The sequence below is a fragment of the Passer domesticus genome, chromosome 2 (assembly GCF_036417665.1).
Source record: "Passer domesticus isolate bPasDom1 chromosome 2, bPasDom1.hap1, whole genome shotgun sequence".
Lineage (NCBI taxonomy): Eukaryota > Metazoa > Chordata > Aves > Passeriformes > Passeridae > Passer > Passer domesticus.
In genome coordinates, this window is record NC_087475.1 from 60712184 (window position 1) to 61288899 (window position 576716).

A 576716-nucleotide genomic window follows, 5' to 3' on the forward strand; every position below is an offset into this window, starting at 1 on the left:
CTTCTTTTTGACTAAAAATAAATTTTACATTACCAAGCCAATGAGGCAGACTTCCCTATGTATTTTGAATAACACCATTGTTTTGAAATATATCTTGGCTCCCATGTAACAAAAGACTGATGGTGAAAAAAAAAAGGTAGTTTAAATTGGTTCTGTTTGTTGGCTGATATTCAAAATACAGTAAGACAGTTGAGCTTCTGTGCTATCCTGTGACATGCCATCATTAGCACCTCATGAAATGAGAGGAAGGGAGAATAAAATCACCCAAACATTTCTGGAAACCTTTTCTGAGCTACTTTTTTTATTCAGGAATTTTCACTTTCAGAGCACCTCTGCTGCAGACTATTTCCCCATAATGACGTGTCTAGACTTTGATGGAAAAATTTCCAGGCAGCTCCTATTTCTCTGTCCTCTTTTCTCTTTCCATCTCTTTCCAGGGGTGAGCTGTTGGTGTGGTGATGACAATGTCCAAAATGGGAAACAGACTCTGAACTGAGCCAGTTCCTCGAGGAAAGCCTTTCCTTTGGGGGTTTGATGTGCCCAGATATGCATATACAGAAAAACATGGCCTGAAGTAGGGTGGTATTGGTCCTTAAAAGATGAATTTGGTAGCAGAGGTGAAGCAGGGAAAAGGCAAGGTGGGATTTTGAGGGTGCCAGGCTGTAATGATTTGCTTTGTATCTGTATATAAAAATGCATTTGCAGTATGTGTCTGTTAAATCACTGATATAATTTCAGATGTTTCCTCTACAATTTACAGACCATTTCTTAAAGCCAGACCAGTTCTGTTGTATCTTTTGGAAGTCATAAATACCTTCAAGATAGATTAATTTTCCAGGCTTCTGTGAGAACCAAATGGCAGGATGACAGACCTGCCAGCCTTGCAAATGCAGATTTTTGTCAAGAAGGAACACTTGGAACATGGTAGTGATGTGTGGTTGCAAACTGACCATGCTAAAAGGAGAAGGCAGGAAAAGTGACTTCTCTCAGCTTTGCTGTTAGGGGCTCAGCCTCTCATTTTCCTATTCTCTGGCTCTTCTCCAATTCCTGTGTTTTTGAACTTTTATTTTCCCCCATAATCAGACTGATATCATAGGGATTTGCATGGAAACTGATGCCCTCAGCTCATCCCAGTGCCAGAATTACAACAGTCTCTTGTTCCTAATGGAAAAAAAGATGTAAGGATTCCAGACAGCCCCAGTTCATGTGGTGAGTGATCTGCTAGCCTATATGCAGAGACTAGTGTGTGCCTCCATCTAATTTCATGAAACCAGATGAGAAATACAAAAAAAGCATATGTTAATGTTGTATGTGCATGTGTAAGTGTTAACCAGGTCAGTGTTTCTTTGCTGCCCCATGAGGCCTGGCCTCTGTCACCTTGGCTGTGCGAAGAAAAGACCCCAAGATGCTGGGTTTTCCCCAAAGGGAGTAAAACCACTGCTGTTTTGGGGCTCTACAGTGACCCTCTGCTGTGTCAAGCTCCCTGCAGACACAAGCAAGTATCTGCCATGGTTTCCAAGTTCTGCTGAAGTTTGGTACAGTAACCACTCCTTTTGGGGGTTAGCTTGTTGGTTGTAAGGAAAGTTCACCCCAAATTCTACTATCTGAAGCAAACCATTCCTCCTCCATCTAGCAGCAGGTGGAGTGAGGTTCAGGAGGTGGCAGGACTGGTAGAATGAAACCCCTCTAAAAGTCTTGTGCCCTTTGGCTTGGGTACCTTCATTGGGAACCATCAAAGGAGGGCTGACAGAAATGGATCCTGAACCATTTTCAGGTATGCCAGATGGATGGATTACAGTGTTAATGTCATTCATCCAGAGGGAAGAAGCTGATGGATAGGCCAGGTGTGTCTTGGCCCTTTTAGCATGTTTACTTCCTTGCCAAAGCTTTGGGGAAAATAAACTGCTTTTAATGGAAGTTTGCCCAAGCAACACCCAAACAATGACACAAGTCTCTGCGTGGCAAGTTTGAATCTACCTGGCTTGTTGGCTCACTGCTTCAGAAACCAAGCCTGAGTGCAAGCAGTGAGCGCTGGGGTGTGACGCTCCCGCCTGATGCAATGTAGAGCGGCTGATGCAGGAATGTGCACCAGAGAGCCAGCTCAATAGAAATCAAGACCTACTTTAGCATCAAATTATGTATTCTCAGCTTTTAGAGGCTTGGCTTCAGGCCGCTTTTGCGTGTTTAGCTCACTCTGTGCTTTAACTGGAGCTGAGAAAGTTGCTGACTCTGTCCTGTGAAACCTCAGCCGCCCGGACGAGGAGCTGACCTGACTCACTGCCAGCATCATGCTCAGACCTACTGCCTGCTCTAAAGACATTGAGCTCCTGTGCCTGACCCCTTGAGAGCCTCTCCCCATCTGCAAGCCAGAATAACCAAGTCCCTACCAGTTACAGGAAAATTACATTGGCTTGAAATACTGGGCTTGACATGGGTCCTTTCCCTGGGTGCCCAGGCTTGAGTGGAAGGTTTTTCCTCCCACGAGCACACAGGTGTTCTCTCTTTGGAAAACACACTGAAACAGTAGATCCCATTTGTGGTTTTCTGTTAAGCTTCCAGCCTTGAGGGGCAGAAGTTGTTTCAATTAAAGGAAATAAAGTTTTGGGCAGGACTCCTGCCTTGTTCTTGGGGATGCTAAAGTCGCCCAATATCTGGGGAATTTTGACTGTTGGGTGTGCAGGAGCTAGGGAAGCAGCAGTGGGTGGATGTCTGCAGGTCTCTCCTTGCCTCCATCCTGACGGGAAGGGAGGCACTGAGGAGTGCATGCTCCTCTTGCAGCTGCTGAGATCCACCCCCAGATCCACCAGCATGCACGGCAAAAAAGGTCTTTTTCCACATGTGTCAAAATTAGGGACAGGAAAGTGTTTATTTATATACTATGTGTAGGTGCTTTCTGGCTTTCTTTGGAGACACCCTCTCTGCCCTCAATTCATTTTCTCCTCTCCTGCCTCCCATGCTGCCCCAGCACCCCCCTCTCCCCTCCCTGCCCCGAAGAATTCCTCCTGCTCCCAGGAGTGGGGGCTGGCAGGCTCCTCTGGGAGAGATTGGCCTTGGCAGCTGCACAGGAGCTGGGATGGGCAGCCTGGGTGCCCTCCTGGCCCCTGACTCACTGCAGGGGACAACCACATCCCTCCCGGGGAGCTGAACTGATCCCCTTTGGACTCCAGGCCTCTTTCCACCTCTTTCCCACCCACTTTTGGGTTTCAGGATTCAGAGAGGAGGAAGGGCTCTCTGAAAGGGACCAGGGCTGCAGATGGACATTGTCACTCTGCTGCATGGCATTTGACACCTGCTCTGCTTGGGAAAGGCAATGTGGATATTTCTCTCTGCCTGATCATCTGAGTGGGGTTGCTTTGGCGTGACTCAGGAGTGACTGACTTTGCCCAAAATAAAGATTCCTTGCAAGCATGCATCACTCTTCCAGAAGAGTGTGATTCACTGGAGATTTGCCTCCACCCTCTTTGGTGTAGTCCACAGCTGTGATTCACTTTGGAGCCTTTATTTTGTGTTTCTTTCAGCCCAAAACATGGGTTGACTTTGGGAAGTGGATTTGTGTATCCCGGTATTCTCCCATTCACTGTGTATGGGCCAAGCTGCTCAGATCCCTGCAGGCCACATCCAAGTTCTCCATTTCGTATTGAACTCTCATGTCAGACAGGCATTAAAAGGCATTGTCATGGGCATTTACTCTGATTTTCTGTGCTTAGCGTAAGCCTCAGGGATCTCTCCAGAGTTCTGCTCCAAGCCTTTAGTCTCTGGCTGGTCAGAGACACGGGTCTGTATCCAAGATCTGAGGTGGAGACCTGTCTCTGTGACTGAATATTGGCAGCAACTGATCATAAAGTCTTTCCAGTGCATGGAAAGGCTTCCAAGGAGACTCCAGCTGACTCCACCTGGTCATCTCCAATGCACCACATAGAAGGGATCTAAAACTGCAGCTTGTTGTGCTATCCTTGCTTCTGCATGCTTGTTTGCCTTAAAGTAATTGCATCTCATTTAATTGTGTTTTTCTGGATAGTTGATCTGATTATTAGTTTATGACATACCTTGCTGCCTTTGCTGAGCTTTTCATGCTGTGTCCCCTCATTTTTATCTTCTGATGCTCACTCTCCAAGGACCTCTGCTTCTGCCTGAATGCCATGTTAACTTTGGACACCAGATGTTTGTTCTTTTACCCCAAAGTCCCAAATCACCTCTGGTGAAAGCTGACATTGTCTTAAAACCTCTGAATCCAATATAAATGATGTTCTGGACTTGGAAACTGCAGATTTGGCTGCCTGCAGATTTGGGCCCAAGCTTCTCATCTCCCCCATTTGTGACCAGAAATGCTCTTCTCTTAGTACCTTCTCCAGCCTCCTCATCATCTGTCTCAGATTTCAATGCATCACAAAGCTCTTCAGGCTGCCCAGCTAGAAAATGTTCCAGCCAGAACCAGTTTGTACTGATTTGGCAAAGTTTTGAAAACCTTAGAAGCTGTTGGACCAAGGCTTGCCTCTCCATGGCAAGGAGACTTGTGCAACTAGGAGCCTTTGAGGACGTGCCCAGCAAAGAAGGTGCAAACACTTGATGGTGAATATTATGAAATCTGGAGAGCATTTTGAAAGGACATTTAAATATTTAACAATGACAGAGTGGCTCGAAGAATTGCCCGGGCTGTAGCTCCCAGTCCCACTGCTGAAGTGCTGTTTGTTAAGGAAGGTCAAATAGCAAAGTGCTGAGGACACACACACCGAGCCAAAAGTCGTGTTCTCTTTCAGGACGGTGTATCTGATCTGCTCAGGTCAAACAGTCACCCATGTTTTTGTCTGCCTTGCTGAGACAAGAACATTTTAGGAAGCTAAAGCTAAAGCTATGACAAGTATTCAAAACACGTCAAGGAGACTCCAAACTGTCTCAAACCTGATTTCAGGGCAGATATCAAAATTATTACAGCATTTTAATCCTTTGCTTAAGTTGTATCATATTTTTAAAACTTTTCCTGAAACCAGAAGGGCTGGAAACTTCACTTAAAAAGAAGGGGGAAATTTCACCTAATGTGATCTCAAAGCAGAACTCTGAAAAAAAAAAAAAAGAGCGCTCCAAAATAAATAAGTTTGAGCTCAGAAGTGGAAAAGGAAAAGTGTTTCTTCAGATATAACCAACTTAAGCATGGTGGCTCTGACTTTGCCAGGTGTTCTGTCTTTGTTGGTGTTCACTATCTAGACAAGCTTCTTTCTGAAATGCTGTAGGAACTTCTCAGTTTGCTCTCTTTTAGCATGACATGTAAGGAACTGGACAGTCAGTCATTCTGGACTTCAAATAAGCCTTTGATTTCACTTTAGGCTTCTCAAGCAGATGTTGTGACAGGTCCATGGTAAACAATGGCAATCATACAGATATTTCCAGCTATTTTTGTAACCCCTTTTTAGTTCTTCCATGGCATTACGACCTAATCCTCACCTTCCCCCCAAATATTCCCCAATCATGAGACACTAATTTTGGATTAATGATTTAGATCACATAACAGGAAGAAATTCTTCACTATGAGGGTGGTGAGACACTGGTACAGGTTGCCTAGAGAAGCTGTGAATGCCCCATTCCTGGCAGTGTTTAAGGCCAGGTTGGAGGGGGCTTTGAGCAACTTGGTGTAGTGGCAGGTGTCCCTGCACATGGCAGGGGGTTGGTGTCTTCTGCCCAAAATATTCTGTGGTTCTATGCTGCAAATCACATGCAGCCCCTTCTTACATTCACCACAAACACAAACCAATGCCTCCCACAAGCTTCCCAGAAGGTCAGGAGCTGCACTGTCACCTCCCAGGGGCTCCCAAATCTATTAATCTGTTAATGAGGCTCCACAGATTTTTCCAAGCTCAGAAATGTAAAATTACTTTCTGTGAGTCCTGCGCTGTGCATTCCTTTGCAGTGTTGCCATTGCCTCGATGAAGTGCTTTGCCAGAGGTGAGATACTTGTCCACCTGCAAAAGTAGAAGCTGAGAAAGCTCTTGGTGGGAAAGAGTATTGGGGAAGGGATGGAAAGAGTCTGGTGAAGGAAGACTTGGTGGCAATATTATTTTTTTTTTACATGCAGGAGCAGCTGACAAATCCATCCCGTCTGTGCTTTTTGTGCAGCATTACAAAATTAGAAAGTTGTTTTCCAATGAACATGAAACTGCTGAAGAACAGAAACTGAAGTGCTGTAAATAGTGCTGGGCTCTTTGAAGCCACAAAGAGGAGGCTGTTCTGCTGGGAGATGCCAGGCCAGGGAACACGGCTCGCCTTTGTCCCTGTGTCATTATGCGGCAGCTGGCGTGCGCTGAGCACGACTCCCAGATTTGCTTGTGCTCCTAGCTCAGGACAAAGGACAGACAGTGGCTGCCTGGGAGTGGTGGCCAAGAGAATTCTAAGTCCTTCAACCACCTGGCTCAATGGGGCAATGGTCTTCTGTGGATACATGTGGTAGGGTAAAGAACTGCTCTGCAGGCAAAATTTGCTCAGATTATCTGAGATAATTGCTTCTGTTTTGTCTTAGGAGGGATCAAGAAATCCCAGTTCTTTCTTTTAGGAGATACAGCTCAGTCTTCAATGTCCTTGTCACCAGTGCCAGTGGATTTTGCACTGGGGATGGTGGCAGCTGACATGAGCACCCCTGTGGGTTGTCCAAGACTCCTGAAAACAGCATTCCAGTGCCGTGTTTGAGCAGTTTGGCTTAAAACGCAGCTGAGGAAGCAACAGGCACTGATGGGGTTAGTCCTGAACCTGGCTGAAACTCTCCATGGATACACCCCAAGGAGGAATCACGGGGTACTTTGACTGGATGCTGTTCCCCAAAAGTGTCACCTAATAAGAGATGGTTGAACTGAGCCCAAACACACAAGACAGCTGTAGGAGCCCATTACGTTTTGTCTGGTGCAAATGCATGTCTTGGGGGAATTTAGGCCCCATCCTACACCCCTGTCTGATTTCTGGATGGATGGTGTCTCGTCTTGAAACTTGGAGCTATTTTCTTCCACCGGTTGTCCGTGGCTGGGCCTCAGCTTTGCACAGCCCCTGCTCAGCTTTCAGTGTTGAAAGCAAGGAAGGTCATTAAATCCCACTGACCTTCAAAAGAGCCCCAAATGAAACCCTAACAATGTTTTTAATAAAGGTGCTGGCTCTGAAGGGTTTTGTCTCATGTACTTCATGCCAGATAATGGCACAAGAGATGCTTGTAAATGGGAACTTTATTAAACTGCATTAAAGGAGTCACAGGAGCAAGGGCTGCACCTTTCAGCCTTTCCATGGGAGAACCACTGCATTAAAGCTTAGGTTTTAAATTAGGCTATGGAAAGCAGGTTTAATCACTCACAGTGATTTTATCACATGTGTATGCATGGAAACATTTTCTTAACTAATGAACACATGGTGAAGTGGTTAATTGATTGTAGGTGCCTGGGAGCCTCCATGCCCTGATTAATTAGCCTGCTCAGCTTTTAGTCTGTGAACGGCTGCAGGAATGAATGTCCTGTGGAGTCAAGCCTGAGGACAGACAACCACAAAACAAGAGGGTTAGGCACAGTTTCACCAAGGAACAGTAGCCAAGATCTGGAGGAAAAACCTGCCAAGATCATCAGCTGAAGTAAGTAACACAAGAAGGAGCTGGGCAAGTTTCCAGAGCTGCAGAGTATGAGGTAAAGCCATTAACAGGATTTTTGGTTTTAAGATAATGAGAGATTGGTTAGTGATTGGGATTTCCTGGACTCCTGAGGCTTAGGAAATACTAGAAACACGGATGTGGAAGGCTGGCCTTGGGGAAGTGGGCTCAGGGGCTGCCCTGTGCCAACAACCAGCCTCCCCTGGCCCTGTGCCCTGCAGAAGGAACTGCCTGGCAGGATCTGCGTCGCGTTGGTGTTCCCAAAGACAAGGGAAGGGTGAGCTGCCCCACTTGGCGTGGCACTGGACAGCCAAGGGGCAGCAGCTGGTGGTCTGCACCCAGAGGAGGATGGACTTACCTCCAAGGCAGGGGGTCTTTCAGCTATTTTTATTATGCTCCTCCTTCTTCCAGTTGTTTGGACAAAGGAGGTTGTGCTTTTCAGGGACAAAACTCACAAAACCCAGACGTGACCACAGGAGCACAATGAGGTGTCTGCTTACAAATTGAATCTCTTGGGGGTTTGATGCCAAACTCTGCCCTTGCATTTGGAGAAGCCATAGAGAATTTTTTTCATTGTAAGTGTTTCCCAACAGTGTTGTGGTAAAAAGAAGGAGTATTACATAAAAATGAATTGACCACTGTCTGTGGGTTCTAAGTCCAGGCAGAAATGGTCAGCGTGTACTGGCACCCTGCTGAACAGCCAGCAGGAGCTTGGATGATGATGGATTAGCCATTTCACTGAGCTTCTTACTTGTCTGTGCCTTTAGGCTCCTCTTGTGTATCTGCATGCTGGGGGCTGGAGCTGGCCCTCTTACATCCCACCAGAGATCTTTCATGGTGCTGCCCTTTGGAGCGTGGTGGTCCCTGAGCCTGGGAGCCAACGTTTGCCATGCCCACTAGGAGAGGGAAGAGAACACCCCAAATCCTCTGATTGCTCTGTTCTTGTTAATTTAAAAAAAATACGTGAGATACAAATAGCATAAATTAACACAGCCCATCAGCCTAAATGAAGAGAGTTACCTTCAGGTGGGCCTGCAAGATGGAGCTGGACTTTTGCTAGAGCACCTTGTTGCAATTACATTGTGTCAAACCTGGAACAAACATGTACCATTGCCTCTGGCTGGGCAAGGGTTAATGTGATTCATAGAATGTCTCATGCCTTTAAGTTTTTTCCATAAGCAAATGATCATTGCAAAACTCTTGGCATGCTTTGCAGCAATCATCAAGAGATCAAATAAATATTAATAAAATAATTAGTTTTTCAGAAAAAGAGTTAAACCAGACTACCAGCTGTGTCTTCACAAACACCACAGCATCTGAACTGCAAAAGTAATGTTCAAACCCCATCTGTAATGGAACAAGTTACTTTTATGCCTACGCATAGAATTTCTGTCTGTGACTCCCTGAGGAGTTTGCTTCATCTTGGCATTTTTCAGTGTTAACCAAGGCTCCACGACTGATGGATACTTGGGAGTTTTAGTTACTAGAAAGGGATACTCAAATACTTAAATATTTGTATGCATTAGCCCTTGTTAAATTAAAACTGTTTTAATCATGGGTTTGTTGCAAGAATCTTAATTCCTGTCATGACTTAATGTAATCCTGTACCATAATACTTTAATGCTGAGAAAGCCTCTGCCTGTTCCATTTTCCACCACCCTTTCCTGTAGGATGTGTACCTGCCTTACAGGGGCTTGGGAGCACACTGGCACATCCTCCTTGGTGTGGACAAGGCTGGCTGATTAGCACCCACATGAAAATATTAATCAATCATCAATAAGGTTAAAACCAGCAAATTCTTCCCACCTGCAGTGATCCTGCTGAAGCAGGAGACAAGAAATGGGAAGGAATGGTGTAGGATGGGAGCTGTCACCCTGAGGCAGTGAAGGAGAACATTAGTGGCCACATCATTCATTAGGGATGTGGTGGAAAGTCAGCAGCAGTGAGTATTGCAGCCTGGAGGAACTGGAGATTCAGGCCTGGAGACTGGTCCCTTATGGTTTGGGTCCAGACCCACCTGAAACTCTGGAAAAAAAAATAAAAAAATTAAGGACTGAACAAATGATGCTTACCTAGTTTTGGACAGAGTGTGAAACCAGAGCGATTCCAAGGGGGTTGGTCAGGGTTTTTTAAAGCCACAAAGTGTTGAAATCCTGTTTTGAGGAAAAATTGACTAGACTTTGACCTTCATTGCCTTGCCAGTCTGTTTCCCACATTCACACACATGCTTTTCCTAGAAGAAGTCATCCAGAGGAACAACGTGCCTTTTGTTAGGAGCAGCCAGCTCAGTTAAATAATGCTGCTTTCAGATCCCTCCACGGCACGGAAAGAGCTCAGTGCCCTTTTGGTTTGCTGCCTCCCATTACCTCGAGTTAGGCTGGGCTTTGCAGGCTGTGAGCTGACAGACAGGAGGCCCCAGGCCTTCTGAAGAGGTGTGTTTGTTTTCTGAAGCATGTACTGAGCAGGTCTCAGCTCCAAGCCCATGGAGATGCTGCCCTGCCAAGCCTGGGCCTCCAAAGGGTGCCTGGGAGGAGCTGCTGGGTGGGATGAGGAGACACCAAGTCTGGAGTCTGACACCTACTCAGAGCCGCTGTCTACAGCACTCGAGAGGAACAGAGAATAGAAAAGAGCTCTTTTTAAGGTCTCCTCTGCCTCAGTCTGTGCCTGGGCACACTTGTTCTTGGCTGTTTGCTTTTGTTTGTGTCAGCTTGGCTTTGACTTGTTTCCTGCCTCTTTCTAGCCAGCCCCTCGCATCTATTTCTGCTCTCATTTATTTTAGAAAAATAACTTCTCTCCTGGTTTCCCTCTTCATTTTTGCTGGTGGCGGTGAAAGGAAGGATCTTTTCACTTTTTCTTTTTGCAGAGACTCACTACTGCTTCCTTTTTTTAGTGTTTAGTGTTAGTGCACACTAACAAGAGCGCGCACCAGTGCTCGAGAAGTAGGAAGCGTTTCAAGCCCCCATGTGCTGGCTCTGATTTGTGTAACGGATTTTGGGGCAGGTGTGCCATGTGCAGGGTGCAAACAAGACCTCAAAAGGCTCATGTGACAGCTCTGCAAGGGTCGTGCTTAGGTGTCAGTGCAGACACCTGCTGCAGATGCTGACTGTACGTTATAGTATCTTGCTTCAGCGAACCACTCGTGCAATCTTTCAGCCAAACCATCTGGATGAGGCTGGGAAGGGAGTGCAGGGTCTGGTGGAGAGGACTTGCAGGTGCCAGTGGGCGAGATGTAACTTGTGTTAAGTGACTGTGCATCCGCCTGTCAATCCTGAGACCCCCCTTAGGAGCTGCACTAAACACAAAGGATGATTTAAAAAAGATAAAGGCTAATTGGCTGTGAGCTGCTTTTGACCAAAACACCAGGATCTTTCAGCTGCTTTGTAAATCATTCAGATACATTTATAGAAATGTTTTACTTATATTTTGTGATTCCAAGTATGGGATTAATACTAAGATGCTAATTTTAAATGATGTTTTGGCCTTTGTCACTATTTGGTTCTAACTAAATGATTTATCTGTGATATGCATGTGGATAAGATCTCACAGTTGATGAATTAAAAAGCAGAGGAGAAAGGACATGTTTTCATTGCATTATGAACTCCTTAATGTCTTCTGAGCTCTAAAACCACTTAATTAAATCTTTAATAAAACAATTCATATTTTCTGCACCCAGTGCACAAGCAGCATTAATGCTGGCCCATGTTTGGGTATGGATGCTGCAGTTCAGGGCCTGGCTCCTGAGTGTTGGGCTGTGGGGCTCCTGCTGTGTTAATCCAGATCCTGTGTATTTTAAGACCTTCTGCTTCCAACCTATCCTGCCTGCAAAAGACCAGAGCCCACAGGCTCCTTGAGCTTATAGTACTGTTTGCAGCAGACAGAGGAGTGATTTGAGGGGATGATGATATTCTTTTTCTGAGCTGGTGCTAAAGGAGAGGAGAGTTTTGAGGTCCTAAATGCATTATAACACAAGGGCAAATCTGCTGTTTAGTGGGCATGGAGACCTTCTTGAGTGCAATGGTGATTGAGGGAACTTAAAAATGTAAGAATGAGGGAGAATAAAACAACTTAGAAATTTTTTTCAGTGGCATTTTCAGTGACTGCCCCCACTTCACTGCTCCATCAGTCTGTGCCTATTCAGTGCTCGGCTACAACCTTTGCAGCACATTTTTTGAAATCACAGCAGGAGCAGAAAGCAATCTCTGTCCTCTTCAGCCAAGAAGATGACAGCAGAGGAGGTCAGTGATGACATGGGAGCAGCTGCAGTGTGGCAGATCCGTGTGTTGCAGGTCAGTGTGGCCATGGGAGAGCGCAGGCTCCATTGTTTGCTCTTCCTAACACGATTGCTGCCCTCAGATACCAAGCTGGCAGCCAGTTTAGAGCATCTCCTCACTAGGGGCTTGCTTGCCAGTCTGTGCCTGCCCTTGTCCATTGCTCAGTCCTTGTCCTGTGAAATCTGTGCTTAAACATAAATATTGTTCTCCTCCAGGGTCTTAATTGCAAATGTATTGGTGAGTGGGAGGTCCCTTTTCTTCTCGTATCTGTCTTGCTCTCTGGAACTGTGCCACCCTGAAAGTGGGCTGTGCCAGAAAACTGAGGAGTGAGGAGGATTACGGCAGCTGTATCACTACTCTGGTTTTGCTGTTTTGGTCACATCCTATGTGACCAAAACTTCTTTCTAAAGGGATGCAGTGAGGTACTCAGCCCTCAGTATATCCTCAGCAGAGGAGGACAGAGTTTCAGTGTTCCCTGTTACTCTCCTGAGGAATCCCAAGGGAGCTGGAAACAGCAGGACACCTGCAGAGCAGTTTCAGATAATTCCGATGGAAAAAAAAATATGGTCATTTTGGTGCATCAAAATTCTATCATACTTTCTGCTGGTGAATGCAACACTCAAGGGGAGCATCCTTGCTTCTAACAAATTGCATTTCTTTAAAAACCTCACACTTATTCATAATTATAAATTTGGAAACCAAAGTAGGTGACTTTGCAGATGTTGAACCAAGCTGAAATGCAGATGTTGGTGCAGATGGCACAGAGCATGATTTAGCCATGACGACAGCAAAACTATGTGGGACACCATTCCTCATATCACCCTGCAGTATAACACATTTTCCTAACCATGAATGTTATTTGTGGACTTTTTCCAGACCACAGTCTGCATATAATATTGTCATCTTACTCAGCCTGGCCAGAGAAGCTTATATAAAATATTCATTTAATGATTTCTACTGAAAAGGCTGTTGCTAAGAATGGGCTTTGTATCAAGTCTTGATATAAAAAGAACTTTTTTCCTTTCATATTTCTGAGATGTGTTTAGTTTATAGGTGCTGAGTGAATATTTCCACCCTCAGTAAGAGGTTCCAGGGACCAGTATATTTTGGCTTGTGCTAGAATGAACTTGTACATATTTAAAAGAAAGCAAGCTCCTGCAATTTGTATGCAGGGAACATAGATGTTGTATTCTAGTCCCCATGCCACTGTTCCATGAGGTTAACAAGCCTCAATTTGTTCTGAGCACATGCCTGGAAGTTTATTTGATGCCTGTTGCTGATGAGGAGCCTTAAGCACGAGAACTGAAGGCTCATGGCTCCGATGTGGTGCCGACCTTGGCAGCTGAGCTCCATCTCTGAGCCTGCCCATCCTCAGCCAGGGTGGCTTTGTGCTGCTTGGTGCCCCCAGCAGGGCTTGGCCAGGGCATGGCACACCTCACTGCTGCTCTGGGAGCCCGGTGTGCCTCCCCTGGCCTCGCGGGGGTGATTCCGCTGCTGAGGCTGTGCCTGGTGGATCTTTCTGGCTACTTCATCTGCTCTCCTCACCTCCATCCTCATCACACCTGCTTTGCTGCTCAAGTCAAGCCAGCTCAGAAAGCTGAGCAGGTTGAAGATGAGGAATTTGTCCTTTTTTCCCCTGCTTGCTCTCTCTGTGTTTCTTTTGGAAGTGAGAAAACGCTGGTGCCAGATTACACCTGGCTTGTAGGAATCCATAGCCTCAGACAACTGGAGTCAGGGTCTAGTTTCCAGCTCTACCTGGATTTGCACAGCTCAGCCTGTCCAAACAAAAACTGTATGTGATGCGTGAAAAAAACAGGGTCAACATCTGAGATTTTTTTTTTTTTTATATTTCCTAGTCTCAACGTATTTACTGCAATGAGGTTTTTCTTGACTAGGATCACACTGCAAGTGTAGTAGTAGATCTGTGTTCTGATACACAGAATTTTTCTGCATGCAGTCATGCCAGATGTTCAGCCTAAGGATGTTATGAGTAATGTAAATTATCTAGTTTTTAAAAATAGATTTTTATTTTCGTATGTTTAATTGTCCTGTCAAAAGGTGGAGAATAGATGGTCATGCAAATGAAGTTATTAAATTTTTATAATTTTGTCCTTGTCTTTGAAAAAACTCACCATCACTTTCATCCTGAAGAATTGCTGAATCTCTTCTGCAACCTTCCCACATACACTTATTTCCCAGAAAATGCAGTTGACTTTGAAACATTTTATTCAATGACAATGCTGTTCACATTGACACAGCAATCTCAAAAACAAAACCACTTCTGAATTAGGCAATTTGTTACTGTTTATTTTGGTGGTGTAAAGCCTGTCTCCTAGAAGAGGAAATCCTTCAGCTGAACAGTTTGCAAGCTGTTTTTCTGTAGGGGAATTTGTTTGCTACAAATTGTTGTAAACAATCTGACATGCCTGAGTGAGACATCACCTGCATTTGCTCTGATTGAAATCCCATCTGGCTGGACTTACTGGTTTTCTTTTTTTTTTTTTTTTCTAATTTTTGCACCAAAATTAAATAATAATCCCAAAAATGACTGTGTAGTGTAACTAGCTGGCTAGTGGGCATGAACACATTACATATAGAAACAGAAATAGACCAAAATCTGCATTACAAGAGGTAATTAAAATAACTACTGCTGATGTGACTAATGCTATTAAAGCATTAGTGATAGGTCAGGCCCTGCTCCAACTGGCAGCTCCATTCATTTGCCGAAACAGGGCCTGTCCATAAAAACTGGTGAGTGCAAAAGTGCCTTATTAAACTGTGAGAAGAGATGAAAAATCCCTTAACACACTTTCAGAGGGGATGAGTGACACAAAAAGCTGATGCCTGCACTGCAGTGAGAGCAGCCACTGGTGCTGCTGTTAGGCAGACAAAGCCACATTACTCTTAAGCATTCCACTAATTAAAAATAAATGCATATTAGGCAGCTCTGCAAATTCCAGGAACGTGAAAGAGGAGTGTTTGCTGAATTTTTGAGCAGTGAAATAACACTTCTAGTCCTGGTGAGACAGGGAAAAGCACAGTTGCTGCTTTGATTTCCCTGGGGTAGCGATGGGCATTAAAAGCAGGTGAGAGATGTACAGCCTGGGGAAAATTTTGCCCTGAATTTTTATGATTTAGAGAGACACTGTCAGGTCAAATATGCTCTGCAATGAAATGCTATTAAAGCCAAAACCCAAACTCTTTCCTTCTGAACTGAAAATATAAAAAAAGTTTCACTCATTTCTTCTCCCTTTCTCTCAAAATCTTCTGCAGTGCCTCTTCCCCTCAACTTGTGACAGAGCCCACCTGCAGTGCTGCATCCAGCTCTGGCCCCAGCACAGTAGGGACACAGACTGTGGGAGTGAGTCCAGAGGATGGACATAAAGATGGCCAGGGGGCTGGAGCACCTCTGCTATGGAGACAGCCTGAGAGAACTGGAGATGCTCAGCCTGGAAAAGAAAAGGCTCCAGGGACACCTTACAGCACCTTCCAGTACCTAAGGGGGCTCAGGAGAGCTGGAGAGAGACTTTTTACAAGGGCATGTAGCAACAGGACAAGGGGAAATGGCCTGATACTGAAAGAGGGCAGGTTTAGAACTTCCACCCACCCCCATGGCCATGCCTGGCCCTGGACATGGCTGTATCCTACGGGCCCAAGGAACAAGAGAAAACTCAACAGACATCTCCTGAAACAAAGATAAATCCAAACACTACAGAAAGGTAACTGTAATGCTGTAACTGTAATGAAAGGTAACTGTAAAGGATACCTATACATGAAGTATAATTTAGAGGTATAATCAAACACAAGATTAAAAACTGTATTTATCATAGTTTTACTTTAAATAGCACTATTTTTTTAATGAAAAAGATAACAGTATTTTACTGCATTTAAATCTGAGGTGAGAAGGTTTATCCACACAAGTAATGTAGAAAGCATCCAGTGCATCTGCTAATTAACTACAAGAAAAAGATTTTTTTTCAGGACTGCTGGATAAAGGCAAATGTGCTAAAGGAATTTCCATGCAAACACACATTTAGTAAGAGTCTTATCAACATTTCAATACTTTATTGCAGTTAGTATCTCATCATATGTTTACAGAACCAAGATATTTTTATTTTGAAGCACACTTCCCCTTAGTAGCAGCATCTGTGTATATGTGCATCCATGTGCATTTGTCCCAGCCAGGGATAACTTTTTCAACCTTCTCCTCCCAACTCCAAACAGGAACTGCATCTTCAATCTCTTTGTTTTCACATATATAGTTATCATAACAATGCCAACAAGACTTTGAAAAATGTCTTCCGTCCCCTCTTGGCATAAAGAGTTTGAAAGCTGACCAGGCTTCAAAACTCATCCTAAACAGGGGACATTTTTGATGGTCTGGTAAAGATTTTTGCTGCAGGACTGATGGACTAGAGAATGACCACCATAATCTGGATCCTTTAAAACACCGATGGTTGTATCTAATGAGACCAAATTAATTTGCCTCTTCCCTTCTAAAGATACTGCTCAAGGTGCAGCTTGATCAACTGCAGGACTAAGAGAAAAATTTAAATAATTGCAATTCCTCCTCCGGATTTTTATAAGCATTCTTCCTGAATGTTCTGTTATTCAGTTACTCTGTAATTAGTATCAGGTATGATGTGCATCCCCCACACCAGCTTCCTGAAATCATACATTCAATTCATCGAGTATTCCACTGTTCCCAAAGAACTACAAAATAGGTCTTCTTTAATACATAAAGAGGAATTATCACCTCATGGAACAAGCCAAACACCAACTGATTGAATCATAAATTAAGTCTTTACAACTAACTTGGATATTAAATACATTCTAACACAGATATCTTGCTAAAATACTTTCCCCTCTTCTTTTATAAAAAAATAATTTATTTTTTCATGCCTAAATCTCTCCTCCAGTTTAACCTTCAAATGCCCCAAGAAAAACAGACTGTGAATGTGCTCTAGCAAAACACTAGTAACCTTTTTGTCTTCTGACTGAAGAGTCACCCCCATGTGCTGAGGCCATCTCAGGGATTCTGTGTAACAGTGCAGTGGGTGCAGCATCATCAGCTGTGCAAAGGAGTCATGCAAAGTTTCCTTCTTGGAAATGCTGCCTCTTGGGTTCTTAAGAGTGTTTTGACCCCTTCCCGTTACTTTTCATAGGCAGAACTGAACCAATTTTCTTTTTTTTCTTTTACTTCTTAACAGCCACTTTCTCTAGGTCTGACAACTCGGAGCACTGTGCCTGATCAGATAATGAATGTTTACGTGTGGTGGTCAGTGTTTCCCAACTGCTCCATTGTTCCCAGCATCGGGGTGAAGCCCTGATGCCATCAAGACAAGAAAGCAACAGGAGAAGAAGGAAGGATTTCCTGCCTGGCAAGAGCAGTCCTGTTTAAATCAGAGATGGAGTTAACCACCCATTCAAACATATGCACACAAAACACTGACACAGATTTCCTGGATCTGCCTTGCACAGGATTACTAAATGCCAGTGAACTGTGTTTAATGAAACAGGGTGACATGATTCCATAGTGCTGGCAACAAGGCAGGCAGAAGAATGATCACAGACTGTCCTTTGTTTGTTTGTCCCTCTGGAAAAGCATTCATTGTGTTGCCATCCTCTGCCCTGATGTGGATGCCATCCTCTGCCCTTTGAATGTGCTGAGTCGCTTGAGAGACTCTGGGGGAAAATTTACAGCCTGGCCGTCACGTAGATTATGGTTGCTTGGCTGATTAAAGAAGGGTATGTATTTTATTAATAATTGTGTTTATCCTCAGCTTTAGGGTTTGCACCTCCAGCAGGAGTGGGTTTCCCCTTTGAGTTCACACCTGGTGACATCAGTGATGCTTAGGCACTTGACAACAGGGTAGATGTGAAGATCTGCTGCAAAATCTGAGGGATCTCTTTGGTATCCATGGCAATGAAAGACCGACCTGCTGGCAGTGTCCTCTGCAGCCTAAGAAGCAGAATGAGGGACAAAGCACAATTAACACCTCAAATTATTTTCCATACCACAAGACAGGATTCCTCACATTGCTGTCACCGTGCAATTAAAGGTTTGGGAAAGCAACAAAGGGAGAAACACTGAGAGCAGGTAGGGCACAGAGTTCCTTTCAGCAACACAAACAAGTGTCTCCAGAGATTTCTATCCACACCCTGACATGCCAGAACTCCACTTTGATCAAGGTACCAGTGATCCCATGAGGTGATAGCTGAGGACAGCTACAGATTTACACTGGAAATGAAGATTCTTATCCTAAATTGACTATCATGAACCCATGAGCTCTTTCAGTTCAACAAGTCCAGTGATTCTAACTGTGCTCTTTGTAGTTCTTCTTTGACATCGCTGCAGATTACACAGAAATGTATTCTGCCAATAGTAACCTGACATTTTTATCCACAGCTTAACCCACCCTTAAAAGTCAAACTACATGCATGTTACAAATCCCAGCTCCCTCATGTCCAGTTAGCAGGCTTGGGATTTATTTTTCTGCTTTTTACAGGAGATTTTGTTCTATACTATTCATCCAAGTGAGCAAACTGTCACTTTTAATATTAGTTTAAAAAAAAATGCAACAGAGAATTCCCTTCTCCTTCCCCCACAGCAGTTACAGGAAGGGTTTGTCTAATTCTGCACTTCCACATACATAGAAATGCATTTCAGTGACAGCACTGTATGCATTCTCCATACCCAGTGAACTAGGCCATTATAAGATCTCTTACACAGCAGGACATGGTCAAAGATTATTTATTTTATTTTTAAAATTCCTATTAAAAGTAAAGAGCCTTTCTGTAATTATAATCTTTCAGAATTGATTCTGTTTTGATGATTAACACTCTGTGATGTACAGACCTGCAGCCACATCTCATGGTGTCTGTGCAGTTGTATCTTTCAACCCTTTACTGCTTAAAATTATCTACTGAAGGCCAGCTCCCTTTCAGATTTATCTCATTCTCCTCTAGTTGAAGACTCAAACAGAAAAGACACTGTTGATATTTGTGGCTATACCAGCTTTTTGCTGTAGGTACTGGTCCTCAGTGGATGTGGAACATGAAAGAACACCAGGGACAGGATTTCTTTTTTTTTCTCCTTGTGCCCAAACATTTTAAAGTGAAATTATGTAGTAGAACTAAACCCAATCATATTGTCTCAGAAACTCCAAAGAATTTATGTCTCTAACACAAGGGGTGCATTTGAGTCAAACCTTTGGCTATTTGGAAGACAAATTAAGTCCAGCATCTTTTGTTTTAATCTCTTTTCTCAGGCCTACACATACTGGAACCATATACTGGGCAATACCAAAGGCACTATTATAATTGCATGGTGACACTACATAAGGGTATAGTGCACATCCAGCAGTAGGAGGATGGCATCAGCTGCTCCCTTTGGATGCACAGGATGCTCTGAACTTGCTGGCTACAAGGGATGTCTGCAGCATCCACAAGCCAGTCTCCACCCTGACACAATTCAGGAGCTACAGCTTCTTGCCAGTCCATTAATAATGAAAATAGTAAAAAAAGATGCATGAAAACTTGCAGCCCAGAAAGCCAGTTGTACCCTGGCTTTCTTTCATCAAAAGCAGCACAGCCAGGAAGTTGAGTGAAGTGATTCTGCCCCTCTACCCCACTCTGGTGAGACCCCACCTGGAGTGCCTTGTACAGCCCTGTGGTCATAAACACAGGAAAGACATGGACCTCTGGGAGTGGGTCCAGAGGAGGGCCACAAAAATGGTCAGCAGGATGGAGCACCTCTGCTACGAAGACAGGCTGAGAGAGTTGGGGTTGTTCATCCTGGAAAGTCCAGGGAAACCTTATTAAGGCCTTTCAATAAATAAAGGGGGCTCATAAGGACATAGTGAGAGTTTTTACTGGGGCCTGTAATGACAGGATAAGGTGTAGCAGTTTTAAACTGGAAGTGGGTAGATTTAGAGTGGAGATATGGAAGAAATGTTTACAATGAGAGTGATGACGCAGTGGCACAGGTCATCCAGAGAAGTTGTGAAAGACATCTCTGCTCATAGCTTGAGGGTTGGAATAGATGATATTTAAAGGTCCCTTCCAACCCAAATCATTCTATGATTTTATGATACCATGACCAAAACCTCGGCACAGAACAACAGCATGGGCAACTCACTGCAATAAAAGCATAGTTTAGATTTATGCTGAAGGAAAGCAAACACTACTAGGCATAAACCAAACACTTACCTATCTGCCTGGTCTCCCAAGGATCCTATAAATATGGCGAAAGCATTGACTTGAGTGTTGGTGGTCAAGACCTGTGCAAACCTCGATGGTGGAATTCCGTAACGCTCCAGATTTGCGTCGCTTAAGACGATGACAAAATACTCGTCAGCCTCCTCCTTGGCGATTTCCCGAATGGCGTGCTCTGTCCCTTCCAAGGTATGGTCTCCACTCATGCAGAACTGAGCGTGGGCATGCATGGTCTGTGTGCACAGCATAACCACGTGGAAACATGTAAGATGACTTTAGGAACAAGCATTCATTTCAGCTAGCACAGGAGGGAGTAAATATTCAGTACTGCTGCGTTAGGGGATCCATCAGAAATGCAGAGAGTGCTCCAGATAGAAAATATGCAGCTTTTTGTACATAATATGTCATATTTTAAGACAGGCAGCACTTCTTAAAAACACAGTTGGTCAAACAATCAAAACCCACACAGGGACCTAATTAGACTGGGCCTTAGGGAAGGTAAAGTACTTTGGTCAGCTGCAGTTTGAATAGATACATTCCTATGTATTTTAAGAAGAAAACAGGTTCCCAATGCTGTGAACAGCTCCTGCATGTTCATAATTTGCAATGGACTTCCAAATCCTAGTAGTGTCTTAGTTATTATCAAATATCTGATTCCTGACAGTGGCAGTCACATTTAAAAATTATAAAAGATTTTGTTTGAGCTGTTACAAAATAAATACACCATATTCATCAATGAAGCTGTTATCTATGTAGAAGGCCAGGAATTTTAGAAGTTACTAAATCAGGTTCTTCTAATCAAACGAGCTATTTTAAAAAAAGTTTTTGAAGGAAGCTCAGATACATGCTTCTAGCCTATCAAGCCAACCAGGTAAATCCTACATTTTTTCTTCATCCTACTTTAGAAAAAGTTTGGTGAATACACTCGTTTTGCCATTATGATTTAACATGTTTCCAACTTAGCACTGACACATTTTCCCAATGCTACTGTGATGCATTACTTTTTGAAAGTACCACGCTAAATCACTGACCTGGGACCCCTCTACATTTTTGAATGAGTCACTTTGAATGAGTGCACTAATAATATCACGTGATTTGGGCAGAGCTATCTATATCACCGTATAATCTTTGGAACTTCCCCTATCCTTTGACAGGAAGTCAAAATGACACATTTAGGGCGTAGAAGTCCAGAATAAGGCGTACCCAAAGTTTGGTTTCTACTATTTTGGCCCAATTTGTTTTCTGCCATGTCTCTGTAAGGTCCTGTTTAAATTTAAGGAAATACACAGATTTTTGCTTTCTTGTCTTTATTTTACTATCCTCATGTTTTGTATTCTGTGACCTGCCTACAAATTTATCTTTGCAGTCATAACACCCTTATTTACCAGCATCACTTTTACCTTAAGAATTTCTAATCTTTGCTTATTGTTCTTGGGAACTTTGTCACTCCCAACCAAGGCGATGTTGAAACCATCTCCTGAATGTCCAACAATGTCGTACTACAAGAAAGAAACATCATCAGTCACCTGTTAGTCACAAATGGCTCTTGGCTCACAATGACATAAGACAGATCAAAGGCAATTTGCAATTTTCAACAGAAGACTCCAAGTATTGTTCTCTGTTTCTGTTTATGAGCTGTTTAAGGGAACTACTTGCAATTTCTCACTGACACGAAAACATAGGAAAGAATTGCTAAATAATGAAATTAAGGAACAGTTCCTTATTTTCGTGATCTGTTTTTCACATTATCCCACCAACTGCAGAGTGGTGATGTGTAAGATCAAGACCTTGCCCTCTCACATTGTCCATGTATTTCTTTTAAAGCAGCAATTTTCACCCTCTTGAGTCTGACAAACAAGAAGCACATTGTTTGAGAGTAGCTCCTATGTTTGATGAATCTTTTTGGTGACCTCATTCTGCTCTGAAAAAAAAAAGTATTACAAATCCCCTTGAAAATCAGCACTCCTTATTTTTGTGCATAACAGATCAAAGCCATTGCTGAAAGTATGTAGAGAAGTGAATTCCAAGAGCCCCTGTATGTTTTCAAAGGGATGGTGTGCACATCGTTCTCCTGTGAGATGCTGCAAAACTGACATGTAGAACCACAATAGTTCAAATATCCTGGTGAACAAATAACGTGATATTACAAAGGCTTCTGTTTCATGTGAGAGCTTCATTGTTGTTACATGAAAACCAAGACAAGCTGAGTTATGGCAAGGTCCTGACCTGCCCTTTGTGTTATGGATGTGGCAGTCACCCCAGGGAGAATTCATGAGCAGGACAAAAACGGATTTAAGAGCTGTCTACACCAACCAAGAGAGCACAGTGTACAGAATCTGAGCCCAGAGAGACTGAGCTGGCAATTCCTCAGCATGAACATGCCTATATTTCCCCCTGCCTAGCTGGCACAGACCTGCCTTTACTTGACAGGCAGTCCTGATGCAGTATTTTACCTTTCTGTTTTCTTTTTTTCAAGTACTGTTACAGGTTCCTGCTGGGTTCACCATCCCTAATTCCCATATAATCATTTGGTGAAAGGCAGGTCTATTCCTCATAGTTTTTCTGTCTTTTCTTTCCTATTGAAAGACACTTTATTTGGTGTAAGTCAGGTCCTAGAGAGAGGAGAAATGGCAGTCTTTACAGACAAAGGTCCTCTTGTTGCCACATCACTAATTTGCTTAAAAATGTATCAAAGGGAAGCTAGAGCAGCTGGAACAACTCTTTTAAAGGTGACACCTCACTCTGTTAGAGAGCAAATATGCCACATACTCTAGATTATTTCACACAAGGTCAGACCATTTTATGACAGCCCCACGGAAACCAGACTTCCTTTCCCTAGGAAATCTTTATATAATCTAGTCCCCACACAATCCCATTTCTTTCTGCTCTGTTGGCTTTTCCCATTTTTTCTCTCCTCAGCTCTTACGTGGCTAGTATTAGCTACCAAGCCTCATGTAAAGCTTTCTGTCTGCCACATGCTTGCTCTTCAAAACCTATTTCTTATCACCAATAATGCTTCAGATTCTCTCTTGATGGATATGAAAACATGGCAAATGAAAATATGCAAATTTTGAGAATAATGCTGAGGTTACATTCAGCATACTTCCTAAATAAAACAGCAATATATCCTGTTTGATAAAATCTGAACCACACACAGGGAATATGTGTGTGAGTATTGTTTTAAAAATTAGAGACTATTCAAATCAGAGGAACTAAATAAAGCAGAGGTTTAATGGAGCAGAAAATATACAGTGCTCGTGGTTCTTATGCAATGTCAGAAATGCCCACACATCTTCAGGGCAAACTCTTAATTATGAAACCCTGCACATCCTCTGCTGAGCAGTTTTGCATTCGGTATCACTTTTAAATCAACAACCTAACTATGTAAAGCAAAATGCTGCCTTCTGTGTAAAAATTTGGCTGATCCCTTTGTAGAAGGCTCCTTCCTGGCTTCCTGGATGTCTCCCACTGGCTATCCTTGTGTCAGCTCTGCCATACTGAGTTCATGGGAATTGGACAAACTTGCTTGGGAATATCATTGTGGTTCTTGACATACGCCAGTAACAGATCAAGCTTTCATCTCAAACAGTCTGAGTTTAAACTCAGTGTGACAGTCTGTGCAAGGGGAATTGCTGGATCTCCTGATGAAACACTAGATGTTGACCCTACTGCAGGGCCCCCTCCACATTCTTGCACAAGGCGGGAACAGACAACCACGTTACAGGCAAGGCGAGGCTGAAATGATCTGAGCAAACTATGGCAGGCACGGAAAGGCATCCACCTGGGAACATCATGTCCTGTCTGCTCCCTGCTCCGAGAGCTGCTTATTATTCTTTGTGTGTGCCCATGCATGCACCCGATACGATACGTGTGCTTATCTTTAGCAGATGTTATCAGTTTGCTTGTTTCTTTGCTGACAGCTTACTATGCTATTTGCGATTTAAAAACGTTTAGTGAGGCAGCAGGGAAGAAGTGGCTATTTGATTCATCCTGACTGCTGCTTTCTGGGTCAAGTAGGGCCTCCAGAACAACAGAGTGAGATCCTGCTGTGCTGGGGAAAAGAGGAACTGTGGTCAACAGCCCTCGTGCGCTGGTCTTCATGGTTCTATGATCTCTATGGAAGCCAAGTCAAGGACAAGGAGTAGCCAAAATCTAATGACTGTGAATTTGGTTTTGGGAAGCTCAGCTCCCCAAACTGTGAGGCTGGATGAGTTCATAGCAAGGGAATGCAGCTGCACTGACTTGGATTGATTTAAATCAACATAAGATTGCAGGCTGGGAGGGACACTCTCCCTGGGTGGGGGAGGCTCACAGCAAAGTTCTAGAGGTGACAGAAGAGACATGTCTGCCCAGGAGAATGTATTGAATCTGTCACAATTTAGGAAAACAGAGTTTGGGAGAGGAGCAAAACTGGAGCAAAGAAGCTCACTCTGATATGGCAAAGAATTAAAATCCTTCCTGCAGGAAATTATTACCTCCTCCTGATCTGTGTTCTAGTAAATTAACCCTTAGTGATTTCATATTACCTTGGTGCACTCATTGTAAAGAAAAGGTAGAGACAGCTCCTCAGTCCTGGTCAACTGGGAACCCCAACACATGCAGGCACATGCAGACTTTGTCAAAACCACTTTCCTTCCTTTGCAGTAGCTAAAGACGAGCACAGAAGAAGGGCCTTTGAAAAGCAGGGATCCAATCTGATGCTTTTTCCCCATAAATTCCCTAAGGAGGATTTATGCGGATGGAGTTACAAGTGAGAGAAAAGCTGTGATACAATCTTATTTGAAACTGACTTTGGTTTTCTTTTACAAAATTGCAAGCAAAGGCTCTCAGGACAAATCCAGCAGCAAAATACATTTGCTATAGTGCAGCTTAATTGAAATAATATATTATTGTGGTACACTAGAGCTTGTTTTCCAATAGCCTCAGGTACACTGAGACAAGGACTGCTCTATTCAGGGTACACAATATGTAAACATGTATCTCAAAATATCATCATTTTGTTGTTTTTTTTTTTTTTTTTTTTTTTCCATAGGAAAAGGTTAAAACAATCTCTGTTCCACTGCCATATTTTGCACTGAATGGATGGTTCATGCTGCCTAAAATGGGTAAAATGGAAGACTTTGTCTTCTGCAGCTGCCATGCCAAAAGGTTTCATTTCTGAAGGCATTTAAAAAGCTGAAAGAAGATGTGTGCTGAATGTAAAAGGCAGTGTGAATTAGACTCTGCTGGAGGGCTAGATCTTTATAAATTCATCTCTTCTTTGGACAACACTGAACATTCTATTTTTCTGAATTTATTTTAAATCTTTTGTTTATTATTTAAAACAAACTATTCTGCCAGACATGTGGAACATTTCTTCTTTTCCTGAATTAGCAAAGCTGCCTCCACAGTAAATTTTACAAACACAGAATGCTGGAAGAGGCATATAAAATCTTCAATATCCCTTTAATGTAGCTATAAATAACAATTCAGGCTTTTCCTACCCGTTACATAATATGCTATTTATTGAGTCACAATATTTTTAAGGCTTCATAAAATTGCTGTTGGATAATTTACTGGACATGCCTCCTCAATCTGCCATTATGTGTGCAAATCACAGTAACCAGGGATGATAAAACACACAGTTTGTGACAGACATGGTACTACCTCAGATAAAAAAAGAGAACAAACTGCCCTCCTGTGCATTGTCAAACAACTGGCACCTAAAATGGGATGCTCAGAAGATGGGCCTCCTGTTTTCCCCTTGACAAGGAATGATTCACTACCTGCACTTATGGGAAATGGAAGTAGGGAGGATGTTCCACATGAGCATAAAAAGCTGAAAAATACTTGCTGTACTTGTCTGACTTTATAAATGGTAACTTCGTTACCTGCTTGGTGCAGTCACATACCCAATACTCAGCTCTTCTGCATAAGAAGGCAAGAAGAAACTATTTTCTGCCTTCACTCAGTGCTGTTAAGATCATCAGACAATCAACATCATCTCTGATACCACCAAGGAGTACCACCCATGGGGAAAGCTCAGCCAGGTAGGATAAAACAGCAAGGAAAAGCCCATCTGATTGATTCAAAACTGTATGTAGCAAAGAAATAAACCAAGCACCATCAGAAAAGTCATCCTGAGCAAAAGCCAGGAATTGCTTTGCAAAGTCTCCACTGCAGTTAGATAGCTGGAAAGAACTTTACTATGTAAATTCCCATTGCTTAACAAGCTAGATGATTCCCTTAGTTCAACACATTTTACAAGATACCCCTCAAATTTGCAGCATATGTTGTTGTGAGCTGTGCAGATGGGGCTACAACAGATAACAGCAGGCATATCTGAAGGCCAAAAAAGTCTATTTTTATAAAACCAGGGAAGAAGAGAATAAGGAAAAGGAAGAAAGAAATAAGTGATAAACTGCAGATTTTTAATTGAGCACTACAGAGTTGTTTGTTCTTTTTCTAATGGTTCCTCTCTCAGCTATGAAAAATATATGCTACTTTTGCAGACATACCAAAACTTCAGCTTTGTCCTGAGAAAAATCAGCAGCATCATGCAAAGTGTCAAGAGTTGTACAGAATGGAGTCAGTGTATTTTAAAAAAGTCACTGCCTCTCCTGGTCTCTGAAGCCTGACCCATAGATTTTAAAACCACAGAACTGAAGAGAGTTTGTAATGATCTTAGCTAATCCTCCACAGCGTGCTGGCTGCATCTCTACTTCTACATGTCATTCCTTTAGTATGCATTTGAGGGTTCTGGGTTCTCAGCTTTAGAGCTGCACTGGAAATAAGGACAAATGGTTATCTGCCATTGTGCTACATCCTTCTCCAGTGTTATCACTTTCTAAGTCATTTTCCTCAGCTGTGTGAATGTAACACAATTTATTGTTCAAATAAGAGCAGAATGAACAATTGTCCCCTGGTCACCATTTCTGTTTTAGTCAAGACTTTATCGACTTCTTGATTTTTATCTCTTCTACACTGACCAGTTTTTACTAAGTGACTTGCTTAGTTATTTAGTCATTCCTTGTACCTTGTATGGCGACACTTCCATACCTTCAGCAATCTTTGTTACCCTCTTATCTTTTTCATTTCTACAAGAACTTTTGTGAGATGGGGGAGCAAAATCGCACACATTACTCCTAATGTGAATGCACTATGGATGTTTATAGCAACATTCTCATGCATTCTCCTTTCTTCCCTCTTCTTTTGTTAATAGTTTAGAACATTCTCTTAGCTTTTTTGACAGCAGGTGGGAACAGAGTGTTCAAAGAACCACACAACATAATTACAAGACATCTTTGTTGGTACCAGTCTATAGCTGGGAGCGAGGACTAACATAAAGCTGAGACTTTCTCACTGTGTATTTAAGATCAAAATTATTTTCTTCCACCTGCAGTTCTTTACATTGAAAATCACTAAACATCACCTACCATTTTATTTCCCAGTCACCATTTATGGCTAGGTCCTTATCTAACTTCTTGTAGCTGGATTCCCCTTGTTACTTCCTCACCTAACTTCACAGAATTAGCAACTTTTGTCACCTCATCCCCTTTAACAGATCACTCACGTATAGACAAAACTACAAAACAGCATGGACTCTGGCACAGATCCCACCGCAGCTCCACCATTGACGCACTAAAAAATGACCAATTAGGCTGTTTCTTGTATTTTTAACAGTATTTTGTATATCTAAAGGAATTCTCTTATCCCCAAATGCCTCTGCCAAGGGACTTTGTCAATTGCTTTTGGCTAAGGAGACTCCACCAACCAACAAACCAACCTTGCTTGTCACACACATAGATACCTTACTTCCCTTTACAAAACCATGTTCACTACACCACAGTATATGATACTTGTCCTTGTGCCCACTACTTTTCTGTGTGGATGATCCTGTATTTGGCCATACTCATATCTGTGTTGCTCAGATATGCCTGATTTACCAAGCTACACAAATCATGCTGCATAATTGAACTGTCACTGAAAATATTTCTCCTTAACTTTTTTTATTATCAGCGAGCAGGAGATACACAGACAGCAGAACCAACAAAATCCTGATTTCTAATTACTGTTTAAATTACATTTGAGTTCCCACATGGTTTCTCTGGGCTAAGGCAGAAGTTTATGGTTACAACATTTTCCTTCAACAAGATTACACAGCATCACTCTCTACCCAGGGTATTTTCATTATGTTTTCAGGAATGTAGTGACTTTGGGATCAAAATCATAGTTTCAAATTTGGTTGAAATTCTGCAATATGCTCTGTTTAAGAAAGTTTAGGGCAAGAGAGCATTACTGCCAAATAAGATGGTAGCACATGCCTCATTTTCTTAGGAAAAAACACAATCACAATGCCTTTCTCCTTTTATAGATTTTTCTCTTGAAAAATAAAAGTGTGCATGATTGGACTTCAGAAGACATTCTAAAAGCACATGCCTGATTTTGTACATGCGATTCTATGAAAGAACAGAAACCTGTAGAATTATGTTGGAGAAACAAGGTGAAGCAGACCTGACTGAATTTATCTGGACTAAGTTTCTATTAACTTTGTTTAGGAGAATTTACATTTTGTTCAGATGTATTTTAATGCTTATGTTTAGTATGATCTTCAGTAAAATTAGTGGATATTTCTATTCTTCCATTATACACAGGATATGTCCAGAATTAACTGGAGACTGCCATTCCTATCTTCTTTTGGCTAAAGAAACATGGCCTAGACCTTGTTTAGGCTTACTGAGACAAAAAGAGCATTATATTTATTTACATTTCATCTGCAGGCTACCATTAAATAACATTTGTAGCCTAGTATGTTTCAGTACAAGAAATTATTTCTTGCTTTCAATTAACTAGAAGAGAGAAGGGACAAAGAAGTCTGCTCTCTTCCCATGACCAAGAACTGCTGCATGCGCTCTGGGCGGATGGAAGGACGTGGTATCTCTGCATGATTGTATCATCATATTTACTTGTGTTTTGTAGGCTTAAGTGTTTCTTCTCAAAGAAACAGATAAAACCAGAAAAAAAGCCCAGCAAATCTCACTAAATCAAAGTCTTAGATAGAATACTCCCCTGCTGAAATGTGTTATGTTTCTTACCCTCTCACTAGTATTATTTTTCAGGTTGCTAGAAATAGATTAATGTCTTTATTTCCTTGCGGGAATGAATAATATTCTTTGGCTAGACTGACTGCTGAAACACTTTTTCCAGTGCTGCACACAGGCTGTGCAATAACCCCAGAGCTCCCAGCCCAGCTGCAATTACCTTGAATTTGTGCTCATAATTCTCAAAAGCTTCCATGACCATGCAGACAGCCTCCATGGAGCGCTCCAGGCGCCCATCCACCCCGTTGAAGCGGTACATGCTGCCCGAAACATCCACCACCAGGCGCAGGCGCTTGGGCTTCTGCTGGGGGCTGCCGGGCTGACAGGGAAACACAACAGAACTCAACCCAATGGGAAAGCTAAACATCAGTAAAATAAAATATTCCAAAAGGAAACTTTGCAAATCAAGAAAATTTTATCCAGTAAACATTTTTTGGTTTTGCTGTTGTAGGTTTTTTTTTTCATGAACAAAAAACCCAACTACTTTTCTATTTCAAACCAGTTATTTGACAGATAACTCAGCAACCAGTTTCCTCTCACCTTCAATGACTGGAAACAAAATACCTCAAAACATTCCACGTATTCTTGTCAGGAAAAACTTTTTCTGTTTCAGTTTTGATTCTTAGAATTTTATTTCAGTAAAGAAACCCTCAAATTTGGCAGAAAGAGCTCTTTCTGCTGTTTTCTGCCATTTCGTAATGGAAATGCTTTTCCTTGGCATGCAGTACTAACAGCAACTGTATATGACTGTAAAAGCTTGTCTGCTGAGGTTAATAACATTCCAAAAATGTTTGAAATCTTGTTCTGATTAACTACTAGTTCCATCTTCATTCTAATGCTGAAACCATTGTTTTTTTTTTCTGAAAACAAATCCCATCTGTTCTAACAATTTTTGGCACAGTACATTCAAGGGAGGTGTTTTATTTAGCATGCAATGAGATGTGTCTGGATTCAAATAAGAGGCTATTAAAGATGATCTGACAAAAGAAACCCAGTCACAATATAAACAAATAGCTAAAATGTTCCTTTTACCTGTAAAGGATTTCTGTACTTTATTCTTTTAATTATTCTTTTAATAGACTGTGGCATCCCTGCTCTCCCACAAAAAAAACCAAAAAAACAGAGAAGGTTTATTAAATCCTCCATTTGTTTTGTTTTTTATGCATACACTTAAAGGTGTCCTTTTTTTTTCCTAATTGAATTATTTTTACAAAGCCTTAAAACTGATACATTGAATAAACACATTTTGAAAAAATGAGAATTGATGATTCAATCACTTTTCTCTTACTGATCTTTCACACAAGCAGTGGCAAATTCCATAAATCATTCAAAGCAACCTAAGGGCCAAATAGCATAAAAATGATATTAGGGATTTATCACATGTGGGTAGCTGACATGCAAAAAGATGCAGTACTCAGCCATTTTAAAAAATCAACTTAGTGTCTTTAAAAATTGAAACCTGTCATTAAGTGTTACTGTTAAGTATTATGGACTAGCCCCACTAGTTTTGGCCAGGTTTAGTTGGTCTGATTCAAGTGGTTTCTCTGTTGCTGACTCACATAGATCTAACTGTAAAGGCTTCTAAGGAATATCTGAATCAGGCCATAGGACAGTCAACTTTATAATATCTTAATGGCTTTTCCTCACACTTTTTTTCCTATCATAATTTTTATTTTTGTAAATCCAAGTATCTGTGGAAGTTGAAATTATGTTCATACTATGGAATAAGGAAAATAAATTGGTAAAGCACTTTTTCTTTTAAATTCAAAGGGGATCAGCATATTTGTTAACAAAAATTAAGTTAGTGAGAAAATATTTTTTTCTATAAAAGCAAACAAAATAATTTTTTTTCTGCTAATTGCCTTCTGATCATTAAAATATGAAATAAAAAACTGTTGCACTGGATCCAAACTTCGCACTGCCTGGATTGGTGTCTTCTTTCTGAGGGTGACCAACAGGAAATATTTATGCACGACTATAAGAAGAGGTACAGCAAATTTTCCATCTAGTGGTTGCCTCTGTGCCAGGGACATCCCAAGCCAGAGATATTTTTCTGAGCTTCTCATCCATATAACCTACTCAAACTCCAAAGACAGGCACTGTACAGCCACTATGAAATCAGCAAACTGGTTAAGCTCTTCTCCATCTTTCCCTGGTTCTTGTTGGATACTTACTTGTGGCTCAATTTCTCCACGTCGTTTATATATGGCTTTTTCTCCTGTCAGCCCATCAATGATTTTGGCATCATCTAACTCTCCAACAGCTTGGTGTCTCAGCCATTGTCTTTCTTTACCCTTGGCCTACAACACAAAAGATGTGATGTGTGTCAGACAATGTAAGACCTACTGCACATGACATACACATGAATTTCTTTGTAATGATGTGATAGTTTTGGCGTAAGTCACAGAAATCCAAACACATGCTCACAGCTGTCCTGGTCTTCTTCTCTGAAAGAAAAATCAACACTGACAAACAACATGTTCCCTCTGTAACTTGGTCTTTTTTCAGTAGTTTCATTTATGGGAGTATAACTGGGAACTGCAGAAATGTTAACACTTCCTCTTGCAAATATGCTGAAAATGTGCATGGCAAGCCTGTTCAGATACACATACAACTGAAGGGACACAAAAACTGACCATTTGTTAGGTGTTTTCAATCCACACAGAACAAGAAAAAGTAACTGGGTGACTTAAAAAACTAAACAGTATCCATTTAATCCACTTTAGACAACGGTAAATGGTTGCTTTTAAAACAGTATTAACAGTATAAACTAATTACACATTCAAAAAACCTACTTTTAAAATCATGGTACTCGACAGTCCAATAAGCACTTTTTTTAGTTGAAAGGACATTTGTTATCTACAGCCTGCCTTGATGAAAATACATTACAATCCATGAACTCAAACATTAATCTAACTCCTGTACACAGAGCATGCAGTTAAGATTGAAGACTCAAGTGTTATAATATCTTAGGCAACATATTTAAGCATGTTTGCAAAGGATAGCTTCATCCTATATAAGGTAAAATAGGTTCATAATACATAAGATCCCCAAAAGACAGCAAAGTCTGTATATATAGGGTTTATGGTTTATTTAATTTGTTTAAATCTTCATGTTAAAATTGCTCATCCTAGTAATAAGCCAAATAAGGAAAGACAATTTTGAATTTGTACACATATAATGCTTTTGCCCTCTCAGAAAATTTCTGGTCAGCAACTGGAGGAAAATCAAATATCCAACAGGACACAAACTGCCTTAAACACTGACTTTCAGGAATGAAAATCAATTCCTCTCTGATGAGCAGGAAGTCTTACATTACAGATCCTCAGTAAACTGCAAGCCTGGGATTTGAAATGATGGATCTTTATAGTTCTGTATAGTCAGGTAACGACTTCTTAAGGTTCAGAGAATCTTTGATTTTGCTTTGGACTAAATGTATGAGGTTTTGTTTCAGTGTAGAGAAGGAGTTCTGGACTTCAGACTACTGCCTATAATTATTCAAGATTAATGGACTACTTGCCCATGAAAATAAGTGGGCAGAAAGACTACAAATCCACAAAAAATGTTTTGATTAACAAAATCAAAAGCTTTACAGATGCTTCCTGATGGGAAAGAAAAACAATGTTTCCCAAAAAACACAGAAACCTCAGCCTTTTAGTAAATCACAGAAGGGAAAGTTGAAAAGATTTCTGAGGTTGTGAATTCAGCCAATTGTGTGCTCTGATACATTTCCATGGTGATGCAGTCAACTGAACTTTAAGCCACTTTGGCAGTGGGACATCCATGAGTTTGTACCACCAACTAGGAATTTCTACTATCATTAAATATGCCTGGGATGAAAGTTAAATCCTGTCTTCCATAGGATCATTGACCCCTTTGCTGCCTTCAGAGTTGCATAACATTCACCTGCGAATTCCCAGTGACCTCTACATGTCCCACCAAAAAAACCTTTAGTTTAAAAGCATTTACAATTTTAAGAGAAAATTATAACTAATATATATAGATACACCTTGTTTTGATAATATATGTACACACCTTTATTTCTGTAAATGTCAGAGAAAAAATTGTGTATGTGAAGCTATCACATCTAAATATGTAGCTCATAGTGGCAGAGGATGTATTAAACACTGCCAGTTGTGTCTGCATTTGTTTCTGGGAAAACATTACACAAATGTTCCCTTAGCTGCTGAAATCATGAAAACACTACTGACATGGCAGAGGGTTTTTCATATTTCCAGCTCTCCAAGCCATGCTTATTTCAGGACTGCTACTATTTCACTCTTGCTGCTATGATCAGACCATTCCCACATGGTCTAAACTAGACAGTGCCCAGCAGGCTCAGTAACTCAAGCTTGGGTTTGCCCAGTTTAAATGTAGGGGCCTAAATGATACTCAGAAGCTACAGGGACAGTTGCCCCTAGTTCTCTCTGCAATAATCAATAATGAGAGAAGTACTTTCTGGAAAGCAAGTCACCTCACATTAAATAAGGTCTTTCTGAGTGACTGACTGATCATAACCTTTTGAATTTGGAGTTCAGACAGACAAGTTCAGGGGAGAGAAGAAAGAGCCCATCAGTGACAGGATATCCTGGACTTCTGGCTTTGCTACTTCTACAGAAGATAAACAAAAACTCATTATGTTTTGATAACGTTGTTCAAAGAGCTGACAGAGATCAGCAAGTTATAAAAAGCATAATGAACAATCAAATTACATTCTCAGACTATGTTTATGTAACACTTTCAAGGATCCACCTATTCCAAAAATGTCTTTCTACTGCTACTAACTTTTGGAGAGCCACAGACAACTGGACCCAGCCTCTTGATTCTAGGAAGGTAAAATTTAATCAAATTAATTTCTTTTAAAGAAACCCACAAAAAACCCCCAAAAGAATAAAAAGGTATATACTGAAGAGAAAAATCCAGGTTAAATGAACATGGGCAACATATTTTGATTATGTGAACACAGTTTGAAATAAAGCAAACTTAAACATTTTTAAAAAGCCAAACGTGTTCTATACTGAGAAGGTAATTTGGGATTTTCACAAAGTTAAAAGACATAGACATCTGAGTTGCAAATTTTACTGCAATGAACTTTGCCATTGGTTTCTCATTTGAGATATGAGGAATGACTGACTCATAACAGAAAGAAAACTGTTCTAGTTGAGAATTCAGGGTGTACACAAGGCTATACAGAAAATAATGGGAGAGAGATGCACAGCTCTTCATGAGGGCTGGATGAATTACCATGCTGAAGAATTCAAACAACTTTTTTGCCCTCTCAAAAACATCACATGAAATGTGTTTGTACTCAGCATCCTTATTAACAAAAGGCATTTTGCAACTAATTAACTCCCATTATCATATATCTTCATTTTCCTAATTCATCTTCTAATAAAATCCTTACTGAAATCTATATAAAAATTTACAAAGTTAAAAATTTTCTTTCATTATTGCTCTTATTCTTTGCCTAGCTTTTTCAAATTCAGTAATTTGTTTTATTCATCATAATGAATAATGTGGTTAGCTGTTACAGGTTTTGACAGGAAGTTAGCAAAGTCTCATAAAATATTGCAGCTTATAAGACTTTTCCTTGATATCAAAATGACCTTTTTTAAGCAAGCAAGAGGATATGTCTCTTTATATTAAAATATGTTATGCCTCCCTATATTAAAATACGTTATTTTTTAAATTATGATTAACATGACCCCTGAATGTTAATTTCGGCTCCAAGGGACAGATAAGACAGACATAAAAAAAACTTCAAACTGAAGATTCACTTATTGATTTCATACCCAGAGTGCTCTTTCAATTTCATGTGTGCTAAAAACCCACCTAGATATAAATGTTGTACATAAAACTGAGATTTACATCCAATTTTTTTTTCAACAGAGACCTGTTTTTATAAGCCAAAAGTTTGTGTCCTGAACGGAAACACATATTAAGTGCTTGAATCACATAATTATGCCCAACTTAAATGTCCATTACAGGAGGAGTTCTCTGAGTTGGTACATTCATGATAAAACTGGCTAATGGTTCTTTGTGTATACATGTGATTATAGTAATGCTGTTGTAGCTACAAAGGTTTAAAGGTAAAAATAAGGCAAAGAAATATAACCCTTCTTACTTGCAATATGAGGGGATTGGATTTGTTTGTACAGGAGGAAGCTGTTTATCATACAGAGTGATTTCTTTCTGTATTTCAGTTTTATTGCTTAAGACACAGCACAACAACTAATAAACTAAGTTACATATACACTAGTGGTTAGTAGCCCTCAAGAGAAATATTTATAATCAATATTTATATCTTATAAGGAGTAAATCACTCTTCTTTTAATTTTCACTGAAGATTAGCAGATGCCTCTCTGAAACAATGCATTTAAAATGTATATGCATATGAACAGTAGTACTAAAAAACCCAGAACAAACACCATGCCAGTTGCCAGAAGAATGGCAAACTGGTGGTTTTAGTGAGTTTCCACTTAGGAGATTTGGGCTATACCTATTTCTATTACCAAGAGTTAAAAAAACCTTAGAAAAATCCATGTTTTCAGCTGCATATGTAGTAAAGCTCCTACCTGGAGTGGGTGCCTCTTTTAACATCTATAGCATTTGCATTTCACAGCTAAAAAATACTCTTGGACTGGAGGTAAAGACAAAGACTGGGCTCTACACACCTTCACAAATTCTTTTCGTAATGTGTAGTAGTATTTTCTGTCACAAAACTGTGTTCCTGAGTAAGTAATCTCTGTAAGGTGTGGAATGGGAATAACGCAACATGTAAAGATGAGCACTGGGATTCACATATAGGCTGCCTTTTAAAACAGTAATATGAAACTGCTATTCCTAACTGATTATAACCTGACCTTGCTTTTAGCTTTCAAAGGCATGTCTACCAGATGTTAGCAGGATAGTATTTGGGGCCTAATATAATGACCTCCCTGTGTTCCTTTATCAGAGAATCTAAGATTACCTGCAGATTGTCCAAGATGATGCGGAGCGACTGAACTTGACGTCGGACTGCTCCAGAGAACCTTTCATAAGTTGACGCATCATATTCACTCATCTGAATCTCTTTCAATCTACAGGAAAGAACAAGAAGCTAAGAACAGTTTAGGAAACATGCATATCTTCCATTTACTAACGTAAACTAAAAGTTTATTTACTTGATAACAGGGAAATTTAGACTGCAACAAGCACACAGAAGAGACGAATCAGAGAAGTGGCAGCTGCTCTTGTGAATTTTTGATAAGGCAGATGTTCACCAATGTCTACAGGGACTGTATCACATTAAAACTTATTACAGTTACTAATATATGACTCTCTCCTAATATGCTTTAAAGTTTGACAAGTAAATCATTCTGAAAAATGTGATCAAATTTGAAAGGTTTTGTTGGCTCAGGTTTTGCTATCTGTACATAAAAGGATCACGAGTTCATTACCTCACTGTGGGAGTATTTTAAACATATCCTGATTCCTGCTTCAACACAAAGGTTAAGTAAAATAGTATAAAATCTGTCCTTGAAGACGTAAAAATAGAAACTGTTTCAAATACTTATCTTTGTGTTTCATTAAATGAAGAAACCTTGAAACAAAGAAGTTTTAAATGAACATTAAGAAAAACGTGCTCCCCCCCAGAAAATGAGTCATGCACTATCCTGTCCCAAGGCCTGTAACAGAGAGCACACCTGCACCTAAAACAGATACATGCTTTCTTTATAAGCAAAGATGTGTCCATTTCAAGTTCTGTACCACCTCTTGAACAGCATAGCTCAGCACAGCAGGTGAAATTCACCATTGGAATGTAATTACAGAGGTCCAACAGTGAAGAACGAGCTAGGGGACAGGCAGGTATGCTGGGAGTGCTCACCATTCAGTATTTGCTGTGACCCAAAATCACTCAGAGAGGCAGCAGTTGTGTACCTGCCCACCCTACCCCCAGCATGTGGCTGGGTTCAGTCCTGGGCTAAAACATATTGGCCTGTCTGTGCCCATCTGTGCCCAGCCCATTTCAGACAAGCACTTCATAACAGCACAATCTCACTCACATGGTTTAAAAAATGCAGTGTTTTCCACTGAACTAAAAATGGATAGTAAAGTATATATAGACTAATTTTATTTCTAATGGCAAGTTTTTATAACACTACTACAAGTTAATTGCCTGGATCATAAAGTATACCTGAGAAGTGCTGTTTAGACCAACCCTTTAAAGATAATATTAAAATAAAACATCAAATCTTTGTTGTCTCTATCATGATGTCTTTTTCTATTTAAAGTTTTGCATACACATCATCACTATAGCCAACTCTTATTCATTAGAAGTAGGAAAAAATAACTTCAGTGCTGCACATTTAATTTAATGAATCCTGCCAACAGATTTCAGTATCTTCAGATCTGTAAAAGAAACAAAAAGAATCCCACTTGCTGTTTTACTTTGTTGCACTCTACATAAATCCAAAGTGATAGGTAGTTCAGAAAAAATATAATGAAAAATACTGCATCTATTCCAGAGTAGTTGTTAATTTCATTTTGTCAAATAGGGCAATTGAAATTTTTTACCACTAGAAATACGATCTAGCCAGAAAAGCATCAATAACTTTTTTTATGAAATTTCTCCTTTCCAGATAATCCTGTATAAACAAAGCAGTGAATCTGCAGTTTCCTTTTTCTTTTTTTTTCTGTCAGCCTGAGGACTCCAACCTTCCTATTTTTATCTGTTAGTTCCCACAACTATACAAGTGATACAGAATAATGATCCAAGTCAAATGTGGTTTCATAATAGGCTACATTTGCAGCTGGTACATGCCAGCCCATTTGGGTTTTGCAGGGCAGGAATTGTTACCTCAGGTACAGATACCCAGATTTTACAGGGCATAGCTGTACTGTTCCCACAGCATGTAGCAGTAGCCAGGAATTTCCCCTTTTCTCTATTTCAGTAAATCACCACACAGGCAGTAGAAACTCATCAAAGCATGCCAAGTGGACATATGCACAGACAGATGCACAGTATCCAAGACCATACAGATGCACAGTATCCAAGACCATACATATCCATTGTTTCTATTATGAAGCAGCTCAGAAGCAATTTTGAAGAGGTGGTATGCTTTTTTAATACAAAATACCAGAGATTGACTTGAGAGTTCAGTTGGTGGAAGAAATCTGAATCTCTGTGCACATTCTGGAAAAGAGTTGATCAGTAATCACACATTACACTCGTGCTGAGAAGACCTGCTGTTTGTGTTAATTAGCTGCTGAAGCTTAATAGTTCAAATTACAGCATCACAGAATATTCTGAGGTGGAAGCGATCCACGAGTATCATCAAGTCCAGTTCTGAAGTGAATGGCCCATACAGGGATCAAACCCACAATATTATTAGCACCATGCTCTAACCATCTGCCTACAGATCTTTCAAACAGAAGCAATTTGTTTGCACTGGTCCATTTTGGAAGACACTTATTAAGGGATTAATTCCTAGCAACATACAATCTGGATAAATCATAATTCAAAGAAATTTTCATATATTCTACTTCTTTTAAAAAAGATAAATATTTACCTCCATCTCCTTCTCCATCTAGCTATGTTTTACTTTACCAAATCACACAGTCATTTTAACATTGTGGCTTAATTCAATAAAACATTCCATACATCTTGTCCAGAACAGCTAAAAAACATGTGCTGGTAATCTCTGTTAAGTGATAATGAACAGAGTAAGGTAGCTGATAAATGCAGTTAAGAAAGAAAATTATTTTCAGCCATCCTTTTCAAATTCTTCTGAGAAATAGAAAAGCAAAGAAAGACCTTCACATTACCTCTGTTTAAAGGCCTTTTCAGCCATCTCTCGAGCAGCTCTCTTAACTTCCTCAGGAACAGCATCCTTTTCAGCCTGAGACACTTGGTAGACCCTGTGGCCAGCGTCCAGTCGATACGGCCCACCTTTGCCACCTAACCCAGCAGTGTCTCTCCCACCTAAGATGGTTGAGATAAAAAAAAATTAGGAATATACACTTGATAAAAAAATAAGAACAAATTTTCTTTAAAGCTTCCATTGTCATCTACACATGTTCCAAAAATATTGTTAACAATCCCCAGTTAAAATACTTATTTCCAAAGGTTTTCCAAACCTAACAGCTACCATGGTAAACAGTAGCTCCCATGGAATACTTGTGTTTATAGTTCTTTGAGATATGATTCATAATGGTTTCCACACTGTACAAAGGGGACCACAGAACATATAAATTTGGTACATCTCTTCAGAGCTCCTTGTCCCAGACTCTATCTTCTCCCTAGAATTTGTTGGTTTACATAGCTTCCAAATCACATTATCTTGTGACCACTATCATGACCTATTAGAATTAGGAAGTACTTTGCCTGTTCTGTGGACCTCTTGCCTACGCTATCTAAATTTTTGCAGCTACAGGGACATCTAAGAGAATGGCAAATGACTCAGCCTAGTTTCTGTGGCTGCAAGCTTCTTGTTCTCTGTACGGCCAGTAAAAGGAAACCAAAAAAAAAAATACAATTCAAGAAGAGATCTGCTACATACAGTTTAAGTTAGACATTGCAAATACTTATTTTCTCTTATTTTACTGTCAATAAAGCAACCCTGTATTGGGTAAAATAGATCTAAGCAGAGGACAGCTTTGTATAAAACCATTTTTGATTGGCACAGCATCTCCCTTAGATATCTGTCAATGATGAATTTAAAAAAACCCAGAAACAAAAACAATGAAATACCTGTTCCACCAGCCCACATATTTCCTCCAACATGTGGCATGTTATCTGGATCCACTTTTCCATGTTTGGGGGAGCTGACATCCAAACCACTTTCCCTCTCAATGGTTATCTGTAAAAAAGAGAGAGATGTAAATATCTCTGATAGTAAAGAAAACACCTTAACAACCTAATAATAACATACTAGGTGTGCTGAGCAGCTGTAGGACCAGCATTAGTTCAATAAATGCAACATTCCACCTCAGAACAGAGCAGAGTAAAACAAGGCTCCTTGAGTGCCACATTACACTCACACCTGAACTAAGGCTACTGCCAATTGGAACCCCTCTGCATTCTGTTCATATCCACAGCAGAAATTATTTCCTGATAACTGCCCAACATAACTCAAAATCCCCCTGTAGACAGAATCACCGCAGTTCAAACACTTCTCAGAGTATTGTATATCCACAGCACTGCACATCCATTCACACATTTCATGTGCACCTAATTGCAGCTCCATGTTCCCTGTTGATGGGTGGATTGATGTTCCTTTCATGAAGAGTGACTAAAGAGATGAGACTGGCCAGCAAATGGCCAGTTCAAATGACAGGCTCATGGAATTCTCAGCACTGCTGCCTGGACCACAGAAGGTCTCCCATGCTGGGATTTCCAGCCGGGTCTGCTGGCGGTGCTTTCACCGCTGACTCACGGCACAGCTGAACGCCCAACAGCTGCCAGATGGTCAGGGCTGACTCACTTTAGGCTGGGGCTGGACCTAAGTGGGTGACTGAAGGCAAAAATTCTCCTTCCCGTTATGAACTCTGAGTCATGCACTAAATCAGTGAATCATGTGTGAACTGCCCCTTACTAATCTTCTATAATTTAGTGCCACTTCATATTTTTTAATGAAACCCAGTGTCTGAGGTAGAAAATTAATGTCTCTAACCACTTAAAATTAACTTTCTTCTTATCTACCATAATACATTAAATTCTCCAATGAATTTAGATGTTCCAATAACTACAATTTATTGTCTTCTCAGAAGTTCACTGGCATTATCAGGGTTTTCACTGTAGAGCAGTGAATTCACTGTCTTTGAGAATCAACTTCATGCTGACATGAATTCCACACATGTTTTTGAACTGAAAACATGTGCTCTAACAACACTGTCCTGGCAGCTATTCAAAATATCATTTTCTTTCCCTTTACAGAATTTATATCAATTCAAAGAGGTACAATACATCCTCTGTGAACCATGTCATTAGTGTAAAATCAAGATCTAATCTGCTAAATTACATCCATTTAACATTTGTATAGGGAGAAACATGTAGCCACAACAGCATGCTACCCTTAGGGTTATATACATTTTTTGGTTTAAGAGATTTTCTCTAAAATAAACTGTTCTTTTTTTTGCATAACTGGTAGATTTAAAAACGATCAAAACCACTGGTTAACAAAAATTGCTGAATTAAGTTTAAAACAAAATTATAAACCCAAAATGATAGTTTCAGCCTCATGAAACAAAATAAAATATTATTCTATAATGAGAAACATGAAATTAGGCAAAAATTTTATATGTTCATGCTTACGTATTTTTATAGAAAAATAGTCTTTCTTCAAAAGAAAGCCCTATGAAACAAACATAACTATAACCAGTGATGCAAATGTCATATTCTATTTTTGTCAAGTTTTTCCACTGAAAAATTCCACTAATCATTTTGAAATACAAGCATTGTTTAAATCTTCAGAGAAAATGTCTGTAGACAAAAGACCTTTTGTGCTCATATGTCTTTCTCAAGTATAATTTGTTTACAAATAGTGTTTCTAGTGCACATGCACTAGACAAGTTTCTAGTATAAACTTATTTTATAATAAACTTATTTTACATTGATCTGATTAAATCTGATTAAAGCAGGTATTTGTAACTTTGAAACGGCATGTGGTTAATAGAAAATCTTCTATCTTATAATTATTTTTTTGCTTTCTCTTCTTGAAAGGACACCAAACATACAACATTTAATTTCTGCTAAAACTTTGAAAAAAATTGGTTGAGAAAGAAGAAAAGAAACAAGGGCTGCAATCTATCATAGCTTCAGAACGGGAGTTCTTTGCTATTTTTCTTTTTATTTATAGTTAATAGCTGAATTGTTAAATAATTTAAAATTCAATGATACTGGAAAGGAACACCACCAGCAGATGTGTAAATGCCATGCCAGTGAACTGCAGCAGTTTAATCTACTTTTCTCTTAAGTATCACCCATGCAGACACAAGGTAGTAGAATTTTGCTAACTCTGAATACTTTAACAACCAATTTTTTATTAGCACTGGTTTGCTGGGAAAATTATTTTTCAAATTTACGGTATAATTAGGAACTGCATTATATTAGCACACAGTAGAATCCTCTGAAGACAATCTTCTGGACATATTCCCTGGTTTTTCTTTGAGCTCTTAGATAATTCCCTTAGCGACTTGTCAGACTTTTCCCTGTCCCATTCCCATATCTATGGAAGGTAATTTTACAAGTTTCAGGGTAATTTTACAGCAAACAAATTGTCTCTACTCTGAAAGCACCTCTATAAACTAGAAGTTAGACTACCAAATACCTATATGAGAATTGAAGATATATTTTACAAATAAATAAACTGTAAATAAATGAGTCTTGACATGAAATCAGAGGGAGGAAAAAAATTCAAAAGAAAAACTTTTGGATAATGACACATTCTTCAGCATGACAAATAAAAAGAAATGGAAGAGCCATAGGTAAGTCACCCCTCTGAGGACTGGAGGAATTCTTGACATTAGAAACTATTGGAAAGGTAGATTTAAGGGGCATAATCCAAAACTGGATGGATTAGGAACCTGAGAAACTGAAGAACACTCAGCTGGAAATATCTAGTTTGTCTAGAGTGAGAAGGAAGTCAAGAAAAACAAGTACTAAAGGAAGAGAAAGGAGTCAAGCAAACCTAAAATGCACACTAGCTTTGCCAAGCTTGTCTCACTGTAAATTCTACAATGAGTTTTCTATTCCTGATATGATGGGTATTTTTCAAATATGTAAATTATTTCCTTGCTTAAAAGTTGACCTGTCCCCTCCTGAATATTTTCCATTTGAATCTAATTGCAAGACTTCTAGGAACTTTTTTCCTTTCAAAAGGTTTTGATTAATCATCCCTTCTTGAGAGAAATATGTGCTCTTCCTAGCTATACGTGTACTGAAAGGCACCATTCATTACTGCACCATTGTGCAGATTCCATACTGCCTGGTGTGCATATTATGGCTTTGTGAAACAACACACAAATTCAGCCTTGCAGCCTTGAGCTCCAGCTATGAGGCACAGGTCAGAGAAGAATAGCTGGAAAAACTGATTTTTTTCCCTCTGAAAGTTCCTTTTGATTTCCAAAAAAAATCCCACTATTTGCAAAACATTCAAGGCCCACATACTTCATTTGCAAATTATCTAAACTTGTTTATATATATTGGTGATTCACAATCAGAGTGTGAAAGCTCTTTTCCACTCCCTGTTTGGGAAGTTTTTTTTTTTAAAGTCTTCATCACACAAGTAGCACAACTACTATAATCTCCTGGAATACACAATTCTTATTTTATTCTCTGTAGAGTGCTAATTGCCAGTAATCGTCAATAATCTTAGTCTCTAGTTTCAAGTACTTTTGTGCTCTCATTTTCTTTCTATTCTCAGGCACTTATAGCAATAGGTAATGGGTATATTCATAACAACTTTGTGATGCAGGCTCTGTAGGGCTGTCAAATTCAATGAAACAAACAAAAATTTTGTGTGAGAGAAGATGAACAGTTCACGTCAGAAGGGTGCCAAAGGAATGTGCTTTTCTTAAGAGGCAATGGCATAAAAGGCTTAAGAAAAAGGGAAATTAAGAAACAACAACAAATACCATGAATTGTTAATGCTTTGACTTAATTTTCTGGTCCTGCCTCTTACACATCCATTAACTCTTGACAGTAAGGGTAGCCAGGCAGGAATAGAACTAAACACTGATTTTACTTTCAGTGAGAGATACATGGCATCTGAACAACTTGGTCTAGATCAGTTCCTTCTGAAAAATATGAAGGTATGACAAAATACTTTTACATGGCTCCACTTTTTTTCTCCCTCCCTTTTTCCTGATAACACTGGGATTCTAAGAGCAAACTGCATATGGAAAACTGATACAAACATATTCAATTTGGAAACGAAATGATCTTATCATCCTTCATGAAGAAGATAAAGAGGCTGAAAGAAGTCCATTACATGATTTACTGCACTCAACACCACAGTGAAACCAGGTGTTTCACATCTGTGCCATATTTATGCCAAACAGCCATTAAACACAGACCAATCTGTAACAGTGGCTACTGCGAAGATGAGTCAAAGGATGGTAGTTTTGTCTAGACTTCAGCTGGTCACACAAACTATGGCATATTGTACACTAAACAAATCTTGACTATTTTGGAAGTGGATCTAGAACCACATTCATGCCAGTTAAGTGAATGTGGGATTGAATTCTATTGAATTCTGATGTGAAATCATCTAATTTAATAACATTAACCCCTGGAGAATAAGGAAGCACTGGCATACTTTTGACACTTTCACAATCCCTCAGAAAGAGACAGAGGCTGTATTGAGGATCACACAGCTGACCCAGACACACAGTGCATTGCCACTACTACAAGACACTGTCACAGCTATGGGAAGAAAAGAGCTTACATGAACCCATTAGAAAATAACCCACAATAAAAGCATGGGAATTATGAATATGGACGTGGTACTGTATTGTTAAAATTATTGATGCCCCATACACACCCATATTTCATTCTAACATATGAGTTATTTTCACAATACAGTACTTCCCTTTTGATTTCAGAATTAATTTGCTTCTAATGCATTGCAAAAAAATCTCTTTGGCTCTCTGAGTAAAACTGACCAAAAGTGTTATCAAATTTCGCTTCAACTGATTTTGTGCAGGTCACCTTAATGACATTTTAGCATCCAGTAGTCTTAATTGTACATTGCAGGAAAAGTGAGAAGACAAAAAAAATCTTTAAAAAGAAGATCCACCATTGAAAGAGAGTCACAAACAGCACAACAGTGCACTTCTGTATCTTAGCAAGTACTATTCAAAGTACATCTGCATTGAATGTATATTAATAGCTCTACTATTAACATGTTTATAATAATATCCAGCGTAATGAGTAAAAGACATTTAGCAAAGTCAACTGATATGAACATATCAGAAGATCTATTATTCAGTCATTAATGTTTCAGATTAAAACAACATTCCCCCAAGTATGTTAAGTCCTACATCAGCCCCTCATTCTTCATCTGTTACAACTAACTTAAGACTAAAATTCCTCAAGTTGTATTTATTGTGGAAACAGGGAAAGAGAGGGAATTTCATCTCCTCCTGTCTTGTCCCACTTGAAATTTTCTTTATTTCTGGCAGGTTTATGTAAGAGATTGAGCCAACAGCTTTAACTGTCCAAACCTCCATTACAATTGTGTAAAAAGCTGGCTCTCTAAAACAAGGGACAGAACATGTACTCAGACTTAAATGCTGGCAGTTAGAGAACTCATGGGTACATGTTAGGAAATATCTTTTAGAATTTGTAAGCAGAAGTCAGACAAGCTTGAAAATATTTCTAGCTTTGAATAGAAAAGTAAACAACAAGTGACAGTTTCCACTAAAATGTGAAGGACTTTTTCCTTAATGCTGACTGGGGAGCAACTGGGATGCAGATAATTTTTTTTGTTGTAGATATTTCTGCCATCCTGCCCTGTAACTGACACTGCAATACTGCAAATTGGCTAGAGTGTGGATGGTCTTTTAATACAGCAGCTCACTTTTGTATCCTGACAGGGTTAACTTCATTAAAATTCCTGAAGGGCACAGGAGGTGTCAGTGCCTCCCATTCAGGACTGCTTGCCAGAAAGTTCCTTTGTGGGGCTCACAGCAACAAAAGCAAGTTTCTGCCTCAGGAATGGCAAAGAAACTCTGGTTTCTGATGGGGGTGAGCTGCCTCACGCACAGGGGAACAGACCTTTCACCTCTTAGTTTTAATTATCTCTGGCCCTGACAGGCTGAACTCATATCTAATCCCCTCACATAAAACACAATGCTTATTTTAATACTCCAGGTACAAAAAGGTGGAAAAAACAGCAAAAATTCCACTTTGATTCCAGGCTAACATCCTGCAGGTATAAAGAGATGAAATTTTTACTTTAAAAATAGTCTATATTTCCATTCTTCCAACCTCCCCAAACCAAGTATTTCTTATCCTTTTGGGAATGTTTAAGCAGAGTTGGGCATTCCTTACAGGCTTTTACATCTTCATAATAGAAATAAATGGAATTCCTCCTTGTTGCATGTAGCGACAAGGAATCAACCTCTCTACTAAGCCCTTTTAAGCATTCAGTGGATCATTCCACATAGAGAACATTTACTAAAGATGCAACCAGCATGATTTCACGTGTCACAACAGAATAAATGCATACAAATTGTACAAGCAAACAGGGACACAGCTGCAGTATTTACAGCTGATGTTTATGGAGGAAAATATTTTAAAAGAAAATTTTATGGTGCCCAAATATTGTTTTCACAAGCACTTATGCTACTATTAGTAAAATATTGCATTATTTGTTGTTTCTTACTGTTGATCAGAAGAAAATAGGAAAAAGAATGAGTGCACTGAGATTTGAGGAAGAATACAATTCATACGATTCAGGTGCTCAGTTCAATGTAAATTAAGAAAGTATGCATTAGCTTAATTTGTTGCATGATTAGACAGTCCTGGAAAGTAGGCAGATGTAAGCTGGCAAGATCCCATTCTTCATTTACTTTTTTATCATAAAGGAAAGAACTCTTCTAAGATCCAATTAGAAGATATCTGCTCTTATCATAACATATCTCAGATGCAGAAGGAAAGAGTTAATCTGATATTTTGCCTTTTCATTAACAAAAAACATTAAACAGGACAGTTTATAGTCAATGAAGAAAATGGGTTACTTTCCATGAAAGGCACTAAATTATTGCTGAAAAATATTAGTTATATTAATATAAACCCACTAGAAATACTATAAAGTATCTTAACTCGCTGTCCTCATTAGTGCTACAGACAAAGATTGAGCGTGTATCAGTAGAATATTGCAGGAAAAGAAGGGAAAAGGTTGTACATTTTTGCCTTATGGGTGATTTGGGAGATGGTAATTTCATTATCAAAATCAGTACAAAATCTGCTTTCACTCTCATACATTATTATGAAAAAAGATTGACTTTGACAAAACACAACTGTACTCCATGTGAAAAATGCATTATGTAATCCATCCCACAGTGGCACAAAGGATTAGGAAATGTATTCCATGGAATGCAGAATGTACTTCTGCAGATGTGCAAAAGACTGATGCTTCCCTGAAACAAAATAATTGTTTTTCTTTTATTTCTGAGCTTCTCCAACCTTAAACCCCCAACATTATCCTAGGCTGCATTTTACAGATCATGCCTTCCTCTAACACAATCTTTATCAGCAGCAATAATATATGCATTACATTCTCAAAGAGCAAAGAAGTTCCACATCAGGCAGATCACAGGCTAACCTGCCTGCTGCATTGTGGTTTTAACTCTACCATAAAACTAATTCTACTAAAGAGAGAAAGAAAACTTTTTATAATCTATTTACACAAACTAGTGAGAGAAAGGCATAAACAGGCAAAAACCCCTCTAATGGTTTCTACTTTACTGTATCATGTACAGCTTTTTTCTATGTACTAGAAATTAATAGCATGATTTCTGTTCACAACAGCACAAAATTGAGTCCACAAGTAATTTTTCCACAGAAAAGATAAGTCTAATCTTAGATAAGTCAATAAAAATGTGTGAAATACATCCTGAAATGAAAAAAAAAATTAACACACTGCAGTACAAAACTTTCAATATGTTTTCTATTTTTCATTTGACTTAATTTTGATTTTTTATCTTGTCTGTAAAACTTTTCAAGAGTTCAAACTGAACTAATAAAGCTTTATGCATCATCTGACTCAGGTGAATATTTAATTCTAAAAGCAGCACTTAAAATTCAGGCAGGCATTAAGCTTTTGTCTTAAATACCAGAAATGTTGAAAACATCATCAAACTTTGATGGCATTTTAGAAAATGGAAACTGGATGGGGTAGAGGTGAAGATTTGGAGTGAAACTTATAAAAAGCTGTATCTGGCTTGCAAATGAAGTTGATATACACCAACTAAAAAACCCAAACCACTGTACAAAATTCTGCTGTGGGAGCTTTTTTGAACTAAATGCTGTCACTTAAAGAACCAACTCAGAAACTCTGCACAGCAGATGCATTAGAGTATTTTGCCCACAAATATACAATATGTGGCTTAAAAGCTGGAAAACTAAATAAAGTAGTAAGATAATATAATATATGTATTTCATCTAATGGATCCTCTGTTATGTAAACACATATGTAAGGTCCATTTTCCTCTGTCATTATTTAAAATTCCCTAGTCAGTTCTATTCAACTATAAGATATGAGGTTGTAATCTTTTTAGTATTCTAATCCACTATGAAATATTATCAGAAGAGACAGATAACATCTAGCTTGGTTATTTATCATGACTACAACACACCTCCTAGACAAGCTAGAAACATGGGATAAGTGAACACATGATGTTAGTTTGGAATGGTCCAGACTGAAGACCACAGGGTAAAATGAAAATTGAAAAAAATTACATGTGGAAGGAGAAAAGCCTGATTTTCTGTATACCTAGGACCTTGTCAATGCTGTCCTTAAGAAACAGAGGCAGAAGTTATTTAATACGTACTACACTGTTTTCTTTTCTAAAGGAAAGCCTCTCATAATTGGCATTAGATTATTTAAATTTTCCCTATGTTTGCCCTTTCACTAATCAGGGAACCACTTACATAAAGGCATAGTTATTAGTATGCATTTGTCTTGCTGGGATAGCAGGATTTCACTGGTGTTAGGAGCTCCAGCCTTTTTGTTAATAATGTGCACTGCTGCAGACTTTTTGAGATCTTCAAGACAGTGTGTTGAGGTAATAATATTTTCTCCCATGAGAACTTTGGACTTCCACAGGAAGGTCAGAGAAAGAAAGGGAACTTTGTGCTGCATCAGACTGCTCAAATAGAAAGTTAAGGTTATTTCCCTCCTGGTCTGTCTGTCTGCTCCAATTAGACTGGAAGGTCTCCTTAGGAAAAAGAATGTATTTTGGACGTGTTTGCACTGTGCTTCTAACAAGGGCCTCACTCAAGCTGAGGAAATTTATATAAAAGGTATCTGACAGAGAGCCAATGATCTTTATCTGAGCTACTTTATCCCATAAATACTTTTAGAGATACGCATTTATTTAGCTCTGTGAGTCCACAGCTTTCCAGTCTCATGCTTCCCCATACCCAGATGCCTTCATTCAAGGGCCGGTACACAGCTGCTAGCCCTCAGCTGAATAAATTATATGGCTCGGGAAGAGGTCACAGAACTAAACTGTGGATTTGGGGCTCACAGATCTCAGAACTGCAAGTGCTATCAAACTATATCTTGGAAACCACCTATTGGCTAGATAACTCTGCAATCTGCAGTATTTCAAGATTTTCAGGATCCTGTGCAGGCAGAATGCCATCATATGGTTATTCCAAACTTGCAAGAACTCTCCACTGCATGTATTTCTCATAATTTATGGGGTTTGCACAGACACTATTTAAAAGTGGAGGGAAATCACTGTTATTAGCCCACTGATGCCCTCATGTGGTCAGAAAGACTGCGTGGTGCAAAGTAGAAGATAGAGAACAGGAAGGTGGTGGGGAGAAGAACCCGCCACCCTTGCTAAAGGTCATGCTTTTGTCTCGATTCAAGAACTGCAGCTTTGCCCAGTTCAGTTTTAACATCGGGAAAAGGCTGGATTTTTGTTATGTTATAAAGTACAATGTCACTTTTTATAAAGAAAGAAAACCCCAAACTGTCAGTATAGCTTAAAGTAGATTCTGAGCAGTAAACATAAGCAAATTGGAATCACTAAAACTCCTGAATTAATTATTCTTTAGATAACCATCCAACCTAAAAAATTAAATTTCATCAGGCGAACTCACATTAACCTGAATTTTAAAGTACACCTTCAGCAAATAACAAGAGAAAAAAAGGATGCATTCAATGAAATAGAAAAATATGAATTAACTTAAGGGGTGAATACTCCAAGTAGAGTTCTACATGATTAACTGCACAGAATAAAAATGGAATAAATGAGACTATTCAAGGAAGGGAATAAAACGATCATTATACAAATCGACTTTCAATGCTTGCTCATTATGAAATACAGTCCCTGTGGGACTGGCTATCTGCAAAGTTATGATGATCTCTTCAGGTAATTCTAATTCAAGAGAACCAATTTCAATTGGGGAAAAGAATGAGCACGTGTATGTGTGTGTGTGTGTGCAAATATATACATGTACGTGTGTGTGAATACATAAGATACACACGCTCAGGTACATTGGCACACCCCTCACCTAATTTAATGTGATTGGGCTTCTTTTAACTTTAACAGGAAATGTGAGATTTTTGGCATTATGAATACTTCAGAAGCGTACTCAACTTTGACTCCAGTTCAACCTTTACGTCAGGTGAAGTCACAAAAGCAAAGTGAGGAAAAAATGAGAGAAAACATTTCCAGGCTGATCCTTTTCTTTGGAAGGGCCTGGTTTCATGCTAAAGTGTCAGTGTCTCTCTTACACATTTCCTTTGGACTGACACACCTACAAAGAACTATGTAATCTTTTAAGCTGAGTGTTGCCCATCAGTCTTCAGACTAGAGAGGTGGGATGATGGAGGTGTTGTATTATTCAGGTTCTGCACAGCACATGCACTTGCTCATGGGTAAATGTTTATCTATTTTTAAACAGCTGGTGCCCACTCAATTCATACCTGCTATATCTTTGCTCTGCTCAGTCCTACACTATATGGTCTTGGCATTACATTGGTTGAACCTGAATTACAGGAGACATAGCCTGAGTCAAACATTTCAGCTTTTTAAGTTTCTGAAGAGAACCACACATTACACAGAACACTTATATTAGAGTGGGGCTCTGTCACAGGCCAGAGACACAAGTGATATCCATCCTTGAAGAAGAAGTGTACTGCAAAACAAGCAGGCTTTGACCTTTAAGATCCGGGATGTACCAGAAAATTGTGACCATGTTTTAGGACAACAGAAAATGGGAAAATGGAAAGAAGCCTCTCTCTTTTTTTTTTTTCTTGCTAACTATTCACTTAGATGTAAATACTAATTAATTTCCAATTAAGTACCTGAATGCTTACGAGGAAGGCTTCCTATACTGAAAATGAGAGAGATCAGTCCATAGGAAATCATAATAGTTAAAAACACAACTACTTAACTTATTAGGCCTTTATATACAGCCACAAACAGAGGGCACTAAAGCAATTTCAAAAACCTATCTCAATTATGTAGGATATGATACAACTACAGCAGGTTCCACAAATACATTAAACAACAGACATAAAAAAATCCCCCACTCAAATAAACCCCTAAAAAGTCTTAGTTTACAATAATTTTTTTTTAATCAATCAGATCACTTCTTTGGACAATCTTCACACTGAAATGACAGGAGACTATCCTCAGCTTCAGGATGTTGGTTTGCATGGTGATATTACCTAGATCAAGACTACATTTGGATTTTAAAAATGCTGATTTTGAGTTCAGACACACATTAGCATCAACTAGATGGCAAAGCTTTTGCAATCTTTGACTAAGAACATTTTTATGCACTCTACAGGCTTGGATATGTCCTGAGACTTCTGAAAACAATGGCATACTGAGTACATAGCATGAAACATTTTGGACAACAATGCAGGAGAACATTAAGTAGAGTGAATACAGAACTAAATGCTTTTTCTAACAGTCATAGATAAATGCCTTAACATCTAAATGATGCACCTTTCTGTTATGTAAGCATTGTACTTTTTCTAAATGACACATACCACTAAGTAATGCTTACTAAAACACAATATCTGAACTGTATCAGAATGTAATCAGTGATGTTCTATTTAATTCCCATCAATAACCCTTGGATGAAAAAAGAAACACAAGCTTATCAATGTCTGCCTATTGCAGACAAAACTTCAGGGCAAGATTTTAAAAATAAATTGTCCTTCAAATTCTCTCTGTTATTTGATAATGAAGTGACCTTTTTGTTGGAGACACCAAACAGTGAAAAATGTTTTTTTAATGGTTTTTGGAGTAGAGCTCACAGCTTTAGAAAATACACTATTTTGTTTAGATATTGTATTTTAGACACTCCAATTTAGTAATTTCAGAATACTGTAGTATTATTTTGAGTTTAAAACTTCAATAAATGACAAAAAATTCTGACCCGCCTGTATAAATGCAGGCTTCTGTAAACACACACCATATTTTGATAAACTAATTTGGTAGCCTCAAGACTTCAGCAGTTTGAACTCTGCTGAGTATGTCAACAATACAAAAAAATCTTGACTGTTATGAAGATTGCCACAAATTATATCAAGGGAGCCTAATTACTGATTACAAGTGGAACAGCTGTTTGTTTTCCTCTGTTTCATTGCTTATGTATATTCAGCCTCCTTCTCAGAGCTAACATGTCTGTGAAAGCAAAAATGCAGCCCTAGAACATAGTACCAATAGTTCCAACTGCAGCCTGGTTGAAGATTTTATTCCAATTCTTTAACACTACATTTATATTGAAAGCCCTTTAGTTCTTTTGTCTCTGAAGGGCCGGGAAGATTCAAAGAATTCGTGTTTCTGCAGATCAGTGGTTCCCAACCACACAGACAGGTCTTGGATTGGTCTAAGAACATCACCATGAAGGGATTAGCTTTGCTAAGGCTGTCGCAGTTTTGTGGGATGCAACAATGGCACTTTTAAGGGAAGGGGAGGTTGGAGGTGGGTGGGTGATATGTGGAACACTGACAATTCTCTTAAAGTGACTTTCTGCTATAGGATGATTGGGAATGATAGGTTTAGTCAAAGAACTAGAGAAACCTCATTAGACTCTAAGTTACTTAACATGAGCATGCGCATGAAACATTACACAAAAGGAGGTAATTTTCATACACCTGAATGATCAGATCAATAAATGGAAGCAAAATATGTCCAATTTTGCAAAAACAGGTATCAGGAAATACTTAGCTGCAGCATTCTTAGTAAAGTAATTGTCCCTGGATCAAGAGACATGTTCTTGCTATGCTCAATTACACAGGGAAGCTACATGAATATGTTTTTAAGGTAATAGGATACTTTCATTTCCAGAAATGAATGCCTTAATAAAGTACTGCTTTTATGTCTAGGCCTATTGAGAAATTAAGTAGGAAAGGTGAAGGCCATCATTTCCAATTAGCAAAGTATAGAGTTTACATTGCAAGTACATATTTATTATCTTATTGGAGATTACATAACATAAAAGGCCTAATTTACTTCTTATTGCTTTGCAATACCTTTGTAAACATGGCTTCTTAGGTCTCACTATATTTCTATTCAAAGCAAAGGAAAAAAGTAAAGTAGGGAAACAGAAGTTAGTGATAATCATGCGAGTCAGAAGATCACATAGGAGGCTTTGTTCCAGTCCTTTAGCACAAATCAAAAGAGTTTGAATGTGGGGGGGGGGGGGGGGGTGGGTTGGAGACAAAGAGAACCACTCACCCAATGTTCACGTGGCAACAGACAGATTAATTCTTCAGCCCTTCTTTATAATGGGCATTTCAAACACGCAGTCTGGATAGCTCATTGGTCTGATCTTTTACACCCCCCACATCCTGGACCAGTGACATGCTCGCAGCTTAGGAAGGAACATAATTGGTTGGAGTCCCTGTCAGCCAAGCCACGGGCTAGTTTATGGAGCTGGCTGGGTAGCTGAATTAATTTGCCCAGTACAAGCTAGCTTGTACTGTGCTATAATGTGGCAACAAAAGAGCATGTTATTTCAGTTCTCATAAACCACTGGCTTAACGCAGGAAAAAAGAAAGATATTCTAAGGAAGCTTTATACGGACTGTGCCTAGGAGTGAGGCAGGCTGTCAGTGGAGAGGAATTCTACATCAGTTTTTGAAAATTGCTTTGTGACTGTGGGACAACTTCTTAACCTTCTTTAAAATAGCTACTTAAGATTTCTAGTTGAATGACTTAAATTTTCTTAGGAGTACTTTCTAAGCCAGTATTGTCTAATAATTTGTTGGCTATTATTGACAATATAGTAATATTGTACAATAAAATAACAAGTTATTAAAAAGAAAAGGAAAAAGGAAAAAGTAACAATTAAAACTGGCTGGTGTAAACCGACTGTATCTGACCATAAGATGGTGCTAGTGCTACTGCACTGGCAATGAACATGGCACTGGCAAAGCCACAAGTGTGGAGCACGAAGGTGCTACTGGGTAAGTTTTCTTTTCTCATGACTTTTATGAATGGTATTTGCTGAGGTCCACTAACAAAAACACATCAGTTCTTCCCAAGTCTCTATAACCACAGAACATTTTATAGAAAGGGAGCTAAGAGTGGGAAAAGAAAGTAAAAGACATTTTGGCCTAAATATCTCATTCACAAAAAACCCCAACCAAAACCAGAGAGAGATCCAATTAAGAATAGACTCATTCTGTTTTCCATTCTAATTAAAGATGCAACTGAACAGTCCTGGATGTTCCCTCTGTGTTGCAATGGTGATCACTCATGTTAGCAAGTACATTAACACTCATATGTACATACATACATACATGCACACACACCACACATGTACATGCTATGTATTTTCAGCATCCACCTAAACATTCCATGTGAGAACACGGCTGTATGGAGATCCTTGCAACTCTGCTCAGCTGGGAAAATACCAAGATTAGCCAAAGGCTCTACTGTGAATTCAAGGCATTTTTCACCTAGGTTTCAAATTTATTTTTCAAAGTAAAACCCCAATATTTTTTTTCCAAGAATTTGAACTCTGGAAAAGTATATAATTTTCTTTAAAATAATTTCATTATTCTACAATCTGAAAGTTACAGTTAAAAATCAGTAGGAGATAAAGGATTTATTTGCATTTAATTGCACTGGAATCTGGCAAAAATACAAACAGCGTAAGACAAAGAGTCTGTCAGTAACCATAATTACAGGAGCTACACAATGTTTTCAAATTAAGCTACTGTGCCTCTTTTTTCAGGGAAGAAGTCTATTAAATTTTTCTCACAGGTGCACTTTTACTTCATAGTGTTTTTCAATACAGCTCTCCACTCCACTCCTTTCCCAGCTGAAAACTCATCCATAGCTTATTTTGTTATGTTTTCCAGTTCAGCTCTGTGAAGTCCTACCTGCACAGGACGACTATCTTCTTGGCCAATCATGTTCCTCCAGTCCTGCAGTGACTGCTGGAGGCTTTCCAGCCCAGTCTCCCAAAGCCTCACTCCTCCTCCCATGTCCACAGTAACCAAACCTACTTTGCCCAGTGGTGCCAGCAGGGCGTCAGCATCTGAGATCTTAGAGAGCCAAGATGTATATGGAGAGAGAGACTGTGACCTGAAAAACATGAATTAATGTGATTTTTTTTGAAGCTGCAATTAAAAGAGGGTGAGTGTTTCTGCAGTTAAGGGGACAATTAAATGAAATTACATCCTCATTTCATGACAGACTATGACTCAGCCCTGTGGACCCACTATTTTGTCTGAAACTTCCCACCTAGTGAAACTGAACGTAACCAAATGACACCTGACTGTATAAGAAGCAGTATAAAAGACTAGGCTGAAAGGCAACATGTTGCCAAAATCACTGCAGTAGTTTAGATACACTGCTGTATCTAATCTATGTAAAAGTAGTCCATCTTTAGAAAAAAAACTATTAAGAATATAAAAAATTTAAAAAGATGCTACTGAAAAATATGAAACTTAAATAGAAATAGAGAGAACATGATCTGAGCACTGAGGAAAATACAGTTCCATCAACTTAAAGTAACACCTTTCTCTAGTGCTTTAATAAAATATTGTTATTTAAATACTCATTTAACAATGACACAGCTTTATGTACAGATAATTGTAGCACTTTTTTGAACAGCCAGCTTGCTGGCAAAAATTTACTGCTGAAAGACAGGGCCTAATAAGTAAGGAATATGAATGAAAATTTAGACAATGCAGGGAAGAATCTATGCATTTTTCAGTAATGTTAATTACATGGCTTGGTAACCTGCACTGATGGAAAAAGTAATAATTTTCAAAAATATAAAAATGAGCTTCTACCTATGACTGAAACCACCATGTAGTAACTCAGCTGAAAGAGTTATCTCAGTATTTGACTGAGATAATTTTGGGCTAACTTTGCCAGAAGGAAGAAAAGTTGTTAGAATTTAACAGAGAACTATTCATACATATATGATGACAACTTACTTTACTCATCACTTCTTACTGGAATACATTTTTAAATCTGGACTTCTGCTCAGATCTGGCATACATAGCTTAAATCCTAATGCTAGCTTAAAGGTCCTAATGTTGAAAAATAGCTTTGTAATTTCTGTTATTTCCTATAAAATCCTAGTGAAAAATGAAGTATTTTTATGGTAATGTCTTTCATTTTTGAATGTGTAAGATGCAGGCGAATGGACCAATTATAAATGGTGAGAAGTGCAAAAACAATCATCTATTAATTAGAATTTTCCCCAGATTATTAATGAACCAGGATGAATTTAAATGAAAATAAGTACTGTCAAAATCAACATTATGTGAATAGAATTTAAAAAAAAAATTTGTCTGGGTTTCATACATGTGCTATTCAAATATGCAAAGTGGAGAGAGTGCCATTTAAAACAAAAATGCTTATTATTATTATTATTACAGTAGAAAATGAAAATTTGGGAATATATCTTTATTCAAAAACATTTGCAAACACTCTCTACAGTTATGAGAGACAGATGTTAAAACCAAAGAGAAGTCACGTCTATTTTAATGGCTATTTTAATTTCTCATACAAGATAGTTGTTTATCATGCAAGATACTTGGCAATGTACACTTTCCAAAGGCAGAGCCACAGAAAAGCTCAAGCTATTGTCAAAGTAAACTTTATATTGGACCAGAACTTGATTCCCAGTTTCCTAACATCTAGCACTGGATCATTTTGCCTGTCTTTCTCAGATCCTAAAGACAGGGAAAAAGGAAAAGAAAATAAAGACTGCAAACCATATTGAAAGAGGGTTGAGAATAAAGTGGATGGAAGAGAGGGGAGGAACAAAGGGAATGACAATCAGAAGACAAAGCCACCTTTCATATTTACTAATTAATTGCTACATTCTCATCAGCATTACCTAGTAAAAACAGATAAATTATGTTGACAAAAATATACTGCAATGTTTGCAGGATTTTACACTAGGTATGAATTAGTATTACTTTCCACATCAAAAGAAATATTTGCTTATCATAAAGTAATAATAGACACTAAATTCTCTTTACTCTTCTTCTAAGATGACAGTGCTCTAATCAATAAAATCAGTTACCTAGGAATTGCAATGTATTTGATTTTCTTTGAATTAAGATCTGTTACTTCCAAGTATCCAGCAGCTGGTGGAGGAGTGACATCTGAAAATGAACAAACATGTTATTTTTCCAGGTTCATGATTAACTGGTTATTGCATTTGCATTTAGCAGATTAACTTTAAACATTTTATTATACAGCACCTGTCAAAAAATGATAAGCTTTCATATTAAATACAGGAATATAACTTGCAAATATGGAATTGTTTTATTATTACGATGGTGAGTAATGAGACAGTCACAGTAACAAAAGAACAATTGATTTATATGGCAAATGTCAAAATTATTCACAAACATAGCTCTGCTCACAAAAGCACTATTCAAGCATTACTGCAGTCCCTACCTTGCTGCTTTGATCTGTCACTGAAGATAATGTCAGTTGTATATCTGATTTTAATAGCATATTGAGGAACATTTCAAAACACTGTGTTTATGACTTCCACTTGAAAACTTCTCAATAATACTAACCTAAACACTGTTCCCTGAAATTGAACCACTCTTTGGAGGCAGATTCTCAGTATCCAGACTATCAAGCATTAAATATTCTGTTTATGGACAGTTTAATGAACATGGCTATTATATGGTCCTTCCCTCAGAAATAAATTTGTGTTTATGTGCCTACATTGGCTTTTGCCAACTTAGGAGTACACTGTTCCTGGCCTCAGAAGTGGCTTCCAGTTAGGAGCAGATTTTCATCAGTGTGAAGTAAATTGAGGCAGTTTTCAGAAAAGAAATCACAAGACTGAATCATACTGCCCAGTATGGATACAAAATGTCATTGTCACAAGATGAAAGCAAATGTAGATTTTCCTCTGAAACAAATACCTTTCACCTCCTTAACATGAAGAAATCTGACCTTACCTGCAGAAGTGTTGATGCTTGCACAGAGCATACACAGAAAACACCAACATGATCAGCAGAGTAAGGAGATCTAATATTCAAAGGAGCACGCAGAATAACTCACAGCAGCACTTCATTCATATCCAATGTATTTGTATATCTATAGTATACATGCCTACAGTAGCACGTCTACTGACTTTACTCATCTTCATAAAAATGGGGATATCAAACACATCAGAAACAGGGGGAAAAGGTCTGGAAAAATGCAGATTTGTGGGCCAAAGACCACTTTTGGCTTCTCCTAGATTTTGTTACTGTTTTAAAATGTGCTCTCTCTCTTTTGTTAGTAATGAAGAGTAAGTTACACATTAAAAATTCTGATGAAAATCTAGAACAAGGGTAGATACTGAACTAGAAAGGATAGAACTGTGGGATAAGAATTTTAAATGAAGTTCGTACGAGAGTGACCCCTAATGACAGAGTGGCAAAGCTAACCTTTGTCCCCCGAGAAAGGAAAGAAGCCCAGAAGTTTCTCTCAACAATTAGGTGAAAAGCCACTTCATAGGACCCCAGAGGTCTCACTAAAAACTCGGGGTCATCTAATTGGATAGAAGCCAAAAAGTCCCGCCTGGCCCATCAGGTAGGAAAGGGGAGGACAAAAGAACCACGAGGCTTTTGTGAACATGTTTCTACCAGGGGCAGACCTCTGTATCTGGCTCGGATTTTCTGTTTGTTATTTTGCCTTTTATTAAACCTTTTTGTTTCTAACACTGCATCAAAAGCCATCCTGGTCATTATTTGCCTCCAAAGGTAATAGCTAAGCTATCCTTGGGTGTGTTAGGTTCCCTTTTGAAGGTTTATAACACCTGGCCCGAGAAAAAAGAACCCAGCAGAAGTTAATAAATTAGAGAAAGAACACAAATCAAACAAATTAAAGGCAATAAAAAGACAAAGGATTGCAGAGTAGGAAGCTGGCAAAAAGGCCATCAAATGTTTAAATGCTACACAAGATCTGCTGGCTAGGCCCCAGAACTGCAGTCAAGAATCTTGATGATGAAATGTGAACATCAGACATGAACAAATGCAGTTTGTTCTTCTTTTGCCAAAGCCTGACAGAGAAGAACAGCTATGCACAGCTCCAGACATCAAACTTTAAGGAAAACAGACACTATGTTCAGATCTGAGCTACTCAGTACAAGGGAGACGTGGAGCTCCTGGAGCAGGTCCACTGAGAGCTACGAAAATGATAAGGAGATTGGAGCAACTCTCTTTTGAGGAAAGGCTGAGGGACCAGGGCTTGCTCAGCCTCAAAAAAAGAAAACTGATAAGGGACTTCGTCAATGTCTGTCAGTATCTACAGGGAGGGTGTTAGAAGATGGACCAGGCTCTGCTCTGTGGTGCCAAGCAATAGGACAAGAGGCAACAGAGAGAAAATGATGCACAGAGAGATTGTAGAGTTTCCTTCCCTGAAAAGGAACTGTTTTGACCCAATCATAACATACTCTAGAGGACCCTGCTGAGCAGGGAGATTGGATCAGATGACCTCAAGTGGTCCCTTCCAACCTTACCCATTTCATCTTTCTGTGACATGAAATAGTCCTCAGAATGACAAAGTGGTCAGAACAGATGGGTTATAAGGACAAATGCAAGAATTTTTTTTCCTGTCTAAACAGAGGGTTTTTTTTAAAAAAAACACATCCAATCCTATTGAGATGTTCTTTATAAAGACAGCAATATTATCCTGAGTGAGTGAAGGTGACATGAAGTATTCAGTTTTGTTTAGAGAAAGAAAAGATGGATACCATAAAAAACTTTTCTTTTACAAGGAGAATGAAGCAATGCAATAGGCCAATTGTTTGACAAACCTCAGTTAAGAAGAGACACGTGTCATCCCGTCCCTATATAAACAGGTGGGCCAGATGATGTGCCAAAGCTATTTTGGTAACATTGTGTTATACAACATGTTCCAGTTACTGTCATACTCACAGATACACACTCAGTAATAGGGTGTTATTTTATGTTCATCTATAGAAAGTGCTGAGAATCCAAGTAAATATTTGATCTCAAGTAGTCCCTTGTCTATACAGTCTTGTTTTTAGAATAAACATTAATTCTTTGCTGGATTTTGCCACGATCTCTTGTCTGAGTTTATATTTTGTGTCCATACATCTATTTGGCAGTCTTTGGGGAAATTATTACTTGTTATAATTTCTTGTCAAAAATAACTATAATTTGGTTTACAGTTCCAATAAAACATACAGACAAATATTTCTTTGCTTATTGTTCCTGGAACAGCTTTACTAATACATATTGGAGTATGCTAGAGTTTGGCTGAGTACTTCAAATTATTAATAGAAATTGAAGGCTGTATGCCAGAACTGACCAGTTGTCCAAAAAGATGAGAAAGAAAATCTGATAGATATGGAAACAAAATAAAACACATAAAACAACTTCTCAAAGGCAACAGAAGACAATAGTGCAAGAACTTCAAGGGACGGATACATACTTGATTTCACTAGCAGGATGCCTTTGCTTCACTCTACCATCTCTCAGGGAATGATACAACTTTCATAGGTGAGTAACTACAGGTTTCCAATACAGAAAAAATGGAGCACAATTAGAAAAAAGCAGCACTGAATTTCAAGGGACCAAAACTGTTAAGCAGCAATTGGTAGCAGGTAATGTGTATTCAATCAAATACTCTTTCAATTAGTGAGACTGAGAGGCAAACTTCAAAATAAACAATTGCCCAGCAAAGAAGGTTGCAAAAACAGAATCTGAAATGGGCATCATAAGGGCTACTACCTTATTATTTCACCTTCCAAGTGAGCACAAAGACATACGCTTCTCTTTTCCTGTCTTCCCTTTTTTTCTTGGAAATATTTTTGATTTGTGCCATAACAAGTGCAATACTAGGTCCCTCTAATATAGTATCCTGTCTCCAAGATGGAGCTTGAAATGTGTAAGAACAGACAAGTACTTATGGTATTTTCCTCAAACCACCAAATAGTTCCAATCTAGGGGCTTCTTAAACTGAATGTGGTGTCTATGTTTCTATGCATTTAGTTAACTTTCCAGGAGTTTTTCCAGTTTTCTTTTGAAAAAAGAAACATTCACAACATCCCTTTGGGAAGCACTTTCCCAGGTTATTACTCTATGAAGAACTGTATCTTGTTTATTTTGATGAAGTTCTTAATAGCTTCATTAGCTGCTCCCTAACTCTGGTATTGAGTGCAAAATTGTTGTTTTTTTCCATATCTCCATGCCATACATGTTTTTGTAGAACTCTACCATATGTCCCTTTCTTGATCTTGTCTTCACATTTTGGAAGGTTGGCCAATGCAATCTTGTTCATACTTATTTTTTTCTGAACTTATCCCAGTTCAGCCTTCTCCCACCTTGAGATGGAGGACCAAAACTGAACAGTGTTAAGGACAAGTGGATTTGTTCAACAATCTCTACAACAGCACAAAGAATTTCTCTGCTTTTTTCTGTTTCTTCCCTAGTTCTCCCTAGTTTCTTCACTAAATTCTTAACATTTTATTTGCTTTTTTTCAAGTACTACTGAGTTTGAACTGCTATCTTAATGAAATCATTTATCATGGAAGCAAAATAATGCTTGTAAGATGTTCTCATCATCCCCATCTTTTTTGATGTAAAATGAGGATTTTTTCTTCCTCCACATATTCATCTATGCTGAATTTCACTTGTTATTTCTATTGCATTCAAAATTGTAGTCCTTCTTGTAATTCTCCATGGTAAAACCTTCCTATCACGAATAATAACCACTATCATCAGCACTGTTACCTCAGTGCTAATTAATTTTTCCATTTTTTTCATGACATGCTGAGTAGCACAAGTCGCCACAGGATTTCTCTCATAGCTCCTCCTCCACTATAAAATCCAGCCATTAACTGATAAATGGAAATATCTTGAAAAAGTCCTGAAAAAGGCTATGGAATTAAATACCTAGAGTCTTGTTTAGGTCCCATTTAACAGAATCAGTAAGGTTACATTAAACATGATTCAATTAAAATTAGTCTTTGTAATTAATAAATTAAAACATCATTGAGAATAGAAAAATCAATGATAACGATCTTCAAGGCATGAAATCTTTCAACTTAAATGGCCATAAAGCACTGTGTAAACCTCATACAATTTCCTATACATTTAAAGCTATCAATCCCTATTCATAAATATATTTCATCATAGCTGAGAAAAAAAATTAAACTACTTGGTCAGACAGAAGCAGACCAAGATCAGAATTCTCAGACTGATAATATGCTCAGGTTACTGGTATCCTAGATTCATGAAGAATGTCCCCTGGTTTTTAATTATAACAACCTTGCAATACAAGGTGTTATATAGCACAGCAACATAAAGGCTTTTAGACATAGTAGTCAAGATCTCAATTTAGGTATCATTTGGAAGCACTGAGGGAAGATACCTTCCTCACTCCCAAATTAGTAAACTAATTTTAACAAAAAGCTCAGAAGATTTACCTTCTAAAACAGCTACTTCCAATTTAGATTTATTTTTTTCTGTGAAAGCCTGAAAAAAGTGACCCAGTCTGACCCTTCTGCATTTTATAAAGTATGAGAAGATTACAGCCTGAAGTTGTATAATTAGTTCCAAGATTCTAACTCCAACTACTTTTATTAACTTTAATCTTTTTAAGAGGTAATCTTTCCTTCAGTTACAGAAGGAGGTAACTGAAGTTTTCTACCTTGTTGATATTCTTGACTTGGCTTCTTTAGTCAGGTAAATGTTTTATCCTCTTGGTAATAAATAAAAGGGTTTCTCTATATAGGAAAATTGATCTGTACTAAATGAGGACAGGCAGATTAAATCATTCATTCTGTTTGAGTTAATTTGGAATAAAATGTTTAGTCTGGGTCAAAGAGTTCACACAGAGACTAAATCAGGAATAGCTTCTTCTGCTGATGAAATCAAGCCATTCTACCATACACAAATATTTTGGGCCTTTTCTCTTTTGATAGTAAGCTTTGGAGATTCCTAAAGGTAATTATTGCAAAACTCACAAATGCTGTTATTAGTACTAATTGGTGGGTTTTCAGTTATTGGCTGAAGAAGCTTAAGTTATAATGATAACAGAAAGCTTGGCACGGCAGCACAAAAATGTCCAAAGATCTGTAGTCTAAACCTGCTTTATTAGTGTCAAAAGGAAGGATGGTTTTTCTGCATGTGAATGTTGTTCATGCAACATTCTCTTGGACAGGAGAAGAACTAAATAGTCTGGGTCTCTTCAGTTTGGAGAGAAGGCAGGAGTGACTGAAGTTTGCCTAGTCATGAAGGTGATGGTTAAGGTGAATGCAGAACTGTTACTCACTGAAGCCTGCAATGCTAGAATAAGAGGCACCTGATAAACCTGGTAAGAGATCAGTTGATCACAAAAAATCATGAACTTGTGAGTTTTCTGTGCAGATGCACAGCTTCAAAGAGGCACCAGATAAACTTGTGGAAAAGAGGTCCATAAAAGGAGATTTAAAGCCTGAAGCAGAGATGTCTTCTGCAATGTCCCCAGAAAAAGAAGTGCAAATGTTGAGAAAGTATAAAGAGAAAGACAAAGAAGTAGACAGGCTCACATACATTCCCAAAATAACTTCTCCTATTGTCCCTACTGGGGATAGAACTCTGAGTTAGTCATACAACAAGTCTATCGCTGCATCTCTGTGTGATGCTGAGCAGAAACTAGAAATACTGGTGAAGGCCAATTGCTGAACTGGAATGATTATCTTCTATTACTGGGTTTCTTCTGCAGACAGAGGGAAATCCCATCTACTGAGATATCCGCAGTGTAGACACCCTGTTAGCTCCTCAGAAGTATAATTCAGCATGCTAATAAGATTCAAATTAATTTTAAAACTAAGTGCAGCTACAGTCCTTCTCAAATGCTTGCTCTGTGACTATTTAAGAACATTCTGGAAAAATTAATGAGTGATAGCAGATTACAAAACAAAAAAGAAGTGTGTTGCAGCACAGGTATATGAACCTCTTACCTTTTGGGTAAATGTCTTTCAGAGGCACATCTCCAGGTGCTAAAATTCGGACTATTTGATTAGAAGCCAATAAAGTAACACAATTGGTTTGTTTTGCAGCTCCTGTTTTCCTCTGGGCTCCATAATAAAGTGGATCAGAAGGGGAAGCACGTTTGTGACTCAGAGAGGAGTTTCTTTTCCAGCTATACACTTCACTGGGAGACTGCAAAAGAGGAATTATCTACTGTAGAAAATATTCCTATTATTAAATCTAAGAACAAACACTGATAAGATACACTTCTTATTTAATTTCAAATCAAATGTAGCTATTGTGGTTACTTCTTATGCTACCACATGACAAGGAATGACCTGGATTATTTCGTCATCATAAACTCCTACAGGGGTGAAAACCAACAAATCATCTACATGAGTTTTAGGCGTCGAGATGCTCTGAAGATCTACAGTTAAATTTACTTTTTTTTTTCAAAAGAACCAGGAACACAAAGTATTGAAATAACCTGATTTGGAATAAAACTATGTAAAAAACTGTTAGGTTTCCACTAATATAGATAAATGCAAATAGACATTCCAGTAATTAATTCAAAGATAAGCAATAAGACTGAGACTTAGCTCCAGTTTCAGAGATTTAAGTGTAGGTCTCTACATGAAAGCCCGTGGCATAATCTTCCACTATGGCTGCAAGAGCCTGGCAAAAAAATCATGTCAAAGGTCTCAGTGTTCGGTCAACTGAGCACTGCTATTACAAATAAGAGCTCAGATACCTTGTTCATATGAAACACCTACACCACCAGCACTAAACACTGAATCTGAAGTTTTGCCCCATCATTCTTACATCAACCCTTAGCATTCCCTCTCTTAAATTCACAGATATCTAAAACTATGTATGAGGAACGATGGTACCTCATTCTAAATCAGGCAAAGCTAAAAATGCTTCACCACCTGCACTGGTGTGTTAGTATTGAAGTGTGCAGCTTCTTTAGTACTCCCTCCTCTAGACCACCTCCCTTTTCCAGCAATAAATTCCCATCTACTGTAAGTAATATGAAAAGCTTGAATAAACTATCTGATAATATAAAACCAAATGAAGGAGAACTCAAAAGCTAATTGCGAAGACTGTCTTACTGACAAAAACATATTTTTGAATCATTTTGGATTGCAAAGAGTTTTCTTCTGTCATTTGGTAACGTCTGTTACCAGTTACATTTTCTAATTTGCCCCAATTTATCAAATAAACATGACATACAATTATTTATTCCATAATCACTAGCCTTTTTACATACCATTAGGTGGCAAATATAAAAAAAAGTCCAAAGAATTAAACACACAGCTTGTATTTTCCCTGTGTTTGCCTTTACTCTTTGCAACAGCCCTAATCATTAGACTGCTAAGTTTCACTTTCTTTTCTGGTCCTTTTTTAACTGTGTCATGGCAGTGAGCACACTTACATGTAGTATTTACACACAGCTACATTATTCAGAAGTGGAGGGGCTTTATAGTTTTGCTATAATTTTCTGTATTGTTTTTTTCTTTTTTCTTGATCTATTCTTGCTACCTGCTGCACACTGGGCATGAAGTTCACACTGAACAGTTCAAAATTATATTGATATCTTTTTTCTCAGAGGTTATGCTTAATTAAAAAATGGCAAAAACCACGTAATTTAGAAAATATTACTCTAGCCAGCACTGTTCAGAGCTTACCGAAAATGTATTTTGTCTGTGCTAGACATTGTATTGTCCCCTTTCTTATTACCTGAAAAACCACCTACATCCCTCTAGATTAAACTACTATAACCAATGGTGTACACTACATGATTTTGTCCCTTGCTGTCATTCCCTACTTTTTCCTAATCATTTGCAAACAGGTGCTTAACAGGTTACAGAATAAATGAGACAAAATTATTTCATTGTACAATAATTCTGAGTATTTACCAAGAGGTCTGGGAAACCAATGACAACAGTAGCATAATTATGCTCATCTGAGAAGATCCTGTTGGGGGAGCTGATCTTTTGTCCCACAGCTGCACTGAGGTTTTCTGAAGATAGCTGGTCAGTTGAAACTGCATGAGGCACACACAGTTCTGACACTAAACAGGAAAAAATGTCATTAAACAAAATGAATGTCATTAAATCCAGATGTGCAATGGAAACAATATTAACTGTAAGAGTGCTGAGCACTGAACATTGGCTATTACTTTGAGCATAAAATTACTAAAAAGCAGAAGATCTGATTATACTATACTATAACACAGAGGAGAAGGAAGTAATCCTATTTTTGTAAAGTCAAGTACTTAAAAATCAGGAAATCAGTTTTATCGTTGCTTATACCATTTAATTTTGCCCTCTACTGTACAAATGAAGCAGGAAGCCCATGGAATAGAACAGAACAGCATGTGATCTCATTGAAAATTGTTATAATGTAAATGCACCAGGAGGCAAACCATAGGTTTACACAGGTAAGTGTTAATGTGACATTTCTGGGTGACTCTCTTGCTGTCTTTGTAATTTAAATAATGTTGTTTGTAATGCATCTTTGTTAAATAATAGTCTTCTTTGCTTTGTCTTTAAGCTAAGAAAAACTGAATTTTATTCTGCGTATCTGTGAGAGCCCTTAACCTTGCCTCAATTACCAACACAGTCCAACAGAACTTGCCATCTTTAGTTCTGCACTGTTTCCAATTCGATGGGCACAAGACTATCTTGTTTACACGGCAGTGGGAGAAAATCTTTCCTCCCTCAAAGGATAAATGGTCTGGGTCAACATTAAACCTACATTGGTCTACCTTTTTTAGTTCTCATGCCACAGATTCTGCCTCAAAGAACAAGAACAGGCTGAAGATGTTACAACTAGGGTTCGCTGGATGATTTGGAAAAAGGTGGACACACAATATGATAACATTTGAGATTGGAAGAGAAGAAACAAGATAACAAAGGATTAAAATAGCACAGAAAGCATGCAGCAATAAACTGCCCACAAATAGTTTGAGACTGGAAATTATAATAACATTTCTATCCATCTGAGGAATGATACTCCAGAATGGTTTCTAAATAAGGCAGTAAGAGGAAGGAAACCACTGTACTCTGATAGGTCTTGATAAGTTGGTAGAGTAAACTGTACAAGAGTTAAAAAGGATTCTGGATATTTAGGATATGGTTAGTTTTTTGAATCCACCTGGTGGCTGTTTATGTAAATGAAGCCTTTTTATTTGTCAATAAACATTTGTTTGTACCATGTTTATACTGTGTTAATCTCATTTTTCTTATTTATGCTAGTCACAAGAACAAGAACAAAACTTGTTCCTTCTTTAAGAGATATAAAGTGGTTTCTCTGTTTGTTTCCTGTCTCTCTGGTATATAACTACCAAAACCTATGAACTGTTAGGTGGGATGCATGTGTACTTGCAGTCTTATTAAACCAAGTATGCTACAGATTTTGTGCACTGTGATCAAATGTTCAGGGTTGAAAATGTTATCAGATTTGAAGATAGACAGATCTTACCAGGCAGAATTATGACCACTGCAGATTTCTGCCTTACTGTGTAACTAAGACATGCCCCAATGCCTAGCACCATCTGGGAATTTTACTGATCAAATTCCCCGTATCTTTTAACACAGGTGTGATGGCCCCAATACCCTCCTGCATACTATCAACAGAACTACAGCAACTGTGACTTCTGCCCTGTTTTAACAATAGATGGTTTGTATTTTTCTAAGGGTTGGGAAATGTTTTCTACATCATCTGAGTGTGAGCAACAGATCTGCAACAGTCTACAGCCTGGAATCATTAGTATATTTGTTCCCTTCCATTCCTGTTCTAATACCTGCCTAGTCATCTTCCTTTTCTGTTCTGTGTGCTTGTCTGTTGCTGAAAGTCCATGACTGAGGGTCTTGAATGCTTGAATGAAACAAAAATGCTTTATTCAAACCACTTGAAGTTTGAGCATGAAATGTGCCATGCCTTGAGAAAAGTTGTTATTATTTTATTATTAACCAAACATGATAAGGTGGCAAAAACAGAATAAGAGAAATGGTTACCCAGACCTTTAAAGAGTCTTGTTTGTGCAGCTGCAAACAGAAATGACAAAAAGAACAACAAAAAAAAAAGGAACTAGCCAAGCTTGCATTTAGTACCTGTTGTTAAGCCAAATCCTTTGTCAGCTGGCTCTTCACTCAATGCATGCAGCTGGCAAACTTCACTGCCTTGAGCTTCCATATGGGCATGCTTGGTTAAAAGAAATTTCCTGTAAAAGATACACATTTATAATAATTCCTGATTAAACCTGTCACTCTAAACAAGGACTTCTATCTTCTGAAACAGTGAAAACATTCTACATTTATATAAACAAGGTTATCAACACCTTTTGCTAAAACTAAATATAATTTCCCAAACATCTGTGAGATAGGAAAGAGTACGCCAGCAAATGGCAGATTTGTCTTCTGGTAACTATTTATACACTTTCATTTGCTGTGCATTTATAAAAATGAGACAGCAGAATGACATTTCTTTCATGTGACCATGAAAGTAAAGGAAGCAGGTGCTAACTCTGGACTACATGTCTGTATTTCCAGAGATAGGTCCACCAACATTCTCATTTTTAAAGATCAATGTCACCTTAGTAAAATTAATATTAAACACATATGATCAAATCTAGTTTAGACTTTCAGAGGCTGGAATAGCCTCTTCCTTTCCTACTCTAAAAGTCTACTTCCATTTTCACCACAGCAAATCTGCATCTTAAACACCCACTTTTTAAATCCAGCCAGTTTCACAAACAGAAAAAAAACAAGTTTGAGACCAGGAGTGAAACTCCTGAACACAAATGAGACACAAACAAGAAATAATGCCATTGAGAAAACTAGCCTGAACTAACTTATTTGTTTCGTTTTCCACCAAGAGCCACCGGTCTTCCGCCACCAGAAAAACAGATTTCAGACTGATTGGAAGTGAGATGGTGTGAGTTTGACCCTCCAGTACATCCAGCACAATAAGGTGGTTTCTGCAAAATTGGAAGCCAAGAAAAGAATAATCAGATAGGGATATACACAAGGAGATCTGATTTAAATCAATTTAATATAAGGGTAGAATTTACTCTTACCCTGTTTCTTTGTAGAACACCAGCCAGTTTTTGTGTGAAAACTCTCGGCACATTTTGTAGTTGCTCTGTATAAACATACATCATAGGAATATCGATGTTTGTTAGATGTGTCCCAGTGAGTTTCCCTGACTCCTCTGGAAGTGTAACAGTTTTTTTTTTTTTCCTTTATTTAGAAGAATCCACAGCTTTAATTATCTCTCAAAATGCTATCTAGCTTGCCTTGCTCCTAGTCATAAATTTCATCATAACTGCATTCATTATTTTGGACACAATTAATTGTAACAAAATGTTCCATTATTTCCAGTTTTAGCCCTAAAAAGGGATATTTTAAAGACACATATCTTCAGAAAATTTATTTCTATTCCATAACAATGCTATTTTATGTGTAAGACATTTAAACATACATAAGAGTAAACAATTAAATAAATGCTTGGGCTGTAAAACCAGGAAAAACTTAATGATACTGCTTTTCCAATACTGACATTTGCTTTCAAAAAAACTTAGTATAATAGGGGCAGGTGCTATTCCTCACCTTCTCTTCCTTGTTGCTCCACCAAGATGTCCTCTTAGGAGAGTCTTGAGCATCTGGTGAGAGCAGAAGTCGGCGAAGGGCACCATTGTTTGTATCCAGTAACAACACAACATTGCTCTGTAAATGAAAAGCAGATCCATGTACACCTCAAGCTTGTTTAAGAACTACAACAAATCTATCTGAAGCACTTTTGCAATTTGAGCCACTTATGAGATTTTGATAAGATGACTTAGATTTTGTTGCAAAACGATTTTTTGCAAGCTGGATTTTCTTGGTTCATTTCAAAGTTCATAGAGAAACTGAAGAGATTAAGTACATGCAAGAGCTGGAATGATATTACAGTTTTTCTGCAGAATTTTATCTATACATCTATCATTCATTTCTACATAACATCAAGGAACTGGATTAGTATGGCTTACATGTAGCTACAGCTACAGATGCAGATACAGATACGAGACATACCAATTAGTTCTGTCAAGTCACTAAAATACTTCATTTCAGTTTTTATATTTTCTCACAAATTTTCTGTTGTACCTATTGCTTAAGACCCATTGAAGGTGACAAACTGGTGAAAGAAGAAATGGCTTAGTACTTTCTCTCCAAGTTCATACTTCTGATACTGTGGAGCCTGTGGATATTAAATATCCCAGGGTGCGACAACCCTTTCGTGACCTGCACTCTCTGACAGCTTATAGTGTCAGAGGTAGGACAACTGTTGGAGGACAGCAGGATGACTCAAAAGGATGGAGATCAGAAGCAGATAGGATGGTGCAAATCTCCATCACATGAAAAAATGATGTGCTAAATTTTGAACTTCAGCTTTCTCATTTGTTACTTGATGCCCAGCGTCAACACATGCTATCAAATGATGGGGGCTTTTTAAACATTTCTTTTTGCAAAGTGCTATAGTTGCTCCTAACGTGATTAACTAAGAATTGAAGACAATAGTCATTCAGGGCTAACCTTAACTGCATCAAATGAAATTCAAAAGGTACAAAGGAATAAGTTAATTAAGCCTTGGGCTCAATTTTTTGTTTGCCATTCAAGGAAACATTCACTTCTGCAAGGACATTGGGTTCTGCAAGGACTTACTAAAAGTAAACTGCCTACGTACAACATGTGCAATAATGCACAATAGACGTTAAGGAAGTAAAACATAAATTCCCACGAATTCCCCTAAATAAAACAAATACGAACAATCTGAGTCACAGCAGTCTTGTTCTTTTGGGTACTCTTCATACTTTCACTAGAAATATTTGTGAGAGTTAACTTTAATAATGACAGTAATTTGAAGCTAAATATGGTAAAGTATTTAAAATATTATCATGTTATTTGGAGCATTTGGGAATTTCAGTTCAAGTTCAATATTTCTAAAAAAAGAAGCTTGCTTATGTATTACAAACTAAAATTATAGAAATGTGATTCAGGGAAAAAATAGGACATTTGCTTTGGATTTTGATTTTCTGCCATATTTTATTTATACAATTCTGAAACAGCATTAGCCTTCCACGTGAGATAAAGAACACATATGAATCAATTACATTCTTCCACTTAGTGTCAAATTTATGAGAGCAGTTGGTAGTATAAAAAGCTTCCCTACTCCACCCCTTTTGATGTTAATGGTTTCCTTCTGCGCTAAGTGACTGATGCATATTCTGTCTGTGTTTAAGAATAGATTTTTGCGTCACTTGTGAACACATCCAAGAGCAGCTCTGGCAACTCTTCAAGTGGGCTGGGAGAAGACGTTGGTGTGCAATTCCGCTCTGTTTGTTCTTGACTGGGAGAAAAGTAACCTTTGGGCGACCTCCCGACCCCAGTGTCTGGAATTCCAAACTCTGGACAGATGCAATAACCAATCTTGTGAAGTGGTGTGCCTTTATTTTTAGTTACTGCAAAGTTTCCCTTTCCTTACTGCTGTTTTTATTTTAGCCAGCATTTTCCTCTAAAAAATTCTTAACCAAACAGGACTGTGAATTCATTTTGCTGGTATGGGAAGTTATTCCTTATGGTTTTGCCGACAGAGGGGAGCTTGGGGAAGTTTCAGAGTGGGACAGTGCAAATAACTCAGTTTAACATTCTTGTTATCTTCTCCCCAAACTCACTGTCAGTTTTGATCTGTTCTGCCCTCAATGCTCATGTCCTCAGCAAGCAAGTTTGCATACATAGTCTGCTTTAGACTGAGGCTGATCCTTAGCTTGACAGGGCAATCGTATATCCTATGGCCTCCTGTCCCACCTTTCCTAATAGAGCTACTCAAGGTTCCCTTGAGTGATAGAAACATTACAACCCTGACACTGTAAATAATAGGAAAAGATACAAATATTAACACACTCTTCACAGGTTCAATTGGAGAAAGTCTGTGCAAAAATTTATGGCTTGGGGCTCAAACCATCACATCTTCAGAGTTAGGGAAATGTTTGCAAGTAGATTACTGGTGTTCTAATTAATGCAAGTGGTGTCTTGCAGATGATTTAGGAGACCGTATTCAAGATTTCAGTGAACTGAGAACAATGAGTAGTGGTATAAGCTTTCTTTGTGCTTATGGAAAATGAGCCTTCTCCCATTTTACAGAACATGCACACATTTCTATATAAGCAGACCTTTTCTATACGGTGTACTCATAGGAAAGGAAAGTCTTATATAATATATTAAAAAACCCCTAATTTTTAAAGAAAATAAGAAAATACACCCTTGTTCTGAAGACATACATCAGAATATCATAGGGACTAGAGGTCACAGAAGTTACTGTGCTACTGGTACTTTCCTATTCAGATCCTCACTTGTGCTACAGGCCAGATTACAAACTGTTAAAAGGAAGTCTTCTTTTAAAAAATGGTTGCCATCTCCTACATGCGGCAATTGAGGTGGATCTCTGTGTCAGTTTCTGTGCTGCAGACTCTCTCACTCCCTTGTTATCAGAGAGCTTTGACACAACTGTAGCAGCACGTGGGACAGGGAAAAGCATTTCCTTCCCCCCCACCCCACTTCCTGGCCAGGAAAGATAAAAGTAGAGTTAAAGGATGCCAGCAGGGACAGCAGCCTGTACAAAGCCTGTTGTGCTCCCTGAGGTAGCCTGTAGGTTACTCAGTTTGTCCAGTTGTAGCCTTTCAACACAGTAAAATGCTTGTAAAAAATCCTGGAAGTGTGCTTTTAATTTATGAGCAAATCCATTCTCCATGTGCAGTTTGCTCCTACAAGCCCATATAAAATCATGCATAAAAGTTATCAAAACTCTTTTCTGTCTGTACTTGCTCTCATTCTGAGCAGTAGATGTGAGAGATGCAGAAAGAAAAGTGCATACGGAAGGCACAAAGCTCTAGCAGGAAATAAGAGCAGGTCCTGAAGTACTTGTGGGGAGGACAGATAGCAGAGGAATTGCTACTTTGAAAAGATGAATGCAATTCCCATCTTACAAAGTTACTTGAGATTTCTGCAGAGTCCTTTCAAAGTCTATGAATTTAGTCTGAACAAAAAGATAGACTCAAAACTGCTTGCACTCACTGAGACCAATGGCCACCATGAGGAATAAAATCATCTACCCTTTCTTCCAAGCAGATGTAAATGTGGCTTAAAATCAGATAAATCCCCCACTTGTGCCATTAAGTTAAATCCCTGAGGAGTTTACTTTCAGTAAATTTTTATTTAAAAGGACAGGAAGAAATAGTGATTTTTCATTTTATTTCACTGGAGGGCTCTACTGAATCTAGATGGATGTCATCTGGGAACAAGATAAAACCCACAAGCTTATTTGAAGAGCCACAATATAATAATTTCATCTTTTCCAATAAGGTTATCATCCATTTAAAATTGTTTTTTTTAATAACTTAGTCAGAAACATTAATCTCCAAAGACCTTTATTAAAAGAAAAAAATTGAAAAAGCTGCTTTTGGTATTGTCTAATTAATGAGTGATATTGATTATTATGAAATAGCAGCTGTCAAGTGGCCACTTTATTTAATAGTTGCAAGTTATTTTTTTTTACAAATATTGTTAATACTTCTTAGTCTTTTTGCAACTAAACACAGATGAATCTCTAAAGCATCAAATATGTTATTTATATTATTTGTTTTTCTTGGTTTTTTTGATGCACCCTGGTACAACTAGCTAACTCTTGTAGCCTTGCTCAAAATGCAGATGTGCCACTAATTTACTTTTCTTAACATGTGAATGCTGCAAGTTCTGAGTGTGTGCCTGCCAGTGATCTTAGTACACCCAAATGTAGGCACCTTGACCATATGTCAAGCCTCGTTCTGTAGCCAGTGGAAAGAGAGAGAAACTTCCAGAGGGCGATTAAACATGTTTTACTTGAGCTGAGAAGAAATGGTCTTCAGGTTACCCCTGTTCTCAATATACAGCAAATACAGAAGGTACTTGGATGATTGTCTTAGGCTATTTGCTTACTGGTAACATCAATAATAATGGATTAAATTTCATACACAGAACATCCACCTTATTTCACAGGTGCACAGAGCACATGATTTTTCCATGGCTCCATGGCAGGAAGAGTTAGGAATAAAACCTAAGCTCTGTGTGGAAAAATTACACTGCTCGAGAATCCCTCTTGTGATTCAGTGGGAGCTAGAGATCCCAACACTTGAACCCCAATACATGGAAGGATAGCAGTGGCTGTGAAGACTACAATGGCAGCACTTGTCTAACCTCTGTTTTTAATGCCTCACTTAAGAACCAATCCCAAATAAATTACCAATGGATATAAGCACGCAATATACAAGAGAATAATTTTCCTTCTTTTTTTGTTTTCCAAGTTGCTTGCTTAAGTTCTCAAGAAGTCTAAAATTATTTTTGAATGGTGTCCTAGGAACAGGACTTTTTTTGCAAACAAGTTTGTAATTAAATGAAACATATTTTCACAAGCAGTGAATAAGTTCTGCCCTTAATGGTAAAAATAGGTAAAAAGTTCTAATATAATGCAAAACATTCAGAATATTTTAATTCCGTATTATTTTCCAGTGTAAAACAGGCTTGTTTACAGGCTGTTTGCCAAGTGCAAGTGCTGAAACTGGCAATATTTAAGCTTTGTTAGAGAAAAACATAGGTTATAGCATGATTGAAGTAAATTGGAAAGGGAAACTGAACTTCCACAGTCTCTCCATGTCACAAATTTTATTTCAGAGTCTGAAAAATGTATCTATCATACCATTGCTAAAAGGTATATTCCATGACGACAGCCAAAACCAGACTCTGAGATAACTACCTAAAGCTTCATGAAAGAACCTTCATTTCTGACACCAGATGTTTGGTAAAAAACAAAATGGTAGGAATTTTTCAGATTTGGAATGCAAAGAATATTGCTGGCTTTATGTTAAAAAGTGTGAGACATTCTAAACATTCTTACATACAAGACAGACTGCCATCTGTTTTAGTTTCCTGCATCAACTTCTCCAAAGGAAGCCAAGAATTATTTAGAACCAAAAAAATGTGCTATGTGCACCTCAAAATAGCCCAAATGGTATTTCTATAGCTGGTCAACAAGCAGGTAACCTCAGAATCAGATTGTTTCTAGTTTTCATTGGAAAGTATCCAATAGGCACCTGCACCTGCATAGGCAGTTCTACCAAAGGCAGAAGAATCGTGTTTCTCATAAGGCACTGAGCTTAACAGCAGCATCTGACACCACAAAGTGGCAGCAACAGTTGACAAATATTCCTGGAACAACAGCATTGCAGAAACACTAGAAATGTGTGAAAACTATTAACACCCCAACTCAACGTAGGAAAAGTTCTTCTAGGTTGAAGTCTCTCACTTACTGAAACTGTGACAGAAGAAATTCAAAGAAAGGAAAAAAAAAGCCAGCAATAATGACCGATTTAATGCCCATGTCAAACCACATTGAGTGCTAGGTAGCCTAATAAACTATTTTTAATGTTAAAAAAATGAACAGCAGCAGCAGGTATATACTGTTGCCTCTTCCCACTCCTGGGCAAAGAAATCTTGAATTGGAAATGTTACTATCAGCTCACAGATAGTGAGGGAAAGTGCAAAGTATGCAATAGTTGTCTTTACAAAAGCATTTGAGTCAAACCAACACTGAAATTGTTAGTGCTTCTCAATTTGCATTGCGTATGTCAAGGCTTACTTAATCTTCCTTCTAGTCTCAACACTTCACAGGTTAGAGGAGAAGAAATACAAGGATTCACAAAACAAATACGGAGCAAACACAAGCAACATTTTACCTGGTGACTCAGAAAATGTCTCTTTTACATACTAGTTGAAAAGTAAAAGTGGGACAAGATTGGGGCAGAACTTAAGTTCACATAAAACACTTTATGTGAACTTAAGTTCTTTGCAGACATATGCTCTTTGACTGAGACTCCTGAACTTGACCCACTCTCCCCCTTCCTCCTCTAAGCCCAGTCTCCCTCTATCTTCTCTGTTAAGAGAAAATAAGCAGATAGAACTCAGCTTCAATGGAAAAGAACATTCTCCAGCTAAAGCATGCAAGAGGAAAATCTCCATTTAAAAACTAAAGCTGAAGGCAACTCTCAAGCTACAAGTACAGTAAAAGAGAAAACATTCAGCAGGAGATAGCCTTGTCCAGTCTATAGAGGTGGAGTCCCCAGTGACATACCCTCATGGTACTACTTTGCTCATGACTAAGCATTTAGCTGAAATTTAATTTTTTTACCTCCTCTTCATGTAGAACCACTTGACCTTTAAGTGGATTTCCCAGTGGTGCTGCAGTCACAAAAGGTTGCCAGACACTTCCAACTGTTCTTGGGAAGAGGTCATAAAGATCCACAAAGTATCCAGTCTTACCAGAAATGTTCATGAAGTACAAGGAAACAGGATTGCATGTAGTAACATAGAGAACATTTTTATGTTCTTCTTCTGAAATAAGAAAACAAAATAGTGAAAAGCTACTGACATTGTGCATTTCTCTTCTGGAAATAGATACGTCATAAACTTGGCAGATGATACAGCAAAAAGTACTGAAAAATTACCACTGTTGACAAGGGAGATAAAGAGAAATGATCTCTTGATATTAACTAAATGTTAACAGGCAGAACCTTGCCATGACACTATTAACTCTAAACAAGTAGTCCAAGATACATTTGTGTAGACATGACTGCAGTGTCTGCCAGCTACTAGTATGTTCCTCTGATTTTGCTGGTTTATAATCTTGTTTCTTCTTCTTTCTCTATCTTACCCTCCCTTTAAATTCATGTATTTAATAATTAAGCATAGTACATTGTACCAACATTGTACAGAACTTTTCACATAAACCACCTTCCTGAATAATTTCAGACAACTCTTGAAACCAATAAAAGCTACCTAATTTCTGTTTTTCTTCCATGAATGTCTGCTAATGTATTTGTAAATTGGACTGCAAGTAGAAAGAGCCGCATTCCAGTATTGATCATTAAAGATGGGTATATAATACATAAAAATGTTTAGACTGATGCCTTGGAATGGCTACCTAGAACAGAGGCTAGACAGAGTTAGAGAATAAAGCAGGTATTTATTAAAGGCCTTTAACATATACACCTTGGGCAGTGCAAAAGCCTTGCAGAGGCTACACCCAAGATGGACAATGGTCACGAATTTTTCAGGCAGATATGCTTCGTCTATTTGCACATTAGAGGTTAATTGTCCAGTTACAGCTTCAGGGAATGAAGTCATATTCCCCCAGTTTGCTCCCTGCCATACACTTTTATTTATACTTTTCATGTCCTGAGGCTGTGAGGGCGGCCTTGGTTCTCAGGCCTGGAAGGATTGCTTTGTCTGACCAAAATGGAAGAGAGCTTACTAACACTCTGTATAGAGTTCACAGTTATACACTAATGCAGTACAGGATCTGAAAAACATAAAAGCTAAAAACTTAAGGCATCAAGACATGCTTAACGATGAACCCTAAAAACATTTATGAATATGCCCACTGGCACAATTCCCTCTGGGACATAAGCTGTAGAGGTAACTAAGGCAGGCTTGGTCCAGTGAGAAAGAATCAGTATGAGCACAGAGGAAAAAAACACAGCACTCTCCAAGTTAAAACATTTCTGTTAAAACTGAATTGAGAGACGAAAAGTCAAACAATTGTTTTTGTCAAGTAATGCAGTGTTGAGCACACAAATTTAACAAACTTGCAATTTTGTGGCTGTGTTCTAATTTAATTACACATCTTTCTCTTAGTTTGAGAAAGATGCATATCCTTACAATGACCACATGACTCAGTGAAATTATGCACCAATTTCAGATGATTATTTTTGTATTTCACCTACTATTTAAGAAAAAAAGTGGAAAAAGGTAAGTTATTATTCCTATAGTTCACTCCTATACTCTATATTTTTAATTCTCATATTACAATTCCTAGTATTATTCCTATATTCTACTGCAAGCATATCTAGCAATATACACTACTGAAATGCACTGGAGCTGTTACTGCACCTGAAATCCCTCATATTGCTCTTTTATATTCTGCCACTGACTATTGGCACACACTTAAGAAGTCAGCAGCCCAGTCCTTCCTCTAGGAAGGACATCTCCAGGACATCTCACCTCTTTGTAACATTGCTGATCATTACAAAGGTCAGTAGCTTTTCTTACTGTACCTTTTGTTACTGTGACGTCGCAAACTATGTTAATTTCATCTAAAGGCAGTGTCCAAAAAGCAAGTTCTTCTGTGAAACTGATGGACCTGGCTTCATGTCGTTCCAGTGGAAAGCCTTGAATATTTAAGTGCACAGGGCCCTAAAACAAATAATAATTATGGAGGCTTCCTAAAATATTCCACTCACCATTCTTTATGAAAATACAAAAGTCTTCTTAATGCTGTAATACTATTAACAATACAAAAATCCAGTAAATAATTTTGTATTTATTACTAAACAAATTAAAGGGAAAAGGAAATGCCCTTTATATAAACTCTCTGAATGTCCACACTATCATTTCCTTTATGGTATAGAAACCCCATGCCTTTCTTTAGTCTTTTTGTCGTTTGGAACCATTATCACTTAGTAGCACAAGAAGATATCATGTACCAATGAAACACAGTTTATAGAAGGAAAATACCAAAATATTTCTGTTTCAAAGAAATTATATGACAATTTCTTATTATATAAAGTTTAAATCTCACCCATACACATTAGAAGTACAGGTTTTTCCTTACTCACTGGAGTAATAATTTGTGAAGTTAAGCCAAGAATTCAGAGCTGAAAAGGACTTAGAAACTTTGGCTGCAGATCAAATTGTACCAAAGGTTCAGATTCAAACTTGCCAGTGCCAAAGACCTGTAAGACTTCAGCTGCAGGCAAAATAGAAACAAAGCAGCTTCCTTTTCACTCACTGATCTTAGCCAAAAATTGAAATCTGGGGCCTGTAACTGGCCATCCCCAAACATTCCAGACAGCTACAAAGTTTCGACAGATAAGGTATTTTCAATATCCTTATAAATACTTCTTTTCAAGAACTTCTGGCCAAACTTACTGGTTTTCAAGCACATCTTACACTGTGACATATGAAAATGGTAATTTTTCTAGTCAGTGTAAAAACTCCAAGAACAAGCGACAAAGACCACGCCTTGTACACACTCTTTTTCCTGAATAAATTAATTACATTTTAGACTTGTCACAACCCAATAAATAAAACCAGTATTATATGAATAAAAAATAATTTAGAAGACAAACCTTTACATCTATTTTTTGAGTTTCTGATGGACACAGCATTTTCTTTTGTGCATTTCCTGGCTGATCGACCTTCCAGTAGCCCATAAACTTATGATCTGGTAATGGCAGTCTGTCAAATAATGTAGGAACAAATGAATTTTTATATTTATTAATCAGTAAGTCATATGGACTAAATAATTTAGACAACTGCATTTTTCCAACAAAATATATCTGACAACTCTCCTGCAGAAAGTGTTTCCTTGCTAAAATATTTCATTCCTTTTTACATTTTAAATCACAAAAATTTTAGCCTTCTGGACTACTAATACAGACTCAATCTAAGCAGTATCATAAAAGAAGAAGCAATGTATATAATATGGCCTCAAAAGGAAAAGTTTTCCATTCTGAAATATATAAGATATATCCAAACCATCTCTTGCTTTGCTTTATCTGGATCAGGCTGTGCCAGCACCCCTTAAAGAACTCCAGTCAGTAGCTCACTCTTCTAAAAGACCAGCAGAAAAAGCACAGTAAACTCTGTGGATCATTAACCATGAAAGTTGCAAATTATTTCTGTTTATTTTACCACTGCTCAGATGAAAAAAGGCAAAGGAATACAGACATGAGACTATCCCATTGCCTTCTGGCCAGTACAATCTACAGAAAGGATAGGGACATCTTCAAAAGCCACATTTACTTGCCTTGGTCTAATTTCCTCATTTCTGTATCTTTTATCTAAGGAAGAAATATGTGGACCACAGCAAAACTCATTTATACAGGAAAAGAAAATGCTGATGCGTGACAATGTAGCATCACAGCAAAATACAGACAGTGCAATTTTTCTTTCTTTCCTATGAAGTGATTTACAGCCATTGAAAGTAGTTTGACTTCATTAATTGGCACAGATACCTTCAAGCTAATGAACTCATAGCTTTTGGCTTCTTGTTTTGGGGATCAGTCGCTCCTAAAGAGACCTCCTACCAAAACAGCATTCTGTGTTACATGCTGTTGCACATTATTGCACAGCTACAGGACTTGGCAAGAGAATAGAAGACATTCCTTCTCCCAGTTTCTATAAATATCTTCAAAGTCTATTTTAAGGAAGTTCTCTTAGACTGTTTGTTAAAAGTAACTGCTTGGTCTCTTCTGTCCTATCTGATGATGCTTATTCCTACTGTTACAATTATTTTCCCTCTCCTCACCAGTCAACCTGGCACTTTTAGATATTAGAGGATTGTTTAATTTCTTCTCTATATTAATTTAAGAATAAGAAGGGATCCCAAATAAAAAAAAATTAAAATATCACTTGGACTATATATAAAACTTAGAGAATTTTAGTTTTATTTTTCCCCTAAGAACTTCTGGAAAAAATCAGGGGATGAATACCGATATCCCTGAATTTTTGCTACTCATTCAGGAAACATGTCTTAACATTTCCTAATGATATATTGATACCAAACCTCAAGCAGCCAGAAGCCAGAAGTTGCAGGCATTCATTCAGCCTCCATCACCATTCTGTGTCTGGACCATCTGCCAAGGCAGTCAGACAGCCAAAGACACTGTTTTGCAAACAGAAAGTGGTTTGGATGCTATTGATCATTGGTGCTCACAGATAAATAAATGGCCAGCTGCCAGCAATGTGCCATTGGGGCATGTAATGAGGAAAGAGTATCTCATTAATTCACTCTCTTAATCAAAGAACCAGGAGAATTTTCATAGCCTATTTGTTGCCTCACTAAAAATATCAATAGTTATCTGCGTTTGCAGAGTGATTAATTTTGCATTTTTCCTCACTTCGTTCTGCATTTTTCCATTCTTACACCTGGATAGTATAGTCAAAATTCTCTTCTTCCCAAATGAAGAAGAAAAATTAAGCCAGATTAAAAAGAAAACAAAAGCAAAACCTCCAAGTATACGGGGTTGTGTTTTTACATAGCAAGTTACAACATTCAACACCATTAGGAAAAAACATTAATGATGCAGTATTTCAACATATACAAAATTCTTAGATACATTTATTCATGCAACCAGAAAAACAGGGAAATGGTCAAGCCACTAGACTAAATAGACAGATATCTATTTAGATATCTATGAAATAGAATTTTACTTCAGGCTTCCATTTGGGTTTCCAAATGGTTTGTTGGCAAAGCATTGTTTATGTCTTGAGCCACAAGCTGTCTTGTGTGCAAAAAAACCCTGGAGACTTCTTTTCATTCTATGACTCTGAGTAGCATAATCTTTGATATGCCTATAATCAGCAAGAGTTGTTTCCCATTAGCTCAGTGGAACACCAGCTTTCACAAGGATTTGGACTTAAGTTTTAATTCCTTACACATTACTCCCATGGACAACATCCTAGAAATCAAGAATTTACTAATGATCATGAATAGCTATTAAAATTTGAAACAAAACATATGTTAATAACCACCTCTAACCAAATATCCTGCTTTTTATAGCAACAGAATTATAGATTGCATTCCCAAATAAACATTTCCACTCTGTTTCAGCTTTCTGGAGATTTTCTTTGCTAATAGTTCCTCTCTTCCCTCAGGAAAACTGATTTCTACTTTCACCTAGATTTTTGAGGTTTTGTTCTCTTCCCTGTGTCTGAATGATTTAGTTTCTCTGAGGCAGCAGATCTAGTCCTCATAAATACCAAAGAGGAGGGAAATATAGATCTGAATTTCAGAATAATACAGAAAGCAGAGTTCAAAATACAAAGTTCTTTGTCAAGAGTAATAGGGATCTCATTTTTCCAGAGCCTGACAATTTTTTTTCTTTTCTGTCCCACTGCTGTCTTACATAAATCTGGTCTAAGAAAGACTAAGAGTATTGAAGAAGCTGGTGGCATTAAGGTCTTACAATCAGTCTGCTGAATGAGTTTCAGGAGGGAGTGAGGGTGCAGAACAACATATCCACACTAAAAAGGTGTATATATCTTATCAGCCTTCCCCTAGTGAATACATATGATACACATCGAAGTAAGGAAACTACCTTATTTTCCTAGGACTTATAATTATAATAAGCAAATTTTGAAAATAACTTGAAGTGACAGAACTAGTAAAACTTCACTGGATTCTCCTGCCACACTGCTATATTTCAAATTAATCAAACAAATAGCATTTACATAAAAGGCAGATAGAAAACAATGGAAATGTCAACACTGGTAAAAATCTGTAAGGCAAAGAGATCTGATAGATATAAAAAGTGCAGTGGCTGAGTAGGAATGGTAATAAAGCTTCACTGGTCTGTCCAAGCTGGGGTGTACAGAGCAATCCATGGCTTTTGCCTTCATCAAAATCTGGAAAGGGTTTCTAGAACAGAAATGCTACAGGCAGACTGCATTAATCTTGTAAGAAATCCAAGATTTAAGAGCAATTTCTAAGGAATTATTCCTGATCAGTTCTTTGATTATGGACGTGTCAAAGCCTGTTGCTTAAGGAAAATTCAAAATTGTTTTTCTGTTTATTCACTCTTAATTTTAGATCCTGGTTTTCGACAAGATTACTGCTGTCCATGAAATCTGTATATAGGCAGGGTTCAGAAAAGTGATTGCACAAGACCTACAGTTGATGGGGCACTTCTACAAGAAATTACTGTTTAGCCTCAATTTCTGCATGCACAACCATCAAAGGGAAATTGATCTGTCAAAACATAATTCTCTTGTGCTGCTAGAACACTTTTCAAAGTGTCATCTATAGAACACAATTTCTTTCCATTTTATATTTTTGATTAAGAAAATAAATTTATTTCATGGTATTTAAAAAATGATCAAACAACAAAAAACCTAAATCACCAAACAACCATGTTAAAAAGTCACAGAACCTGCTTTATAAAATTATTTGTTTAGCTTTCAGAGAACACACTACAAGATGGATATTAATGTTATAAAACTGCAGCTACACTGAAAGCAAATTCTTTACTGCCAGGCATCGTATTAGTACAGCTGTGGAGATGAACTATGACATACAACAAAGCTGCTTAAAATATGATCTTGTAAACCAGCTCAGTGCTGGCACAGAATGTGTTATTCAAGGCCTCCAGTAACAGCCTGTGCTCCATCTAGCTGAAAAGATTTCCATCCCACGTAACCTTTTTGGACTTAAGTAAGATACAGTTTGAAATCAAGCAAATTCCTTGCCAACCAGTTCTCCATGATTTATCCAAACATATTTTGATTTGAAGACATGCAATAGACATTCTGAAGTAGACATTCAGAACACTTGTATGTTTCCTGACAATTCCCCTTCCTCAGCTGGCCCTGCAACATGCAGGGTTAACAACAGATATGTATGATAGGAGACATATCCAATAATTAAATACAGATTACCTGGGGGGAAAAAAAGCTACATGAAAGAACAGTCTCAAGAGAAAAACAAAGCTGTTAAAATGTACATATTTACATTACATACAAAAAACCCAGTTCATATAAAACAAATATTGAATGTAGAGGAAGCACCTGGAAGTGAATAGTGACAGGAGGAAAAATATGGAATGGCAATTTCATCAGGGATAAATGTCAGAATTAGGATTAAATGCTGTTTTACCTAGAAATTGCAGATGGTCTGAACTGTGTGCTGAAATGGCAGATTAACATGAATTTAGAAAAATATAACATAACAGATGTCAATGAGAAAAACAAAATGTAATTTTACACATAAAGAAAGATAATGTGTTAGTACCCTGAATAATTAATTTTACCTATTACATCTTGGCAAACCATCATAGACAATCCATCTGCTTTACATACAATACTGATAAAAATTATAAACTAGTGGAGAGGTGGTACTAGGAGAGACAGTATTTTAACACCTGACAATACTGAACATTATTAGAATAATCATAGAATGATTATTCTACCTGGAAAAAAATGACAACTGAAGAAAGCAAAAAGACCAAGTAAAGCATTCCTTTATAGGTCTAATACATTATATTCATTTTGCTAATAAATAAATTAGCATCAAAAAATTAATTTCTCTCTTGAAAAAACAACTACTGCAAGAATCAATCTGTAAATGGTCATTACAAAGCATCTAATCTTCCCTTCCAAGACTAGGTATATTAATTCCCGAATTTAATCTGAAATTCCCATAAGGGTCAAGGCAAGCATCTGTTCAATTTTTCCTGGATTTCAGCAATTTCAGCTGGATACATACCTAAATAATTCTTCTAGTGAGACATGGTATTTTAGTGTGGTGCTTGTGTCTCATGCTTTTTTTCCCTATATTTACAGCAGTTATGTTGCAGCAGCAATTTAAATGATTCTGATTTATGCAAGTTTTCTTTTCAATTCAGTAATAGGTGACAGACTTCTCCAAAGCTTATTAAAATAAGAATTCACAAATCGTTTGATCCAAGACATGCCAGAGAGCACCTGTGTAAAGGAGTCAGCATTTCACTATAACAATTTTCCTGCTCCAGAATCTCCTGGAAATGCTTCTGTATCACAAAATTTAATTGTACAGGATTTGTATTCTTATACAACTATTTTGCTGTTGTATGACTAACATCCTCAGGAAAAACTGGTTTGCACTATTATCCCAGTTTTCATGTTACTTAATAGAATTGCTGAGCAATTTATTATGATAGCTAGAAAGTCTTAGAAGTCTACCAAAAAAAGACTGGGGCACAGAAGTCATCTGTGAGGATATGCTGTTGTTGCTGGAACAACATAGAAATCACACCTTCAGATTGCCAGCTTGTGAGAGCCTAGAAGCAGGTAGGAAAACTAGCTTAAAACAGAAAGTGATATTGACATGTCATAAAACCAATCTGAAAAAACCTAACACAGTAAGAAAAATGTAAGTGTGAAGAAAGTTGATCACATAAAGTGAAGATGGGGTATGAAGATGGGAAGTGCTACGGAGGGTTTTGCAAAAAGGATGTGGAGATTTATGTTTAGAAAACAGAGATGAGTTAAATATGGCATGAAATGCAAACATACTGGGCTTTTAAAATGTCAATACATTTCTATTCTGTATTCTCATACTACTGTACTTGGCTCCAGCAAAAATGAACTTGAGCAGTTTCACACCCAATACTTAACAATGGACACACATCAAGTGAAGAGAAGGAGTATTAAAGAAAAATAAAACCAAACAGAGGCCTTAAAAACAGGGAAGATTGAGAGGTAACTTTCCAATGCCGAGGCTATTTAGAAACAAGACTGACTTGGCTTGGGAGGTCATAGAACTTCATCTCTTAAGGTCTTCAGGCATGAATCACGAAAAAAGTGAGATAAGGTTTTAGAATAACCTGCATCTTTACTGAATGAAGTGGGTCAGACTAGATTAACACCATTATCCTATTCTCAGATTCATGGGAAACAATAGAGAGGTCAGTACACCAGTATCTTTTCTGCAGCAGTCCAGACAACATACACCCAATTACCTCAGTGTGTCTGTCCATCAAGGGAGATTGCAATATGGGCTGGAGCAGATTTGGAGAGATTATTTAGGCACAGGATCAACTGTGCCTAAACATGAAAGATGTCACTGTAATTCAAGGTGATCCACCTGTGGCTTACAAGATCCATAGGGGTGACAAGACTGTCTTAAAATGGAGGGGTAAGAACCTGAAATGCCAGCTGTAGTGGATGAGAGTGAGGGATTGAGACCAAGACAGGTAGGGTGGACAGATCATCAAAGCCAAGAGCTGAGCCCACCACAGTGAGATCTAAGAGAAAGTTGTTTTTATCAGCTGTGTGTGAACTGCTCCTGTAGTTTCTCCTCCCCTGGGCCTTCAGTGTACAAATTATGTGCTCATAGCTGCCTGTCTAGTGAAGTTTTTGATGAGAATCTTGTGAGGATCTTGTAAGCCTGTCATCCTTGGTGTAACCTGTCCTAGAAAACCTCAGTGATGAATTTAAAATTATCAGCTGATCATCTTTAATTCAATATAATTACATTTTTCTTTTATCTTCTCACTTCCAGAAGTCACTGCTCAATTTTCGAGCAGTCCCCAATTACAGCAATCTTACTGTTATGTTTCCTAAACCTCTGATTGTCTCATTACTAAAGAATGTTCTTCCACATATAATACTTCTAAAATTGATACAAAGACCAAATTTCTCAAAAACTATGACTAATTACTAATTGTAATTAGTTTAAATAGAAATCACCAAGTGATGTTCAGCAAAGAAATTACGGTAGGCGTTTCAAGTGTGTTCTGTCAATTTGACAGACTTTGTCATTGCTCAAGTACTGTTTCCCCAGGCATGTAATAGTCCTGTCATCAAAATCAAAAAGTACACCACAGGCACTACTCTGCCAATCTTTTTTGATAATTATATATAGGATATTAGACATGATAACAGTGGTGCTGTAGCAGGAGAAACCTACACATGGACACTTAACACCAGAGAATGTGTAAGGCTGGAAAGGACCACAGTGGTCATCTGCTCCAACCTCCCTACTCAAGCAGGGTCACCCAGAACATGTGGCACAGGGTTGCATCCAAAGGTTCTTGAATATCTCCAAGAAGAGACACTCTACAACCTCTCTGGGCAATTTGTTCCAGTGCTCACTCACCCACATCAGAATCACCATCATGCCATAAAAATCAGTCCCTCCTTAGCAAATATAAAGTATGTATGTCATGTGACAAACTCAATTTTCCATATATCCATAAAGCTTTCTCTGTTTAAGGGAAATATTTGTTTCTTCATAAATAAATTACATATTAGAGCTCAAGACACAGTAAATTTTCTAATTGTTTTTTAATATGATCTACTTAACCCTGTTTTCTATGAGTTTTGGAAGAATGTATTACATTTGTTTCACAGAATCATGGAATAGTTTGAGTTGTAAAGGACCTTAACGATAATCTGGTTTCAATTCCCCCTGCCATGGGAAGAGACACCTTCCACTAGACCAGGTTGTTCAAAGCCCTGCCCAACACTTGCAGTGGCCTTGAACATTTGCAGGGAGAGTGCACCCACAACTTCTCTGAGTGATCTCTTCCAGTGTCTCACCAGACTCACAGTAAAGAATTTCTTCCTAATATCTGATCTAAACATACCCTCTTTCAGTTTAAATCCATTCCCTCTTGTCCTGTCAATAAAGGCCCTTGTAAAAAGTATCTCTCCAGCTTTCTTTCTTCACAGTGTGGGGGATGCCTTGAAGGTGGGAGGGCATTACTACATAATGCAGCTGGTTTGATTCTAACCTCTGCAAAAGAAGTATATGGTGTAATATGTCAAGTAGTAATATAATTAAAGAATAACAGTGATTCACAGACACATACGAAAGTTATTCTTGGAGCTTACATACACTGCTCCATTCAGGAGAAATACTTCTGTAGAGCCTTCTGTGAGCATCAAAGACAAAACCCACCTACCACTGAAGACAACTTTTTTTTTTCTGCAGACTTAGGTGATAAGTAACAGGACAGAAGTATATTGGAATTGAATTAAAAACGCAGGAGAAGAAACAAGTATTTCCCTTTATTAAGATATACCTGTTTACCTTACAAGCTATTAATATGTACATGGACATTATAGATTAAATATTAATAATAAGCAAATAATCATGAAGTAATTTATATTGTTGTAACTTATTTGGAAGATTATAAATTGGAACCAGTGGAGGACTTCCAAGAATTTCAGGTTGTTTTAAAATCAATTAGCAGCAAGATAACACACTTATAAAGTGATCATGAGAAATAGAAATATGTCTTCTTAATATATAGCTTATGTTATTCTTACTCCTTGGCCAGCTGTACATTGGTCGGTTTTGCTCCAATAGGTATCCCATATTTGTGCAAAGTGTTGTATAAAATTTCACGCATTTCACTGTTGTAGGAGTCAAAGTCAAATACATTTCGAACAACATTTGCGAGTCCTTCAGATGGAAATTTCTGTAAAGACACAGACCGCCAAATTTCTTTTAGTGACTATCTATTAAGTTACAGAACATCATTATGTACTTCTAAAGTGAACAATTGCAACAGTAACTCTGATTGACAGATGAGTTCTGAAGTAATCTTTACTTTCATTTTCAGGACATCATTTCAAGTCAGAATGAAATTAATGACAATAAACTTGATTTAAGCAAAAAGAAGCATGTGACAATTATTTAACACTAAACACCATTAATGGTCTAAAGAATTACTTTCACTATACACACAACAAGATGGTGTAATCATTGAAGAATATAATTAATACTAGCCTGTATTCTTAAAATTTGCTTTCTGTAAACCATGAAGATCTGATAAAAAGACATACATTCATATAACTCACCCAAACAATTAATTAAAGAATTATGACTCTAAATGTTTAATACAGAGAAGCAGATAATACACTGCTTGGTTAACTAAAACTATTTTAGCTCATGATGGATTTTAGCTCATGATGGATTTTAGATTTAGACACAGAAATTCACTTAAGATTCACAAATTATTTTCTTTTCTTAGGGAAAAATACTAGTTGAAATGTGCTATGTATATTTAAAAGCCCTACATATTTATCAGACTTTCATTAGTATCTTTAGCAGAAATTAAAGTTTTGTTACTGTGCTGGATTGATTATTCTGAATGAGGAATTAAATGATTGGATGGTTGTATCTAGAGGGTAGTGGTCAATGGCTCAAGGTCCCAATGGAGATGTGTGACAAATGCCAGTGCAGACCTTGGGGGTCTGTACTGGGACTAGGACTGTTTATTATCTTCATCAATGACACACTGGGATTGAGTGCACTTTCAGAAAATTTGCAGATGATACCAAGCTGACTGATACAGCTAACATGCTTGTGGGGTGGAGTGCTGTCTGGAGGGACCTAGACAGGTGGAAAAGTGGGGCCACAGGAGTTTCATGAGGTTCAACAAGGCTGTGTGCATTGTACTGCACCTGGGTTGGGGCAACCACTTGAATCAGCATGGGCTGGAGGATGAACAGATTGAGAACAGCTCTGACAAGGATTTGGGAGTGCTGGAAGGTGAGAAATTTGACATGATGTGGCAATGTGCACTTACAGCCCAGAAAGCCAAATGTGTCCTGGGCTGCACTGAAGGCAGTGCAGGGTGAGGGAGGGGATTCTGCCCCTCAGCTCTGCTCTGGTGAGACCCCCACCTGCAGTGCTGCATCCAGCTCTGGAGTTCTCAACACAAGAAAGACATGGACCTGCTGGATTGAGTCCACAGGAGAGCCTCAAAGATGATCAGAGGGCTGGAGCACCTCTCCTGTGAAGACAGGCTGAGAGAGTTACTCAGCCTAGAGAAAACTGTAAGGAGACCTTATAACATCTTCCAGTACCTAAAAGGAGTACTAAGAGAGATGAAGAGGGACTGGAAGGGCATGTACTGATAGGATAAGGCAGAATTGCTTTAAACAGAAAAAGGGCAGATTTAGATCAAGTATTAGGAAGAAATTCATTACTATGAGGGTCATGAGTCACTGGCACAGCTGTCCAGAGAAGTTGTAGATGCCCCATTTCTGAAGTGCTCAAGGACAAGCTGGATGGGGAATTGAGCAAGCTGGTCTAGTAGAAGGTGTCCCTTCCCACAGCAGCAGGGAACTAGAATATCTTTTAGGTGCTTTCCAGCCAAAACTATTCTAGGATTCTATAAGCTAAAATAAGAGAAATGAAGAATTTTTAATTTCAGAAAACCACTCAGAGAAACTGATGTCATTGATTAAGAAAGTGGAGGTGGAGGACCCACAGCTGGAGTAGCTATATGCCAAAAGGAGGCTGTGATAAGCCCACACTGAAGCAGGCTCCTGGCAGGACTTGTGGCCCTGTGTGGAGAGGAGCCCATGTTGGAGCAGGTTTGCTGGCAGAATTTGTGACCCTGTGGAAGGGCCCCAGGCTGGAGCAGTTCCTGCAGAACTGCAGCCAGTGGGAAGGACTCACAATAGAGAAGCTCATGGAGGACTGTCTCCCATGGGAGGGTGCCCACACTGGAGCAGGGGAAGTCAGTGAGGAGCCCTTCCCCTGAGGAGAAAGTGGTGGCAGAGCCAACATGTGAAGAACCGATCACAGCTCCCTTTCCCCATCCTCTTTTGCTGCTGAAGGGGAGGAGGTAGAGAAAGACAGCAGTGAACTTGAACTTGGGAATAAGGGAGGAGTAGGGGGAAGGTGTTTTAAGATCTGTGTTTATTTCTCATCTTCCTACTCTGATTTGATTTGTTATAAATTAAACTAATTTTGTCAAGTCAAGTCTGTTTTGCCTGTGACAGTAATTGGTGAGTGATCTCTCCCCACCTTTATCTGTTCTAAAGGCATTTCATTATATATTCTCTTCCCAGCTGAGGAGGGGAGTGACAGAATAGATTTGGTGGGCACCTGGCATCCAGCCAGGGTTAGCCCACCACAGATGTAAAAGGAGCAAAACATATAAAAAGAATTTAAAAAAATAATTATCAACTTGCTCTATATCCTGGAACATTACCACCTAACTTGCCTAACTGATTTATTTTATCCTTTTTTTTTTGGCAAGAGATTGGAGTGAAAATCTGTCTATTTAAAAATGTCTCACTTTTTCTCCACAGGCCTTTCATTCAAATACTAGATTTTCAGACAAGGACCTAGACACTTCCATCTCAGTATGGCACATTTACAGTGATGAACATAAACTTGCGGAGAGATATTTTAGGAAGTTGTAGTCTTAATTGTTTTTTCCCCATTAGTGAGCTAGGCTGGTACGGAGAACTTGAAAAACAGACTTAAGTGTCAGAGAAGTTTATAAATGTATTAAAAATACAGATAGTTAAATCCTGAATAAAAATTAAAACAGAAGAAAACAGAAGAATTTCAGAAATGCTTTGACCTCTACTCTTGATCAAATATCAGCATTAGAGGTTTAGTATTTTCCTGACTTTATAAATATCTGATCTCGGTAATAAAATACCTGTGACACAAGCAATACTAAAATTAGCTAGTCACTGTGATAAGACTAGAACACCACTGCTAAATTAAGCTTGTACAAACCTTTTTTTATCTGTGGTGTACAAGGCACAGAATATTTTAATACTAGTGTTGCTATAAAAGCATATTGAACCATGTTCTGCTTTTTAAATCTGTCTATGAGGGACCTATTAGAAGTTCTGCATCATTACAGCTTAGCAAAACACAAGTTACTGTGGGACAATATAAAGTTGTTCTACAGCCTGTGCCATCCTCGTTACACCATCTAGTTCTAACAAAGTAACATGTACAATGAAACTGGTACTAAACCCATTCTCCCATCATCTATCCTAACTAAACACTAAATGTATAATTCATTAAATGTGAATTGAAAAGTTCATGACAATGTTTAGTAGTGAAAGTGCTAAATTCTACAATTTTAATTTCACCAGTAAAAAGTAGAGAATCATGTTGAAATAACATTTATATGATGAATACCGTGTTTTCTCTGTTCTTCCCAGTGAAAGCACAACCAACACACTGGCACCAAGTTATCTAATTCACTCATGAACCTCCCTGCACCAGGTACTGAAGAAACCTTGGTCAAGTTCTTCAAATAATATCCAGTTTTCCCTAGAAGTCTCCAAGTATGTCTGCAGTTTTCTGAATCACTGCATAACTTCTGTCAACAATACACTTTTCTGCAATGAATTGCCTTAACAGTTCCATGCCTCTTGTGTCAGCAGGACATCATAAAAAATTTCCTGAGGTGAAAGAGATGGCTTCTGGGAAGACAAACCACTCGTACAAAGGTCCTCAACTTCAGTAATTTTAAAAAATCACAACTATCCTGTTTCAGCAGAACAAATCCAATACCTCTTTAATAACTGCTTGGACAACTGCTTCCTGAAGAAAGGAAATGACAGTTCACTCAAAGCGAAAAGAAAGAAAAAGACAAGAAAACCCCCAAAAAACGTTGACTGTTTGGGACTTGAACTGAACGCTAAAAAAAAAAATAAAATTTTGGTTTCAATTGATTTTTAAAATGAGATTACTAGAGAAAATATTGATCTCTTATCAGTCTGTCTAGCTGTCATTCACTGACACTTACAACCAACACTTCTGTATGTACCTTAGATTATTTTCACAGCTTAGATTCTTGGCTATTCCTTAAAATACTATGTAACATAGTTTTTTTGTTTTCAACAATTGTATACTTTTATTTATATATTTTATGCTTTATTTGATAGAGAATTTGACTTAGTGAAAAAGCTGTATGTTTTTGGATCTAACATGCCATGAGGATATGTATTGCTACAGTCTGTGTAAAATCTATGAGCAAAATTGTATAATCTCCAGTAGAAATCAAGAATCTTAATTCAAATATGCTACACCCATTGAGGTCTACTGTACTTCTACCACTGCCCTGAAAAGAAAATGATAAATTATCTGGTATTCAGTCTGTAATGAGTCCAGACTTTTTGTTTAGACTTCTACCTTGTGTTCTCACTAATGCGCATTTCCCTATGTATGTCGGTGCCTCCAGATATCTGTTTGTGGCACAGATATCTGTGCTCTTGGTTTCCCCCTGCATCCACCTCTACATCCTTTTACCAAATGTTGCCAGCTTTCTCTGTGCCTCCTCAGTTGTCCTACAGTAGGTCCAGAAGCACCATGTCTGTGGCCCATCCTGAGTGACAGACATAGTAATTGATTAACAAGTACTCGGGTCTTTAGTGGGCATCATCTACTGCCAAACGAAACACTGAATTCTCCTCCTGCAATTTCAATCAGCTCCTCCCTGTCACATAGCCACTGATTTTGATTAAACCAGCAGAAACCTAATTATCTTTGAAAATTGATAACTGAGATCCATTGTGACTGGCCAAAAGGGTAAAAGGTTTCTAGGCAGCAAAGTGAGAAGGGATATAAACTGTTACTTGATAAGCCTAGCTTCCTTTTGAGATTAGGCTGAACATTAAAAAAAAGGCACTATCTTACCACAAAAGCTTATTGAATAGGCCTTAAAACCTGATGATGAGTAAACTCTGGGGCCAGAAGGTTTCTTAGGCATTTACTGCTTGAAAACTGTTGTACTAGTGCCTACTATTAGGAAGCAAGCTCAGACATGAACAAGAAAGATGACTGAGAAGAAAAAATCTCAGATTTCTGAAACTAGAGAAGAGTTAGTAAAAAAGCTATTGCCATTTTATTTAGACTAATGTGGCTTTCATGATTAACATCTACCAAGGTCTCGTGAAAAACAGCATATTAGATTGCAGAGAAGCAGTCACAGCATACCCTGGTTACAGGCACTCAACAGAGCAAGGGCAGAGCTTCTGAGCTTACCCATAAGCTACTATTAACATAAAGACTTTTGACATTTGACAGACTGAAAACTAGAGGGGAGCAAGACAAAAAGGCTGTATCCAGGTCACCTGCCAACTAGAGCTACAAGACCCAAATTCTGGATGCAGAATGTGAGGAGAAAAAGTTGCAGCAATCAAGTTAGGTACCTGCATTAGACAACTCTCTCTTGCTATGCCTGCAGTTTTGGGTTTTCAAAATAGTTTGGTGTCTCAAGCATCACCAAAAACACCTTTCCCTAAGAAAAAGTTAGTATAGAGGCAATCTAGCTCTGAACACAACGTCTAAACGACAACTAAATTACCACATGTTCCCTACTTGCATAATCTTTAGGGGAGGATAATCTTGTAACTGCACTCCCTATGTGTATGCTAAATGCTGAAGATCACAACTGGTCAGAGATTAGCCTAACAATATGCTGATACCATAGCAATCGGTATATTTTTAACTGACACTACTCCTGATGTTCAGATGTGCTCTCAGACAGTAATCAGAAGCAACTTTTTCATCCAAAACATCCAACCTTTTTTTACACAAGCAAAAAATTCCAAAATTATGTGAAAGAAATCAACACAATAGTACAAAGAGAACAGGGCTGTGGAACTGCTGTAAGGGAAATCGTTTAACAACATGACTAACTTCCCTCCTTCCTTCCTAAGCACCAGCAATTTTATTGACTCATTTCCCTCCTTCCTCCTTCTTCTCTACCTGAAGACCTAAAAGTTTCTTACTTTAGAATAACCATTATGTTTATACTCATTGTTTACATTTGGCTACTCCCAGTTTTTTATTATTCAAACTGAAAACCAAGTTACAGTAAACAAAATGTTGCATTCTTGCTATGAGACTGGGATCTTGAAAATAAATGTTACAAAACAAGTCAAAGATGCATGTTGGAGATGTATTTGGATATTTACTCTGAAAAAGGTGAAAGCTTAGCAGATGGGAAACTTCCCCACTGAACTGCACCCAATGTCCAGGTTGAAGTGACCGTACTAATCTGCTTAAGTGAAGGAGACAGAAGCAGACAGTAAGAGCCCTTAAGACAATTAGCAATGCAGCTCTTTCAATCTCCAATTAGATGCTGTTCACACTCAAATAAAACAAGAATTAAGTCTTATGTTTCTGCACCAATCACCAACAGAAATCAGTACAACTTCAGGTTACTTGGAGATAGATAATGAAGGAAAGAAGCTAGGAAGGAAGGAAGGAAGAGCAGAAAGGTACGAAGACAAAAAGGAGTTAATTTAACAAACACCTTAAAAATTAGCTTCTCAGCAGCACGGCAGATATTCCTCAAGTCTGCAATTTTTCCACTGTCATTTTGAATGTAACTGTGTGTTTAGAGATCAGCATGTACATGTTCTGTCAGGTGATAAACAAATACCTATCAGCTGGCAATGGATCCTAAGAGACTGCTTTGCTTATGTGTTTATCTGGATTCCTCAGCCTTTGGGTCTGAATCTTCCTAACCCTTAGCACAATGTTACAGAGCATTATCTTTTCTTTCTATTATTGATAACATAGTAGCATCAGTTTGTCTTGAGACCTTCTTGCACTCTAGAGACCACAGAACACAAAACTCTATCCTCCCCAGAAATGTAGATGAAGATTTTTAAAAGCAGTAATTCCACCCTGCAGGATCTGAATGCCTGTGTATATGGCTGAATGTGTGTGAATATGTACATGGCCACAAACACAAAACTATCATGCAATCCTGTTATACTATGCAGCAGAAAACACAGGAGCAGTAGGTCCAAATTTTGAGAAATTATATTCTAATTGTATTAATTACATTAATTTCCACTATTTAAAAAATATCTAGGATTCAATAATTGAAGAAATGGCCTATAAATTAACAAACTACTAATTTTAGAACTATAAACAGAACAAAATAAAAGCAATGCTATTTCAAAGAGCATTAAGACACTTCATATTTCAAATGCTTCAGGCAAAAAAAATCCTTCAATTTATTAAGTCAGAAGTCAGATTTTACTGTTATATTTGAAAACCAGATCATCATTAAATCAGAATTCAGAATTTTGCAGTTAAATGTGTGTAGGAAGTAATCATGAATCCTAAGTATTCCCTTGGTGAGTTGCTATCCATCTAGCATTTTCCTTAGAAAAAATCCACTACAGATGTATTATTGTTATGCAGCAGGAATTTGTTTTTTTCACAGGAAAGGATTAAACCCAAAAATTTTATAGCAAAATAAAATAAACAGTTGTACTATCGTAGAAGTATTGTATGTTGAATGTGGTGTTTTATATAGAGGTCCAGTATGAACATTACACACAGTATTCACACTATGAAATTTTTTCTCACACAGTAGATTTACAGTCTTTTTCTATCGATAAATAAATATGCAGAAAAAATATCTGCCCATGTACATCTGTGACCCTTACCCTCTGACTATCTGAGCATCTTTAATATTATGCTTCTTTCAAAAAGTAAAGTGATTCACAAGAATTACATAAAAATACATGAACAATAATGGCATCTTCTTTCTGAAACCTTCAGGCACTAAAAAATTAGTATTGATGAACTCAAGTTTTCAATTAAATCTGCTGTACTGTACCTGTAAATGTTTTACAATGTTCACAACTTCTCTAGTTGAATAGGGGTAGTTAATAATTCCTTGGTCAGCTAAGCTCCTGAGCTCTCCAAAAGCAGCTACCAGTTTCTGCAGAATTGCCTCTGGAACATCGGGACCATATTGTTTAAGCATTGCCAGTTCTGACTGTGGTTTGGGATTATCAACAGCATGGCAACTAAAAATGTCCCCTACAAAGAAAAAAGAAAAAGCACAAAGTTAGATAATTTATAAAGAGGTATAAATCACATCACAAGAGGTATAAATCACATCACAACAGCCCCTTTACATTTAATACTGGATCTTTAATAGAAAAGATATTACTCAAAAGAATACTGACTACCAAGTTGCTAAAACTGTGAAAAATGTGAAGTATGACCTATGAAGAACATTGAGGTTTCTGGAAACACAGAGATCTCGCCTGTCATTTAAATGAAGCTGATATCATGAGGGAGAAATCAACTTCAAGAAGAAACACAAATCAAATGAATGCAAGAAAAAATAAGAGAAAAAAGATTTTAAGAAAACATAACTGGTTGACTGGAACCAACTTTTTAACTCCTTCAAAACACCATAGAATGCAGGGAAATCTTGAAATGCAGGAAAGCCCTAATGCAAACCCAGTTAAGAGGGCTAGAGGAAATACTGAATTTATCTTATCTTTTCTCTCTGCCTGTCTTGAAGTATGGTAAGAAATTTGGCAAGACATTATTTCTATACATTAGCATTATATTGATACCAAACAATCTATGAATCGAGTTTATTCATAAAAAGTCTCTGAACAGCTATACAAAACTTTGAAGAAGCATTATCAGCTCCTGCAGAAAAAGGACGAAATAAAAGCAGAAGAGACCCTAAGTTGGAAAAATAATATCAATAAAGAACCCCAAAGACCCCAACCACACCTTTGCCATGTGGATCAAGAGCAGTAACACGGGGATGATTGGTTTTGTTTAAAGGATGCATGTAAGGAAGGAAACTAGGCTATGAAAAATAAACACAACAATAAATTCTCTTGGGGCAGCACAACTTAATGAAATTCAGAGTCAATGAGTTTCAGACAGAGAATGTCCATTCAGTGGGAACCTCACCTGAAAAACAAAGAACTACTAGGTGATATGGAATTGGGTTTGCAACTGCTTTTCTGAGTATGTTATTTCTTGCAGAATTAAGCATTATGGCCAAAATTAACAGGCAAAACCACATAAATTAAAGTTCCTGCATAGAAATGGTCAAGATAACATAGATAATACAGTCAGTGGAATCTGGAGGGTATTCAGTTCACAGCCATCATGTAGCAACAATGCCAAACCTTGCCAGAGGCCCACTTAGAATAACACTGGGCTATACAGGCCAATGAATTCTTCACCACCTGCCCCTGTGCAACTTAATTTCTTGTTTTTGCTGTAGGATGAAGCTCTAGGGAATCTTTGCTGACACACAGAATTTCTGGGACCTACCAAGAGTTTTCTAAAATAAGGCTTCTGTTGATATGAAAATCGTTGGTGTGAAATTTGGACAGCTTTACCTGATACTGAGATAAATTCAGTATCTTGTCAAACACACATATTTTACTAAGGCCATATGCATGGAGAGGCAAGTAAAGAATAAGAAGCAGGTAGCACAAGTGCTAGCAGCAAAAAATACAGTAGCCTTTACTACTGAAAGCAAAGAAAAGAACCAACCATCAAGCTACCATCTCTTGTACCAAACAGGAACAGTACCTGAGCTGTGGCTTGTTTGATATGGGAACAAAAAATAGTGAGCAGTTGAGAGAGCTGTCAGATGTCAAGTTTACAGTTAATTTATTTGCAATACTTGTATACTCTATACACTCATTAACAAAGATTTCCATAATCTTGTGTCTGCAATGTCCATCCAGATTCCATAAAACAAAATAGTTTTTACACAGATGATCATATACAGCTTTTTCATTCAGGGCAAGTTTGGGCACTTTTATTAAGATACATAAATTTACATTATAGTCTTAATATCTTATGTGAAACAAAGTATCAATATGCATTTCTCATGAAATCTAATTAATAAAGACAGATATTCTATTAGTCAAATCTATTAAAGATCACAAATTAATACGAATCACTCACCTAATGTGCCAAAAAAGTCATTACCCAAGAAAGGAAATCCAGGCCTATTTGCCAGAACTATCATTCTAAAATCAGGATGAATAACTATTACGTTTTCTCTCCCCTCTACATGAGCATGATCTGGAAAAGAAATAAAATATATTACTTGCATATCTAAGCTTTGCAATACTGCATGAATGACCATAATTAAATTAGGTGAAAAATTCTCAGAAGTAGAAGAAAAATTATTCTAATATAATTACATCCTTCTAAGAATTAGAAGAACAGTTACCAAAAAAAAGGGCTCAATAGCTTCTTACATGTCATTCAACTGAGTTTTCTAGCATTCATTTTAAAGTTTCATTTTGTTTCACAAAAATGTAACCAAAGTGTTTAACTGAAAAAACATAACAATGCATCCACTGTTCTTGGGGTGTAGACTTTATATTTATAAAGTTTCCTTTATATTTAATTTCATTAAAATGGTGAAGCCAATGGTGAATAAAATGTGATTTTATATAGGTCTGGCATTATTTGGTCTGGGAAGACAGGACTAAAATTCCTCTTGGTTACTATGAAATTTGTAGATACAGAGATACATTTTTAACATATGTGAAGACTCTGGTTCTCCAAAACTACTCAGACTGGCCCCATTCAGAATCTTGTTCCCTTTCAGCATGATTCCAGTGGCACATGGTGTTTAGAAATCTTTTAACTGCCTCTAAAAAACTACAATAATACTTAGGACTGGCTAGCAAAATATTTTAGAATAAGCCAACCTAGAGTTATAATGACAAGCAAAAGTCAAGTGGGCCATGTGGGTATTGAATGATTGCTAGACTCAAACATTAGTCCAATATTGTTAAAATAAAACTAATTATATAAAGTATTTTTTTGATATTTTTTTGAAAAATAATGAAAAATATTTATTTCCTGGAACTCAGATGAATTAAATTCCATCTAATTACACATAGCCTCATCCTGCAGGATATATTTAAATAATGAAGTAAGCATATAATCAAGCAAGCATATACAATACTTGATTAGATAAAACCCTTAGCAATCTGACCCTAGATATAGTCTTATCTTCCTTTATTCCAGACCTGATCCAATGACACCCCAACTGTCTACAGGGGTATAAGCAAGATCATAATTTTCTCAACTAGATCTTTATTTCTTATGGGGAATGAGAAGCAGAGGGGTCAAGTTACACTTTCTGGGTTTAGGGTTTTTTTTAATTCTTCAGCAAAATACACAAGAATGCTAATTTAAAAAAAAAACTTAGTGGCTATTGCCAAAGTAGTAGAGAAAATTAACGTAAATTCTTTAATTGCAAACTTTTTAGCAACAAACAATTTATTCATTTGGACTGGTCTGTGTTGCTACTGAGCAACTGAAAACCAGCAACATGTTACATTTCACTGTAAATAATGAATACTCTTTCGTTCTACTTACTGGCAACAATTCGCCTTCCATCTGACAAAACCATTTCCCCACTTTCTACTAAAGTTTTTAAGATACAGGTAACATTTGTTGGTGCTTTGTCCGCCTCATCAATTACCAAAATATGTCCAAACTTCACGGCTTTTACCTAGAAGAGAAAGGAATCATAACATCACTCCTGGCCAAAACCCTGCAAGGAGCTGCATTTCTGATTTCTCAGTGAGTAGCAGTGACACCTCAGTGGCACTGAGACAAGAAAGGGACTCAGAACAGGGATAAGCTGTGACCAAACCACAACAGAAGGAAGAGAAGGCAGGTGAGACAAGGGTGTTGGGTGTTTCCATTTTTCCTGGATAGGGATGGAAAGGGAGGGAAGTGAGAAGCTTGACTGAATGATTTGGAGCGCAGACAGAGATGTGCGAAGCCAGTTCGCATCTAGACTTTCAACATGTAGCTGAAAGAACTGAAGAATGGCTGCAACATTCAGTTTGGAGCCCAACTCAGCATGTAGGTGTGAGGTGCTACAAAGGAGAAGTAGGCAGTTAGAATGCGACAGGTTAATATTAAATTATTTTCCATACTCATTTTGTATGTGGGGACTCCCAAGATCATCATCTTATTCACATTTGGCAAAGCAAACATGACAAATGTGACCAAATAAAAATTAATAAAATGTTTGTAACTATACTCACTCACTGTGCCATGAAAAATCAAATCACCAACAGTTTAAATCAACATTAATTCAAACATTTCCAAATATAAACTCCAAAAGGTACTACTGACCAGTGGTGAATCTTCATATATAATAAGACCATCCTTTACAGAAGGTTGTAGGGTAAGGCTTTGTACAGTGGTATCCCTGAAATATGGAAAAACAGATGGTATTAATTAAAATTACACAGGAATGTTAGTTACAATAAAATGCAAAATGAAGAAATGAAAAACTGAATAGTGTCTTTCTAATAGGAAAAAAATATTTTTTAGAATACTTAAATAACTGGGAACAGTAGTGTGCCCACTTAGTGGACAAATGTGAATATCCCTGCCTCTGCCCGAACTTTCACAGTAGTTCTCTATTTCTCATAAACCCTGAAAACAAAACCCCTGAGAAAAGAATCAGTATTTTTCGTATACAGGTACATTATTGATATTACTATTTCTAGTTACGTATGCTGAACCTGTCATTTATGTGACAAACAGGAATTGTTACTGTGTGTTCTTCTCCACATATTATTATGCAAATAAACCCTACAAACAAACCCAACAACCTATCATGTGGAATCCTTAAAATAAATTATTTTTAGTTCTAATTCCTACTGGTTTGCTACATTTTATATCATTAACAGTATAAGCTCTTAGATGGTGCAGAGGCTTCAGTAGCAGTTTCTTTCTGAAATTTTATTTGTCTTTGAATTGCTCAATTACCTTTTCTTCAAATTTAAAATAGTGCTAATTCAAATCTGTAATGAGAATATTCCTTAATCTTCACTATTTAATCTATTTTAAACACCACTGAATGTACAGCTAAAAAAACCCAAAACAACAAAACAGTTGCAACTCAGAAAAGTGAAGCAACAGACAACACCACAATGGATTCACCTACATAAAATATGTCCATAACCTAGGGAAAGCCCCTCCTGATTGTATAAAATACTTGCCCAGACCTTTGTCATGATCTATATAACCCCCATTTACTTTGGTGTTCAGGTGGATCAATGAGCTGGAGAATAATCCAGACCTGGATCATGACAGAAGGTCCCCATGACTCCCACTTTCGCGGGCAACAAGAAATTCAATCTTAGGGCAAATTGGTTTTGCCATCCCTTTCTGTCTGCATTTCAAAATTTGGATTAGTCTGTGTCAAAAGAAGATGGGCTGATTACAGACAAAACCCATCAGGAAAACCTCTCTTAACACTGGTTGAGATCCACATACTGGTACACTGGTAAGGTTGGTAACCTTTGGACTGTATGTAACATTTGATACAACAAAAATCTCTTACCTTTCACAGCTGTGCTGTGTAACAAAACTGTTTGTTTAAGCCTAGCTGACTCACTCTTTCAAACATCCACTTAATTCTATCTTTAATTTTGCAACACCTTGTAAAAACCAACAATTCTGATAAGTTCCATGGGTACAGGAAATCAAACAGTACTGTTAGCAGCACACTATTAAGTGGCCAGCTTCCAAATACAGTTTTAAACTGAGAGGATAACTTGCACATTTCCTTTATTTGAAACTGCTGTCAGCAGGATTTCTGTCCCTAATCACTAATAATTTCTTGTTTAGTTTTGAGCCCACAATTCATTTATCCCACAGTTTCCATGCACAGAAATAAAGCAGAGGGCAGAAAGAGAGACATTGAATGTTTGGCTACTTGATCTGTACTTTAATCCAGAAAGGGAAAGGTTACCAAGATGGGACCACATTGAATTCAATTAACCCTGTCACAAATAGGCAACCCTACACCAAATAGTTATATTAACATTGTATTCACTTGCAACATATAATTTTTTAAATCATTAAAATAAGCAGTAGCACTAATCTATTATCTTATAAATCCTACTGTGGACACAAAAACAAAGTTTCTACTGTCATCTTGTGTGTCTAAGCAGCTTATACACTGGACAGCGAAATCAATAATAGATCCAAAAATAACAACAAACCAATGATTTTTATTTCTTGAACAGACATTATTTAGGGACTAAATTTCAGATTGTATGTATCAGCCTACCTCCACTACCAGTTAACATTTCGGGTTCAAGCCTATATAGTTGCAGTTGCAGAAGAATTTTAAAATGCATAAACCAAATGCTAGACTCACAATCACAGTTGCTAATTAGTCAGAAATAACTCAAGGAAAAATGTTCTGAGGAATTATTACAAGGTAAAAAGGGGAAGAATTTGTCAAATTTGAACTGTGATCTCTTTAAAGTAATAGAAAGATGAGAAAATGAGGGAACCCAAGGATAGCATAGATCAAGAATAATGTAAAGGAAGATGAATTACAGGATGTTTTACAGATCATAAATTTGCACTTAGGAGATAATGCATGAAAAACAATAAAGTAAACAAAACACATCAGGAAATGAAGATCTCTAGTGAGGTGTGGTGGATGGTCACAGGTGATGACACAAGAAAAGACAAAAATATCAAATGATGTTTTACTGTAACATGAAACAGTACTTTACTTTTGCTGAGCGAGTTAATCCTCTGGCTCTGCAGAGATTACTTACAACCCCCTAATACGGAATACTAAATTGTGCTTAGTATTCCGTAATAATCAGCAGCCCACACAAATCCTTAGGATGATCTCATTCTTCAGAGAAGACAGAATTGACATATTTTTGGGGAAAATAAACACTACAAGAGTTTACTATTCATTTAAGTGCTATTACGAAAGTAGGATAATCAGAAAACATACAGAAGGTATCAAACTGAAATAAAAACTGACATTCTGAATCTATCTTCTATTTTTTTTTTCTTATTTTATCTTTCTTCTGCTTTGTTGATAGTCAGCCTTAGTATTTAAGGAAATACACTGGGGGATTTGCAATGTATTAAAGAAGTTAAATGTAAGTCAAATATTAATGCAATTGGCTTGAAAATTTAAGTGTATGTGAAACTCCTGTATTTGCTTAGGCTATTACATTCAGACATGTATGAATGATTTTACAAGGGTTATGACAGATCAATATTATTTTCCTTTCAGAATCATATGCTATACACTTATATATCATTAATTTCTGTTCTTAAGAAACCTACCATGATCCAAACACAGTAAAGAATGGCTAAAAATAAACTGTCTCCTTAGGGTTTTTCATTAAATTTCCACTTTGTAATGAATTATGTAAAGGCATTGAAATATAGAAACATAAAAATACACTAAGTCTGAAATATTTTTGAACAACATAGAAAGCAGTATTTCCTAAATGCAAAATATGTCTGGCACTCAAAATTCCCACAGGAAAGGAACTAAAACCTCCAATTCACTTTCACTTAGTAATAATAGCACCTTAATAATAACAACTAACCAGCTCTAGCAAAGACATGAATACCAAAACCTCCCAATTTCATCACATTCAGCAATGAAAATAGGTCTGACACAAAGAAGCAGGACTGTAGGAATGTAGAGTGAGAAAAACTATCTGACATACTGTCATCTTACTCAACTGAACTGATTTTGGTTTCGCCTGACAATAAAAGCAAAATACGAAAAGCTCACTAATGTCTTTCCTAAGAATGTACTTTTATCAAGGAAGCCATTCTCACAAGTGCTCCATTTAAAAAGAAAAGAGAGGAAAAAAAAGAGAAGAAATATTTACTACTGAAATATATCAACTCCTCTGACAGAACCACTCAATTCATAGTAGGACTTCTGAGAATTCTTCTCATGTTTTTTATTAGCTCATATTGCTGTCTTTTATTTATTTTTTGCTACTGCTGCATTATTTACCCTAAAGGCAGCTATTTCTGAGGTCTGCAGACTGACTTGAACATACTGCTGTGACAGTTTCTGTTTCATTGACAGCCATGCCTTCCTTCTGGAGAACAACTATGAACTGTGTCAGGAGAAATTTCCATCAACCTCAGAGAGTTAGTTGTTATCCTCTAGCTTAACAAAAGGTGTTCCAACACTGTAATTTAAGATTTGAGTCCCCAGGAAGGCTTATGCCCCGAAACAGGACACGGTGTCAGGGCCCCAGCTAACATCACAAACACATTCCCTGGAGTTACTTCATCTTGACAAGTGCAGAAGAATACAGTCCTGGCTTCTGTATGTACTTACAGTGAGGCTAAAAAGGTAAGAGATTATTTGTGCAAGGCAACCTTATGTTCTAGGGGTCCCTGCTCATGGTAACAAGGTTACATAAACCAAGCTCAGGTTTGGCCTTCTTCTGATTTACTGCACAGAACTTTATGGTAGTTGAAAGGAAAAATCAGAAATGTAGAATGTATGCTCTAGAAATTATTCTTCATTTCTGTGAGGCATCTGTTATCTAAATACCTATGTACCTAGATATGTATTTATTCTCAATTACATGTCAATCAGACATGAATATACCCATCTGTTGTGACCTAATTTGAAAGAGTATTTGAAAAATAATTAGTCCAAAGGCCATTTGAAGCTGTTAATTGGTCAGTTAATCTACTAATGGATAATCCTGATGAAGAGCAGGCAATCCCAACACAAAGAATCAATCTGCACGATTTTGACATTTACAAATTAATTTCTTTAGTCAACCCATCACAGAGCCATTGCATTGCATTATCTGACTGCTATGTTTAGGTAATTCTGAAATATCTGAAAAGCTAACCAGATGTCTCATTGCTCTGTTAAAAAGGACCCTGTAAAGGCTTTTTGACTTATCTGTATGAACTGATAATTAAATCCACCTTTTTTTCCTGCTAGGCTGTTACAGCTACTCAGCAGGACATAAGTTTGTTTAAAATGCAAGAAATTATTTTCACTATAAAGGTACTCATTACTCAGTACGACTGCAGGTGGCAGAAGAAAGGTCAAAGGGAATTATGTTTAATTCATGTTATATGCTTAAATCTGTAGTTACACAATTACTTGTATGTGATCCATATGCCAAAACAAGAAGCAAAATTCACTCACCCTAATTGTAAAATCCATAAATGGGGAAACATGACACCCTGCAGCTCCCCTTATTGCTTGTAAGAATACGTTTAATTGAGTAAACAGCGAGAAACTCTTACTTCAGCTTTAGAGGAAAATGAAACAACAGGGTCTTCTAACCTGAACTATTTCTCTCTAACAGCCATGCAAGCAGCATATTAAAGCTGAATTCAATTCCTACAAAAAAGACAAATAAAGTGGCTTTCTGGAAGCAGCACCTGGAATCTGACAATAGCAGAGCTAATCAGCCAGTTTATGAAAAGCTAAGATTGGAAACAGAGACCATCAGCTGGCATGAAATCTTGTAAGCTTTGCATTGCAACTCTGTATTGGCTGAAAATGTATTTAAGAAAACAGGTAAAAAACAAGTAAAAACCATAAAGATACCCATTATATAGTCAATGCACTCAGAGCTTCACAATATAAATCTTCATGACAAAAATATGTCATCTTATTACTTATTTCCAAACATGAGCTATATAAAGAATAAAGCACACACTATAAAGTAAAATATTAAAAGAAAATAATCTAAACATTAATGACTCATGAATCATGAGGAAAAATTACCTAGACTTTTCTTTTGTGGCTGCCAACAAACAAAAACACAACACAACATCTCCCCCACCTTTGCTGTGTTCAACTGAAATAAACCAGTGCAGCCATAGAATACTTCTTTCAACAGCCCACTACAGAGATAACTTTTCTGTATTGTTCATTTTTAAAAACAGACCTGCAGAGCAGGTCAGCATTGAAGTTATTTCATGTGATCCCATATTCTTTCAAGAGATGATAATCAAATGTAACTCTGAGAACAAGTACAATATAATTCTAGTATCCACCTGTAAACCGCAAAGGAAGCTGTTTCTTCTGAAACAGCTTTTTTAATTAGAATTTTAAAAATCTGAAGTCAATAAAGCTGAAAGGGTAGTTTTAAATTATCTCAATAGGGGAAACAGATAATTAGATTTTATACTTATTACATGTGCTGAAAAAGACGGAAAGAAAATTAAGATCTAAAGATTAATGCACAGTTTGTAGTAAGTATTGCTTGTAGGGACACCATAAGCTCATTTTCCTACCTCAAACTCCCCATTAATTGGATTGTTAAAGATCACAGCAAAATTACATTTGTTTTGAAAATAATAATATATGCAAACTCAGGTAAGTTTTGGAAAAAGATCATCAGATTACTGTAATTTATTAGGGAACTAGAAAAGGCATAACACAAAATGCAGTAGATTTTTAAAATGAACTCTGTATCACCCTTTCCAATCATCAGTCACTAGAATAAATATAGTAACTCTGACAGAAAGATGTGATATTAAATCAAGGTGTTTTAAGCAAATTCTTTGTAAGGAAATGCATTGGGACACATAGAACAAGGTAGTAATGCATTGAAAGAGAATACTAAGACCATCAGATACAAAATAGAATTTCACTAGCAGTTAGTATTCCATTGACAGTGTCAAACATCACATTTACAACAACGATATATTGCTGTAGTGTATATGTAAATGCTTAGAAAAATAAGTTATCTCAGCTTGTAAGAAAAAGATTTCAAATGGAGAACTAAGACTTAACATGGCTAATTTGGGGGTAAACCTGTTTTATCAAAAGCTAAACAAGAAAACTCCCTACATTCTCTATTTCAAGAAAAGGCGTCACATCATATTTACAAGCTGTTCTAACACTTTTGCCTTCATAGAGAACAACCCTCACACACTAAAAAACATTCACTCTTTTTGTCATATGACTCTATGAAGATACATATTATCTTTTTTCACAATAAACTAATTTCCTAGAAGATTATTTTCTTGATACACAGGAGAACAATGTAATGAAACTAATCATTTCACATCTGCAGATTCACTGAGGTTTTAACAGCAGAAAATCCATTCACAGCCATCAATACATTGTTGATGTAGATTACACTGCAGTCTACACATCAAAAGCTTTATTTCTGTAAGTGATGGTGATGTTCTTATGCAGATCTATACACTGAAAACATTAGAGTTGAAGTTGATTAGCTTTACTTATTGGACTTCAGTGGCTACATCTGTACTGGTTCAGAGGAGGGATCCAGTTCTCCCACTAGCCAAGAATAACCAAGTTCCCATCAGAACAGAAAAGGATCAGTACTCTTTACTCATGATCACTTTCAATTGTATAGCGGAATGTCTGTGATAGACAGTTAGCAGAGGAGATTGTGGGCTCCAAATTTTGCATTTGCTACAGCTAATCTGTCACTGACACAGCATGAAGCTGGAAACATAACTGAGAAACTTCTGCTTAACAACCACTCATAATTTACATGTGCACCATAAGAATAAATAAATTATCTAGAAGTTACCAAATTTAATCTCATTAACACACTGTGTTCTGAAAACAATGTTGAGTCTGAAGTGGTTTCTTAATTCTCACAACTTTAACTGCTGTTCCTACTAACACATTTGAGCATCACCTAAGGACAGTGCAAATGTTTTCCTCCCATTCAACAACCACTGCTGGATTATAAAATTTAAGATTAAAAAAAAAAAAAGTTAAAATGAGTTTAAGACTACAACATTACTACAACATACCTAGAACAAGAGCTAGGGGTCATCCAGCTGCTACCTTGCAGAAATTGCTAAATCACAGAATCAGAATGGTTGAGGTTGGAAGGCACTTCTGGAGGTCATCTAGTCCAACCCTTCTGCTAAAGAGGGCCACATAGAGTCAAGGTACCCAAGACAGGGTCCAGCATCCAGATTTTGAATATCTCAAAAAATCAAGGAGCACAATGTACACAACTTTAAAGAAAATGTTTTGACATACAAAAATGAACTTCATGCCTTCCTGAACCTAACAAACACGTTTCTTAGAACACAGATGTTCTGCAATTAATTTTTTGTAAAGGCATTATCAAGACAGAGAGGTTTTTGTTTGCTATCAAAGCAGCTAAGAGCACAATTCATGATGGCAGATGGTAATTTCAGAGATTTCATGTTACCAGTAGCTCTTTTTGGCTACGTGACTTAAAGCAAATCCAACACCAGCAGAACAGCAGTGACAGCTTTCCCAGGTCTTGTTCTCCCCAATATTTTTTCCAGTTGTTTTAAGCTGCCTAAATTAGTAAATGAGAATAAACTACATTTAAATATTTATTTTATTTTTTATGCTTTTGTATTAAGCATAGCAGTGTATTTTGATGAAAGCTAAGATCAGATAACAACATATTACTCCAAAAAACTCCAGAAACTACCATAAAAATTGTATCATTAAAGTTTACATCTTCCTAGTCAAAGCCTAGGCTTTTAGGAAGCCTTCTATCAAAAGTCTTTTCACAATCCCCAAAGTCCCCACAAAACCAAAAAAAAACCAAAAACCAAACAAACAAAAAAAATTCTTCCAAAATCCCCGAACTGGAACAATAAATCAAGCTTGATTTCAATCAAGCTTGAAAACAGAAGGATAAATGCTGTAGTTCTGTACATATAGTCATCACAAAAATAGTAATTGCAAGGAGGAGAAATAATTCTAATTGAAATATAAAAACCAGCTTGAGAGTAAGTCTTAATTCCAAATAGAAGCAAACTTAAATGTTTAAATGACAGATAAAGAATGTCTTGCACCGGCAAAATCATTCTGTGTGTAAAATTAGTTTGCAATTTGATGATAAGAGAAGTAAAATTAATCTCTTTTTTCTTTGATCATATCAAAGGAGACAACAATTTAGAGTCCATGATACTTTCTTCTGACATTTTTATGTAGGAAAGCTGGGAGCTTACAGTTTTATACTTATCTATTGCTCTCATCAGTGCTAAGAACTATTTTACAGTCTTAACAGGGCATATTTTCTTCCCTGAGTCTCCTCTAAAGTTTTACTTTTTTTTTTCCTTATTTCTATGTAATCTTCTTGGTTTTAGAGATTTTGAAATTCAAAGCAAGACATCATGAGGGAATAAAAAAAGCAAGATATAATGAAACATAAATATACAATAAAGAATAATAAAGCAAGAAATCCTCGTGAGGGGAAGCAGAGGAGCATGCACTGAACTTTTCTCTGCGGTGACCAGTGACCCCAGGGAATGGCCTGAAGCTGTGTCAGGGGAGGTTTAGTTTGGAAATTAGAAAAAGGTTCTCCACCCAGAGGGTGGTTGGGCACTGGAACAGCTTCCCCATGGGAGTGGTCACAGCGTGTCTGAGTTCAAGAAGCATTTGGATGATGCTCTTGGGCACATGGTGTGACTCTTGGACCTGCATAGGGCCAGCAGCTGGACTTTGAGGATCCTAGTGATTCCCTTCCAACTCAGCACATTCCATGATTCTATGATTATCAGTTTCCATTAAAATTATTTCCCTGATTTAATAAAATACTAATTTAGTCTACCAAATTTAACTTCAGATTTTTGTGTAGAACCACTGGAAAATTCTTTCCACATCACTCACAGGGGAGACAGCAAAAGTAGTAACAGAAGGTTCATAAAATAATGAGGCTTTCCAGTGTTCATTAATTTAGAAGCAACACAAATACTTATTACATTAGCTTGAAGAACATCAAATTTTCTTACAGCCAGTTTCTTAGTTACTGTAAAATCAGTACATGTTTAATTTCTATAAGAACTCTTAAAAGTTCTTTGATATTAGACAAAATAAAGCTGTTGTTTATACTGTAAGATGTAGCCGGTGTCCCGGGTGAGCAAAATGGAGACAACCATACCAGAAGGGTAAATAAAATTGGGGATTTCTCTGCTGAAGTTTACTCTTGTAGGAAAGGAGGGACAGGGAAATCCTGGCAGATGGAAGTTCTTCCTTAACACAGGAAAGCAGCAAAATGCTTCATAAGTGCAGTCTGAGGAAGAGGCTGTGCTGAGCCTGTGCCATATTACCTCTTTTCATAACCCCACAATTAATGCAATGAGAGAGCTGGTCAACTCCTGATCAGCTAATATTACAAAGTATGCAAGAGAATGCAGTCAACTTTTTGAATAATTCATAAGCACACATTTTTCGTAATTTCTGTCATTACTAAATCTAATTGCAGCTTCCCTCCATTAAGATTTTCTGCTTTATGGTATCAAAATGATTGATAAGGCTTACAGATTTCAAGAATATAAAACTTCTCAATGAGATGCTGTAGGAAATGTTAAGAGAAAGGATTTATAGCCTACATAAGCAATCAAAACCTTTAAGTAAGGCTGACCCTTCCCATGTGAATCAGTTGCAGAGCAAGTAAATACAGATGTCCCTTTTTCTGTCTTTTATCTCCTCTCATCCTCTTGAAGTACAAGACATAAAATGTGAGATTTTAAAATGACTCCTGGTAATAGCTTATTGCCTCTAAGGTAAATACTCCCTGCTTGAATGTCATTGAACATATTTAGAGTTAGAACAGCAGAACTCCTTACACTCTTTCATCAAGACTGTAAAAAAGCCCCAAACCAACAAAAAACCCCACCCTAATGAACTTGTCAAGATCTGTAATTCAGGTATACAAGCACTGTTAAAAGCATTATATTTAGAAATACTTCCTTTAGCATGCTTAAAGGTATTTACGGTAGCTAGCTAGGAAATCTGAAGAAACACAGAGGGTTATCAAAGATGAAGTGCACATTGTAGAATATTTTCTAATAAAGTACATCTATGTCATAAGCTACTGACTGAATCTCCCCCACAAACTATGTAAAAGCTTACTAGAAACTGTTTGAGTTTTTTGTAAACTTGCTCTTACTTTGTTTTGAATCCAGAAGAGTGCACTAACAATACTCTAATCCTTGTTTAAACACCCTGTAAAGTATAACCAAAATATTATAGATTGAGTTCTTCACATAGCATTTCAAAATACTACCCAGGAAATAGAAATTTTTGATTTTGCTATATTCACAAATTATTTTCGTATAATTGCATAGGACTGCTCATCATTTTCTGCTTCATTTTCTACTTCAATGTCTCTCCAAACCCCAGTAATCATAAGCAATACCTTATAGAGACTGTAGAACACTGTATTGGCAAGACAATAAATGCACATTTTTCTTCCTAGTGATGTCTCAACTAGCATGCTGTAATTTATACATTCTACAGCTGCATGAAAACCCCAAACATGGTGCTTCTACAATGTTCTCCTGAGCTGTATGAATTCATATCAAGCACTGTTCTGCTTCATCACTGGAGAACACACAAAGGGACAGAAATAGTGCAGTACTTTGTGACATCATTGGGATTTGCAAAAATCACAGTGTATTTTATCCAGACAAAGTGGGTAGCTGTTCCAAGCAGGAAAGTTAACACAAAGCTGAAAGCAGGAGGTCACAAAATCAGTATTTCATATAGAAGTGACAGAAGTCTAGAATAAGTAGTATAAAGGAAAACAGCAGTAGAAAAGTAATGAGATGGAGCTATCCAAGTATCAGGAATACAAGTATAAGACGTTTGAAGACAAAAATCTGGGTGAGAAAATGAGAGAGAAAGTGTTACAGAGACTATGCTGCTAATGGGCAAAATACCAAAGACTGACATTTTCATTAGCACTATTTAAAAAACAGTGATTATGGAAAGAGACAGGGTGATGAAGCTAGGAAGTTGAAGACAAAGAGATAAAGATTAGGAACGAAGCTGAAATAGGATTCAGTTCAATTGAAAATGAGTCTTCTAGATATATTTATTCTTTATTTGCATTTATTAGTTTCAAGTGCATGTTATAAAAAGCAGGCAGATAATTTCCTATTATTTCAGCTTTTGAATTGTTTTCAGTTGGTTTGTTGTCTTGAAGTCTGACTTTTAGCTTCTGATGTAATTTTCTAATCCAAACTCTTATGGGTGAGAAAGAAATACATGCACTTAGCAGGAAAAAAGTCAAAAAACCTTTACTATGTAGAATGTTTCTTGTCTGATGAGTGATATATTCAAACAACTTTTCCCTCATACAATACCTCATGCTAGGGAAATCTTTCCAGAAATGACAGCAAAATAGAACTTGTTTTTTGAACAAAGTTTAGCATCAGAACACTTCTACTTCCTCATGTATCAAACAAGATGATTGCATCACATTCTTATACCTACTCCTCAACCTGTCAGCTTATTGCCTCTGCCAGACACATTCCTGTGGTCTGTGTGCTATTTAAGGGGCCTTTGTTCAAACAGTAAAAACACATTAATTTCAGAAACATGAGTTTTAATAGCACGAGAAATTTGATAAAAACAAAAAAGTATGGAAATCTAACACATTCTTACCTATGCAGCTGTAAATACTCTCTGGGTCTGTTTAAAAGGTGAAGGAATCTGTCAACCACCTTGTTTTTCCCAACTCCCTGCAGTAAACAAATATAATATTAAGACATAATACAGATGTACATATTTGAGAGTTATAAAGACAGAAAAGATAACTTGCCAAAATAGTTAAAATACTCTCCATACTCCTTCATAGGTAAATATAATTTCAATCTATTTCAGAAAATTCTGAACACAAGTTGATTACATGTATTTTATTATATATGTATATATTCACATAATACTTATCTGCCTTACTTGAAATAACTAGAAATAGGATTGTGTCCCTAGAGTTATGTCACACACGCTTACGCATCCTTTAAGTAACACAAATTTTTCCAGCCCTTTTAGTTCACAAAGGTATCACAATGTCAATGCTAGGAAGTTGTCTTGAACTTAATAGGCAAAGTTAATTCTTGGTAGTCATAGGACACATCCTGTAACTGTCACATAGAATTTGGGCACAGCCTTGATAATAGTAGCTGATCACATTCCACTGGAGTCATGAAAAGAGACCCAGATAGAATCAGAATTCAGATGGTGATCTATAACTCTATTGAAGGATGTCTGCATTAGCAAGCTGTGGAAAATGATGACAGTGAATTAGGTGCTGCCAACACCCTGGTGCACCCTATTAAAAGCGTTTTATGAACTGATATTTCAGTCCAGGTCTAACCTAGTCCCAGTGAAGGAGTTATCAAAGAACATGAATTAGGTGGGCTGCTGGGGAATACCCACTTCACTCTCATCCTAAGAGATGAGTATGTACTGAACTGCAGTAAGGAAATACCCTTCAAAAGTACATTCTAGGTCTGGTCTGGTCTGATATGCTAATGCAGATACAGACCAAGGTGACAGCTCACATACAGAAATTCTTATCCCTCCTGCAAGGAGTGGCTGCAGCAAGCTCAGCATGCCAGTGAGAGTGCTACAAGTTGCAAAGAAAAAGGAAAAAAGCCGAAGTAAAAGCTCAATCATAGACCAGCCAAAAGCTGTTTGACAAGACACTGTCCCTCTGCTGAGATTCTTCAGACTGCATGAATGTATCTAGTAGTCCACACCAGTGTAAAGAAGATAAATATAACCCAAAGAAAGATTAAAGAGATTAGATTAAACCAATTTGAGTTCCACTAATCTGCTTCACTTGGCATTGAAACAGAATAGGAGCCTTCAGAGCTGCAAGTTATGACATTTATGACTGTAAGTTCTAGCTGAGTGATGGTAACTGCCAGCTGCAGAATTGCAAACTGTTTAAGCTTCTTAAAATGGGACCACCGTCCCTCTGACTACATTTGTAAGAATGGAGAATCACACACATATGTATAATGAAATCACAGAAGGAGAGTTCTCACCATGAGAGCAGAGGAAAAAATACTGCAGAGGAAACAAAAATAGAACTACCTATATTCTACTGCAGACTTGACTCCCACACAGAAGAGCCAGCTCTGTTAGTGTTCTGCCACACGCCTCCTCACAAATCTTCTTCAGAAGAATCTACAGCTTTATAGAGGTGTAGTAAGAAGCTGCAACACACTTAACACCTTTCACAGTAGTTTCTGAAAACTGTCACCTGAAACAGCTCTCCACTGCTGTGAAAGGGGATGAAATTCTGCTCACAGGTTCTTGCACAAACTTATAGGACATACCCATTTGGGGGGAAATATTCAAGCTCAGAAATGTTATCAGTGACATTAAAAGTAATCAGAAACAGGCTAAGAATCCCCTACTGGTGCACACAGACAATTTTATTCACATATGTTTCCTGCTACTTTCAGTTAAATCATAAATGGGTGAATACACAGTAATATTTCTGATGTCAAGCACAAAACACCCATGCTGAAAGCAGCTTCCTTTCCTAAGAGAGCTAAAGATGGCTGGGCAGATGTCTGCACACAGCTTCTGCACCGATCCCAAGCAGATTGCGTATCCTGTTTCAGTGCAGAGTGGGACTCCAGCCAGCTGTGGCAAGTACAAAGATGATGAAATATATCAACATACTGAATCAATGTAAAACATACTTAATATTATACAAAGTGGTTACCGTAATTAAAAAAAAAAAGTCACCAAAGTAACCCAGTGAAGTCAATGGGAGCTGTGCCGGGACCACATCTTACCCTTTCTTCATTTTTATCTGTGGGTCTCGCCACACTCTCCGCATATTTCCTTTTATTTAAGTATACTTCAATTTCAGAACACCATACATTTTTTAAAAGGTGCATGCAATATTTAAAAGCCAAAAGGCATTCCCACCAGGTTTTAGCTATTATACACAAGTTAACATTGCCTAACTTCTAGACTGAACTCCTTCAGAGGGTACATTGTGTGCTTTCACAGAGGCTGTGGTGTACCACATAAAATCTTTGGTTGGCAACAGTAGCTGCAGCAAAATTCTCCTGAAAGCTTTTTGATTCCATCCCTCTACATTCCTACTTCATGACAAGTTACGATTCCTCTAGGTCTTAGCTACTCAATTGAGAAGTCACAGTATAACAGAATGGAAGGAAGGGACCAAAGATATTCAGAAGGCTCTAGTGCACTATTAAGAAACCCCAAAAAACAAGTTTGGATGAGTTTGTTCCTTAAGCAGCATGCATTAGTGAAAGGTCAAAAAGAGCAGGTTTTTTCCAAATTTACCTTACCTCTGTGGGATAAAGAATATGCGTAGTAGTCTTCTTCAGGTGAACAAGAAATGCGGAAAATGCTAACCTCATTTTGGAAAAATAAAAACCAAACCAACTCTAGTTACAGTAATTTCTTGTTTCTACCCAGGAAACAAGAAATTACAAAAATGGCAACAAAGTCACCCTCCTTTGCCCTCACTGCCAAAGATCAAGCCAGATCTTCTGGACACTCACACAACTAGCAGTAAACTATTTAAACAGGAATAACCTGAACTACCTTTCATATGAACATACTAAAAGACTGAGCTGAACTTGGATTGGATTCAGAACCTAATCTCATATAATTTTGCAATTATTGCAGGCTAAGGTAATGTTCAGAGGACAAGCCAGTTTGCCATTAACACTTGCTGTGTGCTATTTATATACACACTGTTGCAGTTACTGAATTTAACAGAAATATAAACATATGCTAATTAGAGAGAAAAACATCTGTGTTGATGTTTCAGCTGAACAGAATAAAAATACTTCAGAAAGCAAATATTAGACAATTTTTACCCCATCAGACATATGGGACAACTGAAATAGAAAAATGGGAAGTAAATATCTGCACTAATGAGTAACAAACAAGAAATTATGCAATTAGAAGGCAAAATAATTCCTTAGTTAAAAAGCCTTCTAACTGACACTGTAAACACTTGCTAGCAAAGATGAAATGGCTTCATTTCCTAGCAGAAGCTGCAGTTTCAAATATAAACAAGGTTGTTATAAGTCCCAGGAGACATTTTGCAATTCAGGATGCAGAACTGACAACCGAAATTTGTCCCCTGCACAGACCAAATAAAGACAATGTTATAGTCCAAAGGAACAGGACGCCAGTTTTTGAAATTAACAGTCTGCCTCTGAGCAAAAAAAAAGCCAAAACCCAAAAATCCACAACAACAAAAAACCCAAAAAAACACCTAAACCAGGCTGCCTCATTTTTATTTTATTTTAAATGATTTGCAGCTCATACTAAACCAGCTGAAGAGGTTGCCATGCTGTGCTCTTCGGTACTGCCCTTCAGCTGAAACACTGCAACCACACCTTCTCCATATCAGAGCACCTGCTTCATTACAAAATAATAAAACAAATTTTGAAACTGGTAAAAAAGCAGTTTATCACTTTTTCTCCTCAAGAAGTTTCATTTTATAATTAATTTCTAAATTGCATTATTAGAGAATGAAAGACAAATTTGAGTTAATTTTAGTACACAGAGCCCTCATGTCAGAGTTCTCAGTTTCTAATGTCACAGAAAGTGTTGCATTATCATTATCACAGAAACTTTTTGATGAACAATGAAAATAAAGAAAATAAAAACACTTTTCACAATGCTCTGTTTCTAACCCTGAGTCTGGCACCAAACACCTTTCATGGCCACAGCTTTTGTGTTTCTGTCAACAAAGACATTTGCGATGCATGTATTGCTGAGGCAATTAGGGCTGAGGATGTGATTTTTAGACCAAAGGATGTGCCTCTGGCTTACTGAAAAAATGTACTATTATCAGCAAAGCAACTCACAGTACTTATGCAGAATTATTTCACACATTCCAGGTGTTGAGAAGCCTTGCTTAGAACAAATCTGAATAAAGCATTTTAATAACTGCAGAAGGTGTGCCACCAGCAGACCGTAGACATTGCTACCAGAGGACCACTGCAACTGATCCTATAACAGCTACCTTGCTTGAATGTAAGCAACAAATTTAAATACAAAAGCAGTGGTGATTTTAACTCTTGCTCTTGTAAATTGCATCTTGTAACATGCAATTTACATATTTATCAGTTACAAAAGTAAGTGTTCTCTGGTTTAGTATCTCATTTTTTTTCATACAAGTTTATCTGGGGCACACCAAAATTATAGTGACAGCAAGAGAAGAAAATGTCACTGTAAGAATCAACTTAATTCCTTGATGGGAATCATTAATGGAATGCTTTGGATACATTTCTGACTGCAGTTCTAGACAACCTTGTAGAGTTTATGCCTTTTTCAGACTTTAAGTAGAGCCAGAGCCCTATCAGGCTAAATACAATCATTGCATTTCCAGTGTGGTCCAATGGAGAGGAGCATATGAGAAGTTTATGATGGAAAGAATCTGTGAGAAGAAATATCCAAAAGAAAAATCAGTTCATTGTTTCTTTTCTAATTCTGGTTCTTCAGTTTAATGTGTAAAGGCAGAAAGCATTACTGTAAGCAGAGACATTTAAAAAGCATGCCTATTCTCGTATGTGTACACATTGACTGTACCAAGTCAAAGAGAATATTTTCCAAGTTTTTCACAACTGTCATACCTAATTCCCTAGAAAAGAAATATAGTATTTGGCCCAATTTAGCTCATTTGGATCTCAGTTTCTTCATGCTCACAATAATAATAAAAAATTGGTTTAGGATAGTACATTCTTGACTTGTAGAGGAAACTGTCTATTTTTAAACAAGTTTAAGCAGGAAAACAAGACTTATTTCTAGAGAAGTTGAAATGCCAAGCATTTGCTATTTCAAGTTTTTTGACGACTGATATTATGACATTCTCAGATTGTACTTAATTCAATTTTACAATGAGTTAGGAATAAAAATATTATATTAGAAAGAAACATCTAATCAAGCATGTAATTTTAAAAATCTTTAAGAAAGACTCGATCATTTGTCCTACTAAATTCTTCAAGAATAAAATAAATTCCTAGTGTGAGCTCAAGAATTCACGTAAGCTGATCTCCCAGTTAAAGAAAGGCAGCAGAAAGGATGAAATTACAGTCTGTCAGGGAAATATATTAGCAAATGTACCAGAATGCCATTACATTTCTAAGTCCTTTTAATCACAGAATAGTTGGGGTTGAAAGGAACTCTGGAGATCATCTAGTCCAACTATCCTGCTAAAGCAGGTTCACCTACAGCAGGTTGCACATTCAGGAGGGTTTTGAGAATCTCCAGGGAAGGTAACTTCACGGCCTCTCTGAGCAGCATGTTTCAATGCCCTTTACTTTCACAGTAAAGAAGCTTTTCCTCATATTCAGATGGAACTTCCTGTGTTTCAGGTTGTGCCCGATGCCCTTGTACTATTGCTGAGCACCACTGGAAAAGAATTGGGCCCTGTTGTCTTGACACCCACCCTTAGAGAATTTGTATACAAGATCTCCAAGATTTGGCAAGATCCCCTTCTCCAAGGTAAACAGGCCCTGCTCCCTCAACTTCTCCATGTAAGAGAGATGCTCCAGGCCACCCACAGGTCACTCACAGCCTTCACAGGTGGACAGTGTACTCATAATTCATGTATTTCTGATAGTCTGCTTACTGTGGGTTCACATCAACACTTTTAACAAGTGTTTCCAGTGTTTCTTTCAGATTATTTACAACATTTAGCACCTTCATAGAATTCTCCATTCTATTTCTGAACAGCTCACTCAAGAACTCATGGCAACAGAGTGATGCCAAATAAAATAACCTCAATTTTGCTTAACATGCTGTTGGGTGTTTTAGAATTTCACGGCAATAAAACAATTCACAAGTGAGAGGGTTGTGAGCCTTCTCTATCCAGAAAGCCACAGATTCTATGTAACTATAAATACTATGTGTGGTATCTTTAAAGACAGATGATGGCTGCCAAGACCTCACCTACGACTAATAAAGGTGAAAGCATCCAATACATCTATGTACATAACCTCCAAATGCAACAATTTGGGAAATGTTATATTCAACATTTAAAATTGTGAGACAAAATAAAATCATTTCAGCCAATGCTATTTCCACAGGGTTTTCCACATAAACAAATTATATTTATTAACATACTTTCTCTTGCATTTGCCAAAGAGAATCCAAGGAGACAGTAAAAGATAGCAAGTAGTGGCCAATCCACAAACTGCACATTGTCCATCAGGAAAAATATCACAAAAAACACCGTCTAAAAATTTGCCTAGGTAGTAAGAATCAGTACTCCAGTCTGTCTCATGAAGTTCAAAAGCTACTGCAAGACCTGTATTTAATGAGTACATAAACAGTCATTGCAACATTTGAAATAACCGGAGGCTCTTGCTGTTCTTTGCCTGCTGGTGTGAGAGTAATACGCAGCTTCTTGCTCTCAGCCAAAGAAGAAGCTGCTTTGCACGTGCTTTGAAAAGCTGTAGATGGTCATAGATGGATTCATTCATGCTCAGAGTACAGACTCATTTAGGAAGCAATATCAGAACCCATATTTAAGGCACTGGCATGCCCTTTACTTGGAAACTACTTCATAGCTGAAAATTCACATCCATCCACTGATCTCAAAGAAACCTGTTTATTTGTATACAAAATGGAAATACATTCTAGTCAATATCCAAAGTAAATAATCAACCACGGTAAACAAATATTTATATTTTATGTAAAACATTTATGCTGTGAAATCCTGAGCCATATAAGCCTCAGGAAACAAACATGAATGAAGTGTGGTAAAGCAGTTTAGTTCAGAAGCTGAGTACTTCTAAAAATATCTGTTGGCATCTGACATTTGTCTTCAATCTCTCCTCAGTTTTATTAAGAAAGCCAGTCCCTAACATCCACCAAGATAACTTAATTATAATTTACTGATACTAATAGAGTCTGTATCTTGAAAACAGTCTTGGTAAAAGGGTTCTCATCAGTCAGCTCTTAGAGTTATAGAAGAAACCACATTTTCAGACTTTGAAAAGACAAGAGGTCTTAAGCTAACAGGAATTTTGTGTGTGTACATGTGTTGTGCAAATAGAAGAGGCAAAGGTGGAAAACCACATTTAGTCAACCAACCAAAACAAATCCAGACTCTAAAAGAAAACTACAGGTCAAGCCTTGCACATTAAATCGCAGCTCAATGGAGATACTTACACAGTCATCGTTTTGAAAGACCAAATTATGTCCTAAGGTAAATGCCAACTCAATTAAATATCTAGGAAATGACACAAGCATTCAAAGGGATATTAGTCCTATGTTTTGAAATACTCAGGTTCAGAGAATTTGGATTTTCAGTTATTACATTGAATTTCCATGATTCATTCATTCACTAATAAGACACTTAAGGGAAAGGAACTCAAAACAGTACTTTGTATCTCCTCAAAATCATTATCTGTTTTTTCCAAATGGGAAACACAGGTACACACTGATGTATATATCAAGACATCACAAAACCTCAGCTTCTTATACAGACTGAACGGATACAAGTAACTGAACAGAGAAAAAGAATGCTTTTTAAAAGTAATTTTCTTTACAAAAAATGGATGAAATCACTAATACCTTCAATGAGGTATCTACACATACTTCATGAAAGCACAATTGGTGCAATGTGGTTGCTTTTAAACTACTTGAACATGATTCATCACAAGCTGCACAAATTTACAGTAAAATATTTAGGGAATTAGCCAAGGAATTTCTAAGTGGTTAGCGATCATTCCTGAGAAATGAAGAATGATTGTTGTGGTACTGAAAAGACTGCAGAATGGCAAATACAGCACTTCAAACTTAAAAACGGTATTTTGAAAGGAAAAGGCCTGTTGGCCTTTTCTTAGTCACACATAGAAACTGTGGGAGAAATTTGTAAAGAGTAAACCTGGAAGTACTCAAAAGTATGTTAGCAATTAAAAAAAAAACAAACAAAAAACCAAAAAACAACTGTCAACTGTATTGCTGGTTTGCCAAAGAGAAAGCACAGCAAATCAACTAATTTTCCATCTTAATGGTACAGCTGAGCTGGTGTCTGGAATCAAAGCAATATGTTCCAATACTTCAATCCAGTAAAATCTTTTAATGCTGTCTTCAATTAGAGACTCAAAAGATGGAAGAAATGTGACATGCCTCAAATGATTACAGATGAGAATACAACTGCTGGAAAAATCCATTATATCCTAATAATTGTACTTGCATAGTCTTCAAAATTTTTCTGCCAAATGAGGCACGTGTCAGAGCTCTGATTTACCACTGGTATACACAAGCTCTTTTCCCACACCTAGGGTTTTTACTTGTTGGTATTGAAGGTCAGCTCTGACATGGTTTTCCTGCTTTGCCGGGGTTCCTTTTGTCCCCCATGCCTTGGGAGCTGCATTTACATTCAAGCCCTTTCCTTGGTTCCTTCCTAACCTGCACTGTGGCAATGCTGTGCTTAGCCCTGTATCTTGCTGATTCCAGCCTGGACCTGCTGACTTGACTTTTCAGTTTGGTCTCAGACTTGCTTCATTCACCATGGACCTGTCTGATAGCCACTGAGCACTTGGGTGACCATGGCTGCGGTCCCCAGATCTGCTACTCTTGCTTTGTCACTGAGGGACTGCACAAGTTATCATTAAGGACTCTGTCCCTGCCTCTATTTTCTTGTGGTTCAGCCTGGTCCTGCTATTCCTTGCCATCAGTTGCTGCAGGCAGTCTGTACTACATAACATTTTCAATACCAGCTTGGAAGCAGGCACAGACCGCACTGTTTATGAAATATAATAAATAGATCTTGTTTCATTTATGAAGTAGATCAATTTCTATTTATGAAGAGATTAAACCTTTTGGAGAAGCTGGCATTATCCATCAAAAGCCTACAGAGGTTTCAAATAAACCATCTTTTTAAATTCAAGTTGATAACAAGGATGCTAAACAGCTGAGACTATAGTTAAATATACACACATTAATAATAATTAGCATTTTATATTCATTGCCATATTGCTTAGATAGTTAGTGCTTTGTGTTAGACATGTTCTACAGACTATTGCAAAAGAAAAAGAGAAACATCTGCTAAAAAATGATTGTATCCTTGCTGAGGGACAGCTAAACTAAAGGGGGATTACTCTTTGGGGGAAAATCCAACCTCAACAATAAAAGTGCTGATCAGCAAAGATACTAGTCAAAGAACTATACAAATCTGTTACTCTTTTAGAGAAAACTAATATTTAGCTATCCATAGGATTAAGGTAATACTGAAGTGTGACACCTCTTACTGGAGCTAAGTCACTGGAGATTTTAAAGGAGTGGTTTGATACATAGTCAAGAAGGATAACCAAAGCCATTGTTTGAAGATTTTAATGTTAATGATGTTACATACAGCTATTACTATGTCAGGAGAGGTTTAGATTAGATATCAGAAATAGGTTTTTCATCCAGAGGGTGTTTGGGCACTGGAATAGGCTCCTCAGAGGACTGGTCAGGCCTCTGACAGAATTTAAGAAGCAGTCGGTTAACACTCTCAGGCACAGCATGTGATTCTTGAGGATGGTCGTTTGCAGAACCAGGAGCTGTACTTTGATAATGCTTGTGGGTCCCTTCCACCTCAGAATATTCTGTGATTAATGCCTTGACTTTTTACTCTGACAGCCATATACATTCACGGCATTTACATTTTCCACAAATGTGCGCCTATAAAACCCCTGGTCAATGTTAAATAAGGAATTGAAAAATGGGCCAAATACCTCAGTAACAGAAATTAATGCAATTACAAAGAAGCAAAACAGAGACTTAATTATATTACTGAATAACGAGTTTGTTCCATGCATTGCAAGAAACATTTAACTCACCTGGTTGCCAACTAAAAGAAGATGTTCTCCCAGCAGAAAGTCCTTGAGCATATCTTCCATTACCATCATATGCTAGAGAAAAAAACCCACAATTTTCACTTGATTTTATGCTCTCAAGTTTATGCATTCACTAATGATAGTGGTACAACAGGAACATAACTTCAAGGATTTGGGACCAAATATTTTTTAACTTTATACTTACAGCTACTTATTTCATAGCAAGAGCCTCTCAGCCAATAATAGCAGAGGCAATATATCCAGTGATTAGAACAAGGAAGCATTTACATCCTCTGCTCAAACTCATTGTGGGAGCCTGATTTCCCTAAATACTTTTAATTCTCTGTAATCGTTCTTTATATGTTTCCTTTTAGCCTAATTGAATGCTTGTCACCCAGAGTGCAAGAACTTTCTTTAGTTTGTGCCAACTTTCCAGCAATATCCTAGTAAAACATTACAGAAACCAAACAGAGGGAATCAAAGACATATGCTAATTATACACATATATATTATTGAACATTAAACACCAGGTCTAACTTAAGAACAAATATACTTTTTCTGTTCTAATCAAACTTCATTTTCAAGGAAAATTAAGATAGGAATATGCGTGTTCAAGTCTGAAAGTGTTTATATGTGTCTTACAATATGCGCCTATTATTTGTATTAATTATTAGGTCCTATGTGCCTAATTGAAGTCAAAATGCTGGAGGTATATTTTTACATATATCCAGTAGCATAACAGGTAACATACACTGTGCATCATTTAACCTCATCTCGCTTCTCACAAATGATTTGTTCAAAAGGATAGAAAGGATTTCAGGTTAATGTGGCAATGCAGACTACTTTACTTGCAATAAAGTCGTGTATATTTCTCCACTGCATCTAGTAAAAATAGGTCATCTGTAAGTAGGTCAGACAACCTACTTAGAGAAATGAATGATTGTCTTTAAATAAATAGATTATCATCTCATCTCTAGGACTTGATTAATGTAAAAATTAAAAATCAGCACCTTTCTTGTCATTTCTGAGCATAAAACCCATTCATTTCCGTGTGAAGGATATTTTAAATTTTCAAATCTCTCTAGAATACAGGCTGGGGGTGGGGAAAGAAACTCTTGTAAACACAGCTTAATACCATGAAATCCTTAGCAGGCATTTCAAAAGACTACTGAATGCTCAAAACACAATTTAAGGAGAGCACTTCAAGGCAAATTATTCTATTTTTTGGCATGTGTATACACTAGAAATTTATAACTGAGGAAAATAAATTTGACCAGATATAGCAGAAATTCTAGGAAGTCAGTTTACCACACACACTGATTACAATTTTAAATTTTATTGCTAAGGCACAAGTACATCATTTTGATGACCTTTTTTTTTTAATCCTAGATTGAACAAATACACATACATTATGGTTCGCCTACAAAGCAGCTTACCCACCAGAAATACTACGTATTGATCTTCTTTTGCTGTTTCTTTTTTTGCACGAGGTCTTAAATTAGCATTGTATTATGATGCATGCAGACATTTAATATTACCTATTTAGGCAAAGGAGTTGTAAGTAGACATATTCGTCACCTTTATCAATCTATGTTCCCCAGTGCCTTGTCTGAAAATTGCATTTGGCATATCACCTAAAAAAATTATTCCCATCCCTATGACACCTGTTGTGGACCAACAGCAATGTTTCATGGCAATATTAAATTTCACTGTAATGTGAATTGTTTCAAGACCAAACACACAAAGGCAAAAATCTATGTGTTTCATTACACTGTGCAGCACTGCAAAGGGCTGAGGACATATCTTTTCTCTGTTTTCAGTTTATTTCTGTAGCTTCAGGTAATAAAGCACTGCACTAAACTCAAATCAAATTCATTCTCCAGCAGGTTTTGTTAAATGATCATTACAGCACTTGAATCACCAAACTGCAAAGTAGCAATTCAGAAAATAAGAGTAGAATTCATTTAGACATTGGAACACCTATCCTGACTGCTATTTGGTTGCTGCTTCCTTCAGCATTTAGCAGGCACAGCTATTCAAAGACAGATACAGAGCAGGTCATTCTCTGCAGCAATTTTAACAGAGGTTTCCTGAATAAAATCTGAACACAGTTTTGTCTACAGTCTTCTGAAGCTATAAGCAAGAAGGTAGAAAGCAAAGCAGGTGTTAAGTCCCAGGAGAACTCAGGATTTCATTTCCAACAGACACAAATTATGTGCTTTATCAAAATGGCAACAGAGAACAAAATCCCACATGAAATGTTAGTAGGGAAGATGAAGAGGTCTGTCATCTGTTTCCCTTGCATGGCTTGTCATCACCATCAACAGGTGATACACATGTAGCATAGTCTTTCTGGGGCAAAATTATAAATGAGGTACAAAAAAAGACTAGGAAAAGAAAGTATGGAAACCCATACCAGGCCCCTAAAAGCGAAGTGTTTCACAAGATCATGCTATCAGTATTGCCTTTCAGTAGCAAAATATTCTAAAGGTAACCAAGAGAGTAAATCTCTTCCTAAGGATACCTTCATCTGACAGTTTTGAGGCTAGACAGTTTTATGCTAGACAGAGAAGAAAGCTGCTCTACAAAACAGGGTGCTGGAGAAACAGAAACCAAAAAGCCCACAGTCACAAAGCCCTTCCTTTTCCTTGTATTCATTAACCACTCTTTACTACTACTTTGAACTAACTGAAACTAATGTCTAATTAATAAGATAAACTATTTTAAAGAAATAATCAATAACTCTAATAACTCATTTTCTAAGTACTATTCTCCTTGCTTTTCAAACATGCAATGTTAATTCTAATGTAAATTAGTGTATTGGGTCCGGCTGAGATGGAGCTGGTTGGGCACGAAGGGTTATAGTGAATGGGGGGACATCAGTCAGTAGTGGGGTTCCACAGGGTTCCAACTTAAGCCCTGTGCTCTTCATCATCTTCATAAATGTCCTGGAAGGGATACTAAAGAATGGGAAGGGATACTAAGCAAGCTCTCAGATGATACAAAACCGAGAAGAGCTGTTGTCTCCCTTGGGGACAGGGAGGCCCTGCAGAGAGATCTTGACAAATCAGAGGGCTGGGGAATCACCACCCATATGAAGTTTAACAAAGACAAGTGCCGGATCCTGCACCTGGAATGGGGTAACCCTGGATGTACAGACTGGGGAATGAGAAGCTGGAAAGCAGTGCCATGGAAAGGGACCTGGGGATCCTGGTCTATGCCAAGCTGAACATGAGCCAGCAGTGCCCTGGCAGCCAGGAGGGCCAACCTTGTCCTGGGGGCATCAGGCACAGCACCACAGCGGGAAAGGGAGGGGATTGTCCTGCTCTGCTCTGAGCTGGGGCTGCCTCACCAGTGCTTTAGCTCCTGCTGAGCAGGGCCAGCACAGCATCAGCACTGTCTCCCCAGCATTTCCCCCCATCAGTAGTTTGGGGTAGGCAAGATCCTGGGACAGGACACCCCTAGGCCAACTGACCCAAAGTAACCACAGGTATATTCCATACCATAGGACATCAGCTCAGACACAAAAGCTAAGAAAAGGAGTGGGAGTGGGGGCATTTGTTATTTACAATGTTTGCCTTTCCAATCAACCACCACATGTGCTGAAGCCCACAACTTCCTGGAAAGTGGCTGAACATCACTTGCTGGTGGGAAGAAGAGCATTAAATTGTTGGTTTTTCTTTTTGATTGTGCACACACAAACTTTTATTTTGTCTTATCTCAGCCTATGAGGTTTTTTTCCAGCCTATTTTCTCTCCCCTCTCCAGCTGGGAAGAGGGAATGATAGTGGCTTTGTGGGCACCTGGAGTTCAGCCAAGGTCAACCCACCCCAGGGAGGTAGAACTTTATGCAACAGGCCTGTAAAACACAGTCTTAGGATGCAATCTACAATCCAGCCCGAAGGGTGGATCAGTCCAGCAGCAGTAAACATTAACAAAATGTTCAACAGAATTGTTATAATCTCTTCACACAGGGATGAAGATATGTCTAAAATGACCACCAAATGCTATGAGAAAAAATTAAGACTAAAGAAACTACTTCAGAAATATATCCTTAAAATTTAGTTAGTACATAATTTACTATACATATGAGCATACCCATCAGTACATATTTAACAAACTTTTCTAACTCAGAAGTCAGACATTTGTACTTACTTGTGCATTTTCATAAAACAAAACATCTGGCACTTTCATTTTCTCAGATGGGTCATAAATTGGCATGGAGACAGACCCTATCTTCAGAATCCCGTCGTTTATTTCACCTAGTCATTTTTCAGGAAACAAGGAAAAGTATTTCTTACAACATCTTCTAAGCATACAACGCAATCAATATCTAACATTCCTAAGTAACGATTTACAGATTTTAACAAGGCTCTGTCTTGCAGTAAATGATTTCTATCTAAAGAAAGAGAACACTTGGAAGAGTATCAATTTACAAAAGGCTGCATTATCATGAATTTGAATTATCTTTAAAACTGTAAAGAAGTGTATTACAATAAAGGATGAAAAGATGATCTTACAGGAAAAGGACCATAAGAAATACCAGAAATTGTGACCACTGCCTTGGTCTAATTTGACACTCTCATTGTTTACTGGAACACCACCAATACTTTTAGGTGATATTTCCTCAATCTACAAGGTTACACACTTCCATTCTTCTGCTGTCTTCCCCTATCCCACTGCGGAGTGAGGTGCAGAGGTGAGGTAACCAGTGGCTGTGTGGGGGCTCAGCTGAGAGGGGGAGCACACCCACCACAACAGTACAGAGCCACTGCTGATTCTCCCTTTCAGCACTGCATAATTGAAATATCCCTCAACTACAGCTCTGAGAGAAAAAATATATTAAAACTTTTTCTTAGATCAAAAGAACTATAAATTCAGTACTTAGGAAAATAAAAAATAAGTGTAATTAATAACAAATGCAATATTTTTTTTTTGCTACTAGTTTCTTAATCTGGCATTGTATAAAACTGAAAATACCCTCATTTATAGACAGATCTTTTTAGCTGTTTGCCTTTATGGCATGAAACAGAAACAGAGAAAATTCAAGGGAGGTATCCAGATTAAAAAAAAAACCAAAGTAAGCAGGTAGCATCACACAACTGGCAAGAGTTCAAATTATTTTGTATACATATTTATATATATATACATATATAAATACATATAAAATGTGAATAATAGATATAATAATACATAGATGATTGAAGATATATATGTATATACATACAGCTGCATAGATATTTGTCTATAGTTATATACACATATTATACTGCATATAATAGAAACTATATATCCATGAATATATCGCTATCTACATATGTACTGCTATATACACAGACATTAAAAAAGTAATAAAAATAGGATCCACATGAATTAAGATCAAAGATGTGTTTACCACTGCACAGATCTAACAGTAAAAATACAGAAATCTACTACATCACAAAACTGGGAACAAACGTACAGAAGAAGAGCAGAGATAACACTGGTGAGGCAGAAAGAAGGAGAAACGTAGTGAATGGAAAATGGCAAATTGCTCACAGTATGCTGCCTGACAGAGGATATGAAAAGATATACAGCTATCATGAAGGGGGTCATACAGGAATGAGAAAGCAGAAGTGAGAAAACGGCAGAAGCAGAAACATATGCACAGCCCTGAAGACAACTACAAATGATTACAAGTTGGATAAGTCAAAGAAACTAAGACCTGCTCAATAAAGGTGACATGCAACTACCACTGCAATTTAAAGAGAATAAAGAGAATAACAAAGTGTGTGCCAGAATGAAAGCAAAGGACAGCACATAACTTCTACAAGAATCTCAAAAAAAACCCCAAAAAAACCCCGTTGATTTTAACAGGGGAGAGAAAGAAGCAATGGTAAAAAACACAGAACAGAGAAATGTTAAGATCAAACTAAGGATGTAACTCCACAGAGGACTAACTATCAGTGATGAAAAATGAAAAAGCAGTACTAAAAGCCTGAGACCATGGATCTTATAGACTGTGAAACATTTAAACATGATGGAAAACAAAATTCCATGAGCAGGGAACTCAGCAGGCAACACAACATACTGAGAGCAGCAACACATTCTGATAGAACAAAGTCAGCGATACAACTGAAGCAAATTACATTTAATTTTGAGGATAACTAGTACACCTTTATACATCCAGCAATTTGAGTAACGTTCATGCAGAGCAGGAAAAAAATAGCAGAAGCTTACATGTGTAATCCTTTCCTTCTAGCTTCTCTGTGTCATCTGGACTTGTTTCAATACCAGAATCCTGCAGATTTTTGTGTAAAGCTGATCTGGCGAGGTTTGGTAAAAATCTAAAACAAGGAGAATAATAGCGAGGCTGTATTTCAAGGGTTTTTCTTCTAAAAGTTTTCAGTATTTTCTGTAATCTTAAAAATCTAAATCTAATACAATCTGTAATCTAAAATGAAGATTCACTTGCACCTCCAAACCCTGAATGTCTATTCCTTTCATAAAAAAGCCTTTCACATTTCACCCATCGCCAAGGAGAGGAATTGAACTTCTTTCAAAGGCAATGAACTACACTTGTGGTGGTGCACTCTTTAATAAAGGCTTCAGTGTTATCAAATATTGCAATAGGGCTGTAATGGAGGGTGGTTTAGAGCTGGAGGCATGTTCATTCCATTGCAAGTAAGAGCCACAACAGTAACAATTGTTTTTTAGAAATACCTTTTCTCATTACTCAATTCACTTGGATCTCAGGTTCCAGAGAGAAAAAGTAAGCTCTGAGGTGTCTAGATCTAGACCCTTTCAGTTTTCCAAACCTTTTGATAATAACAATTGGCTTTTTTTGAAAAGAGGAAATAACCCCAAAAAATCCCCAAACCACAAAAGCCCAAACAGACCAAAACCCACAAACAAAATCCCAAAGCAAACAAAACTCTCGTAACTCTTCTAGATACAGCTTTTAGAACTGAAACCAATTGTGCATGAAACCTAAGTCAAACTAGACATTAATATGGCTCTGCTTTAAATGTTTTTAGACTGCTATGCTGATAGTGGTGACCTAATTTATATAACGTAATGATGTATCTTCAAAAAGATGGGAAAAGCATACCAACTCCTCTCCACTTACCTTCCAGGTTTGAGAATACCACAGAAATATTTTTAAAGAAATTACCAACTTCAAGGATCAAGACAGCAATAGCGTTATTTACTAAAACACATTAAAAGTTATCTTGCATGTTGTCAACTGACCAAGTTGTTCTTGTAACTTCCACCAAAACTAGCAGTTCTACCTGGAAAGGCAGGCTTTATTAACAGCATCAAAAAGGCTTTCATCTGGATGTTGTGACAGTCGACGGCAAATTCGCAACAGTTGTCGAGTAGATAAAAATGAGGCCAGTGACTGTGCCTGTCAAAAAATACAGGGTAGTTTAATTATTTAATCCATGTGAGGGATTTAGAGCGATCAAGTCAGGAGAAAAACACAATCCAGAAGGAATAATTTCAACTTTTCTCCTGATTCATAGATGCTTTGTGCCTTCTACAGCAACTCATGCACTTTAATAGGCAAGCTTGTAATTCTGTATTTTTTGCGGTAAGTCACTGTCATGGAAATCATTATGTCACCAAAAGATTAGTCTTAAAATATCACTTGATAAGCAACAGGAAGAAAAATGTGCTGTGAACTGAATTTTATGTGCAATATAAACCTTAACATTCACATCAGCAATAAAAAGCAGGTTAGCTACTGTGAAAAGATCAACGTGCTAAAAAGTCATCTGCCCTTCACAAACTAAATATGAGCTCCACATGTAATGCTCTGGCAAAAAGGTCTGGCAGGATTCTTAGACATATAAACAAGACAACACTGGGCAGCATTAGGGAGATTGTATCACCTCTGCACACGCCTTCTGGGCGGGCCATTACTGGAACACTGTGTCCTTTGCTGTTGTCCACATGTTAAAACAAATGCTAAAAACTGGACATGAACCAGCAAAGATTTACAGAAATTATTCAATGCTTGGGAAAGCAGACCTCAAACAAACACAGCAAAACTAAAAAAACCAAACAAACAGAACCACAAAACAAGCATCCATGTATTTAAAGAAGGATCCAAATACTGAGAAAAAAAATCATTCTATAATTATATCTACCGGATGAAGGTATCTAATACAAATAGGTTCCTTATTTTAGCAGGAAACACACAACAATGAGTGTGATCTGATAAGTCACGCCATGTTTTGCCTGGGTCAAGTGAAATATTTTAATTAGGTAATTTCAAAATGTTTTGTTTGGGTTTACACAAGTTTATATAAAATTTCTAACTGCATTAAAATTATCTTAACATATGATGCTGGTTCAATTGGAAAAAAAATCTTGACATTCGAAATCTAAGGGAAAAAATAGAAAAAACAATACTTAATGAATTTCAGAGCATTTTTTCCTCTTTATTCATTTTTAAGCATAAGAAATGTCTTAACGCCAATTCCTTTCCCTGAAAAACAGCAATTTTGACAAAAAGGCATTTAAATTAAAAAAAAAAAAGTCAGTTCTGTGAAATCACACAAAAGTTCTCTCAAATTATGGGAAAGGAAAGAATAATACTTTTTAGCATATCTCTGAGCAGGGAACAAGAATTATTTAGACTGGGCTAATTGCAAAGATTACTACTCCTGTTCCTCCTGCTTTCACTGACAGAAGATTATGAAGCATCTTCTGAACAACCATAGTTTACAAGCAAGCATTGTGTACACTGTGATGGAAATGATGGCATTTCATGAGTTACTTCAAGACCTACTCAGCCATGCCTGAAGCAAAGGCAAGGGTAAATGTTCTATCCTTACTATCCACAGAGGATAGGACCATTGAGGAAAAATTGTATCACGTCTTCTGAGTAGTTGAAAATATCTGTCAACTGGTAGTTGAAAATACTATCAACAAAATTTCCTCCTCTATTACCTGCTTTGTTCGGGTTTTTTTTATATTGGACAACTGCAAACGTAAAATTGTGTTAGTGTCAATTTTTTAAATATATATCTATGAGACATCTAATTCAACAGGATCTTGACTGTGGCCTCCAGATTCTATTGTAAATCAAGCAAACAATTACAATGACACGGACAACGCCCTCAGAGTGAACAGTCTACAGGTATTCTATTGTTAACAAGACCTCTTTAAACAATGGTTAATATTTCAGTATAATCTCTGGCAGAGACTTATTTACTTAGACAACTCTATAAATAGCCTAATGTGCATAAGTCACATGTTTCATCTCTCTGCACAGGTGTGCTGTTCCCAACATGTCTCATGCCACCACTGATCTACAAGAATCCTCTCTCGAACCATACTGAGACTCACTTCTCATTCAGCATCACAGAATTCATTTAGATATTTCACAATTCTACAGATATCCACATATGTGGAAAAGATTTTTGTGATGCTCTATTGAGGCATGGTATGTCTCCAAGTATGTCAAAACTGATACATTTATACATCAGATGTAGGAAGCTCAACCAATGATTATAACAACTGTCCCAACAGTGTACCTAAAAGTCAATTTTTTAACTTACTTTTTTAAGCTCAAAAGAACATAACAGCCTCTCTCAGCTTCTTAAACAGTAAAACTGTAAAAACTATTATCAATGTTAAAATAGTGAAAACTAAGGACAACAAATTAAATTTGTTAGAGTACCAGTTAAGCTGGTATTGCTGGATTTCACAAAAAATGTTTTATGTTTTACTTATAATCAAAGGCATGCTGTGTTTTAGCTGCCATAGCAATAATTTCTTTTTTTTTTTCACCATGAATTAACTGTATTTTTAAATAATACTGTGGTCACTTTGTCAGGAGAACTTATTTTTCCTGACATTACTTCATTAATAGAATAGCCTATAGCAGCAATGCAGTCAGGAATTCTGGAGCATTCTATTTTCTGAATCTCTGTTGCTGCCCATTGTCATTTTATAATGACTCCATAGCTCAGATTGCCCAAAAAGCCCCAATAACTTCAGCTATCAATTTTCCAAGTACTAAAGCAAAGTAATAAAAAATACCTAAACATGTGATTATATCCATACACATTCAAAAGGCACCTCAGCATGTTTTACTGTAAGCCACATACCTAAACTCACTGTGTTGTTTTTGATTCTCTGGGATTTGTGCAGATTCCTAAAACTTATGGAGATTCCAAATACATACATCATAAATCAAAGAAGTTTATAGTATGCAGTAATTGCCAGCAATAGCCTTCTGGGGCTGATTTTCCAATCAGACAGCCTTTGAAATAACACTATAGCTTAGCATGTTTGACCTAGCCTTTGTTAAGACAGTCACAGCAGGAGATAGTAAATTCAAAGAGAAAAGAAGAAAAAGGGCTCACAGTGGCATCATTTGTCTCCCGAAGCTTGTGTGTTACTGACAACAACTTTTCCACAGCAACACTGGGTACATTTGGAATCTGGTTGAAAGAAAAACAGTATTAATCTTACTGCAAGATATCCAAGTTCCACACATGCAATAACCACAGAGTCCTCACAGTTGCTTTATGACAAAGAGTATTTTTTACTACAGCAGCATTTGATATTAAAATAAGAATTATGCCATTAAAAGATAAGCAGGTATGTTGCTTTGATAAGCTTTGAAAATTAGCTCCTTTATGCTACACTGAAACAGCAATCTAATATGTAGCACATAATCCTGTTCAGTAAGCCAGTAAGTGCCTGAAGTATTGAATGTACTTACCATTTGTTTAATGACTTCAATTTCTTCACTCTTGCTTAAAGATCGAACATTATGAAAAAGAAACAGTGTCAAAAACTCTGGACCCAGCCATTGTTGGGTACTACTTCCAATGACAGGAGGCTCTGCTAAGACCACTATTCTGAAAGAAGGATGGATAGGAAAGATAGACCTGCAAAAAAGAATTTAAAAATGCATTACCTGGCTTAAGGACAGAATATCAGATTTAATTTTTACAATAGATAAGAAGAAAATAGATTATTGTACTGAAACATATCATAGTATATCCAGATCATTTGTAATGCAACTTTATTTTTTAAAAAAAGACACAGGCTGCATAAAGTGACTTGAATTTTTTAAAATTTACACACTTTAATATGCTCAGAAGCCTACACAAGTGTCTTCATTTGCAACAGGACCTGCATGCCTCAAGATGGACAAATACCTCCAACTAAGCTACAGTCTACTGTGCTGTATGTCTGAAACAGGCACAACTCACTCATTTCATGAACTTTTACAAGTGCTTTACCTAGAACAGGGTGTCTCACAGGCAACCCAGGGACAAAAGAAGACATACCAGAGCTGCAGTAATGAGCAACTTTTACTGAATTAGACTGACAGGATGACACTGTAGAGATCTGCCTAGATACTGTGAAGAGCTGAATTTAGTAACAGTTTAGGAACATTCCCTTACAGATACTCTTTGTGGTCCTTGGATTAATATGTCTAACTTCATAACACTCCTGAAAGTTATGCTTCAAAGACTAAACCAGTCACTTCACCCCTGGCTCACTTTAGAGTCAGCATGAGGAAACAGGTCTCTCCAGTGGAAGATTAAGATTTACAAGAACTTCAGAATTGCTGTCCTGGCTCATTAAATCAACCAAGCACAAAAGTGTCGCCACAACCAGCAGTTTGCCCCTCTCATATTCTTTCAGCACCCCTCAACCATATCTTCAACGGCATCATAGGATAGAGCTTTATTTGCTTTAATTTCTCTTTGCCCAAAATATTTTTCTAATACCATTCTGAACTTCTCTTCTTCATCCTATCTGCCTCCACAGCTTCCTGTGAACAAACACGTACTGTTCCCAGCTCTAAAAGGTACTTTTATTATTATTGTTTTTTAAATCTTTATGGGACTGGCCTCCTAGCCTAAATCAGTGTTTCCCAGTTCTCACTTGAGGATTTGGTAACTTAACAGTCTTGATTCCACTGAAAATAATGGGAACTTGCAACACAAACTTAAATATACAACTTTCAGATGTGTATGTTAGGGCACTAAAAGACTGCTGCCTTGTATTTTGATATCTTTGTTGTCTTCACATTTTTTATATCGCTTATCTCTGTAATATTTTCACTTCCTCTGACTGGACAGTCATTGGTACTCATTAATTAGCACACCTGCAAGATCACAGCATCACACAGAATCACTGAATAGCCTGAGCTGAAAGCAACCCAGAAGGATCAAGTCCAGCTCGTAAATGAATTACCCATACAGAGATCAGACTTGTGACCTTGGTGTTATTAGCACCATGCTTTGACCAACGGAGATGATCTCCAGAAGCAGCAGAAACAATGCAGTAACACATCAGATACAAAAGCCAGTCAAATTTTGTGCAAGATGGGCCTGTTTTCATCAACTAATTTTACAGTACTCTTATTAAAATAGAGGATGTTAATTTGGAAAAAGCAAGTGAAATTTGATTAGGCAGTTTATATTGCTGTTACCATTTTCCATACAAATTACCGAAGAAATAAATTGACAAACCTACTGCATAGCTGGCTCATCTGTACATCACAACAATAAACCTGTGATACAACAGGACAATTACAGCAGTCTCTTGCAGCAAAGCAAACAAAGGTGGTGGTATGAGTTTTTCTCAGCTGAAAGTCATAAGCCTAGAAGCTACTCCCTGACTGATAAAAATAGAAATAGATGTACAAAAGAACCAATGGTATGCCACTGTCACTAAGCATAAAAGAAGGTCAGGGAACATTAGCCAACTTTATTATAGAAGAAAACATTTCCTAGATAAGTACATATACTTTCAGACTTGCCTTCCCTAACATTACTAAGAAAAAAAAGCAACCCTCCTCCAGACAGCCAACTAATTCTAGCCCTTCTGCAACACTGTAAGAGAACACAAGAAGGAGTCAACTTTTCAGGTGCAGGAATCATATTTCTTTTGTATCACCTCCTAGTCACTACCCTCCAAGGGCTTGGTGGGGACAGCCAGGGAGGGCACGGAAAGAAGTGTGAGGAGAGGACATGCAAAGTCAGGGCAAGCTAATTTGGTGATATCAGTTCAATTCACTGATGTACTCTCTAGACTTGGACAGTAGGTAGGTGTCCAGGCTGTAAACACAAAAAAAACTATTTGGCAATTTCAAAAGTCTATTGTTTGGAGTGATGTTTGCAATGCTGAAAATATGAGGCTAAGTGTATTATTAAACAAATACCATGAATGACTCAGTTCTGCAGTGTTCTGTAAGTTCCCATCTTCCATCAGCACAACTGAAGAGCTTCAAAGTTGTTCCATCACATTACAGATCAAGTCTCAAAAAGAACACAATATGGAGAGCTCCTACATGGAGCTGTACTTCACAGAAAAGAAATCTTTGACATGACAAGAAATCTTGTGGGTTTTACAGATGAAGACTAAGTAAGTGTATCTTGTTAAAAACTTGGCATCTTTTAAATTAATGAGCCTCAAACATGGTGGGAAGATTTGATGTTAACTGATTCATGCAAAGAGTCTTTTTCTCTACTAAACATTTACTGACAATACACGCAGCAAGGCACTCTTCTAATAAAATGAGTGTCCTTTTGACATCACTGTTTAATTCTTCAGCCAAGGATTACCACCATTGCTCTTACAAAGAAAATCACACACACATTGATCAGGGTGATTTTAGGGAAAGATTTTCTTGTTATTGACCATGGTTCTGAGCAATTGAAGCTTCTCATAAAAATAGAATAAAATAAAATGCAGAAGGCATTTCTAATGTCACTTTTTGTAAGACCAAACTATTTTTGATTATATCTTCCTGTAACTTTATTTAATAAATCTCTTTTTCTATCAAATTTTGTAAGTTGGTAATTATTCCAACCCTAGAACCAAAGTGACCTATTGTTATTTTCTTGCTGTTTCTTTTAAATTTCACAACAGTCTAACATTAACAGATGCCTTTATCTTAAAATTCACTAAACTGGAAATAAGCCAAACCCCTAACAACAAATGAAGTAAAAGCTAAAAAATGTAAGCAATTAAAATTTCTATTGCTTGTTAAATTTACTCCCTGCCACAATTACACACATTTGTCTCATCTACTGTGCATTCCCTTTCAACCTAACCACATAGAAAAGAATCTACTGTCTGCAAGGCATCAAAACCACCCATCCATTATGAGATACTTTTAGTTTTTAACTATCCTATTAGGTACCTACTCCTAGATTTTCCTATAATAAGTGCATTTCTGCTCACCACACCAAGAACTTAGCATCTGTGTGTGCTGAGGGGGTATACCCACACAAACAGGTTATATACTGCATCCTGAGACAAACAAACCTTTCACTGCTGGATTTGTAAAGGCTGTGTGCTACCTTTACAATATCTGTCTCAGTGAAGTAATGGATGATTACAGAAGAAATTGCAGAAATCTTGGATATGCACGCTACTTGGGCAAACTTACTCTCTGAGCTTGTTCAGGGAAATGAATCATGCAATCATTAAATGAGTAAGATATCAGCAGCTATAATTTCCTTTTATGTAAAATATCTTTAAGGACCATCTGTCACTTTCTCAAGGGCAGCTTTTTTTCTTCTCCTTAAACTCATGAACATGAATTCTTAGTTTTCTCAGAGGAGCGAATGAGTTCTGCAACCATTTGCTAACTTAACTTCACAGCCAAACTGGCATAATAAAGAATATATGAAAAAAGACTTTGTGCCCACCACTAGTTACTTTGCAGCTTAGAGGCTTTCAGCAGGGCAAGGAGTATCCCAAAAAGTCCCAAGGGCAATAAACTGTTTGCACTTGTCACTCCTGAAAGAGCTGTAGTACCCACCAGCCTGAAGCCCTTCTTATGCAAATTTTTCTACAGATGTAGAAATTTAATGAAATAATAGTGAACATATTACTCAAGGACAATTATCCTCATTTAAAATCAAAATATACTTTATTAGCTCTTAAAAAAGTAATAAAATTTTGAAATGTTGTCAAATATATAACTGATGAATAATAGTGCTCTAATCTGCAAAACCTGAAAACAATCAGAAAACCAAACCATACTTTCCTCTTTGTTCAGCACCTCTAATAACACCATCATGGTTTAAGCACATTCACATTCTCAGCTGTAATACTGTTTACATTTGTACACAGAGATTTCTCTAGATCACAGTGTGATCTGAAACACCATTCCTTTAGTAAAAAAACACAAGCAAACCTCTTGATCCTCTTCTTCTTTCTCTTCTACTACACATATAAGTATTTTGACTTTTGAAGCACTAAAGATTAAAGGCACTAAAACTGCAGGAACATATTAATATCCCTTACTGGAAAATTAGGTAGACAATGTGTCACTCAAACATTACAGATTCAGTCCCAACAAAACTGAGAATGATATCATGTATTCCAGAGGCCTGGCAAAAAGCAGTCACACTAAATTACTTTAGTCAAATCCAGCAAATCAGGGTAAGTAAAGCTTTTATCTTCAGAAATCCAGCTAAGGGCACTAGTCACAGTCATTGGCATGCAGCAAGAGAGATGTCTCTCATCAATATGGAGAGCATCTCCCAGGTGTGATTTGTGTAAGAATTTGCCCAACCAATCTGCTAATAAATTCATATTACAACATACTCTGTGTAGCTTCTCTAAAAACTATATATTGCAGGCAAAGGAAGGATGGTCAGCATGTTGGGATTAAAATCTGTGATTAAATCAGCTGTCAGTACCTCAGGTATGATTTGATATATTAATTCTGCTGGATTCTGCAACACTGGAAGGTACTGAAGTTTGCAGTGACTGATAACTACTACTGAAAAGGCTGAGTAGCAAAGACAAATAGTGCTGGAATGAAACATTGTATCCTGGAGTCAGTTAAAAGGAAGTGATGTTTTCAGAATATGGAAGTCACCAAAATCAGGATGAGGCCCTGGAACACCTTCATTTCCTCAAGGGCTGATGAGAACAGTACCCTCTCTATAGAGAAGTCATCCAGTGATGTCAAAGAAGCCCAAAGCCAAAACCAAAGAAGAAGATACATGTTTGCATTACTTTAATATAGCTTTTTAAAATAAAGTCATTACAGAAAACAAGGGCAGACTGAACACTTCACCTAGGAGGTGAAGATTCTTAGCAAAATAGGCTTCAGATAATTGAGGAGCAAGAATTTCCATCAGCATCCAAGATGGTGCTAAATGGTCATACTGGGCTTCCAGATATAAGAATGCCTACACAATGGGGTATTTGCTTGTTTCTAAGACCAAGTACTAATCAGAAATGCATTCTTGTACAACAGACACCCTTTGCTTATAGATTAGAGTGAAAGCTCACTGTCAGTCAAACAGGTAATTAAGAGCGTAGCAACTCAGAAACATTATATTACAAAATACTGAAGTGGTTAGATAAAAGCAATACAGTGAGATATGAAGGAAAGAGAGACAGCCTGTCAAGGAAAGCAAAAAACCCCCAACTTTTGGAGCCTGCAAAGTAGCCAAAACAATGCACAATTGCCACTGAACAGCTGAACCAAAAGGTTTATTCAATGAGGCTGAAAAGAAGGAAAGTAGATACACAGGTGACACAAAGGAGAAGGGTCTGCAGAACAATAATTTAAGAAGACAGCTTGGACAGTGCTCATGGTCTAACAGATAATGAAGATTAAACGGAGCCCCCGGCCAAAACAGTCATTGTTAGAACAAAAAAGGATGTGCAGGATCCAGATATAAATCTCTATTCTTGTGAGAGAGATTTAATCCACTAGGAGTGGCAGCTCTGAAGATGAATGTGTGATGAACCATCCAAGTTTTTGGAGTATATTGGCAATGAACTAAAGGGTACTAAGCAAAACAGCACAGCCACTACCATTCTGCCTGAAAGCATGTTGGACAAGATCATGAACACAGAGCAGAGAGGAGACTGGCACAACAGATATATTTTTTAGTAAAAAGTCTGATGCAAAGGAGGGATACCATCCCAGATGGGCCCTTGGAGATATTTTGCTGCTCTTTTCAGTCTGTGCTTAAAATCCTGATAAACAGAATACTTCCCTGATATATAGTTCTTCACACAAATTAAACAAATGCAGGAATTACCATCCAGCTAGGTGTATAGCCTCTGCAGACTGGATAGAATTTGCAACAAGTAGGCTTAGAATGAAGTTTGAGTTTTTTGTTGGTTTTGTAGGAGCAGTTCTTGCCTTATTTTTTTAAAACTCACTGTATTTTGATTGAAAAGGGAACGAGAAATATGGAAACAACTAGGAAGTAAAAGAAAAGCAGCTTTTCTAAAGGGTGGACTATGGAGGTCAAAGAAAAAAATCAGATTCAGCAAGACAACTGAGAGAAAATGTGTGGCATATCATGAATGCACCCGTGCTATAAACCCATCAGGCCTCTTTAAAGTCTGGACACACACACACCCTGCAGCACAACATTTATATCTGTGGAATGTTTCTAGCAGACAAGTGGAAGTAAAGGAACAAAAAGAATAAGCATAATGGGTCCCAACCCATCCTTAGGATTTCCTGCCCCATATTAAGTGTAAATTAAATACCAGCTTTCTAGCTCATGAGGCAAAAGAAAGTAACAAGTAGTATTTAACCTCAATTTAGCTTTATTTTCCAAGACTTTTAATTAAATGTTCCAAAATTAAGTACTATATAGCTTAATATCTATTTTTGCACCTACTTAAAATTTCTTTTCTATTTCTAACTCCTTCTCTTAAAGGTTATTGAATGTTTTTCTTTTAGTTCAAGCACTCTAAACAGGATATAATTTTGCCATACCACAAAGAGAAATAGAGCTAAGGAGGAACCTTATGTTCAAAAGATGTTTCTCTTAGCAATTAGAAGGAACCAGCTTAACAGAAAAGCATTTTGCATTTTTTTATTAGATCAAAAAGTTATAAAACAGAAAAGTTGTTTGCATTCTATAGTCATAGCTTATACTTTACCTCTCTTGTAGTTTCTCATCAGAGAGCTGCAATTCTTCTTTTAAATTTTGGTATCTATCTTCCCTTAATAATCTGGTGCCATCATAGAGAGTCAGTTCTCTGTCATGTATTAGTCTGAAAATAAAGAATAAGCTCTATCTTGACTTTGATAAATTTTTACAATACATGTAACAACTAAGGGTGTTTTTAAAAGCTATCTCAGTTAAAATACACCTCAGCAAAAAGAAAAAATTATACTCAATATGCATCCAGGCATGGAGGTAAAATACCACACATAAGTTTTAGCACATAATCAATCAACTTAGCTTAAATCCATATGGTAAGAACATGAAAAATAAAATTATCTGTCTTACCAGTGTAGTATGCATAAATGGCATGAAACTGCTTTTTTGTTATTCTTGCACCAAGAATAACAAAATTTATTTCTTGAAATGCTATTTTTCAGCTGGCTTTAATGATTAATATACATAGATACCCAGTCTTGTTTGTGATATGCAGAAGTTGATTAGCAATAATGTATGCACATGACAGAACTAAAAATGCGAAATGAACACTAAATAGATGAAAAGGCAAAAAAACAGGCAAGTATAAATCCCTTTTCTGTCCTTCTGCACATATATATATATATATAAAATAAGAGAAAGAAGAAAATGCTTTTGCTTTTAAAGCTCACTATGTCCCCTGATTTGCAAAAGGCAGTATATGATGCATGCATATGAAATGGCATAAAAATTTGACGAAACAGTATAAATAACTATTAATACAGTATTTACTATTACTGTGTTCAGCAAAGTATAATTTATTTTTTATTGAATTATGAAATGATATTTAGTAAGAGATCTTTGCAATCAATATAAAGTATGCTGTGTAAAATATGTTATAACATACTTGTTTAGAAGCAGAATGCACTCAAAATATGGCAAACATTTTCTGACATCTTGCATTTTAAAATTGTTGCACAAGTATTACTGATTTTTAGATTTCATAATTCTAGAAAAAATTCAGACTTGCACTCTATATTTACAACAGGCTGGAATTTCCTGCATTATTTTACGTTTACAAAAAATTAAATAATAGCTTCTGCTCCTAAGTAAAAAAATGAGCACTACATATTCTATGAAACTGCAATGCTCAGCTTGATCTTTACAGTATTCCTGAAATTCTAAAGCCATATTCACCAGCAGCAACTTAAGGTCTCACTATGCATGCACTCAGTACACACATCACGTGCACCCAACTTATCCAAGCTCCCATCCTGACCTTTGGAGCACAGCTAGAGTGCCAGGGTTAATTCGATGAATGCCGTCAAGAAGAACAAGCTTTCCTTCCAGAGCTGCAGTGACAAGAGGTGATGGTCTCCAAGCAGTGTCTCCATTTGGAAGAGTGTACCTTTGCTGTAGCAAATCTCTAGCTGTCATATCCTGGAAGTATCAGTGCATCAGAAGAATATAATTATGAAATATTCTTTTAATTTACAAGTACACACTTTCTCCTTTAAAAACTGCAGTCTTCAACTACTTATCCAAAGAGAATTAGCAATACACACACAAAGCTACTCAAAAAATGCTAAACAGTCTTTGGAGGTTCTAGACTTGCCAATATCACCTCTTTGAAACAAGAGTAAAAGCCTTTCTCCCCCCTGCCTCTTTAACAAAACACAAGCGTATGACAACTTGTACACAGCCCTGCACACAGAAGGGGGCAGCAATTTACACCTGGAGCAAACAAGAATAATTTCTTTCATATGGAAGCCACCTGAAGGAGCTAAGATTTTATCATTAATCTTGAACAAAAACCAGCATGACATTCCACCTCTCAGGAGGAAAATACTGCAGGAAGCATCAGAGAATAATGAATGGGGGAAGAAAGAAGCCCGTAACATAGAATTTATCAAAGTACATAACCTAGCACAAAACACTATTCAAGAAATAAAACCAAAGACAAACTCTAGCATATCCTCCAGCACACGTATTTTAGATGTTTGACTACAACAGGTAAGCATGAGAGAAATAAAGACATAACAGTAATTTTGTGACCTGGAAGACTAAATTCCTTCCCGAGGCTGTGCTGTGAACATAACCCAAAATCAGATAAAAATGTATTTTCTATTGTAATTGTAGCTTTTACATATGTCTTTTTCACAACCCTAAACCCTTTGAACTTTAAAGAATAAAAATAGAATACATTACGTCATACAGCCTGAATAATTTCCTTTTTCTACATTTCCTCAAAAGCCCTAAAATAACAGGACAAAGTCTGGTTCCTTTAGTGCTTCCACATTTATCTAATTTAAAGTTTCACATTCAAATCCACAAAATCATACCATATTTTTTATTGCTGTATTTCTATTGTTTTACTGCTGTGTTCACTCTTTTCTGTATTATTAATGAATTAGACATGAAACATTTTTATAAAAGAGAGAAAAATGTGGGCTTAGAGCTTAAGAACTGTGCATTCAGCAGCTCGTAAATGCTGTAATGAATATTTAACTAACACACGTTTGGATAGTTCACCTCTAGAGAAACGAAACAACGGACAGTAAGAATTGACTGGGAGCCTTGGTATGCTGTACAGTATGTCCATCTCTAATTCCAACAATGAGAACCATGCATTAATTCTCTGCAGATAAACTCAGAAGAGTATTATGTGTATATTTGTGAATATTTTCTGAAATATAACATGAATATAATATTGTGATTTAAATGGTTGAATGAGATTCAATTAAGGGATGATTGAAAAGGAATACCATTGCTAACACCTGCACAGTTTTTGTAAGGAACTTATTTCACAGCTAAGTACCTGCCCAGTGATTTATTGTCTTTACTTACTTACTCTAATTCAATTTTTAGTAAGTTTTATTCAAATCACTAAATATATGACATTAAAACTAATCTTATAATACTCTAATGCTAAAAAGGCCTCCCATTGGACGGGAGGTTACTGAAGTATAAGAATTAATTATTCCTCTCATTTTGGACAAAGCAATGGCAACAATATATTGCCTTGTGAAACAAAAAGCTTATTTTAATTTGTAGCAGTCATTATACCTGATGTGTTTTACATTTCATTGTTTATTTTCTAGAGCAGTTTGTATACAGGAAAAGATATGTTTAGGAGAAAAACTAAGTAGGACAATGTCTTTTGCACTCCCTCTAGCAGCTAATACAAACACAAAACTCCAATCTAGTCCTTTTTCATGGCTTGTAGTACTAATAATGTTCTTGGCAATTATGAGGTGAATAATCTATGTTTCCTGCTTTTTATGCATATTTGGATTCATCATTTGTTAGTATTTCTCAAACAAAAAACTGGAAGGATTTGGTGAAGAAAAATTATGAGGTCAGGCAAAAAAAAAAGTCCTAGAAACAAAAACATCACAGTACACAAACACTAGTGCTGTGCTTACAAAACTGTTTTTTCTAGGGAAGAAAAGGAGCAAGTTGCTGGAGAACTGTTATAGCATGACTTCAACAGTTACTTTTTTTCTCCCTCTGAAATTCTGGGGGGAGAAAATATTTTATTTGACGCATTTGGACTAAAAGTTCCTTAGTTACAGTTCACAAAGCACTAGCTGGCTATTGCTTCTTATTTGCTGTTGCTTAACTGCATTAAGAGACAACTTAAAAACAAACCTTTCCTAATCAGGATGAGTTTCCTTTCTCAGCAATGTACCTACATGGAACTACATATCATGAGAAATCCATATAATGATGTCAGATTATCACAAATGAGACAGTAACTGCTTTCTCAGACAACTGTTAGTATAAGAGATGATCTATATTCCAAAAGGTTTGCTTTAGGTAAATTTGATTCTCACTTCACAACAGAAAAACTTTTAGAGTTGTTTTTTCTGTGAAATCAATATAGAGAAATACACCTTTTCATACTATTCAGGTCCTTCAATCAACTTCAGTTGCGAGGAACAATGAAGCAAATACTAAAGATTTTATATATATATACACATATATAGACACACACACACATATATTAAAAAAAAATCCAAGAATTAATTTCTTCAGTCAGCCTGAGCAGAAACGGTGCTATTGCTTCAGACCAAAGGTAAATGTCTCTCTATTCATCTTTATGCCTGCAAAAATTATCAGAAAGTAAACAACAACTACAGAACAAAGAAAAGCCTCCTTAATTTTAGAAATGGATATTTAGGGCAGTATGATGTCTCTCTGAAAAAAAAGACAACCAAGAAGACACTTTTTTGAATGAAGGTAGAAAAATATTCTAAATTTACAGTATTATCTAACTTTCCTAGTCTTCACTGCTGAATTGGTGTATGAATTTAACATTTGTTCCATCATTAAATTATCCTATTACTTTGCTAAGCAAAGCCCCTGATAGATTATATATTTTTATATAACAAATGCATTCTGAAATTCTATTTACAGCTCAGCTACATTAATGTATTTTTATAACTGCTTTTTGTAAAAACTTTTGAGTTTATGTAACACATCGTACATTAGGAAACATTTATATGTACAGATACACATGTGAATCTTACCTAGGCTTGGCTACACAGGAATTTACAGTGAACAAGCAGCTCTCAGTCATTTATTTGCTTTATTGATACTGTTTTGATATCACCAAAAGCCTTTCTATAAAACCCCTTTGCCCTCTGAGCTTGATTAAACATTTGGTGAAACCAAAGGAAATATTCTCTTTAGTGAGAAATACCTTAAATCCTCTCCTACATTTTATTTTTATAGGAATTACAGATCCCTTTCAAAGAAAGATGTTTATTAAATAAATAGTTCCATTGTCAGCTCTGCTCATGTGACTCCAAAAAATGAAACCTTCTGCTCATATTCATTGAAGCCATACTAATTAAAGGTAGGAAGTTGAGAAACAGTGGCCATGTTTTTAAGCAAATAATTATCTAATTCTGCTGGTGAATACCAAATATTGTATAGTGTGCAACAATACAAGGGTTAGGGTGTGCTCACCCTTAAGCAGGTGTGTCAAGTTGCAGAAGTTATTTTTCTGGGATGATTTTAAACTGTGTTTACAGTGACAAGTACAGAGAGAAGTACGCAGAGTAGCTGGACACAGAGGTCAAGCTCAGAAACTATACACCTATTTCAACAGGCCACTAGACAAAAGATAGTAGGCACTGCTGGGAATCCAAGTATATTATTATTAACATGGCATAACACTGATGGGGATATGTTGCCCTGCAACCCAAATCTGCTCACACTCGGCCACATTAAAGCATAAGAAAAGGGCAGAAGTCATCCATCTGACTCCAGTTATGCAGAGAGTTTCAAAGTCTTCACCTTATCAGCTGAAGCCACACAAGGGGGAAAGGAAAAGCAGTGGGATCCTGTCTAGGGAGGTTCTCAGCAGTGCAGGAGAACTGCTTTTTTTATCATCATCATCATCATCAGTATTTCTCTTTTCTATTTTGCTCTCACTTTTCCAACCCTTCAACCTCACCACCCATCTCTGTCAGTGTTTCTCCCCACATGCCAGTACACTTTTAAATCAGATGCCACTGCTATTTCTTGCTTTGGAGGTCTCCATGCTGTCTGGGAAAAAATTAAAGCAGAAAAGGGATTGAAGAAAGAGACCAGTGCATTGCATTAAACCTGATGCTAATGTTTTTCTGCAGCATTGCCAATTATTATTTAGAACTGTATATCCTGTTCTATTTGATGTATTTGGACTTATAACGTCACAGGAGACCCTTGACTTCTTATTTTATTTAACCACTTTCATTCCTCAGGGTAGGGAGACAACCTTACACATGTGATCTCTGTGTGAAAAGTAAGCAAATTAATTGATTCTACTTTTAAATCTTGCAGTTTTTCAGCTTATGCCATAAGGTTAAGACAACCTAAGACAGACAATTCTTTCCAAACAAGTACTGAGTGACCACCGGCTAGGACATTGCTCTTAAGCTTGACAAGGCTTGGGGCTTGCAAAAACACCCAACACCTTTAGTGCTGTGAGAAAGTCTCCATTTAAGACTATATTTAAAGCATAATCATCAGCAGATAATTTCCTTACTTGGTATAGCATGATAGGTTCTATCCTGTATCCCAGTATATCAGCAAACTCCTTGGCAATAACTGTTTTGCCACAGCCCTAAAAAGTTAAAAAATATTAATTAGATTACATTCTAAAGATCATGGGGAAGAACAGAGAATAGAAATTTAAATTCTTACTTTTCCTCCAATTAAACACATATCTTTAACCATATGGGATTGCATCATTTCTGCCAACAGTTGATTATGGCTGGAAGTCCTTATGAAAGTATCTGATCGAGAATGATTTTTTAACATTCCAGTTCCAGCTGGAACCTATAAGAAAAAAAAAGTAAATCAAAATGCTAAATAAGCTATACTGTGATAACACTAAGCTTTGTGTGAACTAGGTTGTGCTTGTCCAAAACTACCGTAATATTTCGCTGATAATTGTCATTCATCTAACTTGAACTGTCGCTGTCACAAAACTAAACCCCATAATTTCTAATAGACAAACTCCTTCACCCACTTTTCATGAAAAAAATTAACAAAATGTGAATTAATATAATTACAGCATTGGGGTAAACTTCAGGCTCTTCATAAAAGAGACACATAAAAATTCACAAATATTCACTGCTCATCAGAGAAACATGGAAGAGACAGAGCAATTGTGAAAATCTGAACGAACTACTTTGACTCGAACTTTGGAGAGATTAAATTGTTCACCACGTTAAGGCTCTTGCTCTACATTTCCACTTCCTCCTCTAGTCTGATAACTGTTTCATCTGTAAACTTCTTATGCCTTCCTGTTCAGAGAGCATAAGAGAGGCCAGAAGTACTTTCAGAACCTATCACCTATATGTAAAATGAAAACAAAAATATTTGCTTCAGAAAAAAAATTAATCAAGTTCCTACAGACTCAACTCTTCCTGAAAAATTCCCATTTGTTGTTATTCCCCTCTTCATTTTGTCATGGTACAAACTCTCTTGTGCTATTCCTCACCAATGTTGTTATAATCTCTCTGACTCCCACTAATTCACCTTCTTTACAGACTCTCTAAACTCTCCAAATTCAACATTAACTTCAAATTCTCAGATCAGCATCTGTTTCCTGAGTAAGAACTTATTTCACCACCTAGCAGGTCATAAACTTCATTGGAAGAAACTCAAACTAATCATATTTGATGTGATTACTTTGTTCCATTTTCCCAACATCCTGTGTCAGAACATTACCAAGCACTCATTAGATTTTATTTGAGGTGTAAACAGACTATTGTTTCTGCAGAAAGAAAAAGGGAAAGCAGCATTAAGAGCATCGTAAGTACTCTCTGCTATTTTAATCCAATAAAACAAAAAACAAACAAACAAACAAAAAAGCCAACCCCCCCAAAAAACCAAAAAAAAAAAAAACAACAAAAAAAAAAAAAAAAAGGAAAAGAAAAAAGAAGAAGAAATTGAATGGCTTTTTCTTTCATCCAAACTGTAATGATTCACATGGAGGAAACTATGACTTTATCTAGAAATAAAATCATGTGCATACATAAACTAATATTCCAGTATCTAAATGCGTCTCCACTAAATACCATGTGTTATTCTACAAAAAAATAAAAGTTCAGCGCAAATGACTTTTACTACCAAGTGTGTCAAATTCTTGAAGAGATGAAAACAAGTTAGTGTTTTTTAAAAACATATTATAGTTTGATGAATATATAAATTCATACCTGGAATGTCACTTCTTTTTCACCAATTTGGACAGTTACATCAGCCTTAAAGGGTTTGTTTCCATGTACACTTTCTACTCTAGTAATCTTCCTGGGAGACAATTGTTGTTCTGAATCTTGAAGCTCAAAGCGCTGTAAAATTCAGGGGTGAGGAAATAAATTATTAAATACAACTTTCTGGTTTTTAGAACTGTTCCTTCTAAAATAATGCCAGAAGCATATTCATAATTAATTGCTTACAAAGTCCTAAATCCATTTACTTCAACTTTTACTGCAGATACCTGTATTCACATTCTTGATAGCCTGTATATTTTACATTTAAAACCAAAGCAGAGAGATTGCATACTTATTCAGACTGTAGTGACAGATATAAATTGAAAATGTCACATGGTAACTTTGCCAAGTCTTGGCCTGACAGTCTAAAATAAAACAACAGATGAACCATAGCCTTTAGCATGTGTAATAACAAATCACCTATCTCTGCAGGTCATTATAACCAATTGTAGATTTAAACATCTGACTACCAATAAAAACAACCAGCAAACATTGCATTTACTTAGCTTCACAGCTGCCTCATACAAGGAAAATTGAGGACAACCTGTACAAATTAAGCCTTCAGCATGTTCTGGGTATATCAAGGACAAAACAGGACGTATATTTTCTTAATCCTCTTTTGAGCATTATACTGTTTTTGCTATACATGGAAAGCATGAAAACCATTTAAAAATCTTCCGTAAGGAGAGTAATATTGGGAACTTCATGCACAAAAAAAGCTAATAGCTGGAACTGCTGAATTCATAGAGCCATTTTATTCAACAGAGTGCAAGTTGAGTAAACAAAAGAAAAAGGAGTACAACTTATTAGAATCCTTAGAAAACAGAGTTTTTTAAACAGAATTCATTAACATAAAATCACTGTTAAAAGGCATATAGTATTATTACTACTAGGATTCATAGCACTGCCTATTAAAGTTCAAAAACAAAACGGAGATAGATTTTTACAAAAGCTTTTTCTCTTCATCACTTTATAAATTCCATTCTGGAGCAAAAGCTTACAAAACCACTATGTTTAAACATGTATTTAAGATAAATGTGCTTTAGTAAAGGGCTGCACCAAATTACATTCTTATTGTAACAGTGAATCTACTTCCAATGCTATTAAATTCTTAGACAAAAAAGAGAGGACAGGAATGCCTACTGAGTATTATCTCCAAGTATGATTCTAAGAAACACTCCAACTATGATTCTGTGAAAGCAACTACCAAATGTTCTCACTCTTATCTTCATTAATAAATTGCAATATTCTTACTAATTTAATGCCATTTCGGATAGAGACAAGGGTGCTTATATACAAAATTGCCAACTGCATGTACACTAAATGCCTTACCAACAAGGGAAAATAACTGTGAGTGAGCAGGACTATCTGCACCAGCAGACACTAGATACTGGGTTACAAGGAATTAGAGACAGCAACAACAGAACTTGCACACAAAGGTCTTAGGAGTTTAAAATTTCTAAGGTGTTTTTTTGATTGGTTTGGGTTTTGGGTTTTTTTTGTTTGTTTTGGTGGGATCTTCTTTGTTGTTCTTTGGTGTTGTTGAGGGTTCTGTAGCATTTCAGACATTACGTCAGGACGGTGAAAGAGGAACGTCCATGTGCAAATTGTTATGGAATTTACGCAATCTACACAATTTACACAATTCATCTAAGTTAATTTGAATTTATCACATGTAATGACATAGATGTTGCTGAACTGAATACTCTAGTAATTAAACAACCTCACACCTCTAGTAAATACCACAGTTACACCTGAACAGGAGCAGAAAACAAATTGCCTGTGGGTTTCAGATCAAGACAGGTTTCTTTGACTCAGCTCTTCATTTTGATAGGTAGAATTATGATAGATAGAAATGGAACCAGAATGACAGAAAATGGATGTACAACACATCAAACACTTCTGCTGAGCCAGAAAGAACTTCCTCTATAATATGTTTGAGCTGATAGCTGCAAAGGAAAAAAATATTTGTGGTTTGAGAGAACAACTACCAAGCACATTCAGTATCAGAAAGTGTAAGAGATACTTGGAAAGCAGCAGGCAGCCTCACAGACTCAGAGGAAAGCAAGAAGAATAGACCAGTCACCAAAAACCAGAGAAGTGGTTTGGCAGCTCATAATCATCAGGCAGATTCTGCATGCCTAAGAACATGTGAGAAAGGGAAAAAAGGAAGTGGAATTCTGACCACTTGGAAGCATCTAACAGTCGGCAATATCTCAAAATGCAAAATGCAAAGAATACACCAGTAATCCAGCTGGTCAAAGGAACAGAAAGCTACCATGAGCCAGAGCTGCAGATGACCACTCAGCTGAACCCAGCTAGGCAGCTAGGCTATTCAAAAGAGAAATGCAAAGGCTGGAAGATTCTCTGCATGGGAAGGAAAGAGAATTTTCCAAAGAACCAGAGGACTGAACTGCTTCACAAGGAGCAAAATAGCAACTGCAAATGCAAGATGGGATGGATTGATATATGAAGTCTGACAGATTCCACTACAATGGTATGTATTGGCACTAAGAGCATCTATTAATGCAAAACCCCAAAGATTATAAAATACTTTGGAAGGAGTAAAAGAGAAACAAATCCTTCCGTAGAACAAAATTTGCAACAGAAATATCTCAGAAGAGAAAAGAATTCTGAAGAATTCTTTCTTGTCTAGACATAAAATAGAATTCCAGTCTTACAAGCGTTCCTATGTACTGTGAGGTATGGAAACAGTTTTCATTGAGGAGGTCAGGTAAGATTAAAGTGGGCATGCAAATAATACAAAAATGAGTAAAGGCAACAAAAAAACTTTTATTTGATATAAGATCAAGACAGTAAACACAGAATTAATCAAAGCATGAAAAAATGAAGCAAAACTAGGGATTTAGAGTGAAGCTAAAAAAGGATATAGGCTTAAAGTGACTTGCTCATTTATTAAGACAAATCTGTTCTGTCTGTATTTTTCTAAAATCTCATGGAAAGATTCTCCTGATTAGAAGGTAATAAAACCAAACACTGGGTGTTTCCAACACTGTAAAAAAAGGTGCACAAAAGGCATGCGAGAATTAAAAGAGTAAACCCAAAACATTCAATAAATCTCGAGTAAAATACTAAAAGCTTATGGCACAATGAAGAAATAAGTATAGAAAATGTGGAGCTTCTTATTCCCCACCATGCTTAGCCTAAATGCTTAGCCAATCAGTTTTACAAAAGCCTCTCAGTTTCATACAGAAAAGAAAACGTCAGTGCTGTGGGAAACATGCTCAAGCTTATTGTTAGACAATGTTTAACTGGAAGCTGTTTTCCTTGAAAACAGTGATCTCTCCATATCTCAGTCTTACCTAGAAAACCATAAATGCTTTTTAACTTAATTTAATTATATTTCAAATATTCATCTGTCAGTCAAAATAATCTCTCATGCCAGTATTTCATGGAAGTTCAGAATAATTTTGAAGACCAAAATTCCAACTAACTCATATTTTCCTTTAACTCAGATCTTCTGAGTTAAGGATCATCTTTAACAACAAGAATACAAATTGACACAGTTGCCAAAGTGCAGAAACTTAAAATAAGGTTAAACAAAACCACATCATTGGCAAGTTTATTTTGGTACTTTTGTCCTGACTGTTGCAAGCTAGTGAACTAATGAATGCTGCAAACTGTAGCACTTGTACAAATGCTTTTGTATGTTAAGCACCTCTAAAGATCACTGCTGATGCTGGATTAGTGCACAATCCTTAAATGCATTTTTATGCTAACAAGTTTGAAACAAGGAGTTACATTAGTATCAAATTAAAAAGTTGGTTGATACATATCCTTTTTTCTTCAACATTATTCCAGGTGGGGTCTCACCAGAGGGGAATGGAGGGGGAAAATCCCCTCTCTCAGCCTACTGGCTAAGCTGCTTTTGACGCAGCCCAGAGCACAGCTGCTTTTCTGGGCTCAAAGCTCACATTGATGGGTTATGTCAAGTTTCTCATCCACAAACACTCCCAAGAAACTACCTTCATTCCCAGGGAAGGTATAAAACAATATGTCATGTTATTTCATTACTGAGAACAAGAATTACAAGTAATGCCTAGATCTTGGTGTTTCTTCAGTAAGCAAGGTGCATAAGGTAAGGATTTCTCTTAGCTGAAGATAATATTTGGGAAGACAGTGCTTTAAGAATATGCTCTCTTCAGGAAACATGCAGAGCAGCTAACAGCTGCTAAAACTACCTGTTTGGCATAACCACAGGCTATCTCACCTATCAGCTCCAACAGCTGACTGGAAGGAAAAATATCCCGAAATTAGGATATATTATCCTAGATTACTACATCCCCATATCTGCCTCTGAGTGTGACGCTTAAACTTTATATTCCTTTATCTGAACTGTGGGGTTTTTTTCTTTAAATGTCAGCTGAGGTTAAGAAGCGATTGAATACACAAATTAATCCATCAATGCCAACACACTTCCAGTATTTTTTGGGTTTTTTTCAATTCTTGTTACCACCCAGTTAAGATTAGCATTTCCTTTTACACAGAAAGAAGTATTCAGTAGCTGTTATTACCTGGACACTCTTAGGAAACCCATAAAAAAGAGGAGTCTTGCTTCTGCTAGACTATATTCCCTTACCATTCTTACAGAATGCAAAAAATAACCTCTTATTAAAATTTATACAGCTCTGGAGCTGCTATTATTATAACGTCATTATAAACAGATGTTCCTCAATACAACCAGTTATTTTCTGTATTTCTTAAGGTTCATTGCCTAACAAGATTTGTGGTGTGTAAATAGAATAAAATTCCAAATAAGATTTTATGTATTTGTTGACATAGTAAGTTTGTGAAGGTAGTGATGAGGAAGACTTTTTTTAGAAAGAGGAAAATTGACACAGAAAAATCTATGAAAGAGGTACTTAAAAGCACATTGTTATTGAGAAATAAAATTTTATGAGCCAAATCAAAGAAGCAAAAGCATGCACAACACAAAGTTAAAGAAAAGAAATAGAAAATTAAGCCGACAGTGTAGAACACAAAGACATTCACCATCTGTAACTGAAGGAATAAACAAAATTACAAAATATTTAAAATAAAGGCATATTAAAATAGAAGTGACTGTTACTCCTCTGCTAACAGATAAAAGTCTATTTACACACAGATGATTGTTCTTATAGGCAACTTCAGCCACCCCAAACTGTGGTGGAAGGAAAGCATGACACAGAACCACTGAATGGTCAGGTTGGAAGGGACCACAGGGTCTGTCTGCTCCAACCTTCCTGCTCAAGCAGGGCCATCCCAGAGCATGTGGCACTTGATTGTATCCATATGGTTCTTGAAAATCTCCAGTGATGGAGACCCCACAACTTCTCAGGGTTCCAGTACTGGGTTACCCGCACAGTAAAGAAGTTCTTCCTCATATTCAGATGGAAGTTCTGTGCAACAGTTAAAGGCAAGTGACAAATGACTTCAGGCCATACTGGCTTATTCAGAGAATTGGTAGGTAGGACCACACAGGAGTCAGCTTTTGATGGTTCAGAAAAGCTACCAAGTCATTTAGGACAACCTTCTAATCAAATGCAAGAACTGTCCATCCCAAAACTGATGAAGACAAGTAGGAGAGCAGCCCAATTACATAGATAATACAGGACTGAACTCCAATGCAAAAAGGAGGGGGGAGAAGAGGGAAAGAACGCATCAGCGGGGATGTCAGGCAAACATTCCCCTGACACATAAGCTTGGTTTTAGGGAAACCAAATATTTGCTAGCTACAAAGTTGGTTATTTCTAAATATGAACATAGAAATAATATCAAATTTTCAGGACTGAAAGAGCTGGTTAAAATGCTTTAATGCTAATTTTCAGCAACATATGTAACTGCTACAACATATTAAAAGTTAAAGAAAGATGACACTCAGCTTAAGTTTTAAAAGATAAATAAAATAACCCATCATAATTGTAGGCTTTGTAAGCTACTATTAAACATGGACAAACTGACAAAACAGATCTGACCAACAAGAAACAACAAAAAGTAACACAGACCAAATCCAGAGACTAACGAAATCTATAATCATTCAGTAGTGAATGTACTTTGTACATATGATATTTACAGTCTTCTCATAAATGTCAAATGCCAGAGGTATTGTTTAAGCATCAGACTACCTTAACCATACAAGTAACTACTTCAAATTAATTAACCACTTATTACATAATGAGGACTTTTCAAGTCTTTAACTGCGGTCTAAATATTCCAAAGATGCTAGAGGTTTCACCTTTCACTATAATGAAACTAACTAGTTTATGAGATTTTTTAAAAATACTGTTATGAAAGTATTAAGCATCAGCAATAATGTAACCATTTAATTTACCCAATATTTCTGGTTTTATATAGAAGTAATGAAGTACCACATCCTGGAGTGACTTTATGATGCTGAATTGTATCCCCATTCATCTGTTTAGCCCAGAAATAAGTTCTACACCTTTAAAACCAGATTGGTGAGCAAAGGGAGGGAGAAGCACTGGCACAGTTTGTGTGCGCTGAAGCTTTGTTTTCACTCTGCCCCATTCCCCACTCTCTCAGTGCATGTTGTCTGCAGCACAGACAGCGGGACAGGGCTCTCCTTTGCTTTTAGTCAGTTTTTATCTAGCTGAGGCAAGAGATGTTCCCTGGACTGTGCTGGTTTTTTATATTTTCTTGGAACAGTTCAGCCCCACCCTGGACTGAAAACCCAGAAAAACACTGGGAGCTCACGCCCGTGGCCAAGCAGGGCCTGGGACACAGCATTCCCCAGTGCAGGAGGGACTGATGAGAGACTGAGCGAGCTGAGCTGCAGCCCATGACAAGGACTCTCTGAATTTGCCATCTCTTCAGAACAGCAAGAGGTTCCATTGTCTAATATTATTCACTTTTCCATGTTTGTGAGTACTTCGCTTGTTAAATAAACAGTTTTTTCTGCTTATCTCAAAGGTGGTTTACCGCCCAAACCAGTTGGGGGAGGGTCACTTGAATTTGCTTTCTAGAAAAGACCACTTCCAAAGTTTCCTCACAAACTTTGCCCTAAACCAGGACATACCATTAAACAGGAGAACTACTGCCATAATTCATCACTCCCTAGAATTATAATATAAATATATTGTTCAATACTTACTTTTAACATGTCTTTGACGGCAGTCCTGCCTTCCTTTCCAAGGAAAAGATTATAAGGGTAAAGCCGGTCAATAACATGCTGGACTGACATCATAGGAAAGGAATCCTAATTCAAATTTTAAAAAATTGAAAAAATTATTGGCTCATTCTGTCACCAGCCATTAACCCAAAATTCTGCACAGCTTGGAATTTAAAATAAGACTTTAGGGGCAATATACAAAGCACCACTACAAGCAGTATTCAACTAGATGTCGAAACAGGCACTTCTCAGGTGCAATTAATTATAATTTAAGTGTCCAAAGTAGATTAGAAGAACTATGTTCTAAAAATTATTTTCTTTCCTGTGCATAAATGGAAGCTACAGTGACTGGCTCAGATACCTAAAAACAAATATAGCAAAGAGAGACAAATCCCACCACAGGTAAAAGAGTTTCACAATACTATTAGAAAAAAACCCATATGACAAGAAATCTGTATTTCAATAATAATTTACACATTTACAGCAATTTATAGTATTTAATTTTGATTCTATTATATTGTACCAGTTCTACTTAACAAATCAGTTAATAGAAATTTCCGAACAGTTTAATTAAAACTGTGCTGTTTTGAAATGAGTAACTAAATATCCTTGCACTTCCTACAGAGAAAAAGCCCAACCTTTTTTTTTTTTTTTACTATCTCCCTGTTAGATTTAAGTACTCTTTTGTCAATTGCTGCCTGAACTAGAAATACATTTGACTATGTTGCTGTAGTAATAAAGAAAGAGAAATGCATTTATGACTACTGAAGACACCATGCGCAAAGCCTTTCCTGGTAGGAGAAAGGCATTTCAAACTCTCTCTCAACTGATTAAATATTGATCGGTTGCTTCGAAATTGACTTGCAATTATTTAAGGACTATTTGTGTGTAACACTAGTGGAAAACAGTCATTTGACTGGCACTATCTTTTTAAGCCTTCATCTAAGAAATAAAATTAACTGGTTTTCAGTTATACACTTGGATTTACATAAGCACACAACTGAAAGAAGAGTTCCTTGGAAATGAAACCAGGAGACGCATATTTTATGAAATGCGTAATTCAATTTATAAGCAGTAACACTATTTATAACGTTCCACATAAAAAAACCCCAGTAAAAATAAACCATTTATTGCACTATAGTAAATGTACAGCTTCAAGGATCAGGGAGCCCGTTATTGCATTTTAAAAGCCCTCCATCTATATATAAAGACATACCATGTAATTTTTCCACATTATCTCAAATTAGTAATAATTACAATGGAATGTATAAAATAAGCCTCTTCAGAACAAGACCCTACGAAAAAATTTCCCTTTTGTCAGGCAGGAGTTTTCAAACTAAGAAATTATGTTTTGGGACTATGTGACTCTATGACAGAAGATAAGAAAATACTCATCACAATGAATTCTCTTCACACTTTTAAACATTTAGACTAACTAAACTAGAAGCAGGGTATGGCATTGACCCAACATACAAAGGAAAAATGATGTAGCTCAAAATGACTGAGCACAGCTTAGAAATCCAAGTGATTAAAACTAATTCTAAAACAAACTGTTTCCATTTACCTAAAAAAGACACTGTCATACAATGGTAACAGTTCACATTCTCTAGTGTAAAATAAAATGCTTCCTTCACTCCATAGTTTAGATAATAGCTTAGGGCTCATTTTCTTTCTGTTACTCTGAAAGCCATCTGGCATTAATTTAAAAATAATTTTTCACTTTGCGGCTCAAAGAATAAAAAGTTGCAATTTATTTCAAAATCCAACAATATTTTTTCCCAAAGCCTTTCAAATACTACTTAATTTCACTGAACTTGAATTTTCATCACTTCTTAATATCTAATGCAGGACCCCTCATTCTGAAAATTCTGTCTGTAAGTATACAGCACAACTGAGGGGGATTGAGCACCACAGCAACACAAGTAATTGATGTGCTTTAATGTTTATATTCCAATAAAATATGTAGGAAGTGATCTGCTGCTGAGCAGCAGCATAGATAAAATGACTGCACATGAGACAACAGAGAGCTGTCTAGAAACAATTCTATAGACACCTGCACCTTGGAGAGTAGGTGTGAGAAACTCTCCTGGCATTTTACCCTCCGGGGTTGACCATACCTTCCTGAATGCAAAAGGGCACCAACCCCTCTCTCTTTATACAGATCTCACATTCCTGACTTCCTTCAGGAGGCACCTTCCATGTTGTCTTTGACTTTTTACCATGTAATTATAAAAGTCCAAGGGACAAAGGACTACCCAGGAAAGCAGAAAGACTGATACAGCTTTAGTCCTCAACTGCCTGACCTGTCACTGTGAACTCTCCACATGTACAATTCCTATTTCCCTCTGGACTTAGCCGTCAGGAAGCACTGCATCTTCGAGAGCGCACAGCCGGCATTTTCACATAATCCTCCATTTCAGTTTCTTCTACTTCCACCAGTCAGCCCAAAGACCTAATGTAGGCTTCCTCTAATACAATTTAACTGTTTCCTATACCCACATTTATTTTGAACCCTTTACAGAGAGGAATAGGTATCTTTGTAATGCAATCAATCTGATTTACATGTGTAACATTAAATACAAAGCACTTTTAGGTTGTGGTTTTTATTTCTCTCCACTTGATGCCTCAGTGCCATGAGATAAACTGTAGATACTCTGAAGTCTGGTAAGGTGATTTACCAGAGGGGGTAAAATAATAAATTAAGCACTAAAATGCATTTAATAACAACACAAATCTTACGTCATACCATATTTTGTTTTTCATTATTATGCTATGTTTGGCGAAAGTATTATCCAGAGGTATCTGACTGAGACTTTTCTCCCTCAAACTATTCTTAGTGTTTTCAGGGTTTTTTTTCAAATATTCATGTTAATCTTCTTCTAACAACATGAATAAACCAAATCTAATTCTGAGAAATTTTAAACTCATACGGTTTCACAGCACATGTATGCACATACCAAAATCTGAACTGCAGCCGATAAGCTGTCTAAAGGAAAATCTGGAAGTCCCAATGTAGAAGATTCTTGAGAGCAGAGAGTTGTAGCAAAAGACAGGAGCTGAGAAATTCTGCATATGAAAAAGTAATTACAGAGTTTTATACATGCTATATGTATTTAAAATACTAAAGCATAAAAAGTCAAATATGGCAAAAGATGCTGAAACTACTTCTAAGTGCACACAAGTAAGATGTGACCGAAGTTTTCTGAAGCACTAAGGATTCATTATATGAAGGCTGCATACAAAAAACTATGCAAGCATATGCCCACACGTATTAAAAATTTCTTCACTTCTGGTCTCCATGCAGTGATAGAGACACAAAAATAGCATGGAATTCTGAAAGGACATAGCTTCTTCATTCTTTTTTTTTTAATTATGAAAAATTACCTCTCAGTGGAAATGTTTGATCCAATTGAATATAACAGCTGAAGATGGTCCTGGAAATAGAACATAAATTCACAGAGTAAATTAATTTTGGCACCATACTGTGGGTCACAGGTCATGATATGAAGCATTCACTATCTTTCCCTCTAATTTAGACATGAGGATTCTACTCACTCCTTGACACAGAATTAATTTTATTTAAGAATAAAAGAAAGATCAAATTCTTTCTTTTAGGGCTGTGCTATGGAAGTTACTTTCTGCTGCAGCATTCCATGGCAACTCTAAGACTGCATGTCAGGAATTTATTATGCAATATGAAAATATGAAAAATGCACCTTAAGATAAATTTGTTACCCAAGAATTCTTTTCAGAGGTGAGGTAAGTAAAACATCACATCAGAATTTTATCTCTTCTCAATACAAATGATCCAGTCTTCTACTACCACACTCACCTTAAAGGGCAGATGATAAACATCTCTTGCTTGAAATCGAGAGCGGAGGGGTGGATCCAAAGGGTTACCAGAGTATTTAGGTACTGGCAGGCCCAAGGCTATCACTCGAAAATCTTCACTAACCCGAACAATCTTCCATGCATCTAACTCTGATTTTGTATGCTCCTAAATAAATTAAAACAAAGCAACAGGAAAAAAAAACAACCCACATTGCATCATTAAAAACTTATGATGACAAAGCTCCAGCTCAACTAAAAGCCCCAGTCCTTCAGCCTAAATGTGGTAATTTTTCAAATGTTCTCGTCTTTCATGCAGTGACTAGAAAGACTTGAACTGGTGAAATCTGTGGGTGATGAAAACATGTTTTTCCAAAATGAACATATAAAAATGATTAATAAGGTATAGCTTTCAGATCTGTAACATTATGACCAAAAACCCTAGAGATGATGGTGACTGTTGTGATGTTACATTACACTACATCTTGTGAAAATGTACAAATACAACACTCTTTTTACAAAGAACAGAAAATAAACTGACGACAAAATATATTTTATTCTAAAATATTACAAGTGTGTTACAATAAACAAGGCTTTTTTATTCTTTATTTCTCTCCCTCATAAGTGTAAAGGCAACTAAAATCTCCATTTTAGAAGCTCATTCATAAATTATACTTTTTTATATGAAATAATAAAGAATTAGTCTCCTTCATGAGGACACTAAATGTTGTATTATATCAAGCAAAGGATTCTTGACATTAAAAAATGCTCTCCATCCACATCACAGCTAAGTCCTCCCTTAAACTATACACAAATACATTTCCTTCAGACCTAAATGCTCAATAATTATTCATACAGGAGAAGCAAAATTGAAACTTAGTTTATATAATACAATATTCCCTAAACAACAAAACAACAATATTAGATTTAGTATTGTAGCAAGAGATTTATTTAATTCATATACTATTATCAGTGTGCCTGAGGCAGTTGTTTTGAAACATTTAATCATCAGAAAAACGTTTAAAAGGAAGAGAGATGTTTTACAACCAAACCTTAGTTTGAATTATCATTTTCATTCTTTAAATACAATTACATTTTAAAAGCTTGTTTTCGAAATATAATAATAATTATTCCAGTAATTGCATCTACTAATTAAATATTACAAAAAAAATTTATGGTACTTCAGCACAGCTGGCAACCTCATAACAATTGAGATCAGTATCTGAAGGCCTATTGCAAATTTCCTTGCTGTGCCACATGGGTTTGAATCATACACCTAAGCACAGGTGTGACACAATAGAAACATGAAGAAGCAGGTGAGGAAGCAGGTGTCAGACTGACAGGTATGTGACTGGAAACTACAGTACATGGAACTAAGATGCAAAGCACTACTGAAACTGTAAAAAAACCCCAAACCTGAAGAGTATCCATCCAAGCAGTGGGACTCAAACCCCAGAGGAATGAAAATGGTTTAAAGCAGTAATGACAGCAGGCACTGAATTCCCATTTCCTATCCAAGGAACAGCCTCTAACCATTTTCTATAGACTGCTGTTTACATATACTTTTGTAAATTAAAGGCAAAACAGCACCAATATAGTGACTGAATATAGAGATACTCATCTTGATCTCATTCTTTTGGTATCCTAATATTTTAAAAGCTTAGCAACAAGGCTACTGCCATGCTGAAGCATTATCTGGACTTCATGGCAAGAATTTCAACTTAAATATGTTTTCACAAGGACATTTTAGTTATTCTCACATTGTGGCTTTCACATTTTAGAAACATACAGGCTTCATATAAGGTTAACATGGACTACTCTTTTTCATACGTAGACAACATAGAAAAAAACCCCTGAAACCTAGGTGAAATTTCCCCCACTTGACTCCTAAGTATTCTCTCCTTCACTATAATATTCCAGCACTACCAAGAAGAGGAGGCAAAAAAAAAAAAAAAAAAGAAAATTCAAATAGCATTTCCATACCTGCAAAAGTTTGTCATAACGATCTGCAGACATGAGAAAACGGCCATCTTCAAGCTGCATTTCCCTATTCTCCAGCAAATTGTTCAACACTGGCAGGACATTCCGCTCAGCCTTCTCCAAGCCTTCCAGAACAAGGATTCTGCCTTCAGTAGCTGCACGAACTGCACACTTAAAAAAAAAAAAAAAAAAAAGTCCCCCAACATTTTAATAAACTGTGCATAATTAATTCAAACAATTCTTTTGTTGAAAAAGAACCTCCAAGTTCTTCCAAGAACTTTATCAAAACAACATTTATTTCTGTAAGAATCAATGTGATTCTTATCAGTAGTGGTCAGGAAGGGTGATATATGACCACCTTTAACACATTCATGAGCTGGAGTTTTACTGCCTAACTATTATGGGGACTGACAGAAGTTCCAGTATTTTGTACCAACAGAATAAAATATAAAAACTTATAGAATTTTAGACTAAACACAGTACATATAAATATATGTAGCATCTTTTCGTTTTGACATCACATAATGTTCTGCATTTTCAGGTAGTTTAACACCACCAAAGGATTCTGGAATAGCATTTTTAACAGAAAACATACAATCAAGGGTTTTTTACCTATTTACAATCATATTAAGACATCTAGAAAAAAGTCCAGTATTCCTTTACAATTTTCTGAATATGCATCAGCATAATTCACCCTCAGTACATCACTTAAGTTTGATCAGAATGTAAGACAGTTGAAACCAAGCATGGATGATGAAAGCAAAGGAGTGCCACAAGTAATCAGATTTTTAAATGAGTAATAAAATTAAAAGGATTAATTTAATTTAAAAATTATAATCCCTGAATGAGTACAGTCTACAAAACCAGAATAAAAATGCACCCATTAACTTGATAATCCTTTGAAAACTTCGGGTTAGAAAATGGTTTCTTTTCTACTTGATTGGTTGTTTATATATGGCTGCTTCTTAATGTGGAGACAAAATGTAAAACTAACCTCTGGTGCTGATGATTTTGTGCAACTTTGTTACAATGACATTAACTCAAGTACATTAAGTACACTTGATATCTAATGTTCATAATTATTGCCCAGAAAAAGACTCTGAAATACAATGCATTCTTGTCTTCTGATTTGCAGAAATTTAAGCTGATAAAAATGTGGCAGGTGTGGGCACAGGCAACATCTAGAGGCACCAGAGTCTTTCTTTGCATTCCTATCACATTTAAACACAATTTCAGACACAAGCACAGTTGCAAAGGGAGAACAAATGAAATCTTTTCCCAGCATGTCTCCTATAAACTCCTACAGAAGAACCTGTCATATAATGCTAGATGAAAATCGCTGATGAATACAATAGATGCCAAAAAATAGGTCAGTGAGAAAGAAGGAAGATACAAAAAAGAATAATGAAGAAGCACCAGAATACAAAAATAACCCACCAAAAAATTACATATGAAAGCAGATGTATAAAAGACAAATGCATATGGATAAAGTAGGAACAACGATGAGTTCAGCACAACAAATTAATTGCTGCATGGGTTTAAAGCACACAGCTGACTCAGACACCCATCTATGGAGATACGGAAGACCAGCCCTGGTTTTGCTTCAGAGCAACCTCTTGGAGATGGCCTGGACCAGCCATGAGGACCCTGCCCTCCCCTTCCCACCGCTCAGGATAGAGCGGCTCTGGGTGATGAAAGCAGCTGAGCCCAGTGGAGCCTGGCAAAGCAGTCTGGAAGTGCAGCTGGCACAGCACCAAACCTCAGCAGAGCCAGCGCGGCATGGTGCCAGTGCAGGCAGTGGCCGTGGGGAACAAAGCAAAAACCAGGATGAGAGGAGCTCAGCCCAAACCAAGCCCCAGAGGCAGGGACTGGTCAAAATCTGCAGTGCCACATGGAACAGGGTCCCAGAAGAAACAGGTGGCATGGCGTAATGTGACCTGGTGTTCAGGGGGTTGTCCATCACTGCTTTTCATTGTCTCAGAGCTAGGGATGGGAAGCACTGACTGTGGGAGCACCAGCCATCTTGTCTTTGTCTGGAGAAACCAGAACAAAACTAAGGTGGTGAACACCTTGTGTGTGTAAAGCACTATATTTTTTTTGGTATACCTTTGTTGCTAATATTGCTGCTTTTACTGTGCATTTCTTATTCCATTGCTGTTTGCTTTCTCAACTCACATCTTGGACTTTGTTCCTCTCTCACCAAAGGGGGAAGGGGGAAAGGCTTATTTGCAGTTTAATTTCTGTCTGGTGTTAAACCACCACAACACTAAACAGTAAGACTAATCAAGATGCTTCTGTGCAATTTAGAAGCATAACTAACAACTGGCAAATTAGACATGGAGTAAACTTTTCATATCACTATTAAGATGGAAACAATTCCTAATTATTAATGTATCTCAGGCAAACATTACTGAAAAAAAGCACTGGTAAATCCTGGTACAGACCTCCAAATCAAGTTCCCTTCTTAAAAAGACAACACTTTTATATTTAGCCTCATAATCAGTATCAGAGTAAACTAGAATAAGCCCGTTAAACAAGGACTAAACCTCAAATTACTTCTCTTCCACTGAACCATTAATTCTTAAAAAAAAGCAATGAATTTTTTTCTTCATTCAGGACATCATGCACTACCTAACAGGCAACGTAGGCAACAACTCTCACCTCATCCCACAAAATGTGTACAAAGAACAAATTTTCTACTAACATTCTTCCCTAGGAAGGTCATTGGTCATGTCAAAAATCTGCTCCAACCTGCTTGAATAGAAAACCTGAGTCTCCAGCAGACAGTCCAGTACCTGGCATGAACAAAATGCTATTTTGTCTAAATGCAGCTTGGAGACATAGCCAGAACTTGTTTTAACAAACAATTTATTTGCCAAGCTGGTTGGATTCTGCATATTATAAGTCTATGAAGACTTTATGACTGATTTTTACTAGCCAGAGGAAAATACACATTCTGTTCATATGGTTTCAAAATATTTTGAGTATCCATAGAATCTTGTTGACTCATGTTGAGACACACACACACTATGGATGTGTTGAAGTAACAGGCTTCCAGTACTAACAAAAGCCTCTCTCTTGAACTGGTATATGAAGAAAATCTGCTGTAGGGGTACACAGCAAATATAAGGAAGTGTATAGCAATCATTAATTTTGAGAAAGGGAATGCTCTCCATTAGCAATACAATCCTGAGAAGCAGCTTACTACATACACTGTATGTATGTATGTATGTATGTATGTATGTATGTATGTATGATGACTGCTGATCATCAGTTTACAGGATCAAAACTTAAAAAGTACAAAACATGGAAACTGTTCAAAATTTTTATTCAAAATTCTATTTCTTAGGAAAATAAAATTTCAAATGATCTTTGCCTACCTATATGCACCTTTTACAATCAGATTCAGGAAAGGCTGAATGCACAACCATAGTTTTTTATTTCCTAATCAAAGACACCACATAATTATGATACCACCACCAACAACCCCTGGACACTAATTTACTCTGATGTGCTTTCTTCCATCTTCAAAGCATACCTGAATACTGGAAATTGTTCTCTAGAATACAATGAAGCAAGTACACACTTCATCTACCTCTAAAGTTCTTGTGTTAAGTTGCATAAGGTCTGCTCTTAAGACTAGAAGAGCTGAAATATCTGTCTCTGATTTATACTATTTCTGCATTCTGGTTGGTAATGAGTAGTAATTTTTTCCAGTAAGCTACGCATACTACAAGGCAACCTCTGAAAACATCAGTTTTAGCTGTGTATTGATGGATTGGAATGGAAGCTACTATGCATTTAAAAATCAGAGGAAGAAAAGTAAGTTTGCAATCTGTCACTGAAAATTATTTTTAAAAATGCTTCCAAGAAACAAATCTTCATAATTCTATAATGACAACCCAGAAAGAGTTGCAATGACCCCCTCTCTCATTAGTTTTGTTCACTCTAAATGTCTAGCATAAACCACAGATTTAATGGGGGGTTTATATCATGTAACCTTGCTGCTAAATCTGAGATTAAACATATTAATTCTTGTTAAAAGGTCAAGAAGGATTTGTTAAAAATTTACTTTCAGATTTATTGTCATTGCAGCAAAGGGACTATTTTGCTCATCAGAGGACAGATGCTGCTGCCTCCCACCTGTGCTGCCAGAGCTCTGGAAGGCTGGTAACCTGGATACCTGCTCCAGGGAATACCTGCAGCTACCAGAGGCTGGGAGCAGAAACACTTCACAAAGCACTGCTCTCATTGTAGTGGCTTTATGCAACAAACACATTACACAGAATGCTTACCATGGTTTCATACTGCACCTACAAAAAAAAAATTATCTTTAAAGGCAAAAACACCTTAGGAACAAGACAATCCTAGGCAGCCTTTCATTGACATTTCTGTAGCTGGATTATGGTGAGCAGTGCAAAGTACGACAAATGCAGGAAGCTGTAAACCCCAATTTTTACATAAATCACAGCGTGTAAACATATGGATGAAGTTATATAGTGTCAGAAGAGGAAGGACAGAAAAAAGCTCACCACAATGCACACACTGAAATGCAAAAACGTCAGAGAAAGAAGACATTTTTACATCGCTTACTAAAATAGTTTGTGAAGCCACAAGAATTTTAACAGTATACTTTTCACATACCAGAACTGAAGTGGTAGTTCTTTTCTCTCAGGAAAATGCTTATTGCACACCAGAACATTCTGGTTGTCCTGAAATCCATGAGGAAGGTTCTTAGGAAACTCCAAAGGACTTTTTTCAAATCTGGGCATCATTCAGAATATGATGGACAGACTACATTTCATAACTGTTTTATAATTAAAAGGCTGGAAATTGCTCATCAGTAATCAATAACCATGTCTTTTACAGGAGCTACCTCAAGGTATATTTAAGGGGTTTTTTAGATGACTTGCCCCTGCTCTGAAAACTGGATCCCTGTAATGACATCTCAAGCACAGCAACCATAAGAACATAGAAAAACAACAGTACAAGCAACTCAGTGAACACAAGAACTAATGAGGCAAGGATTCTCTACATCTGCAGCCTACATTTCAGATGTCCCTTCCAATGGAATATCTTGTTCCCACCACCCGCACAATATCCCACACAAATTCATCCACCCAATTCCTTCCAATCATTTCTGTAGCTCATAAACATCACAACAATGTAATGTCCAGATGTCCCTTATGATGAAAAGTGATCCTGAACAACCATCTGGTAAAGACAACACAAAACTTGGGCTGGTTTGGAGATAAAAAATGGTGACAGGCTGACAAAACTTGAACCATTAAACACAAAGTACAGTCTATCTTCCATAGGTGAGAGGTTTGAGTCCCTGTAACCTACCATGCTAACAAATATTGCAAAACTCAAAGGAAATTGATATCTTCTAAGTTCATTTCCATTAGTCAAACACAATTAATCCAACCTCTAAAATTTAAATTGTAAAAACTACCCAACAAGTAAAAGATTACAGGGAAAAAATGACAGAGAAGCAGAATGGAATATTAGGAGCTTCCACTGTCTCCTACTGAGGAAACTACCTTGTTAGACTTTAAAGATATGTGTAAAAGACATGACTAATGGTATGTCTCTACCAAAGACTATATGGCAAGGTATTTGTTCAGCTTTAAGGCCTCTTAATTCCCTAGCTATTGTTTCCTCCCATGAGTTGAGCAAACTAGAAGTCTGTTGAGCCACACTAAAATAGATAACTACTTACTGGACTGAAGTAATAGAATACTACAATCACAAATTTGCTCTGACTGTTCTTACAGATAGGTGCCACATCTGCCAATTTCCAGCCACCTCGGACTTCTACAGCTGACAAGGACTTCCAGTAAATTACTGAGTACGAGAACAGTCTTTCTCCAAAGTAAAAGTATCAGCAAAAACTGCACAGTAAGATAAAGGCCTACTAAAACCACATTCAGCCACTTTAAAAGCTGAAATGTCACATTTTAAGGAAAACTAAATATTATCTTTTTCCTTAAATATTTTGAAAATCTTATGCCAGTTCTTTAAAATAAAATGTATTTAATAAAAAAAGTTATGAATGTATAATGCCATTCCAAGATGAGATGACAAACAGGGCTACTACCATCCATCAAAAAAGTGTATTCTATCTTTTGCAACAAACATTTTTCACCTTGTACATGATAAGCTACAATTTTGCATTTTTGAACTTAGGCCACAAATATACTGAGTTACTCATACACCAAATGTGACGTTCACATTTAATGAAAATCAGTGTAACAGTAACTGATACGATTACTCAAATTAAAAAGGTAACTTAAGAACCAATTCAACACCCTCTGTAATGGATCAAGGGGCTACATCATCACTATTCAGCCTACCTCCCCACTGAGTTAATCAAGTGTTTTCTGGGTAGGTTTTATTGCCATTTTCCTCCTGAGTTTAGCAAAATTACAGAGCAGATACTGTTATCCACTCCTATTTTAATTTAAATACCCAGAAAAGACAGAGAAATTGCAGTATACCGGAGTACTGTCAGCCAGGCTAGCTAGCTCCAAAGAGAGAATCCAGCAGTCTGCAGTAGTTAGTGTTTCAGTGAGGATGAATGGCCTGAACTGGTGAGCATCTATTTCATGATGCTATACCATGGCACAGAAGGAAAAGCAGCTAGAGAAATAAACTCATGAATCTATTCAAGTTTCGAATCAGAAAACTTGGCTAGAAAACTTTACCCTAGGAAGTGAATCAACATATGATGAGAGCATAAATATGTAAATGTGACAAGAACTGGAACAGTCCTTCATTTCAGTCATTGATTTTTGTTTCCCCTGTCAGTGATTTCACCTTCCTCCACACAATTTTATTTTCCATTTTTGAAGCACCACATGTCAAATGATCTGGTTTTACTTCCATTGCCCCTTACCCTAACACAACAGTCAGGTGTTTTTGCAACAGTGCCTGCAAATTGTATTTACAAGAAATTATATCCCTGCCTTGGCAGGGTCCAGCTATTTTAGCTGATTTACATCAAGGATCTTAGTATGAGAGCACAGTTACATCACGTACACAAATCATTTTGCCTTGTGGCCAGAAACCAGGCCCAGCAGAAGGCAAACTGAGGTTCTTAACAGATTTATTAGTAAAAAAAAAACCTACAAAGAAATAAACCTAGGCAAGGTTTATCTTCTGTACAGGAATAAGGGAGGAGGGCAATTTAAATTTTTCTTCCTGATGCAGCAGCAACATAAAAAGAAAATTAAATGCTTGGCAGATATCTAAAAATTATGAAATTAGTTATCACTCTTAAATCACTTTGACTCAGAGCACCATCCAGCAAGTCCATATTGCCTATGGATATTATGATCCCACATATTACAAACTATTGCTCCTTTCCACATAGTAGGAAATAACAGCTGAAAAGGAAGTGGAATACACATGTAACAGATACCAACATAAGAAAAAACAATCTCACAATTTCTGATAAGGAATTATAAATACACGATCCTAATATTCCTCACATTACATCAACGGACATTCACCTATATGCCCTGCACATCAAAACAAGATACCAGAGTCTGAGCTGCTAGCCTAAGAAATCCAGCTGAATGCTGACACTTTAAGAAGCATGAATGAAGTATTGCAAATGATTATACCAAAATCACTTCTACGAGTTAAAGGGCTACCATACAGAGCTCCTTAACACACATTTTTCTTAAGATAAAAGATATATTATGTCAACATCAACAAAGATTAATTTCATCTAAATTGATTTCTACCTAATATCTCCCTCTTTGTCTCCTCTTCTTTGTAGAAGAACTAAGAAAACAAATAGGAACACTGACACTTTTGGAGTGCATTGTTTGTCTCTTCTCTCTTCAGACTTCACTATCTTGCTTCTTGTTCTAAGTACACAGACGCTGCAGTGTTAGTCAGTCCATGAAATTATACTTTGCAAAAATGTGGCTGTGGCTAAGCTCCCAGCACACCAAAAACCCACTGCCACCTCCAAGGCAGTAAGTTAATAAACCACAAAATCACACAATTTTCACTCAGTGGTTAATTTTTGTTAAAATCTGAATCACTCTTACACATCTTTAAGAAAATACAGAAAGTTTTTTATCTGTATACACAAACATACATATGTATGTGTATACACACACACTCTCAAATATTACAGTGTCACTCTCCAATATGATTATAATTCCATTCAATTAATATCACATCTTATTTTATAATTCCCTTTCTAATCTGCTTTGATTTAAAGCAGCCAAACTCCAAATTGGGTAGTGCTACTCCAGGGATTTCATGTTATGTTCATTTTACAGACAGTACAGTTTGTCATTTCTGTCACTCTGGGTGTTTAACCGTTTACTACATTAAGTGTTTCAAGACATGTCAGAAGATTATTCTTCTGGTATCTTGACAATCAATTTTACATTTTGCCATTGTATAACTTAGGATGCTGGTGCAGTTAGGGATGTAAAAGTATTGTATTAAAATGAGTATGTTCACATAGTTCAAAGACACTGCAAAACAGAGTCTTATTTTGTACAGACAGAAATGTCAGTGAAATACCTATATATCCACTCAGTGGATGAAGCTTAATCTTCAAAAACATGACATCAAATTTTCAATTATTCAGCATATAACCATATGACATCTTTCTACTTATTCCAGCCTCAGTTAAGTTGACTGTCTTGAACAGAAAAGATGCACACTTTATTACATGGTTTGTGTTTGGGAAGCTTCCTTCATTTAATGTAAATGCTGGAAGATAAAAGGTAAACACAAATGGGCATTCTGGACAATGTGGTTTGCAACACAATCCTGGAGGAATACACCTCTCGAGCACTAACAAAGCGGATTAGTTGCTCTCCCAAATTCATCTGCTACATTAAAATAATGTAGGATTTCCTTAGATGTAATAACTATTAATGTAAGAGGTGGTAGTAATAAGAATTTAAACCAGGGATGTGACTTATGTAGCTGTACACACAAAATAAAAAGCAAAACTATATAGAAATGGGGACAAAAAAGACCAAAAAATCAAATCTAATTCCCTAATTTTTAGAAATATACTAGGCTATTAGAATCTTCTTACTGGTTCTATGAAGTTGACAGCTTAACTGTCGGATTTATAGAACCAAAAAACTACTTTGCAAGACAAGTATTCTATCAATAAAAGTAAAATCTGAAGATGCCATTTGAATACTTAGGTAATATAAAGTAATTCTAACTAATTACTTGATACACAATATAATTAACCCATACAATAAATTAGAGAATAAAACCAATATGTTACTTAATTAGCTCAGTAACAGAAATAATGACAATTTTGAGGCTTTTAACACTGAATTAACAGCTGAAAGCCAAAATTAATGGCCGAAAGTAAAGACAAGCAAACAGAATTTTCTGCTGTCAGTACATGAATTAAAACAAATAATTTGCCATTACCTCATCATAAATTCTTTACTTTACATGATTTTAATTGGCAGTGAATTTGACAGTTCAATATTTACCTTTATTTCTATGATCTTTTTCAGAGGTAAATAAGCCCCTTTTTTCAGCCTTTATCAGATATCTCTTCTAATTACCTAACTCCAACTCTCCCACTTGATTCACTCTAGTACTAAGAAATACTGATACGCAAGAATATTTGACGTACTGGCCTTTCAGTATATATTTCAATAAGGAATTTCCACAACTGCTTCCAAATGACTGCCTCTCCAATATATTTTAATTAAGTATCTGCAATCATATTCCGTAACTTCATATTAAAATATAGCAGATGTTTTGAAACCTCTGAGATAATAATTTACAGCATTTAGTCTGTCACTATTAAATGTGGAGCTATAAACTACAACATCTTAACAGTCACTCAGAGACAGCTTTGCAAACCTTTCTGTGTCTGCAAACCTGATGAGCCACTAAATTAAAGTTCTTTCTTGTCACAAGATGCCAGATTTTATTACAGTATATTATTATTCAAAGTGTAAAATAACTATACTACTATATTATGACTTGCTTACAAAAAGCCTCATCAATCTTAAACAACAGGTAAGTTTTATTGAAGCTGTAGAATTCAGATGCAGGATGTCCTGGAAACCAGACTTTCAAGCTCTGCTGTCTTCTCTTGGGTGACATGAAGGGCAAGCATGAGATTCTACAGGAAAGGAAATGGTACAAAAATCTGAAAAGCAGAGTCTACTATCTTCAGTCCCTCACATGAATTCACCTTTTCTTTGTCTCAGCTATGCCAACTGAAGCAATCCAAGCTCTTTAGGGAATATTTTGCTAGGGCTTCCTACTAATCTCCGTTAATGGTTTGTAGTTTAAAGAAGAGTAGTGTCTGGCTTCTGTAATGCTCTGAATTAGGACAGTATCTGCAAACCTCCAAATCATTAAATTAACTCATTGAAATTCAGTCACCAGTGTAATCTGTAAAACTTTATAGCTCAATAATAGAATGGCATAATTAGAGCTATGATGGTTCTAAATATAACTATATACCATGTTTCATGCAGGATGAGAAAACCTCAGTTGGAACATCACTATCTAGGAGATTTATCTTTCATATTTCCAGTATTTTAAAAAGTATTCATCTAAATACCAAGTATTTATTTTCCTAAGTTCCATTCAAAGCTTAAACACACATTGGTTATAAATATGATGAGTAAAACATGAGCTCAGGAAAGATGCAACAGATTCTGACAGATTTTTAGTACTTTGGTATCTTGCTGGGCTGGGATCTGGCAAAAACCTTTCAACTGAAAATTTCTAACTGAGGAAGGTGGTCATCTCAGACCTTGATCTTAAGAAGCAAATCTGCAGTGAGCTGACTCAAAATAGAGTGAGAAAGCCTCACTTTCTACAAATCAAAGTCTGGGATCAAAGTCTACAGACAAGTACGGAAGTAACACACCATCTCATATCTCGGTGAGCTTCTTAAAGTCCTTGACATAGTGGCTCTTACAAATGTTAGTTAATTAATACAAATGTTAGTTAATTAATGCTATTAAACCATGGGTCAATTACCTTGACTATCCTGTACCAAGTGTGAGGATAAGGCTGCCCATAACAGCAGACAGGTGTGGGGCTGATATTAGACCATGAGTTAATCCCACAACCTACACAAATGCTCTTATCCTCTGGTAAATGAGAAGCCATTTACAGCCCTAAAACACAGTACAGTGCTTCAAATTATCTCCTATTGTGCAATCCTTGCATTTCCAGATAAGTATGAAATAACGTGAAGTCCTAGAAGTAACTGAAATAAAATATATTAATTTTTAGTTCTTCTTTCTGAGGATCTTCCACTGCTCAAAGTCATTATTGTGGTTTCAAGAAAATCTACTTAAAGGTTTCTTGAAAATTTGGAAGCTGAAAAAGAGATCATTGGGAATTTAAGAACAAAAAAGAAAAATTTTTCTTTAAAAGAGAGAACAAAGCTTTCTGGTTTTCTCTCACTAAACACTTTTATGATGGTGATACCATTAACCTCTATAGCATCACCAACTGAAAACTCTTTTAGATAACTTCTTTAAGTTCATACTACATCACAGGAACTCACCCATCCTATCCTATCCTATCCTTTTCTACCAGAAACCTAACTTCTGTAAAAAATTTATGTATCTATAAAAACAGACATTTCATATGAAGTGTGTATTTTACCTGCATAATCAGAAAGGAGACATTCCACTGATAACCTATGAAGAGAAATCTTACCTAACCCAAGTCACTCTGCAACTGTGCCAAATCAGCTACTGGTCTGGGGCAATATGGATGGCAAGAGTGTTTAATTCATTCTTTTATTCCAGGTCAACAGTGAGGTTTCAAATCAAAACCCCCAATTGTCTCCCTTTACTGTGCTTGGGTTTCACAACACAGAGCAGTCATAAAACACATGAACTAGATGTTTTCACAATTAAATTAGATCAGAATATTCATTTCAGGAATACACCTAATGTGCTGCAGATGTTGAGGAAGAGACATGGCAAGGGCAGCGCTTATCTAACTTGCACAGAATGCACCTTACTCTTACCAAGAATGGACTGTCTAAATCAACCCTGTAGTACGCTTAAGAGACAGAGTAGTCTTAGATTTGGGTAAAGATAACATTTATGACAATAATGACATCATTGTGCAAGAGACTTTCTACTTGGATTAGAAAAATGTCAATCCACATACTGATTTTTCATAATATAAACCATGACTTCCCTGAAACTACTTGTGAATAATGACTAGGTGGTGTGTGATTGCAACTTGCCTGGTCAAGATAAAAAGCACTGCCATCCCGGATCTCTCGTCGCTGTTTGAGGTCAGTTTCTGTGGTGTCCCTCGACAGTGCGATATATTCAACCTCCCGCTTTGTCAGCTCCTGAGGACAACAGCCTAAAGTTATTGCAAAAATAACACTATAACCTGAGTTATAGTGTTTAAGAATACAACTAATGGTATAATTGTACAAAAAGCTCTAGGCAGCAGCACAGTGATCTGAAATAACTCTGAACAAAATCTAATATCTCTTCTTTTTAAAATGTTAACAGTGTGTTCTGCCTCAAACAAAATGGTTTGAATTTCTGCTCAATAAACTTTTATTTTCCCCAGACCTATTCTAAAAGAGCTATATACTCTTTCCATTGAACATCTGAAACATCCTGTAAGTTAATCTTCTCGTTCCAGACTCTGGAAAAACAGCCAGCATCTACAAATCACAAATAAAAATCAGAAGTTTTCTGTAAAAGACTGAGATGTTCAACTCTCACAGTTCAGCAACTCTTATAGTGTGATGCAGCTGTGATTATGACCTGCATATGCTCTACCAGTACACTGATGAACTATGTTACTCTTATCCTCTCTTCCTTGGCTGTCATGAGATGCACTCTGCACCTGTAAAACTATAGGCTATTTTAAAAGGCTAACCCTTGGGTTTTTGTTTTTTCTTATTTTGATTCAATGTGAGATATACTTAGAATTTGCTATCTTAAAGGAATAAAACCAATTCCCCATGTATTTATAACAGCTATTTGTGCTACTTCCACATCTGGGTTATCATGCATCCTGCTTAGGAAACAGATTCATAATGAAATGCTCTTAGTCCTTATTCCTCAATTAAAGATGTCGTTGATTTAACAGGTTTTTCTTGACAGCTTTCAACTACAGCTGCATGAAAAAAATAAAGCAAAGATATAAAACCCAATTAAATTTTTTTTCTTTCCACTTTTGCAGTGCCTATTGGGTTACAAAGCCACCAATTCCTTTATGTTGCAGGTAGATATAGTTGCACTTTCTTTTAATTAAAGGGGGGAAAAAGAGTGTTTTTCAACAATTAGCCCTATGAAGTAATACACAGCTTTCAGCAACAGCAATTAGAAGTTTTCCAGGCTTATATATCTACATTAAAGGCACCACAGCATGTATCAGCTCACATGGAAAGACCAGCCTTGACATAATTTTTGGCTTAGCATTGAATCAGTAAGCTGCAGCCTTTCTAATAGATCTCAAGTGCATACAGTCTGTGGCATAAATAACAAGGCACATTCTATATCCTCTGCCTGGATAGCAAGCCCTTTTTAGGTTATTCCAAACTCTTATAATTTCTTTTAAGGAATACATCAAACTGTCAAGTAGCACATCTGGTTTGCTGAATTTAAAAAAAACCTTTCCTCTCTGTGACAAAGTTGAGACTCTTGTAGCTTCCTCCTCTATGCTTTACCTCAGGGAGGTAGCCTTTGAATTAGCATCTTTTGATTTTTAAAGGAATGCCTGATCTTTATGACAACTGTTTATACACATCCATTTGTGTCCCCTCTGCTCAACCAGATTTCAGATACAGCTCACAGCAAACCTAGTCCTACCCACATCACTTGCTGGGGCAGACATCCCCCTCCTCCTGATCATTTAAAGGCACTGACTTTTTAAACATGAAATTTTGTACATGGTGCTGCCATGGTTCATGCAGATGGCTGTAGGCAAGTCCTTCCCACATTCCAAGAGAGGATCATACACGCATCTACTCTTTCTAAACACTCAGAATAACTGTTCCCAAATGTTATTCAGAACACTTCTCTCCCAAATCCTTTCCTTCATTTCTTTTTTTATGTAATGAAGCGAAAACGATTTGTTGTCTGTAGCACAAGGCAGATATCTTAATCTTCTAACATACATAATGCCGAGAACAAACTGTTTCTCCATTTGTGATAGCATATGGTAACACAGTTTTCCAACTCTTTTTTTCCCCCTGGAGTTTAAGCAGAAAAACATGTATTAAAATGTCTGCACTTTCCATTTGTCTATAACAAAAACAGAGCTTCGAAAAGCACATTTATGAAAAAACTTATTTACTTCCTATGTAGTTTGCTGTAAGATTTTCTAGGACTACCTTTTACCATTTGTCTAGTGTAAGAATGGCTGACATTAACAACCATGTCTCCAACACATTTAAACCAACACACTCACCAGGTACTGCATGGCAATAGATCGCCGGAGAGGCCCAGGAGGCCCAATAAGAAAGACATCTTGGCCAAGAAGATCTTTCTGCATTATCCATCTTAAATGGTGGACTACAGACTGGGCCAGAGACTCTGTCACTTTGAAACACAGAGATAAGAACACATTATTAAATTATGAAGTGTTAGATACCTGGCCATTCAACACTTTCTTTGAGCTTATCTCCAAAATTAAAATACACAAAGCTGTACTGCCCTGATCTGGACAGATGAAAAGCAGAAAATTCCACACAGAGTTTATATTAGACCATTTAACTTACATATAAAAGTTTATACATCTATCTTACCCATTTCTTTTTTCTCTGCAGAACTTCAGCCTTCAAAAAAACAACAACCAACATAAACCAGAAAAACAGATTGTGGATTTGTATTTCACATTAAACTGATCAACATAAAAACTGGTTTTTATTACTCAATGTTGAGTGGACTCCCCAGCATCAGCTAATATAATATAAATATGTTATGCAATACCATAACATATTTACAAAATATAATTTGTAAAATATTTATCCAGCCTATATCCCAATGCTTCTGTAAATTGTGAAGCTCAAACAAACCCCAAAAAACACTGACTGCACCACACTAAGATTAGTGTTGAGGAAGAAACTTAATTGGCTACTTGTTTAACTGCATTCTTGTTTATATTTTGACACAATAAACCACAGAATTAAATTATCAAGGAAACCCAAACTTTGTCCTATCACTACATTTATATCATACAGCTTCCAAAATAACAATTAAAAAAACCCCAACAATTCAAAGCAGATTTATTTACTTCTATTAAGAAATATCATATGCATTGATTTAAAAAGCAATACCCTGATGATAATTAAACTAAAACTTTTACCACATGCATACAAATGTTGGCAGCACTGGAAAGCATCATGCAGAAACAGCACACTGAAGGAGCCATACATCACACTCACAGCCATACATCGTCCTATCCCCAGAAAAGTCCTTCACATAGTCCCCCAGCAAAGCCTGGCTACTTCTCAGCCACGAGCAAAAGGCACTAGTGCAGGAGGAGAAGTGGAACATAAGCAAGTCAGGAGGGGGGTTTATGTATGCATGGGTGTGTATGGCTGCTTTCAGACCAGTCTGACAAGACCAGTGATGAGGTTTGAAGCTGGAGGCTCAAGAGCAGTGACTGGGATGCTGAAGTGCAGTAAGAAACAAGCAAGAGGCTATGAAATCTCCAAACTAATACTTGGTTATTCATCTTTTTTCAGTGCCATTACTGGGTACAATTAGAAGGCAACATTTACAAAAACAAGACCTGGTGTTACATCTGATACAGGGGAATCAGTATGTGCAGGGCAGAGTTAAGGACAGGAGGCAATAGTGCCATTCAGTTCTGAAGGAGTTCAGTTCACTGCTGAATCTTTGCAAACTGCAATTAAAATCCATTTTTGTAAGACCATAGAAACAGCATTAAATGACTGTGTAAGAATCAAGGAAGATTTTTTTTTTTAAGCATAAGGGAGATGAAGGAAAATTTTAACAAAAACTAACTGAAGGTTTTAGTCTTTGGTCTGGCACTCAGGGAATCCATTTGAAATCATCTACTTCCAGAGAAATTTACAATATCCTTACTACCAGTGCGAACAGAAATAGCGTACACATGCAGGTGAGCAATCTATGCATTAGGATTATCAGATTAATTGTAAACAAACCTTTCAGGTTTGCCTTATTTTCTAGTTTTGTTTTCTGAACAACTGCCATTAGTCCAGAATTAGCTTTCATATACAGTGTGGTGAGATCACATGAATGTAAAATATTTTCTTCTTCCTTGAAGAAGTACTGTATTCCAAAAGCAATGCACATTGTACCACACACAGCTGGGCAAGTGCAAATCAATTCCTCACAGGGAATAACATGTTCTCTTCTACAAGATTTTCAAGGAAATTAGGGAAGTCTCTACTAGATATATTCTTTGGGAAATAAAGGGTAATACATCACACCAGAGTAACTGCTGTGTCCAAACTTTGCTACTGGACAGGTATGGAAATTTGAAAAGCAACATACAAAGAAAATGTATTATCTTAAAGGTATTATTAATATTTTAGGACAGATCTCACATTCATTATTACTTCTACCTGGATGAAGGCAATGCGCCTCGAGTGTATTTCTACAATAACTCTTCTCAAAAGAAGAAAAATACTTTGCTTGCAGTGGAAAATAAGTTTGGAACTCTTTCATATCAAAATTTATGCATTAGAAGCACAGCAAAACCAACTTTGACACAGCCTGACTGCAAATGCCTCTGGCATAATTCTCATTAATATGTGTAGCTATCTTTTTCATTTTTAGGATGGTCTCAAGAAAAACTGTGCTCACACTTCAAAACAGTACCATAAATAGCAACAGGACTTTAGAATGATCAGCAGCATCTGCAAGAAAAACTATCATGTAAAAGAGAATACAAGTGTACAGCATTCAAAAAAATGTAAAATCCTAGAATGTGATCCCCATGAAAAACTTTAAGAAATTTAAGGGCACTTGTATTATTACCATCATGGTGCTTAAACAGTGCAAATATACTCTGTAATAGCAATAAAAAAATGCAACTTACTGCCTGAGAATATCCTGCTTTTTTTGAGAAAAGGTCACAAAAGATAATTCCTTATTGATACGCTTTGTAGAAAAAGGCTTCCTTGCTTCCCCATTCACATCATTCTCCTCACAAACACATTACAGCTAGATCAATTATACTACATGTTTTCAATCACAAAGTAGCACATTGACATCTGCAAACTCACTCAAAGAAAGCCTGTTACAAATGATGCCAACAATTCCAAGCTAGCATTCCCTACGGTGAACTGTCAAGAGAGCAGCTTCCACTTGTCAGTTCCTTCAGTTCTAACGTGTAATATCTGTACATTGTTCAGATACTAAACCTACTTCACTTTCTCAGTTGTCTTTTTAAAATTAGAAGAATGTAACATTTTCTTGTACATGCAGTCTGTGCTACAGTTTCCAAAGCACAGTTTGCTTTCCAAAAGCAATCTCAGATGCACATACACAGTATCTTGTATATAATTTACATAATTTTGGACTACTTATTCTGTGTTCTCTGCATTGCAAGGCTTTTAGGTTTTCTCTAATATGACTTGAAAAAAAATCCTCTCTATTCAAGCTGCATATCAACTTTACCACAAGTACCATATAATAAATTTCTAAGACATTTTTAGAAAACAAGGCAAATTCACTGAGGAAAGCATCAGCAAGTATATGACAACAATTTCTATTAATTACCTGATGAGTCAGATAGCATCTAATGCAAATGGGGATTGAACAATCTATTTAGTGGCACTCTACTGATTTGCAGCAGTTAAATAGTAGACCCTATATTCTTAATCTGCAGGATGGTGCACAGCAAGCCTCTGCAGTGTGTTCTCTAAGACACCATCTGGCACATGCAGGAGAGTAGCTGGTGCTACACTTTGCTATTCCTGTGTACCAAGGACAGACAGCAAAAGAAATTGCATTCTATTGATTTGTAATAAGTGATAAGCAGAACAGCACCTAGCAGAATTCACACACATTCTGTAAAGTGAGGAGCTGAAGCTGAACAGAGAAATCCCCAAAAAAAGAAAAGTAGAAAATGTTTTAGATAGATTTTGAAGCAAACGCAGCAGCTGCTCTTGTTTGATCCACAAATCAGCTTTTGATAAAGCCAAGACTGAAATGGCTATGCTAGCCTCAGAAATACTGCATTTCAGTCATACTTGAATTCTTGGCACACTCACTGAAGCGGTAAGATTCGTTGGAGATACCAGACATTATCTGCTGGCAATTCCTTGTGTCCCACCTACAGAAGAAATCCTGTAAATGAAGGACATGTAATTCTTCCCACTGTTCAGACAGTTAGGTAAATTGATTCCCAAGAACAGCTATTCCAGATGTGGTACAAAATACAGCAGAACTCCTGTCCCTGTATGATTCTGGTAGATCATATAATAACCAATGGGCACACAACAACCAGCAGAATAAAAAAGATCTCTGCATACCCTGAACTTTCACTACAAGCCATGCTCCAAGTCTGAAAATGGCTCCTTATTCAGGAGAGCTAAAAATTGATGACAGGAACAAGATGTCCCTCCCATCTGAATACCTCCCATCTGGTCCTGTAGCTGTCCATGGCTGTCTGCAGTTCATCTAACACAGGCAGCAGAAGCTGTAAAATACAGCTAAGGGAGAAGGGTCAAGGAAGGAGGTCTTGGTCTAAAAACATAAATACATTTCAAAAATGTATTTTATTTTACTTTTTAAATGAGCTCACTGAGACTTACTTCACAGCTTGTTCAGGCTGGGAGACAATGAGGAAAGAGAATGAGTTGGCTAGGACAGGGGGCAGGAGGCAGCATGGCCAAGGTGGAGAGGGAGGCACTGCTATGTGGTCTGCTTTCGGCTGCTGCCATTCAGCAAATAAAACATTGCTGCTCTTCCCATTTTATGCTGATGCACGGAACTCAAAAAGTTTTCAGTCTCATGATGTGGTTACATCACAGACAGTTTTCACTGGAATACTATTTTTCCTCATAAATTTTTCATGGGAACACTCTTCATTCCAAAAATTTTTGGTCTTGCGGTGCTAAGGAAACAAATTGCAAGTTTTTGCAGGGGCTTAGAAAGGGGGAAGTTACCTCTTGGATGAGACTGTAAACTCATTTATCAATTCCTCTGAGTTGATTACTTCACAGGAAGGTGTTAGTTCTACACAGATAAATAATATTCTCCATGTGAGTAGTAATTAAAAGATAATATAAAGGAAACATATAAAACCAAATAGCTTTCTGGAAGAAACCCTGAATAGGATTCTGAAGACTAAGTTTCTCCCTGTGACATAAACATGGAATAAGTGAAACTATTCCTAGCTGGATGTACTACTCAGAAGAATACTCAGAGCAGCTCAGACTCTAACTGGAGGGACAGAGTGCATCTGCTTCTGAGCACAACAGCTCAGGCCAGCAGCAAAAAGTATTAGAGAATCTAGGATAAAAAACAAGAAAAATTATCATAAGATATTTGAATTTAGTCTAGAAAAGAAATAACTGTTTTCCAATATGCAAGACAGAACCATTATGAAGAAGTTTCTCTTCACCAAGGCTATGCTAAATAGAATAAACCCCTGGCAACTAAAAGTGTGCCCAAAAAAATTTAAATGAAGTATTCCAACAAGCTTTTGTCACAAAAGAATCTTTACTGGAGCAAAGTGTGCACAGAAGTTCTGAAATTGACATCATTAGCACATTTTAAGAACAAGGAGGACAAACCTCTCTCAGGAGTGGTTTGGATTCAGCTGACCTTGCTTTGAAGCACAAGGAACAGTGCAGACAACTCCCTGAGCTCCATCTAGACCTTCTCTGTAGGTTTCCATGTCCCCGTGTATGCCTGTGCCTCATTCTCAGTACAGACAAAATAGGAATAATAATGTAAAATGTCCAGAGCTCTACTGACAAAAAGCCCACTATTTCAGCTTCTGGGTGGGGTGGTAACACCCAAACAGCAGAAGAGTTGGAAGCCTACATGAAACCTCAAACTGTTGAAATAATCATCATTTCTGACAGCAGACACCTTCCCTGAGGCTAGGAATGAAGAAATCTAAAGAATGAAGTGTTTGTTAGCATGAAATTACAGTCATCCTGCAATACAACCTGTCTATAGAAAGTGTTGCACTCAGATGTAAAGTTAACACAAAAAAGAACAAGCACACATTCCAGTGAAAATCTGAGCCTAATTCAAGCAAAAACTGAACATACACCAGTCCCAGCTTCAATATGTGGCACATATGATCACATGAGGACAGAGATTATTACATGCACAAACATTCTGTTTGAATTCCTCACAATAATTACTGTTTCCTATATTTCAATTAACAAAATTCAAAACTTAGTCCCTTGTATACACACATATCACTTCTGATCACACATTGGGGGGGTGCTTAGATTGAGGACATCTGACAAAAATGACACTGAAATTAATCTTCCTTAATTCAATAGTCTCTTGAATGCACTTGGACCTTCACAGAGCAGCAAAGCCCTGTTGCAGAAGAATATCCCTTTTCCTGTTCTAATGAGGATTTGCCATCACTGAACAAAATGTCCTGGAAGAGCTTTGTTGGGAATCGTTTTGTCAAGATTAATAAATAGCTAAAATGTCAAGTACATTGTCATTTTCATAACATCTCCAGAAACCATTAAGGAAAGCAGTACACTGCCATGAACCAACCCTCTAAAAAGAAGAGTGCACTCTTACAATTCAATTTTAGGTCTAAACTATCACAGAAAGTCATACAAAGTTTCTCCAAAGTATAATTAAAGAAATAATCATGCTTTCAGACATGGTAAGACTTTTAAAATGTAGGGCTTATTTTTACCAATAAAAGAACAAGAAGTGCAAAAATAAGTGCCCTCTTTCTAGAATGTGTCAGACACCGTTATGACAGAAATCCCATTAATAAAATTCCCCTGTGCATGACTCATTTTTACTTGTCACTTACAAAAAGAACTCAGATTTTATGTACCTTTAATTATCGTCTTCCAAGAAAAAGCCATTTGCCAACAACAGCAAAACAAATTAATATTTCACATTAACACACAAAATAGAGCATTTCATAGAGAACTTGCTAGGCACCTAGCAAAAAACCTGAAAAGCAAAGACACAGAAACACATAGGACGAGCAGCAGTACCAACCCTATCCATTTCTGCAAAATGTAGCAAGGTGCAATAAAGAAGCTAAAAATCAGTCTAATTTGGTGTCACAAAGGGAGAATATTTCGGTAACAATTATGTGACAAAATGAGAAACGTAAAGTTTTGTAGGTACTTAATACATTTACATTCTTTACTGCATTATGATTTCTTCAGATTTTTAAGGTTATTTTTGAGCCTAGAAAACAATGCTGAGTTTAGCATATGTTATAATATACCTAAAATTTGCTGCAAATTATAGATATGCACTTTCAACATCACCACATTTTAACAAGGCTTTTATCTGGCAGAAGAACAAAAGCAGAAACATTGTACTTCACACAAACTATAAGCTAGAAAACAATATCATATGCAAAACTAGTAAATAAACTGCAATTACTCCAATTCCTTCCTGCTAGTTCTTACTCCACTACAAACGTTACAATGGCAGAGACTGTCTCAGGGATGTTTCCCACTTAAGCAAATGATCGAATTATTCCTAGTCTTAGTTTAAAAGAAATCAGGTAAGTACATTCTTAATTTAATATTAACTATTAAAATAAATTTTCAAAATACGTGATGTTTTAGTTTATAAATTAGTATAAACATGCAATTACTTCCATTTGGTTTACACCAAAACAACTTGTATCTACAGCAGTCATTCATACAGCAAAAAGAGAAATACTCTTAAAAGAAGAAAAGAATCTGTTGAGTAATGCACAAACACTCTCTAAATATCTCACATCATCAATCAACATGAAGTCAACACAATGTACTTAACTCCACTACAAGAATATATCTTTGTTCTCCATAGTAAGATAACCAAAGAACTTAAACACTAAGGGTTAAAAAAAATCCTAAGTTTAAATATACAAAGAAACCGCACTCAACTATTTGAAATAAATTTTCTGCTATAAAATACTTTAGTATTCTATCTTACCTGATTTTAACTCATTTGATACTTAGGTTTACAAGCAAAATTTTGTACCTAAAGTAAGCCTACTTACAGTACGTTACTATTGATGAACAACAGTATCCCAAGCATGACATAGGCTCCTTTCAGCCATGATTATTAAAAAAAAATCTTCAAAAGAGAGAAACTACTAAATAATATATTTGTTCTAATAAGTGTTACTATTACTTGGTATCAGACTTATGTTAGTAACAAAAACATTATTATGTGGTATCAGATTTTAGCTAAGATCTCATTATTCTGTACAGTCTGATGCTTAATAACTTTTTCACTATCAGTTTTCAACCACTTTTTCTTATAGTCATTAAATAGAAAAACCTCTCCTTTGATTCTTCCAAATGCTTTCCAAATTCTCTTACCTTCTCAGTCCAAAGAACTGAAAGACATGCTGTTAGAGTAACTTAGAGCTAACATTTAACTTGCTGAAAAGTGCAGGTTGAACAAAATATGTAACAGTGAAAAAGCATTGTTAAATTGTTAAACGTGGTAAAACATTGTTATAATTATTGCTTTTGGTACAGCATAAAAAATAAGAAAGCAAATCAATCTACCAAAATTACAAATAAGTGAAATGGATTAACATAGACAACTGACATCTTTGATGATCAAAATGAGAGAAAAGGCATACAAAATAAACGTGAAAAGCAAAAATCTATTATTTAAGAAGTTGTAAAAGTAATAATACTGTGCAAGATTTCTCAACTGTTTGGCAGCATTCCCAGGGAACTCAGGAAGAATGGGACATGTCATTACAGTCTAAAACAGAAACCCCTTCCTCATAGGCTACCCTGTAACAAGGGCTGGCACAGGTCACTGGAAATTTTTGGTACCTTAGATCACCTGGTAGCAAAGTGACAGTGTGATGCCTACTGAGTTATGAGACTTCATCAGCCCACAGTCCAGATGTGGATCAGTGATCTAGCCCACCAGACTACTGGCAGATTTCACACCAGTTATTTAACTGGTTATTTAGTCAAAGCAAACAAAATCTTCCCCTTAATACTGCCCCCTCAACAACTTGATCTAGCTGAAGATGTCCCTGCTCTTTGCAGGGGGGGTTGGACTAAATGACCTTTAAATGTTCCCCTCCAACCAAAACTGTTTTATGTTTCTGTATTTCTGTATTTCTGCTACACCTTTCCAAGGGAAAATGTTTCAGACAAAATGTTGTGTGACAAAATAGAGGTAAGAAACAACTATCTAAACATGTCAATATTAACAGTCTATCCCAGTTACTACAAAATCAGGAATCACAGAAACACAGGGAAGTTGAGGTTGGAAGGGACCTCTTGATGTCAGCTTGTCCAACCATCCTGCTCAAGCAGGACCACCTAAACCCTGTCTGATGAACTGCAGCACTATTACCTAACAAAACAATATAAACTTTTTATATTGCCAGCTGTGCAGTGGCAAGTCTATTGTTGATATTATCAATGCAAACCTTCTGAAAAGTAAACAAAACAAAACAAACAGAAAGACCAGTGCCCCAGGATTTTTCTTGATTCAAAATGCCATGGAATGAATTTAGACACGATGCTGGAAAGCAAATTCACTTGAAGTCAGTGATTACACCCACTTCCCACCTGTAGAACAGTGCAATGACATCATTAGGAGTTCTCAGTGCTTGTCTCTGCGTAAACAGTCCTATAAGACTTGCATACCCTTTTAGAATGCCACACGTGCTTGGTTTCAGTCTGCAAATTTATCTGAGTGGAAAAATCAGTTTTTAGTGGTTGTTTCTTAACTTGCATTCTGGATATCAAGCAGCCCAAATTTGAAAGTACTGAAAAAATGGCAACTGATCATTTTGGATCTTCAGGAAATGTCTGGCCTGTGTACTGAAAAAGCCACAATGCAAACATGATTCACTTGCGATCCATGGTGCAAAAGGAAAAGCTCAAGAAACATGTATTCTCCATGAACAGTCAGGAAATAAGGATGTCTGCAAACCAGTGATGTCTGTAACAGGGTATCAAAAGACAATCAATTTTAGGTACATGTGTGCATGTTCTTAATGTGCATAGTCATCTGCGTATTTTCCATTTGACAGTATTTTTCATTACTACACAACTGACTTCTCATTGACTTGATGTATCACAAAGACCTGTATGTTTGCTGACAACCATTATGTGATAATCTGGGAATACTAAATATCACAGTAAAAAACCATCATACATCTGCAAACTGCTAGGATGTACAATCATATCGCAATTGAATGGTAATTCTAAACAGCCACAGTTTAATGACCAAACAACTTGAGATTATTTTTAGAATTAATCCCTGGATAAGAACCTTTTTGAACAAAATAATTAAACATATATAAATGATTCTCTTACTGTCCTGTTGACCAATGGGATAAGTTATATTCAAAGTTAAGATTCCTATACAACCAGCTGAACCAGAGATAAAGTAAAGACTAAGCAAAGAGAGCCTTCCCCCAAATTGCATGCTTCTTCAAAATATATTTCTTAGATCATTTCAGTAAAGTCAGGGAGGTGACTGAATGAGTAGAAATTTTTCTAATAAAGCCTTGAAACTCCTTCAAAAGGAAAGCAGATCCTTACTGTAGTTCTGTGGAACAAGTTCTGGGTTCTTCGGTGTTTTGAGTTTGAAAGACACATCTCCAATAGTGACAGTATCACCTAAAATAAAGAAAATAAGTCTTTTAGTTCTTACATACTTTGACACTTTTAAATATTTAATGCACTTAAAATTTAAATTATAAGCCTGCTGTGGTGAGGCTGACTATGTGTTCACAAAGCAGCCTCTAATGTGTTTGTGTTTACTAACTGGGCTCTGCTGCTTTTCAGTACATCAGGTACCTGGACAATCTATATTTAATTAATATTACCTTTTCCTGTTTTTATTTTATTGCTTTATTTACTTTACTGCTGGTCTTAGAACCTTAAGCTGTTGGGAGCTATGGAAATCAAGCCCAATAGAGAACACAATTCCAGCTACCATTGTTGACTTACTGAAATTAAAACTTTAGCATGTTTGCCTGTAGAGCTATCAGTGACAAACACTTGTAAGGATGATGATTTTCCCGAGTTTCCAAGCAGTCTGGAACAGTATCTGTTGGAGGTACAAAGTGACATATTCATGCCAGTGGGCCCTTCCAGTACTCCCTGACTACATGGCTGCAGAACCTGGCACCTTTCTGAAGTTTGAGTGGTCTCCAGCACTTCCTGCTCTGGGTTTCAAAAAACCTAAAGCATCTGGCCATTTTACTTAATGGTTCTTCACCAGGACCTGCCTGCCTTATCTATCTTTCTGCAGCCACAGGCTTGAATTAAATGGCAGGACATGCCCTGTGCCCTTTCTCATAGAAATCAAAAGTGAAATCTAGTTTGAAGTACAGAAATGGGCAAGCACCGACACAGCAGCAGTCACACTGAAAAACAGCACAATGCCCAAAACCCAGAAAAATGAGGTTTGGACTAGTAAGAACACCAAAGTTTATTTTCTTTCAACAGTTTGGGTCCCACAAATGAGTTCACAAGTTTTAAGACCATGAAACAGATGACTCTAGCAAAATGGCATTTTTCCCATTACTGCTGCTAAAGACAACACCACCTCCACTGCACTGTAGTGCCTGTGTGAGGATGGAGAGGATTGCTGGAGTAAGACTGCTGCACAGGGGTACAGTCTTGCCACAACACTGATTACACCTCCTTTCCATGAACTGAGGCCAAGTTCTGGAACTGTCTCATGTGTTTACACTTTTCTTAGAAGTGAGATGCAGAAAGTACAGAGCCAACAAACAAGATCAAACAGGGATCCAATCCTCTTGTAGACCTAACCCTTATCCTCTTCCATCCAAGAGGACCCAATCTAAAGTTGCCTATCTCCAGCACCATGAAAGAAGCCGGTTTGGAAGACCAGTGCTGGAACCAGAAAGAGAGATGCTGGATAAGCAGCTTGCCCAAATTAAAAGAGGCAACTAAAACTCCTCCCATACATGCAGTAGCTCTCCTTTCAGTCAGCCATGACTCTAGTTCTACACTCAAATGCAGTACCCTTCCAGCATACCCAGATGTTACTACTCATCTCACAGGACTGAGAATTCCCGGGTTCTGAAATGGCTCACACAATTAATGGAAAATGACTAGGTTTATAACAGCCAGAGTAGAATCACCTACAGTAACAAACAGGAAGCAGTGAAGAAAGGCTTATAGCTGATTTCCTGTTAAATTGAAGGGCTTGACTAGAATTCAGAGACTGGGATTCACAGCCTCACATACGTGCCTGCACATGGGTCTTTACATTGCTTCTGGAGTATAAATAGTCAGCCCTCCATTCTTCCCTAAAATATTGGCAAAGGTAGTAGGCTGGTGATTGTTCCCACATTTTATGCAATACTGTATAAATATGTATTATACAACAATATAGTTGGAGCAATACAGTGCTCCAATAGCTTGCCAGAAAGTGGCACACAGTACTGCCATATAAAAGGCAGACAAGGATTCATCCCTGGTTCTCAGGGCAAGCAACACCAAGCAGTTCCCACTCACCATGCTGGAACTAAGCACCGTTCTTTGATTGTGCAAGAGCCCAGAAGTGGAATGGTTCCAAACTGAGCTGGGCTAAGCTAACAATTAGGCAGCTGTCTAGTGCTTTAGCTCTTTTTCTGGCCCTTGCTGAATTTTTGTTTCAAATGCACCAAAGAGTACTGTGCCCTCTCCAGCCTGAAGCATTCAAATACAGTCCAAAAGAAAGTCCTGCAATAGTTTAGAGCCCCAGTCCTGACTCTGGGAACTCTTACATAAATGAAACTCACTGAACAATAGACACAAGAACTGCAGGGACTAAAATCTAGTCTTTGGTTATCCCAGTGTTTTGCCCATTTCTTTGAGTTTTAAAGTAAGAAAAACTTACTGACTAAGCATCATCTCCCTTTCCCTTTCTTCTACTGCAGTTCCAAGCTCACCATTTCTCACTGGGAACAGTTAATAGGGATGATGGTAGGACACCAACATTTTTGGCACCACACCTTTTTAATCTGGGCTACTCATGGTGTGGGATGAAGGGAAGCCATATGAAGAGTGGCTGAGGTCACATGGCTTGTTCAGCCTGGAGACTGAGAGCAGACCTCACTGCGGTTTGCAGCTTCCTCATGAGGGAAAGGACAGGGGCAAGAACTGATCTCTTCTCTCTGGTGACCAGGGAGGCATGAAGCTGTGTTGGGAGATTTAGGAAAAGACTCTTCAACTGATAGTATGATTGGGCAGTGGAACAGGCTCCCCAGAGAAGTGGTCACAACCTGACAGAACTCAGGAAGTGTCTGGATAATGCTTTCAAGCACATGGTGGGATTCTTGGGGCAAATTCCTGTGCAGGGCAAGGAGCTGATGATCATTGTGGGTTCCTTCCAGTTCAGTATATTATAATCACCTATGGTTCTATGAAAATACCTCCATGTTGATGAAAACACCCTAGAAGCCCACTGCTTCCTGCAAAAGTTGACATCTTTCTCATTAGCTCAGCCTGGAACAATAACATTCTAAAAAGAGCAGGTTGCTTTACATATCCCTAATAAATTAGTGACAGTTTATTTTCTCAGAAATCCCCAGACAACATGCAGTGAGACAAGAGTATATGATTAATTAGCTCCTAGCTAAAATCACCTCAGCTCAATAGTAAATACTATTTCATGCATACATAGTCTTCCAAAACCCCATAGGGCCAAGATGGCAAAACAACAAGATGTCAAACTTTTTCATAATCCCAAAATACATTGGGAAGATAATATCCACAGGATAGAATTTCAATTACCTAGTTTATTAGCACAGTACTGAAAAGCCTTTGTTTGTTTCCTACACTGCCTTTAAAAAAAATCAAACAACTCAAAACCAAGTTTCATCTAGGTGAAAAATGAAAAATGCATCACTTCTGGTGGTATTTATGTCAGTCCATATCAAGCTAACTCTTGATCAACACATCTAACCATGTTCAAAAATCCCACAAGTATTCCAGACACCAATAGACCCTACAAAAAATGGACCCTTTCAAGAAAAATAGACTGGGAGAGAACTTAGATCTATATGTAAGAAGTGGTTAGAGCTGAGCACACAGGGTATTCAGCTTTTAATTGTTTGTTGCTGCCTGGAGACAAATGTAGCCTCCAGCTTGCATCTGTCCAAAACCCAAAATATTAGCAGTATTTAATAGAACCTTAAGCAATAATAAACCAAGACAGAAAAGTCCATTTTCCTAGCTAAATGAGCAGAGGGAGGATTAGCCCACTAATCTTATCATGCACTTCCACCTGGGCTAAATTTTCTCATCTCAATTTGTTTCTTCTGTAGTTGTTTAAAAACTCATGTTTGGTTACTCCATTTCCACTGCATTTCCAAACCCTTTGAACAGAGATGTCATTCTGGACAGGCTCTTTCTAGCGTTTCACCAGCTGGCAAGGAACTGATAACAGCCTGCTTGGTTAAATGGTGGTGTTAAATCAGCAAAACCTGTAATTTGAACACATGTCCCCCAAATTGTTTGACTACATGGCATATTATGGAACAGCCCACATGTACTCCAACCCATTCCACAAGCTACTCCCACACTATTGTGGACAAGAGCTATACCCATAGGATTTTGTGACAGAGACTTTGTGGGCTATGTCAGGCTTGCTTGGGCAAGCAGTGAAGATGTGCTTCTGCTTTCTTGTCTCCCACAGAGAAAACAGTAACCCTAGATACCACAGTCATTGGGGAAAACAGTGAGATACAAGCAGTGCAATATATACACAAAGAACCATGGCTGCTGAAACAAAACAAGAGCCACATTGGCCAGAACCCAAAAGGTAAAGGGGACACCCCATTCATGGGGCAGACAGGATACACACATAGGAGCAACAGGGGTAAAAAACTGGCAGCACATGAAGACTGAAACCAGTAACAGGATTCTGAAGAGATTCTCTAGGAAAAAAAATATATATGAAAACAGCCCCAATACATGCAATGAGTTCTTTCTCCTGCAGCTGAAAAAGGCAGGTGTGAATTGCACCTCTGGCAATACAGAAACACATACATGGACATACAGCTACCCAGTAATTGCAGAGCACTGAATGATACACTGTCTTCTTTAGACCTACATTTTAGACAGAAGCAATATCATTGTCTGTGTCTGTTTTTTACAGTAACTGAGAAGAGCTCTTCAGACAAGCAGGCCTGTTTCTTCTACTCAGTCTGAATAGAAAGGCAGCACCAGCTCCAAGCCCCTGAGCTGCGGAGCAGGCAGCCAGAGGCTAGAAAGGCACTTTGGCAGGGCACCCCTGCATGAACACCATGTGCTTTTATTCTCCCCCAGCATCTCCTACTCACTGTTGGCCAATATGGAACAGTAGGTTTGATGGACCTTTGTTCTGACCCACTGTGGATGATGTGATGTTACAATCTCAGCAAGGAGGCTTCCTGAACATGCAGTCTCACTACGCACTTGGCAGGTTTGACTGATCTTAACAGCTAGTAAGTACCACACCAACTATTCCTCCTCACCTCTCTACCTCCCAAGAAGAGACTATCCCCTAATTCTACTATTCATTCCTCTATGCTGAAAAGAAAAAGGCACTGCTGTTTAAATTATTTACAGCAACACCGGTCAGACTGCATACCAACTACACATTAAGAACTTTGAAATAGAAAGAAGTTTTATTCTACTTGCCATTTTTTTCTGGTTAAAAAAACCATATGAAAAAAAAACCCAATAAAATTAATACATTTGAAAAGGCTATTTTAAAATAAAGAAATTAAGAAATCCTACTGTAAAAGAAAACCTGAAAAGATCTATACATGTATTTAGGTTTTTGAGTACACAACACAAACAGTTCCAATCTCATGTGCAAATTATATTTGTGTTATCTGAGTTTCTGTAAGACACTACAATGAAGCTTCAGGAACATTATGTTTTTAGGTTGCTGAATTTATTGCCTTCTGACCTCTTTAGTCCTGAAAATAGGTGAGATTAACACACTCTCCCTAGTATATTGCACATTCACTTGTACACAGACCATCCATCTGGTTTCAAGAGCCTGGAACAGCAAGAACATATTAAAACTGTGAAGGTGCTAAGCTCTGCTAATAATAATTTCTATGTGATAAACCCACACCTGTTAAAGAAAAGTCTGAAATCTATATCATATTCAAATGTATATTTCCAGGTCTTAATTTCATTCTAACGTGAAGGAGGGGAAAAAAATTATGTTTTGAACTGGTATTTATCCAGCACACTTCCACAAAGAAACAGAGAAGAGTGTCAGCTCTTACTAATCCTTGAAGAGCTGACTTATTCTGAAAAAACAGAAATTATACTTTCCAGGTTATTCTTTTTCCTTAACTTTGCCACATACACAATTCAGGGGAGGAAAAAAGGCAGCCCTGTAAGTTACTTCTTTTTTACATTTCATAGCAGCTCTTATTGGCCATCTTTATTGCTGCAAATATTACATTCATTGAGCAACACTGTCACCTACTCTGCACCTCATATCAGTATTGGAAACCTCTCAAAGACATGAATATGAGGGACAGAAACCTATTCCCTGCACTCACAAAGTTTAAGTGTGTTCTTTGACCACCAGTGCCTTCACACATAGTAGAGGTGGAGCTCAGCTCCTGTCAACAGGATGCTGCAGTCTGACAGCTGCTGCTGACTGAAATAGATGAAATGTTTACACAACAAAACCTATCTCTGAGCTAAGCAAAAAAATCCACTAAAGTTCTGGTTTTTTATGGACAAAATGAAATATTTCTCTCTAAAAAACAAAAACAACTGCTCCAAACATAAAATTTGAATATTACTCAATCTCTACTCAACATTCTTTTTAAATCTTCTATTTTTAAAATTTTCATGTTTGAAGCTAACATTAGATTTTTCAATTGTCTGTTTTGGGCTGGCTAATGAGTGTCTTTACTGGTTACACTCCAAGGTGTCATGAAACCAAAATCTTGGTATTTACTCGAGAAAGATAACATTTTTTTCATTTTTCTGCATTAGTAAAAGATCAACAATGTGAACATGGAATCTTATCTGATATTGATCTCTGCTCTCTGGTGACTAGTGATAAGACTTGGGGAAATAGCCTGAAGCTCTAGCAGGATGATTTAGGCTGGATATTAGGAAAAGGCTTTTCACCCAGAGGGTGGTTGAATCCTGGGACAGGCTTGCCAGGGAAGTGGTCATAGGAGCTTAAAAAGCATTTGGACAATCTCTCAGGCACATGGTGGGACTCTTGGGGCATCCTGCACAGGATCAGGAGTTGGACTCAATGAACCTTGAGGGTCTCTTCCAACCCAGCATGTTCTATGATTCCATGATCCAGCCATGCAGGAAATATACAATCTTTACTTAGCAAAAGCTATTTGTTTGGGCCAATACCCTGAAACTAGGGAGTCTGATATTGCTCAATTACAAAAGTCTTATGAGGTGAAAAGTCAGTTTTAAATGTTTACTACCATGATGATCTTACACAGACTTGATAAATTCCAGAATATCCCTTCTTAATACATTTACCATGTGAGACAGGTGTTAAGCTTCCCATTTCATCAAATATCAGAACACTGCAGAAATACTGGCCATCTTCAACCTCAACATCAGTCTACCTCCAAAATGAGATCTGCTGAGCCATGGCTCTGTCTGACTGAATCACAGAACTTTCAAGGATGGATGTTCCACAGCCACTCTAGCCAACCTCTTCCCCTGCTGTATTCAACCAGACATCCCAGTGCAATCCCACAGCCTCTTCACCAAAGCTGTTATTCAGCCACTCCCTTCCCAGCAACACTTTAGTCTACTAGCAGATCTTAATATTTAAACTTTTTGAGGTTTCCATTGCCCCAGTTCTCATGTTCATCAGGGTCCTTCTGGACTAAATGTTTGCATTCTGACAAGATGGTAGGGATTTTGTCCCTACATACTAAATCACACTTTTACACTCCTGCTGTCTGTCCTTACTTGCGCTTTTGTATGTTCCCCTTTTGTTTTAGGTCATTGAGAAGTTCCCTGCTTGGCCAAACAGGCCTTCTGCTACTGAATTGTTCATTCCCGAGCTGCCATTAAGCTGTCTTTAAAAATTTTCAAGCTCTCCTGTGCACCTTCCATCTTCATGGTTGTTACCCAAAGGATTCTACCTGCCGATCTCCTGAATAAGTGAAAGTTTGCAGTCCTGAAGTCCAAGATCCTAATTCTGCTGCTCATCTTCCCAGCTCTCCTCCAGATGTGCAAATCAGTCACATTCCAGTCACTGAGATCTAGGCTGTGAAACTGATCACAGCTCTTCCCTACTTGAAAGCGGCAGACAAAGTGAAGAGTTAACCCTGGCATCTGAGTTACAAATTTTTTACCAATACAGCCTAGCAAGAGTGCATGCACAACGCCAGAATGCCCTCCTAGCTCATGTCTGCATGGCTGAAATCCCCTGTGAGCATGAAAGCTCATGAGTGGGAGGTTATTGCTAGCTGTCTGTACAAAGCGATATCCACCAGCTCCTCTTAGTCACACAGTAACAGATACCCACTGCATCACCAGTGCTTTCAAATCTTCTGTAGCTGGTGCTACTTTTGTGAAAAATTAGCTCAGAGTGTTTTCAAACTGTACAAAGGTTTTTGAAGCACATTTTGCTCAGTGGAGAAAAACCAGACTATCTATTCTAAACTGAGCTTAGATAACAAGTACATCAGTATAATTTCAAAAATTAATTTCAATCAAAAAGAATCTGCAACCGAAAATCAACAGAAATGTTTTTGAAATTTCACATTTACCAAAAAGCTATCCAAAACTGACAAAACAGCTTTAAAATTAGCTATGGCATTGCCTACAACTATCCTGAGTCCCTGAGTATGCCAAGCAGCTACAACTTCAATCTTACACATTAAGCTAGGCACAACTTGTAGAACACATCAACACATATCAGACCTGTAACAGTTGTTTAACAGAAAAAATTAAATTTCAAACAACAGGCAAACATTAACACTTAGAAACTATTTATTGACGTCCAGTCGTATACCAAAAGTGAAGCCCTACAGAAGTTGGCCTGACATTTTACCCCTTTGTTCCAGCCACATCAGCATGTCTAATAAAATACACTATTTTTTTACCATGAACCTTTTCTAAATGTTAGAATAATTTGAAATAACCCAGGCATAACTCTGCAAACTTTCAGACAACTGGCTTTGAAAATTCCCATCCCCATTTGCTGCCTTCGGAGTTGTGCTGACGCAACAGCCGTACACAAGGCTCACCATAAATCAAATCCCTGGAATCATTTCAGTCACCACAATGCAGTTCCCTAAGTACATCTACGGAGGTAATGAACAATTATAGGAATGCCATGAGAAACAAGAAAGCATGAAGTCTCTCTAAAAATAGGTTTTGCCCGGTGAACAAAAATATTGTCAGAAACACACTCTCAGTTGTCAACATGTGAATCTCAACAAAGATAATGACACAGGTAAAATTGGAAAAGGCAATGTGCCAGAAAGCATTTACATCCATCATTAACCAGATATTTAGTCTTTTGATGATGACAAACCTGGAAAAGAACCACTTACAAACACACAGTCAAATTCATAGCCTTATTTCAGACTACTGATTTTTACCACAAACTTTTAGATGTTGTACACCAATGATGAACATTACAGGATTCTGAAGTGTGATGCAATTTTCACAAGTGGCTGTGTCTTACTCAGCAGATATGCTTGTATGTACTACTGAGAGCTTATCGGTTTTAAACACAAGTTTGATTAGGAATGGGAATTGACCAAAAATTTCACATAAGGAAAGTAGAGGAAGTGAACACTGGACAGGCAGTGCTGCAAAAAACAGCAAATGCAGCCAGTACATATTTTGGTCTACACCAGTGACAAAGCATAAGTTATTTTATGTACACTGAGCAGCAAAGCACATGAGAGACCTTCCTTTTGCCTGCACTAATTGGCAATGGTTTTCATTTTTCCAGCTCTTCAGTTTACATCAAATTTAGCATTTGTTCCCTGTAATCTCTTACAGCAACTCCAATATTGTGTATCCTGTCAACTTTTTTAAAACAGTAATATTACATATGGATTAAAATAATTAAGTAAATGTGAACTGAGTTGCATAGAACTCCATTTTATTTAGGTCACAGAGCATTTAAACTAATTCACCACAAGTCTACAAAAATCTACAGTCTACAAAAATTTGATACTTTTTAGTCTTTTAGAAGGTACATGAAACCCTCATTAAAAATTATTTTGACAGTCAGCCTTCTACAACACGCGCTACTATAAATTGCTTCCCTCGTTAATTACATTGTGCAACCCCAAACCTTCCCAGATATTCCCATTACCCTTCTGTCCTGCAGTCTCTTTCACTTTGAGACTTCTCTTAAGCTTTACCACTTGACAGCTTTAGTGATTCCTCCACAGCCCCCAGTGGACCAGCAAGCCACGCTCACTTTGCAAAGAGTGAGCAGAAAAGCTAAACAGGATGGCTTCTTCACATGTAGCAGCACAACACCAGGCAACAGTTCCTCCCTTACACTCAGAAGGTACCAGGACAGACTGTAAATCTTGTTTGGGATTTCAACCCTGACCTGGCAGGGATGTCACATCCAAATTACTGCGTACACAACAATTTACTGATTAGTTGACTCTTAACAGCTTCCAGCCTTTTAAGACATGTTTTGCTGATTTATTTATGCAACCTCAACACCACTTACAACAAGACCTGTAATTACAGCAGCTGCACAGAAATAGCAAAAAACACATATGCACAAAAAATTTCAGATCATCCTTTGTAACTTCAGTATCCTCAAAAAAAATACTAGGGTCTGCATGAGGACACACAAACATTTTAAAAATTCATTTTAAAAACACCCACAAAATAAACAGGAAAAAAACTAGTATTCTTAATACCAAGGTCCCAAATATGGAGAGTAAGACAGAGAGTACAATGGAACTAATAAAGGAGCCCAATATCTTGGGCATAATCAAGCAGAAACCATGGGAGAGACAGACACAGCTAACTGCTCCCTGGGGTAGAAGTGATTAAGAGACATGTTGTGAAACTTTGTAATGATTATCAGGTGACTGATGTCATGAAGAAAGTGTTACCAATGGGAAATTGTCACCAAAAATAGAATACCATATAAGTGCCATACAAGTAAACCCTACATAAATGCTTCATATTCTCAATAAAATCAGTTTCTGATCTAAATTCACAGAAAAAATGGGAAGCACTACAAATAATGAGATGTCACGGGTGACGGGAGGAAAAATAACCTATGCCCCAACACCTCAACTAAACCATGGCACCGAGTGCCATATCCAATCTTTTTTTTTAAACACATCCAGGGATGGTGACACTACCACCTCCCCAGGAAGGCCATTCCAGTACTTTACCACTCTTTCAGTGAAAAACTTCTTCCTAATACCCAGCCTGTATTTCCCTTGATGCAGCTTGAAACTGTGTCCTCCGGTTCTGTGAGTTGCTGCCTGGAGAAAGAGACCAACTACAAGAGACCTGACTACAGCCACCTTTCAGGGAGTTGTAGAGAGTGAGAAGGTCACCACTGAGTCTCCTTTTCTCCAGGCTAAACAACCCCAACTAGTCTTTTATATATAAATAACTCTTAAATATATAAATAACTCTTAAATATATAAATAACTCTACCCTTTTTAGTACTTCTCACAAAATAGATATTATCTATTAAAATTCTTGAAGGAATTTTATGGCTATCATTCCCTCAATGACTTCCTTCTTGAGTAACTTTTCAGAAACTAAACAAAGAAATTAACTGATTAACTAATAAACATATTTTAAAATATTTAAATGGAGATAAATGGGATCAAAGGAGTGTAATTAAGAGCTTGAGCAAGTACTCCCCCATCAGAATCACTTGCAGATCACTACTCATCACTCACCCTGTACTTAGGAGCTTTGTTACTTTTGGCATTCATCCTGTCAATTGCAGTGTCAATTACCACAGGCATATGTCACCCTTTCCAGACTCTGCTTCTACTCGGCATAGGCCCATCACCTGTCTCAAAGGTCACCAGAGGATATTCCAGGGCAGTTCAGGTCATCCTTCATGGCATCTGCAGGCTCAAGGTCAGCCCTCTATCTCATTACCATATGCTGCCGGCACAGTCAGACACAAACAGCGCGGCTCTGGCCGGCCGCAGGAGGAAGCCATGTGATGCAGGAGCAGAAAGCATGGCGAGATGTGACACAGCTCTGCAGAGCAGGGCGGCCGCCACAGACGCGAGCTGCAGGGCTGTCCCTTGCCTCACTGCGGCTGAAGCACCTGGACCAGGAGCTATCACGAGCGTCCCTGCAAGGCTGTGACTGAACTCTGCCCTTTCCCCTCATGCCAGGTTGGAAATGACCTCTGAGACCATCGAGTCCAACCTATGACCAAACACCACCATGCTAACCAGAGCATGGCACAGCTGTTCCTTAAACACCTCCAGGATGGTGACTCCACCACGCTCCCGGGAAGACCATTACAACACTTAATCACACCTCCTGTGAAGAAACCCTTCCCAAAGTCCAACCTAAATCACCCTCGGTGAAGCTTGAGGCTATGCCCTCTTATCCTGTCAGTTGTTACCTGGGAGAAGAGACCGACCCCCACCTGGCTACACCCTCCTTTCAGGGAGCTGTAGAGAGAGACAGGGTCCCCCAGAGCCTCCCCTTCTGCAGGCTAAACAAGCCCAGCGCCCTCGGACGCGCTCCATGGCACTGCGCTCCAGACCTTTCGCCAGCTCCCCTGCCCCTCTCCGGAGCCCCCGCACTCGCGAACGGGACTCAGGGGCGGCAGCGCCGGGGCTGTGCCCAGAACAGGGGCAGCCGGGGGAGGCGGCGGGGGCCGAGGCACCGGGGCCGGGGTGGGTTACCTGAGCTGTGCAGCGCCCTGACCTCGGAGCGGCCGTACCGCGCCGCGGCCGCGCCGCCGCCCACCACCTGCCGCAGGAGCAGGCGGACCCTGCGCGCAGCGGGACCCCCGGCCCCGCCGCCCAGGCACAGCACCCGCGACGGCATGGAGACGGCGGGGAGACGGGCACCGCCGGGGCAGAGGCACCGGCACCGCCGCGGCCCGGCCGAGCGCGGGGGAAGGGAAGCGCAGCCGCACCAAGTCCCGCCGGAAACCGGGCCCGGGCGGGCGCGGGCCGGCGCCGCCGGGTGCGGGGACCTGCCGGAGCGGGCCGCGGCCCCTCGGGAGGGTGCGGGAGCAGGATGTTTTCTTTTTACACGAGGGGCTGAACGCCGCAGCTGGGAACGTCCGAAACAGCCCCGAGAGGCAGGCGCGGGCAGCGGCGGCCGAGGCGGATTCGTGCGCCCGAGGTTTTCTGCCTCTGGTCTCTCTCGGCCCTCCGGCCCCAGAGCCGCCCCTCGCCTGCGATCTCGGGATCCAGGCATTTCGTACTTCAGGAGGAATTTGAGTTACTCCGGAGTGATGTTTGGCTTAGATGTGAGATTTTTGTGAAAGGTCACGTTGCAGAAATAGACTTCAAAATTGGCATATTCCAGCTAAAGGTAATGCTCTTGGATTTAAGTAAAAGCTCAGGAGTAAATGTTAGAATAATTTGTGGAAGCCTGAAGCTTTCACGATAACTAAGCTAATTCCAAGGAAAATCAAGCTGAGACTTGGTTCTCTGCACCAGTAGAAAGACTGTGAGGGACCTTTATGGAAGTAGAAGCCAGAGTGAAGCCACCAACTTTATCAGGTTTTGGCTGTCTCAGCCTGGAGGATTTTGCTCCCACAGACCTCCCATTTCCTGAATGTTTCCAGCACTGAATAATTATCCAAAGGGAAGCCTTTAAAGTGGGACCTAAGCATCAGTTTAAACATAGACAACCTAGACTTCTTAGCCCCCATAGGATATTATGAACTAGGAATGTTGGTCTCGTCCTAGACGTTTCTGCAGCTCAGTGTCATGTGCATTAAACACTTATGAGAGGTGAAATTTCACCTCTTCGGCATTTCCTTTTGGCTCGGGTATTGGTTAGGTATGATTTCTATTCTTAGTACCTAATATAGGTCTGTGAACCTGTTTTCTGGGTCTAAGGCAGGATAAACTAAATTGAAACATCCTTTTATGGATATTGCCCTAATTTCTTGTAAGCTGAAGATCACAAATGCTGGAGGCTAAAGATAGACTAAGTAACAAGAAAGTCTGTTGGAACAGACTAGAAGGCCAATGAGGCAAAATAACAATAGAATGGTTTATAAATATATTTTAGCAATCTGGGATATTAAATTAGAAGACTACATTTTTCCTCTTTGTCATAGCTATATCAAAAAAGAATAAACAGCAACAGATACGCAAGCGATTAAATGCATCACCTGAATGCTGCATAGGTTTATGCTATGCTGAAAATAAGGAGACATTTCAGTTTTGTAGAGGTTCAGAGTGTTTTCACAGTAATTTCACACTGTGAATGTACAAAGCCTCCTTTTACCTCTGTGTGTGTATATGTATATGCACCTGTCAAGCTAAATGCTTTAAATTTCAGCTCATTCTGAGTCATGTATCTATAAAATGTTTTGCTTTTTAAAGCATTGTCTTAAAATTCTAAATTAATCAACTTTTCCAAAACTTCAAATTCAGCCTGAAGTTCAGCATCCAACTTTCCATCTGAAAACTATACTTACTGATTTTCAAACTGTTGCTGTGAAAGATATAAAGGAAACATTGTTATCTCTGTGCATAATTATGGATATGGCAATTTTGTTGCATGTATACATGTATATACAAACACTTAGATGCACAACTTGAATGTTACACTGTTTTTAGGCTATACGCTCAGTCCTGACAGCACTCCAAATTTAATGTAATGGTGTGAATGCATAGAATCAAGCTTTTTCTTGTATACGTGTGAAATTTTTATCTGGCTGCACAATATGAAATTATTGCTTGAGTATGGCATCCGCCTCACTTGCTAATCATAACTGATGCATACAGGCTTTACATATCTGGTACTTGCTCAATCCTCTCTGTGGAAAGCGTGATTCCGTCAGTGGTTCGGTGCTGTCATGAAGTGAAGGATTTAGCAGTCTGCATCTGGTGTGTTTGTGAAGGCTTTCAGCAAGATTTACAGCACTGTTAACAAACAGCAATTTCATATTTTCGTTCCCTGACTTAACAGCACTCTTATTTGGAATGTCAAGTTTCTTAACAAAAATACTTTTCCTTTGATTAGACAGAAAAGAACTTACTCCAAAGAGTGAGAGCTCTAAAAGCATCCCTCTGAGTTGACAGTTTCCAGACTATTCTCTCTAGTAGCTGTCAAGTACTTTTCTGTGTAGCTCTAGCTGCAAGACTAAATTAGACACAGGTGCAGACTGTAAAGAACAATGCATCATCTCTGCCTAGTTGTAGTCAGTTCTCCTATACCAGAAGAGAGAAGCTTAGATGAAATCCTGGCTTCATCTGAACTTCATAGGAAATCTCCCACTGAATGCACTGAGGCTTGAATTTTACTGAAATGGTCTGGCTGGACTACAGTAATGGGAGTAAGTCAGTCTTCATTTTCTGTTAAAGCTTTGTCTAGAGGGTAGGTCTAACATTAAACTCCTTTGAAACTATGTCCAGAGAATGTGAAGAAACAAAAAAGGGAAATCTCTTAGAATTCATACAATTCCCTAGTGGTGTGGATTCCGTCTGGTGATGCTAACAGAGAAACTCAAGCCATTAGTGGATACAGGGCTTCCTTACCATTAATTTTTCTGAGATCAGGAGGATACTTATGTATAATTTCTTTTCAGTTAGGCAAAATTAGTTTCCTTGGATTAAAATTTAGAGTTGTTCTCCCAAATTAGCTGTAGCTGCCTTAAATAGTAGATGTAGAGAGAGACAGATTTGTTGTGTATAAATTTTGAATTATTTCCATGGAGCCACTCTAATTCACTATAGTGAGTCTTTGATATACCAGAAGGTGCTTCTCTTGTATAACATTGATTTGTAACAGTATAAATCAAATAGACATGGAAATGCACATCTGTTTCTTTGTTTACTTGAATCCTAAATTTGTCCCCTTGTTTAATCCAAGTTGATATAAAAAAATAAATGGATCCACCAATAATATATGAAGGTTCTAATGTAAAATGTCTTATCTCCTAGTTCTTGCTAAACTTTCATTCATTATGTCTTTCTCTGTATCCAATGGTTGTTAGAATATCCACCTCTTTCCTCTGCTCTCTTATATTATAAGCAAGAGTCAGTGCTATAATTTGTTCTACAAATGGTGTTTATGATAGATCTCCCACCCCAGAATGTATAATTACTATCTTTTGTGTTAAGAATTGAAAGACCTTTTTTGTTAAGGATTGAAAGATTTTTGCTATCTGTTTGTATGGCAACTTCCTTCAAGAAATTAAAACCCACTCTGTTAAAATCCACTCCATTAGCTTTCTTGGTATCTGTTCAGACCCCTCTGTCTCTGAGTTTTTCTGTGCTGTTTGCACTGTTACACTGAATTAAAACAGTGAGTAAGGATAAAGTCATTATTGATTTTTGTAAAAAATAATGATATTGAGGTAAGGAGGTTCTTGCCACCTGATTGCTGAGTGGAAGGTTGACCTAATAGCCTCTAGCTACTTGGAAGTACATTTCTTGAAGATCAATATTACAGAGAGAAAGTCTGGGGATTTTTTGGTTTTTGGGCTTTTTAAAAGGAACACAGAAGGTAAGAGAAGTGAGAACTCTGCTGAGTGGTAGTACACATTTGAATATGTGTTACGGTATAAATGCTTAGAGAGTATAAAGGCCATGAGTGATGGCATCTGTAATTTCTTATGCCAAACTCCATCTGTTTTCAGTAGTTTGCTACTCCACCATTCTTTAATAATTTGGGCAGAAATTTTTCATGCTGGATTTCTGCCTCAGGCAGAACACTTCTTTTGAAAACTTGAACAAAAATAGCTTAGTGACTTTTCAGAAAAGAAAAGAGAATGTTTTACTCAGGAGCAGCTATAACCTCTGCATGAGTGGGAAGGCTGCATGGCAGAGCAGCCACATCACATGAAGGAAATGCTTACTGCTTTCCCTGTTGTTACTGGAAAGTGAAGGAGAGAATAAAGATTAAAACCTTTGTCCTGCCTGATAAATCTGCAGCTGGTTTTACCCACATGAAAACAGTTCTAAAATTAGGTACTTCACTATACTTCACTTTTAGATCAAGGAGAAGAGCTCTGCTAAGAGAGTCATTCTGGTTTCAGAAAGATGCTTTTTGATGATACCTTTTCTTTTTTTTGTATGTGTGAATCATGAGTTTCTGAAAAGTGGGGAAATAAATAATAGTTTAACAGGTAGGTCAACATATTCTGTTTATAGAAAGGATAATCTACTAGAAAACTGCACTGGTTGAGCCAGATTTCCACATCATTTCTCCTTCTGTGCTTCTTCAGAGCAGGGGGACCAGGAGCCAAGCTTAAAGGGACAGTTAGAAAATTGTGAATTAAGTGCAAGGAACCCGAAGGGAAAGGAGGCAGGGGAGCATGAAACCATTACATGGATGTTGGGTGAGTGTAAAAAGTTATCTCACAATCACAAAATAAGCTAAGTTGGAAAGGACCCTCACGGATCATCAAGTCCAGCTACCTGCCCTGCACAGGACATTGCCAAGTGTCACACCGTATGCCTGAGAGGGTTGTCCAAACTCTTCTTGAACTTTGTCAAGCTGTGATCACTTCCCTGGGGAGCCTGTTCCAGTGCCCAACAACTCTCTGGCTGAATAACCTTTCTCTGATATCCAACCTAGACCTCCTCTGACACAGCTTCAGGCCATTCCCTGGGATCCTGTCACTGTCACTGTCACCACAGAGATCAGTGCCTCCCCCTCATGAGGAAGCTGTAACTGCAACAAGGGCTCCCCTCGGTCTCCTCCAGGCTGAACAGACCAAGTGACCTCAGCTGCTCCTCATACAGTTTCCCCTCAAGGCCCTTCACCATCCTTGTCACCCTCCACAGTCTCAGTTTAATGTTTTTCATATATTGTGGCACCCAAAACTGCACACAGCACTTGAGGTGAAGCCACCCCAGCTCAGAGCAGAGCGGGACAATCCCCTCCTTTCCCTGCTGGTGATGCTGTGTTCAATGCAACTCAGGACAAGGTTGGCCCTCCTGGCTGCCAGGGCACTGCTGGCTCGTGTTCAGCTTGGCATGGACCAGGATCCCCAGGTCCCTTTCCATGGCACTGCTCTCCAGCTTCTCATTCCCCAGTCTGTACATCCAGGGTTGCCCCATTCCAGGTGCAGGATGCGGCACTTGCCCTTGTTGAACTTCATATGGGTGGTGATTCCCCAGCTTTCTGATTTGTCGAGGTCTCTCTGCAGGGCCTCCCTGCCCTCAAGGGAGACAACAGCACTTCTCAGTTTTGTATCATATGACAGCTTGCTTAGTATCCCTTCCAGTCAGTCCTGTGTCCAAGTCATTTATGAAGATGTTGAAGGAGCACAGGGCCAAGGATGGAGCCCTGTGGAACCCCCCTAGTGACAGGTCACCACTCTGATGTCACCCCATTCACTACAACCCTTTGTGCCCAACCTGTGAGCTAGTTGCTCACCCATTGCATGATGTGTTTATCCAGATGTGAGCTGGACATTTTATCCAGCAGGATCCTGTGAGAGTATTAAAAGCTTTACTGAAATCCAAAAACATTACATTAGTGGGCTTCCCTTGATCAATCAGGTGTGTTACCTTGTCATAAAAGGAAATTGGCTCTGATAAATGGGGCTTTTCTCTCATGAAGCTGTGCTGGCTGTGAGCAATGGCTGCATTGTCTTTCAGGTGTTTTTCAATAGTAACAAGGGATGAGGTTAAGACAGAGGCTGAAAGGAGCATGACCATTGTTTTACATCTTCTGAGCACCACTGGAACCCACAGTACTCTTCTGCTGACAAAAATATTTTCGAAATCCACTGAAAGTATACTGAAATGGTTCACTCATGCTATTTGTCTGAGTGGTAGGGGCATCTCTGCTCTTCTGATGATGCTCTCACTTGGACTTTGAGGCAGGAGTATTGTTTTTATTTAATTCTGTAATTGGTATTTATTTTAACTCTAGAAAAACTAAAAATGCTACAGTAAAAGAACATGGCAGAATTGCATGAACTGCATGAAGTCAAATCTTCAGGAATTAAATACCAAAATGGTATTGTTACATGAAGTATGACAAAATTGTTGATATATAACAATATGTGTGTAATATAACTATATTGTTATTATTGCTATTGATACAAAATTTTCTTACAGAATTAGTGAGATGACCAGATGCTGGGGTTTCACTGGCTTCACAGATATTCATAGTTTGACAAAGCCTAGCATGCATTGACAATGCTGATGTATGAGCTAATGGATTTAAGGAACGCCTAGCATAGTATTAACACTTCAGCAAAGACAATGACCCCTTCAAGAAGAGAGAGACAGAAAATCCACACATTGAGATCCTGCTGCTGTCTCACCTCCTGAAGAAGACAGTACCTGGATACTGAAAACTACAGTCTGAGGAACACAGGGATGTGTGTTTAGAATTATAGACTAATTTAGGGTGGAAAAGATATTTGGATTGAGTCTGGTAACATAACGCTGCCAAATCCAGCATTAAACCATGCCCCTAAGCACCACACTACATGTCTTCTGAATACCTCTACCTCCCTGGACAGCTTTTTCCAATTCTCGTCAGCTCTTACTGAAAGAATTGCTTTCTAATATTCAAGCTTTACCTCCTCTGGCACAACCTGAGGCTATTTTCTCTTGTCCTATCACTGGTTACTTGGGAGAAGAGTCCAACCCCCACGTGGCTATGGCCTCCTCTCAGCCAGTTGTAGAGAGCAATAAGGTCCCTCCTGAGTTTCCTTTTCTCTGGGCTGAGTAACCCCATATTCCTCAGCTGCTCCTCATACGACATCTGCTCCAGACCCTTCACTAGCTTTGTTGCCCTTCTCTGGATGTGCTCCAGCACCTCAATGTCCTTGTAGTGAGATACCCAATCATGAACACAGAATTCGAATTGCAGCCTCACCAGTGCCAAATACAAGGGACAATCACTGCCCTGGTCCTGCCAGCCACACTATTTCTGATACACATCAATCATCAATGTAGGGTATCAGCTCACTTGTGTTTTATTTGATTTATCTGTACTTGCATCAGATGTATGTTTACTGTTGTCCTTCCTATGTCCTTCTGGCTGTCATGATCCTCTAAAACAAATCTGGTATCCTCTTCACCCACCTCAACACTGGTGTAAAATATCTGCCAAACAAACTTCACTGGTTTGTATTTAGTGTTTGACTTCATAAACGGAGTGTTATGCAACTGTACACAAAGATGGTTAGGAGAGTGGGCAGGTAGTATCTGGGTAAAATACACTAGTTCCATCCCAGTCTTATGTGCCTATATTCTAAAGCTTTTTCAGACACAGCCCACAGCTCAAAGGCAGCCACAAAATGTTAGTAGAGCTGTTAATACCTTAAGAGATAAGCAAAATCTGATCAATGATTACCTGAAATCTTTATCTCTTTTCATGTTGAAATGGTAGGTTTCCTTTTTCCTTAAGTTGTAAACAACTTGGCTTTTCCTAATGATTATGTCTCAATAGACTGCCTTTTGCTGTCTGCAGAAGATTGCATGGAATAAGCTCCAAAGTGTCACTGGTAGCATGTGCCACAGATGCAACATCATCAGTAAAATGCCAGATTTCCTGAAGGCAGGAATAATGTTGCTCCCCTATAATTCAGCATCATCCCTGTGAAGCACAAGCTAATTCCATGTATCACAAAGGTGAGGTTTCAATAAACTGTGAGGCAATCTCACAAGCTCATGTTTGCTGTTAATGAATACAACTTTGCCGTACTCTAGCTGCAGAACGTACAACATTAGTGCAGTAGAGCCTGAGGCCTTTCATGGGGTTTACGTATTCCCAAAAGGTGAAAATACTTATTGCCTCATTTCTGAACCTTTCACCTCTCTGTAGTCATTACTTTTTGTGTAAAATTGTCAACACATCTGGCTGGTCACAGGGCAGAGCTGTGAGTGGCACACAGTGAAATATTTACTTCAGAACGAAAGCTGAGGTGAGCACCCAACTGTCCCACTTAGACATTAATATCCCAAGTCCTTACTTAAGGGAGCTGCCAATTAATTCCCTGCTGGCATATGTTCTGGGTCCATCTAACAGGAGAGTTCACAGTCAGCAGCCTGATCCCTTGACCTTGTCAATGTAAATAAAATACACAAAATTGTGCCTTCTGTGCTGTCATTTGTGGGAAGAGGCATTGTGGCCTGCATGTCATGACTGCATTAGCATTACATGAACACAAATGAAAACCTTCACAGGCTATACATGTATGAAAATGCAGATTTAAAATAGCTCTAAATAACCTGGTCTGAGATTTGAAATCCCACAGAGTTTCATTAATATAATTTCTTGTGTGTAATATAAATTAGAATGAATGACACTACTTTTTTTTCTGGGAATTTTAAACTGAAAATTGATTAAATCTTTTTTTAACGAATGGCCTAAAATTTTTGAAAAAAAAAAGCCAGCTGTCATGCAATCATGATAGGATTTTCTTTCTAAAAGAAAAGACCTTGAAGATGTTTGTCATTCATCTCTTAAAGTCTACATTTGAAGTGAAGCACGATCTTTACTTGAAATCAGGGCAAGACTGTTTAACACAGGTCCTCCAGGGAAAGTCTAACTAAGAATTCTCTTAGTGTTTTTAATACAGCAGCATTGTCTTTTACACAATAGGCAAAGACAAACCTTTAACAATCTGATTGTTGTTTCAGCTCTTTGTTTTACTTTTCCATTACGTTCAGATGAAACAGTTCACACTGAAAATTAGAGACATTAACTGCATGAACCAAGGATAGATTCCAAAAGAAGATGCAGGAGATACAAAAACGTCTTTCTTTTTAGGTCAACCAGAATTTCATTGTGTGTGAGTATGAAACTTACTTTCACTTGTTCTCTTTGATGTACTGTATAATTTTATCAGACAGTCTCTCTGGGAAGATTCGATTTTATGACAAGTGAAAGAAATGTGAAAATGGTAATTATGGGGAGATTAAACTACCTCTACATTGTTAGCTCATGCATTAGGAGATGGATTTTTTTTTCTTTTTTTTTAAGTGGCTGTGTGGTAAAATAAACACTTTTAAAGTCCACAATGGAGCCTCTTAAATAAGAAAAGACCTCCAATTCCTCTGAATGTATTTTGACAATTGAAATGTGATATCTGTCTGAGTAGAACAGAGCAACCCAACCCATCTCAAATTTCACTTGCTGTCCTCAGCAATGGTCTTTTTCTGTCCTAATATCTTAAATGGATTAATGTTCTAAGAAAGCTTAAATGGGATTGTGAAGCTTTTGTTTGCACTTGGGACAATATTCTTCTTCATTGACAAATTTTCTCTCAGTGTTCATTGTTGGTTCTTTCTGAAGGTCAGTTTAAGGACATCTTAAAAGTCTTGCCTCCATTTCTACTTTTATTTCCTTGCTTCATAGCGTGCTGAAGTAGTTCAAGAGCAGCACAAAGCATGTCAGATGCAGTTTTGTCTTCAAAAGCTCAGAATTTAAGGGCTTAAGCCAGTTTGCATGCAATTAGTCAGTCATACTTTGATTTCAAAGAATGAGTACAGTTATTCAAGTGGGTAGGCGTTAGCAGAATCGGTCCAAGGAGAACAATTACACAAGTTCACAGGAGAGAGGATTTTTTTGTTAAAACTTGAGAGTGCTTTGGCTGTGTTTTCTATTGCACAAACAGTAGCTGACAATCTAATTACCACTATGTTGTGTGCTATGGAAGCAGGGAGTACAGTGGGTTAGAAGGGAAGGTACTAATGCCCTCTTATGCAATTTTTCATTCCAGATCAACGCCTGAAATCCCTTTCTACGTAAACATAAAAAGGGGAGTAGGAATAGGTATGAGCTCCTCTCTCCACTCTCTAAGCTGGTCCAAGATGAATCAGCTCACTGCCATGTGAGGGAACAGGCCCAAGTAAAAATGTGGTAGCTTAGTATCTCAATATGCAGGAAGTTGACAGTGAGATTTTTTGCTATTGTTCTTAATTATTATTCCCAGAAGTATTAGAAGGAATTTGAAGAAGGGGAGGTGGGAGTCCACTAAACAGGGAACAAATAAACCTGGGTGTAACTTCACAGGTAGTTATGAAGAGCAGCTCACACCACTTATTTAACTTCAGATTTAATTGTGCAGCTAATTGCTTAATTACATCAGAATCTGGTTTATGTCCTACTTGAACAGCAGTGTTATCTGGGTTGAGGACAAAAGGAAAGAAAATCAACAGTATAATTTGAATGTATTCACAGGAAGAAACTTCTACTCTGGAAGAGTTGTGCCCCTTCAGACATAGCAGTACCAGTGGTCATGAGATTTTCCTTCTTCAGATCTGAGTTTGTAAATCTGACACCTCTCGTTTGCCTATAAAATACAGCAGTCACAAAGATGTTTGGCAGCCTATGCTAACACTAATAATATTCAGCAATAGTTCAACTATTAGATCTTATTTTTTCTTCCCTTCCCACTTCTCTTTGCCAAGTCCACTTTTTTGGCTGCCCTTTCTTTTGCAGTGTAAGATCTTTGAGGCAGGAAATAAGCCTTTCTGCTGTAGTTTATAGATGTTAAACACAGAAGGGCTCTGGTCCACCACAAAACCACTAAGATCATGATGCAGATTATACAAATAAGCCCAAGACAGATTCTATGTTGGTTATAATTAAATAAATCTTCCCCAAATTATGTATGGATCCTTTGAAAAATAAGATCAGGCCACATTGTCTTATATTCATCAAGCAATAGAATATATCTATGTTGCTGAAAGATGATACTTGCTAGAGGCTTAGACAAGGCATTCCATATTTGTGACATGATTTAACTGTGCCTATCTTTATTTTGTTTCACCAGGTCTTAATTTAGACCACTTAAAAGGCTGCTTTACATAGGCCTCTACTTATCCAGTCCCTGAAATCATCTAGAAGACAGAAGAATGACCAAAAAGCAATACATTATAATTGTATTTTTTAAGATGAGAAGAGGATTGAGAATACTTTGCATGAATTGTAGCCCAGACAACTGATACCTGGGGCAATAGAAAGAAATACAAGTTTAAATGATGCAGTCATCAGAAATGAAATAGAGTAATTGCTGTGTATAGATTATTCAATTATTATAATAACATTATAGCCACACAACACCAGTGATGGAAAAATTAAAAATTGAAAATAAAGTATCTGCTGACACACAAAAGGGGTGATCCACTAGAGGGAGACAAACGGAAGAAACTATTGTAGTTGAAAACATCAAAGAAATTAGGTGGAACAAACAGGGAAAGTGTTTAGAGAACTACACATAGTGAATTTTTATTCTTTTTTGCATGTGTGCGTAAGTAAATCAGCATTTTTATTTCTCTTACTTCTTTGTCAGTATCACGAAATGTGTGTTTTGATGCTCCAATTTAGTTGTTCTCTTGCACTGGGTGATTGGGAATTTGCACAGAATAGTTTTATATTGCACTGTATAGCTTATGTTACATTATGTGGTTTGTTACCACATTTCCCCATCACATGGTCTTCCCCTCACCTATCCCGGTACCCCCTGGTGGTCTCTCCCCTGGGTTACCCCTCCCCTTACCACTCCTCACTGGTGTCCCATTGACTGTGGACCTCTCCCTCTGTCTCCATCCCGGGGTATAAAAGCTCCCTGCCACCAGGGAATGTCCTTTTTTCTCCCATAAGTTTGTCCACTTGATGTATGTCTTGGAATAAAGGACAAAGTTTCCCACGCGGAGGAGAGCGCTTCTCATATTTTACCTTCATCTATGAAGTATCATGTGGGCAAGGGTCTGTAGCTAGCTGGAGTGGACCCCAACAGCCCAGGAAACACAATTCTTCAAATGTGGAATTTAATTTTAATTTCTTGCCAAGTGGTAGCTCAGGCAAAAGGTTGCCAATAAAAATATGACACCTGTATTTTACCAACCCTATTACTTGGTTCTGTAAAGATTTTTCATTATTAACAAGTCTGTGGGAAAGAGCCATCATTCATATTCTTTCTGTTTCTTGATGGAAGAAATGAGTAGTGCAAAATATCTTTAATGATAGCAGTATTTCATATTGCGTTTATAGCTCCCAGGGTTTGTAAACAATTGTTTATCAATCTTGTAATTCAACAAGTTGATCAACATACAAAGTCCTCCTGAAAAGTAGGTGAAATAAAGGATTTTAGTACAAGACTGACCAACACATAAAGTTGGTCAGTCCCAATTTATGTGGTGGATTGACCTTGGCCAAGTGCCACTACCTACAGAGATGCTTGTTTATTCCCTGTTTCATGTGAGAGGGAGATAAATGAGTGGCTGTGTGGGTGTTCAGGTGTTGGCTCAGGTTCACTTACTACAGTCCTCCTGGACCCAGTACAAAAGTCTTCCTCATCTCAACAAGATATTGATGCTTTTTGTGGTGACAGTGCATATCCTGGGCTGCCTAGTGTTGCTCTAACTGGAGCAAATAGAAACGTCACCAAAGTTTGAGCAGCCAGCAGAAGGTCCACATTATACTCAGAAAAAATAGCAGACAGCCTGAAAGGACATTTCCTCTTAACCTAAGGCAGGTATGGTTCAGATGAATTTCTTTGAAACATCTGTTTCCTTCCAGTGGGAACTTTACCTCACTAGCTCAGGTCAAATGGGTTACTCTGAACACCCAAAGGCAGATGAGGCAAACCCAACTAACTACTTACATCTTTGTCTGATTTGAATTGCTCTTTTTTGTATGCATTTGAAACCTCTTCAGCTGTGACAATTGACATGCCCTGTATTATAGTTCCCCCTTATCCTAGAATTAAAGATTTTCCCCTACTTTTGCTTTTATATTCTCAGTGTTTTTTTCCTGTGTTCTGACACTATTTGGAATAATACATACCACTTTATTTGGTAGCAGTTATTACAGCTGTCTCCTGCTGTACTGGTTAAGCTGTGGGCTGAGACAGCCCAGCAAAAGAAAAAAACCTGAAAATTCATCAGTGACCTGAGCTAAATTTTCTCATGCTTCTATGCTTACTTCTCCAGTTTATAGATAATCACCATATGTAGCTCAAAGTATTTGCACTCCTCTCCCTTTATTGATGAAAAGGATATTTTTTTGTTGAGGAGCAGAAAGAAAACTTTCCTTACTTGTTTGTCAGGACAAAATACAGATACTGGGTCACTAATTATCACCAAAGGAGTATCAGGGACAGACAAAGGTGATACAGAGACTTTATCATCAGAAGGTATGAAAAGGCACTTTATTATTAGAAATTCACAGTTCTTATAGAAACAATGACTTGATTGGCTTTTAGGAATCTTCTCTCACTTACTGGTCAAGAAGGGACAACTCCTTCTTGTAAACATCTTTGACAGAGATTGCCTGTCAGGTGCAGAGATTGAGATAATAATTATTTTAATTCTTTCACTGAGCTTTCTCACAGCTTCTCAGAGTTTCCCAGGAAAATCCTGGGAGAGCTATGTCTCTCTCTATTCAAAGGATATGTGATTACCACACTGCCCCACTTTTATCCAAAGAAATCCAATAAAAATGTGTCTCATTGTTTGTAACTTTTAGAGTATTTATTTTCATTGGGGTTTTTTTGCACAACTGGAGGCCCTAAAGTTTTGAAGAAAAAGGACTTTGCTCAGGAGGAGTTCAGTGACACCACTGCATGGCTAAATATGCCCTCCTGTATTTTAAATCCATCCTTCTCTCCTTCCTTCCTTCTCTCTCTACCACTTTTCTCTTCTGTCTGATCCTCCTTCCTTTCCTTCTTTATTCCTTCTCTCTTCCCTTTGTCCTCTTACTGCTTCTCTTCCAGGCCTTTTAATCTGCTAACTGTGTTTTGTTTCCCACATAACCACACAACTTCTCAACATTCTATTTTTCTTTATACTACCTCTGTTTCTTCTGCTGGACTGCATTATCACTGCTACTCATGCATTGCACATTAGAAATCCCAAATCTTGTCAGTGAAGTTGGATTCAAAATTTTGATTGAGGGCAGGGCTCCATCTCATCTTACTGAAAACAGCAGACTTAACTCTGCCTAAGACAATCTAACCCTAACCCACATTTGAGACTCACATTAGAGCACCGCAGTAGGTTCTGCAACTTTTAACCTGAAAGGCAGGAAGTTACTGGAAAACAAGCTCCTGTTTTGCAGTCCCAGTGGATAACACCCACTTGGATGAAGTTGCCATCTGTTGTTTTCTTGGGTTATGTCAGAATATGTGAAATAATCTGGAAGAGAGAGAAGCAAAACGACAGAAAAATGCAAGATGGAAATTATGTCTGGAAAATTACTGCTGGGGCTCTACAAAACAAGACAAGGACACAAAATATTCTGGTTTAGATCTGGAAAATACCTGCTGGAGCAATAAATGTGATTGCTCCAATCATCAGACTGTGGCTGGAGTATAAATAAAGCTCCCTGGCTGCTGTAGATCCAACGTTGTTATTCTTTTTCTTTTTCATATAATTTACTAGGCATAAATGGACTGAATACTGTCAGTGGAAAATGCGACCAGAATCATCAAGAAGGACAAGTAAAGAAGCAGCTAGAGTGAACAGCGTGTGTATCTAATGATGGGAACTAGAAGTGTGACATTCCATTAGTCTCTTCCTTCCAGCAAAACTGAATTGTAATAAAGAATCCAGCCTGCACCTTATAGCCTGCCTGTAGTTACAAGGCAGGAAAAGGGGACAATTTGAGGTATAGGGTTACTATCAGAGGTTTTATCAGTTAAGTGATATCACATATATTTTCAGTTTAAATAAATTTTAATTTTAAATAAATTGGTTTAGGATTCAAAACCAAATAACATGATATCTGCTGGTGAAAATTAAATAATGCTGTTTATCCTCAGAAGCTTTGTTTGTTTTTCTCCCCCCTGCTATCAAGGAATACAGACCCATAATATACAAAGTACACACAGATATATATTATGTGCAGTATTGCACAAGACCCCAAACTGCTGTATTGTACAGAACATACATGTCCTTAAAATATTTTCAGAAATGTTTAATAGCAAATGTTTCATCAAACTGTTGTATTGTGTTGTATATGAAAAGAAAAAGACTAAAACAGAGGTAGTTAATTTGTTAGCTTCTGAATTTAACCAAACACTTAATATACCACTAATATTTATTGTTTTTATAAATGTTATGCATGTCTCTAAGTGGTATTTAAATCTGATTCTCTTAAGCTGAAACAGTTTTACTGACTCAATGATACAAGCATTTCCTGAAAAAGGAGGACATATTTCCTGTATATTGTTAATATTTGACAGCACTGATCCTAAACGAGTAGAAACATGACAGTGATTTGCAAGGCAGCCTTTAAAGTACAGTTGAAATTCTGTATTATTGTATCCCACGTAAACTCATTTACTGAGCAACAATTACGTAATAAATTACATTTAAACCCCAAAATAGACCCTGTTGTCCTTATTTCCGTGATAGAATTAAGCAGAGTTAAAAAGGAGAGACGATCCTGCAAATGAGCTCTCAGCTGACAATACTTTGTGCCCGTGCACTGAGGTTTCCTCAGTTTCAGAGCGCACAATCTGCAGAAGTCAGGTCCATGCTTTGGGTTCCTCAGATGAGGAGAGTTTTGCCCTCAGTGCTCAGTTTGAAAATAAAACCCACCAGATCCAAAGAAGACTTTTGAACTAATCTTCACAGAAGGGACAAGGTATTGTAAGCTTTTTAATGTTAATACCAGTGTTTGCAACAGCATTCTAGATTCTACAGAGAAGGCAGTGGGAAGTCTTGGATCGAAGAACTGACAATTGGTTGGTGATACTCAGCAGGGACATCTTGTCTCTGAATTTGCAGTGCATCAGGTCCAATTTGTGCAAAAACCTTCACAGGATAATCCTTAGTCTGAGGCTACCTGTCTACAATTACACACACTAAAATAATTGGATTAATGAAAGTGGAAAGAAACACATAAGCACTATTTTCAGGAACAAATAGTGTCACAGCTTTCCTCCTCACTGAAGACACAAGGAGATCCTTCTGCATTAACTGTAACCAAAATACAAATATCAGAAAAGAGCTCCTTGGCCCTTCTACCTCCCACAAGAAAAAAAAAAAGCATGTAGCAGGAGCCTATATTGGTCAAGAGAGTAAAAACCAGTTATTACTGTAAAATAATAACAACACAGTGCAATCAATCTTCTTGAAGTGTTGCCTAACAAAAAGTTTGATTATATCTTGATCACAACTTCTAATTCTCAGTACATGGAATAGTGATTTAGTTGGAGAGGAGTCTGTCTTCCTACACAGAAATATGCCAGGAATTCCAATGATCAGAAATTAAGGCTAACTTCAATGGTGGAACAAATAATTCTGATTGTTTTGTAACCTTTTGATTCTTTTTTTGCAAGTCTGGTGGACATTCAGTGTTCTGGCCAGTGTCAATGTTGGCTGCAGTGTTGCACCAATGTCAGAGATGATACAGTTTCCTATTATACAGCAAAGATTGTGTCCACCCTTACTAAGAGGATCACGCTGAGAGCATATGTTCAGTCTCTATCTTCCATGACCTCAGATGCTTTGCATATTTCTTCAAAGTATTGTTTAGCACATGACTGCCCTAAAACTTTCATAGTTAGCTTATCAAACAGCTGAGAGGGCTCACTCACCTGTATTCTGCAGTATTTGCTATTCCTGCAAAATTTATGTCATCTGGAAACAGTTATAACACAGTATGCTTACTTGCTTTCAAATTAGTGATGATAGTTGAGAATAACAGCAAATCCCTTTTAGGACCTGAAGCAACCCTTTAAAGATAAGGCACCTTTCAATCAGTGGAATTTTAAACCACTGATTATTATCTTAATTTTTTATTGTTTTAAATTCTGTTACCATGCCAAGAGGTACCAGATCAGATGCCTTATAGAATAAGCACATGTGTCCACACTTCCTCTTTGAGCTTTTAGTTTAAAGACTTCATCCCACACTATTTGCAGAATAGAGAATTTACGGAATCACTAGGTTAGGAGAGACCTTAAAGATCATCAAGTCCAACACATGCCCCAACACCTCAACTAAACCATGGCATCAAGTGCCTGATCCAGTCTTTTTTTAAACACATCCAAGAATGGTCACTCCATCACCTCCCTGGGCAGGCCATTCCAGAACTTTATCACTCTTTCAGTGAAAAACTTTTTCCTAATACCCAGCCTATATTTCCCTTGACACAGCTTGAGACTGTGTCCTCTGGTTCTGTGAGTTGCTGCCTGGAGAAAGAGACCAACTACAAGAGACCTGACTACAGCCACCTTTCAGGGAGTTGTAGAGAGTGAGAAGGTCACCCCTGATTCTCCTTTTCTCCAGGCTAAACAACCCCGGTTCCCTCAGTCGTTCCTCACAGGGCTTGTGTTCCAAGTCCCTCACCAGCCTCTTGTCCTGCATGACCCTCAAGCACAAGAACACACCTGCTCAGTTATTGTCTTGTTTCCCATTCTAGTCTCCTTAGAGTGCTGGAGAGTTGGATTCAGACTGACCTTGTTCTTCCGAGGATAAAACCTCTCAGCCCTAATTGTGAAAGGATCTCTACTGTGGAAGGTAAAAAATAGTTTCCCATGGACTTTACTGCTGTAAAAGGGTTTAAAAAAATCAATCCACACTTTGTGCCATGGAAACAAAATAGAATGTAAAACAAGAATAGAATTGTATCCCTAATCTTTGTAACTTTGACAAGATTCAAGTAAATATATTGTGTATATCCAGTGTCTTTGAATCAGAGAGTCACTATTATAAGGCTGAAACACCCTAGGTTTTACTCCAGTGCTATCCAGTAGTTTTAAAATAAATACTATGTATTTTCACAGTAGTATGCTATGCCCCAGATAACCAATCTAGACTTTTTCAGGTTAAAAGCTTCCCTACTGCCAGAAGAGGATAATGTCTGCACGTTTTGTTTTGTATAAAATATTCCCTTTATCCTCTATATAACTTGAACCTGCCATTTTCAGTAAGACTCAATAAGTAAGGGCTTTGAAACTCTCTTGGCACCTCTTTAAATGCCACTTTATACTGTCATGTTCTAAGAATCCAGTCCTTTTTCTTGTACTGACAAAAAACTAAAACTACTTGCCTGGTCATGATCCTAGGCATTATTTTTTTTCTATTCCATTTATCTCCCCGCTTCCTGTTTCCTTTTCTGAATCTCTTTCCAACATTTCATTTACAGCCAAGGTGAAGTTGTTGATCAGTTGCTTGGGTAACCAGAGCCCATATTGCTACACCAGTCATGGGAGGACAAAGTTCCATGAGAGCTTTTTGCTTACTACTTTCTGGAGTAGGTTGTAAAATAGCCAATTCTGTGAATAATCTAATTTAAACCTCCAAATTCAGTTCAGTATTACTGCATGGGTTTTCTGTAAATCCTTGTTGCAAAAATTTGCAAACTCATTCTTTAGGTTGTTTAAATAGAAACTTCTCGCTCTATCAGTGCCTATGAAATAAAAACTTGGAAATCCCATTTTATATGTATATATAAATATAAAAATTTTGTAAAGATTAGTTAGTCCTATCCTCCTGCTGCTTCTATTGTTTTGAAATCTGGATTTGTTTTGCAGGAAAGTAAAAAGTGAAATCACTTTGTGTGTGAACACCATGCCAAGGACAGGGATAGTTTTTAAAAGTGTGGTGATAGACGAGTACTGATGCAAGATAATGCCAAATTGCACCACCTACACTGTACCACTTGACACATGAAAGTTATTTTTGTAACATCCTGGTGAATAGTAGCTTGCAGTCTCTTCCCTTCTCTTCTCCCTTGAGATCCACAATTTCTTGTGGAGGATATTTCAGTTCTCACCAAAAATGCAAACAAAGAGATGAAACTTCAGTCATGCAGCACAAGTCTACCCAGACTGTCATTGTACTTCTGATGGAGAAGACCACTTTTTCTCTTAAAAATATTCTCTCCATAGACTGCTTCTATGCCAAACAACCTGATATAAAACATAAGTTAGAAATTCAGCAAGTCAAGAGGGGAGTTGTGTGGGTGTCTTAGCAATAGCATTGTTCTAAAAAAGAAATCATGCCACATCAAGTGATGAAAAGCAACCCTACTACATGTGGGAGCAATATGAAAGACTACTAATTCTGCTTAGTTTTGGTCTTTAATGAGACGGGACGCTCTTCACTGACAACTGGTTGGCTTGAATTTCTTCAAAATTGGAATGAAATTCAAGCTTCTCTGAGGAAAAAAAAGGAGAAAATATTATTTATATCAAAAGAAAAATGCAAACAAAAAATAGTTTAATATGTCAAGACTGATTCAATGGAAGAGGTTTCTTCAGAATTTTCCCAAACAATATGTCAATTAGCATCTCACAGGCATTATCTTTAAAGGGAAAATTTGGCAAGGCAAAGCAACAAAGGGTAAAAAATAGTTTATATGGAATTTGTCTTCTAGGTGAGCTGGGTGACAGCACAGTACTGTATTGCATCAAGTGTTTTATTGTGTAGCGTGAAGATGATGAGTTTTAACAAGTTAACACATTATGATGAAGTAAAGATGTTGCATTAATTTAATGGCAGGAGGTGTATGTTATTCTCCATATTTCCCTCAGTCTACAGTGGTGCTACCAAGATCTCTGAGAGAAGGTATCAAGAAAAAGAAATTAAAATAGACTGCTCTTGTTGAAATTACCTGTTGTCTTTATTTATCATTTGCCAAATATTTTAAAATCACACTTGACAACCTATAATGGCAAGGGAAGCACCTTAGGATTACTGCTGTTTGTTCTTCCCTTTCTTTCTGTACCTGGGAGAGACTGCAATATGCATACTTCAATTAAAGCCTGAAATTCAAGGATATGAATTTGTTGTGCAGGTCATTTATTTATAGCAAGCTGGCCATAACATGGCTGGAAGGGGATGAAAATGCATTCTACATGCGTGAAAGGCAGCAGATGGATTTATTGACTTCAGATGCAGTCAGAAGACACAAAGTGACATTTATTCCTTAAGAACCAGACACCGCAGAATTTATCAGTCTGTGTATCTACACTAACACAACAGATTGTGACTGAAAGGTTTAGCCTCCTTACGCACTTGTGTTTAATTTAAATCCGTTATTATTGTGTTCAATGTTTATGTTTCTATCCTGCTAATCCATTTTTTTGCATTTTTTTTTGATTACTTTGTATGAAAGAACTTGAATATGAAATCTGTTCCATATTAAAGATTAGTGACTTCCATTTGTCCTCCACCCCTTTTTTTATTCCTTCAGGAAGAAAATCTAAGAACTGAGTCCACGTAGGTGTGACGTACAGCAAAATCTAGCAGATGGATGTCAGACATAAGCTAAGAAAGAACACAAGATAGCAAATTTGGATTGCCCATTATCTACCAGAAAGTTGTCTGGCATGATGTCACTTCTGCCTTTCATGTCTTTCTGATTTTCTCCTGTCTTGAACAAATAAAAATGGGTATAATAACTTTTTTTGTTCTTCCTGTACTGCCTGGAATTGCACAATTGTACTGTGTATTTCTAAACTGTTTTTCCAGTTTTCTTCAAATGGAGGTACTTTTAAACTTTCATTTTATCACTCTGCAAATATTTTCCTTTTTTTTTTTAAATAATTCCCTCATTTGTACTAAAATTTTCAATCAAATATTTCCTTGAGTTTTCTGAATAACCATGATCTAATAGAAGTAAACAAACAAAGCACCTCACCCTTAGGACTGAGCACAAACTATTTACACTGCATTTTATGGATGCCGAGAAATCACTATGCAATACTGTAATGTATGCATGAAGAAGTAATTTCATCTTCACTGCCTTCCATGGAGCTGCAGAAATTATACATTTAGTCTGATGATCCTAAGAGTGTGAAAGAGTGTCTGTCTTATTTTCTAGTTTGTTTTGGTCTTCTTGTACTCTCTTGCTTACTTGAGGTGGAAAGGAATGGTATGGTTGAGTGAATCAGAAAGCTGTATGTGAAAAAGAAACCTATATACTCTTTTAAATTCTTTGTTGATGGGAAAGCTATGCAGAAGCACAGAGCACAACACCACAGCGCTCTCTCTGCTGGATACATACACACCTCCTCTATTCAGTCCTGTCTTCCCGTCCCTTCCCTTTAGCTAGCCTTCAGTAGATTCTCATTTGCATTTTCCCTCCTTTGAAATGTCGTGTCCTTCCTGCTGGTCAGTTCTGCCAACATACCTCTCCTCATGACTTCCACTTCCCTTCCCATGCAGATAAGTACAGCTGAATAACTGCATGCCTCGGCCACTTTTACCTTGTAGTACCAGTCCCTGTGATAACTCTCAACAGCTCAGTCATTCACTGTGCTCCGGAGAATCCAATAGCACCAGCTACATGGAACAGGAGGAAGTGTGAAAGGAGACGCCACTCTGCCTGAGTACAGAAGGGGAAGGTTGCTGAAATCTTGCCTTTTTATGGCAAACAAGGGTTGGAGTGATGGGACTGATCTTCCCATGCACCTATAGTGGGAACCAGATTTGAAAGGATGATTGAGGTCTTGCACCTCTCCCCCTTCTACACCCAGCAGGAGCGTCAATTGGAAAATAAAAAAGAAGGCTGATGCACCCTTGAGGGAAAGTTAGCTGCTAAAGTCAGTGATGAAGTACCTCTCTTTTGCTGTTTGTCCTCATTTCATTTGCTAAGTGAGAATTTTCCTGGGTCTGTGTGGTGTCTTAATTTAAAAATGTTCCCATTTTTTTGGCAGCTGCAGCTTCCTCAGCTTCAACGATTCAACGTGTAAAATTGCTATCAGCACCAGGCAGGCTCTGCATGCTTTTACCCTGTCTTTTTGGAGGGAGAATTATCAGGCGTCTTATCCCTGTAACTGCAGATTACTCAGGCTCCTGAAGAAAGTGGAGGCTACAGACTATTGCGGATAACCTTTGTAAACCGCTTCACTTCAAAGGAGTTGTAGCTAAGATAGTATGACATAAATAAGCAACATGTTTGATCTCATAGTAAACAACCAGCTTATGAAAATAGTGGTGAGGAGGGAAACCATCTTTCAGCTTCTGCTGTAAGAAGACCCATTCAATATCATTAGGTAGAAAACACAAACTCAGGGCAAATCCTGCAGCTCTCCTTCCCAACTCCAGAAAGTCTCCTCTCACTCAAAGACACAGGACTTAAAATAGGCTGGTAGGGCTCGTCTTCTTCACACTCCCACAGAAGATGTGTGAAAGGGCTGCTTCACTCCTTCAAAGGCCAAACAGAAAGATTGCAACAACCAGAGCAGAGTGTCTGAGGCTTCTTGAAGCTATGGTGCTGCTTTATTTTTTGCCATTAGCCTAGCAGGTTTGGGAGAGGGGAGAAGGGGAGGGATGTTTTGCTTATTTTAATGCTAAGAGAAGTTCTGCAAAGTTCTGCATGTCAGTGCCTTGTTTGTCCCTGAATCTGTTGTAACCCAACGCAAAAGAGGCTATTTGTGTAGCTTAGGAAGAAGTCAAATTATACAAGTTCTATTTATATGCCTAGATGAGTCTACGAAAAGGGTTAACTGTATCCCAAATAGTTGGAATCATTAATCATTGCATCGTTAATAGCAGCAGCACCGCTTTGCACCCATTTAGGCATCTGTTTTTCCATTGATTTCTCAAACAGAATGTCTTTTATGCCCTGTTCAAAGGGTTTGGGTGTTGGGATGTTTTTCTACAGCCTGGTACTGATAGTTGCTGGCTCATAGAAAAAACACAGACCTGGTATTTAGATGAAAGTCTGCTTCTCCCGGGGACCCGTGCTGTAGGATTTGGCTGTCTGAAGCCAGGAAGGATGATGGAAGGAGGGATATTCACTGAAGAGCTTTGGTGCATTGAGGAGCAGGATTTTGTGCTTCACCCAAGAAAATAACTCCACTTAGTAGTTTAAGGCATACAGCTCTAGAACAGATATTGCTGATGTAAGGATCAAGTTTTCCTTCCTATGGCAGTTGTGAAGAGTATACTATGTGAGGCAGAAAAACAGCTGGTAGCATCTGTAGCTCAGGTTGCATAGTGCTTTCCACTGTTAGGGGTATCAGGGCCTTGTTAGAAGGGAGGTGTTTAAAAACACAGCAGGAGAGTTCCTTAAAGTGTAGATGATCTGAACACAGTTTTGTCACACCAGTGAGGGAAAGTATGCAGTGAAGTTCCGAGCCTATTTTCTTTGTCAAGTGAGCCATGTTCATGCTGACTGACTTTTCTTTTTTTTTTTTTTTGGATGGCAAGTATAAGCTAATAAGCCACTAAGAAGAGTGCTGAAAATTATGAATATCAAGAAATACCAAGTGGTTTCTCATCTACTAAATATCTGGATGTACCTGTAGCTGGAATGAATCAGGAGATAAAAACATGGTGATGAGACACTGGCTCAGACTAGGCTTTTGCACAACAAGACCATATTGAGTTTGCACAGACTGCCTTAATTTTGGCATTGCCTACCTCTATGACTGCTTCATTTTGTAGCCTCAACATTCTTTTAAGGCAATTATTCCACCGTATGCAGTGCACAGCTCATACTAGGAACTTGTGCAGCTTATTTGTGGAGGCACAGTCTGTCACAGGAAATGTTGAATACCATGTGGGTTAAGGAACATTAAAGAAGAGTCGAGTCTCTTGAGGGACACATGGGTGGTATTCCCTGGAAAGCATCCCAAAGTATTTTTAGCTATGTATTTTCTCAATGTAGGATGAAAATAAGCCAAAAAAACCAGGCAAGATTTATCCTATGCACTGTATGAGTGCATGAGAGACTCTGCATTCAAAACTACAAGAGAATGGAGCTCTTTAATCTCCAAGTAAAAGAAGAAAAAGACCATTAAACTTCCTGCACACTTTTGTTAGGTGGTGCTTTTCAAGGGTCTTCAAAGATTGTCTAGTAGCACTGAATTTTGTGCTTTGAGGAGTTGGCATGCTACTGTTCAATCTACCTTGAGGTTAATGAATCTTCATAAAGACATCAATATTTGTGGATTCACATAATAAAAGATGTGTGAAATTCAGCAGATCAGAGGTGAAGCTCCCCTTTCTGAGCCATTCCATGCCCTGAAACAGGTTTTTAAAATTAATTTTCAAAATGTAGAGCAATGACATAGAACCTGATCTATCTATCTCCATCTGCCTCCATGAAGGTAAGTGGTCTCATTCCAGAATTATACCAAAAAGACTGTGCTCATTATCTGTCCAGTCTCTTTTAAGTCCTTGTTTCTCCTGTTTCCTACATTATAAATTCTGGTGTTGTAATCCCAGACTGGCCAAGGCATTCTTCCTTAAAAATCAGTACACCAAATTCCATTCCTACAGTGACCACCCTGATGTTTGTAGTGCCAGAGTGTTATGGAACACTCCCTCCCAAGCTAATTTCAAAGCAGGTCCTTGTCACCACAGCTTCTTTTGGCTTTTAATAATAGTATAATCATTGTGACCCAACATCCAAACAACTCACCTTTATGGTTTCTGAAATTTTTCAGCCAGTTGACAAAGAAGTTATTAATTCTTTTACATTATTCATTTACTAAGACTACTACCATCCTTAAATTAATTGGTGTGCCCAGCTCACACAGCACCCTCCCAAACCACAGAACTCAATGTAGGTCAAACTGGAGGGAATTCAACCTCTTCCAAGTAATGCTCTACGTCTAAAGACACACAACTTGACTTTGAAACAACAAGTTCAAAGTAAACCGTTCTTACCTCCAGCTCTTTTCCTGAAAGTGTTCCTGTTATGGCTGAAGAATTTCCTTTCCTTTTTTTCTTTTCAGAAATCACTGGCAAATTCAAAGGTATCCCACGGCTTGGCATTTGTTGATGGAGAGAAGGCACAATGAGATTGCTCTTTGGTATCTCTGTTTATACTCTCAGTCCAACTTGGCTGTCAAGCTGTGGTTTAACAACACAGTGAGTCCATTTTTTTGGGAACTTAGTGTCAAATCTCAAAGCCATTGTAATCATAAGAATGCATTATGTGGGTGCAGAGTTATTCCACTGATTTGTTAACAATAAATTGAAGAGAGAATTTTGTCCTAGCAGATTAATGTAGATTTAATGTGGAGCAAGTAATTCTCTGTCTAGGCAACTTTACCTTTATGCTGTCTTCCTGAAACCAGCATAAAATAAACATAAAATTGTAAAGTGGATGTAAACACTCTGCTGTGTGCTCTGGCTAAACCAATTGAAATGTAGTCATATGCTCTTGCCTGATTTTTATCAAATTTGTACTGCTAAATGATGTACAACTGTGTAGAGCTGGTATTTAATGATCACAGAACCACTGTCTGAGTAGTCTACCAAAAACAACAACTCTGTGGTTAGAGAACTGAAGACATTTCACCTTAACATCTGCTCTTCACTGAGAATTACAAACAACCTCATCAGTGGAAGCTGTCATGTCTAATAAAAGGACAGCTTCAATCATTGCTATCTAGGAGATCATTGGAAGAATAAGATGAAAGATGCAGAAAATGTGCATCCACTGTAGAATTCTTAGTACTCTGGTATTTATTGTGACCCATACCTCCTTTAATGATAAAATATATTGTTTTTGTGGCAGGATAAGGATACTTGTATGCCCTTATTTGCTATAATAAAATAGATTTTTTTTTCTCTAACCTAGAGAAAATATATCATATTTCTGTGATTATAAAATCAAAAAATTCCCGGCTGATTATCTGGTCAGAAAAGATTATACACCATATATGCTACAGGATATTTTACTTGCTATTGTGGGTTGACCCTGGCTGGATGGCAGACATTCATCAATGCTACTCTATCACTCTCCTCTGCAGCTTGGCAAGGGAGAGAAAATATAATGAAGCGTTCATGGTTTGATATAAGGATAGGTAGACATTGCTCACCAAGTACCATCATGGGCAAAACAGACTTGATTTGAGAATATTAATTGATTTTATTACTAGCAAAATCAGAGCAAGATAATAAGAAATAAAATAAACCTTAAGAACACCTTACCCCCACCCCTCCCTCCTTTCCAGCTCTATCTTCTCTCCCAATGGCTCAAAGAGACAGGGAGAGGGGATTAGGGTCAGTTTATCACATGTTGTTCCTGCCACTGCTCAGGGAGAGGAGTCCTTCCCCTGCTCCAGTGTTAGGTCATCCTCACTGGAGACAGTTCTCCACAGACTTCTCCAGTGTGAGTCCATCCCATGGGCAGCAGTTCTCTACAAACTGCTGAAATGTGGGTCACTCTTTCATAGATAAAGATATATATTTCCTACAAAATTTTTATTTCAGTACAAAGTTTTGCATTTTTCTGTTTAGAAATATATTTGCTTATGTTCACCTCATCAGCCAATCCAAAGAATTTGTTTTAATGATTTGTCATTTTCATGGTTTATCATCTCCTTGGTCTTCATGACATCTACAAATATTGTCACTTAAAGTCTGCCTGTCTCTAACTCTTTCTCTGCTTGTTTCCATGGGATTCAGATGCTTTTATCTTAGAAACAGTTGCCTAATAAATCTGGCTGACCAGGAGCTGCTCAGTCTCTTCTAAGTTCCTCAGATTGGCACTTTTCCATCCAAAGCACAAACATTCCCACCTGGCACAGTTTCACCCACCAGGTCGCAAACATGAAACCCCCTCTAAGCTTCACAAACCTCACACAGGAAAAAAAAGTTGCTTGTAAATTGTATCACTGTTCTGACATTGTAGTAGTACAGAAAAACATAAAGCATAAAGCATCTTCAAACTTTGTCCTTAATTTACCCTTTTGCTATTCACCTGGTCAAAACGTATATTCTAGTCCCCATTGCCTCACTCTACCACTCCTCACAAGGGAAGATTTAGCTCCTCAGGTATTCACAGCCTGGTGGATCTGTTCACAGTGACATGAGCAAACAGATCTGTCTCCCATGCTGCACAGCATCCTAGCAGGATGACAAACCTGTCTTTCCCAGCACTCCACACCCTCTGTGGTCTGGACTGGCAGAACCCACCAGCAGTCACAATTCTTCCATCCAGTGACGAGAAAGTTCCATGACTGTTGCAAAAATCTCACTAGTCTTATTTCACCACACTGTGAAGTAAGATTTTTAGGACCAACTAGGTTCTAGGGAATATGGTTGCTCCTAAAATATCAAGGAGGGGGTAGAAGTTTACATGCCCGAACATGCTTTTATCTGGCAGTAATGGAGATTGGTAAATTCTATTAATAAACTCCTTAAAGCTGCAAGTCGCTAATAGTAGCACATACTTGCTCATTACACCTCACTGTAGTACTACTAATAAAAAAAATTTAACTGTGCAAATCTTCACTAAGACAATAAAATATTTTTCTCTAAAACCAAACATTATTCACATGCAAAGTCTGTGGTAAATGACACAATGATGTCCGTGTTCAGGACCCATTAACACCAGTCCTCACCCCTGCACATTCAGCTTTTCTAATCTAAAACATACAGTAATGTCCTTTTTGCTTAGTTTTTCATTTATCTAAAATAGGTTTGGTTATATCTAACCAATGTTAATTTGGAGTTCTCCCATTCACTGTGTTTGTTTTGTGGATTAAGACTATTTCTTTAAATTAGAAATATACCTTATAAACAAGGCTAAAATAATATGAATTTATTTTCTTTTCTGGTAAGTCATGTTACACCCTCTCTTTATTAGAAAGCAAAAATAGCTATACAAACAATCCGATGGGATCCCTTGAAAGTAATATGTGGGAAGACTATTAGAGCAATGCCAGAATTTCAAATCCACATTAAGTTAATAGAACCTATGAAAAACTTTGTGGAGCGATTTGTCCCCGAGATAATTGAATTTAAATTACAGGATTTATAGTATGAATTATTTTAATCTTGTTATACTTGACTCAATTGCTAAAAGCATCCGTTTTACTTAATATTGGTCTTTGTGGAGTTACTAACATATTTTATTTGTTACTGTTAGAAAAATGTCTCATTTTAGAAAAGTAAACAGGCACATCCTTCATTCTCTACTGTTTCTCATAGTCATCTTCCTTCCTCTCATACCTTCTTTATAGAGCAGATATTTCTCCTCTGAAATCTGTCAATTTGCAAGGTTCCCCACTGAGACTGTGTTCTTTCAGCATATGCTTGAAATTAAATAAATGGGACAAACTGCATCCTTAAAAGTAAACATATACTTCACTGGCTTGGCCACAGAAATACTCTGGTTTTTAGCACTACATCCACCAACTCTTGGGGAAACAGTTTTCTAGGGTTTTTTCTTTTCTGCTAGGACAATATTTGTCTCAGTATCCCCTAGCTCATCTCCAAAGAAGACCAGGACCATGGATGTGAGTCCATTATGTTACTTATTCAGATTGGCCACATGAATGCATTCATACTCATCCACCACATTCACACATCTAGTTGCCTCTTCCTTTCATTTGTGCAAGCAACAAAACTCCTCTGGGAAAATTCTGTCTCTTTCCTCTATTAAGCAGGGCAGATTGAGAAAAAAATATTAAAAAGTTTTAATTTTTATTTGAATATGTACCTTGATACACTTAGGAAAGAAAAATTACCAAAGTAGGAACATTATGTACTGATTTGTTGTAATTGGAAAGCAATACTGTACTTATTAGAACACAATAAAATAAATGGCTCCATCTAAGTGCCAGGCTATTGGGTGAGCTAAATTCTTTCCTTTTTCCAAACAAATGATTTTGCCACCTGTTTTCTCTTTTTTCAGTGTTAGGAGCAAAGCTCTTTTCTCCCACTCTCGTTTTTCTTTAGTTTTTTAGAGATTGTTTAACTAAAACCTCTACTTTAGTTCTGAGCATTTCAGAAGTAGTATATTTATAAATTTTTCTGTGATTTTGAAGTATCACATCAGTAACCTTCATGCTTTACTAATAATTTGTTTTTCTCTTTTAGAATAAATGTTTGTCAAAATGTTGTACCTGCAAGGTCTGAATGAGTTCAAAGTAACGGATGCAAAAGTTTGTGCCAGGCATCCCAAAGTGGGCAACCACAAATGAATGCTCCATCAGAGGTGTTTGGTTCATATGAAAAAACAAGGTTAGAATACATCCTGTGTTTAATCATTTCAGGTCTTTCAATAGGAAATGAAACTTTAAAAAAGGACCAAAAGAAGGAACTTGGGAATTACTGATCCATCACATAAACTTATATTCCCCACAAAATAAAAATAAAATGTTCCTAATTACTTACAAGATTACAGGGAGGGGTGTAACTAATACAGGCTTTTCATGGACAAATAATGTCAAACAAATCAGACCTGTGGATGGGATAGACTCACTGAAGCTTTTGAAACTGATGTGATATTTTCCTAGGAAACCCTGTTTCACCTGAAATATTCCCTGGTGCTCACAGATCTAAAAAGATGCCACCAGGAGAAAGGTCTGCTTTACACACAAACAGGAAGGACGTCTGAGTACTCTTATCAATGGTCAGGATGATCAATCAAGGAGTACGTCCATCACATCTGGGCAAACCCAGGCTGATGTTATTTAAGGTGAGGCCTCAGCTGGAGCATGCAGCTCAATGGGCACTGCATTTCAAGCAAGCCACAAGCAACATCTCTGAAGTGTGAGCTGAGAGGTCTGTGATGAGAATGAAATTAGGTTGGTTGAGAGTAGAAGTGTGTGACAACAACCTCTAAACCCAACAAAGTTATTAGTGAAGACTCACGGAGTGGTTTCCACATATTTATGGGGAATGAGATAGAAATTGGGCAACAGGTTTAGGTCATTTACTAGCTACATCCTCTAGGAAGGGTCTAAAGTCCTTGTCATCAGGGGTGTAAGAGATTGGAGTGAATTGCTCTTTCCAAAGGTGTTTTTATGAAACAAAGCTATTGGTTCACCAGTATCCTTAAATAAATTAATTAGTACATGGCCACAGCCAGGAGTACTGGCAGAGGTGGTTAGTGAAGGTTAGCAGTGGTTTGAGGAAGCACCACCTACAGCCATCTGTGCTTTCATGTCATTTTCCTTCTGACTTTCAGAGTATCTGTTGACTTCAGCAGAAAGTCAGAGCAGTCAAAGAGGTGGGATGACAAAAACACCCTCCCCACCACCCCTGCCAGATGTCTCAAAATAAAGTCCACAGGGAAAATACCATTCAACAATGTTAGTCCCTGATGTTGGCACTCAGAGAGAGGTGTTGAAGTAGTTCTCCATGCCAGCAGAACAAGCAAGAGGTGCTAATAGTGGTGGGGGGTGGGGAATTTCGAAGGGGAAATAAAAATGCTGTGAGGAAAATGAAGTGGACGGTAGATTGCCCTTCCATGGCTCTGCTGCTGTTCCAGTAAAACACTTTTTCCCAAGGCTTTTTTCTCAGTGACTTCTTTCTTTCTGAAGCACTTCATTTAGAAAGTAATTCTTCCAGCTGCATAAATTATTTCCCACTTGTAAAACCCAAAAATCAAGGGAATTGTTAAAAACCATCCTGTTGCTTACAGGTAGTTAGTTATGTGCTGAAGCAGTTGTTAGACTAATGAGAAGAAAAATAATGATGAACAAGAATGCACATGTTGGAGGAAGTCCATGAAAGAAAACTGTAGGCTGAAAACATTTCTCAGGTGCCAGTGTAAGTTCCAGGAACTAGGCCATGTAAACTGGGTGAAATGCAGAATTTGTTCAATAGTTTAGATGCTCTTACAAACAGAAAGTAGTGGATTTGAAGGCAACTATCAGAATGTTACTGAAAAAATATACCTTTATTTTTTAAATGACCCAATTTTAACTTCAGTTCTATCTGAAAGATACCAGAGAGGTACGTACATTTTGCTCTGCTTTTAATATATTTTTCATTTTAATGACCCAGTGCAGGTTGTTGCTACCTGTCTGGCTGGCAGGAACTACCATGTTGATGAAATCATACCTTCAAATGTTATGCAAAATTATTTTTAAAAAAGGCCAACTGGCGTGTTTACAGTGAAGAGAATAAAGAACAACATTTCCTTGAAGAATTTACTCTAATTAGGTTTGATAACTATATGCAAAGTAAAGTTGAAAGTTTCATGTTAGCATAAATTGATGAGAATTAGTTTATATTTGCTATGTAATATATGCTGAATGCAATGCTGGTGGAAAAATACAGAAAAATATTAAAAAGCTCATTCTTTTAGTGTCATTTTACTTCAACTTAGGAAAATAATTGAAAGCTCCTTTTTCCACCCCCAGAGAAAGGAAATGCTTGAAGTGGTGGGGACCTTCTTGTGAATGTCCAACCACAGCACTGGAATCGAAGTTCATATATTTAAGTGTGTCAAATATATCCAAAATATTTTGCTTAGAAAATGCAGGCTATTTTCAATTAACTTAATGTAAAAAAAAGTCGATAATGAAACATTTGATTTGTTGTTCAAGTTTTCACTGAGTCATTGAGGGCAGGGAACAAAAGAGAGAGAGGGAAAGGAGGCAACTTTGAACACACTAGATAGAGTAGACTACTACCAAGAAATTAAACCCCTAATGTCTAGACTGAGTTGGAAAAATTGGAAAAGATTAAAAAAAACCCCAAAATAATCCAAAGAAACAACATGACTTGGAAAAAAATATAAAAAATCAGAATGAAATTAAATTGACCCCCAGGCTATGTTGGAGATGTTTTGATGCAGTTTGGTAGACCTGATAGGAGAACTACTGCTCCTGCTCCAACTGCCTCCAATGGGTTTTTCTCCCAGTCCAAGGAGAAGGAAAGCAAACAGCTGGTCACTCCTTGTTCCAGCAGGCAGCTCCTCTACCCCTCACTAACACATCTTGGGTGTTTTCTTCCCCATAAGGATTAGTTGTCACATCCTTGCCTTGGGCCTAACTTCAGTTCCCTTGGCCCTCTGTATATGCAGCAGTGTGCCCCCAAACAAAAGTACCCCAATAACCCTGTGATTCTGACATCTGTCTTTAAATTCTTTGTTGGCTTTGACAGAATTACCTTTTCCAGCAAATCCTTCGCCTGTGATTTTCAACCAGTTCAGTCAAGCAGCAGAGAGACCTTGGTCTCATCAGGAACTGTGCTCTTCGACTCAGTGAGCAGAGGGAAATCACACAGGGCAGGCCTCCCTTAGCAAAGACAGCAATCTGTCATCCTGACAGAAAGAACGGAAAAATCAGATTTGGCATGCAGGAGCCCAAAAGGGTAGGGCTGAGCTGAATTGCATTGCACAGGTTGCACTTAGACCAAGCAGGATCTGTGCAGCAACTGATGCCTGTCCGTATTCAACAAGACCTTGAAATACACCTGCAACCTAAGTAGGTTGTTATAATCTTCTGGGGCCTATACTAGCTTTCCACTTATGGAAACCAAGGTTTGAACTCCGGGGAATGAAATGAGGTGAGCACAATTGCATATCTAGTCACAGGTATAATTCAGGACAGAAGAAACAGAAAATGGGGCTGGAGGCACAGTAAGAATCTGAATTTCAGGGCAAAAGGGGATGTATAGTGTGTGAACTGAAGTAACTTTAAAACTCTTAGAGTTTTAAGAGACTCAATATTTGTGGTTCAGCAAGCAAGGGAATGTGAGAGACTATATATGACATATATTTGATGGCAGGTAACTTTCACTACAAAGCTCCAGCATGACCAAGGCTAAAGAGGCCAGATGTGGAGAGGGATAAACAATCATCATGTGAGATCCTCCAGTGCATCATGAGGAAAGGAGAGGAACTGACTAATCTTACTCTGACACTCCTTCTTAGTGTAAAGCCCTTTATAACATGACATTCCTCAGTAGCTTCTCACACTCAGGGAACAAAGGGAAGGAGGCCAGACATCCTTGGGCAACTGTTGCTCACCTTTAGCTTCAGAAAGCTTCCTTCCAAAAACCAAAATGCTTTAAGTCATCTTGTTTTCTTCCTTTTGAGGTTACACTCATACCATCAAGGCAGTTCATCAACTGACTGCTGATAAACTTATTATCAACAAAAATAGTTCCTTTTTCTGCATCTGGAAGAAGTGCACCAGTTTCGGTTCCTCAAATGAGGTGAGCTGCTGTGGCAATTCTTTGGGCCTGGCTTAGTGGCACCATCTCAACTTCATGGGAGTATTTTATAGTCATAGTTAAATGAGTAGATAAGTAGACTAGTAGATTCATCTTTTTGCACCAATAGTACTCCTACATCTTTTAAAATTGATGGATTCAGCAAAAACTAAAGCTCAGATGTCAGTGTGCCTTTTTTTGGTATGAAAAAGCTTTAAAACACAAAGAAAATTAAAATACATTTTTAAAAACCAATTACAAATACAAATTCCTTTATTTTTTCTTCTGAAATACACTTTCTTGTCCATGTTTGTGCTTACCAAGTAGATGACCTGAAGATAACTTGTTGTAATCAAACATGGTAGCTGCAAATTCAAAAGGGCAGGCTGAATGTAGAATGAAGAACACCATTATTTTGGATGGTGACTACAAATTTTTTTTTCTCTCTCCTTTTCTACTTTTTCACATATCCCGCTATTCCACAAAAACAGGGAGAAAAAAATGAGTGAAAGTGTTGAGTTCAAAGGAGATACAACATCCACTTGAAGGGTTTTGATGCTTTGGCTGATGTTCAAGAGGATGCTGGTATCTAGTAAACCGAGAAGGCTGAAGTATACACACTGTGTATTAATAAAAGGTGTAACAGAGGGCAGAGAAATCCTGCTGCTCCATCAGGTTGGCATGGTGGCCCTGGAAATTAGGACCCCACTGTGTCAGACATGGCCTACACACCTGTGCTGTCTGTTCCACAGTGGCTCTGCCGCGTCCCAGGTCCCGGGAGTTTGTCTTAGCGTGCCCGTGGGACCAGCCGGTGCCGCCGCGGGGGAACGAGGCGCTGTTTCACCCTCAATTTAACATCCAAAGGGTGTCAAAAGCCCAGTACTGAGGAGTGGGGTCAGAGGGCTGTCCCAGCACCAGGGCCTTGACCCCGGCCCCTCCTGGCTGGCTCGGGGCAGGGTGATGCGGGAGCAGCGATGCTCCCTCCGGGGCTCCCCGCAACGCCCAGCGGGGCCCGCCGGGGCCGCAGAGCCCGCGCTCCGGGCCCGCTCCGAGGCCGGCGGGGCCGGCCTGGGGCCAGGGGAGGCGGCGTGTCCCCGCGGGGCAGGAGCGGCTCCCGGCGCACCGAGGGGCTTTCTCCCCTCGCCGCGGGCGCATCCTCGCCCGCCGGCCCCGCCGCGACGCCGGCAGCAGGAGCGGCCGTAAACCGGCTTACGCAAAGGCGATTTGCCCGTGATCCGCCGGGCTGCCCGGGCGGGAGGGGGCCGGGCGTGCGGGGCGGCCGGGACAGCGCGGCGGGCGGGAGGCGGCGGTGATGTGAGCGGCGCGGCAGCTGCAGGCCGGCTCCCCCGGGAGCCGGGCTGAGCCCGGTGGCCGTGGGAGGGAAAGGAGCCGGGCGGGGAGGGAGGAGGGGGCCTGGACATAGCCGGGGGAGAAAAGGGAGGAGCGGGACCGGGGTGGGGGGAGGACGAGCGGCGCCAGGGAAGCGCTGCCAGCAGGAGCAGCGGCAGCGGCGGGAGGGAGGCGCAGCCCGGCGGACCCAGCTCCGCTGCCCGTCGGCGCTCTCCCCGCGGAGGCTGGGGACCTGCTGTGGGGTGATGGAGGAGCATGGGTACCCTTCCTATAGCGCCCGCAGCCCCGCCTGGGAGGAGCTGGTAGGTACATGCGTGCCTTGCTGTTGCACAGGCGTTTCCAACCCTTTTTCCTGCCTGTATTGTTCAGCCGGGGGGTCGGGCTATCATCCTTATCTGTGCCCTCCAGCCCCCCCTTCCCTTCTTCCGATCCCGCTCCACGCCAGAGCCCTGCCGCCGGCGCTCGTCCCCTCCCCGCGGGGAGCGGGGGGTGGGAGCCTTTCGCCCCCGCCGTGTCTGGCCATTTGCTGACGAGCTCGTCCCTCTGGGAGACGAGGAGTTCATTGCCCTTTCTGAGTTTCACTGTCCGGGTGGAAAGCCTGGGATTAGCACCGAGAGCCTTGCCTTCAACTTTGCCGAGGGGGGTGGGTTGGATGTTGACACCGTTAAACTCCTTCTCTTAGCACCGCAAAAGCAACGTGTCCAAGCAGCGTTGGGAGGCAGCTTTCAGAAAGAGACACACACTTTCCCCCCTTTCTTTTTCTGGCGCTTGGCTGGGAATTGCTCCCATCGCAGCGGCAAAGCGGCACAGGGCTGGGGATACCCCGCTGTCACCCAGCCGTGTGGGGAAAGTGCCTTTGGGCCGCTGCGAAGGGAGGGGAGTGCTCAAACTGGCCAGGATTTGGAAAGCTGAGGCGAGGTGCCTTTGCGGTTTGTTTAAGCAACTGGAAGACCCTCCTTCCAACCAAAGGAAATCATGTCACCGGCATCCTCAGCAGGCGATAAAATCAGATTTCCCTTTTCAGGGCAGTCTGGTCCCGCTCCTGGGCTTTTCTCCATTGTGCAAACACACACACACACATCAGGCAGGGAGGGCTAAAAATAGGCTTTGGGTAGCTGCTTGGGAGATTTCAGGCTATCTAAGAGGTCAAGGCTAGGCTGCCTCTGGCCCTGAACTTGGCGAGGCAACATGAAGCATGGACCTGTGCCACTGCTAAGCTCCCCTTTAGATGGCTGTACCATGTTTTGCTAACTCGTTTTGTTGATCCAGGTTTTACTTGTAAACCCAGTTTTAAAGAGCAAACGGGGGAGACCCATTCTTTGTGTGGCTTGGTGTGCTCACCCTCAGGAAAGCAGCAGCAAAGCCCTGGAGATACCCACAAGGAACTAAGCTCACTCACTTCCTTGTTAGGATTTGTAGCACTCACAAATATATTTTTACTGTCCTAATATTTGTTGTTAAGTTGAACATCCCCCTTCGCTGCCCTCTGCAGTCCTCAAGCCCCAAAACTGTTGCTGGAGATGCAGCTGTGATAGGGAAAACAGCTGTATGTGTGTTCCGGTAACATGGAGCTGACATTGAAAGGATCAGGCAAGGAAAACCCGAGATTTTTGCCTGGAGAGATGAAGACATCGTGGGAGGAAGGCAGCAAAGTCAATTCCTGCGAATGTGTTATCCTATTAAACAGTGACATTTAAATTGCTGCCGTCATCCAAAACTCAGCTGAAACTCAGAAGGCAGATGGATTGCAGCCCCTCTCCGCTTGGAAATGCAGAGTCCTGGCTGAAGCATCCAAGCCCGGTTCCTTCCGTGCACACGGCTTAGATAAACAAGGAGCATATCTTTTTTTTCCTCCCTTTCCCCCTCCCCCAGTAAGGGCCAGGATTTGGGTCATGTTTATAATTTCATTGCTGCATTTGTTAAAGAGTACATCCATGAATGCAGTTTTAAGGTTAACCACTGCACTGATTTCCTTTACAAGACTCTAATTTCAGCTGATCCACTCAATCCTTTACCTGGTAACCTGATGGTAACATACATGATCTTTGTGGCAAGAGCTACATTGTTCTTTCCATCTGCTCATAAGCAGGCTTTTTATGATAATGGAGGCAAAGGGAGATTTAGGTGAAGACCTGAATGATGAAAGGGAAAACATATTATACTCTCTCCCCTGCTCTTAAAACATGAAACAAAGGGCAGTAAGATAGGGAAAACTATTTTTTGCAGGTTTTGTATCTGTGCAAGTTAATAACCTATGTAAATTGCCAGATTATTGAGAAATGCTCTTCCTATAGCCATTCTGAGAAATAAGTTATGGACATTATATGCAGTGACAAGTCCTTTGCTCATCAGGGTTGGATTTGTCTGTGTACTGCTTCAAATTTCTATAAAGTCCTTTCCTTAACTCACACCACACTTTTTAATGGAAAAGCTCTTCCTGAATCCAGTAAGAGTTGTTCAAAACCCCATAATGGAGCTAAGTAAAAGTGACTTAAAATGTAAGGCTCACTCTGCATTCTTGCAAGGGAGGTTTGGTGGCTTTGTAGTACAAATGGGCAAAACACATGACTCACAAAGCTCTGGACACAATTTTCATATTTTATATGAGACCTGAGTCTTGGCTTTACCTTACTTTTCAAATGCATACGTAAGTCCTAACACAGTCACAAAGCATCTGTTTACTTTTATTACCTGCCCTGGTTTGGACCTTTTAACTTCGAAGCATACAACATAGTTTATTAGTTTCCTTAATATTGTAACCTACAGGTTATAGAATTCCCTTGGCTAATCCCAATCCAGACACAAGTGATGTAGTTACCATTAACAGTGGTATGGATACATGTTGTTATATTTTGGCTTCCTCTTTGCTAAGTAAGGAAGTTGAGAAAGAATAGTATCACTAATTCGATCTGCAGAGGGAGTTCAGACAGGCAGATCTGAAATAAACTTGTTCAGAGTGGGGAGTCCAGCTGAAAACCACAGCTATCACTAACCACCAAAATTAAGAAAGATTCAATAAAATCTTTTAAAGATGGTGAATAATGCATTGTTAATCTGACACACTATTGATTCAAATTCCCTCAGAAAAACTTTCTGAGGTGAAGGATAGAAAAGCATTACCCTTTAGTTTATAGATGCCAAAGTGACTTAGAAAAAAAGACGTGCAAATGTTTGTTACAAAGGGAATGAGTTTTAGGGCTGAAATCCAACAGTGCGGCAATCTGTATTATAAACTATAATCTTCAGTGCAGCTAGAGTGCATGTGTATTTAGATTTTCTTCTATATTGCATATGCGTTTTAGTGACACATGTCCTATTGGAACTCAATGTGGTTGAGTTAGAATGTTCTCACAGTGTATATATATGTATGTTAAATGTACACAATATCACAGTGTAAATATGTATGTACTGCATAAAGGGCAGTTTATCAGCTGATATTAATTGCTGTAGCACAAATGATGTCAGTAGAGCTGTTTTTTGTTGTTTGAGTGTTTTCCTTTAAATGAGTATCCTTTCTTTATGCTTTTTAGTCCCTTGCTTCAGTTAGGAAATTTAAGGTCATTACTAAGAAGTGTGAAACTGTTAAGTGAAAGACACAGCACATGCAAATACTGTATGTGTTTTTAGTGGCTGCACATAGTCCCACATTGCTCAAGAGCTCAACTTGCAGAAGTCTAGTGGTACCATTTGTGCCAGAGTATTTGTAGCTGTGGTCACTGGGCTGAAAGGTGCTATCCAATATTTCTCATATTGAGTCTGACATCGATCACCTGGGAGAAATCCAGCTGCGAGATTAAGGGATAGAAGTCAAATTGCAAGTTCTTTTTGAGGCAAACTTCATTGCCACCTTAGGCAGCTTTATCTGGGTAAAGGCTGGAACTGGACCCTTTCTATGCTAACATGAGTGAGTAACTTTTGTATTTTCAACAATGCTTAACACTTGGTTTCTCATTTTGGAGAACTCTGTACACATTAAACAACTGCAGACTTTAGAGCCCATAACGTCACATAATCCACTATGTACTTCACAGAAACCATGTTCTCATATTCTTGTTGAAGTGTTCTTGTGGGACATTTCTTATCATTTGCAGACTTAGGTTATTGCTACTAAAATCTACTAAATACTAAAATTAAGTAAACTGAGAGAACATTCCTAGTACTTTTTGGTTTTTTCATAGCACTCTGCAGTTTACCAAGACATGAGGAAAGAGACTTGCTTGGAAGTAAAAGGCTTTCTTTCCTGGCAACCACACTTTTGTGTTTGGATAGTCATGAGTGAGGAAGAGCACACTGAGGTAACCCAGGTGAAGATGCATGGTACCCTCTGCATGGTGCAGAAAGTGTGCAGCCAGTAGTGCTAATAGTTGAGCTCTAAAAATGAACAGAAGTTGCAGAATTGTATTTATTCTAACAGTAACTACTACTGTTCAGCCAGCACTATTTAATTCAGTTGAATTAAATGTAGCCAGTCTTGCTTGTGTTCCATTAGCACCAAGTGTTTCTCAAATCACAATTACTATTATGTGCAATATGCTAAGAAACTATATCTTGTTGTCCCCTTGTAATATTCAAAGACATTTACCTTCAAAAGAATTAAGGAATTACAGTGAGACATGTTCTGGCATAATGTGCTGTTCTCTAAATTCACATGGAGAAGAGGAAGAAAGGAGGGTGGAAAGACAGTGTCCATAAACATTGCTTTTACTATCTTTCTTCCTAGCTGTGCCCTAAACTTACGTACTGAGAGCAATGCATACTTGCACCTGCTCAAGTTTGATCTCATGCTTTGAAAAATGGAGAACTCTCAGGTGAAGAGTGAGATAAGACAGAATTAGTCCTTAGTTTCACAATCATTTTGAGATGAGGTATTAATGATAGGATTTAGGCCTTATTAATATTTTGATAGAGCATGTAGGTAACTTGATCAAAATGCCTTTGAAATAGAACTTAATAGATATTTTGAATTTTTAAATGTTACTTTTGATATTTTTTAAAATATAACCTCCACAACTGGTCCTATGTGGAGGTGGGTAGTAGAATTGTATTTGAAGTATCTGCTGCAGTACACAGAACTAAGCCGCAAGAACTCCAAGGCTTCATGGAAATATTGCTTTCCCCTATACTACTAGAAATAAAAACCCTAATAAAAGAAATTGGCTGGACTATACAAACTCTGGACTATTTGAAATTCAGTCTGTGGCAAGGTGTCTGCAGTGTAGAATAGGTTGTACAGTTGTTTACTTTTCCTCATTAAATGGTTTGTATTTAGGTACTGTGGCATTATATTAGCATGTTAAGAGATGTTATTTCCCTTCCTGGAAATATAAATAGAATTGTGGGAATATAGAAGCCACAAGCATTGATTGCTTTCTTATGCTTAATCCGGTCCATGCAGCTAGGATTTGTGTGTTTTATTTAGTATTGCTGTGATTTAAACACTTATTTTGAACACTGACTACATACAAGCCACAATAATTTCAAAGTCCCACAATTCAGAACATGTGGTGACATTTCAAGATTGTGTGAGCTGCCAGATCTGAGATGAAAAAGGAAAACTGACCCTTGCTTTCCCCAGAAGTAAGGGCTGCTCTTTCACAAAGACAACAATGAACAGAACAAGAAGAAAATTAAGCTATTATGAGAAAATAACTGGAAAGCAATAGATACATCATCTACTAAAACTGTCCAAGGCTTTGGCGCTGATGGATAGTTACCACGAGGGCCGGAGGAATAGCATACAGATAAGGAGCCACTCGCACCAGAAGCTGTCTATCCCAGTCCCGAAGAGACATCCTGCGCTCCCCAGGGAGAGCGGCACAGCCCTCGGCCGGGACAGGGCAAGGTGCGGCACGGCCCCCGCCCGCTTTCGCCGTCCTTGCGCTCGGAGCTCGCCATTCGCCCCCTCCGAGTGTCCCCGGGCGGCACAGCTCCGGTGCCGCGCCCCACCTCGCGGCCACGCCGGGACACTCGAGGAAGCCCTGGCAGGTGCGGGGGCGCCGGGCGCCCTCCCCGCTGCCCGGCCGGACCGGCCCCGGCGCTCACCTGAGGGGAGGGCACGCTCCTGCCGGGGGCGGCCCGGCCGGCACCGGCGCCCCCTGCAGCCGGCGGCCGCCCCGGGCCGCTGCCTGTCGGCAGGGGCGCAGGGGGCCGGGCCCGTCCGCCCGGCTCCGCCCGGCGGCGGGTGGCCGTGCCCCGGTCGCTAGGAGCGGGCGGCGCGGCCGCGGCCTCTGCCCGTGGGAGGGGGCGGCGGAAGATGGCGGCCGGGCGGGCGGCCCCGCTCCGCTGCGCTCCGCCGGAGCCCCGGCCGCCACCGCCCCCGTCCCGCCCCCCCGCGCCGCCTCTTTCCCCACCCTCCCGCGCCGCCTCCTCCTCCTCCTCCTCCCCGGGGAGGGGAGCGGCAGCGGCTGCCCTGGCTGAGCCGGGCTCGTGTGCTTTCTCTCGGTAGGAGTCCGGGAAGATGGCCGGGGCCGAGTCGGGGATGAGCGGCGCCGGGATCCCGCTGCAGCCCCAGCCCCAACCCCCGGCGGCGGCGGCGGGGCCGGCGGACGAGTCGTCGGACAGCGAAGGGGAGCACGAGGGCCCCCAGAAACTCATCCGGAAAGTGTCCACCTCGGGCCAGATCCGCAGCAAGGTAAGGGGGGCAGGAGCCGGCCAGCCCCGCCGCCTTCACGGCCGATTTCTCCATCCCCATCCCAAAGCGGGGCTAACCGGGAGCCGGGGACAGCCGCTGCATCCCGCCCGCATCCCCGGGAGCGGCGGCGGGCAGGCGGGGGGGGTTGTGAGACAACCGTGCCTCTTCCTTCCTTTCCTCTCCCCTCCTCCCCGTCCAGCTGTTGCGTCCACATCTGTCCCCGGCTGGCAGGAAGAGCCCCCCGGGGCTGCGGCGCTCCGCTTGGCCGGAGGGGAAGCTGCCTGCCCCGGCAGCCGCCCTGCCCTGCCGGGCGTCCTGGGTGTGGGGGAAGCGGCGGGCTGCCTCCCTCCCTCCCTCCTTCCCTCCGGCTCCTCTTCCTCGGCGGCGGGCACCGCTGCCGCGGGGATCCCGCCCTGCCACCCTGCGGCGCGGGTGGGCTGGCTCAGCGAGCCCTTCCATACCCGCCGCCCACCCTTCTGAGTTCCCCGGCGGTCCCGGGGAGAGCGGCAGGCACCGAGCCCGCGGTGGCACGTCGGGCTCCTCTTCGGGAGCGCCGCCAAGGAGGGAAAGGCGGCTTCCACTTTGAAAGGCACCTCGCAGAAAGAGAAGTAAACTTCTATACATCCTCGCTCGTAGCATTGGATGCGTAAAGCAGCTGTCAAAATTTTAGGTTAATGCAGGTTTTTTTGGCTGTCTCGGGCTGCCGAAGTTGTCCCAGTGGAATTAACCTTTTTCATGGATGTTGAATTTATTTCATTTCCACCCCCCCCCCCCCATAAAATCAACAGGCAGGCATTTGAACGCATAAACATAATGAAACAGACTTGCTGTGTAGATCCCATGACTTTCTACAAACCGTGGTCCACAGTCAGTGATGGGCTCTGCACAAAACCCCCTTGGAGGGAGTTTATTGATGCAATGACATGAAGATCAGGGTTTTTCTTGGAAGTGTCTGTTTTGAGGGGCAAAGTGACTACATGCAGGCCTGAACTGATCACACTTAGGGTTTGACTTCTACACAATAGGTCATGTGGTGTTGTTTCCTCTACAGAGCACCCATTAAAGTTAGTAGTTTGTGAAGTCCTCTCCGGTTGGTGCTGTTCTTCCCTTGGGCTTTTGCACCATGCACTACGTGCAAAAGGCCACCTTCAAACAGTGATTGTTAAACAGTAATGTTACTCCGTTATGTGAGGTGGAAAGCAGTTTTGTTCCTGAAACCTCCTAAACAAGATGTGTCATTTCATTTTGTTGCTAAATGTTAATTTTGCATTTACTAATGTTAGGCCTGGTTGAAAGGTTACTAGATTAAATAATATACAACTGTTTTATTGTGTTGGAAAGGTAGTTCTACACAGATTTTCAGCTTTAACACCCTTTTGTGTCTTCAGAACGTTTTAAAAGTTACAGAGCACAATGCCTTTATTAGCTGTAGTGGTATTAATGCATTTGAGTGTTTGCTCTCAAAGAGGTTGATACTTGCATAAGGAAAACATGCCTATTATGAATGTTATCGACACAGGTTGGTGAGTTTGAGATCCCAGCCAATTCTTGCCAACTGTTACAGATGGGTGGGATATTCTGTATCTGAAGGTTGTGAATGAATGCTGAGCTGGGATCCCCTGAAGATCTAAGACAGCTCTGCAAGTCTTGCTTTTGCTTATCTTAGCTTGAGTCCCAGTTCTATTTCTGTGAATCAGATATATATAGGAAAAACTGACTGCTGACATAACTGGAGTTAAAATGTTGCTTTACTGGTTGCAATTTACAATAATATGCAACTCCAAATATAAACATCTTTCTTTCAATTTAATTAAAAGTGATATATCATTGTTAAAGATGAGACCCATGTTAAATAATTCAGTAGCACTTTATTTTATAACTCACAATGCATTATTTAAAAGTAGCTATATTTAGACAGACAACTCCCATTTAGTTTAAGGGTGTTGTATGTTTGCTGTTGTAGTAGTTGGTGATCAGTGGTTACATGAAACCACTAGAGCAAGGAACATCAGGGAGCTGCTCTTTTACCCAGCCAGTCCCTTTCATTCAAATTAGATTTGTTAAGCTTCACTTACTTGGTGGATGTGTTTGTAAGCTAAGGTTTTAATTAAATGGATTGAGTTTGTTTTGCATCTAAGAATAGACTTTTGAAAGAACCCAAAGCATGTATATTACATTTATCATTGATGCTTGTGGGCCATTTAGGACTGTGCTATTTTTCTACAGAGGTTGCTTATTTACTTACTTGAAGCATTTCAGCGATGTGGTATCGATTCCTTAGCTCAGAACTGTACCCAAAAGTCTCCACTGATAATTGTTTTTGTTTTACTTAAGGAAGATGTTATTTTTAGATGTTTTGGTACAGTTGATCATTTGTGAAAGCTACCATATGGTGATACTTTGCAGACAGAATCACTCAGGAGTGGATTTTTTTAATGTGTGTATAACAAGATTTAGGAAATATACGTACAAGAACAAACCACCCCTTTTACTAGCACAAACAGAAGCCTAAAAACTTCTAACATCTGTAGTTCTCAAAGGCAGTTTTTACTCTTTGCTCTTTTCTTCCTAAATAAAACCAATTGATTACTTAGCTGAGGGCAGGGGGTGAATAAGAGAATGAGAAGATGCAAAGCAAGAGTATTGTATTGGCAGATGTAATTACACCAAAGTTTATTGCTTGTTTGTGATATGCTAATGATTGGTTCACAGTTCTGTTTAGAAGACTGTTGTCCAATTTTGCCATAGCTTACACACACTGGATAGCAACTTCCTTGGCAAGCTGTTAGCTTGATTTCAGTGGAGCTACTTTTACAGTCAGTTGCTAAGAAAAACAGGTTGGTGATATGGCTGGACATCATTGTAACTTCTGTTATGGGTGCAGTTTTAGTTTATGCATATCTATCTCTTAAATTTTTGGAATACTTTAAAGCATATCTGTGTCAAAGTGTGGCCATTGTTAATTACGCCAAAGAGAAAACTTGAAGATCAACATGTGTTTGTGTCTGCCAACTTGAGAAGGAGGGAAGAAGTAGTGGTGTAAAGGACTATTCTTTAGGACAACATGTTGCTTGTCACTAGGAACTCTTGGCTAAAGCCCCACACTTGGCTGTAGAGTGACACTGTAGCAAGTAGGTACCTTTCGGGAAATCAGGACCAAAACTGATTCAGACTTCTGTAAAATTAAAGCCAGTATCTTTAAGTGTCATCCTGGAAGGTTTTTGTATCTGTGGAGTTTGTTTGTGTTCCATGGAGGAAACACTAGTGAATAAATGGATGACAGGTATGCTGTGAAGTTTGAGCACTTTTGAGCCAAAATCCCTAATGGAAACAACTCTTCGTTTTGTAATGTCTACTCATCTTTCCCCCTCATTTTGGGATACCTAAATATTTAGCACATAAAACATGCCTGCGTAAAAAAAACCAAAAACCAAACCAAAACAAAAACCAAAATCAACAAATATTTTAAGAATATACATTTTGGATTTTTGAAAACTTTTTAAAACTGTAGTCAGACAGTTTTGAAGTAGTGTATATGATGATACTGGGTTACAAGCAGGGTTACATTGGAGATTGAAGTAATGGAAAGTTCTCCATGTGTGTGTTAAATTTGGCTTCTTCATTTTTAAAGATGCTGGTTAAGACAGGCAGAGTCAGTGCCTTCCTTAAACAGATGACTTCAGTTCTTGGGGCTACAGCCTGAAAACTGCCTGCCATCAGCTGGCTTCTAGTTGCTTTAAAGTTAATCGCTGTAGTGCAAAGCACATTCCTTAAAAAGATGGCCTTTCTTCAGTTCTTTATAGCAGAAACATGTCGACAAGGGAAAGTTCAAATTAGAGCTCACACTTTTTCTCTTTGAATTCTCCTCACCTTGAGGATCAGAAGATTAATAAATGAAACAATCCCTGGACACGTGGAGGTATAGTTGTCAGATGAGCACAGTTACAGCTCCCACTCTTGTCTTGAGTACTCTGCAAAAAACTGCGTATGAAGAGTAGCACTTTTATCACTGACCTAGCTTCCTATTTTAATGGCTCCATATCCAGTTAATGCAAACCTCTGTTGGATATGTGTTTTGCTCTCAAATCTGCATTGAGTAGCTGGCCTGTGTTTATTTTTGCATGAAGCAGACATTCTGGAGCAGAAAGTACAATTTAGGAAATGCAAGAAAATGTGGTGTATTGAGTAAGATAAATACACTTGTAAGGTATGTGGGACAAAGCTTTCTTCCTCTCCTTCACCCCCAGTGGTTTTTGTTAGTAATGAAATTGCTGTAACATGGGAGATATTCTGAAGCAAGGCTGTGTTATAATTAGTGGAGATAATATAGTGTTGCTTAGTTAAATTGCAAGAGTTGTTACTTGACTTTTCTTATCTGAGTTATTAATATTTTTTGAGGTCTTAAATCATTATGGAGTAATAAAAGTAAATTAATTAAATTCCCCAATGTGGTTTTATTTGCCTTCGCACCAGCCATTTAGGAACTGAGCCTTCAAAAAGTTTCTAACCTTTTCCATATGGTGACATTTGACAGTGCCAAGTCCCAGCAGTCACTTCCTGTTTGTTTCTGGTATACATTTCTCTCGGTTCACCATAGCTTGTTAATTCACCTAATGTAAAGTGCTGTGAGTGATAGCAGTCTTCAAATGCATGAGCATCATTCTTTGCAATGTGATCTGGTTTTCCTTGTTTTAATGGTTCCCAATTTACTCAACTAAGCAGTGGTTCATTCCTTTCTGGTTAAGGAAACGTGATTTTTTTATGCACCAGAAGTTCTCAGGAAAATACCATGGTAGCAAAGTTTACCCCACTGGAGATCCTTTATATGCATTAGGATTGTGCGACTCTGCACAGCTTCAAAATGCAGTGTAGTTTGTAATGTATTCTGCAACTGCAGTAATATGAATAGTGTCACTAGCGAGGAAGTGCACAGCAACTGTCCTCAAGTTCTTGGCACCTGCTAGTGTTCACAGAACAGACTGAAGGGTGCTATGGGATATCTGTCTTCAGTATTCGTATTTAACATTATTTTCATTCTGCAATTAAATTTGTGTACTGTATATGCATCCTTACTAAAATATCTCACCACCTTTTTTTTCCCCACAACTGTTGTAAAATCAGGCAAATTTGTTTCTCTCATCACGTCCTGGGGACTTTAACCTATTTTTAAAGTGCAATATTCATTAATGTGTATTCCTGATATATGAAACACACATATGTATGCACAGGGCAATATATTTAAGTTTTGATATGGATATATATATATATATAAAAATATATATATAAAATTCTGTTCTAGAGTATGCCTGGATAAAGCAAACCAGTTTCTAGCATTAAATGGTGTGCAGTATTTGTTGCTTCTCATAATTGCTGTGTGTCTACATAAGCTTTCAAAACAGAGTCCATTAAAGGAAAATTTCAGGCGAAGACATGATAGTTTGGGGAAGCTAAAAATGACTGAACACACTATGTAGAAGTAAGCAGGGTTAGAATGGAAAGAGTTACACTATTTAAGGCACAGTGGTCATTACCACTCCAAATTCTGACACATGTTTGTATAAAACTGAAATGAAATCTGCTAAGGCATTTTAGTGATGCATGTATTGGCAAAGCTTAAATTGCTAGCTAAGTAAAAGAAAGGAGGAGCTTGTAACATTTTACAGTAGGTATTTGCAAGCAGGTCTTCAAAGAATGTTGCTTTTGAGGTTTGAGTTTTTTGTGGTTGTGTTTTTTGGTGGGTTTTGTTTTTGTTTTTTTTTCTGGAATCTTTAAAGTATTTTATTTTGTACTGTGAGATAACAAGAATTACCCTTTTTTTCCTCCCAGCCAGCTGGGTGAGCTGTGAAGGTGGAAAAAAGATAATCACACTTTCATCTTTAATACAAGATTTTGATTATTTTATGTTTTGTTCCAAGGAGGTGGAGAATGCTTTTCTGCAAAAAAGACTGGGTGAAACACTTTATTTTATACTTTAAGGAGAGTTTCTGTTTTTTAAGAAGCAAAAAAGAGTCTTATTCAAGAATAAATGATAACTGGGAATCCCTTTCTGAGATGCCTTATCTTGTGGACTTCGTGTGAAGAGTCTTGGAGACACAGAACAGCCATGCCAGAGCTCAAGAAAGGACTATTCTATAGCTGGGTCTTTATCCATGTAAGGCTATATAGATAATTTGCAAACATTTTGAATTGTTTCCAGCAGTTACGTCAGAATGCAGGATGCAGCAGTGTTGTATGACTGCTGTATGACTACTGGATGACTAGCTGGACTAGCCAAATTAGTTTGGATATCTAAAGCAGAATACCTAGAATTACAGTGGTTTTGTATTTGAAGTAGTGATTAAAAGAGCAGTCTGTCTGGCTATCACAAAGCCTTTTTCTGGAGGGAACTGTTGAAATTCTCTTGACTAGCTGAAGACAATAAAAGGCAGCTTAGACCAGTGTTGCTCTGGAGCACTCAAAAGGCTATATATATATATATATTTCTTTTAAAACAATGTTCCTGTTATATTCTTTGAACTCTGATCAGCCATACTTCTCGTAAGGGATCTATAGGAGAACATATATAGTTTGTAGACCTCAAAATCTTAGCAAAGCAAGAAGGTAATGTGTGGATTCATTGATGCTCAGAATATGGAGTTTTGGGTATAAAAGAATGCTCTGTAGTCATGCTGTTTTGGCTGTTTTCCTCTGACAGGGATAATTAAGACATAGTTTGATGTCTTGTGAGAGCACTTCAGTAGCTTACTTGCAAAGGAACCACAAGACCAGTATTTTGTTCTGGTTGGCCATTAAATTTTTGAGATTTTTTTATTATTTGCAAAGTAGGGTGAAATGATGTCAACAACTGCTTGAAGTTGTTGACAGCATGCCTAGTTTTGTTTGGTGTTTTTTCAGTCTGATACTTTGGTATCTGAACTTTGCCTTTATTAAGAGAGAGAACCTTTCTTCGACCTTTGTATTTGCCACCTTTTTACATTGCTGTTCTATCCTTTCCCCTCTGGCCTTGAAAAAATCGGTTGCATTTTCCAAAATCTTATAAAAATGTAAACAGGGTACTAAATACGTGTAGTAACCATAACTGTATCATACTAAATTCAAGCCATGACTCTCAATTTGCTAGCAATGGCACACACACACAAAAAAAAGTCTGGCTTGGGGGCATCCATAAATTATATTCTCTATATCATACTGAAAAGAAGCCTCATTCTTTCTTAATGTAAACACTGCATTTATCACTGCAAACAAGCTTAATGCTGATCCAAAATAAATATTTCATTGATATGCTAAAAATAAGAGCACCACATTAGTTGCTATTTAAAATTAATTAAGAGATTTATTCTATTACACCATTTGTGCACATACTGAAACACTTCAGTCACCCTGTACACTTCTATGTGACTGATTACTTCTTAAAGTTAAGCTGGTGCTTAAGTGATCATCAGATGTGGGTCATAAAAATTTTGTATACAAAGTCAAATCATAGTTAACTTAAAAAAACTTTTACCATGTAGGAATTCTCATTATATATTGCACAATTAAGAACAAAGAGCAAAAATATTTTTTTAGCTAAGTTTTTTGTTTGAATAATATCCCTGTTTGGGAATATTTCACCACTTAGATACTGAAAGCACATTAACAAAACCTGATCTTGTACTCTTGGGACAGTTAGCATTATTGTAATGAATTCAGCAAGCTTTTACATTTGATGAGAATTTATTTGTTTATTAGATGGGCAGCACGAGATTTATGATGATCTGGACAATTCATTTCCTTGCTTTTAGGCACTTGGGGTTTGCAAATTGTGTGAGATTGCTCTACTTTATTGTCACTTAGCAACCTGAATAGAGTTTTGAAACTGAGTAGTAGCTTGTGGGTGGCCAGTCTCCCTCTATATTTTCCAGGTGGGAAGCAACAGGAGCCCCTCTGTGGGCAGTCCCCAGGAGGATGCGTTGCCAGGGTCTTTCTAGATGTGCTCACCGAGGAGAACCGGCTGTGCCCTCGGTGTCATTTTGCACTTCTGGCATAGTTCCATGCTGGGAAGATCTGCTGAGGTTTTTCATGCCTGCAGAGATTTAAGTGGTTCTAAGGACTGTCATGCTGCTCTGGTCAGTTATGTCCTGTTGTGTGGTTGCTTAAATTTAGTAACTGAGTTTGAATGGCTTCAGTTAGACTGCTGGTAGTCCTTACTGCTGCTGTGATCCTCTGCAGTGAGAGGAAGGTCAGTGGTGTCTCTGCTTGTAGGAAGGGTGGCTTGCTCTGGTTCAGCTGAGGATGTTGGCGAGGATCAGCATGGCTATCCAGCAGGCCCAGATGCCCATCAGGCAGAGACCTCTTTCCTCCCTGTGTATACTCTCTGTTGACTGTGAGGACGGGCACATACTTCTGTGTTTGTTTTAACGCTCCCATAGAGACATCTTGCATTGTGTTCTCTCCCTTCTTTCCTGCCTGCTGCTCTCATGGTTTCTTCAGGAATTTGAACAGAGAAGGGGTGACATCCCTTTTCCTTTTAGTCTATGCCTCTTTAAGATTTCTCCCAGTAGTTCCCATAAGGAGAGTAACTGCCAAAGACCATGAAGTTTGCTGCGTGTGGAGTCTTGGAGAAGGTGCAGGTATATGAGTTTACTTCTTTTAATAGATTCACCCTTCACTGCTTCCTCCTTCAGTGGTACTGATCAATCCTGGGAGCAGATGGTTCACTGTGGAGCTATTGACTTGAAAATTAATGCACCCTTTTTGCTGATTTTTCAGCTATTGTCATTTTTTGCCTGAGGCATCAGGGAGCTTCACATGAGTTGCTCTCTAGACAAGCATTGATTGGCCTCAGTCTCAGAGATCTATTAAAGTGAATAAAAGGGAGCACAAAGGGTAAAAGGGGGTTTGTGAGTCAAGGATCTGAAAGAATATAGTGGTGTTCATGGTGTAAACAGTATTTTTTTATTATTATTGTATATAATGATACATTTATAATGTGTGGATTCTGCCTGGGATGAATGCAGAGGGGATGCAGATCTGTAATGGGGAGCTAGTGTGATTTACTTGGGTGTGAGATGAAGAACCAATGTTTCTGATTAAATTTGAACTTTCAAGGAAGTAAAAAATATTTTCCCCATTTGCACAGCTTCTCATTACAGACAAAACCAGGAATAACTTTCAGACCCATCTATCTGATGTTAAATTTGATTTTCTTTCCCCTGAGTGAAACTTCACTCAAGCAAAATGTTCATATAACCTAGAAGTTTGCATTATGAGGGTTTTACAGGGGGAAACCAGAATTTAGGAAAACCTCTTTGTGTGGCTTAGTGGATTCTTGATTTTTTTTTTGTAGGTTTGTTTATTTTTAAAAATTTGGTTATAAATGAATGTTAGGCTAATAAACATGATTCTGTGATGCTTCTGGAAGCAAAGAAATAACTTTTACCTGTACAGAGTCCACTGGTTAGCATTTTGTAGAGAGAACATTGACTAAAATGTGCCTCAAAACTATGTGCAGGTAAGATGAAATTTATACCTGAGATGGTTTGCTGCTTAGGCTGGTGGTCTCCAATCCTCCCCGATCCACTGGCAAATAATCTGAGAAATTTAAAGGCAGGTTGCACAAGTTAGGGTCTGTGTGTGTATCCTGTCTACTAGATGACACGTTTTTCCCTTGCCCAACTTGGTAATTCTATAAAAGGCATTAAAAAAATCCTTCAGGCTTCAGTGGGTTGTCAGGTTTCTATCTGTGCTGTTCATGCTGCATTGGAAGACTCCGTTCTGCTTCTTCTTCAGCATTTCAAAGGAACTGAAGATACTAGTAAAGTACAGAACTTCTGATGAGCTCCTGTCAAAAGCAAGCTATTAAATGTGCTGGCAATGTCAAGCTGTATGTTTAAAGACCTGTCTTTAAAAATGCTTTTGTGTGTTATCTCATGTTACCTGCTGTTGCCATGTAAATGCAACTGCCGTGAATAGCTTTTTTTGTAAAAAAAAAACCCCAAAACATATTTTTTATTCTAGCTTCCTCAAGCTTTGCATTTTTCCACAGTTGTGATCATGTGTGTGTTTCAGATGATCTTACTTCTTGCATAGAGAACAATATTTAGAGCCCAGAGTTCTGTGTGTGTGTATGCATACAAACCAATTCTTTATATTTTTATATTTTTTTGCTTACATTGTTTAGGGTAAAAAAAGAGATTTTTTTTTTCCTATTTGAAATATTTGGTTGCTGTGTGCACCATTGAAGAGGAGGTAAAGAGTTAACATCATGGGTTCTACTCCTTCATCAACCAGGGATCTGCTGCCAGCAGTTTTACAAAGGGCTCATATTTCAAATTACCCTTTGAGATTTTGATAAATCTGTGTCCCTGAGAGGTTGTCAGGGTGAGGTGTTGGAAATTACAGGGAAATCTTGTATTTTTCTATTTGAGTAAAACAAAATAAAAATAAGTTATAGCCAGAGCAAGAGGCATATGAGCTTCTGCTGAATTTTCTTAAAAATGATTATACCTTTCCTGTGAAATATACCCCAAGGTTATTTGTAGCTGGTTTACAGTTTAAATTACTGTGTGTAGGTGTGAGAGGTTATAGAGAGGGACTTCTTATAGGAAAAAAAAGTTTATGAATGTTTCAGGATCATAAAGGTAATCTGGGTTGGAAGACACTTTGAGAGGTCATCTGTCCCACCCCCATGCTCAGAGCAGGGACATTTTCAAGGCAACCAACATTTGGTTGCCCAGAGCCTTTTCTCTCTGAATGTCTTACAGATAGATAGAATGTGGTTCCTGATTTATTAAAAATTAGGTATTCTCTCTTCATTTTACACAATTGATGAGGATAACCTGTGTCTGCTGAGGATGATTTGTCAGTATTTAAAGGCCTGATTAAAATACCTTCAGGAACAAAAAAAACCCCACCAAAACACAGCCCTCCCCCCAAAAAAACCCCACCACTAAAACAAATTTAAGAAAGGTCTTAAAAAAGCAAAGTGCCTTTCTTTTTCCCTCCCATGCCTCATAACATGTGGCAGCAGTGAAATGATGTAGTTGCTGTCTATTTATAGATTCAGTTATGTGCTAGTGTACACTTATTACACCTAATTAAGAGTGTGCTAAATAACTTGTTGTTTGCATTACAGATACAGCTATATGATTGCAGATCAATGGCATGGAATTATGTTATGCCTTATCAAGGTCTAAAGTCTTTCTCCTCTCTGTAAATGAAACCTCCCTGTCCTGATTGCTTTTTTTGAAAAGTCTCCCTACTGTGGCTGTGATTTATTTGCTGAGAGACTGTTTGTATGCTGATTTAGTTAATATTTGAAAGCTAGATTTTGAAGAGGGACTCAGGGCTCGGGAAAGCTGGGATGTGTTGTAAAAGGAAATTGCAATAATTTAAATAATTGCTTCCTTTTATTTTTTTATCTGTTTGTTTCTGGTGTAATTCTGTATTGCATTTGATGACCTAGGATTTGACAAAGGTGCAGTTCATCAAGATGCAGTTGAGGGTGCCTGGATAGTGCTACATCATTTTGCTCATTCTTCTAACATCACTGGGTCTGGCCATGGAGGCTGATACTCACCTCTTGGAGGTGATGACAAATGATGCAGAAGTCATGAGTATGGTACAGAAAAAGACCCACATAAATGCAGCAACAAAATGCGTGGCATTGGGACTTGATAAAATGTAGACTTCTTGACTTCTTGGTCATTCATGTTCTGGTTATACTTTTAATGCTTTCCCTCTGGTAAGTTTTTTATCACGGAAATGGTTATCAAGCTGTTCAAGCTGTGCAGTTTAATTGATAGACTATGTCTTTTGTTTGAGCCCAAGTTTCATCTTTCATGTTATTTAACCTTCTACTGCATAAACTTTGTCGGTTGTTGCTAACACCACTCATCAGTTTTACCACAGCATATGATGATGGAGAAATAGTGATTTCAGCTCTTCTCCCCAAGGAGTTAAGCAATACTAAACCTCTGATTCTTGGTGTGTGCAGAATTCTGTTATGTACAGAAAAGCACTTCTGTGTTTTTCTTTCACTGTAGAAATATGTAGTGTAATTTAAACAAAAATAAATTTATAGTAAGCTATATGACAAAAAATATGCAGTATCCACAGGAAAAACAAGGTAGCTGGTAGCACTGAATTTTGCTTGAAAAATTTGATCAATGATTAGGGCCTAAAAATGTATGCAATGTTGTATTAGAAACACATCTAAAAGAACTTTTGTTCTTTAAGTAGCACACAGTGTGTAAAATTATTGTTCATCTTGATAGTTGCAAATAAGGAAAAATGTTCTAACACCTAAGTTTTAATGGTGGCTTTTGTTTTAATTTCTAAATTGCCTTATTCTTAGGTGGAAAGGTTGACAATCGCTATCAGTATCTTACAGTAGACTTAGTTTTTCTGTTCTTTAGAAACTTCTAAATTTCATTGAATCTGCACTTAATTTTTACTCTAGGGAATGGAGTTTTCAGGGGGGATTTTCTATACATGTTATCTGAAAATTGCTTATTCTCAGTTTTAACAGACATACTATGATGTTTTTAATCAATAAAAATAAAATTCTCCTTTTATATATTGGCAATAAAATGAATTCTGAACTGAAATGAGAATGTGGTCTTGCATGTTTTATTGCTCAGAGATAATATATAGTGAAAGCTCATTTGAGAATATTCAGGAAAAAACACTGCTCATCATTGCAGTCTCTTGGCAACCTGTGCTGGGTTCATTGCATATAGGCAAGCAGCTGCCTGAGCATTGGTGGGAGGTTATCTTTGTTATTTTCACAAGTTGCATAGAGGAGAGTTTGATTTGAAATGTCAGCATCCTGGGATTTGAACAATGGGGATAGATCTGCTTAACGTTCCTAAAAGCTTCAGTGTAAAAGAGTGCAGGATGCAAAGGGCACTTTGCACATTTCATCAGTGCAGTTGAAACAGAATTTAATGTGTGGAACAGCTTTCTTTTGAAGGTAGATCAAAGCAGAGGCAGAGGATTGTTTGCAAACAAGAAAGTAATTTAAGAACACATTTTTTGGGGCAATGTCTTGGAGTCCTGCAAGTACACATCCCAATGAATACTTAACTGTCTGTCTCAGTGACCTCTAAATCTTTTGTTTGGGCCTTGACATGGGCATAATGTTGCCAATGAACAGGACTGCTCTTACAGCTTCTAAGGGTGTCTTCATGTGTCATCACAGCCAACAGAAGCTTAAGTGAAGGCTTAGTGAAAGAGAGGGTGTTTAGTACATCAGCAGGGAGGGATGTACTACTTACATCACTCGTATGTAAGCCATGCTTCAGACAGAGAACCAGACACACAGAAATAAGGAGTATCTCTGGAGTAGAAGTAAGAGTGAGAAGTGTGATTTTAGTGCTTTGTGCAGAGTTCTTAGTATGTACCTAACCTGTACTTATAGTAAACAGATCACACTGCAAAATTCTATAGCAAATGAGCAGCAGGATTGAAGTGCCTGTAGATTTTGCTGGCTGCTGCACATGTGTACCCAGAAATACCATGGGGCAGCTTGCTCAGGAAAATGACCTGTGGGAGTTCCATGTCCTGCTCCATATCAGGTATTGCCTTTTGTAATGGCTTTGTGACAGCTTTTCTCCAGGAAGAGAGGTGCTTACAGGAAGGGCTTTATTCTGTGGGTGGATCTTAAAAGGGACAATATTGCCTTGAGGGCAGTGTTTGTTCTCTGAAATTTTTCATTCCTTTTCTGCAATCTGTAGCTTCTGAGACACTCCTTGTTTGTTTTCTTTGTTTTCTTCAGGTGGATCTCTTCCATGAATTTAGTATATTTCTAATTACTACTGTTGGAGGCCAAATAGAAAAATGTGACTGCTTATCTTAAAAATCCAGCTACCCCTTTCAATCTTTCAGGAGTGAAATCATGATGTTCTAAGCTTTATATGTGTTTTGACGCTAAGAACATATTTTGATTTTAAAACATTTATTACCCTAATCATTTGCTACACAAAGAGGGAAGGTGTAGTAGTCTCGTGGGACCTGCCATGAGTGAGTTGTTTGAAGTTGTTTTCTGTTCTTGTCGCTTTTCTTTTCTGAAACAACTGGATAGCTTCAAAGGGCCTGTGTTGCAATGAACACCAGGGAAGGGTGCTGGGCCACAGTGATGATCAGATATGGCAGAACACGGATCAACAACTACTTTCTTGGCTGGGACGAATGTCATGACCTGTGGTGAAAGGAGCAGTGTAGGAATCTGTGCTAGGGCAGGATCTGTGCTCTGGCTGCTCATCAAAAGGAGATGCTCTCTTCCAACTTTGGTGAAATAACCAGCCTTTTTGAGGTGTAAGTGGATGTTCTCACCTTTCTTTTTACAGCATGTACTTCATAACTACTTTTCTAGTAAAACTGTGCCTCTACACGTGGTGGTGATGACGGTTATTTTTATTGCATCATGCTTTACCACTTCAGCTGATAATGTCAAGGAGGTGTCTCTCTGGAGGAGAGCAGTGCTGCAGTGAGGTGCCCTAGGTAGCCCTAAATAAACTGCTTGCCTTCTGGATCCAGCGCAGCCCTCTTGGGCTTTGTTCCTAACAGAGCTAATTAGTTGGGGTATTACGTCATGCTAAAGCAGTTATCTTGCTTCCAGTTCCAACGTGCTTCATTTAGCAATAGCTCACATATCTCTTCAAAATACAACATTGTATTGTTTAGGCCAGTCCCAAAATACTTAGGAGGAGAGATTTATAACAGGGTGGTCAGTTCTGCTTCCTTATTTCTTTGGACTTCGCACAGTGCTGAATTAGCTCCTCATTTTGGGGGGATTTCTTTTACACTGCTTGCAGACCTGTTTTCTACTCCTCCTCTTTTTTTGCTTGTCTTTTTTTGTGTCACAACCAAAGTCACCTTTCTGCATCCTAACCAGCCCTTGCTGTTTTGCTTCCTCACTCAAAGTAATGATTGCTGGAGGAGTACCCTGCCTTCCCTTCTCTCTGTGCTTATTTAGGAGTGTGGTAACTGAAAGATTACATGAGGAGGGAGAGGGTTTTGTGTTCTTCCACTTGACCAGGAGAGGAGAATCCAAACCTTAATGTGTTCTGTGTAGGAGCAGTATTTGCCTTTTACTGCCTGCATGGTACAATGAAGTACCACTAAGCAATGTGCAGCAACACTTGAGAAGCATCCTGGTAATCACCTTACTTCATTCAGGATCTGAGATCACTGGAAATGGAAAATGGCAGGGGGTTGGACCTAGATAGTCTTTAAGGTCCCTTCCAACCCAAGCTGCTCTAGGACTCTATGATTCAATGAAGAACTCGTATTTTCAACCTCTTCATTTTTTTTTGTAACCTGTGTCCCCAGTAGAGAGTTAGTGTAAAGCTCAAGGAGAAGTAGATTAAAAGTGTCCTAGTCCAAGTAGAAAGAAATGTTGATACTTTGAGGTGGTCTAATCAGGATCAGAACTTCCTTGGTACAGAATTTTCCAATGTGTGTTTGTTGCCTTTTTTATTTGTTTGTTTTGTTTTTAATTGTCCATTGACCTAATAAATACAGTTATTGTCGCTAACAACACTGCTATAGCACACAGTGACAAAACCCAGATAACTTGAAATTGGGCTGACACTTGATCCTTTACTCACTCTATTGTTCCATAATATTTTTTCCTCCATGACATCATGAACTATGAAAGTGCCAACATTTTTTTAAACTGCTTAGCCTTTTCTTCCTTCATGCTATAACCTTTATGATTAAAAATAAACTTTTTTTCTTATTTTATTTAATTTTTTTTTAAATTTAGTGTACATTTCAAGAGGATCCTGGTGGCCATGTGAGAGTGTTTAACATCTGTGGTGCTTTACCACCACATATTCCAAGCAGTTGTCACATACATTTATCTGCAGGGGTACAATGACATTTTTCTCAGCAGCTGTATCCATGACAACAACTGGGAAGGTCCATGCCTCCCCTTCAGTTTTGCAGAAGAAAGTGAATTCTTACCTTCCTAATGAGAGGCCCAGAAGCAAAAGCTGTGTGATTTTAATTGTGGCATATTCTCTTCAGTCATTCAGTAATGACCACTCCCAAGTGTTTTAGGATCAAGAGGTACAGAGAGAAGAACAAGTGTCTGTTTCATGACCTGCTATTACCAAGGAGGAATTGTGGAAGTATTTGAAAAATGAGGGTACTCAGGAAGTTTATTTTATTTTCAGTATGGAAGTCTGTACAAGGTGTGTAACTTAAACACTTATGATCAGAGATATGCGGGAGAATGTATCATTTTGAAAGGCATTTTTGTACCACAAAAGAACTGCTCTCCCTGTGTGCCTGACAATCAAAGTTGCTCCTGAGTAGTGCACTGTCTGTCTGTCAATGTCATCTTTAAATCTAGTGAACAGTATGTCAAGTAGTACAGAAGCAGTAGTTGGGTCAGCTCTTCAAGAACACTCAGCATCCAGCAAATCCAAAGTGACTTATTTGCATGCCTGAATGGAACTTGTTGGTGCTGAATGCTCTTGAAAATTTGAGAGTGTTTAAAGCAGTTTGGTATCATGAACAGAGCAGAAGATGGAGAATAAAACAAGTAACTTTATTTTGCCTTTAACAGAAATCTGAGTTCAAGAACAAGACTAATATTCACATGCTGCTAATATATGGGCTGCCAAAAAGCCCAAGTAATTTCTTAGGAGATGAGATTTGGATTGCTGTGAAAATGAAGGTATGAGACTTATTGCTTTGGGAGACTTAACATCCATTTTGACACCTCTTCATAGTGTCATACTTTGTAGGCTGTTCTCACAAGTAGTTTCTGGACTTCCAAGAAAAGCCAGCTTAACCAGATTTTCAGATCACTTATTGCTTTAAGAAAAAAAAGAAACACTATGACAGATGGTAGAAGTATTTAAATTGATTTATTCATAGTTACCTGTACAAATACTGTCTATTTTTTCCTCAGATGAATGAGAGTGTGGGAAACAGGAGAGGAGACAGTTTGCTTACTGTTTTCTGTGTCTTGCTTCCTGGTGAGGAGTGGGGAGGGCAAGGGGAATTGGTACCTTTAGTTTTTGTTAAATTGCAGAACAGGGAGGCCACAGAAATTATGGAAGGAGATAGAAGGGCTTCTGAAGAACGTGTCCAGTTGAGGGAAGCCCTAAGAATTGCCAAACTACAAAGAGATTTACCCTTAACTCTTTTTACGTGGTTGGGGAGAGGTTTGCATGCAAAGCTTTAAAATGCTTAGCTTGGTAGTTCTGAATTTTCACTATTTATAGGTTTATTATACATTATAAGGAAGTATTGTTTCCAGGGTTCAGAGTTGTTTTGTGCCCTTTGCTATGCTCACCCAGAGGAAAAGGAGCTAGAGGCTGGCTGGCTAATGGTTCTGTTATGCCACCAAACATCAGTTCATGACTGTTTAGGCTAAGATCAAAAGCTTTTCCATTCCCAGGCAAGAAGAAGAAGAAGAAGAAGAAGAGGCAGCTATGACAAACTTAGGAATCCCAAAGGACAACCTGGATCCTCCTCTAGAGAGAAATCATTCCCCAAAAGAGAGAACAGAATGTCTGGAAAGGCTGTTACAAAGCTATTACATGGAAAATCTGTCTGTTTACCCATCAGGGCATACACAACCCTGGCTTATCTGATGATTTGTGAGAGAAGTGGAGGCAACATAGGAGCCCTTGGGAAAGGGAGAGAGAGCCAGATTTACATGGGTTTTGGAGTGGAATAGAGAAGTCTTTTCTACCTTATTATGAAGCTTCTGAACTGTTCCATGAGAGGAAGTTGAAAAGACTTCTTGCTGGAAAGGATGTTGGGATGATGTCTGTTTTGTTTTGAGCTCCCAGACAAGCAGCAAAAGACCACTGTAGATCTGTCCCAGTGATTCAAACCCCAAACCTTTAATCTTTTCTTGTGAATTCTAGTGAATTAAGTAAATGGAAGTTCTTAATCTTGGCAAATTCATGGGTATGATAGAGAATATGACCCTCTTATCCTTGCAGGAAGTGAAGAGAGCCTTGGAAACCAATTAATTGGAAAATCAATTAAAAAGAGATCATTTCTGTTGCATGAGAATAATTACCTTTAAGAAAGCTTTGATTTTGATTTTGCAAACAAAAGTGGCAGGGTAAGAACTGGCTGCTTTTCTGAAATCTCCGTCGCTTGAGTAGTTTATTACTGTGGTAATAAAGTAGTTTATTGTGAAATGTCCTTAGTCCTGGTTTTGTGTCCACAGACAACCTTCTGTTGAAAGTGTTTAACCAGAAGAAATGTACGTTACAGTAAATGTCCATGAGTTTTCAATAAGATGACTCCAGAGAATGACCTTTGGATGCAGCACGTTGGCTGGGCATCTGCCAGGCATTTAAGGTTCCTCTCTGTTTCTCAGCTATGCGTGGCACGGTTGGAGGGGTCAGCTTCCCTTTTCTGGCGGGGGGGGAACTGATGGGCAGCACCTGTCACAGTGAGTCAGCAGGGCTGGACTGGCATTGGCTGTGGCATTCCCGCACCTGTCAGGAGCAGGTGCCAGCCAACCTTTGACAGTCAAAGGAAATAGTGATTCAAGAATAGTGGCACACTCTGCAGTCAGTGTTTTACTGCTGTACCCTGGGTTAGTGCCCTAGGAATCTCCTCCTATCCCTGTTTCTGGGAGCGCTGTGCTTGCTTCTGTTCCACAGCTTAGTTTCTTTTAGCTTCTACATTTGTTACATCATTTCATTGCAAATGATGTTTGGTTTATGCTGAATGCATACCTGATGGAACTACTCATTTGAGTTCTTGGTCTCTATGCCAATAAACAATATACCTTGGCAGCACCCAGCATTTTTTCCCAGTGAACATGTCAATGGCTTCAGGGACTGGATGGCAGCAAAAACTCATGGATGACCTTGAAATAGGTGTATTTTTAATAATCGCTCCACTTTGTTGCAGTTTTTTTTCACTTTGTAGTTTTTTGTCCAACAAATTTATCAAAGCCAGAACCATAAGTTTTCTGAGAAAAAACTGTATGGAGCCATAATTCAGCAGTTCAATGAACTTCTTGGTTTCAAACCTTAATATTACTTCAGTGAATCAATTTATCAAGAGAACAGGCTATTTCACTAGAAAGATCTGAAAGAGGGATAATTAACTCTATAGCTGGTTCTGTCTGTCTGTCTTTTGTCCAGTGGAGTCTGGAAGCAACTTAATAGAATATAAAGTATTTAAAATTTCATTATCTAAAATTGCTTTCCTTAATTCCATTCACTTTACATGTTGTAACACTGAATTAGTATATATTCTGTTCAGAGCTGCTAATGAACTACATTCTCTTTACCTGGCTATTCCTAGGCTTCTCTAATAAAGTAATGAACTAATAACCTTCAGAGCTGAGGTACAGCAGATGTATCTGGAAAGGTGTCTGGTAATAATGGTGATAATAAACAAAACAGATCATCATCTGTTTTGTTATAGATAACAAACAGTGTAACAGTGGAAAAGAGTCTAAACTATGGGGTTTTTTGGGGGGGTTTTCTTTGACACAAAGGAGTCTATTTTTTTATATATATAATTTTCCAGCTAAACCTTCTGCCACTTAGGTTCACATTGTCCACATATCATGTCCATGCAACATTTATTAAGAAGGTTTTTTAAAATAATTGCTTCATAAATTCAAATATTAATACATTTTTCATTATCTTTTATAATGCTTTGCCTTCAAGAAAATGCTTTATGATGCAAATAAATATAGATAATATCTGTCATCTGAAATGCTTTTAACCATCTGTCTGAATATAAAACCATAGTGCTTTTTGAGGTGAAAATAGATTGTCAGAAAAGCTATATGAAAAATTAATTTAAAAGCTATTTTTCTAAACCAAATTGTTTTACATAGAAGTTGTGCAATACATAGAGCTAACATAAAGTAATACAGGGAAATGCAGCTTTTGTGTTGTGAATGGGATTATCTTTTCTATAAGCAGTAGTTAAGATGGGATTCATGTCTCTTCATTTCACTGATACCAAGGTTAGTCATCTACCTTGTTACCCAACTCCCTCTATAGCTAGTGTCAAAAAAAAAAGGAACTTCTCCAAAGCAATTACTCTCATTTGCAACCCCTATATTTTGGGCATCCCTTTTATTTTTCATCACTTCCTATTATCTGGCCAAATTATACTTTTTTCAGTCAGTAATGGGACTTGCTAACATGGAGCCTGATGTATGTCAGGGGTTTCTGTAGGATATTGCTCCTTCCCTCATCCCTCTTCACAGTAATTTAGTTTGGGTGTGTAGTAGCCATTCATTCTCTTCTGCTGTAATGTACATACCTGCTCCAAGTAGTTGGAGATGATCTATTCCACTTCCAAAAGGGTGACAGGTTTGGTGCTCAGTAGGAATGGACTTACCAAGTCCTACCTAGCATTTAGGTCACCTCCTAAAATGCTGTATTAATTACCTTAGAAGAGCTGGTTAAATAAGAACCTAAACAAGGTGGTTGTGTATTTGGATAGCAAGAACAATTCAATTACAAATAACTTTCTGAATACTCACAGTCAGGTTTTCATTCCCTGTTCAAGGCAAATTTCACAGATCTAATCTTTCTCATGTCCTTTCCCACTATACAAATAATTACTTCTATTAGGGTAGTCCTACCAGTTTAAGACTGATGTGTAGAAGTACAGTGTCAAGTGTTTTGTGATTTATTTTGTTACTATCTTAATGGAAGGTATGAATCAAAATAGCAAAAGAAAGGGAATTGTGTTTCATTTTCTAGGTATATAAATGAATTCAATTAAGAGCTCAGCTGACTTCTGCAGAGGCAAGATCTGTATATCAGGCATTAAAATTGTTATTTGCAAAACAGAGAAAATATATCATGTAAGGAACACCAGAGCAATTTTACTTTCCTTATGTATAAGTAAATAGGTAGTATGTGTAGAAGATGCACTTTTAATAAGAACAAAGGTGAGTGCCATTCCTTGGTGCTGGAATATAAATAACTGTTTTTTCTTTATTAGAAGGTTGCTTTAATCAAATCCTGGTTTAGACAATAAAAGATATGATTTTTTTTTCTTAATACAGGCACTAGTTAAAGATGTTAATAGAAGCCTATAGGATGTGTAGACAAGTTAAGGTGTCGTGTCAAGTGGTTGAGGTGACCTGGGAAGGCAGAGGGCTTTTGTTCAGTAAATATTACAGTATTTTCACTACTTCATGTTGCTTCTATGCTTTTTCATACCCATCCTTTACTCCAGTGCATTTGGACGTCACTTGTGTCATTGCATCCATCCTCCTTTTTTCTTCCTTTGTGTCATTATACTTCCTTTTCTGTATTTTGGATTCACACCTGTGTCACTTGTGCTTTTCATATTTCAGTCCTTAAATTACCCATGGGATAGAGGTCATTTCAAGGAGGCTTTTGTGGGAACATGAAAGCTGCTGGGAGATGAGCAGAAATGCTTTCTTTTCTGTGTTTCATTAATTTTCTTCATAACCCCCCCATCTCTTACCTGACCCCTGGGCAGGCAGCGAGGATGAGCAGGAGTGGCTGCTCCCTCCTTCAAACTCTTGGATGGCTCCATCTCATGTTCCCCTCCAGTCTGAACCACGCCAATGCTGATTAAAAATATCTCAAATAGCTGAAAATATTTGGAGTGTAGCTTTTTATTTATTTGTAGATGGAAATTCTCTTTTCCTTCAAAATGTTGTGCTCATGGAACATCCTAAACTGGAAGCTCAAAATATTGCTTTATATAGCAGCATTTCACTCTGCAGTTTAACCAATCGGGTGAATTCTTTCTATATTAGATTATGTGGCAAGTAATAGATCTGACTGAGGGCAGTGGCATATAAAAACCTTGAGAGGCAGAATAGCCACAGTAGATACTTGAAATCCTCGATTTTGCAGATTTGTGGGAAAACTCCTGGGAAATAAGAGTTAGACTAGACTTTTGGTTTTGTCAAAGACATACTTCTAGAGAATCAGTGAAGCAGTAAGTATTGTAAGAATATTAAGCTTGTTAACTCTTAGGTGTGTATCTGTAAAAGCAGATTTCTCTATAAAGGCAAATGTGTTGTAGAATGATGGATTTTAACTGAGCTAATATGAACAGTAACATAAATTCAGTAAACTTGTGCAGTGAGCATAATTTCTTCTAAAAAAGGTGTGTTTTATAATCAGATGTGTTTTATATGTTGGAAGAAATCACACTGGTTTCAATATTTCTCAGCTTTTCTGGTCTTATGGCTATGAATGCTGTATGTTTTGTTTCATTGTAATTTTTATGGTATTTTGTACTAATCTACAGCTGTCTTTCTCTGTGTAATGCATGTAATTATCTGTACCTGATTTACCTTAGTAATATGAAGTGGATATTTTGTTATTTGTGTAGCACCTGTCTTTTTATATTTTCTTTAATTGGAGGTATATAAATGTCACTTACTTGAAACTATTTTACCCTCTTCCTCATACTGTTTTCTTCTCAAACTTTTCATACTCACCAGTAATAGAAAAGATACAGAATATTGCTGTGCAGGAATCAGACTTACATCTTTGTGTTGCTGCTGGAGGTAAAAAAATATTATCGTAGTTTTATTTCTATCCCAATTTTTATGATGATGAAAATGATTAGTGATGAATGTGTAGTGTAAAACATTTCATAATGAGTTATTACAAGAGAAATGCTCCATGGTTTGTGGCTGCCTTCATACTGATTTGCTTAATTATTATGTCAATTAAAAAATACATTTTGGCAACAGCTAAATCATTAGCTTTCTCTTGAATCTATTTACACAAAATTCAGATACTTTAAATCTTACTTTACTGAAATAACTATGTACTTGACATTGTTGGAACAGGTATTTAGAACCTGTCAAGGATAGTATTATACTATGTTGCTGAATACTTACTGATGTGTGCTGGTAGATAAATTGGTGGTTTAAAATACTTTATTTTCAAAGCACAAAGAAGCGAGATAAGTTGCCCGTTGAACACACAGCTGCATTCTTCTTTTACCTAAGTTACTCTTAAATGTGACTGCTAAATGTCAACTCTTAGCATTGTATAGTATTAAACAATTAAATAGGTTTGGTTTATTGATGTTTATTATAATGCAGATTTTGTCTGCGTTGCTGTGAAGCAGGCATGTCCTCTCAATATCATCATCATCAAAAAACATCTTCGTTAAATTGTTCATTTCATTGTTCTTTAATTGTTCATTAAAGATTTCTAGTGAAACACTGTAAAATACTAAACATAAAATTAAATCAAAGAAAAAAATTTCCCATCTCAGTCTTGACTAAGTTTCCCATGTGAGTACTATAAGAAGTACTGTAAAAATGGGAAATCTATTTGGAATCAATGAAGTATCCCCATAGCAGGATGGGAAGGCTTATAGTATCATATCTTGTTATGTACTGTCATATAGATGAACAGACAGACTTCCCAAAGATGAAGGCCGATTAAGCACATGGGCTGTGTCTGTCATGCTCATGTGTTATGGAAGATCCGCTTGCTAGGATGTAGAGTGAAAATGCTGGATAGTGAAACAAAGGGAAAACCTGAAATGAATCTGTCAAAAAAGTGCACAAGTAAATGCATTCCATTGTTTGCAGGAGATTTTGGTTAGTTCAAACTTTTGTCAAAGCCATGAAAACTATCAAGTCCATTGTACAATGGAGCTTTTCCTGGTCCTGTGTTTGATACATCTGCCTTGCTAAAGAAGTTACTCCAGTGTACTTAACTAATGAGGTTGCATGACTTGCTAATGTGTTTGAAAATCCCATCTATTTTTTCCTCATCTCAGCTTCACTGAAGAGCATATTTTATCAGAAAGCTTACCATTTTTCTGTGGTTTGGGCAGAGTTTTGCAAAACCATTAGGAATTGCACTTTCCTCTGATTTCAAGTGAGGTTTTGCAAGTTCTTTTTCTTTTGTGTCTTCATTGCAATGTTATCCACTCCAGCTACTGGAGTGGTGAAGCCATACCGATTCTATTAATTATTGGTATCTGCATTCAGAGATGAATCATAGAATCATACAATATTCTGAGTGGGAAGGGACTTAGAAATTAATGCTTCCCAGGGTGCTTTACTTTGAGTTTTTTGGTTTGTTTTCTTTAAATTTTACTTTATTTTGGTGTTGCCATTTGCTTCTTTTAATTATGCTGGTGCAGTTTTATGATTTTCTCTGTAAATGAGATCTTTGACATGATCTTGGATGAAAATAACTTCAGAATTATTATTGTTATTTTAAACTCAGTTATTTCATTGATCCAGGCTGAATCACCATAGCTGACAGAGAGGTGGAATATAGGTCAGTGTATGGGTGATGGAGAATAGGAAGGAGAGGGTGAGCATCTTTAGTTTGCATGCAGGAGCCCACCTGTTGTGCAACCAAGTCTCCTACCTTGTCAAGAGAGAGAGGGAGATGCCTCTGAAGGCCTCCAGAGGGAGATCCTGTCCACCTTAGTTGAAGTGCCTCAAGTTTAAAGGGGATTCAGAGTAAAACTTATAGTATAATTAAGATTACCATACCAGCTGCTTCAGCTCCAGCAATAAAAATGTTTAAAATTAAGTGGATTCATTTCCCATGAAAAAAAATCTATTTAAATTTATAAGTTATAATAATTTTTATTTTAACCTTACGATGCTAAATTTCACTCCTTATATTCAGATATTCCTATTTATAAACATAAAACTGCATGTCCCTAAGTATATGTGAAACAGAGAATATGTTTTATTTTTCATCTGTGCTCTATGTTGATAGCCAGATTGCTATTTAAGGAAATATACTGTAAAGTAAGGAAAAACAACTAAAAATAGGACCTACTAACTAATACACACTCATCCAAATAGAACATGTGGAAAACTTCCATTGAGCATGCTGGAGATTAATTTTACAAAAAAAATTATGTTAAACTGGGGATAAACACAGCCTTTTAACAGAGGAGGGGAGCTACCCCAGTCTGTTAGTTTAAAACTAGCAAGGAAATGGGGAAAGGAAGAGGGAGGTTTGTGCAGCTTGTGTGGTGAACTTGCTCCGGCTCAAAAATAATTGGGGAAAAAAATTAGGGAGCAGAACCAAGTGAGAGGAAAGCTGGGATGTTCTCTTAGGGTGTGTCTGTATATCTATTGTTTTCATGTTATATCAGCCCAGCGGTGTTAAGTGTTTTGTTGGATTATTAAGTCTAATTAAAAAGGTCAGATAAAAGAGAAACAATCTGTTTTGAAATGAGATGGGGGAAGAAGATATTAGCAAAAAAAGTAAATACATTTTGTTGAAAAGGCGGAAGATTAGAAGGAATGAGTAAGAGAGAAAGGCATGATCTGTACTACCAGTGTTGGTTGCGATAACCGAGCAAGTTGGAACAGACCTGCAGTGTACCAGGAAGTGAAGACCAATTATTTGTAGAGCATGAATTATGTGGGAAGGAGAATAAAGTCCAATCTTTCTGCTTCATTTAACCCAAGTGCTGAAATTTGTACAAAGGCCTGGTTACACTGCCATTTTGGTCTATCACTAGAGTAAGGATGAGGCTAAAATTTCCATCAAAATAAGGTAGTATTTTGGCAATAGAGTAGATGCCAGTATCTTGGATTGTGTTGTTAATTTAAATCACAGTTTAATAAGCATACCTCCTTATTTTGCTCAGTCTTATCTTGATAGTGTAATGTATCCCCATCACTAGGTTCAGTTCTGCTTTTAGGAATACGAACAGTTTCTGTGATACAAGAAGCACAGAACCCCGGAATGGTTTGGGTTGAAGGCACATTCAAGATCATACAGTTCCAACCCCCCACTGGATCCACTAGACCAGGTTGGTCAGAGCTCCGTCCAGCCTGGCCTTGAGCACTTGCAGGGATGGGGCATCCACAGCTGCTCTGGGCAGAGGCACGAGTCCAGAGGAGGGCCAACAGGCTGATGTCTGTCCTGTATTGGGGAGCCCAGAGCTCAATGCAGTATGAACAAAGGGAAGAATTTTTGCCAACAGTTTAAGTATCTTTGCTTTTTTTTTCCCCACAGAAAACTACTTTTGAAGAAGTTTTCATTTATACATTTTTATAGGATATTCAAGGGAACAATTTTAGCTTGTATGGAACATAAAACAGAGAAAATAAATTCTCTAACTGAGAAGAAAAATGCAGATTGGTGACTGTTACGCATCGAGTAGATGATGTTTGGGGGTTTGGGGACTGGAATGTTTTATTTCCTATGAGGTTTTTTTTTTTTTGGTTTTTTTTTTTTTTTTTTAGTTTAAAGCCTGTCCTAACCAGATTACCAAGCAATGTTTCCTTTTTCATCCAAAGGAGAACAACTGCATGCATGGGACTATATATAAAGTAACTGTACCTTCATATTGCACTGAGACATTTTACAGCATACGAAATTCTGATGTGCAGAACTGAGCCACTTGACTGTGCTGATCAATAAAAACATGAAACATTAATTGCTTGAGAAATAATTGAGTGTTTACAATTTGTAGAAAAGAAAGGGATGAATGCAAGCAAAAAGCAGTAAATTGTAGGAAATAGAGTCGATCCTTCTGGAGACAGGCAGCTCTTGCTATTTGTTGTGAATACTCTGGTTTAATGATTATAACTCTTGTTAATTCAGACAATAGGTGTTAAGATGATGGGAACAAATCCATTGTTGTGTTTTGCCAGTTCTGTTGTGAATTTTTAGTTCAACTTCAGTAAATAAGGTCCCAGTGCAGTTAGTGGAAACCCTGGGGTAAGAGTCAAATGAAGCCTGCAGACTCTGCTCAACTTCCCTTAGTGCATTACACAGCTGGATGAAACTCTGCATCAGTGAAATGGTGGTGATAACCCTTCCATGTCCCCACAGAATGGGAGCACAGTCAAGTACATCAGAGGGATGGTCCAGTGAATTGGAGATAAATTGGTACTGCACCCAAATCTACTGCTTGGTTTCATTTTTTAAAAAAATAGTTATACTGTTCTTTGACTCATCTGCTTCACCTACTGTCTGTAGTGGATAATGGAAAGTAGGGGGTCAGCACCTGACATGTGGAGCAAAAAGCCTGTGTTGTCAAGAAAAAGGAAATTTAAAAATATGGGGTGAGGAGTGACATGTAAGGGTAGAATCTGACAGCTTAATTATTTGAGGCGTAAGTAACAGTTAAAACTGATATTCATTGTTTTGAAAGCACTTTCCTTTTTGACATTTTTCTTATATGTTCTGATAGCTTTAAAAAATTTAAGCATTGAATCAAATAATAAAGCAATTGAATTAGAGATGTAAAGAGGCCAGTGAGTAATCCCTGTGAGTAAAAAAGGGTAGAGTTTTTTCTTTGCTTCAATTGACTTTCAGATATTCACTTTCATAAATTTCTAAGCTATGGCCTATGAATTAATTAGTGCTTTTGGGGACTTTGCAGACAGGAATACAGTGTAGTAGATCTCCTAATTTCCATGCTTGTCAGTATTGAGCAGCAGTGTGAAAAAGAGGACTAGAAATAAGAGTGGTTAATGTGCTCTGCTGTGGATGCAGGTCACAGTCCAAATTAAATTAATCACATTTTGTTTATCTATTTATCTATTTATTTATCTATTTATTTATTTATGATCTGGCTGTCTCCATCCACAATTTACCTTATTCTTGTGATGCAAATTTTGAGAAAGAGATGTAACTGATGTCTGTGTGTGCATATATGTAAATGCATTTATATGCATATTCACATTACACAAATATATACCAAATAAGCATAGCTCTGCTGCTTTTGGCTGGGATAGAGTATTTTTTGGTGCCCAGTGTGGAGCTTGAAGGGTTCGAGATGATAACAGATTTGATAGGAGAGTGCTAGATTGAATTTATATCTGTTATTGCTGTTTAGCTATTAATTGGCTTCTATGTTTGCCATGGGGCTTGCTGGCCTGTTAGAGTCTAGTGCTCCTTAGTGGCTGCTTTTTTGCAGTGATTGTTGTGGTTTACCCCCAGCCAATAACTGAGCACCATGCAGCCGCTAGCTCACTCCTCTCCAGTGTTTAAAAAAAGACTGGCTGTGGCACTCGGTGCCATGGTCTAGTTGAGGTGTTAGGGCATGGGTTGAACTTTGATCTTGAAGGTCTCTTCCAGCCTAGTGATTCTGTGATTCCAGTGGAATTGGGAAGAGAAGGAGAAGGCTAAGTGTGAGAAAACTCATGGGTTGAGACAAAAACTGTTAAATACGTAAAGCAAAAGGCGCACACAAACAAAACAGGACAAGGAATTAATTGCCCACTTCCCATGGGCAGGCAGAATTTCAGCCATCTCCACGAAAGCAGGATTCCATGACATGTAATGATCACTTAACACTGTCATTCTGAATTTCTGCCCCTTCCTCCTTCTTCCCCAGGTTTCTGTGCAGAGTGTGACACTGTAGAGAGCATCCAAAGGATGGCAACCAGGATGGTGGAGGGCCTTGAGAAGTGGCTCAGGTCACTTGGTCTCTTCAGCCTGGAGAAGAGGAGGCTGAGGGGCAACCTCATTGCAGTTACAACTTCCTTGTGAGGGGAAGAGGAGGGGCAGGCACTGGAACAGCCTCCCCAGGGAAGTGGTCATAGCCCCATGGCTGACAGAGCTCAAGAAGCATTTGAACACTGCTCTCAGGCACATGGTGTGACTCTTGGAGATGGTCCTGTGCAGGGCTGGGAGTTGGACTTGATGAACCTTGAGGGTGCCTTCCAGCTCAGCATATTTCTCTGCTTTTGTTACGTGTTGTGAGATACTCCTTTGGCTGGCTGGGGTCAGCTGTCCAGGTTGTGTCCCCTCCCAGCTCCTTGTGTGCCCTCAGCTCACCCATTCTTGGGGTGGCATGAGCAGCAGAAAAAGCCTTTATGCTGTGTAGCACTGCTCGACTGTAACAAAAACTTACCTGTGTTCATACTCTTTTTAGCAAAACACTAAGGCTTGGCAACTTCCTTGCTACTGTGAAGAACATAAACTTTATCTCAGCCCGAACCAGCACATTAGTTTTTATAGATATTTATATTGAGATTTGGGTTGTTTTTTTTTTTTTTATTTATTATATTCATACATGGAGCCTTTTATACACATATAGACTGTACTCCAACATGTGTCTGTGTGTATGTATATCTGTGCATGCTAGATGTGTGCACTAGGCATGCATGGAAATTTTTAGGGAATTCAGGGGTGTTAGGGGTTTTTGACATATTTTGCCAGCAGAGGAGCATGTGTGGATTTTTTTGTTCTCTATTTTCTACCCCCAAAAAAGTCATTGAGATGAATCGACATGTAGTGGCATCCCTGCTTTACCTCAAAGAGGAGAAGATTGTTTGGACATGATTGTTGGTTAGAAAGGCCATGTCTTCATTACAGCTTTTAAACAGATGTGTAATTGGTGGATGGGGTTGACTGCTTTCTGTCAGGATTCTGTGAGTCACTACAGATGAAAGTTGACAGCATCTTCTGGATCATGGTTGTTTTCTAATTATCCATTTCCACTGTCTTGCCTTTAATTTAATTAGCCTTTTTTTTTTTGTATGTGTATGTGTGGTTAAGACTGAGTTATTAGAGGTATAACTGTCCCCTTAGTTACTGAATTTTCCTTGTAGAAGTATATATATATATATCTTACATATAAAAATCTGCTTAGCTACTATTCAGTAATAACCAATTTTCCATCTGTTTTGGAGGCTGAATAGCTAGTTAGAAATGAGAACTGAGGCTAACTTTTCCTTTGAGTCTGGAAGGGAGAGAGTAAACAGTCGTGGCTTTAAATGATCTTACTGCATTAACTGGGATCCTGTCAGTTCATTGTAAGAAAATATTAAAACCATTAAAGTGGGTCTGAAGGCAAATGCATTTTCTTAAACAAACTGCTGATGAATGCTGATATGAGATCCAGTGATGGAGTCAGCTAAGTAGGATAATCAGACTGATAAATGGAAATTTTCTTTTCATGTATCAACTTGATTGGTTAGCTCAAATAATTTTGAGACATATGTTTTACAGACAAGTCTTTAGTGTAGTATTTTTGTGAGGTCATTAATGCAATGTTCCTCACAGTCGATACTAATCTTCATAGTTTAGCATTGTGCCTGCTTTCCATCTAAAACACCTTTACTTCCAACCCACAATCCTTTTCAAAGACAGTTTTATGCCGAGTTAAAAGATCTATAAACTGTGGCCTGATCTCAGGTTCAGATTCAGTCTTAAATTCATTGTGCAATATATTCTGGGTGGTGTGAGAAGATAATTGGTTTTGTATATTTTTCATCATCTCAATTTTATTGTGCTCATAGTCTGCTGAATGATACTACTCGTATTCTGCCTTCATTTTGCTCCTTTATTTTGCTCTTAATCGACTTTGATAACTGTTATTGGGGGGGGAACGAACCCAAAACTTTAAAAACTTGGTTTTATCTTAGCCTGTTTTAGTTTGCTGAGTTAAAAACTGTAATGCAGTATGTACACTTCAAGCATTGGTCAGAGATATTAAACAGAAGTTTAGTAAGTGATCTGTTTCTCTGTTATCTGCAATATTAATTTTGTCTTCCGTGTTACATTTGTATGTGTACAGCAGCAGATACTTTCACCTAACAACTGGCAACATCTGGAGGAGTCATCCATGTAATATTATTGTTACTTTTTTTTTTCTAAGAAAAAAATACCTGTTTAAATAGCTAGAATATTCAAACAGACTTATTTTTAAAATTTATTTCTGCTCACTGCTGCCCAGTGATCATTCTGTACATCATTCCTTTGATTGGAATGTTTTTTTAATCTCAAATTGATGTTTTGGTAGAAAAGCTGCTTGTAAATACAGAATGACATAAAAATAAAATACATTTACATAAAAATGTAAATTCTTGAATGTTAGAAAAAGCTATTTTTAAAACTCTGCTTTAATGTTCCAGTGGTTTACTTTAAGGAACAAACAGTTCATTTTTAAACATCCTGCTAGATGCAACTTTTACCAAATGAGCTGGACTGGGATTTTTTTACATGTGTCTCTTCATTGCTCTCGTACGCTGGATGTCCTCATACCTTCCCTTTTGGGTGTACAACTGTATTTCCAGCGTGTGAAGGTGTCTGAAGGCTGACAGATTTCTTAAGCTTGCCTGCAGTGATCTGGAGCATGAGATTAAAGGTTGGCTGTCCCCAGCAGAAGGAGTACTTGACATTCTTGGCTTTATTAGACATATGACTGTACATTTTGAAAAGAGTTTAAAATCGCACACATTTAAATAGTCAACTATCAGTGGATTTGCTTGGTCCATATAATGTTTCTAATGATGAGAGAGTGCAAGAAATCAGAGAATGTATTTTCAACCATTGACCAAGTTAATCTCAGATTTTCAGCTCTTCAGAATTATTGTTATTGAGATTCTTAGAGCAATTGTGTTGGGTTTTAGGGGTTCTCCTTTTGTTTTTGTTTGTTTGTTTGTTTTTTCACATACTAGTAAAGAACGTTATTCCTATTCTCATATCTTTGCCTGAGAGCCCCTTAATTTCAAAATTATGATAATTCAGAGGGAAGGGATTTACATATTCCATTCCAAGGGAGGCTCCTGCCTTCCTTAGCAGACACCTGTCTTTCAAACCAAGACAATTTGATTTAATCACTGAAGCATATATAAAACATCATAAAGTAATTTTTTTTTCAGGGAGGTCTAATGTAGTTCTGTTAATTCTATGTATGCATTTTTGTGGATGACCATTATATTCTGCCTTCCTGTTTTCACTTTAACCATCAAATGTGGGAATTGATACAGTCACCCCCTTCTGAAACTGTAGAGACCTCAGATAAAAACAACTTACAGTGGTTGTTAGCAATCTCCTGAAGCATGACAACTCAGCTACTTCAGTCCCAGTATTAATACACTTTATTAAAGAAGAAGAACATAAGAAATAAGTGGTTTGAGTTTGATCTTTCCTATGGACCATTTTCCTTATTCATCTTCAAAGGGAGGAAGCAGCCAGGCAATGTAGGAGCAAAGCAGAAATGAACACATATAATGTACATGCAAAAATCCCAGGAGTCGGAAATATAATGATGAATACCTGCAGTCGGTAGTAATAAATAAAGCCTACATATTTTTATTTATTTGTCACTGTTTTGCAGTAACTGTAATCCCTGCACTGGGTGCATCATCAATCTTTCTGGCAATTTGTATGCAGACAGAATTCTGCCAAAACAAGTCATCTGCTTGGATTTTCACTGTCAGGACTGACTTTCATTTGCCTTGATCAAAATATATCTTGAAGTTTACCGTAACCTAACCTCTTGATCTAAATGTTACATTTGTAATTAGCTTTGTGTTTATGAGTTGGTTTGGGGTGGTGATGAGGGTGGCTTGTGTTTGGTTGTTTATTGTTTGTTGTATTTTATTTAACTGAGATATGGTATTTTTCATGCAGAGAATCCAGCTGACTTTTAAGCATGAGTATCAGATATTGGAGTTTGTAACTCAGAGAGAGAATTAGCAAAGTAAAGCAAACAATAAAAAACGCAAAGCAGAAATGAGTCTGGACCAGCAAAAATGACAGTCACAGCTAATATTCATCTCTCCTAATATTGGGCCTGTGACTTCCACTTTAGAATCAGCAGAGAGAGACAGGCATCATTAAGATGATGTCTGGTCTGCTTTAGACACTTCAGGATAAAGGACATCAAATATTTATATGATATAACTATATCAAATAATATATTTTATATATATATATATATATATATATAAAAGAAAAGGGTTTTCTAACCTTTTCTCCACTGTCTTCCCAGGCAGGCTTGGGGGAGTGGTTGGGACAGATCCCATGGTGCTGCCTCCTACCTGCATCAGCTTTTGCAGGGAGAAAAAAAGGGTATGAAGAGAGGTGCTTTGTCCACACAGTCCAAGTGCAAGGTCCTGCACCTGTGTTGGAGCAGCTCCAAATAGGAGTAAAGACTGGGAGAAGTCACTGAGAGTGGCCCTGGAGGGAAGGACTTGAAGATTCCTGTGGATGAAAAGCTGGACATGAGATGCTGGACATGAGCTAACAGTGTGCACTTGCAGCCCAGAAGGCCACGTCCTGGCCAGCATCAAAAGCAGTGTGGCCAGCAGGTTGAGAGAGATGCTTCTCCTCCTCAGCCCTTGTGGGACGATACCTGGAGAGCTGCATCCAGCTCTGGGGACCTCAGCACAAAGCTGTGCACCTTGTAGAATGGGTCCAGAGGAGGGCCACAAAGATGGAAAACCTTCCCTACAACAGAGCAGGCTGTGAGAGCAGGGTTGTTCAGCATAGAGAAGACTCCAAGGCGACTTTATTGCAGTTTTACAGTACTTTAATGGGGCTTATAAAATGGAGAGAGAGGGACAGGACAAGAGGCAATGGTTTTAAATGGGAAGAGGGCAAGTTTGGATTAGGTGTCATACGGAAAAGTGGGTGGTGAAGCACTAGTGCAGGTTGTCCAGAGAAGTTGTGGATGCCCCGTCACTGTAAATATTCAAGGCCAGGTAGGATGGGACTTGGAGCAACCTGATCTAATGGAAGGTGTTCCTGCCCACAATGGTGGGATTGGAACTAAGTAGTCTTTAAAGTCCCCTCCAGCCCACTCCAGTCTGTGATCTTTATCATATTGCTTCAAGTCAGGCCTGTGGTACAATCGCAGGTAGGATTCTGAGTTGCAAAGGAACCAGCCTAATGACTCACAAAATGAAACTCATTAGAGGAAAAAGTTTTATATCTTTCAACAATAGGGAGAAATCTAACGAAGTGATGACAGTGGGTGAAATAACATTTTCCATCTTTGTCATGTTAGTAGAGTTCATCCCATCCTTCCAAAAGAGGATTTAGCTGTACTCTTCAGTACATGTTGAAAGCATAGTTAAACATCAGCTACTTTTTTTTTTTCTTGGGTGTATTAGTCTAGAGAAAGAGCCTGTGTCTCTTTTGTGACTGAATATTCTATTGACTAAATTATTTCTGTGCTTGATGTGAAAAATGAGAGGTGATTTCCTCTTGCATAGTGTTTGATAGATTTTCTTTCCTATACCACTGCTGGGGAGTATTTATGGGAGGGATAATGGACATACTAGTACCCTTTTATTGTCCCCGTCATTACATATGGGCCACTGATTGCCATAGGGAGAACAGCTATGTAGCGTGTCTCCACATCCATATTTTGTCTGTGTCCAGCTGTGTCACTTCTGTTCTCTCCAGTTCCTGTTGCGTGGAATCATAGAATGGTGTGTGTTCAAAGGGACATTAGAGATCATCTGATTCCAGCCGTCCTGCCATGGGCAGGGACATCTTTCACTGGATCAACTTGTTTGGGGCCCCATCCATCCTGGCCTTCAACACTTCCAGGAATGGGATATCAGCAGCTTCTCTGGGCAACCTCTTCCAGTGCCTCACCACCACCCCAGTACAGAATGTCTTCCTCATATCTGATCTCAACCTGTTCTCTTCCTGTTTAAAGCCATTCTCCCTTGTCCTATTCAATTGGATATTTAACGTCCCAAAATTATTTTAGGGACAGTTGAGACCTCGGATTGCAGTTGTCAAAGACTTTATTAGAGCAAATCATAGCTATATCAGAGACTACCTTCTGTCTATGCTTAGAGAAAGAAGTTTAATTTTAGTAGCTGATCAGACATTGAGGGGAAAGTGCTTGAATTTCAAGAGCAGTTTCTAGGCTAAAGAGGTGCATTTTTTCCCTGTCCCACGATACGACTAGATTTACAGAGGAACACAAATCCCTCTTGAGTCATTAGCAACAGTGCTCTCTGTTTTAGGACAGTCTAATGGTATATTGACATTTCAGAGCAAGGATTTCCTATGATTCAGAGCCAAATCAAACCTGATGAAAACATTTAAATAACAAAAGTTTTGAAGAAAGATGGCTCTGTGTGGATGTTTTGTAATGCTGAGAGGATGATTGGACAGGATTACTGAAAAGTCAGTCATACGCATTTTGGAAACAATTAATCATAATCTTCTATAGTCCACATTTTCTGGTGAAGAAAGGGTGCTGCTTTCTCACTGTGTTTAATATTTTGGGCACAAGGACAAGGAGATTTCAGTGTCACATGTTACATAAAGTTTGGAGTCTTTGACTGTGTGACACCTCCCTGCCTTCCCCCTCTCCCTCCCTCTGCTCCCCCTGCCAAGCTGTTTGAAGCTGCAGTGTAGAGTATTTTCCATAGAAACCTCCATGGAGATGTCTTTGTGCAGTTTTCTTTGTAGTTCAACACTTGGGATCAAAATTTTGCTGGTTCTTGGTGGTAGCAGGTACACTTTCAGTAACTACCAATTCTGACATTGTCTCTCTCTCGTAGCTGGCTCCCTCTGCTTTCCCTGCCTGATATTTGGGCGTGGGTAGGAAAAATCAACCATGTACCAGAAATTATACAGCCTCAGACAACTTTATTTTAATTGCATGTGGTTGATAGACCAGGAACAGTATGAGATGGGAAAGGAAGAAATGAGGTCAGCATTGCTCAGATGTGGAAGTGTCATTTCACTGAGATGAATTTGGGATTTGTACACTATCTGGCCCACGGCTACTGCTTGAATTCAGACTGCTGCTGTCTGATGAACTACACTTTTAATTATTTTTTAAGGGCATCAAGAGTCTGCAGTTGATGTCCTTTTCTTCTTGTCTAGGTTGTCTAACACTTCATTAAAAAAGATTTTTGTACCTCTATTAAGTCTGTTATTTACTGCAGGCCTTTGGAAAGCAGAAGAGATAATTGCAAAGCCAAAAAAGTGCTTTTTCTTCGTAGCTTGAAATCCTAGAGTGTTTTTTTTTGCTAAGTTACAAAAGATTGAAAACAGATACTCTTTTTCTCTTGTTGCTTTTGTTGTCTGCAGAATTTTGGCAGCTTGTCAAAACACTGCCTGAGCACAAATATTCTTATCAAAATCTGGTCCTACACCTTCTGTCAGCGTACGGTGCTTTACTGGGAAGGAGGGGGGAAATGGTATCACTTGGAAGAAGAAATTTGTATCACTTCTTCAAGAAGGGCAGGGCTTTTTCTTTTTTTATTTTACAATACATGGTTAACAGATGGACAGAACTCCAAAGGTTTGGCAAGAGTGAAGGCAAGATGCTGGGGCTGTAGTCTGAAAGTGCCATGTCTCACCATGTGTGTAGGGAAGAGATTACAAGGATAGGAAGGCTGATCTTGTGAATGAGATGAGTGATATACAAAGGAAGACATATATGAGTCTCACTTCCTCTTTAAAGGACTAATTAAAACAACTTCAGCATGGATGGCCACTAAAATTGCAAGTTGTCTGCATTTTGGATGTTATTTGTGGCAGAACTGGACTCTCACAATTTCTCCTGAGGTACATGGGAACATTACATGATAAGTCCATCTGTGAACTACAGGAATGAGTAGTCTGTAAAATTGTGACTGGAGACAAGTTTTGAAGTTCTGTCCCCATCTCCATCGGTGATTCACTGCCCTTATTTATACAAAGGGAAAGTTATGTTCTTATTGCACAGGGAAGATAAGAAGATAACATGCACTGATGCTTGAACGATGTGATGATGAAAAGTGTCTTCTTTAAAGAAACTTAACAGTTCTGAAGGCAACAGGAAGACTGGGTAGTGTAGCATCCCCAAATGATCAGGATAAAAATAAATAAATTATTTTTTTGCTCTTTGAGCAGCTTATATTCTTCTCACTGTCTCGCCTGCCAGGAGTTGAGGCTTCAGTGGAAAGAAGTAGTGTATCATTTTGTAATTGCAGATCAGTAAAAATACTTTTGGCATTTACAGAGCTAAGTAACAACTGCTCAGCCAAACTCTTCTGATTTAGTAATTTCTTAGTGCTTGATTTTGTCACTTAAAAAATTGTTCAGTGACAATATTTTTGAAATAAATATAGAGCCAGTATAGATACTTGTTTCTTTGCTTCTCTTTCTCTTATAAATGTAAAAAGGTTCTCATGGTCCAAATAGTAACATTTGTGTTGCTACTGCTGACTGTATAATTGGGGCTTTTAATTTCCTGTGAGAAAAGTTGGACTGGATTTAAAAAAAAATTGTTTTGTGTAAATAGTAAAGTGCTACAGAGTGTAATTAAATGTCTCTGCTGGCCTGTCATACTCAAGGAGATAGCTTCTCTGTTTTTGGTGTTGTGGATAGAAGTAGATGTTTTGCAGGCTGCAAGGGGATTGTATCAAACTTTCTCTCAGGATTCTTTCAGCTAAAGCTCTTTGCTAAGAAATTCTAGTAATTATTTCAGTAGGAAAAAAATTCTATTTATAGCTCAGCTCTCTCTACTCACATGTTTTGGTGGTTCTTTTGTTGTTGTTAAGTTCCTAGAGAGCTCTAGGAATGAAGGGAAAGTACATCTCCCAAAGTCTTCCTTAAACAGACTTTTCATCTTCTGCTTATTCTGCAAAGAGCACATTACCTGTTTTTGGGCAGTCTTCTCCTAATAGGAATAAGCAGCTTCCTGTTATAAACTCATGACCTCCTCAGTCTGTTTCTTGGGGAATGGGTCTGGTAATCAGGATTTTCCAGAGTGTACCCCATATTGTAGAATTGATCCTCCTCTTCTCTGTATTTAGTTAATTCTTAGAAATGAAGTCTTCTGCTTAGCAAAAGAAAATTTCTGTGGAAAAGAGAAGATACTAAATTATTTGATTTAATCACTTTCTGGTGGCCCAGTGGAATGTGTGTTCTTGGGACAATGCACTCTGAAGAATTGTTTTGTGAGGTAGTTCTCCAAGCTGCACGTGGATATCCAAACCTGTTTAGTTGCTGAACCACCATTTATTGTTTGGTTAGACTAAACTTGTTCATCAACCTCTTGGAATTTGGTTCCTTACTGTATAATAAGAATTATCCTATACCTGAAGATGCAGAGGGGGAAGACCATTAACTTCATGTCTGTTTATTTTCTTGGTGAATTCCCCTTCCCTTCCCTTCCCTTCCCTTCCCTTCCCTTCCCTTCCCTTCCCTTCCCTTCCCTTCCCTTCCCTTCCCTTCCCTTCCCTTCCCTTCCCTTCCCTTCCCTTCCCTTCCCTTCCCTTCCCTTCCCTTCCCTTCCCTTCCCTTCCCTTCCCTTCCCTTCCCTTCCCTTCCCTTCCCTTCCCTTCCCTTCCCTTCCCTTCCCTTCCCTTCCCTTCCCTTCCCTTCCCTTCCCTTCCCTTCCCTTCCCTTCCCTTCCCTTCCCTTCCCTTCCCTTCCCTTCCCTTCCCTTCCCTTCCCTTCCCTTCCCTTCCCTTCCCTTCCCTTCCCTTCCCTTCCCTTCCCTTCCCTTCCCTTCCCTTCCCTTCCCTTCCCTTCCCTTCCCTTCCCTTCCCTCCCCTCCCCTCCCCTCCCCTTCCCTTCCCTTCCCCTCCCCTCCCCTTCCCTTCCCATCGTTTCATGGAGAGGTTAAATAAATTTTAATCTGATTTAAAACAAAATTTAATTCTTTAGATATGCCTGTGTCTGTGGCACCCTAACTGAACTTTGGAAGACTTGTTCATTATAAAAGGCAGTGAGAGAGCAATTAATGTCTCTCCCTTTAATGGTTGTCATATAATGACTTGTGAAGCATTCAAATTCTTTCAGTTCTCTTGGCTGAGTTAGAACTTTCTTTCAGTAGAAATTCGGGCTCTGAAGGGTAGTAGGGTGGTTGACAAACTATCGTGTGGATATGGGAAAGGAAAATGAAAGATGGAATAGAAAAGTTTTAAATTTTGTCATTTGGTAACAAAGAGAACTGTTCCTTTGGAATGGAACCTTTGATAGAATCACTGAACCACAGAAAAAAAAAAGAAAATTATATTAATGATATATGTCTGTGATTAGGGTGATATCTTAAAGCTTAATTTTGTTTAGCAATATTGTGCATTTTCTTCCTTTCCTTAAACACTTGACCCCCTTATGCAGATGGCTTAATCAGCAAAATTTAAGTACTGTAATCTATTGGGTAGACTTTATTCAAATTTCTCAGCTCTTTTAGAATAAAATTATTTGGTTTTCTGACCAAAGAGGTCTAGAAGATCTGCTTCATGAGAACAGAAAATTCTTTTGGTACTTAACGTGATCCAGGGTAGTACAGGTTTTAGCCTTCTTCGGATCTCAGTCACATGTGTTAAATTGGTTCTACATGAGATACGTATGTGAAACTTTTGTCAATAAAGTAAAGCACAACTTTCCAAAGATGTACCCTGCTCTGGCAAAATTGCGGGACCAGGCATTAAGTGCAAAGTAGCACTACTTCTAACTCTGACTTGAGTAACTACTCGAACTGTCATTTGTAAGAGCCTAAATGAGAGATGCGGGACTCCAGGCGGCTCTTCCAAAATGCAGTTTATTACAAGCAAGATGTTAGAGCAGTCCAGGGTCGTGGCCGACAGAGCCTGTGCCTACATCTGTCAGCTTCAGCTGCAGGCAGGCCTGGAGACCCTTAGTTTAGGTTACAAATGCATTATATACTTTTCTTTGCTGAGCATCTTAATACAGTAGAACCAATCTATACCTTAACTTTTATCTATAGCCTATCATAATGAATACAATTACCATATTCATGTTAGTATTCTCCAATCACTAAATGTTAGTACATTACAGTTTAAGCTAGAAGTTGTTTTTCAGTTTTCTTGCAGTGGAAAATTCTGAGACCTTTTTTCTACTTGCAGCATTTGCTGACTTGTTTGCCTGTGCTGTCTTTCTGCTTGGTAAAAACATCTTCTTGTTTGAGGTGGGTTTATCCTTTGTTCTAAGTCATAAAAACCCCCTTCTAACTAACATACTCTTTGCCTCCTTGGTTATCCAGTAAGACTGGCTCAGCAATTCTTTTCTTCTATATCAAAACTTGCTTCCATCTCTATTCCTTTCTCAGCTTCTACATTCAAAAATCTTTCTGCTAAGCATACATATCTGTGAGACTTTCTTGTCAAACTTTCATCCTTCCCAACATCCATTCATTTTAAAACCTTGCTGTATTGTGGCTTTGCTTGTCATCTGCCAGTAGGAGAAGACTCCAAGGAAAATAATTTAAATCACAGGTGAGATACCAAATTTTTTTGATGTAATGCAATAAGTTTCTGGCTCTTAGTAATCAACTGTACATAGTAGGTAAAGAGGATCATGCCAGCTCTTCAGTTTCTTCTTTTAGTGCTTAAAATCCTTGAAATCTTTTGCAGTCTCTGTAGGCACAGAGTTTATACCTCTGTATATACCAGGCAAATATGTAGAATGATACACCCTATAGTGTATATGTACTGTTGACATTTCAAAATTTAATTAAAAAATCTGTTCAGATACCTGCTGATACTGGTTATTGTGAGAGCCCATTTTTCAGTTATGACCTTCAAATTCTTAGAATCTGTATGTAGCCCATATTGCTTTTTTAAAAGTCACGTTTCCATTTATATTTTTCCCAAGCAAAGTTTCCCAGCCACTTTTACAACTATGCAAGACTAACTTCTTGTCTTGTGATGAACATGAGTTTTAGAACATGTTGCTTCTCTGTACCCATGGGTATTGTATTTTTTCTGTATTTTAGTAAGAAAAATAATTTGACCATTATTCTTTGGCTCTTTCTTTACCCCTCTTTTTAACAACAAGGATGTGGTTTTCTCCTTGGTCTTCCTGAGAAGTATTTCCCTGACTTTTCAAGGTTATTGCTGATGTTCTGTCATGAATGCAAGCACATATGAAGAACTGATGTCTTTTCCCACTTATGTTTGGGAAGGTGAGTGAAGGGGCTTGGAATCTTTTGCAGCCACTGCTCGGCAGCTTTAATTTTCCCTTCTCTCCCTTCTCCAGCATGAGAAATCTTAATCTCCCTGAAGAAAAATAAGATCTACAGGGTTGGGTTTTTTTTTTTTTTCCTTCATTACAGTTTTTTATCATGTATTAATCTTGTTTTAATGACTTGCTGCAAATAGAAAAAAAATGCAGTGGAAAAGCTTTCCATTTGAAGCAGGGTTAGAATTAGATTAAATGATGAAACGATCGTTGTTTAATGGCCAGACAATTTCAGGAATAAATGTCATGCTGCAAAAAATAACCTCTTTAGTGTCCTTTGGTTATGTTAAGGTTATAAGCTCATTTGCCTATGTCTCTGTAGTCTGCAAGTCAGTGTCAGCAGAGATAGCAAGTACAGGCCATAATTACTGGTTCGTGGCAGGATGTTGAGTGTGAAAATAACTGGGTGTCATTGAAGAGGTTAGATTAACTGTTAGAGCTGACAAGATATAATTGCTTATGAACCACTTTCTTTAACAATGAACATTGTGTTACTTGAGGCTGTTTCTTCTTAGAATACTGTCTGTGTCTGGCTGTGGAACTGGTTTTAATTAGAGCTTGAAACAGCTGAGAATTAAGTGCTCATTTATTTTTAGCCAGGATAAATATTAACTAAAAGAGATTTTTCCTCAGAATAATATGAATAAAGGGCAATGTCAGACAAATATTTGAAAAAAGAGATACTGGTAGCTTAATTGAGTTTGAAACAAAGGACTTCAAGCTTGTAGTTTGTATATATATATAGAATGTCTTAATTGATTTCACCTTGATAGGGCTGACCACAGAAATTATCATAGTTCAACATGATTTTTTTTGATTGCATCAGTGTGTGGACTCTCAATAGGCCTTTCCAGTTGTCTACTCTTGCATGGCAAGCTGGAGTTGTTAGTAGTAAAGTTTAAGTCTCACTTTGTCATAGCTACCTTACAAGGTGCAGGTTTGGGAATGAAGGTTTGTTACATCAGGGATGCTGGTGGATGCTAAGTTTTGAGATTTTAAAGTTTTGACAAATGACATATACAAAGAGGCCCCAGTTAATTTCTTATATTGTTCTGGACTAGATTTTACGATTAACTAATGCATGTTTCTTCTTTGTATTTCCCTTTTGTGGATCAGTACTCAACTTGCTGCACTTCATAGGGGCTTGATTTCTTCTGAGACACCAGTCAATGTGATGGCTGTCTTTGGGCATCCAGAATCTGTGATGGTTTTGTGCCCATCTTGTGCTAGTGTCTTTGTATCAAAACTTGTGCAATGGGAAAGAACCCCTGAAAGAACGTGAGAGCCCTTCCCATTTTAAGAGTGCTGACCAGCAATGGCTCACAACACAGAATTGATCCCTGTCTAGCTGGGTGCTATGTGAATTCTTCTGGAAGGTTGTTATGCCTTTTTCGTAGACATGGGATGACTATGCCTGGTCTACAACATGAAAGCTTCACCACATAGCCACATCCTATTTTGTATTCAGAATTAATGTGGTGGATGCACAGTGCTTGAAACATTTCATGTGACAGTTTGGAGTATGTAAGAAAGGTGGTGATGAGAGGAGTCCATACTCCTTGGTCCAAATGCAAGTAAGCCTTGTGTTTTTTTTTAAATGTAGTATGGAAAGAAGTTTTGTCACTCCTTGAGTTGATAGATTTTTATATGATATTTTACAGTTTGATCAGCTAATGGTAAACAACCTTATGTTGTTTACATTCATGTTTTATTCTATGGAATCCATTTATTTTGTTGAAAAGTTGCTCGACTTTCTGCTTGAATTTGAAGAAAATTTGTCAATGCTTTTAAGAGGAAAATGTCAGTTTTGGACTTTCCCCTCTTTTCCTCAGTCTTTGAAACAACCAGTGAATGCAGAAACATTGTACAACAAATTTCTTGGGGACCTTTGGAATGGGTGTTCAAATGCAATCATTTTACCCCTTCTTTCTTACTCTGATTGATCTCTTAATCTCTCTCTATGTAGTCTGTGGTTATGTGTTATGGTTATGTGACACATGGTTATGTGTCAAGTTAGTTAGGTCTTGAACCAGTTTTAGGAGAATTGTATAGCCACAGAGTGATTTGGTTTGCATTGGAAGGGACCTTCTAAAGATCACCTAGTTCCAACCCCCTGGCAAAATGCAGGGACACCTTTCACTAGAGCAGGTTGCTCAAAATTCCATCCAACCTGACCTCAAGCTTACAGGGGGATGGGGCATCCACAGCTCCTCTGGGAAACCTGTGGCAATGATTCATCACCCTCACTGTAAAAAACACCTCCTTTATTTCTAATCTAAATCTATCCTTTTGTAATTTTAAATCATTATCCCATGTCCCATAACTTTTTTCAATACAACTTCGGTAAAGCTAAATCCGACCCCCAATTTTTTTTAGCTTTTGGGCTCAAATAAAAAAGAAAAAAAGAAATCACAGAAGTCTAAAGTCGCGATGTCTGGCCTTGTAGACAACTTGTACAGATTAATACAAAGCAGCATTTCAAAACAGTGTGGTTGAACTTGAGCAATCCTGTGCTCAATTAAGTTTAAATTCGGTTCATTTCAGTATATTTTATCTTAGTAAAAATACTGGTCTGAACAGAACGTCTGCGTTTTAAACTAGTCCATATCTTTGGCAAGATCCAAATTAGTGTTTACTTTGCACTTTAAATGAGACTTCACCTTTTAAAAATTTCAATCTATGCTCAAGATATCATAGGTTGGCTGATAGAGGAAGAACCTAGAGTGGGTAAAAAGCCATCAGGGCTGAAAAGTTGCCAGAAGTCTCCTCAGTGCTGATTTTAACTGGGCTACTGCGAGATTTGTGCAGTCAGAACCAGAGTAGCAGGGGACTGGCAGAGAACTTGCAGTTCATCAGTTGATGCTGCTTTGGAGTTCTTCTACTCTTAGTGAGTAGGTAGTCCCGAAAATGTGAGATGACTTTTTCAGATACAAGAAAGAAACACTTTCCCAGAAACCCAGTCGTGCCTTAGAAATACAGGAACAGGCTACCCATTAGTGCTTTAAGGTGGATTAGGAGCATGAAACTTTTCACCTTGACATGTCTAATTTGCTTTCTGTCTCCTTCTCATGAATAGCTGACCTGGTTAGTGTTGATAGGTGGAAATTCAGAGCTACTTTATTGAGGAAGTCTGCATTGTTATCAAAGGATACTTTTCTTTCCTGGTCACAGGCTGGAGTACCACACGGAAAGTTTAACTGTTAGGATATTAAAGCTGAGCTTTCCAATTCTGTTGGCACCATCAGCATGTATTTTCTTGGGAAGGAGTCTCAAGGTGAAACTTTTGAATGGTTTGTATTTCCTTTATAGTGACAAAATTATGCTTCTGTAGCCTTTTGGTGAGGACACATGAGTGAAAGAAAGGTGCTGCAGCTCAGCTGAGGAATTAGAATGAAAAGTGCATTTGCAAAACTGAAAAGTGAACTAAGGTATTTGATGGCCACACTCTAATCTGCCTTCTGTGTGTGTTCTGTTTTTTTTCTTTTGTTCTGTTTTGATAAGATTTTTCTGAGAGCAAGGAATCCAAGCCTGTGAATATTGGGAAAGATGGGTATCATAATGTGCTGTTTAATGAACATTTTGAGAGTGAAAGAGGCTCTTTGTTAAGATCATTTGCCAGGAAACATCTTGCTTTGCTTGTGTGTGAAGCCTTATTAGCTTTTAGCCTTCACTGGTATGTGCATTGTGCAATGTAGGAAAGCTTTATTTGAATTTAGAGTTCCTCAAAACCACTCCAGCCTGGGTGGCTTGCACAGGAGACTGTCCTTTAGGAAGAGAGTGCTCCAGCATAGGTCTTCCTTGGGGTCACAAGTGTTGCCAGGAAACCTGCTCCACCACGGGCTCCTTGCTCCATGAGGCCCCAGGTCCTGCCTGGAGCCTGCAGCAGTGTGGGTTTCTCACTGAATCACAGGGCATCCACCTGCTCTGGTGTGGGGTCCTCTGTGGGCTGCAGGTGGATCTGTGCTCCCCCTGGGACCCTCACGGGCTGCAGGGGCTCAGCTGCCTCACCACGGGCTGCACCGGGGGCTGCAGGGGGATCTCTGCTCTGGTGCCTGGGGCACCTCCTCCCTCTGCTTCTTCACTGACCAGGGTGTGTTTGCAGGGCTGTTTCCCCCACAATCTCAGCCCTCTCTTCTGGAGAGTTCTAGCTAATGTTGGATTCACAGTGACCTAATACAGCACATAAATTCTCCAGTTTTGGTAATATTCAGGTAAAAATCCGGGCTGTCCAGCTAGTCAGAAAAAGATCAAGCCTAACAGTTGGAGGATTTGACAAATAACCAATCATTTCTTGAGGACAGGCAGTCATAAATACTTGCTTTACTGAAGTTGTTGGTGAAGGTGCTTCTGCGCAAAAATACACTTTCAAAATCATTATAACAACATGTAAAAATACCAGTATTTAATAATAAAATCCCTGTAAATTCCGGTGACTGTATTGTAAGCTAACTTGAGTGATTGCTAATTAAAGGGCTATCTACACTTTTGAAGTGTAGATAGCCTCTTAATTTAAGATGTAGGTACTACTAGGAACATCCTTAAATCAGGTGCTTGATTTGATTCTTTGCTATGGATTAAAACTCTGAGATTCTGTCTATCTGAGCTTTGTTCCATATATTACCTATGTTAGATAATCTATCCTTGTTATAGTTTTTAATTTCTGTTTAGATTTTAACAACTTTGCAGGTATTAATCTAAACAGTCTTAAAACATTCTTTGTGGGGGTCCTGCAGCTAAAATTGTGCTCTTCATCTAAACAGTTCAGGTGAAAATTGTCTGCTTTGTGTAAAATTTTTTAAACACAGAAAGGTTGTATATTTAGAAAGAAACTGTGTATTGTACTCTTGAAAGTCTCTGATTACAGTTATACTTTCTCCCTTGTGTGAAGCAAAGCAATGTTCCCACATGGGTAGGCTATGTAGTAAATTAAGAAGCTGTTGTCATATGTGCAGGTGCTGAACTGATTTCCAGAACACAGAAGTATAAAACAACTTTCTTGAATTATTTAGGAAGATACATTAAAAACATGTAATAGGACAAGATACTATTTAATGCTGTGTTAAATTCATCATGCCATGCAGTCTTTTCACTTCTCATCTGGTGTGAATGCTCTTTAAAAAAATATATGGCTCCCTTCTAAATGTTCAATAGACTGCAGTATATATTTATATTGCATAAAAATGATTTGAAACTTCTGCCTGTCTTAAATTCTGGGTATTAAAATGTCTCCCATGGCTACTGTATCTGAATGAATCATCAAAATAACTAAATTTATCTTTTCCCCGTTCTATGAATAAAAAGGTATTTTTTGCTATTTTAAACTCTGAAATGAATGTATAAAAGAGAAGTGAGAAGTTACTTAAGGCAATCATCAAGAAGCCTATAGCAGATGGGACCTGACTTCCTCTTCCTGAATCACAAGTCATGCCTTTGCCACCCTGGTCTTTACAGGCTTCTTACACAGTTTGGTAAATTCATAATTTTTCAGTACTGTTTATACTCCATAAGAAAGCTGTAGTCATTAATTTACTTTCAGTTTTGACATAAAACTGGGCAGTGTGTAAATGGTTTCCATCCACTCTTTATTTCAGGTTCCTTGTTTGTGAGGTGTCATTATCAAGCCTCTAAATTGACTCAAACACAGTGGTACATGTGAGCATTTGGAAGAGATGTGAGGTGTTATTTTTAGAAATATTGTGACAAAGGCAAGCTAAGAAAAACAGGTGCAGAATATAGATATTATTTGCAGAGTCTCTTTTTGAATTTTTTTTCCTTAAGACCAAATGCCATAGAATAACAACTTCTGACATTCTTATGTTCTTGGATCAGATCTGATTCTACTGAGAATAACTTTTACATAAATATATGAGCATTTTATTTTCTACAACACAAGTGAAAGCCAAAATGCCACAGTCCTAAATGGTATCACTGACAGAAATGTTAATGAAATGAAAATATAACAGTAATTTTGTTTCCTAATTATTTATGATTGACATTTTGGCCTTGACTGCTTGTCATTTAGAGGAAAGTTTGAGAAACGTATTTCAGAAGATAGATATTATCTTAATTCTTAAGATTCATACATGTAAGCTGCTGTTAAATATGCAGTGTACTAGGTCTATTGTCTCCATCTCTATTTAAAGAAAGAATGAAAGAAGAGTTTTTTTGAAATGCAATTACTTTTATATTTCTTTATTTGTCTAGTGTGTGAAACTATCCTTTTTATTTGATTCTTTCATACTACAAACAATTTAACAAACACGATTTGCCAACCAGTAACTTGCCAAAGAAAATCTGTTTGCAGCATTGTCTGAAACAGCTGTCCCCAACACAGAAAAACATATGATTTTAGTCTGCTGCATTGTTTTTTGTAACTAAAAACCCCAACATTCTGAGTTTAGGTCACAAGAAAGTGAGATGTGATAAGCTGTTCTGGACTAGTCTAAAGTACAGTAGGCAACAGATGGAGTAACACAGATGGTTAATTCTTCATGTGTGTCTGAGTTAACATGAGGTTCTGGAGTGCTCCCAGATTTGTATCTAAGTGGGGTGTGCAGAAATGGAGATTTTTCTGTTCATACATTTGAGCTAAGAATAGGAATGTGGGATGATGAGATAGGATGTTGTGAATAGCTGTGTATGTCCTGGGATAAAAGGGTACTTAAAAGGGAAGCTGAACTATGAATTCTTTGGGAACCCAGCCATCCTCCTCCCATCAAAAACAAAGGAATTTTTGCTGTTGACTTGGAGAGGACCTTGAATAAAATCTGGGCATAACAGATTGCTGTGTCTGCCTTTGGGAGTGCTGTGTCAATGCAGAAAAGGAAGAAGCTGTGTTTCCAGTTAGGAGTTCCTGCTGGAAAAAAGAGGAATTTGGCAGCTATACTTAGAATTGCTTCCCTGTGCATGACAGTAGTATCCGGATGTATAACGCAGGGTGTCATATGCTTTTGTTGTGCCTTAAACAGATGTTATCCTCTCATTGGTATTAAATAGCTCAGTTACTCAGGGAAGCATCTATTTGGCATTGTCTGCAGCCTAGACATTAGAGTGTTAAATTGGTGAAAGGGGGTTATGGGGTTTTTTTCCATAGTTCATTTTAAATAAAGAAAAATTTCAGCACCCAAAGTACTTGTAGAGATTAAAAGCAACTTGAGGAGTCATACACTCATGTGCTAAAACCAGATTATTAACTGACGAATGAGTGTCAAATATAGCATTACACATTCAAAACGAAGTTATTTTTGGGTACTGGTGGTTATTTTAAGGTAAGTGGCATGTTGACAGTGTAAGAACAATAGGGACAGGAAACTCAATATACAGATGAAAAGCTGGTATTCACAGGTTTTTGTGGTCTAAATGCATCTATAAAACGATATTTTTTATTTAATTCTGGAAGTAAAACTGTGGGGTTTGGGGTTTTTTTTTTGACAGAATGGTTTCTGGGAAAGTGTCTGTTGCCTCATGGAGACATGCTGATTTTTCAGAAGCCCTTTGGACATTGCTAAGTATTTTTTGCCAAGTGGTGCACCTTCAGCTTTGCTGTAGGCAGTTGCTTCATGACTAAACAGTTTCTAGTGAAGTTCTTCCCTTCAAAAGGGGCATGAAGCTGAAGAGTGGAGTGCAATAATGGGTTTCTTGCATCATGGGACACATTAAACTGTGACCTGCTGGACCACCAAAGCTTCTGTATGTCCCTCAATATAAGTGATTGTGATGGCTCTTCTGTGCTTCCCTGGGGGTATGATTGTAGGCTTTGTGCATGCTGACAACACCTGCCAGATCCAACACTTCTGGGATATTTTGGGAATCCAAAGCCTGTTTCAATGTGTGTATCTGGACCAGGCAGATGTGGTCCAATGTAGAATTGTAGAATTGTAGAATCAGAGCCTTAGCCTCCTATACAGTACTTTACTATTTGGAAGCTGAGGAGTCTGAAGAAGCAGGTGGTGAGGGGTTTTATTCCATCATGTTTTGGGACCCTAAATAGAACTTATTTTGTCCCAAGCCAGAAAAATTAGCTTCTTATTCCACCAGCTGAAATGTCTGTGGAGGATATTTGTCAGCTGTCAGGATCATGCTCTGATTTGGTTTTGGTTTTCTTGAGAGAAAATATTTCACTTTTTGGGTACTTTTTCACCCAAAAGCACAGTGTCTGTAAGAAAGTTTTCTTCTGTATGTCCCCCTTCATGCTTGGCAGACATGAGGAGAGTGGAGGGGAGACACTTCTTAAAACTTATGTTGGACAATGTGTTTTAATGAACATAGATTTTAGAAGTGTTTGGTAGACAGGATAAGAGGATTTGAAAGCTATAATGATGTGCTTCTTATTTGTCTTTGATGCTGATTGGTGTGGTTGTACTTTCAAAAGTGCAAAACCAGTACCTGCATCAGTTGTGGTATAGATATATTAGAGATATATTAAAGTAGCACATGTACTTTCAATTACTGTAGAAGTAAATTCTTTTTACCTCTTTTGTTTCTGTAGAAGCATAAAGCATTGTAGAAAATGCAATAAACATATAACTTTGGAACAAAGCCTCCAGTGTGGTTCCCTAATTTGTCAGGAAGCCCTTAATTTTGCTTTTCCCCATTAATTGCTGTTGTGCTGTGATGAACAATCAGACATCATTGAGATGGATAGCAGTGAAGACATTTGCATCCTTCTGTATTATTTATTTTAATTTTGATATCATACTTGAGGCTGTTACTCATGTGTAGGGTGAAATCTTGTATAACATTTAGGTTCTCTTAATTATATCTTCTGTGGTTTTACTACATGGAAAATTATTACAAGGATGTCTTGAGGTTGTGTTCATGGCTGAAAGTCAGCAGTTTTACTCAAATGTTTAATATTTAGGAATGAGGTTTGTCTTATTGTGTCTTCTAGCCTTGGACTGTCAGTAGTGTGATTGTATGAACACTGGTTTTGCCTTAGGGCCTTTTTTTTGGGAGGTTATTAATTTTCCTTCTTTCTTCTATGTCCCCATGTTTTTTAGTTGTTCATTTACCTTCCAGACCTATGATGGAAACCTAGATGCTACATGCCTGTAGCTATTTTCCTCCCCCTTAGAGAGATTTATGCATGTAAGGTATGTAGCCTGTACACTGCTGCTAATATGTTTCTGATGAACAAAAGCTAGCTTTTCTTATGATTATTTTTAACATTTATCCCCATCTTTGATCTTTGCTGAATGGGATTGTGCTTCTTGCAAAATGCTGTGGCTATTCACTGAATTAATGTTTCCAGATATGTCTGTATGGGACAACTAGAATTTCTTGAAGAAGTGTCCTCAGTGATGTGCCTGATTGTTAAGCTCCATTTTGTTAAATATTACTTTTTTCTGTATATGTTTTTATTGAAGAAATTTGTGTCAAAAATTCAACTCCTTATTTGCCGCTCTCATTTTTATTGAAAAATAAAAGGTTTGTATTAAACGCTGAATTTTCCTAATAGGTCCTGTTGTACCTTTTTTCATGCTTGGATTTTCCAGGACAACATAAGTGGGACCAATAACTTCTCTAATTTATCACTTGAGAGTGGAAACCTTGGCACATCAGTGTAATGAGAAACGTGACTGTGAGAATCATGAGCATTAAACAGACTTGAGACGTGCTTTGGGATTTGAGGGGGAGATCAATTTTTTTTTTAAATTTTGCCTTTCTTCACTTTACCTTTGGCATTTTGCCTGTTTGACTCTTAGCAGTGTCAGAATTTTGCCCACTAGGAAACCTCTATAACACTGGTGACAGATACCTTTGTTTTGGAGTATTTACACATGCTGTGCATTCTTTGGGAGCACAGTATTTATGATTCCCTTTACGGAGCCACGTTCTGTTCGTGCTTACCCGTGCGTGCATCTTCGGTTAACAGGGCAGTGGGAGTGGCACGGCTGCAGAGAAGGAATGGTTTTTGTAAAGTGGAGAAGTGGAGGTTCTGGCAGCTGCATTTGGTTCTTGCCTGTCACCCTACGCTAGGCATGAACTCTGCTCTTTCTTCTAACTGTGCAGGGGGGTTCTTGCTGTCTGTATCCCGTGTTAATTGAATTTGTAAATGCGTACAAGCAAACTCTTCCAGGTCCTCTGTTGAAAAGTTTGCTATTAATCTTTAAGGATTGCTAATGCAGCTGTTAAAATGCCAGCTGTCCATCAGCAGTGGTTGTTTTCATGGGAATGAAAAAATCCTGCTTCTAAGAGAGGTATGGTAGAATCTTTGCCATTTGCCTGTGGACAGAGTGGTGTTTTCTTGGTGATATTTGCCCTTCTTGAGTAATGAAGTTTAAGGCTTTGTCTCACTTCCGACTGATCACTTGAGGGAACATATGCATGAGACATGCACATTGTCCCCCTTGTGAAAATGTGATGGAGATTGGGAGTGGATATTTTATGTATACTAAACAATGTAGTACGACCTGTGCATTTCACTATGTTTTGTTTTGTTTTGTTTTGTTTTGTTTTGTTTTGTTTTTGAGAAAGAAATTGCTCTACTTAAACTCAGAGCTTAACTAAATCCTCCCACAATGGGTCACATTTTAGCCTTGGCCTCTGTTTCCTGTGACCATGATGCTTAGACATGTAAGGTTGAGTTATTCCATCATCTTGACATAGCCCTGTGCTGCTGGCTATTATCCAGAAACCTTAAAGAAATAATTTTTTTCCCCTAAAAATAACAGCTTTTGATATTTTAATTTTTTTTTCCATGTAGAGATGTGATAATATGATCCAGTTTAGGCCATATTGCAACCTGAATAAATTAGGATTGGTATAGCACTGCTTAGCCTCATTTTTCTTATACTGTGAGCTAATATTTTTTTGTTGTATATGTCAGAGGTTAACTTACTAAACGCTCTTGAAAGTACTCCTTCTTGGTATTTTATGCCATGAAAGAAATGGAAATTTTACTTTTGATTGCAATTTTAATTGTGTTGAACATTTATAGCAGCTATTGAATGTGTTGGCTGGCCAATTAGAAGTGCTCCGAGGTGCCTGTTCTCTCCACAAAAGTTCACCTCCCACCACTGAATCGGGTAGGTTATGGAGTCTTGCCAGCGAGAAATCTTAAGGGAAAAACACTGTGTTCAGAAAATGCTGCTGTATTCGGAATCCTAGGACTTGTTCTAAAAATAAACTTAATTGAAAAGATTTGTTTTCTTTTCTAATGTGGTTTGCATCACTGTTTTATTAATATTTAAATAACAGAATGTTGTAACCCGGAGTACAGAAATACTTCTGTACAGAGCTCCCACCAGAATCTTGGAAACCTTACACAAAGCATTATGATGTTTATTTTGCCACTGGCAATTTTCTTGGTTTAATGTTGCAGTATAAAGGAAGATGAAACTCTGGGCTTTCTCCAGAATGAAAACCAGATGATTAATGGGTTAAAAAGGAAAGTAATTAATTTTGTTAAGTCAATGTGCATAGTCCTGAATAAGGCTTTATTTGCCAGCATACACTTGTGTGACTCTTTGGAAATTGCTTGGAAATTTATTTTGGCTTGAACCACACCTTACAACCTGACAAAAAACTGAATATAGATAATGCAAATTTCGATAAATTACATTTTTTATTTGCAATTATTTTACTATATTAGACAAAAATTTCTTAGCTTTCTATCTATTTCCAAATAATTATTGTTTTTCAGTAGTTTGAAGAGAAATAATTGGATTGATAAAATAATTGCAAAGCTCAATGACTGGGTTATAAATGAAAATCAATTTTTCCAAAGGAAAACATTATTTTTAGTAACTTCGAAGTTGCAGCTTCAACTGAAAGCTCTGAGCAGGTTGGCCTCTCTTCCAGTGCCTACCTATATTAATGTCTATCTGTTTAGTGTATTGATTTATATTTCCTTTTCCCCCTCCTATATTATCCTCTCATAACCTCCTATGCTTGTTATAAATGTAGTCCTGACAAAAATAGTTGCTTGATAAATTCAGATGCAATGAATCTAAGGTCAGTTTGACATTATCAGGAGCTTGCTTATGAACAGGTTTATGACACAGGTTTTATCTTAGAAAGTTTGAGTGGGAGTACAGAGCAATTTGGGGACCAGCCAGGGATTTCTATTTGCCTCTTGAGTACTAAAGTAACAGTAAAGCGGTGAGCAGTGGTGCTTTATAGTCATTCTTCAAACAGTTATTTTGTATGTGTGTACAGAAGTTTCAGTTTTGTTATTATTTGATAATTCAGTGTATAAACTTGAGGATTATCTCTGAATCATTTTTAGCTATGTGAGAAAATAAGAGCAGACTAAAAATGATGGCAGAAGTGAAAGCTTTTTTTAAGGCCAAAAGAAATAATGTTAATTACTCTTTCTAAAGTAAATCATTACTTGAATGTGATAAAAATGAGCCATTTGGAGACTGTATATTTGTTTCAGCTCCAGGCATCCACCATTGACTGTTCTATTTGAAGCGATGTTGAATGAAGTTGAAGAGGCAAAACTTTTAATGGGCTTTCCCCCCCACAACTTTAAGCTGAAATTCTGCTGATTTTAATGGAAGTTATACCACTTTGTTATATTTTGAAGACATTTTATCAGTGTTTTAAAATACTGAATCGTGTAACTTGGCAGTGTGACTTACCAGCAGATGGAGACATAAAGTAAACCAGACTGCAGTCACCTCCACTTAAAAGAACAGTATATTTTCATTTTCAGCTGTTCAGGGCTTCAGATCAGCTGCTGGTTTTAGCAAAATGTAGTAAAATTTAGTTGTTTGCCAGAGATCTTATCTCTTCCTATGTAAGATCACTTAGGTGGAATTGGTGAGATGGTGGCCTTTCTTTTTCTTTTTATGTTCCCTGTCTTAAGCTGAGTAGAAAATTCCCTGTCCTCTCCTGTTCATCTGCCTATTTTGTAGAGAGATCAATATGTATGATATACAATGAGGAATGTTCTTTCTCTGATTTTTCCTCTCATCCCCTCCCAAAACCAGAATTTCCCTGCTTCTTATAGCAGTAGGATGTATGTGGTGCACAGTTCCTTAATCTTGCCCTGAAATTGTCCACAACTTTTCAAATTTCCAGGAAGTTCCTCAAACTTCCCATGAAGTTATCAACAAGTGGTCATTTTTGTCCCAATTGCCACTTAGGATTTTTTGTTGAGTGGCTTGAACCTACTGATTCCAGATGAAGACAGGTGCCACAAGGGGAAGGTATTCTTTTGTTGTGGGGAAAAAAAACCCTGTCTTGTCTCCCAGTGTGACTTACAGAGGAAATGTGGCATCACTGTGTGCAGGTACACACTTGCAGCATAGAGGATTTTGGTAAGAATTAAGCATATCACTTGTGCTCACCAGCTCACACTTATGTGTCCATATGAAAACTTATTTTTCCACAGTGCAGCAACACTGTAAACTACTTGCCATGTTTACCATGTATTAATTTTGCTTTAAGTCTAGATGTAAATGTTCAAAACGTCTCTATTTCCTTAAGAAGCTATTCTATGAATTTTTAAATGTCTTCTGATAAAGGATATCATTGAGTTGAAGTAAAAACAATTAAATACAATTTCTGAAGATCTATTGAAGTAATAATGTGTCATAAATCATCTGATTACTGCAAGCATGAGGTGAAAGTTTAATTTGAAATTATGACAGAAATACACACATTGCATCCAGACTTCTCCAGTTTTTAAAAGGTTATAATATGCTGTAATTCAAAGCAAAGGTTCTAATATGCCCTAATTCTGAATTAGAAAAGAGCAATTAACTCAAGTGAAACACTTTTGTGTTTTTGAATGAAAAATAGGAGGAAGGGTTAGAGCCTTCAGAATTTTCAGTGTGTTTTCATACTCATTTTCCAAACAGTTTTTTCTTGCTGATTCTAAATTAGGGGTTAGTTATTTGTTTTTAATTTAAAATGGCCTGATGGGTTGAAATTAGCCAAGTTACACAGAATTGCTATTGGTTTCCTGGTTGCATAAGCCTACCAGGAAGGTTGTAAGAGGTCATGCTGCTGGGGAGAGCGTGGCTGCAGTTTGGGTGTGCTCTGGCTGAACTAATCAGAAAAAAAATGTTTGTAAAGCAGGGAGTGGTTCTGTGTTAGTTTTTGCATGAGGAGAGGAGCTACTTGCATCTATATTTCTGTTTTCTAAGGCAGTGAGAGAAGGCTCAGTGAATCCGGTTGTTTAGTGTCTTTTGCATTGCAATATGACTTTCATTTATAGGCACCTGCAATATATGTCTTTAGGTTTCTGTAGTCCCATGGGCACAGAGTTTTATGAAATTTGCAGAAGCAGTTTTAGGTACCTGCTGTTCCACATATTTTAGTTACAAGTAATGTAGCAATTAGAGGAAGTGATAATTCTTCAAATGTAGTTAAATCCTATTCTTGTCTTTTCTGTAATACTTTCAGCAAACTTCATGCGAAGTCCTCGTCAAGAGGGGATGTACTTGGAGTTGTCTTCTGCCCTTCCCTTGGAATCAGCATTCCTTTTGAAGAGTGAGAACATGCATAACCTGTATATTCCTTCAGCTGTGAAAGATGGATCTAGCTCTGTTGTGGATCAAACAGAAATGGAGGAAGGGATTTAGCAAAGCAGCTGTCAAACCCCTAATTTTACTGTGTAGATAGAGATGCAAATTTCTGATCTCAGTAAATAGAATATACTGACTTTTTTGTTCCACAGTTAGACACATGACGGATCAGTGGAAAAAAAACCCCTGTTCTCTACATGTTTGAAGGCTTTTATTAACTACTACAGGAGTCTACATTAGTAGGGTAACTGAGAAAAAAGAGCAGAAAAATTGCACAAACCCCTGTTTTGTTAGATGCCCCAGAATATGGAAACTATGCAAAAACAAGAACTAAAATTACACATTGATGTTTTATCACACTTCTACTTCCTTCTGAAATGATGATGTTTCTTTTACAAACCTCTCTCACTTCTTAAAATGTTTTCAGATATTTTTTGATTACAAAATTTATCTTCCCTTAGAGCTTGTCTTGTGGTATGAGTAGTCCCTTTTTCAGAACAATTGATCATAAAATATTTTGAACCAGCAATGAAAAATCATTTATTTTGGTAAACTTTCCTTTTTAAATACACGGTAGTGTTCTGTGTTAGAAAAACACAGAAGGAGGTGTAAGAATAATACATTTGCTGGAGATCATGACTATAAAGCTGTGTCTTCTAATAAGCAAAAAGTAGTGCATTCTCTGTGAGTTATGATAATTTGGTTTATATCCATTGCAGGATGCATTGAAAATAACCTGGCACACTGCAAAGCACAAGGAGATCAAAGGCTGTGTACAAAGGTTAAATAATGACTTCCTTGCCTTCTCTGATGGTGGAGGCATTGTCTTCTCCTCAGCGTCTACAATACAAGTCATGGGAAACAGGGGTGCTGGAAGATGTTAAAGGCATTCCAGGATTACTAAATGAATCTGTAGGGAGGGTTTTTGATTTTGGAAAGTTGATCCCATTCGCTGTTTTATAAAGAAAAACCCAACATTTCTGTACACTGAGATACATAATTGAAAATGCCTAAGATTTTTAGACTTATTTCAAAATTGTGGCTGCCCAACCAATGAATAGTATCAAACATTTAAAGGGTTTCTTTCCACTGTTGTGTCATGTGTCTAACTGTGGAATAAAAAAATCAATATATTCTATTTACTGCCATCTGAAATATGCATCTCTATCTGTACAGTAAAATTAGGGGTTTGACAGCTGCTTTGCTAAATCCCTTCCTCCATTTCTATTTGATCAAGAGGGCTAGATCTGCCTTTCACAGCTGAAAGAATATATTCCTAGGTTATCCATCAGTGCTCAGTTTGCTGGTCTAGGGTACCCCGTGCTCTGAGTCACTTTATATTTTAAAACAGTTATATGATTTCTGAGCAAAAGGATTGCTTTTACTGCTATATTAAATAATGTAGTCTTTAATTCAGAAGTATTTTTTTGTGGAAGAGTACAGTCTGCACTGGCATTTTATGAGGCTTTTTTCAGTATTCTCACATTCAATGCATTGCATTTCTTAAAGATTTTTGGACAGTTGATATTGGAGTTGTTCTCCCGGAAATGGAACGTGAAGGTCTTTAAATTGGATACTGGCTCAAACTAATTGAAACCATTTCAGGCTATTTATAACTGAAATCATTCTGGCTATTTATAATTATCAAGTGAATGGAGTGTAGAGTCTCATAATTCTTTACCATTGATTTGACTTTAATTTGTCAAATTTGACTGTTCAAAAAACCATTTTGGATTTCATTCCTTCAAGGGAAGGATTAGAATTACACAAGTGCTCTTAGGGAAATCTTCAGCCAGTGTCTGCACATCTGCATAGAGGTTTGGAAGGTTGGTTTTTGGAAGAAAAACTTCTTGTTTGTGAGGAAGGAGTCAGAGTATGATTAATGTTTCATCAGGAACCTAAACAAACTATCAAAAACCACCAAAAGCTTTCTAGTACAGTTTGTTAGAATTATTTCCTAGTACAGTTTATAATTCTTCAGACAACTGATGTAGCTTACACTGGCAAAAATTCAGTTTGCTAGTATATGTGTGAATTTCACAGCATCTGTGAAAGTCTGTTGTCATACAGACACCTGTCATTACAGCTCTACCTCTTTCCAGTGCTACTAAAGTTGAATGGTTTTAAAAGTGCTATTTTAAAAACCTTGGGGGAAGCAGTCAGTAGATTTTTCTTCTGTCTCTTTTCTTTCTTCTGGGTTTTGAATGTTTCCTGCTGTAGCACCTACAAGTTCACAGCCCTCATGTGCTCCCAACTGGCAGCTAATTTTCAGCTCTTGAGCAATCAGTAACAGAAAGTTTCACACTGGTGTCTTTAGAAGAGTGAAGAGGTGATGTGGCCCCATAACCACTGTGTGTTCTCTACTGTTCTGAATTTTGTTCTTTCTCTTTCCTTGGTTTTATATATTTTAATTTCCTCACATACTAGGTTTGTTTTAAATATTTTAAAATATGTAAATATATCTTTTAATTATCTTATTATAGTCCTTCAGGCACTTTAAGAGGGCTTCACGAGGATATTCTTTGAACAGTACAGTAACCATTTCACAGTCTCCAGAGTGTTTAGCACAACCAGTTGTATCATGCCTCTGATTTTTGCTGTAGCAATGTAACATACAGTTTGAGAAGCCTTTGCGTGATGACTTTGTCCAGGCAGAATTTCACATCTTTCCTGCTTCTGATAATGTGACTGATAGTCTATGCTGCTGTAGCCTTGGGAGGTACGAGGAAATTGCAACAGAAAGATAAGAAACTCAACTGTTTCCCACATGCAGCAGTTAAACATATTAACAACGGAGTATTTTGCCCCTTCCATTTGGTTCATTTCTGAATGAAGACATGAAAGAGAATTTTGTAAGTGGAGCAAACACCTGCATTTTAAGGCAATGCCAGAAAAGGCTATGTGACTTCCCGGTCCCCTTAAGAGTCGAGTTCTTTCTGGGCTACATTTGGTTACCTACCAACCAAATGGAATTGTCTTCTCCCAGCCCTAAGACCTGCATGGCTTCTGCAAGGGTGGCTTTGCTGCATTTATGACACCCCAGAGAGGCAACTCTTACCGCTCTCGGTGAGGTTTGAAGCATGGAGATTGACAGATTTAGGTATAGTGTAGAAGGGAAGCCCTTGGCATTTGTGTAGTCTCTTGATCTGAGTTATCTATAACAGTTGGACACAGAGTAAGACACTCTCCTACTTTCAGCAGATAACAGTGGAGCTTTCAGTGATCAGATTTAAGCTAAGATAGTTTTTTTCTGAAGTGCTTTTTTTTTTTTTTTTTTAAAGAGACCTGTCATGAAGTTGGGAGAATGAACAGGATCTGTGGCATCATTTATTGTGATCTTTTGGGATTTGAAATGGTCATTTTGCATGAAGAAAATAAGATACCTAATTTTTTTTTCCCTGAGCCAGAACAGATGACTCCTGAAGAATTGATTTACAGATGTAATGATTCTTCTGTTTTAGCTTATGTATTTTGTGATAGGGGTCTTGCTTTAAGAAATAGATTCCTAAGAAGATGCCTTAAAGCTATTTCATATCAGTCAGCAGGAATGCCCAACCTGACTCATTTATCTAACATTAAGCAAGGATATCCAATATGACATGGGAAGTGAAATCACAGAAGTTCATTAAAAAGTAGTGAAATGTCTCCTTGGTTGATTTACAAGAGTGGGCTGTAACATGAAAAATTCCAATTACAGAAGCAGCTTCATGATTAGAGTGGGTTATTGCATAAAATACAAGCAGAGTAACTGGCTGTGGGAAGTGAGTCAATTCAGAAGTTTGAGAATGGGATTTGGATTTTGATCGACTGTTCTGGTGGTGCTGACTCACTGTGACCTTACGCAAGTCAGTGAAGTTTTCTACATATCAGCAACTCAGCCTAAAAATATGCTATTCCTCTTACCTTTGCCTGCAAGCTTTCACTATTGCAAATAAAAGAGCAGAAGTACCTAAAACTTATAAGAAAATTTTGAATCTTGTTCTTAAAACACTCCCTAGTTTCTCTAAATTGCTTTGTTAGTGTTTTGCAATGTCTTTCTCTGCTGCACTGTGGAGAGTTTTATTAGAGAAAAAATTGTCTCTTTGACTTATTTTTCAGTTAAAGCAACAGTTTTGTAAAGTAATTAGCAAACACACAAACTAAAACCATTAATAACTTTTCTGATCCCCTTTGATAATGTTTAACACTGGCATTTTAGTTACCATGTTATTTGTGCCAGAACAAACTGCTCAGCCTCATCTGGCTTGAGGAGGGGGGGTATTAACAACAAATTAGTTCCTAAGTGATAATATTGTATTATTTAATATTAATTAATATTTTATTATTAAAAATGTAAAGTCATTCAGATAAAGTGAGATAATTGTATTGATTAACCAGGCAGTTAAATTCTTGATTAAAACCTCTCCTTTTTCAGAGAGTTAATGTGGCAAATAAGTTTTGTGCTGCTGAATTTTGTTGGTAACTGCTGCTGCTACCCTCATTTGTCTGCTCCATCGTTTTTTGTCATGAGATACCTTGTCGCATTCTGAGCTTTTTTATTTCTTCTAGTGTTGATTTAATGAATCATCCTGACAGCAAAAAAGTTTGTTAGCTGGGGATTAATGCAAACAGGAAGGTGATGCTTCTGCTTGCGGGTAAGAGTGACTGCACATTGGGTTACTGCTCGCCTGTTACGCTTTTGTGTCAAACGCTCCCATCATGTGCACCAACTTTCAAGCCTGGGCAAGCCCTTAACAATACTTCTTTTGGTTTTAGTATGGTTCCCAGATTGTAGGAAGGCAGGACTTTGACTTGGTAACGTATTACTTGCGAAAGCACTGAGGGGAAAAATGACTGGAGAGGAACAAGTCAGTGGGTTATAGTTCAGCTTGGCTTGGCAACTTCAAGACTCCTTTCTTTTCCTGTCTGTATTCTTTTGGCAAGCTCTGACTGTATAACAGTGCTATCAAATACATTTGGGACCCCTATATGTGTAAAAATAATTCATATTTCCAATGTATTCTATTATATATCAAAAATAGAATATATTAGAGTAAAACATTAAAAAGTCTGTGAATCAATGTAGCTGAATAACAACAAGATATGGCACAATCAGTTTGTTATAATGCTTAGCTGAGCTGTATCTTCTATGTACTTAGAGCTATTTATACAGCTAGGAACCACTTTCACCTTTTTTTCTCCTCTATTATGTTGTGTACAGTACAAATCTAATAAATATTTATATACTTAAAAAAGGCAAGTGACTTTCACAAGACCAACTTTTTTGAGTTATGCATGATACTAGCTGATGTAACTAAGGGAAAAAATGATTGACCATAATTTACACTAAAAAAAAATAGGAATTATCTTGTCTTTTAATAACAGTAAAGCCTGAGCATCCTCTTTCATGTAGAGAAAATTCAAAAATATATGTAAGAGCAGAAGCTATTAATCATGTATAACTTAGCAACTTGCCTGAGCAAAAATCTTTACACTTCTGTAATTTAGCAATTGAAAATGTCAACTTTCAGTAAATGACTGCCAAAGCTCTTCTATGTATATTCTCACTAAATGTTAATTTGAGGCTGTTCTGGTTTTCTATAACAAAACCTGTGTAGAATGAAAGGATAACTTATGACATTTCCTTGAGTCTCAAAAATTTCATATTTTGATACTGCAGTTGTCCACATGTATATATGCTCTATAGTTAAAATCTTTATGCTATAAAGACTCAAAAACCTACTGCAGAAATGTGCTTACTTCACGCAGCCTGAGTGCTTGCACTGCTGTGTGCTGCTGGGCTGCACTTGAGCACTGCATCACACTACTACCCCCACGTGGTCATTTGCTATAGAACAATTTTTATGAAAAGAAATGAAAGTTCTTGTCAGTTACTTTAACTCAAAAGGTGGGGATAATTTTTAGAGGAACACTGTGTTTGTGTTTTATCTTAATATTTGTTCAAGAGATTAGATGGAGAGTATTGGTTATCCTTTTCACATAATAGTGTGACAAAACACTGCTTAGGCAGTTGCTAGAAGAACTACCTTTTCCAATAGTTTTTATGGCTTCATTAGAGAAACAACACCTGGAAATTTCAGGCATAGATTTAAAGCAATTTTAGTAAGTTGTAAAACATAAACCTGAATATATACAAACAACATTGGCATGAGATTTTCATTGGTATCAGCTATGCTGTATTATACTATTCCTATAACACTAGGCACAATATTTTATTCTCAAAGTAGTTTTTATGTGTAGAAACAGTATATGCATTGGAAGTGTCCATGACATTTTGCTATGTAAGAGAGTACAGTAAAAACCAAGAGTACTCAAAAATGTTCATTATTTCCTAGTAATTTCTTAGTACAATTATAGAAGGTACTTTCTAGGATTAATTATAGTATTTGCCAACCATTGAGCCCTGGACTGAACCTGTTGCATTTTTCATGTAGAAATTAGCATTGTGTACTCTGCCAGGGCAGTTTGTGGAGAGGGATTTTTCTTCCATCAGTTTCAAAAACCTGTCTCGATCTTCATTAAATACAAAAAGGTGGTTAGTGGTCATAATTTCTTATTCAAATCCTGATTTTTACTTAAGAATACATTAATCAGTCTTAAGAGGTATGAAAAAAAATCTGTATTTACATTATCCAACAATTGCTCTGAAATAAACAGTGCTTTTCACTTTTTCAATTTTTTCCCTGGGTTTAGAGTTTATGTATCCATTTATACTCTAATTGGTCTCAGTTCATATGTTCTTATTTTTCATAGTAGTGGAATGTTAGTGGAATTTTAAAATTGGTTGTATTTTTACTTTTTTTGTGGAACTTCTTCAGACAGCTGCTTAGAACCAGCTTCCAGCTGTCCTTAGAACTGGAATGTTTTACTTTGATACAAAGTATATCTCCTCACTACTGGTAAGCAGTCTCTTGTTTAATACTGGTGAGGCTTGCTTATCCAGAAAGATATCCCTACTCTTGATAGTGCATATTCTCTCTGTGGTTCAATATCGATCCTGTTTGCCTATTGAAAATGTTTCTAGGTAGGTGAGTTAAACAGCTCAGCTGGATTGTATGGCATCAGGGACATCATGTACCCACTAACAAATTCATGTAAAGACTCCAAAGTATAGTTTTTCTCAGTCATTGATTATTCATAATGAACACTGTTGTTCATATGAATAGCTGTTGATTGTTCATAGCATATCTGAATGGCTGCTGTAAATTGGAGGATGTAATCACAAGCTGCAAGAGACCCTTGTTGATCTGTGTGTGACTTTTCCCACATTATCAATGATGCTCGACTTAATAATCTTTTTATCCCTTGCCCTTCTTTTGTGCCAGTTCTGCCTAAAGAATCCTCTTTCTCATTTCACTCATATCGCACCACCTTTGTCTCTCCACATAACTGTCTATGTCTACTTTTGGCGTACAAATGGCAATATAACTTTCATTGGGCCCTAGTTTAAAACTGACATATTCCTTCCTCAGGGTGTTTTACTAAATCTTTTACATATCTCAATTGTTTAAAGCTGCTCTTTGGGATGGTAATTCCTTGTTTTGTGCCCTGGACCAGATTCAGCCCATTTTTGGGTTAAATATAAATGGTATGAAAAGGATGCTCCAAGTCACAGCAAGAGCATCTTGCCTTCATCTTTGGTGTTTAAGGCAGCAAAAAGTAAAACTACTGTATTCTTGAAAAAAACTGACTAACTTGAAAAGAAAACAGTTCCCTGCCTTCAATCACCATGCTTTATGTATCAGAATAGTACGTTTTAGTTGTGTTTTTCATTAACCTATCACTCCATTAAATTTGAGTCTTTCACAGAGGATTATAAGTGATAACAATTAAAAAAAATATCTATATCGGAACTGTAAAAAATTGCAACAATAACCAGCTTAACTAGTAAAGTTACAAGTGTACAGATGGCTTAATTGTTTGAGAAGCATCTCTGGTGAGATGAAAAAAAAAAGGGGGGAAAGGAAAGAAGGAAAGGAGTATTAATCACATTTGTTCTCGGACTTGTTGCTGGTATAAAACCACATCAGGAATCTGGTTGGAAGAATTGAGTAATAAGTTCAGGTGATTACTCAGGTGATTCAGAAACTGACTCTTGGCATGGGTGCTTTGACTTCGTTGTCATGTCTCTTTCATCCAGGTCTCTGTGATCAGTACCTCTGTCTACTGTCTGAAACCAATTCATAAACTCACAGTACCTCTGTCAAAGGGCATTTTAAACTAGTCTTTTTCTCTCAAAATATTCCTCTTCGTGAGGTTTTATAACAAGAAAAGTGTTACAAAAAGTAGCTCAAATTACTTTCCTTGGAATTAATTGTAAGACCACAATTACCTAGCCTCGTCTTTGGAACCTGGCTAATTTACAGGACAGTAAGGATCATCCTGTAGTTTTAAAATTTTTATCACACAGCTTTGATCTCATTAATATATTTTTTGATTATTTTTAGCTTGTTTTCTATGGCTTTCTCTGCATGTGGAGAAAGTTCTAATGCATCTCAGCCTCCAGTGCAGAGATAATGGGATGCTCTGGCTCAGAAGTTTTGGTGGGTTTAGTGCTCAGGAGACCTGCTCTGCCTTTCTGCTCAAAATTACAGGTCCCAAGGCATGCATGTTGTACATCAGTCATTGCAGCATCTGAGGGTACTGTCACAGCTCAGACTTAACTGCTTGACCTGAAATACTTCAGAGTGGCTGCACCCTCCCTTCCATGACTGTCACAGTGTAGGAGAAAGCAAAATTTTCTAGGGTGTATCTTAAAAAGCCCTCCAGCTCTTGTTGAAGGGAAAAGATAGCAACTCCAGATGTCCCTTAAGTACTTAAAGCTTAGAAATGTGATAAATGTCAGAACTTTTTTGTACCTGTATTAAACACAAGTAAGCAACTATGAAGATAAAAGTATTTTAAGCAGAATAGAGTAGATACCAAAGAAATATGACCAGGAAATCTTAGAGGAAATCTGATTAACCATATATATTTTTAAAAAATATTTTCCATGCTTTTCACATTTATGTGAAAGGCCACTAAAATAAATAGGACACTTGGTCTGCATTCCAGAGTAGAGTAGAGTTTCTAACTCATAAATGCTGTTGAAGATGGTGTGAGAAACTTAATTGAGAAGTTTCAGAGCACAATCATGTTTACCTCTAGGGCTGTATGTTAAGTTTAATCTTAGTACATAACAGGATAGAAGACTTCCATGACATACATCGTGTGTGGAAAACAATTTTCTATCTTTGTTGTGTTTAAAAATACTTCTAGATGTAAATTTGGTTTGTGCATTTATTGGTTGATTGTGAATTACTTTGGTGTAAAAGCAGAACAACCTTATTACTCATTTAAAAGCTGTGTGTCCATATTACTTTCTCCTGCTGAAAAGTTAGTGTGATTTTAACAAAAGAAAGTTGGAATGCACCAAGTAAAGAACTGTAACCATTGTCCTATCGAGTGCTTTGTCATTAAAAAGTACTGTGAGTTAGTAACAGCCTTTGAATTAAATTGTTGGTGTTTCACATCTGCATCGTTGTCCTACCAAAGCACTTTATGAGTTTAAAGGGAAACAAGAAAAGTTTACAGAAGGGAATCAATTTTAGTGGTAAAGAATCTCTGTAACTGAGGGCTTTATGAACGTCTTAGGAAAATGTCTTCTGGGAATAGCTCAAGGATAGCTGACAAAGACAGATGAAGACTTCATTCAAATAGAAAGAAAATAAGGGTGGTGTATTTTTGTAATGACAGATCATGTGAAAACTCAGTTTCTAGAGCCCCCGTGATTCTGTCTAGGGATTCTATGGTTGGAAACTGAACACGTGAAGATTATCTCTACAGAAGCAGTGAATGCAGTCTTATGAGATGCTGTGTCCAGCTGTGTCACTTTCGTGCTCTCCAATTCCTGTTGCATGGAATCATGGAATGGTGGTGTGTGTTCAAAGGGGCATTAAATATCTTCTATTTCCAACCCCTATGCCATGGGCAGGGACACTTTTCACCTTTCAGGGACCATGTTGCTCAAAGCTCCATCCAACCTGGCCTTGAACACTGCCAGGAATGGGGAATCTATAGCTTCTTTGGGCAACCTGTTCCAGTGTCTCAGCACCCTCACAAGAAAGAATTTCTTCCTTGTATCTAATCTAAATCTGCCCTGTTTCAGTTTCATTCCCTCTTGTCTGCCATGTCCTGATACTACATGCCCTTGTAAAAAGTCCCTCTTTCATAAGCTCTCTTTAAATACTGAAACTCATCAGCACAGGTAATAAGCTGTTTCCTAAATTTATAATGGTTCAGTAGGTACATGTGTAATATTTATGTGTAGCTGCATAAACAAGTGAATGTACCAGCATAATGTCTCTGCTTACAGAAGGCTGTTAGTGGCCTGGAAGTAAACTTCAGATCTGTTTGGCACTTACTCAGTATTACATCACAAACTAATTTTGTCCAAAATATATCAAGCTATAAAATACTCACCTACTAAATTTAATAACTCCGAAAGAATTAAGATACAGTAACTGGGACTGGAATTTCTGGTGCAAATTTGGCCTCCAGACATTGTCTAGAACTTGTAGATTTTCATAGAAGAAAATCTGCATTGAGAAAAAATTGTTCAAGGTGTAGGTTCCTCAGTAATATTTGTAAGGAATTCTAGGAAAAGAAATCTTAGAAAAAAGGTGCCGTTTTGCTCCATGGGCTTTCACATTTAGAACTGATGGAAATAAAAGACAGAGAGAATGAGTTTTGTCACAGTCCCAGTCTTAAGAGCAGTGTAATGCATGGGTGAACAGGACACTTATGAAAACGCTTACATTAAAAGGAAGTGTACAAAAACTGAAAGCAATGACAAGTGATCCAGAAGGAATTTAGAGAAGCAGTCATGCATGAGTGGGATTAGGAACGCCAAAGCCCACCTGCACTAGAGTCTAGCAAGGGATGTGAAGGCCAATGAACAGGTCTTGTGCAGGTATATCAGTAGAAGAAGGAAGAGTGGGGCAAACTCATGGCTGTTGCTAAATGAGGCATGGGACTTTACCCTGGTCTTTACTGTTCACACCAGCCCTCTGAAATCCCAGCTGCCTGTGACCAGTTGGAAAGTGCTGGAAGGTGAAGGAACATCAAGTTTGGGAATACTTAAAGTGCATGAACACAAGTCCAGTGGTCCTTCTGGGCTACTCATCTCAGTGCAGTGCTGAGGGAGCTGCTTGATGGCGGTGCAAGGCCATTCTCCGTTACCTTTCCAAGGTCATAGCCACTAGGGGAGGTTCCTGAGCACTGGAAAAAAGCAAATGTCACTCATATTCAAGAAAAGGAAGAAGGAGGATCTGGGGAAGTACAGACCAGCTGCCCCATCTCTATTCCTTGGAAGGTGATGGAGCAAACGTGGTGATTAGTGGCACAAAGTCCAGTTAGAGGTCAGTTACTACTGGTTTATCCCTGGGGGTAAACCAGTAGTTGGGTAAACCCAACCCTGGTGTTGTTACTGGGGTCAGTGCTGTGCAACATCTCCGTTAAGGCCTGGATGATAATGCAGGGTGTAGCTGCCAAGTGTATGGACAATGCAAAATGAGGAGAAATGTCTGATGTGCCAGATGGCTGTGCTCCCATTCAGAGAGGGAGATGCTGCAGGAATGGGCCAACAGAAACCCCATGAAGTTCAACAAAGGCAATGTCTTACATTTGAGGAGGAAGAATCCTATCCCACTGTAGCAGTGGGCAGGCTGGCTGACTGATTGGAAAGCAGTGTGGCAGAGGAGGGTCATGGGACAATGAAGACCAACAGGATGCTGGGCTGTGTTTGGGAGAATTGCCAGCAGGTCAAGGGAGATGATCTTCTGCTCGTCCCTGGTGAGGACACACCCTGAGTGCTGTGCCCAGTTCTGGGCTGCTCAGTACCAGTCAGACGTGGCCGTGCTGGAGAGAGTCCAGTGGCAGGCCAAAACAATGGCTAAGAGGCTGGAGCATCTTTGATATGACAAGAGGCTGAGAGATCTGTGACTGCTTATCCTGAAGAAGAGAAAGCTGGAAGGGATCATATGAATAAATAAAAATATCTGAGGAGTGTAAGGAAAGCAGTCAGGCTCACTGGTACCCAATGACAGGGCAAGAGGCAACAGGCACAGATTGAAATACAGAAACCACAACATTTAAACACAAGAAAAAAAACTATTTTTGACTTTTTTTTTTTTTTTTAATTTTTACCCTCCCTCTTTTGAGGGTGATTGAACATTAAGACAGGTTGAACATTTGCCTGGGTAAGTTGTGGAATATCTGTCCTTGGAGACACTCAGATATATGTATGGAGATACATAGATATCCTTGGGTGAACTGCTCCAGGTAACTGCTTTGTGAGGTGGGCTGGACTGTATGGGTCTCCAAAGATCCTCTCCAATCTCAGCTGTTCTGTGATTCTGCAACAGCCATGCTCCTTAATTGTAAATATATTGGACCTGAACCAACACTACCAGAATTAGAGTACAAGTATTTAGAAAGTTTTGTGCTACGTTATGTCTCAAAATGCATTTCTTTGTCCTGCAGCTTTGTTTACAAGTCTGTGTTTTCCAACATTCTTTCCTATAATTTTCTCATCTGTAAGAATAGGAATTGTTAATGACTTTATAGTTTCACTTTTATTACTTCTGAAGTCCCTATCTTTAAAAAAGCCATTTATGAAGATTTTTAATTAAAATGAAATGTCACCTCTGCAGTTGAGAGAGGGTCTGGATTATTCTGGTAAAGGAAGAAAATCTCTCCAGCTGAATGCTTTGACTCTTTGAGTTTTATTTTTTATATTTTTTATTTATGAAATATGCACCATATATATTCTTCTGTCTCAAAACCAGTTAGACTTAGCCGTTTTAAATCTCTCTGCTTAGAGCATGTGCAATTTAAAAGGAACAACTACTGAAACTCCAAATGGTAGCTGTGAAATACTGCTCAAAGTTAGGTGAGTTGTGTTACAACACCAATACTCTTAAATCTTTGGCACCAAGTTGCAGTCCTGTGAAATGTTTTATCCTTTTTCAGTGAATTGCAGCTGTTTTATGCCCTGATTAATGAGAACAGAGAGTGAGAGCAACATGCTGTACATGAGTAGAAATTAGGAGTTTAAATACTTGAACTGCAGATAAAGTTTCTTCTTCATTCTCAATCTAGTATGCACTTTATATCTAAAATAGGGTATTTGTTTATTTTTTTTTTTTAATTCCAAGTGTAATGTTTTATCCTAATATGGCAATATCTTACTTATATTTGTTACCTGCTATAACCTCTATTTTTAAATCAGTCTGCTAATTGTATTTCACATTGCTACTAAGATATTTTTATTATGGCAGTTTCTCTGTAATTTCTTATTTACTTCATGTCTTACTGCATTACCATATGTTCCAATTAGAGGAAGTTTAAAGATTTTTAAAAATTATTATTTATTTTAACAATAGTAGTGCAAAAATATGTTTCCTTGTCATAGGCTGGGATCATGAAGGGAAAACAAGGTTGAGGAAGAAGGACACTGCACAGCTGTATAATTGCATTTATTTGTATTGGAGTTTTACTTAGGTTAGAGTCCATCCACACAAATGACCCCAAAATATTGAGTATAAGAATAACTTTAGAGAAACATGGTGTTTATTGTTACACAGAAATGGTTGTGTTTACTCACAAGTTAGTGTTTTGGTGGGGTGTGTGACTGGCTTTCATTCTGAGATTTTGGAAAGCTGTTTTCTCACAGCTAGCTGGTCTGGGTTTTTTTTCTTTAATAATAGAGGGATAACTGTCATCAACAGTGACAGACTGAGCATGTGCAACTTGCTGCATTTTGAGATTTCTGTCACTGGTGTAACCTGGAGGATGTGTTAGCAGCAACAGCCTGGGGCATCTCAGTTGAGGCAAGTGTTGTGCTTTAGGTACCCCATGATACAGCTCCATTTGCTCCACTGAGCTACCAGTTCTTGGTGATTTTGTTTTATTAAGATTTTCTTGATATTAAAACAATGTTAGCTCATCAACATACTGATTTTCAAATTTATTTTGATGCTTTTTAGCTGTATAAATTCATAGATTCATTGTTTGGTTTTAATTTTCGAATGTTAGGCTCCCTTCACTGTGAACAGGAATCTTCAATAAAAATGTAACCTTGCAGTAAGCTGCTGCTGAAGTTTTTTATTCTTGGTAGATAAAATCTATTTTTATTTTGACATAACTAATGAAAATTCTGTCAGCCTAAGTGACAGTAATGGAAGCTGCTATACAGAGATTGTCAAGAAAATCACAGGCTTGGAGTTCCCGAGTAATAATTTTAATATAAATCAAGTGTTTGATTGTCACATTTTTAATAATAAAAATAACTTTTAATCCACTGAACACATGGAATATTTTAAGGGCTCTGAGTTACTATGAGCTGTGAGATTTTACCTTGTAAAGTGATGAAGACACTGTCTGCCTAAAGCCTTACTTGTGCAGATGGTAAAAATGTTCCAATACTGAAAAGAAGGGGGTTGGTTTTATTCTGGTACTCGACAAGGTCACAGGAATAGGAATTATTACAGGAGAGAATTAATATCAAAGAGTATCATCATATAATCGCTCTCTCTTTATTTTTTTTTCCTTTAATTGCCTGGTCTGTCAAGAATCCAAATACTCATTGTTATGGTAAGTGAAGGCCTAGGCCCACTTGCAAATACGAACATCAGACTTGAAAGCAAAAAAGATGCTGTCTACATAACAGTGGAAACTCAACCTGTGACATTTTTTGCTTGGTTGCACAATGATCCACTTTCAGCAGTGGAATAGAAAAGGCTGTTCAGGAGCAGCATGTGAGTCTGGTGCATTCCCATGGTACTTTCTCATGGCAAATTAAGGGGACCACATACAGCTACACTGTTCTTGAATTTGTCCATTCTTTTTTTGTGCTTCTGACGCTGTCTGCCTGTACAATCTCTTGTGCTAGCAAGCTTCACAAAATCACTACCTTCTGTGTAAAGATGTGCTACTTTTTATCTTTGCTAAGCTGATCTCAATGTAGTTTTGTCACATTCCTCTGTGTTATAATATTGTGGGCTTTGGTGAGCTATAGTTCTTCAGTCAGCTTGTTTTCCTTAATGCTTTTTTAAACGTTGTTCATATCACCCCTTGGTCTTCTGCTCTTCAATCTCTCTTGTTGTGAGGCAGCTACTGTTCTGTGAATCATTTGTGTTGTCCTTCTCTGTACCTTCTCTTAACCCCATTTCATGAGTTAGAAAGAGCAGACTGTCTGACACAACAGTGTTATAGAGCAGCAAAATTATATTCTGTCTTGGGTTTCTTGCTTTTCTTAGTGATAGGCAAAATTGCATGGCATTTTTGGCTGTGGTTGAGCTTAGAAAACTGTGAACTGTGACTCACAGATCTCTTTATTTGAAGTTGATGTGAGGATGTTAATGAGGTTTAGCTTTTTCCTTGAAACAGCTTTCAGTTCCCACCATGCCCCTTTTCCCAATTTAATTCGAATAAAATTTCTTCTGTATTCTTTGGAGGGAATCCTTGTCAAAAGATTTCTGAAAATCCAGGTCTACAGGATTCTAATTTATCTATTTGCCTTCCTCTACACCTCCTGAACACATGGTAGGTAGCAGGGCAGTATTTTCCTTCACAAAAGCTCTGTTGACTTTTTCTGGTTGGATACGTATGGGCTCAGCAATATTCTTTTGTGTGGACTCCACTGTCCTGCCAGGAGTGAATGTTAGTATCAGTGGTCCTTTTGGGACCCTCAAGGCTCCCAGTTCAATGCCACCTGGCCCACATGACTTAGTGATTTGGTTGGTCTACTACTTCCATATGTGCCCTCCATGTCCATGCAGCTGTTCTGATGTTGTGGAGAACACGCTGTGTGAGATAGTACCTCATCATCTTCATTGGTAAAGGCAGATGCTAAGGATTTGATAAGCTTCTTTCCTGTAGCCTTCTCATCCTTGAGTACCCTTCTCACACTTCTGTTGGAAAATTATCCTGCCAACCTGCTAGCTGTGTTTCATCTTTCAGAGCTTTATGAACATTTTGGTCTCAGCATGAGCATCTATTGCAAGGTTATCTTAAAATTCTTCTTCATGTTCCTAATTTCCTGTTTGCATCTGGCTGCCCTGTTTTATGGCCTTTCCTGTTCTCATTTTCATCCTCTTCACATTCAGAAATTTCCTCATGTTCTCTTATTCGGTCTCCTGATACATTTTGTGCAGCATGTCCACTTATTTACATGAAAAGAAGTAGAGGGTAGACTAATCATGTAGTGGTTTAGTTTGTAGTTGCCAATAATCAGTTCACAATTAGTTTATTATTTTTTAAATTCAGAATATTTTCTCCTTTCTTTCTGTCTTTCTGGCAGCAGCAGAAGTAAAAAATTAACCTTTGCAGAAATGTGGGGCTTTACAAAATGAGTGAATTAGAAGTAAGGCAATGTGGTTGGTTTTCTTTTAAATAAAAATTGTTGGTTTGACTTTTCAGGTGTTATATACTGGACACTTTAAAATCTGCTGATACAAAAGAGGATGTTTCTCATTTTTAGTGATCTGTATACGCCCAAATCCAATTTTTTTGTTGTTGTTGTTGAGATTTTGGAGTTGCAGAGTTGCATTTGACATTCTTGGATAATTGAACACATATGTACTCCTTAATTTTATGAAAAATGGCTGTGATTTTTATAATTAGATTTCTTCTGGAAGATATACCCCAGTGGAACGCTGTGATGTTGTGATTGTAATAGTGGCAATAATTTTCTTTACTAATGGCTAAAATAGTAAAGATTGTTAAGGATTCTATTCTATTCTGTTCTAATTATAGTTCTATACTTCTGGAGGGACACTGTATTACTAGATGACATGAGATGCAGGATGGGGAAGTTCAGAGGTTTTGGCAAGCTGATGAGAGGTAGTTCTGTAAAAGTGAAAAGTAGTGTGAGATTGTGGGATCTGTACTTCTTGTTTCTCCTAAATTACAGTAGAAAAGAAGTTAATGTAATTGGAGTGATTATTGCTTATGCTTCAGATTTAATGTCCAGCTGGGATTAATTATAAAAAGGCTTCTCAGAACAGTGAGATCTTGCAGCACTGTCTTAATTGCCATGGGGAGAAGAAAAATAACTACTTTCTTAAGGTGTAGTTATAGCCTGATCATTGCTTTTGAAAAACTTAACATGACCTGTGCCTAGGAAATAATGAGGACCCAAATTCAACAACCTGGGAGGTCCCTTCCAATCTCAAATTACTGGAAAGGCCCTTACTTGGTATAGACTCAGGAAAGTATTATTAGCAGATTACTTAATGACTCATTGGCAGATGGAATTTTAAACATTTTAGCATCTAAATAAAGTTAATTAAGGATATTGGGCTAAAGCTTTGTGCTCAGTTTTGATGCCTGCAGCCATGGATTTTTCTATTTAAGATGGTCAAACCTCAGCCTAGTGTAGTTATTTGTGGTAAAATGTAAATTTCATTAAGTACTTCTACTTCTTGAGTAAATGTTGACAAGATTTAAAAAAAAAAAATTATGCAAAAATAAATTCTGTAGAGTCTGCGAGGTTATTTACTGCCAGCATTAAGAAGCTAATTTCAAATGTCTGACTTTCAAAATAGATGTAATTTTGAAGGTATTGGTTTATTATTAGGGATATTGGTGTTTAAGGAGTAAGTAGGAGACAATGGTTTAGTATGCATAAAAATGACAAGAAAGACTTAACTAATTCTTTCATGAGTAATAACATCAAGGTTAAGGGAGTGTTATGTTTTTTTAACAGAGTTTAAAATTCCCAAAAGTATTAAACATAATATATGTTCTGTGTCTCCTACAATACCTAGTGCACTTTAGGGAGTGTGGATTTCCTTCCATTTTGGAAATTTTTGCAGTAAGTCAGTGTCTGTCATTAATGTGGAGTACCATTTCCTTGGAACTGAATTTCTCTAGTCTTAGCATCTTCTGACCCTTGAGAAACACACACGTCGTCTGCTCCCATACTCATGATGAGCTTCCAAAATCTCAGAGCATGCTATGAAGCACAGGTGCTGCATGGCTACAGCAGACAACTTTGAAGAAGTGCTTGTATTTGCTAACTGATTAAATCTAATTATATCATGGAAAACTAGCTTATCTTGGGGTCTGATCAGAAAATTGCAAAGTGTCTTAAAATGGGGTTTGGTGAGCAGACCCTTTCCACTGAGAATTGCTATCCCTTAGCTAGAGCAATAGGGCTGAGACTGAATCCACTGGTCCAGGCGTTGGCATGTGAAGGAAACTGTGACAAATCTAAACTTTCAGCTACAATGTTTGATTGGAGAGGGTTGCTTTTTTGAGGGCATTAATTCCATTGCTTTGTGATCGTTGGACCACATTTTTGGTTTGTGACGTTAGGGCTATCTAAATTAAGGTTGGGATCTCTGTACATAACAGCAGTGTTTCTCATTTCGAGGAAATGGTAGGAACAGTAAAGTGCTTTCTGCTTTTTCTGTGTTTTTATTACTTGCATTAAAGTTCAAGAGAATTTCACATCTGATAATAGAAGGTGTTTATAAACTTTTGGTCTTGGTTAAGTTTCCAGAAGGTCTAGAATAACTTCAAATGATGTTTGTCCCACATTATCCAGAAATTGTATTATAAGATTCTTACCACGTTATAACATTACAAATGGGAAATGTTCTGGAAATAGTAATTTTGCAATATAATAGCCAAACATACTTGCTCTTTTTCCTACATCTTGTGTGCTTCACCACTGAAGAAAATTTGAGACTCGTGCAATTATTATTCTGTGTTTCTGTAGTTTTGTCTAATTAAGTGGAGAATTTCTCTAATCGGATGAATCCCATACACACTGGTGCAAAAAGCACACATCTTTAAAATATACTAATTGGCCTCTTATTTTAAAAATGGGATTTATATAGACAGGATTCAGTATGCAGTGGAAAGGTCTGGATCAGTGAGTAATTTTTTGCCTAAAAAGATGTACATGGTAAAAATATCCCTATCTGTTGTGGTTCTCACACTTTCCAAATAATAATTATCTCTAATACTTAGATGATTTCATGATGAAGGCTTCAGTTCTGCAACACACTCAAAGTCTTGCATGACTTGCATCAAACTGGATTATTCCCTCTATTTTAAAGTCATTCTTGTGCTTGAATCAGACATATTTAAGTACCCTGTTGAATTAGTATCGGTGTGAAAATTGTTTTTCTCCTCAACATAATCAATTTTGGAACTGGAAATTACCTTCTGTTGATGGTTTTAGTATTTTTTCCCATGTTGTGCCACCATCAGTTTAATATTTGTGGCTTTGCAACTATCCAGACAATTGAATTATTTTGTGTGTATCTTCAGATACACACAAAATTATATGCCTCTTGACTGCCTCTGCAGTTTACATGTAAAATTAGCATTTTGTCAACTTTGTTATTATTTAAAAAATAGCAATGCAAAAACTGGTGGTCTGAAGAATTAGTGTCTATTTAATGTGAATAAATAAAGTTTAAATTCACAGTTATATTGAGGTGTAACATAAATTTAAAAAATCATAACTTTATATGTGCAGCTGTTTCTACATGTTTCTATATTTTAATATTTTTCAGACAAGTATAAAAGAAGGATTACTACTGAAGCAAACCAGCTCTTTTCAGAGGTGGAAAAAGCGCTATTTCAAACTTCGAGGTCGTACCCTTTACTATGCTAAGGATTCAAAGGTAATTCTATGCTACTAGTGTCTAATGCCATTTACTTGTAACTTCATTTTTGTTTAGGTTTACAAGTTTAATACATTTAATCAGTTTAATAATAATAATTAAATTATTAGTTCACAGATGTTTTATGTAAAAACTGCTGTATATAGGATATAATGGGTTAAATTAGCTTTAAGAGAGATTGGTAATATCTCCTGATTTTTTTCGTATGAAGTTTATCACAGTTATTTTAACCTTTTTGTCTATTCAGACAAATAATAAAGTCATTTTAAGGAGTTGTGGGGTTTTTTGTGGCTCTCAGATAGTCAAAAAAGTAATAACTGGATAATGCTTAAAAGTTATCACTAAGGCTGCATTCTATTAAAACTCTTCTGCTCTGATACCCATAGAAATATTTATGTGAAATCAAGATAGGCTGATTTTCTGCCAAAACTGATATATAAGGGAAAAAGCTGTTTCCCATCTATTGAATTTTTTTGGTGGGAGAATTGGGGGTGGGCAGAGGGGAATACTTATCTTCTCTTTGAAAGGCATTTCCTTCCTCCCTCCCAAGGCTGAGGCCAAGAGCATTTTGACTGACTCAGATTGTGCTGTTTCATAGCTGTGGGTGTTACTCTCCTTTACCCTGTGGGGTTGCAGCATCTCATAGGAGCTGTAGGTGAGGTGCTTCATGTCTCCATCATCTTCTATAGCCTTGTTTTCTCAACAAAACTCTAAGTAAAGGCATAGAGATGTCTCCTTGTGGGACTGTAGGACTGCAGCTTCTCGGTGCACTGTTGTGTAGCTATAATGAATCAAGAAAAGCACCATTGCTTCAGGGAGCCCAGCTCTGCAGGAGCTCTGTTGTCAAACCTCTCAGCAATCGGTGAGACCACGAGCAGTTTATATAAAAGATAAGCATGGCAGATAAGAGCTCTGAGAAAGGCAACCTCAAATCACAGTACGATGCTGAGATGTTTTGAAAATGTGAGCCTACCATGTTAGATGAGGAGTATGGAATATTTTGGGTCTCTGTTGGTCTCGCTCCAAGAGGTCTGTGCCCTTGCTGTCTTGGGAACCATGGAACTGTTGTAGCATGTCCAGAGGAGAGACCCAAAGATGAGCAGAGGGCTGGAGCACCTCTCTTATGAAGACAGACTGACAGATCTGGGACCTTGTAGCAGCCTTCTAGTACCTAGAAGAGGTAAAATGGAGCTGGAGGGGGACTTTTTACAAGGGCACATGGTCATAGGACAATGGGGAATGGCTTTAAACCGAAAGAGGAGCCATAATATCCATATCTGGATATTAGGCAGAAAGATGCTCTTTACTGTAGGGGTGGTGAGACCCTGGCACAGGCTGCTCAGAGAAACTGTGGATGCCCTGTCCCTGGAAATGTTCAAGGCCAGGTTGGGTGGGCCTTTGAGCTACCTGGACCATGGCAGGGGGTTTGGAGGTATGATCTTTAAGGTCCCTTCCAACTAAAAACATTCTGTGATTCTATGATAAAGATGAGAAAAGAAGATACGAGCAGGCAATTGTGCTGATACTCAAAGGCATGCTGAATCCAGACATGCTGAAACTCCCCCAGTATTGATTCTCCTCCCTGTGGCATGGAAGAAGAAAAACATGTTAGGGCTAAAAAAACAGACATTTTTGTTGGACTGCTCTTCTGTGTTACAAAACCCATCATTAGCATAACAAAACCTAATTGATCCTTTTCCAGAGGCTGGAGTGTTTAGAGTAGACATAAATTTCTCGTGTTTGAATATCAGACAAAGGAGTAGAGGGGATCAGTTCAGCCCTTTGAGATGCATCTTCTCATATGGATACTATATCATAGCTTCCTATGTGACTTTAGGCTTCCATCCTAAAATTAAATAATTAATTTACATTTTACTGTGTGTGAATCTCTTTCCTCTGACACTGCATTTATGCTGCACAGTCGACACTCTAAAGCTTCATGTAAAAAAAACCCCTTCTTTTAAAAGAGATTTTAAAGCAATATGATTATTGAGCCCTTTTTTATGCTCTCATGTACCATTTAGAATAGCAAGTAGGACTGTGTTTAGGGCCAATTATGAAATTTTATCACATCATCAGTGTGTTCTATTTTTTTCGCTACTTTTATTTTCTATTTTTATTTTCTAATTGGAATAGATGCAATGAAATTAAAGCACATTTTGTAAGCATAGCTGAAAGTGGGCCCAGACTTAATTTAATGCTTCTATGTTCTTTTCCCTTCACAGTCTCTAATATTTGATGAAGTTGACCTGTCAGATGCCAGTGTAGCTGAATCAAGCACAAAAAATGTCAACAACAGCTTCACGGTATGGAACAATTTTAACACTGTTTTTGAAGGCTGTGGATAGACTGTTACTAAGAAAATCAAGGATCTTCTCAGTTGCTTATTTTCCTCTGTTTGGAAATAAAATGTCTTTTTTTGGAAATGCTTTAATGTATGAGAACAATACCACGTCAGCTATACAGCATTTTATTTCAGTGAGCAGAAATATGAGATGACAGTTGTTTCAAAAGATGATGATAGAAGGCCTCAAAAACACAAGATTCAGTACTTAGTGCTTATTATGGGTTTGTGCTATAGTTTCTCTTTGAGGTGACATGCTGAATTAAATCAAATGTAATTGTGTTTTTGTTTTAATTTTCTTAACATTTTTGGTTTCTTCCTATATTGAAATGTGTTTTACTTTTTTCACTGCCAATCATACCTATATACGTTTTTAAGACACATGGAAAAGCTGTCCCTACAGTTGTACCTTGATTCTGATGCTGCTGTAAGAACATAGAGTACTGTTCTGTATAATAATACTGGACTCTTTCTCTGAGTTCACGGGTGTTTTTTACACAAATGATCCTTCATTTATTGTTCAGCTGTCTGTTAGAACTAAGTGATAATGTCTGACACAGTTCCTCTGCTGATTCTTAGCCTTTGGAAAAAAAAGATTTGAACATGAGTTGGTTATGAGGAATACCATTGGTGAAGTTGTCCTTTTGAAGGATATCTTAAGATGTTCCACTAACTGTAATGGCTTCTTCTTCTAGAGACATTCCTTAACTGCATATCTCTATTAAAAGGTTAATTTTTGATTTTCCAAACATTTTTAATTCCCCAGGTGACCAATATTAGTTCATATTACCAGTCTTCCTTCTCCAAAGCAGTCAAATGCAAGCCTCATGAGAGGTTCATATTTTCTCTTTGCTGTGGTACCTCCCAGGCAGCTGCTGAAGCAGTCAGAGCATTTCAAAGATGTGCTCATGTTGGCATTGACAGCCCAGTGCGTTGTGTCAGTCTAAGCTGCTTTACTGACTAAGAATGCAGTTAAAAAAACTACTTTGACAGAAAGTCTCAGGTGAGGTGGTGGCTGTGTAAGGTACTAGCCTGTCTTTTGGAAAGGTTCTTTCCGTTGCCTAAAAGTTCTGCTTCTTCAGAAAAGTGGGATTTTTTTGGGGGGGTTTGTTCCCCCCTGCCCCCCCCCCCCCCTCCCCCCTTGTTCAATACTTGGTGTTTTGGTATCCTTTGTAATCCTTTAGGCCCATTCAGCATCTCATTCTTCACCAAAATCATGTTTTGCTTCTGGTATCAAGACTTCCAGGGAAGACAGTAGTGAAAAAAGAAATCTCTGGCTACAGCTTTAACAGCTTCAGAGATACTGTTTATTTTCATGTCCTAGGTACTTTAGGGCAAACAGTGTTTTCTCTAAGGAGTCCTTAAATTCATTTTGAAAAATTATTTGGATGTAAAGTTCTCCTGGATTGAAGAGTCGTCTGATTTGACTGTGAAATATGGTAATAGTCGTCATCTTGCTTAATCTTTTGACTTCTTTCTTTGTGTTTGCCTAACCCGGTCTCCCAGCAACACAGCTCTGTGAAGTGAGACATCTCTGACCTCGTCTGCACTGGCTTGGACTCAGGGGCTGGGAGTGGAGTGGGTGGTTAGCTCTCCAGCAATACTCCTTATAAATAAAAAGAAACTTTTCTTTTTGCCTTTTTATCTTCTTCCATCTTAAAAAGGTGATTCTGCCTTTCTTAAAATTACTGGTCTTTTTATTTATGTTCTAAGTGATCTGTTAGCATTCTCTTTGTTAAAAAAAGCAAAAATTAAATCCTTAACTTTAGCCTTCTCTAGTTAATGTACTCCTCTTGTTTCTTTGTCCCAGTAGATAATATTTTTAACACAAACTGATGTGGATGGAATATACACCAAAGGACAAATTTTCCAGGAAAACACACCTTTACAAATTTATATTTAAAAATATTTTAATTTTTTGTTTGAAAATAATTTTGTCATTTCACTTAGATCCCACCCTGTCCCCTCAATTTCCCACTCCCAGCTTGTAGAAATTACTGTTTTGCCTTCTTTTGCCCTTTCTAGTTTGTCTGTTTGAAGGCAGAGGTGTGTGTGTCAAGTTTTTCCATGCTCTTATTTTGGATAAAACTCAAGTCCTAAAATTAGTCATAACACACAAATTTAAGGTTGAGTTTATTTGTAATGCACAAGCTTGCAGAATATTTTATGTAACTAAATACCACTGTTTGTTCACCAGAATTACTTTTGCTATCTCTCTGCAAACAAGTTGAGGTTAAAGGAAAATTTGAGGTACATAACATCTGTTAATTAAAACACAGAGCTCATAGACTTTAATCAGCTAATTTGTTTCATTTTTTTCCTTGTTGCTGATGATCTACCTTTCAGTGAACAATCAACTGACTTCTAGCAATTAGTTTCTAGTGTACAACCTTGCCTTTTAAGAGTTTATAATTGTTTTGTAGTTCTGAGCATCCTTACCTAGAGGTTAATAGGTAACCTAGAAGGAAAGGTGTCCATTGACTTCAGAGCCTTTACATAAGACACTCAAGGCTGGGTTCTTCCAACTGCCTTGTTAGGTACTAGTGTCCCACGTCTATGGGAAGAGAGAGAAGAGATTCCAGCAGCCAGTGAGAGATTTGCATCACCATCTCCATCAGCCACATCAGGAACCCAGGGGGCGTTTGCTCAGCCCCCTGAGCAAACCAGTTCAGTGGCGTGGGTGAGTGCTGAGTCCTCCTAGTGATATTGGGTACTCTGTTTTCCCCCAGAACTTTGCTTCTGCCTCGGGGGCTGGTTTATGTTGGCTCAGCACAGCCAGAGGAGTGTAGCTGCTCAGCATGTTACCCCTTTGGGGAGGCTCCTGGGATGAATCAGTCTCCCACCCTCATTGCACAGAAGCAGATGGGGCAGTGACCAGTTCTGCTGAGAGCTGTAATTCCTTGTGCATTTTGGTTTGCAGGGATGCAAGTAGGCTTGTTGGTACCTTGAGTGCATTTAGACAAATCCTCTTTATTGTTCTTAAAACAAGATTTGAGACCGAATGGGGCTGAAGTGTTCTCTGGTGTGCAGGTGTGGGCTTGCAGAGCAGTGGTGGTGTGCTTTTGTTCTAACAGGTATAAGGGAAGGGATTTTAAAATACTAAAAGGATTCTTGAACAGGCATATTCAGACAATGTTCCTCAGGGCAACAGAGGTGATTATGGATTGTGATTTAAAACGAAACTATCTTTGGTGAAATTTGGGCTTAAGTTTTTTGCCTCTGCCTTGCTTTTGAGGCTGAAGAACTGATGCATGTTGCTGAGGAAAAAAATCTGTAGATGTTAAGCATGCTGGCCCTCAGTAGTTGAGCCACATGGTTATATAAAATGCTCTGGGCTACTATAAATCTGTCTTAAAAGTCTCATGTTAAATGCACAGGCTTCATGTGGCAGCACCTGTATTTTAATCCATCCAAACTTTTGTTTGAAACTCTTAATTCAGTTATGGGTTTTTTTGACAGTAAATGTGATGGAAAATAATAATACGATAAAATACTGGTTTTGAGGCACTACTTTGTATAGCTGGCTTTATTTAATTGCATCTAAGAGTAACAGAGGAAATAATTTCTCTGTCATTCTGGAGGGTCCCCTCCAGGAATATGAGAGTTAACATACTATGTGATACTCAGGATAGGGATTCAACTTGTTCTAACTTCTGGGTGGGACTTGATGATGGGTTTATAGGCCCCTAAATTTTGGTATCTAAAAGAAAATTAATAGGTCTTCAAAGCAGATTTCTGTAATTGCTCAATTCAGTTTAGACTCCAATGATTTATTGACTAATTCTCCCTTAGCTACAATAGCAGTTTTGTCATCCAGGACACCTAAAATGTAGGCCCTTGCTTTCAGCTTTCTGAATCAGGTGCTGAATCAAGTGCTTTTTGTTAATATTCATCTTCTGAAAATTGTCATCTTGAGGGGGAGGAAGCTGCAGTAGGCAGATCTGCTATCCTGGAAAGCCTACTGTGATTTTTAGTAATTAGAGACTGGCTGGAAAGGAGACTTTATGTTCCAGCTAATAACGCTGATTACTAGGATTTTGGATATGCTTGCAGAAATGTCTAACATAGTACATTTTTGCTGATGTATTGGTTTTAGCAATGCTTCAGACCATATAGACCATAGAGTCCTGATTATTTATTCTGTGAAAAAATACTTCCATGGAGAACATTTAAAGTGCTGGGCTTTAATAAAGTTTTCTCACCTGGTGTTATGATGCAAAGGCAGTAGAAACGTATAAACTATTTCAGTTTTATATTTTATATTTTTTATTACCTTCATTTGATTTAACTATTTTCCAAGGTAAATAATATTTGTCAACATTCTTCTATACTCTTACCTATTCTTGCTGTTCTCCTGATTGTTACTCTGCAGCATCATCTTGTAAGTGATGTTACATGCTTGACACTCAAGGAAGCCCAAGTCACAGACATCTGGGATTATTTTATAAATTAATGCTCAGTAACATTCCTTATGGATCCCAAGATTTGTCTGTTTTCTGCAGTGGCATAGTGTGAATTTTTGTGTCCCGTATTTTGGTACTAAGATCCTTCTTCTGTTAATTTGGAGCTGTCTGTAACTCATAAATATTTAATCTCTGCTTCTGTGGTGTGTATTTCTTTGTTTTTACTAATGCTGAAATTTTTCAAGTCACTGTACTCTCTACTTAATACATTGCTTGGCTCGCTTTGAAGTGGCTTGGAGATCAAGAGGGGGAACTAAGTAATCAAAATTTTGTGCTGTCTGCAAGTATTCCTGTATTGCTTCTTTACACTTCTCTTACAGTTTAAGAATCATGCCACAAAATTTTGTTGGAGAATAATAAGCTGCTTATTATCTATTAATATTTTTTCATATTAAAAATTCTTTTTATTCCTTCTTTTTAAAATCTCTTAGCTTTTAATCTCATTGCATGATGGTCTTTTCAGTTTAATAATTGGTCTTTTCAGTTCAATGACTGAATTAAACATGATTATGGATCAGCCTGATTTTTTAACTTTCCTGAACAGAAGTACTTGATGTTGTTCAATTTAATTCCTTTAATGAATTAATCCCTTAATGGGTTAATTTTTTAATGTATTTTTTCTTTTTATACTAAAAAAGACCCAAACAAAATGAATGGCATTTCATTAAACGTAGTCCCTGAATGTAACTTTGTTGCAAAAATTTTTTTTTCTCCGATTTCCCCTTTTTTTGGTCAGACGTATGAGTTCACTTGGACTGAAAAGCAGGGAATTCAGCTTAATATGTTTTAAACAACAACAAAAAGTTTTTGCAGCTGTCTATGGTTTTCTTGGTATTCTGTAAATTTTGATAGATTTTGAAAAACCAAAATATTTATATATGCTGATTATCCTTGGATATATTATTTTTAGACGATTAGGGTTTTTCGATAGGTTAGTGAAACGAAATATTCTATTGGAGCAACTGTGCTTCAAGTGTAGTTAAAATTTATATTGTCTTCTTCTAGTTTCTATTGTTTTCTTACAGACCATTGATTACCTTATTTCCTATCCATATTTCTGAATGTAGCATATCCTATGTCTAGGTTGGGGATGTAAAGTTTATTGGCATATGACTTATGTGGAACCAGCTTAAAGGATAAAGTAATTCTTTTCATCTTTGAATCCTCCTGTGCAGCTGCTGTTTTAAATGGGAGGTGACCCAGTTATACTGGAAGCCCAATTCTTCTGATTTGTCAAGATTTCAAGTTGAATATTGCAACCAGTCCTGAAAGGCAGATTGTTCTTAGCACTTCATTTCAGTCCTGTTGCTTCTGACATCAGTCAGCTTTGTTTGCATCATGGAGATTAGCTACTTCTAACTGATTTTAGAGAATTAACTTCTAATATTCTCCCTGGGCTTGGGAGACAGAGGGTTGGCAACACTCTGGCAGTGTTGCCAGAGTTTTGTTATGCGTTTCACAGATAGCATTAATTTCTCTGGACTTAGACATATTTTGCTTCTTTCTTGCTACTGAGATATTTTCAGAGTTGTTGTTGAGGGACTGCAAAAACTTCACGGAATGTGTGAATTGCTTAACCTCCCCTAAACCACATCAGGAAGAAAGAAGACAAGCCTTTTCCCAAGAAGTTTAAAACCTTTCGTCTTTGGGTTTGGGCACATATTCTGTCTTTTCAAATATTAAGAGACAAAGAGAGATATTCCTAAAGCTGGGAATAATTATCCTAAAACTTTTTTTTTTCTTTTTTAAATTCAAATAAGCTCACATCAATTTTATTACTGACTTGATTTGCCCAGAGTTCAGGCTCTTGAGCTTTATTTAAGTGCAGAAAGCTTATGGATTCTAGTGGAGGTATTCCTCTGCTGCTGTCCTGCATGTTTACAGAATCTAATTTATTGCAGTTGCATCTCAGTGGACATCAGGAGATAGTTTCTTTCCTGATAGCCTCAGGCCTCTTTCAGATGCTCTTCTATCTCAGTCTGGTTTGGTTTCTTCCAAAGGGCTGCTCACCTGAAGGTACACAGGTCTTTCTCTTCTCTGGTCTTTCTGCTGCTTTTCTTTCACTTTCTTACTTCTTTAGTTTGGTGAAGTCATCTTGCTACTCCTCTGTTGGCAGGCTCCTAAGATTCTGCAGTCAGCCCTCGAAGTTCCAAACTTGATGTAAACTCCCTTGATTTCAGCTATTGCTAAGCAAACATTGCCTTGTTTGTAGCCTGGATCGATTAATCTTTCTGGTTTGCTCTGTAAGAATACTCTGGAGCACTGCTATCCATATTTTTTTTTTCTTTGTAAAAATCTATTTTGAGTAAATGTCTATATATAGTCTGTGTTGATGTTCCCTTGAAGGGAGACACTCTTGCTTGACTTCTCCCTTTAATAAACCACAGGGACATGCAAGGAATGGGTTTGTGTTTGGAAAAATGTTTCTGGTTTTTATCTTTTAGATCTGCAATAATCTCCTGGGTTGGGTATGTTTTGAAATTTCCTGTGCATTCCAGTTGTGTGTTGATGTTAACAGTATATACTGATGATGCTGGGAGTTGAGACACATTTGAAGAAGACTGCTTTAAGTACTGTCTTCTGGTGAGCTAAATCCTAGTCTCAGAGGCACCATATTTTAAATTTTGCCCTTGGGATTATCAGAAGGGTCAGTGCATGGCACTGTTTAAAGATGGGGTAATGGCACATCCAGATGTTCCCCATGCCCTGTTGGCACTGTAGAGCAGGGCTGACAGATCCTGCAGTAACATCTGCAAAGGTGCTGGGGCCTCTTCTTGTCTCCAGGAGGTACAACATGTCTGGAAATGGCTCAAGTACCTCTGCTGGCTTTACCAGCATGACTCAGCTTTGCGCCAATAGCTGACTCTTGGAATGGATTTGCCTTTTCCCTGGTTGTGAACTATCTGCTGTTTCATACAGATGGTGATTAGCCTCTAAGTGATGTAGGCTTTTTGATGCTCCCAGCCTGAGCAACACCCAAACCACAGAAAGAGAGGGGAAGTGCTTTGGATTCCATTTTGTTCAATTTTCTACTCAGGGTTGGGATTTTTTTTTCTATATTCAGGCAGTTTAGAAGTAAGACAAAAACTGAAATAGCAAATTAATATGCTTAGGAGAAGAAAAATTAGACAAAAGCAATTAGTGTGCACTTGTGATGCATTTAGGGTTTTTTCTTCCATTTAGCACTTGCTCATTTCCCCTCCCCTTCCCCTCCCATCCTCTGACAGTGTCAAAAAAAATGTAACGAAGCTGAGAGCTCTTTCCAAGTTCTAAGCGCCTTATCTCTGACTTGATGCACTGTCCCTTTCCCTAGAGTGTCTGGAGATGTTGAAGCTTTAAGTTTCATTATGAAAAAGCAATAAAACATTTCAGCTGTGATGCTAAAAATCCATAGATAAGTTGCTTGAGATTGATCTGTTACAAGGAAGCTGAACACTTTTCAGAGAGAAAAAAGGAGATACTTAAAAATGTGCCAATTGTGGTCTATATTGTATATTTGGATTTAAGTTGCATTTGCCTGGAGCTTGTTTTCCACACATTTCATGCTTGGCAGAAATTTTTCAAAAATAGCTTGCAGAAAATTTACATTTTTCACTGGTGAAGCATTTTGTATGTGTGAAGTATAAGCCAGATTTCATTCTTCCTGCACTTTTACCCATAACCTATTCCCTGACATTTCTTTCTATGCATGCTTTAAAAGTGGTTAAAATACCTGGATAAACCTCAGATAGTATCCCTCACTGCAGTTCCTGTTTACCAGATAATTTTATAAATAAAGTCACTGGTGTAAACTTTGAAAAAATTTCCTGTTTCTTGTGAACAAGTATCCCTGGCTTTAGGCAGCTGAACGATGTTTAAACAGGAATCTGTTATTACAGACAGGGAAAAAAATCATCCTTTGCTGGTTTGTTTTGTATAAATTTGCACCTAGTGCCATTAAATATATAACTACATGTTTTCCCTAAAGCTGAGAAGTCATCCCATCTGATAGATGTGTAGTGAGCTGGTGAAACCAAAGCTAAGGGCACAGCAGTGTGAAACTAACATGCTGAAGAAGTCTTTATGTAAGGACTTTAAAGAAACATGCAGGCCTTGAACTAACTATATATAGCAGTTTCCAGTTTACATTTACAAGAATGGTTTATTGGTTTTGCTGTATTTAAATGCTGATTTAAAATAAATTTCCAATTCTTTGGTCCAAATCCATGGAACTTTCCTACCCTGCTTCTTATAATTGTCTCTTTATAAAGTTGGACTTCTGCAGGAAAAAGGTTTTTCTGTTAGCAGTTGGTTGAAATTGAATATATGAGGTTGATTTGTGGAACTGGATTTCTGACAAAGTGATCTTTGCTGGATACTTTTGCAGTTCAAGGCTGGACATGTAACTGGATGACTTGATTTACCTGGATTCTGTTTTCACAGAATCATGAAGTGATTTGTGGGTTGGAAGTGGCCTCTGAAGGCCATCTGGTCCACCCCCTTTGCTGAAGCAGGACTACATAGTCAAGGCTGTGTCTAGGTGGCTTTTTAGTATCTCCAAGGTTGGAGACTTCACAAATGCCTTGAGCAAACAGTGCCAGTGCTCAGTCACCCTCACTGTAAAACATTGTTTCCTGATATTCACAGAGAGCCTCTCATGTCTCAGTTTGTGCCCATTACCTCCTAGCTTTTCACTGGGCACCACTGGAAAGAGCCTGGTTCTGTCCTCTCTGCATCTCCTTTCAGGAGTTTACATATATAAGATACCCCTGAACCTTCTCCAGGCTAAACAGTTGTAGGTCCCTCTGGCTCTCCTCACATATCCCATACTCCAGTCCCTTCACTGGAATGTCTGCAGTATGTCCATGTATCTCTTGTCCTGAGCAGCCCAGAACTGGACACAGTACTCCAGGTGAGGCCTCACCAGGGCTGAGTAGAGGGGAAGGTTCACTCCCTGGACCAGCATCTTAGGATATCCCTGGCCTATTTTGCTGCAAGGGTATGTTGCTTGTTTATGCTCCATTTGTTGTGCAACAGTACCCCAGGTCCTTTTCTGCCAAGTTGCTTTCCAGCTGGGTGGCCCCTAGGGTGCATTGATGCCTGGGGTTGTTCCTTCCCAGGTGCAGGACTTGGGACATGTTGTTGAACCTAATGAGTTACTGCCAGCTCATTCTCTAGCCTGTTGAAGTCCCTCTGGATGGCAGTGTGACCCTTGAGTGTATCAGCCACCCCTTCCCAGTTTTCTGTCATCAGTAAACCTGCAGAGGATACAGTCTGCCGCATCATCCAGATCAGTAGTGAAGATGTTAAACAGGCCTGGTCCCAGTGTTGTCCCATGAGGTACTCTGCTAATTCCTGGCCTCCAGCCATGCTCTGTGCTGCTGGTCACCATCCTTTGGGCCTGGCCATGCAACCAGTTTTCAGCACACCTCACAGTCTGCTCATCCAGCCTATACTTCATCAGCTTCTCTAGGAGGGTCTTAGGGGATAGTGCTGAAAGCCTTACTGAAGGCAAGGTGAACGATATCCACCTTTGTCTCCTCATCTACCAGGTTAGTCGTTTCATCACAGGTTGAAAAAATATGCCTTCCCCTTGGTGAATGAACCCATCCTGACTATTCCCAACTGCTTTCTTGTCCATGTGCCTGATTATATTCTAGGCAATGCTCCTTCATTTTTGCTCAGTATGGTGTAAGATAAGCCACCTAAATTACCCAGGCTGGATTCTACTGCAGAATGAAGTCCCTTTACCTTTTTCAATGATGTAACTATTTTTGTACTGTCTTTTAGCTAAGCTCACTTTTTCTAATGTTGTATTGTTGCAAGAGATACTGTGTGGGACTAAGCCTTTTCTTTTTCCTCCTAAGAGTTTTTACTGTGGGAACCAAAACCACACATTACATCAATATTTGTGAGCTTAGGAACAGTGAAATAGGAGAAGGCCAGGAAAAAGAGGGAAGCAACATTTTAGTGGAGAAGACAGAGCTAATTGTTCTGATTATAAATTCTGCATTGTACTGAAGCAAATGTAATAGCCATTTATTACCCGTCTTGCTTTTAACTCCTCCCTTGCCTTTGTAATTTATACTTTAGCCTGGCTTGACTCATCATGAATAATAACAGTGACAATTCACCATAAAGCACCAGCTAACAATACCTTTGACAGTGACAGTGCTGTTATAATTTATTTAGTATACAGAAACCAAGAAATTATGAATAATCTAGAAAGATGTCCAGCTGTTACCACTGTGATTTTTGCAGACAAGTTCTGGAAGGTGTGGGAGCATCAATGACCCCAGCAGTCCACTTCTACCATTGGTGGAGGTGCCTTCACCTGCCACACTCATACAGACTCACCTGCACAAGAACAGGGGAATGGAGAAAAGGGGAATGGAAAAGGAAGGGAGGCAGAGCATGTTATCCTGGTATTTGCCTTATTGACTTGCCAACATCTGTAAGCACAGAGAAGTTAGGAAGCATTTAATGTTACACTCCTGTCCCAGACATTGAATATAGTCCCTAAGAAGAGAGTTGGGGTGCTCTCTCTGTATCATCCTCTCTTCATTATTTCCAGAAAGATATTTTAAAAATATCTGCCCAGAGAACAGGAAAACCATTTCCCCAGCTCCTTCAGATTCTATGTGACATTTCTACATTAGTAATTTAATTCAAGATCAGCTATACAAAGTGCTATTAGTGTAATGTCTGATAATAGTTCAGAGTGGCAGAAGGTGCCTTAATGCAAATATCATGTTGCAGGAAACAGAATGCTTTACAGTAGCTGCTTTGTAGCTACTTAGGTATAGACCACTGTTCTCTTGATTAGCAAACACTGTGTCTTCATTTCGAATTAGTAAAAGAAGCCGGAACTGGAGCTAACATGCTTTGGGAACTGTATTTTCTTATATATTGCTGATAGTAAAATAAATAGAATAAAAATTAGGCAATAGGCTTTAATCAAACGCTCTGTGATTTTATTTTATAGATTGTAAGTCTAAACCCACTGGGCTGAAGGCATGTAGAATGTTACTGGTTAGGTTATGCCCACTTAAAGAAGAAACTACTTTCAAATTTACTTTGAATTTGATGACAGTTTTATTTCCTTTCAAGATGTTAAGCTTGCTCCTAGTAAGTGTTGTCTGAAAGAAAAGTAGTAGTGGTCCCAAACTTGACTGTAGAAATGTCATCCAAGTAATTTCAAGATGTGTATGTACATATATATATGCATACATATATATATTTTAAGAAGCCAAATTATCGTAGTGTTTGTGTGAAAATCCCAATTTAAGGCAAGACCTATGTGGTAGCAGAGTGAACAGTGATCTCTTGTTCTCTCCCTCATTCCCCATTAAAAAAAATCCCCCTACTTTTCTAAACAGAACAAGAACATTATTGCAGTAATGGGTAGTTTTACTTCCCATTCAGACATTGTTTATTTCCTGGGATTTTTTAGGGTTTGTGTTGGTTGTCTTCAACTTCTAAGACTGTATATGCTCACTCTTCCCAATGCCCACTGCATTAAAGGTGTCTTTTATTCCAACTACCTCTATTTTATTACTTTCCAATATACTGCAGTGTCTGCTCTTGGTAATTGTCTTTTCCAAAATCAGCAGTGACTTCTTGGCTGCTTGACAATGGTGAAAAGTTTCAAAGGAAGGTAATCTTATTTATTTTTTAAGACCTTCTGACTGTCTTAATCTTTTGTGATTTGTCTCTTGCTTTGTCAGCATGTGAACTGTTGGCACCTGAGTTCCTTCAAGACGTAAGAGTGTTCTTATTTTTGCGTTACCTCAGTGGTCTCCCAGTGGTTCCTGTAACACTTCCTTTGCATTGTGTTATAGAGCTTTTCCCTCCTCCCTCCCTCCCTCCCTCCCTCCCTCCCTCCCTCCCTCCCTCCCTCCCTCCCTCCCTCCCTCCCTCCCTCCCTCCCTCCCTCCCTCCCTCCCTCCCTCCCTCCCTCCCTCCCTCCCTCCCTCCCTCCCTCCCTCCCTCCCTCCCTCCCTCCCTCCCTCCCTCCCTCCCTCCCCTTCCTTTCTGTTGAGAGTTCAGCATAATCTGAGCAATATACAAATAGGCATATTTGGAGCAATGAAGAACAAAAAGGTAATATGTAATTGAAGAAAAGGTGCTGACTTGGGTCAGTAGAAGAGAATATACAGGACTGAATATGAATACATGGAATGAGAGAGTATTACGAGTTAAATTCAAATTTACATGGCAGGAAAATTGTTTTAATTTTGATTATGTCTGTATACAGGTTCAGTTGTCTATTGTGAATGAACTTCAAACATCCCACATAGTTAATCATAGCATTGTGTAAGCATTCAGAAGAAAGCATGCCATCTGTTTAAATGCAAATAAGAAGTTTTAGGAAGTCAATCTCAATTTAGGATAAACAAGAAAAGCTGTACTGAGTTAGTGTAAAGCTCATAAAAGTTGAATCAAAGTATAATAATAATAATAGTAGCAGATACTAAAGAATGAAATAGAAACAGCAGGGCATATACAGTGATTCTTACCCCTGAGTCACTTCCCAACATTGACTCATTGTTGGACTTTTGAAGACCTGATAAATTGAAGATGTCAGATACTGTCTTCTATAGTATATGATGCATTTATTTGTGATGAATTTTCCAAATGCCTTTTTGGGCATTTTTACTTTTCATCTCCTCAGCATCCTTTGGGAATACTTTTCAAGTTTAAAGAATTCTTTGTATTTAGGGAAAAACACTTGTTGTTTGCTAATGGTTTCCTTGGCTTCCTGAGTTCTTATGGTACATGAAATATCTAAAAAGTAATGAGAGTACATTTTCTCCATGATTTTGTAGACTGAAATAGATGAGAAGCTAAACAGGCTTCTTGGTTCCTATTTTATTTTATTTTATTTTTAAAATTTCAAGCATTGTTGATACTTCTTGCATATAATGCATTTTGTCTTTTTTCATGTTACTATGTACCATCTTGGAGTTCATTGTCACAAATATATAAATCAAAGAGAATATGTAGTTTAATTGTATTTACAAATATGTACGTCTTCCGACTTACCACTTTATTTTTGTAGCAGTAATAATTGATCCTATATTCATATGATTGACAGTATCCTATTGAGCTGTTAGACTGCTGCAATGCTGTGAACTTTATTAAGTTTTTTGCACTCTGTAATAAGAAGCTGGAATATATGAATTTCTGGTGTGTTTACATGCATTGGTTAGTAGTGTTTGGTGATGTGATTCGATTGCCAATAAATGGGTGTGCAGGGCATTTTGAAAGGAAGTTTGATGTCCCACCTTGGTTATTTATAGCTACTGTTCTGGTCCTCTGTCATACTTACCCCTCCCCTGCCAAAACTTTTGATACCAAAGGGTGTCTTCATTGGCACTGGGTAACTAGGTGTGAGCAACTGAACCAGGGCATACATTTCAGAGTGGGGAAGGGCAGAGGGATGCGCATTGGATTGTGACCAGTACTTTTGAAGACAGGAGTAATATATATCTAAGTATTACTTGAAAAGATCAAGACTAGTCAGGAGTTTTCAGCAGTATATGCAGCTGTTGTTGCTTAATGGCATTTCACAACATGTGGTTACTGGTTAGAATCAGTAATAACTATGGCAGGAGGATGGACATAATGTGCCAAGTCTTAGGTGGATTTATCAGTATTTAATCTGTACTATAATCTCATGCTATATAATAGGAAATAATCTGTGGCTTGTATTTGCCCAAATAAGATTTCTGTGTCCACTGAAACCTGGAAATTTCAGCAGAATGCTGATTGTTGTTGGAGCCAGGGTTATATTATGATTTAATGACTTTTCTTGGCTTCATTGGATGACCTGGCCTAGAAAAACATTTTGAAGTAATAAAGCGTCTGTTTTGCTCCAAACTAATGAGAGAAGCATTGCTCTTTGCATAAACTGTTCTTTAGGAAAAGCCATGGAAATCTACTAATAAACCTTATTAAATAGCTTAAGCAAGATTGAAGGAAACAGAAAACAAAGAAACTATTCCCTTCCACGTGAAGTGAGTACATTAAAAAAAAAAAAAAGGCAGGCCCAAAGGGTTTTTGCCTCCCCTCCATGTGACTTGCAGCCTGCTGCACTTCAGTTACGTCGCCTCTGAGATATGTTAAAGTGCAGCTCAATTTAATGAAGGAGTGGATAGGACAAATCAAGGCTAGAGACAATTTACGGCAGGGACTGGGTAAGTAACTGAAGCTGTAGATAAATGTTTACTAATATTGTGTATATGTTGTAATGTCTAGCTTGTAGCATTTAAAGAATACTGAGAATTACCATTTTTTGGTGGTCCTTTCTCTGTTTTATTTGATTTGCAAGTGTTGGTGGTACATACTAGGCAATAGATTAATGCATAATACTGATAAAGAATTTAATTTTATTTTTCAGACTTTCTATAACAAAACAAATAACATTCCTTATTTTCTTGTACTTGTTTTAAATTCTTTGCCATGTAAGTAACTGCTTTGGCTATTTTAATGCAGTGCTCAAAATAATTTCAGTGGGAGTTAGCTGATAGTTTCTGCTGCCTTCCTGTTATTTTGATTATTTTTCTGTTTAGAGAGAGGGGAGAGCAGCTTGTACTCTGAACCTCCTTGGTACAGTATTTTCAGATTTCTAGAATCCAACTCTAGACCACTGAAAAATTCCCAGCATCAACTTGTTCCAGGAATTAATTCAATTCTCCTAGTAGGATATTATTTCAACTGTTTGCTTTTGTTCTCTGTGCCTTTTTATAAAGATTTGTGTGTGTTCTTATACTGAGTTGATATAGTTGGATATAAAAAGTGCTGTTTTAAATTTTTGTGTGTATAAATTTTTGTAAATATATTATCAGTATACAAGATAGTGAAATATGATGACAGCTTTTGTGGTTGTTTAAGACTTCCAGGCATTTGGTTTTGATATGTTTTTATCTCTAGTAATTGGAATGGACCTTGCAGTTGCTATGATGCAGTTATGAAATAGGATTGCAGTCTTAGTCAAATAGTCATTTACAGAATGGCTGTTTCAGCGTTTCAGTGCCTGCCATTTGAGCATTTGAATCTCAATGCCTAGACAAAGAGCTGAGAAGGTGTAATGGTCATTGTAGATTCCAGAGACCTGTACCAAAACTTGATTTGAAACTTGGGAACTGTACAAGGAAAAGCAAACTCTTGTGTTGCTGGTAGTGCAACAAATATTAAAGAAAATATTTTTAATGTAATATTTTATTGTTTAGGATCTTGCCTTTTAGGGCGTGTCATCCTTTTGCATCATCTCACGGGGAAGAGTACATTAAATATCATAGTCTGCCATGATATTTACTATCTGGATTAATCAGGATGTGTTATCTTTTTCAGATAATCACTCCATTTAGGAGGCTAATATTGTGTGCTGAGAACAGAAAAGAAATGGAGGACTGGATAAGCTCTCTGAAGTCCGTTCAGTCCAGAGAACACTATGAGGTAAGCTGACATCCCTCTCTCTGCAGCCTCTTCTGGCTCAACAGATCAAGCAGGACACAGAACTGGAGTAGTGTGAAAAGTGTGTCTAATGTCAGAGTGAACTTAATGTCTTAAGTTCACCTTAAGAACTTGCCAAAATGAGAGCTTATTATCACACTTCAGTTTAGAATTTGGAGGGAGAGCAGGCTAAATACCCTTTGGAAAATCCTTTTGATGAGCATTTCTCTATGGTCCCCTGTAATATGGAACCATACGTAATGTCAGTCACCGTAGCTGTGTTCTGTACTTGCAAATTTGTCTTAACTTCTCCTTTACTAGACCGCACAGTTTAATGTGGAACATTTCTCAGGGATGCATAACTGGTACGCCTGCTCCCATGCCCGACCCACCTTCTGTAACGTGTGCAGAGAGAGCCTCTCTGGAGTCACTTCTCACGGCCTGTCCTGTGAAGGTAAAGTAACCATTCCTTCCCCCTGGTTATCATGCTATGTGTGTAGAGACATGGCTGCAACTTCAGTATGAGTAATGTTCCTGAAGATGAGGAACAAAAGAGCTTGAAGGGAGAAAACTCTACATGAGAGTGACCTTCCTCCGGGCAGAGGGACTGCTAATGATCTGCCTCACCTTCCTGTTGCTCCAGGTGCCTTTTTCAATAGAACACTTCTCTCTGTTGCAGCAACCAGTTTGGAGTGTACAGGGTGGAGCTTTGCAAGAAAAGATAGCATTTATTTGATTTGCACATCAAAAATGTAGAACCAAATAGTCATACTGGTTTGCAGAATCAGGATTTCTCTGAAAAAAAAAATTATTTTCGGCCCCAAATCTAAAAGCATTCTTAACACTGAGCAAAGTATTATGACCCTTGCCCTCCTATTATTTTTTTCTCTATTGCTGCTGCCTGATCCTGCAGTACACACTGATTTACTGCTTTAAAAATACTCATGCTGTGAGGGAGTAGAGATATAGATGACTGCATTTGATGGTTCAACAGGGGAAATCCAGCACAAACAAAAAGCAAGTGTGGCTAAAACTTCAGCATTTAGCTAGAAATTATATTTAATTAACAAATAATTATAATATTTGTTAAAAAAATAAGCTTATTTTTTTATTCCTGCAAGTTCTGTGGAAAAGCGGTAACAAGTCTTTTTGTGTTAGGAGACAGCAGAAAATAAAGCATCTGTGTGACCCTATGAGATATATGAAATGTAGAGATATTTAATTACTAAAGTAGCTGACTGCCCAGAAAAGAGTTACAGTTACACTATTCATAATTTGATTTCTTTGGATGTATGTAACCTAACAGCAAATGCATTACTGTTATTGATGCTGTTATAATACTTGAGGATAATAATATGTATTAAGGAAATCTTACAAAGGGAACATTAACCCATTGTCCTAAATTGTCCGTGCTTTTAATGTAGCTAATGGTGCAGTTGCCAAGGAACAGGACAAACCCGTTTTGTAGAAATTAGAAGTAGCATGGTTACTTCCAGCCTCTCTGGTGTATGTTTTCCACTGTGAATAAGTCCTTTGGACAGTTTAAAGGCAATTATGGTATTCTCAATGTCTGATATTGACAGATGGAAGTATCATGTGCTTAACTAAAATGCAGTTGTATTGCCTCTGTGTACAAATACTGTTATGTTTGCTTGGGCAAGGGAAAGGAACGACTTTCATAAAGAATTTATCCATTCCTAAGTTAATACTATAGCTACTCTAAAAGGGTAATTTATCCAAAATTATCAATGTTAATGTCTGTAGTTCACCATTTTATGTTTTTCCAGTGTCTAATTTTGCATCTAAGTATGTTTTTAATATACAGGGTGTTGGCATTAACTTTACATTAGGGAAGTTCCCATAATTTCCAGATTTGGTGTTTGCCACCTTCTGTATAACTGATGATGAACTAATGCTATGTTTATCCACATTTCTGATGCCAGTTTTTAAAAGTAGCTTGTGAAAGTGATTTGGATTTCCTTTCACCGTTCTACAGTTTAATAATCTAGTATGACCTGGAATGTTTTACATGTAGATACTGTGATATTCTTTTGTCTATTAATAAGTTTGCCTCCTCTAACTTCTTAGCTTCTATTTTATATCTATTTTCTTCTTTTTTTTAAAAAATAAAATAAGATCCTTAGTTTTATATCTGATCTAAGTCATTTGACATTTGACTCTTACTGTTATACTTTATACTTTCTCTGTAATCATGTATTCATGTTAAAACCCATCATCTCTAATTTCTTCAGCTAAAAATGCATTTTTGTTTGATACTTGCTTCTATTATGTGCACTTCTAATGCATTTAATAATCTATTTTTTTCTTTATCTTACCTGTATTAGCAGTCTATACAGTTTGAGAGGACTATCTGGAAAGTTTGGAGTCTTAACATTCCCCAGATTTGTTCTGTGCTGCTTTTTCCCATTACATAATTTTAAAAACCTGTTTAAATATTCATGTCTGGCTTTTCAAACCTCCAGCAGTGCTTTATACTGGGAATCCATTTATATCTATACAAAATTCAGTTATTTGTGTGGTCATTGATCCCAGGCTACTCTATTATGCCTTGTATTGAAAAGCATGAGAGCCTCTTTCAAGAGATAATTGAGCTCTTCCTCCTGTTAGTGGGTTGGGTTACTGGCACACCAAGTTGTCTTGAAAGTAGCTTAGAGTCTTTGGGGTCTGATTCTTGACTCTTAACTATAGGTAAAAAATAAACCCCATTGCAGATGTCTTGCAGCTTTTGACAGTTTAGTTGTCCTGTAATATTTTAGTATCTTAAAGTTGCTGTTTTCCTGCACAACCACGTTTTTAAAGTCTGGCCACAAATCAAGCCTCATTTCTTTTGGAGATGGTGGGTGAATGGAGATGATGACTTTCTCTTCAGGGCACCTTCCATCCCAGCAGCCTTTGGCAAAGGTTGGCCAAATTAATTGCAGGCCACCCTGAAGACACTAAGACTTGTGGAAACCAGCGTAGAAAACTATGGCAGGTTAATACCTTTGCTAGGTGAAAGACTAGTGTGAACTTGCACCTTTTTAGAAGTCAGAGAACTGATATGTATCTCAATCTGAAGATGTAAGTTATAAAAAACCAGGCTTCATTCTTGCTACTGCTCAACAAGCAATTGACTTCTAAAAAAAATTAATCAGACTCTCCTTTGAGGTGCAATGCTGTTCTTCCAACAGGTTCTTTCTTTTGTCTTCTCAAAAGATAATCTACTTTTCCAATGTTGTCTCTGTGTTGTGTTGCTCTAGCTAAAGGACTGATCCCTGCAATGTTCATCCAGTCTTTGCTAGGACAGAGGAATTATGACCTCTGTGCCTTGCTTTAGGAATTATTCCAAATCAGCTGAATCGAGAAAGGATTTTGGTTTTTATGCTCCTAAGAGTTTAGCTTCAATATGGAATGTTTAGGCAAAGAAGCTTAAAGAATGATATATTATTATCTACAGAAACTCTTCCAGAGTTCTGTAACCTCAGTTACTCTGCGTCAATACTGCATTTCTATCTAAGTCATTGCCAGTGGAACACTGCATTTATGATTATTCTCAGAAATTTACTTTTTCATGTAGCATTTTGTTTATCATGACAGGACCTTGATTATTGAATTTCAAGTATAGCTAATAAGTGGGAGAAAGCTCTCTCTTAAACTGCATTCTCCTGTGATGAATCGCACAATGTTATAAGAACACTTTAGGATGATGAAGTCAATCAGTAAGAAAATACTGGGATTAAATTACCTCTGCAAATGCACTTTGTGCACTTTGTCTTTTTCCATTATGGCTGTGGGGTTTTACCCACAAAACCGTGTTGTTCTTACCCATTGCCCAGGGAATTGTGTGGGCGCTACTTGCACAGTCATTGCCTCTGATACTTTTGCCATATTTTCTGCACAGTCTGGAGAGTGAATAGTGAATGAAGCAGCAAGAAAGGAAGGGATGCTTGTTATTAAAGAATGAAGGAGTAGTAGAAAACTGTTCTGTGACTTTATATCACATGTACCCTTCTGTGATGCTGGGGAAAACATTTAAATAAGATCTTCGATCAAATCAGTAGTTGTGCCTTCTTTATAACCAGCAACCTGTATATTTTCTATTACTGCAAAAATCAGTTGAAGCTGTTCTGAAGTCCCTGATGCTTTGAAGATATACAGTATTGAAAAAAAGTCTTAATTGTAGTAAGTGGGTGCAACAACAACAGCAATAATTAACAATAATAATAATAATAGTAATAATAGCAACAAAAATAACTAATAATAATAGTAACAACAACAACAACAATAATAATAATTCTAAAAAGCCAGGAAGAAATTAATATTGATGACTGAAAAGCAGTATTACGTTAACTTTTGGTCAATAAGGCAAATACCTGTTGAAAATTATTATGATGCAGAGTATGGCACAACCCCATACTTATTGAGAACCATCCATTACATACAGTGACCGAGAGTCCTGTTTTCTAAAAGTGTGTGGTCATACAACCAATGACTGCACACCTGCATTCAGAAACTATATTACAGTATTAAGTTTCCTGAGTAACTTAACTTTTCTCGTGTTTTAGCTTTCATTGGCAAAGTAACGGCAGTTGATGTCTAGCCATATGTCTGCATATTTTCCAAAAGATTTCAGGTATCAGACTGATTCATTAATGAGATTCAGTGTAATCTGAGACAAAAGAAGCTAGGTCGTAGTGGTAACTAATATTGAGGTTTGATTCAAAATCTTCCTTTCTTTGCTTGCAAATTGCATCTGTGTCTTAAGGTTATTGTTGTTGGTAATATTTAATGTTCAGACTAACTTAAATTGTTGTTTCATGATAATGAGGTTGCAGGGGGGTGACCCAAAGAGTCTGATCTGAAATTTGGTTGGTAGGTTATCTTTGCCTTGTTGAGAAATAAGCTGAACACAGGGTTCCTAAGATCAAGTCAGTAGGGTTTCAACATTCTATTACTTTGTAATTTCCTATTCCCCCTCATCCCTGATTTGTTGTATTTTGATCTGTGTGACAAAGAAAATGCTTATCATTTATGTGTAGGGAGCTGAATTGAGTGACATATCTTGTCTGAAACATGCAGATGGTGAAAACTGCTCATGGTCCATCACTTAAAAATATGGCCTTTATTTCTGTGCTTCTTTGAGAGCTGGCTTAATTACATGTTTGGAACCATCTTAGGTTGGCAAACACACAGTGTGATGTTGAGCTGTTTAGAAAAAGTGAGTCAACCCTGTTAGTTGACAGTTATGGGATATTTGCATGCTTTGAGTCTATATTGGTCTTGCTCCAACAAGTCCATGTCTTTCTTAGGTTGGGGGCCATTGACCTATTTGAGTGAATCCAGAGGAGTACCATGGAGATGATCAAAGGGCTGGAGCACCTCTCCAGTGAGGAGAGGCTGAGAGAGTTGGGATTATTCAGCCTGGAAAAAAGAAGGCTCTGGAGTGATATAATTGCAGCCTTCCAGTACCTGGAGGGAGCCTGCAAGAAAGATGGAGAGAGTTTTTTTACAATGACATGTAGGGACAAGAGGAAATTACTTCAAACTGAGAGTAGGTTAAGATTAGATAGTAGGAAAAATTCTTTACTGGGACGATGGTGAGACACTGGTTGCCCAGAGAAGTTGTGAACACTCCATCCCTGGAAGTGTTCAAGACCAGGCTAGATGGAGCTCTGAGCAACCTAGTCTAGTAAAAGATGTCACAGTCCACAGTAGGAACTAAATGATCTTTAAATGTCTCTTTCAACCCAAATAATTCTATGATTATATGAATGCTGCTTTTTGAAATGACTCTGTAAAAGCAATGAAACTTCTTTGTTTTCTTTCCTTCTCTTTCTTTCTAGTAAGTAACAAAGTGAGAGCTGAGCACTTACTTTCACACATCTGCCAGAACAGTGAGGATTGCTCTCAAACTCAGATGTTGCTTACATAGTCTCAATTCACTTTTTAAATTGATCTGGCAATGGATCAGTGGAATTAAAATGGAAAATTTATTATTCACAAGACATTTTGTACTATGGCTTAATGTTTTTTAATGGTAGATAAGCGATGGGCCAAAGCCTTGATAATTTCCTGTCAAATATTTGTTTGAAAAGAGACTACTACTTCTGATCTACTGGCTAGTACTCATAAACCTTTAATGGTCTTTGCCAAAATAATTTATATAATGCACTCTAAATAGAATTACATCATGCACTTCCAGTAGAAGAAATACCCACGGTTTGGGTGCGTCAGTCTGTTTGGTCTAATATGGTATGGTTAACTAGGCATATTAATTGAGTTGAACAAAATTCAAATAGTTGTTAGGTTGTCCGAATGTCTGCCTAACTTGTGCTGGGTATTCTATTTGGCAGACTTTTAACAAAGAATGCAGTAAAAAGTAAGGTTCTTCCTAATGTGATATAGGCTCTGGGAAAATTTTGTAATCCCCAGTATCCTGAAAAAAAATATCACCATGTAAACCCTTCATTTTCTCATGTTCTGAGAAAAATAGGCCCAGCATGGTGCCCCGAATGCATCTTTTGAGCAAAGAAACAGAGCTCCTGTTTCCAAATACTCTTGTAAAACAGTCTTCCATGACTTCCTGCAAATTTAAGTCAGATATCTGAGTCATGTTACTGGAGAAACGGAAAAGGCAAACACATAGTTAAAGATATAATGTACCTTGCACCTGAAAAAAGGGGGGCCAATGTGGGTTTCAGGGCACATTCAGCATGGGCTACAGCTAAGCAGTTAACCCGGTTTAGAGAGTTAAAGCTGGAGTGATTATGAGCTGAATTTTCTTTTAGTTGTTTTGTGTCGTGTACAACACTAAGTGATATGTACTTGGCTATTTTACGGTATGTCTGTGTATAATTTTTTGAAAAGTGTGTATCACTGAAATACAGCAAATAACACAGGATATATATGTTTATCTATGTCTTGCAGTGTGTAAGTTTAAAGCACATAAAAGATGTGCTGTCCGAGCAACAAATAACTGCAAATGGACGACATTAGCCTCCATTGGAAAAGACATCATTGAAGATGAAGATGGTGTAAGTACTATTCATTTTTACAGTATTTTCCAAAGCTGTTTCTTCTTCAGGAAAAACAAAAAAAGCCCAACCACAGAAATATTCCCATGTGACCCATTGAAGTTAATGGTAGGTGGCTAGTTTCCTGAACACTGTTCAAAGATTAACATGGTATTTAGAACAAAAGTTGCATTCCTATCTCACAAGACAAGTCTACCAGCTGTGGGGCGCTAGATTGCAGATGTATTACAAGGTTTTAAAGGCCACATGCGGAGAAACTGCAGCTGGAGAATTGCTCCCAGAAGTTCCTACTGCTCTTAAGCTAAGGTGGTATTTTGCACTGTTACATGCTGTTTTGGCAATGTATTTTTTGTCCTCTTTCCCTGGAGCAGTTCCCCGGAAGGCCTGTTTGGAATTCACTGAATTGGGAGGGGATTTTGGTGATGAAAGCAGGAATTTTAAAATTAGCAGGAGAAACAACAAAAGCCTTTGAGAGGTTGATTGTGATAAATGGACTATTTTTACAAACACAGCTGTGTATGAACCACTGGTGTGAAGCTTCTTCTTAGAAGGCTGATACTAAGTTGAACACCTGAGTGTCCTGAGTTGCCCATGGTATTAATGGGAAAAAGAGTGCACTGAGTAAAGCTTTGCACTGCATTTGGGACTGCTTTAGAGAGCCGTGACTTACCAGCCATGGTGAGTGGGTAAGTGAAGCGACAGAGGAATTCTGCTGTCCTGCCTATTTTTATGAATTTTAGGTATTTTTAATTGGTTTGTGTCATGTAGTCAACATAACTGAGTGGGAACTTCTTTGTATGGCAGAGACTCTGGACTTAACTGCCCCATTGTGTTATGGTTTATTGCTACCATGAGTGAGGCAGGTCTCCCTTCTTCAGGTGTTGTGTTTTCTGACTACCATGTGGAACACCAGAGTGGTCCATTCATTGCAGTTGCCTTCTGAGCATCAGTGTCCCTTATCCTGGCTGACCAGCATACCTGTTTCTTTGATGAAAGGGTACAGCCCTGAGAAATAGTTTAAATCCACCTGTATTTGAGAGACAAAAGCCTTTAATTTCTCTTTCTGGGTACTGAACTCTAATGACTCCTTCTCCACAGATAGCGATGCCTCACCAGTGGTTAGAGGGAAACCTGCCCGTCAGTGCCAAGTGCGCAGTCTGCGACAAGACTTGTGGCAGTGTTCTACGCCTGCAGGATTGGAAGTGCCTTTGGTGTAAAGCTATGGTAGGTGTGCTGAGCCACATCCAAGCATCTCGCAGTTCGACAGCTTTAGTGCTTGCCATTACTTTTGTTTTGTCATTCCACAACCTGCTTTTGGATTAAGAAGGAGCAGGCAGCTTCTGCAAACTCAGGTCTCTCTAGCATTCAGAATTTCTGATGACTGTCCTACTTGCAGAATCAATTTTAAATACACCCGCAGATGCAGCTTTTCTTTAATAGGTGTTGTCATCTCCAATGTGTTTTCTCTGCATTCTTCTAGCTGTTGTTCTTCTAGTTCATTCTGAACTGAATGTTCAGGTGCCTGTTCTTTATGTGTAATAATCATATGTTACTTCCTTGTATTTTTTTTGTAGATACTGCTCTATTAATATTTTAATAATATGTTATATTCATATTTATTAATGTAGTAATGTGTTTATTAGTGTGACATCTTGACTTTGTCTTCTTCAGGGCAATCTGTAGGTTGCTGATTGAAATTCTCTAACTCACTACTACTGTTTCCCCAGTATATAGTTTTCTCTTAATTGTATCAACTTGTCTAAAAAGATGGATTTCTTATGCAAGTCAGCAGTTTATTTATTGTTGAAGTTTCTGGCATATAGGTGTCCAAGGCTCTGTGAATGAGTTGTAGAAAATGATTGGCATCTTCAGAGGTGACTTGAAATTTAGATGGAATGTAGCCACCTCTGCATGTGCCTCTCTTTCCAATATATGTGGAAAAGGCCTTTGCAATATGGAGTTTGTTTGACCCAACTTTGGGAGATGCGTCTGGCTTGGTAGGTGTGCTATCTTTAATGCAGATGTGTGTTCCAGAATGGCCTCAGTGAACCAGGCAGGTTCAGAGCTATTGTTTAGCCTGCTGCCATCAGCACAGATGCTGGGAGCTTGCTTCTTCCTTCCTTGTGGATAGGGGCAAGTGATTCCCTTGAAAGGATAATTCTTATCTGCTATAGTGGTAGCTGAAGTTCTCCAAAATAATGTTTTGTTGAGTTAGTAACAAGGCTCTGTGGTTGGACATTTGTGGTTTTTTCCTAGTCTCACTCCTTTTCCCTCTCCACCTAAATGTTAAATATGAGTCCATTTTTTGTTACATAGATAACATAGTATCAGTTGTATTTTCACCTCAAAATTTGCTGAAAGAAAACAATTATTTGTTTCTTTTGTAGGTTCACACAGCCTGTAAAGATCTGTACCCTCGTAAATGTCCACTTGGCCAATGTAAGGTATCGATCATCCCTCCAACAGCACTAAACAGTATAGACTCCGATGGTACGTAATACTGTAGTGTGTTCAGTGGTACCTCTGCAATTCCGGTGCCTATTGAGATCCATGCAAATAAACAAGGCTAAAATCCTTCTGCTGAGCAGGTGAATGCAATCTGCAAATTTAGAGAGAAGTATAATTTCTGTGTAGGTTTTTAGAGAGTTATTCAACTGGCATGTTTTTTAAAGTTGCCCCAGCAGAAATTTTCTTCCATTTTATTTATGACCCTTAGAAAAATTTCAAGTGAATGATCAGAATCCTCAGATGAAGTGGGCTGATACCAGCCTAGCATACACCACTCCTTCTGTGAGTTCTCAAATTTTTGATAATTTTGTATTATGCAGAGATAAGTTAACTGAACAGCTCAGATCCAACAACTACTTTACCAGGCTTAAGAGAGGAAGTGCTTCCATAGCTTCTCTAATTTATTTTTTTAAAGATAAGCAGTGTAAAAATCCTGCAACACACAGATAAAACTCAGCAAATGCTCAAAACTCAGAGATGCTTTTTGGTGGTCCAGGACAGAGACACATCATCAGCAGGAGACTGCACTTCAAGGCAGAGAGTGGATTTAAAAAAGAAGTATCACAAAATCTTAACAATTTTAATTTTATAGTTTGTGTCAATGGTAAAGTAGACCAACCCCATGAACGCAATTAAATAAATTTTGTTACATGAATTTAGTAAAATTGATTGTGTATGCTGTATATATTCACTCTATTTATTTGCTTTGAGGTGTCTTAGACATCATGCTGTCATTTATTACTCATGCCAGGAAGATTGTTCAATATGTGAAATTAGTTTTCTTGGCATTTAAATTAATTAATCAAACCTTATTTGAAATGAGACATTACGATAATATGGAATTAAATTAGCATCCCTTAATGAATTTTTTTATTTGTAGCTTTAGTATTTTTTTAGTAATTGAAAACAACATAATCATTTTAATACTGCTGGAGACAAATGTCAAAACCTATACATGTGATGTCTGATTTTGGAGTGTTGCTGGGAAACCATTACCTCCATGGACTGGTCATGTTAGCGACAATAATGTCCATTAGTCCTTCTGACTAAGGACCTTATAGAGAGCCTGCTGTAATTAGTTAAGCCCTGCACTGGCTTTAATAAGCTTTGAATGACAGCTGAAGGTCTTCTGTTGTTCAGTGTTTCTGTTATACTGAATAGTATAACCTCAGTCTGAAAAAATGGATCTTCCGTGAAGTCTCACCTGGGAGGAACTGAGTACAAGTAACTTAAAATCTGTGAGTACTCTTAAAAAGCTCATACAGACATGACATGAATTATCCAGTTCAACCCAGTAAAGGAAAATAATATTGAAAACCAAACACTTGTAACTGAAATATATATTGAATTATGTGATAATAATCTGTGAAGATGAGACTTAAGTGTTCTAAAAGGTTAATAGCAGTTGAAAAACAATAAAGCTATTGTCTTCAGGATTTTACCAAATCTAGGCACTGAAAATACCAGAAACAAACAAAAAAAGAACTGGTAAATCTTGCATAATATTTTTTTCCTTGCAGGACTAATACTCAGTTTAGCATTTACAATATGCATGATAAAATGTACTCCTTTTGTCCTTCATCCCTATCTTCCTCTTTCCCATGATTTCTTTTTGTGTTGTTCATATTAGGAAACCTTATTTATTTCATTCTTTCTAACTATGTTTACAGGTTTCTGGAAAGCCACATGCCCGCCATCCTGTGCCAGTCCTCTTTTAGTTTTTGTTAACTCAAAGAGTGGAGACAATCAGGGAGTAAAGTTTCTTCGTCGATTCAAACAGTCGTTAAATCCAGCTCAGGTCTTCGATTTAATGAATGGAGGACCTCACTTAGGGTAATGACCTTGGAAACCTTGAGCAAACCTTTCCACAAGGGAATTAGGTGCAAAGTATAGTGTTGTGTTCCCCTTGCTTTTTACAGTGTTATATCCCCTTGTTGCTATAATTCCATCACCAATATCTACTCTGACTTCCTAATTAAAATCTAAGAGACAATACAATTTCAAGATATATTTCAAGGTCTTTATAAATTCTGGTGTTTGAAGAGTTTGTAGGATAACATTTTCCTTCTAGAAAAGCTCGAAAATTCAAAACCAAAAGCTCTTGGCTAGCTTTGACTTCTGTTAACCGGTAAGGCTCAAAACTGTTACAAATGTGCAGATGTTTTCCTCTATCACAGGAACTTTAATTTTGCTTTATGCCCAGTTGGCAGGTGCTGTTCTTCCATCTCACATGCATAATTCTGATATTCCTCTGGCCTTTTGTTGTGTAGTAATGGAATAAAACTATTGTTTAAATGTTCTCTGTATCTTTTAGAATTCTAAACACAAATGTTAGCAGGGGGGTCTGCAGTGGGTTGATGGACAAGTACCTGAAAAATTTTTCACCTGAAAAGTATGTCCAAAATATGGTTTGTGCAACATATGGAAATAGTCAAGAAAATGATCATCCCAAAGAATTTGGAGCAAGAACACAAAACCAACTGGCATTTCTCCCCAAAATCTAAGGGTTGATTGTTGCAGAGACAGCAATGAAATTTGCAGAGTGATGGCCACAACTCAGTCATCTTTGCACATTAATGAAGATTAAGTTCATGTCCATATTTCTGTTGCCTAACTCAATTCCACTCAGATATAGTGATGTGGTTAAATGGCCTAATACTATCAGTTACAACAACTAGAAGCACTAATTTTTGTACTCTTAAAGACGTAGAATTATACTTAATGATAAAAAGTATATGGAGCAAATCCACAAAAATTCAGTTCAAGCAGTGTGTAAATAATACAAATATAATTGATTAGAGCTGTGGATTATAATATTTTGTACTGTGTTATGGACACATCATAATAACTCTGAATTGTAATATTATTTTCAATATGACCCTGATGGTCTGAGCTGAATCCAAGTCACTTTTAGCTAGAATTTTGTACATGTAAATATAATGACATATAACATTTGTCTTAATTGATTAGACAGTGTTTGAAAGGAGTATGAAAGTTATGTTTGCAAGTTCTCTTCCTTCACATAGTTGTGCCATGGCTGAGATGACGCACTTTGATTTTGCACAGAAATTGCAGTTCATGTCAGGGGCTTTTAACTACTTCTCCCAAACAATTTCCAAGGAGAGATCCTTAGCAGGTATTCCATCAGATCACACTGATGTCTTCTTTTTTTCTAATTGATCTGAAAAGCAGAGGTGCATGCTATGAGACAATGTATTGCTAGGAGCTTTCTCCTCTTTCTCAGGATAGGATAAATTGCTCTGGTATCAACATTTTTTCCCCTTAAGTATCTGCTTCTTTTCTTCTGACTAGGTATGTGCCCATTGTATTCAAGTACACATTATTTTCTCTAGAAAAAATAGAAATGCTTCAGAAATTTGTGATCTTGTTATGTTGCTTTTTAAAAATGGTTTGAAATTATACATATTCTGGAAAATAACATGCATTAAAACCAAATATCTTTGTTGTTAGTATTTTAAGGGTTTATACTTTCCAATTTTTTTTTTTAATTTAAGTGCCTTTTGTTTTTATCTTTTGCCTGCTTCTTCACATCTCATTCCCTTTTTCTCTATGTCTCACCTTTCTGCATTTTCTGTCTCTTGTCCTCCTTTTCTGTACTGTCCAAATGTTATATTCTAGAGATCTTAAAAGTTAGAGAACAGGAGGAAGAGCAATAGGAAGTGAAAGCAGCATATGGCTTTAAGGATATAATATTAAATACTTGTATTGTCTTATATTGTTATGATCACCTTATGTTTAAGAATTGCTTAAATGGTGCTTACATTTAGTTAGCCCTGTGCCCACAAAAGCCTACTCGTATTGTGGAGCACATCCTGTCATTTTGTCTTAACCTGTTCTCGTGAAAAATCCCCAGTGGTGCATTATGCTTCTGGCTGAAGTGAGAAGCATGGAGCAGTTCCAATTTTATCACTTAAATTTGGATGTTTTAAAGTATTAATAAAATCAATAAAATCAGACTTATAAAATCCTGAAAACAATATCAAGGGATTTTTTAAAAGAATAATTTGGCATGTTATTTATCAGAAGTGTCAGTATAAGTGGAATATACAGCGACAGATGGGCTGCAGATAGGTTAATTAAATAGATGGTTGTATCCCCATACCCCACAACAATAAAAGGGTTATAAAGATGCTGTGCACAATATTTTCTTATAACAATTTCTAATGAATGCCACTGCTCTCTTGCTAATGGATGTAACTGGCTCTGCATTTTCTCTGCAGTTTGCGGTTATTTCAGAAGTTTGACAACTTCAGGATTCTTGTGTGTGGTGGCGATGGAAGTGTTGGTTGGGTCTTGTCAGAAATTGATAAGCTCAGCTTGCACAAGCAGGCAAGTGTGCATATTTACTTTCTTTGCCTAGACTGACTAGGCTTAATTTTGTGTTGACTTTTCCTTGACTTGGTTCTTTGTTGCATCTCTGTGTATGAGGAAAATCAATAGTTTAATGAAAGTTTTCAAGTTTTCAAGGACAAGTTGTAGCAGAATAGCACAATTTGATTTTACAGGCTTTAGACATCTTCTATGAAATTAACATTTGTTGATTGAAGTAATAAGCATTTGTAAGCACTTGTATTTTTTTTCTAGTTTTCAATAGTAGATTTGTTCCTGTGTTGTGTTTCAGTGTCAGTTAGGAGTGTTACCCCTTGGTACTGGAAATGACCTTGCTCGTGTCCTTGGCTGGGGTGGATCCTGTGATGATGATACGCAACTTCCTCAGATTTTGGAAAAACTAGAACGAGCCAGCACGAAAATGCTAGACAGGTAAACCAAAATGTGCATATGCATCACTTACTGTGAGATTTAAATTGTATTTATTTGGGTTTCTGATGGCCTAAAATCCATCTTGGAGAATTGGTGTTCTGTGGGATTTGTTTTTTGAGTGCAGGTCTTAATCATGAAGGAAGCTGCAGTTGTGATAGGGACAGTTCTTTAGCCTGCTTTTTAAACTAAAGAGTCAGAGGGATGAGTGGTTGATGGAACTGGCAAGTGTGCTGTCCAAACATATTCAAAAGTTGACACCTTATTGCATGGCTGAGGGAGCTGCATAACTGCCTGTTATAAAAAGTTGTGAGCATTAAGAAATTGTGTAGATTCAAAACTGATTTGAGAAATTTTATGGACTCCATTCATGCTTATTAAACACCATTAATGATAGCATCTTTATTTAGAAAACACCGAGCTCTCTGTCCTTGGATGTGGGGAAAACTCACCTTTGTGCTTTCACCCTTTCCTGAGACAGCTGTTGACAAGATGTTGGGCTAATTGGATCCATGACTAATATTTCTGTTTGAGGCAGTTTCTTAGTAAAAAAAAAAAGAGATCTTCCCACTCCCTGTTTCATGGAATTTTCATCCATAAAGAAAGGCAGCAACCCCATTTAAAAAAAAACCCAGAGATGACGGTGATCACGTTGCTCCAATGGAAGTCTAGCACTGCTTTTCAGAGCAGTATTTCTTACACTACTCCTATCTCTCGTGAGTGCTTCTTTTCTTGCACTAGTTACAAACACTTGAATGTCATCATAAGGAATTTTACTTTAGGTTATTTTTATGAAATAGAAAAAAGTGCTTTTTTTTTATTTTAGGCTTTTCTGCAGACTACTTGATTGCTTTACAGCAAAGTATGTAGAGAATGCTTGTTACTGATCCTCAGATTCTGAAAAACTTGTAGATTAAATCAAATTTCCCTTTTTCTGTAGCAAAAAAAGTGCTCTGTTTCACTTTTTGGTATAATTTCAGTAGACTTGCTCCCAAGACCCATCTGCAGTGGTTACTTGCTCTTTTCAGCAGGCTTTGAAGGATGTTGTTGCTATTAGTGCTTTCATACTATCTGTGCTGTCAAGTGCTCTCCTGGACCACACACAAAAAAATATATATACATCAAGGAAGACACTAAATCATTTGCTTTGTTTTCATGCCTGCCTCCTCTAGTTGAGATGGAAAGCTAATGTCACCTTAAAGATTTTTCTTTAGGAAGATGTCTAGTTTCCTTTGACTTCTGCAGTATGTTTGTATAAATTATTTTATAATGTAAGTGGTTTTTTTTCCAGAAAATCTTTATTCCCTTTATTGATAATCCCATGAGTTTTTCACAGATGAGACTGATAATCAAAACACTAAACAATAATCTGAGTAATAAAACAAATTATTACCTTTCATCTCTAATTTAATCTATTTAATCTCTCTAATTATTTCACCCATATAGTTTACCACTATAAATTAAGCTACTTTTTTTTATACATAGCTATTCTGTGGTGTGACAGTGAATTTTATTTTTTTTGTTAATAAAGTGGAAAGAGTGTGGAACTAACAGTCTGGAAACTTATGTTTCTTTCAGGTGGAGTATAATGTCATATGAACTGAAATTACCAGCAAAACCTTCTATTCTTCCTGTGACTGCAGAAGAGTCAGAGGAGTGCCAGGTGCACTTTAACTTTTGTTTTGTTGTTTCATGTACTTAACTTGGAGCTTCTGGGATGACAATAGCCATAATTAAAGCATTTGTGTGAAAAATAGATGTTTTGTGATCTGCTAAATGAACTAAGGCCTTTTCTTGCTGTGTATCTCAAGTAAGTAAGGTTTCCAGTTCTATATTATTTACCTAAGGAGTTTCCAGAAAAGCTGTCTGAAAAATTTCTTCCTGAATATATATGTATATTTTAATATGTATTAAAAATTATACTTATATAGCATGTTAAACAAGAATGTAATCTAGTGTCATATTATTTTGTAATATAATAATACTATATATTTAGATAATTCTTACATATTAGTATATTTTATATATATTTTTGTATATAATAGTATAATTTAGTACTATGTTACTGTACAACAATGTATATACTATGATAATATACATAAATATTTAAAAAACATTTTTTTAATGTACAAAAACAAATGTCTACTATGGTGAGTTTGGATTAAGCATTGAGAAAAAGCCCCCAGCATTTTGGAGGCAAGGGTTTTATTCCTAAAGAAAGACAGAAGCGTTTTGCAGCTTGAGTTTGATCAGGTGATACCACAGCTTTCTCTTTGTTCATTGAAAGAGCTCAAAATCCTAAGTATCATCAAAGAAAAACTTAGCCAGTCTTCCAGACTAGATTTGTGCTTGTGCTAGCTGATGAGGTTTCAATTTTGAGAGGAGATGCTTTAATCAAATTAATTGGCATGAAAAGTCTGACTGAAAATGAAAAAATAATATATTCCCAAGAAAGTTAATGCATATCAACTGTAGCTCAAAAGTACTTGAGAAGCCATAATTAATCAGCAGTCTCTTGAACAATTTAATAATTCAGGCTCTTTTAATTGGCAACGAGGTTATAACCTTTGATGGATTGCTGGATGCAGAGATGCAAAAAGGCTGAGATTTTAAGGGGGTTGCTTTGCACACAGCTCGGCTTATGGTGTCAGCAATGCAAATCAAGGCTTTATCGCCTCTAATTTTTCAAGAGTTAAAATTTTCAAGTTTGTCTTCATCATCATTTTGTTCTAGTTATTTCTGGCTTTGAAACTTTTTTTAGCCCCTTCTGAAAATGGAAGGAACTGCTTGCTCATATAAAACTTCTTTTTTAGCAAATGTATTCTGTAGGCTATATTACCTGTCATTACTTGATTTGGACAAAACCATTTGCTTTTGAGTACCCTGTTCAATCTCTATTTTAATAGGATTTTTTACATTGCTTACTGAGTTAGGCCATTTCAGAAAAAAAAAAATTAACCTTATAGTAGGTGTTGGATTATACCACAGTTTGAAAAGCATATGGAAGTTCATATATGATTCTTTTCTTTTTCCCTTTCCTTCCTCCTTTCAGGAAATTAATTCCACTTGGTTTCCCGAATTCTTGTACTGGTGTTTGAAAAACAGTAGTTCATTATTATGGATCAGATGTTTATGTTTTGTTTTCTCCTTTGAAATGAAAACTGATTCAATGTCAGAGTCATACGATGAAGGTTTTAGAAGAAAAAACTGAAGTGGTATATCTGCCTGCTCAAAATCAGAGACAAAAGCATGCTGAGAGATTTCAAGAGATTCTTAAATGGAGCTGTCAGAACTGCATTTATTTTTTAGCTTTGGATTTGGAATTTTGTTGAAATTTTCTTTTAAAATTGAGGTCTGGATCCAGAGCTATTTTGAGATAGGATATAGTGTGTGAGAATACATTTTTGATCCACTCCAAATATTTTCCTGAGTGTTCTGTAATTTGTAATTTTTAATGTTCTTGTAAAGACTAAGCCCTAAATGGTCTGCTCCTTGAAGATTGGTTTTGATAACATTATAGCCGTTTGGCAGTCTTTGTTAGTTGTGGTTCTTGGGAAGTGAGAGCTCACCTGACAGTAAAGTGAAAATTCCAGATTACAACTGCAAACTTTAGGCTTGTTCTTATTGAGCAATTTGTTTAAGGAAAGCTTTGCTTATTTTAGAAGTAAAAGGTATTAGGTTTATAATTATGTAGGTTGTTATGAATCCGAGTAGGTAGATTCTTTTCTGCCTCAAAGACTGATTTTAGCCTAGAAATAACTTACTGTTTTCTTTACAGGAGGAAAAGAACTGTGGATCAAGTTCTCAGATGCAGTCTAACTTTGAATGTTAAACATCTGATACATAAAATACACATAAAATGCATGTAAAATCTTCATTGCCAAACACTTGGCCTTGTATTAGATCTGAAATGAAAATCCTGCTATTTTTGAGGGGTTTAAACTCACTACTTGGTGTTAAACTTCTGGAATGTGTGGAAATTGAAGTCTCTTTTCTCTCTATTTTCAGATATCTGCTTATGAGGATTCAGTTGCTGCTCATCTTGCAAAAATTCTCAATTCTGATCAGCATTCAGTTGTCATATCATCTGCCAAGTGAGTCAACCAGTTTTATGTATGATGTTGGGGATAAATTTCTTGTGTAACATCATCACCATAATAGCATTCTCTCTAAGCTTGATTTCCTTATGGATGGCCAACTGGCTTGGCTTAATATATCTTGATTTATATCTTTTAGAGTGGATGTTCTTTTCTGCGAAATTTTTAGATGGTACAGTTGTAATGGATGGCTTAATACTAAATTTAAAAAATAATCACACAGTATTTATATAAAATGCTGTTAAATCATTCCAAATCAGTGCATGGCTTAAATAAAAAAAAACTTACTAATGCATAGATGTGATCTACTTCACACTGCATTTCTTCTGGCTATTTTTTGTAAATCATATGTTTAGAGGACAAACAATTTCACCAGTGTGAAGCAGAGCTTAAGTAGCTTTGTTGTAGCCCTGTCTATATCACTTCAATCAATACTGATCTAGGACATTAATGGGATTTTTTCCCCAAACTGAAACATTTTGAAGTGAGAAAAATTTGGCAAATCATGGACATCATCTGAAATCAGAACTCTTCTGTGTATACCTTCTCTATGAAAAATATCTTATGTTTTGCAATATGCAAAAGACCAGTCATAGAATTTTAAAAAATACATCTGCATATCATCACATATTTTTTTTGTCATAAAAAAAAGGTAACAAAATTTCATTTTTAATCCTATACATAGCACATGTAGAATATTAAACTGCAGGATATTATTAACTCAATTCTAAATTCGTTCTGTACCTTGTTAAATCTGTTTAATTTGTCAGAAAAATGTCAACCAAATGAACAGTACTAAGCAATTAACCTCACTTCATTAGTAAGTTTGCTGTCTCTCTGAGTGCAGGTAACAAGAACCAAGTATTTTCCTGATTTACACAGTGAAAATTCATTGCAGCTACTGTAGTTTGCACAGATATGGTTCAAAAGCATGAGCTATGCAGTGGGATGTGTGTGGCCATATGCTTTCATCTAAGAAGTGCTTCCTTAAAGTCAGTATATTTTCTCCATGGTTTTTAAGCTCCAACTGTGCATGTGAATTTGCATGATTGTGTCTGAAGTTACCAAAGGGAATGCAAGTTTGCAAAGTCCTCTCCTAAGGAAGGTGTACAAACAAGGGCGTGGATAAAATCAGTCATGTTGATTTCAGATAAGAGGCTGAGATACAAAGTATGCCCAGGCTTAAGTGAAAGAGTTTTTGGTTTAAAGCTTATCAATTCAATTTTGAAAGCTATGGAAAAGAGTGTCATCTGATTTACAAGTATGATCATGGAGTTCAGTTTCCAATAAGAATAATTCATAGCAGTGTACATATAAATAAATTGCCATAAGAATTTAATATTCAAAACATATCTATTTAATTTCATTTGATTTCTTCCCTCTCCTTTTTTTTTACCTGAAGAATATTATGTGAAACTGTAAAGGACTTTGTTGCCAAAATAGGGAAGACTTACGAAAAACCAATGGAAAATGCAGAGGAAGCTGATGCCATGGCCATTAAAGTAAGATTATGACTACATTCAGGTTTAAAGTTGTTGGGTTCTTCAAGTTCATAGCTCATGGATGTTTAATTTTCATATTGCTCTAGAATGCCCAGCTTGGCTTTCATTTCAACCAGTGAGTTCAAAATTCTTATTTTCTTATTGCATAGAGTTAATTATTTCCAAACCGTCTTTAAACTCTGAGATCTCTTTAAACTGTTTACACTTTCTTTCTTCATAAAGGATAAAGTTCATGGTAGCATACATAGAGGTAAAAGGATTTCTTTTTGCATTAGTTATATTTCTAAGGATTAAGTTAGCTACAGGAAAACAATAGGATAATGAAGAGTATGCTGCAAGAATGAAGGGGAGACAGACCACAATGTTAAAAATAGTGGTTTAAGCTGCAAAATACAGAGATTATGTTGCAAAAACATTGGGAAAGAAAACAACAGAAGGATTTGGTATGAGACACAAAATTTACATGAGCTGAAAAGAAAAGAAAAAACCAAAATCCTTGGCAATCCCGGAGTCAGAAAATATACTTGCTAGTGGCAATTTGTGGTTCACGTTCCCATCCGGCGCACATTTTAAAAAATTAGTTTTTCTTTTTAACTGTTCCAAGGCCAGAGAGTGTTTTCTTTCTCTTAGGTGCAGAAAATCCTTTCTTGTCCTTTGTACCTAGAGAGAACAATTACTTAGTGTTGGGGAGAGGCATTTGGCAGTCTGAGTCTGGCTTGAGCTACTTGCTCTGTGACAACTCACTTGCTTAAATGTACAGCTGTATTGCAGAAAAACGCCCATGTGTCTCAGTCTAAGAGCTGATAGATACCTCTCAAAATTGGGGTACTGAAAAACCATATGTGGGCAAACCTCTGGTGGTTTTCTGTGCTGCAAGTTGTTGGGAGAGGGGTAGGATGCAATCCATACATTTGTGGGGCAGGCTGAGTTAAGCATGGAGTATTATTTGAATCTAACTGGAGGGGTTTGTAACATGATTGATCTAGTCTGGTTTAGTGTCACAGGGTCTGCAAAAAAAGCCGTGCAGACCTACTCATAATCTGATATTCCAAAATGTTGAATCTCTTTTTGGATTTTACCTAAGAAATTACATAGACACTAAAGACACCTGCAGTTTCATATATAATCCGGTACCATATTTCGTGAAAATATAAACATGTTCACTGTTGAATTTTTTTTTTAAATGTGTGTGTGTCTTTTCCACTTTGTCGTAGTGCTCAGAGTTAAATGAAAAGCTGGACCTATTGCTCCAGGCTCTTCACACAGAAGCCCAGGCTGCTCCCATTCTCCCAGGCATTGCTTCCCCCATTGTGGAAGAAGAGCCAGAGGAGTTCTCAAGTGAAGAATCCCTGTCTGAAAGTAAAGAACAATTAGCAGAGTGTGTCTCAAAGTCTTCCCAGAAGCTCTTCAAACCAAGGCAACAGTTAATGCTCCGAGCAAACAGCTTGAAGAAGGCTGTGAGGCAGATCATTGAACAAGCAGAAAAAGGTGCACATCAGCAACATTTTGATCCAGACTGGTAGAATAGGATAGGATAATGATGTTTGTTTACTTGTTTGTTTGTCTAACTGGAATAAGTTGTCATTATAAAATTTGATTTCTATATTCTTACATAGATAAAATTATGTGCTTATTACAAGCTGCAAGGAAAAGAAATGCAGCTTGTTTGAATATTGATGACTCTGCAGGTGTGACTACTTATGTATGTATGTGTGTGCACATATAAAAGTGCATTCTTTTAAATATTAGCCTCCACAAAATGAAAATTTCTGACAGCAAATCTTTATCAGCTGGTAAAGAATTGACTGACTCTTTCACTGAATTAATGATGGAACTCTTTTGTTGATATTTTAAAACTAAAAGCTACCAAAAAAAGTGCTTATTTCAATGTATGTAGTTTTTCTTTAGAATCCTTGAGACTTTGTATTTTCCCTTAATAACAGTTGTGGATGAGCAGAATGCTCATAGTGAAGAACAAGTGAACCAGTCTCCAGTAGAATACAGCAAAGAATTGGATGAATCCAAAGAAGAGGAAAAAGAGGAAGATACAAAGGAACTTGAGTCTCCATCAAGTGAGTAAATTAGGAATAAAATAGAAATATTCCATCTCCTTATAGTTGTATTTGGAGCATAATTGGTTCCATAATTAAAAATACTAACATCCTCTTTGATTTGAAACTACTCACAAATTCTAGTAGATTTTAATAAATAAAAGGTAAGTGAAAAATGTGGGAAAATGTAGATGAACAGTCTTTTGGAATGTATTCACAAAGCTGAGAAGGCACTGTCATGGTTTGACCCTGGCACAATGCCAGGGCCCCCGTGAAGGGTATATTTCCAAAATGGTTGCTGTGAGATGTGACCCGGGAACAGAACAAAGCAGGCTCCCATTCGGGGATGGAGGGAAAAACACAACACTTTATTCATACAAATCTAGAAAGGAACACATACAAAGCTAAGAATGAAAAACCTTCCAAATACATTCCTCCTCCCCGCTCCCTTTCTCCACAGATTCACCACCCCTCAAACAATCCACCCTCAAATTCATCAGGGAGAGAGGAGTCCTCCCTTGCCTCATAGGCCTCCCCTGGAAGCACAATTAAAACCTCCTGTGCTTCCGTGTCACCCATGGCCCCGCACAGAGAACATCGGCCCTTGTGACTTCTCCCCCCCATGTCCAGTGCTCTCACCACTGGACATGGGCCAGGACTGCTTTAGGGTTCCCCGCTTAAAGATGCTCCACCCAGTTCCAGAAGCAGCAGTCTCTCAACTTCGGGACACCAGTCCCCCCCCAAATTTCACCCCCTGGGGCCGAGGGGCCTCGTGAACAGAGATCTTCCTCTCCATGGAGACAGAGGGCATCTCACACCCTCCTCAGCCGTCTCTGTTCACGCCGCTGCTTCACTCTTGACTCCCGGGTGTTGCCTCCCCCTAAATACAGTCTCTGGGTCACAGGGAAAAAACACGGGTCTGTCCATGGCCATACAAGAAAGAGTCCAGACCAAGGCCACTCCATCATCTCTTCCCACCTAGGATTCTTCTCTCCTCTTCCAGCTTTCCTCACCCTTGCCCATTTCATCTCTCATCTCTCTCTCCTCATTCTGATTCAGGAGGATTCAGTATTTTTAAGGTTTCCATTATTCTACAAAGGGGTTAAAATCTTCCCTTCTGCCTGTCCAGGACTCCCACAGCTGCTGGGCACCTTCTCTCACCGCATCCCCCGTTTCTGGCCGGCCGTGCTGCCAGCACAGTCTCTGTCCCTCTCTCCGGGGGGGCTGCCCAGACATCCCAAGTCTCTTCCACCCCTGCACGGTCTCCTCCACCCCTGCACCTTTTGGGGCTCCCGGCCTCCTCCTCACAGGCCGCACGGCCTCCCCCTCCCCTGCCCAGATGCAGCTGGGCAGGGGAGAGGTCCAGACTCCACTCACCAACGCCAGATTCCCAAAGAGGAAGTTCTCTGGGAATCTCCCGCTTTTAACCCCTGTGTGTTCTCAGAGGCGTATCCAAACCTCAGTGGCCACACCAGATGCCAATTTTGAATTTGGCCACTGATTGGTCTGACTTAGACTCTTCCAGAAACACACTTCTGGGCCAAACCACGACACTCTACCCCCTGGCATTGTGCCAGGGTCAAACCATGACAGGCACTTATTGGGAATAGAAGTGCCTGAATTTAATCCAGTGTTTACACTCACCTTTCTACCTGAAACTGAGCAAAGACTAGAGCCTAGGTGATGGAGGTGATGGTGGCAATAGCATGTCTCAGTTGTAGACTGAGATTCTCAAGCTACATAGAAATTTTAGGAAAGCTGCATCTTAGCAGTGGAAATTTCAGTCTTTTCCATATTATCAAAATGGACAGTGCTGCCCTGATGGTGAGGCCACAAGATGATCTGTGAGTCATAAAGAAACACTGGTAGCTGGTAGGCATCAAAGCCCAGCCTCTAGATACTTGGTGAGCAACTTCTTGGGTCAAAATGAGAGAAATATTTTGGGATTTGCATCTCCTGTTTTTCACCCCAGCCCACACTAAAATCCTCTAAAGTTGTCCTCACAGGGGTCTACTCTGAAGCTGTTGCCTGCGTCTGTAGCTCCTGCTTTGGAAATGAGAAGCTGTTGGGGCTTCTGTTGGCCCAGGATCTCATGTTTTCTCCAGAAACACATCAGGCTTTCTCCAGTGATAGTCTCTTCACTGGTCACTTTTATTTGCTCTTGGTTATGGGAATCAATGCCTGTTGGTTGTCCCTTTTCAATAGTAGCTCATAGAGGATGCTGGCCCTACAGATGACCCAATCCTACTGCCATAACTGTATAATAAAGATATTCAGGTCTAGAATTTTATTGAAGTCCTTGTATCTTGATGGTATAATTTCTGCATGTGGAATAGAGTGCATATTAATGCTGTCATTGGACGATAGATGTTTAGGGACAAAGCATGGAACATGAATTCAATTATCTGCACTGAAACATCAGTTTTACTCATTAGGGCTCTGTTGTTTTTATCAGAGCATTCACAGCAAAAGTTTATCTTTATTGCAGTTATTCCCATGAGTCTTATCTGTCAAATAAAGAGCAGCTGCTCTGCTGATTTTCCTATTTAGTACAACTGCCTTGTTTGCAAGTGCAGAGAGAACAGACTGTGTGAACAGTGTTGTGAATTTTTCAGTAGTATTATGAAAAATGAATGTTAATTTTGTTCTGAGTATTGTATTTTACCCTGCAAGGATCTTCCTGGTCATTTGATGAATGTTTTTCTATATGTTAATACCTTCATCTAAATATTTAATGACTCTCATTAGATATCACTTGCCGTTTTTTTTCCTTTTTATTTTTTGACATTAATACAGTGTTTTGTCATGCATCGATACAAATCAATGTGTTGTATTGCTACCATGCAATGTGGTAGCATTTTGTGATAGCTGCTATGGCTGTTATGCAGGTGTTTAAGTCAGGACATGACTAATAGTCCACTTTTAGTCTACTTAGTCATATAAAACAATTCAGAAAAATTTACCCACTTTTCCTACTTGTCCTGTGTATAATAATTTCTGTTTGACTTCAGCAAGTCATTCAGAAAGGTGTGTTATCTTACTTATGGATACAAGAAAGTAAAGAATTTGCCATTCCACTTACAGTTCTATGTTAGATTATCATCACTTAAAAAAATCCCCATGAATGGGCAAATCCTGGCCTGAAGTCATGTGAACACAATGTCTGAACCCTTGTTCTAGTTAATCCTTTTGTCTCTAGATTTTCCCACTCAACATTTTCTTTCCATTAGTGTCTTCATACAGTACACTCATTACTCTCAGGCTAAGGTATGATTGACATGACCTGATTTGTATCACTCCTGCCACTGAAAAGGATGCATTCTATGCTTCCCACCACATTCCTGGTGCTGTTTCCCTACTGTTGTCTTGGTGCTAGTCCTACTAATTCTATTTTTGCTGGATTAGTTTTCATATTTTTAGAGGAAAAATCACATTATTTTGAAATTATTTCATTTTTTTGTTCTGAGCTTCTTCAGATGGTAAAGTTTGGTGTTGTCCTAAGCTGAAGTTTTTAACATGTGAGATAATTTGGAGCAGAGATAGCCAAGAAGTGTCTGTCTGTGACCATCTGTTGTGTGAGTTTTCTACATGCACGTGGAAATGCTATAACAAAGCATTGGTAATACTCATACTTTTTTCCTTGGGGCACCAGTTTCTGGATATGTCTGATAGGGCTGAATTGCACAAAGATTAACTTTCCCAGGCTGAAGTCGGCACTGGCATGCTCTCTGAGGCTGCATGAAACCAGTTCTGCCAGGAAAGTAAATGACCGCACCCGAGGTCAGCCCTCTGCAAAGCCAGTCCTTCTTCATCGCCTTCAGAGGCAGCCAAAGGATAACTGGCCTCACTGAGCTTCCAGTTACTCCTTGTGAATATCTTCTCTTTCACTTTCGTTTTCTTCCCTTTCCTTTTCCTGAGCTTTTGTCAATAACAGCTACTAAACATTGATATCTGTCAAGGTTTCACTGATCTAACTTCCGAAGAATTTCAATAAATAAGTTAATTAATTGGGAAGTTACTGGTTTGGTTTTTTTTTCTGAGTTTTTCTGTGGAAAAGATGATGGAAAACTGATGCCCCCCACAATCTCTCTAAATGCAGAAGGCAAAGATGGACATGACTTTTTCCCTTCCTGCAGTTTTCAGTTTGGCTGTAAATAAAGATGTCAGAATTTTCTCTGATTTTTTAGCATCTGATGCAGGCATGGGCCCATTTTAGCTGCTTGAAGAAAATAGTGTAGGTGTTGATAAAATAGATATTCTAACCTACAGGCCATGGAACTACCTATATTAAAATTGTTGTAAATGACAGCATACTGTATAATATGTGTATATTTAAAAGTAAATATAGATGAAATTTAAGTTTAGATTTAATTATTTCAGTAGTATGTTTATCAGAAGCTTACTGCAGTATTAAATACTGTTGCATTTTAAGGTGGATATAATACATTTTATGAACATATTTCCATTTAATACATATAATACTTTTGCTGGTAGCTTGAAGTATAAGTTGGGAACTAGTCATGTGGAGTGCCATGCACACTTGCTCATTCTGATTTGTGTTTGTCACTTGATCTGTTTCTGAGTTTTCTTCCTGTATTTAGAAGAATAGCTGTGTTGTGAGGGGGAAGGACTTTTGTCATGGAGTGGTAACAGATTAAATTAATGCTTCTGATATATTTTCAGGGCTGTAAAAATTATGTATTGGTAATGTCATAGTAGGTCTAATTGGTGTTCTTACTTTTGTTTTTTCTGCACAGCTAAAACTGCACCAAGATCTCCTGACAGACGCACAAGCCGAGGTATCCATTCTCAGACAGGTTCCTTCTCTGCTCCAGCTTTGGCAGCAAGCAAGGAAAACCTCCCAGTACTTAACACGAGAATTATCTGTCCGGGTAAGCTTGCTGTCAAATAATGACTATTACTTCATGCCCTGAATTAGTTTGAACTGACATACACATCTTTGTGTGGTACTGTATAGGAGAAAATGCATAATAATGTAGAATATTTCTGATCCTTTGGCACAACACCAGAAGTAGCAGAAGTGTCACATTTGATTCCGGAGGGTGAAAAGTAAAATTCAGGATCATAGAACTGCTGAGTGGTTTTGGTTGGAAGAGACCTCTAAAGATAGTGCAGCTCTCTGTCATGGGCATTGACATCTTTCACTAGATCAGGCTGCTCAGAAAAGCTTTCAGCCTGACCTTGGACACTTTCAGTGGTGTGGCTTGTACAGCTTCTCTGGGCAACCTCTTACTATGTCTCACTACCCTCATCCCAAAGATTTTCCTCCTTTTGTCCAACCTAAACCTACCCAATTTGAGTTTAAAATCACTGCCATTTCTTCTGTCGCTGCAGGCCCTGTTGAAAAGTCTCTCAATCTTTCTTATAAATCTGCTCTATATTTTGAAAGGGCACAATAAATTCTCCCTGGAGCTTTCTCCTCTCCAGGCTGAACATCCCCAGCTCTCTCAGCCTGTCTTCACAGGACAGGTGCTCCAGCCCTCTGATCATCTTTAGGGCCCTCTGTGGACTCGTTCCAGCAGGTCCACATCCTTCTTATGCTGGGGAGCCCAGAGCTGGATGCAGCACTGCAAGTGGGGCCTCAGCAGAGCAGAGCAGAGAGACAGAATTCCCTCTCTCACCCTGCTGGCTACGCTGCTTTGGATGCAGCTCAGGACACATCTGGCTTTCTGGGCCACAAGCTCACATTACCAGGTCACATCCAATTTTTCATCCACCCAAATCCTTCTATCATTTATTCCTAATCAATGGATTAGGATGAAGAGGCTGAGGGACAAAGCTCTGTAAAGTTCAACCCTCTGAGTAAGAACTGTCTGTGGATATCTCTCTGGAAGTGCGTAACTGAAACCACACAAAGCTGCTCTGTAAAACAGTTGGAAAAAAAATCTGTTCTTACCTAAATTCAATTGATAGATGAAAAACTGTCTGGTCTGCTCCAAATGGAATTAATACTATAGAGCACTAGTAAAACTGTTTTAACTTTATTAGTATAGCTAAAACACAGTGGAACCAAACTTATGTTTTTATCTTTAGGCAAATTTAAGTGAAAGCTGTTAGTATTTTGCTTTGTTTACATGCATTACAGAGTATTTTGTAGAGTGAAATTGATATTATTCAAAGCAGGCATGTTGAGGCTGTGATCTTTTAAAAAATTAAGTTAAACTATGTCTCTGCCAGTTGTAAAAATGGTAAGAATATTCCTTATGTATGCTTCAAAAGGATAGGACAAAAGAAAAATCATGGACAGTTAGGAGATGAAGATTGAACTGAATGAAAAGCTCTAGCAGTCTTTTGGATGTTAGGTCACCCATCTGGTTACTGTACCAGCCAGTGAGTGTTGGCCTGAAACCCTACATTTTCTTTGTTTTTTTCTTTCTCCATGGTGGTACCTGAGAGAGCCACCACAATGCAGCATAGCTGCTTAAGAGAACCAGAGACCTGATAAGATAACTAGTTGTGGTAAAAATTGAGATAGAATCATAATCTTTCCCTGTACAGATTTAATGAATTTTGTTTCTCAGTATGTGGCTTATATTATATGTTTGTCTATTTATCAAATCCATTTTTTATTATTTTTCTTTCTGTTTTGTTTTGTTGTTTTTTTTTTTTTTCTTTTTCTTTTTTTTAATCAGGTTTAAGGGCTGGTCTAGCTGCTTCCATTGCAGGAAGTTCAATTATTAGCAAAATGTTGCTAGCAAACATCGATCCATTTGGTGCTACGCCGTTTATTGACCCGGATCCAGATTCCTTGTAAGAAATATTTTTTTTCTAAATGTACTATTTTGCTTTCCCTAAGGACATCCTTCTCACATTTTTGTAGTCTGTTATTTTTTTGCATTATGAAGTTCTTGTTTGCCATCATTTGGCAGTAGACCTCAATGTCTGAAAACAAACTGGATTGTATTGGGTTAGTTGTGAGCAGTGCAAATTTTTTTTGCAGCAGCTGAAAGTAAGGGGAGACATTTGCTCATTTATCCCTTGCTCAGCTGGAGGAGGACAGTAATCTTTCAGAGCTGGGTTTTTCAGCCCAAACCAGTTTACTTAGGAAGATTCAGAGGAAAGATCTCTTGAAGTATCTTAGTTCATATTCTGTGACCAGTTCATGTGCTGTGACCAATCACAGTTTTGGTAAAGATGTTTGCATGTCCAGGTTCTGTACAAATGTCCACCTGATTTTCTCTTTTCCTCTAACAGGGAGGGATATTCAGAAAAATGTGTCATGAACAACTACTTTGGAATTGGATTAGATGCAAAAATTTCACTAGAATTTAATAACAAGCGAGAAGAGCACCCTGAAAAATGCAGGTAATATAATTACTCTGCCAGTAACAGAGCCAGGATGTTTCCATTCTTTTGTTTTCCTTACCTCTTTATATGAATTTCTTAATTTTTTTCTACAAATACAAGACATAATAATGTGTGTACGTCAATATGTGAATCTTGTTTTGCCTGCTTTCAGAAGTCGGACGAAAAACATGATGTGGTATGGAGTTCTTGGCACAAAAGAGCTATTGCAGAGAACTTACAAGAACTTAGAACAAAAAGTTCAACTTGAGGTAAATTTTATTTATGGAGAGAGTTGCTGGCACAATGTGTAGTGAAGAATTGGTGCTTATTTTTGAAACCTGTTATTGTTCTTACATTAACCCAAGCTGACCTCAAAGGCACTGTGTAAAGATGTGCTATGTAAAAGTTGGTCCTCCAACTCATGTTTTTGAGTAAAATGTCAGTACTTTAAGATCACAAAATACCCAGTATTATGTTTCTTGTAATTACTGGATTGCAAAAAGAGAATAAAGTGTGGAGGTAGGATATATTTCTTAATGTTTACTGTATCAAAAGACAGACCAGGTTTTAATGGCAACCAGAAAAATAACCATAAAATAAATTGAAGAAAAGAGATAAGGAGTTTTAATCCTTCAGGTTCAATTTAAAGTATATGGAAGCTACACATGTAGGAAGAGCATGTAAATAGTAAAAAATTTCTGACAAAAGGGAGAAGATTCTGAATATGCATCGCAAGAAGCCCAGCTACAGCAGTACAGACTTTCTCTAATATTCACATAAAAAAGGAAGATATTATCAAAGCAACACCAAATTCCATGTCTAACATAGTTCTTATTTGGCTTTTAAGTTCTAACATAAAATCTAAGTCTTCCACATGGTACTGGAAACTTAAAGGAGATATAAATGATTCCCAAATGCATAAAAAGACTACAGGATGGTTACTGTTCTATTCACCCAAAGAATATCTAAGGTGGATTTTGACAGAGAACATATATAATTTCTCTTTTTGTTTCATGCTAACTATTTCATATGGAAGTTTATGATATTTATATGAGGGTAACTTTTTAAGTTGAAAGAATAATTTTAGGTTACTGGAACTCTTTCTCACTCTGGGATTTAGAAGGATTTTGTCTGGTAGTGGCAGATTGCTGTTAGCTAAGGATTGAGTAATTATCAAGGAATTATGCAGTAGTTAGCAAATATAATGCCAGGAGAGAACGTTATGTATACTGCAGATAGAATTCCAATTTAAGAATCTTTTGAACTGGATTCAAATAAGATTCAATAATACTGCTGACCTTTCCATATTTTTTTTAATATTCCTGTAAGTAAGTCAGCAAGTCAGAATTTCACATTTACTGTTGTCTTGTGTATTATTGGATATATAATGCCTGCATATTCAGGCACTAGAGGCAGACTTTTACTGCAATACAAATGGCTGTGCAGCATCTATTAATATCACACCATATTCTGGATACTGACACATCTTGATTAAAACGTTACATTCTGTCTTGTTGCTAAGATTAAATCACAAAAAGAGAGCACTAAGCACATTCTGGAAATAATTTTAATCTCTTTCCCCTCTTGCTAAAGATGCTACAGATTTTGTCCTTATTTCTGTAGATTTTCATTTGTATAATTTTAAGATCCTTCTGTGGACTGGTAATGTGCAGTCATCTAGAAATCTTCATTAAAGGCAGCTTGACCGGCAACTTCATGGTCCATAAAGTGACACCTGGGTATAACTTGCTTCAATTCCATGCCTGTGGCACTGCTGCAGGACTGCACTTTTGACTCCCAGTGGAATGGTTTAGGATCACTGGGCTTCCCCTTGCAGGCAGTTGTACTGCTGTAAGTCAAGAGTGATTTCACTGATGTCTGTAAACTTACTCTTGGCCAAAAGTGAGATTGATGCACATGATCGTGTTGAGCAGGACATGGAGTTGCTTATGTGTTTTGGGAGATAAAGCAGTAAGAAGGAAAGACTGGATGGTCAGAAATAAGAGTGACCTCTTACCTGCAAAATCAACATCTACAGCCAGGGTGGCACCTGTGGGGTCAGTCCTAGATTTGTCTTTGCACTTTTGGGAGGAGAATGAAGTTATTTTTACAGGAAATCAACAATACATGCAAACACTTACAGCTAACCACATGTTTGTGGCTATGCCAGAAATATTCTTGGATATTCTTGACACCCACCCCCCTGCCCCTGGCTTAAATAGATTTCACTAAATAAAAAGTCGCAATTGCAATTTTGGGAATGCTGGTATAGGATGGAAAACTAGTTTCCAAATGTATAAATGAATTTTTTTTGTAATGTCCTTGGCAATCTTACTGTGTGCATTCAGGGAGATTGGTTTTCTTACTGCAAAAAGATTTTTAATCTTTGATGGACAGACTATGGTCAAAGTGCATGAGAAATTTCATAACAAGGGATGTGAAAATGTTTCTTTCAAGACTCATGGAAACCACTGCTGTAGATACTTCAGCATGTAGATCTACATATTTTTCGCCTCTGCAAAAGTCAGTGCTAAGATTGGAAAGAAGGGGTTTGTTTTAGAGGTTCTTCATTGCATGGAAGGAGTAGTCTTGTACCAGACCTCTTAATGACTGTCCTCCCCTGCCAGCTCTGTTGAAGCTTCATGTGCTAAAAATTACTGTTTACTGATTACTTTTATTATATTACTTATGTACTGAAGGAACTTTTATCCCTTACAGTGTGATGGACAGTACATCCCCCTTCCAAGCCTGCAGGGCATAGCTGTGCTAAACATTCCCAGCTATGCCGGTGGGACTAATTTCTGGGGTGGAACCAAAGAAGATGATGTAAGTAGCATTAAAGAGACTTAAACTTCTGGGCAAAACCAGCAAGAAATATAATGAACTGCTCTTCTCACTTGATTTTAATAGTAGTAGCATATAGTTTGGATAACAACTCTTGTTTGAGGAGGAGTTTCAGTTCAAACTGTATTGTCTTGCTGGTTTTTTAATTGAAAATATGTTCCATGATTTTTTACTGTCCATTGTGTTCTCTCATGTCCATTCCAGCAAAATGTTCATAATAAAGCATAATAATTTTGTTTTTTAAATGGCTCTATGAGTATTTCTAGAAATTAATTTTATAGACAGAGGCACTAGTAATTTCTCTCTATATTGTTTTACAGATACCTGTAAATAAGGTTTCTCAAAACCTAGATTCTTCTGTTTGCTATAGTCTGACAAGCAGCAAGGTAGACAGGATAATCAGTCAAAAGATCTTACCTTAATTTTCCTCCTGTTCTTCAAACAGCTTTGCTGTGGGGGATGGTGATTCAGAAAGTGAAGACTGATGCATTTAGTGACTTATAATTTAGTGGGGGTAGTAAGCTGGTTTTTGAATATTATTTTAAATGAACCTTTAAAATACTTTAAGGTACCTTTTTCCCCTTCTTTCTTTCAACTCCTAAGAAACATTTCACTACATGGATTCCTACATGCCTTACAACCTGGAACAGTGTTACTGCCCCTACCCACTTCACTCATAGCTCACCAACTGTAATTACTAGCAGATTATCCTAATCTGCATGTCCTGATTTAGTGTGTGATGTCTGAATCACCTAAAACTGTACTTGCAAACTGGCTTGTGATTTTGATGTAGACAATCCAGGACTCTTTTGCCAAAAAGTTTTATGTTTCTTGTGAGTTTTTATCCTTTCATTTTTTAATGCATACATACAAACGTACCTATATACAACATATGCAATTTAATATATCATCTATTATATATAATTGCATGTTTATATTATAAAATACATATATATTTGCATATGTATATATATAAGTTTTATATATGTGTGTGTATATATACATATATGTAAAAGTGAAAAAAGAAATTTAGACATGTTTTAGTGTCCTTTTCTTATTTTTGGTATATGTCAGAGGATGGAAATTCTGTTTATATTTGGCAATGGATATCTAAAGCTTTTATATATAGTCCATGTTCATAGTCAGAACTTTAAAGCTGCTCTGACATCTGCTCAGCCCCTGTTCAGGAGGGTTTTTTTTCTCCCTGGACTGCTTCAGTGAGAGAGAAGATTTGCCCCAGCTTTCATACTGGTATACAGCAAATGTGTGCGTCCTGGAGCAGTTTTACTGATATTATTAGTCTTCTAGTGAGCAGATGTGCCAGCTGAGTGACATGTTTGTTCTGGCCAAAGTTAGGAGCATAATTCACTGCTTTAGTGCAGTCTTGAATGACTCTTCATCAAGAGGTGGTGGTGGTGGTGGTGGTGGTGGTGGTCTCAAGTGCTGCTGGTTCTGCTTCTCTGGACAGGAGTCAATTAGAATGATGATCCACAGAGATTGGTTTGCCTTTAAAAGAAAAAAAAAAAAGGATTAGAAAGAGATTGGTTTTCAGTACAGGTATTACTGGTGGAGAGACACAGCAGAAGACTTGGTTGAGTTTTTCCTGTCCTTTTACTGAAATGGCAACACAAAATGAAATTTTACAACTACTTTTTCTTAGCACATGCCAGAACAAGCCCTGTAAATGTCAGTTACTGGATCAGGAACTCTCCACACTTTTTATCATGGAACAGCAGAATCACCATCTTGGTTCTTTTCAAGATGTTTGTATGTGAAAAATGGAAAAACATCCATGGAAACTGGAAAAAAAATCAAATAGAGAAACTATGATTTTCTCCAGTCTGCTCTCAGGTGTTACTGATACAGCTTACTCTGCCTAAGGTGCCAACTGAGAGAGCCCAAGTACTGCTCAGAGGGGTGATCTCCCTACCCATTAAACTCTTACTGGAGTGATTCCTCCTGCTGGATTTTCTCTCTCATTGCTCCCTATTGCATATCAAGATGAAATGGCCAAGCTCCAAGTGACCTGGTAGGACCTGGGAGACCCAGCTGAAGTCCAGCCCGAGATCTGCCCTGAGGCTGCATTCCCTGGCAGCACAGCAGGTGGCTTTGTGAGAGCCTGTGGAAATTTAGTACCTCAGCTGCACAGGAGACATCTGTTCCATACAGAAGTGGTTTTCTTGTTTACCGTGGATAATTAGCACAAACAAGATTGTCTTCAGTATCAAAGCTCTGTTAAACAAAGCAGTGCATGGACTTGGATGTTCATTTCCAGAGAATTCAGAATATAAAGATAAGCACTTCTGAGAAGAAAAGGGAAGCATTCATTTCTCTTACCTTCTCCTACCTTCAAGAACCTCTTAGATATTGAGTACATTGCCCAAGAAGAGATTTTAATTGGCTTTTCATCTTGCCTTGAAAAACATTTTTAATCTGTGTTCTGAAACATGCCATCTTTCCTATATAAGGATATGCCTTGTCATCCAGATATTTCAAATGGTATCAGCATTGCTGTTTTAAATGACATTTGCCTGTTGTCTGTGGTATCTTACTCCTATGACTTTGGAGAAACAGTATAGTTATTCTACAGTAAAGAATTTAGAGCATTTAAATGATGAAAACAAATCTGTAAATGAATCTGTGTTTCATAGCAATCTAAGCACTGGATTTGCAATCAAAAGTGGAATACTTTCTTTTCCTCACAGATATTTGGAGCTCCATCTTTTGACGATAAAATCTTGGAGGTTGTTGCTGTATTTGGAAGCATGCAGATGGCAGTGTCCAGAGTCATCAAACTGCAGCACCACAGGATAGCTCAGGTTTGTTGCTTACTTGCAAGCATGCAGGATGGTTGGCAACAGTTTGGGATTCTGACAAGTAGTGGGACTCTTGACGACCACCACCCTATACATTAATAAAGCACTGACATTGTTTTGCTTTTAGCGGGTAACAAATTGTCCTCAATGATGAATGAAGTATAGGAGAGCTTAATTCCTGAGACAGCTCTGGAGAGAAGCCACAGCTCCTCGTAATCAACAGATTACAGGTGGCCTGTCAGTCTCAGCAGTATTTATTGCCCTGTAAAATAACATGTTTGTTCTTTTCCAGTGTCGGTCAGTAAAGATCACCATACTTGGTGATGAAGGGGTTCCAGTGCAAGTCGATGGAGAGGCATGGATCCAGCCCCCGGGAGTTATTAAGATCATACATAAAAACAGAGCTCAGATGCTAACACGAGACAGAGTATGTTGCAGAAAGAGCTACCATTGCTAACATTAGTTTCTGTAATAATTTGTTTCAGTTATAACGTGAACAAAACAGTACTTATAAAAATATTTTATAACTATTTACATAATTCATACAGTTAGTTACAGTGATATAATTTCTATAATGAGCCGGATAGAGAATTAATTTTTTGTATAAGTGGCAAAGTTTTGTTAACTTTTATTTGTTTCATTAGTGCTAATCCTATATTCTTATTAATATATAGTAAGAATGGTCAACATTTTATCTATTCCTCCCTCCCTCCCTTTCTACTGCTTCTTTCTTTTTCTCTAGGTGTGTTATATCAGTCATATACTGGAAATTGTAGCACACTTGCGTAAATAGCAAAGTTCTATACTGTCCATTTTCCAGAATAGCTTTCCACAGATTTCTCTCTCTCTGTCCTACCAGTCCTCCCTCTCCCTCATGATCCAGTCTCAGACAGAAGAGACACGAGTACAACCTAGTCACAAAACCACTGGAGAGTTCATGCTTATCTAGGATTATTGTGTGAAAAGTACAACTGCCCCTCAGTTCTCCATTCACTAGCTGGATCCTGAATTTAGGGTGGAGTTCAGATGGAATTTGAACTCTATTTTAGTAAATTTGGTTTTTTCTCCACCATTTTTAATATTTGAATTCCATATCAGAATAATATTTGAATTTCTGTCTTGCTATCCACACAAAAGGTGCTTGTGTTAGAGAATCACAAAATTCCATAATTATTTAGGTTGAAAAATACCTCTGAGGTCATTGAGTCCAACCATTATTACTGTCTTTGTGTTCTTATTGGTTTGGAAGACACATTTTGAAGACTATGAGGAGGAGACAGAGAACAAGCTTTCAGAAGTGGCTTACTTGCTAGACTAAGTTTTAAAAATGTTAGGTGTAAAATTATTATTTAATCAGGTAGCATTATTTATATAAAATTAAGTCAAGCACCTGTTTATTCGTTAAGTCAGCTTTAACTAAAATAATATATAATTTAAATTTATGTAAAATGTAAAATTAAAGTTTTCAATGAGTAAGAATACTCCCAAGTGCTGTCAATTGAATGTATAATTCATTTTGATTAGGCCTTTGAAAACACCCTGAAGTCTTGGGAGGACAAACAGAAGTATGACTCCTGCAAACCTGTCATTCGATCCCCCTTGTACCCTCAGCAAGCTGTTGAGTTGGCTTCAGATGAAGAAGTTGCACAGATCCAGTTGTGCTCACAAGCTGCAGAAGAACTTATTACCAGGTACAGTAAAATTAATAAGTTGGATTGGCAGCCTAGACACCAAGACTGAATTATTAATGCAAATTCATACATACAGAGACTTAGAAATGTACATTTTTCCTGGTTTTTGATTAAAGTTTTGTTGTCACTATATCAGTTGGTTTTTTCTAATTTAAAAATTTAGATTTTTAAGGCTCAACTTCTTTTTGTGTGCTTTTCCTATGTATTTTTAAAAATTTAATTTATGTGATTTTGTGTTGCTTTTCATTTTTTTCTTGTAAAAACCAACTTTCTGAAGTAGCAACTCAAATGGAAAGCTGTAAAGCTTCTTTGCAAAAATTAAAGCTTCTCTTTTTATGACAGCAAAAATATAATTGGGAATTACTGGAAAAAAACCTTTAGAAGTCAGCTCTAGAAGTCAGCAGGATGGATATTTCAGTCATTCATATAGGCGGAGATAAATAAAAACTTTTTTTTTAATCAGAACATTTTATAAAACTTCTATTCATTTTATCATAACAACTAATTATCTTTAGCACCAAAATCCCCAGTAATATAAGAAAAGAAGGGCTACATACTCTCCTTATACTGCAGTCATAGACAAATAATTTAGTTTATCAATTACTCAAGGTGAAGTTTAGCCAAGACATCTTAAAAACATTACTGTTCTAGAGATGGTTTGGAGGTTGTAGCTGCAATTGGATCTCCCATAATGTCAAATGACTGCAGCCAATTTTCATGTCACATCTGAAGGATATGCCTTGTGAAATATGTGTAAGGGTTTTTAAGATAATTTCAAGTAAGTTATTGTAATGTGCTAGAGTTTTCCTCTGTAGTTTACTTGAATTAATAGGACCAACATTTTTTGGTCCATTTTGTATAGCATTAATGTTCTAAGACAAATAAATGTATCTCAGTATTTTGTAGCATCATAACTAATCTGTGTGATGGATATAATTTCTATGAGGTGCTATATTGCTTGAAGAAATACTTACCTTTCAGTTTTTTGTTATAAAGGACTATAATTTTCCAAGTATTTTGTGAAACATGTTCTTGTGTATTTTCTCATCTGATAAGTTGTGTACTCAAGAATTATTATTCAAAGAAATTAAGAAACATTATTCTCCTTTTTTAAATGTGTTTGTAGGATCTGTGAAGCAGCAAAAGTACATGGCCTCTTGGAGCAGGAGCTTGCTCATGCTGTTAATGCATGTTCACATGCATTAAATAAAGCCAACCCAAGGTTTCCTGAGGTAAAGAAGAACTGAGATTTATATAAATAAGCTATAACATCTGGTGCACAAGTTTGTGGCATGGGGACTGTATTGTCCCCTGTCCCTGTTTGAAAACAAGTTGGATGAGAAGGCAGAAGATGCAGTTTCTGCATTCCCCACTGTCCTCCCCACCTGGTACTGTGCAGGCATAGCCTCAGAGAGGGTGGAGGCATGACAGAGGCTGAACCAGAGCTGTTACTACGTAAAGGTCATTTTCTGTGGATGCTTTCACAGAAATTTTCATGCTTAATTGCTATCGAAGTGCTATACAGAGAAGGCAGAGGGGAATGAGTTTCCTGGTTTCTCTCTTCACACTGGATAATCTGGGTGTTTTCTGGGATTGGACCCAGAACTGATTAATTAGGTAGAGGCTGTCCACACCTAACCTAAATTGACACAGGGTAAATATGTTAGTTGACCTTTGCTTTTTGACTTATGGCTTGCTTCTGCTGAGGATAATGAAAAACTGAAGTCAATAGTAATTGTTAAATGAAATTCACAACTTTTCTGCTGGCGTTTGTCATACATGGATCGATATAGTGGCTGACCACCTGATGATCTTCAGGATTGTATTAATGTCATACTAAATAAAATTGAGGAAAAGACAGCAAATAGATACTATATTTTTGGTTTCTGTTCTCTGTGCTGAACAGGTTGTGAGTTTAGAGCTAAACTGATGTATATTTCTCCTAGGAGAAAGCACTTAAGATCTGTCCTGTAAGGTGAAAGTACTTATTCTCAGTCTGACTTGCATCACTTCAAAGAATGTTTATGCTTCTTATTCCCTAGAGCCTTACCAGAAACACTGCCATGGAGATAGCTGTCAATGTGAAGGCCTTACACAATGAAACAGAATCTCTGCTAGTAGGAAGAGTTCCTTTGGTAAGGTCACAAAGCACATGGTTTTATTCCTTCATTCAGATCATCTGTGATTTCTTCTTTGCTGATGTTTGTAAATTGGTGCCAAAATGAGGACACACTGCAAGAACCTCTGCAAGGTTGATAGATGATTACATTGCATTTTTGGTTGGATCAGAATAAGTTTTGAAATCTTCTCTTAGGCTGGAATCCATCTTGCCTCACTTCAGATAGCTAAGTCATTGCTTGTTAAAAGTCAGTGGAGAGAAATAGGAATCCTTGGGAAGCTGATTCACAATCAGCCGTCTTGGAGGCGTATGTTAGAAAACGATGATTTATCTTCTGGAGATACAGCATTTAAAAGAATTTCTGGAGAACTCTTATGTGACCATCTTCAGAGTTTAAGGGGAGCCTAGGGTGAGAGATGTTTAGACTCATACAGTCAACTTCTGCAGACCTAATCTGGGCAAGTAAATATCCCTCACAGGTTCTAATATCTGTCAGGAGTTATTTTATAACCTTCAACTGGTAAGTATGCAGTAAACCCCTAAAGGTACTCGAAGACTTTGCATCTTCTTTGGCAAGTGTTTGTGCCTAAAATGATACAGATTTTTCAGAAATTGTATCTGGATGTATAATTAGAAAATTTCTCTATTGACATTGTGAAGAGAAGAAAGATGTCAGGTTTTCTATGCTGGTCCAGTTTTACATTAAGAAGATGCTCAGTGGGAGCATTTTCTTTAGATTCAAAAGCAGATTCATTACTAGCTTTTTTATATAAGTGTTGTAATTAAAAATGAATATTAATAGGAATATTTTCATTTAGCTGAGTTAGGATATAATACTTACTGCAGGTTCACATACTATACAAACAAGTGATAAATCTGTTTTACAGTAACCAGAAGTAAATATAGTCTAAAGGCTAATAATTGTTTAAGTTATAGAAATAGTCAGAGATTAGGTTAACATGTTTTATTTTACAGTGTTTCAAAAGGAAAGTTATTTCATTAGATGTGTTTGTCCAAGAAAAAGGGAAAAAACACCTGCTGATTTTTTTTCAAATTGCTATTGCTAATCCCATATATTTCAGATTCAGCGGGGAATTAAAATAGAGACTTAAAAAAATTAAATTGTTTTACAAAAGTAATTAGAAGAAGACATTTAAGTTGGTTATTTCATACTAGGACTAGTAAAATTTATCGAGACAGTTTGGAAATAATGTATTATGGAAACCTTCCCATTGAAACATTACCTTTTCTGCAGCAGGTTGTGATTTCATTGTGTTGTTGAACTGGGCCTTTGTTCAGGCTCCAAAGCTTAATTTGATTCATTTTTCTGTTTCTGAATTTTTACATGTTGTACTTCTGCTTCTCGTTATGATTATGCAAATGTCTTCATGAGGCTACATCAGGCCCTTTTTTTTAGTAAAAAGGCTGTTTGGAATGTACCAAGACAATATTCTAGAGGTGTTCATTACGCTCATTTGACATTGTGCTCACTTAGCTGAGTATTTCAGTCACAGTAACAAGGCACTCTGGTTAACCTTATTGTTATGTATTTTATAAATGCTGTAGTTGCCTCTATGTTGGTCCCTCATTCTGTCAAAATAGAGATGAAGTGTAAGATGTTGCATGATGCATCAGCACTCCCATCATAAACTGTTCTTCTAAGGATCTTTCTTCTCTGTCAAAGACAGACATTCTTTCCTATCTTCCTCTAATTTTTTGGTGTCTTCACTTCTCCCACATCCCTCTTACCTGTGGTCAAAGCTCTTGAAAGCAGTATACTCATGTCTATGGTGCTTATACTATTTGGTTTAACCCCAGCCAGTGACTAAACTAGGACACTTTTTAAGCTGCTTCTTTGGCTGCCATTTACTGGCTATTGAGTTTTACTCTTACAGCTCCTGAGGAAGAGAAAAAAACTAAATAAACATAAAACAAGTCTGTGATTCCTTCCACCTCCTGTAAGAACTATGATTAACAAATTCATACTACAGTAGAAGTGTTAAATCACAACAAATGGTAAAATACAATCTTTAGTGAAATGATAATAACATAGGATCACAGAATGATTTGTCGTGGATGTGACCTTAACAATCTTCCAGTTCCAACTCACCTGCCATGAGCAGGGACATCTACAAGACCAGGCTGCTCTTGTAGATGTCCCTGCTCATCTGCAGATGGGACAATGAAGCTGATTTGTGGGATCTCTCAGATGCTTATGGCTGGAATATAGTTTAGAAAAAATTAAAAATACTGTGTTTTGTCTATATGGCCCTATGTCCATTTTTTCCAGTCTGGAACCAAGCACAGTTTTCAAATGCATGACAGGCTGTTTCATTTCAACAGAATAAAATTATCTAAACTCAATGAAATAAAATGTTTTCATATAAAAAATTTAAATAGAGAAGGAATTGAAAAATCCTTTATTTTTATTTCTTCATTCATAGTGTGAATTTTTATCTTGGAAATAAGACATTCCCAGATGTTGTAGGAGAAGAGAATTTTCCCTGAATTGCTAATTCTTTCTATACCAGAATTATTATTTTGGATTTATTTCAGGAGCACCATCAGATGAGCATTATTTTGTCCCCAGGCAAAATGTTTTCCTCTGAGAATCAAGCAATTAGATAAGTACTTGTTGAGAAAGACAGAATTCTTTGCTTCATTCTTTTATAGAAAATAGATGATTTGAGTAATTTCTCAGAAATAAAAACACAAGAAAAGTTGTAACTTCTTCAAAGACAAGTGGCTTTTTCCCTGTGCTCCAAATTAACTGAACTGTTTAAATGGCAAAAAAATGATAAGTCAAAAGACAGATCAAAATCTGCTTATGGACACCAAATTCTCTGAGCTTCATCAGAGAAAATAACATGATAGCAAAGGGAGCTTATATTTCCAGTATCACTATATTAGACAGTAAGATCTTACAAAAGATGGTCTCTCCTTTGAAAGATGGGAACATATGCAGACTACTGAAACAAAGACATTTTTTGTTAGGTAGGATAAATTAATGGGGTTTGTAATTTATCACTAAACTCCAGCAATGTCAAAATATTTTTCCAGCACTGGAGATCCAAGATTTTCTTATAACTCCATTTAAAAAATGCAGTCACCAGGATGTAATTCACCAGAATTTGATCTTTTCAGAAGGATATTCTGCACCACTTTAGGATTACTTTTACTTTAAAGAGAGAAATAGATGTTCAGATTGCTTTATTAATGATTCCAGGCAACTTGGTCTAGGATTCAACTCTTTACCTCAAAATGGTGATTCAGCAATTACAGCTCAAAACAGCTTTTCAAGAGATCACCTACCTTCCTTATCTCTTCCACATGGGTTCCCTCACACAACAGCTGCAAAACAGTTTACAGACTGGAGTTTTAAAGGAAACAGGCATCTCTGTGGGGTCCTCAAAGTCTTAGTAGAGCCAAATTCACATGCATCGTCAGGTCCCTTTGGCCTTTACTGATGTCCTTTACTGATGTTTTTGTCTCCTGCCTGGGAGTTCTTTTCACCCTTAGCCAGAAGCAGTACCTATTGCTCCCTACCTCATCTATTTAGAATGGGTAGTGCAGGTATCATATCACCACTGGAAGACCTTTGGGAATGCAAATCTTCAGCAAGATCCATTTCTTCATACGTGAACATGAGAGAGTGATTAACCATCTGAACACCTGTGCAAAAAATAATGAAGGCTTATTACCATCTACTCAATTTTTGTACACCACTTTTCATACAAAGATTTTTCAGCTGCTTATTCTTCTCATCAGATTTTCTCTTCCTTCTGTAGGTAGTGTCCATTTCTAATGTGTCCTTGTAGTGGTGTTATCAGATAACTCTTGCTCTGTAAAGCAGTGAAGGATGTGCAGTGAAGGATGACAAGGATTGACAACTATGCCCAACTGGTCTGCACCAAAAGTCTCAGCTGTCTCCGTCATCTCTTTGTGATTGGGACTGTAATAAATGTAGTATGAGGGTGGTCTCACACATCTCTCAAGGAAAGTCTACCTTTGGATGATTATTTGTCTTCACTATTTGTTGACACTCACCATGAAGTAGTCATCTCTCTGTGTGTGGTAACAAGATATCTAGACTTAAACCTCATGAAACTAAAAGTCCTATTTTTCTGGCCTGTTTATAAACAGCAGTTAGAAGCTCCCCATGAAGAACTGTTGTCTGATGCTTTGCACAGTGTGGAAATAGAGTTGAGAAAACTTGCTGAGATTCCTTGGCTTTATTATGTTTTTCAACCAAATGATGATGAGGTAAGTTTGAGTAACACATTCTGATTTTAACTGAACTTAATTTTCTTTTGATAGGGAAAAGTAAATTACAATTTTTCTTGATCTCTTGTGGCACTTTCAGTGGTGTTGGTGGATCATTTCTGTCTGGTGTGAACAGCCTTTGATAGTGCTTTTTTTTGGTGTTTTATTCCCTTTTGTGAGTGTAAAGGTTTTGATTGATAAATAACTACATGAAACAGATATTTAAAATTTATATTTAATAATACAAAAATGTATAGAGTTAAATCCTAACATTATTCTTTACAGAAGTAAATTTGGGTCTTACTTTTTGCGATTAAATTACCATCACAAGCATATAATTTAACTGTTGTTTTCTCTTAATTAAAGGTAACTATGCCTCTTTTCTCATGCAGGATCCCCCTCTGGATTATGCTAAAAGAAACAATAGAAGTACAGTGTTTCGTATAGTGCCAAAGTTTAAAAAAGAAAAAATTCAGAAGCATAAGACCAGCCCTCAGCCTGGTATGTGTTTTGAAATTGCAAGAAAAGTAATAACATTTGCAGTAAATATGATTTTATGGAATTTTTTTGGTAAGAGGTGACATGATTTACCTAAGACTAAAGTCAAAGTGGAAAGCACCTGAGCTAACTGGCACCTTCATTAGAATAAATATTTCTTTCAGTGCATTTGGAAAGCATTCAATAGGACCCCAATACTCCCAAGTGAACCATAGACCTACTGTGAAAATACTTTAAAAGTTTTATCATGCAACAGGATCTGTGTCTTCGCTGGTGGTTACATTTGATTTACTCATAGCCATACAAGCCATGGGTAAACACATTGTTTCCCTGTGATGCTCCAATTCACGTTTTTCAGGTTAGTTTTAGATGTGAAATAACTTTTATCACACTGGTTTAATTAACCAGTTAGTCTTAATTTTTGGGTGGGTTATAGGTTCAGTAAGTGAGACAGCTCAAACAAAAAATGATGATAGTCAATACTGATTTTTTAATTAGAAGTAGAACAAACTCCACCCTCCTCTCTTCCCATTTTTATTTGTGAGTTCACGTCCTTAAGATTATGTCCAGGATGTAATCAGTGATTAGATGGTCCTAAAACTGTTTCTATATCTTTATTCTTTCAATGAACAGTTGATCACAATCTACAAAATCTTGCAGTTGTTGATCAGATTTAAGTTTCAGATTAGACATCAGATTTCATTATAAAGTGAAGCGATCAGCATTGAATGAACTTGCAAAATTATACCAATAAGTAGCATAACTATTTTTTTTAATATATGTGGTCTTAATGGGACTAATGTGGGCAACTAACCTTAGAGAACAATGTTTTACAGAGAGCTTTTAATGGCCTGTGTAACACAGTAGCTTAAAGAGTACTTTTTGTCTTAATTAAGAATACTAGAATCTGTTAATTTAAACTGGACTTGCTTGCTGCCATTGCTATATTTGAGGTACAGTCTCTACTTTAATTTTACATGTTAATTAGTTTTTGAAGGCTTCTCCTCTCCCTGGATGACTACTAATAAATTAATGGCATAAAGCAGAACAACATTAGACTTTGCATCACTGATCCTAAGCTGGTTTAATGTGAATTTGTTGGGACATGATGTTTTAAAGGCTTTACTGAAGAAACTGGAGTAAAGCTGAAAGCATGGCTGCAAAGCAAAGAACCCCAACTTTGTTGAGATACTTCCTTGTGTTAACTGCTAACCTGTAACCTGCATGTAAAAAGGAAATTGTCAGTTTTTGTGGAAAAGACACCTCTAACCTTTCCCTTTGCTAGCACGGCAATTCTACTCTGTTTTCCACTCTCTTTGGCCTAACCTTTGCTTGTGATGCGTTTGAGCATGTAGAAATTAAGGGGGTTTTGCTCTTAACTTTGGTAGTTCAAAAATGGGGCACAGATGAAGTTGCTGCTTGGCTGGATCTGCTCAGTTTGGGAGAGTACAAAGAAATCTTCATCAGCCATGACATCCGAGGCTCTGAGCTTTTACATCTGGAAAGGCGAGATCTTAAGGTATTTCCTTTGTGCTACTTTTCTGCTATTGACCATTTTCTTTGACAAAACAACAACCAACTTTTCTTCTTTCCCTGCACCTGTCATTGCTTGTAGCTTGGCTTACACTGTGCAAATATGCAATAAACTAATATGCGCTGTCCTTGGGCCTGACTTTCTGAAGTGCTGACTTGAACTCACAACTGAGAATATCTGTATTATCCAAAATTTCTTTATTTTTTTCCCCCACCTTATGCAGAATGATATGATGCAGTAGATGCAGTTTATGTCAGAAGGCATAGGAGTAGCATTTGATATCTTACTGGCATCTGTGTAATACAATGTTTTCTTCAAGAGTTCACTGTTTCCATTAAACATGATCAGTACGGATCAGTTGATGGTGGTTGTAATTATTTTGAATCTATCTCCTGCAGGGGCTGATCCGCTCCACATGATTTATTGTGTATATATTGGACATAGTGGGTGTCAGAGAGATAAGCAGCTTAATAAACTGCAGTATTTGGCTTACATGGCATTGGTGTTCGTGTGTCAAAATAATTTTTCTCATCAGTGACCAACCTTCGATTTTGGCTGTATAGATTTTTTAAAAAGAGTGTTTTGTTTTGACTCAAAATTGTAAAACCTTTTTCCTCTGAGGTCAGATAGATAAATTTTGCAGGGATAAACGTTATCCAGCAGTTTGAGGCTGTTATTTGAGCTTGCTGGTCCTTTTCAGGAATGACTTAAGTGCATCCATTACATGTAATAGTGGTTATATCTTTGGGGATTCATTAAATGACTTTTTCCAGGAACTCGGTAGTAATGAGTTCTTGGTAATGGGTTTTGCAACTGCTTTTAGCGCATAAGGGAGGAAATAGGATATTGTATAAATTGCAAACATTTACATTTAGAGTGCAAGTCATTGTTCTAGCCACAGTGCAGTAGTCTCCAGGTAGAGACTATATTTTCAGACAAATGTGTTATTTTATGTAAAGTTTTTATATTGTGTGAAATCCTGATGTTATAAGGTAGTGCTTACATTGTGTGACTGTTTGCAATAGAAAGCAGCTGCTGAAAATAGCTGTGAGATAATCTGTTTGGCTGTTGTGTATTATTTTACTCTTTGGTATTAGATTGCCTGAGCTTCTTTCCATGGAAGTTAAATTCCTTTCTTTCAGGATAGTTTCTGACAAGGAGGGACAGTTTAAAAAAAAAAAACTTTAAAACTTAGAAAACTTTAGAAATAGAAGACTGTCCAAGCAATCCACCATAGTGTTCCAGTGATGGATGTTGCAAGTGCCTGTTGTGAATGAACTTAAAATTCAGTTCAGTTCAGTTCAGAAACTCAGCATCACATAATGCATAGGTTTGCTAAAATGTTAAGAAAATTTAAAAAGTCCAACTTGTTGGAATAAATTATGGTGGGTAAGATCAACGTTAAACTGGACATGGCTTCTGGCCATGCCTTATTTCTCATGAGTACCAATTTGACTGCATGCCCAGTGGACTGGCACTTTAACCAAGTAAATATCTGCAGCAGGGCAATTATCAACCCGTTATCCCTGTTGCTAGGGCTCATGTTGGTTTGGTGTATATAAAATCCCATCACAAAGGTCTGTGCCATGAAATATCTAAAGGCTTGTCTTGGAGGGCCTGCAGAGAGCCTACTGTCTCCTCTATGCAGTGCTGCCTGGTGACACGTAGGATGAGGAGCTGCTCTACACAAGTTGCCAAGGGCATGCCCTGAGCTAACCAAAATCTCGCTCCAGAATCGCCCCATGTGCTCATTAGCAGATGCTGAGAGCTTCCAAATCAGTGCCCTTCATAAGCTAGGCCAGGTTTTTGGCCAGGCATGGCTTGCATTCTGTGTAACAGCACTGAACTTAAATAGCAGAGTTTAGTGCTCATCCTGCTGATTACAGGGTAGGGTCTCTGCAGGGAGTCAATTAAGGATGGCTCAGGCAGCCTGCAGTTTTCTTTAGCGACCTGAATTGGTGTCAAAATGTGCCATGTGGTATTGGGAAATGAGGAACACGTCACAAGCTGCCCTGTGGATATTTCCTCCCTTTGGCTATCGAGGTGTGCAGATGAGCCTTCAGTGCTCTTGCAAGCTATAATCTGTCTGCAGCCTCTCTTCCACTGCAAGGCCTGTGCTTCCTGACAAGCTAAATGAGATCCCCGTTGATTCATGCGCTCCTAACTCATGTGCAATACATTTACCTCTATTACCTTTCATGTCTGCAGCAGGAAAAATTGCTGCCTGTTTTAATTGAATCCTCTGAGCCCACCTTTCTTTCTGTGGTCAAAAGTAGAGATAAAAAGCAGTATGGAGAAGGATTTGATGAAACACTCTTTTCACGCATCGCTGGAACAGATTGATATGCTGACAGAAGAATTGGGCACCTCTAACTGTATATCTGCATAGCTTGTGGATCCCATTCTCAAGGAGCTCTGTGTGGCAGCTAGCAAATGAAGAACCACAATACCTCCTTCCACCCAGTCCTTGCAGTAATGTTCTTTCTCCAGCCTCTTATGCCTGATTTCATTTAGGGGGATCTTAGAAATTTACACTCATATGATTTTCTTTTGCTTGATGAATGGCTGGGCAGTAAATTGTGTATTGTTCTGGAGAAACTGTAGAAAGAAGGCATCGTTGTGACTTTTTTTAAACCTTATTTTACAAGCAAACTTACTGAAAACTAGACTGATTTTTCTGAAATAAATATTGGCATTCTTAGCACTGATAACCATGTTCCTATGCAGGCAGCTTAGTCATAATCAGAACTGCAACACATTTGGTAGGACGAGCGAACGATGTCTCCTTAAAGCTCCTAAAGCGTTGGTTTCCTTGGAGAAAGACTTTCCATGCCACAGATCAACTTGATAAGCAGTGCCAGTCAAAGTAAAATCTGTGACAAGGACTGTGACACTTCGTCCCTCTGTTTTACAATACCATGTTTTGAAAAAGTTCTTTTATGGAAAAAGTTTTGTAAGATTTGTTAGATTTCAGACATGCTAAATGACCTTTTACACTGGGGATGCAAGTAGGGTAGATTTCACATTTAGAAGGTGTTATTATTAAGGAGTTCTTATATAAATTGTTTGCTAGTGGTGGTACATTTGGCCAGGAGGTGGTACAGTGATTAGGGAGAGCAGGAGGAGAGGGGTTGCTGTGGTTCTAAGGCCATATCTGGGAAAAAAGAAAAGCTATTTTTTTTTCTTCAGACTCTAGCTAGAGTTTCTTCTTCAAACCTGTAGTTTAGTCAAATTGAGTTTTTGTTAACTATATACCAATTAGATATGAACAGATTATGTCTCATGCACAAATATACAGAGGTCTTTGAGGCTCTCATTCTTTGAATGATGCATGATATGCTGATGTAGCAAATCCTTTTAGTCTGAGTAAATTTCAGCAAACTTTTCTGCATGAGCAGTAAACTGGGGATACCAAATAGCATCTAGTGTCATGACTGTATAAATTCTAGTTTTCACCAAACTGAAAAGTATTATAAAAGCATAAAAATTCTGAGTTTTTGGCTGGGTTTTTTTTCCCCTTGGAAGTATAGCATAATATGTTTCTTCCTTCTGATTTTGAACTCTGGCAACATCTCACTATATTGCTAATCCAACAGAAGTTCTACTCATGAAAATATATTTGTTCTGAAGATTTTGTAAGTTCTTAACCTTTAAATTGTGTGGTTTGTTGTGGTTTGGAAAGTATCCTTATGGGTTTTCCCTTATGCAGAATTTCTTCCACATAGCAACTAGGGTATTTCATTAGTTTCAGTAGTCATGTGTGGGTTTTTTTGATTCACTTGAGAATTAAATTCAAAATAAAAAGGACAATATTACAGAAATGTAAAATTATAAATATTACAGTAATTTTAGGATGAATTTGACTACTACCTACATTAATGATCTTAAATTAAAAATTAGTACTACATTTGTTTATAACTGAGATTACTGTTAGTGAAAATAAAATATAAATTTATGTGATTTGGAAAATCATGAGGTTTTTTCCAGGTAGTTTATGAATAACACTTGCTTTGGGAACTTTTATGAACAAATTGAACTCCTTAATAATGACACCTTTGTGGCAAAGTCCTGTAAAGGATGACTATCTATTTATAGTTTTCAACTGAAGAAACAACCAAATATTTTTTCTCTCCAACATAACCAGAATTCAGTCTTGACTCTGTGAAGATTAAACTATCAGTTTAATCTTGGCTGTGCTACCTTTATAATGAAATAATTAATTCATGCCCATTTTACCACCTCTTTCTTCCAAAATTAAATGCATGCTAACATTTTAGAGTGATATAGAATACAGATTTTTCTGAGGTCTCTGTGGCTGTAAAAATGTAGATACAGTCTTTGTGTAGCGTACATAGAGAATAATATAGATGGTTTCATTTTCCACTCTTGATGAGAAAAAAAATTTTGAGCTGCCTAATTCTCTTCTTTTTAATGTCTCTGTAATGGAAAAAATCTTCCAATTAAAATGAAATTACTTGTATTTCAGAAAAACAGTGAAACTTTTCTAATTTTTTTTTAGTTATTTAACCACAATCTATTTATGTAAGGTTTATTCTACAAATAACTAGTGTTTGACTCTGCTGATTGCTCAACACCACTAAAACATGGATTTTAAAGACTTTTTCATAGCTGAGTTTTACAGATAAGGGAAGCAGATTTCCACCAGACAGAGCTGAAAATTCATTAGTGTGATGGGAGATCGTTAGCACAGCTGGGCATCCCATTCTGTTTCTCTGATCATTGGACCAGCCAAAATTGAAAAAGGATGCTACTAAAGCTATTACTAATACTGGAAGAAGTTTGCTACAAAAAATTCTTGTCTGTTGTTGCATACAGAGACGGGTCTGGAAACCAATAATAGAAACATTTCAGCTGATGTAAATGATTTAGCGGCTACAAGGAGATTTACTCTTGTGCTTTTTACATTTCCTTTGGGATATGACTATCATGTTTCTGAGAATTTTTCTTCCAGCTCTCTAATCAGGAACATCCATGCTAGGAGATGTAACCTTTTTCGAATGAAAAACAAAGGCTTACTCTTTCTATTGCTCTCTAAAGGGAAGTTGTCCTACATGCCTGTAGCCATTACATCCACTTTCCCTTGAGAAACTAGGGATATGTGTTTGTTGATTAAAGCAGATATCATAGGGCCTCATATCAAGTGACATTGCTGGACAGAAGTTCTAACCCATCCCATTCTACCAAGCATTTGGTTGCTGTGTTAGAGAGGAGGGGGAGATTGTTCTCTTTATTTTGCCAGAAATTGTGAAAGGTGTTTGTATTTATAAGTCAAGCCAAAGATGGTTTTGAGGTATATTGAAGTGCCCTGGGTTGTGACTGTTGCAGGTAAGTAATTTTTTGTCTGTCAGACAGAGAGGGATTCATTGTATGCTCTAAGCAGTCTTTTTGTAAAGAAACTCTTGCTAACACTTCCTGGTTACTGTTGATTGCAGTGAGCACATTTCTAGACATCTGTTGCATGGATAGGTCATAATCAATGGGGTTTCTTTTTCCCATTTTTAAAGTAAACTTCCTTCTTTTTCTTCTTCTCTTTTTTCCCTTTTCCTATTTTTAAATTTTCTGTAGGACCTGGGGATAACGAAAGTGGGTCATATGAAGCGAATTCTCCAGGGAATTAAAGAGCTCAGCAAGAACACCCCTTTGTCTGAAGTGTAATTATGCTGGTGCTTTTCTTAAAGAGAGAAGAGAAAGTTGCTGGAGAAGCAAAGCTGTTGCAGGCACTTGGCTGTCCTTGTAGTTTATGGAAGAATAAGCACTGGTGTTTGTACAGGCTAGCATCTCTGAATTCTTGTGTGGTGAAGAACTTGCAGCAAGAGTACAAAAGGATTTGTGCCAAAACAAAAAGGAAAAGGTGATATGTTCTGCGAAGATGTTTTCTTGGTGTGCAAATTGGCCAGTTCGGATAAGCCCAGTTTGGTAAATTGATGGTGAAATGCACTGACTGGAAAATATAATCAAGGAATGACTGCTTTGCTTACATGCAGCTCAGTATGCCTCTCTTTATGCTGCAGCAAGATGCCACTGTACAGCATGAGGTCATCTGGTTTTCCTTCCGAGGCGTAGCTCTGTAAAACCTCCTGTGCAGGAGACCAGGAGGTTTGGAAGGTTCAACACGTGAGCCTGGCAGTGCCGCAGGTATCCAGCACTCGCTGGCCATGCAGAAGAGGGGAGAGATACCTCGTGATACCATGAATGCAAACTATAATGCATGGTGTGCCTGCCTGAATTGTCTGTTGTTCTGTTGCATGACACATCTGATACTTTAAACACTTGAACAACTTTTTTATGGGTTTGAATGAGATTTAATTTATTGCTACTTGAGTGTCTTTTTTTTTTTTCCCTCCAATTTCAGGCACTTTTCTATTCTTCAGTGTTGTGTTATGCCTAAAATGTGTTCTACGGCAAAGGGTGTGTGGGTGTGGAAACTTAGCATTTGTGCCATATTCAGCAGATTATATATGATTGAAACACTGTACAGTTAGATTTTTAAATATATCATGTACAGAAGGTTTATCAGGTAACTAACTTATGAGAATTTTTGAAAGACCGGTACCTCACAAAAATATCAATTGGCTTCCTGCATGGAAAATGGTAAAGAATTTTCTCATGGTGCATTTTAATGTAGTTATTCAGTTATCTTAAACATTTGTAGCATATTTGAACTTGTAGGCACTAATGGTTTTATTTATTCTATTGTTCAAAAGCAGGTTTAAATATTAATGAAATTTTCTTAAAGGAAAATTTAATTTTATCATACATAAGAAGATATTTAAAATGTAGCAGCTGATTTGATTTTTGTGGGGTAGACTTTTACTTGTTGCTAATTAACTATTAATTTAAAAATGCATCTATGTGCATTTCTTTAAAAAGGTATCAATTTGTTTCTTGACAGCATTCCACCATCAGCAGACCATAAAAATAAAAAAAAACAGATTATAAGGTTTTAGGCTATGCATGCTAAGATGAATCATGCAAGAGAGTAATCCATGAGTGTAAACAGGTTAAAAAAATTAAAACCATCGTTGTTTAGATATTGCTCTAGACCAGTGTTTGTAAGGTTATTTACACTTTACTTAAATGAAACAGGTTCATAATCTTATTTCCTGGTTAACTTTTCACAAAAGTATTAATATAGCTCGAAAATAAATTTAGATATCTACAAAAAAAATCCTACCTAAATGTCTGAGATTAGATGACTTTGCACCACCTGCCAGAAAACTTGCACAGAATTGCTCTCTCCTTGCTGTTTCTAGCAATTGTGGCATTGCAGCACGAGGAACACTTGACTTTCACCTAATCAAGTAGCTTTGATGTTTCTTGCATGTTAAAGAGTATCTTAACATCTATTTATGTTTCACTCATGGGCAGAAGAGTAAAGTTTCATTTGTTTTTACCAAAACGTATTTTCTTGTATAAAGGGGCCAATGTCAAGTACTGCATCCTGGTTTTGCCCTCCATTTCTCATGCATATGACCAGAGTTGATCCATGGCAAGTAGATGGGACTCATCCCTTGGAAAGTAAAATCTATTATACTCATTGTTTTATTGGAGAAAAAAGAAAAAATAATCAAAATAGGCTTAATTTTTATCTTATTGTAGTTCTTTGTGTTCTTGCTGCTGTAGGTTCAACAGGCACCACTCTGGGAGTTCTGTGTACATAATGATTATTCTGGTAAACAAAAGTAAAAGTAAAAGGCTATATTCTGTTAGGTTTTGCATGAAGAACAAACCAAAATGCATTTGCCAAATGATATGATTTTCAGGCTGTTGTATGAAAAGCATATGAAAAAAATGGAAAGTTAGGCAAACAATGGAAAGCTTGTTGGTTTTGGTTTTATTTTAATGTACTTGACATTCACCCCTTTAATGACGTTCAGGTGACATCTGCCAAGTCTTTGTAAGCATTATTTCCTTTTCTCTTTGTTCCTCAGTAAGCTACACTGCATTTTAACATGTGGCAGCATCTTAGCATATTGACATACAGTAGACAACATAGCTAATCTTCTGGTCTATTCAAGGACATAATACATAGCAGAACTTTCTTTGCTTTCCCGATTGTAAGATACAATCTCTTTACAACTTTCAGCCTTGCTGTATGTAATGCATTAAGATGGGCTATGGAACCAGATCTCTTCAAGTCACTGTAGAGGTCTACACTGAGTGTATTGAAAAATGGGAGCTGCTTTTGGGCAGGGAAAAATGGGAAAATTTTGTTTGTAACACAGCTTTCTTATGGCACTCCTCAAATTACCTCAGTATAGGACAACTGATCAATGTTCATTTTTCTAAATGACCACCAAAGAATTTAACCTTGATTCTCCTAAGCAGTTTTTTTAAACATGTGAATAGGAAAAAACAAAACTGTAAGTATCATTTATGCTGTATTTATTAGATGCCCAGGAGAGCAAATTTTATGCAACTCTATGCCTTAGACTAGTGTTGTCTATGAAATGCAAATACATCTGACAAGGAGGCTCAAAATATTTTTACAGGGGTTCTCCCTGGAGGTCATGGGTTGTAGCTGTGTTTAAGTGATGTGGCTTTTTCGAAGACCTGAACACAGTTTTACTCTCTCATGGTTACTCTAAGTACTGGGTTTTTTCCTTACTGCTGTAAAAGTCCCAGCTCCTAGAACTAAGTACATTTTTTTTAAACGATCTGTGTTCTCCCTAATTTAATCCTGCTGTAAAAAAGGGCTTCAAAGCACACATCCCAATATCTTAACAAAACCAAGGTAAACACATCCCTAAAAGTACTTAGCTTTTTAGAAAACAAGATCCTGTGGAGCCTGATTCAGCATGCTAGATTTATCAAGCAAACTATACAAACTTTACTGGATTAAATTTTTCCTCCCCAGTCAAATACATGCGATTTCTGTGGTCAGTATACATTAAATCCTGAAGGGAGTGCAGAGTAATCTGCATTTTTTTGTAGTGGCTGGTATTCGTGTAGTTGAAAAGCTCTACACCTCAGAGAGAGGAACACAAGAGGTGCATGTTTTAAAATTGCAGCACGTTGCTAAATATAAGTTGCTGTTTTGTCATTTTCAAATAGGATTTTCTCAGTTCACTGATTTGATTGCTGTAGCAACCTCTCATTTGGGTCATGCAAGTTTTGTCTTTATAAAGCCTCATGACTTCTTTTTGGAAACTGAATGAAATCAAGACAACTCATGGTTTTAGGTGTTGGGGATGTTTTCCAATACTTCAAAGAAAAGAAGATTCAGAAATCAATTTTTTATAAGATGGCGAGGGAAAATTTTCTTTGATACATTTTTATGTCTCTCCCCTTAAACACTATTCTTTTCTCCTGAATGTCTCCTTCTTTCGAAGAAAAATGCTTTGAACTTAGAAGAACAGTAAAGTGTAAAGCATATTATCAAAAACCCTCCCAGACTATTTCATTCCAGTACATCTTGTTTTGGGACTAGAATTAATATGCTTGGTCCTGTAAATAAAAAATAGAAATCATCTTTATCTCTCTATCCCTGCCCAAAATAATTAATACTGCAATGCTGCATCACTGTAATTCAAAGGAGAGGCATTGATTTTTTTTTCTTCATAAATGTCAATTTTGTATTTTCCCATGCTTTTTGTAGAGAAATAGATAACCTGCCAATTTTACTTTTTAATTGAACTTGCTCATGCTATTAATGAATATTTCATAAAGCCTTGATAATGAGCATTACTTCAAGGGTAAAATTATGAGTGTTTTTCAATGCATGTGGTCTTCATTTCAGGAAGACTGGCAGGAGACCTTTCCACATGTAATGGAAAATTAATATATAAAGCCAATATGAGAGGACGTTCCATAGTTCTACTTTAAAAACAGATGTAATAATGTACTTGCAAGACAAAACCCCCCATGGTGATTCCATTTTGCTTGATGCTTCCTGTTAGTGATTACATTAGTAGTGTTTACAGCTATTTCTGCAGCGCTCTCTGTGTGCCCCTAAATATTAAGTTCTTGCCTATGAGTTCAACAGTTCTGGTAATTAATAATTAGCAGTGCAAGAAGTCTTTGTGAAAGGTAAAGTCACAAGGAATGTATCTCATTGAGGATAACAGCTGGAGCAATTTGTTTATCTTACAACCAGGAAATCATCTTGTCACTTGTATGAGTAAACGAGAGCCACAGAAAATAAAATTAAAGAAGTAATTTTAAATTTATTTTTTCACCCCAATAACTTAAGTACCTCTCAACTGCAGCATCCTGTATACATTTATAACACAGGCTATCCTGTATTTTTTATTCTGTTTTCATGTATGTTTGTGGATTGTATGTTCTGTGGTATGATTTTTGTATCATCAAGGTTTGATGCTGCTTATTCTAACTGCGAGGATGTAATGTTTGCCAGAACTGTACATGACTGTGTTGCTGTCTTGAGGAACAAGTTTTTGATGACTTGAGGAAGCTGAGGAGTTTGGACAGTATTTAAGCTTTGGACAGGACTTAAAATATCTCCGCTTTCTCTTCAGAGATGAATAGTAGCATCAGCAGGATTGATAAAGCATCATTTGGTAATTGTCAATATAAATTCTTTACTGGTTGTATAAATTTCTGTATTTATATCTAGAGTATAATTTGGAATGGATCTTTTTTACAAAAAGAAAAAAGATTTTCTATTTGTTTTCTACTACTGTTGCATTAGTAGAATTTGCATTTCATAGCTCTGTTAAGTGTTAGCTTATGTACTTGAAATGTTTGTTTCAGCCATACAGAAGACCAGTGTGTTTCTCAGAAATTATAATTCATTTGGAAGCCTCTGGAGACCTTTAGAGGACTATTTCTGTAGCCAGTTGGAGCTAATACCAAAATTCATAGCAGCTTCTGTAGGTTTAATAGGGATCATCCTCAATACTTTAACTGAAAAAAATAATCTTGAAAGGTTTGTGGTTTTTTTTCAATGCATAGAATTAATCTTAAAATATCATCCCCTTGTCATATGTAAATTAAAAAAAATATTAGCATTGTTAACACTTTTGCAAAGAAGCAAAATGCTGATGAATACATACCCAAGAGTATTTCTGGACAAATTTTAGTCAATTTAGCTGTAGTGGTTAAAGATCTATCACCTTCAGAACACTCAGCAGAAAATTCATATGTGCACGTGGTAGAATTACAAACAACTGTTTTAAATAATTAAAGACTTGTTCCCCAGTTGACAAAAACTTGATGAACTCTCTGATGGGATTTTGAGTTCCTATAACCTATTGCTTGTATTAGTGAGGCAGAAGAAGCTGGTGCCTCATTTATGTTTAACACCAGTCATGCCTTTTTTAATGTTTTTACGTTGCTTCCCAGCTCCTGTGTCTGGATGAGCTCCCAGCTTCTGGCAAGATGAGACCTTTGCATGTCTCTCCATGGTTTCTGTTCAGAAGAGCTGGATGGGCAGGCCAGGAAAAAGTTGTAGGGTCAGGGAGGAAAAGATACACCAAGACTTCAGGCTCCAAAGCCTAGCCTAGCCAATTTGGAATATTTTAAATTATATTTTTACAGTTCCTTCTGGAAGCTTTATCTAACAGTTAACACAAGCTACCAGAATGTCCTTGGAAAGAAAAGTGTTTTGGCTAACTCTACCAGCTGTGTAAGACATTGCAAGTACTGAATATTATGGTAGCTATTAGTAGGACAATATCCAAATGGCCAGTGAATATTTTATTCTGTGGAACAAATACTTTGGAAAAATATAGTTTGTAGTATTATTCAAAGACTAGTGTTAGACTAGGATTGAAAAGCTACTGAATATAAATGCAATTTGGTACAAAATTTTAAGTAATTTGCAACTATCTTTTTCCAAATTCATTGGAAACAACTATTTTAGGGAGCTGTGTTTGATCCAGGTAGACAAGAATGTGTGAACTGGATGGTGGGAACAGGAAGAAATGAACTAAAAGTAAAATTGGATGGTTTGTTTTCATTATGGAAACTGTGTGTAAAGCCAAAAATAAATTCTCCACAGTGCCCCAAATCCCTTCTATGACTTTTTAAAGGGAATAGCATTTTAAGTCCCAAATTTTTTAAACTAAATCATTAATTGGATAAAAACCAGTTTAATAACCTGACAGTGTCATTAACAGGGAAAGAGTTAGAGATACAACTGTTTTTCTCCTGGTGTTAGTTGAAGTAAGCTCTGTTTGGAACTAATTCTCTTTGCAGTCGTGGTCAATTGTTTTGTGAATGGGGAGATTGAGGAAAGCCATTCAAAGCTGCTTGGTCTTGCCTTTCAGGGATGGGGAGAGCATGTGTGCTGAACAGTAGGACCCAAAAGCTTTTAATGAGAATTTCAAGGATACAAGATTTGCTAGTTGGATACCTTAGGAAGGTTTACAAGGAGGACAAAGGCATGCAGATTCTCACTGTGAAGGTTCCTAGTAGCACTCTTCTCACAAGATGCCATGTCTATACATTGAAACAGGCATTTGGACAGCGTGCCTAGCTACATTCCAGAGGATTTTCTACAGGCATCTGTCACTTGTGGTGTCTGTACTTTCTGTCTTGGTTTCATGTCTCCTTAACTTGGGTACCTTGAAAAACACAGTTGTCCATATTCGACAAAAATTACCATTTTTCCCATTCAAGGAGCACAGCTTGTGAACCTGTCCTGAAATAATTTGTTTCATTAGCCACCTTTTTACATCATATTCTTTGAATCCTAAAAGAGCTGCAACTCTTTTAGGCACCTCCCTAGAGCTGCCAGTTACATCAGGAATTTGATATGCTTGTATTTCGATGGGATCATCAAATAGCAAGGTGATATTCACAGTGGCGATGAGACATGCAATAGATGGGATTTGTACATAAGGAGTACAAGCTGTTGAGATGCTCCTGAAAGGTGAAAGGGGCCTGATCTCTGCCCCTTCCCTCTGGTTCTTCTTTGTTGCTGTCATCACACACAAATAATTTAACATCACATAATATTAGCAGCTTCTTATCTTAATTCATGGTGACATCAAACCTATCAGTCACTACTAACAAAACTTCTCAGTGTCACTTCTGTCTGTCTAGAGCAGGTATCTTCAAATATTGAGCACTATGGAATTGCATTAATGTATTTTTAATGTATATTCTGGCATTTAAGAAAGGTAAATTTCATCTGAAGGTATTTCAAAAGTTCTGAGAGGATCCCAGCCCAGCATGGCTGGTTCCTGTCATTAGCCAGGCTTGTAACTTAGACTGGTATTCCAGTACAGCTGTTAGTTAATTCTGTAGTAACATCCACTTACATGTATGAGTGGATGCATGAACTACACATGGAAGCGTTGCAGAAATGTGACACTGTCTAGTTCTCTGCATAACTCATATTTTTTGGTCTAAATGGCAGTTTGCAGCACAGAGCTAAAACACATGTTTTCCACTCAATCCAAACCTATGTTCAATTGAAAATGAAAACATCTAACATGGTTTGCATGGGTTTAGGTAAAAACTAGTGTGTACTCCGTAGTTTCTGCCCTTTGTTTCCTCTTCTTCCTGTTCATTCCACAAGAAAGTCCATCATCTTTGCAATCATATAAATATTTTGGGACTTAGGCATATGCTGTGCTTTAAACAGTACTTTAGCCCCTTGGAGATTGTTCTAGTATTTCATTTACAGCATTTACATTTAAGCCTACAGATGATTTTCTTGCAGAGAAAATGCTCCTCACATAAGAGAGATCCTCAAACTGATCATGGGTAGGCTTTTATGTGCCATACCTATGAATGTCATTCTCTTGCCAGTATTTGTGTGGATGTGTGTAGATATGTAGTACCTAGTTCATAGTGTTTATGTGAGAGCACACCTGTACATAGAGATGTATATACATACCCTGGTTTTGCCCAATATAACAATGCCAACTTGTGTGTAGAGCCAAAAAAACCTTAAAACTATACAGTGCTTGAGATGCTGCATTGTTTTTATTATAGTATTTTTTATATCAGATAAATTGCAGGATGTTTACAGATGCTTATTAATATTTAACTTATACAATGGGGTGGCAGGATGTTTATGATTGTTGTCAGCTAAAGAATTGTATATGATTCTGGGTGAAATTTTGGCTTTTTTGAAGTCCTTGGCAAAACTCCCATTGATCTCTGGGGGCCAAGATTAAACCCCTCTGAATCTATTGTTTACTGGCTATTTTCCTACTGTGATAATTTTTTTTTAATGAGTGAAATGTATTTATTTTTTCCCAATGTGAAATCTGCAGTTTCTATTTGGATTTTTCTATGGAACCTGAAACTACAACACAGGTGGGAATATATGCCTCAGAGACTGTACAGAGTTTTTCATTGATCTGGTCCTTCAATATGTCTAATATCTTCTAAAATAACTTTTGTAAGATTTAATACAGAATAATCTAAAAAAGAGATCACCTTTCATGCCTCTCTCCTCTCACAAAGAAGGAATGAAATGTGGCAGGTGAATTTGAAGAAGTATTCATTGATAAATAAAAAGTAGTCCTGTATGTTTCTGTACCTACTGATCTCATGCAGCTCACCTGTCTCTGCAGATCTGGTATGAGACATTTGAAGTACCTTATCCAAAAGTACCTTATTGGGGAAAAAATGTTATATAGTAAGTATGTGGCTTTAAGCTTCTCATCAAGACATGGAAGTATCTTCAGAGTCAGTGTGTTGAATGACTTTTTATATTCCATGGATCAATTAAAATTACGAAAATGTTAAGTGGTAAGGCAAGTCAGACAGCTGCTTGACATTAGAGAAATCACTTGTCTAGAGGCAGAAGGAACAGTTCTTCAAAAGCACAAGGAGGAAATATACCATAAATGCAGCGCTTCCTAAATCCCTTTCCAGGGTATCTTTTAATTACATATGCTCAAAGTGTATTCTTCCTGTAAAAAAACCATATGGCTGTGAAACAGCTAAGTAGATGTATCCTAATTTCTTCATCTAAGGCTAAAATACCATTTTCAAATAAGAGCTGTCATGCACTTTGAAATACATATGTTGGGAACAGGTAAGTTTATATTTATCATAGATAGTCATCCCAGGGATAGCGGGACTTGTAAAATGAGGTAGTTATGTCAAGGTTATCAAAAGCTGAAGAAATAACATAGCAGACACCTTCCTTCACAAGGCCCTTTCTGAAGACATCTGTGCAAATGCCCACCACTTCCAGGAATCTTTTCTTATAATTTTGTTTAAGAAAGGATCATATTCAGATTCCTATCCTTCCCCTTGGTAATAGGGCAGGAGGTTTGCACCTTGGTTGAACTTTCTAGGAGTTGGCTGTAGAAACAGACCTCAAAAGAATAGACATTTGAGGCAATCAGTAGGCTTGTGCAGGATACACAGGGCTCTGTCTGGGCTCGTTAGTCTGCTAATGTGGCTCTGATCACAGATTAGTGGGGGAAAAGCTCCTATGGTGCTCTGCTTCACTTGGTGACAAGGCTCCATGGTTGTCACTGGGGGCAGACGGGTGCCAAGCCAGCAGACACCTTTCCTTTTGCGTGATGGTTGGGTTTCTGCCATTGTAATCAGGGCTGGAGTTCAGGACACACCTTTATTTGTCTGCAAGGCCATGTGATAGCTGAGGAAATGAGGAGGAAATGGCTGAAGGTCTGGATTCTGCCTTTGGTTTCCTGCCAGTGGAGCTGGTGTAAGACTGGGGGCAGCATAGTTAACCTTTGAGTGCCTCACTTTCTCCGCCCAAGGGAATAGGGATGCTCACCACCTCTGTACAGCCCCCTCGAGTCCTGTAGGAGAGCAGTGTTATGTAAACTGCTGAGTTTTACCCATACTATCATATGTAGTGAAAATAAATGACTTCTGTCCGTAACACTGCAAGAATTGCTTTTCCTAGCTCCAGTTCTCTTTGATGACCTACTATGTCCTGGGCAGTCGGTTTTAAAGCTTAGCAATTGCTCTAATACTTAGAATTACACACATAGCAGGCTCTGTTTGCTGCAGAAAAGAGTAAAACTTTAAACAGCCTGACAAAACTTGCCAATGAAGTATATTTAACAGAGCAGGGGTGTAACTTTTGGCTTTATTTACTTGTAATAATGGTAAGGAACAGTGAATTTTGTTTGTTTACATACTGTTTACAATGGCACAGTTTTATTTTTAATATATAAAACAATTGAGGTATTTATTGCATATACTATTTTAAAGATGTTTTATGTGTTTTCACCTTTGGAATATATTGTTACATTTCCTTGTACAGATAATTTGGGTGGCTTTGTTAATATAGTTAGTAATTTTTATGACTACTAAGTGACCAGTTTTCTGTGCCTTTTTATTGTTGGATGCATGATTACATATTTATTATTGTATGGAAGTCACTGAGATGTGTATTTTTGTATTCTGCTGGAAGCAATGGTTGATTTTATTGTACATGATAAGAGATGCCTTCCATAACAGGCACTCGTATGAGATCTTCCTTCTCAAATAAACAGAATGCATTCAATGTATATAAGTCCTTGAATTTATTTTGTGTCTAGAAATCACTGGAAATGTTTGAACATCATGGCACTGAATTGTAGATGTTATCCACTCAAAATGTGGGCTGCTACCAATGTCAAATCTAAACCAGAATTCTCTGATTAAATCAATGTAATGGCAACTCCTTGGCACAATCTAAGACTTTGGAATTTAAAAGAAAATTCAAAACTACATAAAATTTGGATGAATGGATACCGAGCATCATTTCTACTCAGTCTGCCAGGGACTGCCTGAAAATTATTTTAAATTCAGGGCTTTAAATACAGCATTTATACATCCTCTACATGGCTACGTGCAAACCCAGATTTAAGTAGGTCACTGTGCATGTAGGTGTTTACATCTGCAGGGATCTTCCACTGGATCTTGCTGCCACACAGCGTATTAAGTGTAAAAACAGATTTGCATTTGCATCCATGGTAACAACAGCCATTAAAACAGAACGTTCAGTAGCACATGTTTTCCACGGGTAAGTGGCAGTAAAGCAAACACGTTTTTCTCAGCAGCATGGGCTGTGCCTCGCTGGCACCAGCCCTGACACACACTCAGGGGGGCTGGTCCCAGAGGGCCATTCTGCAGGCAAGCATCAGCTGCTGGGTTGTAGGTCAGTGGGCTACGAGGCTAACACCAGATGTGATGTGAAAGTAACCACAGCCAGTGGCATATACAGAAGGAAAATTACAGTGTGTAGGAACCTAAGTCAGTTCATGAAGGCTGTAATCTTGTGATCTATGAAGTTGTCTTGTGGTTGGGATCCCATTGTCCTGAATGATCGTATGCTGGAGACGCAATTTTATGGATAACCCAGAAAGCTTACAGGTCAGTGCTGGGGGGGTTCAGTGCACCATGAATTCCAGGTGCTTACAATTCTTTTAGGATTGGAGCCTGTACTTCAATTTTAGGTGTGTTTTGGGAGGATACAATTTCTTTAACCAAACTGAAATAGGTCAAAGCTGTGGTATAAAGGAGAGGCTGTAGTAGGAGAAATAACTCATCGGGTAAAGTAGGTGGCACCACTAGGGATGGCACTCTGCAGTACATGAGGAGACGGGGTGTGATGGTGTTTGGACACTGGAAACTCTCCAGAATTTCTTCCAGAAGCTGGACTGCACAGTAAGGTAGGCTTCCCACAGTTCATCTTGATGAACTGTTCATACCTCATGTTAATACTTCTGACTTATAATCAATCCGTTCATCTCAGTGGCACCAAATAGCTGATCATGAAGTCTGAAACTGTGCTTTTAACTTATATCATTAAATTAATGAAAATCTGAAAAAAAAGAAGGTTGTAGACAGGCAAGCATTGGAATTGCAAGTGCTGAAACAAATCTAACAAAGTTATTGCCCAGAGTTATTTTATCAAAAAGGGCTGCATGGATGTCTTGGCTTAAACAAAATATAGTAGCAAATTATTTAACATGTTTAGTGGGGATGGCATGATAAACTACAAGGGCAAAAATGAAACTGGTGCAGTATTAACATTTCATGTTAAAATTAAAATATTGGAACAGTGAGCATGGTAAAAAGTGAGAAACAAAAATATTTTTAAATTATGCCATTCAGGCCACTAAAAGTTTGTGTTTAGATTAAATTCTGCCCATTCTGGAGGCAGATATAGGAGTATGGCATTAGTCTGAATTGACTGTGTATTCAACTAGTTGTTTGCCCCATTTCCTTTGGAGTTATTGCAGACTTTTTCCTAATTACACAAATACTATTCTGATCATATTTATAATTATACTTTTTCAAAGTAAAATATGTCAATGGAGTCATGACCTCCATCATCCCCAGCCATCCAACGCTAAGATGTCATGAACTGAATCCGTCTTGAAAGCATGACAAAACACAAGGCAGGTGCAATAGCTTCTGTCCTGGCCAAATGCTCACAGATGAGTGAAAGCAGCATCTGGCCCCTGCCCTCCTCCTTCAGATGAGAACCGAGGGGATCTACACGGAAGTGCATCTTTCTTTTTATAGAGGGAGAGATGGGAGATGTCATGGTGATGAAATGGGACATCCTGGGATGTGGCAGATGCCTCACTGAGGCAGTGGGATTTTTTGCTCTGGCTTTAGTTTCCATTTCATTTCCCTGACAGCAGTGCACAGCTGTGCCTGCACTTGCCACTCTGAACTCATTCCTCCCCTCTGACCTTTTGCTGCTATTTGCATCTCCCATGGCTCAAAGGCTTCAGCCCTTCTCAGGTACCTACCGTCATTTCCCAATTACACTTTGCCAAGTTCAATTTCCTTTCTTCAATTTCATTAAAAAAAAAAAAAATCATCCATCTGCTGCCTAGTGATGTTAATGTAACAGCAGATATATGTTCTCCTGGCAGTCAGGCTATCCTCTGAGTAGAGCAGTTCATTAATTACAATCAGACATGTAATACCTCTGAATCCCTAACACATGGCCCTTGTAACAATAATAATAATAATCATCTGCTAATGGTGTTACGATTCAATCTATGGTGTGTTTTCCCTCCCTCTGAGGGAGCACAGCTTTGCTCAGACTTCCTGGGCACAGCTTTTCCAGCCTGCTCTTGAAGCCATCAGAACTCTGAAGGTCAAGTCACACAGGAGCCTGCAAGTGGTGCAAGAGTATGTGCTTCTGATTTATGCCTGATGACTTGTTTTCCAACTAACTTGCATAATAAAGCATCAATACAGTCAATCAGAAATCTTATGGGGCTATTTTCAGCTGAATAAAAAGGATAAAATGTTCAAGAAGTTGAAGATGCCATGGAGCTGTTCCCAAAACATGGGTTTTTTTGGAGTGAGGGGTAACTGCTTTTTTAAGGATTGTAGGTGCAGGGGTCACTTCAGAGTACCTGCACTAAAAGCTTAGTAGTAAGGTTTTCATATTCTTTCTCCTTCACCAGCTTCTGTAAACAGTGGGAGGAGCAGGTGGGGTCTGGGGCCAACTCCTCATCCAAGGCAGAGCGACAGTTTAGAGGAGAGTGCCTTACCCGGAGTGTGTGGGCAACCCCTCCCTGAAATTAAAACCCATGCACTTGAATAGAACAGCAAGTTATAGAATGAGTTTTCTTTTCCAAGCACTGACTTTCTATGAAGATGAGGCTTACATAATTCTGCTCTGGCACTCCATCTCTCACTTCCCCTCTTTTGGGCCTTCACCTTCCACACCACTGTGTTTTGAGCATCTCCTTACAGTACTCCACAGACTGTAAACCCAAGGAAATGTAGGGACAGGGGCAACGCTCCGGATCAAGAGTAGGGAGAGTATCAAACAGCATTGACTGCCTTGTAAAATATTTTTCTAGATGCCACTTGAATTCACACCTTTCATTTATTATCTTACTTCATCAAAAGAAAATAATTGAATGAGTTTATATATGGATAAAAATCAAGTATGTTCCCTAGAGAATTTATAAAGGAACTGGGCAGCTACACAGGGAGAGATGGAGGGGACAATACCTGTGCCAGCTCTGCTCCATCAAAACATAATGAACAGCATAAATTTTACAGTTGCAGTGTAAAACCTTCACAGAGTTGTCTTAGGAAGGTATATACTGCTTTACAAATCAAATGTTCTCAAAATTAAAACTTCAATATATCTCTCTGTGACCACTTGGCCATAAAAATGATTACTCTGTAATTCCCAGAATCTTAAGCCTATTTAAATTATTGACAGCAGTATTAATTAAATCTTTCAAACATTGTGGAAAGAGTAGCCTGGGCAAATGAGCTTAAATTGTTGAAAACTACAATAACAATTAATTATGTCAGACCAATCAATCACTATTTATTTCTCAGTCAATAAGAACTACTGTTAATGGCTGTTTAAGCTCAGTTAAGAATTGATGGAAGCACTAGTTTTTAAATAGAAGTTAAATTATTGTTTTATTTACTAGCAGGATCAAAAAATATATCATGGCTTATTTTTTCAATATAAATCCCCTCTCAAAACATATATATTTTGAAAATAAGATTCAATTTCCTCAGTTTTCTTACCTGTCCAGGCAATCTGGGCTTTTATTAAAGACTTTTTCCCTTGCTGGATTAAATGGAGAAAAACTTGAACATAAACCCTTGTGGTTCTTTTACATCTGTTTAGCTAATACCCAGTTTAAATGCTTCTGATATCTAGACTAATCCCTGGGGGAGTGGAAAGAAATAATACTTTTTCTTAATTTAGAGAGGACTACTATCCTCTGTAGACCACTTGTTTTGTTTTTTGTAGGAATCTGACCATCAGGTTGCCTTTGGGTTGGTAGAGGGGGTTTGCCTGGAGGAATCACAGTGCGGAAAAGATGTTACATGACATTTTACCCATCCATTAATGTTCCCATTCCAGCTTCCAGGCTCCCTTGTTGCTGCCATCAGTTTCCCACCTCCCAATTTAAACAGAGAAAAATGAGGCTTTTAGGGTGCATGCCATGTTAAAATTCTGTTGCAGCTTAGTTTTTGGCAGTGAATGACTCTGATGTGTAAGGTATCAGTGAGCATAAGATATGTGCAATGATGCTGTTGACATTTGTTAAATCACTTACTATTTCACCAAAGCTTTGTTTGCTTTCAATATTAACTGATTTTTTTCTTTTGTTTATTTAGTGGTTCAAGGCCTGTGGTAAATCAAAGTTTTCCTTTTGCAATGACTGTTTTTACTGGGCCAGAATCAAAGTCATTCTTTGAGAGAGAGATACACAAATTACAACTGTGAGGAGGACTTTCCCAGAAGACATTAAATACCACAGCCAAAATGCAGTTTCTGTGTCTGAATCCCACACTTTGCAAGTCAGCTGCACCTCTTACCTTGCATTCTCCTCTGGCCTCGGTGTCTTTGAGGGCACCCAACGCCAGCACTGATGGTGTCTCTTCCTTCCAACACAGAATTAGGGTTTTACAGAGGTGATGAAGTTTTAGCATGACTAGCACGATGCATAAAATACACGCACAACTTGTGCAAATTGTACTTTTCATCTTCTCTTTCACACAGAAACGGATGGGATTGCCCATTTCCTTTAAAAGCAGGCCACCTAGTGCTTGCAGAGGTTCAGCACAGAGAGAAGCCCACTGCCAGCACCTTGGTTTGCTCCCTCCCTCATTTTTGCACTCCCTTCAAACCATGCTGCTCACCTACTTTTCAAAACACATTGTGCCACCATTCATCTTAAAATAACAGAAACTTCAGGTTGTTGAATTCACAGGCCTGCTTCCTGTCTGGCTCTCTGCTACTGCTTTGCTCCAGAGCTGGGTTTTGTCAGACCCCTCTGTCAACCAGCATTAATGCCCTAATATGGCCAGGAAGCATCAAGGAACGTGACAGCGTGGTTGGGATCAGCTGGATTAATGAACTAAGCCAAGAGTAGAAGGATCTAGCACCAGGAGTGGCCCAGTGAGGAGGCAGTACTGGGAGAAAAGGGGAAAGACAAAAGAGAGAGAGGGGACAATATTCCCCTTTCACCACCACCAGCAAGCTGGCAGAAACCGCATCCTCAGGTTCACCAGAGAAAAAGAGAATTAAGGTAGAAACACTGATAGCTTCTCATCCTCCAGACTGACACCAGGGCACCGTAAGAGGAAAAAAAATATGCCCTGGTCCTTTACATAGGCTATTAAAAATGATGAGCCAGTAGTAGCCATACTGGAATGTGACATCTCCAAGGAAAGCAGGAAGGCACAGCCTGGAACGGTGTTACTAATTCTGTAGCTGTATGATTAGACATGTAACCAGTGTCCCAGGAAGATACTTTATCCCAGCATTTTGCTGGAGCTTCCTTTCCTCCTCCCAGTGAGACAAGGAGAAGAGCCAGACACCTGTTGTTATTAATGGTCCTGTGGCACTTCTTAGAGAATGTCTAAATTCTGGTGAAGGTAAATCCAGTCTGAATTTCCTTTGGATAAATTGGATAAATCTCTCTGTGATAGGTGAGTTTGGGGTGTTTTGTGCATGTGTAAGAAGTGTAAATACTGAGCTATGCAGCCCTGGATATTGTGTAGCGCAGCTAAATTCAGTCCTGCATGGCTGCCAATGTATTTGGCAATATTCTCCTTTTATTGCAGGGTTTCAGCCTTTTAGTTGAAATGAAAGTCAGTAATTCTTCATTCTAATCTGTTTTTAAAGATGTGTAGAGCTCTTATTTTTATTAAAAATGAAGAAAAAAGGAAATGTAACACTAGCTAGAGGATCAATCTTTATCACTAACAAGAACATTTCTTGTTAGATATGTTAGGAAAAGCTGTGTCTTAGACTGTAAAACTTGATAAAATTATTAAAAGACAGAAGTGATAAATAAATGTTTTATATATTTGGTCTGCATTGGATAATGGGCACCTTCATACATCTTTTGTTAACTACAGCCAAGAATACAGGCTGAACTGTGGGATCTGGGATGGAAATCCTGACATTTCTATAGTGGTAGGAAATTTAATAGAAGAAGAGTTCTAAACAAGCTTCTTTCAAAACAAAAAAAAGCTGCAATCTCGCTCCTCAGTGCTTTGTCCTGTTGGCAGAACTTTACTTTTCACTTAGGATCATTTCACATTAGCTCTGTATCATCATGTCAAATCTGTTTCACCTGCAGTGTGTATCATTATCTTTTTTGAAAAGAAATGGAGAACACCCACACTAAAAAGCCTCAGCAGAACACTTTATTTTAGTGAATAGAATGTATTTTCTCTAGCACCGTGTGTATTTTCCACTCACATACATATATATAATACCCTCAAATACACCATATAGCTATGCTGTTGCAATTTGTTATTCATATTAATTGTAAATATTAATTTCAAATTTCAAACTCATCACCTATAAAGCTGTAACTAAGTTTACTTGGAAATCCAGCCTCATAATCAATCATCAATATCTATCAGGTTTCTGCAATCTCACCAAATGAATTTACATTAAAAAAATTATCCTCCCCTGGCACACCTGAGACAGAAGGAGACCAAAAAATCCAGCCTTGAATTAAAAACAAGCCCAAAGGCAGGAAGCTGTAATTTATACTCTGGATCCTGGCACGTTTCTCATTTCACATACCAGCTATCAGGAGTGGCCTTGTGTCTTCTAAAACTGTCCCTCATAAAAGACCCCAAACTTCTATTTTTGTGATAGGGAAAAATGAGCCCCAAAGCTGCAAAGCTGCAAAAGGCTCCTCCTCCTGGATAATGAAGGAGACAGGAGGAGAAAGGGTGCCTTCGAGCAAACCTCTCTTGCCAGAGCCTGAGGGAAGCAAGATGGGAAAACAAAACATTGGATTGCTTCCTAGCAGGAGCCACATGCAAAGTCCTCCGTGATTCTTCTGAAACCCTGGAGTTCTTCCCCACACAAATCATTCATATCCATCAGCTCCCAATCACAAAAAAATCCTTTTGACGGCCTAAAAAATGAACACATTTTGCCAATGAATAAGCAAATCAGATCAATGTAACTTCATTTTCTGGTATGAAAATAGTAAAGCTGGGCTTGTAGGGGAATGGAAATCCATTTCCATTTTTCTCCTTTGGTATAATGTGTTTTAAAGGGTATATTTCTAAAGAATCCATCATCAATATGTTATTGTAACTTACCCTTCAGTGGCTTTTTCATACTCATAAAGAATTGGGTGGTTCAACACACAGAACTTTTAGCACAAATTAAAGAGATATAAATATTATCAATGCTTCACCCACTAATTTCTTTCCTGTATCCCATCCTCATTTTCCTTAGGGAACCAAAAATCACAACTGATCAACCCTTATATAACTTTTAGTGGCAGGAAAATTTTCAATAAACCTTTTGACTGCAATCTCTCAAGATAACCAACTTATAGGGACAAGCCTCAACACTTCCATGTGTTCAAAGCTGATGAAATTTAAAACTACTGGTAATTCTGGAAACTTTTTGGCAGACAAAGGAATAAATAAATTAATACTTTTACAACCCAGCTTTCAGGATCAAATTCTGATTTATCTATAGCACATCTGTTTTATTATGTAATGTATGACCCAAGCAGTTACCTGAAAGCAAATATTAATTCTTATTGTCCATTAATTTATAGGCAGAACAATGTCTTTCCAGCTGTAAACGATGACACATTGTTCAAGTTCAAACAAGTTGATTTTAAAACACTTTTGTTATGTTTTCAAATACTCCTAATGCAGTTTCTTGCAACTGAGCAAAGAGGCAATGGATTAGTCCCCTTTTGATTGATGAAAGAGATTTTGACTTTATATAATAAAATATATATTTATATTATGCTTTTTTATATATATACATCCACAGCTTTAAAGCATAAGTGACCACAAAGAAGATACTTTCCTTTCAAGAAAGGTAAAAATTAACTTCCTTGATTAGAAGAATAACTAATACTTCAATGGTACGTGGTCCAAAAGGTTGGACCATGGACTGTGGTTCAATGGTAGTACATCCAAAATACCCAGTAAAATACAATGTTACCAGGATGTATAATTTTAAACTACACTTTGACTCTTGAAAACCTCAATTTACTGTCACAATCAACTGAGCTTCAATTTAAAAGCAGTTTAAAAATTAAATTTATCTGGTTCTCAGTAGGCCATGTAAATGTAACACTTCTGAGCTGAGACAGGTAACTAGAAAAATTTAACTGGGAAAATGAAATTGCCTTCAGTGAAGGTAACTCAGAAACAGTTACTCAGAAATCTTACAGTGGTAGGGAAGCCCTCACAGCATTTCTTTCAGGTATTTCTGTTCTGTGTTTCATTTTGGCCAAGATTTTGTGTCTTCAAACAGTAATTTACAAAGAAGTCCCTGGAAAGGATTGTACAGTGACTTTTTCACAATGGCAACCCCTACATGATAAAAATTCCCTCTCTCACATGAGGTTTTCAGGATCCTTTGTATTACAGCAATATTTTATACAACCACGTGGATGGCAGAAAGAGGCACTTCTAGTTTGTCTTAGGTGATGGTTTCCTGGTTTCCTTGTCACTCCTATTTTTTCCTTTTTTTTTTCTTTTTCTTTTTTTTGAGGGAGAGAGCTTAAAAACAAAACAAAGTTTGGGAGAAGCTATCGAGCTATCAATACTCCTATTTTGCTGAAAGGTCCATCCAAGACATGTAAGGATTTAGTAATTTCCAGTCAATATTTTGATGGAAAAAGACAATAACACTATGATTAATGTATGCTCATGTTTAAAGACCATTTCTGTTACAGAGGGAATCAGAAGGGAAATTAAATAATCTCTGAGTATGTGGCAACACTGAGGAAACAGAGAATCAGAAGGACTTAAAAGACACACAGCAGCAGTTATTCATGTGTGGAATATAAACAAGACAAGCCAAATGCTCCTATTGAGACTGACTTAAACCTTAAGCATATGCTCGAGTCATTTCATCTGAGATGAAGAGCACATTTCAGGGTATGCTGCAGCAGCACACAGCAAACTGTGTAACAACTCCAGCAGAAAGAAGGAGAAAGTACATCATAAACATGACACTGAACTATTTTCATTGTGGGAAAATACTCACTACAAAAATGATTTCCAGTTCAAGAATAAACTCTGTAAAACCAGTAATAAACTGGGCCATGGTTAGAAAATATAAAGGTCACTGAAAACTGACAATGAATTAATTTGGAATCCAGATGCTGTAGCATCTCCACAGTAGTTGAATTAGAGAGAAAATAAGTCACATTTGTTTACATGTGGAAGGCACAAGATTTGAAATGTGTCTCAGTAAAGCATCTGGTTTTCCTCTAATTTCACAGCAGGAATATTAGAGACTACTTACATAGATGAAGCTGCAGAAAATTTAATTACCACTGAACATTTACAAGGAAATTCATTGTTCCCTGGAGTTACCACAGTTGTGGTAAGGATGGTATATGACATCTCTGGGATCTAAAGAGGAAGTATAGGCAGCAACTGTAAACAAACAAGGGATGCGTATAGTGTGTACAATGTCTGCAGATCATGGAATTATAACATTTACCCTATAATAGAAATTATCTAAACATTTTAAAAAATCATTTGAAAATACCTTTTATGATGATGCCATAACCGTGAACTACAGGAAGGCAAAGATGTAACTTTTTTTTTTACAAACTGATCCGATACATTTCCAGAAATACACCATAAGCATTACAAGAATCCTGCAAAAATGTTTAGGTTTAGGGTTACATTAAGCAAACAGCTCAGTACTTTAGCACAGCTAGCTCTGACAGAGAAGGTGCTCTCCATATCGGTGTTGATCTCCGCATCACCAACTTCCCAATGAAGATCAGTATCACTTCACTAGTTCAGAAGATGTTTTTGCCTTGTAATTGCATTTTAGCAAGTTTATCTTAAAACTTTGCAAATATGGGCTGAAGACAAGGAGACAGTGTGTTTTCTGATAGCAGACAAGTGTTTATTCCAATCTCACACTGTACTGCCTGCAGTAACTGTACAACTCTCATTAGCAGGGCACGCACAGGCAGATGTCATGAGGTATTGCTGGTACACAAGGTTATTTGAATGACAATCACAAAACCAGCAGTGAGGGACACTCTGAAAACTTCCTCATGGGCTCGGGTATCATCATTAACCCTCAAGGAAAATTCTTGGATTTAATCTGCTCATACAAGCAATAGATATGTGCCTAAGTCACAAGGCAAAAGCTGAAGAAAGAAACACATAAGGAACAGAAACTACAGTAGAGCTAAATCCTCTCCTGACAGGAGCCAATTATTGAGAGGCTGTTTGGCCATCTTCTAATTGAACAGATTGGCACTGGAAATTCTGGATTGCCCTGGTTCCATCAAAATTTTCTACAGAGGCTGTAGCCCTGATCTGGCTGTGGCTGCTGGCCAGGCTGGCTTCTTACCTAGTTCAGCTGACTGGCTATACAGCTCCCTGGCATCAGGCCCACTGCTCAGTTGGTTTCTTGGCTTCCCAGGCTTGTCAGCTGGCAAAGAAATAGATTGTTCCATTTTTGCCAGAAAGGCTGCAGAGCCAACATGTTTTGTTCCAGCACTCAATGAAACAAAATATTGACAAGCTGGAATTTCCTGTAGAATAAAAATTTCTCTTCCCAGCCAGCTCCAATTATTATTGTATGGTCTTGTGTAACACAGTGACGGCGTTTATCACATCCTCTAACAAACACAATGCACAGAAAGGATGTGAATTCAGGGAGCTTTCCAAGGCTTTGGATAATAATCTCATAGCATCTGCAACCATCTCCATGGAGTACAATGCACCTTTTGATAAGGTTAGCGTGTGATGCTTTCCATCCTGCACTAAAAGGCCTCCTAAGCGGGCTCTCAGAACTCGTCTGTCAGCAGGACATGACTGGCCAGTTCAGTACAGAACTGTGGATGACATCCTTTATGCATATTGTTTTGGAAACTTACATATGTTACAGATCAAACTCCAGGGAAAGAGGAACCTGTAATAACTACAACATGGTTACATATATGAAGTTTATTGGGCTTTCACTGTTGAAAAAATAATGAGTTAAAATACCACAAACATGCAAATAAAAATGACACCTCAAACATGTCACTGGAAACAATGGATTTGAGAAGGATTTGGTGAAGAGAAACCAAAAAATGCTGTCACATTATACCATAATGCCACAAACCCAGCCCTTGCTGGAGACAAAACACCGTGGTCCAGCCCAGGTTTATGACAAGATGACTCATAGAATTACCCACTGAGACACAGAGTTCCAGTTTTGGAGGTGTCAGGGGTGTCAGGAGACACTGAACAGGCACTAAATGGCAAAGCAACTCAATGCCTGGGTGTGCACTTGCAGCAGAACAAGACCATTTAAGCTGTGTCTGTTCTCAGCTGTCTGTGCTGTCCTCAGTGCCACGCTGACACATTTATTATGCTGGTGAACTGGATCAGCAAAACGGAAGGAAAGCAGGTTGTTCTCTGGTCCTCTCAGTTCAATCCCATTTATCGCCTGATTTCACAAATGTTCACGCTGGCACAGGCCACAGGCAGCGCAGACACAGGAGCAGGGAGCTGGGCTGGAGGCATGAAGGGTATGTCACAGACAGATAAGCCGCTAGAAGTCATTCACGAAATTATTACATTGTGAGCTATGAGCTTTAGATTTTTATTTTGAGAGGGTGGAGGGGAGGAAGAAGGAGGGTGGAATATTTTCAAGCACGGCAGATCCTTCCCAGCTTGCTGCAAGGGGATCAAAGATCAAAGGAAAAGGCTTACACAGGTTTTAAGACTGGAAGAATATGCTCCTCTTGTTAAAGGCAGGAATAATACTATAAATTACTCATCTGCCCTTGTGAATGCAATCCTTATTATAATAAATGTAGCTTGTAGGATATAATTTCAGGTCTGGCCTGAACTTAATAAAGCTTTAGTTATAGAGGGACATTTTCCACAGGTAGTATCATCATAAAAACCCAACAAAACAACACTGACACAATCATGCAAGTATGTGGTTTTCATGCACTGAGGGGGAAAACATAAGTAAGTGACTAGTAAAAAAATGGACAAAAGACAAGTCACTCAAAGCCACAGACTATTTCTTCAACATCTTCCATAGATCTTCAACACATTTTATAGAACTGGCATTTAATACCTGAGAGACATGACATATAAGTCACTCTGAGACAGCCTCTGAACAAGTTGTTCCAAGCCAGTGATCCTGAAATACCAAGCTTAATAGACAGGTGCAGCCAGTGAGTCAGGATAGTAGCAGGACATGACAGTAGTTTTGACAAAAGTATTCTAAAGATGCCTATTTCTCCTACCAAATGAGCAGGCAGAAAACATCAGAGATGCATGGGCAGCTCTGCCTGATGCTGATTCCCTTCATGGGGCCTGATCCTGACCCCGACACGTGGACTGGTGTCCCAGGCTGGACTAGACCCATCCCTGTCCCCACAGGAGTCTGATGCCCTGAGCTTGCCCTGCTCCCAGGCCAGGCTCAGTGGGATGGGCTCTGACTGGTCAGACCCTTCCTTGAAAAATATCAAATTCACAGGACACAAAATACCAGAGCCCAGAAACCAACACTGTATTTCTTCATAATTAATATAAACTTTAAGAAGTGTTGGGTGACTAGACACATTTCCTGTGCTTTACCATAGGCAGTATTTAAATTAAAAAAAACCCAAACCATTATTGCAAAGCTATCCCCATTTTTATTCTTGTATAAAAAAGGAACAATTTTTTTTTTTTTTTGTGACCAACAATGGCATGCCATGGGTTATGTTTCATAGTTTCCTGATGAGGGTAAACTTTGATTTTTCTCAAGGTTTTGGCAGGGAGCCATAGGAACTCATTATTCTGAACAGTCTAAGGGGAATTCTAAAACAAAGGGAATAAAAAGCCTGAATTTATTTTTAAAGCATGCTTTTTCATGTTTACATTGCTTCCATGGCTATTTTGTTTTGTAATTTTTTACCTACTGTTGATACATAAAAAAACAATGATATATTAAAAACAACAAGACCCTCTTACATAATTTTTATCTTTCTTGAAAACTAAGAAGTATATTTAATGATGGAGTTGGTCAAAAGGAGATATTTTGTTGTTAAGATGAGCAGACTGTTAAAATGTCTTTATTCAAAAGACAGTGTATTTCCAAACCAGGCTGGTCTCAATAGGCACTGAAATGATGACTATCTCGAGTTAAATTTGAAGCTATTCTTCATTTACTTTTTTTCCATCCCATAGGGACACACAGTATGAGGGACATGAGGCACACTTTATTCGTCCCACTTGTGACATAGTGTGACACATTTTAGAACCAATCTTTTGTTTCTTATATATGTGTAGCTTGTTGCACACTTAGCAGTTTTTAGGGTAAATGAAAATGTAGTTCACCTACCTGTTGGCAAAAATGAATAGGGAGCCCCTGACTTTTGAAGTGTCTAAAGTGATTGTAGAACTCAAACAGCCCTTCATGAAAGACTAAATACAAATAAAAGCCACAGCTTAAGGAAAAACAGAAAGTAGGCTGGAGCAGGAATTATCTAGAAGAGTCAGGGAAAGCCAGTAGCAAAAAAAATCTTATATATTTTTAATAGGCCTTAGCTGGTATTCAGAAGAAAATGCAATTTTTGAGGGGGCTAGGGTAGTTTCTGTCCTTGTCTCTGTAAAACGGGGCTGGATAGAGCTTGAAACCACCCAGCACCGAAATAACTACAAGGGTGGCATTCTTTTAATGACCTTTTTCTGCCCTAACCCCTTCCCTAGTATACGAAGATTGGGACTTTTTTTTTTTTCCTCTTTTTGTCTGAATGTAGCTTTGGGGTCCCTTTCTCGTCTGCCTTGCAGAGGCTGCAGCAGGCACCGGCTCCACCGGCGGAGCTCCGGCTCTGCGGCTCCCCCGAGCTTCCCCTCACGGCCGGGGCTCTGGGAGCCCTGTCCCGGCCCCCGGAGCCTCTCCTTTGGCGGGGCACAGAGCTGTCAGCCCTCGCTGCAGAGCAGCTCGTGAGCAGGTGAAATTCCATCTGCCGGCCACATGCACACCCGATGCCCGGAGGAGTCCTGCAGAGCGGAATTCAGGAAGGCAGTGGGAAAGGAAGGGGGGCACGGGATTGTCAGACAGGGTCTCAAGAGATTTTTCTTCGCCTCGTCCGACTAAAGCCAGGCCGCAGCCGCCAACCCACGCCCCGTGCTGAGGCCGCCGCCCGGACGTGAGGGGCGACCCCGAGCAAGCGGGCGGAGACCCGACCCCGACGGAGCAGGCAGCAACAGCCCAACAGAACGGCTCCCGGGGGCTTTGCAAAGGCCGTGCCCGCGCCCGGGCACTGCCCGCGGGGAGGCGCTGGGACGGGACATGGACATGGACAGGGACACGGACACGGACCGGGACCGGGAGCGCAGGGTCCCCGCGGGGCGTGGCCGGCACGGGCCCCGCGCGCGCTCCGCCGCCGCCTCGGCTGCTTCCGGGGCGGTGCCGCTTTCCCGCCAATGGCAGCGCGCGGCGGCGGCGGCGGGGCGGGGCTGGGCGGGAAGCGTCGCGAGAGCGGGGGCGGGGCCGGAGCCGGAGGGGGCGGGGCCCGCGGCAGCGGCGGCAGCAGGGGCGGGGGCGCGGGCGCGGCTGCGCGCGGGCGCTGCGGGGCCATGGCCGCGGGCGGCGGGCGCTGAGGGGGCGGCGGGCGCAGCCACAGCCACAGGTACGAAGCGCCCCTTCTTCTTCCCGCCCCCTCTTCTTCCCACCCCCTGCGGCCGCTCCCCCGCGGGCCGCCCTGCCGGGGAGCCCGGGCGCAGGGCGGGGCGCCGCCGGCCTGTCAGCTGGGGCTCGCTGCCACAGGTCGCCCGGGGGCTCCCGGGGAAGCGCATCCTCCGCCGCCCTTCCCAGGGAAGAATCCCCTGGGGCGGCGAGCTCCCGCGGGCCCCAGCAGTCTCCTGGAGCGGGCCAGGGGCGCGGCCGGGCCCCCGGACCGCAGCGCGGGGTGAGCAGCGGGAGCGCAGCGCTGGGCTCCGGGAGCGGGCGGGCGGGGTGGGCGATCGCAGGGCCCCCCGGTGCCCCCTGGGGCTGGCCTGCCCCTCCGCGGGCTCCCGTGCGGACTGACCGACCGACTGACTGACTGACTGACTGACTGCTGGTGCTGGTGCGCGGCGGCTCCGTGAGTTTGTGTTCCTGCTGCGTTGTTTGGGTTGTGGTCGGGGCTCAGTGAGCTCAGCCTGTTCTCAGCATTTCGCTGTAGAAGTGTCTCCTCGCCCTGCCTGCCTCCCGCCGCACGTCCTCCTCCCAGTTCCTCTGCTCCCTCAAGGGAGGAGGAACAAGGAGCGTTCCTCCTTTGCTTTCTTGGCTCTTTCGAGGGGCTTGCTTTGGCTCTCTTATTGCAACCGAAGTACTTTTGTCTGGTTTCCGAAAGAAATCCAGTATGCAAAAGGGAAAAAAAAGGGTGAATTGTGGATCCGAACTGTGTTTTAAGATTCAGCTTTCTCCTCTCTGATGTATTGCCGGAGTGAGATAGGGAGGAAAAAAATCCCACTTATATTTTATCTGGAAAAGATCAGTGACACTGAAATAAATGGTAAGAACGCTTGAAATTTGTCCGGGTTACACTTGAGAAGAGTCGTACTTGGATTTATGTTTTGCAAGATTATTTCAGAATCATACAGTTAGACTTCAGTGGTAGATACCACCTATATTTAATTAATCCTTGAGAACTAAACAAGGTATTCTCTGGTGAAATTTTCTCTAGGTGGGAATAAGTTTTCTTGAGAAAGTGCTGCAGCTATTAGAAAATAACAGCCCCACCTTACTTGGTGTAGTTCTGTTATGTACAAAATAGTCAACAGACTGAAGTACAGAAACTTAAAGTTGATTGCATAAGCCACAAAATCCAGGCCAATGGATATCCCTAGTACATCAAGTAACATTTTTTTCCCAGGAAGTGTTTGAGAGTCGAGACCTGGGACTGGGAGGAAGCTGTGGGTGATGACTAGCCAGTAATGACGTAGAAAATGATTGATTCTTTTGAAATTGCTGCTTCTGTGTGACAGAAATACAATATAAGAGAATTAAACCAAGCAAGAAAAAGAGGACCCAGCCTGCCATTATTGCTTACCATAAATGATGTATTTTGCTTGCTTTTGATGTGTTTTGCTTGTGTGGGTGGCTGTGGTTAAGACAAATTGTGTTTCATACCTGGACTTTTTCAAGACTGCTGACCTGATCAGTGAAGCTGATAAATCATTAGAAATGAGAAATAGAGAAGGATCCATTAGACTATTCTGCCTCCTTGTCAATGTAGTTTTGCTTAATTTGGTTTTTAATAGCGGTTGTTTGGTAAGGTTGTATAAATATATATATGCAGGACAGCTGGGGAATTGGGCCCAACCAATCTGCATTTACAAAAGGAAGGTTCTGCTTGACCAGTCTGATCTCCTTCTATGACAAAGTGACCTGCTTAGATGAGGGAAAGGCTCTGGATGGTGTCTGTCTTGACTTCAGTAAAGCATTTGACACCATCTCCCACAGCATCCTGCTAGAAAACCTGGCTGCTCACGGCTTGGATGGGAGTACTCCTCTGTGGATAAAAACTGGCTGGGTGTCTGGGCCCAGAGGGTGGTGGTGAATGGAGCTAAAGCCTGCTGGAGGCCGGTCACTAGCGGTGTCCCCAGGGTCTGTTCTGGGGCAAGTCCTGTTTAACACCTTTACTGGTGATCTGGACATGGGGATTGGGTGCACCCTCCGTAAATTTGCCAACAGCACCAAGTTGGATGGGAGCGTTGATCTGATTGAGAGTAGGAGGGCTCTACATGGAGACTGGACAGGCTGGATCAGTGGGCTGAGGTTCAACAAGGCTGAGTGCCGGGTCTTGCACTTGGGTCACAGCAACCCCACTCCGTGCTGCAGGCTGGGGGAGGAGTGGCTGTAAAACTGTTTGGTAGAAAGGGATTTGAGTGTTCTGGCTGACAGCAGCAGAACATGAGCCAGGGTGTTCCCAGGTGGCCAAGAAGGCCAATGGCATCCTGGCCTGTAACAGCAATAGTGTGGCCAGCAGGAGCGGGGCAGGGATTGTCCCCCTGTACTTGGCACTGGTAAGGCCACACCTTGCGTCCTGTGTTTGGCTTTGGGCCCCTCACTTCCAGAAGGACATTGAGATGCTGGAGTACATCTAGAGAAGGGCAACAAGGCTCATGAAAGGTGTAGCACATCTTGTGAGGAGTGTCTCAGGGTGCTTAGCCTGGAGAAGAGGGGGCGTGGGGGAGATCTCATCACTCTATATAACCACCTGAAACAAGGGTGTCGTGGGGTGGGGGCCAGTCTCTTCTGCCATGCCTGCAGTGAGAGGACCAGAGGAAATGGTTGGTTGGGCTAGATAATCATGCAGGCCTCTCCCAACGTTGATGATTTTATCATTCTAAAAGATTGTTGTTCTTAAGGTATTTTTAAATTTCATATTTGGAACTGATCATTCAAAGCTAAGTGTTTCATTGAGCCTGGGTTTTTGCAAATCATCATCAGAGTTCTCTAGGCTGAATCAGGGCCATGTGCTGAAGACAAAAACAAAAAGTACTTTTTCTTTAAAAGAAAGATGTCTATTTTTGCTCTAGTAGTACTAAAACCACCTCCTTTTTAAAACATAATATAGATATACTATTGCCATTGCCTAGATCCTTTTATTTTAAATTTAATTTTAATAAGGCCATATTACATATATTTTAAATTTATTATTCAAATTTGTCATAACCTATATGTGGTTAACATAGGTGTGCACATGTCCACATTTGCCTCTGTAGCAATTGAAAAGATTTACTCAGCACATTTACAGAAAAAAGATAAAGTTTCTTCTTTTCTGCCAGCTAAGGTTTGTCAATATACACTGACATAAAGTAAATTTAGGCATGGGATAGACTTACACAAAGAGATTAAATCCATGGCAAATTTCCTGTTGGATTCCCTTAAGCCGATTATTTACTTTTGCTCCTTACATATATTCAAACAAGGATACCTGCATATGGAAAAGCTAGCGAAATGCTTATTAGATGCTCAGCAAATCACTGGAAAAATGGGTTTATAAATTTATAGAGTTCTTTGGGCTAGAAGGGACCTTTAAAGCCCATCTTGTCCAATTACCCTGCAGAGAGCAGGGACATCTACAGCTGGATCAGGTTGCTCAGAGCTCTGCCCAGCCTGACCTTGAATGTTTCCAGGGATGGGGCACCTACAAGGTCTGGACAGCCTTGTCAGTGCCTCACCACCTTCAGTGTAGATTTCTTATATCTCATCTAAACCTACCCTCTTCTAGTCTAAAGCCATTCCTCCTTGTTCTGTTACAACAGGTGCAGGTAAAAAGTTCATCCCTGTCATTCTTATAACGCCTTTTTAAACACTGAAAGACATTGAAAGCTCTTCCCAGAGCCTTCTCTAGGCTGAACAGCTCCCACGCTCCCATCCTGTCTTCGTAGCAGAGGTGCTCCATCTCTCTGATCATTTTTGTGACCCTGCTTTGGACCTGCTCCAGCAGGTCCATGTGTTTCCTGTGCTGAGGACCCCAGAGCTGGATGCAGGACTGCAGGAGGGGTTTCACCAGAGCAGAGCATCACCCTGCTGGCTACTCCTGCAGCCCAGGACGTGGTTGGATTTTTGGGTTGCACTCGCACATTGCTGGGTCATGTCCATCTTCTTGTCCACCACCACCCCCAAGTCATTCTTCTCAGGGCTGCTCTTAATCAGTTCATTCCACAGCTTTTATTGACACTGGAAATTTTCCCAACCCAGGTTCACGACCATGAGTGTGGTCTTGTTGAACCTGATGACTTTCATATGGATCCACTGCTGGAGCTTATCCATGTCCTTCTGGATACATCCTATCCTTCAGGCATGTCAACTGCACCACTCAGCTTGGTGTCATCTGCACGTTTGCTGCGGGTGCACTTGATTCACTTGGTCCATGTCATTAATGAAGATACTAAATAACACTGGTCCTGCTGTGAACTGCTGCAGGACACCGCTTGTCACCAGTGTCCATCTGGACACTGAATTGTTGACTACTCTCTTCTTCCATCCAACCAGCTTCTTATCCACTGAACATTCCACCCATCAAATCCATATCTCTCCAATTTGGAGAGAAGGATGGAGGTTTGTGTCGAAAGCCTTATAGATGTCCAGATAGAGGACATCTGTAGCTCTTTCTTTGCCCCCTGAAGCACTCACCCCATCACAAGAGGCCACCGGGCTAGTCAGGCAGGACTTGCCCTTGGTGACACTGTGCTGGCTGTCCTGAGTCACCTCCCTGTCTCCATGTGTCTTAGTACAGCTTCTAGGAGCATCTGTTCCATGATCTTCTCAGCCACAGAGAAGATCAGAGGTGAGACTAACAGGTCAGTAGTTCCCAGGATCTGCCTTTCTACCCTTCGTCAAGGTGGGTACAGTGTTTCCCATTTTCCAGCAACCTGATTGCCATGACTTTTCAGATATAATGTATAATGGAGTGACTTGGTAACTACATCAGCCAATTCTCTCAGAACTCTGGGATGTGTCTCCACAAGTCATACAGACTTACGTACATTCTGGTTCCTCAGGTGATTGTAAATCTGATCTTCTCTTTGCTCCTCCAGTCCATCCTCTGGAGAGGTGTGGGAAGAAGGGTTGCCAGTGAAGACTGAGGCAAAAAAGTTTGTTGAGTGCTTCAGCCATCTTATCTGTTGTTACTAGTTTGCTGGTTGTGTTCGTTGGTGGGAGTGCATTTTCTTTGACCTTCCATTTCTCTCGGACATACCTGTAGAAGCCCTTCTTATTCTTTGCATCCCTTGCCAAGTTCAGCTTCAGCCTCACCTTGGCCTTCTAACCTTATCCCTGCAAAACTAGGCATTGTTTTTGTACTCTTCCCAGAATACCTGTTGCTGGTTCCACTGCCTGTTTATCTCCTACTTGCCCTGTAGTTTGAGCTCAGCTGCTCTTAAGTTTGAGCTCAGCTGCTCTTAGTTTGGTCTCAACTCAGCAATGCCAGTCCCATGCCTTCCTTTCCTGGTTTCTTACACCCAGGGATTGATATCTCTTGGGCTTTATGGAAAGTGTCCTTAAAGATCTGCCAGTTCTGTCCTGCTCCCATGTCTGAGAAAAATGTCCCAGAGGAGCCTATGGATTTAGCTCCTTGAACAGCCAGAAGTGTGCTCTTCCAAAATTTAGGATCCTTAGGATTCTCTTTGCCTGTTCCATGTCCCTCATGGCTGCAAACACCACCAATGTGTGACTCCTATGGCCCAGGCTTTCACCAGTCTTGTTACCACTGATGAGGTCACTTAGGTTGGTGACTAACATGTCCAGTGTTGCATCCCTTCTGGTCAGGATTGTCTTATTATGTGGCTTAGGAAGCTGTCCTCCATGTTTTCCAGGAGTCTCCTCTTAAAATAGCTTCCTGTGCTGCTTTTTCAGTAAATTTTGGGGTGGTTGAAGGCCTCCAGCAGAACAAGACCTTGTGAACATGATGCCTCTTGTAGCTGCAGCAAGGCTTCCTCAACAGGCTTCCCTGGATCAACCACCACGTTGACTTGATAGCTTGTTTTGTTTCTTTGCCAATATGCTTTCAGTCTGCTCGTGGCTGTTCTTCAGAGACGGCCCTTCACACTCTATCCATTTCTTGTTGTGGAGAGCAACATTCAGCCACTCCTTCCTAGCTTGTCCCTTCTTTCTTAGCAGCCTGTAGCCATCCACAGCCACACTCCAGCTGTGGGATTTTTCCCTTCAAGTTTCAGTAATGGCAGCTAAGTTGTAGCTTCCTAGCAGGGCAGAGGCTTCTGACTCCTCTTGTGTATTGCCCATGCTGTGTGCATTTAAGGTGATGCAACTTGCTAAAAAGGTAAAGATGGTGTGGGTGTTCAGTAATTAGTTGTGTGATCAATTTTTCCCCTTTTTTATGATGTCTGACAATAGTTACTCAGTACCAGGAAAGTCCTGTTGCTCTTGTATCTGTTGCTTCTGCCATTGATTCCCTTTTTTGAGTTAACAATAGGAGGAAATTAAATTTAACAATATCCAGAAGTAAAGGCAATTTTAAATGGTAGGTTTTATTTATACAAATGAGCTACTTCCAGGCTGTTTTATTGTCAGTGCTTTCACTTCCTTTTTAGTTAGTGTTAATGTTTGTGTATTTCTCACATGATTGAATCATTGCTGTATTGAAAATGGATAATAATTTTACATATTAAAAAAACCAAAACCCTTCAGGTTTTGCTGCATTGTTGGACAAGTGGGACCCTTCAGATTTCTCTGAAATGTGTGACAGAGAGCAGAGATGCTGTAGGTACTATAATATCAGTGTATCTATTAGGACCTGTATTATTCAAGTACTGAAGGACAGGATGCAGAGAAGATAAAACATTGTTGTGTTATAGTGATAAACCTGTATGGTTTTTGTCCAGGATTTTTCAGTGTTCATACTGTGATTTACAAGTCTGTTTGTTTTGTAGGTAGGGGACCCTACAGGTTGATGTTCAGGTCTCCAGAGTTTAGTAGCAGATGACAGAGGAAAATGCTTAACCTGAAGGCAGTTTACAGTGTAACTATGAACTGCTGTACCTGAGTAAACACGGCAGCACCCAACAAGGTTAGAAGGTCATCTCTGTAGCGTGCAATGTTGGGCTTTGTTAAAATTGCTGCAAGGAGGGATCCATCCAAAAATGTACAGCTGAAGTGTCTGTGCGAAAACCCAACTTTTACTGTAGATAGCTTTTTCTTAGGACAGGGAGTGTCTAAGAGTATTTCCTCAATATGCTTTGGATTTTTACTGGACCAGCCATTTAACATAGAACAGTACGGACAGGTGAAGTGGATATCTTTTTTATTGCCTGATATTGTTGTATTTTTTTTTATTTTTTTATTTTAAACACGTGAGTTTTAGGAGAATCATTGTTGTGTTTAGTCTTCTATCCATAGTTTACTGTGAAATTAATTTTTTATTTGTATTTATTATACTTATATATTGTATCTGTAATCTGTGGATCATGCACCTGGCTGCTTCATGTAATTGTGTGAATTTTCCAAGCATTAAACATTCAGCTGAGAGAAGCTGTGCTCTAGAGATGAATGTGTTGCAGTTTATTTACCTAAGTGTAATTTCTTTTCTAAGATTCTAGCAAGTTCTTTGTGAAGGAAAGCAGAAATCAAAGTGAAATGTATTCACATTTTACCTAATAATAATACTCTCAGGTGTACAGATGTACCTAATAATAATCTCTTGCTGTTGTATTCTTTAAAAGTTTCATAATCTCTTGCTATTTTATTCTTGAAGAAGTTTTACTTTTAGAGGTGCTGGGGTGGAGAAAGGTAGTTACTTCATGACACTACTGATCTTCTTATTTAAATGACTTATGCTCAAGAGCAAACCCATATAAAACTTTATTTCCCATATAAAAATTAAATATGTGCTTGAGGTGAGATTGGCAAAACCAGTCTGGTCAGTTGTGTGAAGACCCATACTCTGATGTCGGGGTGTTTATTTTCTTTATCTTTGCAGTCATTTTTACATGCACTTGCTCCTTGCCTTGTTTATTTTATATAGCCTAGGAGTTCTTTTTCCTGATTAAAGTGTGTGACCATGAGAAAAGATAAAGTATTAGTTTCCATAGAACTTAAAAGTTCACCACATGCTTTCTGTCTTTAACACTCTGTATTTATTGCCTATTTTGGTGGATGCAAAGATGAATGAAACAAACTGTATCCATTGTTGCTGGTTAAAGAAGGAAATTTGAAAAAATACCTTCATTGCTGTTTTTTTATCTTCTTGTTGCTAGAATTAGACTTAGGATAAATAAGGGCAGCTGAGTCAAGCAGAAACTCTTGTGACCTACTCAGTTGAGAGTGCTGGTAAATGCGTGTGGTCTGTTGCGTTTTGCCAGCAGAGCCTGGGCTGCTCAGAGCAGAACCATGGAACTAGAGTGATGATCCATGTTAGCCATGTTCCTCAGGGGGACAGACATGTTGGCTGCCATGGTGGGGGAGTTGTGCATTTGCCTTCCAGGATTGTTAAAGGGTGGTTGCAGTGCGTTGTCTTGTATAGGAATCCAGTGAAAAACCTTCCAGCATATGAGCGACAGTGTATCAAAATTTAATGTCATGTTCCTCCCCACCCCCAATGCAGCCTTGAAATCCTAGTTAAAGGAAAACAGTGAAACTCACTGCTAAGTGTCTGTGTTCTGCATTTCATGAAGGTCATTAAGGCAGTACTTTTTTGAAGGCAGCTGTCAGTACGGATGGTGTGCTGTTTAATCTTTAAATGCTTTTCAATTTTTTTTATTGGTTCTTGTTTTGTCTACTTGCATTTTTCTACTTGCATTTATATTTATCCATTTAAATGGATAAATATAAAGTAATCAAATATAAATGTTTTTTGCAGGCACTTTTGAGCTGACATCTTTTATCGAATACCAAGATTGGTAAGATCATGGACATGTGCACCAGGGCTCAGGGCAATCGCATGAAATCAAGAATATCTGTTGAAAAGGTAATTATTTGTATTTAAATAAAAAAGTATTTCTGAGTTTTTCAATCTAATAATGAAGCAAATGAACTGGTTTATTTGGGGTTTTTGTGGGGCAGGGTTTAATATATTTTAATTTTGGTTGTTTGATGTTTCAAGGGGACAAATTGCTTTTGCTTTGCATTGTGGTATATTTAGGGTAATTGAACTGAGAGATAGCATCATTTAAGGAAAGGGTGCTTTTGTCTTTCAAGATGATGTGATAAAATTGTGATGTATTAATTTCCTAGAATTCACCTTGTTTATTAGAATATAGCTTTTATTTTAGAGCAGATTTTTTGAGTTTATATGTAATAAATTAAAATACAACTTCATAGTCTTATTGAGTTCTGTGAAGCCTGTATTAGGGCTTACTTCTAATATCCTTAGATCTTGGTGTCTTGTCTGGTTTATCCTTGTTTTTGTATGAACATTTAGGAAGTGCCTTAGTGAAAGAAAAAATATATCTAACACTTACAAAGGATATTAGGAGGCATTTCTAATATTAAATTAAGTTTATTTATTTTTTTAAATTTTGTCACTTCAACTTGGAGAACATAAATACTGTTTGTAAAATTTTCTTGCAACTTCTATAAGTGCTTTATAAAGTGAAAGTTGCTGTTTATCCTGAAGGAACAAATTTATTTATTTAACTGTATTTCTCTAGGTAGTTGAACACAGATGAGTAATTTTATAGGTTTTTCTTTGGCTATGAATAACTTCTTTATTTGCAAGTTGATGAAACAGTAAGAGAAGAAACTGAGCAAGGAAGCAGCCTATCATATGAAAATTACGTTATTTCAGGAGCAGATTTTGTTGTTTTAAAGAAACAGTATCTGTGGTGTATGTCCTGTGTGAAGGCCGAGGGAAGGTGTTGTGAGACAGCCAGGCTGGTAGGCAGTTGTTCCAGGTCCTGACATGGAATGTTAACTGCCATATATTAAGCAATTTGTAATTATGGGTGATAATCTTTCACTTCAAGACACATGGTATAAAACCTTGTATTTTATTGGTTTATGAGGACTCTTCAGCTCAAATAGAGATCTTCACCTACAGTCAAGTAATTTTGCATCCTTAACCTGGACATAAACTTACTTTTAAAGGACTTTTAACATCTGCCCTTTATTTGTTTTTGTTTCAATTTACTATACAAAACAAACACCACCCTCCCTGCCCCACCAGGTTTTTAGACCTGAGGGTTAGAGAAGCATCTCTCTAATAATGACAGTGACCAGTGATTCCTCACTGATTCTAGTAGTTGCTTAAAATATTACTGCTGTGAAGTGCTCCATTAATTGCTATTAAGCATTCTGGACTGTGAGGTTCTAGAAACATTAATTCAATCCTTCCTGCAGAATTCTGCATCTTCTTGCAGCCCAGACTCCATTGCTTTGATCTGTGGCTGCCTCCTCTTGATGTTTACCTCTGAGGTGTCTATTTAGATTATGGTGTGGAACTTTCATTCTCTTAGAGCCAGGCAGTTGGGTAGTCAGAACTGCACTGTGTTTCACCTTCTGTTGATTTACAGAAGATTGCAGTCTGATTCCTGTCCTCTTCGTAATCCTTTGTCACAGCTAACAGGAATTGTTGCAGTAGTAGCTCTTGGAAGTCAGTGCACAGTTATGGTGTGCATATTTGAAGCCTTAGTTTCTATTTTTGCAAAATTACCTCAGAATATTCAGTCCCTTTAAATCTTAGGGCAGATGAAATCAGGAAGAGCTGCTTTGTTACTTAAGAGCAGAGGAAGTGTGACTGTCCAGCACCGCACTTCATTTCTCTAGACATTGTGGCATCTTAAAGGTTGTTTGAAATATTAGAAAGCAGTTGTTGTATAAAACATTTCATGAGACCAAATGTCTCCTCCAATGTATTGTGATGGATTTGTTGGTAATGACTTCTCTATTTGCTGGAACAATGCAAATCTTTCAATTGCTCAGCTGAGCTAGAGGTGTGACAGGAATTTCCACTGTTCATGTCTGAGCACCTTGACAGTATTTTTTTGTTTCCCCTGGCAAAACTCTGTAAATTTGAAATCTGTGCTTGTGAATGAAATACTATTTCTGGCAAGAATTTATGTGAGGAAAGAATTCTAAGCCCTAGAGGCCTACCAAGTAGAGCTTTATAGATTGCTTGGGTGTTTTTTGCCCATATGTTGATGTGTGTTAGAAGTGTAGTAGTTATAAAAAAAATTACATCCTTTCATTGAAGATGACCTTTTGTCCTTAACTAAACTGAGCTGATAGTCTTGGGAGCTTGGTAATTTTTAGTTTTTAATGTAGTTGTCTCCTAGTTCGGGATTGTGAGAGAGCTTGTGTCATCATCTGTTAGATAGGAGGATTTCTATGAAATTCAGGGTTCAGTCCTCTGCTGTCACAAGCACAATTTTGATAATGATAAGAATATCAAAAGCTTACTAAATATAGCCTCTCAGTTAATGAGGGCTTTAAAACACCTCCCCCGAAACCTACTGCTGGTTTTGTCTTTTTGAACCACACTGCAGTAATAACTAAGACTTAAAAATTTCAGGCTGAAGCAAATTTATACCTGTTTGTTTATGGATATCCCTATTCTTCTGCTTGAATAATTTTTGTTCCTTTGCTTATGTTCACCTTTCTTACTTTTTTAAAATTGGTGATCTGTCCTCTGTTAGCCTTGGTTTTTGGAAACTGTGTAAACTAAGGTTTTAGTCTGCTTCTGTATGAAAGCCTCTGCATTCCAGTGATTATCCTTCATAGTCCTAGTTTCTCTGCTTGCTATGAGTTAATCTTCTTTTTACATGTGGATAATACTGTATGTGCTATTACACAGGATGTCCTTCTCAGTGACTCTGATGTCAATTCTTTCACTGAAGTATGCACGTTTGCTGTTTTCAGTGCAGTATCATATTGACCATTCATTCATTGCTATGCCATGATCAAGAAGTCAGTTAAGGTATTTTATTTCCCAGCTTGTGAATTTGCAATTCAATTTTAAAGCTTGCTTTTAGTTTTTAAGGACATGACTTTTCGTTTCTTATGGTTGTTTTTGAAAACAGTCATGCTGAGCAAGTTCTTGCTGTATGATTTGCTGTTCTCCTTCTTAGCTGATGACACCTGCTTACTTTAAATTATCAACAGTCTTTATTTCATATTTACTTTTTTTCCTAATTAAATTTATTAATGATGATGATGCTTGACATCAGTCTAAAGATAAATTTCGAAGAAAATTTGTTGCTTACTGACCTACATCAACTCCCCTCAAAACCCTCCTTTTACTATCTCCATCCAGGCAAAGTCTTCATTTCCAAAACCAGCTCATTTAGTTAATTTAGTTAATAGTCTTTGTCTGATTTTATTAACGCTTCATATATTTAAGTGATCTACAGAAGTCCAGATAGATGGGATTTTTTCCTCTGTGTATGTAGTGTGCCTGTTAGTTTCCATATGGTTATTATTTTTGCATTCTGAGGGTTTTTTTATATTCATTAATATGATCTGAAAAACATGCAACTTCACTCCTCCTCATTTTAGCTATGGATATTTTATCTCTGCAGTTGCATAGTGCCACCACGGGCCACCAGAACTGCATACAGTTTTGAATGCTGGTCCTTCCAGACCTTAGGGAGATTTTTCCAGTTGTTTAATCCTTCTTCTTCTCCCACTTCAATGTAATATTCTCCAAAATATTGAATTGTCCTTCACCTCAGTAGTTCCTCATACCATGCTCTGGTTCTTAGTTACCCATTCTGCCTTTCAGATGTTGAACTAGGGTAAGGTACTTGTTTATAAATGAGGTATATGTAATAGTTTGCAGCTTTAGAAAAGCCAACTAGAGAATAACAATGATCACTTCAGTGCTCAAACTGGAGCGCTGCTGGCTTGCAGAAAATTAGCATGTCATATAAATATATTTTTTTTCCCTAATTACTATTTTGAATGTTGTGACTGATTAAATTATTATAAAAGCTGAAAATGAGACATTTCAACGTGCTTGTTTGGCTTCACAAATTACTTTTGTACCAGATGAATGAAGGAATTACAGGGGAACAGTCTTTGAGCAACAATTGGTATTGCAGCCTCCTGTAAATCTGGAAGATCCAGAGAATCAGAGAGAGGCACTGATAGCATTCTTAGGAAAGTACAATGTGGGAGCAAATTGTAGCTAAACATGTGGGGGCAAGGGAATGGATAAAAGTGGAAATTAGGTAAATGCTTCATTAATGTATTTCAAATGACCCAATAACTGCCTAAAATACTTTATGAAATAGTTCAGCTGTTACTTTTATAGAAAAATTACTGTTTTGACTTCTTTAGTGTCACTTGACCTTGGCTGTCAACGTGGCAGTCTGAGCCTTGTTGGCTAGTATTCTGAAAAGTATTTTGGCAATTTCAAAGATCCTGAAGTTCCGTTTTCATTCTAGAAGTGCTTTCTTAATTTTGTGTTGCCATGAGCATAACCACAGTGACACTGGCCCTGTTCTAATAATTTAGCTTTCAACATAGTGGCATTTGATACTGCTTTTTACACAGAGAAAAAATAAAATCCTTATTGAGATTTAACTTTAATATGTAAAATCACTTTTTACTAAAAAGGGATTGTTTTTGTTGTGGGAGTACCAGAAATGTAAAACATTCTCTGTCCAACTTTGGCTATCTAGCACTTCTGCTGTTGTTTGAGAAGGTAGGCAAATTTGAAATGCTTTGTCGTAAGTTGGACGCACTGATTTCTCACATCATTTTTAACAGGACAGTCTTATGTAGAATAATTATTGGGTTAATAATTTTTAACCATGTGATGTTCTTATTTGTCTTCTTAACCTTCCAATTTGCTAGGGAAGATGAACATTTTAAATTTAAAAAAAAGAAGAGATTGCTGACTTCCTAAAAACAATTCAGATGATACTGTCTTTTTTATGGGCCGAGTTTTTGTTGTTCTATAGTCTTACTTGCCTTCATAGTGTTGATTCTTTTGTTCTGCTGTGCTTTGTTACACTGGAATAAAGTCTTGGATTCTTCAGCCTTTTTTAACCATCTTGGGTGCTTGCATGTCACCATAACTGTAATTACAAGAAATGTTACAAGAAGTATTTACATGGGATTAAGTTACAGTTGTTTTATATTCTTCATGGAATGGGAAGGAGTGTCATGTGGATTTTCTTGGGCATGTTTGTTTGTTTGTTTTCTTCCCCTCTGACTTCTGAAGCCACCTCCACTACTTTTCTTGGCTAAAATTGCTTTTCATCCTATTTAAGGAAAAGGTGAAAAAGTTCCATATAGAGGCTGCAATGCAAGGAATAGATGGGATTTGAATTTCTTCTTGGGTTAATCTGTTTTGTTTTTTTTTTTTCCATGTCTTCTCATCTTTCCTTTTTTTAATACAGAATGTCAAACTATTTTGGAATAAAAGTATTGCTTGAGGAAAATGTACCTGCTTCAACTTCATGTCCTGAAGTAAATTTAAACTTCAAACCTGGTGATTTATGTACAAAATAATTTGAAATAATAATCAGAATAGAAAAACTTGTGGGGAGCAGAGAATAGATGGATGGATCATGTATCTGAAACTGAACATACATTTTTTCTTAAATATTTTTCATTGTTTTTCAGAGTTTTGGTGAAAGTATCCTGCAGTCTATGAAGTCACTGCTACACAGCAGGAAAGAGTTATGCAATGTATCAGCAGAGGAATGCTTAAATCAGGAAGAACAAGATAATTTTATTGAGGTTTGCCATAATATTCCCACTTTTATATATTTTGTGGCTATGCTAGAAAGCAATGTCTCTTGAAACAGTATGGAAAGCTGCAGGATAGTAAATGGGAACAATGCTGCAAGTTACTGGCCTTAAAATCTATGCCCCTACTGTCATTCTTGAATTTAGTCACTGAAGTCTTAAAAAGGCTGTAACATTTCAAGGTGACATTTCTCTGCTTCGGAGGATTTGTGAAACTAGAAAACCTAGGTGTGTGAATAGATGACTTGGGTGGACTGCATTTGTGAGCACTGCTGTGATTAAGGTTGTACAGATGATATCCTAACAAACTAGCAAAGTATCTTCAAGTCCTCAATCAACACTTTGATTGAGGTCTGAAGATAAAAGCTGAAGCCTAAGAATTGCAGATCTAGACTTATTTTATGTGATTATGAATGGTCTGAAAGCTGGGCAAGGTCTGGATGAAGTAGACCTGACAGAATGTGAGACTATGTAGGTAAATTTGAAGCTGTAGGAGGAATTACTAGAACTGTTTGAGTTACAAGACTAACAGCAACTTTCCCAAAGGGAAAAGAAAAAAGTAAAAGCAAGGTATACCATGTACCTTGTATTATGGGTTTTACAAGACTTCTAATTGGTAGTTGACAGGTCTGACAATGAGCTTAGAGAAGGAGAGGCTGACCTGAACAGGTCATGCAGAGAAGCTGAGATAGGGAGAAGTGAAGCAAAGACAACTGAGGAAGTGGTTAGGGGAGACTGATAATTGCATAAGTAGTAGTAAGAGGCAGATTGATGAGTTAGGGTTGCCTGAATAACACCAGAGGTTGTGTAACTGAATGGATACACAAGTCAGGGGTTGAGACATTTGGGAAGCAGGCAAGAAACTGAATTTGTGAAGGATGAAAGCTATGACAGATTAAGGTAAGGAGGAAGAGCTGTGCAGTGGAGGTGTGAGCAAAACCTTGTCTCTTTATCTGATCAGGCAGATCATGCTTTAGAATCGATGAAGATTTTTTGTCTTGTAGAAAATACCTGTCAGATAGCTGGGAACATGTTTTATATGCCTGCGGTGATGGTCCCTGTGGAGAAAGATAGTTGACTATATTTAGTTACCTTATGAGATCAAGCAATTAAGAGTCCTCTGGTTGAAATGTAAGAGGGTCAATATCCTGTCACAGAACAGCTATTTTTTTCTTATGAAAATACAGGAAAAAGATACTTACATGGAAGATGATATTAGAAGAACTCAGAAATGAGAAAACCAGAATTTAGGTTTTCCTGTATCATTTGCTTTGTACCTATGGCTTAATTGTCTCATACACTTATTTTTAGTTTAAAGAAAGGACTTGTGTTAATGATGACCTTTTTATTTCCTTGGCCTACTCCCCAACAGCTTTTGAACTGATATATGAACTTCTGACATGTTCAAGGTATTAGAAGGTGATTTTTTTTCTGTGAAAATTGGAGTTTGACCTTAATAAAGAGATCCAGATTAGCCTCATCATTGAGGCAAAAACAGACAGACTCAGTAGTGGTCTCTTTGACGGCAGTCTGTTGATCTCACTGTGTAATATTGCCCTTCATTTGTGTGAAGCTATGACTCCTGCTCACTGCCCTGTCTCTTACAATGAGTTATCCCATGGGAGAAGATAAGGGTTGGAATCATTATCTTGAGGAAGGGGCATGTAAGAAGACAAAAACACCCATTTAAAAAAAGCAAAGCAAAATTGCCAAAAAATCCCAAACAGCAACAAACTCTAGAGCTTCTCAAAATGTTCTTTAGAGAACTAGGTTTTTCCCCAGGTAGCTTAAATTGTTTGATATTTTGTCCCTTCTGTGGAGTAATTCAGTTCGTATTGTGCTGGTAAAAGTTCATACTGTACAGATAAAAAATGTAGAAGTTGAAGAATGTCTTGCAGATGTTGTGCAAATGAATTGTGTAGGAGTTGAAGAGAAGGTGTAGGAGTTGAAGAGTAACATTGCTCAGAGAGGATTGTTTCACAGTTAACACAGTGAATACGGTGCTGCAGATGTGTAATTTGTCTGGAGCTATTTGGAATGCTATGGAAAGGCATTATTTCCTTTATGATTTTGCCATACCTGACATAAGGATTAGTGGATGTAAGCAGGAAGATATTATCTGGAAGAAGATCTTTTTTCCACCATGAAACCCCGTGAAAGAAACAAGACAGAATTTTTCATAGTATGATTTCAGTTGAAAATAAAGTTTGGGTTTCTTTTTTACTCACACTTTGGAAGGACAAATTCAAAACACAAGAAAAAGGTTCAAAATAGAATTCTGGCCATTTCTTTTTTCTAGCTCTGTACTTACAGATATTCTGTGTATGTACAAGCAGGTAGCTGAACCAGTTAATAATGTATCAATATAAACATAATGGTGTTCTTTGGAGTAACTGGAGTAGCTGCTACAAATTTATGAGTTATGACTTAAAAATTAGTCTAATGTATAGTGCTCTGAAAAAATGGAACCAAAACCATATAAAACTAAATTTCAAACATCAGTGGAACTGATGTTTGCTTTATTCCATATCTACAAAATGGAAGTAAAGCTTATTTTCTGACACCCTTGTTTTGAAGATAAATATCTTGGGTTTGTTTTTTTTGAGTATGCGGATGGCCTTTGGATTTGTTGTTAGGGAAATAATAAATGAGAACTAAGGAAATCTGATGTTTGAAACAAAGTTTAAGCAATGGCTGACTCTCTTCAATCTTTGTTTTGAATGGTACAAAACACCTGTAGACAGAAAAGAGGGACAAGATGTGATATCTTGATATCTCCCTTGTCCACAAGCACAAAAACTGATATTTCTGGTATACTTTATGTTCTTGAGCCTGACAAGACCTTTTTGGGTTTGTTTTTTTTTTTTTTTTGCTAGGTTGAATATTTTAATTCTTTTATGTTAGGGTTTGTTTACTTGGCAAAGGCATGCAAACATGTGGTTTAAGTAATCTGTTGTGTTTTGGCCTCAGGCTAATCAATTTACATGGTAAATTGCATAATGTGTTGGCATTATGCTTATTCAGTATATCCAAATGTATAACAGTTTATCAGCATGGACGGATTTCAGACTGAAATTGTTTTATATGTGCCCAGCCTGAAGCAAGGATGGATAAGCACTGATCTTTGCAAAATTGTCTTTATTTTAACTGATGTAATGAGGCTTGTATGTGTTGCTCTGTATATATCAGTCACTAGAATAATTCCTGTGTAGTGAGTTGAAATGTTGTATATGCTCTTCAGTCTGATCTGAGCTTTCTTAGTCAAATAGTATAGCATTACCATTCTTTATGTATGACTGTGTGCTGCTGTTTGAGCAAGCTGTACTGCCCTAAGGTATGTTTTTGTGGCAGAAGAGTGAAGCTTTAACTTAGTCTGCTGAGTTTTTAACTCTTAAATATCTGCAGGAAACAAAAAAAATTCATGTACTTGACTGTATTCTTGTATTTATTTTACAGATTACATTTATAGGTTTTGCAGAAGGGATGGGAACTGCTCACTTGCAGGTACAGTATTTATCTATCTATATTGCAAAATTTCTTCTAAGTAGCACCTAGATTTTTAGATGGAGGAAATTTGGTGTTCAAGAAGTGGAATAGATGTATCTTAAGTACTTAAAAGCCTACGTTTCAAATGTCATTGAAAAGTTGAAAATAATTATTGTAATTGTTAATCTGTGTTTTATATATATTTACAATGTTACCTGAGTCAGTCTTTGTATTAGGATGTTCTAGACCAACTTAAATGCAATGCAGGGGGGTGTTTGGGTGAGAAGGGCCTCAGTTGCTTGTGTTTTTTGTGTGTGCTTTTTTTTGGTTTGGGTTTTATTGTTGTTGTTAAAAATTTGTGTGTATCAGTATTTTGGTTTGTTATCTTCCCCTTATTTGAGTTGTTCTTATTGATATGGTGCAGTAGCATGTGTGAAACTAAACTGAACTTTACTGATGTGACCTCTTGCTGTGAATTGCTTATGGGGGTTTAGAAGTCAGTATTATGGTTATGCCTTAAGATGTTCTTCTGGATATTTAGATATATAGATATAAATATAAAGGAAATATTATTTTAAAAGGTGGAGTGTAGCAAACTACGAGGGATATGATGTGCCATTTACATAAGTTAAGGATTTAGCCTTCCTGTGCAATTTACATATCATTATAATTCACAACATACATGTTCACAGTAAAATTGTGTTTCTAGTCTGTCTAGAACTTAGTAGAGATTGCTTGTAATAGTTTGCTATGTTTTAAAATGTAAAACAGATTTTGAATCAATTTGTGTTCCATATTAGATCAATGTTGCTAATTCTTCAAATTATAACACTAGACATTCTTCCAATTATGGAAAAGAACTGTTTGATTGTTTAGAGTTAGATGGAATGTAGAGAAAATTGGACAGAACAGGTTTATGGAGATTTTCTTTGAACCATAGGGATCAGTAGTGTTTGGACTGTTGGAAAAAAAATTGGAACTCTTTTGTAGGCCTCTTCTGTATTAGATAAATCCAAAGGTTGTCCAAGGTCATGTTAAAGAAGTGCCTTGCTCATGTTTTTGTGATAGGGAGCTAGAACACTGTTCCAATGAAGCACACAAAGATCATGTAGAGATCCACTGAGAACCATCATTAGCTGAGGTCAGCACTTTCAGCACTTTCAAGACTCTGCTTTATGACTTTTAGGGATCTTCCATGTTCGGAGTGAATTAAATCTTGTTTACACAAGCTTTACATCACAGTTTGAGAGAGTAAGTGTTGGACAGAGTAAGAAACAGGGAAGAAAAGCAAACTTTACCAGAATTAGCAACGGTTAGGGTTTAGGGGAGGTATGAAATGAACCCCATTGTCATTTATATGCTCTTTTTTTGATTTTGTATTCTCAATATTTTTTATTTAAATTCAGGAATTATCAGCTGTTTCTGTAGAGCTTCCAGATGTTCTGAAATCTGTCCAGTTGCGCAAACTAAAAGAAAATGAGGCTGTTTTTCTAAAAGATGTAAAGAAAACCTTGGCCAAACCTCATGTCATGAAACATCAGGTAAAATTTTTGTGTCTTCTTGCATGTCAGAAACATTACATTTTGCCTTCTAAAACATATAGTCTTATTACGCCCTGTCTTGCTTTTGGTTTTGGGCCATCTTAGCCACACTGTATTAATATTACATTTCTGTGGTTTCATGAAAATAAACTGTGTTGTATTGCTTACAGAAAATACTCAACAAATATTTAATTATGGTGCTGATCCCGTGCTTCTGCTAGGCTATAGTCCCTTTCACTGGCAATTTGGAAAGAATATGAAATTTGTCAACTGAACTATCTCTGCTCTGCTCAGATAGCATTAGTCTTCAGCAGACTTTTTTGTTAAACCAGAGCTGCCCAGAATTAAGGGAATGTCTGGTGTTCATAAAACTCAGTGATCATTCTTCTTAAAAAAAATTATAAATGCCATTAATGATAGAATTTCCATTATTTTTATTTCTATATTGTTCCCATTATTACCATGCTAATTATATCCTTTCGAATTACAAACATTGCATATAAGATTAAAGATACCTCAAAGAAACAGATATCCTATAAACTAAAATATTATGTGGCGTAAACATGCTCTGAAATACTGTATTCCTCCACAAATTTTTAACATGAATTCTTTAATAGATTCTTGGGTACATGTTATCATGGTTGTGTTACTTTATTGCAGTGATTTATTCAGAATGAAGACCTTACAGAAATGAAGAAGTTATTCTAGCTATCACTCTACACAAACTATTGAATTAATTTCCTTGTAATTTAAATATTTTGAAATTATTTACTCTTCATGACAATGCATTGAATGAATCCCTTGAACATTGCTGTGTTTGTTTTCTTGTTGCTCTCTTTTTCACGAATCAGCTTCCTGAAGTGTTTTGTGTGATGAGACTGACTCCTTCATTCCCAAGGATCAAAGTTGATTATATATTCACCTTGCTAAGCAAGTATACTGCAGGCATAAGATATGCAGTGGAAATAAACTCTTCACAAAAACATCAAACAGAGACAACCCATGGAGAAGATGATGACACCAATCAGTCAGTTTCTTCAATCGAGGATGATTTTGTCACTGCTTTCGAACACTTAGATGAAGATGAACCTTCAAAGATACTAAGTGCTGGTAAGTTCTTGCACATTTGTAGAAGCTGGTGTTTGAAATTTAGGCTGTTAGAATTTAATAAAAAAGGAAATGTAAATAAATTGTAATTTATTTTTACATTAATCATGCTTTGTAAAGGGATATTATGCAATGCCATTGAAAAATTAATTTTTTGCTCTTTTCACAATGGTTTACCAACTCGTGAACAAACAATTCTAATCTCAGTGTCAGATGGATATCAAATAAAATCTTGTTCTACTTTGTGTGCTAAAAAATGCATTAATTTGTCAGTGATTAGATATGTGTAATAGGATTTAAAGAAAATTAAAGATTGCTTTGATCATGAAAGATGAACTAGCATTTTGCAACAATAGTAAACCTAGAAGTTGCCATTAAAATCTGTTCAGTTTGCTGTATTTCTGTGGAGATTCTTGGTTTTGAAGCAATCTGTTTTTACCTTTTTTCCTTTTTGTTCAGGTACATGCAGCTTTACTTCTCAAAACCATCGAGATGCTTCTTCACAGACTGTCCCTGCTCAATGTTTAGAAGCTGTTGACTCAAAGATTGTTGTGGGTTCTGCACATCGAAAATCATCTGCCAGATCTTCTACATTGATTGATATTTTGGGACTTAAGGAGCTGTCCTCAGTAAGGAATTCAGTTACAACCTCAATTTCTGATCCCTGGATACAAAGAAGTTTTTATAAGCCATATAATCCTTCTGATCAAGGTGTTAATTTTTTACGCAAAACATTGTTTTCTTCCTCTCCAGCTGAATCCTCTGAGTCAGATTGCTCCAGCCCAAGCCCCATCATCTTCTTAGATGAAGAAGGGTATCAAAAAAGCTTGAAGGCAAAACTTCAGCTGCCTAAAATTCCAGTAGTAAAAGATGGTATAGAGGATTCAGACTCAGAAGTGAGTGAATTTTTTGATAGTTTTGATCAGTTTGATGAGCTGGAACAAGCCTTGGAAAACTCTTGTAAAATTATTAGGGATCCCATCCTAGGGAATCCTGCCCAGAAAAGGAGGACTGCACATGAAAAATTATCTTCTGCAAGCATTACAATGAATCCTCAGAAGTTCAAGTTTGATCGTCCCACTCTCCCAGCCAATGTAAAGAAACCAACTCCTCGTAAGCCAGAATCACCATACAGCAGCATCTTCGAGGTGCCGGATTCCCCTCGCCCGGTTAAAGCATCAGGGGAAGAGAATGGAGGCTTCTTCAGCCCCATTAGGACATCAGCCTTCAGCCCCCTAGGGAGCTGTGGTTCTTCCGAATGCTTGTGTCGAGTTAATCTAGGTGGAGATGGGACAGGTCCAAGTCACCGTGATGCTGCCTGTGACAGTTATTCAGCATATGCTGACAGTGTTTCATGTGAAATACTGGGTTCTGTTCTTTTTTCTGAGTCCTCATCAGAACAGATGTGTGCAGAGAATGATTCAAAACACAAAAGGATGATTTTAAAAGAGAAGAAGAGGCAAGCTGCAGATCTTAAAATGAAAACTAGTAAGGAACCAGAGAAGCAAACGAAATCTAAACATAAGTCACTAATGATAAGAGATAGCATTCAAAAGTTTGCAACTGAATTGGTTGAAAAAAGTTTTGGCAGTGCATTTAAGGACCTCCAAAAAGGTGTTTCTTCATGCACAAATGCACTTTGCCATTTGGCTGCTAGGTTGACTTCTTCAGTCTTTCAAATGGCTTTTTATGAGATTGGAAGACGTAGAGCAGTCTCGCTGAAGGAGCGTGCCATTAATGGCATAGCAAACTTTTTGGTGAGCGAAGCTATAACTGGTGCTTTGAAAGAATTGCGTCAGGTAAAGAAACAAATATTTAACAACACTGTTGCACGGTTTGCAGCAGACCTTGCTGAAGAGCTTGTGTTTGAAGGAATCATGGAAGTATGCCAGTTTTCATATCCATCAACACCTACTGCACAGCCCTCATCATTTGATTATGAAAACAAAGTGGTAAGATCCTATGCCCGAGATTTGTCTGAATCTGTCATTCAGGAGGCATTTATTGAACTATCTCAGGTTGATGTGACGTTCACAACCCAAGCAGCCATTAGTGTTTCCATGGACAATATCAAATATGTAAGTGCAGAAAGTATGTTAGAGTCGACACAGACTTCCACAGTTTCTCCTAATTTTAATGATAGGGTAGCACAAAAGCCAATCCAAGACTCCAAGAAGGAATATACAGTACAGCAAGCTCTATTTTGTACCTCTGGTGTTGTGAGTTCAATACCTGTGCCCTTAGCTGGAAGAGCCCTTTGTCAGCAACAGGTTTCCTCTGATGCTTACAAAGTGAAAGTATCCACTGTTCCAAATGCTGATGACAGTACAAAAATATTCAAAGACTCTACTCATCCATTTTTCACAAGCAGAACGAGAGAGGAGGAAGTGGCTTCTTTCAGAAATATTTATCTAACTTCAGAACACAGTCAAAGTACGGAAAGTACTCCATCCCTCTTCTGTAACCAGAATGACACCAAACCAACAAATAACAGATCTGGAATGAACAATAATTCAGAATTGACAAGTGGGTCAAAAGGCATTAATACTTTCTCTGGAACTATGGTAGATATGATAGTAAATGAAGCTTATGAAACCATAACCTCATCTAGAGTAACAAAAGCAGTAGAAGAGTATTCAGATTTTTTAACAAGAAAAGTAATAGATAAAAAACCTTATGTGCAAGGTACTGGTGAAGACACCCCCAAGAGCACGTTTGCAGATCATTTGGCCAAGTATGTCATAAAACAGTCTGTGGAAGAAAGTAAAACTGTGTTATGCAACACCAGTGAGAATTTAACATGTAATGTGAACTCACAGATTTACAGAGATACCAATCAAAAAGAACAATGTGTGATAAAGAAGCAAGAAGCTGAGAAACAAAGCAATGTTTCTATAATTGTGGAACAACAACAGTTGCCTTTGAATAATCCATGTAAATTTCTTACTCCAACTCATTCTGTTCAGTGTATTTTAGAATCTAAAAATTGTTGGCAGGAACAAAAAGGAAACAATTTTTCTTCAAAATCACCACCGCCTTGTTCCACTGTGACTTGTGCTAGGCATGTTCTAGAGGACTGTACTGACTCAGGGAGCTGTTCAATAACATGCCTAAACAAGCCTTCCAAAAAAAGCGATACCCAGAAACTATCAGCAGGAGCTTTGAATTACAGGCAGACTGATTGTTTTCAGCATGCAAATAGCTTTCCTTCAGAGATGTTTGGCAGTGAAGGTGCTTTGCAGATGGAAGAAAAATCAAGCCTGAAACATGGAAATACCTGTTTAATGCCCGATACACCCCCACCAACTCCTCTAGTACCATGTCAAGGTAGTTGTGAAAGGAACCTAAGAAAACTGTCCAAGAAACTCAAGGGAGAATTAGCAAAGGAGTTTGCGCCTGCAACACCACCTTCTACACCCTACAATCCATCCACTACTGCTTCGTCTGAAACTGAGCATGACTCTTTGGAAAATGAGGAATTTATGCTAAAACTCATGTGGTCACTTTCTGAAGAAGTGGAAAGTAGTGAAGATGAAGATCATTCTGAAATGCCTGTTGAGAAAGAGGAGCATTCAGCAAAAACAATTCAGTATGCAGATTGCCTAGCTAGCCACATAATTTCAGTAGCAACTGAAATGGCTGCTTCCCATTTAGGTGGTAAAACAAATGAAAGAGAAGCTGGCAGGCAGGCTCAGTTAGGGATGCAAAAGAAAAGATGTAGATATACTGCATTTGTAAATATCCCAGAAGAGACATGTAATTCCTTGTGGAATTATGCAGGTGATATGGCAGGAAAAGTCATTAATGAGGCCAAGAAAGCAGTGAAATCAAGGCATTGCAAGCTGTTGAGGTTGAAGCAGGTAAACTGCCAGGTGGATTGCTTTTATGTGAATAAAGGCGATAAAGATAGTAATTCAAAAGAATGGTGTGGCCCAGTACAAGACCAGGGGCTGGGAGAGAGAGATTCATCTGGGCTTCCTTTACCACAAGGTTCAGGCATGGCAGGTTTGACTTCCAAGTACCCAAGTTGTGAAAGTGTGACTGATGAGTACGCAGATCACATTATCCGGGTTCTGAAAAGAGAAGGAGGCAACGCTGAGCTGTTGGTGGATCAGTACGCCAGCAGACTTGCTTACAGGTCTATCAAATCAGGCTTGCAGCAAGCTGCTAGAAAAAACAAATTCAGATGCAGCAGAAAGACATTTCCTGGGCAAAATGCACAGGTAAATGGTAAGCTGGAGCTGATCAAAGCTGGGAATGCAGTACAGCAAGTGAAAAGCAGCATTCATTGCTGTGAAGGCCAAATGTTTGAGAGGAGTGTCCGTGCACAGAGAAGGGAATGTACAGAGTTGTTCCATTTTTCCGAATCCCTTGCTCACAGTATCACTTGTGATGTCAGGAAGAAACTGAAAATGTCGGGAGCATGTTTGCCGAAGTCTCTGACAGATTCCTGTTTGTATAAAAAGACTGAATTTGATGAAGTCACAGGGGATCTCATTAAAACAAGGTTTTCTAGAACATTTCTTCCTTTCTCCCCAGATCATAAACTCTATCATAGTACAGGTAATATAAATGAAAATGGCTACAGTGAAGGTATAATTCAAGCTATAGAACAATATGCTAGGAAAGTAGCAGATGATACTCTAGAAATGAGTTTAGAGTCAGCTGTTCTCCATGTGGCTGAAAACAGAAAAAATGGGAATAAGCTCTTGTACACTGAGAAACTGTCTCCTTTTTCTGGAACTGTCTGTAGATGCTGCAGTATGAAGGAACATCGGTACTGTACAGAAAGTATGTCCCATCATCTACCTGCACAAGGATCTTGCATTCCAGTGAGGCATTTTCTTCATTCTGGATTGGGTGGTGCCTGTCAAAATTCAAGAGTGATTCAACTCGATATTCCCAAAATCCACGTTGATGTAGAACAGAGGACAGTTTTTTCTGATAAGGGGGCTACTGCAGCCATAGAGAAAGCTGAAAGAGAGCTGAGTTACACAAGTCTGACAGCTGACAGTGGTATTGGACAAGATGGAGTCAGTTTTGCTGAAAGCCTTACTACTGAAATAATGACATCCGCTATGACTAATATTGGTCAGGCAGTTACCATAAGGTAATATTAATTTTCTCTTATTGTTGCATTTTGTACCAGAAAAAGGATTGTTAATACAAATATGTGCTCAGAAGGACTTTTAAGGTATATTTTCTTAGAAAGATGCACTTTATGTTCTGAATGTTTTGTTTTTGTTCTTCTGGTTATATTTAAATGACTCAGAACTAGGGAAAAAAAGCTTTTTTCCACCTATATGAGCTTGAAACCAAGGATACTATGTATGTCAGCACGTATGTTCCAGTAGGTGACTAATAAGTGGAATTTTTTTTTTCAACTTCAAAATAGTACCTGCAGTTGTACAATACTAGTCCTTACAGGTTTTGTTGATCTGTGAGCCATGACAGAATCCAGGTTAGTTCCCTGTTCATACTTCCTCTTCAACATCTGATGCTGGTCAAATGAGCCATTGTTTTGTAGTATGAAGACTTCATTTTTTTATTATGGCTGTCTTGTGGTAGTGTCTTTACTACTAGAAAAAAAAAAAAAATCTGGTACTTTACGAAAAAGCAACCTACTAAACTACACTTTAGCTTATAAAATAGTAGTACAATAACAAAGGAATTTGAAATTTTTGTGTATTTAGCAAAGAGTAACATATTGTTTCCTTTATTAGGTCTATAAATAGGAAATATTTGCCACAGTAAATCTGTGGCAAACAACTGTTTCCTAAAACAGGTTGTGCTGTGAAAAGAGTGAAATGTTTTCTGGTCCAAGAGCAATCCGTACCCTTTTTTTTTCCTTTTTGAAGTAGTATTTATATTCTTACTACTTTTTCTTTTTTTTTTGAGGTGAATTCCTCACACTGGTTTCTTTCTCTGGTGTTTAAAGGGGCATCATGATGAACAATAAAAAAAATCTATTTTATATAAAATTTTTAAAATTAAATTTAAAGATTTTTATATGTTCAGTGACTAAAGGCCACAGTGGGACTGAACTAAATTTTTCAAGGTTTGATATGAAACACATACATACTAAGAGCATAAAAAATGCTCTTGAGTATATTGTTGGTCTTTGCACAACAGGGTTGAGTCTTTACTTGATGTGTGACAAAAGAAGAAAGTCATGTGGTTATGTTTTTCTGTGCCTGTGGTATCAAAGATGACACTTTTATTTAAAAATTCTAATTAGAATATGCCAACAACAAAATGCAGCGTTCAAAGAGATACTGTTTGTTATTAAATTTGTGGCAAGGAAGCATTATTAGAATTTTGCTGTGACAGAATTTATAAATGTTTCTTCTGTTGTCATCTAGCATGTGGAATGTAATGCATATGATCCTTGAGAAACTGCCTTGTGTGATGTAGACAACTGGTGCTGGTATAACTGTAAATAAAAAGGAGAAAAATTACCTTTTCTATTACCCTGATGGGTTTCAGTTCAGGAACATATTTGTGCAAATTGGTGCTCACTGGAGCAAAGTGTTAGGAATGATGTGGTTGAGGTTGCCTTTTTAAATAGTGAATGTTACTGTGGCTGCTTGCTGTGTGGGAGTAGGCTGATCATTTTTCTTGAACTTCCTGCTGCTTCATATATACATATATATATAGATAATCACAGTGTGCACATGAAAGTTAGTTCATAACTGCATGTTCTCATTTTGTAAGGGTTTTTTAGTTTGTTTTTTTTGTTTGTTTGTTTTCTTTAATAAGGAATTCAAACTTCTTTAAATTAATTTTTTGAAATGTCTTCTAAAGATTAACTCCTGTGGGGTATGGTTGCTTGATTGGTTTTTGGATAAAAAAATTAAACTTCCTGCGGGTAAAAATTCTGTACAAGTCATGCATTGCTACACTTTCTTGAAGGAGAAAAACAAATCTTTTTTTGCAGAAAGCTTTCTAAAAAATGGAATCCTAATATTTTAGTCACCAGTTTATACTTAAGCACTTTGCCCTCAGTAGCAGACCACTTTAAATGCTTGTACTGAAGGCAGGCCAGGGAAAATAGCCAAACTGTTCTAGGGTGAAAAAGTTCAGAAATGGTAAGTCTTCTGCTTAACAGATGTACCTTGATACACAGTCTGCAAGGCTGCAGTGCCTTCTGTGCTTCATAGCAAATAATATTCCAAATGAGAGGATTCTTTGTACCACTCCCTTTGATTTCTCATGAAAGACTTCCAAATAGCAATGTCTGATGTCAGCCTGTTGATGCTTCAGATTAATTTGTTTGCACTATTTCTTGTGTTTAGAAAAGGGCCCAAATTAAGGGATTCCCCACTTTTTTTTCCCAATGGAATTTAATGTCTTTGAAATGGGGTTAAATTGCTGTGAATGAATTAAACACAGATCAGCATGAAATGCAGTGATGTTTTTGTCTTAAATTTTTGTTTAGCTCTGTTGGAAGAGAAGGATTTCACTCTGTTGAATCTGTTGTTAGCCAGCAGATGAGTCTTAGTATTGGTGATGATAGCACTGGGAGTTGGTCCAATCTAAGTTTTGAAGATGAACATCCTGATGAGAGCAGCAGTTTTCTTCACCTAAGTGACAGGTAACTATAAAGATGTTAGTATAGTTTAACAGTTACCTTGACATCAAATAACTTGTCATCAAGTGATATTTCTCCTGGGGTTTGGGGGAGAAGAGATTATTTTTGTCTTCAACACACAGACTTTTTTATTAAAAATGGCTCTAATACCTTGATTTTATTTTGTTACAAAATGTTGGCCATGAATGTTCATACTCTGTAAAATATATGGAGAGTGCATTGTCATTGATGCCAGGGAATCACATCAAGTAAAACTGTACATATAAAATTTAAGTATTAGCAAAAATGTAAGCATTTTAAAAACAACCACCCTGTGTAAAATACAGCTTGAGAATATAGTTTATAAGTTATGCTCTAAAATATTAAAACTTAATACTTGAGAAAATGTTTTCTATAAATTCATTTATTTTTGAAAAAGTAATAGCTTAATATGCATGATGAACTTTTACAGCTATTTTTGTCTTTTTTGGGACTGGAATTTATAAGCTGCACTAACTGACATTGGTGGAGTATTTATATACTGCCAACCATAGACTTGCAGGTGTGTAATGCTGGAACTTAGCTGTTCAGAGTAGTAACTTTGTTTTCTACAGAGCTTCTCACTGTACTGTTCCTGGCTGATTGATAACTGACAAAGATTAGAATGGCAGCTCTAAAATTTGCAATGTCTCTGCCTGTTTCCCGGGAGAATTATATCGAGAGTGGTGGCCCAGCTTCTAAAGCAGGAATGTATGAGGAAAGAATAAACTTAGTTTTTTGTGACTGATATAAAAAAGTTCAGCATTTCTGTTGAAGAACAGCAGAAATGGGAGAGAGATTTTTCTTTAGTTAGTACTTCCAGCATTGCTGACATTAAAGAAAGTATGGGAGACATGCTTGTTTAAGTAATATCTGAATAGGTTATTTGGTACCAATGTGAAACTTCTCAGTTAAATATCTGCCGTATTTTTCATGTTTTGCTTAACTAAATAATTTAATCAAACCACTACTACAATTTATCATTCATACACCTTAATAACTTTGTAAAAGAATGTAATAACTCAGAGTTATTTTAGTAAAACATGATCTCTTGAACAAGTGAAAATTATGATGAAAATCTCAGTATAAGGGAGAACATTCACTATATTGGCAGTTACACAATAAAAATATAGATTAGTTGATAAAGGGAAAAAGTATAAAAACGATTCTGGACCAGTAGTGCCTGTGTTGTATTTGTGATTTGTTTATCATTCCCAAAACAGATGTAAATGAAAAGAAGGTAATTTTTATAACTTGGAAGAAAATCTGTGGCTCATTAGAGGAGGAATGACCTGAGTTAACATGTTAGTCCTAGAAAGGGAGGCATCATTTGGATAGTAAGGTGCTGATGGAGGAAACAGGCATGTGCAAATTGGTGACCTGGTTTTACAAAACTAATTGTGGCTTGGTAGCAGCACGTGTGTTTGTCTGTGTTGCTGAGGTTTATTAGGTGGAAGAAAGAATCTGGGGTTTTTGCCTTGTGTAAAAAAAGATAGCCAGGGGGAGATCTGCTACAAGACCAGATGCAGTAATAATACCCTGCTGTGGTTTAACCCCAGCTGACAACTAAGCCCCACACAGCCAGTCAGTCACTCCTGCCAAGATGGGATGGGGGCAAGAATTGGGAGAGTGTAAGTGAGAACACTCATGGGTTGAGATGAAGACAGTTTAACAGGTAAAGCAAAAACCATGCACAAGCAAAGCCAAACAAGAAATTAATTCACTGCATCCTGAGGGCAGCTCCATTAAGATGAAAAGTATTTAGAGAACTTGCTAGTTAGTTATGCTGGGAAGTGCTTGTATCTTCTGCTTTTCCTGCCTAAATCTGGTGACTTAAATTTAGAATTAAAAAGTTAAGCTTTTTCTCTAGTTTTTTTGTAGGTATAAACATAGGCATAGACATAGGCTTTTCATCCAGCATCCAGGTTTGGTTATAACTCAGAGCAGAAGCCTCTTGCTTTTCTTGTTATTCTTCTGCTGGCTCTTGTTGAAGAGCTGTATGAGCCATTACAGAGGCATTATAATGTCTTTGTCTGCTTATTGCTTGTTTTGTGGTTACAGGAGTTTATTTTAAAGACTGCTAGTTGGGCTGTTAATTAGGAAAAGGTCTCATCCCTTCCTCATACGTCACTGTAATCATATGGCTCAATATATATGATTATTTCAGACCAAGACTGACCTCTGTAAAGTGCATTGTCTCTTACCTAATCAGAACAGTAGTGTGCAGAGGTTACTCTGTTAGATTACAAATTCTTTATCCTTTAGTCTGCGGACCAGTGCAGCTTTTACTTCTATTTTTGTTTTGCATTTGTAACTTCCAGTGAAAGAGGCACTGTGAGTGTAAAGTATTGGTACCAATAGGCTATATTAAATTTTTTTATACCTGTAATTTAATAATTTAAAGCCAAATTTAATATTTTGTATAAAGTGTGATAGTCTCACACAGTTTTTTAGACCAGGTTTGCATTCTCTGCAAATTGGTTTCTTCAAAAGCTTCTGCTCTTTAATTTTCTTTTTTCTTGTTAAAAAGAGAAGTCTGCATTTTCTTTGGACATGAAGGCTAAATAAGCAACAATGTACTGAATAAGACACTTGCAACTTCTTAAACTTTTTTCATGTTATTTGAGTGTGTTTATATTGTAGCTTGCTAACCTGCTGTTGTTCACTGTTTTGAGATTGGGATCTAAGCATTCATGCTGGAGAGCAAGGGACACTGATAGGTGATAATGTTACTGGCAAACACTTGAAAGAGATCAGTGTCTGTCTCTTGAAATGTTTTCTTCCCCCATTCTGCTGTTTGCCATGAGTGGAAATGAGCTTCAACAGTCCCATAAAACTTAGGAGAAAGCAGCTTCCTGCAGCAGTTCTCTGCAGTTACTCTGTGGCTTCTCATGCCAGCTCTAGTAGGCAGTCTGCTTTCTTGAAAAATGCTGGATATTTGGAAGTCCTGTTCTTGGAAGGCTTCCAGACATGCTCTGGGGGTGTTATGAAGTTGGGGAATGAGATTTAATCATAAGAGTTGCTCAGTGTTGTACGTATTGACAGGCTTAACAAACTGTGCTATTTATAATGACTGAAATTAGCGAGTGTAAGAACATGCTCAGTTTTTTCAGTCCTTTGTATTGGGTTGAATGTAGTCATAGATAAGTGCAGTATTTTTGTGAACTGTGAATGATCTCTTCAGTATTGTTTTCATAGATTTAAAAACCTTTTTTTTTTAAAAAATCAACTTGCAGAACAGTATTAATTTTTTTCAAAAAATTCTTTATTCTAGGAATTCTTCTCATCAGGCTGTTGGAGATTGTTACTGGGTTTTTGGAGTGAGATGGAAGGATTTTGTATGTGAAGTTGTCTTCACAGTGCATAATTTTAGTAACTGTTAGCTGCTCCTTAAGCAAATAACACAGATGTAATCTATTTTCTTCTGAGTAATCATTTTGAAATTGTTAGCTTTTAGAAACAACAAACAATGTGCTTAGATCTGAGTACAAATGAGTACAAATTAATACTTTGACCAGTGTACTGAAACCTGCTAGTTTTGCATTATTGTGCACATTGCTGCTCTGGATAGCACAGAGAGTCATGTTTGTTCCAATAAACCTAGGAAGTTTCAGTGCTCTTGTGTTAAATGTCTTAATAAAAGACTTGTAAGGAAAATGAAGGTTCTAGTTTGAGCTATTGTTCTTTTCTAGTTCAGCTGTCTTCTCTTCTTCTCCTGGCAGTAATGGTAACAGCAGTAGCTGGAGCAGTCTTGGTTTAGAAGGGGATATGTATGAGGAGAATTTATCCTTTCCAACATCAGACAGGTTGGTTGAGTTGAGAAATATAAACCAGATGGGTTCCTCATAATTAATGCATGAAATCATCATTTTTGACAATAAAAATACAGTACATTTTTTATGCTGATACATTATTCACACTCTTCTCACTTAATCACAATATGATTTTTTCATTAATTAATCCACCCTGAATGATTAAATTTTTCTGTGCTAAAACTGATTAATATATTTTGCTTGCAAAAGGGTCCCTTTTTTGCATGTTTTTGCCTGCAGTTTTATAAGTCTTTAGATTTACTTTTTTTTTTTAATGTGGATTAGAGCTTGCTTCCTACAGGATTTCTGGGTTTTTTTTCCCTTTAGCTTGTGTAAACTTTCAGAATTGCATAGTAATTGGTTTTAATAGACCACTTAGGCTTACCTATAGCTATTGATGTCTGTGATATAAGGTGGCTGAACCTTTTCACATATGAAGCAAAGCTATTAAAATCAATAAGTAGCATCTTTAACACCTTTCTCATTTCTCTCCTCTCTTCCTTTCCTAAGAGAAAATCTTGTGACTTTGATGATGTCTGTTTACAACATGAAATGGTGTGAGAAGCAAAGCTGCTTTTCATGATCCCTCCTTAATTATTTTATGATTTTCTTGTTGTTTAACCTTCATTACAGTCTTAGAATTTACTACATTTACTGCATATATTGGATTGTATTGATAGTTTTGTTTTCTTAATTAAAATACAGTGATGGAACAGAAGATAAAGATGAAGATTCCAAGGATGCTGTAGAAGGTAATATGCAGTTCCTGCATATACTACTGTTCTTGTCCTGTGCACTGTACATTAATTTTTTGTTAATACTTTGCCTTTGTAGTCTGCAAAACAAGGTGACAACTCTATTATCCTTATTCATCATAATGAATATCAGTCGAGCGTCAGAATGTTTGATTAATGCCCTACATTATCCTCTTAATACACTGAAATTTGCAGCCTTTGGGAAGTGCTAATTACTTACTGATGCTCACATGAATTTAATAACATAAGGTAGGGAACTTTTTGATCAGCTTGTTGAAAGCGTGAATTTATATGCAGAGCTGAACTTCTTAAAAAAATATTTGTTGACGATCCATGGCAATCCATCTGCGTGGCTGTGTTCAAAATGTTGAAGTTACTCAAACTGGGCACATTAATCTTGGGAGAGAGCCAGGAAAAACAATAGAAATCTTGGATTTGATGTATTTGCTATTTTCTCTTTCTTCTTAGTGAAGTATAACATAAGGTCTATCCAGAATCCCAGAATCTTGTTACAACTTTGTGGTTTGTTAGAAGATCTCTGTGCTCTGACTCCAGTGTGATTGATGTGCCAAAGTTTGTTAACTGAAATGAAAACAGCCTGAATACACACTGGGTGAAGATGGTTTTAAGATGAGCTGATGTTAGAACAAGTTGTAACAGAGCTCTTCTTTGTGTTGGGTATGTTCTGAAGATAAAGTAAGCGTTTCCAGGAACCTCTGCTACTTCCTTACAGAGGATATTCTGCCTTGTTGCACATCTTCAAGTAGTCTGAGTGTAAGCAGAAAGATGTGTGGGTTTATGGTTGGTTTGGAGTTTTTTTCTCTCCTTTTAAGCTCCTGGAAAATGTATATAAGTGACCAACAGCTCTTAATTGTATTAAATCAGATGTGACTCTAAGGATATAAGAAAATAAAGCTATAATAATAATGAGTACTTTTTCCTCAGAATAATTGTAGTTAAAATATTTTCTACTCTGTAGGTTTCATCAGTTCTGGCATCTCAAATGCTCAAATTGCTCAATTAGGATAGTGATGGGATTTTTTCTTTACATGGTTTAGGTGTCACATATTGTCTGTAGTGCAACAGACTACTTTATACTGTATGAAGGATTTTCTAGTGAAATTTTTCCAGTTTAAGTTCCTTACCCTCTTACTCTTGTTTTGAAAAGGGTCTTTCTGTTGTGTAATTGTAGGACTCTAAACAGTGTGCTAGGTAGGACACTTTGTACCTGGTCTTGTACATTTGGAAGTTCTGTTTATATACCTGGAAATGTCTGGCTTTTTCTAAGCTGACTGTGCCTTGGTCACCGAAGAATTGGAATCAAAGCCTTATTATCAAATGTACATCTATTTTATAGTACTAAAAAATGTACCAGAATTTCCCAGCAATGTTACCACAATGCTTTCCACACACTGTCATAATTTAAAAAAAAAAATTGTTCTTTGTCCTATAAAGAAGTTAAATTTTGGGGCTCCTAGACAAATAGTCTGTTATCCACTGAAAACACTGTTTTGTTTTACAGTTTTGCTAGTTAATTTTCTCTTGCTTTTACTTCTGGGGAATCTGTTTCAGCTTGCTTGACTTTGCTGCTTGGGAGTGAATACCTTATGTACCTCAATTTTCATACCCTTAGTTGGAAGAGTATTGAGATTGAGCTAAACTCAACATGAATAAATGTTTTTGTTGCGAATGTATTCCATATTTCTAGTCAAGTTCAGTATTCTGGAAGCAGTGACTCCAACTTGGAGAGCACTACATAAGTCCCTAGTTGTTCTGGGAGTGTGGCAAAGGATCTCTGTGGTAGCTGGATACAGAAACTTGCTTGGGAACAGAAATTGACAATACTGTAGTTCCTAAGTGTCATTAACACAACGAGTCTTCTAATGTTGTACAAATTTTTGGAACTTATGCTTTAAAAGAAATGTTGAAAAATTGGATATGCCTCAGTAAAACCAGCAGTATATTTTGGAAAAGTTCAAGAGGCAGTCTGATCAGTGCAGGAAAGAATTCAGAAATACACACTTCTTAAAATGAGTTAGATGAAGGCATAGCAAAAAATAACAGCTGGAAATGGAAGGAGCTGATGGACCATGTGAGAGCCATTGCTGTTCAATGAACAGCAGTGAAAGTCTATGCTAAATTCCTTGTCATTTGGAATATACATTATAGTTTTAAGTATCTTTTAATATGTAGCTATGTTTGCACACAGTTGTAAATGGAATAAGCAATACTTCCTAATGGGAAAGTTCTGAAACACTGGAGACCAATCTAATTTTTTCCTTTCATATTATCTGTGTATACTAAATTGAGGGTTTTTTTAGATAATACAGACTATAAACAGTGAAATACAGAGATTATTTGGAAACAATTTGAAGCTACAGATTTGCTTATTTTGTATTTAATGTTAGGTTTGGAGCAAGTTCGAAAGACTTTATCAATAATGAATATTGATCTGGAACCAAATCTAGTGGACCCACAGCTCAGAGCAGCACTCCAGTGGCTGGCAGCCTCTGAAACAGAGGTGTCTGATCTTCACTTTCGTGACGCTGATGCAAGGGAATTCGTCTTTGTAAGTACTTGGGCTTGATGGGTGGTGGGAAAGGGGAAGGATTTCCTTGACTTCCATTTGCTGTGATGTACCCACTGCTATTACTTCATTTGCTGTTCACTGCTGAGGAAAATCATTATTTAAATCCTGAGAGGTAAAGTGGAACAGCATGTTTTGCCTGTGTATATACCGTACATAAGCCAGTATTCATCAGGCTGGTTGTTTCACTTCTGCATTTACAAGTGTTTTACGCCAAAAAGGATGCAATTACATAATTTCTGTTTGGTGAAAATTATATTTTTTCAAGCATTTTTTACTTAGTATTTAATTGTTTAGAAATTGAATCTTTACGAGAACTTGGTCATGCAAATTGTTTTCTAACTTAATGTGTTCTGCTTAGGGTTGTTTTGTTTTGGTTTGTGGGGTTTTTTTGTTTGTTCATGTTTTGTTGGGTTTTTTTCGTAGCAAAGATGCATTTTCTTGTGAGATAGAAGTTCAGTTTTGAAGTAAATATTATGTCTTCATTCTGTAAGCTACTAAAACCAAAACTACTAAAAAGAACTCTCAATAGGATTGTGTTATTCTTAGGTACCTTTACTTTCATTTTATTAATCAAACTTTCAAAGAACTGGGCATTAGCAATTTGTGTGTCTTTGGAAAAGCTCAGTATTTTGGTATGAATATGGTCCTGAGTATTTCTATCAGAAAGACATGAGAGAAACTTATTAATCCAATAAAATCGTAAAACCTATTCTTTCATGGCTGTACACCAAACTACACATGATGATCTGGATTTTCTTACATTAAACCTGTATTTTTTAATCAACCAAGAAATTACTTTAACCTTACCTTGTTATGGAAAAGCTAACTAAATAGATTTATAGGCATTGTCTCTAAAGATGAGGTTCATAGGAATGATAATTATAAAATATTTGTATTTTGTGACCTGATAATGTGAAAAAGTGTTAATGTGATGCCATTAATAGCATTTTAACAATTAAGATCTTGTCAAAAATGCCTTACTGTACTTACCAGTATATTAAGGAAGAAAAAGCTTGCTCTCAGTTCTGAAATTTAATATTGACTCTTCAGCATGGGGCTTTCCAAAGCTTACATCATCATTTCAGGAGAAACGTGCAGTTACTGGGAGGTAGAGGTCAGTATGACAAAACAGAGTCCCAGAGCTGGATGGATGTGTGCATTGATGGTGCTTAGTTACTGGACACTTGTGGTAAGAATGTAAAAGATGCCTAGAGGCCAGTCTGGATCGTACCTGGTCTGCATTCCCCTAAAAGAGGCTCCTGCCTTCATCACACACAAAGAGAATGGTGATTTTGGAGTGTTTTTCTGCCTATGTAACTGTATGGAATGTGTATTTGATTTTGAGAGCAGGAAGTTTTGCATTCTTATCTGAAATAACCCAGAAAGTTTGGAAACGTTATTTTGGCATGTAGAAATATATGCCCTCTGTTCCTTTTCTGGAGCTTGGTATGTTTGATTTAGAATAGTTTCAAGAATATATTTGGATGTGCATTAATTCTTATAGAGTGGACTTTGTGCTTCTGTAAACTGGAAGGCAGTTTGAGAATGCTTTTCTGTGTTATTTGAAATTGTTTGGTTTAGTCCTTATATTAATATGTTTCTTCTTTGTTACCGTTTACAAGTGCTTTAACACAAAGAAGAAAATACATCACTTTTTCTGTTCTCGCTTGCCTGAGCATTTTATGGAGGTTTTTGAAGGTTTTGTCAACAAGTTGAGGTTAGGGATAAGAGTCATTCTGACCTCGTGAAGTTGTTTGCCTTCTCTTGAAGATCTGTTCATCTGTTTCATGTTTATTGCAAATACTTAGGTAGAATAGTGGTAGGACCCACAAGTGTTAATAATAATTTATTTTCTGTGTATACGAGACACGTGTATCTAACAGTATAGTATGAAGGACACAAAAGAGATGGCGTGTGCCTATTTTCTAAATTTTTCCATGAGTCTCTCATTCTTTGGCCAGCTCTGAGTTAAGAGACTACAGAGCTGTGGTGCTGAGATTTGAGCCAATGCTCCAGGTCACACAGGAAAAATATTATTAGCTGGCTGAGTATCTGAGCACGACTCCAGCTACCTTAATAAGAGGACATACCGAGAAGAGCACTCTGGAAAATAGCAGTGTCTGTTTTGTGTGCCCTCCTAAAAAATGATAATATTTTTCTACTTGACACTTCATTTATAAATTGATACAGAGTTGACACCTGAAGGTAAAACCTTGGGGCATGCAGTAGTCATGCAGTCCGGAAAATGCTACAGTAGTTAATTGTTTCAGTTAGTTTTAAAGATTAGTTTTAGTTGCCCAGATGCAGTTACAGTAAAATAAATTGAAACTTTGTTTCCCTCCCCGGAGGCAGAGAAAAACAGATTACCTGTTTTTTATTCCATCCCGCTTCCCAAGGGGAACGATCTCCGACCCAGACCGAATTAACCTGGCGGCGGTCATTCCCGGCTCCTGTGGGGCCGAGCGAGCCCCTCCAGAGGGCGCTGCAGCCCAGCGGGAAGGCGCGGCCGCGGCGCTGCTCCTCGGAGCCGCGGGCTCGGGCAGCTCCCGGGCAGCTGCCTCGGCTCCCTGGGGACCCCGCCGGGCTCGGAGCTCGTCGGAAACAGCTGTTTGCTGCAGAAGTAGGTGGTGAGTTCTGGCAGGGAGGAAAGGCCTGTGTTAGCTGATTGCAGCAGGGTAACGAGGCGATGTGGCTGCAGAAAGGCAGAAGTGCTCCTGCCGTGTGTCAGGCAGGGAATTACCTGCCGCAGCTGGATGGGAGCTCGCTCTTTAAATACCTATGTATGGAACAAAATACATTTGTTAGGAACACGACAAGAAACCAGTAAATTAGAATAGATAGCTCTTGACTTCTGGGAAATGCCTGCTAATGTGGATATGCAAATGCCTGGATTAAAAAATCATATGTGTTCAATTTTTAATGATACCTTACCTACTTGTTTTAGGATTCCTGTTTTGAGTAAACTCTAATATTTCACTTGTCTGGCAGTAAGAAACAGATTGGTCATCTAAAGAAATAGTGAGATTAAACCTCGAATTAAAATTTAGGTGTCAGTTCTGTAGGTTTATCATGGTGGAAAACCGATTTGGACCGAAGTTTTATATTTTATTTGCTCAAGTAGGTATTTGGACATTAGCCACACTTTCCTCTGGCAGAGGAAAGAAAAATGACCATTCTTTTATAAACCAGCAAACATAATTTACAAAATTGCATGTTGTAGACTATAAAACTCCCACTTCCTGTGCTTCAGATTCACAGAAATAACTGCAGATTTCAGTATCTTCTTATATAGAAAAGACATCCTTAATTTCCACTGAGAAAAGTTTCCAGTGTTCAGAATAAATTATGCTCAGGATTAAAGAGGATCTTTTGCTTGTTCAAGTTAATGGTTTTCTCAAGAAGTTAATTGTTTGATACGTGTTTTTATGCCCATGTTCTTTCTGTCAGTCCTATCACCTGCCTTGTTGCAGTTGGAACGTCAGCTAGGTAAAGAGGCAGGGAAAAATTGTGTCCATTTTAATTTGTTTTAGAACTTTATATTGCAATCTGATAGGTCTCACAGTAGAAACTATATCACTTTTTAATTTTGTAGCTGTGAAAAATATTTCCCTGCACACTGTGTATTACTTTTTTTAAACTTAATGCATGGAATGACTTGGTAGGGACTATGAAAGGGGGTAAAAATTTACAGCTCCAAAGAATAAGTAGGATGTCTAAACTGTGTTTACAAAATTCAACAGTGACAGGTTGCTACAGAGAATACTTTGTTTGTGTTGGTATTTGTTTATTTATTTAAGCTAAAAATTGTTAGGTTTTTTTACTCCTGGGCAAGCTGTCAAATTCATTCTTTCTTTAGAGTAGGCTTTCTTACACATATAGTTGAGATTGACACATCAGCAATGGAAGATTTTTTTCTTTGGATCCTGGGGGAAAAGAAATGTTTTCAGCTACACTGATCTCTGCTCCTGAGTGGTAGTTTAACTTAATCATCACCTTTTCCTCTTCTCCAAGATGTTATAATTTCCCAACTCTGAAGAAACTGTTTTCATTGAGGGTAGTGTCTGTGCCGCCCCAACCACACTATATGTTGTGAAAGGAAAATCCACATCCTTTTATTAAGACAGAGTTTTGTCTTTTTATACATGCATTATTGGCATGGGAGGGGTGGCAAATGTCTTAATCTTGTGTTCAGAATTTCCTGTTTTCTGCAGTTTTGATGAACCACAGCCCTCATACCTGTGGCACCACATAATTTGAAAATGGTGCTCCCTCCAGAAGAAAGTTTTGTGAAGACTGCCCTAAAGAAAAGTGCTTGATTCTTGCGGAAGTTTTTGTTTTTATAGATGTGGGAATAATGATTAACTCATTACAACTGATCTCTTATGACCTAATGTTTCAAGAATAACTTCTGTAACTTAATCAGGATGTCCTAGTCAAAATATTTTGCTTTGTTTTTTCCTTTTAGCTTTCTAGAAGGCTGAGAGAAAGAGATTGGAAAGTTGGAGATCTCTTGCAAGCAGTGCTGAAATATTATGAAATGATAGAGACAGCAGCTGATGGAGAGCAAGCTCTGAGTAAATCTTTGGTCACTTGGCTTCTGGAAAATGTCTGAAAAATCCAAAGATATTACACTCTTCGCTTCATTCCTCTTCTGAAAGGAGATAGAAGGAACACAGATGTGTAAAGTAAAATTCAGCTAGTGAATGTTTCAGTAATAGTCAGCATTAAAAGACTTTGAGGTGAAAGTCAAAATAGCTGTGCTGTGCTTTGTGATACTGTGCACATGGTATGTTTATTCAGTCCATAATCGGTGTTGTCCACCCACGCATAAATTGTATTTACTGCTGTGTTCATACCACTGAGATATTTATGAACAACCCTTGTCTATGATCGTAGTCCACAGGAGACAGTCTCAGACATGATATTCAGGATTCCCCTTGTGCCAGGATAGCTCTTTCTCCCACTCCTATGTGTGCTATATTCACAGCAGGACTAAGAGCATTGATTTCAGCAAGAGTCTGCTCTGGAATACCTTGCTGCAGACAGTGGAAAAAATATTCATCTTGGCCAGGTGTTGGTGCCCAAGAGCAGCATTGCCAGGAAGAAAATTGTGACCTGCCCAAGCAGCCCCTTAATACAGTGGCTTCATAGCCACCTTTATCAGTTTTAATTGCATGTGAAGATGGGATAGTCTGCTCTGAAATTGCTGAGCTGCAAATGCAGCTCCTGTAGAGCTGGTAACTTCTGGTAGAAGGGCAGAATGAGAAGTTGAGCATAATTTCATATGTAATTCTTTAGCAAGGTTTGCTGAAGCTTGTCAGTCAGATTTAAATTGCTAAATTTTTTACTGAGGCTTTTGTATGCAAATACTTCTGTGACACTAGTTCCGTGTCAAAGAATTTGTACATTAGTCTCTTATGCAGATGTGTTAAAAGCAGAAGATGGAAATTTCTGAGGATTTTGGCCATCATTTTGAATAGTTTTAATTCCTTGCAAAGGAGCCACATATGAATTTTTTTTTATGAATAATGACAATTTTGTTATTCAGTGAGCACAGAAGTGTTTAGCAAAGAAAGCTAATAAAAATGTAAAGGGGAAATTTCTTGCAAATTGCTTTTGCATTTTTGTTAACTACCTTTGCTGAATTTTTTTAAAGGCACTTTTAATTGAATATTTTTAGCAGTCTTGTCAGGTTTCTCACCAATGCTGCTGATTTGCCTTTCTGTCTGAAGGGAAATCTGAACCTTCACTTTTCCTGTGGTTTGAAAATGTTTTTTGGGATTTGTTCTTTTATATATCCTTTGAGAGAAAAAGGCATGTGCTGATGATTACCAGGTTGCCACCTAAAACTTGGCAAATAATCATAGAGCGTTGCTGATTTTGGATGAACAAAAAAAAATCTTCATAGCTTTTTCACAGAAGAATATACTGTTGATGTGGTACACAGTTTTGTGATCCCAAACAAGGAGAGATATTGTCTCCAAATCTATTCCTGGTTTTTAATGGCATATGTACAATTCTGATGACCCCTACCCCATGAATTGCTATGAAGTGTCACACTGGTAAACTCAAGAGCACTGTTCTTGCAGTGTCTTTGTGTTTCAGGAAAGCATTCCACTGGCCTCTTTGCAGAGGCTTGGTTGGTTTTAGTCCTCTCTTGTCATCTGCATTTCTGCCTTGGATCTCACAAAGTTCACCTTTCTCACAGAGCCAAAGATTTTTCATGTTTTTGTATATGCACATACATGTGTTCAGACATGTGAATGCACACAGATATGTTCATCTCTTTGTGTATGAGATCTCACCGCTGTGAACTCCTGGTGCAAACTTCTACCACTAAATTAAAATTCTGTTATGCTCAGTTTATTTCCTCACTTCATATATCATTTCACTGATTGAAAAGTCAATGTATGTGGCAAAAAGACCAAAAGCCACTTCAAGGTCTTTTGTATTGTTGTAGGTAATATAATCCAGGCATCAGGAATTATTTTTCTCCAAAGGCCAAAGCATGTCAGGGGAAGTTATTTAATTCCTATATTTGGAAGATAGTTCTAGTAGCAAATATTTTTAAAGTGTTGTACAAAGGTTGTCTGGGTTTTTTCTTCCTCTCCCAAACTCCCTGTATTCCTTTTCCCTTTTTTTCTTTTTAAGGTTGATTTTAAATATTGTTTTAGACATACATAACACCTTTCCCTTAACACAGCAATGATCTACTTGTACAAATTTACCTATTAAATTGAAATGTCAAGGAAATAAAATGCTAAAAGCAGTGCCTCATGACTAAATTTTTCTCACCAAGTGGAATTGCAGGGCATGAGGATACAGTGCAGTATAGTAACGTGTTTCTGTACAGTGGAGAAGACATTAAAGGTATTGCAAATGTATAAAACCATACCTTTAAAAAAACCTACAACACAACCAACAAAAACCACTGTAGGAACAACCTACCGTGAGGCTTTTAAACTGATTTATTCAAAATGATGGATTTTGTAAACTTGATGAAGTGCTTTTTCATTTCATTTACTTTTTTGGAGAAAAGCAGAAAATCACGCCATTCACAAAGCTTACAACTATTCACAATGTTAAATGGACAACAGTTGCACTGGAAAACGTTTTTATAAATGGAATCCTGTTTTCAGACTGGATCAAATATGTTGTGTAACTATTGATTGGTGTTATGTTGAGGAAGAAATGGTTTTATTATCCTTTGAGGAAAGTAGCATAGTTTCCAAGTTTTCCTTAGAAAAATGTTATAAAATACTTCATTTTTACAGAAAACAAGCCAAAAAAATCCCAAACCTGTTTTCTACACAAATTGTTTTAAATTTGTTTCGAATTACTTGACTTCCCTCTTTCTGTATGAAGTTAAAAAACATTAGCCTGGCAAAATTATTACAGTTGAGAAATTTTAATAGTCTTTGAAAACCATACTCTGACTGTATTTAACTGGTGCTGTCTGCCATATTAGTGAGAAAGCTGTTCTTTGCTAATGCAAGTCTTAAATTACACTTTTACTGAGTTTGTTTAAAACTCTTGACTACAAATACAGAAATGTAAGAGAAAACTGTAAAAACATGAAGGGCCACATTCTGGTCCCTTCAAAGCATAAAACTCTGCTTTATAAACAGACATAATAAGGTAGAGTTTGTTTCATCTTGCATTTTTTTCTGTATGGGAAACCCTGGTAATTTAATTTTTAGGTTGAGAAAAATATATCCTAAATGTTATTGTTTCAGAAATCACCCAAACACTTCATAAATACATTTCATGTTCTAAAAAATGGAAGTGTTTTGATGTTTTGTAAGATTCTGTAGAAAAAGCACTTTGAGAAACAATCCCTCTGTAAAGCAAGTTAGCAGTGGCCATATTTAAAACTAGTTTAAATATTCAGAATGGGGTGTATAAATAATACAAAGTATGCATAAAGCCTTAAAATAAAAACAGAACAAAACTCAAACCCATATTCTAAAATTAAAGAGGATTTGCTGTCTCAAAACAAAGATGTGAAAAGGCAGCTCTGACGACGTACGTGAATGCAATTTCTGTTGTATCTTTGTTCTTGACTTTCAGAAGATTGTGTAAGCTTTTTAGAAAAAAGCCAACCAAAACCCAGAAACCCACATTCCGAGACTAATTGGGTCTCTCAAAAATGGTATCAGATTTTAAGTGTTGCTGGGACCTTTTCTATGAAGAGAGTCAAATTGTTGGAGATGGGAACACAGTGAGTAGTAAACACCAGCGCAAACCCCTGTAGTTCTAGACAGTCGATTTGCAAAGAAAAATACAAGATTCAAGAATGATTTTTATTGTAAAAAATTTGACTTTTCAGCAAGAGCCACTACTGTCAAGCATTTACTGTACTTGAGCTCTGAAGAGGCAGGTACAGAGCCCAGCCACTGTAGTCACTTTATTTTGTACCATTTTTGTACATTCCTGTTGTATAGCTGGTGTTGTAGTTTTAGAGGGCCTTTGTTCTAATGTCTGAACAGTATTTAATAATAAAATTTATTATAATTTGCTGGAACTGCAGCTTATTTGTGCAGTGTTACAGTAATTCACAGCCCAGTTAGTGATGCAATTGTATACCAAAAGCAGTTTGAATAACAAAATGTAACTGTACTCAATGAATATGAAGGTCTTGTACTGTATAATGGTGACAAGTTTTGCCATTTTAGTAATTTAGGTATATTCAGTTTTCAGATTACGAACTCCAGGTTGCACTAAATTCGTCCTTGTTTTAGCAGTGGCTTAAAATAAAACACATTTCACTGGCTTTGAGAGTGCTGTCGTTTCTTGTAAATTCATGGAATATTATTTTTCTTTCCAGCAAACACAGCTAAGAGCGGTCTTGGTCGGTGGCTGTGTGAGGAAGGCACTTGAGGAAGGGTGTAGTAAACAGTGCATCAGTAGATGGCATACTTCTTTCAGAGTTAAATTGGAGTCCTGCAAGGGGTGAGGACCCTGCTTTACTGTCTTTGGGTTGAAAGGTGAGCCCACAGTTGCACTGACATGCAGTAAAGTGTCACACGGACTCTACTCACAGCACGAGGGGGATGTAAGAGCCAGTCAGCTCCATCTTGCCTGGAAGCTGGGTTAGTAAGGTTGCCTTGATATTTCCCTGTGGACTGAGGTTGCTTTGTCCAGTATTTGGGAAACTAGCTTAGAATTCAGCTTTAGTTTTCTGGACAAATCCAAGAATACTCTTCTAGTGAAAATGTATGAAACAGGGCATGTTGCAGGCTTCTTCACTATCCTCAAGTGTTTTAGAATTTTGTGAAATCCCCCAAACTGCATATTATCAAGTACCCTGAAGTAGTAATGCTGAGCAGAGATGATGTGCACAGTACCATTTCTAAGATTCAGAAGTATTGCTTTGCAGCCAGCTGTCCTAATGTCCTGATGTATAAGTTGTGAGTCTACTATTCTCAGCTAGATTTCATTTCAAGAATTAGGAAATTTTTGCTGGTTATATTAAAACCAGTAAGCATGAGTAACTCTCCTTGATTATTTTTGCAATGGTTGTTTAAAGGAGGTTTCTTTAGTATTTTAAGATTGCTTCCAAAAGGAGCATTCTTGTGTTTCATTACCATATCTGTTTCAAAGATTTTTTGTTTGGGTAATGCCTCATGGTCAATCACATGGAAAATGTATGTTAACTGAAGCAAGTAAATAATTTACTCCTCAAATCCTGTATGTTCAAAAAAGGCAAATAGTGAGTTGTAGAAACAAGGAAAAGATTTTCATAAAGGGAAAGAAGATATTCATGTGGAAGATAAATCTGAGCTTTTTTCTTCCTGCCTTGGACTTTATTTTTCTTTCATTCAGCAGTCTGGTTCTGGCTGGCTTCATTCAACCACAGAACAGTATCCATGCACTTTGTTTAACCTTGGTGTATTAAATTGAGAGTTAAGTCTCCAGCTAGTCCATAGTCTTCGCCCAACATGTGTGCTACTCCATCTCTTGCTGCTGCTGGTCAGACCTTCCTCTCAGTCCCAGCCTGAGCTTCTGGTGTCACTGAATTCCATGCTGACTATTGCTCCGTGCCTCTGATTGGAAGGTGGCTACGGAAAGTGAGTCATGCCAAGGCTGCAGAAATGTACCCAGATCTCTGACCTTACTGGTTATTGAGCACCATATTAATCAAATGCTGTCTCTTCCCCCTGCTGTTGAGGCAAACCATGAAGCGTGTGACTGCTAGGGGCAAGGGAACCAACAGTGACACGCATGAGACCATGGCTGTGGTCAGGGTACTGGCCATCTAGTCCATGACCACACAGCACCTTTCCAAAGAAATAGCAAAAACTGAAATTAGGACCTTTATATAGTCAGAACATATAGTCTGCATTGCCTTTATCCCTCTGAAAATTGCTGCTGCTTGTAGGACTGTGAGGGAGCTTTGCGTGCATTTACTGGGGTTAGTTTGTTTGTTTTTAATTAAGAAAGGGCAAAAGACAACACTTGTGCAACTCATTTGACTTAGGTTTTTGGAATTCCGGTGCTTCAACCAGGAATCAGATGATACTGAGAAAAGAAAGTGTGTGATAATGTGGACTCTTTCTGCTATTTGCCCCTGTAGCCCACTCAGTTCCAATCTCTTATTTTGTACAGCCTCCACCTCATTTAACTTCTAAGTTAAATCAGAGGCTCTTCCTACACTTTCCTTCTGGCTGTTCCTGGTTTCTACCTTTTTTTTGTCCCTTGTCAAGTCTTGTGCAGCTGTCATATTCAGCTTCTCTTTTGACCCTTCTCTGTTGTCCTGATGTGACTTCTGGCCTTCTTATTCTTGTCTGGTGGAAGTGGTTAAAAACCAGCAAGGGGAGTCTTAGCTGTGAGGCTATGGAACAAGGCTTGCCTACCAGAAATCATCAAGCAGTGAAGAAGAGCTAAACTTGCTTTTGGCTGAGTTTTTCACTCCTGTAGGAAAGTAATCTGTGGTTGCTTTGGTTTGGAACCCAATTTACTGCTTGCAAAACCCTTGGATTTTATGCTGATCTAAAAGTAACTTTTAAGTTGATACTGAAGTATAATATAACTCAAACATACTCCATAATTCGTGCTGCTGTATGTGCAGTGTGCTGCTAGTTGGCTTCCAGACACAGGGCAGAACTCAGTCCTTTGGAAAGCTGGCAAAATCCCAGTTGTATCAGGTGTCAATTTAGATAAACAGTAACCTTTAATAGCAAATAGTCAAGAGCTAAGAAGGTCATATTTTCATATTATTGCCCCATAGTATTGTGTTGTGAACAGATGCTGCAACTGGATTGATAACCACACAAAATCAGACATGATGCTGTGAAAATGCTATCAATATGGACAGAAATATAACAAAGAACCATCTGCTTCTGCTGCAAATTGTAGTTCAGAGGAGATGCGTGATGTTTCTGTAGGAGATTAGAATATGGCTTGGTAGAAACCAAGTTGTAAAAGCAGAGAAATCATGTCAAGAGAAATGGCAATACTTAGGTGTCCTGTTGAACTCTTCACAGTATGTTATGCAGTATGTATCAGAGAGTTGGAGTTCACAGCTAAATCGATTGCAGTTAAAAGGCACTGGGAAGAGGAGAACATCCAAGCTAACTGTTACAGGACTGGGAGATGCTTAACTAATATTTCTGTGGCAACAGATCATACACATTTTTCGTTCTTTTAGCTTAGGAGGTTCAGAAATTGGCTTGTGTCCTAATTTATTGCTGTAAACCACAATGTGAATATTTTATCTTCAGGGCAATCAGAGTCTTCAAAGGGTTAAGCCTGCAACATCCTGACAAGCTTAGTACATGCTGGCATCTTCAACAAAATCTCTTTTCTTGTGCCTGCCTGAGAAAATAAGGAGGTGGGTGTTGGAAATTCTCCAAGGAATCAGTATGATCAAAGTACTTGCAAGAAGCTGCTAGAGACATGGTTTCAGAGAATTTGGTTGTTTTTTTTTTAATTATCTTATGAGATTTGTTTTGTCTTCTGCAAGTGTTGGAATGGCACTGCTTATGGTATATGCCCAGCTTGTAGTCTGTGTGTTTAAAATATGACTTTATTTTTCTCTGTATATTAGCTTGCCACAACTTTTAAGAAAAAAATTAAGTTCACAAAAAAACTCATCCTTCCTGCTGCTATCCAAATTACACTGGATGAATGATTTAGATTAATTTGGGAAATAACCATTAATCTGAATATATGGCAGCAATGAGGAGGTTCATTTTTTCCATAGTACATTTTCAATTTTCTTTCTTAAAATGTAAACATTTTCCAGTAATTAGACTGGAAGTGCAATAAAGCTAAAGCTCATGAAATTGTCTCTAATTAACAAGAAGAAAATGAAAGAGAATGAACTGTGGTCGCAGTACCATCTTGACCTCGGACCTCACTTAATTTGAACTTAAATTCATTTCCTACCAACTGTCAAAAGACAGTTTGCAAGTTTGTTTGCAAGTCAAATATTCAAACAGTTGTGTCTTAAATTCCATATCTGTTTTTAAATGTACAGTTTCTACAGTCTTGAGTTGTTGAGAAGAGTAAAGGCTGCAAAGGTTTTTTTTTTTCTTTTTGGTTGTAGTGTCCTTACTGGGTGGGACTTTTTAACTAGTCTGCCTTCTCAGTCTAACTAGTACCTTCCAGCAAGGGTTATGGACTGCATTGACCCCACAAAGACTCCTTGGCACCTATTCCATGGAATTTCTGCATTTTGCTTCCCTCACTTGTTTTTTATACTACTCTCTGTTCCTAAAAGGTCTCCCAGTCTCAAGTCTTATGCTGCAGACAATTCATTGACCCTGAAGAATGTTTGATACCCTCAAAGAAGGGGAAATCTGTTGGAAGGAGTCAGACTGTAAAATGGAACAATGATCCTGGGCTCTTCTGAAGAGTTTTGGACATTCACAATGACTTCTTGTATTTACCAAATCCCACAATAGTTAGCATTTTTATTACTCTCCCAAATGTGATCAAACTAATATTTTACAGTTTCAGATACATTCCTGTAATAATGTTTGCAAACTGTGGGCCTTTTGAGGCAAACGTGAAAATCACTCAGGGACTGTCCCAGACTGGTTGCATGTAGAAAAATCCTCATCATTTTGTAATCACTTTGTAAGTTCTGCTCTGGGCCCCCCAACATAAGGACATGGACCTGCTGGAGTAGGTGCAGAAGAGGTCACTAACATGATCAGATGGCTGGAGCACCTCTCCTGTGAAGACAGACTGAGAGACCTGTGGCTGTTCAGCCTAGAGAAGAGAAGGCTCTGGGGAGGCCTTTGCAGCATCTTCCAGGACCTAAAGGGGTCTGCCTAAAGAGCTGGGAGGGGGGCTTTCTACAAAGTCATGTAGTATAGGAAAAAGGGGAATGGTTTAAACAGAAAGAGGAGGCATTTAATCAGATATCTGGAAGAAGTTTTTCACTCTGAGGGTGGTGAGGTGCTGGAACATGTTGCCTAGAGAATTTGTGGATGCCCTATCCCTGGAATTATTCCAAGGTCAGGTTGAACAACCTGGTCTAGTGAAAGGTGTTCCTACCCGCAGCAGAGGGGTCAAAACTGGATGAGTTTCAAGGTCCCTTCTGACCCAAACCATTCTATCCTTCTAAGTATCTGACTGGTTTTTTTTACCCTTCTGTGGGGAGTCAAAAGGATAAAAAGTCTCACCCTGTTCTACATGATGACTCACCTTCAAAGCAGTAGCAAACCCATGGCAACATGAAAGTCTAGGAATTCCCAAGATAACACTAGAAATAAAAGGACATTTCACATTTCACATGATATTATCCCTCTTTGTTTTGTTTTCCCAAGGGCATGATCTTTTAATAAAAGCACAACAGTAAAGACTGCATTAAAATGTATGATGTTTCTAATACCATGATTGCGTGGAATAAGGGAATGCTCTGCTCAGCTCTGACATAGGGCTTCTGGAGGATCTTTTGGGTAGGTCTACTGTCTTACTCTTCTTTGTTTCTCATTTTGTGAAGCTGACTGATGCCTCCTGCCCTTTGCTCAGGGAGGTGGTGGGAATTGTCTCCCTCTCTTCTCTACATGAACAAGAAGTCTCCTGCCAAGCTGAATTTGATTGATGAGGCTCCAGGGAAAGAGGTCATTGGCAGAGGATGGTGTGTGGCAGATGGATGTTAACAGGCATGTTAGGTGGTCATGTGTTAATTTAGGTGCAGAGAGCTAATTTAACAGCTAATTAACCACCCCTTGAGAAGACCTGAAATAACCATTTCAGAATTGCAGTCCTCTCCCATTGAGAATGTATTGGTCAGGGGTTGACGTGATTGAAAATTACAGCATAAAAGGGACAAATGTTCTTTGTGTTGTGTTGGAAAGATATAAAAAATAGGTAGAGTTACATAAATAACTGGGTATTTCCTCTTGGTGTATGGGAGTTCAGACTGAAAATTCTCCTTGTTAGCCTTAAAATGTGTTCTGCTGCCTGCAGCCCCTCCAGAGAATGGTTCTTCATCCACTCTATTTACAGCTGAGCAGAAGAGAGGCCTCCGGGATGGTACTGAAGCACATATTATGGCAACAAGGAGATAAAACCATCCCAGCTGTGCTACTCACCTGACAAATACCGTGCTCTCCAGAAAGCCACAAAAATGTTTTGAAGAAAGCAGCATAACCACTCTCCTGCTGGTGGTTTGGTGAACCTCACGGGGCGGCCCACAATCGGATGTCGGCCATACTTTCCAAGCGGCAGCAGGGCTGGTCAGTGGTTTGACATAAAATGCAGCCAGGCTTGTGCTTTGGCTCCAGGTAATGCCACCACAACCTGTTTAGAATGTTTGCTGTGTTTTTGGTTAGCGATGGATGTTTTGGCCAGACTGGACCATCACAAGCAGCCTCACGATGAACTACTTTGTGCAAATTGCCCTGGTCTTCGTCTTTCTGGCTGAATCTCATGCAAATGCTAAATACTTGAATTTTCACCCTCATAGAAATACAGAGCTTTGATGCTATAGGCTTGCATGGTAGCAGACTTGGCCAGGTTTTCAGGCAAGGCCAGTATGTTAAATTATACTAAATGTAGTGCATGCTTCTCTCTGTAGCTTGATAGCTGTAATTTGTTAGCTGGAAATGCACTATTACATACATGCTGAGGTTTTGTGGATTTCCTGGCTTCTTTGTTACAATGAGGACAAGTGATTAATCATGTAACCTGTCTAGTGATGAGTGAGTACATCCGGTCCTGTTTTTATTGCTGTTTTATTTCACTCCCTTTTTCTGTACCTCTCTAGCTTACACATAGTTTTATACCAGTACTTCTGCTCAGCTTTAATCTTTGCACTAATCACTGAAAATTTCAACAGCCTTTTAAGGAAAAGAATGACACAAAAATATGGCTTTTAAATGCTAAGAAAATTGTTTATACTCAGATCTATTTTTTTTTTCTGTGGAGATGTATTCTCTTAGTAAATAAGAAGTTTTAATTGTTCATGTCTTTTACATTAAGGATGAACATAGAACCCTGGATGTAGAAAGTAAAATTGTGGGCTTTGACATTTTCTGAAGTCAATCTTTCCTATCAGGTCCTTTTTGTGAACTGTATCTGTGAGATAGATGTGTCTTTATTTTCAGCAGCCTTAAGTGATCTTCCACATCTTCCACCTGCCTCCCACCCTCATTTGACCAAAAACACTGTCAGAGAGACTCAGCATCTGCCAGATCCCATAAGTAATGTCCTGGGACCTTTTAGAGGATATAAAAATGGCCCATTTTTAGTTCTTTACATTTTTCTGGATCTCCTTTTAATAGCTTTGCTCTGGAAATTACAGTAAAACCTGGCTCATAATTGAATTTACTTTCAAAAATCTTTGCTTTGCTTTAAAACCCTGTCACTTTTCTCCTCACCACAGTAGAGTGGCGATTCCAGATTGTAGGAAATGTGTTATGGTTTTGTAATTTCAATGCCAGAATTAAAGAAAATGCAGATTTACCCAGCTGTGAAGATGACAGAGGTGGGTTTCTGCAAAGGGGATTTTCCCATTTGATAAGTGTTGCAAGAGAGTGAGAAGAGCAATTGGCCAAGAGGTGAATGAGGTTACCCACAGGCACCAGTGGTGCACCCAATTTGGCTCAGTTGCTGAACTGTGGGTAAATGGGTCAGTGAAGAGGAAGAGATTACTGGAAAAACAAAGAGGTGTTGGAGATGGGGAATTCTAAGTAGCAGCAAAAATGGGCAACATAACGTGTCAGAGTTTTAATGCAAAAAATGAAACCAGACAACTTTGCTGTGAGTGCTCAATAACACATCTTTGGAGAAAGGCATGGATCTCTTAGCCTGTGCACATGCACCTCTAGTCAGTGTGCAACCAAAGAAGAAAGTGTCACACTTTGCAGAACCAGAAATAAAGGTCCAGATAGAGGTAAAACTACAGGCCTGGTGAAGCCCAATAGCAGTAACAGATTTTCAAAGATGGGTGTGCTTACTACCTATGTCATCAGATTTGGCATTTTCTACTTTGTGCCTGCTTGTTCCTGAAATTGGCTATAAGCATAAGCTCACATTTAGCTGAACACCTGAACTGCTATGAATGTGCAAACACCCGGGTTTAAACCCAGCTGAAGATGTGTACATGGTATATCTAGCTCTAGATATACCATGGAAGCTTGTCAGTCCACAGTTTTTAGCTCTTTAGAGGATGTGTGCAGTGTCACCAATCCCAGCTTTTGTCAGGATTTTTTAGGTGGAGAGAGAAGGAAGATAAACAGTGTTCTCAAGTTCGCAGTTTCACAAAGCTTTTGGAGAGATGCATTTGTGTAGGCATCACAGATGGCTGCAGTCTAAGGATTTTAATGATGAAAATCCTGGTCCTAATTTCCAATTAGGCAATTATTTAAACTGGAATTTATAGTTATTGGAAAGCCTTATAAGACTGATGGCATTATGTAAATACAGGAAGAATTTTGGAAGAATCATGTGGGATGATGACACCTTTGCTATTGACCGCTGCTAGAAATATAAAATGAAGCCAACAAGGCTTGTTATTCCCATGGCTGTTCTTACCTTGAGCTTTTATAAAAGCCAATGCATCTGACAAATCAAGATGACTTATGGATGGCTAAGATGGAGATATCTGGCATCCTTACTACTTAACAGTGAGGTCATTTTCTATAGAAACTTCTACGTATCCTCCAAGGTCTGCCCTCTGTAAAAGGGGTCAGTCAAATGCATCTGTCAAAATGAGTGCCTGTTTGGAAAATTGCCACTTTGATACACTAATGGGTTTGAATCAGGAAAATAAATAGCTAGGACTCTTACTGGGTTATTGGCTTCTTTTAGGTTTCAGAGTCAGAAATAAACACACAGCGGTGTCATAGATTTACTTTATGAGACCAAAACAATTACTATCAGAATTTAAAATCAGTGTGTTTATGTAGGCAAAATCTATTTCTTCTGTTAGGGGCTAATTTTACAGCACTTAACTTTAACTTCCCAGAAACATGCAGGGCAATGTCCTTGGCCTGTGTATAAAAAACAGTATTTGACAATATAGTAGCATGTACTGCTGAAAATGATCTTATGATCCCATTAGAGGAAAGCAGACATCTCTCAGCTCAAAGCCCGCCTCTGACTACCTCTCTTGGTTTGCCTGTCCTCAGGTTTGAAGGCAGCTTGGGAGCATTAATAGACAGGCTGAGGACCTGCTATGAGTCCTGTTGTGTGCAAATTTCTGCAGTGAACTTCTGAATGGATGAGAGGATGAAATGCCTGATCTGCTGCTATCTGGATATCTTTATTTTCTAATAACATCTCCCCTCCATTCCTTTTAGCATGGCTGACAGCATAAAGCTCCAGCCAATGAATAGTCAGGACAAGATCTGTATACTGAGGTGGACCTTGAAGGACATTTTCCAAAGCATTTAATGCTTCATTTCAAGAATGGGCCTGGGACCCCCTTTTGGCAGCTCTAACATAACTGTTTATGCATTTTCTCCAAAGCAGCTTAAATGAGACATGTAAAATACATAAGCAGGCCTAGAAGGGAGGCAAAGACATTCTTGTCTTGAGAGAAGAAGCCGATTTATAGTGCTACAGTCAGAACACTCCTCTTATTTCTGTTGCTCATCCTGACATTCACAGGATATTTTGCAGCAAGGCTTGGTTAGAACTGTAAAGTCAAATTTTGCTGTAGCAGTACAAGTGCCTTGGTGGTTTAAACCCCGCTCAGAAGAGACAGGCATAGAAGAAAGTGCATTCTTTCTGGGAGTAATGTTCCAACCAAGAGGCAAGCATGGGAGCAGCAAGAGATGTCGTCTACAGATCAGACAGTCTTCTTGTCTGCAGATATCCTGTGAGTCATCCTTTAGACATTGCTTAAGCAGAATGGTACTAGCCTCCCCACTGAGGAACCTTAATAAGGCTCTGAATCCCTTCTCTCTCCAGTCTGGAATTACAGCAGACATTTGGGGTATAGCTGAAACCCCAGCCATAAAACCTGCAATGTAATAAAAGACTCCTACTCCATAGGAGTAGTCTCTATCAGAGCTGAAATGTCATTTATGAGAAATATATGCACATAAGGTGATTCACCTTGCACTTATGTTGGAACCAGCTGCTCTAAGTTCCCTGTAGGACTCAGGGGAAACAAAACCTCCCTCTGGAGTGTGATTTATCTCATTTCTTGGAGACATTTGAAAGCAGACTAAATGTCTCTATTTCTTTTAACAATCACAAAACCAAAGAATCCTAGAGTTGTTGAGGTTGAAAAGTACCTCTAACATCACAGAGTCCAAACATTAACATAGTACTGTCAAGTCCATCACTAAACCATGTCCCTAAGTGCCAGATCGACATATTTTTGAATACTTCCAGGGATTGAGATTCCAGCACTTCCCTGGGTGGCCTCTTCCAATGTTTGACCATCCTTCCCTTGAACAAAATTATCCTCATATCCAATCTAAACCTTTCCAGGTGCTACTTGAGGCCATTTACTCTTGTCCTGTCACTTGTTACCTGGGAGAAGAGACTGACTCTCACCTTCATACAGCCTCCTTTAAGGTGGTTTTAGAGAATGATAAGGTCTTCCTTGAGCCTCCTTTTCTCCAAGTTAAACAGCCCCAACTCCCTCAGTCACTCCCCATAAAACTTGTTTTTCAGTCCTTTCACCAGCTTAAAACCATAAAGGAGTCTGGATTACTAGTTAATGTGTTGATATGTACCACAGAATCATGGACTAGTCCAGGTTGAAAGAGAGCTTGAAAGATCATCTAATCCAATATTCCGGGGGAAAGGGAGCCTTAATAAAGTTATCTAGCACTCTGTCAGGTCATAACTGGAAAATCTCCTGTGATGGGAAAGCCACCATGCCCCTGTGGAGGTTGTTCCAACAAATGATGACACTCACTGTAAAAGTTTTCTTTCTTGTACTGGGATGATTACAGTAGTTGTTTGATGTTAGTAGAGCCAAGTCCCACTCTGGACATCTTTGGATTAAGTGCCCAGTCCCATAGGCTATTTGCACTAAATTTCTGTCTATATGACCTGCTTGAAGGACTTTTTTGGGAGTAGTTATGAGATTACCATATTCCTGGAAGAAACTGGGAGCAGGGAATGGACATCAGTTGTAGTCAGTGCTTGAAGTGGAACTGCTTGCTTGTTCAGAGATACTGCCAAGCAGAAAATGGGCTGGAATATTTTCTTATGGGAGTTTCTTCTTAGAATAGCTGCTATAAAAGAACTCTGCATTGCCTTCTCTGGGGCAGGTGATATTTGTGTACTGCCTGAATCTGCCTGTAAGAGGCAATATAGAAACCAAATGACTACTCTTGGGACTGTTCTATCAGAGAGAGCATAGAGAATGAAAACACATTAGAAAATGCAATTTACCTGGGCACTTCTGAAGAATGTACCTTTGCTTACCAGTCAACTCAGTACAACTCTAAACTCACCCTGTATTACTTTTTCCCCAACCCTTATGACTCAGCTAAGTATTTTGATAGAAAAGCCCAACTGCCTAACTTTATTTCCACAAAGAGGATAATTCCAGAAGTCTCTAGCCATAGCAGAGAAAGTAATTAAAACCAACCAAACAGTAGGCTGCATGTACTTGTGTTCTTTTCCATCCTGGTCGGTTATTGGTGGTCTTGAAACATTGCAAAAGTTCTGTGGCTAACAAAGTTAATCTTAAAAAAAAATCATAATGTCTGTCAAGGGAAAGACCTATTTGTTTTACAGTTGATGCTTAAAAAAATAAAATATTCTGATAATGCGGAAGAACATGTCTTGGAGCTGGGAGAGGCTGTCTCACCAAGGAACCTCAGCCCCTAGCATTGGAGGCCTGGCATGAGACAGTAAACCACATGTTCCCTGGGATGAATGATTATTAGTGACAAACAAAAGCAGTTTTGGCAACCCCAAACTTTCAACACTCATGAGTCAGGACCCCAACCAGTCAAAACTGAGAGATGTGCAAAGAATGTGTTCTGTGTTGTTTTTATTTTCTTGCTGGTGGTTGAGCATTCAGGGCTCACATTTTTGTTTTCTTTGTGAGATTTGAGATAGTGAAAAAATTCTTGCTGTTGGGTGTTAGGGGTAAAAGGGCTGGCTATCATGATACCTACAGTAAAACCTCAAAAGGTTGCAAACCCACATTATTTGTTTTGAACCTGAGCTTTCTTTCCATTTGCTAAGCAATGATTCCTGACAGTTGTGGATATGTTTTTTAGCCATACTTAAGAGTTGCTTGGAAATTCTATCTTAAAAATGGAAAATGTGGCTTTCATAAAAATCAAAATTTACCACAGGAAGATGGTTTAAATTTTTTTTTTTTCTGACATGTTTCCATCAACATGTAGCATTTGTTGCCTCAGGTTGGGAGGATCCAGTATGCTTGGTGAGTTGCTTGACAGAATCCAAACGGAAAAAAAAAAAAATTAGTATTAATATTAACCCATGTTCTCTGAAGGATTCTTGGGTTTTAGAGCCTCCTTTTTTTTCAAAGAGTAGAGCTCTCCAGTTGCCATTTCAGGTTTTTAACATACATCTTCTCTATGAGATACATCACAGATATCTATGGCTGTCATACAGCATAGAGGTATGGTCTGACCTGATAGCCTAGAGAGTTGCCTGAGCTATAACTTCCCTAAAACACAGAATTCACACTTCCTGTATTAGGAAGCATGATGAGGTTTGGACCTACTCCATTTTCTCATTAGAGAGCAATTCCTCTTTTTCATTAGCTGTGTTCACAGGTATTATTGAATCTGTTTGCATAAAAGCACTTCTGCATACAGATTGTTGAGAAAAGGTTCATTTTGCCTCTTCACAATATAGTTTTGTTAAAAAAAATGGGGTGGCTCCAGTGACTGGCGTGTCCCCCTTGGCTTCCCACACACCCACTCCACAGTCAGACCGTGTTTCTTCATCAGTTTGACCCCAGGTTTCCCACAGCAGAGTCTCAAGCTTCTGGTTCCTTTAAGAAATTTTATCAATTACTGGAGCTGGTGCCTTCAAGGACGGATCCTGAACAAAAGAAATCCCAGGTTTTTACACCCATTGTCTCAATGTGCACAAATATCTGGATTTTTCCAGTTGAATCCCTGGCTCCTGCCATGTGTCTGAGTATTTGGTCACCTGGCTGGTGCCACAGGTCCCTGTGCCCTTTGTTATGCAAAGGGTCTGCAGTCCATGGCCTCTTGCCTTGGGCTCCCACCACCCAGAGCTCAACCTGCAGCTCCCACTGTATCTTCACACTGAGCTACCTGGACCAAATGCATTCCTCAACAATCTTCAAATATTTTGGAAAGAAAAAAAATTAAAGTCCCACAAGAACCTCAGTTTTTTTCTCTCTTTTTTAAGTGGCAAGATTTACCAGAAGCTTTAGTTACCGAATTGCCTTGGCTCTCACTGTAGGGAATGGATTGATAGAGGCATATCCCAAAGAAGATAAGGCAGCTCTCCCAAAGTTTGAATTGGCTTCTGGATGTACTTGTCCAGTTGCAGAGATAGTGGAAGGATTCTAAGAGTATGTCTACACTGCCAAATAAAAAAGGGCTGGGAAGTGAGCCCCAGTTATCCACAGTGCTGAAGAGCTGGCTTGCTCTCCATCATGGTTTCAGACTTCCCACAGAGGTTGTCTCCAGGGTAAGCCTTCTATAAAGAGGAGGTTAGATTTGTGCAGTGAGGACAAAGGCCCATCTGGATCCCAGTTCAGGCATTCACCTTCTTTCATTTATCTCTTAAGACACCAAATTGTACAGAAGAGGTAAAAATCTAACACAAAAATGTTACAAAAATCAATGCTCTTTGAAAATCCCCACATACAAATAACCCCCTATTTGTGCTGTATCAACAACTCACTTTTCTTTTAATCAAAATTTTCTACGCATTTGTCTAATTTGTCATGATGGATAAATTATTAATGAAAAACTCATCTGACAACAATGGCCTCTCATTTTCAGTGCCTCAGCTATTTAGAGGATTGACTAGAGACCAAGAATTTAAAGGAATCTGTAACAAAAGTCAAGGAAAATTGCAAATAGTTCTTACCTTTAAAACTTTGCTTGGGAAGCAGCATGTTAGAAGAGCCTGAGGGGGAAGGCATGTAAATTAAAAACATCCAGATTTTTAAAATCTTGTAAGACTTTGGCTACAAAAGCACACAAGCAAAAAAAGATGGGAATGATGATCCAGAAACACATTTCCACCTTAGTGGTTCTGTTGGGAAGAAGCTAAGTGATACATAATCCTAATCTTCTAGGTTTTCTATTGCCTGGCCATCTTCTAGAGAAGAGTAGCAAGTGGTCTTTGACAGTATTTGAGACCAGACTCTCCTTTCATTCTTTTTCAATTAAATTAGTTGCAGTTCTGCTTCAATATAACAAAATTGCTACATGGTTTCAACTTGAATTGTTTTGAATTCAGTTTTGTTGTTCTTTGGACTGGTCCCCTGAATCTTTGTCTTTATCACTTCCTTCTTATTCCCCCTTCTCTCTTGTTTTCATGTGCAATCATGGTATAGCAATTAGTATACACTGGCCTGGCAGTCATTAAGTGCTTCTTATGCTTGGCAATTACATGCTGGTTAAGCCAAACCAGGCAGGACTGTGTGACAAACCCGTAACATCTGTGTCCTGCCCCATCATGTCATTAGAATGTATATATTCGTGGAGTATGGTGTGCTGCTGGCTGGGAGTCTGAACAACAAACCATAAATAGGATAATGGCTTTCCTCAGTACATTATCATTATTCAAAAAACAAAACCTCACTTGTTTTTGAGGACTTTCTTGGTTTGTCTAAGTTTCTCCATGGATATGGCTTGCTACCAGGGATTGACAGAGGTGCACATTTGTTGTCATCGTAACCACTAAGAGCCCTGTGCCCTGTCTGCGGTGCAGGACATCCTCCCCGTGTCTCCTGTTACGTTTCCCGCTCTGCGCTGCACAGTCACTCCTGGCTCTCTGTCAGGGGGACAGGCAGTCGCCAGCAGGTCATCTCCTCTCTGCTCTGGCAAGTTCTTTCAGCTATATAAGGGGGCTCTGTAAACAAGAGAAAACCCTGGGGTATGAGGAATGACTGTTACTTATTAGTGTATTTTGACTCCAACAAATTTAACCTCCAATGCAACCAGGCACCTGTTAATTCCAGGGCTAAATGAAGCATGATTTTTAAACTTTCTAAACAAGGAGGTAATCAAGAGGTTGCTCAGCTTCTTAGATGGAAGATGCTGGCTATGCATATGGCTTGGTGCATATGCATTCCCATACTTTAATTTGTAGGAGGCATTTTAGACTTTGTATATACAGGATGAGATGGATACATTGACCTCAGTTAGGTAAAACAAATTAAAACAAAAGCTTTTCTATTAATTTCCTAGGTTTTAATGATGTTCAGCTTCTTTCGAGATTAATTTTATAGCAAGTTACTCAGTGTATTATGGGGGTCCACAAACTACTCCATAGACTTTAAATGCTGCAAATAATTACCGTAGCCAAACACCAATGTTCTGACTAGGGTCTGCCATTCAGCTTTGGGCCTCACGCTGCCATGTGTATATGGCACATACAGCAGCAGCTGAAAGTCAGATTAAAGCCTTTATATATATATTCCTTTTTTTTTTTTACTCAGAGAATACTATTTAGATTCTTAAATGAGGGGTTTTTCACTCAGGGAATCCAAGGCAAAATTTGCAAATATGTGTTGTATCACTAAATTGTTATGATGACCATGTGATCCCTAGCGTTTGGGTCCCAAACCTTCCCTCCTGTGAGCAGATGTCATCTCTTGTTGACCTGGCATGGATAGCTGGAGACTTTATGTTATCAAAAAAGCTGGACACCTGGCTCCCTCAACAGGAATAGAAGACCCTGCTTCTGCCTCAACCTTTGATTTCACAGCCTGTGGCTGAGTTTGTGTATATAGCTGAGGCTTGATGCATTTGCTCTCCTTTTTCAGTGCATGCTTGGGAACCAAATGGTTCTGTCTTTGAGTCTCATACCTTTACTGAACAGAAGAGTAGTGGTATTACCTAGTATATTGCTCGTGATTCCCACATGCAGTTAGTTACTTGAATTAAACCCACAGGGAAAGATGCTTTTCTTTTGGGTGGAACTTTGTTGAGCTTTGTTTTTGTCACTAGTTATTGGCAATTTATAAATCAAAAGAGAAAGGTTAAAAAATGCCAGCTGGGCTTTACCAACTAGCAACACTGGTACCAGTAATCAGCACATACTGTGCAGGCACTGGAGGGTGGTGTGGCCAAGGGATCCTTCCAAAGGGAGGGTATTGAAGAAGCAGTGCCATTGTGGGATGGAAGAATCCATGTGTGCAGAGATTAATTGTGCTGTGCTTCCTGTCTTCGGGCTGACAGAACTAGTAGAGATGTACCTGGGCATACAGTAATTTAGAGAAATATTTAGTATTCTGGGCAAAAAATGTTTCCTATCACAGCCCTTACACATCATTCAGATTTTGCCTTTCACCTTTACCTTCACCAGAACATTTTAGAGACTTCTCCAATCAGATGGTATGCTGGAAGTACTCTTGCCTGTAAGAAAAAAAAATAAAAAATTCAGGAATGTTTTAGCCTATTCTAAGGATGGTGTTTAGAGGAGAAGTGACACAGTTCTGACCCGCAGATTGTCTAAGTGCTTTTGTGGGAATTACATACTTGTATGCCTTGCTTTTATCATTGTGTTTCAGCAACAACAGTTAACTTGGTTCATCCTTAAAAACCCTTATACTCTTCCCTGCCACTAGCATTGCTGGTTCCGGATGGTGGGCAGCCTTCCCATTTGCTTGCTGATAAATATTGTGACAAAAGATGAGCCTAAAGTGCCAGACTTAAATTAAAACACATTTACTCATCTGCAAAGATGAAAGAAGTAAACTCTTGACACAAGTGAAATGAATCATGCATAGGAATGATTTTTTTTTTTTAAACTGCAGTCTTTCACAGACTTTAGTTCCACAGAAGGGAACTGAAAAGTGCTTGGATGAGATGGAGAAAAGATCATTTACTTACCTATAGACACCATCAGCACACTGGGCATGGCCTGATGGCTGAACTGAAGGGATGTGGGTCACAGGCAGGGCTGAGCTGCCAGGACAATCAGTGCAATAGGAAAAGGGGGCTGAGAGCAGCTGAAAGCACTTGAGAGCAGTTCTCAGGTGGAAACTGGAGTGAAAAACTGGCTGGAGCAGAGGAGAGAAAGAAAGAGAGAGAAAGGTGTTCTCAACTCCAAGAATGATTATTGGCATGTGGCTATGGGGGCAGCTGATATCAAATGCAAGAAATGCAGAGGTAAAGGTAATTGTGTGCCTCAGAGGTAAGACAGTGAGGAAGTTGGTCAGAACCTCAGGCACAGAAAGCTATGAGGACACTAGAGGGGATTGCAACCAGTTATGGGAACCCTGAGAGAAAAAAAAGTTTGGGAAGGCCTTTGTTTTGTCCTGTATTGGTCTTCCGTAAGTAGAAAATATGTTCACAAGCCTTGGCAAAGCCAGCAGTAATGTTGGCTGTGATAGCATGCATGAGAAGTGATGAAGAAGAGAGCCTTCAGGGGCTTGCACAGTGGGTACATTCAGGTGGGATGTGCTGGCTGGACCCAGGGAAGCTGTAAAGTTGGGGTTTCATGTCAGTGTTTGCTCCTCGTCTACCACTGCCCCGCTGCCAGGCCCACCTTGGCCTCCCTGCACCCTCTGTCATGATGGCATGGGGTCTTGCTGCCCCGTGGCTGCTTCTTTCCACTGCTTGAAAACTAATTTAGCAAACCTAGTTTAAAAGGACCCAATTTGCTGTGGCAGAGCAGTCTTTCGTGCTGGCCTGGTGCCCTCATAGAGCTGGCCAGTGGGTTGCTACCAGGAGGGTGGAAGGCTATCAGTTGCTGAGGAGGAAATGAAGTTTCCAAAGAGAAACTTTTTGGCCCATCAATTTGTCGAGTGACAGCAAATGCAAAGTTACTGGTAGTGCAGCAAGAAACCAAGCCACCAGCCAGGCAGACTTTAAAGCTTTTTTTCAGAAAACTTTCAAGTGGGTGTTTTTAAGGCCAGGCATGCACTCTTGGCCCTTTTGTGTCACAGTGAGCTGCCAATAAAACATGGCTCTCAAGATGGATAGCCCGTTTGAGACACTGAGGTCCTTTTGGAGCATGAAGTGATAAAATTTCAGGACAGGGTTCAAGGTTATTATTTTTCTTGAGGCTTTGAATGGCAAGCTGTGGATTTATTGTTCTGTATCTTCAGTCAGCGCATTTCAAAGCACTTGGAGGCAGCTATCAGTAAACCAGATGGATGGAAGACACACTCTTCTTATGTTATGACACGTCCTGCTGGTGCCAGGATATTTTGGTGCAAAAACAACTATAGGCAGGCTCAGCAGTTCAGAGGATCAAGACACTGTATCTAGAAGCTGGGATGGACAAGGTTTTTTTGATAAGAAGAAACACCAATCATCTCATGATCAATTTCTAGCTATCTCAATTCCTACCCTATCCGCCCACCCCATTGCACTCTGCCTCTGCTTGAAACCAGCCTAGTCACGGTATGGGTGAGATTTACTCAGATTGAAAGCAAGCAGTGGGGGGGTGTAAATACCAAAAATGGCATATGCCCACCACCCCAAGGCAATAGCGATGTGTGATCCCTTATGGCAGAAAACCTGGAAACTTTCTGTCCTTGATGTGCCACCTCCTTGACAGCATGAGGTTTGCTTGTAGCAATACACATTGACTTGCAAGAAAAGATGATGGGTCAGCACAAGAATCATTTTGGTTCAACAATTTCCAAACTGGTCTCAATGAAAAGAATCATTTAGACTATCTGTGGATATTAATTTTAAAGAACATTGGCCCATATGGAAGAACATGTTTCTTAGGAGCACACCTTCATCATTTGAAGCCTGACAGAAGGCTGAAGGTTACAAAAGTAACAAGTCTTCAAGACTTGAAGAACCAGTCAGCTTAATAGTGACAAGCAATAGCCCAATCTGCTCAAAACCTGGGTCAGACTCCAGCAAATCAAGACATTTGCTTAAGAATCATCAGGTCCCTAATATCATTACTACTGAACTACTTTTTTTTTTTCCTTTGTACTCACATAATTTCCCCTCTGTTCCCTTATGGCTTTTCTCCTGTGATCTCCCTGTGATTAAAAGGGCTTACAGATTAAAGGAGGTGGAATTCTCAAGTAATAAATAACCTGATTCTAGGGTCTAGGGCTTTAAGAAAACAACCAAACATGCTCAGTCCCAACCATTAAACCACAAATACTGGCTTCAAGAGTAATTTAGGAGTTTGGGTTTTCGTTTCCAAGTTGTCAGAAAGTGATGTTGAAGCCCTCTGGAAAAGAACACTGTCCAAATGACTCCTCAGAAGCTGCTACGAAAAGCCATTAGGAAAGTCTGGGATTAGGCATACCTGAACTTCTCTGATTCCACCATCCCCAAGCTGGATAACCAAGAACTGGTGCCATCACACTTTTGAACAGAGGAGTCTTCATCTCTCTGTGTAGATTTCATGTTAGCCGATCTCAATCATCTTCATCACCCTGAATCACTTTCTGCTCAATGAAGAAGCATTTCTATGGAGATATTAAACTACATGAACACTTAAAATAGGTCAGAAGAAGAGGGTGGATGATAGCGATAGGAGGCTTACTCAAAAGCTGACTACTGCATGGAACAGATGTAAAGCTAGGTGAGATGCAAGGCACAGCCAGTAATGGTATTTCCATTTCTGAGAGCAGGTGAGGAAGCACAGGATACTTCATGAGGTGTCATAAACACTGAACTGTTTCTTGGGTTCATTTCTCTTTTGCAGACATGGTGTGCTTGCAAAATGCTACTTTGCTTCTGAGTGGCAATATCTGGTTGATAGCTGTTGATGGAATTCGTGAATCTTGTTTCAAGAGCCCTGCAGATACTACCCATCCCTTGCAGATGTTTTCAGTTAAATTGGTTGGCTCTTCTCCTGGCCAAATGAAGCACACTGTGTCCTGACATTTTTATCTGCTGTCCTCTTAAATTTGAGTTCTTGTTTCTTGGAATAGGTTTGCAAAGCCTCCTTTGGACTGTCTTAAAGAATTAAAACACTGCAAGTTAGCTGATCCTGGCCTGGCTTTCAGTAAAGTTCTAACTGATTTTGTGCACTCAGTGAGTACACCCTAGTTAAAACAAACTGTACAGGACTGTATGACAAACCCACAGAGGTGGCCCAACCTGTTACAGCATTACAACCTGTATTTATCAATATACAGCACCATGTCCGCTCTGACCCTGAAAAACAAACCATAAATAAGATAATGGACTTCCTCAGTGCAGTGTGATTACAGAGACAAAACCTCTGTTATTTTGAGGACCTTTAGTTTCTCTAAATTACCTCATAGATACTTTGGTCTTTTGACTGTCATTTTCTGCTAAGAACTGATGACAGAGGTATGTATTTTAACCACCAAAAACTCCCCAGACTCTTTTTGGAACATCACATCCTCCCCAAGTTTCCTCTTAGCAAGTCTGCCCCATGATGCACACACAGTGTGCAGGCAAGAAGAGGCATGACAAATTACTTTCTTTGGCTTCTGCTTGATGCTTTTGGGAAACAGGCTACAAAACTATACCACATGGACAAAGAAGAACCTCATCTTTTCTTATCTATTTCACCAAGCCATTGCCTCTTTAGGTTCCTCCTTCACATCCATGGTTCACAAGCAGAAACCCCTGATTTCACCTCATTTGGGGATTGAGCCTTGGAAAAAAAAGGAGACCTCCATGTTGGGGAGGTATTAAAAAACATAAATGGAAAGGGATACGGGTGCTTGTAAACTTTTGGTGCTTAGGATAGGGGCCCAAAATCTAAAGTGATCATTCTGGACATTCTCTATTATGGAGTTACAGGCCTGCTCTTGGCATCAAGGATCAAGCATGCTCCTGGGAAGCCACTTCCACCCTGTTAGGAGGAAGGACTAGGGTTGCAGGGGTGTCTTAGAATCCCTACGCCTGGTATTCTTAATCTATTTTTTTTCTAAATCTATATTATTTCCATAACACATAAGACAGAGAGTTGTGGCATCAATAGCTAAGGCAACAGATCTTCAGTCAGATGTAGCAGGGAGCTACATATATAATGATCTTTGAAAAGCACGTTGGAGAAATCATCAGTACCAGTATAATACAGGCTGTGGAATGAAGAGATTAGGAGTGACCCTGAAGAGAAGGACTTGGGGACATTGCTGGCTGAAATATTGAACATAAGCCAGCAACATGCGTTTGCAGCCTGCAAGACAACCATGTCATGGGCTGCATCAAAAGCAGAGAAGGCAGCAGGGTGAGGGAGGCAATTCTGATCCTCTGCTTTGCTCTCATGGGTCCTGTGTTGAGTGCTGTGTCCAGCTCTGGTGTTCCCAGCGCAAGAAGGACATGGATTTGTTTGAGTGAGTGCAGAGGAGGGTCACAAAGATGATCTGAGGGATAGAACAGTTTGCTTATGAGGAAGGGCTGAGACAATTGCTTTTCTTCAGCTGGGAGAAGACTCTAGGGAGACCTTATAGTAGTATTTTAGTCCCTAAAGTGGACTAATAAGAAAGACAGAGACAAAAGTTTTACAAGGCCTGTTGTGATGGGACTAGGGTTAATAGTTTTAATCAAAAAGAGGGTCAATTTAGACTGCATATAAGGAAGAAATGTTTTATGATGAAGGTGGAGAAATGTTGAAACATGTTGCCCAGAGAAGTTATAGATGCCCCATCACTGGAAATGACAGGAATTAAATAGAAGAGAAAAGAATAAAATAGATTATTCAGTTGGAAGAGACCTACAATGATCATCTAGTTAACCGCCTGACCAGTTCAAGGCTGACCAAAAGTTAAAGCATATAATTAAGGGCATTGTCAAAATGCTTCTTAAACTAAGACAGGCTTGGGGTACTGACCACCTCTTTAGGAAGCCTGTTCCAGCATTTGATTACTCTTTTGGTAAAGAAATGCTTCCTAATGTCCAGTCTAAACCTCCCCTGATGCAGCTTTCAACCATTTCCACACATTCTATTACTGGATCCCAGGCAGAAAAGCTCAGACCTCCCTCTCCCCTTCCTCTGGTCAGGAAGCTGTAGAGAGCAGTGAGGTCACAGCTCAGCATCCTTCCCTTCAAACCAGATAAGCCCAAAAAATCTATAGCTGCTCCTCATAGGACATTCCTTTTAGCCCTTACATCAGTTTTGTTGCCCTTCTCTTATTGCATTTGAGTACCATCATGTACTTCTTAAGTTGTGGGGCCCAGAATTGTGTGCGGTACCCCATGTGGGGCTGCGCCAACACTGACTACAGTGGGATAATCACCTCTCTTTCCTGGTTGGTGATGCCATGTTTGATGAACCCCAGGATGTGTTTTTCCCTCTTGGCTGCCAGGACTCAGCTGGCCCACACTGCACCTGCTGCCAACCAGCATCCCCAGATTCCTTTCTGCAGGGCTGCTCCCCAGGTAAGTGTTCAAGATCAGGTTAGATGGGGCTTCAACCAGACTGAGTGGAAGGCGTCCCTGCCCATGTGGGAGTGTTGGAATTAGATGGTTTTTAAAAGTCCCTACTGACTCAAACCATTCTGATTCCATGGTTCTATGATCCTTTCCTGCAGTGCTGTCTTACAGTGCCCTAGTGCACGAGAGAGTAGAGGACAAAAAATCTTACTCTGTAGCTTCCTAAGGTATTGCTTTGTCTTCAGTGTGCTCTGAACACAGACCAGGGTTCTACACTGGGACCCTTGCTGCCTGTGCCCAAGGGATCACCCGCGTGCCGTGCTGGTGGAACAGCACCTCCTGTTGTGCCCCAGGAGGCCCCGGTGCCTGTGAGCCACCCAGCAGCAGTTCTCTGTCACAGCCTTGTCTGGCTGAGAGCTGGAAAGCTCTCCTTTTGCCCATTTGGGACACGAGGGAGCAGTGCCTCGCTGGCTCAGCCTCCCCAGTCCGGGAAGAGGCATTCAGTCAGCCAGCCGCTTGGGTCATGGAGTAAAGCTCTGGCAAAGGTTATAATGAGCAAAAACTCAACAAATTGCTGTTGCAAACATTTGGGCTGACTCCCTTCTAGGCTGGAGTCATCTGCTGAAGGCGGCAAGAAGGGAAAGATTTTTCCTTTTTTATAGTCAAGCTGCTGCCTGCAGAATATGAGAGCTCTAACTAGTGTGCTGACTCTGGCAACAAGTCAGCCCCAGTGTCTGCATAGCTGTTGGCAGAGAACAATTGGACTCACAAGTTTTCAAAATATTTTCTTTTTCTCTCCTCCTCATGATTTTCTTTGTTTACCCAGGAGAAAGAGATTTGTTGGTAACCTCTGAAGATATAATAGTGTCCTATTTCAATTGAGATCAGAACATGTAAGCCATTTACTCAATTTAAAGTTATTGTATTCCAAGATCTATGAAGTACTGTATAGATTATAATTGCTTTCAACAAATATGTTAGTGAAATTGCAGTGTTTCAGGGTGAACCATATAATCAGTCTTCTTGGAAGTTTTGGAGACAGGAGTTAATAATGGGTTATCTTCTCAGTTATGCTATGATAGACCATTTCCTATCTGGAAATAGGTCATGTCAAATAGTAGCAGCAGTTTATTTTTGCTATTATTTGTAACCATCAGTAGCTGCTATCAAAACAGGAACCTCATTTTGCTGTGTGGATTGAACACGTGAGAAGCAAAAGCACCCCTTAGCCTACAAACTTTGCTAAAAGTGAAATGCAGTAAATGGATGGACCAAATACTTTGTTGTGGATTAGATGTAGCAGAAATAATAGCAAGGGAAGTATTGTTATGAATGCTGACTGCACGTGTAAAGCAGTTTTCCAGCTGCTTATCCACTTTCCAACAGCTAAGTGGTCTGGTGGTGCCAGGGTGGACATTTGGTTGGAGAACACCTGCATGGCTGGATGTTTTGGCCATGGCTGGCAGGAAACTCCACTATGCTTTGAAAACTTTGCTTGATGTGCTTTATTTTGCTGCATATATGGAAGACTGGCTTGAAGTGACCTTTGAACTTCAGGTATTACAGGGGAAACAATTTATTGAAGTGAATTTAGGATTGGGTTGGTGTCTTTGGGTGGTGTCTCCATAAGTATCCTTGCTGATCAGGGGGTGAGTCAAGAGCTGTGGGACTTGACTCTACTTTCCAAGTCTATACTTCTGACACTGAGGCAGAGTATCTGTCACTCAACCAGGAGCCATCACACTTCTTCCACATTTCTCAGAAATGTCACATCTCCCCCTGCCATAACCAGACAATCCATTGGCTTTCCTGATAAATATGAACTTGGTTGCTGGGAAATGAGTTCAGGCTACCTAAAGATATTAGGAATATTTTTTTCAGCATGTGAAGATGGAAGTGCACTCCTCACACTACTATAACTGGGGGACACTATTACTTATTTTCCTACTTTTTTTTTCAATATTCTGAGAAAAAAAGAGATTTCAAGGGACTCAGAATTCTCAAATTAATGTGAAGTCATTGTGCTTAAACTGTACTTCGGCTTTGACAAATGATGCTATAAAATCAGTGATGTGCAGTCCCTTCTTAAGAGTGTCTTTCTGACTCAATGTCATTCATGCTGCTTGACAAACAGTTTTATATGTAATACAGGAAAGGACAAGCATGCACTCTCACAAAGTCATTCTTAGAGATGTTATAAGCAGAAATCTTCTTCTCAGAAAATTTTGCCACCTCATCTTACTGTAACTACCTTCTAGTACAAGACAGTGGGGGAGGTGACATCCCTTGAAACACCTCGCTTAAGTAATTTCTAATGTTAGAAATAGCGACACATAAATCAAATTGCAATATAAAACCAAATGTTGATATAATAAGGGAGGACAAGTCCCACAACATCTAGTGATGAGTCACATTTCATTGTTTCCAAGAGCTTTGTGCACACCAGCATCTAACCACAGCCAGTCACAGCCAGTCACCTTTGCCAAGAGCATTTCCAGTCATATACCCCTACCAACTTAGGTTAAACTGAATCCTCAGAAGGTTGCAAATGCCACAAAGAGCTGATATGTATGTGACATATCACCATAGAAACAGTGGTACAATTCCACATTGAGGACCTCCTTACTAAGTGCAGCCAAATGAAAGAAGTAGAGCTGCTAGAAAATTGCAATGCTGTCTGACTTCATGCTCTGTGTTATTATTGCCCTTTCAGATTCTGTAGAGTGTGATTATTCCCTCCAGTAATGTAAGCAAACAAGTGAGTAATTTTTTTAAAGACAATACTGAACAGGAAACAAATAGAGAAAACCACTATGTATTAATTCATCATAGTAAAAATATAATGCACAGTAGGCTACTTGTGGCTTTGCGCAATTCAGGGTTTCCTGATGTGCTCTGACATCTTGGTATGTGAATGAGGTTTTCTGATGCAAGTAAGTGCAATTCCCTAACTTGATGTTAATCTGGTTTAACAGAAAGTGGGGAATAGTAAAAAAGTCATTCAGAAGTCTCAGTGTTCACTCGCTTGACTTAAGGACATTCCCATGTGGAATACAATAGACTTTTACTGTACACATCAAAATTTTATCAAAACTCAATGTTCAGTTATGAAGGAAAGTTTTTTTTATTCAGCAAAAATATGACCCTTTCCACTTCGTTGTATCAGATGTCCCCAATTTGTCTTTTATAATGGATCTTTTCTGGACCCCAGCATCCCATAAAACCCTGGCCAAAATGACAGCTCATGGTTCTAAAACTTTGAAATACATTTTTTTCCCCATTAAAAGAAATTTCTTTTTCCCCAAGCACCTCAGTCTTTCCTAGATCAGAACCATTTCCAGCTGGAACACTTGAGGGCTCGTCTGAACAGCAGCTGGCACACAGGTGTTTTAATAATATAAACTGAAATTGTCATTTGGGCGTCCTCAGTCTTGTCATTACGCTGTTACCACCTTCAGATACTTGGAAATCAGCCTTAAAATCCAGGATGAGAGAAGGAAATGAGCAAACGCATCCTGCTGTTGTTCTGCCTGCTTAGGGATTGCAAGGCAAATGTGTCCATGCAGGTCCAGCCGTTTTGCCCGCTCTCTAGGAAAGAAGATCCTGTTCACGGTTTGTAATTAAGACCGTAAATCTGTCATTTCTTCCCGCATTGCTCTTTCACTCAGCTGTCACTTTTCAGCTGCTCTTGCAGCTTGGTCCTGCCCCCACCAAATCATTATGCTCACTTCTTGCTGGAGCTCCATCCGCTTTCCCTTGTGCAATCTGTTCTCTTGCTCCACACATCCCTGTGTCCCTAAATCCTGCTCTCTTTTGCCCAGCTGTTTCGCTGTCCCCTCTTGATTTCTCCTTCCTTCCACCCGGTCAACTCTTCTGGATCAAGCCAGCATCCAGCTGTGGTTTTCTGCTGACTTTTTCATCCTTGTCGGGAATGGACATAGAAAAGGGGGAAGCATCGTCCTAACCGAGACAGCGGGATAGGATTTCTTCTCGTTGGAAACAAGCAGAGACAGAAACCCTCCTCAGAGGCAGCTCTTTCATTTATTCCTTCAAAGGTTTGGGAAAGCAGGCAGTGATCTTCCTCTGGACAGACTTACTCCTACACTGCAATTCATGGAAACTGTTGACCATTGCGGATGAAAATCACAAATTCATGGGAATATTTCTGGATTTAAGACTACTAAAGGCTCTTTGAAAATTCCCATGTGAACAGAGCTGCCAGAAAAATTTTCTGTGTGGCAACTTCTGAGGTTTCAGTTGTTGTTTCCATTCTGCGCTCACAGGAAAATACAAGTCTTCATTAAAAATGGGAGGTGGTGGGATATGGTCTAGAGACTGGCAGCTGATAGACAGCTTGGAATAAGGTGAGCACACACTCAAGAGATTAATCTTTTTTAGTAAAACCAAAACTGTATGGAGAAGGAACTAGACTGTGCCTCCCACAAGACATTGGCTGTCACCTCCTCTCTGCCTCCACAGACGCAGGAAACTCCTGGGAAATTGTTTCTGAAGTAAACGTGAGTTTTGGAAATGCAGAGTAAAGAGCCAAGTTTATATGGCAGCAATCATAAACTCAGTCCTTGTATCTGCCAGAAGGTTTGGGCAGTATTTTTAGATAAATCCAGAAATATCTGGGAAAATGCAGAAAAAAGGGTAAGATACATCAAAAACTTGTAAATATTTTGCAAATCTTAAGAATTCATACCTTTTCTAGCTTTATAACTCCAATCTTTCTATTGAGTAAATGCACAAAATCAAAGCTTTCACTTAAAAACATACGGAGAAGTCCAAGCCCCTAGAGCTGCATAAAAAGCTATTTTAAACTGTGAACCCCAAGAGCTTGAAATGTTGAATAAAAAGAATTCAGCTGGATAACTTTTAAATATGTTGGGTTTCTTCTAAAGCTGCTGTAATTTTGGGGTCACACCTTACGATTCTCGAATGTCTGAGGTTAACACGTTGTGGATGCCTAGTGGAGGGCAGCTTTACACTACAGCCACATGTCACTGGGTGGGTGGAATATCAGGAAATGAGGGAATAACTCAAGCTTGTGCATGAGGCATACACAAGGGAGTGAAACAGTGAGAGAAAATGCCATTGGTAGCTGGTAAGAGAAACTTCCTGGCAGTAAGAGCTGTTATTTTGTTGTTATTTTGTCTGACATTAGCAGTGAGATGAACTGAGTGATCTAGGAGTGTTTTGTTATCTCTTACTTCTAGGAACCCTGGAGCCACAATGCCACTTGGACAGGATTTATGGACAGCTTTTCAAAACAAGCAGGCGAAAAATGCATGTGCATCCAAAGGAAGCTTGGGCAAAGATGGCTTTGGTTTTCTTCTTTGTTTTTGTTTACTGGTAAAAAGTTGAACTTTTAAATAAATGAATAATTAGGCACCAATTTAATTGTTTCATACACTACACTGTTAATGTTTCATATGCTACACACCCTTTTCAATTACTTGAAAACCCCACAAGGGTCTCTGTACCTTTTGAAAGCAAGATGGCATTTAAAAACTAGAAAAAACCAAATCCGATATATTTTGAAAGTGGTGGAGTTTCTGTCAGCTCTTTGTCTCATATACCAGAGGTCACTAATTTTTCAACTGCAGCTCTAAGTAATAAGGAGATATGACTCCTCTGCAATTGTGTATTTGAAAAAAATAGAGGTTTAAATATGCATGTGCCTCAACTGATAATTTTCTGTGTCCTTACATATTTCAGTGTGCACTTACAAAGGGGATGTAACTATTTTCAGTTTTTGAAAATCCTCTTTAGGCACTGTTTTTTGCTCCTGTTGTTGTTCTGTTGTTATGGTAAAGCTTGCAGTCTTACAGCTTAAGCCTCAAAGATTTAAATAGTTAATCAAAAACCATCTTCACTGGGATAGCATAGATGTATTTAACATCCATGATAAAACTTTACTCCCATTGTCCATTGCTTGTAAGGCAAACATATACTATAAAATTAGTCACTGCCTTGCTCCTTAATATTTCATTAAGCTAAAATTTGGACAATTAATAGCTAGAAATGCTTGAATGGAATTTATCCATTTAGGCAACAAAGCCCCACTAGGAGTGCATATTTAATCACAGATATTACATGCCAACAGACCTATTCCATGCTGCTCAATTTAAGCATGATGGACATTTTTTTTAGGCATACATTTATTAATTTTGAAAACCATAGTGACTTGGCATTTATAAAAATAAACATATTATCATTCTACAGTATTTTCATGGCACTTAAAAAGATTTACACTTTTGGGACTGGAAATCTTGCTTTTTTAGTTAGAGAATTCAGACTCCAGGGATTTTTGGGGCAGACTTTCCCGCATTTGATAGCAATTTTCAGTGGCTTTCTTTCAAGCTCAGCAGTAAATATTTGCATGGGCTTCTTTACATCTCTTGACTTCATGTTGTAGCTGTATCTTGTTGCCTTTGTCTGTATTTTCTTTGGCTGAGGAAAGATGGAGTATTGAGCACTTCTTTTCCTTTCTTATGATCATTGGCATTAAATCCTTGAAACTTATTGTGCTTTGTTAAAGCAATTTTAATTTCAATTTCGATTACAGATTTGATTCTTTTAAGCATTTACCTACAGTCTTGGGGGACTATATTTTAATTCCTTTTTAATACATTAATACATCTGCTTTTTAATGCCATTCTAACTGAATGTGTGGGTTTTGTGGTGATCTTGTATTGAGCACACGTAAATGTGTGATTTTATATAAGCATGTAGGAATGGCTTAGCTCTTCTTACAGTGTTTATGTAAGCTTCGTATTAAATATGTCTAGGAAATTCAAAAGCTGCAAACTATCCAGATTAATTGCTTTCCTTTTGCATTGACCTGTCATACTCCTACTGTATTCAGGATGAGCTTCATGGCACGTGGAGTATACTGCTGGACACTGCTGTATGGAAAAGACATCTATCTTTTCTATCCTTTGGCAGAGGAAAGCATATGCTGCATCACAAGGGTTGGGGTAATTACAGTGTATCTGGAGCTGTAGGCGTTCAAGATGGCCACAAGCAAAATTCGTGTGAGATGCTGCAGAGTGTAATACCCTGTGCCATCTATAAATTTAGAATATTTAGACTTGTTTTTTATTTTTCTTTTTTTTTATTTAAAACCAGAACAGAATATTGTTTCCTGCATTTGGGGCCCAATCCCCCAAACCCTTATGTAAATTATCCCATGGGCTTGGAAAACTTCTGTTTTCTGCTTTTTTTTTTTTCTTTTTTCTTTTTTTTTTTTTTGGCATTGTTTTTAACATATAACATTCACATAGTAAATACCAAAGGACAAAATACAGCTTGTGGAGACTGTGTTTGTGCTGTTAAAGTAATTACAGGCATAGGCTGACCGCCTTTGTGGCCTCTTGGCTGTTTTAGGGGCTCTGCACACGCAGTCACCTGGTTCACACATGCCAATGCAATTGCGTTAAATTAGCCATGCAATTTTGCTTGGAATTTAAACACATGGCTGCAAAAGCCATGGTGATTTGTGAGAAAAACATTGACTCTAAAAGGATCTGTGTAGCAATTTGGGGTATTTAATACTTCCCATTCTGTAAACTAGGAAGTATTGCCTTTATGCTTCTTTTTAGAAAGCACTGGGCTCCAGTGTTACCTCACCTGTACATTTGGGACACAATGGAGCAACACTAGAAATGATGAGTCTGCTGTGTTTCTGCACCTCTGATCATCATCTGCATCACACTTAATTCTGTAGCTTTTGGCAGTGTGGATTATTCCTGTTTTGCAACGACATGATTGTATCACCAATCTGAATGCCACAAATACATGGTTTACTGCCTCCCCTCTCTGGAGTAACCTCATGCTTCCTACCAAAATTAGGCAGTTGATGTTGGACTCAAAAATCTCCTTTTTAAAAAGAATTTAAACTCTGTGGAGAGCTCTGCATTTATTTATTTTTCTGCCACTGATTAATCCCTTCATTTCGGATAATCTAGTAGAAGAAGCTGTCCAAGACAGGAACCAAAAGCTTGTCATTAAAGGAAGTCAAACCAAGAGAGGTGAGGTTCTTACCTGAAAGGAAATTGCCTCCCCAAACCCGTTCATGTGGATCCTGGAATAGAAACTGGAAATGGCTGCATTCATTCTGGCGTCTGGAAAGGGGACACAGAATACAACAGTGAATTATATCCCAGAATCTTTCAAAATAAGTATATTTTGTGGTATCCAAGGTCATAGAGAAAAGTAAAACTGATGCTTCACGGTTTTGTTTCTAAGTTTAGTTCTGAGTAGGATGAGCTGGTTCAGTACTGATAAAAGGCTTCTTGTTTGGAAGGCATCCCTTCAATCATTTCTCCGGTCTTTTTGCAAAGCATGTTCCTGTATTTGGTTTGCATAACAAGCTTTTGCTAGTGGGGGGCTGCAGGTGTGCCTTCTGTGAGAAGCTGCCAGAAGCTCCTGCAGTGTCTGACAGAGTCTATGCCAAGTGGGTCCAAGTTGGACACACCTCTGGCCCAGTCCAAACCCATCAGTGATGGTGGCAGTGCCTGTGGGACAACAGAGGAACAAATTCCTGGGAACTAGAATGAGAGTATGTGAGAGAAACGGCCCTGCAGACACACACAGGTCAGTGAGGAAGGAGGGGCAGGAGGTGCCCCAGGCACCGGAGCAGAGATCCCCCTGCACCCCATGGTGCAGCCCATGGTGAGGCAGCTGAGCCCCTGCAGCCCATGGGGGTCCCAGGGGGAGCACAGATCCTCCTGCAGCCCACAGAGAACAGGTAGATGCGCGAGGGAAGCTGTGAACTCATGGGAAGTCCATGGTGGAAGGACCTGTGGCCCTATGAAGAGGGGACCCCACACTGGGGCAGGTTTGCGGGGAGGATTTGTGATCCTATTGGGGATGACTTGTGATCCTGTGGGGGACCCTCTCTGTACCCCATGGGAGGGGCCTATGCTGAAACATAGTTCATGCAGAACTACAGCCCAGGAGAAGGATGTGCACTGGAGATGTTTTTGAAGTACTGTCTTCTGTGGGAGGGAGCCATGCTGGAGGAGGGGCAGAGGAGTTCACCCCTTTCAGGAAGAAAGAGTAGCAGAGAAAACATGGTGAAATGACCACAACTCCCATTCCCCATATCTCTGTGCTGTGGGGCAAGAGGAGGGAGAGTATTTGCACCTGAAGTTGAGCCTGGGAAGAAGGGAGGAGTGGGAGAGAGGTATTCTATTATTTGCTTTTATTTCTCATTATCCTCCTCAGATTTGATTGGTAATAAATTCAATCAATTTCCCCAAGCTGAGTCTGTTTTGCTGTGGGGGTAGCTGGTGACTGATCTCTCCCTGCCCTTACCATGTACCCATGAATGTTATATTTGGTTTTCTGTCCCTTGTCCAGCTGAAGAGGGGGGCAGTGGAGCAGCTTTAGTGGGCACCTGGCATCCAGCCAGGGTCAACCCACCACAGTCCATCAGCTATGGAGATGTTTCCCACCAGGCCCATCTCCTCTTACCTTCGAACAACCTTATTTTTCTTGGCAAAGGCATTTGGAGCAGCTCCAGGAGAGAAGATCGTATCCTGAATGTCACTGCTGCCTGACTGCATTCTAGTAAATGGAGAATATTTGTGTCTGGGGGTGGCTTACTCCATACTCACTCCAGGCTGTATGGATTTATGTGTCTATGTACGTAGACAGTAAATCCTGAACAGAGACTCTAGGAGCACTTTGCAGTTCTCAGATCCAGATGTGCATCCAGCCACATCCTGACTACAATTTTGGGTGAGATTTTCTGCCTTTCCTGTATCTCTTCCTCCTTCTCACTACTCAGAAATGTTGGTTTCCCATTGGAAAAAGGAAATTTAGTGAGATGAAGCCTTTGAGAGCTAATGGCATTCTTCATTTGCTCCTGTGTCTGGAGTAATCTGGAATATTTCTGCAAACAAAGATTATTCACATGGGGGTTAGGGGGTAACATAATACTTATCCTGTCTGGAAAATAAAGAAAATATGTATTTTCTCTTGGTTTTTCTTGTATTATTATTTTAAAAATCTGTGTGCCCCATTCTTGCTTTTTTGCCAATAATAATAATGCCATAGATATTACAAGTTTATTTTTCTGTGCTGTAGATACTTGCATATTATATCACTTTAAAATAAAATTAAAATGAAGAAATGGAGAGTAAAACCTCAAAGAAGTTTCCGAGGCCTTGTTTATGATTTTCTTTAGTATCTTAGTATATTTTCAAGAAAGAATAATATTTCTTAAGTATATTACTTTTTGCCATAAAGATTAAAAACAGACTAAATGAGATAATTGTTTTATTTTTCTTTTCAAGTAAAAGATTTACAGAATGAGGTTGGAAAATTGTGTGTAGGCTGATGTTTTATGTTGTAGCTGGTTATTACTCAGTGAGTCACTAAGTTTCCAGAGCTTGCCACACCTTAAGGTTAAACTGCCTCAAACCAGGCAGCAAACTGTTAGCTGAGGTGCTTTGAATAACTTTTTTTTAATGCAAAAATATATATATTTTAAAAATGTGCAAATTTTGCTGAGACTGCTCAGATCCTCTTTCCTTAAAAAGTTTTCATTGTACACTCTCTGTTTTCTCTCACAGAATTAAGCATAACTAAAATAATTATTTAATTGTCCTAGTTACTGGTATTTCCTAGGAAGAGTTAGAGGCCTCTCTATTGATAGGAAGGAAGGCAGTGCTCAACAGCATAGTCACACCAAGTACTTTTTGGGGCTATAGAAAGACATGTCAGAAATCCACAGTGAAAACTGAGTGAGCATGTGCCTATGTCTGAGTTGTGAAAGAGAGGAAAGGAAATATATGGAGCCAGCATTCATCCGTCTAATACTGATGCCTCAGTGTCTGACTGGCTGAAGACTGCATGTGGTATTCAGGATAAATACTGAAACTACCAGTTCTGGAAACATTATTTAAAATGAAATGTACTATTAAAATAATAAATATGGATTCAATATCATGTACTGTAATCCACCTATTTTCAGTAGGGGCTTCATTCTGAAAATTGGATGCTTCAGTAATCAGCCAAACAGAGAATATGGATCAGCTTAAAGCATATAAACCACTCCCCCAGGCTCTGAGCAAGACCAGAATTGCACTTTGTTCTCCTTTGGGTGCTGTATTCTCAAATGTGAGATATATTTTGAAGGCATTTTCAAATACAGTAGAAACTACCTTAAATTTCCTTTTCCCATTAAAAAAATGTTCATAAACCTTCTATTTAAAGCTACCTTAATTAAAAAAAAATAAAAGAGGAAAGAAAACAGGATTAAGTAAATAGGTGTTACAAATGTTGTCAGAATAGGTGAAAATTGTATTGAATTTATCAAAATAGAGGAAAGTATTCACAAGACAAAAGTCTGTCGCAGTAAAGAGTTCACAAGAATGGGTAGCTAAGAAATCAATAAAATATGTAGATAGGGAGAAAATGAAACACTTTCCTCCCTCTTCTTTTTTATTTTTATTTTTATTTTTTGTTTGTTTGTTTCCTGGATATTTTCACCTTGAATTTCAGAGAACTTGCAGAAGCTTTTCGTAAATTGTTTATTTTATTGTTGCAATGCAGGTGTTAAATGTTGGTATTCACACTATCTTCAAGTAGCTGCAGAGACATATAAATCATGTGAACTAGTAAGTGAAAGAAGGAAAAAAATCCCCATTTTCCCCAGATACTTACCATGTTTCTTTTCCTTGCACATTTAATGGTAGCCACTGACTATCTTTTAGCACCCAGTACTTTGCTCTGAACAGCAGGAGATGGCAACAGGAAGTGTTTTCTTTTTCTTTCCCCCTTTTTGTCCTGTTCTGTTTCTGTCAGTGTCTCTTGCTGCTCCTTGGAGTACTTGTTCTGGAAATGGGAGCATGGGTGATGGTTTTGAATTAGCTTTTAGCTAGTGGTAAACATTTTTTACTTTGGGTCATGGGTTAGCCCGTAATTTTCTGGTGTTTTTAAATGTATCTCAATTTTTAAAAATGACCCTCTTAGGCATAGAGCAGTAGAAGATTAATGAAAATAAATCTTCATTATCTGGTCCTGTGGAAGGGCTGTTATATGCAAAACACAGTAATCACTTGCTTTTGTAACTTGCTGCATCTTGCCCAAGGGTTTTCGTGGTCGTGTTACTAGAGCTAACACACTTTTCCACAGGGTCCCTGCATGTATGGTGCGTTGCTCTAGATCAGTGGAATGCTGAGAAAAGCAGTGATGCCTTTGAAAAACCCTGGAGAACAGATTCATTGAGTGGAAAACAGGTTTCAGCAGCTTTTCTCTCTGGGTGGATTAAAAGAATACTTTTAATAGCCCCTGCCAGTTCTGCAATCCTCTGTTAATGGCAGCTGAAGCCAACCCTGGAGCTGCTGTACCATGGGGTTGTCCAGGGTGCCTCCCCTCTGCTGGCCTTGCCATGTTTGACTTGAGGGTCATTCACTGGAGGTCGTATTAATTTGCATCTCATGTCTTCACAGCCCCTCTACCTCTATTTCTGTGCCATTTTGCAAAGCCCGCCAGGTATAATCTCTCAGGCAGTACTTGCAGAGACCTCTTCAGAGGTTCAACACATCACAGCTGATGTCACTGAAATTCAGAAGAGTCTGAGACTGTGTGGAATAAAGGTTTCAGCCCGGAATCTTCCTTCTCACCAAGAGCTTCTGACAAAAGATGATTGCGTTTTCAGGGTAGGGTTTAGTTCTTGGCTGTGAACACTTCCTAGGTCTAAGCACTGATCTCCCAGCCATGAACAAGCTGCTGGTTGTGTAAAGTGAGCTAGTCAGCCCCATCCTCAGAGTCAGGGAGCTGCTCAACCAGCCAGACACAGGTGTCTGCTTTAGGGAGAGAAGAACAGCTCTCCAGACTCCTCTGCCCCTATGGACTTGTCTCCACCTGCTATAATGGGAGCTGGATCACATGAAGAGACCCACATTTAGAAAGTATATTTATGTGTCTCCAGTCTGGACCTGAATATCAAACATCTGTAGCTGAGGGATTAGGCTGCCTAAACATAGATGCTACGTGGTGTCTGAAACATCCAAGGTGTACTTAGGGGTAGGACACAAAGACTATGAGGGAGCTGTGGGCCAGGAGATGGAGTCCAGCAGGGAACATCAAGTGCCTCTAAATACCTGTGTGTGGGCAACAGACCTGAGCTTTTAGTAATAATTCACATTTACAGATACCTTCTAATCCTGTTTGTTCTGTTTAGTCTTCCATTGGCTCCTTTTTTTTTTTTTTTTTTAATTCCCAGTTTTCCATGTGAAGTGGCTATGTAGTCATCAGTAAAGCCAGGAATTTAGTGTGACCAACTACAAAGAGGAAGCTAGAATTTTAGAAAGCTTTATTTTACCTGATGCACGCTTATTAGAACCTCTTTAAATGGCTGATTCATGCCTCAAAATAGAAGTCTCTTTCCTTGACCTTTACTGTGTTTTCCTCCCAGATAAAGTAAGAGAGAAAAAGACAGCAGAGGAATGATAAAGCTCCAAAAAGAGCCTGCTCTTTAATTTACACTGGACCGTAACTCTTTACTAAGTTTGCTGTTTTAAAACACTTTCCTGATACATCTGCATCAATACCAGTCAGATATTGAGAAACAGGATAACCCTTGCTTAAGTGGTTTAAGAAACCTCTCAGAACATCTGACATAAGTGAACACATTGAATAAATAAACAGATGTGTAATTTCCCCCCTCAACAGCCTTTCATCCAAGACCCTGCAGCTGGGGATGGGGGAAATGTTGAATGTCAATGTGGCAATTACTCCTATGCTTCCTGACCTGCCATATGGCCAGTTGCATCCTATATGATTTTTCACATGGTGGGAGGAGCAGAGCAAGCAGTCTGATAGTTTGTGGTCATTTCAGATGTGCCAGAAGTGCCATAAAAAGCTGTGTAAGAGTGGTGTGGAAGGGGTGATGGGGTGTTAAGGCACAGGAACACCTGTAAACATCTTGCTTTGCCCTGAGAATTTGGAGTTTTTCTTTCCAAACTTTAGAAAGTGCCTTAAGGAAAGGTAGCTCCATGGCAAGCAGCCGTAAAAAGAAGCAGAACACAAAATTTAACAGTCTGCTATTGGGATTATCTTCTGTTTTTGTAGGGGACAGAGTGCCAGACTTTGTGAAAGACTGAGATATGATTAGAGACATGACAGACCCATCAATGAGAGCTCAAAAAGGTGGGTTAAATTTGCTGTTGTATGACTGTAACCAACAGAAAGAATAAAAGCATGTTTATTTTTTCCCTTCTTACAGTGCTTTTTTTTATTCCCCAGTGTTCTTGTTCTCTCACAGTTTAATATTCTGTTCACATAGAAAGGAGTAGGCACAGCCTGAAATTTCCTTTCTGTAGCTGCCTTACAGAAAGCATTAGGACTGAAAAAAGGACAGGATTTAAACATTCACAATAGACTTTAGAATGGAAACATGAAAAGCTCACGACTGTACTAGGAGACTCTACAGGCAATTTCTGAGACAAGATAACTCTGATTTTCCAAAGGATGTATTTTCTGTGTTGGTGCTCTCTTGATGGGGTCCAGAGCTTCACAGCACTTGTCTCCTGGCCATGAGAGGGCTGAAGCTCAATGCCATAAATACGTAGTGCCTCACTGCTGAGGGTATCTGTTTGAATAAAAATGCAGTCATTGTTTGACTAAGTGTGAAACTGAGCACCCCAGTAATGCCTTGATCCTTGATTTAATGCCACACAGGCAGATTGCAGTAGGACCAGTACTGGAGGTGTTGGCTTGGTCCATTGACATTACATAGTTTACACACAGGTTTACTCTTATGAGTGACTACAGAAAACAGATAAATAAGATAAATATCTGTATGAATGTTATTTTGCAGCTCAAAATGAAATCTCTTTTGCAATGGCTGTGACAGTTCTAAAGTTAAAGACTGGTTACCAGGAAACAGAGGCTGCTTCTTTTCAAGCTTGTGAAAGACCTCAACAAAACATGGGCCAGCTAATTAGGATGATGAAGGTAAAACCTTGTATGTGTTACAATCAGAGAGGTCAGACAATGAGTGGGTCTAAATCCAGCTCGTTCCGTGACACATGCCTGTGCCAAGATTCTGTTGCAGTTTGGAGAAGCAATTATGTAAATATAGATTTGCAAACAATTTCACAAAGTGACCAAAAAAGTGTTAATTACCAAAAATGTTAGTGATCTGTTTAGCCAACCACAGAGTGATGAAATCATGGCCATGTTAAAAATGAAAGCCTGATGTAACCACCCTAGGTTGTTTGGGTTTTTTTTCAGGAACATTATCTTTTTTCATATATTTGAATTTTAACTCTCAAAAGGATCTTGATTTATTTACTTTTTAAAACTAGGCCCAGGAAAATGACACACATGCACACAGTGAAAATAATGTCTACTCCTATTGACATGTAGGAATGTCATGAGTGGTGCCACCACAAATCTTCATAGACCTAAGAACCAGTTAATTTTGCTCAGATACTCATCCTGAAATAAATAAGATTTTTACTTTCTTTTGATAGAAAAAATCCAGTCTATTTTCTTTCAACAAATGAAAGAGCAATATTGGTAGTAACGTTTTCATGTGTTTGACTTGCACAGTTTCTTACACCACATTGTAATCACAATATAATAAAGCTCTTCTTTAATATTAATTTGATTCTTTATCTGTCTGCCTGTAAGCTCAGCAGTTCAGCATTACAATTTAAAAGGCTCATTTCTCAAGAAGGTAATCAGTGTCCTTATTGTACTCATTGGCTACTTGGGCATTACAAACATAATAGATAAATAGCAAGAGACAGAGTAGATCCTACTGGTACTAAATACTGGTATCCAGTTACTCTACTTTCCTCAGATTATGGCTATAGATGTCATGCAGCATTGACTAAAAACATTCTTTGGAAGGACTGTAGAAGTTCACATCAAGTTTAGAAAAGGTTCTGGATGCAGTTAACCATAAATAATGGTTATTTTGTAATATTCAGAAACATCTTATTTCCATGGATAAATTACTACCTTCTCTTTCTCTGGTGAAAATTTAAATAGTAGCTTCAAACAAAAGCTGCTTCTATTCCTGCCACAAGCTTATACAACACAGTGTTGATACAATTTAAAGGAGCTGACATACTGCTTAAAATATGGATGCTGCATATGACTTAAATAATACGAATTATATGCTGAAGTCATTACTGAGTTGTTACCCAGGGAAAACATAGTGTTGCTTCAATAAATATTTCAGGATTCAACACTATAATTCTTAGGAGACATTTTACAGAAATAGGATGGATAGTAACTTAAAAAATGTTGTGGAATTAGTATTTCAGTGTTTAAATATTTAGCCAGCACTTCACTAAAATAGGATTGTTTCTCCACGTATTTGTTAACCACAGAGAAAATTTTCGAAGGACAGATCATATCTCCTATCTTCTCCCTCCCTATTAAATGAATGTGTAATAAGAATTCCTTCCCATTCTTCTAAAAGCCTGGGCAAATCAGTGTTGCTGCCTGTGTCATAGCATGAGAGTGAAGTTTTGATGAGAACATGTCTGTGAATAAAAGCCCCCCTTCTAATCCAGTCTGACCTTTAGTCTAACACATGAAATAAAATTATACCTTTTAATCAGAAATTATTTTCTGTAAAGAACTTCTGAGAGACCTCACAGAACATTTAACACAACTTTTATTCCTGTCATACTCAGAAGAGGTTACATTTCTACAGAAGTAGAAATTCAGGTGCAGAGTGACAGTGTGTGTTTGATGATAGTCCAAACCTCGGAGCTCCTGCTTTTCAGTCTCTTGCTAAGGGGCTCAAGTTCAAATCAGAAGATATGCTGCAGATTTCCCAATGCTTCACAGCCAGTGAAGCACAAACCCCAGAGAAACAGGTTTGGCATTTCTATGGCTTGTGATCTATAACTAATAAACTGACTGGGAAAGGATGTAACTGGCAGGCAATAGCAGTCTTACTGTATGGCACCAGATTTATCATGCTACAGAGTTGTGTTACTCTTCAAAAGATTCCAGCATATACATCTAAAATGCACATTTGACTCCTGCCTTAACTCCCACCTGCAACATCTGTATGAGTGCCAAAGGCATAACTTTCAGTTGAAAATGGGTTAATATTTGTAGAGGATCAGGCCCTTATCCTGTATCTATATATGGATTTCCAATAGTCAGCAGGTTAATGGGATTTGCAATCTCCAATTGTAAAGATAACTGTTATAAAACATCTCCATACTTTGAGATGAGTGATGGAAGCAGGTGACTTTTAAACTTCACTGTTTAATGTATTGAAGAGTAGTGGCTCTGATCCAAATTCAGCAGAAAGGCTCCTACTGATTTCAATGGGCTTTGAACCAGGGAATAGTCTTTAAAATGTTCTGTGCCTCCTGCTCAGATATGAGAAGCAAAAACTGAAGAGAGAGACTTTTTATTCCTTTAGTGTTTGGGATGACTCAGACACAGCAGACTGCTAGGAAATTGTATTTATACCACAAGGACAACACTTATTGCAACTCCTTAGTCATCAGAGAGTGGCAAAATTCGGTTGTAAAGTCTGGTACAGGGTCACAGTATGCAGCTTTCAGATTATTAATTTACTTATTTAACATCTGGATTTTTAAGATTAATCTTATCTAGGAGCTGAAGATTAAGGTGTTTCTGAGATTTATTTAATCCAGAGTGCTGTGGATTAGTGGGTTATTTCAGTAACACCCATTGATTCCAAAAGCAGGGAAGCAAATCACATTAATGAATCTGACACAACACTGTTGCCAGAAAACACCACATGAAATACCTACCAAGCATCAGGGATAAGAAACTTCCTCAGAAAATTTCCTAACAGAGAAAGAATATTAATTCTGTCACTCAAAAAGAAAAGCTGCTACATTTTAACTGTCTGCAGCTCTTGTGCAGCTGCCCATCACTTTGGTGCCACATTCACGTCTCCCCAGATGCACGCACTACAAACCTTCGCACATCTGAAACCTTTAATTTAGTGGAGTGAGCTCAGCCTTTGGGCTGTGTGCAAACTCAAGGATTTCTTTAAAAAAATCCCTCCCAATTTTAATATCTATTTGATATTGACAGAGAGCATTTTGGCTGTGTCATGCTGTGCTAATAGGCTGCAAGGTTTCTTGGTCGGTTTGACATTCTGCTGCCCTAGGTAGCAAAATGCTGCGGTGTCCGAGGACAACCCTCAAAACTCAAAAGGGCTGGGTACTGACTCCCAGCAGGGCTTCCTTTATGTGAACTCAGCCAACCAACAACTCCATGACTCCAGCAGATGTTTTTGGCCTTCAGACCAGCGGGTGAATTTATCCATCTTCCTTCATTCCCTCAGTAATCTATCTGGCTGAAGCCAGCATGGTTAAAGCTGGATCTGTGCCGAGGGCAATCAGGAATGAAGGGCTGGCCCAGTGAGGTTTTCCAGCATGTATCAGGCAGATTGTACTCAGGGGCAAAGGGTCCATGCTATATAAGTGCCTTAGAGCCTGTACCAGTGTTCTTTGCTCCCCATTGGGCTCTCTTTGATTGCAGGTTTTAAATATGTCATGTATTTCCAGATGCATTATTTATGTTTGCTTGTGTTGTGCAATTTGTGGCAGAGTGAGGGGTCTACTGGAAAGCAGCCCTTGGTTTAGTGGGCAGCCCTGTAGCAAAATATTAGTAGTACAGAAATCTGCTGCTCTAAGTGAAATTTGATTTAAACATAGATGACAGAAAGTATTCAAATAATTTTTTTAAAAATGTTGGCTACATTCTAAAGGGGTTAACTAGAAGTACAGCTATTTGTAGCTTTTATCTTCTGTTTCTTTTTCTATCTTGCCTCTTCTTTTTTTCATTTCCCTTTCCCTTTCCCTTTCCCTTTCCCTTTCCCTTTCCCTTTCCCTTTCCCTTTCCCTTTCCCTTTCCCTTTCCCTTTCCCTGTCCTATTCCCCTTCCCTTGTCCTGTCCTATTCCCTTTCCCTTGTCCTTTCCCTTTCCCCTTCCTTTTCATTATGCTTCATGATAGGAATAAGGACACAAGCTATGGCTTGATCTGGTGATGCCTGAGCACTACCAAATGGGGAGAAGTGGGGGGTGGCTGCTCATCCCTGTAGCAGTGGCTCAAATAACTAACTTTTTTTCAGCCAGTCTGAGTAGGAGGCTGTGTCTGCTTGTGAGTCCAGACTCAGATAGCAAGAGCTCTGTACATAGCAGCTGGAGTTTAGGCAGTACCCCTGCCATAAAATTGTACCTTCCCTCTTTCCAGAAAATGAAGCAAAGCACAACCATGGTGTAATTTAGTGCCAGCTTGTGACACTGGTGTTTCACAGTCAGTCATCCCAGAGTTTATGGTTTCCAGCACAGGTAACTCTATTTGCATTCTGGTTTGATTTGCCCTGTTAAAAAATGCATTCTTGATTCATGCCATACTGCCTTGCAACCAGAGGAAGCATTTAACCAGGCTTAAAGAAATGTATTTTCCACAAGTGGATCCTTCATGTTGTATTCTAAATTGGAGCTTTTCCTTTCCCAGACCAAAAAGTTCTAGGGTAAATGCTTATTTATACATTTGTGTATAAGTTCCAGGAGTTTAGAAGCAAATGTATACTTAAGGCCAGATAATTTGTGGTACAAGATGGTAGCTAGGCTTGAACTCAATATTTGTGTGGTTATGTCCAAGAATGATTTCATTATTGGTGCAATTTAAGTTTTGGGATACCCCACAGTGTTTTGTTTAGCAATTGGAACAATCTGTGAAGTTACAGGAGTGATAAGTGATCATTGCATGATCATGACGATCTTTTTTTTACTTGACTGACCATTAATTTGCCTTAACTACCACCTTTGTGATCATCCTGCTCTGAATGTTATGTATTGTATACTGAAATTTACCCTACTCATCTGTGTGACCACAAAAGGAATCCCCAGGGCCATCTTTAATTTCACAGTCAAATGCACTACTTGACTGGCAGCCTTGAAACCAGTGTGTATCCTACATTTTGGATCTCCTCTGGGAACAGTATTGAACAGTTAATTTAGCTATTTTGCTTCGTACATGAATCCCAGCAGGAAGATTTGGGAGAAGTGGTGCTGGAGGAAGGACATGGATTGGGAAAAAATATACGTTGAAATTTAAAAAAAAAAAAAAAAAAGATAGAGCAGTACCCTTAATGTTTTTTTGAACAAGATGTAATCAGTTGCCATAATACTGTACTGTTTGTCTGACTTTTTTTCAATGTGGTTACTGTTACTTCATCCCTGAAATGTTTCCAAGAGAAACAAGGGGTTGTCCACAAGATAATCACCGCTGTGTCTGACTTCTCTGCATGTAGTATGGTGTGTCACTAAGAGAGAGGTATTATCTACATGCAGCCTGTGAACAAAAATCAAGAATACTCACTGGGGATAAAGCTTTAGGTGCAAATTGTTCTGTAAATGGATTGTTTCTCCAAAAAAACTCCCTTGCTGCTCAGTAAAATAAGCACTTTATCTTTTCCAGTTTTAGTATTCCAGTGCCTGCTCTGTTGAATGTGATGAAACCTTCAACACCTTCAATCTCTTCAGTGGTAGTTTAAGAGAAGGCCAGTTGATGATTTCTGAACTGATACATCTGCACAGACCCTTGTGAGGCTGAGCAGGGTGAGCCTTGCTCCTGTGCTCTCAGAGGCAGCCAGATCCAGCCAGGGGCTCTGCCCTGAGCTGGGCTGTCCCCACAGCTCATTTAATTGTTGCCCTGCCGGCAGTAACTGGCATGGGTGAATCTCCCATACTATGAAACAAAAAAGGCAAAGTTCACCAATGCAATGTTCCCATTCTGAAATACAACCTTCTTCTCCTCAGGTGTAAATCCTCCCTATGAAAATGGACGTTCTGAAACTGTCAGCTTTGAGATGGGGACAGTCCCCCAGCTTGGGGTGTCATCTGGCAGGGACTTCAATCTCTAAAAAATACCAAGGATCTCACACAAGCTACAAGAGTCATCAGAGCCAGCTTTCAGGTGGGCATGTTCACTCAGCACAGCACCCAGAGTAAAGTTACATGAGCTTTTTAAAAATGTTCAATTTGTACATTTACATTGGATCTATTCAGCTTAGCAGGCAACCTAAATTTGGCCTGCTTGATGAAACAGTCTTTCCTAACAGGGTTTTAAAATTCTCTCTGCAGTCACCAAGAAGAGGAAAGTACCTCTGGAGACATTCAGAAGATAGAGCTGTCACCCAAAGTTATTTCAAAAAGGCAGGCTGGGTTGTAGCATGTATTAATACACCAGCACTGGTTTAGGGGAACTTTAAAAAAATTTTGGTTCTCATATGGAATCATGCTAGTCAGTTCATGCTTAAAAGTCCTTCCCTCCACATCAACAGTTTACTTACCTGTGAAATAATATACTTCCAGAGTTAGATCTCTTAGACATCCTGTGGCTTTTGTTATCTTTTTGTCAAGAACTGGTTATGCTTCAGCATCATGGGGGAGCTTGCTTTTACAATCATAGTAGAAATAAGTGTAATGAGAGATGAGTAGCTGATGCGTCTGCTAGTAAAATCTACAGCTATTTAATTTTAGAGTGATTATTTTTTTAAAAAACTGTGATGTTGGTATTAGAATAAAAGGGTACATATTTGATATTTTTAATATTTATTGGATGGAAATTACCTTAAGTCCAGCATGTAACAAGATGGCATTTATATCCAGTGCCAGCTCTTTATATCTTTAGTAGTTTAAGTTTTTTGCGTCACAGCTGATCTCATCAGAGCAAATTTCTGCTTCTTGTGTATCAGCGGGCAAGGTCTGAAGAGTGATAGCTGTTGGTCACTAATATAAAATCGGACACAAGTTAGTTGTAATCAATTCATAGGTAATCAACTAGTTTTAATAAATCTATATAAATTATGAAACCCCGTCTTCCAGTATCAGACCACCTTGCAAAAACTTTTCTGTGCTTCTTGATTTTATTAGATTTTCTATGGACCAGTGAAGAGGGTAATATGTTTGATGCATTTTATGCACGTCAGCACTTTTTGGCTAGAATTGAATAATTACATACTCTCAGAGAAAATTTGCGTCTGTGCTATGAAAATGTCCTCACAAGCTGTTAATTCTGTGCAAAAATTGAGCGATGATAATTAGCAGAAGTGAGTAAAAAATAGCAAAAAGCAATTATGCAAATTAGCAAAAAAGCTTGTAAAAATGTTGCGTAGGTGAAGCAGCTTGGAAAGAAAGACTTGACTTTGTTATTCCTTTTCTGTCCCATGACTTAAAATACAAGCCCTCTCTCCTACGTTGATGGGAAAAGCCAAAACATATGCTTTTCAGCTAACACAAAAACAACACACAAGGCACAATGTTATTGCAAGTGTAAAACTAAATGGAACTTTTCCATAAGCCAGATTCAGAGCGGTGTCAATGGCCACAAGGCCAGCTTCAGCTTGCTTCTGGGGGTGTTGGTGCCCACATGGGCCAGCATCCAAACACAGTAGAAATACAATACAACAATGTTTTCGCCTCCCAACGCTTTTCATGAAACCACCAGAAGTCCTGCATCAGGAGCACAATGTATCCGTCTAGCTCAGAAGTTCAGGCTCAGGAAAACAGCTGGTAAAACTGCTTCATGCATCATGCTTTACAAAACTTGACTGCTTTGCATCTGAAGAGGCATAATTACCTGTGTTAAATATCACTGGTTAGAAGCTGCACTGAAAAAGAACTGACATTTTGATGGGTTGTTAAGGCAGGAACAAGATGAATAATTTTCAGCATTTTGGCAAAATTAATTGTGTGATTTAGTACCTCAAATTGCATTCTTCAGAGTGACTGTGTGAAAACAGTGTTTCTCACCCAAGGTACTTATCCTCGATGTGAATTTAGTCATTGCTGTCTTTATTAATCAAAAGAAATGTTTGACAGCTTTGCATGTAGAAATTCTGCTGAGCCAGAACTGAACGAGGAGGGAGAGCTGAAGGCTTTTGGATTAACTGTCTGTCAGAAGCACTGTTAAATAAACAATGACTGACAGTGTCTCAGCCCTTCACCTACAGGCAGAGTACTCACATCCTCAGGTGAAATCCTGTGGAATAGGAGCAAGGAGCATTTCCCCTGTAGCATTGCTGCTAGTGGTGTTAATCAGCAAGCCAGGAAAAACATGGCTTGGCTTTTGACTCCTCAGAAGTGTTGACAGAGCTGACAGTTAAGAGGTCTCTCTTTTTATAACTTGTGAAACACGTGTGTTTTACCTGGAATTACTGAGTCACGACAAATATGGAAAAACCGCTCCCATGCCATTTCCCAGAGATGAGCGGTCATTTAATAACAGCATGTTTATACAATATTTGTTTCCACTCTCCATGTTAGAGCCTCAAAGCACTTTGCAAATGTTAATAAAACTATTCATAATCCTTTCTAGGCAAGCAATTTATTTCCGCTTTATTGGCCAGAGCCATGAAGACACCGCTAATAACATTTATCGGTTACATGAAGGACTTCTGAGCTGTGGCCTTCCATGTTCTTTGAAAAAGAAAAAACAAACAAAACCCAGAGACTGTTATTATTAAGCCTGTTTTACAGATGAAGACATAAGGCTTTCAAAAGAACCAGGACTGACTGATGGATGTATAACTTATGATATATGTATATATGCCTTGAACATGCATCATTTTCATCATGCAAAGTATTTTCACTGGTCATGGGGGATTTCTGGGGTAGTGGGAAGAAGTAGAGGGCCAGTGGAGGAGAAGCAGCCCTCCCGTGGTTATGTCAGTGTAGTTTTTTCAGGCTGCTTCCACTGCTTGTTCAGTGAGCACATCCCAAAGTAGACAGTCCCATGTACGTTCTCATGGTGGGCTGTTGCACACAACCTCATTGCAGCAAAGCCCATGTGCATTGCACATTTGTGCTATAGGGCCTCTGGTACTGACAAAGCCTTGCACCAATTTCTTCAGGGCTGATATGCTCCCAAAATATACATATATATATAGATATATATATATATACACACACATATGTATATGTATGCACACACACCTATATATATATATATATATATATATATATATATATATATATATATATACTTAGAAAAATAATATATGCATGTTCTTCTTTCTCCAAAGGCTTTGGGAGTAGGATTGCTTGGTGGACATGGGAATCTCCCTCCAGCTTTCCATCTTTTGGCTCTAGTCGAAGGGCCTTCCCTTTGGGGATGGTCTATAGACCTGCTTTGGGATCTGTAGCATTCACCACAAGCCCAAGCACAGCCCAAAAAACCGCAGAAGACAGGTGTGGGGGCACTTTTCTTGGACTAAGGGATTGTAAGCGGGGGACTTTGGTCACTGAAGATTTTACCTCAGGCATTGAGTCAGAGGAAAAGTCCCTCACCATCAAATGACACAGACTTTATTCCTGGCAGGAGGCAAGAAATATTGTTGTCTTGAACAACATCATTGTTATTCTAGGCTGTTGGCAATGACCAGGTTTTTGAGCCAATGTCTTTGGTGCCCTGTTGTGGGCTAGACATCACCTGAAGCACCAGTCAGAGATGGCTTTGCCTCCCCATTTTGAACTGCTCTCAGCAATCTGTGTGGTACGTAACTGAATTATCCTCTGGTTTTTTTTTTTTAAATTATGATATGCAGAAGTGGGTTCTCACCAGTACCCATGCTTGCCATACTTTTGCCTACACTGATGTAGATATATGGGTATTGTCAATGCCTTTTTGGAAAAAAATAAACTCTAATGAGTGTGTATGGTTCATTTTCTTGACCCTCTGGAATGTATTTTCACTTCTCAAGCATCTCTGTGTAGGCATGCTTTGATCCTCTTGCACTGACAACTCTCCCTAAAATGTTTCTCTAAACTCATAGAATCACAGAATGGTTTGGGTTGGAGGGGACATTAAAGATCACCTGGTTCCAACTTTCCTGCCATGGACAGGGACACCTTCCACTAAACCAGGTTGCTCAGGGTCCCATCAACCTGCCTTGGAACACTTCCAGGGTTGGAACATCTATATCTTCTCTGGACAACCTGTGCCAGTGCCTCACCACCCTCTGGATATTTTTTTTTCCTTAATAGCTAATCTAAATCACTTCTTACCTGTGTAAAAAATAATTCATTAGACTTCAGGAGAAATACTCTCTTAAAATTTAAGCTTTGCTCAACTTTACTTTCATAAAGGGAGGCTGTATTAGCATCTCTCTGTGTGCTGAAGAACCATGCCAAGCAGTTTCAGGCTCCTGGTTTCACCTTAGCACGTTTCAAATGGTGCTGTCTGACAGCTGTTGCGTAAAAGAGAATTCAAAGTATGGCCCTTCAATTATTACCTGTCAGAAAGAGCTGATCGGTTTGGATCCAGGATATCTTCACAGAATCAGCCCTCCACCATGAGTCAATACACTTTAAATGCAATTTCTAGATTTTGAGCTCAGGGTCAGTGAAAGTGATGCCAGAAATGTGCAGAGAAATACCAAGGCTCCTCATTGCAAAGTTCACATGGTACTGGCAAATCTCCATTCAAAAAAAAAGCAACCCATAAATGGAGGAAGAGATACAGATCAGTTTTTAAAATTATGACACACTTTTAATATAGATTTATTAATTGCAGTTTTAGGTTTACACAGCCAAAGTCTACAGATGTAAACAGAGGCATCTTAATAGAGGTGGAAAGTAATTCATTGGCAAGATCTTCACAGATAGCTTTTATTCCTGCCCTGAGCAGGTTTTCAAGAATATTTTCACTTGCTAAAAATTCCCACAAGATGGCAGTGCTCAGTTCATTAACAAGCAAAAGCAAAATTACTATTTTGCTGTACAGCGAAAATGAAATATAAAAAAAAATCACATACAAGATCAGTGGCTTCTTAACCCTTTCTGCTCATCCCACACTAAGACAGTTTCTCTGTAAAGAGCACAAGAATGTGCACATCAAATCCACAGTTAATATCCACAACCCTGAAAAACAACCAAATGTTGCTTTGCTACCTAGATATACAAAAGTGTTTTGCTTAGCAAGCTAATCTTCTGTACAGTGAGAGAAAATGAAAATGACACCTGAATGCATCCCAATTTGTAATATATATAAGTATGTATATATATATATATATATATATATATGTATGTATTTCTTGTCTGTGCCTGAGGCTCAGAGTCAGAGCTTCCAAGATTACACATACCCAAACTGCAGGATTTTTTTTTTCTGTTTCCAAGCAGTGTGTGAGGTAGCAAATAGACGGGCTTTGCCTCCTCTAAGGTTCACTTTCTGCATGTTTGGTAATACAGAAAATGCAAGGATTTCCTGCATCATTGCAGTGCAGTATTGTATTATGGCACTTTTAAAGAGACTGGTCTTTTCTTAATGAATTTTCCCAGTGAGTGCACAACATCTCTATTTGAAAACAGCTTCATTATTTAGCTTGAGAGCTGTTCAGAGCATGCCAAGTTAAATATCTAAAAATAGAGAGTATGACTTCTCCTTGTTCAGAGCATCATTTCATAGCTGCAGCTAACCAACTGCTGAGAAAACACAACTCAGTCCAGGCTCCTGGACACCCAAGCTCCTACCCAAAGATCAATGCTCAGCTTCAGTTTCCCACTTCTCAGGTTATACTCAGTGGCAGGAAGAGGAACAGAGGAGCCAGCAAACCTCCTGCCCGTCTCTGTGCTCAAAGGACACAGGTTCAACCCTGCCTGGCTGAAACGGTGCTGCCCTATAAAACTGTGCCACTGTGCCCCATCCCCTGCCTGTGGTGTGCCCCAGACCAAGAAGGGTGGGCCAGCCCCTTTCTTGTAGGCACAGCCACAAGCTGAGTCAGGCAGTTGGCACATCTGATACTTTCATCAGCATCAGTGTGAAGCCATCAAGGGACCACAGCAGGGTCTCGTGGAAAGAATGGGACTGTGGTTTTGGGGAAAAAAAACCCAAACCACAAACCCAGTATGTAATGGCTACAGGTACTCAGAGATTTCTGCCTGGTGCCAGGGGAAAAAGAGGGGGCAAAACCATATGACAAAGTCCCAAGAGGGACGTGATTTCCCTGGGTGAACACGCCCAAGTGTGTGTCGGCATCCTTGCCTTCTGGAAGAACAGAGGCTAAGGTATTCCTCAGCATCCAGGATACTTCCAAAGACAAGAAACATCTAGCTACCAAATGATGACTTCCCCCAACTAGAGACACAGTCCTGGGAAGCAGGAAAATGCCCTTCTTCAGTATTGTCCCTCCCCTCACTGCAGTCTCCACCCAGCAATGGGTTGCAGCTGGCAGGGCATTCACTTGACAGTGAGCTACTCTTCCCAAAGTTATCAGCTTTTCCCAGCCTTTTCCTCCTGGCAGCAAGCCACCACCTTCAATCTTCAGGCAGATGTGGTAGCCAGGCCTTCTTGCAGGCAGTCTGCTGCCTTCAGCCCCATCCTTGCAGGGTGCAAATGCTCCCTCTGACTGTAGCAGCCTCTTCTGAGTGCCAGAACAGACTTTGGGCAGATGTTGAGCCAGCATCCTGGCAGAGGATTTCTCCAAATTATTTCATTTCGGTGCTACCTGGCTTTGCAGTAAATCCCAGCTCTTCACAGGTGCAGAAAGAGGCCAGAAATGTGGTGTTCCCATTTGCTGCACAATGGTTTGGAACCAGGAGTAGACAGATACCCTGAGAGCTGCATCGAGATCCAAAACCTTGCATCTTTGAGTGATTAAAATAATTCTTTTGTATGCTGGAGCAGACAAATGGTGCATCTGGAATAACATGAAAATATTTGTTTGTCCTTTCTATTTTTGCTGTGCTAACAAAAATGGTTAAAATAAAAATAGCCCCTGAAACAAAAATACATTGTTTAAAACTCCTACCAGACCTTCAACTTTTTCCCAAGTTCTATTAAACACATATTCCTCACATATTTATTGTTTTATTTAGATTTATTCAAAATTATCATGTTATTTCAGTTTGCCGAAAAGAAATAATAAAAAAGGAGAACTGAGAATTGTAGGCATACCTACAGAACATTGGCAAAGTAGTAACAGATTCTAAAAATGAAAAGACAACTGTTCCAAAGTCAGCACCTGCTGCTGTGAGTTTGGTATTATTGTTTTTGCTGGTACTTCTATTTATCATGGTTTGTCGAAGCAGATGTTGCCATTTGGGAAGGTCTCTAGTTAACAAGACCACTCTTAATCAATCACAGCATTTTTCCAGCAGATTTGTTCCTTATGGCAAGGTGTGCAGTTGCACAGAATGTTCACTATGAGCAGGATCAGAGCTGAATGAATATAACAGTTCCCCAGCCCTCCAAGCAATAATACCAAATGACACCGCTAATGCGGTTCCTCATTAAGAAAATGCAGTGACTGATTAACTCTTCACTCCTTCACATCTGAGATCACCCACATTCCCACAGGACATCTGAGTATTTCCTTTTATCCTTGTCAAAACTGTGCAGTGGGAAGGGAACGTGGCTGTCTCCCACAGGCTGCTCGGCGATGCTGGCAGTGTTTTAACATGAGAGGCCGTGCCACGGTGGCTCATGCTGCAGTACTGCTCTGCTCATATGGTGCCATTAGGAGGCTCATTTTTGCAAGGACAAAGTGAACCTGAGGACCCACTCACTGCTCCAAAACAGCACAGCAAATCACTGCTGGGATCAGTGGAAGCTGAATTTGAGGGAGTGCACAATGTTAGTCTCTCTCAATGTTAGTCTGCTTGAGGGGGCTGCATGGAAAGGTGCTGAGCTTGTCTGGAAAATCCATGACCACAACAGTAATTTGTAGTTCTTACCATTGCAGGTAAGTGTGGCATGAAATGAATTGTTTAAAAAATACACCTTGCCCTAAGAGTGGTTATTCAGGTATGACATTCATCACTAGATTCATGGCCAGATGATGTACTTGGAGATGGTGGTTCAGGTGTGTGCCTTGCTATAAGCCCTCTCCCACAGCCACTGCTCTTACAGTGTGGTTGTGTAATAGCTGAAGCTCATGTGAGGTGAAGATGATGTGGTTCAGCTCCCCTTCCCCTGCCCTTGAATGTCCTTTCCTACACATTTCCAGTGCTGGTACCACTGGGCAAGAACAGTGGCCAGTCAGTTCAGGAAGCTGATATAACCAAAATCTGATCTGACACGGTTGTGTGGAAACTTCTGGTGAGAAACCCCCACAAGTCATTATTTTATGACTTATTTCTCCTAAGCAGTAGCACAAGCCACAAACATGGCTTTGCAAGACTTCCCCCTCCTCTGTCCCTTCTGTACCAGTCCTTCTTTGTCTTGGGGTGGCTGAACTGTCATGACAGTGGCCAGATCCTAGGTTTAGCCTTACTGTCAGCTTCCAAATCCCCAAACTCATTTTTCCCTACTCTGCTGAAAGACCTAAGCTGATATTGAAGCCAATCTATGGAAGTCCTAAAAGGAGCATAAAAAGAAGAAAAAAAAAAGATCGTAATGAATGCAAGGAAAAGTGATTCAGTAGTAACTTACTTGTCTAGGGATGTGCTAACATTTTATATCAAATGAGTTTCTTTTTACTGAACCAATCCTTTTCAAATTATTGTTCTCTGTATGGTGGTAGGAAATTTCAACTCCTCTCATTGATCCTAACTATCCACAACCACTCTTCTATTCTTTCCCTCCTTAAAAAGTCATTTTATTCAAGGCAACACTGCTCTTCCTAAACCTAAATGTTCAGAGCATCATCACCAAAATCCCAGTTTGTTACTTTTGGCCATGCTTCAGCAAAAATCAGTATGGCCAAATTGTGGGGCAAGGAATAACTCTTCACTGAGGAGGTGGTCAGTCCCTGGAACAGGCTCTCCAGGGAAGTGGTCACAACACTGAGCCTGTCAGAGTTCAGGGAGCATCTGGATGATACTCTGAGTTCTATGGTTTAGTTTTAAGTAGTCCTAACTACCGGCAGAGAGCTGGGCTTGATGATCCTTAAGGGTGCCTTCTAACTCAAGATTCTGTGATTCTGTTTCTATGAACTCTGGTTCAGGCTTTTGTGGACAAACCTGGAAAGTATAAAATGCCAGACAAATCTAATTTTAAATAACTAAAGGATAGCCCAATATTATACTGATGGGACAAAAATGGTCTCCATGGCCAGAGACAGACCAAGAAACAATACTCTGTCAAAGTGCATGGACAGGATTTCTGGGCTGGATCAACTCTTTTTTGTATTGAAATGATGCATTCGCCCCCTCTTCTCTTATTTTGTTACCGAACAACTTTGCAGCCCCAGGCCTGGATAAAAGAAGTCAGACTTTATGCTTTTCTAGCTTATGTATTTCCATCAAGACTGAAGATTGCATGCCTGGGACTTGGCAATAACAGTATAGAGCAAGAGGAGAAGCAATAAACTTATTATGTGTGTCAATAAAGTCAGCAAGCAAGTCTTGTAGCACACACATGGAGTGAAACTGCTGAGTAAGGGAGAGAGACTTTTCCAATTATAACACCACATTAACACCCATGTCAGAGGTTGAAATATTAAAAAGCAGTTAACAGGTCTCTTGAGAAGCCCTAGTAATGCACAGCAGCTCTGCATACTTGCAGACAATGTAAAAAGCCACAACATTATCCCTTAATACCACACACTTAATGTGCAGAGCTCAATTAGAGAAAGCTGTTCAGGAACTGAAATGTTAGCTCTGCCTGCAAACAGAAGTAACAGCACGGTGCACCCCAGGACCAAAATGTGCACTGCCAGGCTGGGACACTGCTGAGGGCTGTCTGAAAGCCAGCAGCTGGAGAAAAAATAATGTTGCTGCTGCCTTTTTACGCAGAAAAACGTCCTTAGTCATGACTGGTCTTGGGTTGTCTATTGCCACTCACCATGCTTTATGTAGCAACATTTTGGTTCTAACAATCTTGAATGCAGTTTCAAGCATGTCACACACCTCCAGCTAGAGCGAGATTATTTTTTTATAGAGAAGTCTATCCCTAGTTAGTTATTAAAACTCTGTATGGCTCTTATTCAATTAATTGCTCTCAGCCTACAGACTCTTTTACTGAGCATCGTGGGAAACACAGCATGTATCCTTTCCAACCTCTAGCTGAAATGTTCTTATCAAATATATTTTCCAGCATGGGTGGCTTAGTGTAAGGGGTGCTAGAGCTGTCAACAGTACTCCAGGCTCCATGCACACACAGTGTGGATGGACTCAGGACTCACCTGAGTCCCACCTGTCTCGCAGTCCCTTGATACTGATGAGCACATTGTCTGCTTCTCTGCCCTACAGGGTTTTATCATCTTCAATCCTGCCTATGGGACACACATTGATGGACTAAGTTCAGAATGGAAGCTTATGATTGTTTCCAGCTTATCTGCTGAATTTGAATCACTGTTGTACTGCAGCCATGCTTGGCCTGCCATTAGGCACACATGTAAAGTAACTGTCTTCCTAGCTATTTAGGTTTAGGGGAGAAACCAACTCCTTGCTAAACGGTATTTGCTTGCTTAGTATTGTACTATAATTGCATCTAAGTCACTGGAGAAGAGGCTTTAGTTTGTCTGTAAAAACCATGGCTTTTGTGGTTTTGTTGCAATGATTTCATACCCTGAATTTAAATAAATTGGGAAATAAGAGACTGTTGTAGAGCCCACCCAAAAGACTGGTGGTCTTCCCAGTGCCCTGATCAGGCAATAAGAAGGGATTGTAAAACCTACATCTGACCAAAACAATATGAAACCAAAGTTTCTGCATGTGCCACACCAAACAAACAAATGCTGAAGCTAGCAATTTTTGCAGTCAATATGCCCCATCATCTACATGATAACTTGGGAGATGCAGTCAGATCAAAGCTTTCCTTCCAGTGCCAAAGCAGAGCATGTTCAACAGTGAAATCAGGACAGTTGCTTCTGCTAAGCAAAGCAATGCCTGGCTCTGCCTGAGATAAAGCTCTGCCTTTTGGGAGGAAAATCTCAGTCACTGTGGCAATGTTATCCTCACTCTGGGTGGAAGTTGCTTTTATGGGTAACAGCTGTTATTTTCATTGAAATCTGAAAGACCTGTCTACATGTTTTGGTGTTGGTTTTTTTCCCCTCAGTATAGGATGTGAGGGAGGGAAAAATAACTAAATTGACCTTTCAATTGACAGAGATGCAGTGTAAAAAGAACTCCAAGAAATGAATATCCTTACAATTATGCATAGTAAGGCATTCTTACTCAGTTTTTCTCATGTAAAGAAAACCAAGAAAAACAGAGCTATTATGACTTTACCCACCTACAGACAAAGATCTTCTGAGAAGATCCTATTTCTCAGACCTTTCTCAAATTTTCAGTCTATCTAGTGGGAATTTTTTTTCCTCCCTTAAAGATAAATATGTTAAGTATTCTCAAAGGACAATGGCTTTTCATCTGAGAAAACAAATGTCATCACTGTTTCTCATTCTCAACCTTGTCTTCCTTTCCCTGCTCCGTCGTTCATCCCTATCTCTCTAGCCACAGGAATACATATTCTTTTTATTCATTAATCCGTTTTCCCGAGATCTTAAAACATTTGGGGACAATATATACTGAGACAAAAATTTCACTTTAGGAAAATAGCCTATCTTTCTGTTTAGTTTTAAGTAAAAAGTAGTAGAAAAACATTGAAAGAATGAGTCTGGTGGCAAGAGGAGGCAAGGAAAAGGAAAGGGAAAGGACCTCTAGGAGCCACAGCTCTTAGAGGAGATATTCAGAGACTTCCCCTCTCACTCTGAAATAGGCTGCATGCACAGTTGAGGCCTAGAGGACTGAAAAAATTTTGGAGGTACATTTGTGCCCACTTCCATGGGGTCACACAACACATTTTAATTGTGGGAGCTGATCTGGAATTGCTTGGGACTCTAGAGAGTTTGGCCAGTTCTGTACAACACTCTGTCTTTTGATGCCTTGCCCAAAATATTTATATCTCCAAATAAGGCTTGCCAGAAAAGAGACAATAACAAAATACTCTAGAGATGAAATTTGTGTATGATTCTGATATATACAAAGCATATAATAGTGTATATATGCCCACCATGTTTCCTAACTTCCTTTGCTTTCTTTTTTGTGCTCTTAACAGATTTGTGTGTCTCCCTCCTAGATCTTTAAAGACAGAAAATGAAAGGATAGGAGTCCCAGTGCTCAGCAGCATTGTGCAATGTGCATTTGAAGGATTGGAACATTTTAATCTAGTACATGGGCTTCTGCCATTTGAGCTAAGGAAAAAAACTGTGTTTGTGGGTAGTGTAACATAATTGTAGAAAAAACCTTTTTAAAGCCAGATACTGAAACATCTGTAGTGCAAAATGACTTGTTGTCTGCCAGCTGATATCTCACTAACCATGTCCAAATGGTTTTGACTTTTTTTTAAAAACTTACCTTTGTCATATCCAGCATCCACTATTTCAACCTCGACAATGAAAGATCTACTGACTGATAAAAAGTTGAATTAGATCTGAATGTTATAACAGAGTGAGACTAGAGATAGGCAGCTTTGGCACCTTTGGCATCTACCTGGATGAGGAAACAAGCCCAAACACACTTCTAAATTTGGTGTTAAGTTACAAGGATGCTGTTTTGTGCAAGAATCTCAATGATCCTGTTTACATTTCTCTCTTGACCTTTCTCACTTCTGTTCTCTTGAATTCTTTGACAATCATTGCAACATATTTAAAACTGTATTACAAAGCTGTTGTTGGTGAGTCTGGCTCATACTCAGATTTCTTGGTATAGCTGCCTTATTTTGGTGTAGCAGTGACCATAGTTTATGAGCTCAAGAGGTACAACTTAGGCTATTACCCAAGAAAGCCAAACTATGACTCCACATTCAAGAAACAGAAAGGTGTCAACGATGCACAGACCCCTACTGCAGGTACCTGACTTGGCACTGACTTCACACTGAGAGCGAGAAAATTGCAGCCTAGACTTCAAATATTTGTATCTTTCTGTAGACAAAGCTGATTTCTTCATGCAGCTTTTTAAACCAGCAAGCTCATCTAGAAAGACAGGTATGTTTGGGCCTTTTAGGTAATCAGCTAAATTTCCACCGCCCCTTCCTTGCCTTCTGGCTTGTGCTTGGAGAATGGGAGCTTTCCTCCATGCAATTCCTCCCTGCTGTCAGCTGTCTTTGAGCTGACTCCTGCAGCTGTACTGCAAGACGTGCTGGGCTGCAGGCTCATCGATACTATGCAAATTCACCCCGCAAGTAGATTACCTGTTGCTGTGGGAACTGACTAACCTGCATCTGCCAATTCACTTTCACTTTTACTGGACAAGGTTAATGATGAAAATAAGCTCAATCTTGTAAGAGGTTAGGCAATTTATTGCAGAACAGGAAACTGAGTTACAAAGAACTACAAAAATAAAGCAGCGGTGCTGCTCTCTTTACATGGTTCCTTCTGGGTTTCTTTTCAGCGTTTTGAATTTGGTTACTGCTAGGGAAAGTAATATTTCCTCATTTTGGCAGATGGATATTCTCCATATTGGCAGGGAGATATTCTATGCTAGTAAAATCCAGATCTAGTTAATTTCTTTGATAAATGCTGCAAGTTTTAAATGTATCAGAGAAAATGAATTGCCCACTCCATCTTGTTTGTTGTTTTTTGGGTTTGGTGTTTTTTGGGTTTTTTTTTGTTTGTTTGTTTTTTTGGTTTTTTTTTAGTTTGTTGACTGTACTTTGCAGAACTATTTTCTGTAGCTATTATATTTTACGAAAAATCCTTTACTAGGATATTTCCCTCCTGAGGAGCTGAGAGCCTCAGGAGAGTAATGTAAACAATAACTATCTGCTGCTGTGGAATGCAACAGAATGGTGCATCTGTGATTGGTGCATGTTGGTTATTTCTAATTAATAGTCAATCACAGATGCAGCTGCATTGAACTCTGGGAGTCAGGAGATCTTGTTATGTATTCTATTCTTGTTTGTAGCCTTCTGATGAATCTTTTCTCTCTATTCTTTTAGTATAGTTTTAATGTAGTATTTTAATATAATATATTTCATAATATAATAAACCAGCCTTCTAAACATGGAGTCAGAACTCGAGTCTCCACACATGGGGCACCAGACACAACAACTTTCAGGTTAATTTTAAGCTTAATCCATCTCTTATGCCCCAAATTCAACCAATAGTGACTCCCATACAGACTGTATAATTAAACTTCTAAAAACCATACCTGAAACTTAAATTTTAACATGTTTTTAGACTGAACAATTCTCAACCTTTGGGAAACTCTTACCAGAATGAAAATATATGCTTGTTTTGTGATAACTAACTCCCCAGGTATTGAGGTCTAATATTGAAAATGGTGTATTGCAAGCAAGTGAAAAGAGCAAATGGAAACTGCACAAACCAATTTGCACTATTCACTTATGCTTCAGAGCTCTGAATGTCATCTTGGGTTGAAAATGTCTGAGCAGTTTTCTCTAGCCATCTGAAACCATTCTAATATATTGAAAAATGGCAGTGACATTTCCCCAAGATATTTTTATGCGCAGTACTTGGCCAATTCTAAGTGAGAAGTGTTATAAACAACATAAACAGTGTCCGCAGTAGAACAGCTTTTATCCCCCCACAATATATAGATGTTGTTTCAGGGTTTTTTTATAGAAGAATAATTTTAAAATATTAAAAATACTGTACTAAAAGTATTGTATTTTTAATTCAGAAATATAACTGAAGTAACAAACATCCTTCTCTCCTCTATTCTTTTTTTTTTCTCTTTATGTAGACAAAACAATTGCAGTTACAATTCATTCACTTGCCATTCTCTGGTTGGACTGAACAGAGCCTCTGAGTGCAACCTCCTCAACATCAGGAAAGTCTGATTTGGACTGGCAGACAAAAGGCCTAATTAAATGGATATTTCCTTTCTCTCCACATGATGGTGACTGAGCTTCAAACAAGCCAGTGAACTTCAGGTGAACTATAAACTTTAGGTGCATATAGAAACAGGGAAATAGATGCAAACCAGCCCTGGAGTAGTCATTTACACACATGCCAGGTTTTATAGTGTCTTGGTGTGCTGCCTTGTGTGGAAGAATGTTTTACCCAGCACCAGTCTGACTAAGGAAAGGTCATTTTCATGTTTTAGTTTATCTTGGAGTACCTAGAATAATATTGGATATATCAAGATATGCTGTTCACGTTGTCATAGCTGAGCAGGCAACAGGTAGCAACAGGGTGCTATAAATATTTTTATCTATAAAGATCCACAGACATGTCCTATAATCAAGATGGATTTAGAGCAAAACATGCCCTAGAAAAGCTAAATGCCTACAAGCTCCTCTTCTAGTAGAGCAAGATGAGTCCACAGTCCCATAAGCATCTGGTGCCAACTCTCCTATTTTTGAAGATAGAAATGATTTAAGATGAGACCATGAACTGGTCTGTAAGAATTATCATCACTACCTCTGAGGTGATGTAAGCTAAAATATTTCTTGCTGAATCTACATCCCTTATGCCTGCTATTTTGCATACTAAGAAAATAAAGGAATAGTTTCTACTGTCAAAAAGAGTGGTAAGTTAATATTTTCCAGGTGATATTTTACTTTGGACTGGGACCAAGTAGGAGTTACTTTTATTTTTGCACTTCTCACATAAAATTAGAGATAGGCTTCCACATTTAATGAACAAGAGGGAAGATATTATACAGAGAGGAAAGTCTATGACCTAAGACCAGAGGTGCTGATCATGGATGTATGATTTTTCACATTTGTGTATGAGCTTCACTTTGTAAAGAGCAGAAAAGCAGCTGCAGGAGGAGAGGGAAGAGGACGAAGCTTCTGTGGGTGAAGCTGAGAAACGGGCACCAGCATCTTCAGTGCTGTTGCTACCTTATACACATAATGTCCTGCCACCTTCATGTCTGTAGTGTAAACAGACCATGGATACAAAGTAAGGTTGGCAAGTAGGAGAATGCATCCACACCTGTAAAAAAAACCCAAACAGGTAAAGCACAAAAGTGTCCAAATGTAAGTGATGTGCAGCCTTGTCTGAAAGGAGCACTGAGAGCTGGAAGGCCAAATAGCACACTTTGAAACTCTCAGATGAGAGGTTGTCCCTTATTTGTTGTTTGGGTTTGGTTTTTGGTTTTGTTTTGATTTTGGTTGGGTTGGCTGGTTTTTTTTTTCTTTTTTTTTTTTTTCCTTCAAGGTTGTACACGATAATTGGTGTTCATTCACATAATCAGCTTCACAGACAAGATTGGAAGCATAAACTGGATTTTCATCCTGGCTAGAATTATTTGAGAGAATCTCTAAAGTGATTGTAAGAAAGCACTGGAAACACAATTCTTGGAAGTAATTCCCAGCTGTCACGTTGAATTATAGAGAGACTTAGAGCTGCTAAGTTTTCTGTGTCTCTGTTTAATCCCCTGTAAAGTGAGCAAAGTAAAACATATCTCAGAAGGATGTAGTAAGTTACCAAAATGATATTGTGAAAGATTTCCTGTCTCTTTGGAAGAGGTGAGCTGTCTAGTGCGAGGTATTAGTGTTCATCTGTGATGAAGCAATCTCTCTCCTAGATAAAACAAGGCAAAATCCTGTAATTTGGTGCTTCACTACTGATGACTGACAGCTCACTTTCAATTCATAATTATAGTCAAAACCCACATCCATTTCTTCATAATAAGTGTTTGGATTTGTGTAATTGTCATGTAAGAAGAAAATGTTTAGACCACTTCTTTAATTTCTGTAAAGAGGAATAAGGGAATAGCATGAGATAATGCCCCAGTTTCAAAGAAAAACCGTCAAAAACATCTTTGCATTTTGCTTTCCTATATGTTACACATTTTCCAGGTTATGTTAGAAATACATAATCACTTCATATGTAACGTTTTTGCTATTTTCTGGTATTCTTCCAAAACATTTTGCCATTATCCTGCCAGGACTGTATGTTGTCTGACCACTTCCCCATTGCAATTAAGGATTGAAACCACTTGCTTACGCACAACGGAGACCATCATACCTAACCCCAAAGGAGGCCAGAAACTCCTAGCACACTGCATTTCCCAGACCAACCAGGAGGCCCAGGGCACAGAAGGACAGCATGCTATTTGCAACAAGGGCTGGCACACTGACAATCCACATGAGTGCAGCTATTCAAAATAAATTTTAAAAACCCCAGAACTTGTGTGTGGATTTAACACATCTCATAAAGAGATACTGCCTGAACTTCCACAATAAAAGGAGATAAACTGCTTCAAAATCAGTTGTAAAGAAGGCAGCCTCAAGGAATGACGTTTAACCAGAGGTTTTTCTTCAAATCATGCAGTATATGTTTAGTAGACAATGTGCAGGATTGCAGGCTTGATTTGAACAGGCATCAGAACGTGAAGCTTGCACAAGAAACACAGACTTTCTGAGGAATTTCACTTTGTCCCTCCTACCCGTCCCTGCTTTTCCTCCTTTCTTTCTCCAGTGCCAAAGCTAAAGGGGAGTGATGATGCATTGGGGTGCTGGAGGTGGGTGTAAAAGAGAAGGAGGCAGTCTCTGACTGTAAATGGAAATATTTCGTTGACTTCAGTGTGACCAGGAAAGTGATTGCTGAGTCCAGACTGCAGTTTTTGTGTGGGTGTGTGTGTTTTGTGTGTGTGCATGAGTTTGGGGCTGGGGATGGCACTAATAAATCATGTTTATCAACCCACTGTTTGACTCTTTAGTTTTCATAAGGCAAAACTTGTCATGTTACAGAGCAACAGTGCAGTGTGTGTGAATCTGGTAATCTGTGCTTAAAATAATCTTTGCAGCCATCTCTGCTTCAAGAGATGATATTAAATATCACTGATATTTAAGGACTTTAAAGTGAAAATTGGTTTGGATCACCAGAGAATACATTAAAAACTGAGGAGGAAAAAATTGTATTCGATATCTAAGTCCACGTGGCAACATTTTTGAAATGTTCTTGCACAGTTAAAACGTGAGGACATGGTGTTTTCTTAGAATTAGGAAACACTGGGAAAGGAAGAACCCTCTCAAATGACATACTGGCACAGACATGCATCCGTACAGACAGAGACCTTAGGTGGGAGCAGTGCTTTGTCTGTGTGCATATTTAGTTTGAAAGTGGTTCTGTAAGAAAGCTCCAATTCAACAGTTAAGAGGAAAGATCTTTTTTACCCTTTAAGTTTTCTTATTAGTCTGGAGCAAGACACGGATAGAAAATAAGACGCTGTTTGGATTTGTTGTGTTCTGGAGCCATTAATTACAGTGACTCCTGTTTCTGTTTATTTGTCTTAGTTCTTCTTGGTGTTGAAACACTGACCCTCATGGACATAAAAAAGATTATCTAGCTTCATCTGTCTCACCATCCTCTGCGGCTCAAGTCCTTGTGGTAGAGCACTTCCCCAGACTACATGACACAGCCAGATGTAGCAACCAGATACCAGGCTATGAAACAGCACTAATTTCAAATGTCAGCCTTCACACTCCATAAAACAGGGAGCATATTACAGTACACATTAAGTTCCAGAGCAAATAATACTTAACATCTATGAGGATGCACTGTAGATTTGAATAATCTGGCAGACTGTATTTGGAAATATTCTCTAAATTTCCTCTGTCCCTGCCCTGAGACTGTGGTAAGTAGCACAGAGACCAGCTGTCCAGCCTTGTTTTTCTAAGCCATTGACTAAACAGTGAGTTCATGTTCAAGATAACTGTGGGGAACCAGTTCATGAACTTCTTGAACTCTGCTGTCCATAAGTGTGGCGATGGGATAGAAAAGCTGCCATTTAATTAATCATGAGCCTTGTAGCTAGAAATGAAACTTGGGGCAAGTGTTGTGGGGTTTTTTTGTTTGTTGCTTGTTTGGTTTTGTTGTTGTTTTGTTGTTGTTGTTGTTGTTTTATTACAAGATGTCTGGAGAGCAAAAATAAGTGAAATCCATTGACTTGTTGCCAGGGAAAGGCACTGCTCCGTAAAACAGAAAGGTAAAACCATCACCTGCATAAACAGTTCAAGGACTTGCAGTGCATGTTGGCTGCAATGCTACAGCATTAATATGGAGCAGAATATATGCTCCTCTCCAGATTCACTTTCCAATGTGCAAAATTGTTAGCATGGAGGTCTTTCTACTAGTAGCATCTATTTTATTGTAAGAGTTTGAAACTTTCCCTTTTCTTTGTGGAATTCAGTTTTCTGCTAATTACAGGCACAATAGGTATTGGTCTCAAAGATGAGAAAACTGCACTTCAAACTGAATCTTGTATTGCAGTTTCATTCTCTAAACCCCTCTGTTCATGTTGATAACAATATCTAGATACTGAGCCTTTATCCCATAAAACTATTCACTAACATAATTTTAAAACTGCATGGGAAACAGCCTTATTTTATAAATCTGAGGTAGAAACTACTTAATTCCTCTCTGCTTCAAGGTACATACACCTTGCACAAGCATAGTATCATCTTCTGCTTTGTATTCAAAAGTTCTTTATATCCAGAAGCAGAAGTCACCACAGAAGGAGGACTGGAAAAGACCTTTCAAGATGGACACCTGCTATTGCAAGACTCATAAAACACTTTACTCCTTTCACAGATAAAGTCTATCTGATGACATTTCTGGAGAAACTCCATGCTCCATTTACTCTAACTGATAAGTTATTCCATTAACATTGCTCCCTAAATGGGTAAAAAAGGAGCTATGAAGCTGGTGAAGGATCTGGAGCATGTGTTTTATGAGGAGCAGCTGAGGGAGCTGGGATTTACCCTGGAGAAGAGGGGCCTCAGGGGGACCTTATGACTCTCTACAACTGCCTGAGAGCGTAGTGAGGTGGGGGACAGGCTTTTCTCTCAAGCAATGAGCAATAGCACAAGAGGAAATGGCCTCAGATTAAGAAGACAGGTTTAGATTAGCTATTAGGAAAAATTTCTTCAGAAAAAGGATTGTCAAGTGTTGGAACAGGCTGCCCAGGAAAGTGCTTCAGTCATCATTCCTGTAATTATTAAAATATAACAACATGTAGTGCTTAGGGGTGGAATTGGCAGTGTTAGGTTAATGGTTGGACTCAATGATCTTAGTGGTCTTTTCAAACCTGAAGTATTCTCTGATTCTGTGAAAGCATTCTTCTGATTTCCTGCTTAAATAATCATTGACAATTTATACTGATTTGTTTATCTGTAGACCTTTACTTTAAATGAGATCCTTTTCCACTTTCATATACCTAATGTATTTGTAACATTTAATTATACCCCTTTAGCCTTGACTGAAACTTTTCACTCCTCTGATATTCTGATAGCACTTCTTTGATCTGCTTCCTGTTTGAAATTTTTCTTCAGTGTGGGTACCAGATTTGGACAGATTGTGAGCTTTCATCAGGGCTTTAACCCTTTCTCTGTGTGTGAATAGATCTGGAACAAGAGCACTGTATTTGGAGTCTCACCTAAATTCACCAGCTTGCTGGTAACTGCCTTTGAGGAGAAAAAGCAAATGCAAACATTTCAAACTATAATTAGTAGGAAGTTTTCAACAAGAAAAGTATTCTTTTCACACTTTGCTTTTATATGAGGCATCAAAGTATTTTATGATATGTAATTAGGACTGAGATCTTCAAAAAATGTGGCAGAATAAATAGCATTGTTCCCTGTTTCAGTTCATTCTTTTATTGTGCTTTTGTACGGTGAAGCAGAATATGGTGTAATCATCTGCAAGTACTTATTCATGAAGAAACTATCCTATTTCTTCAGGCTCCCTTCAAGCAATGCTGAGGGAGTTGCTGCTTTCTACTTGAATATTTCCTGAAACCATTGCTGTTTCTGTGCAGTTCTGATGCATTTATTGAAGGGTTTATACAAGTTTTAGCACTACAGCCCTACTGATAACTGATCAATACAAAAAAAGATAGCAAGTACAAGTGCATTTCTTTGCTATTGACTGTGCTACAGTGGCTATACTATGTTAGGTGGCCTCAGACTGTGAAACCTGCCTCTGCTTTATAATGCTCCTGGGCAGCTTTCACCACATTCTTTATTTGAACTGTTAAGTGGTACTGGCTGCAGGATCAAATGAGGTGATAAAGTAGGAAAAATTTAGTGAATGCATTTTTCAGCAGGTTACTTCAGCTACTGTGCAGGCTTTGATCACCTGCAGTGCATTGGGGCTGGCATGTTTGGCACTGTGACAACAGACTTCATGTTGTCCTTAACAAAGCATTGGGACACTGTCCTGGGCTGGGCCTGCAGGCAGTTTCTCCACAGCAGGTACTTGGAATGAAACTCGTAAGGCCCAGTACTCAGTGTGAAACTCCTCAGACCTACATTCCTGCTTTCAGCATATGCATTCAACATAACATCATAATTTATGTGAGATCTTTCTCCAGTTCATGCCATCTCCTTTCTGCATTGAGCATCCTAAGTTGGAAAATCCCTATTTGTTTTCCTTCGAATCATCCCAAGCAATGTGGAACAGTTCTGGCAGGTGGGCTTAAGCAAATGCATTTGCTCCCACGTCAGAAGAACAGATGATTGTATCTCTTTTTGGGGATGTGGGACATGCTTCTGTGCCTTCATGGAGGCAGAATTGAAACCAGATGCTCTTGCCCATGCTTTAACCACTGAAATACATGGAGAAAAGAGGAAGTGTAAGATTAAGACAGATGCTCCAGATAGATATTATCTCTAAAGCAAACATTGCTTTCTATGGGAACGCACCTATACACCACTCCCTCCCCCATATTATTCTTTTTCCCATTTCTTTCCTCTTCAAAATCCCAAAAACTGTGCAAATTGGGAGAGTGAATCCTTCAGCCAGCACACAGATATGTGGTTAGGATTTCTTCCTAGGGATCCTGGAATATTTGTGGGCTTGAATCCCACTGGAAAAAAAGAAATGTGGAGGCAAGTCTCCCACATCCTGTGGAGTGACTGTGGGAGCGCCCAGCATCTCCTCCTCAATGGCTGTTCTGTGCCAAACCCAGAGAGCACCTACAGACATGATCACCCCCAATGAGATGAGTGGGAATAAAGCAGTTTGTGAAATTTGATGGGATTTGATGAAAGCACTGTCAAAACTTTAATGGGAAGAGTAAAGGCATTGGCCTTCCTCTTCCAAAAGGAGATGCTCTTTTGTCCTCCCATATGGCCTGGAATAGCATATCCCTTTTGTAAGATGAAGGTTTGTCTACATGAAGTGGACACTTAATTTATCTCAATCAACTTCCTTTCCAATATCACTTTGTGCTTAGTACTAGATGATCTTAAAGGGCCTTTCCAACCCAAGCCTTTCTATAATTCAGTTAAATTTTAAGAACAAGAGGTTTTTTTGTGCTGACCTCCAAGTGTTTCACCTTGGTCTTTTCCCATGGGTCATCATCCAGTACTTCATGTTTCCAGGTCTCCTTTGTTCAATCCTCTCCAAGGGTTCTTTGCTACATCATCTGGTACTCTCTGTCCTCTCTTGTTAGCCACAAGCCCTGCTGGGCATGTCTGACAGCTTCTGACTCATATTCCTTGTTGTGATCACTGCTGTGTTATGCCTTTTTTTTTGTGTCACATCTTCTTGTCCCTGCCCCATCCAAGACTCAGCTCCCACCTAGGCTCCATCACAAGTCTACACACCATCAGAATCCTCAGGCAGCTTCAGGCACAAACTTAAACACCAAAAAAAATACCACCACTGACTTAGGGCAGCTCTGAGCCACAAGCTGCTGGAGTGTACTGGGAAGTCTAATTACATGCTTGCCGTGTTCTTTTATTTCTTTCCTGGGCATAAACTGTTGGCCACTCCTACTTCTGCAATCAGAACATTATTCTCTTGTCTTAGCTGGGTTTACTCACTATTGATTTTGCGGCCATTGGTTTCTTGGGCAGCAAGAGTCTGGATATTGAATGAGCATGAAACTGTTCTGCTCCCTGTCACTGTGGGGAGTATTTATTTTGCCTGAACCAGCCAGTTCAAGAGTCTCAGATCCAGAAATTCCAGCATGGTGGCTGGAGCTCCAGACTCCACTTGATTAACAAAACCGTCCCTGTGAAGGACAGGCTCCAGGCAACTGCAGTCTGGTTTCCAGAGAGCAGGGCTTGGGCTAGCCACACTGCTCTCCACAGCTGGACATGGCTACTCCAAATCTACAGCGGCTGCCACCCACACAGGCCAGCGCGAGTTGATGGGTCTCCGTCTGACTCAGTGCTGCTCTTGTCCTCCTGCGTGAGAAAGCTGCCCTGCAGCACAGCTGCTGTCAACAAATGATTTCTTTTCAATTGCATATACCTTCAGCAACCGGTTCTTCCTTGGCATCAGAGCAATTCCACCATTTCTAGGTAGTGCTGAAAGCAATAGATGTTTAGTAGCAGCTTGGAAGGCAGCCGTAAGAAGGTAAAGTTATACAGTTATAAAGTTATAGAGTTCCTAGCTGCAATGTAAATTGAAATATTTAAATTTGGGCAGATGGTCCTAATAAAAACTTAGGGCTGTGTGTATTTCAACATGAAATCATGGGGAAGGAAAGGCAGCTGAGTGAAATAAGATAGAAAGTGTTCTGCTAATTCTGACAGCATAATTTAATGAAAAATACTTTTCTGAAATACTTTAATATATTCAGCTTATTGTATTGTATGACGTTTTGATTTATTTGGAAAATAAAACTGAAACATTTTCAATGTGTAGTTTGACCAGAGTGACCTTGTCCAATATCAAACTCTCCTCACCAAAGTGCTTCACTGCCTGTGCTCCTGGTGTGGCTCATAATCGTTGGGATGGACCCTCATCTGTCTTTTGACTCCATCTCAGGAGTTTCACAGCTCTGCATGTCACCTGTAACTTGGACACGGACTAGGATACTTGAAACTCAGACATCACAAAGAAATGTGCCATGACAGTCAAGTGACACTACAGAAATCTTTTATATTAAAATTTTTTCAGCATATGTGGCTTAAAAAACATCCATAAAGTCTCTTCTGCAAAAGAGGCCTTGAAGTGCTGCAATCCTAATGCGTAAAACCTGTACAATACAAAAACAAACTGTGCAAATCCATATAAGGTGACCTCCGGCCTTATTACTGCAGAAACCTGATCCAAAATATACTGAAGTCCTGAAAAATATATTCACCAGTTTTTCTGAGCTTTTTAACAGACTCTGAGGATTTTAACTACCAACAAGTAGTGTGGGTTTTCTCTAGGTCTTACCAAACCTAGAGAGATATGAACTCTTCTCCCAATATTTTCCCCTACACTTTCCCCTGTTGCTGTCTTCAGCTCTCAAATAATGTAAGAATGTTCCTACAATTTCCTTGCAGTTAATTTTTCCTGAACAGGGACAAAGTTACGTCTATTACCTTAATTGAAGTGGTTTTACATAAACATAAAAGACTAATATACTAATTATTTCTGTTGATATTTCAAAATCAGTTTCATTGTTTTGACCTTTGTCATGCCCACTAGACTATAAAGAAGCAGAATGATAATTTGCTGGAAAACTTAAATGACATTTTAATGCATTTTTCCACTCTTTTAAAATACAGAAATTATTTCTCAGGGTACCAATGGCTGTTTCCCAGACTTCTCTAGGAGAGTATTTTAAATAAAAGCCAAAGCTTTTACTAAGGCATTTTGTGTTATTGGTCACATTTTGCCATCCTTCTCTTTACACTTACATATTTACTTATATTAACCACTGTATAGCATGACAAGAAGTGAAAAAAAAGGTGAAGTTAATTTCATGACAATTTTGGAAGTTGTAGAATTTCATTCCCTCCCAACATACATGGAACTTCTGCCTATTTTCACTACTTTAATCAAAACATCCCTATTCACACTGAGTAGATCAGAGTTTCAGTACAGGATTTTCTTTACATGCCCTAAAGAGTCTGTGCTGTTCCTTGGAACCTCCACTGTCCAAAACATGCTCAAAATTCATACAACTCAATTAAACATCTGCGTCAGGTCAAAAACAACCTTTGGCCGATTAAATAATTTCACTGACCATATTCCAACCAATAGTAATGCCAGAATAGTAATTCCAACCAGAAACTTTAGTTACAAACATATGTCCACAGGAAAAAAAATCTTTCTGGTGTAAGAATATAATACTTGCTTAACTGCTTTACTGAAATGGAATATTTCAGCTGCATAATCTCTCTTGAGGTAAAAAACACTGTATTATTTGAAGTGTAGGTCAGGACAAGAATGTTTTGTGATTCCCTGTGTTTTGAAAGGGAGCAAACTAAAATTAAAAAGCCTGCATTGTTCCCCCCTAATGTTTCATTTTGACCTGCAGGCTTGTTGCTATTTGACATTTTCGGATTTTTCAAGACTTTCAACTTTGCAATGAGAATCAGCCTTGCAATGAGAACTACTTTCAACACAGCCTTTTTATGTAAACACAGTTTCCTGTTTTGCTTCAAAGCAAAATGATGAAAAAAAGTCCTAGCAGCTATGCAGTCTTATCACAACAGGTAGTATATTTGTGATCATCTCTTGCAACACAAGTATTTTGTAGACAATAGGAAAAAGCTGAGTTCTGCTCAGGGGCCAAGAGTTCATATTACAGAGCCAGGACTCTGTTTATGGGAATTTTTGTGTATATCATTAGTCCTCACACAACGCACCGAATGACACATATTGTAAGAGGAAAGTACTTTTATTAGGTCCACAGAGACAATTGTGTAAATGAGATACTCGACAAAGCAGATTAATTTTCATGCAGATGAGCTACTCTTTGAGCCCAAAGTATAGAGAAAATTTGAAAGTAATTGTAGCTCATTACTTTGAATTCTATTTGATTATTTTGATCAGTCAGACGTCTAAGAGAAAAGTGTTTTCTATTTTGGGACAGAGAGTGATTCTGACCCTATTAAGAGTACAAGTGGTGACAGAAGTGGAATGATCAGAGCAAACAGTAATCGAAGGATACCTAAATTAGGAAAGAACAGCGACACCCAGTTACCAGTTTTGGGAGCATATTTTCCAACTGGTAACTGGGTGTCGCTGTTCTTTCCTAATTTAGGTATCCTGTGCTGGACGTTTGGTTTCACCCACAGAGCTCTCTAAGAGCAGTGAATACATTTCATGCTGCCTATGGCATTTCAGAATGCTCAGGTGTAGGATCTGTATCTTTTGGGGGTTCTACCAGAGCAGGTGTTTATCATGAGGGCTGTGGCAACATTTGGGTGTGATTTTCCTGAGCTATCTGGCTCTAGCCAGCATATACTAGTCTGCCAAAACTTGCTTTCAGTGATGGAGCTAATGATAATGAGTGTGGTTTGAAGGGAAGGATGGGTGTTTCTAGGAAAAATAATTTCAAGGTATGATTTTCTTCCAATATAAGCTACAACTCGTTAACATTTTCCAGTATACATTTCTTGCATATTGTGGTATATTATACCCAGTTGGGGATTTCCTCTCTGTATTGTAGTGAGTTTGGAAAAGGTTTAGGTGGCTTCTTCAAATATGCAATCCTAGTGGAGTGTCAGTGTTGGATGAGCATCCTCTGTAGCTTTGTGAGGGTGTGTCAGGAGTGCTTTCCTCAGAGCAAATGAGGTGATGTCTGTGGGCTATATCAGTTTTTCTAGTGTGTTTTGGATAGCTGATGGTTTGTGGAAGGAGGTGTGTTGGTCTGTGGATTTTCTGCATATGGTATTTTGACGGTTGCTATTTTTTATGTTGACCTTGGTGTCTAGAAAGTTGGTGCTGATGTAAGTTTTCCAGAGTTTAATGGGCAATTCGGGTTGCTGGATTTGTGGTAGAAATCAATGAGGGAATCTAAGTTTTCAGTACAGATGTCGTTTATGCACCCCTAGCATACCCTAGGAACCCGTGTTGGTTTGGTGGGAAGGTTCACGTTTTACATGGGGTGACTACTTACTGATGTCCTGGATGAAAGTACCTGGGTGCTTGCAGTTGAATCTGAGATTTTTGTAAGGGTGAAATGGTTGTGGATGATGGGCTTGATTATTCAGTGTCAAGAGTCAAGACACTTAGGCTTAGGGTCAGCAGTAATGGTTCCCTGGTGGAACCATTACTGCTGACCATTACGATGGATAGCAATACTAAAGACAGTAGAGAAGATAGTTAATGAAGCCCGCAGAGAAGATTGTTAATGAAGCCAGTAGAGAAGATAATTAATGAAGCAGTGATCCTGAAGGAAGCATGTTTATCCAGAGAAAGTTGCTTTCATACGTGACAAAGTATTCAAATATGGCATCTGCAGATCCTCATAGCTCTTCACTGAAAGTCTCCTTCTGTTTTCTTCTGCAAGAATCTTCTGCAAGAAGAGCACCTCAAGGTGACAAGAGCTGACATAAATTTTTACCATCTTCGTTAGGAAGAAATTTGAACTCTACAGTGAAAAAAAGCTGAGGTCTTTCTTGAGTTCCTTCTTATAGGAAAGCATAAAAAAATAATGTGCTGGCATTACTGATACTATCCTAACTTCTCCTTTATCAACTGTTTAATAACTAATTGGTGTCTAGCTTTTAAAAACTATGTAGACCCTTAAAAAGCCCCATTTGTACCTTTAAAAATATTCTTTCTGAAAGAGTTGTTTTTGTAGACCAGTGTAAAATTGATTTAGGAGGGTGCAGCTCACTCCAATGCGAGATTATTTTCATGGTTATTTTACAGGTGGTGGTGGCTTTTTTTTTTTTTTTCTTTTCTCTAGAAAAGTTGAGACACAGTTACGGGAACACTTTCTCCAATTGGACTACAGACCACAATGCTCCTAACGGCTCTGAGAATAAAAGCAGGCATTTAGAAAGAAGAAATAGAGGTAGATATTCAAGGTTAGAGTATTCCTCCCAATGACTTTGTGGCGGGTGATGTTGAGATGCAGGTTCCCTCATCATCATATCTCAGTTGCTGTCTTGTTGGTAAAGGAATTGCCATTGCATTATTTGGGTTCAGTGTTAAACATCAGTTTCTTCTGATAGCAATTTGTTGCATGGTGGTTTGGTGAGTTCCAGTTTCCTTTACTTTGTTGGAGCTCATAATTACATCAGATTCTGTCAACCTCTCAGTTTCTTAGATTAGAGAGACCTAAACAGGATATTGTGTCATGTAATTGAGTTGAAATACAGACTTTTTTCTACATACAAGATGACCTGCAAGATGGATCTGTGTCATTCTGCCACGTTCCTCTACCTTAGGCTGGACTTCAACTCACTTTTCTATCTGGTGTAAACAGGACCCCAAGAGGACCATGAGAGAGAAAATGCCTACAAACTGCAGCATGGCTTTATGAAGAAGAGGTTTTGGTATTGAATGTAAACTGAGATATGGAGAACACCAGAAGATGCTCCTAACCAAGGGCTCAGAAATGTGTCTCCAGCAGCCTGGCTGCATGTAGGAGATGAGTTGGCTCTGAGCTGGTTTCACTGGCAGCCAGGTGCCAGCACACCTCTGCCATGTGTTTAACCCCTTCCTTTTACATGATTGTGAACTGCCTCGCTTCTTTGGACAGTGCAAGCCAACAGCACTTGCGATTATTTTAGCCTGGCTTGAGTTAGCAGCGAGTGAGACCGGGAGGGGTTAGCGGGCTTTGGTCCCCCGAGGGCTTGTACCCACCAAAGGGGCCAGGGGATGCGCACCCGAGGTGCACGCTGACTTCAGACACCGGGAATTAAGGCGAAAGGCACCCTGCCGATGCAGCCGGGGGTCAGGGAAGCCTCGGCTGACGGGGCAGCCTGGGTGGAGCGCGAACCTGAGCGGGGCAAGGGCGAGCAGGGGGCAGGAGGCGGCGGAGCAGGACTGCCCGCGCGGAGCTCACCGCGCTGGCGGGAGGCGCAGGGCTGCGCTGCGCTGCGCGGGGCGGAGCAGCGCCGACCCGACCGCCACCCGCGGGCGACCTGCCCGGCGGCGGGGCCGGGGCACCGGGGGCAGGGGCGGGCCGGCAGGGGCCGGCCTGTGCTCGGGGAGGGGAGGCGAGGCGAGGAGGGGGCGGCGGTGGTGCGTGTGGCGGCGGGCGGGAGGGAGGAGGAGGAGGGCGGCGGGGGCGCGCCGCCCGGGGCTGATTGGCCGCCCCGTTTATAAGAGGTGCCCGGCCGGGGCGGCGAGGTTGTTTGCCGGCGCTGGGGAGCTCGGCGGAGCCGCGTGTGGAGCCAGCGGAGCGGAGCTGCGATGCGTCGCGCCAGCCGAGACTACACCAAGTACTTGCGCGGCTCCGAGGAGCTGGGCAGCGGCGCCGCCCACGAGAGCGCCCCGGCGCCGCCGCCGCCCCCGCCGCCCGCGCACCCGCACCCGCCGCCCGCGTCCCGCTCCCTCCTCGCCGCCCTCGTCCTCCTGGGGCTGGGGCAGGTGGTCTGCAGCGTCGCCCTCTTCCTCTACTTCCGAGCTCAGGTAAGCGGGGTCTGGCGCGGGCTCTTCCTGCTGAGGCAAGTGCGGTCGCCTCGCACCCTGCAGGGTAGAGCAAGGCCCTCGTGTCAGTGCGATAGAGGGGGTAAATTAAAGAAAAACAAATAAAAAAGTTTTGGAAGACACTTATGTGTCTCTAAAGTTGATCCAGTTCTGATCAGTCGGGCCAGTGGGCTCGCAGTGCCTTTCCCAGCGTGTGCTGTACCCGGATCACTGGAGCCGCTCAGTACCAGGAGTTCCAGGCAGCGCTCCGGGCATCGGCTGCTTTTTGGGGTACAGGGCTTCCCTGACTCGAGAAACAGTTTAGTCCTCATCCTTCACCTGAAGTCTTGCAGGGCTTTGGTTTTTAATGATCAGCTTTCAGTTATCCACTGGAGAGAATTTTGGCATTGCGTTTTAGACAAAGGTTCTTCAGCCAGAGGGTGGCTGGGCACTGGAACAGCTCCCCAGGGAAGTGGTTACAGCACCAAGCCTGACAGAGTTCTAGAAGTGTTTGGACAATGCTCTCAGGCACATGGTGCGATTTTTGGAGATGGTGCTCTGTGGGGTCAGGAGTTGGACTTGATGATTCTTGAGGGTCCCATCCAACTTTGCATAATAAGTGATTCTGTGACGTGGCTGAGGTCTTTGGCTGCCTTAAATGTTTCACCAGCAGGAGAAATGGCTTTAAGGACAAAAAAGATGGTCATGCACCACCACTCGTGATGGTTTGTCACTCGGGCTGCGCAGGGGCGCTGCGGAGGAGCTGGCTCTGTGTGCCCGTGGGCATGGCCCACAGGTGCCTGCCGCAGCTCAGGAGCCTTTTCTGGGATTCTGGGGATGCCTGGGAGGGCCGCGCCTCACCTGCCAGGCCTCACGTGTGCCGGGATGCCTGGGAAGAGGCGCAGTGCCGAGAGGAGCGCGGGCAGTGTCGCTGCCGGGGCAGATAAGGTGATGAGCGGTTGGGCTTTCGGAGAGCACAGGGCTCTGCTTCTTGGAAATGGCTCGGCTGCCTGGATTCCCTCGCTGCTGCATCTCTTACCCTGCAAAGCTGAGCCCTCTCGGAGGAAGTGGGGAGCTGCCAGCTAGTTGGTTCTCAGGGCTAGGTGTTAGATCTCTGCTTGGCTTTATTGTCGGATGTTAGCTGGTTCTGTTGATGTGGGTCTGACTGCCGTCGTGGAAGTGGTGCTTCTGTGGTGTGTACTTTTCATTTGAAGTCGGCAGAGGCTGGAAACCTGTTTCGGTTTACTTTCTAGGTAGAGACACTTGATCTTGAGGTAGCAGGCTGGATTTCTGAACTAAGTGCACTCTGAAAGCAGGTGTTGCACAAGTGTATGCCCACTTAATCAGATGAGTGACTGTCAAATATACAGTAACGCTGCTGATAATTTATTGTGCCGACTAATTCTTATTTTCTTACTGACAATGGCTTTGTGTTTTCCATTTTTCGAAAAATAAAATGTAACGGCAGTACTGCACTTAGTTAATCATAACTTGTATATTTCAGAAGAGTGACATTTAATTTCTGGGACTCATTGTAAAGTAGCTTAAAGCTACTTGTTTGCTTGACAGTGAAATAAATTAATGCCTGCATCATCTTGTGACAGGGGAATGTTTTTCACTCCAGATGTTCATGAACCTGAAAAGACATTCTTGTCAAAACGTAGCTTGGAGATGCACAGCTATGTGTTCATTAGGGGGCTCGAGAGCCGTTGCAATCAAAAGAACTAATCAAAGTGTACCCCCTTATAAAAGACTCTTCCTGACAGGTACATGTCAGGGTTTCATGTGCTCCTAACAAAGGGTAAAAAGAACCATAATGGCTATTTTTCTTCTGCTTCCTTGATTTTAAAAAATGGCATGGTTCAGGTGTAACTCTGCATTTGACAGCTTAATTCTCTTGCTAGTTTCTTGTTCCTGTAGATGTGGAGTAGTGCTGTTGAATTCAGTCTTTCATAAATTTGAGTTTCCAAACCGTCTAAAGAGGTGATATAACTCAATGTAGGCTTGAAGTCATTGCCTAAAAAATTTTAATGGAGAACATGTCATCAATGGCAAATAGAATAATAAGTATACTCTTTAATTAAGTACATCATTCACTATAAGAAGATATGGTAATTCATATTTGTTCATAATTTCTAATTGTGGAATAAGATAGATGGAAAAACATAGTAGGTCCTGCAGCAGTTAATTCTTATTTCACACTCTTTGAGATTTATTTTATTTAAATGGGACATGATCAGACCTCTTTCTTTCGGAAAGATTTCTGTGATGTTTGATTTTATTAAGCTACTTCAATTTGGCCTTTTCAGTGTAAATAACAGAACTTAAAAACTTTTAATTAATTTTTAAGAAATAATGAGCCATTAGTAGTAAAAGCTGTGCATGAAAAGATTCGAATTGTTTGCTTGGTAAATTAAGCAAATGTGAATTAGAAAGATTTGACTATATAGGCTGATATTAAGAAATTATATATATATATCTTAGAAGCTCTTTAAAGCTTATCTAAGAGTCTGAGTAAACTCTGACTCAGTTTTACCACTCACATTTTGTCTGTATTTGCATAAAGTCATTTGGGCTGGATCATGACATCGTATAAGCTGAGACAATAGTTGAGGTTTTGGTTTTTCCTTAATTTTGTTTATGTTGTGGCTTGAGCATTTGGAATTTCACAAGACACATAACTAAGACTGACACTAGGTTTTCACGGGTAAACACATGTTTGTGGCCAAGAAATAATGCAGTGCCATGCAAGTCAGACAATGAGCTGGTATGTCGAAAAAGAAAGGAAAAAAGAAAAAAGCAACAAGTTTGAATTTTCCAATATTCTCACAATAGTGTACTGAAATGTAAAAACGTTAGCATGTTTTATCCTTGCTCTTTGGTCTGTCCTGTGTAGTGTACTGAATCCAAGAAATTAAACAATGTATTGGTCTTAAGCATTTATTTTGCCTATACTTTGAGGAGTATTTTCTCATAATCTATAAAAATGCCATGAAAATTTAGTTATGATACTCAGAGAAGCTGGAGGTCATCACTCAATAGACACTCATGCACAGCGCAAGGCGAGAGAAGTATCTTCTTTAACTTTGACTGATAAATGCTGAGGTATAGTCTCCAAAAGCTTAGCTTTTAAGCTTTTCTTTCTGGCCTGTTTCCGTGGTGGAATTAGATCTCAAAAGAGTAGGAATCTGGTCTAGCATTGAGCTGGAGGGCAGTGAAGCAAATTGAAAGTGCTCAAAATGAAATGTGGTGGCTGGGTGTCTAATGCCCACAGTTTGAGCTAGACCTCCAAGAGTGTGCACTTTTCCCATTTAAAAAAAAAGTCTGTATAAATTTCAAGTATTCTACCAGATTGAAGAGTTCACAGTTGGATAACTGGTGACCTGGAAGCCCAGTTTTTATTGTCATTTCATGCTTATGTGGAATTCTTGTGGTATGTTTTCAAGCTATTACCTTTCAGACTTCAGATGAAGCTTTGTGAGCATTGTGGCTAACAGAAAAAACAGCTTGCTGGGGATTGTTAACGTCTTCCAGAAGCCTGAAAGAACCCCTTCTTGGTGCTTAAGAAAGGTCACGGAGTGCAAAGTGATATTTGATAGTCTGGAAAGTGGTTTAAGTTTGAAAAGAAGTACAAGTATAGATTTTAAACATTTATTGTAAGGAGTAAGTATTTAATGCAATATTGTAACAGTGCATAATTTATGCAAACTTTAATAGTAAGGTTGGTGGAATGTATTGTGTCTTTTAAAAGCAGAATGAATCTTTTTTACATTAGAAAATTGGTTCTTAATTCTGTAAATAAATTTAACCTATGATGCTGGACTTCATTTTGGCTGCCCTGAAGTGGCTGAATAGAGTCCAGAAATGCAACTAGAATCAGGAGAGATGCTGAAAACTGGGGGCACTGAACATACTGACCTGATTTCAATGTCAGGCAAAGCAGATATTAAAAATAAACTAGATACTCCTCTCTTTAGTTTAATTCCTCTAGGGTGTTTAGCATACTTCACACTTTATAAAGCTTTCTTCTTTATTTGTGTTTGCATCTTGATATTTCTTCCAGATATTAAATCTTTAGGACTTTTTACTGAAGGTATCCTGCCCTGCAAGTTAGCAAGCTGGTTCTGGTATTTCATAATAATTTTCTTGTTCTTTAGAAGTTCTTCTCAAAACATGTCTTTGGAAGTTTTTCTGTGCATCACTACTTCCCCGGTTTTGATCTCAGTGCTCGGTAGTGCTTGTTGACAGCCATGGCAGTTCAGGGCATGTTCTCTGTAAAGATTTACGATGCAGGATTTCTGAGAAGTCCTTTTGAGGCAAGTGAGCTGATTTTCGTGGTTAAATGTGGTGAAGACTATTCTTGAAGGCATTCTTTGAAAAAGGTGAGGGCAGCAGGTGGGCTAGTTCCAAGATGAGAGTTTCCCCTTATGACACAGTAACTCTGGAGACTTGCAGTTTTTGTCAGGGTGGGCTGCACAGCTCCAAGTTGCTGAAACCATCAGCTGCAGTGCTTCCATTAAGTCTTCAGTCTTTCACCTGTAGGTGCAGATTTCTGAGCAGATAAACTGTAAACTGAACAATCTGCTGTTACTGTTGTGATACAGCACTGTGTGGCACATTTGAATGATTGCTGATGGCAATGAATCTGTGCTGGCGTTATTTTTCATGCTGGACACTCAGGACTTTACAAATTTCATTATCTTTGTGCTGTAAAACCTAGTTTTCTTGCCTGTAATTCAGATGTGTTTTAGTAAATCCAAAACTGGGCTAGTAGTCTCTGTCTAGTAGAATTACTGATACAAATTTATTAGCAGATATTTGCTGAAATTTTCTGTGTTCTATTCTGTGGTTTGTGTAGAGGGAAGAAGACTCAGATACCCAGATCCTGTTGAGAGACATCAGTTCAGTCAGGTCTCTAATTATCCCAGCATGAGAGGTTACATTTGAAGTAAGATCCCTCAGTACCAGAAGTATATCAACAAACAGGAAGGTGTCCAGCAGAAGAAGGTCCACTGTGACAGATAGGAACCATCATGTATAAAAGAATGGAAAGCTGGATTTCTTGACAAAGAACAGACTAAGGTGTGGGAAGCTAATCACTGTTTTTAGCTACCTGAAGACAGGCTCTTCAGAAGCATGCAGCAGAAACAAAAGGCACAGTCATGAATTGCACCAAGGATATGAAACCCAAGGTTTTTTACACACTAGAAGTAGTGAAGCTTTAGGACAGTTTGTCCAGAGAGGTTGAAAAAAGTCTTCCTTGATGGACATTCCCTAAAGCTTGTCTAGAAAATGCCTTAATCCACCTGGCCTAAGGTACAAGTTGGCCCTGCTTCAAGTAGGGGGCTGGACTAGAGACATCCAAGGGACCTTCCAACCCATGTCATTCTGCATTAGCTGCCTTTTAGCAGCTGTTGGTAAACATTTTGTGCTTCTCTTTTTTTTTATTATTTCTTTTTATTTTATTTCTTTTTCATTATGTTTATTTTAGTTGATTTTCTGGGTTCTGAATGCAAGTGGAACATAGTGTGAGAGATGCTTGAAGAGTGCAGTTTTACAGTCAGTTAAAGCTGGTGCTGCCTTCCTGATACTTAATTCTTATGCCTATCCCTGCACTGGCTCCGATGCTTATCTGATATATCTGGAATGACTTGGTTTTGGGCAACTTATCTTAAAGGAAATTAGGCCAGCAAAAATTCCTGCCTTGTTACTGATTTAGAAGAGGATACTAAAATCCAGGAATTAAATTCTGTGGTGAAGGGGGTGAGAGCAGAGAGGTGCTGGTTTAGATCTCCTTATGCAGTTAATAAGGCTGTACTGCCCTAGCTGACTTCAGAAGACATTAGTGGAGGTGTTTAGTACTTAATTCATAGAGCTGCAATGTCTATACACAGATTTTCTTTGGGGATTCAGCTGTGCCAGGCCATCACAGGAAGACGTTTCTGCCTCCAAGCCATTCTGTAACTCATCACTACCCCTGTGGTCAAAGCTGTGGCATCTTATGATCTTCAGGTGAACCTTCTATGACCTGTTTCATTCCAGATGTGCAGGGATGACCGAGACAGCTAAACCAGGCTACAGGATCTGACACTGGTCTGAATTAATTGGGCAAATAGCTTTCCATCTGGAGACTTGAGCAGAAGGGTGGTGATGGAGGCAGCATTTGGCTCTGTCTGTGCAAAAAATGTCACTCTGCTGTGTGCTACTATTGGGTGGCTGCTTGGGTGGTGTAAACTTCAATTCAGCTCTGTAATCCTAACCTTACACTTTTAAGTTAACTAATTTCTTTTTTGGGGGGTTAGGGAGTTGAATTTATGTTCCTGTGAACAAATGATATGCTTGATTCACTCTGGCTGTTTTGTATTGTGAAAAACTTCCTTTTGATACAGTGTTTTGTTCAGCTCTGTGTTAAAGGAAACTGAACACTAGGCACTGTCCATGATGTCTTGGTATTTCTGCATTGCACTTACAAACAACCTTTTGTAATTCTCTGGTAAAAGTGTTCTTTCCAACTAAAGAAAGACAGAAGTCAATGTTCTTAAATAGGCCAGCTGATACAGTTTGGGTGCACATAGACTAAGAGTTTGGGTGCATAAACCCTTCTTTAAGCCTGATGTAGAAGTAGAATAAATGCGAGTTGAGAACAATTTCTGAGAGTCCTAGGCCATCTCCGAGAGATAGTTGTTAATCTCTTCAGTGTAAAGGATTTGGAATATGTGAAAAAAAAGGTGAAATGGTTTAAACAGTTTTTGTGCAATAAAATGCTGTCAAGGTACAGTCCTAATCCTTGGATTATCTTTCAGTTTATCTAAGCAATACCACACAGGATTTAAAAATATACTTGATTGAGTCACAAAGACTGATTGATAAAAATGTATTGCAGATACTCTAAACTTACCATTCCTTGTCCAATGATGCAGAGGTGTCTTGTGGTGCAGTTTAATAATCTTTTGGTCTTTAACTTCTGCTGCCTTGCTGTTTTTGTGACCATTTCACACAGCAATATCTCTTGCCACTGTCATGGCTTAATCCCAGCTGGCAACTAAGTCTCAGACAGCTGCTCACTCCCTAATGGCATTCTGGAGAGAACTGGAAGAGTAAAAGTGAGAGCTCATGGGGTTGAGATAAAGAAAATTTAAAAGGTAAAGAAAAAGCTGGAAATGCAGACGAAGCAGAATATGAAGGCAGGTGTTTAGCCATCCCTAGGACAGTATGGCTCCACCACACATAAAGTGACTTGGGAAGACAAATACCATCATTCCAAATGTCTTCCCTTTCCTCCTTCTTTCCTTTATATACTGAGCATGATGCCATATGATCTGGCATATCTCTTTGGTCAGTTCTGGTCAACTGTCCAGGCTGTGTCCTGTCCCAGCTCCTTGTGCACCCCCAGCCCTCTCTCTGGTGGGTTGGGGTGGAGTAGGAGGCAGAAAGGCCCTGACTCAGTGTCAGCCCTGCTCAGCTGTAACAAACACATCCCTGAGTTACCAACACGGTTTTGGTCACAAATGCAAAACATAGTCCCATAACAGCTACAGTGAAGAAAATGAACTTCATCCACAATGAGCACATCCATAAAACAGTTTCAGTGATAGCTGACTGACAGCTTCACTGACAATTTCAGTGATAAATGGTTTCAGAGATAACTTCTGTGTCTTCTCTTGAAAATGATGTGCTATAGACACACATACATACTTTCCCCAAGTTTCTCTACTTGACATTCATGTGTAATCTTACAAACAGCAGCTTTTGAAGTAGGATAACGGTGTATGTTTCATGCTAAAATAACTGTGATATTGCCCTGAGTGGTTGAAATACGGAATTCAAAAATATTGACTTTACCATAAGAATGGGATTTATCTTTTCTAAGTCATGTATCTAGTTGAAGCTAATGAAATAGGCAGCACCAGGAGATAATTCATTCTCCTATCTGGCATATTTGTTGGATGAAATTAACACTGATGTTGGGAACTTTTTCTCTCTACTGTTTATAATGAGAATTTAGATAATAAACTTAGCCAGGGCCAAACTTTTAGGTGTTTGAAAAGTGTCTCTAACACTTAGAACTGTGGTTGTGCCTATGTTTTTGTTTCAGATGGACCCTACTAGAATTTCAAAAGAACATGCACACTGTGTCAGAACACTTTTTGGACACCAAGAAAGTACAGATTTGCATGATGCCTCCTTTGAAAGTCAAGAAGCAAAGTTAATGCCAGAATCCTGTAGAAGTGTGAAGCAGGCTCTCCAAAGGGCTGTGCAGAGGGTGAGTGGCACAGATAATGTTTCTTTATTTCATGGTCCTGTTGAAATTAAAACAATTTTTCTGAAATCTGTATTCAGAGGTAAGTTCTATAAATTATTTCCTGATGTTTGAGTAACTCCAGGTGCTTTATCCAGGCTTGTATTGTATTTGCTGATGAATCTGGTAATGGCTAACCACTTCTGTATTCAAGTACCTTTTATTTAATTTTTTTTTAAGAAAGAAAGACTTGAAGTTGTACTAAGAAAACTTATTGAAGTTAGGTGATTAGCCATTCTGACAATTTGGATGGGCCTGAACAGTAGTCATTTATGGTAATATTTGTATAGGTTTTCCATATGCTTGTAACAAGTGTCAGTTCCACATTCTTTTCAAGGGAATCTTCCAAACAAGATTCTCTTAAGTCAAGATCATCAGCAAGCAAAATATTGCCTGAAGGAAAAGGAGATGGCATTTGCTCTTGTTTCTTACTGTGGAGTCCAAAATGAGGGTCAATTCCTGCTTTGGTTTTGCTCACTTTGCCAGTTCTGTGTTCTGTGCAGGCCAGTCTCTCACTGAGAGGAGACCTGCTTGGCCATAGCATGATAACTGGGTGGTCTTTCTCCAGGGATTGAGAATGACAGGTTGTTCCCAAACACAAATGACACAAAAAGTCAGCCCTAATGAAGAAGCCTAGGCAAGCTGCAAATATGCCACAAATCCCTTTTATTGCAGTTACTGCCTTTGATCTCTTTTTGTGTTCATGATAGTGTTTAGTGCTAATTATGGACTGTGTAACAGATGGATGTCTGCTATGGTACTTGGTTTTTCTGGCTTATCAGGCCCATTACAACTTTACTGCCTCACATCTTCATAGGACTGGCAGTTTTTCCTTAAGGGTACTACATTAGATTTGAGCTGAACTCATGTATGCTTTAGCATGAACTGTACTTGAGTTAAATTTACCATTTGAATTGTGCTAATGTGATGTTTGGTTTTAACTGAGAGCTCTAAGTCACAGATCTTTTTGTCAACAAAACACAGACATAGGAATCTATCTCTTGTCCCTTTTGCTAGCCACCTCCTTCAGGAGCTTCAGGAGGAAACAAAGGGTTTTGTCTGTAGAATTAATTCTTTCCTCCTGCATTTCATAGAGCCTCTCACGCTGCACCTACATATGTGCTGTGTGCTGGGCTGCTCCTTCACTCGTGACACAGGAAGGAGCTTGTTACAGTAAGTCAGTGGGGAGCCCTGTGTTCTGGTCATTTGCTGCTGGTTACTCAACAAAGGCACTGGCTTTAGCTGAGGCTTTATATCCTGCCAGTCGGGATGGAGGTTAAATGCTGCAATGTCCGTGGCCAGGATAAGTAGTGAGTAGGGATAACTTTTTTGGCTGATCACCATTAGTTTGAGAACAATGAAATTTCCCTTGCCAAAGTAATTGGACTCTGAAGTTCCTTTGAATGCAATGGAATTTATTAAGCAGCTGCACCAGTGATCTGGGTGCTTTGTCATCTTGTATCAATGACAGAGAAAGACAGGCAGGTGGTGACCTGAGGCTTTTTACATCTTTTCAGTACATCAGAGAAGTGAAAGTAACAGTGTCAAGGCAGAATTATACTTTATCATCATCAGTAAATTCTGCCTTTCAGTCACCCTGCAAGAGTGAAGAGCAGAGATGCAGCTATAACTTACTTGGAGTTGCACACACTCCTTTGTGTGTGGATCCAGCTAATGTGACTTAAAGGAGGTTTTCTGTTGTCTGTGCTTTCGTCACTTTACTTAAGGAGAATAAAGAATCTAACTTACATGTGTTTTAAGAACCAGTATCCTTATTTGAACTGGCAGCATGCTAAATGACTAAAATGGAGCATTTTAAATTACCATTTGTTTTTTGATTTTTCAAAATACTGTCTTTTGCAATTCAAGCTGTTCAGGAAATGAAAATAGACAAATTGCTTTTGCTCATGTTTATGGTCTGGTTACAGCTTGTAGCTTCCTGTGCCAGTTCTCATCGGTTTTCTTTGCACACCTGTAGACAGAGTGCTTAAATGTAAAGCAGAGATTGATGTTGAAAGTGGAAGTGCCTTTTGAAAACCAGTGTAGTAGTGCTGCAAGGTCCAGTCTAGAAATACTTGTCTCCTGAAAAAGTAATATTTTTTTTCTTTTAATCATAATCTAATGATTGATTCCTTAACATAATCTTCTTAAGGAGCAGCTTACTAAGTAGAGAGACTATTTTAATACTGCATATAAAATTTGCAAGCAGCCAAATAATATGCTTTCCTAGCCAGTGTGTTTGCTTAATTTTTTTCCACGTAAAAATCTTTTGGCAGCCCAGATGCTCCAACCACAGTCCTTATGAAGTCTATTATGAGCCTGAAGTGGAAAGGACTACAAACATATCTTGGGTCAATCCATAAGTAACTTTGCTTGGCAGTGCTCCCAGGTTCTAGCTGCTTGTGGAGTTCAGGCATAAGCTGTTCTCTCACATGGCAACAGAGTGCTTTGCTAGACCTCCAGGGCAGCATTTATAAAGAAATCTATATACTTAGCAGACATTTAAAGAGCACGTAGTTATGGACCAAATAAAGGTTTCACAAATGATTGCTGTAAGTTGTTAAGATTTTGTGTACAATTCTGCAGGTTTCCATCCTACAGTTGTATGTGCCTTTTTTTTTTCCTGCAAGCAGTAGACTACTCATTTGGAGAGAGGTTTTATTACTAGTCTCTAAACTACAGTCTGATGAATATAGGTTCATGTACTTTTTATTTTACTTCCTTCCTGATTAGCATTCTTCAAATTGCTGAATTTCCGGCAAGAGAATCAGATACTGCTTCTTAGTATCAGGATCTGTACTGTACTTAAAGCACTTGGTAATAAGAGTCAAGTGCTTAAAGAATCTTTAAGATCACATCTGAAGCAATAAGTGAGTGTCCAGAAGTTCTCTTTTCATTGGTCTCTAAAGGCTACTTAGAGCTGCTCGAAGTAGATACTGAGATATTTAGATAAAAGCTAAAGGAGACTAAAAACCTTTCACAAACATCATGTCTTCAGGTTTAACCTTGTCCTCTGCATCCTTAGCATTGGACAGAAGTTCAAGAGCAACAGATACTTTTGCAACCTGCTGTGAATGAGCTAGAGAGCAGTTCCCAACTTTCCAGGCTCTTAAAACATGATTTTTAGCTTTAAAATGAGAATGTTTTGGAGCTTCTTAGTGACCTCTCTTTTTTTTTTTTTTTGGATGAAGGGAAGACATGTTTTTAATTTTTGTGACTAACTCCTTGTCTGTTATTTAAACAGTGAGTGTGTGGAGGAGGTTGGAATGTGGGAAGCAGGCCAGCAGAGTTGACTTGGTGGGCAGTGAGCAAATGACAAAGGTGTACAAGTGCACCTTGTCGTAAGATTAAGAGTGGGGTGATTTTTGTGTACAGTTCTGCTAAAAATAACTGAACAACTTGGTATCACACATGCTTCTGTGGATGGCAGTCTTAAGAGAAGTTGCTGGTAATGTTTTGTCAGCAGTGTTCATGCCATTATAGCAGTGTCTTGGTCACGGGTTCTGTTGAGCTGCTTCTGCCTCCTTAATGAACCTCTACATTGTAAGTATGAGACACCTAACAACATTCAGCAGCTAAAAAAAGCAGTTGATACTTTGGTGATTTGAGAAATCACAGCTCTTAATTCCTTGCAGTAAGAATACCTGGGGATTTTATAATCCCATTAAGAGGCTACCTTCAAACATCCACTGAAAAATGTCCTTCAGGGTCAGAAGCAAATGCATAGTTAAATGCTTTTGTAAGGTAGGTTGTGTTTCAGCACCTTGGAACTGTATGAACATCAAGTGAAAAAAAAAATCAAGAAGTGTAAAACTGCTTATTCCTTAGGAGGAAACCTAGGGAATAATTAATGTATTTTGTCTTCATTTTGGAAGCTGGGGCAACATGACAGAATATCAAACTTTGATGAGGCTGGTCAGAATCAAGTAAAGAACTTGACACTAGTCCGGAGCTTAGAGTGCTGCTGGAGGATTTTTATTTTCTGGCCACAGTCTATCTACTTCTGATCCAGTGACAGGCTCACAAAAGAATCAATGAACAATTGGCTCAAACCCCCCAGCCTTGGGGTTGTTAGTGCCATGGTCTAACCAGTTGAGCTAATCATGAATTCCAGACAAGGAGAGTTGTGGACCCAAGTCCTCCTGGGTAGCTGTCCTGCTTACTGAGTGGTGAAGCTGCAGATGAACAGCACCACCACCAGTTAGAAGGAGAGCAGCTCAGACTGATTTCGAGAGGACCAGAACCATTCAGTGTGGAAGATGAGCTGAGTCAGGCTGTTGGGTTTCAGAAGACGAGGTATTTAGCTACTTAAGCTAGAGCATCTTTGGAAATGTGCAGAAGCAGAACTGAATGCTCCTAAGAAAAATGTAAGTTAAAACTAGAATAGTAGTTGACCAATTCAGAGCTTTCAAGGGCTGAGTAATTATTAATCATGGGACTTTTCTTTTTTTTTTTTTTTCTTTTTCTTAGTACCAGGTCTAGATAGTAGGAGATTAGAATGTACATGGTCCTTTTTGGATCTGCTCAGCAGGCATTCCAAGCAAGGACACGATCACATCCTCCCAAAGGAAGGGATATTGAACCAAACGCCACATCTGAGAAGTTCCCACTGAGAAAGCAAGAAGATGAACATGTCTCTCCTTCAAGGGAAAAAGGGCTGGGATGGGTGTGCTGCAATAATCTCTGAGAGTGTGGTCTATCTCCCAGGCTCTTCTTGCCTTACATCCTGTTCTCTTTAGAGGCTTTTGCTATTTTTCGCTGTACCTAGTACTTGCGTTCTCTTGTCATCTTCCTATTTCCTACTCAAGTGTGGCTAGTGGCTGATGCTGACATGCAGCTCCTAGAATTGAACTTCATTTTTGTGCTTCTCAAACTGACATTGAAGTAGGAAGATCAGAGAAGCAAAGTGAATGTAAATGCGGGAAGTGGATGCAAGTTTTGCTGCTTTTGAAGTTGTGATTCTTCTGCTTTTCTTTTCGTCTTTACAGCAAAAAGCATCTTCATGATTCTTATCTATGAAATCAGCATATCTCAGCTGAAGTATTATGCTTTGATAGTCATACTACAACTTCCACACTGCTGTGGCTTTTCATTTTGGTTTAACATTTAAACACCTACTGAAAGGGGAAAGTGAGAGTAATAAATGCACCAGCCAAGGTACTACATATTTCACTGCGGTTGCAAAACTGCATAAAAGCAGGACTTCAGGTGTTTTCAGAGCAGGATTTCAAATTTTGAAACACCCCAGTGATTGAGAGCACAGTGGGACTTTGCTGATCTGGCCAAAGCTGAGATGTATTTCATATACATGGATTGAATCTGGCAAACAGCAGTGTGCATGGCAGAAAGATGAAGTAAAGGACCACTCCTAGGTTCAAAGAGGGCTATCTTCAGCAAAATGTTTCCTTGTACTAAACGCCTTCTTGACAGCTCTATGCTATGAGGTATTCAGAATAACAAACCTATTGCCTCCATTTTTTTAGAAAACAGATAGTCATGGGGAAAGGAGAGACAGAACTGCGGGTTGAGCTTAATACTAACTCTCAGTCTAGGCTTGTAACAAGAACAGGCTGCTTAAATTTTGAAATCTGCTCTTTTTTATCTTTTTCTCAAGAGGAGTACAGGTGTGAATGATTAAAAGCAAAGCTTTTTGTGGTGCCTGATGTCTGCATTTTGTGCTGTTCTTGGGTCTGGGTAGCATAGTTCTTATTTATGTTAAAATTTATCTGCAGCTAAGAATGACATACTTTTCAAGTCTGGCACCCAGTCCCTTTGGTCCAGTATGGATGATACTTAATCCTTCAGTTCCTGCTTACCTTGTTAGAAGTGAGCCTTGATTGTAAAGCCTTGTAGCCTTCCCTGTTGGTGGCCAGTGGTGAGGGGTGGAGGTTTTCATTCACCTCATCACAAATGAAATTCAGAGTTTAGCTATCCTTAGTTGTTAGAGTGATTACACACTAATTCCTGTATAGAAATGCCTCTTTCTTTGTTTTTAGACTCCAAGAAATTAAATCAGTTCATAAATTCCATTGTTTGAGGTGATGCCTTCTTATCAATCATTGTTCCATTATACTTAGAGAAATATTCCAAGTACAGTAAGTAGAAAAGATTTTAAATGTGCTGTCAGCACTAGAGTAAATCATGCAGTGATCCTACATACTAGCATTTCTATCCACCTTTATTAGAATTACCAAATTACTAGATGTAATTTGATTGTGTGTGCCTGTTACATAAATTATCGTATTTACGCGATTCATATCCGAGACATCTGAATGTGCTGCAGGTGCAAGAGCATCCCCAGATACATGCACAGACTATTGTAGGTGTGCAAACTAAACGTTGTTACAATACCAAGAAAACATCAAAGCAATGTCTCCTTCTCATTTTAGGAAGTCCAACGTGCTATGGGAAGAACGCCACCAAGACCAGAAAAAGGTAGGTATTGGTTTATGAATAAGCAATATTTAGTTCCACTAAACTTGTCTTTTTGGGATAATGCATTTCTTTTATCTCTAGCTGCAATGGAGGCATTAGGACTTGAACTGTACAAGAGGAACAAACCTGAGAAGCAGCCGTTTGCCCATCTCATTATTGATGATAAGAATATTCCATCTGGTAAGTTTGATTTTTAAGTGAATACTTGCAATACTAATATAAATGTATAGAAAGTTAAGTATATGAAGATATTTCAGCAAAACAGCAACAGACTGGGACTTCAGAAATGGCTTTTGATAGTGAGAATAAATTGGATGCATTAAAGAATTTCAGAGGCAGCAGGAGTAGTGGTAAGAGGAGGATGGCTCCCCTTTGTACGAGTCTTGTGCTGATTTGAAATGGCCTCCATTTCAAATTGCCCTTATTCTTGACCAACCTTTTGAGGGGCAATCCTACTCCTTTGTGCTGTCTTCAGGTGAGGAAGGAAGATCTACATTGAATGCTCTCCCCTAAAGTTTCCCATTTTCCTTTGGCCTGTAGGGCCCATCAGGAGTTTTTCACTCCCACTGGACACCAGCCATGAGGATGCATGCATACATACAAGCATGTACCAGAACATTGCCCAAGCTACTGAGCAGGGGGAAAAAATTGTTCTTGTGGCTTTTATCTGCCCCTGTGGTAAGAGGATGGCATTCTTTTATCTTGCCAGAGCTCTTATTTGCTGCACACAAGTATTCAGATGGCTTTGTGAATGTCCTTGCTAGTACAATATCAGAGAACAAGACATGAGTCTGCCTTGGAACACTTTCCAGAGGAAAAGATTAATTCCTGACATTTTAAGATAGTGTTAGAACAGTTTTAGTTTTTGCCTTGGGGCACTGTCAGTTGAGATTTTTTGCTGTATTCTCAATGCTGTATTCTCAAACAGTTGGTGTGGTAGAAGTAAACCAGAGTTTTTTCTGAAGCTGTTAAGTAGAGGATCTTAAGAAGGGGTGCATTGATCACCACTGTCTTCTTTCTCTGAAGATTTATACATTCTGTGGGGCTGAACTAATTGTTAATTGAGCTATGCACATTGCTTTCTGTTTTATATAATGAAACCAAAGGGGAATGGTGTGTTGAGATTCAAAATTTGAGATTTTAGCAGCCTGCATAGTAATACCTTGCTCTTGCTCTATTTAAAGACAAAGCACATCTGTACAGCTTCTTGCCAGGAGGGATAGGATTCTTTCAAGTGCATTGGCATTGCCACAGTCCAGAGCTTTATAGCAGAGAGCTTAAACAGCTTGTCAGATGGCAGTCAGAACTTCCACAGGCTTTCTTGTTAGCTCAAATGCCTCCTGACAATCTTCTATTTTAGTCAGATTTTGGCTTTGACCTACTTTTCAATAGGTCAATAGTAGAAGATTCAGTATCAGTAAACTTGCCTTAGCATTTTATCTTTAGAAGGTTTCAATTAATTTGCTAGTCATAGAAACTGATCACTTATCTGCAGAAATGGGCTGTGTGTCAGTGTTACAGTCTGGGAAATCCACCTTTTTCTGTGTGGAATTTATTTGCTGCTTACCTGGGTGTTGCTGTAGACTGTAATTTTAAAACTGCAGTTTTCAGCAGCTGACAATTTTTACAGTTGTGCATTGCTGCACTAACCTTCAAGGGTGTGGCACAGCACATCTATGGGTGATGGCCAGGGAGAGAGACATTGTTCATTTTTTTCTGCAGATGAACCCCTTGCCAGTGTGATGAGCTGTGCATATACTCCCTTCTGATCTGGCTTTTGCCTCTTGCAGAGGAGCATTGCCAGGAGTTAATTCATGAGCACAGCTTCTGCAGCCCTTGTGGGCATTGCAGCAGTGAGGGGCTGCGTCCTTAGGGATAGCAGGAGCCCTGAACCTGCTGGCTGTGAGGCACTTCAATATCATGCTCACTAGCATGAGGCAGTACCCACTTGGCAGGGTAGCACAAAGATTAGTGACAGGCATAAAGAAAGAAATTGCCATTTGCAGTCAGAGAAAACAAGATGGGAGAGGAAAATCTCCTGGTGACCCCTCAGGAAAATTTTTCTATTTTCTTCCCCTGATTCTTTACCCTGCATGTCTGACATCCATCTTAACTGTTTTCTGCCATCCCTGAGTGGACAGATGTCTTAGTATTTTAAGGCTCTATACTGTCATCAAACTCATCCAGAATAAACAGTGCCAGGAAAAAAAAAGTCTTCATCACTGTCAAACAGGATTTTAAGCAGTTTTCTAGTGAACGCCCTTCATGAAGTGACAATGAGCAGTGTCTGTGAGAATATTTTGCTTTTACCTGGTTCACAGTAATGTCAGGCCTCAAGTGGACTTTTGCAGCTGGGGGGATAGTGCAAGGGAGGGAGGAAAATAACCCTGCTCAGATTGTGGTGTCCCCACCCACCTTTGGCACAGAAGCTGTAGTGGTTTGGCATGCTGTGTGTATTTTTTTAAGTTTGCTGCCTTAGGTTAGAGCTGGATACTTGCTGGTTGGTTTTTACCAGAGCTCACTATAAATGCGACCTAGGTTTCAAATGAAAACAGTGAATTCTGGTTTATAAATTGATTGCAGTAATTAGTTACAGTTTAAAGGGGAAAATGGCAAACAGAAATAAATATAAATGTTAAATATGTAATTTGGGGTGTGAATTGATACCTTTAGCTGTCTAAGGAAATGCTGTAGTATTCTGAGCTGTTTACAGCTGCAGGTTTGATTTAGCTGCCCTTTGCCTGCAAAAGGCTTTTCAGAGCAAACAGTGCTTTGGTCCTTTTTTCAGGCTTTGTTTGTTCCTGAAAGCTACTAGGATGCAAACAAATTATCAAAACAGGGCTCCTTTCTCCTCTGTTCCCCTCACATCATCTTCCCTCTTGCTCATTAATTTTATTTAACTCATTTGTATTAATCTTAGTTCAAGCTCACAAAAAAAGCAAGACATTGTTTTCATTTATCTTCAGTTTTGAGAGAGAGTGTGCATTATCTTGAATTCTTAAATAAAGCTTTTTGCCTTGTCTGGAAGACTATTTTGTTCATTATTCCCCAGCCACTTCCTTCTCTGTCAACAGGACTTACCTTGTGCTTTTTTTTCATGCTTCCAAAGTAAATTATTTCCCAGAAGATATTTTATTGCAGCACTTTTGACTGTCCCATGGCTTGGGTTATGTGTCAGAGTTTCTCATACATAACATTGATGGACAGCAGATCTGGCACTTACATGCTCCAGTTTCCTGCACTTCTTGTGTTTCAGGGTACTGCTTGTTTTGCTGTCTCCAAATCTAGGTGTGTTACCACCAGAAGTGCTGAGAACCTGCTCGCTCCTTCCATTACAGGTTGCATGGCATAATTCCTACCAGAGCATCTTTGTGCTGTGCTGCTGGCTGTGGCACGCCTCTTCTGGAGCTCTGAATTGTGGCAAAATGCCTGTCTGCCTCAGCACACGATCACAGCATTATAATATAGCTTGGAAGGTGCTTCAGAAATTATCTGTACAAAGCCTTTTCTCAAATTAGAGAGGGTCATCTCCCATCATCTCTTGGCCTGTTCCCCTGAGCGTCCAAATAGTGTAACCAAAATTCACCCAGAGCCCCTCTCTGTTACAAGAGACTGTGGCACCTATTTACTCTCTTTTGCCTTCTTCAGCAGAACATCTTCCCACTGAGGGTTTCTTCCAAATTGCAGCTTGACTGGAAACTAAAAAGTTGACTTGTCAGACAAATAAAACCTGCCTAGAACTACCCAGTGTGCCACCAGGCAATCATGGCATGCCTTCGTGTTCTGTCATAGGTATACATTCCTGTCCTGTATCTAATGTGCCTCTTCTCTGATCCAGGCAGTGATTTCTTGCCCATCCTCCTGATCTTGAAGGTAGCCCACCCTCCATGGGGCAGTATTTCCCCCAGACTTAATGACGTGCAGGCAAAGTTCTGTAATTTCCTCAGCTGTTCCTGGTGCTTCAGAGTTGCACTCTGGTACCCCTAACTCAGTATATTTTGCAGGTGAATATTTGCAGGCTAAGAGACTTAAGATCTTGCTGTCTTTCCCAGTTAATTGATGGATTTCAGATGGGGTTTTTTGAGGCACTGCAGAGAAGTTGGCTTCTCAGTCTGTTTTTGCTTTCATAATTTCTACCTGGCTGCACTAGACCCATAGGGGAGCAGCTACTTGTGATCTGCCTTTGACAGTGCTTTTGCTTACATCTTTGTGGAAGAAAGCCAGAAGTTTGGTTTTTTTTTTTTGTTCTGGGCTGCTGTTAAAATATTCCTCTCACATGGAAAAGTTGGTTGCCCTTGGCAGTTAGGGGAGATTAATCTTTCTCAAATCCCCCTGTTCCAACTTCCCCTCCCTTTCTGCACAGACCTGGAGGGGTCCTGGGGCGTGCCTGTGTACATGCTCAGAGGAGAGGGCACCGTGCCCTGCTGTGTGCCTTGGAAAGTTTGCTAAGGATGGACTGTTCTGGTTCCCTGTTGGGGGAATGAGGTACTGGATATTTCAGGCAGGCATTTAGATGCACTGGGAGGCTGAGGAGTGAAGTTCTCTGGAACCTGTGTGAACCCACTGCTGTGGGAGGGAGTAAGTGGAGTCAGTCATGTGTGCTGAAAATTAGTAGTGGTTAGGGGGACAAGTTGGCCACCTCCCATCTGTTTTGTTATGCCCTGGGTGTTACCCTGAATAATAGAATGTTAGTGGCTTGTGCTTATCAGGAAGTTTGTCATAAATACTTAAGTGCTGTGTGAAGTCTAGGCAACTTAGTGTGTGGTACTAAAGATGCACAACTGTATTGACTTGTCCCCATTTTTTTGGTGTTTTTCAAAGGAAAATAGGTTTATCTTTCTACCATTACAGTCACAAGAATATAAAATATGGAAAGTTTCATAAGCTCTCTCTTTTGGGAATTGCCAGTAAAGCATTTTTTCCAAATTTTAGTTATTTCTTGTCAACATGTTAAAGACCAGTAACAAGTTTTTCCACATTCCCCTCAACTACTTGAAACTTGAATAAAGTTTTAGGTGGAATGCAATGCCTGTGCAGAGCTTGTTGCATGGTTGCTTAGCATAATCAAACTATAGGCCAAGCAGCTGTTTTGTACCATAGTCCAGCAGATGTTCTGCTGGGACGGCAAAGTTGTAAGTACCAGGTAAAATCTGGGAATGTGTTTTTTTTCGTTGTTTTTTTTTTTTTTTTTTTTTTTTTTGTTTGTTGTTTTTTTTTTTAGGATTTTTTATCATAATTGCTTCATATTCACTTTAGCCTATTGAACTCTAGTTGTTATTGATTCTAAAATAATAGAGGTTGTTTTCTAAATGTTGAAGTTCATGAAATGCTTATAAATAATCCTTTTCTTTTTCTTTATTTCCAGGAACTCGCAAAGTGAACCTCACATCCTGGCATCATGACAAAGGCCAGGCAAACTTATCAAATATGACATTCAATGATGGAAAACTAATTGTTAATCAAGATGGATTTTACTATCTTTATGCCAATATTTGTTTTAGACATCATGAAACTTCAGGAAACTTGACTAAAAGAGGGCTTCAGTTAATGGTTTATGTGATTAAGACAAACCTTAAAATAAGGCGCTTTGATGTGTTGATGAAGGGAGGAAGCACCAAATACTGGTCAGGGAATTCAGAATTTCATTTTTATTCTGTAAATGTAGGGGGATTTTTTAAATTAAAATCCGGAGAAATGATAAGTATCCAGGTATCAAACCCATTACTACTGGATTCTTCGCAAGAAGCAACTTACTTTGGAGCATTTAAAGTTAGAGATTTAGATTGAATCTTGCTTTAGCATGCTGAAAATTTGAGTTTTTAGTTGTCCAAAAACAACTTGAAGAACTGAAAATCTTCTGCAACCCAATTACATCTGTATAAGCCATGTATCTCTAGAGACACGTTTTTGTCCCATGCAAATTCCAGCGGGAGTCCTGCAAATATATGACAGGGCAAAGATACAGAGTTCTCCTGATGCAGTCTTACAGCAGTTTTACTTCATTTGTCTCCACTGGCCTCAGTAGAGTCATTGTGCCTTTTGCATTGCTGTAGTTGTTGAAATCAAAACAATTAATATTATTGAGCTTCTGTTGCCAAGTTCTGCCCTGATTACCTTTACTAGTTTTGGTGAAAACATGGAGCAGGACAGAACTTGGCTCCCAACTTGCATTTAGGGCTCCGTTTTGCTTGGGTTGAGCGTTCTGACCCTGAGCCAGCAAAGATTATGAAAGTGTGACTAGTCCTGTTGCATTTGATGTGGCTTTTCAGATGCTGAGTTAGGGCTGATTATGCTTTGCTGGATTAGGGTTGCAGAGTTCAGACCATGGCAGAATATAGGTTGGAGAACACTTAAAGAGTCCAGCTTAACTGTTACCTGAATAATAGGGCCATTCCAGGAAGAAGAGAGATCATCTGCTCTTGCAGTTCTAAAAAGTTAATTACAGGTCATGTTGTTATTGTTGCACAGTTAATTGCAAATATAGATTGCCAAAATATGATGTGCCTTTCAAGTGTTAGTTTGTGCCAGAACCTGCAAATACATTTTTTTAAACAAAAAGTATGTATTTTTATATTCTGTAATATCTAAAGTTATATTTCAGGTGTAATGTTTTGTGTAAAAAAAAATGTAAATTATATTGTCCTATAGTATTTGATACAAAATATTTAAAATCTCTTGCTGTTTGTATATTTAATGTTTTAAACTGTTTTTATGTACAGACATGTTAAACTCGTGCACTTTTTAATCCCAATGGGAAAAAATGCAGCTATAAGAGATTGTTTGCAATTAGCAAATGTAATATATATCTTTGTTCTTTTTAACTTAATACATTTCTTTTAAACTTGTCAGTATTAAGGGAGACGAAATCACACCAATGCCATGAGTAATGATACCAGAATGCTGGTCACTGGGTGCCCTTCAAACCTGGAGGTTAATTAAGCTGGCATTATGCAAAAACAAAATTTAAAAAAAATTTATACATAGTAAGTCCCAGAAATGTTTTAGGGGTATTTACAGTTATTGAGCAGGCGTATTTTCCTACAACAAAATCTGGCAGTGTTAAATTCTGCAATTGAGCAGTAACTTTTTTAGCTTAGTTTCCTGAAAAAGTGAAGCTTATGTCATTGCATTGCCTGTTCTTGTCTCCCACTGTAGCTTTTAGAACTCTGCACCCTTCTGCCAGCTTTGGCAGATGAATGGCAGAGTTAAGAGATGTTCTTGCAGGTTTTATGAGGACAGACAGCTGAGAACACCTCAGCCATTTATACATTTGTCAGTGGCTGGCCACTGTTGATTTTAGCCAAGAGATTAACTGGGGAGGCTCCTGCAGTGAGTTGTTGCTTGTACAGTGCTTGGCCAAGAGACGTGGGGCATGGAACCTGAGGGTGGGTACAGGGGCCGGGGGGAAGGCTGCAAATACTGAGGTGATGTTTAGAGCACATCTGGACAGGGGACAGCAACTTGTTGGGTAGGGGGATGAGGGAGGGTTATGAAGTGTTTGTGTGCTCTATGGATGATGTGGGGAAAGCCCACTATTTATTGCAGTAGGAAGCAAATCTGTAGGAATTGGGGCTGCATAAAAATCCTCAGGCTTTTAAAAAAATTTTTTTTGTTAAAGGAACTGAGTTGAATTCAAGCAATTATTTTATACTGTATAATAAACATTTCTTTTTAATGTTAATATTGTTTTCTTATAAAATACATTTCTAAGAAAAAACCCAACTTTGTGATTTCTTTATTTTCATGTGTACCCATGGTTCTTGTGCAGCTTTAATGATTCTATTCTGATTTCAGAATGTACAGGCTGGGTATGGTATAACCCACTCAAGAAAACTGAGGCATAAGTCACCTATTTTGAGACAATTACAATGAATTTTACACAGTTTTGATTTGGCTTCAGATCTACATACACCACTTTCAAGTCAGGTTATATTTTTAGGGCTTGGAAATTCAGCTGAAAGTGAAGGCTTCCCATGATGTTTCACATCTCATCTAATAGTTGTCAGTTCAAACACACAAATGACTGAGGAATCTGGGGCTCTTATTTATTTTCAGGGGCTACAGGTCACAATTATTTTTTCCTACTACAAAGATGTCCAGTGGCAGGCTGGGAGAAAAATGTCTGTTCTGTGTCCTGGGGGTTTAAGTCACCCTCTGGGGAGGTAGAGATGGGGGTTCAAGTGGTTTGAAAGTAAAGTTAGACTTAGCAGCTGATTGTAGCAAATGCCCACACATGGTGTGATCTGAAGGAGGGGAGCCACCAGCACTAAATGTCACCTAAATGACAGTGCCTGTGGGCTGTGAGTGTGTTCTGGAGAAGGTCACAGGACCTGTAGCATGTGTTGAACCCCTGAGCACAGACTTGTTGGTTGTCTGTGCATCCTAAGCCACCAGAGCTGAGACAATGGCTCCTGATGCTCAACTTAGCATGCACATTCTCAATAGGAGGTCTGTAAGCATCTAAATTTCACAATACAATATGAGGCTTTAAATTTCCCTTGTGCGCCAACTTTGAAGCCTAAATGGTTTGAGGCTTGTGGTGGTTTTTGGTTTTTTTCCTTCCTTAGCATCTTCTGGCTGCAAGTTTTCTAGTTGAGTGATAAGCTGGGCGGGAGGGTTGTGATAATGTCCTCATGGGGCTTTATAGGCTGCTGTAAGAGTAACAATTATAAGCCAAGCTCTTACTCTGCTCTCTGCAAAATAGAAATCAAGTAAGAGATGTCATTATTCTCCCTGTCATGCCTTGGTCCCTTCTTACCCTTTGTGCATTCAAAAGGAAGCAGGAAGCTCCATGTAGAGCTCTAGGTACAGTTTGACTTTGCTTTTTATATCAGAGTAGCCACAGATTGAAAAGCTTCAGTGGTGTCATTTGAGGCAACCTGAGCAAGTATTCCAGGATGGTGAAACCTGCCTGCACTACCACTGACCTTCCTAAAACCAAATCTTCTCCCAGAAGTATCAGTTCCTTGACATCTGCTTCATCAGAAGACAATTAATGAAAAGAACAGACCAATTAATGGAGGGATTTACCTTGAGAAGAAGGGCATGTGCTCTAGGCAAATAAAAGTACCTGTGAGTCTTATTTTATAATCTTCAAGAGACAATTTTGGTCTGTGGACAGAGGGTTATTATTTGCTGAAAATTGAAGTTAAAAAAATCTTACTTGGAAATAGTTTATTTGCAATTCAGGATATTTGTGTGCGTGTAAACATGTGTATATTCTTACCATGTTCTTGCTAACTTAATTTTTATACATGGCATTATGATTGCATATTTTGGCACCTGGGTACTTCTCCCCCCTCCTTCCCAAGCTTGCTCCAGCCAGTGGCTGTTTCTTTTTCTGTCTATCCCACTTCCTTTTCTCTGGCTCTTTCCAGCTGCCAGTGTGTTCTGCTCACCCCACTCTTACTGACTTACAGCTCCTTTTCCTTGTGGTAGCAACTGTCTTGGTTCAGATCTAGGTATACTCCCCCTTTTTTGGTCCACTTTCAGATAGCTTTGCTGTGCCTTTTCATGGAAAAGGACAAGAATTCTGTTTTTCAAAAATATTTTTGAACCACTGGTGCAAAGACTGAGCTGGATAGGAATGAAGAAAATAGTTGGGGAATAAAGAACCAGCAGGCTGGACACACAAAGCAGTCGGTGCTGCCCTTTGGTTTGATGTACCAGTTTTGGAGGGCTCCGGACAATAACCACAAGTTTGTATTCTGCTTTTAAAAAAAATTAGTCTGCAGCAGAACTTAATATAGATGGCTGTGTGCAGCATTTTACTGTGGTGATTGGAGAAAAATCACACCTAAACCAGAAAATGCTCTTATACATATAAACAGGCAATTTCTTGTTCTTTCTCTCTCTGTATTGGTGTCTCGTCCAGTATTTCCTGGTTGCTGTATTTGGGATCACAACCTGCACATTTTGCCAACTGTTTATTTTTTTTTTAGCTCACTGGAGTCTGACCCTGTAGATCCCATACTGTTGCCTAATATCTCTGTGTGTGACTAGCTCCAAAGCAAAGCTCAGTCTTGGAAAGCTGAGAAACCTGTGTCAGCTTGAGGTTGTTTGAATCAGATTTCAAAAACTTCTTGGCAACTCCAAATGTTTTTTTCTGATTTTTTTTTTTTAGCCTTAAATATGGATGTGCTGGGGTTTTTAACTGTGTTTCCAAGGAAATATTTGTGCTGGGGTGGAGGTAGGGGCTTGGGTATCTTTGATTTAGTGCTGTCTGTTCACAATCCATTTTGTGAAGTTTAGGGAGGGCATATTTTCCTCCCATTTGTTCAGCGCTTGAGTCATGTGCTGTTTTGCTGCCTGCTCTCTTGTGCCACGCTGCTTTTCCCCAGACTGCACATCACCAAATGCCAATCAATTTGTGCTTGGCTGTGACAGAAGACAAGCAGGAACTCCAATTGCTTTCAGCTCCCTACATGCTGCAAGTCACAAAATCATAGGTTCATTTTCCCAGCCTTCTGGATGGGGTCATGATGTGGCTGCTTCCTCATCCTGTAGGTTCCAAACTCCCTACCTGTCTGTATGATCAGGAATATGTAAAGGTGCCTGGCTTTGGGGACCCCAGCTCCTTAAGGGGAAAATTCACAAATAGGATCTCCTGCCCCTTCCCCTCCACCACAGGTGATAGATTTTGGAGGCACTGAAACATGATCACATGGCAGATAACTTTTTGGGAACTTCAGATACTCTCTTGTACATAATTTTTTTTACTTCATATCCCACCAGTTTGAGGGATTTTAACCTACTTTTTGCTGTTTATTGGGATGGGTGTGGTGTTTGGAATTTCTTTCCTTACTGTGTCAGAAAAGAACACCAGATGCCACAATCAGAAACTTCCATGGACATCATAGTTAAAATCAGTTCACCACAGATGCTGGCTATGAATGCAGAGTGGAGCAGACATTCCTTGCTTATCCAGTTTACTGTCTGCTCTGACCCCAGCGTGGGCTCTCCACTCTGCTGGCATCCCCAGGAAATGATGTACAGCAAATGTTGTAACCTGTGCGTGCTTATTCTGCCCTCTGGGAACTAATAACACATGACACTGCTTTAGTTAGCAACCATTTGCGCATTGACTACTCTTTTTCTGTGTAAATATCTCCCAGATATAAAGTTTTCTGTGTTACATAAAAGTTTGACCAGCTCCCTGCTTGACCTGTAGCTTTTTGCCATGTTAGTGTCACTAAATACTGATACTGCAGCGCAGTATCACATGCAGTGACACATCTAAAACAAAACAAGGTCCATCTGGTTTAATGTTTTATCACTCATCATGGCTCCAGATCTTGCTCTGGGAAAACATCTGCAGTTCTGGAAATGGATAGTTAGGTTATTTCTGTCCTGCTAACTGGAAGAGGGCTGGAGTTACGAGGCACTGAGTGGCGGACAGCCTTGCAGCTTAAGCCAGCTTCCCTCTTAAGAAGAGGATCCTACCAAGCTGCAACCCACTAAGTTGTGTTTTTATCACATGAAACTGAGCATATGTGCTGCACAGCCCAGGGCTCGACAGAGAGGGCTCCTCCAAGCAGGTCAAACAGGGCTGGCATGAGAGCTAAAATAAACCCGTGTGGGCAGCAAAGGTCCAGGACTGAGCCTCTGCCTTTTCTTTTTTCTTTTTCTTTTTTTAATTTATCACAATAAGGAATAATAAATTAAAGAATACTCTGGTAGCACAAAGTATTTTTAATTTGTTTAATATTGCCTGAGAGGAACTGTTGAATTTACTGCCTGTTGTCACCTGTAAATGTGTAATTAAATTCCTATTTACGTGAATCTGCATTTTTCTCTCAAATCTAACAGACCTATCATACCACTATGTAAAAATAGAGAATTTTATTTAAACCTCATTAGTCTTATTGTATATATAAAAAGTAGTATTATGATTACTATTTTTCATTCACAAATGTGTTGGACTGCAGTCCAGCATTCTGTCCAGCTTCCTGTAGCACTTTATTCTATTCTTGCTTTGTTATCTGGCATTTTGTTTTTATTTTTTTTTTAGTTTGGCTTAAAATTACATTTAAAAACCATTTTTTTTCCCCAAAATATGAGCCAATTAGAAATGCCCCATGATTTATTTGAAAATATCTAAACAAATTTCCTCAATTTTGCTCTTGTCCTCTGGTATATGCCATCTGCACACTTGCAGAATTGTGCTGATGTGTGAGATTGTGAAACAAAGCAGCTCACATAAAAAAGATAATCGAGAACTCTATTGGCCCAGCTGTGCTGTGAGACTTGCTGAATGTGAAAAATTCCTCCAAAATACATAAATTGCTTGTTACAATTCATTCAGTTTTATTAATCCTGGTTAATATTGCCCTGGTAAGAAAGGGCTGAGCTTCCCAATTTTAAATCAGTGGATGTTTTCATGCTGACATCAATAACATTATCATAAATAGTTTTATATGAGACAGTTTCTTTTTAAGCCTTTTTTGTCTGGTCACTATTTTAATATATGCTATATATATATATATATATTTAATATTTGTCACTGTGCAGTAAAATCTGCTTTAATACAAAGCAACGATGCAAATAATGTTTATTTTATTACATCTATTTCACATATAGCATCTACAGTGTATGTGTAACTGAGGATAATACAGCCCTGAGAATAATATTTGCTCATTGGTGACATACCTTGTTTTTGTACCTTTTGTGAGATCTGTCATGAATAAAGATTATTCACTTGTTTGCACATTTTTGTGCCTGTGTTAAAAGGATTATATCAAATGTCTCTGACAGCAAATGAATAGGTGGTGGAAATGTCTTTGCTCGTGAAATGTCCAGAATGACCCATCTTTTGTCAGCATCCCAGCCAGGAACAGGCCAGCAATAGGCACCAGAGCTTCTAGTTGCTCCATGCCAAGTTTTGAAGCTATAATCTAGCGAGGGAGAAGTAATATGACACACCTGACTTGCCAGAGATTTTCACACTTCCATATCTAAGGCGCTTGCATTGTGTAAAACAAGACTCAGGCAGAAATTCTGGCTTAGTGGTAAGGAGGCTTCTTTTGTTCTGCTTGTGTTGTTTTTGCCAGGTATTGGTGATGCTTACAAAACTGAAAGGAGGCTGCAGTCGGCATCCGCTGCTTATCTGGTGAGTCAAATGCCCAGGAGTGCAGATGGCCTTTATGACCATTATGGGCTGGAGACACATTCAATGAAAAGTAATTTAAGTTCTTACAGAAAAAGTATACGAATGTGGGTTTGTTCCCAACACGAGACAGTCTGAATCAACAATGGGAATGGGCCGGTTACCAAAGAGTCTGCTGGAGCAAGTTCCCACTGCCAGGGCAGGATCTCCTCTCCCTCTTGGCCATTAGAGGGAGGAAAAAATAACAGACTATAAGAGCCACTAAAATAAGGACCAACACCAAGAATGTACCATGGGTTTAATACCAGCTCCTCCTCTCAAAGTAATTATAGTTGATGCTGCCCAATGGTTACCGATGAACTATCTTTCATTGCTGGCTTTTGTTTGGAGTCAGTAGCTTGGGTTGAGCACCAAGACCAGCACACCCTGGTCGGCTTCTCACAGAGAGTAAAACAGGACTGAAGGTGACAGGGAGTGTCATGCTGCTTCAACCATGGAGACAGGCAGCTGAGTTTGGGCTAGACCAAAGCCCTTTCTACGTGTTTATCTCACATTATATAACCTTTATCCAAAAGTTCACCACAGGACTAATATTAAAGTGAGAAAAGACCAGACTAACCGAAATACTGGTATTTCTCATATTATCAACCCCTGCATACTCGGAAATGTGGTATTTGCTAAAAATGTATTGGTAAACTTTGAAGTTTTCTTTGAATTTCATGATGTGACCTAGATTTAGGTGATGCAAGTAACCCTTGAAATACCATTTTCACCTAACACATTCCTACTTATGTGCAAAGGAGATGACACATAACCATCCCTATGGCTCCCCCATATTCGTGTTTGTAGGGCATTAATTTTTCATAACAGGAAAATTACCTCACTATGTGCCTCTGAAGGCTCAATTTCTGCATCACTCCTAAATTTCAGTGCTGCATGTTTTGGTGTTTCTTCTGCTATGGAAGTGAGACATTTGTTGGAAGTCTGGCTCATCGCTCCAAAGCTGCTGATGTGATGGATGTGATCTGTATAGCTTCCAATGTAGAGGAACCTCCATTTTAATTACAGCAGCACTCCCTTGGTTAAATAATACAAACTTTTCTCTCTAGTATTATTCCTCTTGTTCATCTGTTTGGATGTGACAATGAGCACCTTTCTCAGGTGTTTAGAGTATCCAAGGCAGAACCTTATTTAATGCAGTGAAAAATTTGGAAAAGTAAAAAAGTGGAGATCTATGGAAATGGTCATCAGCAGCTGGGACAAGCTCATGAAGGTTTTGATGCCTTTGCTAGAGTTGTGATGTGCTCTGCTAGAATCACAGCATTTAATAGGAAAACTGCTCCCAGAAAAGCTGCCAGATAATTTCCATGTAGGAGACACACCCTCACCATCTGTCTTTGCTTTCAAGGGCGCATATTTTGCTATTTTGGAAATGGTTAGAGCTGCCCCCGTCTGGGCAACCTCCTAATCCAGGTAGAGATGTAAAGAGAAAGCAGGCTGGTGCCCTCTGTCCCAGTGGTAATAGGCCACCTGCTGTGCTAACATCAAGCCACAAATAAGTCCAGGCTCTGTATAAAACAGTGTGTTTGCTCAGTGTTCAGAGGTACTTAAATATTCAGCCATGCAGTAGAGAGACCAGAAAAGCAAGGAAACATTTTCCTCTCTCGTTGCATATTGTTTTTGTGAGAAAGAAAAAAATGGCATCTGTGCCCTCCCCACACCACACCATGTTTCTCCCAGGTCGTTCCCATGTCAGTAGTGCCAGCCACTATTTGTGCTCAAGCTTCCCAACCACAGGACTTCCCAGCTGTGCCTTTAGTGGTGAAAAAATGGTCTTTAACTGGCCTTCAGATGATCATCCTTTGCAGGGATCTACGGAAGATCCCTCAGGCCTTTTTTAATCATTAAGGCTAAATCTAGGATATCAAGTACCTCTAAATATTTTTTTTTGTCCTGAGCTTTCTAAATTAAGCAATACTGTTAAGTTTTCAGGGGGCAGATTAGAAGAAGCAGCGATCCAAGGAGACAATCCAACTCACTTTTCATGAAGAAAAGATTCCCAGATTTTACAATGCTCAGTTCAGTGCATGCAGGCTACCTGTGAAACTAGGTCACATCTTCAAGCTGTAACTTAAACTAGGTCATACTTTCTGACTAGTGAAGAGGGGGAGTGTGAGTTTCAAAAGCTCGTAAATTATCATTTCCTGGAAAAGACCCAACGCGATGAAGTGCTATCCAAAAATCAACCAAGCCAGCTTGACACATTAGAGGAAGTTCATAAAACATCACTTTATCTTCCTCTGCTTCATGAAAATGGAAATGTATTTCCTTTTCAAAATAATTGGTGGTGCAAACATTGATGCTGCTTGTGGTTTTAGCTGAGTAATTTAAAGTTTTCTGAGCAGGAACATTCAACACAGACTTTTCTGGTTCCATTCCTATAAATTGCATAGTAAGGGGGAGGTTTACTCTGGCAAGTTTGAAAGACACCTGGGTTTGCAGGGGTCAGAGGAGAAATTCAGAGCTTTCTAAATTCACCAATTAAACATTTTAACATCAATAATCCTCACAATACTGTGCAAAGTAGATAACTCTTGGAAATTATACATGAAAACTAGAATACTCAGTGGGTTCTTTAGACTCAGTAATGGGACAAGCAGCCTCAGATGCTCCCCACGTCTGTGGAATCAATTGACCAAAACTAACCCTTCTGACAACTTGACGTATCTGTGCTGACTCTTGCAAGCATTGATTTCTGCACAATAAAGGGTTGATATCTGCAGGTTCTTCTTAACATTCCCAGTGAGTCCTAACTCAGTGTCATAGCAAACAGTAACGGACAGTATTTAGGACCATAAATAATGCACTTCGCCAAAAGTATCTGAATACTGAGTAACAACTGCAGTGACTGATCTGGCTGAGATTTTTGAAGCTGAACTCAAGGGTTTAGCTACTAATTTTCCAGAGAGCTGAGCACTGAAATGCTTTCACTGTCCTAGAAAAACCCCAATCCTCTGAATTTTCCTGTTTGCTGTGTGGAATGAGAAGTGTACATACTATAAGGACTGTAGGGAAGAATGAGCAATGCTGGGATGGCTGTTGAGAAGAGATAAAGCAGAGCCACATTTTGCCCAAACAGGATCTTAGTCCAGCCCCAGTCTTGGGGGAAAGACTCTCCTTGGGTCTAACACTTGCTGACTTGCATGACAACACATCTCTCCCCTGCTCAGGGGAAACCCTGCAGCCGGCAGGCTTGAGAATGCACGCCAGGGACTTTTGCTGCCTTCGTTTTCTCTCCTTGTGTTGACTGCTTGCTCACATCCTGCTCCTTGTGGCATCTCTGCCACCCACCTCTGCTCAGTTCAAGACCCTCCTCTCCTCTGTACCCTGCCCCTCTCCTCCTTTCTTAGCTTGCTGTCCCACAGCAACCCATTTGCCACCTTTCAGATGCCCTGCATCCATTTGGCACTGAAAGTCTTTGTGCCACAGTGGCTTCTTCTTTGGTTTGCATTTGCTGTGAGTCCTACCTGCCTCCACCAGTGCCCAGAGACTGCTTTCTGGCACCTGTGTAACCCCTAGTCTGCTGAGCTCCTTGGTTAATCCTTTAGCTTTGCTGTAACAATTGTGACCAAAACTAACAATGTGTTATATGGAGCTGAAATAACTTGTCCCAGTGGGTCAGTCCGTGGAGTTTTGTGACCCTTATTTGTACACACTGGAAAGCTTTTCCTCTCTGCAGTACATACAGGACAGTACACATCCCTCCAAGGGAGGTGGGGGTTATTAATCTTTCTCTCTTCTTCCCCAACATTAGTGCACTGATCAAGATGACTAAAAACTTGTATCCTCTCAGGAGCTCCACTCCTCCAGTGACTGTCCCTGGAAAGACCTTTCCTCCTTTCTTGTTTTGTGTCTAAAATCTAAATACTCTAAGATCAAAAAAGACTTCTATTTTATATCTGTCTTCTCTCACCCCAAAACATCCAAGATCCCCAAGTGAGATGTACCATGAAGGGACCAGATTTAGGGACCTTTTAGGGACACATTTCATTAGCAGCTGCTTCTTAGCAAGCAAGGGGTATATACTGAGATATTTACAGTTTCTGATTTGGCCTGTTGCAGAGCCAAAGGAAATATCTGCATTAACCAGGACCTATGCTGCTTATTGCACTCTGAGCCAGCATCCACAGCGCTTAAACTGCACCAGAAATCAGCCACTGGCAGACTGGAGTGGTATAACACAGCAAGGCAGCTGCACTACCTAGAATTTCCTCTTCATTTGAAACACATCATAAAAAATCTGAAGCAGGAAATGGGTTATCTGGTAAATGATGCTGTTATCTGGTATAACCTCAGCACATGCTAGAATTCATTGCTCGCCTTCTAGTCCTGGAAATCAGTTCAATTGTGTCAAGCTGTTATTCATTTAGTTTCTCCTAGTAAAGGTGCAGACATTCACACTCCACTCTTCTTTGTTATTTGTGGGTTATTTCTCCAAAAGGCCACTTTCACCTAGGAGCTGAAATTCTCATAATGCCAATGCAAATTAGGCAGTAGGGTTATGATGAAGTACATATATACATATATACATATAGATATACACACACACACACATATATATGTTCTTAAATGTTTTTAGATATACATTCACAAATGAAAATTCTCACTTCTAAGCTAACTGTTAATTTTGTCTCCCTGGAACATCAGCAGCATGAATGGCTCCAAGAAAAATTCTTGTGCTCTCTGATAAAACACATCCCTAATAAATGTTTAAGCATTATGATGCCAGAGAAACACTATCATTAACTGCCTAGATAAGATGGACTGCCACTAGTAGGGCACAATGGTCCTTAGCCTTTGAAGTGCCAGTCATGTGAGGATTAGGTTTCTGAGACATTTTAAAATCCCACTTTAAATCTTTATACCACACAGTGGTCCAGCAGATCTGTGTGTTCTTGGTGGATACAGCTTTCAGTATCAGTGGCAAATCCCAGGTTTCTGGCATCACCCCACAGATGCCTTCCAGGAGCAGCTGCACAAGAGTCGGGGAAAAAAGGCTACTGCTGTGCTCCCAGAAGATGAGAGCCCAGAGGGAGACATCACCTCTTCCAGTGTCAAAAGGAGTGAGGAGGACTCAGAAGATGCTGTGAGCTCCCCCTGGTCAGTAGACATGTCTTGGAGCGGTGTGAAGCAAGGTCCTGGTCTGTGCCAAAGGGTATGGCTGTGCTACTAAAGAGGAGCAGGGTGAAAGTTTGAGCCCAGGCTCCTGTTCTGTGTGTGCTGTCTGCCTATGGCTCTGCTGTTTTCTGCTGCAGCCCTGGGCAGAACTGTCTGCAGGATGGCCTGGAGCCCACCTGCAGGCTTGGCCTCACGCTCTTCCCTGGAACTCTGCTCTGTACCAATGCGTCCTGAAAGACTCAGCAGAAGCAACTTGTGGTGATCCTGGCCTGGAAACTGATGGTTCCACAGAAGGAAAGCCTTTGGATAAAAAAACCAAACAAACGTGAACCAACAAAACATATGAAGTAGAGGTGGAAATTACAAAAGAGATGTCAAGGATCAAAGCAATCTCACAGGGAAGGTTTTTGGCTGCTCATCTGAAGGCTCTTATTAGTGAGTGACAGGTGAAATCAGCTGGCAGTTTCCATGTTACTTGGGGGTAGGGGGAGCCAAGGGCATGTCCGCACAGCTCCAGCAGCTGTAGCAAGGGCTGCCTACCCTTCCTTCCTGCCCGTGGTTAGAGATGTGCTGAGCAGGATCCAGCAAGGCAGAAGGATTTAAACTTAGCTTTGCTTGCTGGGCGTGTAAATGAGGAAGAAGAGCTGGCTGGAAACCAAAGGAGATGAAGTGGCCTTTAGCTTCCCCCTTGGCAGGCTTTGGTTGATTTGACTTTTTGCCACCATGAAACACAGCTGAAAGAGATTTCCAAGTCAGCAGCTGGGCTGCTGCCTGCTCAATTTGCTTGACAGAAAATCAAAACATTTTTGAACAAAATTGAAAATTTTATTGTGCAAAATTGCCCTTTTTTTTTTTTGCCTTGTGAGGACAATGATATTTTCCCACTGAAATAATTCCATCCATCTCGGTGTTGTTGGTGCAAGGCTGACATAATAAACTGTGAAGCAAGAACTCTGTGTGGGTGAATCTCTCAAGGATGTGTGAGTACAGAGAGTCATGACCATTCAAGATCTTTTGCTCGTTTTTGCCTTTCACAGTGTTTCAAGCATACTTCCCTCTGTCATGTTCTCACAATGTCTTTATCTTCTTTCATGACAGCCTGTCGGCTCCCTCCTTTCCCATATCCCCTTTTGACATTTGAGCTTGACATTTCCCTGTTCAACCAGGCTGGCCCCTCCTGCTGTATCGATGTCATGTGCTTTGTTCTGCCCATTGGGCTGGATTATTATTGTGCTCCAAAGTGGTTTTTCGCAGCCAGCTCTCCTGGGATCTCTGAGCAACCTCTCACAAAATCCTGCCTACTGCTGCCTTGAAAAAAAGTTTTTGTCCACTCTCCTTCCACTCATAATAAATTTTTGCACCATTTGTCTTCTGCACTTCCCCAAGGGTCATAGGCTCTACCAATTCATGGTCCCAACAGCCAAGGGTGCTCAGTTATCACATCCTTAATTAGTCATTCATTGTCCACAATGGTTGAACACCTCCCTAGATGCTCTGCCTGTTAAAATTTCTCTCAACGCATCCTAGAAATCTCCTGGCTTGCCTGAGCCCCACAGCAGATGCTGGAGTGGGTAAACCCCACCTTGAAAACCAGAGCTTGACACAAGAGAATTCATCTAGTTGTTTAATTCCTCTCTTCTTTGATCCTTGACATTTCTTTTGTAACTTCCAATCTGTAGCAGATGCCTAAGACAGCATCCCCTGTCTGACTCTGGGCCTTCACTATTACAGTAATGTGGAAAAGAACATGCCAAATGGTGCCAAACAATGCATTCCTGTCATCAGAAAGCAACTGGATACAATATTTAGTACTGAGAACCAATTCAAATAAAAGGCTGCACACAGAAACAATACATGCAAGCCACTGGAGAGTCTGCAGATGAGAAAGATAATGATTTGCTCTTGAGCATACACCAGTTCTAATGAAATTTTGATTCCATTGACTACGAACTCAAGTCAGGTTGGCAAACACACAAACCCTGAATTTAATCAGGCCTTTTACTGTCTGCAAAGCGGTAAATGATATGCTTGGTAAGCAGAGTAGGCAGATCTGTGTGCTGATCTCTCTGCAATGTGGTGATGTGTGCCATGCACAACTGGGCTGTGGCCACTGCTGCCAAACTCCTCTGAGTAAGAGAATGGAGCGTATCAATTTACAGAAATGAAGAGAGCACATCAGACCTCAAACTTTCTGTATCCTTGGAAAAATATTAAAAAATTCAGCATCTGATGATGGTAAGAAGGAAAATGTAGAGCAGAACAATGTTAGCTGGAGAAAGCTAATCTGAAAAGAGAGTCATCACCCAGAACATAGCTAAGGTAAAGAATCACAGTGGAAATCCGGAGATCTCCAAATTAAATGGGTTTGTTTTGGACCTGTCCAATTCATGGTGCTTTATAGTCTAATTCTCCTTTCCTCGAAATATCACTTTCTCTATAGGTCTTCTGTAGAGAGATGTTAAGGAGTGGTACCTTTATCTGGAAATGTAACAGATTAAACTGCTTTCCTACCACACAGATGTGCAGGAAAAAGAAAGGAGAGAGCACAGAGACAGGAGATGCATAGGAATGTGTCTGTCAAAGAAACCTTGGCGTTGTACAGCTGAACCTCAGAGGCAATGAACCCCCACTAATTTCTGAAGCTTTAAGAGCCTAAACATCGTTAAAAATCTGTGCAAAAAAAGAAATTGTTTTGTTTCGCCCTCCAGCCTGAGCTCAGGCGTTGTCTGCCTGTCTGTATTCTTCAGTTCCTGACTGTAACAGTAATGGCTTCAAGTGTCAGCACTTCTTCTATCTCTGAATAGTCTGCCTTGTTGTTGCTTACTCTGGTGGATCCAGAGCTGCAGTGTCTGCACAACACTCAAGGATTTAATGCCGTGTCCCCAAGGAGGTCTGGAAAGTAGCTGCCAGGGCTTGACCTTCTGATCTCATAGTGTACTGAAGTCATGCAGAATTACTGAATAATAAGCCTTGAGAGGTTATGTTAATCATGACTAAACACAGCCATGATCAATGATCACAGTGCCCAATTCAGGTGCAAATTATTATTTAGCATTTACCTGGAGGCAGATTGACTGGTGTCCTGTCTCCGTATACAGTCCCTTCTTGGCCAGAGTGCTCCTGCATGTTTCAAGAACTGCCTAATCCCTTGTTAGGATCCAGGGAGTTGATTGCTTGCTTAAGCCAGCTGTGATACAGCCATAATGGTGATGACAGCAATGCACAAATATCACTGGTAAGGGCAGCACTTTTCTGTCATCCTGTAATTAACCCTCAACCTTATATAACTCTTTCTATGGGTATCTTTTCTAAAAAGTGTGATTGAACATCCAATCTTCTTTCAAGGTCGGATCAGATTCTCAGAGGGGCTTTGAACACCCAACTCTTAGCCAAATGGGCATATGATTACACCTATAAACCTGTGAAATTTATTGTGGCATTCAGAAAATATTAAGGCCTGAGAGACAGAGGTGGTAGTGTTTATGGTTTAGAAGACTTGTTGTGATGGGGCTGGAGCTCATTTTAGACCCTCCTTCTCCTCACAGCAATGTGTTGAAATAATTAATCCCAGCAGTGGCGGAAGTGTGGATCACAGTGGGAAAGTCTGTATCCATCAGGGGAAGGTTATTTATGCAGATTCCATTAGAAAACCTGTCCCAGAAGTTTGCAGTCTGATATTGCATGTAATCCATTTGGATGTCATGTTGGTAAAATATTAAGCTCTTCCCCCTTACAGAAATGAAAACACTGCATTTCTACCTTACTCTCACTTTCCACGTGTTTCAAAACACAAAAACTCAGAAGAAATATTCAGCCATCCATCTGTCTTGACAGGATTTACATCCAGCAGGGAGATGGCACAGGCAGTCTCAGAAACAGGCATTGTTCTGCACCTCATGCTGCTAGAGCCTGGGATGCCACAGCAGAGAAGTGATCAGCTGTGGGATCCTGGATGGAGAATTTCAGGCTTTGAGTGCCTATCACCACCTCTCAAGAGACAGTAAAGCTGATACCCTAAAATCACCTGCCACAAGGATATGTGTGCATGCACATTCCTGTATAACATTCGTACCTTACTTGCATCTGGAATTTAACATACGTGGAGTTTAAGCGGTGCCCAAAAGATGGCACTGTTTGTTTGTGCTTTTTTCATTCTTAATTGCATACCCTCTTCTAAGCTGGCATATCACCTGACAAAATTAAGACAGGACTAACGTACTCTATAGAGAAAAGCAGTACAAATCAAACGATTGCTGTAGCATGGCCTTTCCTGTAACCTTTAATGTGCAATATTTTAATGGGAATGGGCATATTGGTGCTGTGTAGAACTATAACTACAAAGCAGTTGCCCTTTTATTTCCATCTAGCATTTTCACCATAGATGTTTTGAACTCATACATTTCATTTAATGCCTGGTGAATGAAGAATGTGCTTCAGTCATTTCAAAAGAGAAAGAATTATTGACAAGAGGTGGATCAGAACCAGGGTGGTGCCTTGAAGATCCCTGAAAGATAGCTTATACGTCTCTGCCTGTGCAGTAATCTTTATCTGTATTCACTGAAAAAACCCAACTAATGCCAAATAGCATGACAGCCAAATTACAGTGAATCAGTTGCCCACATTTTTGTTGAAACAACTAAATCCCAAGTCCTACCTTAACAGCTTGCTGCAGCCACAGAACAAGAGCAAATGTGGAAATACAGTTTACCTCGCAGCAATGAATTTAATGAAAGGTTTGCTGGTAATCATAGCAAATGACAACATTAATCCCCATATCAGCTGTCAGGTTTCTCCAGGCCTTTAAAACTAGAAGGTGTGCCAAACAAGCTGTAATAACAAAACTAGTATTACTAATACCTATGATAATACCTCATTTTATTAAAGCAAAGCTCTTTGCAATCTCAGTATGGGAGTCACTTTACCTAGGGATGACATCCAGCCATTTTCAAGGTAACAAAGTTCAGGTATCAGAATACCTGACAGATGGCTGTGATGGCTTTTCACACCACATTTCCCCAATCCAGCTCAATCCAATCCAATCCAATCCAATCCAATCCAATCCAATCCAATCCAATCCAATCCATATTACTTGTGGCTGCTGTATGAAACCAGAGGGTACCAAACAGTGATGGCCCAATAGGAAGAAAAACTCCATTGCCTCCATTCCTTGCCAGAAGCTCCCTTAAGCCTGGTACCTCCTGCAGTGGATATATCTGCTCAATGGAGATACAGACAGAGAAAATCTATCTTGATGCTGCTCTCCAGGCTGCAGAGCACCAGTCCAGGAGTCAGTTGAACAAATATCCCTCAGACATAAATCTCGAGCCTTGACAGGTCTAAGTGGGTCATAGCTACAGCTGCACAAACATTTTCTGGTCTCTCAGACCTCCATGGAGTTTCAATGGGAAGCAACCTGCCTGTCCAAAACATATTTCTTCATCATCTGTGTCCTCTTCTGCACTCTTCTGTCCATGATATTTCCTGCTTGTCCTTGCTTCTGACTCCACGCTTGCTCAATGCTATGTGTATATGGATTTTAAAGAAGTGTGCTGGGCTCAGATGTGCAGAACTAAGACACTTGGCTGCTTAAAACCAGCCTCCTCTGAAGCAGGGTGTGAACAGAAAGATGGCTTGTGCTCTGGTGATTGCTTCATTGGATGGGCCTGGCTTTCCAAGGTCAGGAGCCCATCCGGCTGTGTGGGAAGTAGAAGATGAAAGGCAGGAAACAGAGGCAGGGTATCTTAAACTCCACCTCTCTTTTGACTGGAGGGCTTGTGAGCAGCTCTGAGACAAGGAGGTTGCCTGAGTAAAGCTGCTTCTGATTCCCTTGTCAACATGAAGAATTCTGAGGCCATGCTTCCTCAGGAAGAGTCCTATCCATCAAGAAACACATTGGATGACACTACCCTGCTGAAAAACCTTTAAAAAAAGAAGAGATATTCAAGACTCAGAGTTTTAGCTCTCATCCACAGTGAACTGTGAGCTCACTCTAGCAGCTCAGTGAGCCCCAAAACACCAAACTCTGGGTCCTAGAAGCCATGTCAGCAAACAGTAGATACAAGTCTGATTATTCAGGCTTTAGTTCCAAGAGTCCTTGTATTGCATGTGTTTGGGTTTGGGCATCTGTTTTGTTTTGCTTGTCTGTTTTAACCAGGTTTTTCTAACCAGATGTTCCTGGTCTGTCCCACAATGCTTACAACCACTGAGGAGGTGCCTGGATTTTGCAAAGAGTTGTTGATATTTTGTTATTTAAATACAGAGATGATGCCAAAAGAGTTGAAGTTTGGGTTACATCAGGATGATCAGTAACTAACCACCTACAATCATGGGTGGCAAAATTTGTGCTCATAATAATGACCATTGTTTTTGAGAAGTTACTTCCACATAGAGTTATAATAAAAATTATATATTAGCCAATTTATTATTCTGTTGAGAAGATCATTTGCCATTCAGGAAAAATAGGTTCCTCTTTTGGGGGTAGTGGGGATGGGAAATTTTTGTTTCAATGACGGTTTCAAGAATCATATGGGTACTGTAAATAAAACCTAAAACCATTCTTTTTCCTTTTTTATTTTATTTTTTGCTCCTTATATCTTCACTGCTATAATGAGGTATCGGAACTCATAATTTAAATAGCAATTTTGATGACATTGCAAGAGGTAGAAACAGCTTGCTGTTCATCTATCCGGGCTCCGCAGAACTGAAAACAGTAAGCATTTGATTGTGTCAGTAATTTGAGCTGATAGCTCTTGGAAGGTACATATGGGCAAATTTTCAAAGTAACGCACGGACCCGGAGCCACAGAATTCAGGACTGACGGGAAGCGAATGTCAGGACTGAAAACTTCATCCACTGATAGCAGATCCATGCAGCAGCACAGTGGCATTTTAAAATCACCCAAATCACTGCTATTTAAGGAGGTGTTTTTCTTGGAATGATTGTTTCAAGGGTTGGTGTAGCTAGGCAGCTATGAGCTGACTGCGTACGCAGCCGGATGTGTAAAGGTGGCTCTGGCACTGCTCCCATCCCTGTGCCTGCAAAGGGGTGAATTTCCCTACCCAGAGGCAGCTTCCCCAAGGCAGACCTGGGAGCTCAGTATGGGGAAGACTTGTGGGGGTGGCTGGTTTTGGAGCTAGATACATGCACGGGCAGACAGGCTTGCTGGCGGTGGGTAGCAGCAGAGTTAAAACAAGAAGGGATGTTTGTCTCAGGAAATGCAAGCCCCAGGAGCCGGCATCTGTCTGCTCTCACCCCTACAGCATGTCTTCCTCAGCTCTCCCAACTGCTGCCTTGTCCCCTTGGAGTTCTCCTCTCATCACCCCAGAGGCTGGAGCTGGGAGCAGGGCTGGGACAGTGGTGGTATGTCTTTGACCTTGCTGTTTCATGGCAAGGGACTTGATTCCTGTTTAAACACACCCCACTGAGAAGCACTGTTGCTTGACAGGCTAAATTACATTTAAACACAGATTCTCAGCTGGTCTCTTTTTTTCTCTCAAGTGACAAAGGCACAGAGTACAAATAGCTTGATATATTAGCTGAATCTAAGCTTAAATCTTATCACAGGCATTGCCAAGCCTGAAAGGAAGGTTGTCTCACTCTGGGTTAGGTTTGGTACATAGGCTGGACACAGGAACGTGGCCAGCACACATGAATTTGAGGCAGGGCTGGTGTGTGGTTTGCCACATGTAGTCAGTTTTTACTGGGCACTGCCTTCTTTTAGAGTATGTGCTTCAGTGACTCACCTTGCAAATCAGCTGTGGTCATAAACTGCTTCCTGATGAAATCCGGTTTTCTTTTGGGGTTACCATGCCATAGGGGTGTATAAGGTGCCCTCTGTCCAATTCATGCTTCATTTTCAGACAAATATTCTCTGTTTCTTTCATTCGAGAATGTCTTTCTCCTCTGATACCAGATACTAAAAGGATTGGTTTATATAATATCTATCCTCCCAAATAAACAGTGGTACTCACAGGACTGCCCAGATCCAATTGGATGGCACCATTCCCTCCTGCAAGCACAGCCTCCCAGGAAAGGGGAGAGCAAGGTGTAAAACCTGTGCTGAGACCTCCACCATGTCCTAGTGGCTGTCTGGCAGTAAGTTACAAAACTCCCTCACCTGACCCCATCCCTGTTGAAGAAATTAATCTCATGAAAATCCATCCAATTTTCATACACCAGGGCATCAGGCATCCAAAAATTGCTGCTAAATCTGGATTACAAAGATAAAGTAAAAGAAGAAAAGAGAAGAGGCATTAGACTGTCTTCTCTCTCTCTTTGCTATTTAACTACGATTTAACACTTTAATCCTCCTGAGGTGTTTTTTTTTTCCTTTTTACTGTAATTCTTGAATATGGTCTACATTTTTTATAATCATTCTCCTTTCTCACAGGTTTAGGCTACCATTTAAGCTACTTTTTTTACCTTAATTACCTGGTTAACTGTAATCTCTCAGGAACCATAGACACGTGAGAGAGCAAGTCCTTATTATGAGGCTGTCTTCTTGCCCAGGAAAAGCTACTCACAGCAGTCTGTTTTTAAAAGCTTTATTCAGCAGGTGAGACATAATTGCCTAAGTCAAGAAACTTCTACCATTTCCTTTCACATATTAAACTGCAATAGAATGGAAGTCAATGTCAGGAAAATTTTCTCAGAACATTTGCAAGATTGGTGTTTTGTGTCTTCAGTGCATTTTCAACCAGCAAGTAGTCCCAGCTGCTTGGTCTGCATGTTTCTGCTTCTAGACCTGGAAGCAATCCTCATCTCCAGCAAGCACTTATGTGATCTTGTATCATCTCTTAGCTGAACAGCTGGGATAAATTTATCCAGGAAGGACCAGACCAGACCATTGTCCTGGAAGCCTGGAGACAGAGGGGAGAACTGAAAGCCATCAGCAGAATGGTGATAAGGCTGCTAACTGAACCCTGTGGCTCAGGCTGTAATAATTGGGTCTGGTCCTCTTGGGTGATAAAGTCTCTGATTTGTGAGAACTTTGGTGAATATTCACTGCTGTGATGTACGGAGGAAGAATCCCAGCATGTGCCAGCTTAAGACACTATGTTCAGCATCTGCTGAGAGAGCTATTATTTGTTCTTTTGTTTATTGGCTTTCTTTAAATGATGCTTTGGAAAGTCTTCATGGGATGCAGCTGTGCCTATCATTGCAGAGTCGTGGGCAGGAGTAGGCAGTGCTTTTCTGCAAAAACAACAGAAATGAGCCTAATAACCACAAAATACCTCCTAGAGCAAATAACTCACAGAAATTTCCATTCCAGAATAATATTTTGAAGTAACTGGAGATCATTTCCTATAATGATCATCACCTTTTCTGGTGCTCAGAATGACTCAGAACCAGCTGCAAGGCTTCTGTGGTACTGCAAACACTTGAAAATGTATCTTTTGCATGAGCAGCCACTGCACAGTCACAAAATGGCTTGTACACTCTCAGTGTCTCTTTCTGTGATCCAGCCTTCACTGCTCAGAAGCTGTTTGCTGCTAAGGACTCGGTGTCTGACAGTCCAGGACGTGCAGGGCTTCTGTTCATGTGTTGTTAATGTTATTTCTAACACCCATGCCCACATGCAGAAAGACACCCAGGTGCTTCAGATGCCACGCAGGTCTAACTGAGGTGTGAGCAATGTGCCTAACCCCTTCTCAAAAGTGGAGAATCCAGTGCTTGCAGTTTTGCCTGGCTTTGGCAGTCCTGCTTGTATCTATTTTCAGAGATGCTACATTTTGGGCTGAGTGTGGGATTAGTCTGAAGTTCCTGTGAGATCCACAATGACTTTCTATGCTTAAACTCCCAAGCAGTCAGGTTTGGTATATTTGTTATTAGCACACTTCACTCACACTGGGGTGACTGGTTTCTGTTTTAAGCAGAGAAACCACTGCTACATCTTCCATTTATTGAGCTCACAGGATGGTAAGCCATTAAATAAAGCTTTCGTTCAGAGGAAAGGGAAAGTGACATCCACCTTCTGTAAGTGACTGAGGTGGCATAATCATGTTTCTGGTGTCTTCATATAAAAAGGAGTTGTACCTTCTTCTCCTGCAATCCAGGGTACTATGAGAAGTTTCATGTTTGGAGCAAAATAGGAGAAAGATGAAAACTGGATCATTTTGAAATTGAAACTAAAAGTATTGTGAGACCACAGAGATCCTTTGCAATATCACCTTATAATGAGGGCATTCACTGGCAAGTGCTTCTTCCCTCATTCCCAAAATTGTTAATGTATATTTATTGTAAGAGTATGTAACATAAAATTAATGCTCAGGAACATGGCTATTCCCTCACCAAGTGAACTCTGTGGATATTAGGCTTTAAAGTTTTTTCCATTCTATGAATTTCCCATTCCTTTCTGGATGATGGTCGAGTTTCCAGAGAGGAAAGAGCAATGTTGTCAGTGGTGGTTAGGGCTCTTCCTGCAGCAGGTGTGAGCTGCTGTTGGATGCAATTCCCTAGTCTGTGATCCTCTCGGTGAGCCCTGTGATGTTTCAGACACACTGTGCCTGGCTGGGAGGGAGGACTTCTCTGCTCAGGAGCAGCAGCTACAAATGCACGGTGTTAATGCACCAGGTTTGCACTGCACCACTCATGGCTGGCTTAGGATTTTATTTTCCATGAGTCTACCTAGTAGCCAGCTATTGCTTGGTGTCCCCTCTTCTGTCATCCTTGGTTAATGCACTACATTTTTGGCCTGTTCATTTGTAGATTCCTTAATTCATGTGAACTCCAGGGAGAACAACAACAAAAAAAAGGCCCTTAATATAAAACGGCACACAAATAATGAGTGCTATTTATTTCAGAGCTAATTTGTCAACTTTTTCTTTATTCTGGGAGCCTTTGGGTTTAGCTGTTCATTTGCTTAATTGCATCTCAAGCTTCCAGTTAGAAATGCTATACACACAGCAGTTATGCCATGCCTCGGGAAGAAAACATTAGAGATGATGTTACTGACTCACCAGCCACAATGCCTTCTCCACTCAGGTTCTATATCCCTCCCTCTATTTAGCCCCCTGTCCTCAGCTCTTCCCACCATCTCCCACAGGTATAGCTGATATAATCATTGGTATCACAGATTTTAGTAATAATAATAATAATAATAATAATAATAATACTTTCTTCTCTCAAGTGATTTACTCCTCTACCTACTCATTATGTGTCTCCTTGGTGCTTTTTGTAATTATCTCTGCCACATCCTTGAATAAGCTTTTGCCTCATTTGGAGTGTGCTGTAAATGATATGGTTTTGATAAATTAAGTAATAATCAGAAAAAAAACTTTCAATATTCTGTAGATTTCCATTAAGTTACAGTTATAGTGACAAAATTTGCTGTGCTACAGTTCACACTGAGTTAGTCTTGTTTTCATTAAAAACCTCATTATTTAGAAATTTATAACTCATCTATAGAAATTTGCCCTAGGGTGAAACTTGACTCTGTTTTTAGCTCAAAAAGAAAAAAAAAAACTTTAATAAAAAAAGTAATTCAGTTTGTATTTTGTGACTTTTAAAAGAAAATAATTCCACCTGTTTTAAGATTTTTGTGCTGTGTAACTAAAAATAGCCTCAATTTCAGAAATGTGCTATTAGTTATAGTAATAACAATAATTGATGTTAATACAAATTCTACTTATGTAGAGAAGATAGCACTAAAGGGTGAAGACAAGAATGGAATTGGGGTGTTTACTCACAAGGGTGTATAACCCCTCCACATTTGGTAGGTGAATAAGATTAATTATTTGTACTGCACTATGCTTCCCTCTGGAATATTGCAGGAAATATAGAAGGAATCAAGACATAGTGGATCACACATTACTTGCCATGGTGGTTTATCATAGCTTTTCCTGGAGATGTGGATCACTGTCTGCACTAATTAGTGCCTTTGCCACTCTTCATTCCTTTAGTCTTATTTGGATAATTGAAAAGGAGACAGAAATTTGAAACAGGACCAGCCAATTGTTAAGGAATGATGAGGCTCAGAGTCTCTGGGCTGTTCTGGTAGGCAGCTTACAAACACAGGAACAGGCACAGTATGAAAATCGAGGCTTTAAATGCCAGTTCAAAATGTGATGCGAGTATATTTTTGGGATTGTGGCTGAATTTATCAGTACTCTGTTCTGTCTGGTATAAAGTAGCTGGTTCACAGGGATTTATAGACCTCCTTCATGCAGAGCCTCAAGGCACTCCAGCAATGGTCTTCTAGATCCTGATATACTGAAGCAGTGATGAGATTGTGAGATCAAACAACAATATTCTTATTTAGTGCAGTGCATTGACACTGCAAATTCTTCTGAGTGCTCCAAGTCTCTTGGGAGAATTTGCTCATGTTTGGGGATCTGAACTGGAACTTATTTAGAAAAGTCCAGGTTTTCATTCTGGCCTCACCTATGTTACACCAAAAATAGTTCTGCAGTGTTTCATATTCATTTGTTGACTGTCGTTTCAGAGCCTGCCATACTTAATATTATGTACGCAGCACACTCAGAGTACACTTGTTTGAGGACACACATTCAGCCAATTTGAGCTCACAAATAAGAGTTTTGTGTTCCCACTTGGGTGGGGAAGGTAATTTGTGCACAACAAAATTAGACCACTAATTATAGAGACTATCTTAAAATTTGGTAAAAGGCACGTTTTCCCCAGGCAAAGAACTCACTGGGCTCTGTGAGTTTTGAACATTCAACCTGCAGGAGAAAGCTGATCCTACACAATGTAAGACCTTGCTGCTTTTTTATATCAAGTATAAAATATAGGAGCTGCAGTTTTACCATCTACTGTATTCCCAGGCCTGCAAGAACAAAAATAAAAAGACTTAACATTTTGCATAGAGGCAGTGACTAATCCTGAAGGCTGTGTCTTTGAGTTCCTAATACACTCTGGTCAGCTTTTTTGGGTCAGAATAGCTCAAAACCGACCTTGTCAGCAAAAATTGAGGAGAAACTAGTTATCTTAGCAAATAATGGGAATGTCTTGCCTCCATCTGTGTAGCAGATTAATGCTACCCAAGTGGAATGGACTTGAAGACTGGGAGGAGAAGTAATGCTTGAGACTGAAATTTCAGTAATGAAATTTTTAGAAATAGTAGCTCACCAGGAAGTTTGTACTATGTACATGTGTGATATAAAAGAAACACTGATAGCATTGGGATATAAACTTGATTTCAGTGCTATATAAACAGTAGTAAAATAGCTTTTTCTGAAACTAGAGCAAGTAGATTGCTTTTAAGTAGTGTTTGGGATTGATGCAAGGGAAAAGAAATACTCAAATGAAAATTATTGATGCAATGAAGAGAAATTCAGATATTATTTTCTATCTAGCCTATTTTTCAGGAAAAGTTAGAAGACAACATTTTCTGGGCAAGTGAACACTAAGTATATATAGTATGTGTATTTGGGGTTCAGTTCTCAAACAGGCATTTTCTGTCTCTACCCATTCTCACTGAAGTTAATGCCTTTGTTTTACTGAATGCCATTGACTTAAGCGTAACATCTGTGATGTCAAATTCTCTCACAAATACTGTTTTTCAGGGATGAAAATTTTCTGAAGGTGTGTAGGAACATAATTCACTCTAATCACCTGCATCTTTCTGAGGATCGAGACTAGACCTACCTACTTGCACAGGTAAATTGTTTAGCTACAAATATCGTGCCACCTGAAACTAGGAAGCAATGTCTACCTGTTTTTAAGGATCATTCTAAGGGGAGAAAAGAAGCAGCAACATCTAAAATAGGCAGATATAACAAAACTGTCTGAATGTGACTTCAGTACCCCAATTCCTAGGGCCATTTGAAGCCCACTGAACTCACAGGAAGAAAATGCTGGACATTTAAGCAACAAAAAGAAAGCAAAGATAGAAAATAGTTTGTCTTCTTTCTATGTTATCATTAAGATTTCCTAGTTATTTTAATGAGCTGTTTTGCAGAGCTGGATCTGCACTGTTTCAGTGAACCTGTAGGGACCTGGGAAACTGCATTAGTAACATATCTGGTGTATGCGCTTTGTAAAGGAGTGGCTCAGCTCCTGATCAGCAGAAAACAGGGAAGACTGTCACCTTTGTCACAGGAAAACAGCTTTGGAAAGGCAAACCTCTGCAAGGCAAACACTGTAATTACGATGGATGCGCAGCAGCCCTCCGTTTCTGCAGGCAATGGCAAGGAAGGACCAAAGAATTCCTCCCAACACCCACATTTCTCATCTCATGCAAAATAAATCAACAGAGCTTAGGAAGCGAGGTTCCTGATAAATCCTCTGCATAAGACGTGTGCCTCTCAGGAGCCGCGGGCCAGCTTTGTGCGCAGCACAGCGTTAAAGCAGAGCTGCCTCTTCAGCAGGGTGGCCTGCCCCAGCAGCCTGCTCCTCTCTGAGGTCTCACAGACACAGATGGGAAATAATCACAGTTGCAGAAGCTGCCACAAGTCTTCCTAATGTGTATAAATCCATCTGCGGATACACTTTAATCTCCATACACACCAACAAAATCTCGCATGTGGGAATTTCCATAGTTATGTTCCCAACAGCCTGTTTTTAGGAAGAGAAAGTAAGAGTATTGCAGAATCCCTGAATCCCCCTGCTCCTACAGCTGCTTCAAGCACACACCAGAGGGCAGCTGCAGTTTTGGCATCTTTTTCCTTTGGATGGGACCTGTATAACTCCCACAGATCTGGGACGTGTCTGGCTCTTAGGGACACAGGGGAGAGCAGTACATTTGGATGGGCTCCTTCCATGAGGATGGTGGGTGCCCTCACTGAGGCAGCAATGTTGCCCCCTTAGCACTCCCTGTGCTCTGTGAGGCTGGGTCACCATCCAGGCTTGGCAGCTCCACCTGCCAGACAGAGCTGGCTGGAATTCTCTTTACTTTTCTAAACAGAGAAGGTGCCCTCCCATGCCACCCACTGCTCAGGGCAGCTCTGCTCACCAGAAGGAGCATGACACAAGAGAGAGATGACAGTGGAAGAATTGATGCATCTGAGAGTCAGACAATACAGGACTGAAGATGGGTTGTATTTTTTTCTGAGTAGGAAGGAAAGAGATGATTTTTTTAAAGATTGTTTTCAGTTGTTGGTCTGGATAAGGAAACAGGATAAGATAGAGTAGCAGGCAGAGGTTGCAGGATTGGCTGACAAAAAAGAATGTTTTCTGATAGAGCCCTAATTAAAGACTTGGCAGCAAATTGCTTATTAGATGAGAAATAAGATGCTTCAGATGGAAGGCAAAACACCTTGTCCTATTTCTCTGAAGTGTCAAAATACAGATCAGTTACCAAGTATCTAAGCTCTATTGTGCAGCTGATCACAGGTTGTTCTAAAGAGAAAATATTTTCCTTGTCATGGGAGAACTCTTTCAAAGACTGTGTGCCACTTTCTAACTGATAGGACATACAGAGGATCTCCTTGTAGCACATGCCTTGCAATGACTCAGCTGTGGAGGGAATCTCCTGCTTAAGAAGATGACATCGTGTCCATCTGCCACATGGGATTTGTGACAGAAACAGTACTGTGTAATATTTTTGCCTGGGTATGTCTTAATGTCCTCTCACCCAACACGAGAGGGCAGATTCCAGTAGAATTTAATAATAATAATAATAGTAATAATAATAATAACAATAACAATAATAATAATAAAAAGATGGAAAGGAAAGTGTATGAGAAAGGTTTTGAAGGGAATTGCATATCAGCTAAGAGTAACTAAGCAAAGTATTGTTCTGTTAAATTTTTGTGAAACCCTGAAAGCTGAGTCAGGGTGATTATAACAGCCAAATATTGAAAAACAATTAGTGTGATAGATAAAATTCAACTGTATAAATGGGATAACAAGACCAACCCTGCTTGGAGATGCTGGGGCAAGGAATGATAGCCTGGGGGATGGTAAGGAGTCCTGGACCCTGGGACAAGGGAGCCCTCAAGGGGTAGGCAGGGACAGTCAGGTCATCAGTGTCCCCAAGATCCAGGCAGGGATTTAAAGCTGGCTGTGAGCACAGCAGAGACAGGAAAGTGCAGTTGTTCTTGTACCTCTCCCTGTCACCACCCACATATATGCTTTATCCTCACATGTGTAAATATTTGCCTGAGAAGCAGCAATGTCATTATATTTAGGGCTATTTTGGTCTGAGCCTGTCACAGGGAGACTGTTCAACCCATACAATTGGAAAAAGTAGATGAAGCTGTTGATCAGCCTCTCTTAGATGCCACTGAGCCATGCTGTACCATCTGCATTTAGTCCTGATGACTTGTCCTATGAATCTTTCTCTTCAGACCATTCCTCATCCTGGCACTTTTTGCCTGTATGCTTACTGGTTGTTGACATTTTTGGCAGTGATAGACAACTGTGTTCCAGGGCTTTGGTGTTACTAGACAAGCTCACTAAGTGTGAATGAGAGCTCCAGAAATGCCTTGCTGAGTTACCACTCTTCAGCTAACAGCCTGGTGGAGGTGTCTTGCCTTCTACTCCTACCTGATGAACTTGCTTCCCAGTGAGTGGTGATCTAATGGAGAATTTCTGCTTGTAAAACATAATACACTGCGATATTCACTAAACATTCATGTATGTTTTCAAAAGGGCATGGCAAATTGCTTCCTGAAGTCTCTTCCATCTATCAGTTGAAGAAATGGTAAGATACATGGTTGGAAATTAAAACTCATCCAGTTTAAGAAAATAACAAGCAACTTACCAAGACCTGTGGTGAGTTTATCACTGGTGTTTTTTTGGGGGTGAAGATTGGTTTGGGGTTTTTTGTTTGTTTTAAAAATTGTATTTTACTTCAAAGAGAATTTGAAGCTGGACATGCACAACAGAGGCAAGACTGAGATGACTTCTGGAACAAGTGCAAGAAAACAGAAATAGAGAAAGAGAGACAGAAAATGTTTTGACAGCACAAAAGTGAAAGTCAGGACTGTTAGCAAGAATTCAGTACTATTAGAAAGAATTTCTGGTATAAATGATGCTCATCAGTTAGAAATAAAGAAAATCTGTCTGGATAAAGCACTGGACAGCCTGGACTGCTCTAATAGGTCACACAGTACAAAGTAGACTCTAACTCAAATTAAAGGCTGGATAAAAGATCTCCCAAGTCCAGTTTCCAGCTTGAATTATTCACTGATTTGTACAATTCCATGATTCTATGAAAGAAAATACTTTGATATTTGAGCTAGTTATGTGGTGTAAAGCAGGGGTGTGGATTCAGGCTCCTAAATCTCAGCATCTGCGATATATGTGTCTCAGTGCGAGCTGGATTGCTGGGGTCCTGAGGTACACAAAGAAGATCAAGTTGTTGCAGAAAATAGAGTGTGCAGAGGCTCATTTAAGGTTGAGATTAATAGCTAGCTAGGTGCTGCTGAGTGTAATATAGACACACACATACAGACACATAAATTTTGGAGTCCAGTTCTGGAGCTGCATGCTATCAGTCAGTACTATGATATGGCCATGAAAAAGACAAATGCACCCTCAAGTATGTTGCACAAAAGGTGTTTTCTAGAGTTAAAGTCCCAATGTTTTTTCACTGAGTCTTACTACCATTTCTCTCTTAATTGCAGTTTACCATATTTAAGATTAATGATTGAAGAGATAAAGACTACTGAAATGATCAGTGTCATTTCACAAAAATCTTACTATCTGCAAGGGATTGAGTTGTTATTAGACTTGTTTATTGTAACAAACTGAAGACTGTACTTTCTCTCTCTAAATACTTCAGGAGTTAAAACCACAAAGCATCAAGGGAACAGAGCTGGCATGAAATGATTTAACCATCATTTGTTTGGGGACTAGATAAAAATTAATTACCAATCAATATTTTTTTAGTGTCAATCCAGCATAGCCATGCAAAAATCATTAGAAATTTTGGTTAGGTAAAAAGTGATTAAGAGATAAAATTCTTTGGTGTTAATATAAAAAGACAAAAATTTTGTTTGTAATTTGCTAGTATTCTTGGAAAATACTGGAAAAGCAAGCAAATCAACAGATTTCAAAAGCATCATCCCAAGAAAAGCTCCATAGTGCATTTAGTTACATCACTTAATGCCCCAGCTGTTAATAATTGCATATTTATTACATA

At 38.6% G+C, this 576716-nt stretch overlaps 4 protein-coding genes and 5 long non-coding RNA genes across 30 annotated transcripts; 5 read left to right on the plus strand and 4 right to left on the minus strand.

Moving 5' to 3' along the window:
• Positions 1-7414: 7414 nt before the first annotated feature.
• Positions 7415-18569, plus strand: LOC135293971 (uncharacterized). The gene is made up of 3 exons (XR_010356082.1): positions 7415-7594; positions 15154-15599; positions 17091-18569. It is a non-coding gene; the product is annotated as an uncharacterized LOC135293971 (long non-coding RNA).
• VWA8 (von Willebrand factor A domain containing 8) lies at positions 15694-199064 on the minus strand. 3 transcript variants are annotated; one of them, XM_064408684.1, is made up of 45 exons: positions 198524-199064; positions 186216-186293; positions 175937-176067; positions 173745-173855; positions 161507-161674; positions 159528-159692; positions 159080-159129; positions 158653-158761; positions 155678-155782; positions 148513-148644; positions 146993-147127; positions 146835-146912; positions 142077-142237; positions 140817-140930; positions 133642-133810; positions 133280-133357; positions 130193-130308; positions 129141-129247; positions 127077-127183; positions 122926-122997; positions 112742-112818; positions 100672-100747; positions 99901-100036; positions 98467-98586; positions 96347-96552; positions 88263-88414; positions 79580-79688; positions 78506-78644; positions 76582-76784; positions 69936-70052; positions 69404-69468; positions 69179-69304; positions 68439-68548; positions 66240-66394; positions 64311-64512; positions 57414-57495; positions 55249-55453; positions 39910-40018; positions 38985-39141; positions 36148-36256; positions 31352-31477; positions 29338-29496; positions 21498-21596; positions 20092-20330; positions 15694-17842 (listed from the first exon to the last, which is right to left on the minus strand). In XM_064408684.1, the coding sequence occupies exons 1-45, from the start codon at positions 199044-199046 to the stop codon at positions 17734-17736; spliced, it is 6096 nt and encodes a 2031-aa protein (XP_064264754.1). In that variant the 5' UTR covers positions 199047-199064; the 3' UTR covers positions 15694-17733. The 3 variants fall into 3 exon arrangements, with proteins under 3 accessions (XP_064264754.1, XP_064264755.1, XP_064264756.1); XM_064408685.1 differs by lacking the exon at positions 198524-199064 and adding an exon at positions 197549-197569; XM_064408686.1 differs by lacking the exons at positions 173745-173855; positions 175937-176067; positions 186216-186293; positions 198524-199064 and adding an exon at positions 165576-165608.
• LOC135293973 (uncharacterized) lies at positions 198933-212912 on the plus strand. Of its 7 annotated transcripts, XR_010356088.1 has the most exons (7): positions 198933-199163; positions 203038-203151; positions 206229-206410; positions 207452-207573; positions 208504-208556; positions 208965-209048; positions 209560-212912. It is a non-coding gene; the product is annotated as an uncharacterized LOC135293973 (long non-coding RNA). The 7 variants fall into 7 exon arrangements; XR_010356085.1 differs by having other exon boundaries at positions 207422-207573; positions 208965-212912; XR_010356083.1 differs by having other exon boundaries at positions 208965-212912.
• LOC135293974 (uncharacterized) lies at positions 212787-231529 on the minus strand. The gene is made up of 4 exons (XR_010356090.1): positions 231417-231529; positions 230555-230708; positions 223364-223549; positions 212787-212923 (listed from the first exon to the last, which is right to left on the minus strand). It is a non-coding gene; the product is annotated as an uncharacterized LOC135293974 (long non-coding RNA).
• Positions 231530-233076: 1547 nt separating this feature from the next.
• Positions 233077-390796, plus strand: DGKH (diacylglycerol kinase eta). Of its 8 annotated transcripts, XM_064408688.1 has the most exons (31): positions 233077-233253; positions 239397-239582; positions 314262-314372; positions 316598-316678; positions 332514-332618; positions 332937-333069; positions 339543-339649; positions 340748-340873; positions 342037-342139; positions 343828-343990; positions 346399-346507; positions 346800-346939; positions 348515-348599; positions 350945-351030; positions 352436-352535; positions 353750-354023; positions 354479-354607; positions 359344-359478; positions 361240-361357; positions 361802-361912; positions 362067-362163; positions 364613-364720; positions 367444-367557; positions 367847-367981; positions 369079-369245; positions 370372-370477; positions 371288-371380; positions 375508-375627; positions 376020-376128; positions 377514-377644; positions 383246-390796. In XM_064408688.1, exons 1-31 carry the CDS (start codon positions 233197-233199, stop codon positions 383333-383335), a joined length of 3729 nt encoding a protein of 1242 aa, XP_064264758.1. In that variant the 5' UTR covers positions 233077-233196; the 3' UTR covers positions 383336-390796. The 8 variants fall into 8 exon arrangements, with proteins under 8 accessions (XP_064264758.1, XP_064264759.1, XP_064264760.1 ...); XM_064408689.1 differs by lacking the exon at positions 377514-377644; XM_064408690.1 differs by lacking the exons at positions 233077-233253; positions 239397-239582 and adding an exon at positions 289240-289302.
• Positions 390797-405493: 14697 nt separating this feature from the next.
• LOC135293976 (uncharacterized) lies at positions 405494-408878 on the minus strand. Its single transcript, XR_010356091.1, has 2 exons — positions 407892-408878; positions 405494-406062 (listed from the first exon to the last, which is right to left on the minus strand). It is a non-coding gene; the product is annotated as an uncharacterized LOC135293976 (long non-coding RNA).
• A 397-nt stretch (positions 408879-409275) lies between these two features.
• Positions 409276-453371, plus strand: AKAP11 (A-kinase anchoring protein 11). Of its 7 annotated transcripts, none has more exons than XM_064408699.1 (12): positions 409276-409464; positions 417865-417972; positions 423573-423689; positions 427155-427202; positions 428591-428724; positions 429570-429835; positions 430292-434942; positions 437316-437426; positions 441134-441247; positions 441959-442005; positions 444417-444577; positions 449064-453371. In XM_064408699.1, exons 2-12 carry the CDS (start codon positions 417913-417915, stop codon positions 449208-449210), a joined length of 5856 nt encoding a protein of 1951 aa, XP_064264769.1. In that variant the 5' UTR covers positions 409276-409464; positions 417865-417912; the 3' UTR covers positions 449211-453371. The 7 variants fall into 7 exon arrangements, with proteins under 7 accessions (XP_064264769.1, XP_064264773.1, XP_064264770.1 ...); XM_064408700.1 differs by having other exon boundaries at positions 409277-409464; positions 441164-441247; XM_064408696.1 differs by having other exon boundaries at positions 409279-409464; positions 437271-437426.
• Positions 453372-468826: 15455 nt separating this feature from the next.
• LOC135295472 (uncharacterized) lies at positions 468827-470194 on the minus strand. The gene is made up of 3 exons (XR_010357583.1): positions 470050-470194; positions 469514-469572; positions 468827-469412 (listed from the first exon to the last, which is right to left on the minus strand). It is a non-coding gene; the product is annotated as an uncharacterized LOC135295472 (long non-coding RNA).
• Positions 470195-525280: 55086 nt separating this feature from the next.
• On the plus strand, positions 525281-547181 carry TNFSF11 (TNF superfamily member 11). Its single transcript, XM_064408704.1, has 5 exons — positions 525281-525656; positions 533749-533916; positions 540342-540387; positions 540469-540567; positions 545753-547181. The coding sequence occupies exons 1-5, from the start codon at positions 525438-525440 to the stop codon at positions 546172-546174; spliced, it is 954 nt and encodes a 317-aa protein (XP_064264774.1). The 5' UTR covers positions 525281-525437; the 3' UTR covers positions 546175-547181.
• Positions 547182-576716: the final 29535 nt, after the last annotated feature.

Bases quoted from the DNA above. Each gene is read 5' to 3' on its own strand.
- VWA8 (XM_064408684.1), bottom strand. From the start codon at position 199,046: ATGCCTGGATCCCGAGATCGCAGGCGAGGGGCGGCTCTGGGGCCGGAG. The intron at 155,783-158,652 runs GTATGTGCATAC...AATTTGAATTAG, and splicing joins CGGCTGCAGTTCAGATTTTG to GATTCCTTTCCTATGATGTC. The intron at 69,469-69,935 runs GTGAGGAATAGC...ATGTTTATACAG, and splicing joins GGAGCAACAAGGAAGAGAAG to AGCAACTACAAAATGTGCCG.
- DGKH (XM_064408688.1), top strand. From the start codon at position 233,197: ATGGAGGAGCATGGGTACCCTTCCTATAGCGCCCGCAGCCCCGCCTGG. The intron at 351,031-352,435 runs GTGAGTCAACCA...TTTTACCTGAAG, and splicing joins GTTGTCATATCATCTGCCAA to AATATTATGTGAAACTGTAA. The intron at 352,536-353,749 runs GTAAGATTATGA...ACTTTGTCGTAG, and splicing joins CTGATGCCATGGCCATTAAA to TGCTCAGAGTTAAATGAAAA.
- AKAP11 (XM_064408696.1), top strand. From the start codon at position 417,913: ATGGACATGTGCACCAGGGCTCAGGGCAATCGCATGAAATCAAGAATA. The intron at 423,690-427,154 runs GTTTGCCATAAT...TTTATTTTACAG, and splicing joins AACAAGATAATTTTATTGAG to ATTACATTTATAGGTTTTGC. The intron at 441,248-441,958 runs GTTGGTTGAGTT...ATTAAAATACAG, and splicing joins TCCTTTCCAACATCAGACAG to TGATGGAACAGAAGATAAAG.
- TNFSF11 (XM_064408704.1), top strand. From the start codon at position 525,438: ATGCGTCGCGCCAGCCGAGACTACACCAAGTACTTGCGCGGCTCCGAG. The intron at 525,657-533,748 runs GTAAGCGGGGTC...TTTTTGTTTCAG, and splicing joins TCCTCTACTTCCGAGCTCAG to ATGGACCCTACTAGAATTTC. The intron at 533,917-540,341 runs GTGAGTGGCACA...TTCTCATTTTAG, and splicing joins TCCAAAGGGCTGTGCAGAGG to GAAGTCCAACGTGCTATGGG.